Source organism: Pituophis catenifer, unplaced genomic scaffold (assembly GCF_029215685.1).
Source record: "Pituophis catenifer annectens isolate HBS135680 unplaced genomic scaffold, rPitCat1.0.hap2 SCAF_4, whole genome shotgun sequence".
In the NCBI taxonomy this organism is placed as follows: Eukaryota; Metazoa; Chordata; class Lepidosauria; order Squamata; family Colubridae; genus Pituophis; species Pituophis catenifer.
In genome coordinates, this window is record NW_027256884.1 from 70068316 (window position 1) to 70645031 (window position 576716).

A 576716-nucleotide genomic window follows, 5' to 3' on the forward strand; every position below is an offset into this window, starting at 1 on the left:
AATGCTGTACAAAAAAGGGATGGATAGAGAAGAGATATAACCTTTCTCTCTCCATTAGATCTTTATCCAAATCAGAGTCTGGAGTTTATAGATTAATATCATCTATGCTCCTCTACAGAGGGGATATTTTTAAAAAGCCCAAATATTCATCCACTTTCATCATTAACAAAAGTTAGCTTTTTCAAAAGTTGTTAATTTCAGAATGTTAACTTCAACCTTTTTATGTATTATCATTAGCAGTGTTGCTGGGATTTATGCTTTGGATAACTCTTATCATTATAAAGTTGGTTCTAAATGTTGCATCTTGTTTTATTTTGCAGTATTGCTTTTTGCAACATTAGAGGTGCAAAACCTGTAAAATCCATGAAACATGATTTGATTTTAATGGATGATATTAAGTACTGCAAACTGTTACATGTGGGTAACAACCTTTTTTTTTAAATAAGTTTTTATTTTTTTTATTATTATAACATAAAATGACATTACAAGACATACAACATTTATATATATATATATATATATATATATATATATATATATATATATATATATATATATATATATATATATACTCTCTTAACAGCTATTTTGTGATGATCTTCTAATATTTACATTTTCCCCCTTTTCCCTTTATATTATTCCAGTTTCTTCTTGTCCCCTCTCTTTTAATTACAGTGTATTTATGAGGACCCATAATAACTTTATATTTGCTATATATTAGCATATTCATTCTTTCCTTTTTTACATTTCACCCCTATTTTTCTTTTCCGTTATTCCTATTCTCCAGCCACTTATACCATTTGTGCCAGATTATATAATATTCCGTATCCTCTTTTTCTTTATCCATCTCGGCATACTCTAAGCTTTTTTTTTATTAACACTTTTTCTGTTGGTATATTTTCTTTTTTCCAATTTTGTGCGTATACTATACGAGCAGCTGTTATAATATTTAAGATCAAATATTTTATTTCCTTGGTGTATTTTTCAGTAAATATCCCTAATAAGAATGTCTCTGGTTTTCCGCTCATAGGTTGTTCTATTATTTTCTCTAGCCATTCTTTAATCTTAGCCCAGAACTTCTTTGCAGCTGGACATGTCCATATGTTCCGTAGCTCTTGTTACATTTCCAACACACTGGAGATTTACTCAGAAACAGCTTTGCAAGTCTAGCCGAGGGTAGATGCCATCTATGAAGCATCTTCAACTGGTTTTCCTTGTATGCCGTGGACATTGTTAATTTTGTATTTATTTGTCACATTTTTTCCCATTTCTCCAATTCTATTGTGTGGTTAAAGTTTTTTGCCCATTTAATCATTGTATCTTTAACTATTTTAATCAGTAAAATATACAAATTTTTGCTGCGTTATAAAATAGGGTAACAACCATTTTCAATACAGTATTTGAATATGGCAAGCTTCAATTCTAGAATGGCAGCCAGAAAAGAAGGCATGGAAAGATTGGAATGGAATGGAACGGAGAGAATGGAATGGAATAGAATAGAATTCTTTATCTTTCGTGCATATGGTCTCAGTGTACATAAAAAAATACATTCATCAAGAATCATACGATACAACGCTTAGTGATATCATAGGATACTAAAGCAATCAAATCATACTAGGAAACAAAACAATATAAATCATAGAGATACAAGCAACAAGGTTATAATCATAAGTGGGAGGAGATAGATCAGGAGTCCTCAAACTTTTTAAACGGGGGCCTGATTCACAGTCCCTCAGACCGTTGGGGGGGCCGAAACGGCTGGGTGGGCGCGGCTAGGTGGTCGTGATTGGGTGGGCATGGCCAATTTAACTGTCCATTTTATGCCTTTCTCCTTCCTAAGCTGTACTTTCTCAAGCCAAGGAATCTATTTACTTAATAAGATCCACCTGCCAAAGGGAAAAAGAGCACAAACTTTCTTGCCACTTGCCTAACTTCATTACAACAGCAGCTTCAGGCTCCTTAAAATAGGCCATTAAAAAAGGAATAAAACAAACAGGATTTCCTTCAAAATAACTCCTGATCATATGTTTCAGATGACCACACAATAAACCAGACTGAGAACTGCAGCAATTAAAGACTGCAACTAAAACCCCCAAGTGGGACACTGAGAGACATTGGAAGCAGGCAGAAGGCGAGAATCAACACAACCCCCACCCCCAAGCCTCCAATGCTGAATTAAGGAGGGATAATGGTCCCTCAGACTGTTGGAGTCCGGACTATAGTTTGAAGGAGAATTCAAACTGATTTGTTTTTTGCCACACTTGTGCCTGTGTATCCACACACATGAAAGCTACCAAAATTGTTCAGCAACCAATTTGGTGGATGTACTTTATATATGGCAAAATCAAAGTAGTGGGTGAATTCTCCTTCAGGCAGCATACTGCAGTTGCATTTGAATTAGTGTTAGCCAACTTCATCTGATTTTGAAAAAGCTAGGAGACATGGAGACATATCCCCCACCCACCCACTTTTAAAGTGCTACTTTAAAAGCAGCCCCTCCCCTACTCAAACACCAGCACTGGTTCACATGGCTGTGAAAAGGGCTTAAAGATTTTTAATTTAAGGCAGCACTTTTGCAAGCTTTTCAAACTGCACCAGCGATATCACCCCTCACTGGCCCTCCCCCACACCCTTCAGCTTTACCTGTGGCAGCAGCTGTGTGATCAGAAGTGCAGCTCAACCGGTGAAAGAAGTGTGGCTGGAGTGGATGCTCGCTGGAAGATAAGACTAACAGTAAGGGGGCGGGGCTTAATCCCACCACTCTGCGGGCCGGATACTTTGCATTGGCGGGCCATATCTGGCCCGCAGGATCCCTGAGATAGGTAATAGGAAGGATGAGAAGAATAATACAGTCTTAGTAAATAGTTAGACAGTTGTTTAGCAGAGTGATGGCATTCGGGGAAAAACTGTCCTTGTGTCTAGTTGTTCTGTTGTGCAGTGCCCTATAGCGTCATTTTGAGGATAGAAGTTGAAACAGTTTATTTCCAGGATGTGAGGAGTCTGTAAATATTTTCACAGCCCTCTTTTTGACTCATGCATTATACAGATCCCCAATGAAAGGCAGGTTGGTAGCAAATGTTTTTTCTACAGTTCTAATTATCCGTTGAAGTCTGTGTTTGTCTTGTTTGGTTGCAGAGCTAAACCAGACAGTTATAGAGGTGCAGATGACAGACTCAATAATTCCTCTGTATAACTGAATCAGCAGCTCTTTGGGCAGTTTGAGCTTTCTGAGCTGTCTCAGAGAACATTGTTGTGCTTTTTTGATGATGTTTTTGATGTTAGGTGTCCATTTTAAGTCTCGAGATATGATAGAACCTAGAAACGTGAAGGTCTCTACTGTTGATACTGTGTTGTCTAGTATTGTAAGAGGCAGTAGTATGAGAGGGTTTCTCCTAAAATCTACCACTATTTCTACAGTTTTGAGTGTGCTTAGTTCAAGATTGTTCCAGTCACACCACAAGGCTAGTTGTTCAATCTCCCGTCTGTATGCAGATTTGTCGTTGTCTCGAATGAGTAATCACTGTTGTATCATCTGCAAACTTCAATACTTTAACAGAGGGATCTTTTGAGATGCAGTCATGGTATATATAGAGAAGAGAAGTGGAGAGAGCACACACCCCTGGGTAGTCCCTATGCTAATTGTACAAGTATCTGATGTGATTTTGCCTAGCTTCACCTGCTGCTTCCTGTCTGTTAGGAAGCTTATGATCCATTTACAATTGTGGTCAGGTACAGTTAGCTGATTTAGTTTAGTTAGAAGAATATCTGGAATGGGATGGGTTTCAAAACCCGTTGCTATTGGTTTGCTCATGAGTGTATGCACATGTGCAATGCTTCTGCGCATGCGCAGAAGTATCCGGGCGGGTGGGCGAAGCCTCCCGCCGCTGCCGCTACCGGTTTGCCCGATCTGGGACAAACTGGTAGCAACCCACCACTGATCTGGAATGATGGTATTGAATGCTGAGCTGAAGTCTACAAAGGGGACCCTTGCAAAAGTCTTTAGAGATTCAAGATGTTGTAGAATGTAATGCAGAGCCATATTAACAGCATCATCTGTCTCTCTATTTGCTCGGTAGGCAAATTGCAAGGGGTCTAATAGCGGGGTTTTCAGGTGGGCCAGCACTAGCCTTTCAAAGGTCTTCATAACTACAGATGTTAGAGAAACTGGTCTAAAGTCATTCAGTTCCTTGATGGAGGGTTTCTTCAGCATTGGGATGATAGTAGAGCGTTTGAAGCAAGAAGGAATATAAGCACACCTCTAGTGATTTATTAAAGATGCAGGTGAAGATGAGGGCCAGTTGGTCAGCACAAGTTTTTAAGCAAGAAGGAGTTATCTTGTCTGGGCCTGGTGCTTTTCCTGGCTTTTGTCTGTGAAATAGACCTCGCACCTCATTTTCTGTAATCACCAAAGGTGGTGGGCTCAATGGGATGGTTCAGTTGTAGGAGGCTTGGCTGTTGGTGTGTCTGAAATGGGGATTGTGGAGATAGGTGGCAGTAGTTTTCTCTCAAACCTACAATCAATCCGTTTATTATTACAGTCTTAGACCAGAGACCAGAACAAATAAAAACACTCAGTAATTATACAATTAAAATTCCAGTATAAAATAATAAATAACTAAAATCTATAATAAAATCCAGTCTGTCATTTATACATGGTCTAACTATACTAAAATTACAATCCATAAACTGTGTGATCCGTTGTACATTCAATGCTAAAAGGGAAAAGACTAAGCAGTGCAAAGGGTTTGCCCCATTTGTTATATAACATAACTATGGTGGAGAAGACATGTGTTTACAATGAATCTCCAGTGCTGCTGTGCAGAATCTAGCCACCTGCACTAGTTATGGACTATTCATCCTTAAGCAGCCACTGAAGATGGGTAGTATTGGAACGGCCAGGATATCTAGCAGTTATTGGCAGAATGTTTTTTCCTAATCTCTGTGTAAAAGGAACATCTGAGGAGCATGTGACCCACAGTCTCCACCTCTTCTGAGCTGCAGGAAAAGAGTCTTTCCATCAATGGTATCCTTTTATACTTGCCATACAGGATGACTGATGGAAGCGCATGGCACAGTGCAAGCAAAAATGCTTTCTGGTGGTTTGCTGACTCCAACTGACTAAGATAGCTGGCAGGAGCAACAACACATCTAATGGCATCTGGAGCCAGAAACAGCAGAGTTTTCCCTAAATCCGCCTGCCTCTCGATGTCCTACACCCTTTGTCGCAAGGTTTGTCTTGCTAGGTTATAGTCCATCTTGAGTATTAAAGCTGGGAAGGCTAGTTTGGCAAGGTTGGACTCAAATCCTCTTTGTCTTGGAGGATTAATGGAGCAAGACTTTGCAGAAAGAAGTTAAGCTTTAGCCAGAGATTTAAGGACGCTATATAGATTCGTGCTTCGACTTTTGTCAATCTTGTCTCCAGGTGCAGAAGTGCATTTGAGACAAAACGCGATATCTGGAGAATTGATCTAATGAATTTGGATTGAACTACTTCTAATGGTGTAAAACACGAAGCTGACGGTCTGAGCAAGGTCCCATAAAGAAGCTGTGCTAGCGACTTGGCCAGAAAAAGCTTAATTGCAGGGGGACATAATATCCACCCTTTTTGCAGAAAAATTTAAGGATCGCACTCACTGATTTTTGTCCCAAGGCAGCCATATATTCTCCATGTGCTTTTCTTGAACCATTGGCCTGAATGACCACCTCCAGGTATTTGAAGGTGGTTACCTATTCTATTTTGTGACCATTTAGATACCATGAATAAAGTTTTGGCCTTTTTGCAAAGGCCATGATCTTTGTTTGCCCATAATTTATGTCCAGCTTATTGTAATTGCACAAGGCTCACAAGGCTCTTTTAAAGCCTACTGGTGTCCTGGAGAGGATAACAGCATCATCTGCATAGAGCAGCAGGGCGATGCTTCGATCACCTATTTTGGGGTGGTGGTAAGGAAGCAACAGGTGAAACTAGGCAAAATCACATCAGATACCTGCCCAATTAGCATAGGAGCCCCCCAGGGCTGTGTGCTCTCTCCACTACTCTTCTCTCTCTATACCAATGATTGCATCTCAAAAGATCCCTCTGTTAAAATAGTTTACAGATGATACAACAATGATTGGTCTCATTCAAGACAACGATGAATCTGCATACAGACGGGAGGTTGAACAAGGTTGAACCTTGTGGTGCAACCGGAACAATCTTGAACTAAATACATTCAAAACCATAGAAATGGTGGTGGATTTTAGAAGAAAACCTCCTATACTACCTCTTCTTACAATACTAGACAACACAGTATCAACCGTAGAGTCCTTCAAGTTTCTAGGTTCTATCATATCTCAAGACTTAAAATGGAAACCTAACATCAAAAACGTCATCAAAAAAGCTCAACAAAGAATTGTCGAGCCCAGTTGCTGCTCGACAAACTTCCCGGAGGGAGAGGCATTCCAGTGATGTCCCTCAAATCCATATTATAGAGGGATGGCTACACAGTACTCGGGTTAGAGGTGGTGACGAGATATGTTCAATTACTGGTGATGGTGGTCGTTATGGGTTGCTCTTCAGCTGCAGAACAGGGTGATATGTCAGGGGAGTCACTTCTACAAGGCTATGATGACGAACACGAAAATGGAAGGAGCAGAGTGATCCGAGGACTGCTGCAGCCTGCCGAAATCAGGATCAGCTGAGAAGCACTAATGGATGCAGGCACGGTTGGCGTGGCTTATTCAAAAAGTGCTGAGGAGCAGCAACGCTCAGCGCTGACTTTGTACCATTTGTACTTGGTTTTTCCTGATGCCCAGGTGTTGCGGATTAAAACATTGACTCCATAAAACTGTGTTTGGTTTGATGCTTCAACGAAAGACTGCCCAAACGCAGATCAGAAAAGCCGAGAGAAAGTCAGTGCTCAGCCATCATCTCACTTGCTTGACGAGTGGCGTGAGTAGCCATGGCTGAGGGAGCCGATGTGCCTGTGCTGGAGATCGTGGAAGGCAAAGGGAGTGAGGAGGCAGTGGTGACGGAGGAGACAACCACAAAGGAGAGTGATACTAGAGTGGTACGACCAAAGGAGAAGAAGCCCCAGACCCTAGACCCTTTATTGGATAACTGGGAGGAGACTGAGAAGGGGGCAACGCAGTCAGCTTCTGGCCACTGGTGGCATAACTCTGCACTGACAGGTCAAGGAGAGTCCTGGGCTAGAAGCCCACCTCCAATTTCGGAGGCTATGTTTCAGGGTTGGAGGGAACGACGGTGGACAGAGGATGAAGACCAGGAGTGGAGTTATTCCACAGGTCCTGGTGCTACCATCATGGAGTCTCTCAGGGAGAGGTTTGGTGAGGCTAGCTTTAGAGACGCACCCTCGGGGCAACCATGGGCGATAGGCTTGGACCCCTCCAGTACATGGAGAGGGGGAGGGGTGTCAAGTTCCGACACCCGTTTTCGCCTCACCAGTCCAATACTGAAGAGAGAGCAAGACTCTGGGAAGGAGGGTGCAGCGCACCACACTGGTGGGGTCCCTGTGCCAGCCACAGGGGAAGGTAGATATGGGCCAGGTCAGGGTCTGGTGACTGGGTATGAGACACACACCAATAGACTGGACAGAAGCAGGGGGACTCGTCTAGAGTCACTGGCAGAAGGACAGATAATGCAAGAGCTAATGAGCAAGTACCTGTATGGCCTGCAGGAATATGGCCACCTCAACAACCTCTCTTTTGGGACCCGCCTCCCATCCAGGCCTCTTTTGATGGAAGCTCCAATCAGGTTGCCTTATTCTTGAGCCAGGTTATCAGCCACCTCTATGGTTGGTTTTACCCTTCTCAATGGGCCATGGTGGTGACTGTTACAACAGTGTTAACTGGAGAGACAGCAGATGGGTGGCTGATTTGCATAGCGAGCATGCTAGAGAATTAACAAATGTAGGTATGTTCCTGGAGGGTCTCAGGGGCAGATTTGAAGATGAAACTAGAACACAGGCTGTGGAAGGAGAGATAGTGTCTATTAAACAACGGGTTGATCTGCCAAGGACTATATCAAAGAGCTCAAGAAGGTAGCTGGTCACTTGAGGGCATGGCCTGAACATCTGTTGGTTCACCAATTTCATATGGGTCTTGACAGGGAGTTACGGCAGGCATGTATATATAGGGTTTACCCCCTCGCCTTTCGGAATGGTTCAAAGCAGCTGTGGAATTAGATGTTGGGTTGCAGGAATTCAGACCCCGAGGGGAGGGCAGAGTACCCTATCAGTGCAGGCCATTTGACAGGCTGCCATCAAGGAGTTCTGGTGTCTTGACCAGACCCGTTGCAGGAATGGATGGATCAGGTCAGAGAACAGTTTTCCGGTGTTTCCGTTGTAACCAGCTGGGACACCGGGTGGCTGAATGTCCCATACCACCACCAAAGATGCCAGGACTGCAAACCCCTACTGCTGGGGAGAAACCCCGGGATAGGCCCAGGTCAACGCGTGAACGAACACGACTAGCTGCTCACATCATCCCGGTTGTACTACTCCAGGGAAGGATGGTGGAAACCCCGCCAAGGAAGGGGGAGACCGATTACCGGAAGAGCATGATGGGAGTGATGATGACGATCCAAATGATCCGATGGTGAGCAATCCTGTGCGGCTGTTCGTAATCCCGGTAATGATCTGGAATACAGCATGGGGATGGGTAGTAACCAGGGGGCCTTGATAGATTCAGGTTGCACACGATGTTTAATACAACAGTCTGTGGTGGATGAATTAGCTATAAGGACTGTAGCTTTGAGAATGCCTATTCAGTTCGACCAAATGGATGGCTCGGTACTGGGGGAATCCCAGCTACACGTGTCATGGAGCCTATTAAGTTGGAAATAGGAGAGCACTGTTTCCGGTTCGTAGTGGTAAATAAAATGATCGAACCCCTGATCCTAGGCCTCACTGGGTTAGATAAATGGCAACCGGTTATATGGTGGGAAGGGAGATTTCGGAGGCTCAGACTAGTTTTAGGTCCCGAACCACCTACACTAGACCAGGCGAAGGTAGAACATAACGAGACAGATCATAACACAGGGGGACTTTTCCCTGCAGTATACAAGGATCTGACGGAGGTATTTAGTGAGAACGAATGTGAGGTGCTACCCCACCACCAACCAACTGATTGTGCCATAGAATTGATACCTGGAGCCAAATTGCCAAAACCTTGCATGTACTCTATGACCCCAAAAGAACTCATAGAGATGCAGAAATATAGTGATAAAAACTTGGCACGGGGTTTCATCCAGCCAAGTAGGTCCCGCATGGCAGCTCCGATTCTCTTCAGAGAGAAAAAGGATGGTGGCCTACGTCTGTGTGTTGATTTCCAAGACCTCAATGCCGTGTGTGTTTATTTTATTTTATTTATTTTATTTTATTGGATTTATATACCGCCCTACTCCCGAAGGACTCAGGCGGTGAACAGCCAAAAAGATAAAACACACAAACTACAAAATTTAAAAGACAATATAAAAACCCATTAGATAATTTGGCCCAAAACAAATTAAAACACCCCTAATATTTTAAAACAAATTTAAAATTTACAATTTAAAAGGGAAGTTAGGCCAGGCCAGCCTGCTGAAATAAAAAGGTCTTGAAGGCACGGCGGAAGGTGTGTAAATCCGGGATCATCCGTATCTCTGGGGGGAGCTCATTCCAGATGGCAGGTGCCCTCACAGAGAAGGCTCTCCCTCTGGGGGCCGCCAGTCGACAATGTTTGGCTGACAGCACCCTGAGGAGCCCCTCTCTATGTGAGCATACTGGCCGGTGAGAGGCTACTGGTGAGAGAAGGCGGTCCCGTAAGTAACCAGGTCCTAAGCCATGGAGCGCTCTAAAGGTGGTAACCAAAACCTTGAAGCGCACCCGGAAGACCACTGGGAGCCAGTGCAGCTCATGCAGGAGAGGTGTTACATGGGATTGCCACATCGCTCCCATAACCACCTGCGCGGCCGCACTCTGAACCAATTGGAGCCTCCGGGTGCTCCTCAAGGGGAGCCCCATGTAGAGAGCATTACAGTAGTCCAGGCAGGAAGTGACGAGGGCATGAGTGACCGTGCATAAGGAGTCCCGATCCAGAAAGGGACGCAACTGGCAAATCAGGCGGACCTGATAAAAAGTCCTCCTGGCCACAGCTGTCAAATGCTATTCTAAAGACAGCTGTGAATCCAGGAGGACACCCAAGTTGCGAGCCCTCTCTGTGGGGGCAAATGACTCGCCCTCAATAGTCAGTGATGGCACCAACTGACTATATCGGGACGCCAGAAACCACAGCCACTCGGTCTTGAATGGGTTGAGCCTGAGTCTGTTTCTCCCCATCCAGATCCGCATGGCCTCCAGGCACCGGGACATCACTTCAAGGGATCATTGGGATGGTCCGGGGAGGAGATGTACAGCTGAGTATCATTAGCGTACTGATGGTACTTCACCCCGAAACCACAGATGATCTCACCCAGTGGCTTCACATAAATGTTGAACAGAAGGGGCCAGAGGACCGACCCTTGTGACACTCCACATATAAGGCACCTCGGGGTCGACTTCTGCCCCCCTGCCAACACAGACTGCGACCGGTTGGATAGAAAGGAGGAGAACCACCGCAACATGGTGCCCCCACTCCTAACCCTCACTCAATGAAGCATTTATAATCCCCTGGAGCCAGCCTCGTGTCATCTCCCGAGAGGCCAGCACCAACCAGGAGGGACACAGGTCCAATAAACATGTGGCTGCACTCAGTCTACCCAGAATCCTGTCCACGTCTTTGGGAGTCACAGGATCAAACTCTTCCCAGATAACATTGGGCATCTCTACCCCTTACCCTTATTGAAAGATGTGTTATCCACTTTGGCAACCAGAAAAATCTTCACAAAATTAGATCTATGAGAGGCATACTACCGAGTACGCATCCGACCAGGAGACGAGTGGAAGACAACATTTAATTGTCTCCTGGGAAGTTGCCAATTCCAGGTGATGCCGTTTGGACTACAGGGTGCCCCTGCTGTTTTTATGCAGGTAATAAATGAAGTTCTCCATGAACATCTCTACCAGGGGGTTCTGGTGTATCTGGACGATATTTTGATTTATACTGAGAATATGGATGAACACATACGGTTAGTTCACCAGGTTCTGGAGAAGTTGTTGGCTGCCAAACTTTTTATCAAACTCTCAAAATGCAAATTTCAGAAAACGGAAATTGATTATTTGGGGTATCGTATATCGAGGATGGGGATGGAAATGGACCCAAAGAAAGTACAAACCGTCCTGGAGTGGGAGGCCCCGAAGACGAGGAAACAGTTACCAAGTTTCCTCGGATTCGCAAACTTTTATAGACAGTTCATCCCCTCATTTGCCCAGATTGCGTTGCAGTTGACAGAGTTATTACAAACTAAACCCAGCACTGTAAAGCCTCGACTGGGCCAGTTAATCATGTGGATGACACAGTGTCAACAGGCATTTGAGAAACTGAAAAAACTATTTGTATGCCAGATCCAACAATTCCTTTTGTGGTTCCAACAGAGGCAAGCGACGTGGCTGTGGGAGCAGTCTTGCTTCAAAAGAACCCTCAGAAGAAACTACAACCTTATGCCTATACATCTAGAAAACTTACAGCTACAGAGAGGGGATGGGCTATATGGGAAAAGGAGGCATTCACGATACATTGGGCGTTACTCACCTGGAGACATCTGCTGGAAGGAGTGGAGATCCCATTTGAGGTGTGGACGGACCACAAAAACTTAGAAGCTTTACAAACCCCTAGGTGGATGGGCACAGTATTTCCAACAGTTCACGTTTACCCTGAAATATGTACCCGCTGGGAGAAACTTTTTGGCGGACACACTATCCCATATGCCGCAATATGACAGCAAGAGAGAAGAAGTGATACAAGCTATGATACCATCACCACAGATGGCAGGCCAGGTATCACCCGCTGGTACAGCGAACCCATGGTACAACATCGTGAAACAAGCCTTATTGACAGTTCAGTGGGTACAGAAAAATAAGAACTTAATAACCACAAGGGATGGTCTTGCCTAGAGAAATGACAAACTGTATATTCCAAAGGCTGTCAGGGTTGCAGTGCTACAAAAATGCCATGATGTTAAACCTGCTGGTCACTTTGGCTTCCTTAAGACTTTACACCTAACACGATGGCAGTTCTGGGGGCCTCGGATGCACAAAGATGTTGAGGAATACACAAAAACCTGTAAAATATGTGCAATGTGTAAGCCACGACCAGGGAAGCCATTGGGGCTATTGCAGTCGGTTGCAAATCCCGGGAGGCCATGGGATGAAATCGCTATGGATTTTATAGTTGACCTCCCGGAAAGCAATGGACAAACTATAATATGGACTGTGATAGACTTTTTTTCAAAACAAGCACACTTCATACCCTGTAAAGGGCTCCCGTCAGCACAACGGCTAGCACGAATGTTCATCCAACATATTTATCATTTACACGGGGTACCTTGCAGAATCATTTCAGACCAGGGAGTCCAATTTACCGCTCGATTTTGGCAGAATTTTGTATGTTCGAGAGGTTCTTCTCAAGCTCTCAGCTCCGCTTTCCATCCAAGCACTAATGGTGCAGTTGAAAGCCCTAATGCCATGATTGAACAGTATTTGAGGAATTATGTATCCTATCAACAAGCGGATTGGGCTGACCTGATACCGTTCGCTGAGGTGGCATACAATAATGTCATGCACAGGAGAACTGGTCTAACCCCTTTTAATATAGTAACAGGAAAGGAATTCCCAGCCATCCCGGAACTAGATACCCAAGGTATGGGTGGAATGTCCCCGTCTGCATGGGCCGATAAGATCCGCATAATTTGGCCAGATGTAAAGCAGGCATTAAAAAAAGCTGAGGAAGAATACAAACAGCAGGCGGATAAAAAGAGGGCAGAGAACAAACCTTTCTAGGTGGGGGATTAAACTACGGGTTCCATAGTAAAAAACTTGGCCCAAAATATCTTGGCCATTTCACAATGACCAAAGTAATTAATCTTGTGACTGTTATGCTGAAACTCCCCTCCTTACTGGGAAAAATACATCCAGTGTTTCATAGCAGTTTACTCAAACCTGTAGAACATACAACCTCTGCAAACTGTCCAGGGCCAGTTATGCAAGATGAATACGAACTCGAGGACATATTAGACTCCAAGATAAAAAGAGGAAGGTTAAAATACCTAGTAAAATGGAAAGGGTATCCTTACGAGGAATCATTGTGGGTGGACAAACAGAATATTAAAGCCCCTCGTTTATTAAGACGGTTTCATAAAAAATATCCACATAAACTACAACAAGCTCCATGAGGACTGTTACTAATTTGATCTTATTTCTTACAGGAGGGCACCTGGTAGGGGGGGGCCGCCTGTCGAGCCCCGTTGCAGCTCGACAAACTTCCCAGAGGGAGAGGCATTCCAGTGACGTCCCTCAAATCCATGTTAGAGAGGGATGGCTACACAGTACTTGGGTTAGAAGTGGTGGCGAGATATGTTCAATTACTGGAGATGGTAGTCGCTATGGGTTGCGCTTAGGCTGCGGAACAGTGTGATATGTCAGGGGAGTCACTTCTACAAGGCTATGATGATGAATGCGGAAATGGAAGGAGCGGAGTGATCCGAGGACTGCTGCAGCCTGCCGAAACCAGGATCAGCTGAGAAGTGCTAATGGGGGGGTGGAATGCAGGCGCGACTTATTCAAAAGGCGCTGAGGAGCAGCAATGCTCAGCGCTGACTTTGTACTGTTTGCACTTGGTTTTTCCTGATGCCGGGTGTTGTGGATTAAAACGTTGACTCCATAAAACTTTGGTTTGATACTTCAACGAAGGACCGCCCAAACATGGATCAGAAGAGCAGAGAAGAATGTTCTTTCTGCGCCAACTCAGAAAGCTCAAACTGCCCAAAGAGCTGCTGATCCAGTTCTATAGAGGAATTATGGAGTCTGTCATCTGCACCTCCATAACTGTCTGGTTTGGCTCTGCAATCAAACAAGACAAACATAGACTTCAATGGATGATTAGAACTGCAAAAAAAAAAAAACAATTGCTACCAACCTTCCCTCCATTAAGGATCTGTATACTGCACGAGTCGAAAAGAGGGCTGTGAAAATAATTACAGACCCCTCACATCCTGGACATAAATTGTTTCAACGTCTATCTTCCAAATGACACTATAGGGCATTGCACACCAGAACAACTAGACACAAGAACAGTTTTTTCCCGAATGCCATCACTTTGCTTAACAACTAATTCCCACAACACTGCCAAATAATTTACTAAGACTGTATTACTATTATTTTTCTCTTCCTTACTAGTATCTATCTCTTCCCACTTATTATTATAATCATGTTGCTTGTATTTTTCAATTTATATTGTTTTTGTTTTCTAGTACTATTTGATAGCTTATTAGCAACCTTGACTATCACTAAGTGTTGTATCTTTTTATTCTTGATGAATAAAATGTATTTTATTCTCCTTATGTACACTGAGAGCATATACACCAAAGACAAATTCCTTGTGTGTCCAATCATACTTGGCCAATAAAAATTATATTCTATTCCATTTTACCATGTTGCTTATATAGAGGTTGAAAAGCAAGAGGGCCAAAATGCACCCCTGTTTAACCCCCTTTTGAGTTTTAACTGACTTTGAGAGGGACCCTTGCATATTACACCTCATCTTGAGGGATGTTTTGTATGTAGGGCATATAATAGATGAAGAAGCCTGTGGTCGATTGAGGCAGCTTCCAGCTTCTCCCACAGCTTAGTCCTGGTAACCATATCATAGGCTGCCTCTCTCAAACCTACAGTAAAAAACATTCAGGTCATCTGCCAGTTGTTGATTTCCTTCAGCATGGGAAGGAGGTTTGCTATAACGGGTTATATTTTTAAGAGTTTTCCACATGTTTGCTGGGTCATTTGTTGAAAAATTATTCCTTAGCTTTTCAGAGTAGCTTTTTTTTTTTTTGCTGCTCTGATCTCCTTTATTAATATGTTTCTGGCCTGATTGTACAGCATTCTATTGCCTTTTCTATAGGCTTCCTCTTTGGTACGACGTAGCTGCTTAAGTATAGCTGTGAACCAAGGTTGTTACTATATATTTGCAGATTTCTGGTCAGCAGACATAGGTCTTCATAAAAACTGACATATTACAGTATCTGTGAGTACATGTCACAGTATCTGTGAGCTCATCCAAGTCTGCAGAGGTATCTTTGAAAATATTCCAATCAGTGCAGTCAAGGCATGCCTGTAGCTTTAGCTTTGCCTCCTCAGTCCAAGTCTTCGTTGATTTAATTGTTGGTTTCATGGTTTTAAGTCTTTGTCTATAAGCAGGTACAAGGTGAATCATGCCATGATCAGTGTCCCACAGCTGCTCGTGGTAAAGACCAATAAGCATCTTTTAATGTTGTGTAGCAGAGGTCTAAAGTATTCTTGCTTCTAGTGAGACAATTGACATGCTGAAAATATTTTGGTAGCTCTTTCCTTAAGTTAGCATTGTTGAAACATAATGAGTAGTGAATCTGGGTATTTAACTTCAGCCCACATAATCTGGTCAGCTAGAGTTCATAATGCATTGTTTACACAAGCTTGTGGAGAAACCAGTGGTGGGTTGCCCCCGGTTCGCAAGAAGGCACCAAGATTAGTGGGAATCCAAACCATGCAAAGAAGAAGGGTGAGTTGCATCAGTCTTTTCCTACATGCCCTGTAAGACTACTATAGATTTTTTTCTTCAAGCTTCAATAGGAGCCTGGATAGCTCAGCAGACTAATGCATTGTAATTTAACTCCAGCTGTCTGCAATTAGTAAGTTCGAATCTTGCCAGGCTCAAGGTTGACTCAGCCTTCCATCCTTTCTAAGGTAGGTAAATTGAGGACCCAGTTTGTTGGGGCAATAAGCTGACTTTGTAAAAATATACAAAAGTATGAAGGCTATTGCTTAATGCATTGTAAGCCGCCCTGAGTCTCCGGAGAAGGGTGGCATATAAATTAAAGCAAAAAAAAATAAATCAAACTTCTGACCCACCTTGTGTTTGCTTAAGGTCCAAATACATTTCCCAGCTGCAACACAAGCTAGAAGTTACAGTGTGGAAGAAGGGGAAGATGATGAATAAAATGGATGGATGGGATTAAAAAAATATATAAATAGTCCTCAATTTACAGCAGTTCATTTAGTGACTGTTTGAAGTTACAACAGCACTTTAAAAAGTGTCTTATGACCATTTTTCACATTTATGACCATTGTAGCATTCCTATAGTCACATGTTCAAATTCAGATGCTTGTCAACTGACTCATATTTATGATGGTTGCAGTGTCCCGGGGTCATGTGATCATCCTTTGCAACCTTCGGACAAGCAAAGTCAATGAGAAAGCCAGATTCACTTAATTACTAACTTAATTTCTGCAGTGTTTCACATAAAATGGGCCAAACCTCAACTGTTTCACTTAACAACAGAAATACTGTGCTCAGTTGTGTTGAGGACTACCTGTATAGCACTGGAAGTCTTTGGAAGAGTACAGGTCAATCTGGTGAGCTTTTATCCATAGATTCAAAATCTCATTAAGTGTTTCTTATTATATCAGTCATGCAATACAAGAATTACAGACATCATGGCATCCACTAACTCCATCTTTGTTATTGTTGTTGTTAGTTGCAAAGTCATGTCCGACCCATTGCGGCCCCATGGACAGTTTTCCTCCAGGCCTTCCTGTCCTCTACCATCCCCCAGAGACTATTTAAACTCACGCCGACTGCTTCAGTGACTTTATCCAGCCACCTCATTCTCTGTCATCCCCTTCTTCTTTTGCCCTCAATTGTTCCCAGCATAGTCCATAGTAGTATCAGATCTAATTCCTTAAATCTATTTGTCACTATTGTATATTCATCAGGGATATGATTTAGTTCAAAGCTGAATGGCCTAATGCTTTTCCCTACTTTCTTCAATTTAACTCCATCTTTAGAGAAATATTTTTAAGATTGGTGTTTACATAATTGCCTTTTAGTGTCTAAATGAAAAATCTATTTTTATTTCTGCCAAGATAATCAATAGCACCCACTTAATCAATCCTGCCTATTCCTTAAAAGAGAAACTGTTGGACCTAGACAGATTTTGGAAATCTCAGACTTATAGCTTGGACTTGGAAATCTTTTTAAAAATGTTATAGAAAAGGCAATGGCATATGCATATTTGCCCAGAAAATGATTTGGTGCAAACGGTTAAGTTCATGCAATTAATTATTGGAGCTTCTTTTTGTAAAATCTATATTACTTTTTCTTGTCTAGGGTAAGAAAATCAGGATTATTTTGCTAACTTTAAATTAAATTATACAAAAGATTTAAAATTTTAAATGTTAGTTATTAGTATTTACTTATTGTGGACTTAAAGTGTTTCAGTTTTGAAACGCACTGCTAAATAATAGTTCTATTCCTAAGGGGAGAAAAAAGAAGTTAGAAAGCATGTGGCTTTCTTATGGGACAAAAATGGGATTTCTCTTGTGTTAAAACTGGGAAGTAAGGAAAAATTATGGAAACAAACCTGTGCAGATTACGTTTGAATTGTTGCCAAGGGAAGCGCATAGATATGTCTATGAACTTGAGGAAATCCTTAGCTTTATATTAAATGAAACTGTTTCTTGCGATAACAGCAACAAACCATAGACTTTCCTATTTTATGAGACTGATTTACAATATATTTCTTCATTGCTTTGGTTAATTTATTTGTTTGTATGTATTTTGGTCTTTTGATTTCAAAATGGAGTCAAGGGGAAAAGGCCTTTCTCTTTTTCATAAAGTAGAACTAAGGTGGGAAGGGGTTGGTGTTCCTATAGGTTAGGTTTCCTCTAAGCAGAAGAAATTGTGTTCTTTATCAGTTCCATGTTTATGTAGCTGTGAATTTATAATGTCTGTCTGCACCAGGAATTATTCCATTCTGTGTTAACATCTCTTGGATCTTCTGTTCTTTGGTTCCCAAAAGAACTGTTTCCTTAGATTAAAAATAAACTGGTGGAACATGCTGCTGTGCCAATAGATGTATTGCATATGAATATGGGTTTCTACCCCGGTTCCCTCTTACTCAACTTGAAATTTACGGAAATGTTCACAATCTTCCACTGTTTGTATTTAAAGAGTTGCTGTTTAACTAGTCCCCATCTTAAGAGTTCTTATTCTTAGGGAGGGAGTGTGGCTAGCGCCAGCGGTGGTACAGCAAATTCCAGGGCTCCTGGAAAATGCCAATATCTCAGCTGCTTTAGGGGATCCCCAGCAGTGGTGGGTTTCAAAAATTTTTACTACCGGTTCTGTGGGTGTGGCTTGGTGGGTGTGGCATGGCTTGGTGGGCATGGCAGGGGAAGGATAATGTAAAATCTCCATTCCCACCCCACTCCAGGGGAAGGTTACTGCAAAATCCCCATTTCCTCCCAATCAGATGGGACTTGGGAGGCAGAGAATAGATGGGGGTGGGGCCAGTCAGAATTCTTACTACCAGTTCTCTGAACTACTCAAAATTTCTGCTATCGGTTCTCCAGAACTGGTCAGAACAAGCTGAAACCCACCTCTGATCCCCAGGGATCATAGCTGTCCTGTAGGGACAGCGAAGAACAGAGGCACAGGCAGGCACGAACAAGGAAGTCGCAAGTTCCCTGAAGTGCCGGCATCAGCCTCCAACCCAGCAGCAAGGGAAGACAGTCATAGGAGCTGTCAAAAGCCGGGCGGCCACACGCAAGAAGAGAAAGAAAAAAGAACAAGGTGATCATCTGGGTGAGAAACTGTGGTGTTGGAAACAAGATTCCTTTATATATTAAACTCCTGAACTTTTAAAACTATTTTACTTGAGAAAATTGGCAAAGAGAAGAGGGGAGGGAGTGGAAAAAGGCTACCTCCCCACCTCTGGAACAGCGGCGAAGAAGCGGAAGCCATTAATAAAAGCTAATTAACAAAAGCTGAAAAAGTAACTTAACAAATTGAAAGCAGATTGGGAAAAGAGGCATTTTTGGCTAAAGAACTGTAATTTGAAAATTGAGTTTGGAGTTTTGAAGTTGGGGGTTTAAAGCTGAAAGAAGAAAAGGAAATTGTTTTTTTTTCTCTTTTAAGACTATTTTGGATTGCAGAAGAAATTAAAGAGTTATATTGGACAAAGGAAAAGATGAGAATGGAGTGACCTTGGGATGTTTGGGAAACTGGCAAGATTTTGATAAGAAGTGGTTTTGTGACTTTGTAACAGAAGGGGGAAGATATAGAAGGGAAAAAAAGAAAGAAAGCTGTTTGTTCCTTTCACTTGATGGAGTTATAAATTTTGGAAGATTTTGGAATAGGTATTTTGGAATATTATTTTCTGGTTTTTCTCTTTTTGTGCCTTTTCCTTTACTAACTCTAGTAATGGCTGAAATGATCGCAGAAGCTCTGCAGCAAGATAAAGATGAGATTAATGAACTAGATGAAGTATTTAGAGTGCATACCAACTACGCGAGACAATACAAATTGCCAAGAGAGGTCCACGTATGATTTGTGCAAAGGAAAGTCAGAGACATCATCTTCAAAATAACAAAAGAGGAACCAATGTATTACAAAGAGAAAGAAATAATAACATTAAAACAAATACCAAAAAGAATTAGAGAATAGAGAAAGGATTATGGATTCCTCACAGCATTACTAAATAGAAAACAAATATTATTTCGATGGATAATACCGGAGGGAGTGTTGGTCACATGGCAGGGGAAAAAGATAAAAGTTGATTCTTTAGAGAAGGCACAAACCCTACACGACCAGGTGATAGAATTAGAAAGAACAAATGGCAGAAGAGAAGAGTTGGAAAAGAGAGTTAAACCAAAACAAAGACGAGAAGACCAAGAAATGACATGTGAGGAGAGTACTAAGGAAAAAGAAAAAGAAGAAGGGGGGAAATTCGAGAAGAAGGAGTAACGACAAGAGCACAAAACCAAGCTAAGAAAAAGGACAGGAAGTAAAGGAACAAAAAAGAATAAGACAAATCCTAAAGAATGGACCGGAATCTTAAAATTATATCATTAAACATAAACGGACTTAATTCGCCAGCCAAAAAATATCAAATTTGTAGGAAATTAATCAAACAAAAAATAGACATTGTATGCCTTCAAGAAACCCATATAAGAAAACAAGATGAAAAATATTTACAATGTAAAAAATTAGGAAAATTATTTGTATCATTAGCAGACGAAAAGAAAACAGGAATAGCAGTTTATGTTAATGAAGAGATAGAAAGTCATTTGAAATATGCAGACAAGATAGGAAGAATCCTGATGATTGAAGTAAATGGTAAAGGTAAAAGTGTGTTGTTAGTTGTTGTATATGCGCCAAATAGCGAACAAAAAGAATTTTACCAAAAACTGCATGAAAAGATAATAGATCAAAATACAGAAAATGTATGTTTGCTGGGAGATCTTAATGCAATTGTGGATCCAAAAAAAGATTATAAGAGCGATCAGAATAATAAAAAAAAGAAAAATTTGCTGCCGAAAATATTTTTAAATTTAACAGAAGAATTAAATTTAGTAGACATTTGGAGACTATATAACCCAGAAGAGGAAAAGTACACATATTACTCCAACCCCCATAAATCCTGGTCGATGATAGATATGGTATGGGCTACTAAGATTTTAATACAGGAGATGGAATCAGTAGAGATAGTGACAAATGACTGGGCTGACCATAACCCAATAATAATAGAATGGAGAGGGCAAAGAAAGAAAAGGAGCAGATGGATGATGAATGTACAGATAATGAAAGGAGTATACTGAAAAGATAGAAAAAGAACTGAAGTGGTTTTTCAAGGATAACAATAAATATCAGACATCCCTCCAAAACCTGTGGGACACAACAAAAGCCTATATTAGAGGCTTAACAATAGCCTATAATAGTAAATGGAAAAATGAGAAGGAAAATGAATATAATAAAATTAATGAAGAGATCAAAAATTGGGAAGGAAAATTACAGGAGAGGCCAGGGGTTGAACAAATAAGAGCTAATTGGATGGCAGCTAAGCACAAATTGAACCTATTTGAACAAGAAAAACATGTCAATACAATGAAATTTGTAAAACAAAATCAATTTGAACAGGCGAACAAACCAGGGAGCTGGATAGCCTATAAATTAAGGAAAGAAAGAGAGAAACAAACAATTCATCAATTACAGGATAAGGAAGATAAGTTACAAGAGAACCTAGAAAAGAAGAAAGAGATAGTAACTCAATTTTTTCAAGATTTATACACACAGGATAAAGTGCCAACAGAGGAAATAGACCAATATCTAAAAGAGGAGGGAATGCCAGTAGTAACTGAAGAAGAGGAAGAGATACTGAATAGAGAGATTACTATAGAGGAACTACAGGAAACAATTAGGAAACAAAAAAACAATAAAACTCCGGGGAACAGATGGGTTACCAATAGAATTATACAAAGGATTAGGGGAATCATTAAATTGGATACTATTAGAAGTTTACAATGAGGCATTGAAAAAGGCAAAGCTACCAGACTCTTGGAGGGAAGCATATATCTCGCTAATCCCGAAAGAAGGGGCAGATACAACACAGACAAAAAATTATAGGCCGATTTTTTTGAAATAAGTAGAGGAGTACGACAAGGGTGCCCACTTTCACCACTACTTTTTATTCTAACCTTGGAAAATTTACTTAGAAGAATTAGGTTAAACAAAAACATAAAAGGACTCAAGGTAAAAGGAGAAGAATACAAGGTCCAAGCGTTTGCTGACGACCTTGTATTCTTCATAGAGGACCCACTAGAAACAGAATTAAAATTAACAGATGAAATAGAGAAATTCGGCAAAGTGGCAGGTTTAAAAATTAATAAAGATAAGACCAAAATATTAACTAAAAACCTAACAGTAAAACAAATATAAGAGTTAGAAAAACAATCAGGATTACAAGCAGTTAAGAAGATAAAATATTTAGGTATCAATTTGACAACTAGGAATGTAGCCATAAAAGATAATAATTATGGAGAGTTAGTACAACAAATTAAAAAAGACTTAGAAAGATGGGGGAAACTAAAGCTATCATTGCTAGGAAGAATTGCGGCGATTAAGATGAATATACTGCTGAGACCTGTCTACTTATTTCAAACTATTCCGGTTAAATTAGAGAAAAACTTCTTTACAAATTTGAATAAAATAACATCAAAATTCGTATGGGAGGGAAAAAAACCAAGGATAAATTTAAACATATTACAGGATGATAGAACTAGTGGGGGTTTTGGCCTACCAGCATGGGAAAAAATACTATAAAGCGGCGAGTTTAACATGGATTAAAGAATGGGTCAATCTGGAAAATCAAAGACTATTAAAATTGGAAGGCCACGATTTATTGAAGGGGTGGCATGCCTTCTTGTGGAACGCTGGGAACAAAATGTATAAATATTTTAAAAATCATATAATAAGAAATTCACTATTTGGCATTTGGTCTGAAATTAAAAATAAACATTATATGAAGGTTCCTGGCTGGATATCCACATTGGAGGCAGCAATGCACCCCAACACAGTAGCTGCCTATAAATTAATAAGATACAAAGAATTACTGGATTCTCATGGAAGATTCAAAACACGGCAGGAACTTAGGGACCAAGGTATAGAAATGGATTGGTGGTGCTACCTACAAATACAAACTAGATACAATAAAGATAGTGAGGAAGGAGGAATCGAAACAAACCCCAACCGGCTAGACAAATTATTAGAAACTAAAGATGGAAACTTGATTTCAAAGATTTATAAATATTTATTAGAATTCGACCTGGCAGAAAATCTAGTTAAAGGTCAAATGATAGCCTGGGCAAGGAATATTGGTAAAAATATACAATTGGAAGAATAGGAAAGGGTATGGGAAACCAACTATAAAATAACAAAATCAGTAGCATATAAGAACCATTACAAGATGTGGTACAGATGGTATTTAGCCCCTGCGAGATTGGCGAGGATGTATGCAAATCTTAATCCGACGTGTTGGAAATGCAAACAAGCACAGGGAAAAATAAACAACGATTGCAGCAAATGGAAGAAAAAGCAGAAGCAATGGAGAAAAAAGTTGAAGAGATGGACTATAGACTTACAATTACTGATAAAAATCAGGAAAAAACAATTGTAACCCTGGAAATGGATAAAGCTGATTTCGATTTAAGATTTCAAAATATTGAAGAAGAAAAAGGAGAAAATTTAGCAGAGAAAATTACAGAGATATTAGCAGAAGCAATGGAAAAAAGTTAGGAAGGGATATTAAGTGGAATCGACGAGAGAGGAGAAGAAAGAACAGCCAAAAGAGACAACGAAAGAACAAGAGAGAGTGTTAAGAGAAGGAGTGAGGACAAAAGAAGTTAAGGAACAAAGGGAGCTAAAAATGACTAGATTGACAAAACAAATAAGAAATGGAAGAAGAAATTAAAATAATATCTTTGAATATAAATGAATTAAACTCGGCAATAAAGAGAAGGAAAATATTCAATAAATTAGAGAAGCTAAAATTAGAAATTATATGCTTACAAGAAGTGTAATCGGAAACTTCCGGTTTCCTCGTCTTCGGCGGCGGCGGTGCCTTTTGAAGCTCCGCCAGCCCCGCCGCTTGTAGAGCCGCTTTGCGACTAAGAAGCGGCTCGAAAACTTCAAAATCCTTAGGATTTTTGAAGAGAGATCGCAGGGCACAGGTTGAGCCCCTGCAACCCCCCCAGGGAATAGTTTCTGGGGAGGGAACAGGAGCGGCTCCCATTCAACCTGCTGGAACTCCGGGCGGCGTGGGACAAGTCTGCTTTTGCAGAACAAGCCGGCTACAGGAAACTTGAAAATGAAAGGAAAGGAACCAGCCTTAATAAGCAGCATATTTTTACTTGAACCCTGAAACTCGGAATCGCAAGTATTAGAGTTTTCTTGGCTTCCTAATCTGAGTGAAAAAATGCGGATGAGTGAAAGTGAACTGTAAAAACATGGCGCTTAGCCTCAGAGTTAACGAGCTGGCGAGTGTGGATTGCTGAACTCATCTTGCTTTGTCACAAAGTTTCTAAACTGTTACGAAGTTGCTTCGCTTGTAACAAGAGAAATAAGAGAGAAATTTCTCCTTTTTCAATACTGGACTTTGCTTTACTTTAGTTCTTATTTGATTAAATCTGGGGGATTTTTTCAGAAGTCTTTGTGGAGGTGGGAGAGGAAGAAGAACTTCCCTTTTTAGTAAAACCAGCCTACGTGGCAGGATGGCCTCAAAGAAGCAGGAAGCGAAGGCAACAGGAGGTGGATCTCCCACACATAAAATACAGCCTCCCCCTGCACAACAGATACAGACTCAGAAAAAAAGATTTTGATGTGGGAGATTTAAAATAATTTATTTCTAAAATTTTGGATGATAAATTTCAAAAATCTCAACAGGAGATAGATGATAAACTTCAAAAGTCACATCAGGAATTTATGCAGGAAATTAATGAAGTTAAAGATATGGTGAAACAGAATCAAAACAAGGTGACCAAAAAAATATCAGAAGTGGCGTCTGGCCTGGCAGAATTTATTATGAAAGTTGATTCTAAAGTTGAAGAATTTAAATCAGAAGTTAATGTTAAGATGAAAGACAATGATTATAAAATTGCTGATGTTGACAATAAAATGCAAAGAGTTGAAAATGAGATTGTGATGGTACAATTCAGGGCAATGGAGTTTGCCATACGGCTTCGAGGAATTCAAGAAGAGGAAAGACAGGATTTGAGACAGGTTTGTTCTGAGGCCCTGGCCAAGATTCTACAAGTTAATCCTGATGTGGTTTTTCACAAAATAGATAAAATTTACAGAGTGAATTCTTGGGTGGCCAGACAAAGACAATTGCCCAGAGATGTGGTCATATATTTTACAGATAGAGAAATAAGAAATGACATCCTGCAAAAATCCTTTTACACCTCTGTGCAAGTGGGGGGCTCACGAATTGGAATTTATAAAGAATTACCTCCTAAAATGCTGAAAACCAGAAAAGAATTTGGCTTTCTTGTTAAAGAATTGCAAAATCTACAGATACCATTTCGGTGGGACGCCCCAGTTGGTATAATTTTCAGATACAAGGGAGAAAGATATCGTTTGAACACCGTGGAGAAGGCAGAGCACTTTTACACTACTATTCTTAAGGAAAGAACACCATCCCCACGTACATCTACAGTTTTGGAGATTAAGGAGAGTGATGAGAAGCAACCTCAACGAGAATTGCAAAAACAGCCTAAGCAGGAACTAGAGGAAATGCAAGGCGCAGAAGGAGGTTTTCTGGATGAGCCTTTGCTGGAATCTTCTCCAATCTTGGACCCGGTTCGGATGATCGAAGTTAAGGATCAACGTATAACTCGAGCTCAATCTAAGTTACTTAAACAAAAGCAACAACAACAACAGGAAAGACAAGACAAGAAGGCAGTTAAGAGTACTGCACAAGAGATTGGAGCCATGGGGGGAGCAAGATCGAAGCTTTCGGATGACATTCGATTATTCTGCTCTTTGCTCCAGAAGGATGAAGATGACGCTTAAGTGTTTATCTTGGAATGTGAATGGGTTGAATTCAGCACAGAAAAGGAAGAAATTATTTACATATTTGAAACAATTTAATAATGATATAATTTGTTTACAAGAAATGCATATTACAGTTCAAGATCAAAAATACTTGATAAACTCCAAACTAGGAACACACGTTGCAAAAAAAGAATGGTGTGGTTATCTATGTAAATAAGAAATTTACGGCTAAAGTTATAGAAACAGATGAAGATGGTAGGTTTGTAGCAATTGAATTACTTACAACATATGGTCAAATTCTTTTGATAGGAATTTATGCTCCCAACCAACAACAGGACTATTTTTATAAAATGTTACATACTAAAATACTACAATGGGACTATAGATCTATTTTAATCATGGGAGACTGGAATGGAGTAATAGATTCTAAATTAGACAAAAGGAGTTCAGCGAAATCTAGGATTAGGTTACCTCAGACCTTTTTTGATATGAAAGAAGATTTGGAACTAAAAGATATTTGGAGAATACATAACCCAAAAGAACTGGACTATACTTTTTTTTTCAGATAGACATAGATCCTTCTTTAGGATTGATTTCATTTTGTTGTCAGATGATTTACTTGTCAAGACAAAAAGAACAAAGATTTTTCCAAGAACTTTGACTGACCATAGCCCAGTATGGATAGAAATTGAGATGGACAAGATTGAGAGACGTTCTTGGAGATTAAATGAGAACTTGTTCAGATATGAAAAAAACACAACAGAACTTAAAAAGCACTTGAAAGAATTTTTTGAAATAAATTTGAATAAAGGTACCCCAATAGAAATTGTGTGGGATGCAAGTAAAGCTTATATGAGAGGGGTGCTTATCTACATGAACTCTAAACATAGACTGATTCGACAAAAGAAAAGATCTGAATTGGAAATAGAAATAAAGAATAAAGAACAGTTACTTATTAAAAATCCAACAGATGAAAGAATATGCGGTGCTATAAAACTTTTGAAAGATCAATTTCAAATGCTTATGGCGGAACAAGTTGCAACAAACATACAATATGCGAAGCACAATACATTTTGTAACGCTAATAAACCGGGCAGATGGTTGGCTTACACATTGAGGAAAAAACAGAGTATACGGACTATTGATAGTATTGATATTGGAGGGAAAGAAATTTTTCAACAAAAATTAATTAAAGAAGCTTTTGTGGACTATTATACCAAACTATACGCCAAAGAGGAGGTGCAGAATGGACTTATAGAAAAATATTTAAACGATAAAAGAGTTACAAAAATTACTGATCAACAAAAGGAAAGAATGAATTATCCTATAACAGAGGAGGAGATAATAGTAGCAATTAAACAGTTAAAAACAGCCAAAGCTCCTGGCACGGATGGTTTGACCGCAGTGTATTACAAAACTTTGCAAGCTGAAATGGTGGAACAACTTAGAGATTTATTTTGCAATATTCAACAAGGGGGTAAAATACCCCCATCATGGACAACAGCTTATATATCTTTGATACCAAAAGAACAAGTCGGTCCTAAAAAACCAGAGAACTATAGACCAATATCTCTTTTGAATACAGACTATAAAATTTATGCGAAAGTATTAGCCAACAGGTTGATGCCAGTAATCCAAAAGGTGATTCATGATGATCAAGCGGGATTTATCAAGGGCAGATACATGAAGGATAATGTAAGGCAAGTAATAGATTTATTGGAATATCTTGAGAAGAATAAACAGATTCCTGCAGTGCTGGTCTTTTTGGATGCAGAGAAGGCCTTTGATAGAGTGGATTGGAATTTTCTACTAAAGACTCTAAAAAAGATGGACTTTGGGGATCAATTTATACAGGCAATTTCAGCAATTTACCAAGAGCAAAAGGCACAGATCATTATTAATGGAAGTTTGACAACAGAGTTCAAAATTGAAAAAGGAACAAGACAGGGATGTCCGCTGTCCCCACTTTTATTTATCTTAACACTAGAAGTCTTGCTAAATACAATACGGGACTCTAATATCTTGAAAGGTATAATGATTAGGCAAGAGGATTACAGAATAAAGGCATTTGCAGATGATCTGGTTGTTACCCTATCACAGCCAATGGAATCAATAATCCTGATGAAGGACATTATACAGGACTATGGTAAAGTTTCAGGTTTTAGATTGAATCCAAAAAAGACTAAAATGATAGCTAAAAACATGACACAAGATCGTAAACATGAGCTTGAAAGGAGGGCAGGTTTTGAGATTGTACCAAAGGTAAAATATCTAGGAGTTCAGGTTGCAGAATCAAACATGAAATTGTTTCAAAATAATTATGAGGTGTTGTGGCGAGAGGTGCAGAAAGACATGGAGACTTGGAAAAAACTGCAGCTTTCTTTACTTGGAAGAATAGCAGCAGTTAAGATGAACATTTTGCCAAGATTTCTTTTTTTGTTTCAAATGATTCCGGTGCTTAAAAGTGATAAACAATTGAAAGTTTGGCAAACTGGAGTGAATAAGTTCGTCTGGAACGAGAAAAAGCCGAGAGTGAAATTGAAAATTATGCAAGATGTTCCAGAAAGAGGAGGTCTTAAACTTCCAAACCTACAGTTATATTATGATGCAGCAGCTTTAACTTTAACAAGTGATTGGTTTGGAAGGAAAAAGGCTGGAATATTGAATGCAGAAAGTTTTGATCTTGAATTTGGATGGCATGCCTACTTATTTTATGATGACAAAGTTGATAAAGTATTTAAAAGTCATATACTTAGAGACTCTTTGATGAGAGTTTGGAAGAAGCACCGATCCAAATGGGATTATAAAATACCGCTATGGCTGGATCTTGGTCATATTTTGTGGAATACAAATATAATGTCACTCGGGGGGTTTTTATACAAAGAGGTTCTTTTTACAGATGCGGGCAGATGGCAGCTGAAGACATTGCAGACACTGTTGGACGAAGGGATTAATCTAACTTGGTTACAATATAATCAATTACAATTGAGATGGAAAGAGGACCAAAAAACTGGTATTATGTTGCACGAGGAAGAATTGGTTAGACATATAAAAGAGAAAGGTCCAATGCATATCAAAAGGCTTTATAATGTTTTGTTAGAAAGGGATTCAGAAACTGAATTAGTTAAAGATTGTATGATTAAGTGGGCACAAAATTTTGAAGAACCAGTAATGTTGGAAACATGGGAAAAAATTTGGGTTCAGAATGTTAAATTTACACAGTCGCAGAATTTGAGGGAAAATTTTTATAAAATGTTTTATAGATGGCATTTAGATCCCAAAAAGTTGTCATGTATGTACCCTAATGTTCAGCCAAAATGTTGGAGATGTGAATGTTTGGATGCTACGTATTATCATGTTTGGTGGACCTGTAGGAAAGTTAAGGCTTTTTGGATAAAAATTTGGTGGGTCATGCAGAATGTTTTGAAGAAAAAAATTCAATTCTCTCCACAATTGTTTTTATTGGGCATAGTTAAGGGTTTTACATTGGGTGAAACAAAACTGATATTGTATATGATAACAGCAGCAAGATTGTTGATAGGTAAATATTGGAAAAATGAAGCCTTGCCCACTATTGAGGAATGGACTTTGAAGATGGCCAGTTTTGCAGAGATGGCGAAGATTTCAGCATACTTAAAAGATTGTTCACAAGAGACTTATGAATGGGAATGGAAAAAGTGGATAGAATATGTTCAGAACAAATATCAAACTAGAAAGTATCAAATAGCTTTTATTTGAAAATAATGTATTAGAAATATTTTAATGTAATGAGGGTAAAAAGAAAAATTATAAAGGGGAGGGAGGGGTTCAAGTTTTTACACAAGTTTTATATTAAGGGTTTTTTTTATTTTTTTTACCAGATATGAGTATAATATAGGGAAGTCTGGGGGGAGGGGAGGGTTAGGGAGGGTTAGGGAGGTTGGGAAGTTTGGGGAGGGTGGTGGGGGGGGAAAGGGGTGAAAATGTAATTGTAAAACTTTTGCAATAAAAAAAAAAAAGAAGTGCATATTAGAAAGCAACATAAAAAACTTTTGGAGCGAATAAAATTAGGGACATTGTATACAACTTTGGCTTGTCAAAGCAAAAGAGGAGTAGCATTTTACATCAAACAGACAATACAATCCAAACAAATATATGAGAATGAGGAAGAGTATTAATGGTAGAAGTTGTAATGAACTATAAAAAAATATTACTTGTGGGTATATATGCTCCAAATGAAAATCAAGAACAATTTTATGCAAAATTACACTGAAAAATATTAGAATATGAATATGAAGATATTTGCATAATTGGGAGATTTTAATGCGATTGTTGATAATGAGTTAGATTATAAATCTATGAAAGTGAATAAAAAAAAACAAGAAAGACACTGCCGAAAACATTCTATACAATGGTAGACCAATTAAGTTTACAGGATGCTTGGAGGAAAAGAAATTTAAAGGAAAAACAATATACATTTTACTCAAACAGGCATATGTCATGGTCAAGAATAAATATGACGTGGATGTCCATAGACTTAATATCCAAGATAGACAAGATTGATATAGAAACAAATATATGGGCAGATCACAATCCAATAATAATGCAAAGCATATCTAAGGGGTTTGGCAATGACATATGCAGGAAAAAAATAATAAAAGGACAGACAAACTCAAAAGAAGTTGGAGCAGGAATATAAGAAGTTAGAGAAAAAAATCTACAAAGACAAAAACATTAAAAACCTAATGGAATTGGGGAAACATAAATTGAATTTAATAGAAAATGAAGACCTGGCAAGGAAAATAAAAGCATCAAAGCAAAACTTTTTTTAAAATGCAAATAAACCAGGAAGGTGGCTGGCATATAAGATGAAGAAGGAAAAAGAAAGGAAACTGATAACTCAATTATTAGATCAAGAGGGAAAGATACGTTACTGAAATGAGGAAAAGAAAAAAATAATTGAGAAATATTATAAGAAATTATATCAACAAGAGCAGATACCAGAAGAAAAGATAGAACAATATTTGGAAAAAGCAATGACCCCTAAAATACCAGAACAATTTTAAAAAGCATTAGAAGAAAGAATATCAATGATGAAATTGATGGAGGGAATTAAAAGGCAGAAGAATAGAAAAACCCCGGGACCAGATGGGCTACCAAGATGTACTAAGTAATATATTGTTACAAGTATTTAATGATTTATTAATAGAAGCCAAGGCACCAAACTCATGGATGAAGGCATATATAACTCTTATACCAAAAGAAGAAACAGATTTACAACAAATAAAGAATTATAGACCACTTTCACTATTAAATGCAGATTATAAAATATTTGCATCAATTATGGCAGAAAGATTGAAGAGGCTGTTAAATGAATTTATACACCCAGACCAAAATGGTTTTTTGCCTAAAAGACAAATTAGAGACAATATAAGAATTATTTTGGATACATTGGAATATTATGAGGCACATCCAGAGAAACAAATGGCATTGTTATTTTTAGATGCACAGAAAGCATTTGATAATGTGAATTGGCAATTTATGATTTTACAATTACAAAAGATGGATTTTGGGGACAGATTTATCAATATGGTTAAGACTACATATAAAGATCAATCAGCTAAAGTAATAATAAACAGTAAAATGACAGAAAAAGTACAGTCAGGTCCAGAAATATTGGGACATCGACACAATTCTAACATCTTTGGCTCTATACACCACCACAATGGAGTTGGAATGAAACAAACACAATGTGCTTTAACTGCAGACTGCCAGCTTTAATTTAAGGGTATGTACATCCAACTCAGGTGAACGGTGTAGGACTTACAGCAGTTTGCATATGTGCCTCCCACTTGTTAAGGGACCAAAAGTAATGGGACAGAATAATAATCATAAATCAAACTTTCCCTTCTTAATACTTGGTTGCAAATCCTTTGCAGTCAATCACAGCCTGAAGTCTGGAATGCATAGACATCACCAGACGCTGGGTTTCATCCCTGGTGATGCTCTGCCAGGCCTCTACTGCAACTGTCTTCAGTTCCTGCTTGTTCTTGGGGCATTTTCCCTTCAGTTTTGTCTTCAGCAAGTGAAATGCATGCTCAATGGGATTCAGGTCAGGTGATTGACTTGGCCATTGCATAACATTCCACTTCTGTCCATTCAAAAACTTTTTGGTTGCTTTTGCAGTATGCTTTGGGTCATTGTCCATCTGCACTGTGAAGCACTGTCCAATGAGTTCTGCAGCATTTAGCTGAATGTGAGCAAATAATATTGCCCGAAACACTTCAGAATTCATCCTGCTGCTTTTGTCAGCAGTCACATCATCAATAAATACAAGAGAACCAGTTCCATTGGCAGCCATACATGCCCACGCCATGACACTACCACCACCATGCTTCACTGATGAGGTGGTATGCTTAGGATCATGAGCAGTTCCTTTCCTTCTCCATACTCTTCTCTTCCCATCACTTTGGTACAAGTTGATCTTCGTCTCATCTGTCCATAGGATTTTGTTCCAGAACTGTGAAGGCTTTGTTAGATGTTGTATGACAAACTCTAATCTGGCCTTCCTGTTTTTGAGGCTCATCAATGGTTTACATCTTGTGGTGAACCCTCTGTATTCACTCTGGAGAAGTCTTCTCTTGATTGTTGACTTTGACACACATACACCTACCTCCTGGAGAGTGTTCTTGATCTGGCCAACTGTTGGCCAACTGTTGTGAAGGTTTTCTTCACCAGGGAAAGAATTCTTCGGTCATCCACCACACTTGTTTTCCGTGGTCTCCTGGGTCTTTTGGTGTTGCTGAGCTCACCAGTGCATTCCTTCTTTTTGAGAATGTTTCAAACAGTTGTTTTGGCCACGCCTAATGTTCTTGCTATCTCTCTGAAGGGTTTGTTTTGTTTCTTCAGCCTAATGATGGCTTGCTTCACTGATAGTGACAGCTCTTTGGATCTCATCTTGAGAGTTGACAGCAACAGATTCCAAATGCAAATAACACACTTGAAATGAACTCTGGGCCTTTTATCTGCACATTGTAATTGGGGTAATGAGGGAATATCACACACCTGGCCATGGAACAGCTGAGAAGCCAATTGTCCCATTACTTTTGGTCCCTTAACAAGTGGGAGGCACATATAAAAACTGCTGTAAGTCCTACACCTTTCACCTGAGTTGGATGTACATACCCTCAAATTAAAGCTGACAGTCTGCAGTTAACGCACGTTATGTTTGTTTCATTTCAACTCCATTGTGGTAGTGTATAAAGCCAAAGATGTTAGAATTGTGTCGATGTCCCAATATTACTGGACCTGACTGTAGATATAAGAAAAGGAACTAGACAAGGATGTCCATTATTTCCACTATTATTTATTCTGACCCTAGAAATTTTAAACAGGAAAATAAGACAAGACAAAGAAATAAAAGGGATGAGAATTAAAAAAGAAGAGTATAAGATACAAGCATTTGCGGATGATTTAGTATTCATTATGGAAGAATCAATAGAAACGGGTCCAAAGTTAATTGAGCAAATAGAGGAATATGGAAAAGTAGCTGGATTGAAAATAAATAAAGATAAAACAAAAATTATAGTTAAAAATATGAGAGAAAAACAAAAGAAGCAATTAATGGAGAAGTTGTAGCCTGTAGTACAGTGGACTAAAGCACTGTTATTAACAGATTAACATCTGCTGCTTGCAATTACTGCAAGTTCAAATCTCATCAGGCTCAAGGTTGACTCAGCCTTCCATCCTTTCAAAGGTAGGTGAAATGAGGACCCAGATTGTGGGGGCAATAAGCTGACTTTGTATAAATATACAAAAGTATGAAGGTTATTGCTTAACACATTGTAAGCCACCCTGAGTCTCCGGAGAAGGGCGGCATATAAATTAAAGCAAAAAAAAAAAAAAAGTTAGATATTCAAATAGTGAAAAAAGTGAAATATTTCGGTATCCAATTAACCTCAAGATGTATTACAGTGAAGGAAGATAACTATTATAAACTAAGAAACCAAATCAAAACAAATTTGGAAAAATGGAAAATTTTACAATTATCCTTAATGGGGAGAATAGCATTAATCAAAATGAATGTATTGCCAAGATTGTTGTTTTTTTTTCAAACAATTCCGATAAAGTTGGAGAAAAAATACTTTGAAAGTTTGAATAAAATGATGTGGAAATATATATGGCAAGGGAAAAAAGCGAGAATTAACCTTAAATTGCTTCAAGATTCCAGAATTAGAGGAGGATTTGGTGTACCAAATTGGGAATTGTATCACCAAGCGGCGATGTTAACTTGGATTAAAGAATGGATTTTATTAATAACAAGACTATTGACTTTGGAAGGACATGACTTACAACTAGGATGGCATGCTTTCTTATGGTTTGGAAAAAATAGGATTCATGGATACTTCCAGAGACATTGTATAAGGAATCGTTTGTTGGTAGTATGGGAAAGAGTAAAAGAAAAACATTATATGAAAGTACCAATGTGGCTTTCAAGAATAGAAGCGTTGACACATCCAAGTATGATTAATATGGACAAGATTGTAAGATATAAAGACATTTTAACAGAGAAGGGAGAATTAAAACAGAAACAAGACTTAGAAAAACAAGGGATTGAGATTGTCTGGTATACACGGCTGCAGATACAATCAAGATATGATAAAGACTTGAAACAATATGGTTTTAATTTGGGGGAATCAGAGTTGGATCAGATAATGACTGGAAAGGATGAAAAAATGATTAAAAGACTGTAAATTTATTTGATGCAAATTAGATTGGAAGATGAAGAGGTAAAAGAGACAATGATAACATGGGCGAAAAATTTTGGATATGCAATAGAATTAGAGAAATGGCAACAACTATGGGAAAGGAATTATAAATTGACAATGGCAACTGCATATAATCTATATAAAATGTTTTACAGGTGGCATATGCCACGAGAAAGATTAGCAAAGATATTTAAGGATAAATCAGCCAAATGTTGGAAATGTTTGCATTTGCTGGGATCATACTATCATATGTGGTGGTCATGTTTAGAAGCAAAAAATTATTGGTGTAAAATACAGAAATGGTTAGAAGAAATATTACATAAATCTATAGAATTAAAACCAGAGGTTTTTTTATTGGGTATTCTTCCAGAGAGATATAGTAAAGAAGATGTGTATCTAATTATACATATAATAACAGCAAGAATTGTATTTGCACAAAATTGGAAGACAGAAAAAATTCCGTCAGAAGGTGAAGTAATAAAAAAGATTTTAGACTGTGCAGAAACGAATAATTAACTTTAAGAATAAGAGACAAAGAGGAATCAGTGTATTTCAAGACATGGGGAAGATTTTATATATGGTTAGAAAAGAAATATGAAGATAAGAGGATAGATAAATGATTTAGATAATAGAAAGTTAAACAAGGGAGAAGATAAAAAAGAAATAGAAACCTAGATGATACCAGAGTAAATGAAAAAGGGGGATGGGAGGGGGGAAAGAAAGAAGATTATAAGAATAAATGTACAATTATGATAATACTGATAGAATAAATCTGAAAAGAAACTGAAAGAAAGTATATATTATTAGAATACAGGAGTTGCTCAGATACCAAACAAGGAGAATTCCACAGCAAGGAAGATAGAAAGGAGAGGAGGAGGAGAGGGTAAAGAGGAGAGGGAGTGAGAGGAATGGAAGAAAGGGAAAAAGAGAGGAAGGAAGGGTAGGGGACAGGAATAGGAGAGAAGGTGAGAAGGGGGAAGAGAGGAGTGAGGGAAAGAAGGGGAAGTAGGATGAGGTAGGAGAGGAGGAAGAAGAAAGTAGGAGAGGAGGGAGGGAAGGGAAAGAAAGCGGAAGGTTTGTTGCGAAATGAGGGAAGGGTAGAAGAGCAACTCCGAATGTAATTAAAATGCCTTATTTTAATGCTTTCTTTAAGGAAAACATGTATATGTATGATTAATTATGTATAAGAAAATGTACATTTTATATTATGTGTATAAGAAATAAAATCGAAAAAACTTTTCAAAAAAAGTGTTCTTATTTTCAGGAGAAATTTACCAACTGTAGAATAGGTGTAGCTATTAAGCTAGAATAAATTTTAAAAGTCCATAGCAGTTGTCTTGACTGGTCACTTGATGCTACAAACTAAAAGATACTCCTTGATATCCCTAAAGTAAATTAGACATTCTTATGTGCCAAAAGATCACTGTAAATTAGTAATGAATGCAAAATGCTGATACATTTAAGCAGCTGGAATTCACAAAATATACCCATTACTTATTGTATATTACGAAGCTATACTGACAAGCTTTTGAGTTTGGTTATTTACAAAAATAGAGCGCTACTTTTGCTTCCAACTTTTGCCCTTTAACAAAAAATAAATTTAAAAAATTGCTTTATATCAAGAATCTACTCTGATAGCAGGATTTGTCTCAACAATACCTTGCCTATTTTCTTTAACAGTTAAATGCTTCTTGTATGATATAATCTAGGCCTAGGCTCTCCTGCAGCATTTGTGAGCTGATGCTCCAACCTATAAATGTCAAGCTCCTTCTCATCCAATTTCAGAATGTAAAATGTCTTACCCCCATGTTGTATTTTCCATAGATCCATTTTGATACATATATTACTTTCTTAAAAAATTTTTTTACTGCCCAGGATCAGTATTAGTACAATCAAATTGTTCCCAAATGGCAGGGAATGAAGGTCAGCCGTCTTTACTGACAATACCCATCAAATCCATAAGTAATCTTAACTCACCCACTGACAGGCTGCTGGATCATAAACTCCCATATTGAAAGGCAAACTAGGCAGTCTTCCTAATTAGCTTCTAGCTTGGGCTTCTTTCCCCAAATGCCTAGGAATGTTGCTAGCTGGTTATCTTTAATAAAAATCCAGTCCTTATTTCAACATACATCTAAACTTCACATTCCACGGCAAGAAACCTGGGGCACACACACTGTAGACTCTGATTGGTAATAACTTCATGTAATGCAAGGTCAAAAGAGAAAAGAGGAAGACCATAGGGTGTATCCCTACTTTGTTAGCAGAGAACTTCAGTTCAGCATTGCTTAGCTCCCATCCTTGGACAGTTAAATTTTACCTACCGTGTTTCTCCAAAAAGACGATCCACCTTGAAAAGCCTGATCACATTTTTTATCGCATACAATCAAATTAAGCTCTACACACAAAATTAGCCCTCACCCCAGACCCCAGGGTGCAGGGAGCGGGACGAGGCACACAGGTAAAAAATAAGATAGGGTGGGGAGGGAGGTGGAGCTGCCCTACTTACCAGGCCTCACGCACCCCAACACCTGCCTTGCCTTCTGCGGCCGCTTACTGCCACTTGCATGCATTACCCAGCCTCCGTTTTGCATTTAGATGCCAGCTGGAAGGCATCTACAGCTGGTAACAGAGCTTCAGATTGATCTGGAGCTGTTATCAGCTGCAGATGCCTTCCGGCAGGCATCTAAAGGCAAAAGAGAGGCCAGGGCAATGCATGAGTGGCTGCAGAAGTGGGCCAGCAGCGAGTTCCTGCTGGGTGGGGCTGTTGGTGCCTCCGCCGCAAGGTGAGTCAATAATTAGAACCCTCCAAAAAGGCCTAGCTGTCGGAGGTCAAAAGAAAATAAGACCCAGCCTTCTTTTTGGAGAAACACGGTATTTTATTAAAAATGAAATGAAACTGTTATATATTATCCTCTCTGCATTTGGACCCAAATTAAAGCAGTTGTGCTGTATGGAACATAGTGTAGGTACAGAATTGCTCCTCCCTTTATTCTTCTGTAATTATTGTGGATTGGAAGAGATATTTATCTGGGTGAATCAGCAGAGATCCATTTTCCAAGGCAGGAAGACAAAAGATACTTTTTTTTTGTTTAGATATTTGATCATATATAAATAAATATATAAATTTTAAATATAAAATTGCTTGGTAGATATTTCTAAAAAATTCTCACACTCCATTTTTTAATCAGATAGCATTTATTTCTGGATATAGTAAAGTGAAGAATTTAATTTTCCTTCTCTTGCACAGTCTTTGTCCCACGCAGTCTACCAGTACGTCGGGCTGCAATAAGACCAACTTTGCGACCAGCAGGAGCATCCCTCCTAATAGTCGAAGGCTTACCGATGTGCTGATGGTTACCACCACCGAAGGGATGTTCCACAGGCTGGGAAAGAGAAGCAATCAAAGTCAAGGACAGAACAGGAAGGTATTTTAAATATTAAAGGAACTTAATTAAAAATTCCATTAGGCAAATGACATTGTTAATGTTACCAAACTGAAAACAAAAGATTCTGACAGTAGTCCATTGCAAGCAAGAACCAGCATTAACAATTTTTAGAAAATGATTCAATCTGCTGGAAGAGAATATAATATCTCTTGCTTTCTGCTTTTAAAACGTTAAATTGATAGCCATGTATTAGCTTTGATCTAAATGTTGTATTACCATTTTATATTATACATTTTGTTGTATTATATTACCATTCGGGACTTTAACATCTTGCAAACAATATAGTAGGTATTATTGTGTAAGTATAGAATTCAATATAAAATACTAGTTATGAGTAAAGATTTAAAATAAAGTATGAACATCAACTTCACAATTAGGTTTGAGGGAGGAGACACATAACTATCGTTTCCCCGAATAAAACCTATCCTGCAAATAAGACCTAGCTTGTTTTACATGTGCGCCTAATATAAGTCCTACCCCCAAAATAAGCCCTACTTAAGTGCCTGTGCAGCCACTCGCCTGCCCATTCTATCTGGTTGCTCGCAGTGCCAACATGAGGTGACGCGAGGGGGGTGAAGCTGGCCCATGCACTGGTTTACATCAGGGTCCCTGCAGCCAGGCTATTCACGCCCTGACAACTGCCTCACGGTGGCAGCACTATCAGTTACAACAGAGCCCACATGGCCGCTGGCTCACTACTTCTGCTTGCTCACAGCCACAATGGAACAGGCTAAGTGAGGTGTTGGTGCTGCGGCCATGAGATGAGGCAGAGGTGGAGCTGTCCCATGCGCCCCGTACCAGTTTATCTCAGGCCCCCCACAGACAGGCCATCAACGCCGCAACAACTGCCTTGTGGCTCCAGCACCAGCGTGTCACTTGGCCTCCTGTGGTTGCGAGCAAGAAGTGGGCTGGCGATCATGCAAGGTCCTGCTGGATAGGGCTGCTGCCGCCATGAGGCAAGGCAAGTGTCAGGAGGTGGGTAGCCTGGCTGCAGGGGCTGAGGTAAGCCAGTGTAGGGCGCGCCGGGCAGCTCCACCTCACCGCCAATGGTGCACCATATGGTTTCCTGCCTGCTGCAAGCAAGCAAAAGTGGGCCTCCATACATGGGAGTGGGGGTGGGAAAGACATCCCTGAAAATAAGTGTTTAGTGTTTATTTTGGAGCCCAAGAAAATAAGACTGGGTCTTATTTTCGGGGAAATATGGGTAAGTCAAAACCAATCTTTCATAAAACTATATTATAAAAAGTCTTCTCTATTTTCCACTTCCTTCAATTTTCTTTTTATCCTCTTTACCAAATAACTTAAGAGCTAGGGATGTGCATCAAAGGTGGCACCTTCTTTAAAAAGCAGTATCTTTTGTTGGCTCAAATAGTAGTGGAGGAATCCTAAGAAAATATGCATTTAAGATGAGGTCCTGAAAGTATGTAGACAGGTACTTTAGGAAAGTTCTGTCCAAAGTTCATTCCTCCCCCCCCCCCGGTAATTGATAGTAAGAGTTTTTGGGGCAGGATTGATCTAAAAAGCAGCAGCTTATGTAGATCAAATTTTGTGCTGGAGACTAAGCTCAGATCATCTGCAAAGATATCACTAATTTTAACAGAAAATAAAAACACATTCTTCCTTTAGGACCAACATAAAATTATCTCCAGTAAGACTATTTCTGTAGTATATGCCTATCTTCCTAGGCTTGTTAACATGCAAACCCAAGAAAAACTGCAGCTTTGTTAAGATGTTGACAGATAGTGTACAGATCCATGTTCCCTATGAGACTTTTTCTTTTTAGGCAATGTATCAAAGTAAAAAGCATGTTAGTATGATAAATACAAAAATTACATACGTTCATAGCCACACCACGGACTCGTGGCCAGCAATTTCTCTTTGCTTTGTATTTGTGGTAGGCCCGCCCAGCCTTCAAGATGGGTTTATCAATACGACCACCACCAGCAACAATACCTACAAGAATATGAGCAGTACAATTACCACAAAAGATAATCTCTAATGACATTTTTTGCAAACACTTACTAAATTCAAACCTACTTAGCTTGTCATATTAAATATCAGCATAACTAATTTTTTTCTGAAATAGGAAATTACCATTACATTTTCATAACCTTTATACTGCCAGTGCCATGCCATGTTGCCCTAGTGCAGTGTTTCCCAAACTTGGCTATTTTAAGATGCACGGACTTCAACTCCCAGAATTCCCCAGCTAGTATGCCTGGTTGAGGAATAGTATGCCTGATTGAGGAATTCTGGGAGTTGAAGTCCATACATCTTCAAAGGGTCAAGTTTGGGAAACACTGCCCTAGTGTAAACTTCAGATATTACAGCTTGCAACCATATATTTAGGTTCAGAAATCTTAGGGGTAGTATTTACCAACAACTGCTCGATTTGCAGAAGAGATCACCTTCTTAGATCCAGAAGGCAGCTTCACCCTGGTCTTCTTTGTTTCAGGATTGTGGGAAATAACAGTGGCATAGTTTCCAGAAGCCCGAGCTAGTTTTCCACGATCTCCAGGTTTCTCTTCAAGACAGCAGATAATGGTGCCTTCTGGCATTGTTCCAACAGGCAGGACATTGCCAATGTTGAGCTGAGCTGAAAGGAATGCATTTGCGTGAATGAAAATGCTCTTTACAATACAGTGACCTCCGGGTTACACAGGAGGAAGAATCATGTTGCTCTACAGCAATAAAATAGTTGGCAAGTTTGGTAGCATCTTCAAGGCTAAGGGTGTAACCTTTTGAGAGCAGCAGATGCTCTTGACACCTGATCCCTAACAAAGATGCCTGGCTTTGAAGGTCTGCCAGACTGTGTGTCTCTTTTCTATTTCATGGTATTTTTCTCCAGTATCAACTTTTCAAAGTATGCAGATGTTACAAGAAATCATAAATGGCCACCAATTGTCTTTACTTACCTTTCTTGCCACAATAAACAAACTGTCCTGTATGAATGCCCTCAGCTGCAATGAACAGTTCTGTTCGTTTTTTAAACCTATATGGATCACGAAAAACAACTTTGGCAAGAGGAGCTCCTCGACCAGGATCATGAATGATATCCTAGAAAAACACAATTAATACTTGAGAAGTGCATGGCTTCAAAAATACAATTAACAATATTACAATTTTACTTAAAGAAATATTTACTTGTGCTCCTGCAGCTCAAAATGACGTTTTTATACCCACAAAATAATATTGCAAGGCGACAGAAACTAAGTACTTCAAGTGCCATGTTTTTAATACCCACTGCAATGATTATATTAGAAAATATGGATATGTATGCATGTGAAAAGTTTAGATGCATTTTTATATTCTCACCCAGATGTTTGCTATATTTAAATAAGAACTTTAAATTCATAGTTTAATTCTTGTATGACACTCAAAAAACCTTTCAATCCAATCATCACTTTAAAAAGTCTGAAGCCTCTGTTCACTTTGATTTTAAACAAGGTATTTGTAAGTCTGTTCTCTTGGTATTATCTTTTTTTATTAGTAAAAACTGTTTTTAAACTTTAATAAAATTTACTTTGTTTCACAGGAACTTCACAACCTGACACTTGCCTTTACAATGCCCTTGATGTAGCCATGTCTTTCAGCAAAATCAATAGCCCTCAGCTTTGCTGCACCCTTTCTGTGTTTCACATGGGCCCTGAAAACAGAACCTGCACCTTTTCTTTGACCTCGTATTACACGGCCCATTGTGCACTGAAAAACAATTGGAATCAGTTATTTAGGATTTTTTAAGAACAAGTCCATTATTTAATATATACTATAATGTCACATATCATTAAAATAAAAACTATTAAGCTCCTGACAAGATCATAAATAAATCCACCTGTAGCTCTGGAAACTTAATGCATAACTTTAAACTAGCTCTTTCAGTCCTTTTAAGGTTGTTGGGATAAAATTAAAGATTTAATTTGCAATAATGTAAGACACCTTGAGTTCCTTGGGAAAAGCAGAATATACACTGGGTAAACAAATTAATTTGAAAATTGTTAAAACCAATTATTTCTTCAGGGCTATTTTTGACTTTCCAATCAAGTTCTATTGTACTGCTTGGGCTTTCCTGTAGTTGACCTTTCTAAATACTAATTGGTTCTAACTCTAGTTTTCTTGAGATCAACCAAATTCTGAACTTACAGTAACAATGTACCAATATTAGCTGCAGTGCTATCCATAACTCAATTTAAACGTTCCCTCTACCTAGTATTCCATTTTTTAAAACAAATTTCAAGAAATATATAAACATTTTATCTTTCTGTATTTTCATTTACAGTGATTAAATCAAACCTAAAAGAACTATGGTCCTTTTTAATCTGATCAATTTATCATTTATGCATCCCTTAAACCTCCATTTAAAAACATTCAAGGAGTTAAACAGTCATTGGTTTTTTTAAACATAAGCCTAATTTTTTGAGAGTTCCAACTCATTCTGTAGACATGTGATCTTAAGAGAAACTGGTGTTCTTTTTCTGTTAACTTGAAGTTCTTCGTATGCAGTGGCAGTATGAAAAAGGAATGTAAATGTTGATCAAAAGGTAAAAATGATTAATGAGCAGTGGATCAATTGTGAATTATCGTTTAATAACTGAAGGTTGAAAAGCTGACATGCTGTAGATGAAGGGCTTCAAAAACAGCTCGGAACGAAAATTAAAAAAAGACTAGAAGATAAACTTTTAAACAAATCAGAAACAGAAAAGCTCTTCGCCATATTTCTCCAATGTTGCTCGTGGCCAAAGAGGACCGACGCTCGCTTGCCGCGGAAGCTAACTAGCTACAGAGAGCCCGAAAAAACCCCACCTCCGCTCTGAAAGGTTCGACAAGGTGGCAAGCAGCTCAATAATCCTCAGAGGAGGCCAGGAAGGGGTCACGGAGACCCGATGGAGACGGATACGCTTGTAACTCTCCCCCATATCAGAGACATTCTTACCTCTGCCGGAGCCTGCCCCAGGAAAAAGAAAGCTGCGGCAATGACGGCACTACAAACTCCTTCCGGCCAGGACGGAAAGCGGCAAGCCAAGCCTTCTCGCGCTTGTTGGGTAATGTAGTTCTGGTACCCAGGAATCTGAATTCGTTCTTGCTCGGTCGCTAATGTCTTCTGAGATGTGCTCCGTGCATTCAGTTTACGTTCCGCGCAGAATGTTTGTCCTGTTTTCCTTTATTTCCGGTTGCATTACTTACTTTATTTATGTATTTGTTTTGTTTGTTTATTCAGTTTTGAGGCCGCCCGATTCCTCAAGTGCTCTGGCCGATCTACGGATAAAAATTAAAAGAAAAGAAAATACATCAAGAAAAAAGACAGCTTCCCGGAGACCGAAACCCCGAAGCCAAAAATAAAGGGGCTCGATCGCCCATCCTAATAAACTGAGGCCTCAGAATTACATACAGCCCGCTCTGCAAGCCTTGAGTATCATCATGAGAACTCAACAACTCATCATATAGATCAGTGGTTCTCAACCTGTGGGTTGGGACCCCTTTGGGGGTCGAACGACCCTTTCACTGGGGTCGCCTAAGACCATCCGAAAACACATATTTTCAATGGTTTTAGGAATAATTTTATGGTTGGGGGTCACCACAACATGAGGAACTGTATTAAAGGGTCGCGGCATTAGGAAGGTTGAGAACCACTGATATAGATAATTATAATGATCAATGTTGCAGAAGGAATACTCTTGAATACATTATTAATAGTATAATCAAATTTGACTAGTTTTATAATTAATAAAATGAAATCAAATTTCGTTTTTGTTGTGGCCTTTTCAATGACTTCTTGGGTACATCCATTCAATATTTGGGGAAAAGACAGATCAAATTGTTGGTTTTTGGTCTTAAAAGTCATGTCAGATACAGTTAAGGTCCATAATGACTTAAATGTTCCAAAGCAAGGTGTCTGTAAAAGATTCAGAGAATACAAATATTCATTAGGTAATAAACCTTGGCAATTCCAAATTGAATAAAGGTGCTGATCTATGTTTGCAACTATCAATTTTATCTATACATTATGTCAGATTACTTGTTTAAACTCTTTTTTAGGCCTTTAGTTCTGAATTAATTTATTTTGGGAAGATTTTGTCCTGAAAGGGAACATAAAAATAATTATTGCTTCATTGATTTGGACAATTGTCCCTTCATTAAAATACCCCTTTCCAAAGCCCTATATAAGAATGTATATGTGTGTGGTGTACTTGCTATAGGACCATGCTCAGTTCTTGAGCTAATTTGGAATTCTATTATTTTATCACCATTTATAAAATTTGTCCAGTTTCCCATCATTACTGACCAGAGTCCCATAAACATTACTTTTACTTTTTTTACTCTTCCCATAAACATTACATAAATGTTTCTTTTTATATCATAATGCAAATATATTACTATTCCAATATAATTCTTTTCTGCATAGTTTCCTGTTGAAATTATTAAGTGATCTTATCCCACTCAAGTATGCTAATGCTTTATAACATTCTAAAATGCTACTGTTAGTGAGAATGTTATGCCTGATGGATAATTTAAGTAGATTTGCTACATAGCTCACATAATTTTATGTATAAATATCCTGATCTCCAATAACATGAGAAGTGAGTATGTGTGTCTGTTTATTTATGTTGGTAAATAACCTCAATCGGTAAAACTTTGGAAGTAAACAACAAAACAAGATTAGGAAAAATAAACAGACTAATAAGAACTCATTCATATTAAAGGACTCCCATAATCAGTTTGGTCCAAAAGAATGGTGGAATATATATTTTTTTTACTGCTAAATGATCTAGGTTAGGGGTGTCAAACTCAAGGGGTGTTTAGATAAGGCCCACGGGGCTGCCCTGAAAACAGTGAAGGACCATCCTGCCATGCCTCTGCCAGCAAAAACCAAGCTTTTGCTGGCAGAGGGCTATAGGAGGCTGTCACAACCGAAAACAAGCCCGGGAGGGCCACACACGGCCACCCTGACCTCTGTTTTCGCTGGCAGAGGACTGCAGGAGGCTGTCGCAGCTGAAAACTGAACCCGGGATGGCCAAGCACGGCCATCCTGAGCTCCATTTTCACTGGCATGGGGCTGCAGGAGGCCATCGCAGCCAAAAATGGAGCCTGGGAGGGCTGTGCACAACTGTCCCAAGCTCCGTTTTCCCTGGCAGAGTGCTAGCAAAACAAACTACTAGCAAAAATGGCATTTGATCACATAAGTGATGTTGAGCTGGCCATGCCCCCCCGGCTCCCCTGAGGTCAAACACAACCCTGATGCGGTCCTCAATGGAATCGAGTTTGACACCCCTGATAAAAAAATAATATTGATTATACAATATAATACATTATTATCTCCATATGGGGCAACATACTGGAATTCAATATAATGCAAACACAAACAATAGAAAATAATCCAGTGTCTTAAACTTCAAAGGAGCTGATTTTAACAAACTTAGAGAGACCCTAGGAAAGATTCCATGGATGAAAATCCTAAAGTGGAAAACAACTCAAGAAGCATGGGAAACTCTGAAAAATGCAATCATAAAAGCCCAGTCCAATGCAATACCACTGAAAAAGAAAAACAAGAAATTCATGAAGAAACCAGAATGGCTGCACAAAGGTCTCTCAGACAAACTGAAAGACAAAAAGGACAAGTACAAAAAATGGAAAGAGGGACTCTTGATTAAGTCTGATTATCAGCAGATAGCCAGAACATGCAAAGATGAAATCAGTAAAGCAAAGGCTCAGACGCAGGCGTCTCTAAGGAAGAAAATGAGAGAACATTTCACATCAAAAGCTCACACCATTTGTAGAGACAACGTACAACAAGGGGAGCAGGATGCCATAACAAAAGCAATGGACAAGATGTCTGAAAAACATTTAGGCACCACTTGTAAAATGTTCAAAACTGTTTGCAGCCTGGCAAAAGCATGTAGACCAATTTCAATCATAGAATAATTGATAGAATTGCAAACTGAATATGGAGTAGATCTGGGAATAGGATTGAATTCAAGGCCAACAGTTCTGAAAATAGTTGAGTGCATTGCAAACAAAATTAAAACCGAAATGTTTACCAGCATTATTGCACATAATCTGAAAATATGTTTGATCATTGACAAAGCCTCAATGGTATCCTGCAAACCAGTTGTGATAGAGCCCACCAACAATTTTTGTCGAGCTTGTTGAATTGAAGAAACAAGATGCAGAGACAATATGATCTTCAGTTCGGGAAAGTTATGTAAGGTTGGGTTTATCCAGAACTACCTACAAAAAAATGTAATAATGTTTTGCTCTGATGGTGCCAGCATTATGCTTGGGAGAAAATCTGGAGTGAGCACTAGAATAGCAAAAAAGTTTTCAAACATCATCATATGGTACTGCTTGAACCATCACCTCCAACTCGTTTTAGATGACTCCATAAAGGAAATAAAGCACGTAAAACATTTTAAAATATTTATTGAGAAGATATGCTCTATTTTTCATCAATCCAATAAGAACCGAATTGAACTTGATGAAATATCTGAAGAACTTGACATTGACATCATAAAGATTGGTAGAGTTTTTGGACCAAGATGGGCTGCCTGTAGTTTAAGGGCAACAATAGCTGTGTGGCGTGTTTATCCAGCATTACATCAGTATTTTCATGCAAATTCAAAATACTCAGGTATCGCTGCCCATCTGGAAAATAAATATTTTTTAATATTTTTGGAAGTTTTAAAGAAGAGATTGGATAACCATTTGTCTGAAGTGGTGTAGGGTTTCCTGCCTAAGGAGGGGGTTGGACCTCCAAGGTCCCTTCCAACTCTGTTATTCTATTCTATTCTATTCTATTCTATTCTATTCTATTCTATTCTATTCTATTCTATTCTATTCTATTCTATTCTATTCTATTCTATTCTTTATTGGAACAGTGCTATTTTATTGTGCTATTTTATTGTGAGTTGGACTAAGGAGAAATTTTCTAAGGGTGAGACCAATCAAGTTGGCCATGCCCACTCAGTCACATGACCACCCAGCCACGCCTTCCGAGCCTGTCATTAGGGCAGGTTGTTAAACTATTTGAATCTCACCACTGGGTCAAATTATTCTCCAAAGCACCAGAGGGCAGGACAAGAAGCAATGGTTGGAAACTAACCAAAGAGAGAAGCAACATAGAATTAAGGAGAAACTTCGTAACTGAGGATAATTAACCAGTGGAACAGCTTGCCTCTAGAAATCGTGGGTGCTCCATCACTGGATGTTTTTAAGAAGAGTTTAGACAGTCACTTCCAGTATCTGAAATAGTATAGGTTCTCCTTCTTGAGCAGGGGGCTGGACTAGAAGACCTCTAAGGTCCCTTCCAGCTCATTCATTCTATTCTATTCTAAGATTGGATATTTTGGGGGCAGGGACAGAATGACTGTTATAACTCAATGTTTAAAATGTGTAATTTATCTAATTATTTTTTTAAATCAAAGTAGAAGTATACATATAATATACTTCTCCACAATACCTAACTTAGATCATAGCAATTACTTTTATCAAATACTGCAATTTTGCAAAAAAGTAGCAATCCATTGGCCTTGATAGTTTTATTTGGTCACTGCATCATGCTGTGGACATATTTTATTTATTTATGTCCCGCCTTTATTATTTTTGTAAATAACTCAAGGCGGTGAACATGCTCCTTTGTCCTCCTACCTTTCCCACAATATGGGGAGGTAGGTTGGGCTAAGAGAGAATGACTGACCACAGTCACCCATCTGGCTTTCATAGGAAGGGAGGACTAGAACTTGTATGGGTATACTGTGTATATACGCACAATGACAATAAACTTTATATATATTTAACTTACTTTCTCTTGGTTTCTAGGCTATCACTGCTGACTTATTTTGTTTTGCTTTTAATTATTTTTACGTTAAGGGAAATAATAATATATGGGAAGAATTTACAACCCTGAAAGATATGCAGTGAGAATCAGTTTTAGAAATCTTTTCATTTTTAGAATAATTTTATTAAACTTATCGAAGTATAAAATACAAATGAAAATCAAAATAGTGGGAAAAGGGAGGAGGGAAAAGGGGAAAGAAAGAAACGTAGGGTAAAGTGGGAAAAAAGAAAGAAAAGCATTAACTTCCTACCCTTTTTACTGCAGTAGAATAAAATGATAACATACAGCCAGGTGTGAAATGCTCCCGGTTCGGACCGGATCACCCAATCCGGTAGCAATGGTGGTGGGTGGTTCGGAGAACCGGTAACAAAAATCCCTGCCCCACCATGCCCAGCTGAGCCACGCAATCATCAGAGGTTTTTTTAAAAAATCCGGTTAGCGATGGCGGTGGGTGGTTCGGAGAACCAATAGCAAAAATCCCTGCCCCCCCCATGCCCAGCTGAGCTGCGCAATCATCAGAGGTTTTAAAAAAAAAAAAATAAGCATTTTTTCTACAACCTCATTGGCCGAAAAAATGCTTTTAAAAATTAAAAAAAAAAGCCTCCGATGATCGCACGGCTCAGCTGGGATTGTCAGAGCCTTTTAAAAGCATTTTTTTTACAACCTCTTTGGCCAAAGGGGTTGTAGAAAAAATGGTTTTAAAAGTAAAAAGAAAAAAAGTTGGCCACGCCCACCCAGTCACATTACCCCCCACCAAGCTACGCCCACAGAACCGGTAGTAACAAATTTTACATTTCATCACTGCATACAGCCTCAACCTTTTACTTTTACATACTTAATATGTACAGGTAGTCCTCGACTTACAACTGTTTAGTGACCGTTCAAAGTTACAACGGCACTGAAAATTGTGACATATGATCATTTTTCATAGTTATGACCTTTGCAACATCCCCATAATCATGTGATCATAATTCAGATGCTTGGTAGCTGGTTCATATTTATGACCATTGCTGTGTCCCAAGGTCATGTGATCACCTTTTGCAATCTTCTGACAAGCAATGTCAATGAGGAAGCCAGATTCACTTAACAACTGGGTTACTAACTTATCAACTGCCGTGATTTACTTAACAAATGTGGCAAGAAAGGTTGTAAAATGGGGCAAAACTCACTTAACAAATGTTTCACTTACCAACATACATTTTGGGCTCAATTATGGTTGTAAGTCGAGGACTACCTGTCTTAGCCATTTCTATAACAACAAACTTATCAAATCAGCAAAACCCAAAGTCAAGATTTCATTTTTTTTTTCACAACATCCACAAGCAATTTCCATGTAGGAACAAAATTTGATATATTATTTTCTTTGATTGAAGCAGTTTATTTAACCATCACTGCTAGTTCCATCAGTTTTTCCAAACATTTATGTTATGGGAATTAAAGTATCTTTCCGTTTTTGTACATAAGGCATTCTTGCTCTTGTCAACATGTATAACAGCAAAGTTCCAGATTTTTTTTCAAGTTTTGTCCATTACAATCAAAGTTTAATTTTATATTCACTTTAAGAATTTTATGTATTAAAATATGAATCTTACTCCAATATTTCTTCGCTTTATTATAAGCCCACAAAAGATGGTAAAAAGCTCCTTCTTTACAATACAATACACATTTGATTCTTTGATAGTTTATCGAATATTAAATGCCAACAATACATCATTTTATTTAAAAAATTGTTTAGATTATAACTTAGTGTAAATTGTAAACTTTTTGCCCACACATTTTCCCATTGTAGAAGCATTATATTATAACCCAAATTCTTTGACCATTGAATCATGCAATTCAGTCTCCAATTCAATAATGATTTCAATAACAATTTATAAACTTTAGCAATAACATACTCATCATTATCACAGTTTCAAATTCATTTTTTAGAAAGCAAGCACATAACTTTTTAAAGTCTGAATTAAATATTTCTTTCAGTTTAAATATAAAAGACATAGTAGTTCAACAGCTTAATGACGCGGGAGATGGTCTTTGCTCCAGCAGTTCAAGTCCTAGCAACACGTAGTGGGTGAGTTTCTGTCACTTGCCTCAGCTTCTGCCCACCTTGCAATTTGAAAGCATGTTCATTTCAGGGTTCCAACTAACATCCCCCCGAACAAAAGAACTCCGAGATCTGAGGTTTCCTCAAAGAACATTTTATTAGGGTATGTCATATTGGCACAATGCTGGTGAAAACCAGCTCTTAAGTCCCACTGGTTTTCCCCTTAATTAAAAGTAAAAGTTTGTCACTTCCCAATCAGCATACAGTCCAGATGATGGATGACCCCAGTCTCTACCTCCCAACCACCTGCACACATTACCTTGGTTCCCAGGAGAAAGAATGTTGTTTTGGTTATAACAGCCCAGCTATCTCTACATCCCACTCCCGCTCCCTATCCTGCATCTCCAGTCTGTGTCAGCACTGAAGCTTTGAAGAAAAGACCCCCCCCAGTAGAATAGAAAGATGGCCACCGTCTAGCCAGCGTCAAGGTTGACAGTTCTATTTGAGTAGATAAATAAATAAGTAAATAATAATCAATAAGTAGATAAATATGTCAGATGTAAATGCCTTATTCTCCAATGTGTAAATAGTATATGAACGGGGTATCAGGGGTTAATTTATTCTTCACTCCTTAATGTATTCATAATTCACCACTCCCACATCTAGCTCCTCCCATTGTATATATAAGGAGCTGTCTGCATCTTTTTCCTTGCTTCTATCTGTGAATATTCAGTGAATATAGAATGCCTGCTGTAAATAAAAGAAAATATATTCAAATCTCTAATTCTCACTAATCTTATTGAGTCTGATCCTGAAAATATTGCAACAAGCTGATAGCAGAGGATGGTTAATTGACTCAATAAAAACTTAAAAATGTCTAAGAAAGATAGGCCCAACACCAGGGCATACAGCAAAGAAATGGAAACAGAACAAGAAATAATCAACGAATCCACAAACGCAATTTCGAGAGAATCCGAAGAATACACCACTGAAGACGAAGAAATTATAGATGAAAATGATGACCAGGAGGAAATCGAAATAGAGAATAACGAACTCAGGTCAGAAATATTAAAACTATTAAAGAGCCAGAAGAACGATGAAAGCCTCATCGCGAACCTCCAAGATATGCTGAAGAACAGCGGAGCAGCGAGAGAGAAAAACATCACTAATGAAAAGTCTAAAGACCCAAAAACAGTGAGTGATATGACTGCAGAAAAAAATATTGTGAAGAAGAAAAACGGTGATCCAGCGCGAAATTTTGAATGGCAGCCATCTTGGTTTCAACAGACCTCCAAGGTGAGCGAAGCAGAGCCAATCAAAAAGCTCAATTCAAAATTTCTGGCGCGAAAAACGTTATCAGACAACGAAAATGAAAAAGAAGATTCAAACTCCTCAGAAGAATCAGAATCAGAAAGTGAAGATGATTCAACAAACTACCAAATAAAATCAGCAATGAAAACGCTTTTTGCTGCATTTGGGCCAAAACTAAAAATTACTAAAAAGCTAACGAAGAAGCGAGCGAGCAAGCCAATGCCTCAAGACCTGCCCGCTCCCATCCTGACTACGAGAGCGCCGACGCCCGAACCCAGAAAGCCCTGCCGATACCGCCCCACGCCACAGACCGAAGCAAGCACCAATGCCCTCAGAAGAAAAGGAAGAACAGCCGCCGTCGTCAGGACTCCCAAAATCGAACCAGAGACCGATTCATCTGAGGAGGAGCAGAACGAGCGAGCCGCGGTGAGGAGAACCTTTCACGACGACTCCAAGGAAGAAATGGACAACGCGCATGCGCAAGACTACGCAGACAGCCTGGGAAGACATGAACTGGCGAGGAGACCGTGCAGGCTCGTTGCGAGCATCCCCATGCCGTTTTGTAACTTTCTGCAATTACGAGACCACGGACTACCTCAGGTTGTAAGTAATGGACCTAATAATGTCGGAAATTTACCCAGTGACTTCCCAAAGCTAAGGGTAGATGGCATTAATTTGCAAGAATGGTATCAACAGCTCCAGGTTGTCTTTATGAAGGAAAACTTACTGTTTTTTATCACTAGTCCCCCAAAAAGACCTTGGACTCTAAAAATAGATTGTTTACACCATAGAGCATTTTTCTTATTAATATCTAGTGTGTCTCCTGCAATGTATCACAGCATTAAGCCAAATCTGACTGTTTCAGAAATTATTCAATGCATGTTTAATTTGTTTCACAGTGACAGTGTAGCTACCACCACAAGGATGTCTAAAGATTTCTTTTCATCTAGGATAAAACCAGGGGTTTCCATAAGTGAGCACTTAATATCTTTAAACAAAATAAGAGCTAAGCTGCATTTGAGGGGGGAGGTGATTTCAGACCAAACAATGAAAAGTGTTATTATCAACTCACTTGATCCATCATGGGACAATTATATAACACATTTAGACACAATCAATCTAGGATACTTATCCATAGAAAGTCTATCCAATAAATTAATAGCAGAAGACAATTCAAGAAGGAATCGTTCTAACAATCACATAGAACACAAACCATATAGGAAAGTAGCTTTCCAAGAAAAATATAATGAAACATTTAAATGTCATAACTGTGGATCCAGGGAACACAATAGGAGAGATTGCCCCAAGATTTCAAAAGAAAGACATAGGTCAGAATATAGAAACAAATACAATTATAGACAGTCTTCCATAGATAGACATAGATATAGAAGCCCACCAAATTACAAAGAGAATAGAGGGGGCAGAGATAATTCAAAGGATAGAAAATCTGGTTCACTAAATGGATTAAATAAACAAGACAACACTAACATACAGCAAAATGAGAACAATAATTGGCTTATTGATTCTGGAGCAACTAATCACACCACTAATAACAAAAATATATTGTCTTCATTTATAGAAGATAAATTTGTAATAAAGGTAGCTAACCAAGAAAAGGTTCAAGTATTAGGTAGAGGGAATGTAACCTTGCCTGGTCTAGGAAAAATAGAGGGGGTATTGTTAATACCTGAAATACCTCATAACATATTAAGTGCCATAAAACTAAGTAGAGATTCTGACATTAACATTGTTTTTTCTAAAGGAAAAGCGACTTTGGAGAAGAATAAAATAAATATAGGCACTGTGATGATTAAAGGAGGCCTACCTTATCTGATAACAAAGGAAAAATGGTTGCATAACATTGATTCAAATATGGAAGATTGTATTGAAGTAGATAATGAAAATATTAGCAACAGTGACAATGATGAATGTAAAATATCTCATGATCACATAGATACACACAATGAAAAAAAACCAAAAATAGGTAAGCCAATTCATGATGAGTGTGCTCACATCTTACATAGGAAGTTAGGACATGCCAGTTTTCCTGTAGTACAAAAAATGACTGAACACGCAGAAGGTGTTAAAATAAAAAATTGTGAAAACTATTTAGAATGCTCAGTATGTAAATCTACAAAACTAAAAACTAGTCCCAGACCAAGAAAATCTACTAGATCAACTAACAAAATTTTTGATTTAGTACACATGGACTTAGTTGGTCCATTAACTCCATCAATCACTTATAGAAAACGTTACTTCTTGACAATAGTAGACGATTATAGCCGCTATGGATTTGTTTATACATTAAAACACAAAGATGAAACCTTTCAAAAATTTAAAGAATTTTACAAACGCATAGAAACACAACACAATATCAAAATAAAACAAATTATGACAGATAGGGGATGTGAATTCATGTCTAAAGAATTCTCCCAATGGTTAAAAGACAAAGGAATGTTACATTACACATCTAGCCCATTTTCTGCGTTCCAGAACGGGATTGCGGAGAGGAAGAACTCAACATTACAAACCATGATTAGATGCACATTGGAAGATGCTGGCTTAAGCAAACAATTCTGGTCAGAAGCCTTACATTATTCAAATTACACACAGAATAGAACCTGGTCCAGCATTGTAAATAAGACACCATATGAAGTGATGTATAATAGGAAACCAAAATTAGCACACATGCACATATTTGGAGTCACTGCAGACGTACACATACCTAAGCAATTAAGAAGAAAGGGAGAAAACGTATCCAGAAGACTCAGATTTATGGGTTACGAGACAGGCACTAAAGGATACAGATTCATTGATAATAATAACAAATTTATAGTCTCCAGAACAGCTGTGTTCCATGAACAGGCCAATTGGTCTAAAATACATCTTAATGAAATATTTCCAAATAACAACAAAGATACAAAATCTCATGAGGAAGAGACTATAGAAAAGCAAAATATCAACAAATATAAAAACAAAACCAAAACATGGACAAATAGCCAACACAAAATAAAAACAGATACACTAACAAAAAAGGAAGCAAGATATTTGCATGATAACGATAGTAAACCTAAAAAAACTATTAGGAACACCAGAAATCAAATACCAAATAAATACAAGGATTATATAATGCATATGGATGGTGAGCCAACAACACCTAATACATATGAGGAAGTGTTAAAACTCCCTAGTAAAGAAAAAGAAAAATGGGAATTAGCGATGAAAAAAGAGATGGAAAGTTTACAAGGACTAAATGTATTTACACCTGCAATTGCACCTAAAGATAAAACAATTATTGGTACCAGGTGGATATATAAAATTAAGAACTTAGAGGGAGGCAATACCCTATACAAAGCTAGACTAGTTGCACAAGGTTATGCACAGAAATATCCGGAGGACTATACTGACACGTATTCCCCCACAGTAAGAACAGAGAGTGTCAAAACAGCTCTAGTGGTAGCATCAGCACTCAATCTTGATGTATTCCAATATGACATACAGACTGCGTATCTACACGCAAAACTAGATAAGGAAATATATGTAAGAGCACCTCACAGTCAATACACAAACAAAAATGAGATTTGGTTGTTAAACAAGAGTTTATACGGGTTAAAACAATCTGGTAAACAATGGTATGATTGTTTAGTAAAAGTACTTAAAACCATGGACTTCAATGCTACCACTGCTGATAACTGTTTCTTTGTCAAAAAGGGTGATGATTACGTAGAATTTGTATTGATTTATGTGGATGACATTTTATACATAGGAAAACATAAAGAGAGAAGAGAAACTTTTGTAACTAAGCTAAATGAACATTTCTCGTTAAAATCTCTAGGCAAAGTAAACAAATATCTTGGTGTTCAAATTAATAAGACTAAAAGAGGATTCAAACTTACTCAGAGAGATAAGATCATAGAACTTTTAAATAAATGCAATCTAAATAATGCCAAACCTTGTGATACTCCTATGCAAACTGACTTTCTAAGAAATACTGATGAATCTTCTCCCGAATTCAAAGATAACACATTTTATAGATCAATCATAGGTTCACTTCTTTATATATCTAATTGGACAAGACCGGATATCGCTTTACCACTCAATTTATTATCCAGACATGTCAGTAAGCCAACAATGTATCACTGGGAAGCTGTTAAAAGAATTTTAAGATATCTGAAAAGTACACTAGACTTTTGTTTAATGTTAGAACCTAACGATAATAAAGAACCAAAGCTTACATGTTACGCAGATGCGGACTGGGCTGGAGACACCTCATGTAGAAAAAGCACATCTGGCTATATATTCCTCTTAAATGACTGTCCAGTTTACTGGTACACTGGTAAACAAGAACTAGTGGCCACTTCAACGACAGAAGCAGAATATGTTTGTTTATCCAAAGCTGCAAATAACCTTGTATGGTTTAATGATTTAATTTCAGATGTTTGGAAAAAACCTGCTTTGCCTTTTGTTATGTATGAAGACAACAAAGCAGCCATTGAAATATCTAGATCTGACGCCATTGGACAAAGGTCCAGACACATAGATATAAAATTTAAACATGTGAGACAATTATCTCAGGATGGATTTATTAAAGCAGTGCATTGTGATACTTCAGAACAATTAGCTGACATATTGACAAAGCCTTTACCTTCTAAGCAGCACAAATATTTAACTTCTAAATTGTATGTTTTGTATTGTCCTGAATCTGAATGTAATTGGTGTTGCATAACGAATCGGCATTTAGAGGGGGATTTGTCAGATGTAAATGCCTTATTCTCCAATGTGTAAATAGTATATGAACGGGGTATCAGGGGTTAATTTATTCTTCACTCCTTAATGTATTCATAATTCACCACTCCCACATCTAGCTCCTCCCATTGTATATATAAGGAGCTGTCTGCATCTTTTTCCTTGCTTCTATCTGTGAATATTCAGTGAATATAGAATGCCTGCTGTAAATAAAAGAAAATATATTCAAATCTCTAATTCTCACTAATCTTATTGAGTCTGATCCTGAAAATATTGCAACAAAATAATTCTTTGGTGGTGGGAAGACAAGCCAGTGCTTTGTATGGACAGTCAGAAGCCTGCCGATGCTGGACCTTCCTGGATGAGGTGCCTGTTTATAAGGCAACTTCAGTGGAGGGAGAAAGCCCCGGATGCAGGATAGCACTGAGCAATAGTAATAGCTCTTAGATTTATATATCACTTCACAGAGGTTTATAGCCCTCTCTAAGCAGTTTACAGAGTCAGCATATTGCCTCCAACAATATACTGTATATCCTCATTTTACTGACCTTGGAAGGATGGAAGGTTGAGTCAACCTTGAGCTGGTTAGGATGCCATTCATCTTCCTTTCTGGTGCACAGCTAGTTCACCCTCTATGGTGCACCATGGATAGCGCACAAGCATGAACGAAACAGGCTAGCTGTTTTAGGCAGCCAGATAACTACTCTATACTAGCACTGTAGTCTCCTGGCTAATGTAACTTAAGTTGTAAATATGTAAACCAGTGACAGACACATCCTTCTGATTCCAACTCTTCGTTGGACATGACGGTAATGACGTCCATGTAGGACAGACTTTGTAATATTGCAATATGGGTTTTGTAGTACTATTGCACTGGCTAGCTAACATGGATTTTCTTGTATTTTAAATGTGCCTTTTTCAAATGTATTAAGCCCTAGTCTTCAAGAAGAATGTAAAAAGCTTTTATTTTAGAAACCAGGAGTGGCAGAGGTGTATTCAATACATTGCAGATAAAATAGTTTCGTTTTCAGCTAAGGAACAAACCAAGTATTTAAACCCAGCATTGGAAAGCCCTATAAATGTATTTTACTCATATCCACTGTGACACTTTCCCCTTGCAAATGTTTCTTTTACTTTTTTTCAGAATACAATGCTCTTTTCTGTTGCTATGTTCAAATATTATTAGATATTTAATTCTTATGATGCATTTGGACAGATGATTATTTCTAAACCAATACACTTTTACTTTGAAGTTCTTTGTTGTGCTAACTATAAAGGTAAATGTAAGCCATTTTTCAAGATTCTCTCCTTTCACAGAGAGAATCCTCTTCATCACAGTACTCTAATAAAATTGCTGTTAAATGATCTTCCAACTCAGTTGCTTATTGGAGAAAGAGTACCAACACAGAACCTAAGGCCAGATTTGGCCATTATTATATTCAACATGATTAAAAAATACTATTTAAATATAGGTCCACCAATCTGGTCTAGCCATAATTTATTTTCTACAAAAGATTTCCTGAGGTAACATATAAGGTACCTTCATAGAGACCTTTTTTTATATTTGTTCCAAACCCTTAGAATGGCACATCTAACAAAGTCATTCTTAAAATCAACATTTATTTTAATCTTGTTATATAATAAATAGGTGTATCATTCAAATCTTAGTTTGTGGCCCTCTAATTCAAGTAATCTCTTATTTTGGGGAGTCACACACTCTTTCATCCAAACCAAACATCAAGCATCAAAGTACAATTTCAAACCTGGTAAAGGCAAACCACCTCTTTCTTCAGCATTACAATAGTTTATATGTAATACTCATTTTTTTCTTTGACATACTTATTTAGAAATGTCCTTTTGCCATTGTTTAAATCGAGTGCCAGTTGTCAAAAACTTTTTTTTAAAGAATCTCACAAGATCTAGGAAGATCTAGTTCTAGTAAGAGGAAAACAATGCCTATTGGTCAGCTGCAAAATGCATTTTTCAAGAGGCTACAATGCTTGCTAGAGTTAGGTCAGGGTGAAATGATTTCCACTACCGGGAATTGTGATTTCCGCTACCAGTTCAGCCGAACCCGTTTGAATCAGCTGAATACCACTTCTGTTAAAAAGCCAGCTGCTTTGAGAATTCTATAATACTGGGAAAGTTGAATGGAAAGAGAAGAGGATGACCATCAGTAAGTTAGATGAATTTTATTTAGATTGGCAATGGGTCCATCACTAGAAGATCTGAATGGCCAGGTTAGGGATAGTAGGTCTATCTATGTGTGTCAGTCTATGTGTGTCAATAGTCAATTTGATAGTCACATTCAATTGAGGTCTTACAATACAATACATTTTTAGACAATACTAAGGAACATCCTAAGAATGCAAAAAAGTGCTGCAGCCACTATATCTAGACTCTACCTAAATTTCAGAGTGCAGGAATAGTGGAAAGTAAAGTTGGCATTAGCTCCTAGGCTAGCAAGGATACTCTGTGCCTGGAATTTAAACTGTTCATCACAGTGTATCTTCTGCTTTATATTGCTTTTTAAAAAATGTCTATGGAGATTCTCAGTCATCCAGGTTGTCCCAAAGGAGCTTATTCAAAAGGACTTTGTTTTTCCTTGAACACATTTTGCTTCTCATCCGAGAAGCTTCTTCAATTCTGACTGAATGGTGGAGAATGGAAGGATTTATATTCCTTGCAGTCATCTGGTCATTAGCACTCTCTTGGAAAGTTGTCATTGAGGACACTTGGAGATTTATCTGTGCTGTCAGGTCACCTGAATAGTGCAAACTGGTGTGGAACCTTCTTCGGACTGCTGAAAGGACTAAGTTGTAAACAGGAGGTAGGTGGTGTAGTATCCCTCCCCCTCTGTTGAGAGAGGGCTGGTCAATCTTAATGTAAATGCCATCTTTGACCCCTCTTTCAAACCATACATCTCTGTCCAAAATGTTTTTTTATTTATTTATTTTGTCAAGCATATAACAGATAAAAGTATAAACATGATTTTGAATACATGAAAAGGATACGAATAAAAAGGGACATAAGGACAGGGATGGTAGGCACCTTGGTGCGCTTATGCACGTCCCTATATAGACAGTAAATATAGAATTTGCTGTCTTCAAAAGAGTGAAGACAGCACTTTGTCTTTCAAATGCAGATGGACCGCTGAATCTTATCCTGATGAGTTTATTCTCCTATGTTATGCCATGAATTTGTGTTGTGGTTGTTCGGTTTCTCCAATGTACAGATCTGTACATGTCTCACTGCATTGTACTACATATATCACATTGTTTAGTTTGTATCTGGTTGTTTTATCCTTGGGGTGAACAAGCTGCCATCTTAATATATTTTTGGGTTTCAAATCTATATGTATATTGTGTTGATTGAAAATTTCCCTGGCCTTTTCAGATATTCCTGAAACATATTTTAAAATCTTTTTGCTTTTTTTAAATGTTAAAAAAATTAGAAAGCAGAGACAAACATGTATACATGATTAAGGATTTTCATTTTAAAATTCAATTTTTATATCAAATAGTACTCATTCAAAGTAAAATGAATGCAAATAAAAGTAAAGCAAGTTTGTTCAGAGTCCAAGAGTTTATAACATAACAATCTGGCATAGAATTTGCTGATAATGGATAGAAGATTAATTGGGCAGTAATTTGCAAGATAACTGGTATTATCTTTTTTATATATTGGAAAAATGGTGGAATGAAGTCAATCTTTAGGAATTGAAGAGTTATTTATAACTTTAAAATGTGTGGCTAGCACAACAGAATTTAATTTTAAGAATTCTCTTAAAATTGGATATGTACAGCAGTTTGCAGCCTTGACATACTGTAAAAAAACTGAGATAATGTTTAGCCCACTATTTGAGAGGTTAATTTATTATAGAAGATAATGTTCATAGGGACACAAGAAATATGGTACCAAAACACATAATTTTTGTAGGTCATAGTCTGTGGAATCCTTGTCCAGTTATTTAAAGCAAAGTTTTGCTTCCCCCTCCCCCTTTAAATTCTGATCACTCTATTATGGATCAAAGTATATTACCACATCTCTGTGATAATATTGTAATTTACTTAAAGGCACTCTATATGATAGAACTTTGATATAATACCCTCATGAATAACTGGAGGAAATTAGCTCCTACTTCAACTGATTGTCCTTAAATTACCTACATTACTATACCATGGTGCTACCATCCAAGTCAAAAGTAAACCACCTAAGTAACCTAGTCAACAAGGCTGTATTCTTCCCCCACTATTGCTTCATTTTTATATTCATAACATAACTGAGGTTGTTTCCAAGTCAGAATTCCATCCTCCATTCAACTGTTCCTTTTCTATTCTTCTTTGTGCAGTCTGTTATCCAAATAGTTCTCCAAAGATGTCTTAAAGCTACAGTATATTGCTTTATTGTACTGTAGAACATCTTGAAATTTACTATTTCAAAAGAAAGGTCTCGATATTGTAGAAATTCAGCATCCACCCACCCTCCTAGAGAATGAAATATTTTGAAGAATATTAAAAAGGCAGGATAGAATATTTCCCCTAAAGGAGAAATGGGGAGAAATCTTAAGGGAAGCAGAAACCAGCTCCAATCTCCCTGCCCCAAGCAGAAACTGAGGAGGCCAGCTTTTAGAAATGCAGATTTGGTAATCCATTAAGAAGGTCTGGGTCAGACAGAAACTCCAGATAAATAACACAATTAGGCAAGCCAAAGATTGACAAGATTAACTCAGACAAACACCTAGGATTTACATTTCCCCTTTTGCCTATAGAGCCAGCCATGACCCCTACATGACCCCATAGGAATCAAGAAGGTATAAAAACCCCTTAACTCTCAACACCATTTGTCAGCTGTCCCAGAACTGCACACTGTGTATGTTGTTTCTGCTCATCAATAAACGGACCTTTATTTCTTAATTTTATTTCTTAATTTTCCTCCAATTTATTCCTGGCTTGGAACTGGAACTGAATTTTTCTTCCAACAATGTTTTCTAGGAAGTATTTTAAGACTCCAGTTAGATGGACAATAGAGGATAAGCAAATTGAACATGTTAATTCTTGGATGTTCAGTTTCAAACTTTTAACAGCTGGTCAATTCAGGCAAGAGTTTAAAAAGCTCCTCTTTCATATTTTAAATTCATTGTTAAATTCATAAATCAATTTGAAAATAACTATAGCCCATCCATGATTGAATTATTTGAGTATGTTTTGGATGCTGTGCATCTGTAAGGAGATCCTTAGTTTAGACATCATTTAATCAAAATTCCTAAAAGTTATAATGTTTCTCACTCATCTTCTAATGTTTGTATATGGTTAGGTTTAAACTGCATCTCCTTTTGGGATTTGATGAAGACTCTACCAACTCAAAAGTTTAGCTATAGCAACAATTCCTGGTCCATCTCACTTTGCTTAGCAGGTTTGGCTCTATCCCAGAGACCAATTAGCAATGACTTGGTATATTGTGGCCTTTCCTTGTTGGCAGTTTCTTTGTCTGGATAAAATTGTGGCTGAATTAAAACAGAGGAATCAGGATTTAAATTGGCAGCCAGAATATTCCATCTTTTCTATTGCATAATTGCCCTCCCCAAACCCTATTAACAAAATTAATAATTTAAATAATTTATATGGTTTCCACAGGAAACTGTACTTTGACATAAATGAGGTATTACCCATTAGGATGACAATTAGCAAATATAGTAACCTTTTGAATAAAAGTCAAGCCTGCTTGAGCTATGCATCATACCACGTTTCCCTGAAAATAAGACTCAGTCTTATATTTTTGGGGGCTCCAAAATAAGCACTGTGGTTTATTTTGGGGGAACACGATTTCAGGGTGATCAGCCTGGCTGGGTGCCCCCCAAGCATGCGCACAAAAAGCAGCGAGCGCATGAGGGCTGACATTGTCTGGCAGTAGCTATAGCCCACTATGCCCTTGCTCAGTGCACTCTGGGGCTGTGCAGCTTGCGCAGCAGTTGAGTTGAATACCTGTCCAGGGAGCAAATGACGATGAGGTGCAGGGGGAGGCATGCAATTGGGCCACCCTGTGCGGGCCACAGGAAAGCCGAATTGGTGGGCTGGAGTTGGCAGCCGGCTGTGGGAGGCTCATCTTTGTGCAACAACATCAGCAGCAGACAGAGGCAGGGGCACAGGGGAGGCATGCAATCCAGACTTGTTGCGCAGGCCACAGGCAAGCTGGGAGATGGTGGGATGGAGTGGGCGGCTGGCTGCGGGATGCTCATCTTCGCATCTCTCAGCTTGCTTGTGGGCAGTGCGGAGTATCGGGATTGCCTGCCTTCCCTCCTGCACCTCTGCCTGTGTGCTGTTGGTGCTGTCGCATGATGAGCTTCCTGCTCCATCCTGACTCTCAGCTTTCCTGCGGCCCATGAGAAGTGTCCAGATCATCTGCCTTTCCTCCCTGCACCTTTGCCTCCATCTGTTGCTTGGACAGGTAATCAACTCACCTGTGCTGTGCAGGTTGTGGCTGCTACCGGACACCACCTCTGGTGCTGGCCACGTCCCCTGGCTGATGACAACCTTAACTAGGGCTTATTTTTTGGGGTAAGGCTTATATTAGGAGCATGCTAAAACCAGGCTAGGTCTTATTTTCAGGAAAACACAGTATTATTAAAATGTCCGCTATATATCCAAATGGCAATTGAAACTCATAGCGCCAACTGCCAATAAACATAATTGCTCCAGTAATTATGAGGTTATAATTTCTTTTATTTTCACATATCTCTAATGTTACAAAACTCTTTTATCAATAACTATGGCTTTTAAAAGTTTCCTGGTGCTTTTGTGACATTATTACCTGATTCAGGGTTTTATTTTATATAGTTTTATATTTCTATTTTATTTGTTGCATTTTGCCTTTATGATAGGTCTTGGACTATAATGGTGTTTTGAATTAGTTCAGTGGCTACCAAATCTGTTTTCTTCCTGTAGTAATAATACCGTTGTAAGGAATTTAAGAGACAGAATGCAGAGAAACAATGTCTTTATTAATCATACTTAGCAAACAAGCCTTTCCATATACTTCTCCGTCAATGTATATCAAATGACCAATGAAAGGGTTGTCAAATGAAGAAATGGTGCTCATGGCCTTCTAAAGCATCTCTAAGCCTATTAAATCCAGAATGCAAAATTGCCTAGTGGCAATCATAGACCAAACTGTTGTGCTTTTTTACTCCTTGAACTGCCATTTTACAACACCAGAAGCAAAACAGCATTTTACAACACCAGAAACCAAAACAGCTTCTTGAAACCTAAACATTTATATAATTTGTGATAATGCAAAAGAAGGGTTTTTTTTCATACAATTTATTTCTCTTTTCAGAACAAAATTAAAGAAGAAAATGCTAGTAACGTTTGTAAAAAAAACACACCTGAAAATCATACCAATATTACCCTTTGATCCATGGTACCATGTATTTATACCATGTAACATGGTATAAAATTGAACTGCTTGGAATCAGAAAAAGAATAAGGAATGCTTCTGAAAGATGATTGGAGCAGAAGAAAACTGATCCATTAAGCTTATTGTAAAGGTAACTTTTTCAGTACTCTTTTCTTTCTGTATGCAGCTGCTATTGATGGATATGAGAATACTAACTGTTGCTATGGTTTCTGGGAAACTATAGTTTCTACTTCACAAATAAGTACATGAAATTCAGAGCATGAGTTAAAATTCAAGACATATTTTAAGACATGATCAGATAAGCAGACTGTATCTTTGAGGTTCTTATGCGATTTATTTTCCACATTTCTACCCAGTAGTTCAGAGACTCTTGTTGGCTTACAATGTAGATATACTGTACATAATTTTTCTAGTAAAAATAGAATCCATGGGCAGATTTTTCCCTTATTAGCAAACATACGATTGAACACTTTATTGTACATAATTTGTTGATTTGTACTGGATTTATAGAAATGGTTATTTTCCAACTTGCCCCATTGATCTCAACTAGATTCAGATAACTATTTTTACCATGTTTGTCAGTTTGTTGCATTTTATAATGTCTTTTTAGTGACATCTTCTAATTTCTTTTTACCAAGTGGAATCTCATTTTACAAATATTTATCATATTTAGGACTCGCCAATCTCCCTCACAGAGGGACTCTAGGCGGTGTACAATCAAAATATTAAAAGCATAAAAACAGCATATAAGCAATGTTACAAATTAAAAGGTGGGTGGTTACAAATAGCAGTCTTTTTTAATATAATCATCTAGGCAGAATTTGGATGGCTGTGACCAGAATCGAAAGCGAGACGTTCAGAAAACAGACTCAAGATCAAAACAGATGGGAAAATATTAATCAGTACAGAACCAAGAAATACTTCTTGATAATAAAGACAACTGTAGCTTAGAACAAAAATGACTTCGTGTATGATTTATAATTATCAGGAATTAACGTTTGAATAGCTTAATCTTAATTCTCATCAGCAATCCTACTTATTTCAATGATAGAAAATAAGTCTCTCTGGAGACTTGATGAACAGTTGTAGGAGGTTAGCACTCACCCCTTTCCTAGAAGAATCAAATATTTTGGGAAATATTAAAAAGGCAGAATATTATATTTCCCTGGATGAGACATGGAGAAGCATATTTTACAGACCAAGCAGCTCTCACCTTCCTGCCCCGCACCCTTTGTTAATGGGCCAGAGGCAGAAACCCAACCCTTTGTCAAAGGACATTTGCAACACAATAGTAACAGAAACTAACACAATGGGCCCCATCTAGCAACCTAAACTCACCACGTGACCTGGGAAGCATGTGACCTGGGAAGCACATGTGACCATCAGCCAGCAAGGCTAGCTAAGACCTCCACCCCCTTGGAGTCTGACAACCAATCAGGATACTCTTTCAGGGCTCCAAGAAATGCAAAGCCAGAGAGCATAAAAACCAGAGGATTTACAGTATCTGCCCTTTTTCTGTTCAGGAAACCATGTGATCCTGTCCACCGTTAAACCATCTTTCCAAGCAGTCTCCATGTTTCCAGTTTCTTTTTCCCCACTTGGAGCAGAACACAGAAGGATATTTCTTCCTACACAGTCTTAGCAATAATATTGAAGTGGTCTATCACCGCTGGGATATTTTTTGTCTTAGATTAGCCAACAGCCCTTGTATTGCTTGATGGTCTTCTACCCACGTACTAACCTACTTAATTAGCTTTACAAGTGCTGCAACATAATGTAACTATGGCAGTACATGAATCCTGAAGTTTTATCACCAATGAAGACGAATATACGTGTCCCAGGATAACGTTGCAGGATCCAATCTGGGTCGGTCACCGACACTAAAGGTTTAGTCCTCTGAGTTTTCGGAGTCCATCTTCAGGGAACTTCTCTCCAGCAGTGTGGACTAAATTTCTGGTCCCAATGACCGACCCAGATTGGATTCTGAAATTTTATTGAGTTTTTTGTACATTACTTTAAAACTGGTAAGGTACATGTGGGCCACTTTTTGCCAATATTATCTACTGTTCTGAGATTCAACTTCGCCCCAGAAAGAAAACAGTTGAGAAAAAATCAGATGCCATAGAGTATCGGCCTGACAGAAAAATGTCCCTTTGCTGCTATGTAACGGTCATCAGTATTTTTGCAGCATAGATGAGAGACCTGGCAAAAATAGTACTTGAAAAACGGCGTAGAAGAGAATGGCCTTAAAATATCTGTGGGAGTAACGGTGACGTGTTATCAAATAGGATTTATCCTTGATGAGGAACGCGGGAGCAGGCACAAAGCTCATTATCCCTTCATTGTTCGGCGATTCTGCGGGTCTGCGAGAAAGAGGCGGGAGGATTTATTACCCATCCTCGTTGTTGCCACGGTACCGCTATTTAGGTCACACACACGGGAGAAACGAGTCACATCATGCCTCCATGACATACTCATATACTCTCGTGCTGTTTTTTTGCAATCCTCCAGACATAAGCCTCAGGCCCCTCACAGAATCCCTCCCATCTCCCTTTTCGCGACCCAGAGCTGCGCCACTGCAGCAGCGAAAGCCGCTCATAATCTAAGATGGCGGCTAGACTAAGCAGGGTTGTTCACGTGACCTAGGGAGACTGTTGCCAAGAGCAGATTTCTTTTGACAAATCTCTCGCGAGATCTTGCAGGAACCGGTTGAACCACTAGAGTTTTTATGAAACGAAAACAGAAGGGAGGGGGTAGCTAAAGGAGGGGGAATCTCGCGTGAATAGCGCTATAAACTTTGTGTAGGGAAGCCTCGCGGTATCATCTAACGCCTCCTGAATCGGAAGGAGTCCAGAAGTTACTTTAGTTCTCGCGGTAGTTTTGGGATTTCTTCACCCTCCCCCCACCTCTTAATGCGGAGCGGAGAGTTCTCCCCGCGATACCTTTTGCAGCAAGCAGAGGTGGGGGGAGGGGATCGAAAGGAGGAAGAAGGGGCGTGGCTTGCGCGCTGAAGTCAGCACGGCGGCTGCGAGGGGGCGGAGGAATATATAAAGGCCCGGGTCGAACTGGGGGTGTTTCAGTTAGAGAAGCGATTCTAAGGCGGAGGAGGTAGAACTGTTGTAGGCGAGGCGCATATTACTTCTAGTGAATTCGAGTTTCTCTACGCGGAGCGGGACCTCCCGGAACGATCTCTCGTTATGAGTCATGTGGCAGTGGAAAATGCCCTCGGTCTAGATCAGCAGGTGAGGAAACTCAAGGGAAAAACTCAAGGGTGGGCCGGGAATAGCGAGGGCTCCTCGCCCTTCCCCCACTGGTGACCGATCTGGCTTCGGGGCCCTCTTGTAGTCTCCTTTGCCCTTGTGATATCCTACTATCTTCCCGCGCTCTACCAGTCCGGCACGGTTTTGGTGGCGCATTTTACTGTGACGCAGTTCCTTTTTTGGAGGCCGCAATTTTGGCGGCTTAGGCTCAAATCGTTGTAGGCCGAAAAATGAAGGGGGAGGGGGTTGTTGAAGGGCAAGGGAGAATCGCGGCGAGGCGTAAAGGATAGGGTGAAGCGCCCCTGGGCCGTGTGAGACAGGCCGGGCCTGTTCCGGGGCTTTGTGCGGCTCTGGCGAGTGTTACATCTGCCGGGCCCCCTGGCGGCGTTGGCTTCGAACTGCAGCGGGCGGGGGACCACGGCGGCCATCGAGCGGTGACGAAATGGGAGGATGGGGGAAGCGCGTGCGCTGTTTCCAGCCGGGGAGCGGGAGCCACTTAGCTACTGCTGCTGCTCTTGCTTCCCGTGTTGGGTGCGCGCGCATGCATACAGACGCGCGCCCCACATCTCCTTTGTCCTCGAGGCCCCTGTCTGAAAGGGGGGGAAGAAGAGGGTGGTACCGCGCCTGGAAAGGCGGATTCTCCCTCTTCTCCTTCACGCTGGTTACATAGCTGCGCTCCCCGCTTTCATTCTTGCCCGTGGTCGAGAGTGGTGGCAGAGCAAAGACTTGCGGGCGGTGTGGGCTAGAACCATCTCCCGAAATGGATAAAGGAGCCGGTCAGGGAAATAAGAGCAGGCGTGTGACGCTGCCACCGGATTAGCGGCGGGCTAGGAAAGCGCAGTCGCCCTTCGCTGCGGCAGAGCTGGAATGCCGCTACTGCGGCCTGAAAACGCAGCAGGCAGGAAACGACCCAGCTAGATTTGTCTGGTCCGGGGAGGCGGCCCTTAGTTTGCGATTTTGAATGAGGGTATTTAGACTAAGATCAAAATATATGTTTATACTTATGCAGTTTTTTTAAAAAATAAATAATCGATATATCTAATGCAATGTAAAGCTGTGATTTACTACATAAGACTCCTATAGCATATAAGTATTTAACGTAATTTTGCTCAAAGAAATCAAATCTGCCATAAAACATTAAAAGAAGTGGTGGGGAGAATTTGCTTCTATGCAAAACAAGAGCTTTTTAAAACTGGCTGGTGGTTATTGGGAAACAATTGACATGTTTAATTTCAATATAAAATACTCTGGTGGTATACCACTTTAATTGCTGTATTCTATAAATAAGTACTGATAAAACAAATGAACAAATGAAAGTTGCTTGATATTATTTTGAGTCAAAGCTAAAACTTGAAAGGTTTTCATTTGAAAATGTAACTAATAATAACTTTTGTGTATTTTTAAGTTTGCTGGTCTAGACTTGAATTCCTCAGACTCTCAGAGTGGAGGAGGAACAGCAAGTAGTAAGTACATAATTCAAGAATATGTTTCTAGGGTTACTATGTCTTATGGGTTGCCTATCATTTCAGTAAAAAGAGCATCTATTGATGCTTCAGAATCAAGCTACTATTCTGTTCCCGCACCAGTATTTGTATTTGTTATGCATATTTAATGTTAAATAATGTTTTTTAATCTTGCTGGACAGTTGAACTTCAAAAAAAAACTGTTAAAGGCTGCATGCTACCTAAATCCAGTGTTTGATCAGATCATCACTCATTCAATTTCTGAATTTGTAACTTTTCCAGAATATATTTGAAGAATAGAGGAGATTGTTGGACTGGACTATCACCTACCAGTGCTATCTTACTCCTTTTATACTGCCAAAGAACAACTGTTGACTGAGTTCCAGCACTGTATTTTTAAAGTTCTGGCAATATTGGCTAGGTTGCTTAGTGAGATAAATGGATTTCAAAGGAAAAATGCTACAATATTAATATTAATGGGATTTTTTTTTTAAAAAAAACTTGATTCTCAGTAACTTAATCTCTTAATGTCAGGTTATTACATAACTACACTTTATAAATTATTCTACTGTTTTAGAAGTTCTCTGTCCCTGATAGCCAAGTAAAGGTTATAAACTAACAGCTTCCAATCATGAAAAGTATAAGAAAAATACTGCGATGGATTGTGAATGTTCTAGCTAGCAAAGTTTTTTAAAGTAACGAGTATTTTTTCTTCCAGAAGGCCGGTACATTCCTCCTCATTTGCGAAATAGAGAAGCTTCAAAGCAGGGTATGTTTGTTGATACAGATTTCAATTGTGAAGTAATAGTGCTTCATTTAAACTTGATTCATAGGTGGATATGCATTACAACATCCCAAAACATTAAATATTAGTAAAATCCTGTACTAAGCTTTGAAGTGATATCTGTGGTTATAAGTGGCAAGGAAGCATATAAAAAATTGAATTTGGACCCTAACTCTGTGATATTTTTTACAGTATGAAGGTTGCAAGAGAAAATTCAATTTGAGTGTAATACAGTTAGTAGGCTAGTGATTGAGAGTTGCATTTTCACTTAAGCAGTAAAGCTAGTTAAGTAATAATGCAATTTACTACAACCAGAACAATGATGGCACCGGGCCAACAGAAAATATTGTTTCTTCTGAAAGTTATGATCAAATTCATGGTCAAGTATTGTGGAATGTGGAATGACATCATTGATAATTACGATAATTCGTATTGCATTTATGAAATGATCCATGATGAAATGAAATGTTTTGAAAACATTAGTAATAAAGAAATGGAAGTAAGCAGAGACCCAGGCCTTTCCCTGTTTAGTGTGGGTGCTGTTCTTTCAAAATTGCTGTGTGAATCTATTATAGGGCTAGAAATTTAAAACTTCATAGAAGGAAGTTTTTAAAGCTGTTAATTGGCAGTTAAAATTTGTTATTAATTAATTTTAATTTTATTAGTTATTAGTTACTAGATAAAATTACAGTATAGTATCTTAACTCTTAATGATCCAAAAAGGTTGTAGAAATGATAATCACATTCTTGAATTTTCTCAGAGGATCCATATTTCTGGAATTCAATCTTGTTAGCAACTAAATAAATAAAAGGTAAACATTTAATGGAAGCTTTGTTAGGGGTAGATAGCTCTTTTTACCTTTTTTTGTGATTTGCAAGAAAGTTGCTTGCCCCCAATTTTTGGGAGAGAAGATTGTTTTAAGTTGACAATAGTGGGCAAAATAAATCAAGTTTGTTTCTATGTTAGTTGTAGTCTTGTGGCAGTTACATTTAACAATTTCTGGTTAAGTGCCAAAATGTCATTTTTATTGGTTCTTAACAGTTGATTTCCAGTCAACCTTCCATTTTTAAATTTAAAATTATAGGGATATTGTCATGTGGTCCACTGAGCTGTAGACCCTTAACTCATTCAACTGTTACTGAAAATTTTAGAAGATTTGAATATATAGCATTTCTGCCATTGTTGAAACTAGAGCAGATATCAGACTACATTTTGACTGTTTCTTGTCTTCACTGTGGTGCTTACTGTAAGCTAGAACTTGGTAGAATTTGAGAAATTGTTTTGACTTCCACAATTTCCATAACCATAAATAGCTAATTTTAGCCTATGGGTTCACATGTGTAAAAAGTTAATAGAATTCAGAAACTTTAAAAATTGTGAACACATAACAAAGATTACCATACTTTTCAGCGTATAAGATGCACCCCTTCCCCCCAAATGGATGGAAATGTCTGTGTGTCTTATACAGCGAATGTTGCTGAAGCCCCACTGGCCCCCACCCTTCGGCCTCTGCCTTCCAGCAATTTATCTCCTTATAGCAAACAGCGTGGTCAGCTTCAGCACAGCCTGAATTAGCATGAGCAGCTGATTGGCAGTTGGATCAGCCCCCCGGAATACCGCCTATCAGCTGTACCAGGCTGCGGGGATCCCTGCCGCCCATTGGTGCCGTTAGTGCCCATCGCCGCTGTCATCTATGCGCCTCCGCTTGCCCCATTTTTGGCCTCCGTGCATCCTGTTTTCGACCTCTTACAGACGGCGGCAATCCCTGCCACCTCGAATGGGCTGAAAATGGGGCATGCGGAGGCGGTGATAGGTGACAGCAACGATGGCACCAATGGGTGGTGGCAATGCCCGCAGCCTGGAACAGCTGATAGGAGATATTCCGGGAGGCAGATCCAACTGCCAATCAGCTGCTCGTGCTAAATCAGGCTGTGCTGAAGCTGACCACACTGTTTGCTGCAAGGAGGTAAATTGCTAGGAGGCAGAGGCAGATTTTTTTTTCTTGTTTTCCTCCCCAAAAGCTAGGTGCACCTTATACTTCGGAGTGTCTTGTAGTCCGAAAAATACGGTAATAAATTAGTGCACCCTCACCTAATAAACAAGGGAAAAGTCATTAGAATGATTTTTAGTAATTTTCTAGTGCTTTTCATACATTTTGGGTTATACTGTAAATATTAACTATGCTGATTGGGAGTGATCTAAAGCACGAGTGTCAAATTCGTGGCATCACATTGCTGTCATGTGACATTTCGTGACTTCCCTTCGGGGAGCTGGGTAGGTGTGGCCTCCGTGTGTCAGTTTGACACCCATGATCTAAAACATTCTTGGGCCTTGTGGGAGGGTTCACTGAAAGACCTGAAGTGGGCAGCGGTTCTTGTTATTTCAGAGTGACATTTAAATTCATATGGTAATTTTTGGGCCTTTTACTAGATTAGGGAGGAGAAGAGTTTAAAAAAAAGTCTTGTTACAAGCAGAAAATCAAACAGATCTCTTAAATGAAGATGGGTAGCTGCTTGGGCTAATCTTCCCCAGAAGGATATTACTATGGGTGAGGGTACTTAAAAGAGAAGATTTGTAATACTATTTTGAGTGAGTGAATAAAAACCAGCTTTATACTGGACTGAAACTTGCTTGGAAGTAGTGAGAAATGTTTGATATTTCTGACTGTTCTCAGCTGTTGATTGGCCAGCTCCTTCCTTTTTTTTAAGCACTCTGTTAGATGATTTTTTTTGGGGGGGGGGGTATCCTCATGTTGGCCACAAAAATTCAAGAGACTTGCTTCTTCTACTTCTCCAAATGTGAACTCTGTCACTAAAGGTAAGCTGATATATTTGTAGAAACTTTACATTTTGGAATAAGGATGCCAAAAAGTTGTTAACACTGGTTGGAGACATTCCATAACAGACTGTTTTAATATGCTTTCAAACTGAATCATAATGCTGGGAGTTTTCATGGCTCTTTTTGCAGCATACAATATCCATAACTATACAGCAAACTACTATTCCAATTCGATGCCACCACCAAGAAGCTGTAAGTTGGTGTCAGGCTGGGGTGATTTTAAAGTTTGTCGTTTGGGAGCATGCCTCTAAGCGGTAACTTGCAGTTAACTAACAGTTTGAGCTTTTTCTTTCAAGCACATTCTCAGGCATGCCATGCCTTCTTCCCCTCAATTTAACACTTTTCTCAATTGGTGTTACATGATTAAGAAAATAGACAGTGAAGAAATGTTAAATTCTTTTGCTCCTTTAAAGTTTAGTACTTTTAGCAACACTAATTTTTATTAAAAACCTATAAGTAGCAAGTACCAGAATCCACTTTTGTAGACACATTGTTACGTGATGAGAAAGTTATTAGTTCTTAAACTAATAACACCAGCAAAGACACCAGCATAGTAACAAAAAACTTGAAATTCACCTTTATTAATTTTAAATCCAAGTTTATTATGGCCATGGTTCTTTTTATGGCTACATGTACTAAAACTATTTAACACTTTCTTCACCAACAATGCGGTTAAAATGTTGTCAATAGTGTAAATCTATTCGAAGTTATAAAATAAAACACAGGTTTTCTGTTTAGTGGGCATGTTCATATAATGTTATACGCTAACAATGTGCTGAATCTTTCAAGGTAAATTATTCAGCAGGTGGCTTAGTACTTTTCCCACTATTAATAACTGTAAGTATTTTATCTATGAACTGGATAAGTTTCTGAAAGATTTAAAAAGATCATACATTTGAATAGTTTATTCAAAATACTGTAATAAAATTAATGGCAGATTTTAAAAATAAAATTTCTTGGTATATTAAATATTGTCAGATACAATAGGACAAAGTTTGGGAAGCACTGGACTAATGTGATCTTTTGAAGAGGAAAATAGTTCATAATATTCTGTTTTCCTTAAACTTCCCTTTCTGGATTTAGGATTGGAGGCCTGTGGAGAAACAGGAAAGCACTGTTTGTTTCAATCTTTCCTGGTTTGTGAGGAAAATTCCTTTAGCTCTAGTTGTAGCAAATACTTTACCCCCCACAATCCTAGCTACTCTTTATAGCCAGAGCTCTTCACATTTTCCATAGGAAATTAACCAATTCTGAAACTTTTCACAATGTTTGTAAAGATAAACCAGATAATAAGCTTTTACTGGAACTCACGAATGAAGGCAAATATGTGTCCCAGGATAATGTTACAGAATCCAATCTGTGTTGGTCATTGTGCCCGAGGACCGAGCTTTCGGACTTGTATTCTGAGGGTGGGCTACAGCATGACTCAGAACGCCTTAACCTCTGGTCCCGGTGACCAACACAGATAGGATTTTTTTCATGAACTTTCTAATAATAGTTGCAGACTTCTAACATACTGTACAAGCAGCTTTTTCTTTAAAAAAAACTGATCTGAAAAATGCACATATTAACATTGGCTAGTCAGAATTTTGCTTTTTAAAATTGCTATGTGCTTAATAAATTGTATCTTTGAGCTTAGCATTGGACCTTGAGTTTAGTGCTGGGCTTGCTTCAAATTGACCATTTTTTAAAATGTGCTTCAACTTAATGCATGGCAGCAATATTGGTATACGAGGTACTTAGCTAAAGTACAAATATAGTACAATAACTTAAAGTTAGTTCAGCTACATAATCAAATATCCATAAACTTTTTGCAGCTTTTGTGAACATAGATACAGATAAGCCTGCAATTTTAATTATTTGAGGCCAAGTTGCCCTTTTTTTAAAAGAAAGGTGCCCTTAAATGTAAATTTCTGGCAACAAAAGTCACACTGTTACAGTGGAGCTTGCAAAAACTATTTGCTGGCACAAGTGACATTTAACACTTTAATTGTTTAACTTTTTATTCTCTGCTAAAGATTCCCCCAGCTGGGACTCTCGTGGAGGTAATGGCTATATGAATGGATATGATCGTGACAGCCGGATGAATGGCTACGATCGTGATCGCGGTGTGTTTGGATCCAGAGGAGGATCTGGACGTGATGACAGAGGTGGGCGTGGGGGCCTGTCACTTCCATCCAACTTAGTGATTAAAAATAGAGAGCTTAAGATAGGACAAAGCTCATGGAACTTATGGAAAATTCTTTGAATTTTCTTACCAAGCAGCTTTAAGGGAGCTGCCTTCCTAAACTGAAATGCAACGGATATCATAGTTCTGAAATTTTAATGGGTCCTTAGAATCCTTCAAACCACAGTTGAAGATGATCAATTTGAATCCTGGAGTCAAAACTTTTCACGTTTCTATTAATGACTTAGCAATGTTGAAGCTCATTGCCCAGTAGTTGTTCCAATTACAGGTTTTACATGTCAAGGAAGGTAAACATTCTCAAAATCTTTCATCATTTGACTGTTTCTTTACTGGTGTCAGTATGTGGGCAAATATATGAAACTTGAAATGATCCAGTTTTCAAGCTGTTAAGAAATTGTCAAGTTTTAAATGACCATAATATATTTAGTATGGGTTGCCTAATGGTTGAACTCTAGAGATATGCCATAGGCTGATTCCTCATTGAACAGAAGTAAAAATATCCAGGGTGGGTGGGGTTCATTCAGCTTGAAAGGATCAGTAATTGCTGGATGTTGAACACCATCCCATTTTTTGCTGTCAGTGCCATCTTGATGGCAGTATGGCTTACTTTGAACAAACAGATAAATTGTATTCGGAAGACTGGTGGCTGCTTGTTGATAATGGTTCTTCTCAATATATTTCTTACCTGTAAATATCTTTGGAAATATTTAATAATGGATTGTATTATTTGTAGGATTTGATGGTGGATGGAATGCTGGCAGAGACAGGGATGCTTATAGTAGCTTTGGTGCAAGAAGTGAACGTGGATCAGGAAAATCAAGTTTCTTTACTGACCGTGGCAATGGCTCAAGAGGAAGGTAGCTACTTTGTTTATTTATTTTTTAAAAAAACAGCAAATCCTTTCTAATGTATTATCTGTAGAAATTTAGTTGTATCATGTTACTTTTAATAAAATTATTAACAGTAATCCTAATATGTAATTGGTCTGAATTGTTTGGTACCAATAGCTAGGTGTGTATGCATGTGTATTTTAATTAGGAAAAATACTCAGCATTTCCTATAAAATTGCTTTTGGCAAATAGGTTATTTAGTTCAGAATTTATGAGAAATTATTTTTGGTTTGCCATACCTAAAATCTTACATGGGTACTTTTCTCCTTTATATTCAAAGCCTGTTCTGTAACCATTTAGTTTGATTTACAGAGTATCTTGAAGTTTTCTTTAATATTTACTCTCGCATCCCCATTTTCCATCAGGGTGCTCAAGGCAGTATGCATGTTTTCCTCCCTTTTATCCTCATAAGAAGCCAATGAAGTAGATTGTACTGAGTGAAGGAATAGTTTAAGGTCATGAATATGATGACTGAAAAGGGAGTGGAATCCAGAGCTTGGTACCCAAGAGTTCCTAATTAATCACTAAGAATTGAGATGAAATAAATGCAGTCTGAATTGTTAAAATCCTTCTACTTAGTTGAATCTTCCTATAACAAGGGCAAAGAAACAGTTAAATGGAGAGCCTTTGATAGCAGAAAGGCAAAAGCTGCAGCCCTCAAATTGGCATGATTCCCAGAAGTTGGTTCCTTAACATGACAGAAAACTGAAATTATTAATTTCTATAGTCACATTAATTAATTAAACCTGATGTTTGAACGACATCTTTAGTATGTTTCTGAAAAGCAAAACATGGTCTTAAGCCTCAAATAGTGCAATCTGCTTTAAAGCAAAAGGGAATATTTTAAAGCTGCCAATTTGCTAGGTTGCTTTAAAGGAGCACATACATGTGGATTTAATGCTATATTATATGATGTTTAGATTTGATGATCGTGGTGGAAGATGCAGTAGTGATTTTGATGGTATTGGGAGTCGTGGTGATAGGAGTTGCTTTGGTCGATTTGATCGTGGTGGAAACAGTCGTTGGTGTGATAAAAATGACGAAGATGATTGGTCAAAACCACTTGCCCCAAGTGAACGTACGGAACAGTGAGTATTAAAGGCTTACCTGGCAACCTTTCAGTGAAACATTCAATGCTGTATGATACAAAGTTGACTTATTTTCATTATAGGGAACTGTTCGCTGGGGGGAATACAGGCATTAACTTCGAAAAATATGATGACATTCCAGTTGAGGCAACAGGCAACAACTGTCCTCCACACATTGAAAGTGTAAGTACTACCAATTTTATAATGCATTTACTTGATAATCTATGCTAAAATTGTTAAACTTCCATAGTGTAATAAATTAGTACTTTTTAATTGATTAATCCTTTAGAAAGGACATTGGTTTCATTTTTTATGCTAGTAATTTTGTTTGGAAAGAGATGATACCTTATGATTTTATGTCTGATTTTTTTTAAACTTGGTCATCTTATTACATCTGGCTTATAGTACCTGGCTATATTGAGGTTTTTGCTAAATGAATTGAGGATGAAATACATTTTAAACATACTGGAGAGAGAAATGGAGAACTCCTACATAGTAATAATTGAAAAGAAAATAATTGGTAGGTTAATGCAGTACTAAAATACCAGTTCATATGGATTATTTTCAAAAGAGTACTGTAGAACTTAGATTGTTGTACATTTGCTAATGTTGCTTGGATAGGTAAACACGGGAGTATTCAATTTACAACCACAATTGAACTCAACATTTCTTTTGCTAATCCAGGCAAAAATGCCTCACTTTATGACCTTTTTGCCACACTTGTTAAGTGAATCACTGCAGTTGTAAAGTGAATTTGGCTTTCTTCTCGCCCCCAATTGACTTTGCTTGTCGGAAGCCAGCTGAGAAGGTTACAAATGGTGATCCCATGACCCCGGGACAGTGCAACTGTCATAAATACATGCCATTTCTCAAGTGCCCGAATTTTGATAATTGGACCAATTTCTGTAAGTGTGAAAAATGGTCATAAATAACTTTTTTCAGTGCTGTTGTAACTTTGAACAGTCACTAGATGAATGGTTGTAAGTTGAGGACTATCTGTGTTTATTTTCTACACTGAGTGCATTGCATTAGCATAGCATGCTCAAAAATAGCCTTAGGCATACTGCTTCACCTAAATTCGTTAATTAATTCCTACATTTGATCTGTAAGTGAGACGAGTTGATTGTGTGGCACAGTCCAATTTTTTAAAAACAAATCCTGTTTTTTATAAATTTTCTTCAATGGAAACCAAATAACAAAAAAAATTGCATCCTGGAATTATAATTAGCTGCTTTTGATTATCTACTATACATGGAAAAAAGCTGTTTGCCCCAATGTCAAGCTTAGAACTGACTTTCTGTGAATATATTTGAATTGTTTGGTAGAAGTCAAGGACTTGGCCACCTCAAAGTCAAATTCCTACCAAGAATTTAAATCAAACAAACTTTACTTCATAAGCAAGGGCATTGGGTGGATGGAGTGCTCCATCCATTCATAATCAGGCCTCCATATGAGTGCAACACTGGCTAATAAGGTAGTTAGACTGATGTAGAATACTCCTGTTTAATAACTAAAATACCTTTGCAGTTTAGCGATGTTGACATGGGGGAAATTATCATGGGGAACATCGAACTCACCCGCTACACTCGACCTACTCCTGTTCAGAAATATGCTATTCCTATCATCAAAGACAAAAGAGATCTGATGGCTTGTGCCCAGACAGGTAAGTCTGTAATGTTTATGTTATAGCTGCATGTTCTAAATGAAGTAAAAGTAAAATTTAGCAACTATGAAAGCCATGCTGCGCAAATTTTGAACTCTTTCCTTTAGAAGCCTTGTTGATTATTATATTTTGAAGTACAGTTGTGTTGACTAAATACTGAGAATGAGCCAATGCTGTTCTCCAAGTGAAGGGGTTTGGGTAAATTGCAAAGACCTGCTGTTTTGCAATTGGCTGTAATTGGTTAACTACCACTAATTTCATTTTATTTATTTTTTTCATTTTATTAAATTTGTATACCGCCCTACTCCCGAAGGACTCAGGGCAGTGAACAGGCACGAAATAAAACACATAAATACGAAAGTTAAAACATGATTAAAACTTAATTAAATAATTTTTGCCCGAGACAATTTAAAACTCCCAATAATTTAAAACAAATTAAAATTTGAGTTTAAAAATTTAAAAGAAGGAAAAATTAGGCCAAAATTTGACCTAGCATTGGAGTAAAAACTATTTGCAGCCAACGCAGGTTTCTGTATAATTTGTAATAATAATAATAATCATCATCATCATCACATACTGGTTGAATTTGTTTTCAGAAATAAAATGTTTGCATTGCTATCAAATTTTAATGCATCTTTATCTCTAGGTTCTGGGAAAACTGCTGCATTTCTTCTGCCCATATTGAGTCAGATATATACAGATGGTCCAGGTGATGCTTTGAGAGCCATGAAGGCAAGTGTATGGTTTGCAGCATATAAACAATATCTGGATACTCCTAGCAATATGAATTTTATCATGCTTTTTCCAGTTGTCACTTCTGTGTTAATGTATGGGAATGAACTGTTTCGGTTTGAGAACGTAACTCAGACTCGTTTGCCTCTGCAGAGGAATGTTGTGCACTAATTTTGTTTCAGCACAAAAATAGCTGTACAGAACACAGGCCTTGACTGACATTTAGTAATTACTTGAAATTATAATGGCATTGAAAAAAGTAACTTATGATAGTTTTTCACACTTAACTTGGTCATGTGATCAAAACCTAGGTGGTTGGCAACTGGCATGTATTTCTGACATTTACACTGTTCTAGAATCATGTCATCTTTTGTAACCTTCCCAGCCAGCTTCCTACAAGTAAAGTCAATGGGGGAAGCCAGGTTCACTTAACAACTGCTTGATTCACCTAACACTTTGGTGATTTGCTTAACAACTGGGCCTGATAGCTCAGCAGACTAAAAGCATTGTGATTAACACCAGCTGTCTGCAATTACTAAGTTTGAATCTCACCAGGCTCAAGGTTGACTCAGCCTTCCATCCTTTCTAAGGTAGGTTAAGTGAGGACCCAGTTTGTGGGGGCAATAAGCTGACTTTATATAAATATACAAAAGTATGAAGGCTATTACTTAACGCATTGTAAGCCGCCCTGAGTGTCTGGAGAAGGGCGGCATATAAATCAAATTAAAAACAACTGGCAAAATGTAAAATAAAGTGCAACTCGCTTAACTACCTTAGCAAAATTTGGGCTCAATTGTGGTCGCAAGTTAAGGACTATGTTTAACTTCAAGGAAGTAATCAAGCAGAATGAAATGTGTTACATAACATTGGACTTATACGTTCAGTGACATCTTGCTCTTGTAACATTACAGGAAAATGGAAGATACGGGCGTCGTAAACAATACCCAATTTCATTAGTTTTGGCTCCAACAAGAGAATTGGCAGTGCAGATCTATGAAGAAGCTAGAAAGGTAAATGATACATGCTCCTGGGAACTCATTAGCAGATCACAAGGCATAATTTTAGGTCTGAAATTCTAAAATCTGAAATTTCCTTCCATCTAGTTTGCCTATCGTTCCAAAGTCCGTCCTTGTGTTGTATATGGTGGTGCTGACATTGGCCAACAGATACGTGACTTGGAACGTGGTTGCCATTTGCTTGTGGCAACTCCAGGCCGCCTTGTAGATATGATGGAGAGGGGAAAGATAGGCCTGGACTTCTGCAAGTAAGTAATACAGTCTCTATGTTTATAAGATAATAAGTTTTGTAATATTGATAGCTTTGGATACTTTGGAACTTCCTTGTCAGTATGGAATTGTAGAACTCTTGATGTGCTATCTTATATTGTCTAGATACTTGGTTTTGGATGAAGCTGATCGTATGCTTGACATGGGTTTTGAGCCTCAGATTCGTCGTATTGTTGAACAAGATACTATGCCACCAAAGGGTGTCCGTCAGACAATGATGTTTAGTGCCACTTTTCCAAAGGAAATCCAGGTATTTATGCATGATGTTCAACTTTCCATTAAGATTCAGCACATTAAAGGGAAACTGATATACTGGAAGTAATTATCTATGATAAACCCAACACTGCTGTTCCAAAAGACAACTAGATTTTCTTGTTTTTTTTTTTTTCCTTGAAAATGTTTCTCTTCTCATCCAAGGAGCTTCTTCAGTTATGGGATGAGAAGTGAAATGTTTTCAAGGGGGAAAAAAAATCCAGTTGCCTTTTGAACAGCACCTTTTGGACAAGCATGAACTGGATGACTGAATCTATAGACATGTCTATGGTAAATTTGTTAAAAATAAGCAGAGTTGAATAGTTTTCTTTTGAAGAACTTGTCTATAGTTAACTCCGTATTGTTGAGACTGTTCTGCACACCCATAGAAGTTTGTGGAGATTGATAAACTATGATTAGATGCATATTGTTTATGCTAATTAAGTGCTATTTTTTAGATGCTTGCTCGTGATTTCTTGGAGGAATATATTTTTCTGGCCGTTGGCCGAGTTGGCTCTACATCTGAGAACATCACACAGAAAGTAGTGTGGGTGGAAGAGTCAGACAAAAGATCATTTCTGCTTGATCTCTTGAATGCCACAGGTAAAGACTGAAGAAGGATTCCAGCATAAATCTAATGTAAATCTGTGTTAGCTGGGGAGAAAAAGTAAGATTTAAACTTCCTATTTTCTCCTATAATTGACTTCTTACTTCAATCGGCCTGCAGCTAGCTTGCCTAGTAACACCTTTTTATTATTGCAATCATAAGCACTAGTTTATATACCATGTGGTGCTATATTGACAGATACACCATTAGTTAATGAAATTCTTTGTATATGCAGGCAAGGATTCCTTGACTCTGGTGTTTGTAGAGACTAAAAAGGGAGCTGATTCTCTGGAGGATTTCCTGTATCATGAAGGATATGCTTGCACCAGTATCCATGGTGATCGCTCTCAGCGAGATAGAGAAGAAGCATTACATCAGTTCCGCTCTGGCAGAAGTCCCATCTTAGTTGCCACTGCAGTAAGGACATATTTGGTTGCGTAGCTTATCTCTGTCTTTTTAATTTTATTTTTGGGAATTCAGGATTCCCTTCTTGTCTTCAATAGGTAGCGGCACGAGGACTGGATATTTCCAATGTTAAACATGTCATAAATTTTGATTTGCCAAGTGACATAGAAGAATATGTGCATCGCATTGGCCGTACGGGCCGTGTAGGAAATCTTGGTAAGAGGACATTAATCTTGATGGCGTTTTTGTAGTTATTAAGATCTATATATGCAGAAGTGCTAAATAACATGAGATTGTAGCTGCCCAGAATTTTGTCAACCTCTATTTGAAAAAAGCTTTTTCAAAATAATAGTGGACATTGATTAGGATGCAAATACTTTTAAGGAGACCTGTAGCAATAAAGGCCTGTTGGGAAAGATCAGTGTATGTATGTATTATTGAGATAATTCATAAGTTCCTTTTAAGGCAGTAAATGAACTTACAAATCTTGTTGCTGGTTTTGAAAAATGCTTAATTAATGGAAATCTGTCTTGGATAGCTTTATTATGCTTCTGAGAAACTTTCACATTGAAGAATATATTTGTACAAATACAGTATCCCAACTTTCAATTTTTATACTTAAAACATTTTGAATAATGTCCCCATTTGAATGCCTTTGATTTTCATGCGTTTACTTTCATTGTTGTAAATAATGTACTGTAGAAGGAAAAGCCCATCAATGGCTTATCCTTCACACAAAAAGGGGAACAAATTTATCATAAATGCAATGATAAATCTACTGTTACTAAGAGCTCATCATGAGTGGTCAGGAAGAACTATCTGCTTTTATTTATGTCATTTTGAAAGTAAGAACAGATCGCTGAAGATCTCATGTTCCCTTAACTTTTCTTTTAGGTCTTGCCACATCATTTTTTAATGAGAGGAACATAAATATCACAAAAGACTTGTTAGATCTACTTGTTGAAGCTAAACAGGAAGTACCATCTTGGCTAGAAAACATGGCATATGAGCAACATCATAAGGGCGGAAGCAGTCGTGGACGTTCCAAAGGGTAATACGAATGAATTAAGTTTGACTGCCTTCCATATAGCTGGCTTGAGCGTCACTCCGTTTTATTGTTACATTAGGCTGCAAGCTATTCTACTTCCTGTGTTTTCAGTATGAGGGTTTTTTTGCTGCTCCAATATTCCTTTGCATTCTGCAGAAAAGTAGGGTATGAAGGGAATGTTTCACTTTTGAAAGACCAGAGGAAATGGTAGTAAATAGGGTACTTGTTTGTTGGATTTATATCCCACTTTTCTTATAGGAGCTCAGAACGGTATGCATGGTGTTCCCTGCTTATTGTGTTTTGGCTTATTGACTTTTTGGTTTGGCGAAATTAGATGCCAGTTCAGTTGAAATTTTGAAATAATGTTCTGTGGAGACTGAATAATAGTAAGGTTTTTTAAAAAAAAGAACACCGAACAATTTGAGACAATAGCTATTGCTTGATTACAAGCATGTAGTAGCAAAATAGATACAGAATATAAGAATTAATTAAATGGAGGGTTTATTTAATGGGATTCATGGATACTTCAAATGCTGTTTTACCTATCTCTCTGTTTTCCTTCAGCCGCTTCAGTGGAGGTTTTGGTGCCAGAGATTATCGAACAAGCAGCAGCAGCAGCGGTGGGAGCAGTAGTTTTGGCAGCAGTCGTGCAAGTAGTGGTCGCAGTGGTGGTGGTGGTGGTGGTGGTGGCCACGGAGGTAGCAGAGGATTTGGAGGTAAATCTTTTGTGCTGTTTAGGTGGGAGGAAAGATGATAGAAAAAAAATCATGTTAAAATGTCTTGTGAACATTTTCATTGCATTTTAAATTTCTCATTTTTTTGTCTTAATAGGTGGCTATGGCGGCATCTATAACAGTGATGGATATGGAGGAAATTATAACTCTCAGGGGGTAGATTGGTGGGGCAACTGATCTGCTTGCTGCAGATTCTTACCAAACAAGCTAATATGGAAACCACATGTAACTTAGCCAGACTATACCTTGTGTAGCTTCAAGAACTCGCAGTACATTACCAGCTGTGATTCTCCACTGAATTTTTTTTAAGGGAGCTCAAGGTCACAAGAAGGAAAGGAACAGAAGCCCTACTTTGAAGAAGGTTTAAAGACTCCATTGTAGTCAGGATTAACTCCTTTACCCAACCCCACTCCCACTCCTAAACTGTATTTATAATTTTGTGACTGAGGATCATTTGTTAATGTACTGTGCCTTTAACTTTAGACAACTTTTTATTTTGATGTCCTGTTGGCTCAGTAATGCCCAAGATTATCAATTGTCTTTGCAAAATTATTCAACTTGGGCTTTATAAAAATCAAACCTTGGCACACAGGTGTGATACAACTTACAGGAATCATTGATTCATCCACTTTATCTGCAAAAACAAAAGAAAAAAGAAAACTTGTGCGGTGGCCTACATTAGGGCTTTGATACTTGGAGATTTGAAAAATAAAACATCTTGAAGCATATCAATGGAATTAGTTTCTAATGTGGCAAAACTGTACAAAGTTAAAGTTGATTTTGCTCACTCTATCCTGGATAGGTACTTCGAACCTGATTGTCTTTAAAAAGCCATTCCAGTCCTGATAATGAGGTGGTGTATGGATTGCATGCATACAAGCACTGTTTTAAAAGTAAATGCAAGTAAACACAGCAATTCCAGTGTTTAGGCAGATTATTAATGTGAGCTAGCCAATAGAAGGCGGAACATTACAGGGAATGTTTAAAGGTCTGAACTTGAAATAGTTTTTAGGAGAATTCATCTACTTAGACGATTCAAAATTGCCTGCCATATTAAGTTGAAATGGTAGAATGGCTGACCATAACAGTGAAGGTCCATTTTTTAAAAGGGCCTGACTGATTTTTTTGGTCTTAACGCATGCTAGTGTTGATGTTTTTTGGTCAAGGGGGAATGAACAGGAAGAATTATGCAGCAGGCTTTATTTTAATGCAGATTCACATTACTCTGTTCAAGCTGCGTTGAAGTGTTAACTGGCTTACTGTAGACTTGTAAAATGGCTCCAGAAGAGTAACAAATTCTGAGATCACAAAGGTTGGAATGTACATAACTGCACAAGGTTCAATTCTGCTATCAAGTGCAGTTTTAGTCAGTTTTAGTTGCATAGGTTTCCATTGTATTTAGTCTTGTTAATGCTGATCTGGCCAAAGATGAGTATTTCCAACAGTAAAAGGCCTCTGTCACTTAGTGTCTCTGAGATAACGTCTGTTGCCAGAGCTATTACCAACTCTTTCTCTAAGTGGCATAGGACAACAGCAAAATCTCCTAAAGTGCAATAGATCTTTTCAAGTGTATTGTGCCTTGTACTAAACTTTAAGTAGGTGCACTTGACAGTATTTGAAGTCATTTGTTATGGTGCTATTTCAATTAGTCTAGATTTAGGCCCTTGTACATTTTGCCCATAACTTTTTACAAAATACTTCTTTTATTGCACATTCAGAGAATTTTATATGTCTTGTGTGCGTGTCCTTAACTTCCAATCTTATTTTGTCTCTTGGGAGACTGAACGCAGCTTGGCTAAGGAGAAGGAACTAGATTCTAAAACTGGGACCATGGGAATAATGGTTGGGAAGAAAACTATTTGCACACGACAGATTTCTAGATACTTTTTGCTGCTAGTTTTGTGTAATATTTATTGAACATTTTTGACAAATATTTATTTTTGTAAGCCTAAAAGTGATTCTTTGAAAGTTTAAAGAAACTTGACCAAAAGACAGTACAAAAACACTGGCACTTGAATGTTGAATGTCACCGTATGCGTGAAATTATATATTTCGGGGTAGTGTGAGCTTTTAATGTTTAAGTCATATTAAACTCTTAAGTCAAATTAAGCAGACCCGGCATTAGCAGTGTAGCCATAACTTTCTGATAGTAAAACAAAAATTGGCAACTTTAAAATTAAACATGCCAAGGTTTTGATACACTTGTCTTAAGATATTAATGAAACACTTCAAAACACTGATGTGAAGTGTCCAGATTCTCAGATGTTCGTTGCGTGAGTTTTTGTTTAGTTGTGTGTTTTTTTTTTCAGTGAATGTCTGGCACATTGCAATCCTCAAACATGTGGTTATCTTTGTTGTATTGGCATAATCAGTGACTTGTACATTCAGCAATAGCATTTTAGTGAGTTTTACAACCAGCAATATTCTTCAGTTGTGATAAAGATTTCAATCATATGCAAAGAATGGGTTTAAACTTGCTGAGTGTAAACAATATGAACGTCAGGTCACTGTAGGTTTAGTAATTGCTTATTGTATTAGTTTAGATGCTAGCACTGCATGTGCTGTGCATTACTCAGTTTTAATAAAATAAAAAGTTGAAATGCATCCTGTGTAATTTTGATTCTTACCTTAGATGGAAAGGAGTGGTTTAAAAATAGATGGTTCAAAAATTAATGATTCTGTTTTTCCTAATCTCTGCTAAACCTTGGCATCATGAACTGAACTTTCAGTGGGACCTTTTGGTTTGGGGTAGACAAAAAGCCATTTATTGCTTTTTGGTATACTGTAATCCAATACAGATGCTAGTTTTTACCTGAATAATAAGTAATAGTGCTGGTTGCAAACTGTAAATGAGGTTGTTTATTGGTATAATAATTATAGTAGAAATAAAATGTATTTATAATTTGGTAGTTACTTATCACTGATTCTGTAAACCACTTTTGGGACTGGGAAAGTATATTTACATTAACCTCCATTTTTAATATGCATTGGACCATTGAAGTAGAATTGTTTTGTAGTATAACGGGATTTGAGGGTGTGATGAGTGTGTGTGTGTGTGTGTGTGTGTATGTGTGACAGAGAGAGAGAGAGAGAGAGAGCAATGATATGGCAAGTTCAGATCCACAAATGTGACCTGTTATCCAGGAACTTGTCTTCCACCTTAGAAAAATAGTTGCATGTTAGGTTTGAATGGGAGCATTTGGGGGAAGATAGCAGAACAAGAATATAGTAAAAAGAAATGGTGATCAGCCCCCAGTAATAGGTGGTTTACAAATTTTTCAAAATATTAAAAGGCAAATTGAGCAGGAAGGGTAAAGACGTTATAAAATCAGGAAGGCTGATGTTCACATAACAACTCAGAGATGCCAGCTACCGTTGCAGAAGACAAAACTAATCAAATGGACAGACTTTGTAATTCATGCTTATGTTTTGTCATGTACAATACCCAGAGTTGCTTACTGAGAAGAATTACTAGAAATTTTTTTAAAAATGTTAGGAAATTCCTAGAAGATTGTCATTCAGACCATTTAGCCATTAACAAACCATATTTACACCCTGTTCAAAAGAAAATAAGGAAACAACCAGTACATGTTCTCTTCAGTACCAACACTGGAATAAGCAGAGATTAATACCACAGAAAACAATTCAGGTAGTTCTTGAGCTATAGTAGCTCAAAATTACAATGACCTCAGAAAAAGTGACTGGTGACCTGTCCCCTCCATAGTCATGTGACAGTTTGGGAGCTTGGTAACTGGTTTTATAATGGTACCAGCATTTTAAGTGATTGGCATTTGTAACCTGAATTGGCTTCTAACAAGCAGGCAATTTGGGAAAGCCAGATTTGCTTAATGACCACAATTCCCCTAACTGGTTAAAAATTGTCATAAAATTGGTCATGTGATGTTACTTAACCATGTAGCTTGGCAACCAATATTCTGATCCCAATTGTGGCTGCTGTACTTTAATTGAACTATCGAGAAAACCACATTGCTGTGTGAACACTTGCACAGGGCAAGCTACAGTATATAAATGGAGCAAATCCCATGTACATAGTGTTATCTAGTTGGGTAATAATCTGCAAGCAAGCAAACCCAGACAGCATCAATAACTTCACTGTTCAAGCCTGACGAGCATAGATTTTACTGAAATACTAGCTTACAATCATTCATGATTTAATTGTGTATCTGAGGTGTAACTTAGTAAGGGATTTTGGAGCTATGTACTGACTTCCAAGTGTGGCATTAACTGATCCCAGTATAGGGGCAGGGATGTTGAAGGCTATTAAAGATTTTTCTGGCTTTCAGGAACATTATGTAATAGATGCTAATTTCACTAATTGTGAAATTAGGCTCCAGCAATAGGTGGGTTTGCTGCTAGTACCAGACTGCTGCATAGCAACTGAATTGGAATAGAGCTGGAAGGGACCTTTGAAGTCTTCTAGTCTAACCACCTGCTCAAGCAGGAGAACCTTATACATTTCAGACAAGTGACTGTCCAGTCTCTTAACCTCCAGTGATAAAGCACCTACAACTTCTGAAGGCAACCTGTTCCACTGCTTAATTGTCCTTGCTTGTTAGGAAGTTTCTCTTTAATTTCAGGTTGCTTCTCCTTGATAATTTTCTATCCATTGTTTCTTTCCCTGCCCTCTGGTGCAGAAAATAAATTGACCCCCTCCTCTTTGTGACAACTTCTAAAATACTGGAATATTGCTAGCAAGTTCCCCCCCAGTCCTTTAGACTAGCCAAACCCAAATCCTGCAACCGTTCTTCGTATGTTTAATCATCTTAGTTGCTCTTTGCACTTTGGAAAAAGTCTCAACATCTTTTTGTAATGGGACCAAAACTGGATGCAGTATTCCAGATGTGGCCTTCTAAAACTTTATAAAACGGTACTAATATTTCACATGGTTTTGATTCTATGCCCCTCTCTATATAACCAAGGATTGTATTACTGCTTGGTTCCGATAGCCAGGTTGGAAGTGGGGTTTCCTATATTTAGAAACTTTAGTGTGCCTTCTGTGGAGCAGAATCAGGAGAATTCAGGACTTAAACTTTTTAATAATTTTTAATTTTTTAAAAATACAGAATAAAACTAAAAGGAAAAAGGAAAAGAATGAAAGAACAAAGTGCTGAAATAAAAAATATAAAGACATAGCTTCTGATTTTCTTTTATAGCAGTTATAAATATAAAATAGCCTCTTCGATGGTTACAGTATTGGTTACTGTACTGTACAGTAATGAACAGTACAGTACATTAATCTTTTTATTTTAGTCCTCAAAACCATATATATTTTTTTGTTTCCCACAAAAAGTCAAAAGGTTTCCAATCAAAGTTAGTACAACGTCCCTCTCAAATTAAAGCAGTCAATTTGGCCATCACACCAAGTTCCATCATCTTCACCATTTCTCTATTATGAATCCAATAAAATCTTTTTTTTTTTGTAAATATTTTTTATTTTTTTCAAACATAGACATAAAATATAACTTTCAAGAACAGTCTCGATCCGGTCATAGATGGTTACCACGCTCACATTCCTTTAACAAGCTCCATTCACAATTTCCCATATCTTTTACGGATAGAAATTCAAAACATAAAAACAGATTTTAACAAAGTCTAGCATCTTCACCTAAACAAATCCATTATATCAATACAATTTTAATTTCAAATTAACTCGCTCATTTTTATATCTATATATCAATCCTGATTTTATCTTGTTCTTCACCTTGTATCTTTTACCATCTGTCAAAATGATTTTTAACAATATTTTAACCTCTTATTCTAATTATTTACCTTACAATTTTATCACCACAAATCTTAATTTCAAATTCAATACAATTCCATTTTTATTACATTTTATAAAACAAAATTCTATCTAGTTCTTAATCTCTTGACCCTTTTCCTCGAATCTTAGTATCTTAAACACACTTAAAAACACTTATCATCTATTACAGTTTTCATGTTACACAGGTTTATCACAAAAACATGTTTTATTTGAACTAATTTCCGGCATATTTTCTTCCATGCCTCCCTCTATTGTTTGGCTGTTCCACCGCATCACTGAATTGACGCGGGGTAGAGCTATACAGCTGGGTATCAGTGTATTGCTGATACCTCACCCCGTATCGTCGGATGATCTCACCCAGCAGCTTCATGTAGATGTTAAATAAGAGGGGAGGGAGGACCGAGCCCTGAGTCACCCCGCAAATGAGGGGCCTAGGGGTCGATCTCTGTCCTACCAACACCGACTGTGATCAACCAGAGAGATAGGAGGAGAACCACCATAACACGGTGCCTCCCACTCCCAGCTCCCTTAGTTCTCCCAGAAGGATACCATGGTCAATGGTATCGAAAGACGCTGAGAGGTCAAGCACCAAGATGGCGGAATGACCCCCATCTTGGGCTCGCCAGAGATCATCCATCAGCGTGACCAAAGCAGTTTCTGTGCTGTAGCCAGGCTGAAGCCAAACTGAAAAGGGTCTAGATAATCCGTTTCCTCCAATGACCGCAGGAGCTGAAATGCCACCACTTTACAACCTTTCCCACAAAGGGTAGGTTGGAGACTGGATGAAAGTTCTTTAATTCTGCTGGATCCAGGGAAGGCCTCTTGAGGAGGGGCCTTACAACCACCTCCTTTAATGGTTGCGGGAAGGCCCCTTCCCTCAAGGACGCATTAACTAAAGCCTGGAGCCAGCCTCATGTCACCTCCCTGCTGGCCAAAACCAGCCAGGAGGGGCACGGGTCCAACAAACAAATGGAGGAACTCATCGCTCCTACAGCCTTGTCCACTTCCTCAGGAGTCACAGGCTCAAATTCATCTCACACAATAGATCTAAGACCTGCCCCCGTCATCTCGGTCGGAATTGCCCAGAGTCCAGGTGCATCCGAATCTGAGCGACAGAAACTGCACAAACTCCTCAGCTCTATCCTGCAAGGGCTCCTCCACTCCCCCTACATTAAGGAGGGAGCCAATCACCCTGAATAGGGCGGCTGGGCACGAATCCGCGGATGCAATAAGTGTAGAAAAATGCGAGCATTTTGCTGCCCATATCGCCACTAAATAATAATAAAGGCTCTTAAAGAGTGTTTGGTCAGATTCGGAGTTACTGGTCCTCCAGCGTCGCTCTAGACGTCTCTTCTGGCACTTCATCTCCCGGAGCTCCTCGGTAAACCAGGGAGCTTTCCTGGATCCACCTCCATGGAGAGGTTGCAAGGGCGCAATCCGGTCCAGTGCCCCAGATGCCACCCTATTCCAGGCAGCCGTCAGGGACTCAGCCGGACTGTGGACAAGGAAGTCAGGCATCTCCCCAAGCTCCTTCTGGAACCCTTCAGGGTCCATTAGGCGCCTGGGGCGGAACCACTTAATCAGTTCCGCCTCCCTGCGATGGAGGAGTAGTGTCCTGAAGTCTAACCTCAGCAGGATTTGCCAAAGGCAAATCACTTTTGTTAACTTGATTGATTGATTGATTGATTCGATTTATATGCCGCCCTTCTCCGGAGACTCAGGGCGGCTTACAATGCGTTAAACAATAGCCTTCATACTTTTGTATATACCTACTTAGTAGGGCTTTCGCCCCCCCCCCAAGCAGTGTTCTTTTTTATACAAACTCAGTTTATTGCCCCCACAAACCGGGTCCTCATTTTACCTACCTCGAAAGGATGGAAGGCTGAGTCAACCTTGAGCCTGGTGAGATTAATGGCCACTAAACAAATCTGTAAATTGAGGACTATCTGTACATGTTTGCCAAGCATGATAAAATACCCTTTCTTGTTGATTACATTTCCTGCAAAAGTTTATAAACCACTTTTATACATTCTACAGTTTTTCTCATAACGTGCATTAACAATTTGTTTTATAAAAACTATGATATAAATTTCAGTCCTTTCAACCACATATTCTCCCTTTGATACATGTGTATATATTTCACTTCTGTTTCATATTTCAATAACATGTATACATTTTAGCAATAATATAATCATTTGTGCCCAGTTCCATTTCAAATTCAGACTGAATGTTCAAAAGTTCCTTTATATAGTTTAAAACTTTTTAATAATTTTACATATGAAATCCATTGACATGAATATCTGTCTACCACCGGTTTATTATTATTATTATTATTATTATTATTATTATTATTATTATTATTATTATTATTATTATTTATTATTATTCGACATTCTCAACAGAATTCTAACATATCAAAGTAAATCAACTATGCTGTATAATCATTTTCATAAAAAGCTTCCTATGCTGAGACCCACAAAGGTATTTTCAGGCATAGCCTTAAGTTTATATCTGTTCCATATTCTCAATATAGCACATTAAACAGTATGATGTTAAAATTTACATAAACCTTAGTTTGATCATAACATAGATATCTGTGCTACCCAAATCTTAAATCATGACCTAACTCGAAAAGCCTTTTGTTTCTTGACAGCATCCATTCTTTCATTTGGATCAACAGTGGGGTACAAAATATAATTTCAAATTAGGTAAACCCAGTCCTTCTCTTTTGCATCTTGTAACACCTTATATTTAACTTACGGTTTTTCCCCTTGCTAAACAAATTTGGCTATATCTTTCTGCCATTGTTTAAATGATACATCAGATGTCAAAACTGGTATCTGAAATAAAAATAATATTCTATGCAAGACATTCATCTCAATCACCGAAATTCTCTCCAACAATGATAATTGTGTTTTCTTGCACCCTAGCGTGTCTTTTATTTCATTCCAGTCTTAACATAATTATTTTGAAAAAGCATACAATTCATATTTCTCATATTAATACCCAAATATTTTATCTGATTCTCAACCTTGGAACCTATTTTATTCAATTCTGTTTGATCTTGTGTCTTCATATTTTTGTCAACATTCTTTGTCTTTTGTTGATCTTAAAATTTGCATTTCCAAATTCTTTTAATATCCCCATTAAAGTTTAGATTACATTTAAAAGTTCCTTTAGGACTAATACAATGTCATCTGAAAAGCCTCTTAATTTATAAATTTATTTTTTAATCTTTACACCCTTAATCCTGTCCTCTTATGTCTCTGCTTCATATTTCTAAAGCTAAAATAAACGAAAGGCGACTGGATAAAAAGTCCACTTCAAATTGTCAAAAGACTCCCTTTGCATCAAAAATAAATAAATAATGCAACTTGTTCTACATTGAGTTGTTCAAAATATTCTAAAATATCCAACACGGTTCTTTTAATTGTGTTTTAGGTAAAAACTCATCTTGATCTTAATGTATAGGCTCTTATGAAATTATTTTCAGACTATCAATTAGGATCATTGTGTACAGTTTATAATCATTAAGTAATTATATTGATCTATAATTTCCCATCAAAGTCAAATGCTGTTCTTTGGATACTAGTGTTACATATATATAATTATGTAATTTGACATATCAGGCATCTTTCCTTCCTGTAAGATAAAATTAATCATATTTTACAAAGGTTGCAAGAGTTGATCTTCAAAACATCTATAATAAGAACCTGATCATCCATCTAGTCATAATACTTTTCCTAGTTTATTTTTTTTATACTTTCAGAAACCTCTTATCATTTTAGGAACATTCATAATTTTTCATCGTTCCCTATAATCTTTGGTAAATTTTATTTTTTAAAATATTCCTCTATTTTTTCCCACAGGGATATCATATCCTACAAATTAAAGTAATACTGATGAAAAACCTTTTGTATTGCCATATTATTCATTATTGCAGTCTCCCTCTTGAAGTTTCACTATTTTTTTCTTTTCTTAATTTATTTCCCTGGTTTATTTAAATTTTTTTTGTTTAATGTAGCTAATTTTTATTTTCATTTCTTTTATTGTTACGACAACTATTCCTGTAAAAGTTGGTGAGAGATATTTGTCTTCCTTTTAGATTTCTTTAATTCTCCTTTTCTTTTTGTTACATCAAAGATAGGCTGTGCTTTCTCTTGGCCTTCTTGTTAAGTAAAGCATTATATTTTATAAGATATCCTCTCACAAAAACTTTGTTTGCATAACAAATCATTGTAAAGTCCATACCTCATTTAAATTATTTTCAAAAAAATCTTATGTTTGTTTTTACAGTCCTTCACTGTTCTTTCTTTCTGTAGCAATATTTTATTTAGTCTCCATCTGAAAATAATAACTTTATTTTTATAAAACAAACTCACAGGGTTATGGTCATAAAGAGTCTTTGGTAAAATCTGTACTTTAGCAAGCCTTGTAGCTAAATTCTTTGAAACCCAGATATCTATTCTTAAAAAAGATTTATGACTTTTTGAAAACTAGGAATATTTCCATTTTTCTGTCTTCATCTATCCATCACCCCTAAATTATCCATCATATTAAAAGAGGCATTTGGTAATTTATCTTGAGTGGTTTTGATATTTTTCTCAGATGATTTATATAATTGTGAGGAAATGCTAGTTGCCCATCAAATTCTAATTTTCATAAGAAAAATCATTACTTTCCCTATGTCACTTATAAAACTTTGCTTTATCTCATTTGGGGTATAAATTCCCAATTGTATAGACTTAACCCCATATAATTCAACCTTCAGCTCCAACAAATCTACTGTCTTTCCCTGAAAATATGACCTACCCCAAAAGTAAGTCATAGCTTGATTTTTACACGTGTGCCCAATATAAGCCCTACCCCCAAAATAAGCCCTAATTAAGACCCCACCCACTCCAGAGTGCAGGGGGTAAGGTGAGGTGCACAGGTAAAAATTAAGCTAGGGTGGGGATGGGGGGTGGAGCTGCCCTCCTTACCAAGCCTCACACATTCTGATACCTGCTTTGCCTTGCCGGCCCACTTCTTCGGCCACTTGCTGCCACTTGCGCATGCTGCCCCGGCCTCCGTTTTGCTGTCAGAGCTCTGTTATCGGCTGCAGAGGGCTTTCTGGAAGGGCCTCTGACAGCAAAACGGAGGCCAGGGGGCGATGCACGCATAAATCCGGATCTCGTTTCTTGGCTGCAGAGGGCTTTCTGGAAGGCCTCTGATGGCGAAACGGGGGAAGTGGTGACGCACGTATCAATCCGGAGCCTGTTTATCAGATGCACAAGGCTTTCTGGAAGGCCTCTGACAGAAATAGAGGCCAGGGGCGAAGTATGTGAGCGGTGACAAGCGGCCGCAGAAGAAATGGGCTGGCAGTGGGCTCCTGCTAAGTAGGACTGTTGGTGCCGCTGCCGCAAGGTGAGTCAGTGTAAGACCCTCTCCCCCTGAAAATAAGACTGGTTTTCTTTGTTTAAAACAATTAACATTGCCGTCACAACCAAGTCCATTTTTTTAAATCAATTTTTCCATTGTGAAAAACAATACATCTTTCCATTTAAGCTTATTGGATATTCTATACTGCCAACATTTATAACAAAATCTACATTTTCTTTCAAATTCTTCATCCAAAAACTCTACAAGGTAAAAATACGTTATATTCATTTTAAAAGTCTAGATTTTTCTTAGATTGTCATCCTTTCAATTACAGTTACTTTTAATTCATCACTTTATAACTATTTTCTTACAATTTATAATACATTATAAATTTCCAATTGCTCAAATTATATTTTTAAAAAAGAAAATACATTTTTAATCTTTTAAATCATGCAGTATTAAACATGTACATTTTCCAAATTCAGTTTCAACAATATTTTGCAAACCTTAGCCATAACTTATCACATTTTGAAAGCATTTGCAATATCCTAAGTCCATGATGGCAAACCTATGCCACACATGTGGTGGCATGCAGAGCCCTCTCTGGTGGCATGCGCACCGTTGCCCCAGGTCAGATCTCCTGGCGTTTCTTTCATGAGCTACTGTTTCCCTGCAAATGATGAAACAAGCTCACGAAATAAAAAGTTCTTACCACTTGCCGCACTGCCAGTGTTGGGATGCCCCACCTCCTGCTGGCCAGCTGGCTTTCGGGTCTCTGCTGCGCATGCACGCATGCCTGCACATGTGCAAGTTCACACATGGCTACACATGCGCACATTTGCACATGGCTGTGCATGTGCGTGTGTTCGTGCACACATGCACACATTTCAGTTTGGGCATGCGTGCATGCGGTTTGGGTACTCGGTGTCTAAAAGGTTCACCATCACTGTCCTAAGTCTATGGCTTCCTAGAGAGGAAGAACAGGCTTGGCTCAATTCTGGCACAAGTGAATAGCTATGGGTTTTGGAGATTGATCTAAGGACTTTCTGAGAGTTCTGAGAGTTGGTGGGCCGGAATGGGTGGCTGGCCACAGGAGACTCATCTTCATGTCTCTCGGCTTTCCTGCGGCCCGCACAGTGCATACAGAGTGCTTGCCTCACCCCTGCACCTCTGCTTCTGTCTGCTGCTTGGACAGGGAATCAACTCACTTGTGCTGTGTGGTTTGTGCAACCCCAGAGTGTGCCAGTCAAGGGACAGGCAGGCTGCAGCTGCTACTGGATATCGTTGGTCCCTGTACGCTTGCTGCCTCTTATGCGCACGCTGGAAGGCAGGGTGTCCAGCCGAGCTGATCACTCTGAAATTGTGTTTCCCCAAAAATAAGCCCTAGTGGTTATTTTGGGGCCCCCAAAATATAAGACCCGGTCTTATTTTCAAAGAAACACAGTAGGGAGTTGCAGTCAACCCATCTTAAACTTGCCAAGATTGAGAAATTACATAGACACTTCTCACTACTTTCTCCTATGAAAATAATTTTTTTTTTTAATGTCAAGCTTTCAAATTGCACATTAAAATCCCTGGACTTCTGCAATCATTCTTAATCTGGATCTGTAATTATTTCAATCATTTCCCCTCATTGCTATCTAATAGTCAGGTCCTTAATTGTTTCTACTGGGACCAGAAAAAATTGTAGTGAATATTGCTTGTACATTATGTAAGAAACAATGGATACAATACATCCTAAAGACCAGTCAAATGCATGCATCAGAACAGGCTATGTTGTCTACACTGACCATATGGTCTATTGGGGGATCAATGAGTATAAATAAATATTCAAGTGTACCTGAGAACATGAGCATTCTATACATTCCAGCTTGCCAGTTTTACTCGGCTCCTGTTCAGCTCATAATCTTTCTTCCCAGGTAATCTCCAGTTCCTCTCTACAGCAGGTAAAAGAGAAATAATATAGATGCTTCTTTTAAATTTAAGTTTACAAACTTGGTCAATTAAAAAAAATGTCTTCCAGTGCAAATTATGGACAAAAGCTCAACCACAAGTATTTGTCTGGGTGACAAGAGGAGTTTTTTTCTCCTAAGACAACTTCTGCTCTATCTCCAATTCTTTCTGCTATAATTGTCAAAGTCATAAGACTCAGCACTCAAACACTAACATTAAGCTTTCTCCTTTGTGCATTGTATAAGAGGGACCAGAACTGAGGGCTTAAAAAAAAGAGTCCTGCTAATGCAGAGATCCAACACTTGCCTATTACTGCGGGGGTGGGGAGAAGGGGAGGAATAAAAACAGATGGATTTATCAGCAATCCAGGAGATTTATGGAACAAATTCTTCCATCTCCAGTAATCCCCTTCTGATACAGAGGATTTCCCTACCATTAAATGATAGCTTTTGAGAATGAGGGTAGAAGCCCAGACAGTGAGAGACACAACGCATCTGATGATAAAGGCTGGACAAAAGGTGGCACAGTTCTCATCTTGGCAGGTGAGCAGATTTTGTCTTTATTGCATAAATTATACAGAAAGATGTGGAGGAAAGATGTTAATTGATGATTGGGATCAGAGATATTTATTTCCACACCATTTGTGCATTTATTTCAGTACTGCCATTTCCCCCCAAACTATGTTTTTCCAGATTTCTTCCAGTTTTCATTTCTCAACAAGCATCATAGACATAGGAGAGCTGAAGTTTAGGGGAAGACAGCAACAAGTGGCCATAGGCCACAGGCATATTAATTGAGTGGAAATAAGGAAGGCTGCAGGGATCATTGTTTTCTGAAAAACCATTTTCGGGTAGTAATCCAGAGAACAATCATTTGGGAGTAGCCCATTAAAATCAGCCCTTAATTAATCTCCAAATAAGTGTGCAAAGTATTGAGATTTTAGAAGGCTTACAAGATCAGAAAACAAGCAAAACCCCTGAGAAAAAGACCTGTTGTTTAAACAGGAAATGGATAACATGCATTTTAAAGAATTCTTTTAAAATCCAGAAGCAGAAGCAACCATTACAAGCAAACATTAAATGGAATATTTTTGTGCTTTTGTTTGTTTTTAGATTTGCAAGAACATTTGTCAGGTCTGAGATGCCATAGTGAATAATCAGGGTAATGTTGGCCATCATTTTAAATGGTAAGTAACTTCTAATTCTAAGAGACTCCACAGATTTTTCTAAACACCAAGATTTAGTTTTTTTTATTTTGAAAGCATTTATCATACATTTGTTTGCCTTTCATTTTTGTTTGTGCTGCTGCAACTAATAATATCTAACTACCCTGTTTTCCCCCAAATAAGACATCCCCTGATAATAAGCCCAATCGGGCTTTTGAGCACATGGCAATAAGGCCAAGCGCTTATTGCAGGGTTCAAAAAAATATAAGACAGGGTCTTATTTTCAGGGAAACACGGTACCAGCAATCTTTATCTAAAAAGAAAGAGCAAAAAAATATATTCTGATATTTGAATATTCCTGACAAGAAATTATATCCATCTTATTGCATTTTAGATTTTGATCTGAAACACGTCCATTTCATCTCCCATTATACAACTTTCAGGCACTTCTGTCTCAAAGGATTTCACTTTTTCTAATTAGCAAAATGGATACTCATGAACTTATCAACAAACTGCAAATACTGCCAATTTCTTGATAGATTGAAGGAGAAAAAGGGTTTTCTTGTTTGTTTGCATTAGACATTCCATTCACAATAACAGACTCACAGTTGGAAGAGATCTTGGATTTCTTCTAATCCAACCCTTACTCAGGCAGGAAACCCATTCAAGAGGAAATGATTACTTGATAATTATTTCAGAGTATAAAATATGTTATAAATGTTATTTTGTAAAATAGAGGAGGCAATTTTGAATGTTAATTACACAATTTGATTTGTTCAAACAATTAATCAAATGTATTCCCATCCACTGGAACAAAAACTCTTGAAGATCAGAATCGGGGCCCCATCTTGTCAGGATTATATAGTCTGAAATACTCAAATGGAGGCATTCAGGAAGCTCAGAACAAGATCAGGAGGTTGATTGATTGACTTCTCCCTCTGGAGCTTTCTAGAAGCAAGTATTTCATATGTTTCTTGTGATCAGAAATGGTAAAAGCCATAACTAGTCAGTAGTAGCCCAATCTCCATGAATTTATCTTTCAAAATAAAACTTTTATCTTCATTTTCCATATCTTGCACTATTTTCTATCATGTCTCTCATGTTCTGCTTTCTCTCCAAACTAAAAATGGTATATAATCATTTCTGTTTTGACTGCCTAATTATGCTGGTTAGGATTGTGAGTGTGTATTTTTCCCAGCTTTCCTTTGAAGTGCAGTGACTGAACTGAATAGTGTGTTTTCAAGAGCATTCTTATAGAAACCATTACCATATTGACTATTTTTAATTTGCTTCCTAGTTATTCCAAGTATAGAATTTGACTATTGATCAGGATTCTAAAACCTATTTCCTCCTCAGTCACTGCAAAGTTTACACACATATGCATACAATGGGATTTGCTGAGTGGTAGTGCACCTGCTTTGTATACAAAGGATTTTAGTCCTAGCAACTCAGATTCACACATTGCACCAAGCATTAAATTGGACTGGTTTTATTTGACATAGGATATTATATGAGCCTAATCATTGTCTCGTAATCAAGCTAACTATGGCTTTCTGTGATGCATTGTCCCAGTCATTTTAACACAATTCCATATATACTTTGCCAGTGTTTTTTTCTATGGCATAGATGGAGAATCAAACCTTTAAATATTGCTTGACTCAAGTTCTAATCAGCTCCAGCCACATGATTAAAGATAGTTGGAAGCCTAGAGAAGCCCACATTCCTCATCCTTGGAATGTAATTAGACCAGTTCCAAAACCATTGGTGAAAACTGTTTCTGATCTATTGCAAAAAATGTGCCTTGTATAAGAAGAAATATTGTTTCTTTTTTGTTTGGCTCAACTGGAATCAGAGTTTTAATTTAAGGATCCTAGCCTGGCTTGCATTTAAATAAGCCTTCTATCTTTTTATGAGTTGATTACTGGATCATGGAAGGAGTATGTAATGCAAAAGGAAAACCTAGTTATATAAACTATATAACAGTGCAATTAGTTTATGCCTAAACAAGCTCTTACTATATTACCTAAACTTTACTTTGGGGTTAGCTATTCCTTCCAATAGACAATGTTCAACTGAAGCTCTAGGAAAGCAAGCATCTCTAGACATTCTGTTACTACCTTGTTTTGGTTAGAAGCAGTGGTGGGATTCAAATAATTTAACAACCACTTCTCTGCCCTAATGACTGGCTGGGTAGGCATGACGGGTGGGCATGTGACTGGGTGGGCATGGCCAACTCAATGTCACTTACTATGCCTGGCCCCGCCTCCTGGCTGCTCGCCTCAAGGGCCTCAACAAGATACAATTTCCCTCTCTATTTATTTACTACTACTGAACATCACTTAACAACGGTGGCAAGGAAAATCACAAGTGGAGCAAAACTCACTTAAATCTTGCTTAGCAATGGAAATTTTGACTCAGTTGTGGTCATAAGTCGAAGACTACCCCTAATGAGAATGTAAGATAAGGAGCCTATTTTGCTCACCTCTTTGGGGTGACTTTCAAGAAACATTTCAAGACTTGAAAGATTTTGGGCACAGGTGGTGGTGGTGTCGCTGAAGCGGGTCCTCTTCTCTCCTTGGTTGGAGGGGCAGCCGCAGTCAGCTGAAGGCCACGAGAGGGAGGTGGGGAATCTGAACGATGGTGGCGCTCCTGGTGGGAAGGCCCTTTGGTCGCTTCTCACGTGAGGAGACAGGATGCTATAAAGCCTCTGCGGCCTCATGTGGTGCTACCCAGCTGCCTCGGGAGCAGGGGGAAAAAGAGGCCAGCTGGCAGGCTGAAGCATTGCTTCTTTGCTCTTCCACCTCCACTCTTGCAAGTTTCACTGCCTTTTCTCTTCCTGCACAGCCTTCCCGATCTTTGAGAGTGCGACTGAACACCAACATTGCACTCTCCCTTCTCTGCTAGCGGCCACCCCTTCTCCCTCTCCCCGCTGCTGAGCGATCTCATGTGAAGAAGAAGGGGAAGCTGCTAGCAGAGAGGGGAGAGTGTGATGTTTGTGCTTCTGGACGAGGGGACCCAGGAAGCGTCTGGGTCCAGCTCACCTGGCTTCTCTTCCTCTTGCAGCCAGCTTTCCCATTTAGGGAGCTGCAGTCTCAGAGTGAACCTTCGGCCTGAGGCTGGCCTCTTTATTCCCCCTCGCTCCTGAGGCAGTCCTCTGGAACAGCAGTGGCAGCATACGTGGCTGCGACAGGAAAAGAGGCCAGATGAGCTGGACCCAGATGCTTCCTGAGTCCCCAAGTCCCAGAAGAACCAACCTTGCACTATCCCCTCTCTACTAGCAGCTGCCCTCTCCTTCACACAGGATCACCTGGCAGCGGGGAGGAAGAGGTCTCCCTAGAGGGTGGCCTCTAGCAGCTCCAAACTTAAATGCGGAAACCAGCATACTGCGGAAGGGAGACCCACTCCAGACCTGCTTTGTTCGGGCAAAGGGCCACCTCAGGGGTGACATGGCAAGGCTTGGCCTCCTTTTGGGCCAGGCTCTCAGCTGTTGCCTGCTCACCCTCCCCTCCACCTCAGGTCTCACATCCAACCTGTGATGGGGGGATTCGCCACTTCTGGGCAGCAGGTGAGCAACCCTCGTGGGAGAGTGCCATGCTGGGGCACTGTGTGCTTGAACCAGGCACTTTCTCTTGGCCCTCCCTCCTGGAGCTGGGCCCAAAAGATGTCCAAACCTCACTGTGTTCCCCCCTCCAGGCAGCCCTTTGGCCAAGCATGGTGGACCCCAAACTGATCTCCCTCCCCCACCGTTGGCCTTAACTTCTCAGGCCAGGTGAGGAGTGGCTGGGAGGGGAGCAGCGAGGGTGCCCACCTGCAGGCCGCCCATGAAGAGGCTGCTTGGGTAGCCATGCAGCGCCACCAGCAGCTCATGGATTATGGTGCCACATAGGGACCAAGCCCCTCTTCTCAGGAGCCCCAACAATGCCCCTGTCCTCCTTAGGGCAGAGCCAGCTCTGGGTACTAGATTGCCCCCTGCAAAGCCCGTTGTCTGCCGAGGAGCCTAGCCAAGGCCTTGTTCACTGCCCACTGAGGCGCCTGGTGATGGATGGGGTCCTTCAGGCACTTAGCTTGACTGCCTGTTTAGTAGCTGCAGCTCCTCCCTCTGAGTGCTTTGTCAGAGCTGCCTTGGGATTTTGCCTGTGCGGACATCACTTGCTTGGAGGGAGGCAGGAGGCAGTTAGAGGAGTGCTGAGCCAAAATGGCCTCAGGCAAGGCCAAACGAGGCGAGTAATGGCTGGCAGGGGGAGGGGCAATCCATTAGGCGGGCTCAGCATGGTGATTCAGCTGGTTTGCTGAACTGCACACAATGTTAACAACCAGTTCAGCTGAACCAGTGTGAACCAGCTGAATCCCACCACTGGTTAGAAGTGAAAAAACAGAATGGAAAGATTCCCAAAGATGCTTTTTCAAAAGGCAACTGGACTTTGTTTTTCCTTGAAGATGTTTCGCTTCTCATCCAAGAAGCTTCTTCAGTTCTTGACATTTTGCTTCTCATCCAAGAACTGAAGAAGCTTCTTGAATGAGAACTGAAATGTCAAGGAAAAACAAAGTTCAGATGCCTTTTGAAAAATTACCTTTGGGAGAAGCATGAGCTGGATGACTGAGACTCTCCATAGATAGAAGGGAAGAATGTAACATGGAATACATGGGATTGTCTATTTTTGTAAACTACAGTTTAAAAAATGTCTAACTTAAGGGTTATCTTAACTTCTGCTATCTGCATTGACATGTCCATTCTTTTTGCAGTGACCATAAAACTGAAGTGGTTTGCCATTGCCTTTGTTTGATTTTCTCCCTCCCCCCTCCCAATCTTCCCAATTATAGCTTGGGATAGCCTGATGGCTTTTCCATTGAACTAACCAGGTTTGAGCTTACTTATGTTCTTGAAGATCAGCCATGATTACGTACTGCTATTGGTACTTGTCACATACTCTGCATATTTGAAATCAAAAGAGTTAAAAATAATACCTGTAACACTTTAGAGAGAAGCTATCCCATAAGTGATTATACTTCTTTAGAGAGTAAGAATATGATGTCTTCCTATGACGTATAACAAGCTTCTTCTTTTAGTGGACAAGTTTTTCTTGTATTAGCATTAGAGAGATGGGCCTGCAGTGTTAGATTCCAGGTGAAGTTGCTATCATTTTGCTAATGTTTAGCTATTGCAACACTTACTGGATGGGTGGAATTCAGTATCACTATGTCCTCACTGTATAAAATACATCAAAGAATTTGTGAATAAGTCTTAGGAATAAACAACTCCTAATTTCAATTTTGTGAAAAATAAAGGGCAAAATAGTAATGACTATGCAATGAACCAAACAATAATACTTCACTTTTTTCTACTTTGCTTTTATAAAATTGAGTACACTTCATATATATGTACAATTTCCCATTTTCTTTTAAGAAAGTAGTATATGCAGTACAAGTGCCTAAAAACAGTCTTCCAGACAAGATTCCTATGATTGTCTAAGAACTGAAATCCTTTCAGCTTTATGGCCAGTTATTTCACTTGGGCAAGAGACATTATTGTGTTACATTGGGGATTCACTCCGTATTACTACATATATCTTGCTATGTTTTACTACTGAAAACCATGGAACATATTGTTCGTTAATAACTTATGAGAACATCCGTTGAAAATTAAAATTCCTAAAGTTAACTAAAGTGCTAGAATTACTGTATACATTTAACCATAGCAAAATTTGCTTGATGTTGGATTTTTGTTATGCGAGAGCCACATGGCTCTCACATAACAAATGTGATACGTTATGTGAATATGGCCTACATATTGGTTGTGTGACTATGGCCTACATAGTCATTGTGTGAATATGGCCTACATATAATACGTTATAATGCGTTGTGTGACTAATGTCTTTAGAAGGTAATATTTCTGCATTCTACTCATTTTCTGAGTACAGCTGGTAAGTCTGCTTGCTCTAGGCTCATGAGATGTTTTCCTGTATCCCAGACAAATAAATAAAAACAGCGAAAGAGAAAATTACAAGAGGATGGAGAAAATTTTTACTTCTGTATATTAGATCAAATTGCTCCACTGGAGATATATCAAAAAATCAAAGAACAATAATAGTTCTTGATAATATCGAAGAATTAGTGGTTGGGCCTGGATTCTATCTTGAAGTGGAGGTTAATTTTTTATTTAGTATATTGTATGAATCAATGTTGAAATTTGTAAACCATAGTTTATAATTCTACATTTTTTGTGAATCACAGAACCACACTGTGGTTTTTTGAAATCATGGCTAGGCAAGCCATGGCTTTATGTGAGGTGTGAGACCAGTCTGCATAAATCAGAATTGTTTGTGTTCATTGCACTATCATTAAAGTTTACTAATCTCTCTTTTCTCTTTCTTTCCTTGGGCATAATGATGGGGCCCTTTCTTGCCAGTCTTGCTTTGCATCTGCCCTGTGCATTCGGTGTGGGCTTGTGTCCGTTCCTGTCCTGCCAGTTGTATCTGCACTGAAGAGAAGAGTTGTGCCATTCTTTGTGACAGAGCTGGCCTTGCACAGATCCCTAATGAGTTTCCTTGTGAAGCATATTCTATTAACTTGGATAAAAATAACATCAAATTCCTTGCTGAGAGGGCATTTGGTACTCTCCCGTCCCTAAAATCTCTCTCAATAAGCCATAACAACATATCCTTTATTACTCCTGGTGCTTTCAAAGGGCTTGCTAGCTTAACTGAGTTAAAAATGGCCCACAATGAATACATTCGTTATCTGCATACCAGGACTTTTATTTCTCTCCAGAGGCTAATCCGATTGGATTTAGCAGACTGCAATCTTTTCAATATTCCAGACAGGATTTTTATAGAGCTTCCAGCTCTTCAAGAACTCTTTTTCTTTCAGAATAACTTCCGAAGGATCCCAGGAGCTATAAGAGGGATGGAGAATTTGACCCATGTTTATTTGGAGAAAAACAAGATTGAAGCTGTAGCATATAATTCACTTCTGGGCCTGATCCGGTTGAAATATCTCAATCTGCAAATCAACAGAATAAATGTCATTCATAATAGAGCTTTTCAGGATTGCCAGAAATTGGAATACCTTTATTTAAATGACAACTTAATCAGTGACCTCCCTGAGAATTCCTTTGATGGTCTGCAGCATCTAAAGATGCTTAATCTTGGTGGCAACTTTCTCAAGATTGTCTTTAATACTTGGTTCCAGGATCAATCTGAACTGGAAGTTTTGTATTTGGACAGAAACTGGATCAGTTATATTGAGGAAGGTGCTTTTGAAAACCTCACGAGCTTGGTATATTTGCACTTGAACAGTAACAATCTAACTACGTTGCCTTTCTTAGTCTTTCAACCAGTCTACCTCCTAGGAAGACTCTACCTTTTCCGGAACCCCTGGGACTGTGATTGTAAGATTGAGTGGCTAAAAGAGTGGATGGAGAATTATGGACTTGTGAGAGATATTCCTTGCACTTCCCCATCTTCAGTAGTTGGCCTTGACTTAATTGATGTTATTTTTGAGAAGACAGATGAAGGTATATGTCTTGACCCAGAAGAATTAAACACCTCATCTTCTACACCTCTTCCCATGCAAGAATTACAGTCGACGACAGAGAATAAATTCAACAGTCTTATCTCAAAATTTCTACTCCAGAAGGGACTTTCAGAGGAAGTGATAAACACTACAGAAGGTTTCAGCAACATTACTCTGTTAGATGGCTTGATTAATGAAGCATCTTTAGGACTAAGAGAACGTCATATAAAACAATATTTTAATATTTGGGTATTCTTTATGTCTCAAGCATTATGGACCATATAACCCAAAATTCTTTAAAATTAATTTGGTTGTTTTTCTACTCAAGCATGGATCAAAAAAAGAAGATTGTGATATTAATACTATATTTAGAACTAAATATAAAAATATCTTCTGGGTCCATATTTTAAAATAGATTCATATTCATAATTAAGAAATTAAAATGAGAGAAAATTGAAAGGTAATAAACCCAGTTGTCTTTATTTACTAAGGGAGTTCTGCAAAAAACATCATAGGTTTCACCACTATTACTCAGATATAGAAACAGTACTATAGTATTTAGAAGTTCTGAACGGAATGGAAGCCAAAAAAGAGGAGTAACTTCCCTTACCGAGGTTTCACGGACATTTGGTACCTGTTGTAGGAAATGATATATTGGTTTAGATCAAACAATGTCAAATTCTCAGTTTCATTTGGTCATTTTAACTCTCCTTAAGAGGGTGGTTTGAAGCTAAAAAAAAAGGAATCAATATATGTAGTACACAATGAGCTTTAAGCATCACTCCTCTTCTATAGAAAAACATTGTACTGGGGCTTCCAATGACCCCAACCCTATTGGATTTTAGGAAAGATTGAAAATATGTTTGTTCCAGTGAGCTTTGGGGGTAGAGATGTTATAAGGTTGTTCCTTGTTTCAATATCTTGTTTATTCAGATTTTTATTACGTCCTGGTATGTAAAACCAGGACATAATAAAAAGTCATAGAACTCAAAGAGGGTACTTTCTTTTTCACATGATATATCTATAATTAATACCACAGGGTCTTATTTTCTTTTGACCCCCCAAATTTTATTTATTTATTTATTTTATTAGGCTTATATGCCGCCCTATCTCCAATGGACTCAGGGCAGCTCACAACAAGAAAAACCACAATAATCCATTATGCAAAGTTAAAATGCCTAATTAGATCAGATACTATTAAAAACCCGTAAAAAACCCCATCAGTCCAGGCCGGGGGACTCGAATAACCAAGTTTTTAATTCGCGGCGAAAGGTGCGAAGGTCAGGGGCCAGCCGAAGCCCCAAAGGGAATTGATTCCAGAGGGTGGGCACGCCCACAGAAAAGGCTCTACCCCTGGGGGCCACCAGCCGACATTGTCTCGCTGACGGCACCCTGAGCAGGCCCTCATTATGGGCGCGAACCGGGCAATGGGATGTTGTTGTTGGCTGCAGGTGGTCCGCCAAATATCCTGGGTCTAAGCCATGTAGGGCTTTATAGGTCATCACCAGCACCTTGAATCTCACCCGGAGGGTAACCAGCAACCAATGCAGGTCACGCAGGAGGGGTGTTACATGGGAGTATCGGGATTCTCCCATCACAACCCGCGCGGCCGCATTTTGCACCAGCTGAAGCCTCCGAGTGGTCCTCAAGGGCAGCCCCATGTAGAGAGCGTTACAGTAGTCAATACGGGAGGTGACTAGCACATGAGTAACTGTGCGTAGGGCATCCCAGTCCAAATAGGGACACAACTGGCGCATCAGATGGTTCTGGGCGTATGCCCCCCTGGTCACGGTCGTTATAGGATCTTCTAAACTCAACCCTGAGTCCAGGAGGACACCCAAGTTGTGTGCCTTGTCTACAGGGGGTAAAACTTCATCCCCTATAGCCAGGATGGAACCTCTCCTATGGACCGAGATGCTGGTACCCACAGCCACTTGGTCTTGGCAGGTTGAGTTGAAGTCTGTTCCTTCCCATCCAGACCCGTACCGCTTCCAGGCACTGGGCCATCATGTCGAGGGCATCACTGGGCTGGTTAGGGGTGGATATAAAGAGCTGAGTGTCATCAGCGTATTGATGGTACCTCATCCCGAATGATCTCTCCCAGCGGTTTCATATAGATGTTGAACAGAAGGGGCAAGAGAACGACCCCTGGGGCACCCCACAGGTGAGGTGCCTCCAGGTCGATCTCTGCCCACCTGCCAACACCACTTGCGTTCGACCCGAGAGGTAGGAGGAGAACCACCGTAAAATGGTGCCTCCCACTCCCAACCCCTCGAGGCAACGCAACAGGATACCATGGTCAACGGTATCAAAAGCCGCCGAAAGATCTAATAGGACCAGAACAGAGGAATAACCTCTGTCCTGAGCCCTCCGGAGATCATCCACCAGCGCGACCAATGCCGTCTCCATGCTGTACCCGGGTCTGAAACCCGATTGGTATGGGTCGAGGTAATTCGCTTCATCCAGGGGCCAGCGGGAGCTGATGCGCCACTACACTCTTAACAGCCTTCGCTAGAAAGCAGAGGCTGGAGACCAGACAAAAATGACTCAAAACAGCTGGATCCAAGGCTGGCTTCTTGAGGAGGGGCCTCACCACCGCCTCCTTCAAGGTGGTCGGAAAGCTTCCCTCCCTCAAGGAAGCCGTTATCACCGCCTGGATCCAGCCGTGTGTCTCCTCCTGAGCTGAATAAACCAGCCAGGAGGGGTACAGGTCCAGCACACAAGTGGCCACACTCAGCTTCCCCATGATCCTTTCCACTTCCTCTGGGGTAACAGAATCGAACTCTTCCCAAAGCACAGGACCCGCTGCCTCCTCACCGTCTGACTCTGTCCAGTCAGAGTCCAAGCCGTCCCGAATCTGAGCGACCTTGTCCAACAGGTGCTGGCTAAACTCCTCGGCTTGTCCCCGCAGAGGGTCTTCCCTCATCCTCAGAGTCAGGAGGGAGCGGGACACCCTGAACAGGGCAGCCTGGCAATTCTCTGCGGATGCGATGACATCGGCGAAGTAGCAATGCTTTGCTGTTGCCAACACCACCAAGTAGGCCCGTGTGGCCGACCTTAACTAGGACCGCTCAGATTCAGAACGATTGGCTCTCCAACGGCTCTCTAGGCCTCGCCTACGTCGCTTCATCCCCCGGAGGTCCTCGGTAAACCAAGGCGCCAACCAGGATCTGCGACATGTCAGAGGCCGCAAAGGAATGACCCGGTCAAGAGCCCTGGCAGCACCCTCATCCCAGGCATCCACCAGGGTCGTGGCCGGGATGTGGGAGAGAGAGAGAGGTATCATCCCAAGCTCCATCTGGAACCTCTCCGGGTCCATCAGGCGCCTGGGGCAGAACCAGATGGTCGGCTCCACCTCCCAGTGAGGAGGGGCGGCGTACTGGAAACCCAGCTGAAGGATATAGAGGTCAGTCCATGACAGGAGATAAATGGAAGACAATCCCCTACCGAGCCCCACTCACCACTGCTCCGAGACAAAAACAAGATCGGGCGTGTGGCCCCCCTCATGTGTCAGGCCCTGAATAATCTGAGACAGGTCCATAACTGCCATGGAAGCCATGAACTCCCGAGCCACCCCCGACGCCCCACCCAGGGGTGGCAGATTGAAGTCCCCCAGAACAATAAGTCTGGGAAACTCCACCACCAGCCCCGCATCGAGTAGCCCGGGCAGGGCTGTTGATACGCAGCTGGGAGACAGGTATGCAATCAACAAGCCCAATTACCCACATGGGCCCCACTTCATGAGGAGGGCCTCACACCCGTCTATCTTAGGAGCAGTGACCTCCCGCGGACTAAGGGTCTCCCTAATAACAACTGCCATCCCCCCTCCCCTACCCTGGGCCCTTGGCTGATGCAGCACCCGGAAGCCTGGTGGGCAAAGTTCAGTCAGAGGGGCACCCCCCTCTGAGCCCAACCAGGTTTCCGTAACGCAAGCCAGGTCTGTGTTTTCTTCCTCAATCAAATCACGAATGAGGGGAGCTTTGTTAACCACAGACCTGGCATTAAAGTAGATCAGCCTGAGCCCAGTAACCTTATCTCTCAAACCCCCAGGGGGTCAGATAGAACTAGGAGGGTCGGAGCATGCCACCACTTGAAGATAGTGGGGGCGAGCTCCCAAAAACTGATACGACCTTCCGTTCCTCCACCTGCAGCCATTCCCAATCACAACCCGAATCAAAGATCCCACCCTCACCTCTGGGGCACCCGGGTGTCCCTGCACCGCACCAAGACTGCCGCCCCCTCCCCATAACCTGGACTGCCCTCGGCCTGGCAGCCCCCCCCAGCCACCTGCTGGATATCAAAACCCACCCACCACCCCAATCCCCTTAAAAATCTAGCTAAAAAACAATGTAATGTCCCCTTATTAAAACCCTTAAAACCCTCATGCCACCTCTTGGGATCCCAGGACCCGTCATTAAGGTAGATCTTTGCCAGGCCAGCAGGCCACTCCCAGGATAGGGGAGCATCCCTCAGAGCAACCAAGTCCATTCTTGCATATGTTCGTAACACCATCCTAAGACATCGAGGCACAGGAGATAGTCCATGGTGAATGGGGTATATCAAGCTGGTCGATCCGTGGAGACAGGAACCTCCATTCCCGGGCGTCCTCCCACGACACTCGGAAATGATAGGAGATGTTAGTCCTCGCCGTCCTCTCACCACAGCAGGTTCCTGAGTCCACTGGGGTCACCTGAGGTGGGAACCATCAGTCGTTGTTGCCCTCTCACCGCAGCATGACCCAGTCCCGATAGAAAAAACAGAGTCCATAGCCGCCGTCTCACGGCGGCGGCATTATCCTCAGGGACTGACCATTCCAGGGCTGCCAAATAGGAAAGTCCGGGGGCATAGATGACAAATTCTGGCCTGTGCAGATGTGGCGGAAGTATATCCGGGGACATAAAAAACACTGGAGATTACAGGTCCAGGTCCAGGCAAGGCCCTCAGCCGCCCAAGTCCCCCATCCCAACGATGCCCTTGAAGTGATGTCCCGGTGCCTGGAGGCCGTACGGATCTGGATGGGGAGAAACAGGCTCAGACTCAACCCATCCAAGACCAAGTGGCTGTGGTTTCCGACATCCCGATATAGTCAGCTGGTGCCATCGCTGACTATTGGGGGCGAAGCATTGGCCCCCACGGAGAGGGCTCGCAACTTGGGTGTCCTCCTGGATTCACGGCTGTCTTTAGAAGAGCACTTGACGGCCGTGACCGGGAGGATTTTTCATCAGGTTCGCCTGATCCGCCAGTTGCGTCCCTTTCTGGATCGGGACTCGTTACGCACGGTCACTCATGCCCTCGTCACCTCCCGTCTGGACTATTGTAACGCTCTCTACATGGGGCTCCCCTTGAGGAGCACTCGGAGGCTCCAACTGGCGCAGAGTGCGGCCGCGCGGGTGGTGATGGGAGCAACGTGGCGCTCCCATGTAACACCGCTCCTGCGCGAGCTGCACTGGCTCCCGGTGGTCTTCCGAGTGCGCTTCAAGGTTTTGGTCATCACCTTCAGAGCGCTCCATGGCTTAGGACCTGGTTATCTACGGGACCGCCTGCTACCACCAATAGCCTCCCACCGACCAGTATGCTCCCATAGAGAGGGGCTCCTCCGGGTGCCATCGGCCAAACTGGCGGCCCCCAGGGGGAGAGCCTTCTCTGTGGGGGCACCTACTATCTGGAACGAGCTCCCCCCCGAGATACGGAGGATTCCGGATCTGCGTACCTTCCGTCGCACGCTTAAAACGTTCCTATTCCAGCAAGCCGGCCTGACCTAAACTTTTCCTCTTTTAAATGGGAATTTTAAATTTGGTTTTAAATTATTGGGTTTTAAAATGGTTCAGCCAAATTTATTTAATTTGTTTTATCTCTATTTTAAATTTTGTATTTATATGTTTTATTTTATGGCTGTTCACCGCCCTGAGTCCTTCGGGAGTAGGGCGGTATACAAATTTAATAAAATGAAAATGAAAATGAAATGAATCCCACCACATCCGACACAGCTGGTAAAAGTCCTCAAACGTCTCACCAGAGTGATAGTATGGGGGGGGGGCAAGCCAGCAAACAAAAACCAAAAAGGTCCAGGGCGCTAGCTCCACCCCCCCAACAGGTCCAGCAAGCCAAGATCACAATAATGGTGGAGGGGTGGAGGTGGGGGGACAGCTGTAGAACAACAAAGCAGGCCCCCCGATGCACAGCAAACCCTGGCCCTCCCGGCTCGACTCAGCTCGGCATCTCTCACCGACCAAGTTGCTTCAGGGGAGACCCCCGGTCGTCATGTCGCTGGCAGGCTCCTGCCCATCTGTCCGTTCGCCAGTTCACTCTGCAAAGCCCCAACTGTCTAGACCACCAGACTTCAGTCGCCTGGGGTCTTGCCCCCGTGGGGAAACCTCCACTGCACCGCCAACACTATCCCCATTGCTGCAGGGCTGCCCTCGCTGCCTTTGCCAGCAAGCCTCCCTCCGCTTGCCGCCTCAGTCAGCTGGCTCGCGGCAAAAAGACTGCCGCGAAACAAGATGCCACCCCAGCGATTCCATGGCGCCGAACACCAGGGAAGGTGTTCCCGCAGAGCCTCTGGGGATCTGTCCGAGGCCACCCACCTCCTCAGGTATTCCCTAGGCAGCGCATGCTGGGGTCGATGTCAAAAGACCCCAGGAAACCACCATCTTCATCAAGGATGCCCCCAGCCTCAATGGAGACTCAGCAAGACATGGTGGCCATCTTGAGCATGCTCAAATCAAAATATAGCCTTGGCCTTATTATTGGGGGGTCTTATTATTTTTGAGGTGCAGGAGGCCCCTAAACCTCAGCCAGGGGACTGGTGCCAGAGTGCTGACTAACTGCTTCGCCGGTGCCGCTCAGGCCTCTGCCTCCAGCAATCGTGGAGAAGCGAGACACGTTCTTACATGACTTCCAGCTCCTGCCATGCCTGGTGAGGAGGGGGAGAAGAGACAGCAAAGGGAGCCCTGTTTCATTCCATGCATCTCACTTCTCCGCTACCCCACCCCTCCCCACCTGTCACTTCCCCTCACCGGCCGAGATCAGCAAGCCAGATTCGGGGAGCTGAACGCGCTGCTGCCACCTGGGAGGAGAAGAATGTGAGAAATGGGCTCTCTCACAGCACCTCCTCTCTCTCTTCTTCTCCCGAGTGGCAGCAGTGCTTCTGGCTCACCAAATCTGGCCTGCTGATTTTGGGCAGCAGGGGCTCTGACCCAATCCTTGCCAGCAATGCTGCAGGCAAGAACTGGCTATGCTGATCCTGCTTCATGGCTGTGCAGACAGCCTACATCGGCCACTGTTCAGAGCTCCGGCGCCAGTCCCCCTTCCCCCAGTCCCAGGTCGACAAGGCTAGGGCTGGCAAGAGGTTTTTTTGCTGCTGCTCTTTGCAGCCGCCACTAAGAGAAGGAGCGCTTGAGCTAGGGTTTGCAGGAGCGGCCTCCATGAGGCCATTCTGTGTGGATGGCAGGTGCATGTGGGATGTGTGGAGCATGTTCCCCCTCCCTTTCCCCCCTCTCTGGCCTTGCCACCTCACATCGTGTTGTTTGCGCGGCAGCTGCGTATGCGTCTAAGTATTTGGGGGGGGCTTATTTTGGGTGGGGCTTATTTTAGTGCATGCGCTCGAAAGCCCAATTGGGTTTATTATCTGGGCAGGTCCTAGTTTTGGGGAAACACGGTATAAGAACTGAAATAATATAAGAACTGAAAACGTGACTTAAAAACAGAGCCTCAACTACAGATAGCTGATGTGTAATCGAGGCATTTCAACATGGCAGGCAGTTAAGATGACCCTTATCTAATGGAAATGCATATTTTAAACAGAGGTACCCAAGATTTTTAATTAGTTTTTCTGACCACCCATAATTGTGAAAAATAATGGTCAATCTGGAGATTGGTGCAAATGCATTGTTCAACTTTTTTTTTTTTTTGCAAGATGGTGCTTGCACTTAGAGCATTCTTTGTTACTTTGCATCTTTATTTCCTTTTTAATCCCTAATCTTATTTTTGACTGCCTAAAATCAATCATCTACTGTATCTTTCAAGTCCAAAATTGGCTAAATTGGGGGGGGGGGAGAAATGTGCTCAGTTGAACTTAGGTTATCCAAGTCCTAGCATGGTTTCTAAGTAACAAGAGTAATGACCTAATTTATTTTTGAACAGCAATAGAGTGAGTGGAGATATTTTTCTAAATAAACAATATGATCCTCCTGACCTAACTGCAACTAGACCTGGACTCCCTCCTCAAGAGTGCCAATATTCTTAGTAGAAGAAACCATTTCTGGTGGAAATATCAGAGTCCAGACAATTTAAAACAAGCTTTTACTGCTTTACATCTAAAAATTTAGCTGCATATAGGTAGCCCTTGGGTAACAACAGCAATTGTGTGACCAGAATTGCTATCACTAAGCAATATGGTTGTAAAATGTGATGTCATGTAACTGTGCTGCTTTGTGACAAAAGCTCCAACAGTCCTGGTTCCTCTTGTTAAGTAAGGGGCTCATGTGATCATGATTTCTGACTTCTTACTGGATTCCCCTTTGATTTGGTTTGTAGGAAGCTGACAGAGAACACAAAAAAAATGTGATCATGTGTCCATAGCTCACTGCAACATCATAACTGCTAGCTGATTGCCAAGCTGTCGATTGAACTGCTTTGCTTCTTTGAAACCTAATGTTTTTCAACTGGGGTGGGGGACTGAATGTGGAGAATATATGCAGAAATCGTGAGAACTTGGAACCAGCAAGGTCACCACTGCAGGTGCTTGAAAAGAGAAGAACTGTTCTCATAACAAAAAAAGTCTCATAATTGGACAATGTTATCACCTTGTTATCAACCAAGGTGAGAGAAGGGGAAGTTATTGTTTAACAGGGCTGGAAATCAGAGCTGGTTTTGTTTCTTCAATAACAACATGGTGTATCCAATAAAGTTTTACTTTTGGGAATTCAATTCTCCCGAGAGCTTTTCCTGCTTTTGGGTTTGCTAATTGGACAGTTGACTTTAAACCAGTTCTCTTAACTCAACTCAGCCTACTCAGATAACCAAAGATAGCTGTGATCTAATGTCTGGAACAGAGCAAAAAGCTGATGCCATAGCAAAGCCTGGATTGGTCCCTCCTCAGGAGACACCACTAGTCAACCAAGAGAATGCTGGGGCATAGACCATGGTAACCCAATCCAAAGTGAGAGCAGAGAAGACAGAGCAGCCTCACTGGTGCGTGAGGAGGGAATCATGGCCGGATCCATTTGTCCTGACTCAAAGGCATGATGGCCGAGTGGAGTGTGGAAGGCAGCAGAGTTGGAGTTCCCTTTGGTTCTGTCTGGAGTTGCTGTGACTCGAGGGAGCAAATGGAAGGTCTGGAGGACTGCAGACTGGGAAGAGCCAGGGGAGTGGAGATTCTTGACAGCATGCCATAACCCATCTGTGGAGCAACTGCATGAGATTTGTCAGAATGGAGATGCGGGGAACAGTGTCAGTGTATCCATCAATCCTGGGAGTGGGGCTTGGGATGGGCCAAGTGTTGGCATTCCCCCTACCTTTCTCCACTCCAAGGTGTTGAGGGTCCCCCAAGCAGGGGCAACCATTCTCTCCGTGGCTGTGGGGCAAGCCCAGGGAATCCCTGCAGCAGCAGGAGCCCAGTGTCAAGCTTCAAATGGTGTTTTTGCTGTTGCAACTATTTTCACTTCTCAGCTTGCCAACAAACTAGGGGGGGAGGGAAGGGGGAGATAGAACAAAGTTCCAGACATGGAAACCAAGGATATTTCAGCAGGTGTTTACCAGAGACAAGCAAGACTTTCTCACAACAATACTAGAAATCTCCATTGGACAACGTGGCCTTATAGGGGGGAGGGAAAACCTGAACTTTAACTATGTGGGTTTGTGCAGGAAGTAGTCAGATCTGGTTTTGGCCTCATCTTTGCCATTATGATGTATTCATTAAAGTTTTGCATTAAGAGATTGGATCGTCTCAGCTGTGCTTACTGGGTTTTTTTTTAAATATCTTTATTAAATATTTACAGTAAAATTAACACATAATAATGATTGGAAAACAATATAAGAAGTGAAATGTAGGAACACATAAACACAAGACTAAAACGAAACAACAAACATGACTAACCGAGAGTTAAGCTCACTCTTCATTTAATATTAACTAATATCATCCTAACCAAATATTTCAATACAATCAAGTTCTTTAACTATCTACAAAACAATTTTGTGCTCTTGCAGCATTTTTCTTTTTATACGGGGTTTTTTACTCTGCCAAATAAATTTACTTAGAATTTGGTCTAATTTCCTAAAAAAAAATTTATCTAATCTTGCAGGAGCCGTTTGAAATAAAAAGATCCATTTCGGTAAAACATGGGCTTTTATCGCGGCAATTCTATCCAAAATGAGATCTGAATATGCCGCCATCTCTCCACTTCATTCGCTGTGTCTATTAATAATTTAGAATAATTGAGCTCTTTGATAGAAGAACATCTATTTGTAAGCCAAATACCTAAATATTTAAGTTTTTTGACACAATTAATCTCCATAATACTTTGGATCTGTTCCTTTTGGGCACCTGACAAATTTTTTGTTAACATTTTGGTTTTATCTTTATTGATTTTTAATCCCGCTACCTCCCCGTATTCATCTAATTTAGTAAGTAATTTTGGTCCCATATTAAGGGGATCTTCTAATATGAAAACCAAATCATCGGTGAATGCTTGGAGTTTGTATTCTTCCCTTTTAACTTTTAAGCCCTTAATTTCCGAATCCTGCCTGATCGTCTTAAGAAGTGATTCAAGTGTTAAAATAAATAGCAGCGGTGAAAGAGGGCATCCTTGTCTGGTACCTTTATAAATCTGTATCTCATCTAATAGTGATCCATTAAACAATAGCCTTGCCGACTGTTTAGAATAGATGGCTTGAATTGCCCTTGTAAATTGAGGCCCCAAACCCATTACTTCCAATTGTTGTATTATAAAATTCCAGCTGACTCTGTCAAAGGCCTTTTGGGCAGCCAAAAAAATCATTACCATTGGTTTATCAGAGTGTGTCTCCTAGTATTCTAAGGCATTCAATACCAACCTTACGTTATCTCTTAGGTGCCTATGAGGCAGGAAACCATTCTGGTCTTGGTGGATAAATCGGGACAGGAACACCCGGAGTCTCTCAACTAGTATTGTCCCAAAAATCTTATAATCCACATTCAGGAGTGAGATCGGTCTATAGTTCTGGACCAGAGTTTTATCTGTTTCGGGTTTCGGGATTAGGGAAATGTAGGCTAGTATAGTAGTATAGTATAGTAGCGAGTATAGTAAAACCTCATTAAATAGATCTTTAATATGCAAACTAAGTGAGTCAAAGACTCCTTTATGAAATTCACTAGGAATCCCATCTGGTCCCGGAGTTTTGCCATTGGCTTGTTTCTTGATAGCTACTGCAATTTCCCCAACTGTAATTTCTGCATTTAAAATTTCTTTGCAGTGATCTGGAATCATCTCCAATTGTAGATTCTGGAGATAACTCTTGAGTTTATCTTCCTGATAGATTTCTTGGCTATATAAGGAGGTATAAAAATCTTGGGCCACCTTTGCTTTTTGCTCTGTAGTACCTACCAAATTTCCCATAGAATCCTGTAAAAATTCAATCTTTCTAGATTCTGCCTCTTTTCTTAATCTATATGACAACCACCGGCCCGGCTTGTTAGCATGCTCAAATTGATTTTGTCGACATTTCCAAATTTTATTCGCCAAATCGTTTTGATCTAGGATAGATAACTCATGCCTAATCAAGTCGATTTTCTCCTTAATCAAATTATTATGCGGATCTAAATGCAGCTGTCCTTCAGCTTTCTCCAATTCAGCCATTAACTCAATCCGTTTGGCCTTCTCCTTTCTCCATTTGGTAGCTGTATATTTTATTACCAATCCCCTAACTACTGCTTTAACAGTATCCCAAATATTTTGAAGGGAAGTATCTTCTTTCTTGTTTTCGGTAAAAAAATGATCTAATTCTTTTTTAATCATATTTATAAATCCCTCGTCTTTCATGATCTCAGCCCTCATAGACCATCTCGCTCTTTTAGTGGACCCCTTCCATTTTATTACCAGGGGATGGTGGTCTGCCCATATATTCGTCCCTATTTCAACCAAATTTATGTCTTCTTTCAAATCTGATGTTGACCAGACCATATATATCCTAGACCACGATCTGTGCCTGGGGGAGAAATATGTAAAGTGCTTTTACATAGGATGGAAGTCTCGCCAGACGTCTCTTAACCCTATTTCTATTTTTAGGTTATCCCATGTTTTAGTGAGTACCTTCCTATGCCCTTTTTTATATTTAGGAGAGCCCTTTCCTGGATCATAATCAATTGAAGTATCAACAATCGCGTTGAAGTCACCTACTATGCATACATGCTCGTAATTTAATTCATTAATTTTCTTATACAAATCTTTAAAGAAACCCATTTGGTTAACATTAGGGACATATATATTTACTAACAATACTATTTTTTGGCCAATACTAATCTCTAACATCAGTATCCTACCCTCTATATCTGCATATACTTGACGTTTCACCAGGCCTCTCCGATCGTAAACAACAACTCCCCTTTTCTTCTGGTCGGCCAAGGATACATACAACTTCCCCAGTTTAGGATAAATTAAAATCTTAGAATGATCTTTCCTTATGTGGGCCTCCTGTAAACATATAATATCATAATTATCTTTTTGAAGTTTAGCCCAGACCTTTTTCGTCTTAGTGGGAGCATTCAGGCCATTGATGTTAACGGAAAACAGGTTGAGCACCTCATCCATACCTCTACTTACCTGCGTTCTTGAGTTTCTGGGATCTGGTCTCGATTTGGAAATTTGTTCCTCTTTCTTCTCCAGATTGGGCTGTGTCTTTGTCATGTCCAATATGCTCTGTGGCTGTTGTTTCCTGGGCTACCTCTTCTTGGCTCTTACCTAGGTTACCACCTTCACTCTCTTGGTCACTATGATTAATATAGGCCTCCGCGAAGTCCTGCCCTTCCTGTACGAATTCCAATCGTAACCTCTGTTCTTGCCAGATAAACATCAGGCCTTCCGGTAGAAGCCAACGATAACGTATCCCTTGCTTCCTCAGCCATGTTGTCAAAAAGTCATATTTCCTTCGAATGTCTCGTACTCGTCTTGGAAGCTGGGGCAATACTGTTAGTTGGTTATCTTTGTAGGTAAAAGCTTGGTCCCTCGTTTTCTGAAACACTTCATCTCTTAGTGCTGTTCTAGTAAATCGAACATGGATCTCTTTAGGGAGCTTGTTGTGCCGAGCATAGCTGGTATATACTCGGTACACATCATCAATATCTCTTGAAACTTCTGCAAAATCTCTTCCAGTAATTCCTGCAATGATCTCTCCCATTAGTACTCCCATCCTTTCTCTTCAGGGACATTCTGAAACCGTAAGAAGTAGCCAGATCTATCCATTTCGAGGAAGATAATCTCTTTTTATTAGCCAAGGCTTGCCGGAGTTCGAGCCGCTCCATCCTACATGTCACCTTCTTGGTCTTTATCCCGGAAGCTTGAATTCGTTCCTCATGATTAGTCAAAGTATTTTGGACCTCCTCAAACTTTGCATGAAACAACCTTGTCTCAGTAGTTAACGTTTCTACATTCCTCTTCAGCTCTTCCAAGGTTTTTGATGTTGAATCTTGATTTTTAATCAATGTTTCCTGTATAGACTGGAGAATATCTTGCGTCGATGCTTTTCCCGGAGTAGCCACGTCTTCAGATGATCTTCGTGGTGTCACAGAGGTAGTGGCTGGAGATGAGGCTGAAGAGGTTGTGATTGCCTTCTTCTTCAAAGTAGTAGTCATGGTAGCCATTATCTTTCCATTGATATATAATTTTATGGTACTACTAAAAAAAAAGTGGTGTTATTAGCTATCAAATCTCAAAAATACACTTTTCCCAAAAGATTTCCACAATTTTGGCCACTACTGTAGTGCGGGAGGTGCTGTTTTGCCCCAGCTATGGACCCCAAAGAACGCAGCACACACAAAGTCTGTACAAACCTTAGTTTACTAAATTATAGTTTTTTCTTTCAAAGGCTGTTAATTAACTTTCTTAACAGCCTACAAGAATCCAAAGAATAAACAATCTTAATCTTACTATGGTTGGCAGAAAGCCCAGAAGCAATTTGCAGAGAATTAAGATCAAGGCACAAAGGAGAGTGAACGAAGTTGTTCCCTGTAAATTGTTTCAGTCGGCATTTCTCCTTAAATAGGCTAAGGGAGTGGCTAATTAGCCCCAACCCTTATTCTCAAGAAGACCTCCTCCTGAGGAGCCACTCCTGCCTTTTGGCAGCTCTGTGCGCCCGTGCATCGAGAAGAGGTTCCTCCTCTTCGTCCTCTTCACTTAAGGGAGCTTCTGGAGTTTCTGAAGGCCCTGGCTGAATCCCCGCCTTTGGAACCACATCTTCTCCAGCCTCATTGTCTGACTTGAGTGCCAGCTGCACAGGCTGCTGGCGCAGCACCACACCAGCCTCCTCTCTGTCTGAATCAGCCACCAGCCACACAGGTCGTGTATGGGCCACAACAGGTGCTAAGAAAACTATTGAAAGCTAAGCTCTATATTAAACTATCCAAGTGCAACTTCCACAAAACCAGTTTAGACTACTTGGGGTACTGCATGTTCAGTGTTGGGGTGGAGATGGACCCCAGAAAGGTGAAGGCTATTCTGGAGTGGGAAGCCCCTCGCACTAGAAAGCAACTGCAGAGTTTTCTAGCCTTCGCCAACTTCTACCGCCAATTCATCCCCGCGTTCACACAAATAGCACTGCCTATCACCGACCTATTAAAAGTGGACAGAGTGAAGCCTAAACCAAGTCAGCCGCTCACTTGGACAGTGTCTCCTTCCAATTTAATGCCTCCTACTTTTATTCAGCCACTTCCCAGTTGTTTGGTTCATGTAGCTCCAAAGACAAGGGCATACCTATGGGTAATAGTGATTGGTACAATGAGCCATCAAATTGAGTGTGATAGTCTTAAATGGCTCAACTCTTGGAGAGTCAGAAGGACAACTCACTTTCTTTAAAGGGAAAGGAGATAATACACTTAATTCATTAATTGCTGTTAATTACCAGCAACATGATCAATTGCTGCATAAACATTTGTCTTTCCTTTTTCCTTGACAGTGACCTGAAGTGAAGATGTTTGTATTTAATTCATAAATTCATCCAGACCCATTAGCCAAAACAGACTATGGTTGATCCCAGTGCAACATAGACTATTTTTGATAACTATCAAGATATTACAATGCAGCAATGCAAACGGTCTGCCACTAGGTACTGAGTAGTTCCGTGGAATATCCTAGAGTCAAGAATTTCCTGAACCTCAAAATGTTGTTCACCCTCTACCATAATAGGGAGTGGAACAGCGGTAGTAGCCGAATGAAGATCAGAGGTGACTTCAGGCTTCAATAAGATACAATGGAAAACAGGTGGACTTGCCATAATGACTTAGGGCCGTGATGGCGAACCTATGGCACATGTGCCATAGCTGGCATGCAGAGCCCTCTCAGCTGTACTGCACATGCGTGCTTGCGCTTCCCGCTGGCCAGCTGATTTTTGGGATGTGCAGGGGGAGGAGTGCATGCAGGAGACATGCGTGCATGCATGGGGGTTGTGTGCACATGTGCTGGGGTGGGGGGAGCATGGGGGGAGCAGCGTGTGCGTTCCGGAAGTGCGGAAACAGGCCCATTTCCACCCTCCGGTGGGCCTCTGGAGCTTGAGGGAGGCTGTTTTTGCCCTCCCAGAAGCTTGGGGAAAGCCTCCGGAGCCTGGGGAGAGCAAAAAATGGTCCTCCCGGAAGTTATGGAAGTCCGGAAATGGGGGGGGGGGTTTCGCGTGGCGGGTCATGTGTGCATCTGCAGGGGGGCATGGGGCCGTTCACAGATCCGCAGGGGGCGTGCATTGCATTACATTTTCGCCCTCGAGCCGGAGGGCGAATATGGCCCTCAGGAGGGTGAATATGGCCTCCCCCAGGCTCCAGAGGCTCTCCGGAGGCCAGAAACAGGCCCCTTTATGGACTTCCAAAACTTCTGGGAGGCCCATTTTTCGCCTCCAGGCTCTGGAGGATTTCCCCGAGCTTCCAGGAGGGCAAAAATGGCCTCCCCCGGGCTCAGGAGGCCCTCCAGAGGCACTTCTGGAACATGCACGCCGCTCCTCCCATGCTCCCCTGACTCCCTGCAGATATGTGCGCATCTCCCACATGCACCCCACCCCTGCGTATCCAAAACTCAGCTGGCTGGCGGGAGGCGCACGGGTGCATGCGCAATGGACGTGAGCTGGGTAATAGCTCACGTGCCTGCAGAGAGGGCTCTGCATGCCAACTGTGGTACGCGTGCCATAGGTTTGCCATCATGGGCTTATATCCTGCAACAATATCTCTAATACCATCAAACATCAACATCTGACTATCCCAGGTCCTTGGGAAGGACTCAATAAGTGGATAAAACTGCCAAATCAAGTCTAAACATCTGGCTGACTGTGCAATGAACCATAATAATTTCTTAAACTTGTATGCTACCTAACTCAATGATTTGGGGTGGCTAATTACAATCAAACGAAGAAGTTCTAATAAAATCAATAAAAGTTAAAAGATGACAAGGGCAACAACCAGATTGGATGAATCAAGGGGCCTCACTTTCCCTTGCCAAACAATAGAATGGGAGCCACCCAGATCCTAGGGTAATCTTGTTCCAGAAAGAAAGTGCACTTCTCATTGGCATCCTTCAATCTCAAAAGACTATGGTATTATGCTCTGGAAAGAGGTCCTAAAACAGCATCTAGTGTGACTAAAAAGGCCAATTCGAGAGTGCCAATCCCTTCCACACTAAGGGCAGATACATTCTGTCCCCTGCCCATCCCCAGTTTTCGCTGGTTCTGGGACTGCCTCTTTGCCTCAGCCTGCTGAACAAGTGTCTCTTCGAATTGGAGAAGGCCATGCTGCGTCTTTAGCCTCTAGGCTGAATGATTGGAGGTCAAGGTTTCCCAGTTGTTAATGTCCATTCCCAGGGCCTTTAGGTCCCTCTTGCAGATATTCTTAAATTGCAGCTGTGGTGTCCCTATGAGGCGCTTTCCCTGCACTAATTCTCCATACAGGAGATCTTTCGGAATCCGACCATCAGCCATTCTCACGACATGCCCAAGCCAGCGTAGACGTCGCTATTTCAATAGTGTATACATGCTAGAAATTCCAGCATATTCCAAGACTGCGCTATTTGGAACTTTGTCCTGCCAGGTGATGCCAAGAATATGTCGGAGACAGCGCATATGAAAGTGTTCAACTTTCTCTCCTGCCATGTGTAAAGGGTCCAAGACTCACTGCAGTACAAGAGTGTGCTCAGGACGCAGGCTCTATAGACCTGGATCTTTGTATGTTCCATCAGCTTCTTATTAAGCCATACTCTCTTTGTAAGTCTGGAAAATGTGGTGGTGGCTTTACCAATACTTTATTCAGCTCAGTATCTAAAGAGAGAGTGTCAGAGATAGTTGAGCCAAGGTACACAAAGTCATGGTCTACCTCCAGTTCTTGTGCAGAGATTGTAATACAGGGAGGTGAATCCATTTCCTGACCATGTCTTGTGTTTTTTTCAGGCTGATTGTTAGTCCAAAGTCTTGGCAGGCCTTGCTAAAACTGTCCATAAGTTGTTGAAGGTCTTCAGCAGAGTGAGCAGTAACGGCAGCATCGTCAGCGAAGAGGAAATCCCGTAAGCATTTCAGCTGGACTTTAGACTTTGCTCTCAATCTAGAGAGATTAAAGAGTTTTCCATCTGATCTGGTCCAGAGGTAAATACCTCTGTTGCAGTTCCAAAAGCATGTTTCAGCATGACAGCAAAAAAGATCCCGAATAAAGTTGGCATAAGAACACAGCCCTGCTTCACTCCACTTCAAATATCAAAGGAATCTGATGTTAAGCCATCAAAAACTTAGAGCCTTGGTAGTACAGTGGTCTAAAGCACCCTGTTATTAAGACCAGCTGCCTGCAATTACCTGAGGTTTGAATCTCGCCAGGCTCAAGGTTGACTCAGCCTTCCATCCTTTCTAAGGTAGGTAAATTGAGGACCCAGTTGTGGGGGCAATAAGCTGACTTTGTATAAATATACAAAAGGATGAAGGCTATTGCTTAGCACATTGTAAGCCACCCTGAGTCTCCGGAGAAGGGCGGCATATAAATCAAATTAAAAAAAAAAACTTCATTTCCTCATGAAAGGACCTGATGATGTTGAAGAACTGAGGTGGACATCCAATCTTGGGGAGAATTTTATAAAGGCCATCCCTGCAAACCAAGTCAAAAGCCTTCGTAAGTTCTATGAAGGCTACGAAAAGTGGCTGTGTTTGTTCCCTGCATTTCTCCTGCAGCTGTCTAAGGGAAAATACCATGTCAGTAGTGGACCTGTTGGCTCGAAATCCTCACTGTGATTCTGGATAGACTCTCTCTGCAAGCACCTGGAGCCTCTTCAGTACGACATGGGCAAGCAGCTTCCCTACAACACTAAGAAGAGAGATGCCACGGTAGTTGTTACAGTCACCCCTGTCATCTTTGTTCTTGTACAGTGTGACGATATTTGCATCCTTCATGTCTGGTGGTACTCCACTTTCCCTCCAACAAAGACAGAAGATTTCATGCAGTTCAATGGGGATGTTCTCTTTGCAGCACTTCAGAACTTCGGCAGGGATGTTATCTTTCCCGAGTGCTTTGCCAGAGGCAAGGGAATCCAGGGCCGCATTTAGTTCTTCTAAAGTTGGTTCACTGTCAAGCTTCTCCAAGACAGGCAAGCCCTCAATGTTATTTAATGCTTCTTCAGTTACCGCATTTTCTCTGGAATATAACTCAGAGTAGTGCTGCACCCAGTGTGCCATCTGCTATGCTCAGTCCTGGATAACCTCACCTGTAGCAGACTTCAGAGGGGCAGATTTCTTATGTGTTTCTAAGTACTGCTTGATGCTATCATACATCCCCTTGATGTTGCCTGTGTCAGCTGCTATCTGGATCTGAGAGCAAAGCTGCAGCCAATAATCGTTAGCACATCTCCTGGCAGTTTGTTGGACTTTGCTATGAGCAGCTCGCAGAACAGGTTTATATGCAATTAAGAGCTCTCCTTTTTTCCTCAATGGCTGGCATCAACTCTTCCGAATGGGCTTCAAACCAATCTGCTGTCTTTCTGATCTCCTTACCAAATACTGACAAGGCGGTATTATAAACAGCATTCTTGAAATATTTCCATTGTTCGGGGGCGTCATGTTCAGGAATCAAGGGGCCTCACTTTCCCTTGCCAAAAATTAGAATGGGAGCCACCCAGATCCTAGGGTAATCTTGTTCCAGAAAGAAAGTGCACTTCTAAGATCCTGAAATATGATATTGTTTAATCACAGGAACCCAGAGTGTCCTAAACCTGCATGATTGAATTGGCGAGGCAGATACATTGGGAGACAGGATCAAGTTGGAGATGGTTCTTCCCTTCTAAACCTTTACAGCCTCCAGTTATTAAAGCACTTGGCTGGCTTGGAGTTGAAAGATACATATATGCATATCCCTAATTCTAGTGACCTCCCCATTAATGCCAAGCTGAAATGAAAGGCATCTTCACAATCACATCTTTTGCTTTTCAAGGGCCTCTCCAGGGTAGTTACACTCCAAATCAATTCTTGAGAACAAAGAGTAGAGTGGATATTCAGTATGTATTTCATAAAAACCAGACAGGATTTAGGAATTGGGAATAGGGATAACAACTATGAAAGAATAGCTATAATAACATTTATTTTCCCTTCTACCATATCTACCAGAATATATAACAGTATTAAATTATACAAGCTATAGCCTGACAATGTGCTTTTATTTACTTTATTCTTTTCCATTTATTTTATTATATTGGTCTGTCTAAAATGTGCACAGTTCTTCCATTATTATAAAAATTCCTTTTGGTGGGGAAAAACCCAGAGCTATTAGTTGATTAATTCTCTTTCAGGTTCACCATATCAAGCCAGTCAGCCAGCCAGCTAGAAGTAATTCTCTTCTGATGCATGATTGAGAAAGCTTATCCCAGATATTGGATAAGTCTCATTTCAGAAAATGATAATCCTCAATGAAAGTTATTCAGAAGGAAGAAATATTTATAAAGAGAAGAGATATTCTGCTGTAATGATATTTGTGACTTTAAACACAAGGTTAAATGAACACAAGCAACATTATACTTAAGATATGTTCGTATCTTAAGTATAATGTTAAGGTATGGAACAGTTTTTTATTCAAAGGTAGATCTAAGCTGTAAGCAATTTGCATGCTGGGTAGCACAAGCCATACAAAATAGGCTAAAATTGATGGCAAATAACCAGAACTCCCAATTAACCCTAAGTTTAACTTAAAATTTAAGCTAGCTCAACTTAAACCAGTCCCAAACCATTGATAGTGTCAGGTTCCATAGATTCCTACTGGGACGCTGCCATTCTGGTAGGGGAAGAGGCCTGGAGGCAATCCTCAGTTTATAACCTTCTTCCTGGTGCCTATCTATCCTGTGCTTTGATTTGCCTTCCTGGGAATGTAAGGGGGGAGGGTAGGGGTGAAATTCACTTACCTTCCTTACCAGTTCACAAATGTGTGCACACTGTGCATGTGCAAAGTCTTTGTGCAAGCGCAGAGGCTTAAAATCGTTGCAAAAAAGGGATGTCATGACGTCTGCACGGGTGGGCAGGGCTTCACGCAGTCAGCCCCACCGGATCGCTCAATCCGGATAGAACTGGCTGAATTTCACCCCTGGGGAAGGGCCATCTGTTTTGTCTCAGCTCCGGAACCTCCAGCAAGTGACACCTGATAACAACTTCTTAGCACCTTCTCAGCCTGCAATTCTCAAAACATCTTTGTACCTGCGGATTGGCTTATTCAACACTGGACTGAGGGGAGGGGTCTCTAACTGTTTTAATCTAATGGAATTGTGCAGGAATCCTCAAATCCTGTTTTCTTTGTCTTGCTATCACTTTCCTTTCAATAAAAGTTTCCTTTTGAAATGCTAATAAGTTCAAGTGTTCTACTTTCTTGAGCGGAGAAGAGGGGCAAGTCCTTACAGATAGCTTCCTTCTAAACTTTGATTATTCATGGATTCAACAGATAAAAATGAGAAAAAACACTCAAGGTCATCTATATGCAGACCAAATCTCCAGTTCAGCTATGAGAGATTGATTTCATAGGTATCAGAGAGGGTGACTGGCCCAAACTGGCTTTTACCTAATTGGCTTTCATGGCTAAGTCAGGATTGAACTCACAGCCTCCTACTTTCTAGCCTGGTGCCTTAACTACTAGACCAAACTGACTCTTCAACATTTGTCCTCAATATTAATACCCACAAATAATATATTTCTAAATCATAATCACATACGAATAATATAAAACTAAAGTGCACTATATGCTATAGTACTTGCTTATATGATATTACAAATATGCAGTTGTAATTATGCTAATTGCATAAGCAGAAAGCCTGTGAAGTATATAGTGAATGGAGAAGCTTGATCAAAAAATGGTGTAAAAGGAAGTACCAGAATTAAAATGAAAATGAAGCTAAACTCTTAGGAAAAAAGAAGAAACTTTGGTGACAGAAGAAAAAGTGTGCATACTTGAATAATCTCAACCAAATTCAAGGCCATTTATTTATTTAATTTATTCATATTTCTCAGAGTGGCTCAATAGCAAGATAGGTTACGTTTAGAGGTGGTATTCAGCCGGTTTGTACTGGTTCTGGTGAACCAGTAGCGGAGATCGCTATGCTGTCCTAGTTAGCCATGTTTTTGAGGCCAGGCGCATGCGTGGAAGGCGCGCGGGGGGGGAAACCAGTGGTAACAATATCTGAAACCCACCTCTGGTTACGTTTATTAAATTTATATGCCACCTATCTCACTATCAAGAACTCTGGGCAGATTACAATAATATATTTGTTAAGAAGAGATTCATAATATTAAATATTATTACATAATATTAAATATTTTTTAGTCAGCTAAAGATGAGAAGTCCCTGTGGTCTTCATGAAGAAACCTTGGTGATTGTAGCTGTGTAGAAAATACTGGGGTGACATCGTGCCCTGTATTGTTGACTGCTGTACCGGAGAGGCCCCTGCACTTTTGGAGGCAAGAGTTTTCACTGACTTAGATGCCATTCTTAAGTCAATAACTTTCACTTTTCCTCCCCTATAAATCTCGTGAAAATAAGTTTTAATTTAGTCCTTATATGAAAATCACTTCTCTATTTGAAAGAATCAAAGCTATGATTTTAAATTTAATTTTTCCTTTTAAATCTTTATAATTATTTTATCCAATCTCTGAGTCTTTTAGATATTCCTAAACAGCATGTTCAGGCTCTTTCTGCCAGTCACTTTCACTTCCGCTTTCTCTTTCCTCTCCATTTCATTCAAGTCCAATACTTGCTATTTCAGTTGCTCCTGCTTCCGCTCCGCTGCTTCTGTTTCAATGTTAATTATTGCTCGCAGGGATGGTTACAGTGTCTTGTTCTGCATTAATGCAGAAGCGTCTCGTATCTGGAGATGATTCAGACTCCGAGGGAACTCTCACCCTACGAGTCCCAGATTGATATTCTGGGGCTCTAGGGGAGCTCTACCTCTGCCTGAAAACTCACTTTCCCTTCTTCGCCCAAAGGGGAAGTTTTCCAACCGCGAAACAGCTGACTTTCACGGTTTAACGGATCCACGGGGCTGGCAATCAAAATTGATCGTCCAGGACGCCTGCCTTGCCACCCGGAAGTCCACATATAAAAAGGTTATATAATGCATTGATAGAAATAGATTCAGAAACTGAATTAGTTAAAGATTGTATGATAAAATGGGCACAGAATATCCAGGAACCAATAATGATGGAAACTTGGGAAAAAATTTGGGTTAGAAATGTGAAATTTACACAAGCACAAAATTTAAGAGAAAATTTTTATAAAATGCTTTATAGATGGCATCTAGATCCCAAAAAATTAGCATGTATGTATCTGAACCAACAACCTAAATGTTGGAGATGTGATTATGATGATGCAACTTATTATCATATATGGTGGACGTGTAAAAAAGTTAAAGCTTTCTGGATAAAAATATGGTGGATTATTCAGAAGATTTTTAAGAAAAAGATAAATTTCACCCCACAGTTACCGTATTTTCCGGCGTATAAGATGACTGGGCGTATAAGACGACCCCCGAATTTTCCTGTTAAAATATAGGGTTTGGGCTATACTCGCCGTATAAGACTACCCCTCTTCCAACGCACACCAAATAAAAATTAAAAAAACATCAACTGGCTCACCCACAATGTAAAAGCAGCTGGGCTAGACCCAAAATGGCCCCTGCAACAAGCAGGAACCTCACACAGCCACAAAAAGCCCAAAAAACCAACTTTCACACTTTACACACACACAACACAACACAACACAACTGGCTCACCCACAATGTAAAAGCAGCTGTGCTAGACCCAAAATGGCCCCTGAAACAAGCAGGAACCTCACACAGCCACAAAAAGCCCAAAAACCTAACTTTCACACTTTACACACACAAAATTCCACATACAGCTTTGTGACATTTTGTGTGTTTGTGTAGTTAGAGTGAAACACTACAAAAACGTACTAAATCTCAGAAAGCTGCACAAATATTATTTTATTTTATTTTATTTTATTTTATTTTTATTTTTATTTTTATATGAAAGCTAAATTTAAAACTTCCTAAACTTTAAATGGCTAGGTCTAAAAAAGAACAACTAAAAAAAAAAAACCAATTAACTATTTTTTTTTAAAGATCCCAAAGGGGAAAAAAAATTATCCAGTAGAACAGGGGTCTCCACCTTGGCAACTTTAAGACTTGTAGACTTCAACTCCCAGAATTCCTCACCAGCTTTGTTTTGCTGGCTGAGGAATTCTGGGAGTTGAAGTCCACAACTCCCTGCCTGCTTGATTGCAGGCAGGGAGTTGCTTGCTGATGGAATGGATTTAGGCAAGCGAAGCAAGGCAAGCGAAGCAAGGCAAGCAGCTAAGGTAAGCAAGCTGGAGGGGGAAAACTTTTTTCCTTCTCCATGGCTCTGGCGATCCCAGCTGAGTTGCCTGATTAGCAGATCGTCAGGGCTTGGATTGTCAGAGCCATGTGAAAGGAGAAAAGTTTTTTCCTTCTCCATGGCTCTGGCGATCCCAACTGAATTGCCTGATTAGCAGATTGTCAGAGCTTGGATTGCCAGAGCCATTTAAGGCTCATCAGAGCCTTTCGGGCTGGTCTGCCTGGTTACAGGAGAACGACACCCGGCGTATAAGACGACCCCCGATTTTTGAGAAGATTTTCATGTGTTAAAAAGTCGTCTTATACGCCGGAAAATATGGTATTTTTGCTGGGTATTATCTCAGACTGTACTGTTATTGAAACTAATTTGATGTTAAATTTAATAACGGCAGCAAGACTGTTAGTGGCACAATATTGGAAGAAAGAAGATCTACCTACTATAGAAGAATGGACATTAAAAGTATCGAACTTAGCAGAAATGGCAAAAATCTCAGCATATTTGAAAGACCTATCACAAGAAAGATATATTGTGGATTGGAGAAGATGGATTGATTATATTCAAAACAAATATGGGACTAAAAAGTTTCAAATAGTATATGAATGAATATTTGGATTTAAGTAGATATGTTATTACTTAGCTACGTAAATAGGGAGTTAAAGTGAAAAAGGGATGAAAAGAGTTTATAGATAGTTAGCATATGTTAGATTAAGATTGCTAAATGAAATACCCTGTATTTCGCTCTGGGAAGTCGGAAGGGGGGGAGAAGGGGGAGGGGAGGGAGGGGTAATGGGGAGAGAGGTGGGGCTCAAAACTTGGTTAAAATGTTTGTAAAAACTTTTCAATAAAAAAAAAAGAAACCTTGGTGATCTCTCTTTTTAAAGGATGGCTGTCACTAGAAATGGAATTATTTTGGGATTCCAATCCAACATATCACCTAGTTCAATGGAGATAGAATCTCTCTTTTGACCTCTGTTTTGCAAATGGAAAGACTCAGTCTAATAACTTTTAAGAATATTGTATCTTTCCAGATATTGAAGGTGAGTGATGGAACTGTAGTTTTGGGCAGGATAACATGTCTCTTTTAATATTAGTTTGGATTGAAAAAGTATGGAAACATTAAGCTAGAAAGGTCTCTTATGTGTATCTTTTTCTTTTTTGTTTTTAAAGAATAGATGGCATCCCTTGTTGCCCTGTTAATGACCACTAATAATATTTCCACATTTGGTTATAACATTATAATGGAATGGGATTTGCAGTCTCCCTTATACATTTTTTTGTATTAACAATTTCAGCAAAGCGTTTGCCTTATTTATTTATCTCATGGATTTTTCTAATATTACAAAAATGTACATTTGATACTATTCAAATAGCACACCAATTAATGTCAATATTGAGAGAGTAACAAAAGCAAATATTGAAGTGGTGTAATATTTTATTTTGGTAGTAAATGTGTAACAAAAAAGGGAAGATTTTTCATTAAAATAAAAAGTGGCAGGCTTCTTTTAAATGATGATTAAATTAACCAATTAACCAGGGGGAAAATCAGCTTTCATTATAACCTTGCTAACTATAGGCACCTAATTGATTCTTATAAGGCAACAAATAAACTAAAACCCGCTATTCATTTGTCACTAACAGCCATTTCCCTTTTTAATTACCTAAAAGAAAAATGGTGCAAAACGGTGATCAAATCCATGTTTTTAACATTCTTTATAGAAATTTCATCAGATGATTGCAAGTTGTAAGAGGAGGGGGAAGAAATTCACTGATGAATTTCATAAGATTCCTCATGTTTCCTACAGATTGCAGCCAGGCCGCTCCGGTTTACAATAGGCTCCCTGAAAGTCCACTTCATCCCATGCCAAAAAATCCCCACAGCCAAGACGTTAGCCAAACTATTCCTACACCACATATATTTCCTGCATGACGCACCACCATAATCTCAGACTAAGGGATCCAATTCACCTCAAAGTTCTGGAGGGCATTTCTGGCCCTTTTGGGAACTGAATTTTTCCGAGGAATTACAATCCCTCTTTCACAACTTGACTTCTCCCTGGTGGCACTGGATTTCTTTAACAGCACAACTCAGGAATTATGAGAGTGTAGTGCACTAGCCTCTGGAGGGCCATCGCATCCTTATTCCTTCCTTCCTTCCTTCCTTCCTTCCTTCCTTCCTTCCTTCCTTCCTTCCTTCCTTCCTTCCTTCCTCCCTTCCCCCTCCTCTGATTTCACCTTCCTTCCTTTAATCCTGTATATTATGGTTTGTTATTGTTAGTATTTATTATAGAATGCTGTGTAGCTTAGAAGTTCTCAGCAAAAATAACAGCAGCTGTTGTTTGTGGCTGAAGCTATCCTGGGCTGTTATTTACACACACACACACACACACACACACACACACACACACACACACACACACACACACACATTTTTATTCCACTTTCCCTGGATCCTTGGGAAAGGAATGGCATCTTTTCCCCATCCCCATCTTTAATAAACCTTAACCCAGTGGTTCCCAACCTTTTTTTGGCCATGCCCCACCTAAGCATCTCTAAAATCCTGATGCCCACACCCATGACATATGATTCTTACTGTTAGATCGGGCGAGTGAGGAGACAGGAGACAGGTCGAAGTGAACAACAACTCTTTAACGTACAGTGAGAATCCAGCAATTTTACAATAGAACAGCCTCCTTATATAGCTACTTGCTAAGTGTGTTAGCCAATGATCATCGAGCTTTTTCCTGCTCTAATTTTCCCTCCAAAATTAGATACATAACACTCCTCCCCTCCCAGAAGGCATTTAACCAAACTATTTACATACATAATCCCGCAGGTGACTAGGGCATTCCCTGATTCTAGTTGACCTGCGCAATTCAGTCTGTTTTGTAGCCTGGCTCATCAGGCATTGTTTGGTCCAGATGTTTCCTTAACTGGTCAATATGTCTGCGCCATACCCTTCCATTACTGACTTCGACAATATATGACCTGGGCCCGGTAATGTCAGAGATCTGCCCAGCTACCCAGAGGGGACCGTCTGCGTAATTTCTTGCAAAGACCGGGGACCCAATAGAGAAACTTCTAGTCTTACTTTTGGCTTCCATGTACCCCTCAGGGGAGTAATTGGGGTGCAGCCTATCTAGGATGCAGCGGAGTCTCTGGCCCATCAAGAGCTCTGTGGGACTTTGTCCCGTTGCCATGAATGGGGTGACATGTTGGGCTGCCAGGAAAGTATCAATCCTGGCTTGCCAGTCCCCCGGCCTGAGTCTGGCGAATGCCTCTTTGGCCGATCTCACAAATCTTTCAGCTTGATCATTACTGGCCGGATGAAAAGGTGCTGTGAGTGTGTGATAGACCCCTTTCTCCGCTAGGTACCCCTTGAATTGAAAAGCCATGAGTTGAGGCCCATTATCTGACACCAGGGTGTCCGGTAGCCCCTGCATGGCGAATAGTTTCTGAAGCGCTTTAATTACAGCCTCCGCAGTGGTGGAGTGCATTAATATGATCTCCAGCCACTTAGAATAAGCGTCCATCATGATTAGAAAGGTTTGACCATGGAATTGGCCAGCAAAATCAATATGAATGCAGGACCATGGTCCCCGGAGCCTTTCCCACTCTTTGGATGGGGCCGTCGGGGGAGTGGGGCAAGATTCTTGACGGGGGTACACTTGGCCACCCATTCAGCAATGTTGTCATCCATATTGGGCCACCATACAGAGCACCTCGCCAATTCCTTCATCCTCACAATTTCCGGGTGACCAATATGCAACGTGGTCAATACTTGTTCTCTTAGGCACAGCGGAACAACCACCCAGTCACCCCATAGCAAACAACCCCCTTTCGTAGACAGCTCATGTTGTTTACAGATAAACAGTTTAAATTCCCCACCAACAGGGCCTTTCAGCCACCCCCTATGCACCCGGCCAATAACAGTTCACAACACAGTGGGCACCAACTGAGGGCATCGGCATGCCCAAAGCTCTGACCTGGGTGATGGATGAGTCGATAAGAGTAGGCAGCCAGAAAAATATCCCACCTAGTCAGATGGGGGAACATGGCTGCTGGAGTAGGGCAATCCCCAGCCAAAAGTCCTAGCAGGGGTTGGTGATCAGTAATGAGTTCAAAAGTCCTCCCAAACAGATACTCATGAAACTTTTTAATCCTGGCGACAGCCACCAGGGCCTCCTTGTCCAGCTGGCTGTAATTTCTCTCAACGCTGGACAGGGTACGGGAGAAATAGGCGATGGGGGCTTCTAGTCCATTTGGCAGTCAATGACTCAAAACAGCCCCCACGCCAAAAGGGGAGGCATCGCAGACTAAGACAAGGGGAAGCAGTTCATTGTGTTGGATGAGGAGACTGTCGACTGAGAGGAGTCTTTTGACAGCTGCAAACGCCTCAGCTTCCGCCCTACCCCAGACCCATAGGGACTTTTTCACTAACAGTTTGTGAAGTGGTTCAGCCACTGTGGCTTTGTCCTTTAAGAAAATCGAATAAAAGTTTAAAAGTCCCAGGAACGCCTGTAGCTCCACCCTGTTCTTTAAGGTTGGTGCGTTGTGGATAGCTCTGATTTTACTTTCCGTGGGGTGTATGCCTGCCCCATCAACCTTGTACCATAAAATTCAACAGCAGGCACTGCTATTTGACATTTGTCTCTTTTAACTCGCAGTCCCGCGTTCCTAAAAATAGTCAGCACCCTCCTTAGATGGTCCCCTAGTTATTACTCGTCTGCTGCGGTGACAAGAACGTCATCGAAATAGGGGATGATCCCCGGTAGTCCTTGCAGCAGATGTTCCATCATGCTTTGGAATAGTCAGGGGGCAACACTAACCCCTGAACTGTAGTCTTGTGCATTTGAAGGCACCTCTATGTGTTACTATAGTCTGTGCTTCTGCGGTAGCGCCATCTACCGGCAGTTGCTGGTACGCCTGCGCAAGGTCGAGTTTAGCGAAAACCTTGCCGGGGCCCAAGGAATGGAGTAGGTGCTGCACAATGGGGACAGAAGAAGCATTTTGCTGGAGGGCTTTGTTTAGGGTACACTTATAGTCGGCGTAGATGCACACTGACCCGTCAGATTTGAGAGGGGTGACTATCGGGGTCTCCCATTTTGCATGGTCGACCATTATTAGAATGCCCTGCCATATGAGCTTATCCAGCTCCTGGTCTATTTTAGGCTTAAGCACAAATGGCACTCTCCTCGCCTTCATTCTTATGGGGGCTATTAGGGTCCAGGTTAAAAGAAATAGGGGTCCAAAAACGTCCTGGAATTCGCGGAGTAGGTTGTCCGTCAGGCCACCGCTGGTAGAGTGGATTTCAGTGACCCCCATGCCCAGGGCTTTGAACCAGTTGAGTCTTAGGAGGCTTGGTAGATGTCCGCTGACCATGGTGATAGGCAGCTGCTTGTTGAAATGGCCGAATTTTACCTGGAATGTCCCACAGCCTTCAACGGGAATGCAATTTCTTTGGTAGTCATTCAGCCTTAGGCGCTGGTGCTTCAGCTGGTGTTTCTTGATGTCTGGGATTGCTGCTTTTAGCTCGGCCCAGGACATGATAGTGATGGATGAGCCAGTGTCTATTTCCATTTGGCATGGGGATCCCTCAATTTTGATAGTTACATGCAGCTTTTTCTCGAGGGACATTGTAGCTTGGCTGATGCGGGTCTGCAATGTCTTGGGTATTTTAGAATAGGCGCCTCATTTTTGCTGGACGTTTCCGTCCTTCTTATGCAGTTGCGGCTGGCCGGCTTGATTGGCGAATGCTCTCTGTTTGTGACTGGACAGTTGACTCGCCCTGCACACCCGCGCCAAATGTCTCTTTTTGTCACAGCGCCTGCAAATGGCATTTTTGAATTGGCACGTCTGTCTCTGATGGAATCCCCCATAGCTAGCACAACTCTCTTTCTGGCCATCATCATCCCTCTTATTTCTGTCTGTTTTGAAGACATCCTCATTGCCTTCTTCATCGCTATCAGTCAGGGCTGATTCTCTGTGAACAGAGGTAGACTTTAGTGCTGCCTGGGGTGGCGCCAGCCACTGCAGGGATTCTGCCGCCTTGTTAGACGACTCATGTGCTCTGGCTTCGTCTAGGGCAATGTGCAGGGTGAGGTTTGTCTTGGCCAGCAGTCGCCTCTGGAGGTGAATGTCCCGGACTCCACACATTAGTTGTTCAAGGAGGACATCCTCTAGATTGCAGTACTCACAGTGCGTGGCGGCCTTGTGTAGTGCTGTCATGTATGTGTTAATCAGCTCGCTGTCCTTCTGAAGTCTTTGCCGGAACTCATAGCGCTGAATGAATTTGGACGGCACAGGGGCATAGTGCATCCTCAACGTGGTCTGCAGGACCTGCCATGGTACAGACTGCACTGGTGTTGGCTCTGACAGCGATTCGGTTGTGTCAAACACTTCGGGGCCGCAGTGACTCAAAAAGAGGGCTCGCTTCCAATTGTCGGACAGCCCTTGGAGGTCATTTGCTTCGAGGAAGCATTCAAACCGTGTCATGTATGATCCCCACTTTTCTTTCGCAGGATCGAATGGCATTGGTGGTGCGAAGGTGGACATTTCTCTGCTGTGCTTGGCTCGTGCAGACTTTCCCACCTGGCTGGATTCTGTTATCAGCTCTTATTTGCGCAACCTGTCTACCTCAATCCCATCCTCATTGCCAGTGTTAGATCGGGCGAGTGAGGAGCCAGGAGCCAGGTCGAAGTGAATAACAACTCTTTAATGTACAGTGAGAATCCAGCAACTTTACAGTAGAACAGCTCTCCTTATATAGCTACTTGCTAAGTGTGTTAGCCAATGATCATCAAGCTTTTTCCCACTCTAATTTTCCCTCCAAAATTAGATACATAACACTTACTATTCAAAAAGTGAATTCCTACTCATGCAGAGGAAGCCTAAAAGGCCATTAACTTGGTTTAACAAGGTTCCAAAGAACATGGCATCCATGAAAGAGAAAAATAAAAGAACGGAAGACAGTAGAAGTACTGAGGAACTTAAAAAATAATAGTATGAAGGGATATGAAAAAACAGCAAATAAAGTTTCAAAACATATAATAGAGAACTGAAATGCATAAATATAAAATAACTTTAATGAAAGCTTTTTCTGTAATAGTTTGATCATATTAATTACTATACATATTAAAATAAAGGTACCTAACAAATTCAAAATACAATTTGAGCTCACCTCAATATCATATTTACAACGCAATTCTATGCATGTCTACTCAGAAGTAAGTACCATTGTCTTCAATGGGGCTTACTCCCAGGAAAATGATGTAGGATTGCAGCTTTAGTCTACTTAAGTTAGTGAGATACTTGTGCTTGATGCCTGCTGCCGAGAGATTTTATATTAGGCTCCAATTTAGTCAGCTTTATTCTCAAATCTCCTCGTTCAGAGATATCCAGTCGATTTCTTTTCTTCAGTAGCAAATCATTTATAGCACTAAAGCCACATTTAGCTAAATATGAAGATGGGAACAGTAACAGCAGTTTTCTTGCAAAGTAGGTTGAATTTGGGTACCGTATTTTTCGGAGCATAAGAAGCACCTTTTCCCCCCCAAAAAAGAGGGTGAAAGTCTGGGTGCTTCTTATACACCAAAAGTAGCCCCGCTCACCTGCTGGCCCCCACCCTTCAGAGGTTGTCGGCCTCCGTGTGTTGCATTTTCCGGTGGTTCCAGGCAGTGGAGATCCTCACTTCCACTCGGATTTTGATAACGAGCAGTACAGATCTTTTCATCCATTTAAAACAAACGCTATCACCCTACGCACATTTAACTGGAGTGGGTGGGGTGGGATAGGGTATGATTTTCATGGGGGCAGAAGAGGGACTTGGCACCAAAGGCTCCACTCTTGAGACGCCCCCGTCTTCCTACCTATAGCCATAGGCATTGAAAGCCTGGCTTTCTCGCAGCAAGGGCCCATAGATATGCAGCACTTCAGGCCTCCTAGATGCTCATAAACAGGATGCCAGGCTTCCTGGCAATTCCCCTGCGCCTTTGCTGTCTTGGTCGGAGCCTGATTCCAGAAGCAGCCCACAGAAGCGTGGAGGTTGGGATGGTTGGTGAAGCGGGCGCTGCACAGGGGGCGTAAGGCAAGGCACTGCCACTCGAAAACACTGTTGCCGCGATCTCTACTTCCTGGAACTGCCCAAATACATGATGCTCTTTTTTTTGCCTCCGCACGACCCGTTTTTGGAATCGGGGAGGCAGTGGAGATCTCCAGGCAATGTTTACGAGCATCCAGGAGGACTGAAGTGCTGCATCTCTATGTGGCCTTACTGTGAGAAAGCCAGGCTTTCAACGCCTATGGCTATAGGTAGGAAGACGGGGGCATCTTGAGAGTGGAGCCTTCGGTGCCAAGTCCCTCTTCTACCCCCATGAAAATCATCCCCCACCCCATTCTACCCAATCCAGGTAAATGCGTGTAGAGTGATAGGGTTTGTTTTAAACAGATAAAAAGATCTGTGCTACTCATTATCAAAATCCGAGTGAAAGTGACGATGCCGCTGATCCTGATGCTGGTAGGCAGAGGCAGAATTATTATTTTTCTTGTTTTCCTCCCCAAAGATTAAGTTGCATCTTATAGTCTGGTGCATTTTATAGTCCAAAAAATACGGTATTTAGTTTCTGTCTCATCACAAAGCCATGCCATTGCTCCTTTTATATTGAATAAAGTTTTAAGTGACTCATCATTTTGAATTTCCGAGAAGATGGCACAGAAAGAAGGAAATTAAAAAAACATTCTTAGGTTAATTTATGAATAATAAGATTGTCATGAACGAAAGGGGGGCTGTAATTTATGACCCCCCTACTCGCCCACTCGGTTTGAACCTGCAGCTTAGTGGGGAAATGCTTTGGTAGTTCAGTAGGTGGAGGTGAATCACAGAGGCCTAGCAAGGCCTATGCATGCATGGCCCAGCCCCAGATTGCTGTGAGAGGAAAAGTCTTGTAAAACACAGCCTGGGAAAACACAGACTGAAAATAACTGTAAATCTAACAATTTCGTACTTAAACTTGGGTCCTGGTTCTATATCCTCACTTCCCCCAGCAGTCATCCACTCTGTCTCTCCACAGAGCAGCTCTCCCTTCAACCACCCAGCAGGAAAGCCCACAGGAAAGAGACTCTGCCAGTCCCATAATCCTTAGTGTGAACACATCTGATTGGCTGGCAGTTGCTCCCTCCTCCCCACAGCTGGGATATCCTTTTCAGACCAGGCCCTAGGAAATGCACTTTAACAAAGACAACAATAGGTAAATGAAACACAGCTGTTTCATCACAAATATATAAGAACAATTAGTGGGCTTTCAAAAATTCAGTTAATAGCTCATTTTCAAATTGCCCCCATTAAAAATCAAATTGCCCCCCTGTGGGGCCCCACATTGGGAACCACTGCCCTAATCCTAATCCCCCTTGCAGCCTTTTAGCTACTATTGTCCCACCTTGCTTCCCCCTGCCCTTAAAACGAGGCTAGGGAAGAAAGCTGGGGGGGGGAATCTAAGGGGGAGGGAAGAAGAGACCCAGGCAGATCCTTCTCTGAATAGCCTCCCACCCAGATTTCAACTGATTTCCTCTCCGATCCTCCGATGAACAGACCCTTTTTGGACTCTAGATCACCAGGCCTTTATTTTCCCCATTTATTGGGGGAAATTGGATTTTTATTGGGTCTTCCCCCCCGCCTTCCCTCTGCTCCCTGCTCCCTTCTCCCTACCCCCCCATACCACTTTGGGATAGAGGAGCACGTGCTGGAAATGCGTGTTGGGGCGATGTGGGAGTGCGTTTTGACCCTCTGGTGCTTGGCCTGCAACTCTCCACACTCTTCCTGGCCCAGCTTGCTGAGGAGGGGAGGAGCAGCCCTGATGCCTCTGCTGCTCCCCCACAGCTCCAGACATCGCTGCCCGGCTTCCTTAAAGGCATGGCATGTTTCAAAGGTGGCAGCTCATGTCTGGAGGTGCCAAAGAGTGTCTTGCTGCGAGAGCTGGGCCAGGCCTCTCCACCTCTGACTCACCAATGGGGACACTTTTGCTGGGCCAGCTGCTCCCACTCCCACTGGGCTTTTGTGCTTGGAGCTTGGCCAGGGGAGGGGAGCTCCTCCCCATGCTGCCCCCTTCTTTCTCTTGGCCCCGTTGAGAGAGGAGGAAGGCCAGGCTTGGGTAATGGCCCCCACCCCACAAGATCTGCCCCCACCATTCTCTCCCAGCCCTCTTTGCTGGTGGCAACAGCAAATTCCATGACAAAGGCGGAATCCTGTTGCCCCGCAAAGGCAAGTACAGGGGCGCTTTGCTCCCACACTAAGGCTCCGCCCATTGCCACTGCCATGACAGGGCAATAGCTCTTTCATCCCTGTGCTGCAACAGGGTGACAGGTAGCCGCAGCAGAGGGGTGAAAGAGCTGCATGGGTTGCATTGTGGCTCTGCATCGTAATGGGCTTCAGGAGGTGGATGGGACCCCGCCTCCCCCATTGTGAAGCGTGTGAGTGAAAAAGTTCACTCAATAAATTCCAGATTTGCAAGACCTTTTTCTTTCACGAGAAGTTGGAAATGATTGAGTGAAACGCAATGGAGAAACGTGATTGGAGCTGGGCTGGGGCAATGGCGTGCGTGCCCACAGAGAGGGCTCTGCGTGCCACATTTGGCACACATGCCATAGGTTCACCATCATGACCTTAGATGCTTCATAAACTACCAATGAGATGACTCCCATTTGCGGAAGTCGCTTACAATAATGTAGTCCATACCAGCACCAAATTTACCCCCTTCCACATGGTGACTGGACAGTACTTTAACCCAATGCCAGAGCTCCCAGCCAAAGAACCCACCATACCCTCCCCCCCTTTTTTTAAAAAAATGATTTATATGCTGCCCTTCTCCGGAGACTCAGGGCGGCTTACAATGCGTTAAGCAATAGCCTTCATACTTTTGTATATTTTATACAAAGTCAGCTTATTGCCCCCACAATCTGGGTCCTCATTTTACCTACCTTAGAAAGGATGGAAGGCTGAGTCAACCTTGAGCCTGGTGAGATTTGAACTTGCAGTAATTGCAGGCAGCTGATGTTAATAACAGTGCTTTAGTCTGCCGCACCACCAGGCTCTTTCACTCCCTGAAAGAATGGATAGATCAATTACAGAATTACAGGCCAGTTGTGCACAAAGCCTTAGACGAAGTGAGAGCAGCTTACAAAGAGCAGGCAGATAAAAGCAAGTACAGCCAAAACCGTTCCAAGTTGGAGATAGAGTGTACCTTTCCACGCGATTCCTACAGTTCCTGCAACCATCTAAAAAGCTGGGACTTAAGTTCATAGGGTCCTTCCCCATTATACGCATCATAAACCCTGTTACATTAGAACTCCAATTGCCGAAAATGCTGAGACAGGTCTATCCAGTATTCCACTGCAGCCTCCTAAAACCTGAAATAACCTCAGCCTTAAGTCCCAAGGTTGCCACAGCACCACAACCTATTATGGTTGAGGAAGAGCAGCATTTGGAAGTCAAGGAAATCCTTGACTCACAAAAGCACCATGGAATAACCCAATATTTGGTTGCTTGAAAAAACCTCCCCTCTTCTGAAAATATGTGGGTGCACCAAAAATATGTCAGAGATTTAGAGCCCCTAGACTACTCAAACGGTTTCATGCCCGTTATCCAGATAAACCTAATTAATCACTTGCTCTTTTCTCTCCCTTCCCTGTTTTCTTTTTTCCCAGGTGGACCTCTCCTTCTTTTAGGGGGGTAGCATGTCAGGTCCCCATAGATCCCTATTGGGACACTGCCATTATGGTGGGAGATGGTCTGGTGACATGTTATGATCTTTTTTATTTCTGATCTTTCCTTTACTTTGATGTACCTTCCTGGAAAATGGGAGGGGGGAGGGATGAGCCTGGGGCCTGAGCAAGTAGAGCCCGAATAAACTTATTGCCTTCTCAGCTCAAAGTTCTCACAACAACTTCACACCGGTGGATTGGCTCACCTTGCACTGGACAGAGGGGAGGGGTTTCTATAACTTTTAATCAGTTTTGAGTGGGAACTTCAGATCCTGCCTTACTCTCCTATCACTATCTCCCAATAAAAGGTGTTAGATCAGGCGCAGGAACAGAAGACGTGACCAGCTCGATACATGTAACAACTTTATTACACTGTAACAAGTAAAAGAAGACTGCTGGCGCGCTGCCGGAGCTCTCCTTATATTCGCTCCCGGCAGACGCACCGCCCCTAGACAGGGATTCAAATCTCCCGCCCGATGGCTGGCAGCCAATCAGGGCGGATGTCCTTATAAGGACATAACACTCCTCCCCCCTTAGTCTGAACTGTCAATCTCGTTCACAAAAGTCACGTAGTCCCGCAGGTACGTAGGACGCCTCGGCACCCTAGCTGACCTGCGCAGTCTCACTTGTTCTCCGTCTCCGACCTGGATGGACGGGGCTCTGTCGTCTCCCGGCTCCCTCTCCGGAACCGGGCTTGGTTCGGCTGTCGAGTGAGCGGGGTCACCCCCAGCGCCTCCGGCCGGACCGCAGACCTTGGATGGCTGGTTCTGGTGGTCTTCTTCCTGGCCTGTGGATCTGTCACCTCGCCTCGGTGGCTCGGTTCCGACCCGGGAAGAGCGTCTGAGTCTCGGTAAGTCCATCGGTTGCTCCTCCCTGGTCTCCCGGGCGCTGCGGTTCGGTTGCGGTTCGGCCTGGTGCTGGGTGGGTGGTGGTTCTGTTTGGTGCCCTCTGGACCGGCCCGCCGGCTGCGGGTGGTGCTGGCCTGTGTTGCGTTGTCCGACCTCGCAGGGGTGGCGTTGGTCTGCTAGGTCGGGCTGGCGTTGGTCTACCCCGTCTGGTCGGTGGTGGTCGACCTGGTCGGGCTGTTGTTGCGGCACTACCTCTGCGGGGCGGCGGAGGTCTCCCCTGCCGGGGTGGTGCAGGTCTACCTGGTCGGGTTGTTGTCGGCTTTCCCTTCCCCCTAGTCCCTGGTCTACCCTCGGGTGGTGCCTGGGGTCATCCGGGTCAGGGTGTCGTTTGTTGGCTGTCTTCCGTGATGGGCGGGGGTCCCCCACGTCGGTGAGCCGTGTGCCACCCTCGCCCGTGGGTCATGGGGTGCCCATCTTGGCTGGGTCCCGGTCTACTCGCCTGGAACTGCAGTCTCCCTGGCTGGGCTGGCATAGGCTGCTGTAACTGGTGGGGTGCGCTGCTCCTCCTCTGGGCAGGTCCCGGTCTACCTGCGGGCTGGGTTGGTGGTCCCTGGCCTTGCCGTGCCCGGTGCCCACCTGGCTGGGTTGGTGTTGCCATCCCCCGTGGGGCTGGCCCCGGTCTACCTCGCTGGGCTGCCGATGTGACAGCATCTGGTAGTGGGCTGGGCCAACCTTGTCGGGGTGGTGCTGCTCTGCCTCGCAGGGGTGTGGTAGGCCTACCTCGTCGGGGTGTTGTAGGCCTACCTGGTCTGGGTGTGGCAGGCCTACCTCGCCGGGGTGTTGGAGGCCTACCTCGTCGGGGTGTTGTAGGCCTCCCTCGTCAGGCTGGTTTTCATGTGCCCCCCCCACCTTTTTCGGAGTTGGTCGATGTGGCGTCTCGTGAACTGTCCATCTTCCAACTCGACGATGTAGGATTTGGGGCCGGTTGTGCTGGCAATTTTCCCTTTCAGCCATTTAGGAGAGCCGCTAAAGTTTAGCGCGAAGATTGAATCTCCGTTGCTGAAGGCGCGAAGCGGGCGGCTGGCGGTTGCGGTCACTTCCGGGCTGTATTGGGGGTGCAGCCGGTCCAAGGGTGACCTCAATCTTCTGCCCATCAACAGTTCGGCCGGGCTCTTGTGGGTGGTGGCGTGTGGCGTGATGTGCTGTGTGAGGAGGAAATTGTCTATGCGCTCTTGCCAGTCCCCCGGGCCCATCTTGGTGAGGGCCTCTTTGGTCAGTCGGACCATGCGTTCGGTTTGTCCGTTTCCGGCCGGCCTGTAAGGGGCGGACAGGGCGTGGCGGATGCCCAGTCCTGCCAGGAAGGACTCCATGGCCAGGGATGTGAGCTGGGGGCCGTTGTCTGAGACCAGCACATCCGGTAGACCATGTGTGGCAAACAGGCGGCTCAGGGCTCGGATCGTAGCGTCTGTTGTGGTAGATGCCATGGGCACCACCTCGAGCCATTTGGAGAAGGCATCTACCACGATGAGGAGGTGTCGCCCTTGCATCGGACCCGCGAAGTCAATGTGTATCCTCGACCAGGGGTTGCTGGGGGTCTCCCACTTCGCGACTTCGGATTGCGGTGGCGCTGGGCGGACTTCTTGGCACGGGTCACATCTGGAGACCCATTGTTCAATGTCTCTGTCCATGGAGGGCCACCAGACATAACTCCGTGCCAGGGCCTTCATGCGGACGATGCCCGGATGCCCCTTGTGTAAGGTTTCTAGCGTCCGCCGTTGCAGAGTGCTTGGAATCAGCACCCTGTCTCCCCATAGCAGACAGCCTTTGATGGTGGACAGCTCCTCCTGTTTCCTGGCGAACGGGCTGAACCTTTCCTCTGGCTTTTCCGCTGGCCACCCTCTGAGGATCCATGACTTCACTTGGCGGAGTGTGGGGTCCCTTTGGGTGTGGACGGCCACATCTGCGGATGACACCGGGCAGCTGGCGTCGTCATCAATGTGAAGTAGGTGGAGCGTGGGGGCTGGGTCCTCGACTGGCTTCTTCGACGGGCATCTGCTGAGGGCGTCAGCGTTCCCTATGGCTGTGCCTGGCTGGTGCACGAGCCTATAGGAGTAGCCAGCTAGGAAGATGGCCCATCTCGTCATTCTTGGGGACATGAAGGTCGGGGTTGGTTGGTCGCCTGCGAGGAGTCCCAGGAGAGGCTTGTGGTCTGTGACTATGGTGAAGCGTCTTCCGTAGAGGTATTCGTGGAAGCGCTTCACTCCGGCCACGATGGCCAGGGCTTCTTTGTCCAGCTGGCTATAGTTCCGTTCTGCGCCGGACATAGTCTTTGAGAAGTACGCGATTGGGGCTTCCGAGCCATTGGGCAGTTCATGGCTGAGGACTGCCCCCACCCCGTAGGGCGACGCGTCGCAGGTCAGTCTGATGGGGAGCGTCTCGCTGTATTGGATGAGGACGCTTTTGGACGTCAATAGTCCCTTGATGGCCCGGAATGCTGCTTCCTCTTCCTGGCCCCACTTCCAGGAAGCCGATTTCCCCAGCAGGCGGTGGAGTGGCTCAGCAACTGTGGCTTTCTGTTTTAAGAAAATGGCGTAGAAGTTGAGCAACCCAAGGAAAGCCTGAAGCTCCGTTTTGTTTTTTGGGCTTGGAGCTTCATGGATTGCTTCCACTTTTGATTTGGTGGGGTGTATGCCTGTGCTATCAATGAGGAAGCCCAGGAACTCGACTTCCTGTACTCCTATGATGCACTTGTCCCGCCTGACCCTCAAACCCTTGGCCTTGAACCGCTGCAGGACAAGCCTGAGCCTTTCAAGGAGTTGGGGTCTCGAGTCACCGGAGATGAGTACATCATCGAAGTAAGGCACCACCCCTGGAACGCCTTGGAGAAGGCGTTCCATCATGGATTGGAAGATGCCGGGGGCAGCGCTGACTCCAAATTGGAGGCGGTTACATTTAAATGCCCCTCTGTGCGTGACAATCGTTTGGGCCTCCGCCGTTTTGTCATCCACTGGCAGTTGCTGGTAAGCCTGGGCCAGGTCCAGTTTCGCGAAAATTGATCCAGATCCCAGGGAATGCAGCAGATGTTGCACCACTGGGACTGGGTATGCGCTCTGTGCCAACGCCTTGTTGATGGTGCAACGGTAGTCAGCACAGATGCGCACAGACCCATCATGCTTCAGTGGGGTCACAATGGGGGTCTCCCATGAGGCATGATCGATCGGTTCCAGTACGCCCTGGGCGATCAGCTTATCCAGCTGTTCATCTACTTTAGGCCGCAGGGCAAATGGAACTCGGCGGGGCTTGAGCCTGATTGGGGTGATTCCCTTGTCCAGATTAAAAGAGATTGGCCTCCCCACAAATTTCCCCAGCTTACCATCGAAGACTTCTTTGAACTCTTCGATGATGGAGTCGAGTTCGTCCCTGCGGATCTCGTGGATGCCCTGGAGTGAAAGTCCTAGAGGCTTGAACCACTCCACGCCCAACAGGTTCGGTCGGCTGTGCTGCACAATGGTGATGGGTAGCTTTCCATCGAAGTCGTTGTACTTCACATGGATGGTTGCTCTGCCTAGGATTTCAATGGGGTTTCCGTTAAAGTCCACAAGTTTGTCTTTCGGGGCTTTCAGCTGGGTCCTTTTGTATGCCGGTTTCAGCTGTTGTAGGTGCTGCCAGTCCATGATGGAGAAGGCGGATCCGGAGTCTACCTCCATCTTGCATGGAGACCCCTCTGCTAGCAGCGTCACGTGGAACTTGGTGGTCCCCTCGTCGCTTGTGTGAGCAATGGTGGTGGTCTGGTGCACCGTTCTGTTTCGGGGATATTCCTCCTCCCCGCGCCGGGACTGGTTTGAGGACCGTTTGGATGTCCTCTGATTATCTTTGCGATTTTCCCGGAATCGCGGTCTGGGCGGCTCCGGGGCTGGGTCTGTGGCTCTGCAGGCCTCGGCGATGTGGCCCCTCTTCAGGCATCGGCGGCAGGTCGCGTCCCTCCATCTGCAGGTTGCTCTGGGGTGGTCGCCTCTGCAGCTGCCGCATCGCTCTCCACGGTCGCCATGCTGTGGTGTTTCCCGCCTGGGAGGGCGGGACACCTTGTGGACGGCCATTTCCTCATCAGACTCGGATTGAGTGGTTGCCTCGTCTGATGAGGTTGGGCCCGACTTGTGGATCTTATGGATCCCTCTTGCTTTTACCATTGCGGCGGCTGCTTGTTCGGACGTCTCCGCCGCTGTTGCCTCGTCGAGGACGTCTTTAAGCGGAATCCTCTTCCTGCTGAGGAATTTCTTTTGCAGCCCCACATCTCGCATTCCAAAAACAATGCGGTCCCGGATGGCGTTGTCCACATTATCGAACTCACAGTTGGCAGCGAGTTGGCGGAGCGCTGCCACGAATTCCTTGATGGATTCACCTTCCCGCTGGTTTCTTTGCTGGAAGGTGAACCTGTTTGCGATGGGGGTGCCTGTAGGTGCATAGTGCTCCTGTAAGACGTCCTGCAGGTCGTTCCAGGACATCTCCTCGATGTCCCTAGGTGCCACGAGGTCCATCGCCATCTCTAGGACGTCCGATCCGCAATGAGCCAGGAAGAGGGCTCTTTTCCTCTCATCATCGAGGTTCTGGTATCCATTGCCTCGCAGGAACTGCCGGAATCGGACCATGTATGACCTCCACTTCTCCCGGGATGGGTCAAACGGGTTCAGCGCGGTCATCGGGGCTTGCGGGGTAGCCATTCTGGAAGTCGCTGTGGTGAAGTGACTTCAGCTCTTGGGCGATCGTGCCGTGAGTCTTTCTCAGGTTCTCTTCTCTAGTCCTTCGTCGCCAGTGTTAGATCAGGCGCAGGAACAGAAGACGTGACCAGCTCGATACATGTAACAACTTTATTACACTGTAACAAGTAAAAGAAGACTGCTGGCGCGCTGCCGGAGCTCTCCTTATATTCGCTCCCGGCAGACGCACCGCCCCTAGACAGGGATTCAAATCTCCCGCCCGATGGCTGGCAGCCAATCAGGGCGGATGTCCTTATAAGGACATAACAAAAGGTCTTTTTGAAATGCTGCCTGTTTCAAGAGTTCTGCTTTTTTGAAGGGATAGGAGAGGCAAGTCCTTACAGAGCCTCTTGAATCCCATTGCTTCAATTGATCTATAAATTTTACTCTTTTTAAATCTCATCTTATAAAAGTCCTTGTCATAGTATGGGTGCTGTGGTAGGTCTTTGCTCCACCTTTTTTTTCCAATGCTAAATTCATTCTGAGATAAGGAATTGTATATAGTATTCCAAATACAGTTACATAACAGATTTATGTAAAGGCATTTATATAACTTTGGTTTTCATTCCTTCTCCTAAAAACCTACTTCTTTATCTCTGCTGTTTCAACATTCACGAAGAACAAAACAAGTAAACAAAATAAAACCAGCTACAGGACGATAAGAAACTTAAGATCATTTTGGAGCTGAATGGGCATAGCACCATTTTCCTAATGAAGTTATTTATTTATTTATTGGTTCGATTTATATGCCGCCCTTTTCCGGAGACACAGGGCGGCTTACAATGCGTTAAGCAATAGCCTTCATACTTTCGTATATACCTGCTTAGTAGGGCTTTCAGCCCCTACTAGTTCTTGTTACAGTAGTGATTTGTCTGTCAGAATAAAGCATGAATAGCTATATAAAACTTGCCAGTTTTGTTTCCAGTTTTTTTTGTGCCATGAAGTAAAACAGCCTTCTCCTATCTGGCATCCTGCTGATGTATTTATTTATTAAATTTATATGCTGCCCATCTTGCCAATTGAGTCAGCCCTGTGTGGCTTACAGTGTAAATGCCTGAAATTACAAGTCCCATAATCCCTTATCAGAAAGGCAAATAGAAGTTAACAGCCTTACTGGGTGGACCAAACAGGAAATACAATCAGATGGGCCAATTCTACTTTATTGTAAGGCTACATGAACAGAATCTTGCAAATTTGAAAGTACACTTCTCCTCTCTGTCTGCTTTATACCTTGAGAAATTAGGAAATTATCTTCTGAGTCTCTTGCCCCACCCACTGTCCAGCTGTGGAACATGGTCTTATAGAGTTTCCTTGGCAACACCTTTGGGCGCAACCTCCCAAGGAAACTTCCACACACTATCATTACAGTAGTAATTTTTCATTCAGATACTGGCACTCATTTAAAGATTATCCCAGTGCAGTCATGGCTGTTCCATATTTAAAAAATAAAAACAACCAATGACACACTCTGCTAAGATAGCTAGTTGCACTCTGTGAAGATGTGAACATTTTAGGATTTTGAATGAGAAGCACAAGTAGAACTCTTAACAAAAGTAATGCAATTCTATTCCTTTCATTAAAGCATTTCTGGTATGTTTTTTTTCTGGTCAAAAGTGATTTACTGCTTGTGTCATAAATGAAGAAGATATGAATTAAAAATATTCAATATTTCTTTTAATACCAAAAGACTAAACATTTTTAGTCTTTTCCGTTTTCCCCAAGAAATACACACACACTTATTTACAATAATTTTCAAGAGGCCAATTATAAAAATCAATGACTGAATCAAAAAATGCAATAACTCAGTAACCAACTATTCCTATTTCTTCCTTTAAGAATGATTTCTCTGGACAAATATTTTTTTCTTTGTGAGGCATATTAAAATTCTATTAGATATAGATGTAAATTTTGATATTTCCTATTTCTGCTGAAACATCAGATATATGGTACGTAATGTTATTATACGTAATATTACATATAATATTAAGGTACGTAATATTGTATTATATAATCATATTAAAACAATCTACCAATTTCCTTTCTCTTCCCTGACTTCCTTTTAAAAAGCCAGTGTTAAAGCAACTTATTTCTAATCATCTTATGTAGGGGGTGAACTTGGAACTGTGCATATATTATTTATATGTTACAGAAAATATATGATTTCATAGTTCAGTTGTTAACAACTCTAGCTCAATATGGCCAGAAAAGGGCTGTCAATCTGAAAATAGGGCAGCACTTGAATCACATCATTGCCTTTCCAAACTCTTTCCAAGGCAATTATCTTATCCTCACAGTAATAAAGCACAACTTTGACAGTGAGAAGCTTATTACATTGAGCACATTATATAACTTCTGTTTGGGGGGACATGATTCACACCTCCACTTGGAAATGAAGTTGCTATCTGAAATGTATTGGGGACAAGGAAGGTTTGACAAGCATGACCGCTTTTGTTCATACTAAATTAATCTGCTTAACTGGGGGGGTCCCTTGCCTTTTGGTTCAAGTGGACACATTTGAACTTTTGAAATTATGTTCTGGGCACTCTCCCATTTCTGATGGGAGATTATGCCTGAGGCTGTTTTCCTTTGCAGTCTGTAAACTTCTTATTTTTAAAAAACTACAATAATTTAAAAACAAAGTGAACTGGGAGAAGGAGTTTAAAGGCAATTAAAAGTTCCCAATATTTTCCTGGCCCTTTCCTACTGCAATTTACTTTGAATGATAATCCCTGTTCCCTTCATGTTTCTATTTTTGGGCTTAACATAAGTATATCTTTTTTTAATATTATTTTTTTATTTTTTGAATATAATACACACCATACATATTTTGAGGACTGTGTATTAACTGGGTCAAATCTTTTTTAAACAATGCTAACACTAATAATACAAATAAGTATATACATGGTGCAAAGAAATGTTATTTATATTTAAATGAATTAATGGAAAAAATGATAAAGAATTATAAAGAGAGAATGGTATTGTTGAAGTTGGAAGATCAGGATTATGCAACGTAAGTATATCTTCAAGTCTCCTTTTGCTTCCCTTGATTCATTTATTGTAAATTTACTGCTTCTCAGAATGCTATTTTTTGAAAGGTTTTTTCGGTGTTCTGGTTGTTTCCTATTAATTGTCCATCTTGCTGGAGGAGACTCTGGGCAGATTACAGATCTACAATTGAAAAACTTAAAACAATATATGAGGATCTTAAATTTAAAATTCAGTTAAAATAAAACAGACCTGGATGGAGAGGGAGGGAGCAAAGGGCGGTTATTTACTCCAATAGTCACCTCCAAAATGCCACACTGCCATTGGCCTAGCCTACTTGGCACAGCCATGTCTTCAAGGCCTTTCAGAAGACCAAAAGGGCAGGTGCAGATCTCACCTCAGGGGTCGTTATATTCCACAGGGAGAGAGCCACGGCAGAAAAACCACTTCTTCTGAACCTCACTGGCCAAAATTCATTAGCCAACAGGGTCTGCAGCATGCCCCTTCTGCTGGCATGGATGGGTTGGCAAGTCCCATAGTAGTGAGCCAGTTCCTCAGATAGCCCTGACATGCCATGAAGGGTTTTAAAGGTGATAAATACCTTGAATTTGATCCAAAAGCAAACTGGCAGCCAATGCAGCTTGTGGAACAGTAGTGTAACATGGGTCACCCTAGGGGTGCCCATGCAGTTGTGTTCTGCACCAGCTGAAGCTTCCGTATACTGTTCAAAAACAGCCTCATGTAGAATTAATTGCAGTAGTGCAGGCATGAGATAACCAGGGCTTATGTGACTGAGTGGAGGGACTCCTGATCCAGGAAAGGGTGCAAATGGCGCACAACACAAAATTGTGCAAAGGCTCTTCTAGCCACAATTGCCATCTGCTCATTGAGCAGGAGTCACGAGTCCAGAAGAACCCACATATTATGCACTCGGTCTATCTATGGTAGTACAACCCCATCCAGAATTAAACATGTTAAAGTCCGGAAGCCAGAAATTTCACACACCCAAAGCCACTTGGTCCTACCAGGTTTCAGTCAAAGTTTCTTGCTCCCCATCCAGACTTCCACAACCTTCAGGCACCATGAGAGGGCAGCAACAGCATCATTTGGGTGACCTGGGATGGAGGATCATCAATGTACTGATGGTACCTCATACCATGGCAGTTTCCAATCAATTTCCAATCAAGACAGAAACTTGTCCCTGAAGAGTATAGAAGTAAGACGAAGAAACAGAAACTAGGCCAGCAGCAAAACAAGAGCTTTGTTCTTCATTTTAATTATTTTAAAAAGGTTTTCTTATAAACTTTAAATATTAGAAATCTTTTAAAAATAATTATAATGAAGAACGCTTTTTTTGCAGATCAGTTGTCAAGTGTATCTGCAGAAATGTTTGGCAGAATTCTGATTGAAATGGTAGGACAGATGACAATAAGCAAAATTTGGGAAATGAAACATGGCTTTGAGTCAGGTAAGAGAGCATTCAGGTCATATTTTGTTCTTCAGTAGGACACGAAGATATCTGTGAAAGTAAGGTGGTTATTAAAGCACACAATAGTAAATGGAATACTTTATAAATGGTTCAAAATTGAGCAAGGAATAAGAAAAAGATTTAACATTCCCTAGGTTTTTCATGTATCTATAGATTAATACCCAAGGAATGCTTTGATGTTAGAAGTGAGGTAAAGACAAGAATATGTGTACATTTTATTTATGTGCAGATGATAATGCTAAGAATTAAAATCATTTGCAGCAAGACTAAGATAGTTATGTCAAGCAAGAATGATCAGTGAAAATAAATGCCTGATCATGCCGAAGTGCTTTGTTCATATAGAGAATGTGAATTAAGATAGAATTGCAAAACAAAAATATGGAGTATATATAGGCTAAAACAAGAAGCAAAACTAAGAAAAATCTCAAATAAATGGAGCTTATAAGATAATGAAAAAGAGATTGATAAGTTTAACGATCAAAAGGCAGGGTATGAATTAGTGTATGAATGTTACGAAGGCACAGATGATTTATAAGGACAGAACAGAATACAGAGATAGTTTGTGTAGGATAAGATCTAGAATTCATTTTCTTATATATTCTGCCTTTAAGTTTTGCTTATACTTACTCTACTATACATAACAAGGCTTGTTATTGATGTATGTATGTATAGGATCCAGGAAACATTTGATGGCATACTTCAAAAATGTAGCTACCTCCAATAGCTGATATACTAAAAATGCATGATGATGATGATATGCAATAGCTTGGAGGGCTAACCATGCTATTAGAATATAGAATAAGACAGAATGGCCTTCTATTACATGGAAATTTACTCTCAGAATTCCTGAAAAATTAAAGCTGTTTGGATAATAAAAATATCTATTGTGGCACAGATGTTAACAAAAAACATGAAAATAGATGACCGATTCATAAAATTGGTGAATAAAGCAGATTTTAAGATTGAGAAGAAATTAAAATATCTGGGTATCACAAATATGAACTATATATTGTTTCATAATAACTATGTTAAGACATGGAATAAAATTAAAAAGATAAGTTAGGATGGGAAAAACTCTCATTCTCATTGTTGTGGAGAATTTCTGTGATAAAAATGTCTTGCCTAGAATGTTTTTGTTTTGGATAATACCCATTTTGACAACTGATGTATCATTTAAACAGTGGTAAAAGGATACACTGACATTGTGTGGTGGTGGTAAAAATCCAACAAATTAAATATAAGGTATCACAAGACACAAAAGGCTTTCCCTGATTTGAAATTGTATTTTACAGTTTGCTATTTGATTTGGATGAAAGAGTAGTGTTATTGAGAAATAGAAGGCTTTTGGAGTTAGAAGGATATGACTTGAGATTTGGGTAGTGTGGATATTGTGGTAAGATAAAGTCAAGGTTATTGTGGATTTTAATCATTATGTTAGACACGTCATATTGAAAATATGGAAGAGTTAGAAATCTCAGTTGTGTCCCAAAATACCTTTGTGGCTCTCAGTCACATTTTATAAACAAGAAATAATAGGAAAATACACAGGCTAACTTATCATGAGATATTAGATTTTTGTCAAGGGAAATAGAAAATGTCAACAGAAGAACTGATGGCAGAGGGACATAGTTGCCAATGGTTTTCTTATTTACAGTTTTTAGAAACATTTAAAGTAGACAAAAGAGCTTATGGTTTTGAACATTGTAAGACTGAGTTCTGAAATGGAATTTTGTACAAATGATGAAGATTTGATGTTACAAAATGTGTAAACTTCTATTGAAATTTGAAACAGAAGAATGAAATAATGTATGATAGACTGGGCTAAAATGTTGGTTATAATACATGTAGTCAACTTACAACTACAATTGAGCCCAAAATTTCTGTTGCTGAGACATTTGTTCAGTGAGTTTTGCCCCATTTTACGACCTTTCTTGCCATAGTTGTTAAGTGAATCACTGCACTTGTTAAATTAGTAACATGGTTGTTAAGTGAATCTGGATTCCCCATTGCCTTTGCTTGTCAGAAGGTTGCAAAAGGAGATCATGTGACAACAGGACATGGCAACCATCATAAATATGAGTCAGTTGCCAAGCATCTGAATTTTGATCATATGACCATGGGGATGCTGTTATGGTTGTAAGTGTGAAAAACAGTCATAAGTCACTTTTTTCAGTGACTTTTCAGTGATGTTAACTTTGAATGGTCACTAAATGAACTGTTATAAGTTGAAGACTACCTGTATACAGATGGAACCATGAGAAACTGCAGTTGCAAGGATTGAAATTTACACTAGGTTATAATTTTACAATATTTTTATAAAATGATGTACCATTGGTGTATGTCACGAGATAAAATTGTCCAGAATATATACCGTATTTTTCGGAGTATAAGATGCACCTGAGTATAAGACGCACCTATCTTTTTTGGTGAGGAAAAGAACAAAAAGAAATCTCCCTCTGCCTCTGAGCAATTTTGCCTCGTTGCAGCAAAGCGCAAACACCCTGCTTTACTTTCATTTTCGTTTTCAGCATGGATTGGTTAGCACAAGGAAAAAAAAAATCTGCTCCAGCAATTTACCTCTTTGCAGCAAGCAGTAGAGCCCTGCGCAAAACAGCTGAGAGCAAATCAGCTGAGAGTTGGGAGGCCGATTCAATCAACTTGTGGTAATTAGGCTGTGCTGAAGCAGAAAGGAGCTGTTTTTTCTTGCTGTTTGCTTGCAAGGAGGTAACTACTGCGTGGCAGAGGCCAAAGAGTGGGGGCCAGTAGGTGGGCAGGGCTACATTAGGTGTATAAGTTGCACATAAATTTTCACCCCCTTTTAGGGGGGAAAAAGGTGCGTCTTATACTCCAAAAAAATGATAATTTCAAATTTATGTTGGAAACGTGAACAAGAAGTGACATTTTATCACACTTAGTGGACAAGCTAGAAAAAGCCAGAAAATTTTGGATCCAAGTACATAAAGATTTAGTGGATGTTAAAAGATTAATACACAATTGAGACCAGAGGTTTTTCTTTTAGGACTGATGGATAAAAAGCTGGAAAAAAAGTCATGCAATTTTGGTTTTGTACATGATAACTGCAGCAAGATTATTTTATGCACAAAGATGGAAAGATTCAACAATACCTACAACAGAAGGGATGGTTGGTGGAAATGATGGAACTCACCGAGATGGTCAAACTGACTTTTTTTAGTAAGAGAAAAGACAGTAGCAATAGCAATAACACTTTGTTATATACCGCTTCTCTAAGCAGTTTACAGAGTCAGCATATCACCCCAAACAATCTGGCTCCTCATTTTACTGACCCCGGAAGGATGGAAGGCTGAGTCAACCTTGAGCTGGTCAGGATGCCATTCGTCTTCCTTTCTGGTGCACAGCTAGTTCACCCTCTATGATGCACCATGGATAGCGCACAAGTATGAACCAAACAGGCTAGCCGTTTTAGGCAGCCAGATAACTACTCTATACTAGCACTGTAGTCTCCTGGCTAATGTGACTTAAGTTGTAAATATGTAAACCAGTGACAGACACATCCTTCTGATTCCAACTCTTCGTTGGACATGACAGTAATGACGTCCATATAGGACAGACTTTGTAATATTGCAATATGTGTTTTGTAGTACTATTGCACTGGCTAGCTAACATGGATTTTCTTGTATTTTAAATTTGCCGTTTTCAAATGTATTAAGCCTTAGTCTTCAATAAGAATGTAAAAAGCTTTTATTTTGGAAACCAGGACTGGCAGAGATGTATTCAATACATTGTAGATAAAATAGTTCCATTTTCAGCTAAGGAACAAGGAATCAAATTCCTGGTAGTCAGGAGAGTTAGCCTGCAATACTGCATTCTAACCACCGTATTACCATGACTCCTCTACTTATTGCTGGAAATGGAATGGAATGGAAACCCTTTATAGACTTTTTATGTGAAACAGAAAAAAATGGACTTATGAATTACAGTTTGAGGATTAGACAGGATAGATTATAGAAAGAAGAGAGTTATGTTGTAACTTTAGAAAAGAGGTAAAATTGTAATTGCACTTATAACTGCTGTAAAAAAGATCAGAACCAATTCTTTGTATCATCAAAATATTGTATCATTTTTTTCTTTTTGTTTTCATTTCTTGCATTTATAGCTTTCTTTTTGCTTTTTCTTTCTTACTTTACATTAGTTTGTATTTGTTTTTATCTTTTAAAAAATACTGTGCATCTGTGTGTGTATGAAAGAATCTACTATATAACTCTCATCCAATTCTCAATACTCGGGACTTTCTCACTACAATGAATTCTGGTGAGGTAACAAAATTCAATTTTTTAATAAAGCATGTTTCTGCATAAAAATAAGAGCGAAAGGACACATTATGTTATAGATTAGTGTTTATATGCTATCTGGACCCTACATTGCTTCTAAAGAACAAACACTCTAAAAAGTTCACAATTCCCAAATAGTTTATAAGTTTAACTTTCAATTTGATAGATTTTGTTCTGTATTTTCCAATATTAATACAGTAATAGTAGCAAGAGCAATCCTTCACAAATATGGATATAATCCTATTTTATTAAAATCAATTTATGTTTGATCATTATCATGGGAAGTGAATTTATATTGCAAGTTTATGCTGGTGTTATATTATTATTGATACAAATATTTAGCACCAATTGTCAAATCCCTATTTTGTGGCTGAATATTTATCAAAATTAGTAAGAGAACTGATAGTTTAGTATATAATATAAACTATAAAAACCAAAACAACAGAGGGAAGAAGACCTCCATGAAGATGTCTGGATACAAAAGGAGAGTAAAAGAATCTTGAATGAACTCAGTGATTTGGGTCATGGGATCAGTTCTCAAAAGTAGTGAAAACCAAAAACACAATGCAGCTTGCTCCAATGGCTTTTTCAACATAATGTTGCAGAGCAATATAAATCATATAATGACTATGTGGGATGCTATAAATTATATAGACACACGTTGATCAAATTATTAGGAACCTGATCAACAGTTATAATCAAGAGCAAATAACAATACCCCCCTTTCTTAAAAATATATGAAACATTCAGAAATTCATAAATAGCTTGCAATGTGTACAATGAGTTGAGAATATGTCACTGGAACAGAAGCAGATTATCTTTCTGCCAATAAATATACACTTCTAAGTGCAAAATGACCAATTTACTATTCTCTGACTAGTTTTGTTACTAATCAGCATTTCCTTTGATAATATAATTACTGCTAACTTGGAAATGCATACAATGCAATGTTACAGAATATACAGTGCATTCAGAAAGTATTCAGACCCCCTTCACTTTTGTCAATTTTGTTGTGCTGAAGCTTGATTCTACAGTTATTGAAATTCATTTTTTCTCATTAATCTACATTCAGTACTCCATAATGACAAAGTGAAAGCAGAATTTTAGAAATGTCTGTAAATTTATTAAAAAGAAAAAACTGAAATATCACATTGGCGTAAGTATTCAGACCCTTTGCAACAATACTTGAAATTTATCCCTAGTGTCTCCCATTTCTCTTGATCGTTGCTGACATATTTCTATACCTTGGAGTCAACCTGTGGTAAATTAAATTTGGAAAGGCACACACCCCTCTATAGAAGGCGTCACAGCTGACAATGCATACTGTAGCAAAGCAAAAGCCATGAGGTCAAAGAAATTGCCTGCAGAGTTCAGAGTCAGGATTACTGCAAGGCACAGATCTGGGGAAGGCTACAATAAAATTTCTGCTGCATTGAAGATTCCCAAGAGCATAGTGACCTCTATAATTCTCAAATGAAAGAAGTATTATGGAGACCTGGTTGGGCCAAGAGGGGGGGGTCCCCCTCGTCGAGATGTGCCCGCCAGGTTTCTGTGCATTTCATCAGCCAAGGGCCCAGGGGAGGGGTGGGGGAGTGGCGGTGATCATTAGGGAGAGTCTCTGTCCGAGGGAGACCACTGTTCCTCAGATAGCCGGATGTGAGTCCCTTTGTGTGAAGTGGGGCCGTGAGGTGCAGATGGGTTTGCTGACTACGTACCTGGCTCCCTGCCACGTGGCAGCGACCCTGCCCGAGCTACTCGACGTCATTGCTGGGGTGGCGATCGATACCCCCAGACTTATTGTCATGGGGGATTTCAATCTCCCATCCGCGGGTGAAGCCATGAACTCCCGAGTTCATGGCTTCCATGACGGCCTTGGACCTGACCCAGTTAGTTCAAGGCCCCACTCACATAGGGGGACACATTCTGGACTTGATTTTTATCTCTGGTCAGTGGTTGAATGATCTTGGTAGAGGGGACCTAGATATTAAACCCTTGTCATGGACAGATCATTCACTCCTTCAATTAGACTTTCCTACTGCCTGCCCCCGCCGCAGGGAGACGGAACCAACCAGATGGTTCCGTCCCAGGCGCCTGATGGATCCCGAAAGGTTCCTGAAGGAGCTTGGGCCGTTTCCTGAGACTCTAACACACGACTCGACTGAAGAGCTGGTGGCCGCCTGGGAAAGGGCGGCCACTGGAGCTTTGGACCGCGTCGTGCCTTTGCAGCCTCTGACCCGATGCCGATCTCAATTAGCTCCTTGGTTCTCTGAGGAGCTGAGAGAGAGGAAGCGTCGGAAAAGATGCCTAGAGAGCATTTGGAGGACTAGTCAATCCGATTCCGACCAGACAGAGGTGAGGTCTTATATCAAGACCTACCTAGTGGCGATAAAAGCGGCAAAATCTAACCATTTTTCCGCTCTTATCGCATCTGCAGAGAACCGCCCAGCTGCCCTGTTTAGGGTGACCCACTCCCTTCTTTGGGGGGGGAGTGCGGGAAGATCCCTTGCAGGGTCGTGCTGAGGATTTTGTGCAATTCCTGCATGATAAAGTCCTCGGATTTGGGATGGCTTGGACTCTGATTGGATGAGTCCACGGGAGGAGACCAGGGCAGGTCTTGAGAATGTTATCTGGGAGGAGTTTGATTCTGTGACTCCCGAGGATGTGGACAGAGTTCTGGGTAAGATTAGTGCCGCCACGTGTTTATTGGACCCGTGTCCCTCCTGGTTGGTACTGGCCTCCCGGGAGGTTACATGAGGCTGGCTCCAGGGGATTATAGGTGCTTCTCTGAGTGAGGGTGCCTTTCCTGCCGCCTTGAAAGAGGCGGTAGTGAGGCCCCTCCTCAAGAAGCCTTCCCTGGACCTGGCTGAATTAGCCAATTATTGTCCAGTCTCCAACCTTCGTTTGTGGCGAAGGTTGTTGAGAGCGTGGTGGCACGACAACTTCCCCGGCACCTGGATGAAGCTATCTATCTAGACCCGTACCAGTCGGGCTTCAGGCAGGGGTACAGCACAGAAACGGCATTGGTCGCATTGGTGGATGATCTCTGGAGGGCTCGGGACAGGGGTTGCTTCTCTGTCCTAGTCCTATTAGATCTCTCAGCGGCTTTTGATACCATCGACCATGGTATCATGCTGCAGCGATTGAGGGGGTTAGGAATAGGGGGCACCATTTTGCGGTGGTTCTCCTCTTTCCTCTCTGACCGCTTGCAGTTCGTGTTGGCAGGGGGACAGAGGTCGACCTCGAGGCGTCTCGCATGGGGAGTGCCGCAAGGGTCAGTTCTCTCGCCCCTCCTGTTCAACATTTATGTGAAGCCGCTGGGTGAGATCATCCGTGGTTTTGGGGTGAAGTGCCATCTGTACGCTGATGATACTCAGCTGTACATCTCCACCCCAGACCACCCCAACGATGCCCTTGATGTGATGTCTCGCTGCCTGGAGGCCGTGCAGGTCTGGATGGGGAGGAACAGGCTCAGACTCAACCCCTCCAAGACCGAGTGGCTGTGGCTTCCGGCGCCCCGATATAGTCAGCAGGTGCCATCGCTGACAATTGGGGGTGAATCTTTGCCCCCCACAGAGAGGGCTCGCAATCTGGGTGTCCTCCTGGACGCGCGGCTGTCTTTAGAAGAGCATATGACGGCCGTGGCCAGGGGGGCCTTTTATCAGGTTCGCCTGATTCGCTAGTTGCAGCCCTTTCTGGATCGGGACACCCTGTGCACGGTCACTCATGTCCTTGTTACTTCCCGGTTGGACTATTGTAATGCTCTCTACATGGGGCTCCCCTTGAAGAGCACTCGGAGGCTCCAACTGGTCCAGAATGCGGCCGCGCGGGTGGTTATGGGCGCAACTCGTTGTGCCCATGTGACAACCCTCCTGCGCGAGCTGCACTGGCTCCCAGTGGTCTTCCGGGTGCGATTCAAGGTGTTGGTTACCACCTTTAAAGCGCTCCATGGCATAGGACCCGGGTACCTCCGAGACCGTCTTCTGCCACCAATAGCCTCCCACCGACCAGTTCGCTCCCACAGAGAGGGTCTCCTCCGGGTGCCATTGGCCAAGTTATGTCGGCTGGCGACATCCAGGGGGAGGGCCTTCTCTGTGGGAACGAACTGCCCTCGGAAATACGTAAGATCTCCGACCTCCGGGTGTTTCACTGCGCACTGAAGACCCTGTTGGTCCGCCAGGCCAGACTATCAACATAATAATTTTAAATTGGGGTATTTTAATTTTTTGGGGTTTTGAATCTGAGCCAATTTATTTAATTATTTTAAATTTTAATTGCTGTTTTGTCTGTGTTTTTAAATAGGCTGTACACCGCCCTGAGTCCTTCAGGAGAAGGGCGGTATAGAAATAAAATTATTATTATTATTATTATTATTATTTATTGGTTAATCTTTAGTGAGATTCACAGCCTTTGAGGCTGGTTAATAGCTCAGCAGCTCGAGTCCTAACCAAGGACCTAGGAACTGTTAAGGTATCGTCGGAGGATGTAAGCTGTTCCGAGTAAGGTGGTTTTTTGTAGAGTCAAAATGTTCAAGTCCGGCAAATTTAGGATTTCTAAATAGCGGGGTAGCCCTTTGGGTATTGCTCCGAGGGCTCCAATTACAATCGGGACAACACACGATTTCTTTTTCCACAGTCGCTCAACTTCAATTTGTAAGTCCCGGTACTTTGTGATTTTTTCTTGCTGCTTATCTTCAATTCGTGCATCACCAGGTATTGCAATGTCAATGAACCATACTTTTTTCTTTTCAACTATTGTTATGTCAGGTGTGTTGTGGACCAAGTGCCTGTCAGTCTGAATCCTAAAGTCCCACAAGATCTTGAGTTTCTCATTCTCTAAAACTTTCTCAACCTGATGTTCCCAGTGGTTTTTGCTGTACTCAAATCCAAACTTCTGGCACAATTTCCAGTGAATGATTTTAGCAACACCGTCATGGCGTTGTAGGTAGTCAGTTTGTGAAATTTTGCTGCACCCACTGATCAGGTGGTCAACTGTCTCTTCTTTTTCATTGCAGAGGCGGCATTTGCTGTTGGTGGTAACATGTTGAATTTTTGCCTTCATACAGTTTGTGGCTAGGGCTTGTTCTTGAGCTGCCAAAATAAAGCTTTCTGTTTCTTTTTTCAGTACTCCTGATCTTAACCAGTTCCAAGTTAGTTTCTGGTCAGCTTTGCCTTCAATACTTTTCAAGTATTGGCCATGCAGAGCTTTGTGTTTCCAATTTTCAGCTCGCTGCTCAATTACTTCTTTCTTATATTCTGCTTTTGTTTTAGTTGTCTTTAAAAGGCCTCCTTTATTTACTTCCTTAATCATTGGTTCTTCACTTTTCTGGATGTAATCATTCAAGCTGCATTTTTCTTCTTCCACAGTCTGCTTTACTTGTAGGAGTCCTCGACCACCCTCTGCTCTTGGTAAATATAATCGGTCAACATCACTTTTAGGATGCAAGGCATGATTCATTGTCATAAGCTTCCTTGTTTTTCTGTCCAAATTGTCTAACTCCATCTGGGTCCAGTCAATTATTCCTGCAGAGTATCTAATCGCAGGTATAGCCCAGGTATTTATGGCTTTTATGATGTTTCCTCCACTCAATTTGGACATTAATATCTTACGAATTCGTCGAATGTACTTGGCTGAAGTTAATTCCTTGACTTTATTATGCATTAAGTCAGAGGCTTCTAAAATTCCCAAGTACTTGTAGCCTTCTTCTGATTTTACTGCCTTTATCATTTCTTCATTCTCTAGTTCTATTCCATCCTCTTCTATGATCTTGCCTGCTTTGGTTGCTATTGTTGCACATTTGTCAATTCCAAACTGCATACCAATGTCTTGGCTGAATTCTTTTGTGTTTTCAATTATAAATTCAGTTCAGCTTTTGTTTTACCAAACAGCTTCAAATCATCCATGTACATCAAGTGCGAGATTTTCAGTCCTTTCTTTGCAAGTTCGTATCCACAGTTCATCTTCTTCAAAATGATTGTCAGTGGTAGCATTGAGAGTATAAAAAGTAGGGGTGAAAGGGAATCGCCCTGGAAAATGCCTCGTTTAATTTCAACTTCACCCAGTTCTTCTTCATTAGCCATAAGTTTTGTTTTCCAGAGGTTCATTGAAGATTCCATGAATTTTTGTATGTTGTTGCTGATGCCTAATATTTCCAGGCATTTCTTGATCCAGCTATGGGGAACTGAATCAAACGCTTTCTTATAGTCTATCCAAGCCATGAACAGGTTGGTTCGTCTTTTCTTTGAGTTCTTTAGGATTAGCTTGTCAATCAGCAATTGATCTTTTGTTCCTCTTGAGTTTTTGCAGCATCCTTTCTGTTCTACAGGAAGCAAGTTATTTCTTTCCAGGTATCCATAGATTTGGTTTGCAATGATACCAGTAAGAAGCTTGTATGTTGTTGGCAAGCAGGTGATTGGCCTATAGTTTCCAGGGTCCTTTCCTTTTTCTTTATCTTTTTGGATCAAAAATGTCCTTCCAGTTGTCATCCATCCATCATTTTCAGGTGTTTTTAGGATCTGGTTCATCTGGGTTGCCAATCTTTTGTGCAGACTTGTAAGTGCCTTTAACCAGAAGCCATGCAGCTCATCCGGTCCAGGTGCACTCCAGTTCTTCACTTTTCTTGACTGTCTTTGCACCATTGCTTTTGTTATTTTCACGTCTTCCATTTTATGCATTTTAATAGAGTCCTCAACCTGTTTGATCCATTTTGCATTTCTGTTGTGCTTCTTGTTGTTTTCCTACAAATTCTTCCAGAATTTCAGAGCTTTCTCTTTATCAGGCTTTTCATTTGTTGTTACTCCATTTCCATTTTCTAAATTCTTATAAAACTGGTGCTGATTTGCTCTGAACTGTGAGTTTTCCTTGAACTGAGTTACTCGGTTTTCATACCTTTTAATCTTTTCAGCGATGGCAACAACCCTCTGCTTCAGCTCTTCAATTACTATTGCAATCTCCTTATTCCTTAGATCGTATCTTGCTTCCAGGCTGCTTTTGACCTGCTTGTTCTTTAGCTGACCTTGCCTTAGGTTCTTCAAGTTGCTCAAATCTCCACGTACTTTTTTGATCTTCAATTCTAATCGAATTTTCCACTTAGGCTTCCCCTTCTTGCCTCTTTGGTTCTTTTGTATTTTCAACCCCAGTTCTTTGGTGGTTATGACAGCTGCTGCATACATCAGTTGGTTAGTTTCGGCTAATGTAGTGGTTCGAATAGTTTGCACAGCCTCATTGACCTTTTTTAGTACATTTCTCAATTCTTTCCGGTTCACTTGGTTCAGCTTTGGCAAACGTGTTCTTTCATCATCTTCCATTTGGTGCTTTATTTTTCCAGCTAATTGAGCACTATCTGTTGGTGTTTGTTCTTTAGTGCTTCCTTGTTCTTCATCCATTTCAGTATCCTCTTCTTCCCTTTCTTCCTCAATTTGCTTTTGAGTCTGGAAATCATTCTTGATGTTACTCCTCTTTGTTGTTGTACTCAGACCATTAATTGCTTTCTCTTCTATTGCTATTAATTCTTCTGTAGTGAAAAATTTGTGGTTTAGGATTACACGTCGTTGGTCCATTAACCTTTGTTCACTGGTGTCACAGTCCGTATGGTTCATCTTCCAAATCTGATACATTCTTTTTTGAAATCCATGTTTTGCTGGTTCAGACTGATAGTAAGCTTTCATAATAGAGGTGTTTTCTTCCCTGGTCCAGATTTATTATTATTATTATTATTATTATTATTATTATTATTATTATTATTATTATTATTATTCCAAGAGCTGGTCGCCTGGTCAAACCGAGCAATCAGGTTAGAAGGGCCTTAGTAAGAGAAGGGTAGAAGGGCCTTAATAAGAGAAGTGACTGATGGTCACTCTGAGTGAGCTCCAGAGGTCCTGTGTGGAGATGGGACAAAATTCCAGAAGGAGAACCATCATTGTAGCCATCCACCGATCTGAATTTTATGGAAGAGTGGCTAGATGGAAGCTTCTCCTCGGTGCAAAACACATGAAAGCCCACTTAGAGTTTCTTCCTTCTTGACCTCATGGCTTTTGCTCTGCTACAGTATGCATTGTCTGTTGTGACACCTTCTAAGGTGCGTGCCTTTCCAAATCTTGTCCAATCAATTTAATTTACCACAGGTCGACTCCATTAAGGTGTAGAAACATGTCAGCAACGATCAAGAAAAGTGGGAGGCACTAGAGCTAAATTTCACATGTTGATGCAAAGGGTATGAATACATGCCAATGTGACATTTCAGTTTTTTCTTTTTAATAAATTTACAGACATTTCTAAAATTCTGTTTTTACTTTGTCATTATGGAGTACTGAATGTAGATTAATGAGAAAAAAATGAATTTCAATAACTGTAGTATCAGGCTGCAGCATATATATATAAAATCAGCTATATATCCCACAACCAACAACTCTCATCTCTTCAAGATCATAGCACTGTTATCTTGATAGGTAATAAAGTAATCTGTGCAGATTAAAAATTGAGTTCAAAGGATTCTTACAACCTAACTTGAAAATAATATGGGAGAACAAGCTGCAATCTTAAAAACTGTGAAAGAAGACCAATCAAAGTGGATAAATCTAATGCCCTTTTAAAATACTTTGTTTCTTTAGAATGGTAATCATTGAGAACCTTAAATCGTTCTCAAGGAATTTACATTAGTAAATAATACTTCTGTAGTGCAATGTTGAAGATAACACTTTTCAAAAACATACTGGAATTTAATAACAAAAGTGAAGAATCCATATTAAATAATAAAAATGTAAAACAATCAGTCCAAGATACAGTAATACCAATGATACATGGAGATTTGAGTCACAAAGATATCACAAACTGGGATGGATAATGCACAATCTCCTTCTGTTATGATGGGGAACAGATGTTATCCTTGCTAAGACATTGGTTAGAGAAATAAGAATATAGCAATAACCCTGAGATGAATTCATGGTAAAATTTGCTTATTAAGGCTCCATATCTAAGATTTAGGACTGTTCCACACATTGCCAAGATTGTATTTTTTCCAACCAGAGCATATAGCTCAGTGAGCCATAGCCAATTGGGAACTCAATTTTATCTAAATCATATATTTATTTTATTACAATGTGTTTTGGGAATATATACTTTTCAGCATGTATAATACAAGCAAGTGCTAAAATGTGAATATATGAATGTATGAAGCAACCCTTATTTGCAGAGTGAGTGTGCAATTAAAGCATGAATGTCAAATATCACAAAGATGAAAGAACTTTTTTCTAAATATCTACAAAAAATTGGCTGTTTTTCTTAAGTAGTTGTAGAATCCTGTGATGAAATGAATGACTCAAGGCATTTAATTGTTGAACACATAAAATGAAGTATATTTAAAATAAAACTTTAAAAAATGTTCAGACTATAGAATCTGAAAAGAATTTACAGGGCTGCAGCAGCTGAGTTTTTTGGAACTGTTAATTTATCGCAAAGCCTAAACTGGGTTTCTTTCATTGCACAGTATTTTCTCTTAAAATGTGTGCATTTTCAAAACAATTACATACATATTAAAAATCAGCATATTTGCTTAAACATAATTAAAACGGTAATACTCTCAGACAACACAGATCTGAAATGGCAAAACCAGTAATTTTTCCCCCTCCCATCTTTACAACAAATTAATTTGAGACAAAATTACAAACACATTTCACTACATGATTAATAATAAAAATTAGGAGTTTTGTTTATAAAGTTGCCCAAAATGCAAGGGATGTGCATAGGTTTTACAACTTAGTCATAGTATTTTATTTTATTCCCTTGGGTATCTTCCCCCCATGAACGGAATGTACTTGGTTGTAGATTACAGTTTTTTCAACACAGATACACCAACGGCATGAACGCTTGCAACTGTCCACATGCATTAAGAGTCAAGACCCAACTTCAAATCTCTATTCAGTTTTACAGAGTTCTTCAAAGAGACAGTATCACATTATCTGCCTATTAAACCAAAATACTTCAAAAATGCTACTCTAAAAATGATTTAAAAAAGCAGAAGAAGGCCATTAGAATATAAGTATTGATCTGGTCATGATTGGGCTAATAATTTCAAATAAATAAAGGAAAGCAACTTAATCCAATTCACAAAATCAGACTCTAAAAAATGCAATGTTCCACCCCCAATTAAAGTAAAGATCACATTATTATTAAAATAGATTATAGAAAGCAGCATCTATTTTGTGCAGTTTTAGGGGCTTTTGAAATTAAAAGCTATGAGTTCCAAAAATATAACATTCCAAAGGATTGAATAATACATATATTTAAAGATACATTTTAATAAAATTTAGGAGAACTGATTAAAAAAGATACTGTCTCTTTAAATTATCATATTTTTTGCCTAGCTATAAGGACGACAATAATTATAAATGTAGGTCACACTACATCTAGGTAGTCTCTAGGGGCCAAGACCTGTTGACATAAGGTCAATAACAAAGAGGTTTATCCAAATATGAGGTGGCTTCCAATAATGATCACATTCTTCTGGTAATTGGATTAATATATCCAGGAAACAGGAACCCATTGTGATGCTTTACAAACAAGCTCAATGGCTTCTTCCAGATGCCTGATTGTTTCATCAATTTCATTGTTGATAATTGTAAGGTCAAAGTAGTGTGCATATGTTCTTTGTAAGATTTCTGATTCCTTTTGCAAGCGTTGAAGAGATTCATCCTGCACAGTGATTAGGAAAAATGAAAGTGGAACAACTTTGTTATCTTGTAGTTATTGCATACAAGGAAACATATTTCCAAATGGATTTTTTATATAAGGATTCATTCATTTTGAATCCTTTTGTAAGGCATGCATTTGGAATTTTGCTTTCCTTTAATAAAATTGAGTTGAACTTATTAAATTAAAGTTCAATTATATAAATTTATTTTCTTCATATAACTCAGCATTTGTTTAAATGGGAGAGATGAATGTGAGAAAAAATAATTGGATAAGCAAGGAACAAGAGAGGAATGGTACTTATTAATGAATCATGAGAGATTGATTGATTGATTGATTTAAACTGTCTATTTCAAAACAATGACTCTGGATGGTGAACCATAAACAATGAAAATTGTTAAATCAAAAAGAAATTAACCAAGAGATATTATAATCTGTCATTGTCAACATAATTTGGAGATCAATGCCATGTGTTCTGGGACTGCTTGCTACACCTGCACAGTCAGGACTTGTCATCTAATGCCTTGGATTCCTACTGGCAGTCCTGGATTGGTTGATCCTGAGGTTGATGCCCGCCGCCGTGAGAGGGCATCAACCTTGGGTGAGCGCCCTCTGGACTCAGGAACCTTGCCACGGTGAGAAGGCGGCAAGGACCAGCATCTGCCTGCATTCCCTTCGTCGTGGGAGGACGTTTGGGCTTGGAGGCTCCTGTTCCAGGGGTGGACCATCCGTTTCCCCATTTACCTTTGGATGTACCCCTTCCATCTTTGAGGATGCTTATTACATACTCCAGCGCGGCCTCAGTGGCTTTGAGGAATGCCCCCCGTTCCTGGGAGTGGCCTGTTGGCCTACCGAAGGCCTACCTTAATGATGGGTCTTGGGATCCCGAGAGGTGGTACACAGGCTCTAAGGGTTTTTTTAAGGGGACACTGTATTGTTTTTTTAATTAAATTTATTAAATTAAATTAAATTTCAGTCTCTGGAGAAGGGCGGCATATAAATCAAATTTAAAAAAAATTTAAAAAAAAATTAAGGGGATTGGGGAGGGATATTGCCGGCAGGTGACTGGGGGGCCCCCGTCGGGTCAGCGGCAGCCCAGGCTTTGGGGGGAGAAGGGTGGAGGGGGAGTGGGATGGGGGGCCCGGGGGCCCTAAGGGAAAGGGTGGGAGCTTATATTCTGGTTGTGATTGGGAATGGAGGCAGGTGGATGAACGGAGGGCCATATCAAAACTCGGGAGCTCGCCCCTGCTGTCTTCGAGCGGTGGCGTGCTCCGACCCTCCTGGTTCTATCCGACTTCCTGGGGGTTTGAGAGATGGGGACCCTGGGCTCCAGTTGGTCTATTTTAGTGCCAGGTCTGTGGTTCACAAAGCTCCCCTCATTCGGGATTTGATTGAGGAGGAAAACACAGACCTGGCTTGCATTACGGAAACCTGGTTGGGCTCAGAGGGAGGTGTCCCTCTGACTGAACTTTGCCCACCAGGTTTCCAGGTGCTGCACCAACCGAGGGCCCAGGGAAGGAGAGGTGAAGTGGCGGTTGTTATAAGGGAAGCCCTTAGTCCGTGGGAGGTCACTGTTCCGCAGATAGATGGATGTGAAACCCTCCTCATGAGATGGGGTCCACAGGGTCAGTTGGGCCTGCTGATCACGTACCTATCTCCCAGCTGCATGGCAGCGGCCCTGCCTGGCCTACTCGACGCTCTGTTGGGGTTGGTGGTGGAGTTCCCCAGACTTATGGTGCTGGGTGACTTCAACCTGCCTTCCCTGGGTGGGGGGTCGGGGGTGGCTCGGGAGTTCATGGCATCCATGGCGGCCATGCACCTGACTCAGATTATTCAGGGACCGACTCATGAGGGAGGGCACACACCTGATCTTGTTTTTATCTCGGAGCAGTGGCGTATTATGCTCGGTGGGAAGGTATTTGTTGTTTCCCCCCTGTCATGGATCGACCATCATCTCCTCCGGTTGGACTTCCAGAATGCCACCCCACCTTGCTGGGATGCGGAATCGACCATCTGGTTCCGCCCCAGGCACCTGATGGACCCAGAGAGGTTCCAGACGGAGTTTGGGATGATCCCTCTCTCTCTCTCCCACGCCCCGGTCGAGACCCTGGTGGAGGCCTGGAATAGGGCAGCCACTCGGGCTCTCGACCGTGTCGTGTCTTTGAGACCTCTGACCCGGCGCAGACCCCGGCTTGCACCTTGGTATACTGAGGAGCTCCGGGGGATGAAGCGCAGGAGAAGAGGCCTAGAGAGCTGTTGGAGGACTAGTTGTTCCGAATCTGACCGAGCCCAGCTAAGATCGTTTACACGGTCTTACCTGGAGGCGATGGCGGCGGTGAAGCGTACATACTTCTCCGCCCTCATCGCGTCCGCAGATAATCGCCTGGCTGCCCTGTTTAGGGTATCCCGCTCCTTCCTGTATCAGAGGGAGGGGGAGGACCCTTTGTGGGGGCGAGCCGAGGAGTTTAACCATCATCTGCGGGACAAGATCGCTCAGATTCGGGACGGCTTGGACTCTGACTGGGCAGGGTCGGACGGTGAGGAGGAGGCGGGTCTTGTTATCTGGGAAGAGTTCGATCCTGTTACCCCGGAGGAAGTCAACAGGATCATGAGGAAGCTGAGTCTGACCACTTGCATACTGGACCCATGTCCCTCCTGGCTGGTTTATGCAGCTCGGGAGGTGACACGCAGTTGGATCCAGGCAGTGATAATGGCATCCTTGGATGGAGGGAGTTTTCCCGCCGCCTTGAAGGAGGCGGTGGTTAGGCCCCTCCTTAAGAAACCTGCCTTGGATCCAACCATTTTGGGCAACTTTCGTCCGGCCTTCAACCTTCGTTTTCTGGCAAAGGTTGTTGAGAGCATGGTGACACATCAGTTTCCAGTGGCCCTGGATGAAGCAGACTACCTAGATCTATGCCAATCGGGTTACAGGCCCGGTTACAGCACGGAGACGGCATTGGCCGTGCTGGTGGATGCTCTCTGGAGGGCTCGGGACAGGGGTCATTCCTCGGTCCTGGTCCTATTAGATCTCTCAGCGGCTTTTGATACCATCAACCATGGTATCATGCTGCGATGCCTTGAGGGGTTGGGAGTGGAAGGCACTGTTTTACGGTGGTTCGCCTCCTACCTCTTGGGTCGTATGCAAGTGGTGTTGGCAGGGGGGCAGAGGTCGGCCATGAGGCCCTTCACTTGTGGGGTGCCCCAGGGGTCGGTCTTCTTGCCCCTTCTGTTGAACATTTACATGAAGCCGCTGGGAGATCTGTGTTTTTGGGGTGGGGTATCATCAGTACGCTGATGATACCCAGCTTTTTATATCCACCCCGAACCAGCCCAGTGATGCCCTCGACGTGATGTCCCGGTGCCTGGAAGCGGTACGGATCTGGATGGGAAGTTACAGGCTTCGACTCAACCCAGCCAAGACTGAGTGGCTGTGGATCTCGGGCCAAGCAAGAAGTTCCAACGCTGTCTATTAGGGGCGAGGTGTTGCCCCCGTAGACAGGGCGTGCAACTTGGGCATCCTCCTGGATTCACGGCTGAGTTTGGAGGGTCATATCACGGCCGTGACCAGGGGGGCGTTTGTCCAGGTCCACCTGGTGCGCCAGTTGCGCCCATACTTGGACCAAGATGCCCTACACACAGTCACTCATGCGCTAGTCACCTCCCGGATCGACTACTGCAATGCTCTCTACCTGGGGCTGCCCTTGAAGACCACCTGGAGGCTTCAGCTGGTACAGAATGCAGCCGTGCGGGTTGTTGCGGGAGGGTCCAGATACTCCCATATTACACCTCTCCTGCGTGGCTTGCATTGGTTGCCGGTTGTCCTCCGGGTGAGATTCAAGGTGCTGGTGTTAACCTATAAAGCCCTTCATGGCTTAGGCCCAGGCTATTTGTCGGACCACCTGCAACCAGCGTCAACTTCCCATCACCCGGTGCGTTCTCACAGAGAGGACCTATTCAGGGTGCCGTCGGCCAGACAATGTTGGCTGGTGACCCCCAGGAGTAGAGCTTTCTCTGTGAGCGCCCTCATCCTTTGGAATCAACTTCCCTTGGGGCTCCGATTGGCCTCTGACCTTCGCACCTTCCGCCGTGAATTGAAAACCTGGCTATTTATGTCCCCTAGCCTGGACTGATGGGGTAGTATATTTAAAATTTTTAAAAAAATTAAAAACTTTTTTATATTTTTTGTGTATATTTGTTGATTTTAACAGTTGTTGGTAGATTGTTGTGTGAGCCACCCTGAGTCCTTGGAGATAGGGCGGCATACAAATTTTATAAATAAATAAATAATTCAACACAAAACCTTGGTTTGTGACCAAATAACCTACTTAATAACAATCTGATTAATATAAATAGAAGTGGCCAAAAGTATTGGTAACCTTCTACTTTTTCCTCCCAAAATTTGGATTTGCCCTGAAATAAATTGAAACTGACACATGTGTTGTGGTCTCGCAGTGGCCAGCAGAGCTGGCAACAGATTCGGATAGTGAGGAGGTTGGGGAGGAACGTGGGCCAGTCCTGGAGTTTGGGGAAGGCTCGGATGAGAGCTCTGCGTCGGAGGCAGAGAGAGGGCCAAGGCCATCTAGTAGTTATGTGCTGCCTCCGGAGCCTCCGGAATCTGATATCAGTGAGGCAGAAGAACAGGAGGAGCCTGTTCCCAGTGCGCGCATGTGCAGAACTGTCAGGAGGCAAGAACAGTTAAGACAAAAGGGGCGATTTGGGAGTAAGGTTTGGAGATGATTGGCCCCTCCCATAAGACATAAGAGAGGAGCAAATGGACGTGAACCTTTGCAGGAAGCAATTTGTTCATTCTGGTTGGTTCAAACTCTGAGAAGCTCCGTTTGACTCTGCTCCATTTGACCTTGCAAAACTAATTGGCAATTAGGTCTCTAGCAGCGTTTCAAGGGAGATAAAGATGGGTGCTTATCAGCATTACCTTGAAAGACTGTGGCAGACATCTGTAGGACTCTTCACAGACTGTTTGTGAATTATTATGGGCTTTAATGACCATAATTCACAACCGTTTAAATAAAAGAGGATTTTTTGGGACTAAGCGTGTGATTTAAGCTTTCTCAGGGAGCCTAGGTCAGAACAACATGTAAATTGCATTCACTATTTTTATCTCATAATCTCTATGAGATGCTTTGCTTTTGATGTATGATATTTTTGGTAAATAATAAAACAACTAATAAAATAATAAAATGAACTAATCAGATTAGCTGGAAGGATATTTGGGGTCTTCTAGTCTAATCTCCTGCCCCAGACAGAGTCCTCATACCATCTCAAACAAATAGTTGTCCAATCTTTCCTTGAAAAACTCCAGTGTCAGAGCACCCACAATTCCCGGAGGTAACCAACTCCATTGTTTAATAGTTCTTACTGTCAGAAAATTCCTCCTTTTCTATATCTCTCCCGATGAGCTTTCACCCATTGCTTCTTGTCCTAACCTCAGGTATTAAATTGATGCCCTCTATTGGAAGATTGGTATCATGTCTCCCCTCTGTGTTTTCTTGGTTAAACTAAATATACGTAGCTATTTTAGCTATTCTTCATAGGATTTAGCCTCCAGACCAGGGCTGAAATGCTCTGAGGTCTGCTACTGGTTTGCTTTGCGCGCGTATGTGCACCAAACATGCACTTTGCACTTGCATGTATGGTGCACACCAAACATGTGTTTCATGCGCGCATGCACAGTGCATGCAAAATGAGAGCTTTGCGCGCTGCCGCATTGCAGGCGCTGCTGTGCAGCACTGAAAAAGGAGGATTAAGAAGCCTTTTCTGAGTCTTCAAAGGTAAGTAGAACAGCGTGGAGGGGAACAGCTGTGCCACACAATTTAGATTCGCTAGAAAGCAGGATTTCCCGCTTTCTAGCACAGTGGTCACCAACCGGTGGTCTGCAGACCACCGGTGGTCCGCAAGAAAATTTTGGTGGTCTGCAGAGAAATTTTCATATTTTTGCAAGCGGCAGGAAACGAGGGCTGTCTTGCACCGCAAATATACCGAGGCGGAATCCTGATGCCGCACTACAGCAGAGAGAAGAAGCTGGATTCTGCTCTCCATTGCGTATGCCAGATCGGCCCCCTGCAAGCTCTCGTCTCTCGAGGAGTGCTCCCTGAAGAGGCGCCGGAAACTTTGGTCAGGCTCCTCAAGACGAGAGCTTGCAGAGGGCCGATCTGGTGTCTGCAATGGAGAGCAAAATCTGGCTTCTTCTCTCTGCTGTAGTGTGGCATCAGGATTCCGCCTTGGTATATTTGTGGAGCAAGGCAGCCCTCATTTCCTGCCACTTGGGACTTGGAGCGGTAAACAGTGTCTGGTTCGGGAAGCAGACGGATTTTGCTTTCCATTGCGGACACCAGATCGGCCCCTTGCAAGCTCTCGTCTTTCGAGGAGCCCGACCAAAGTTTCCCACGCCGCTTCAGGGAGCGCTCCTCGAGAGAGGAGAGCTTGCAGGGGGACGATCTGGCATCCGCAATGGAGAGCAAAATCCAGCTGCTCCCTGGACCAGTTGCCATTTACCACTCCGAGTCCCAAGCAGCTGGAGATGAGGGCTGCTTTGTGCCACCAGCTGGTGCAAATATACCAAGGCGAATGCGAATGCTGCGCAAGTTCAAGTAGTGCTTCGCTCCTGCTCTTCTTCCGGCTCTTGTTGATGCTCTGAGCATCTCCGTCTCTCAGGGAGATGCTTCACTTCCTCTCAGCCCCAAGACACTGGTTGGCCCATAAGATGAGAGAGAGAGAGAGAATGAGAGAGAGAATCAGAATGAGACACAGAGAGAAAGAGACAGAGAATGAAAGAGAGAGAAAGAGACAGAATGAAAGAGAGACAGACAGACAGAATCAGAGAGAGAGTGAGAGAAAGAGAGAAAATGAGAGAAAGAGAGAAAATGAGAGACAGAGAAAGAGACAGAGAATGAAAGAGAGAGAATCAGAGAGAGAACGAGAGAGAGAGAGAGAGAGACAAAATGAATGAGAGAAGAGAATCAGAATGAGAGAGAGAGAAAGAGTGAGAGGGGGGAGAGAAAGAGAGAAGGAGAGAGAAAGAGTGGGAGAGAGAGGGGAGAGAGAGAGAGAGAGAGAGAGAGTGCCTGAAGGACCCCATCCCATCACTGGGAGTCCAGATGCTTTAGCAAGCAGTGCGCTGGATTTGTATTAGTGGTCCGCGAAATTTAAAATTATGAACTTCGTGGTCCCTGAGGTCCAAAAGGTTGGGGACCCCTTTTCTAGCGAATATAAATTGCGTGGCACAGTTTATTATCAGAAATACCAGTTCGGCGGGACTTCCGGTTAGCTCCGCTTCGTCGCTAGACGGTCTCTTTAAGACCGCCAGCCCCGCCGCCCGTAAAGAGCCGCCCTTACAGCTGAGAGGCGGCTTGAAAAACTCCACGATCATGAAGAATCGGGAGGAGAGACGGCGAGACAAGGTAGAGCCCCCTGTGAAGTCCCCAGATTATTTTTTTTGCATCTGGGGAGGAAGCAGGGTGAGGCTCCCTATACAGCTCGCCGAAGCTCCAGACCCCGGGGACAACTGCTCAAAGCACAGCCAGACGAGGCGACCAACGTAACAAGTGAAAGCCAAGAGAATCATTAAAAACAAGCAGGGTGGAATCTGGACTCAAAATTCAAACTGCAAGTATTTTTTAATAGCCCTGTGAATGAACTTAAGAACCGAGAAAAAGTAAAAGCTTGTTAAAATGGCATCCGGCTTCAGTGGCAGTAAAAAAAGCTGAAAGTGAAAGTGGATTTGCCTGACTATTTAATACGCTACAAAATAACAGCACTGGCTAGAAGAAGAGGGAAAAGTTTTTTTAAAAGTGATCTGGATCTGTTCCCTCTCCCTTGAGACTTGATTAAAGCTGAGGAAATTTTTGAAAGGACTCTGTGGTAAAAAGGAAGGGAGGACTTCCTTTTTTAGAAAGAATTAATCTACGTGGCAGAATGGCTTCAAAGCAAACAAAGTCAGACACTAAAGCTGCAGGGGGGGGGGTTCCCCCACTCATAAGTCACAAGAGCAGCTTTCCAGCTTGCAGACACAGAACCAGACAAAGGAGGCTGGTTTTGATGATTTGAAAGAATTTATTGTTGCAGCTCTGATGAAACAAGATGAAATTATGGATCAGAAGTTTAAGAAATCCCAACAGGAAATTAAGGAGATGGTTCAAGAAAAGTATGACAAGGTGAAACAGGACATTCTGACAGCTGTGACTGGCTTGTCAGAAGTGGTTATCCAAGTTGATAAAAAAGTGGAAAAACTTAATTTAGAAGTAGAATCTAAAATGAAGGAAACTGATTATAAAATTTCTAATGTGGATAATAAAGCACAAAGGATTGAAAATGAAGTGACAATGATGCAATTTAGATTTATGGAGTTTGCTGTGAGACTGAGAGGTATAAAGGAAAATAACAGAGAAGATTTGAGAAGGGTTTGCACAGATGTCCTGGCTGTGATGTTAAAGGTTAGTCCTGAAGAGATTTTTTGTAAGATTGATAAGGTTTACAGAGTGAACTCTTGGGTGGCAAGGCAAAGACAACTGCCTAGAGATGTGGTGATTTACTTTACAGATAGAAGAACAAGAAATGATATTCTGCAAAAGTCTTTTGTTTCTACTATACAAGTGGATGGAAGGGAGATTGGGATTTATAAAGAGCTTCCGCCTAAGATGTTAAGAGATAGAAAAGATTTTGGATTTTTGGTGACTGAATTAAAGAAACAACAAATTCCATTTAGATGGGATGCACCCGCTGGCATAATATTCAGGTTTCAAGGAGAGAGATATCGATTAAATACTGTTGAAAAAGCGGAAGAATTTTACTTTAATGTCTTCAAAGCTGGTACAACATCTCCACGCACATCATCAATGTTAGATATAAAGGAGGGCGATAAAAAGAAGCAATTTGAACAAGAGACTGAAGAACAGCGGAAGCAGATGGAGATGGAGGCAATGGAATCACAAGGAGATACAGGGGGCTTTCTGGATGAGCCGTTGCTGGATCTTCCCTTAAAGGCTATAGCTGGACCACCTAAAGATACAAGAGAAGTAGCATTGGATCTTGATCTTCCCTTAAAGGCTATAGCTGGACCACCTAAAGATACAAGAGAAGTAGCATTGGATCTTGATTTGATGTCTTGTCAAGCTAAAGATCAGCGTATAACTCGAGCAGCCTATAAGCAAATCCTAGAAAAACAACAACAGCAGAGGCCTAAGCCACCACAAGACAAGAAGGGAGTCAAGGGCAAAACACAAGAACTTGAAGCCATGGGAGGAGCTAAGCCGAAGACTTCTGGTCTGGAACAGAAACTTCAGCAAATGCTCTTATCGCTTCAGGAGAATCCAAATGACAATTAAGTTTCTATCTTGGAATGTGAACGGATTGAATTCTCCACAGAAAAGAAAGAAATTATTTCATTACTTGATGACTACATTCATTTAATAATGATGTTATTTGTTTACAAGAAACTCACATTAGGACACAAGATCAAAAATATTTGATAAATTCTAGATTAGGAGCACAATTTATAGCCTCAAATTCGGAGAAAAAGAATGGAGTGGTGATTTATATAAACAAAAGATTGTCAGCTAAAATTATAGAAGTAGATGATTGTGGAAGATATATAGCAATTGAACTTTATACAAATAATGGTCCAATTTTGGTGATTGGAATTTATGCTCCTAATCAACAACGAGAAAATTTTTATAAAATATTGTATTCCAAAATATTGCAATGGGATTAAAGATCTATTTTAATTATGGGAGATTGGAACGGAGTAATAGATCTTAAAAAAGATAAAAAGAGCTTGGCAAAGTCACGTGTTAAACTACCACAGATTTTTTTCGATATGAAAGAAGATTTGGAATTGAAAGATATATGGAGAGTGCATAACCCAAAAGAACTGGACTTTACTTTTTTTTCAGATAGACACAGATCCTTCTCTAGGATTGATTTTATCTTACTTACAGTAGATTTACTCTCAAAAACAAAGAAAACAAAGATATTTCTGAGGACTTTATCTGACCACAGCGCAGTATGGATAGAACTAGAAATGGGAAAGAATGTGAGAAGATCTTGGAGAGTAAATGAAAATTTGTTTAGATATGAAAAGAATGTAAATGAACTTAAAAAAACAAATGAAGGAGTTTTTTGAATTGAACTTGAATAAGGGTATCCCTATTGAAATTGTTTGGGATGCGAGCAAGGCGTATATGTGGGGGATACTGATTTATATGAATTCTAAACATAAATCAAATCGACAAAGGAAAAGATTAGAATTGGAAGGGAAGATAAAGAAAAAAAGAACAGTTGCTTATAAAAAATCCAACAGATGAAAAATTACAAGGAGTTATAAAACTTTTGAAAGATCAATTCCATATGCTCATAGCGGAACAAGCAGCAACTAACTTACAATTTGCGAAACACAATACATTTTGTAATGCCAATAAACCGGGAAGGTGGTTGGCTTACACACTGAGGAAACAGCAGAGTACTCGGACTATTGGGAGTATTGAGTATAGAGGGAAGGAAGTATTTCAACAAAGACTAATCAAAGAAGCCTTTTTAGATTATTACACCAAACTATATGCTAAAGATGATATACAGAATGAATTTATAGATAAATATCTAGAAGAAAAGAGAGTTATAAAAATTTCCAATGATCAAAAGGAAAGAACGAGTTTACCAATAACAGCTGAGGAGATTATTGCTGCTATTAAACAACTGAAAACAGCTAAAGCTCCAGGAACGGATGGTTTAACTGCGGTGTACTATAAAACTTTACAAGCAGAAATGATTGAACATCTTAAAGACTTATTTTGTAGCATACAACAAGGGGGAAAAATACCCCCTTCATGGAAAGCAGCTTTTGTCTCTTTGATACCGAAAGAGGAGGCAGGTTCTACAAAACCGGAAAATTTTAGACCAATATCTCTCCTGAATATGGATTATAACATTTTTGCGAAAGTATTAGCCAACAGATTAATGCCAGTTATTCAAGAGGTGATTCATTATGATCAAGCAGGATTTATAGAAGGCAGATATATGAAGGATAATGTGAGGCAAATTATAGACTTATTGGAATATCTTGAGAAGAATAAACAGATCTCTGCGGTGCTGGTGTTTTTGGATGCAGAGAAGGCCTTTGATCAAGTGAATTGGAACTTTCTATTAAAGACTTTAAAAAAGATGGACTTTGGGGATCAGTTTGTACAGGCGGTTTCAGCAATTTATCAAGAACAAACAGCACAAATCATTATTAATGGAAGTTTAACTACAAATTTTAGTATAGAAAAAGGTACAAGACAAGGTTGTCTGTTATCCCTGTTGTTGTTTATTCTAACTTTAGAAGTCTTGTTGAATATAATACGGGACTCGAGCACTTTGAAGGGAATAGTGATAAGGCAAGAGGATTACAGAACAAGGGCATTTGCAGATGATCTGGTTGTTACCCTAACACAGCCGATGGAATCAATAATTCAGATGAAAGACATTATAGAAGAATATGGTATGGTATCAGGATTTAGACTGAATCAGAAAAAAACCAAGATGATAGTTAAAAATATGACAGTTGATAAAAAGAAGGAACTGGAAAGGAAGGCAGGCTTTGAAATAGTATCAAAGATGAGATATCTAGGAGTGCAAGTTGCAGATTCAAATATAAAATTGTTTCAAAATAATTATGAAGTGTTGTGGCGAAAGGTACAAAAGGATATGGAAACCTGGAAAAAACTGCAGCTGTCTTTACTTGGAAGAATAGCAGCAGTTAAAATGAATGTTCTACCTAGATTTTTATTTTTGTTTCAAATGATTCCGGTGCTTAAAAGTGATAAATACTTGACGGAATGGCAAAAAGGAGTGAATAAGTTTGTTTGGAATGAGAAAAAGCCAAGAGTTAAATTGAAAATTATGCAAGATGTGCGTGAAAGGGGTGGTCTTAAACTTCCAAATCTGCGATTGTATTATGAAGCTGCAGCGTTTACACAAGCAAGTGACTGGTTTGGAAGGACAAAGACTGGAATATTGAATATTGAGAGTTATGATCTTGAATTTGGTTGGCATGCATATTTATTTTATGATAATAAGGTGGATAAAGCATTTAATAGCCATATACTTAGAAGCTCCTTGATGAGAGTATGGAAGAAGCACCGACTCAAATGGGATTATAAAATACCGTTGTGGTTGGATCTTGGTCACATTATACGGAATATAAATATAAAGTCACTTGGGGGGTTTTTATACAAAGAAGTACTTTTTAATGATGGGGGCAGATGGCAACTAAAAACATTGAACACACTGTTGGAAGAAGGGATTAATTTAACTTGGTTACAGTATAATCAACTTCAATTGAGATGGAGAGAAGATCAAAAAACTGCTTTAATGTTGCATGAAGAAGAACTGGTTAGACAGATAAAAGAGAAAGGCCCAATGCATATTAAGAGGGTTTACAATGTTTTGTTAGAAAGAGACTCAGAAAATGAATTGGTTAAAGATTGTATGATAAGATGGGCGCAAAATTTTGGAGAACCAGTTATGATGGAAACTTGGGGAAAAATATGGGTTCAGAATGTTAAATTTACACAGTCACAGAATTTGAGGGAAAATTTTTATAAAATGTTTTATAGGTGGCATTTAGATCCTAAGAAATTGTCATGCATGTATCTTAATGTTCAACCAAAATGTTGGAGATGTGATTGTTTAGATGCTACATATTATCATATATGGTGGACATGTAAGGAAGCAAAGGCTTTTTGGATAAAAATTTGGTGGTTTATGCAAAATGTCTTGAAGAAAAAAATTCAATTTTCTCCTCAATTGTTTTTACTGGGTATAGTTAAGGGTTTTTCAGTGGGTGAAACAAAGTTGATATTGTATATGGTGACAGCAGCTAGGTTACTGATTGGTCAATATTGGAAAAGGGATGATATGCCTACAATTCAAGAATGGACTTTGAAGATGGCCAGTTTTGCAGAAATGGTGAAGATATCAGCATACTTAAAAGACCGGACTCAAGAGACTTATGTATGGGAGTGGAAGAAATGGATAGATTATGTGCAGAATAAATATCAAACTAGGAAGTACCAGATAGCTTTTAGCTAAATGTTGTGTAGAAATGTATAGTTTATAGGGGGCAAAATAGCTTATTGTTATGTAGAAATGTATAGTGTACAGCGGGGAGAATAGAGGGGTGGTAAAGTATGATATAATATAATGTGGATGGATTTCACCTTGGGGAAGTCATGGGGAGAGGGGAGGGCTTGGGGGGGTTAGGGAGGGATGGAGGGGAAAATGGGGGAAAAATTGATATTTGTAAAACTTTTTCAATAAAAAAAAAAAAAGAAATACTGGTTCGGCCAAACCGGTAGCATTTTTTTTACTATTGGTTCATCCGAACCGTAGCATTTATTATTACTGGTTTGGGCAAACCGGTCCGAACCGGTAGCATTTCACCCTTGCTCCAGACCCTTATCATCTTTGTTGCTCTTCTTTGTACTCCTTCTAGGGCCTCAGCATTTTTAAAAAAAACTGTGGTGGCCAGAACTGGATGCAATATTTCTAATATGGCCTCACCAATGCGGTATCACAGCATCTGCAGTCATAATCTGAGTGCTTGAGTCTGGATTGCAATTACAACATTGAAGCAAGCCACTGTCATGTGATTGCAACTTCTGAAATTCCTGCTGACTTCCCACAAGCAAAATCAATAGGGGAGTTGGCAGGAAGTCAGGAGTTGCTCCTTCCACTTTTTTGCCTGTACTCCAAATCACCTGCCCACAGCACCTCCCTGTGGTACCCATGCAACTGGGACTGCTGCAATTGCCATTAGTGAGTGATATGGTTTATCTAATGTATGTTAGACTTAATAGCCACATTGCTTTGTGATGGAAACTTTGGTCCATCCCAATTGCCATTGTAACCCAAGAACTACCTGTATTATGCTGTAAAGAATTATTAAACATTTGAAAATTCCTATCCTAAATCCAGCCTGTTAATTCTATGGAAACTAGAATAGATTAGGAGCTGTTCAGAGTCTGTTATAAAATGGGTGGCTATATAAATGTTTTAAATAAGTAAATACTATGGTGAAATCTTCAAAATCCAGTTACAGTTTTTCTATTGTGTAGAAAAATGCAAGGAAGCACTTACCTAGCTCCAGGTAATTCACTCCTTACCAAATGAGAAACAATCAATACTTCCTAATGTAGTGACTGGGAAAATCACCTGGACTATGGTATCCTCCCACAAAGGATACTTGCATGGTGCCTAATGTGAGGTCATTTTTCCCTTGGGAAATTATTCCTATTGATTTATACATCATTCTCTCTGACACTGGTGAACTACAGCTCTCATGAATTACTTGTTTTGAGTTGTAATTCAACTGCATCTGAAGGCCTATACATACACTGTCAATTCCAGTTTTAAATTAAAAATATAAGAAAATATAAAAATAGCTATGGCATATAGGTTACATTTAATTGAAAACAACTATTTTTATTCAAACAATATTAAAATAATAAAATCTACATAATACTTGTTCCTAGCTGGTACTTACGGGCAATTTTCTGCACCATTTTGGCAGCTAGATAGAATCAGTACAAGTATAAGAAAAATGAGAAAAAAAGCAAAGCAAAGATAATAAGTGAAAAAAAACAATAATGCAGTCATGTAGGATATGTCTGTAACAGTAATCCTCCTAACAACTTTTCATTTCGGACCTTAGGACCTGGTTATTTGCGGGACCGCTTGCTACCACCAATAGCCTCCCACCGACCAGTATGCTCCCATAGAGAGGGGCTCCTCCGGGTGCCGTCGGCCAAACAATGTCGACTGGCGGCCCCCAGGGGGAGAGCCTTCTCTGTGGGGGCACCTACTCTCTGGAACGAGCTCCCCCCGGACATACGGAGGATCCTGGATCTGCGTACCTTCCGTCGCGCGCTCAAGACGTTCTTATTTCATCAAGCTGGCCTGACCTAAGTTTTTTTTTTTTCCCCTTTTTAAATGGAAATTTTAAATTTGGTCTTAAATTATTGGGGTTTTAAATTTTCAGCCAAATTATTTAATTGGTTTTACTTTATTTTAAATTTTGTACTCATATGTTTTATTCTATGGCTGTTCACCACCCTGAGTCCTTTGGGAGTAGGGCGGTATACAAATTGAAATAACAAATAAATAAATAAATTTCAATTTATTTAGGTATTACCGTACTTTTCGGAGTATAAGACACACTTTTCCCCCTCTAAAAGTGGATGAAAATTACAGTGCTTCTTATACAGTGAATGTTGCTGAAGCCCCGCCCACCCGATGGCCCCCATCCTTCAGCCATTTTCGGCCTCCACGCGTCCTGTTTTAGACCCGTTCCAGGCTGCGGAAATCACCACAGAACATCGCCACTGATCGCTGCCTCTGCACGTCACATTTTCGGCCTGAGCGCGTTGTGTTTTCAGCCTCCTCACGCCCCGATTTTGGCCTCTGTGTGTTGAATTTTCGGCCGGTTCCAGGAAGCGGGGATTGGCAATGGTGATCATCCCCGCCATCTGGAACCGACCAAAAACGCAATGTGCGGAGGCCAAAAATGAGATGTGCAGAGGCTGAAAATGCAATGTGCCTAGGCGGAGTTCAGCCGTGATGTGCTGTGGTGATCCCTGCAGCCTGGAACAGGTCTAAAATGGAGGGTGCGAAGGCCAAAAACACAATGCATGGAGGCCAAAAATGCGATGCATGGAGGCGGCAATGGGCTCTGGCCATCCCTGCAGCCTGGAACAGCTCTTCTCCAGTGAGTCCTTCCTTCTCATTAGGTGGCCAAAGTATTTGAGTTTCATCTTCAGGATCTGGCCTTCTAAAGAGCAGTCAGGGTTGATCTCCTATAGGACTGACCGGTTTGATCGCCTTTCAGTCCAAGGGACTCGCAGGAATCTTCTCCAGCACCATAGTTCAAAGGCCTCAATTCTTTGGAGCTCAGCCTTTCTTATGGTCCAACTTTCACAGCCATACATTGCAACTGGGAAAACCATAGCCTATATGCACTTTTGTTGGCAGGGTGATGTCTCTGCTTTTTAGTATGCTGTCTAGATTTGCCATAGCTTTCCTCCCCAGGAGCAAGCGTCTTTTAATTTCTTGGCTGCAGTCCCCATCTCCGGTGATCTTGGAACCCAAGAAAATAAAATCTGTCACTACCCCAAAACATAATGTGTGTTTTATACTCCAGAACATCTTATACTCCAAAAAATAGGGTACTTATTTATGTTTCCATATTGACACATTTTCATTGAACTTTCTCTCTCTTGTAACTCTGGGTTTGGCAATATGTATTCATTTTGAAAAGGTAAAATTAAAATATGTAGGATTAACACGTTTATGTAAATACCATTAGTTGTCATAAGAATAAAAAGAAAGTTTTAAGTTTTAGAAAGTTCTAAATGTGATTATGGAGCAACATAATGACTAGAGTTGGATAACATTTGCTTTGTGTATATTCAATCAGGGAATTATTATTACCCCTTTAAAATATATATTTTTTTAAAAGAAACTAGGAAGTAGATTTCCAACCAGGGAAAATCTGTAATAAGAAACTGGATGAGTTTCCATTTTCACAGTCTAACATCTGCTTGGTTAAACTATACAAAAATTAGCTGGTACAGACATGGCCTTAGAAAAACAAGGTAAAAATTAAAATGAAGTATGACAGGTAAAGAAAAAGAAATATTTATGCAAATTACGTTTCTAAAAAAAAACAAAACAGACATGCTAACATGTACAGACGAAACATAATGTATTTAAGATTCCTCAAATTTGCCCAAATGCTATTATATTACATTCAATTACACTAGTATTTCACTGTAATAAGGCTTACCTCATTAATGCCTGGGGTAATTGTAGGTGCAGCAATAAAAACAACAAAAGGAGCAAACTCTGCAGTTCTCAGGACCTTCAAGGCCTAAGTGAGTATAAAATAGAATGATATAAACTTTAATATAAAGTAACATAGATATTCTTGTCCTTACTTCTAGTTCATATTGACCCATCAATCTTCTGACTTCTTTGCAAAGCAAAGAAAGAAATGTCTTTCTTCATGTAAAAGACAATTGGAAAGAGAGCATTTTCTAGCAGGCTAACATTTTGTCATCATACCCAATATGAAGGAAAATATTTTCTTTGTCTCATAAAAGAGGCACATGAATGTTATATTTACCTGAGGCTCTACATCAAGTATTGCAATTAATCCCTGTTCATGGATCTTCCGTATTGTTTCCAGTTTTGTTCCATACATTGCATCTTCATGGCTACCATATTCCAAATATTCGTTGTTCGAAATGTCCTGCATCATTTGGTCATGTGATACAAAGTAATAATTCTTTCCATTCTCTTCATCTTTCTTTGGTGGCCTCGTTGTATCTATAATTACAAAAGTTAGGCATAACAAACCCAGACTTGTTTTACGTTCATCTATACCAGTGATGGCTAACCTTTTCCAGACCGAGTGCCGAAAGCGTGTGTATGCGCGCACGAATGCACGTGCCCCGGAACTCCCAAAATGCAATGCGCTTGCGCCCCCGTGCATGCACCCTACCCCCTGTGCATCCGCACGCACCCCCTGCATGCCCCCATCCATGAGCGCCCTGCACATGCGTGCACGCCCCCCATATGTGCCCTTCCCCCTGCACATGCACAACAGAGACCCAATGACCAGCTGGCTGGCGGGAGGTGCACGCGCATGCGCAGCAGAGCTGAACTGGGGCGACACCCCGTGTGCCATCAGAGAGGGCACTGCATGCCACCTCTGGCACGCGTGCCATAAGTTCGCCATCACGGATCTATACTACAAAAAATACATAGTGGGTAATAGTTTAGGTATTATTATGAATTATTATAGGTAACAGTTTAGGTATTCATTTCATTCATTCATTTTGAAAACACTATCAAATATTAATTTCTGCATTTGAATTTTTGTCTACATCAATAAAAACAAGTAATAGTCTTTGAACTGTGATAATGTTTTATTTTTGAATTTTTTTTTAAAAAAAAAGTTGAGAGATTTTTTTAAAAAATGGCTTCTTTCCTATGAACATAACCATGATTTATTTAGTTTGGCCACCATAGTGAACTCCTAATGACTCTGGGCTCTTAACAATATATCTTACAAAATTTTTACTTACGTGGGATAGGGTATGCAAATCGGTCTGGATGTTTTGTAATTAGTGTATTTTTAATATGTCTTCTCCCAACACCATGTGCTCCTACATGAAAAAATTAATATCATTACAAAGAACTAACAATATAATATATAATTCATTACTACAGGATCAACATTAAAATTACCTAATAAAACAAGTGTTTTCCTTTTGAATGCAGGCAATTTTACCACTTCTTCATAGGTGACAAGATCTAATTGATCGAACACTGTAACAGGAGGAAAAACAACAGATATAGAGGAGAAATGTCTGGTATTTTTCTATTTTTTATTTTTCAAGGATTTTTATTACAATTTCACTAAATATTTTACTTAACAAGAATATATTACAAATTACATGCTCAAGAATTTGTGGGTGACACCATGCAAATAGGCACACTGCTAGTATTAGCACTTCTGAAAATTTCTAAGACTCTCCTTAGTAATCATTTTAAGGAATGATAAACTAATAGACATGTGATAACATCTACTTAATCAACAATAAAGATTTAAATATATTTTATTAGCTTATAAAAATGAATTAAAATCTGCCTTACAACAGTTTTATTGTAGAGTGTGTATGTATTAGCATTACACTCTTATAAAAAAACCCCCAAGTATAATTATCAGAGTAATCATGAATACAGTTGTCTTTGCAATTTAATATTTTATATTAGCATGCTCTTGTGAATTTGGATAATGATGGACCAAAAAATGGCTTTACTGCAAATTATAAAGCCACCATCATAACAGAATCAGTATGACCCTGGAAAAGATTTCTTCAATTGTCTTTATGCTACAGTCAATTATTTGAGAATCTCAATTTATTGTCAATTGCAATAGTTTAGTAAATCATATTAAAAATACTCTTTTCTTTCTATGCCAAGTAATGAAATGTTGTTTGTATTGTAATAATGTAAATGAAATAAAAGTATTAACCAATTATAATAACATATCTGAGTTTCTTAAGCAATGTTAGAGTGAATAAACTATTTTATTAAACGTTGTACCAGAAAAAGGATATTTTCAAAAAGACAGAAAGGGAAACAGGGAAGGAGTTAGTGTACCAACAATACAGTACTGTAATTACAATACCAACTGTATATTACAATACAGTTTTATATTTAATATAGATTAAGAAGTCAGTAATCGAAACATTTGATTGGGCATATCTCTCTGAAATTCTGCTAAGATATTCTGTATTTCATGTATTGGTGGAATATTTTACTATCTTCCGGTTTAGCAAATTTGACATTTAAGTTGTCAGAAATCTTCCTATTTATAACATAAATCATGTAGCCATCTAAGTCTCTCCTGACAGTAAATACGGACATACAGATATTAATAAATAAAAATTAATAGCTACTATTGCTAAGAAAGTTTGGGCTCTTTTGTGAAAAAAAATAATATTAACTTCCATTAACTTCCATTAACTTCTATTTTTCTGAGTTATATTATTTTTTTCATAACTAAAATAAAGTTTAACCACATTTTCATTTTCTACTTAAAGTAATCATACTTAATATAGTTATTGATAAACATAAAACCTTAATAATTTCCTTAAGAAAAAATCTAGATTGTATTTCCATGCTCATCAAATTTACAAAATGTATTATATACTAGATGAAAACTGGTTGGAATTTTAATTTTTGGTATTTTTCAAGGCTACCTCTTAATAGTTAAAAGCATAACATATAGTGAGAGTGCCTCAACACAAACAAGCAGAAAAAACCAAACAATCACATTAAATATTAATTCAGGTTTCTAGACAGAATTAAAAAAATGTACACATATTAGAGGAATACAAGGACACATTTACCAACTGACCTTTTAAACATTTCTACACTTCTAGGTAATAAATAAAAGGAGTTATTGAAGGGAAATAGTAAGAAGCAAATAAAAAGGCATTGTCACTTGACAGGTTACTTACATGCACAGAGGCCATTGGGATTAAGACAGCATGAAAAATGGACAGGGGTCATTGAAATATGGCTCATAATATTAGTAAAATAAAAAGCATATGCACAAAATAAACTTCACCATGCAATATTCTAAACACAATGCAAATAAATCACTTTAAATGATAAGCATGTTTTTAAAACAATTGGTTCTTTTTTGTAAATTGCTTTTAATTACATTAAAGGAAACATTTTATGCTTGTCTTAAGGTTGTGACATCAGAAAAATGATCCAAATGAATCATTACATACTAAGATTGGTAAATTTACTTCATAACTCCAAAATAATGTTGAGGTAATATGTAGTATTATTTAGCCATGATTTAATAAGACATTTTTAAGATTTCTAAAATAATTAAGAAAAAAAAAAAAGAAAAAGAAAACTGAGATATTTGGGAGGAAGTTGGAAATAGTACATTTTATATTTTTATTGTCTAAATACATGAAGAAATAAAACTTCATTGCATTACAATATACATTTTAAAAATCTTTTAAATCAGCATTCATCTATGCAGAAGATTTTGAAGAAATGGATTATTAAGAAAGTAGCAAATCTCTTTTCTATTTTTCTCCCTCAATTTTTTTGGTTAGCTGAACTACAAGAGTTAGAAAAACTAAATACTGAATATACTTTTTCATACGGCTGTTGACAAAAATAGGATTGCCAACATGATCGTCAACGTCCGATGATGGACATGGCACAAGAAGAAGAAGAAGAAGAAATACTGAATGGGAAAAAATAGGATATATATATTACTTTTTAAAATGCAATCATTTAAATTTAAAAAAAACCCCTTGTTTTCTAAGCAGTAAACTGTGAAAATCTATGGTAATTAACTGAGCCATAGAATTCCACAGATGTTATCTGTTGCACAAGTTTGCTATTTTCATCAGAATGACAAAGGTTGTAGCTTGTTAACATATGTGTGCTAAGTCATGATGCACATACAAAAGGTGCACCCAGAAAATAACCAGTGCAATAGTGATATAACTCAGATGAACTGAGGTTCCTAGAACTGTATGCTGCTGCAATCTGGATCAGCTGCTGCTTCTCGATGGCCTTCAATGGATCTCCATATAGAGCGCATTGCAATAAGCAAGTTGGAAGACGACTAAGTCATAATGATTGTGAGTAAGGTAAGGTGACCAGATTTTAAGATTGGTAAAGAGGGACACCATTGTGGGCGTGGCTTATTTTGTGGGCGTGGCTACCTGGTCATGTGACTGGGTGGCCGTGGCTACCTGGTCATGTGACCGGGTGGCCATGGCTATGTGTATAGGGACTACTCAGAGGGCTGAAAAAAGTCATTTCTGACACGTCCTCGCACTTTTGACTGGTCCTCACACTTATGACCATCCTCACATTTATGCCCATGCAGCATTCTTAACAACCATGTCACTCATTTCACAACTGCTTCTCTTCACCATGGTGATAAGACTGGGCAAAAAACGTAAAATGTGAGGACAGTCGTAAGTTTGAGGACTGGACAAAAGTGCGAGGACCAATCAAAAATAACTTTTTCAGCCCTCTGAGTAGTCCATATGCACAAAAGGACTAACCAGAGGGCTGAAAAAAGTCATTTCTGACAGGTCCTCGCACTTTTGACTGGTCCTCACACTTATAACCATCCTCACATTTATGCCCATGCAGCATCCTTAACAACCATGTCACTCATTTCACAACTGCTTCTCTTCACCATGGTGATAAGATAGGGCAAAAAACGTAAAATGTGAAGACAGTCGTAAGTTCGAGGACTGGTCAAAAGTGCGAGGACCAGTCAAAAATAACTTTTTCAGCCCTCTGAGTAGTCCATATGCATAAAAGGATACAGCAATAGAGAGGGATGAAGGAAGGGAAGGGAAATTAGAGTAGGAGTGAGGGTAAGAGGGGGAGGAAGAGAGGAGGAGAAGGAGAAAGGAAGAGGAAGTAGGGAGGAGAAGAAGAGGGGGGGAAGAGAAAGTAAGAAGGAAAGAAAAGAGAGAGGTGGTAGGTTTGAGGAGAAAGATTGCTGTACAATAAAAAAGATGAAAGGGAAGAAAGCCAACCCCAAACAAATATAAAGATATTAAGATAAAGAATGAATGGTTAAACTTTAAAGAATAAAAGAGAACAAATATGAATAAATAGCAGTAATTAGAAACACACATACAAATATACAATTTATTTTCTTTGAACAGAGTATTTGGCCAGTTCACAAATTTAAACAGTGTTTAGTCACTTCAATTAAATTTACAATTTCTATATTTCCTTTTTGCCATATTTATTCCTCATCTATTTTTTAAAAAAAACCAATATTACCCTTCATCCTCATCTCTAATCTTAATCAAATTCAATTTTTCCCTTCTATTCTATTATACCCCTTTCCATTGTCATCTATTTTTATATCCATCCTCACATTGTTTAATTATGTAATACAGTTGTTTAATACAAATTCAACATTTTAATATAAATCAATTAGTTATAAAACTATCTTTTTTTGTATATTAATCAATATGAACATGAATATTCCAATTATTTCCATGCAATCCAATTTCTTACAAATCAATTAATTATATTTACCAATAATAATAAACCAAATAATTTCCCCCATATATTCCTCTGAACCACAACTTAACCATTTCTGCTTTCAACACAATATACAATTAATAGTATCTCAATTATTACAATTCCCTAGTTAAATACAGCTTTTTTTTCTTTTGTGTTTTAAAATCTTGAACTCTCCTCCTAAATTTCCCATTGTTTGCAGTTTTTCACCTACCTTTTTTGGGGAGGAAAAATAAAAATAAAAATAAATCTCTCTCTGCCTCATTTTGTCACGTTGCACCAAAGATCCTGGTTTCGGTTTCGTTTCTGCAGCTTAGCTAGGGGAAAAAAAACTGCTTCAGGAACTCTTTACACTGATTGCCTTTAGGGCGGCCCTTTGAAGCCCCGGGCAAGAGTTTAAACAGTTTTTTTTTCTTCTAGCCATCAGCTGGGGCTCAAGAGGCAGCGGGACTCAGGAGGCAGAATGAAAAATCGGGACTTTTTTGAAACACCGCGGGACGCGGGACAAATTGCTAAAAATCGGGACTGTCCCGCCAAAAGCGGGATGTCTGGTCACCTTAGAGTAAGGCCTCCTGGTCTAAAAATAGCCACAACTGGTGCACAACATGACTTTATACAAAGACCCAACTCTTTAAAAGTAGCAGGAGCTACAAATCCAAGAGGACTCTCAAACTGTGCACCAATTCTGTCCAGAGACTGTTACCCTGTCCAGAGTCAGAAATGTCAAACTTCCAGACCCTGGGAGACAAAAACCTATAACCATTCCATCTTGCTAGTGTTGAATTGCAGCCAGCTTCTCCCTATCCATGTTAAAGAGACAGGACTAATTATTTGCCTGGTCATAATATAAGAGGTAAAGAAGAACATGATACGAGAATTAGATTATAAATGGACTTATGTTGGTTATGAATGACTGCATATGTGCAATTAAATAGAATATTTGTATTTTATAAATTATTATAAATCTACGTATCAATATCACTTCCTGGATTAAAATAATATGAGCACGTTAGGAATGATATTGTATGGAAGAAGCACTATTAAATCTATATGATTTTATTGAGAAAATATAAATCATAATTCAATCATTCATCATCACAATGCAATAATCAATAGGCTTTATTAACAAACAATATCCTATGCAACAAGAGGCATTTTTATTGCAAGATATTTGAAGATTTAAAATATTTAAGATTATCGAACTCTACCTGGTCTTACATATCACATTTTAGTCCTTCTATAATGAATTAGGGTGCTTTTTTCATTAAAATATATAACAATATTTTTTTTTTTTGAAATGGTCTGCCATTGACTCCTTCCTAGAGCTAAGAAAAATGAATAGTCCCAGATCACCAGCTGGCTTTGTGCCAAAGGCAGAATTAGAACTCATAGTCACCTAGTTTCTAGCCTGATGCTTTAACCACTAGCCCAAACTGAACAATTATAATTCTAAGTAAATTACTAGAAACTTCCATTAACCGTGATGAGAATAAATATGCTTAGGATTCCATTGCAAATGGATTTTCACAGCTCATATAGACGGTGTTTAATTTTATACTAGTGACAAGAGAACCAAATTGTTTTTATATATTAAAATGCATCTCAATTTCCTGATGAAATGAAAAAGTATAACATTATAACATTATGCTATTATATTCCATATAAATCTGATTTATTGTATCTGGGATCTGGATCCATTAAGCCAAAATACATATGGTCAATAAATAAACCAAGGTTTGCTTAATGGGCAATAAACAAATTTGATACTATGGCTTCTTATTGGCCTATTAGTTTATTGATTAATTAGCAACTATAATATGGTATCATATACATATGACTGGCGACTCCCAGGGGGAGGGCCTTGTGAGGGCTCCAACCCTTTGGAATGAACTGCCCCCTGAGATACGAAATATCCCTGATCTCTGTGCTTTCCACCGTGCCCTCAAAACCCTGATGTTCTAACAAGTGGGGCTAAACATATGAACATGTGTGAGAAATATACGAATTATTCCTGTAAAAGCATAACCTGAGTTACGCCATTTTAAAATCATGTTAAGGCTTTATTTTACCTTGTATAACCTGATTATATAATTTAGCTGACATTTAAGAACATGAGAAAGGAACTGTGTAATTCCTGTGTTCTTGAGAATATGTTTATCTTGCAGGAAATATGCTCTTGGGTCAATTTGCCCTCATTAATTAAAGGAAGTACGCAATTGATGTTTTTGAGGGGTATTTCTGTTGGGAATTGGGGAATTTCCAGGGTGGATCATGTACTACATATGTTATATAAGATGTTATGTAAGATCTGAAACTGATTCCCAAGGGACTTTATTGACGTGTATTCTGATGTTCCTGAAGACTATAAAAACTCATGTAATCTGTTGTTTTTTCGTCTTTCCTCTCCTCCAGAGAGAAAGGCCATTTGCAAAGAATAAACTCTGTCCCAGGATTATTTTAGTCTCTGTCTCTTTAAAACGGTAATGGGGTTTTCCTGTCGATCACAATTGGCGCCCGAAGGGACTGAAAACATTCTGTCTGGAAGGGAACTCCCTGATACGTGCGCACATACACTGATTTCAGTGGGATGGGGTTATTTCTTTTCCAGCCGGAATTGCTTTTCTATGTACCCTGAGCGGAGACCTGGATGCCTGGACAGAGAGGAATGTTCCTGAAGACTTCGGTGCACCAGGAGTGAGTATATGTTTTCTTTTTGGTGGTTTGGATTTGTGTATGTTTGTGTGTGTATGGCCTGTATGATTTGTGTGTATAATTAGTGTAATACAGGCTGGGGAAAATATGGGGCCTTTACTAGGGAAAAGTGCTGCTGAGACTGAAATACCCTCCATCCCCCATATCTCCATTAGGGAAATTGTTAACACAGTGGTCAGAGGATTGGTTGAAAGCTTATACAAAGGTATTAGATAAGGTGACTATGATTAATTATTGTAAGGAGGTTTGGCTGACGTTTGTGTTGATACAGCCTAATTATAGGTGGAGTAAGTTTGGGGAGTCAGACCCATATTGGATCAATGCTTTGAAGAACGTTTTGGTGAAAAAAGAAGTTGAAAGCTCAATTGTTATAGGTTGAACCTCGGTTCCATGTTCAGTAGTTTGACCCTTCTCTCCCGAGAAGTTCTAGAGTTTTGTATGGGAAGGAAGAAGAAGAGGAAGGCTGGGATCCTTTAGTTTATGCTACATGCTCACCTCCCCCTCCTTCGTATAATCCAAGTTGTGGGTGGAATTGATGTTGCTGCTGGGAGCAGAAAGGAAGAGACTTTGGCAGGGCAGTAATATAGGCAGCTGGAGAAAGAGTTGGGTGAATTGTCAGTAACTTTGAAACAGAATCCATCCACTACTCCTCGTGTTACATGTTCACAAACTAAAGGAATGTTTCCTTTAAGAGGAATGCCGAATGGTATTGCGACTTTTGTGAATGTGTCTTTGACATCTTCTGATCTGGAAGATTATAAAAGAAACATGCCGTCTTTATAGGCGGATTTGATCAAGTTGTCTGAGCCATTGGATTTATTCCTGGGACCCAATCTGTATACTTTTGCAGAGTTACAGCATATATTGGGTTATTTGTTCTCCCCTGAGGAGAGGTCACAAATTCAAAAGGCAGCTATGGCTTTTTTGGGATAAAATCCAAGTGGGGGCTGCTTAGCCCATTGCTGCCGATGTTAAGTCTCCATTAGTTGATCCTGGTTGGAATAATAATAATTTAGCAGATCAGGAGCAAATGAAGGGAGTTAAGACAGCTGTACCTCAAGGAAGAAACTCTAACAAAAGTCTTTGAGGTGGAACAGTTGTGGGAAGAAACACCGTCTGTGTTTCTGGAAAATATTAAGGACAATTTGAATAAGCACACTAGTCTTTCTCCTGAAACGCCGGCTTATGAGTCCTTAATGAAAATGAAATTTGTGATGAAATCATGGCCAGACATACAGAAGCTACTACTGATATTGCTGCTCTGTTGAAAGAAGCTCAAAAGGTCTATGTGAATAGGGACGAGGTCAAGACTAGAAGAGAAAAAGAAAGAAAGAAAAGTCAAATGATGGTGTCTGGGTTGCAACAGACAGGAGAGGGAAAGGAGTTAGGTGGAAGAGGAAAAGGCTTTGTGAAACTTCTGTTGCAATGCGGCGACAGTGTCCTGGAATTGGGAGAGGATTACTCCAGTGGAAGAAAGCCTAGTGTTGGTGGATTGGAAAGCAAGAAGTGCTTTGTGTGTGTAAAGGAGAGGCATTTTGCTAGAACTTGTCCTGAGAAGAGGATGATTAGTGGGTCCAGAAGAGGAAGATCATGTGTGTCTAATAGATACGGGTGTGACTAGAACCTCTATTTGTAAATTGCCTAGAGGAGTGCATCCCACAGGTGTAACTATTAAGATAAGGGGTGTCAAGGGTATACCTTTTGATGTGCCATTGGTGAAGAATGTGCAATTGAGTTGTGGAAAGTGTATTATACGTTTGGATGTGATATTTGTTCCAGAAGTAGGTCTTAATCTGCTTGGGAGGGATGCATTGTCTCTTCTGGGATGTGAGCTTGGTATACAGATCTTTCTCGTTCTTGGATGAGGCAGAAAGCTCTGTAGGAATGTAGTAAGGAAGGGTTATTGTTCTTCCTATTTGAGGTTGAACGCGAATATTTTGTCTTTGATTAACGTGATGTGATAGTGATATGTGTGTGCCGGCTAATTAAGCGACCTTCTTGGCCTGAGCTTGGAGCTGTGGAAAACAGGTGATGGTTAGGGCCCGAAATCAAGTTTTTGATTAAAAACCGCATCCTGAAGTTTTCCGCTGCTTGAGGAATAGGCTACAAGATGTCAAGGATGAAAATGAAATGGGTATCTGAAGGGATGGAACCTTCCCAGGTTTTATTCCAGGTTTGCAAATGTTGTTAAATGGTATGTGTGTGTAATGAGAGTTGTTTAGGCAATAGAGCTCATTGTCTTGTAAAAAAAAAAGATAATACTGAGAATAATAATAAAGCTCCCTGAAGTATTTATGCTGACTAATTGGCAGGGAGAAGGCATGTGTGTGTTGGAATACACTAAAAGGTCTGATTGCAGAATAAATATGAGTGTGTGTGGTAAGCCCTTAAATGGGGGAGGTAAGGTGATCCTGATATTTGTGAATGCCTGTGCGTTGAACCCCTGAGAAATCTCCCTTTGTATATTGAAATAGTGAGTGGCAAGAGTTTGTTGTTGTAGTTGTTGTTATGTTGTAATAGCAAGTGTTTGAATGAGCAAGTGAGAGATGAGAGAGATCCTATGGAGAAGTAGGATTAGGAAGAGGTATTTACGATGTTAATTGGAGACAGGAGTAGTATTTTTCCTCCCTATATTTCCCCCGTCTTTTTGTTCTGAACAAGAGAAGTAGGAAAGTGGGGGGGGGGGGGGGGAAGGTGCGGTTTGTTTTCCCTTTTACACATTTTTTTTTTCCTTTGCTGAGTTTGTCAGAGAAAAAGGAGGGGCGGATGGGTGATTTGATCCTGCATTGTTTCTGACTGCATTGGCAGCTATGCAGATGTATTTCCTGTCCTACTCTGAGTTTCGATTTTATTTTTGTTTGTGAAATGTTTGAGGTGTTTAAATAAATCTATATAATAGAGAAGTGACATTGAAAGTTTGAAACAATTATTTTTGGGAGTAGAGACCCGGAGTACCTCTATTAGGTGATTTTCTTTTGCTTTTTGAAGTTTTTTTTATTACCCTCTTTTATGTTTTTATGTCTGTGCATTTTGAATGATTTTGAATGCTGAGAAGGAGATTTCTAGATACTGGATACTGGATAGTCTGGGGAATAGTTGACTATGTTATTTTAGCTTAGTGTTATCCAGGTAGGGATGTTCCCTTGAGGGAAGAATTACTGGTAGAAGGTAAAGATGGATTTTTGGTCTGGTTAGCTAGGAAGTTACCTGTAAGTTAGTCTGTATAGACTTGTGGTTTAGACTTGTGAATTTAGATTAAGCTTGCATTTCTTTGAAGCTTGTGGAAATAGTTTAGCTAATTTGTGATAGAGGTGTGGTGTGATTCCTCCGAAGTGGGGAGAGTTGAGTATTTATTGATACTTTATTGATTTATTGATAGTTAATTTCAACTAAGTTGTTTGGAAGAAGGGTTTGAAGAGTTGAAGAAAGTAATAATATAGTGTTGCTCCAGTGTCATGTTTACCTGGTTTAAGGAAAAAATTTCCACTTGTCTGTAGTAGTGGAAGACAGTATAGCCAAAGGAGTGTTGGTTCGCATGTGGACTGGGAATTAAAAGGTGGTGCACAAATGCTAGGTTTTTAAAATTGTCTCAAGAGAGTTTGGTTCTCTTGACCAATAGGAATTTAAATTTAGTTGAATTCCTGTCAGGAGAGAGATGGGATGATGTGGTTATGAATAAATGAGTTGAGAATGGGATGAGACTGAATGGTTATGCAGTTGTGAATGGAGACACTACTGAGATATTGGAAGCTGGAAAGTTACCCTTTGAATGGTCAGTGCAGACATGTGAGGTTTTTGCTTTATTGTAAGCATTGCACATATTAATTAATGAGGTAGGGAATATTCATGCTGATTTAAAGTATGCTTATGGTATCTTACATACTTTTGGGATAATCTGGATTGAAACGGGGTTGATATTTAGTAAAAAGAATTGCAACGAGTGCATGAGGGAACCCATTGGGGAACGCAAGCACTTATTGATTTTATTAAATGTATATGCATATATGTGTCTAGGGGTATGTATACAATAGTTATATAAATGGTACGGAAATGAATACATTGTGTATGTAAAAAAAACATGTAGAGATTTGACCATTTGGCCTTTTCAATGAATCCAAGTACCGTATTTTCCGGCGTATAAGACGACTGGGCGTATAAGACGACCCCCAAATTTTCCTGTTAAAATATAGGGTTTGGGCTATACTCACTGTATAAGACTACCCCTCTTCCAACACACACCAAATAAAAATTAAAAAAACATCAACTGGCTCACCCACAATGTAAAAGCAGCTGTGCTAGACCCAAAATGGCCCCTGAAACAAGCAGGAACCTCACACAGCCACAAAAAGCCCCAAAAACCCAACTATCACACTTTACACACACAAAATTCCACATACAGCTTTGTGAGATTTTGTGTGTTTGTGTAGTTAGAGTGAAACACTACAGAAACACACTAAATCTCAGAAAGCTGCACAAATATTATTTTATTTTATTTTTATTTTTATATGAAAGCTAAATTTAAAACTTCCTAAACTTTAAATGGCTAGGTCTAAAAAAGAACAACTAAAAAAAAACCCAATTAACTATTTTTTTTTAAAGATCCCAAAGGGGAAAAAAACTTACCCAATAGAACAGGGGTCTCCAACCTTGGCAACTTTAAGACTTGTAGACTTCAACTCCCAGAATTCCTCAGCCAGCAAAACAAAGCTGGCTGAGGAATTCTGGGAGTTGAAGTCCACAACTCCCTGCCTGCTTGGTTGCAGGCAGGGAGTTGCTTGCTGATGGAATGGATTCAGGCAAGCGAAGCAAGGCAAGCAGCTAAGGCAGTGGTTCTCAACCTTCCTAATGCCGCGACCCTTTAATACAGTTCCTCATGTTGTGGTGACCCCCAACGATAAAGTTATTCCTAAAACCATCAAAAATATGTGTTTTCCGATGGTCTTAGGCCAGGGGTCCCCAACCTTTTGGACCTCAGGGACCACCAACTTCATAATTTTAAATTTCGCAGACCACTAATACGAATCCAGTGCCCCGCTTGCTGAAGCACCTGGACTCCCAGTACGGGATGGGGTCCTTCAGGCACTCTCCATCCTCTCTGTCTCTCTCTCATTTTCGCTTTCTCTCTCTCTCTCCCTCTCTTTCTTTCTCTCCCACTCTTTCTCATTCTCTTTCTCTCTCCCCCTCTCTCATTCTCTTTCTCTCTCCCCCTCTCTTTCTCATTCTTTCTTTCCCCCACTCTTTCTCTTTCTCTCCCCTCTTTCTCATTCTCTTTCTCTCTCTTCCACTCTTTCTCTCTCATTCTTTCTCCCCCTCTTTCTCTTTCTCCCACTCTTTCTCCCCCCACTCTCTCTCATTCTCTCTTTCTCTCTGTCCCCTTCTCTCTCCCCCACTCTTTCTCTTTCTCCCTCCCCCTCTTTCTCTCTCTCCCACTCTTTCTCTCATTCTCTTTCTCTCTCCCCCCCTCTCTCTCTCCCCACTCTCTCCCTCTCATTCTGATTCTCTCATTCTAATTCTCTTTCATTTTCTCTCCCTCTCTCTCATTCTCTCTCTGATTCTTTGGTTCTCTTTGATTCTGTCTCTTTCTCTGTCTCTCATTCTCTCTCTCTCTCTCACTCTCTCTCTGATTCTCTCTGTCTCTGTCTCTCATTCTCTTTCATTCTGTCTTTCTCTCTCTTTCATTCTTTGTCTCTTTCTCTCTCTGTCTCATTCTGATTCTCTCTCTCTCATTCTCTCTTTCATTCTTTGTCTCTTTCTCTCTCTGTCTCATTCTGATTCTCTCTCTTTCTCTCTCATTCTCTCTCTCTCTCTCTCATTTCATGGGCCAGCCAGTGTCTTGGGGCTGAGAGGAAGTCAAGCATCTCCCTGAGAGACTGAGGGCCGGAAGAAGTGTGGGAGCGAAGCACTACTTGAACTTGTGCGGCATGAGCATTCGCCTTGGTATATTTGCGCCAGCCGATGGCCAAGGCAGCCCTCATCTGTCTGCTGAAAGTGCAGCATCAGGATTCTGCCTTGCTATATTTGCGGCGCAAGGCAGCCTTTGTTTCCTGCTGCTTGGGACTCAGAGCGGTAAATAGCGTCTGATCCGGAGAGCAGCTGGATTTTGCTCTCTAATCTGGATGCCAGATCGGCCCCCTGCAAACTCTCGTCTCTCGAGGAGCGCTCCCTGAAGCGGGGCTGGAAACTTTGGTTGGACTGCTTGAGAGAGGAGAGCTTGCAGGGGGGCGATCTGGTGTCTGCAATGGAGAGCGGCATCCGGCTTTTTCTCTCCACTGTAAGAGCGCTGTAAGAGCGGCAGCCCTCATCTCCTAATGCTTGGGACTGCAAAATTCAGCTGCTCCCCAGACCAGTCACCATTTACCGCTCCGAGTCCCAAACATTAGGAGATGAGGGCTGCCGCTCTTACAGCGCTCTTATAGCGGAGAGAAAAAGCCGGATGCCGCTCTCCATTGCAGACACCAGATCGCCCCCCTGCAAGCTCTCCTCTCTCAAGCAGTCCAACCAAAGTTTCCAGCCCCGCTTCAGGGAGCGCTCCTCGAGAGACGAGATCTTGCAGGGGGCTGATCTGGCATCCGCAATGGAGAGCAAAATCCAGCTGCTCCCCGGACCAGTCACCATTTACCGCTCTGAGTCCCAAGCATTAGGAGATGAGGGCTGCCGCTCTTACAGTGCTCTTACAGCGGAGAGAAAAAGCCGGATGCCGCTCTCCATTGCAGACACCAGATTGCCCCCCTGCAAGCTCTCCTCTCTCAAGCAGTCCAACCAAAGTTTCCAGCCCCGCTTCAGGGAATGCTCCTCGAGAGACAAGAGTTTGCAGGGGGCCGATTTGGCATCCGGATTAGAGAGCAAAATCCAGCAGCTCTCCAGATCAGATGCCATTTACCACTCTGAGTCCCAGGCAGCAGGAAACAAAGGCTGCCTTGCGCCACTCCTGACACAAATATATCAAGGCGGAATGCTGCTGCCGTACAAATAAAAGTAGTGCTTCACTCCCACAGCTTCCAGCCATCGCAAACGCCGTTTCTTCCCGCTTCTGCCGCCCCCTCCCCCACCGCCACAACAGCACCATTCATTCTGGATGGCGAGGGCTGCGCTCGTTTTTCTGTATTGCACCACCTGCAAAACCCCTGTGAAAGGGTTGTTTGACCCCCAACCACTGAGCTAAGGTAAGCAAGCTAGAGGGGGAAAAGTTTTTCCCTTCTCCATGGCTCTGGCGATCCCAGCTGAATTGCCTGATTAGCAGGCAAAGCTGGGATCGTCAGAGCTGGGATCGCCAGAGCCATTTAAGGCTCGTCAGAGCCTTTCGGGCTGGTCTGCCTGGTTACAGGAGAACGACACCCGGCGTATAAGACGACCCCCGACTTTTGAGAAGATTTTCATGTGTTAAAAAGTCGTCTTATACGCCGGAAAATACGGTAGATTACATTGAAATGCCGGTGGTGTGACCATTGATATATGTAATAATAATAGTGGATTATTTTACTGGATGGTTTGAAGCCTTTCTTTGTGTAAAGACAGGTGCTCAGAAGATTGTTAAATCATATTGGAGCAAATAATACCCAAATATGCATTGGTTGATCTTATTGATAGTGATAGGGGTACACATTTCATTGTCCAGGTGATGAAGGTTATGGAAAAAATTAGGAATTGATTGGCAACTACATTTATTGTTCACACCAAGTTCTACAGGGCGTTGTGAATGTGCTAATCAGATAAGTAAATCTATGTTATAAAAATTAATGTTAGAGCTTCAACTACCTTGGACGAAGTGTTTGCCTTTAGCTCTATTAAGAATAGGAACTAGTCCTAGGAAAGAACTGGGGATATCTACATATGAAATGATGTTTGGATTGCCATATGCGGGGAAAGTTGAGATGCCTAGGATAGAATTGAAAGATGCTTTCTGAGAAAATATATACAGGGACTGTCCCAGTGTTTTTCTCATTTAAGGTAAAAAGGACAGAATCTACCTCTTGATTTCCAAGCACATGAATACAAAAGCGGAGACTGGGTCCGATAAAAGCCATTACTGAAAAGAAGTTGCAGCCGGTGTGGGAAGGACCGTTCCAAGTTCTGCTAACTACAGAGTCGGCTGTAAGGACTAAGAAACAAGGCTGGGTATGCTATTCCAGAGTCGAGAGACTGGTGGCTTTGCCTTATGGAAGGACAGTTGCTACGGAACCTGCAAACCCTCTTAAACTGACTTTTTGATGACAAACCTTAGACAATTGGGGACCAATGGATGGAAGAAGAGATTTGTATTTGGCTAGGAGTGGTAATAATTTTTGTTGTGTTTCTGATTGTATTGAGGAAAGATATTATTGATTGGTGTAAATCTATGTTTTGGTATCCAGTGGATGTAAGTTCTCCTTGATTGATTGACGAATTGGAGGTAAGATAATAATCTTTTATCTCTTTGGACAATACGTTGGGGGGCTAGTTCACTAGGAATAATGGGGTTTTTTGTGGTAGTGTTTGTTATTCTACAGGTGCGGATAGGAATGGGGATTTTGGCTGTGTTGCCTAGTTACCCTATAACATGGTAGCAGCTATGTTTCCATACTGAACTCGAGCACCATTATTCTCTTATAGAAACACCACTAACCCTAATAGACACCACTGAGGAAGCTGAGATATGTATTAAGTCATCTTTTGGAGATGGTGTGTGTCAAGTGCAACCGTACATATTTATTTATTTATTTATTTATTTATTTTAAATTTATATACCGCCCTTCTCCCTGAGGACTCAGGGCGGTGTACAGCCAGGATTAAAAAACATAAAATACAAATATTAAAAAACAATTAAAATATATATAAATTTGGCCCAAAATTAAAAATACAAACCAATTAAAACATTTAAAATTTCTTCTTAAGCCAGCCCGGCTTGCTGGAAAAAGTGGGTTTTAAGGGCACGGTGGAAGGCACTAAGGTCTTGGATTCTCCTTATCTCTGGGGGCAACTGATTCCAGAGGGTAGGTGCCCCCACAGAGAAGGCCCTCCCCCTGGGGGTCACCAGCCTACATTGATTGGCTGATGGCACCCTGAGGAGGCCCTCTCTGTGGGAGCGCACGGGACGATGGGAGGTCATCGGTAGCAGCAGGCGGTCTCGAAGATAGCTAGGCCCGATGCCATGGAGCGCTTTAAAGGTGATAACCAGCACCTTGAAGCGCACCCGGAAGACCACTGGGAGCCAGTGCAGCTTGCGCAGGAGCGGTGTTACATGGGAGCGCCATGCTGCTCCCGTCACTACCCGCGCTGCTGCATTCTGGACCAGTTGGAGCCTCCGGGTGCTCTTCAAGGGGAGCCCCATGTAGAGAGCATTGCAGTAGTCAAGGCGAGAGGTGACAAGGGCATGAGTGACTGTGCACAGGGAATCCCGATCAAGAAAGGGCCGCAACTGGCGAATCAGGCGAACCTGACAAAAGCTTCCCCTGGTTACAGCTGTCAGATGTTCCTCCAAGGACAGCTGCATATCCAGAAGGACTCCCAGATTGCGAGCCCTTTCTGTGGGGGCCAAAGACTCGCCCCCAATAGTCAGTGATGGAGTCAATTGACTATATCGGGATGCCGGGAGCCACAGCCACTCAGTCTTGGAAGGGTTGAGCTTGAGCCTGTTCCTCCCCATCCAGATCCGCACAGCCTCCAGGCACTGGGACATCACTTCAAGGGCATCATTGGGGTGGAGATGTACAGCTGGGTGTCATCAGCGTACTGGTGGTATCTCACCCCAAAGCCACGGATGATCTCGCCCAGCGGCTTTACATAAATGTTGAACAGAAGGGGCGAGAGGACCGATCCCTGCGGCACTCCACAGATGAGAGGCCTCGAGGTCGACCTCTGCCCCCCTGCCAACACAAACTGCGACCGGTCGGAGAGAAAGGAGGAGAACCACCGCAACACGGTGCCTCCCACCCCCAACTCTTCCAGCCGGTGCAGCATGATACCATGGTCGATGGTATCAAAAGCCGCTGAGAGATCTAACAGGACCAGAACAGAGGAGCAACCCCTGTCCCGAGCCCTCCAGAGATCATCAACGAATGCGACCAATGCCGTTTCCGTGCTGTGCCTAGACCTGAAACCTGACTGGAATGGATCTAGATAAGATGTTTCCTCCAGGAATTGTGGGAACTGTCGCGCGACCACACTCTCCACAACCTTCGCCATGAAGCGAAGGTTGGAGACAGGACGGTAGTTGGCCAATATTGCCGGATCCAGGGACGGCTTCTTGAGGAGAGGCCTCACCACCGCCTCCTTCAAGGCAGGGGGGAAGTGGCCCTCACTCAGCGAAGCATTGATAACACCCTGGAGCCAGCCTCGTGTAACCTCCCGGGAAGCCAGTACCAACCAGGAGGGACACGGGTCCAGTAAACATGCGGCCGCACTAAGTCTTCCCCAAATCCTGTCCACATCATCGGGAGTCACAGCGTCAAACTCCTCCTAGATAACATTCTCAAGACTATTCCTCGTCACTCTGCCCTGATCTACCCAGTCAGAGTCCAAATCCCCCCGGATCTGAGCGATTTTGTCATACAGGTATTGTCCAAAATCCTCCGCCCTGCCTTCCAAGGGATCCTCCCGCACTCCTGGATGGAGCAGGGAGCGGGTCACCCTAAACAGGGCGGCCGGACAATTCCCTGATGACGCAATAGAGGCGGAAAAGTAATTAAACTTTGCCGTCTTTATCGCCACTAGGTAGGTCTTAATATGCGACCTTACCAGTGTTCGATCAGATTCAGCGAGACTGGCCCTCCAACCGCTCTCCAGGCGTCTTTTCCGGCGCTTCATTTCCCTCAGCTCCTCGGTGAACCAAGGAGCCGCCCGGGATCGGCACTGGGTCAGAGGCCGCAAGGGCACGACTCGGTCCAAGGCCCCACCAGCCGCCCGATCCCAGGCGGCTACCAGGTCCTCGGCCGAGTCATGTGCTAGAACCTCAGGAAATGGCCCAAGGTCCATCTGGAACCTCTCAGGATCCATCAGGCGCCTGGGGAGGATCCATCTAATTGGATCCGCCTCCCTGCGGCGGGGGGCAGCGGTTCGAAGATCTAGGCGAAGGAGTGAGTGGTCTGTCCATGACAAGGGTTCCATGTCTATATCCCCAATAACAAGACCACTCAACCACTGGCCAGAGACAAAAATCAGGTCTGAGATAGTTCCTCAATACATTGACCTTACAAATAGAATGGAATTTTTATATAAGCAATGCACTGAGCTATTTGGTAATTATACACCTTCATACAAGAAGTTTCAGATTTTGGAGGAAGGGTTACATTTTCCATGTCTAAGGATACAAGCTCCCTCCAAGTTAATGTTTTTATGTGGTAACATGGCATTGCCCAAATTACCTATTGTATGGAGAGGAGTTTATATACTATTACAGGATATTCATAATTTACAGGTATAAACTGATAAAGAGGAGAATTGGGGATTGTGAGAAATATAAGAATTATTCGTGTAAAAGCATAACCTGAGTTACGCCATTTTAAAATCGTGTTAAGGCTTTATTTTACCTTGTATAACCTGATTATATAATTTAGCTGACATTTAAGAACATGAGAAAGGAACTGTGTAATTCCTGTGTTCTTGAGAATATGTTTATTTTGCAGGAAATATGCTCTTGGGTCAATTTGCCCTCATTAATTAAAGGAAGTACGCAATTGATGTTTTTGAGGGGTATTTCTGTTGGGAATTGGGGAATTTCCAGGGTGGATCATGTACTACATATGTTATATAAGATGTTATGTAAGATCTGAAACTGATTCCCAAGGGACTTTATTGACGTGTATTCTGATGTTCCTGAAGACTATAAAAACTCATGTAATCTGTTGTTTTTTCGTCTTTCCTCTCCTCCAGAGAGAAAGGCCCTTTGCAAAGAATAAACTCTGTCCCAGGATTATTTTAGTCTCTGTCTCTTTAAAACGGTAATGGGGTTTTCCTGTCGATCACAACATGTGAATGTTTTTAAAATGTTATCTAATTTTAGGTTCTATTTAATTGGGCCAAACTATGTTATAATAATGATTTTAATTAGCAATTTTATGATGTTTGTGTATCTCTATTTTTCTTGACTGTACACTGCCTTGAGTCCTACGGGAGAAAGGCGGCATAGAAATATAATAAATAAATAAATAAATAAATAAATAAATATGAAGACATATACCTTGAGTTTGTGCCATAATGGGACAAGGCAAGAGGAATAGCAACACTATTAAAAAAACCCTAATTATTATTGTGTTAAACAATCCATTAATATTTTACTCTCTTGCAAAACTGAACCTAAATTGTTTTAGTTTGTTCAACTAATCATTATAAAAATTTATCATGGTTGTTATGCGAGAAAACAGATGATGAGATATTCTATATTTTTATGATTTTTCATATTCCCCATACAAATTGACCATATATTTGATTTACTACATTGTTTTGTAGTAACCACACACCTGGTGACATTTAGAAAATTTGGGATAAGTCCATCCATAAATTCATTAATCATGTCTACTCTGTGTAGGAAGATATTATTTGTAACATAGAGAAATAACACCATAAAGTCCTTAAATAGCCTAGTAGAAATATTATTTACATTTTGATGCGTGCTACCTAGATCATCTCCTGCAGAGTAAAAAAAAAAAAAGGATAAAATCATCACTATCAGTATTCAGGAAGATGTTAGCGATACAATTAGCTTAAAAGAGTGTTCAAGATTAATTTCAGTGATAATTTTATTTGTTTAAATTGCTTGGTATCATGTGTGTGTGTGTGTGTGTGCTCCCCTTTGTGAGTGCTGTGGTGGCCCTGGAGTGGGATGGTGGAGGGAGGGGGAGATGCCCCTTCCTCCTTTGCACCCCAAAACCCCCTCTTCCCTGGCTGCTGAACCCCCAGCCTGCACCCTTCTTAGTGGAGCTGACTTTGTATAAATATACAAAAGTATGAAGGCTATTGCTTAACGCCTTGTAAGCCGCCCTGAGTCTCCGGTGAAGGGCGGCATATAAATAAATAAATAAATAAATAAAAAATTAAAGGTAGTATGATAAAGGTAGTATTTAGCTTCCAGCTGCCTGCAATTACTGCAAGTTCAATTCTCACCAGGCTCAAGGTTGACTCAGCCTTCCATCCTTTCTAAGGTAGGTAAAATGAGGACCTGGTTTGTGGGGGCAATAAGCTGACTTTGTATAAAATATACAAAAGAATGAAGGCTATTGCTTAACGCCTTGTAAGCCGCCCTGAGTCTCCGGAGAAGGGCGGCATATAAATAAATAAATTAAAAAAAGATGCGCAAACTCAAATGTTACATGCAGAGGCCTTCTGGTGTAAGTGCGGCTGCTTTTGCCGATTGTGGCCGCAAAAGCAGCAGGCCAAGCGACGCATCCCATGCATCTCGCGCCCCCCTTACCTAACAGTGACTGTCGAAGAAGACAATTCCGTCCATGGAACAGCTGCCTTGTGGGTGCCCCTCCAGGCACTGCCTCCAGAAAATGCGGTCACTTTTGCAACCGATTGTGACTGCAAAAGCAGCAGGAAGCCAAGTGATACGCCCCACACGCTGGCTTCCTGAAGGGTACTGTAGCAGCAGCTATCCACAATTTTTTTACCATTATTTCATCCTGATCCATGTGGTCCAGTATGGTGTTAAAAGTTAACATTTCAGAAATGTTGCCATACCTCTGGAGGTCTCCTTCTGCAATGCTCTGCTGAAGCTTCGGAGCAAACCTCTGCCTTCGCTGCACAGGAGGCTCCGAAGCCATGGAAGGAGCATTTTTGGATGTGCGTCTGGGCAGGACTCTTTGAAAGGATGATCGGCAGGAAAATCTCCCATGCCTCCACCCACAGATCACTTTCTGAAAGAGACCTCCACAGGTAACATTTCGAAAATGTTAACTTTTAACACCGTACTCACAGGAAAATCCCCCCATCAAGGTTTGATTTTGCTTGAGATGTGGGAGAGGGAGAAAGATCAGAAGCGGGCAGGATTAGGAAAACTCTTTCAGAAAGTGATTTGCAGATGGGGGGGATTTTCCTGCCAATTGTCCTTTCAGAAAGTGATCTCTGGGTGGGTGGGTGGGGATTTTCCTGCCGATCGTCCTTTCAAAGAAGAGCCCTGCACAGACGCACATCCATAAATGCTCCCTCCATGGCTTCGGAGCCTCCATTTGTGAAATTTTAACTTTTAACACCATACTGGGCCACATGGGTAGGGACGAAATAACGGTAAAAAAACTGTGGATAGCTGCTGCTACAGTATCCTTCGGGAAGCCAGCGCGAGGTGCGTGGGATGTGTCGCTTGGCCTCCTGCTGCTTTTGCAGTTGCAATCAGCTGCAAAAGCAGCCACGCTTCCTGGAGGCGGTGGCCTGAGCGGCACCCGCGAAGCTGTTTCGTAGATGGTGGAATGGTCTGTTGAGACCATCTGGGAAGCTGGTGCGAGACGCGAGGGCCACTTGCCCTGCCCTCATACTGGTACATGGAAAAAAATAAGACCTCCCCAAATATAAGGCCTAGTGCTTATTTCAGAGGTCAAAAGAAAATAATACCGGGTCTTATTTTCGGGGAAACATAGTAAATGTCAGGGTTCCAAGTAATACCCCCAACAAAGTAAGACTCCGAGGCAGGCATTTCCTCAAAGTTCCATTTTATTGGAGATGTCATATTGGCACATCTGGAAAAACCCGAATCTGAAGTCTCTCAGGTTTTCCCCACCCAAGGGAAAGTCAAAGTCCCTTCCCCTGCACCCATATGTCCATCACATGGTTCAATCAGGTCATCATCCTAACTGAAGTTGTTTCCCACACATCTCTCCAGGTGCAGGTTGCAAGTCCTTGAGTCCCAGTGAAAGAATGTTGTTATGGCTGTACATCTCATCCCGTCACCATCCACTCCTTCCCAATTCCCACAGCATGCCCATCCACCAAGTGTGGCAACCCTGAAGACCCAAAGAAAAAGATGGCCTCCAGGGCTGACAGGCTGTCCCCCCCCCTTCAGCCAATAAGCATGTCCTGAAATGAGATGAATGTAGGAGGCTAGTCCAGGCAGACCCTAAGCCCTTTCCCCCCCAGGAGGACCCTTTGGCTTATTAGGAAATTTATCCTGGGATTGTTTTATTAGCCTATCTGCCTTCACATCCCAGCTCTTAACCCAGGTTAGCTTCAGACAAAGGGTATCCCTTCCAATGAACCAAATACTGCAACCAACCCTTATGCAAAGGGTATCCCTTCCAATGGTCCAAATACTGCAACCAACCCCTAAAATTTTTTAAACTTCATAATGGGTTTCTCCTTGCACTATTATCGGTTTAGGCACTGGGTGGTCTTTTTTTTTTTTAAATTTGATTTATATGCCGCCCTTCTCCGGAGACTCAGGGTGGCTTACAATGCGTTAAGCAATAGCCTTCATTCTTTTGTATATTTTTATACAAAGTCAGCTTATTGCCCCCACAAACTGGGTCCTCATTTCACCTACCTTAGAAAGGATGGAAGGCTGAGTCAACCTTGAGCCTTGGAGAGATTCGAACCAGCAGAAATTGCAGGCAGCTGTGTTAATAACAGGGTGCACTAAACCACTGTACTATCAAGGCTCTTGTCTTGTGGTCTCAGTCTTGAACTAACAGCAAACTTCAGCAAGCTGCTGTGAAAGACCGGATGCATTTCCCCCAATAAGCGTGGAGGCTAAGTTGAACTGTTACTGGGTTAATTACTTTTACCCAACCACTATTGGAAACGGCCCTAAGAACTTAGGTCCTAGGTTTTTGCTGGGCAATTTCAACCTAATGTATTTGGTGGACAGATAAACTCAATCTCCCACACAAAAGGGGGTCTGGAGAGATCGGCGTTTATTGCTGGTTTCTTGTATGCTTCTGCTGCCTCTGCTAGCGCTTTCTTGGTGTTTCCCCAACCCCTCTGGAGTGACTCCATCCATTTGGCTAGAGTCATAGAGGAGGGCGGCTCTCTCGGCAGCTTGGACATGGGAACGAATTCCATGCCGCTTGTGACTTGAAAGGGGATTAATCCGGTGCTGCTATGCACTGCGTTGTTGTAAGTTTCTGTGAAAGGCAGCAGGTCTGCCCAATTTTCTTGTTGGTAATCCACGTAGCATCTTATGTACTGCTCTACAATGGCATTCACACATTCAACGGCTCCGTTCGTGCTCAGATGAAAAGCCGAGCTGAGTCCCTGAGTTGGGTTGATGGACTTCAGAAATTCCCTCCAGAATTTAACGTTGAACTGAACACCTCTGTCTGAGATTACTTGGCAGGGCACTCTGTGCAGCCGGTACATCTGCTTCATAAACATCTTAGCGAGTTTCCTGGCCGAAGGCAATCCCGAGCAGGCAATAAAGTGGGCTTGTTTAGAGAATAAGTCGTGGCTGCGCTGCAAGACCTGCAGCCAAGTCCTGCAGACTTATAGTTTGGACCCTTTCCAAGCCAGTTCCTCTTATGGTCAGGTTGTCCGGTTTTCATTAAACCACTGACTGGCTGGGAGCACAGCTTTTAGCGCAGTTGTTAGTTGTCCCACCCTGGGGTCGTTTTGGCATTTGGTTTGGCCCCTGGTGGTGACTTGCACCACTGGTTGAGAAGGGGGGATGATCTCATGGACTTCCTCCCTCCCACTATCGAATTGTGGATTTCTGGACAGTGCATCTGCTAGCAGGTTTTACCCCCCCTGGGAAGTATTTTAGCTCAAAGTTAAACCATTTGAAATACTGTGTCCAGCAGACTTGTTTGGGAGAGAGTTTTCGGGGGGGGGGTGTCTTTAGGGCCTTGAGGTTTTTGTGATTAGTCCAGACCTAGAAAGGTACTTTGCTCCCTTCTAAGAAGTTCCTCCAGGAGAGGAGAGCCCAGCTGACTGTGTAAGCCTCTTTCTCCCATATTGCCCAAGGTCTCTCGTTGTCAGTGAGTTTTTTGGACACATACACACAGAGCAAAAACCGACTCTGGGGGTTCTTTTGCAGAAGCACTGCTGCCGCGGCTACGTTGCTGGCATCGACTTAAATGAAGAACTGTCGCTCAGGGTCGGGGTGCTGGAGGATTAGCTCCTCGGCAAAGAATCTCTTTAATTTCTGGTGCTTTTTGTCACTCTAGCGACCAGGCCAGTCGCTAGAGTGCAGGGGGGGAGGGCTGTTTTCAGCAGCTCTGTTAGGGGTAGGGCTACTTCTGCAAATGCTTGAATGAATTGCTTATAGATGTTTGTGAACACTAGGAAGCTATGTAGCTGCTTGCGGTTGCATGGGGGTTGCCAGTTCAGCGCTGCTTTGACTTTCCCTGGATCCATCTCAATCTTCTCACTGACACTCGGTAGCCCAGGTAGTCTAGGGAAGTCTTATGGAATTCACATTTAGAAAGTTTTGTATAGAGCTTCGCGATGAATTTTTTTAGTAGTTGCCACACTAGTTTGATGTGTTCTTCCAGTGTCTCACTAAATATGAGAATGTAATCCAGGTAAACTAGGACCCCCTTGTAGAGATGTTCATGCAGCACCTCATTGATTAGCTACATGAATACGGTGGGGGCTTCCTGGAGCCCTAACAGCATGACCTTAAATTGGAAGTTGCCCAGTGGGCAGTTGAATGCGGTCTTCCATTCGTTCCCTTCCCTAATCCATATCCGGTAGTAGGTGTCTCTTAGGTCCAGCTTGGTGAACACCTTGCCCTTCGCTAAGTGCCTTAGCATATTTTTCATTAAGGGGAGGGGGTAGATGTTCTCCACGCACATGGCATTAATTCCATGAAAATCCATGCAAAGCCTCATCCCCCAACTTTTTTCTCTTTGAACAGCACGGAGGCCGCCACTTTGGATTTGGCAGGTTGAATGAAGCCCCTAGCTAAATTGGCGTCAATGTATTTTCTCAATTCAGTCATTTCCTTAGGGGTAATGGAATACATTTTGGGCTTTGGCAACTTGGCTCTTGGTATGAACTCAATTGCGCAGTCCATAGGGCGGCGGGGGGAGGAAGTTGCAGTCCTGCTCGCTAAAGGCGATTGTCAAATTCCAATATTCCTTGGGCACCTGGGGACAGCTGGGGAGCCCATCTGTGGTGGCTGCAGCAGTTTCCAACCGGTTGGGGCTGACGGGGGTTGGTGTCTGTTGGCATTTATTCAGCAGAACTGGCGGCAGTGGGCCAATGCCTATTATTAGCTTTTGGTAGCCATCTTCCCATGTGATGGTTGGGCCCCACTTGTCCAGCCAAGCGAGACTTAGTATGATCAACTCAGTCATTTTGGGGGCTACTACAAAATGTATGAGCTTCTGGTGGCATCCCATCTCCAGTCTTAATGAACTCCGTGACTAAAGCAGCTGGGGCTCCACATATTGGTGTCCCATCAACCTGCTCAAAGTTTATGGGGTGAACCAGGGGTTTTGTGCTTATCCCTAGTTGTTGGACAATTGGGAGGCTGATTAGACACCTGGTACAGCCGTTGTCTATGACGGCCTCTACATCCCCCTGGGCCCCAGTTTCTGGCACTATTATCTGGGACTTAATGGCAAAGGGGTGGATGGCTTCACTTACCATCAGATCCTCTTCCGCACTGGTCCCACTGGTGGAGCCCAGAGGGGTTTCTGAAGCTGGAGTTTCCTCCCTCCAGCAGAAAGGGGAGGAACCTCAAAGGCTTGTAGGGCTATCCTTCCCTTGTCTGGTGGCTTCCTTGGGGATTTCCTTCCTGGGATGCTGATGGAGTTTGGAGTTGAGGGATTGGGGCTGGAGCTGCACACTCGGAGGCTCGGTGGCCAAGCTGGCCGCATCGGAAACACTTGATTGTTCCTGGCGGTGCTGGTTGTGGTGCTTCAGCCAGCTTCACAGGGGCTCGGCAACCCAGAGCCCTCTTAGCTGGTTTCTTGGGGATGGGCTTCTGGTGCAGGTGGATCTCTAGGTCCATGGCTACGGCTGTCCAGTACCAATCCTGTATACAGTCCAGAACTCCCCTGTAAGCACAAGCTTGCCTGAGGTCCTGGTCTAGTGCCTTTTTGAAGTGGTAGATGAAAAGGCATTCAGGCCAGTCTCTCAATTTCCCAACCAGCCTTTGGAATTCCCAGATGAGTTCTTTTGGGGGTCTGCTTGCTTCAGGGCTTTGGCTTCCTCTCTGTGGGCCGTATCTTCAGATCGGGCCTCGAGCAGTTGCACGAATTTGTCAGTGTCTTCTAGCTCTGGGGCTCCTTCATAGTGTAACTGGGCTATCCACTCCGCTGCTTCTTCCTCCATCATGTTGTCAGCAATTACCGACACTACATCCTGATCAGTTTGGTATTGGTCCCCATAACGGTCAATGTGGGACCAGATCAGGTTCAGGAAATAGGTCAGCTTCCCCAGGGTTCCATCGAATGTTGCCTTAACCGTGGGGGAGGGGCGGCTGGCAGTGCAGGCTGCGGGGCCGGTACAGGCTGTGGGACCGGGGCTGGCATTCACTAGTACTGCATCCATCTATAGCTGGGGTAGAAGGCCCAGCCAGGTGGGGTGGTGCGGCTCCCACGGCTTCACCTCATAGGGAAGGATCCAGCTGAGCGATCTGCCAGGGCGCCAGCTCTTTGGGCCGGGCGCCTCACCAATGCTCAGCCTCCACGGCCTCTGCTGCTGCTACCACACTCTCTGAAGGGGAGTCGATGGTCTCGAGGATGACCTCTGAACTAGTCCCTGTAGCTCCTTCTGTAGCTCCATCTTCTCCTCCATCTTCCCTGAGTCTTTACACCGCCTGGCAATCGGGTTGGTGCTCGGGGCTCAGGAACGGGGAGCTGGGATGAATTTTTTAAAGGAGATTCTGGTTAATGTCAGTGTTCCAAGTAACACCCCCAACAAAGTAAGACTCCAAGGCAGTCATTTCTTCAAAGTTCCATTTTATTAGAGATGTCATATTGGCACATCTGGGAAAACCCGAATCTGGAGTCTCCCGGGTTTTCCACACTCAAACGAAAGCTGAAGTCCCTTCCCCTGCACCCACATGTCCATCACATGGTCCAATCAGGTTATCATCCTAACTGGAGTTGTTTCCCAGTCATGCCTCTCCAGGTGCAGTCTGAACATCCTTGATTCCCAGTGAAATAATGTTGTTATGGCTATACATCTCACCATATATATATGGAATTGAAAAAAAATCATTTCTACTTCTACATTTCTGAATTTGGATGAAAAATTATGCAAGGGATATGAACATTATATCACCTACAATTATCTTGACTAATCAGCACAGTCTAATGTTAACTACTGTAACAATTTAAGTGGTACACTGTGGTATTTTTTTTATTTAGTATGAGATATTAAACAGGTTTGCAATTGTTCTTTTATTTTCTTTTATGAGCTTCTACAATATAGCAAATGAAAGTTGCCAATAGTTAAGACAGAATACAAATGATTAAAAATTGCTTATTAGTAAGCATTTGGAATAAATTCAAAGTTATAGTTATTATCTTGAAAGCGTTTTACAATACAGCACTGGAATATACCATATAATGCATGCCAGTAACAAATAACAATAAAAAAGAATATATTGTATGTAGCTCAGGGTTGAACTGTGGAGTCCTTGGTGTTCTCTGAGCTTGGTTGCTTGCTTGCAAACATTTCATTACAAGGTAATGAAGGTAGGTTATATCTTCAGTGCTACAAGGGAGTGGGGATTGCTGTCTGTTTATATGTAGTAACTTGTCTGTAAGTGTTGGTGAGGGTTTTGTTTTTTCCTTGACAATTCCTTAATCAGGTTTTTGTTTACTGTTTGTCTGAATTAGTGGTTCCCCACTAATGTCTCGAGAAAAAACATAATAAATATTTTTTTTTACCAAAAAGTACTGGATCATTCAATCCACTATAGCACAATACAAGCTATGAAAAGGATAAAACTGCTATACATCAAAAACATTGCTGAAACAACCAACATATTATTAAAACCACATGGCATCACCATTGCATATAAACTAACTCCAAAACATCTTAAGTAAACAAAAACAACAACAACCCAGTAAAAAAAAAGGAATCATTTGGCACATACAATTAAGGACTGTAACAGCAACTATATAGGTTAAACAGATCGAAGATTAGCAAAGTATATTCATGAACAGGAGTTAGCAGTCAACAGACAGAATAAAAACTCCTTAATTTCACATGGACAGATTTAATGACAGTTTTAAAGGGAAGCTGTGAGCATCCTAGACCAAGCTAAATCCAAAAATGCTAGGAAATTCCTGGAAGCCTGGCACTCAGACAAATCAGCCATCATCAGGCACATATGGATAAATAACATTCATACATAATTCAAAAGAGATAATATGCTAAAAGAAAAGACTAGAACACCCCTTCATCAGCAATCAGCACCTAGATAACATAAGGATTAATACTAGACCAGGAGTCTGCAACCTTAAACACTTGGACCCATTTCCCACAGAAAACAAAATACCAGGAGCCACAAAACCTGGGTAGGCATGGCCAACTCGACGTCACTCACTCCCACCCAATCACATGAACCACCCCCAGCCACACCTATCCAGGTTTTGTGGCTCCCGGTGATTTCTTTTCTATGGGAAACAGGTATATCTCTCTCTGTGTCTCTTTCTTTTTCTCTCTCATATCACTCTCTCTCTCTCATATCCCTCTCATTTGTTTCCCTCTTTTCCCTCCCCTTTTCTCTCTCTCATCTCTCTCTCTCAGGTGTGCAAGTATGATGCCCTCCTGGGCTGGGATCACAGTGACGCTGGGGATGGTGACTCCTCCTCCAGCTGCTGCCATTGCGCAGTGAAGTGAGTAGTGGCCCACACTGTGCCGGAGAGTCCACGCAGTGCTGGAGAGCCCGCACTGTGCAGGAGAGCCAGAGCTCTTCCCTCCTTGCATCCGGTGGTGGTGGCTGCTCCTCCCCATTCCCCTCCTTCCTGAGCTGACATGAAGGGGACCGTGGCTGGCGCTGAGCTGCCCGCGAAGGACGCAGAATCGCAAAAACCAGCTGTCGCGGGCAGTGCAGAGAAAACACTAGGGGCACTTCAGCTGTGTGGCTCTGCAGAGAGGCTTGCGCTTTCCTGGGGTCGGAGAGCAGGTCATGCAAGCGGGTCGGCAGGGAGTCACAGGAGAGGGGTCAAAGAGCTGCATGCAGCTCTGGGGCCGCAGGTTGCCGACACCTGTATTAGACAATCATCATCAAGCAACTATATATGAACAGAGAGCAAATCCTACTCCCTTCTAGCACTGAAAATGTTACCTAGTCAGGTAAGGAAACATTTGTACACAAAAAAACAAGCTCAGAGAGTACCAAGAATTCCACAGTAGTGAATCTGTCCACTTGTTCCTAGAGAACACTTGCTGAGAATACCACTGAGAAAAGAACATAGGGGTGAATAGGACAGCAGGCCTTTTTTGGAATAGCTCCCACCCTTTGGAAGACTTTCCCTCCCATGAGGAATGTGCATCCCCATCTTTTTCAACTATCCAAAAGCATCTTAAAGCAAGATTATTTCAGCTCCAGTTGATTGAGTGATGGCATTTCATAATAGGAATTTACATGGATTTTTTGATTGGATGATTATGTTTTAATATATGTATATATATTCCTGAATCCTTTTGACATAGGCAAATTACTAAAATTATTAAATGACATTGGTCTGTATCATACTGTAAATTCACTGTTAATCTGTAGTGCCAGTGAGACTTTTGGTTTAGGTTGATTAAGTACTTTAACAAAGGATTGAGAAAAGAAAGATTTTTTTTTGAATATCTGACTTGCTTTAATGCTACAAGAAAATTCTTAAGGAAAAATACACAAAACAAAAATCCTGGCTTCTGGGAGAAGATGGAAGACTGAAGAGAGCTCTGTGAATAAGCTTGAGTTGACATTTCAGGGGAGTCAATGCAAATCAGTTCCTATGATCCTCTCTGGATCTAAGAGAGACATGAGATTGCCCAAACTGTTTCTCCTTATACCGTGTTTTCCCGAAAATGAGACCTAGCTTGATTTTTTACACATGTGCTCAATATAAGCCCTACCTCCATTGCACCTGGTTGCAGAGGGTGGGGCAAGGTGCATGGGTAAAAATCAAGCGAGGGTGGGGATGGGAGCTGCTTACCTTTGGACAGTTGCAGCCAGTCCTCGCACACCAATCTGGAGCCTGTTTCTCAGCTGCAGAGGCCTTTCCTGAAGGCTTCTGACAGCGAAATGGAGGCTGGGGGTGCTGCATGCCTCAATCCAGAGCTCATTTCTCAGCTGCAGAGGCCTTTCCTGAAGGCCTCTGATGGCAAAATGGAGGCTGGGGGCGACGTGCGTGAGTGGCAGCACGTGGCAGCAGAAATGGGCCAGCAGTGGCCACACGGGCTCCTACTGGGCAGGGCTGTCGGTCCCACCACCACGAGGAGAGACAGTGGAAGACATCCCCCAAAAATAAGACCTGGTACCTCTTTTGGAGGAAAAAAAATATGTAAGACCGGGTCTTATTTTCAGGGAAACATGGGTAGTTGCTCCTCTTTCTAATGAGATTATAAAACAGAGGGGAAATTCACACCATATTTGGTCCAACTGCAAACGGAGTCTTTCAAAGGACACTAAGTTCATGCATTTCTCTTGCTAACTGTTTTTGGAAATGGTCTACATTGGACAACAAATTCTACTTAAAAGTTTTGCTTCCTGAAAATCTTTTGGTGATTATGAAAAACCCCTTTAAACTGAACACAAATATAATTTCAGAATGACTGCATCACATAGATAACTTGAGAAACATATTAACATTTAATAACTATAATATATTTAATTGCATAATGTTTCTGACACATTGCATGAGTTCAATAGGGCTAAAAATGTTTTGCTGCTGATTTTCATTTATACTCAATGTCGGATGCATCACACTGCAGTGTCCAACAATAGTCAGCCAGCCTTGATGGATTCCAGTTGCCCTGATATTATTTTTCCATTGTGAAAATGTCCTGGTGAAATCTGATGCATTCATGTTCGTCACTGACTGCACCTAGATTTTCAAGAAAGTCTAAGTGTGAATGCAGAAAATGAATCTTCAATCACATGTTGCACTTCATAGACTTGGGTGCTGTAAGAAGCTTATCATCCAGCTGAATGGTTTGAATGGTAGTTTGGTGCTATGTAATTGCTAAGAAAATTTGAATGCTTTCCAGGCAATTTTCTCTGGACCCACTAACAGAACTTCGAACCGCTTGTCATTGGTGATGTATCTGATCTATGGATCAATAAAAATGCCTTCCTTAATCTTGGCATCAGCTATTCTTGGAAACATCTGTCTGAAATAACAAAGAAATTCACCTTTTTTATTCATCGCTTTCACAAAAATTTTCAGCAGTCCGAGTTTTATATGAAGCGGAGGAAAAAAATCTTTGCTGGTACATGTGACACGTTTTTCTGACTTGAAATCAAATTCAGAGTGGCCATTTCTTTTTAAAGTAATGTGCCTCCCTTGCTTGGCTGTCCCATTCACATATGTAATAACAGTACCTGATATATCCAAGATGCATTCCAAGCAGAAGAGCTGTTACTTTTAGATCTCCACAGGTGTTCCAGTTGTATTTGGTGTACTGGATGTGGTTCAAAAACAGTTCCGTGTGTTTGTATGTTTCTTTCATGTGTGCAGCACAGCTAACAGATACTGAATAGTGTACATTGCCATTGTATATAATGTATATATGTATATATAATGTATATATGTTTCTACAAAATGGCATGTGAGAGGTTTAATTACAAGTTATTTTTGTGATTAGCAGCCAAAAATGTATAAGATACATCCTACATTCAGGAAGCAAAATCTTTGTTGTCCAATGTTATTAAATGTTTCAGAGAAATTAGACACCTGCAGAGTGACAAAGCTGGAAAAGTTAAGAATATGAAGATTTATTTTTACAATCTTTAAGAACATCAAATAAACAACAAAAAGCAAGATGAAGTTTTAGCTATAAAAAGGTTTAAGGACTCAGAAAATGTTGGAGTTTTGGACTCTGAATATTAAGATTTTTAAATTATTTTTTTAAAAGAATAAAGGCATACTTCTGAGAAAGAAAAAAATGTTTTCTGAATTGGAGTTATAAGAAGACAAGAAACTTATATAGGTAGTCCTAGACTTGCAATCACAATTGAACCCAAAATTTCTGTTGCTGATACATTTTTGTGTGAATGCATCAATGCAGTTGCAGAGCTTGGATTCATTGAATGAGTTTACCAAAATGTAAATATTGCAGAATATACAGCCTCATGCTACAAAACTAAGCTCCATTTCATGCTGAATAAACTAAATTATTAATGTATCTTAAATAGAAAACTATCTTTAGATAGATTTTTTTACTCCAAAAGCATTTTATTAAAATAACTTTGATAAAAATAAAAAAATGATTTAAATTTAAAAAATCTGATTTAAATTTAAAAAATCTGATTTTTAATTTTTTTTTAAAAAAGCATAAATTTTCATTCACCCTGCATTTCAACAAGAGATAAAATATAAAGAAACAGGAAAATAGGAAATACAGGCAGACCTTGATTTATGACCAAAATTTCTATTGCTAAATGACACAGTTGTTGATATTTGTCCCATTTTATGACCTTTCTTGCCACAGTTACGTGAATCATTACACTTGTTAAATTAATAACATGGTTGTTAAATGAATCTGGCTTCCACACTGACTTTGCTTGTCAGAAGGTTGCAAAAAGTGATCACATAACCCAGGACATGGCAACTTTCATAAGTATGTGTCAGTGGCTGAATTTTGATCATATGATCATGAAGATACTGCAATGGTCGTAAGCGTGAAAAACAATGGTAAGTCACTTTTTTCAGTGCTGTTGTAACTTCAAATGGTCACTAAATCAACTGTTCTAAGTCAAGGACTACCTGTAATGGCATTTAGAGACATCTTTGAGGAATTGCGTAAGGTCCTGTGCTGTGAATTTGATTCAACTGTTTCAGCTATGTTCTGCTTTCTTGGGAACAGTTTATCCCAAAATGAAGATATTACACAGCAAGTTATGCAGCAAAATTTATTTGAGATAAATATGAAATAAGAAATTGTCACCAGATATAAAGAGAAAACTGGATGAGATTTTAAAAAATTAAGAAATAAAAATGATAATCCCAGAGCGTAACTGGAATAATTTCCTTTTGTTAAATTTATAAAAGAGACTGTTTAAAGTGCTAAAGAAGTTTATAACAAGGATCAAGAACCAGCTGAATGGATTACGGAGAAATTATTTCAGTTATTCTCCGGGATTATCACCGGGATTATCATAGTCTATTTTGTATAGAAGAAAAAAGGACTAAAGTTGTTGACCTGATATTAAATGGGATGTTGCAATTTTGGGTCCTTTCTGGATTTACTGATATCTTAATTAGCAAAACGGGATATACTCAGTGGTGTGATTCATTGTAACAGCTGTTAATGGTTCTTGGCAATACACCCAGACTTTCTATAGCCTGAGCCAGTGATGGCAAACCTTTTCCGCAACAAGTGCCCAAACCGGAACGCGTGTGCTTGCATGCGCACCAGAGCCCCGGAAACCCAAAGTGCGCACACCGGCCAGCTGGTCTTCGGGTTTCCGGCACACGCAATCAGTTGGCTGGTGTGCATGCCGGAAACCAGAACAGCAGCTGGCAATGGCGCGTGTGCCCATAGAGAGGGCTCTGTGTGACACCTCTGGCACGTGTGCCATAGGTTCACCATCACAGGCCTGAGCTTCTCTGGAGTTATTTTTCCTTTGCTGGTACTTTTATTCCGGGGCTTGGGAGGGGGGACTGGTTGGATTAAGAGCTATTTACATAAGGATTGACATAGCCATAGAAGAAATGGCTGAGAGGCAGGATGCAAGCTTGGCACTCTGTCTGGTTTTTTTACTGCCTTTCTGGGGGCATGTGATCTTTCCTTAAATCTTGATGATTTCCTTAGGATATCTTGTGAGGTGAGTGAAACCAGCTGTTATCTTTAAGTGGTGGAAATGGATCTAAGGATGGCTTCTCCTGGGTGGGAAATGGTGCTTTATCAATTCACTGAGCACAGGAGTCTCTTGTCTATGGGAATTCTTCAGTCATCCAGGTCATGGTTGTCCCAAAAATGCTTTTTTCAAGAGACAACTGGACTTTCTTGGTTTCCAGAAAGTCTAGTGTCTCTTGAAAAAGCACCTTTAGGACAGGAGTCTCTTGCATTACTTCGGAGCGGCCAAGTTACATGATTTCTCACTGATAATAAGTGGATCCTCCTTCTAATTTGTTTTAGTTTTCTCTCATGATATTAAGGCTTAGTAACATGGCACCAATTGTAGAAAGTTAGCAACCACCCCTCTCCTAGAAGAATGAAATATTTTGAGAAATATTAAAAAGAATATATTTCCCTGGATGAGAAGTGGAGAAAGATGTTTTCTTAGAGGGAGAAAGCAGCCCCCACCTTCCTTAATAGCCCACAGCAGATGTCAGCTCTTAAGAGATAAAGAGATAGATAGCTCTATTCTCACAGGCAACAATTCCCTGCAGCAAGGTCTGAACAAAGACAGAATGGGATTAGCTCTCAACTCAGGCCCAAAACAAGAGGAAAGACATTAAGACACAATAGGAATTGCCCAACACCCTTTCAGGATACAAGCCTTTTCATTACATCATCTCAGGGAGATGTGGTTCTGCTTTATCATTAAACCATCTTTCCAATCAGCCTCCATGTTTTCAGGGTCTTTCTCCCAGCTTGGAACTGAATCAGATGGATCTTTCTTCCAACACAGGCTTGAAGTTTATTTAAATATCTGTGGCATGTACTAATTTTATTGTGATCCTGACAAGCTTGGAAGGGCAGAGACTTGAACCTGGGTCCGCTATATACTTTGCCTCTTAGCTTGGCATTTTGTAGCCCAAATATGCCCACCCACTTTCTGGAGAGCTTAAATAATCTCTCTGGTTTCACTTTATGAGCAAGAGTTGGCTGCTGATAGTTATTGTTGCATTTTAACTATTTTAATTCCTCAAGGTGCTCTGGCACCCTGCCTGATTTGTAACTCTGAGTTGCAGGTATTGCTGATGAAAAGGAAGGTATTCAGATAGAATGGTTTAGGTTTCCATGACAGCTGTGACTGTCATTGAACTTCAGTGTGTATTCTCCCATTTCTAATCTAATGATTCGTATTTAGGGAAGCTTTTTACAAGCAAAGAAGCTTTTTGTATATTTTTCTACAGATAATCCTTGACTTACAACAGTTCATTTAGTGACAATTCAAAGTTACAATGGCACTGAAAAAAGTGACTTATGACCGTTTTCCGCACTTATGACCGTTGCAGCATCCCTACGGACACGAGAGAGCCGATTGGCGGTTGGACTGATCTCCCGGAATACCACCTATCAGCTGTTCCAGGCTGCAGGGATCGCCATCGCCCATTGCCGCCATCCATTGCTGCTGCTGCCTATTGCCGCCTCTGTATGCCCCATTTTCGGCCTCCGCACAGCCCATTTTCAGCGTCCGCACATCCCGTTTTTGGCCTGTTCCAGGTGGTGGGGATAGACGGTGGCGGCAGCGATCCCCACAGCCTGGAAAGGGCCAAAAATGGGATGCGCGGAGGCTGAAAATGGGGCATCCGGAGGCGGCGATAGGCAGCAGCAGCAATGGTGGTGACAGGTGGTGGTGATCCCCGCATCCAACCTCCAATCAGCTGCTTGTGCTAAATCAGGCTGTGCTGAAGCTGATCAGGCTGTTTGCTGTTTGCTGCAAGGAGGTAAATTGCTGTGAGACAGAGGCAGAGGCAGATTTTCCCCCTTGTTTTCCTCCCCAAAAGCTAGGTGCATCTTATACTTCAGAGCGTCTTATAGTCCAAAAAATATGGTACTCTACATAATCCTAACTTTATAGTACTTAAACTAGCTTAAACTGTTCATTTTAATGCAAAGTAAGGAATTTGGAGATCTTTGTAAACTTTGTAAAGGAGAAATTATTTCTTTCTGTTATGTAGTTTTTTGTTTATATTTGGATACTGAGATTACTTAATATTTGTGAAATGTGGACATGCTTATAGTTTAGAGTGGAGAAGTGGAACTTTTGGAATATTGCATATTGGAGCTTGTCCAGTGGTGGGATTCTGCCGGTTCTAGGCAGTTCGGTCGAACCGTTTGTTAAATTGCTGGCTCGCCCCGCCCCTTGCCCCACCACTCCGCACCACTGGGCGAGGGGTGGGTGAGCCAGCAATTTAACAAACAGTTTGGTGTTTTTTTATAATTTTATTGGCCTCGCAGCTGCCGCAGGGCTTCAAAGGGCCGCCCTACAGCTGATCAGTGTTAAAAGAAAACAAATGAGTAGACCGACGCCTGCAAAAATAAATGGGTAGACCCAGTGGTGGGATTCTACTTCGGTAGAACCGGTTGTTAAGTAGTTAAATAGTTAAGCCAGTGGTTGCCAAAGTGGGTGGTACCGCCCCCTGGGGGGCGGTGGAATGCCTTAGGGGGCGGTAAGAGGCAAGTGGGGTGGCAGGGGGGGCTAAGTGGCAAGGAGGGTGGCCCCCACCCTTTGGCCTGTGCCTCGCAGCACTTACCTCCTTGCAAGCAAACAGCAAGAAAAAACAGCCCCTTCAGCTTCAGCATCGGTTAATTAGCAGAAGTTGATTAGATCGGCCTCCCGACTCTCAGCTGATTTGCTCTTAGCTGTTTTGCCAGCGCTCTGTTGCTATCTGCAAAGAGTGCTGGAGCAGATTTTTTTCCCCTAGCCTAGCTATGCTGAAAAAGCAAAACTGAAAGTAAAGCAAGGTCTTTGCTGCAACGTGACAAAATGAGGCAGAGAGAGATTTCTTTTTCTTTTTCCTCACCAAAAAAGGTAGGCGCAAAACTGCAAACAATGGGAAATTTAGGGCAAAAGAGGAGAGTTCAAGATTTTAAAACACAAAAGAAAAAAAGCTCTATTTAACTAGGAAATTGTAATAATTGAGATACTATTAATTGTATATTGTGTTGAAAGCAGAAATGGTTAAGTTGTGGTTTGGAAGAATATATGGGGGAAATTATTTGGTTTATTATTATTGGTAAATATAATTAATTGATTTGTAAGAAATTGGATTGCATGGAAATAATTGGAATATTCATGTTCATATTGATTAATATACAAAAAAGATAGTTATATAACTAATTGATTTATATTAAAATGTTGAATTTGTATTAAACAACTGTAATATTACATAATTAACCAATGTGAGGATGGATATAAAAATAGATGACAATGGGAAGGGGCATAATATAGAATAGAAGGGAAAAATTGAATTTGATTAAGATTAGAGATGAGGATGAAGGGTAATATTGTTTTTTTTAAAAAATAGATGAGGAATAAATATGGCAAAAAGGAAATATAGAAATTGTAAATTTAATTGAAATGACTAAACACTGTTTAAATTTGTGAACTGACCAAATACTCTGTTCAAAGAAAATACATTGTATGTTTGTGTGTTTCTAATTATTGATATTTATATATATATATATATATATATATATATATATATATATATATATATGTATATATATGTATATATATGTATATATATGTATATATTTAATTTGATTTATATGCCGCCCTTCTCCGGAGACTCAGGGCGGCTTACAATGTGCTCAGCAATAGCCTTCATCCTTTTTTATATTTATACAAAGTCAGCTTATTGCCCCCACAACTGGGTCCTCAATTCACCTACCTTAGAAAGGATGGAAGGCTGAGTCAACCTTGAGCCTTGGCAAGATTCAAACCTGCAGTAATTGCAGGCAGCTGGTCTTAATAACCAGCTTAATAACAGGGTGCCTTAGACCACTGTACTACCAAGGCTCTTGTTCTCTTTTATTTTTTAAAGTTTAACAATTCATTCTTTATCTTAATATCTTTATATTTGTTTGGGGTTGGCTTTCTTCCCTTTCATCTTTTTTATTGTACAGCAATCTTTCTCCTCAAACCTACCACCTCTCTCTTTTCTTTCCTTCTTACTTTCTCTTCCCCCCCTCTTCTTCTCCTCCCTACTTCCTCTTCCTTTCTCCTTCTCCTCCTCTCTTCCTCCCTCTCTTACCCTCACTCCTACTCTAATTTCCCTTCTCTTCCTTCATCCCTCTCTATTGCTGTATCCTTTTATGCATTGGACTACTCAGAGGGCTGAAAAAGTTATTTTTGATTGGTCCTCGCACTTTTGACCAGTCCTCGAATTTACGACTGTCCTCACATTTTACGTTTTTGCCCTATCTTGTCACCATGGTGAAGAGAAGCAGTTGTGAAATGAGTTACACGGTTGTTAAGAATGCTACAATGGGCATAAATGATGACCAGTCGTAAGTGCGAAGACCGGTCAAAAGTGCGAGGACCTGTCAGAAATCACTTTTTTCAGCCCTCTGGGTAGTCCTTTTGTGCATATGGACTACTCAGAGGGCTGAAAAAGTTATTTTTGACTGGTCCTCGCACTTTTGACCAGTCCTCGAACTTACGACTGTCCTCACATTTTATGTTTTTGCCCTATCTTGTCACCATGGTGAAGAGAAGCAGTTGTGACACGGTTGTTAAGAATGCTGCAACGGGCATAAATGTGAGGATGGTCATAAGTGCGAAGACTGGTCAAAAGTGCGAGGACCTGTCAGAAATGACTTTTTTCAGCCCTCTGAGTAGTCCCTATGCAGATAGCCACGCCCACCCAGTCACCTGACCAGCTAGTCACGCCCACCCAGTCACATGACCAGCTAGCCACACCCCCAACTAAGCCACACCCACAGAACCGGTTGTTAAAAAAATTGAATCCCACCACTGAGCTTGTCCTTTAGTAAAGGAGAAATTATCTATCTTTGTCATGTTAAACTTGGGTTTTCTTTTATTTTGTTTACATTAGGATATTGGGAGCATTTTATGCCTTTCTGGGATTTTGTTTAAGAGTTGAGATGTGGAATGTTAAGTTTTACATACGGTAATTAATATTAAAATCTAAATTCTTTTGCTGGAAACTGCAGTGAAGAAGGCATTACTTATTTGATTTGCCTATTATTAAGAGATCGGTTATAAAGAATTTTATATTTGTTATCTAAGAGGAGATTGTTTATACTTGCCATGATGAGGGTGGGAAGTCACTTTCTTAAGGGGCTTTTCTACTTTTCTTTTTCTTGTATTTTTTCCTCTTTTTTTCTAGTTTGTGTTATCTTTTACTATTAATAAACTTTAATAAAATTTACTATTCAAACTTTTAATATATTTTTTAAAACAAACAAAAATCCAGGAAACAAATATACATAACCTTGGGAAGAATGCAGATGAGCAACTTGGAATAAGGAGTGATTTAGAATAAAAACATATTAAAAAGTTGGGAAAGCCATAGCATGGAAATACATGAAGAAGAATGGCAAAGTGAGGAATATTGATTCAAAATGTTGCTTTAAAAAGGTTTTTTTTTTTTTTTTTGCAGGAAGACCTATCTTTGCTATTAATTATCCCTTAACAGGTGAATAACTAGAGAGCAGCTGTGATCTTCATCTTTGCTGAAATTACCATTTATATTAATAATACAATACTTTCAACTGTTCACACAATATCAAAAAATAAAATAGAAAAGGTAATTGACATTACTCTATAAGCAAAGATAAGATAAGTGACGAAAAGGATCTGTATTGCTTACGATGCTTGCATTTTAATACATATATATTTAATAGAATTCTGACAAAAATGCAGCTTTTCTAATATAAACTAATATAATATAAACTAATGTAGGTAATATTATTCTTGTGCAACGATACCTGGGTTTCTGTTTTCCAACTTTTGGAACACAAAAATAATAATCACAAAATGTGCAAACTTTTGAGATGTCCAGTTCTCTTCATCAGACAAAAAGTGAAAAAACCCTGATTTGACTTAAAGCAGTGATGAAACTTGCGGGGAAACGCCATGCACGCTCATCAGGGCCATGCTCCGGAAAAGCCGAACTTCCGTGTTCCAGTGCGCATGTGTGCCCGATGATCAGCTGGCCAGCACAGATGTGCACACCAGTTTTCGGCACTGCCACACATGCGAAGAACAGCTGATTGTCACGTGTGCATGCGCCCCAGAAATCCAAAAGACAAACAGGCAAGGCCGCGCATGCCAGGCGACATGGCTTCGTGTATTACTTTGGGCATGTGTGCCATAGGTTCACCATCATGGACTTAAAGTCCATGATAATATATAAAATATTTAATATTTTATTTATAATTACATAACTATATAACTATATAATTATATAATTATATAATTATATATTTATATATATAATATAATTATAATATATATATATATATTAATATATAATTATAATGAAATATATAAAAATATATTTGCAAGTCTTCTGATCCCTTCCACCTTTTATTTTCATTTTTACCATGCAGACTTCATGACTTCCTGTCTGGTAAAAAATATTAGACCTCAAAAGTTTGTGTTTCTTCTTGCAAATTTAGAACATTCCAGAAAGTAAACACTTCTGATTCTTCTCTCCCTTCCAGATACAAATGAACCCATCTTTCCAACTGTATTTATTACTTCATCTCTTAAAAACAAAAACTGCCCATATAGGTGGAGATTCCAGGTGGGTAGCAAGTGGCAGGCAGCACTGTGGCAAGTAGCAAAAGCAGCAAATGCCCAGTGGGCCCAAACATAGCCCCCCCAGGGAAGGCCATGGAGACTGATTCAATAGAGACCGCATGTGGGTTGGGAAGTATCCTGGGGAACCCCTTTGTGATAGGATAGGCCTCTCAGGGAGACAGTAGGTGGTGGAGAGACCTGAGAGTGAATGAGTGTGTGTGTGTGTGTGTGTGTGTGTGTGTGTGTGTGTGTGTGTTTATTACCTACTTTCTTGAGTGGTATTTGGGAGGCAGGGAAATGATTGGAATACCATCTTTCCAGTCAGTGGGAGAGGCTGGCTAGGGTGAGATAGTTGGTTGGAAAATGGATTAATGGCTTAAGGCTCCAGGCTGCATAAGAATGAAAGCTAAAGCATTGTGGGGGCTTGCCTCTATCCCTGGATTGATAGGATGGTGATTGGATCATATGAATGGAGGAAGGGATCCAGAGCCAGGGGAACCAGGAGGCCAGAGTTGGGGGGAAATGTATACTCTGCGGGTCTGAGGCAGAGTAGTACATTCAGATGGTAATGGGCATGGGACATTTTGATGAGAGGCAGAGGATTGTTACTGGGGAAGATGCTCCTGAGGTTTGGTACCAATGGTGTGTTCTGGTCCTCTTTGCTTAGGCCCAGACCCTGGTCAACAGACCCACAGAGATCCACGATTTCAGCGGCTGCTGCTTAATTCCAGGTCAGTCAATAATAAATCTCCCCTTATTTGTGACCTTATTAGGGAGGAGCAAGGTGACCTGGATTATCAAGACATGACTGGGCCAAAAGGTGTGGTTCAAAAGACATGACTGGGTCAAAAGGTGTGGGCTAAAAAGTGCCTGGCAGGATTTCAGGTGTGGCACAAGCCTAGATTCCAGGTCAGGGGAGAGGGAGGTAGCAGTTGTAATACAAGAGTCTGTTGATGCTGTTTCACAAGTTGCTGATTGTGAGACCCTGTTTCTGAAGATAGACTCACATGATCAGCAAGGAATGTTGCTGCTGTACCAGGCTCCTTGATGTGTAGCAACCTCCCTGCCTGTCATCTCAGGGTTGGCGGTGGAGCTCCTAAGGTTTATGGTGTCAGGGGACTTCATTTTGCCATTCCTGAAGCTCTTCTCAGAAGCAGCTCAGAATTTCATGGCTACTATTGGCCTATCCTGACTTGGAACACTGGACCTGGCTTTTTTGTTGGCTCAGTAGTAATGTGATCTGAGAGTAGAGTTTTCCTTGTCCATCCTGTCATGGTGAGTTCATGCCCTGGTGACCTTGACATTTTCCTATGCTACCCCCTTCTGCAAGGAGGCCCAACTTATTTGATTGGTCTGCCTCCAGCAACTGAGGGACTTGGTGAAATTTTAAAGGGAGTCTGGGGTTGTTCCTGAGGTTCTGCCTGCCAAGGTTTATCCATAACCTGAAAAGGTTTATCATCTTTGATCATGGATGAAGTTGAATTGTCACAGATGGACCAGTGTGTAATCTGGGGGTTATCCTGGAGTTAAGACTTTTGGTCTAGAAGCAGGTGGTGGTCATGGCTATGAAGAGCTTTGCTCAACTTAAACCTAACACTAACCTTTTCCTGGATATAGAAGCCCTTCAGTCACTCACACCCTGGTCATCTCTTGTATAGGCTACTTCAATGCGCTTTACTTAAGGCTATCCTTGAAGAATATCTGGAATTTGCAACTGGTGAAGAATGTGATAATGTGATCAATCCTGGGTGCCGCTAGGATTGCACATATAACATCTCTGCTATGTGAGCTATATTGGGTGCCATTTTGCTTCCGAGTCCAATTTGAGGTGTTAGTTATCATCTTTAAAACCCTTCATGGTATGGAAACAGGTTATCTGAGGAACTGTTTCATCCCAATTATATTGTCATGTCTCATCTGATCAAGCAGGGAGGGTATGTTGCAGGTAACATTAGTTTAAAAATTTCACCTAACAGGATCCAGGAAGATAGCTTTCTCTGCTATTGCCCTGTCTTTTGGAACATCTTACCCTCAGAGGTGAGGTGGACCTCCATTCTTCTGACCTTCAGAAAGAATGTCAAGAATTGGCTCTGTCAACTGCCATGGGGGCAACCCTGGGGATGATTGGTGTTGTGAGGCTGTTCTCTCCATCCTCAAGTCTTAATTTTTAATACTATATAATCCTATGTTTTAATTTTCTTCTTTTATCTTTGTTTTTATTAATGCTTTTATATTTTGTGACATGTTTGTACTGAAAACCACCCAGAGTCACTTAAGTAAGATGGGTATTATAAAATGTGATGAATTAAATAAGTAAATGAATAAATAATCAATCTGGAGGAAAAAAAAACATTTTGCAAAACATTCTGCAATTTTCAAGGAATAATAATATATATACAATTAAGGACATTTAGCATATACAAATAGTATTATTTAAATCTCCCAGTTACACATTTCCTTTAGTAGCAGAATATCACAGTTCAATTTATTTATAGAAATAAACTTCAAAAGGAGTGCTATCTAACATGGTTGTCGTTTTTTGATTTATTAATTAAAAATAATCCAAACCTCAATAATACAGAATAGGTTTAAAATATGTCTAGTTTCATTTATATTACAATAAAATACAGAATATGCTCAAACTCTGAAGGAATTAAAAAAATAAAATGGTGAAATTTATGTTTTTTAAATTCATCTGCATAACTATTAATAATGACCAGAAATGTATATTTAAGTTTCAAACATATTCATGCATAAAATCTCAGGTTACCTAGCGTTTATTCCCCCTGCCCCCCAATACTTATTTTGCTCCAAAGGCAAATGTAAATAACTAACTAAATTTAGCTTATAATTACATTTCCCTTTTCTGCTAAATGTGTTTGAACACATTGATTTTTTTCTAACTAAACATGTCACTGGGAAATTAACATTAATGTTTAAAAAGCTAACAGTGCACCAATTTTAAGAACATTTGAGATAGATTTGTATTTTTCTCACCTGCATTGTGCTTTGCTAAATATTTGTCTTTGTACTGCTTCTTTTTCTTTCCAAACCAAGTACAGCTTGCCTGCTGCTCTTGTTTAGTCTTCTCCATAGCAATACAAGCTACTCGCCTTGCAAGTGAACAGGAAACAACTATCAGCTGTACATTAAAGGTGACCTATTTTAGTATTATTAATTCAGAAAATAATATCCCCTCCCTCTTTTTATTGGTAGACAGATTAAAATATTTTCAAGATTTCAAATGGAAATTTTAAATGAATATTCTAAAAGTACAGAGCCCCTCTTAATATTTTTTTTTTACTTAGGAAACCCGCCAGTTAAATTTCTATAGCAAGTGACTTAATGAATACTTTATACTACTACAAATATATTATGTGTTTTCAGTAATAGTCTAGTCAACCAAGTTACCTAATTCAAGCATTCTTTTTATAACAACAATACAAAAGTTTAAAATATGAAATACTGATAAATTCAATTATTAAAAATTTAATAAAAGTACTTTCATGTTTATCAATTGCCAAACAACATACCATTCCTGAAGCTCAGGAGAAGGAATGAGGCCTGCAGTTCCATTTTTTGAATTCTCAAGTTTACCCTGCCACCAATTGTGATCATCTTTGCTAATAATCTGGATAATATCGCCAACTCTAAATCTGATGCCAGCTTCCTTGCAGGGAATAAGATCATCCTTTGCTGGATCATATTCAAATTGTGCTCTTACATATATCTAAAAACAATATTAAGAGACAGAAAGTTAATATGTTAGAATTTTAGATATAATAGCTTCCAAATATAGATTTAAGTTTTCCTTTGGTTTTCTTTTATAAACAGCCTTTAAGACAGAATTGCAGAAGATTTGGGGCATTGTCTGAGAGAGCTGTGTGGATATAATTGAAATCATATATACAGCCAATATTCTGTCACATTTCAAGAAAATCCTGTCTTCCCAGTTATAGATTTATAAAGCAGAACCTGCAGTATTTAAGAGGTTTTCACAATAATCTAGGTGAAGCTTTTGGGGGAGAAATGCAGGGAGAAAGAAGCAGAGAGATCTGTTGCCTGAACTAACTTCTATTCGTGCACTAATGAACCTCTCACACTTCCACACTAAATTCAACCAAGTGGACAATTTCACACATATTAATAAACCAAGATCTAAAAATAACTTATATTAGCAATTACACTGCAGTTTTTTGAAACATAATGCTAAATATGAATAAAAATATTCAAAACTATACATTAAGTATAATTTTATTGGTCACATTACTGTTTCACCTCAGTGCCTCATTTATAAAAATGGAGAAATATTAACCAAAATACAGGAATAATTGAAAAAGCACAATTAAAGGATTATAGAATAATTTCTGCACTAATTATATAAGAATTATATTCATATGAACAGTTAGGGGTGATCTGTTTCTTGCAAAAAGCAAGGATTGTAGGAGTATGACAAACTGGGAGAAATGGTTTGTCCAAATATATTGAGCTCCCTCAATATATCATCCGATGCCAGAACAGCAAATGTTGAATTACATCTAGCTAGTAAAAAGTGGCTGTCAAATTGTTGCTTAATCTCAATTGGAAAGAGACATAAGATATATCTACAATTAATCATAATGAGAAGCTGGGGTTCAATTTTATGAATCATCATCCTTGGGATAATTTATACTTGCTTCACTTTAAACTACATATATTCAATTACTAATAACATTTTTAAAACCCAGCTCACAAACTATACACAGTGCTACTTAGCAACTGTATAATCTCTCAGAGTAAATGATTTTTAAAATGTATATCACTGAGTTGACCTTGGGTGATTTCAAAAAGCTAAGCAGGATTAGCTTTTCTAAAATGAATATTTTATTTAATTTACATTATATTAAATTGATATTTAATATAAGATTAATATTTGGAGATATCTAGGAATTATCATGGTTATTGACAAGTCTTGGAAGTTGAAAAAATATCTTGGAGGAAAATAAAAGCAAAACTAGACTATTTGAAATGCTACATGAATCTTTATGTACTAGGGAATCGTTTACATTTGTTTATTTTTTGGTGTACATTTATTTTGCTTAGTAATAATATATGAAACATTTCATATTTTAGTTCATTGTGTGAACTAATTTAATTCCATCAAGGCATATTACAATTAGTTTACATATAATGTTAAATGATGTTTTGGAATGATTATTGTTCTATGAACAAACATGAGGAGATATAGATTCACATACTTTGCTTTTTCTGTGTGGCTGGGTTAGTGTTTTATTGCACTTTCAAGGAAACCTAAATTGATTTTATTTATAAAATCCAAGATCATGATTTAAAACAAGAAAGAAAACTCACTTAATATTCCTCATGTTAAAAAGCAATTTTATCTCTGTATCTTAATTTGCACGAAGTTTGAGTTATATTAAGTTCTATTAATGTAGTTACAGATAAAATATGTACCGTATTTTTCGGAGTATAAGACACACCTTTTCCCCCCTAAAAGGGGGTGAAAATTTAGGTGCATCTTATACACCGAATGTAACTCCGCCCACTCACTGGCCCCAACCTTTGGCCTCTGCTTCGCAGCAGTTACCTCCTTGCAAGCAATCAGCAAGAAAAAACAGCTCCTTTCAGCTTCAGCACCACCTAATTAGCACAAGTTGATTGGATCGGCCTCCTGACTCTCAGCTGATTTACTCTCAGCTCTTATGCGCAGGGCTCTACTGCTTGCTGCAAAGAGGTAAATTGCTGGAGCAGATTTTTTTTCCTTGTGCTAATCAAGTTATGCTGAAAATGAAAATGAAAGTAAAACAGGCTGTTTGCTGTTTGCTGCAACAAGGCAAAATTGCTCAGAGGCAGAGGCAGAGGCAGAGGCAGAGGCAGAGGCAGAGGCAGAGGGAGATTTCTTTTTGTTCTTTTCCTCACCAAAAAAGGTAGGTATGTCTTATACTCCGGTGCTTCTTATACTCCAAAAAATACGGTAATTTTTGTATTAAGATACAACCGGGATGAAATCTAAATTTTTTTGTTACAGGTTCTGTGGGCGTGGCTTAATTAGTGGGCGGGGCTTGGTGATAAGGTGACTGGGTGGGCATGGCTTGTTGGTCAGGTGGGCGTGGCCAAGTTAATGTCACTTCTTTGCCCTTTTTTAACCTACAAAACACAACACAACTGCCTCACCCACAATGTAAAAGCAGCTGTGCTAGACCAATAATGGCCCCTGCAACAAGCAGGAACCTTACACAGCCACAAAAAGCCCAAAAAAACAACTTTCACACTTTACACACACACAACACAACACAACAGGCTCACCCACAATGTAAAAGCAGCTGTGCTAGACCCAAAATGGCCCCTGCAACAAGCAGGAACTTCACACAGCCACAACAAGCCCAAAAAAACAACTTTCACACTTTACACACACAAAATTCCACATACAGCTTTGTGAGATTTTGTGTGTTTGTGTAGTTAGAGTGAAACACTACAGAAACACACTAAATCTCAGAAAGCTGCACAAATATTATTTTATTTTTATTTTTATATAAAAGCAGCTAAATTTAAAACTTTCTAAACTTTAAATAGCTACGTCTAAAAAAAGAACAACTAAAAAAAACCCCAATTAACTATTTTTTTAAAGCTCCCAAAGGGGAAAAAAACTTACCCAATAGAACAGGGGTCTCCAACCTTGGCAACTTTAAGACTTGTGTACTTCAACTCTCAGAATTCCTCAGCCAGGAATTCTGGGAGTTGAAGTACACAAGTCTTAAAGTTGCCAAGGTTGGAGACCCCTGCAATAGAAGGTTCAAGGCAAGCAGGAAGGCGGGCAGGCAGATAGAGCTGCTCACCGATGAGCTTGATTGCAGGCAGGGAGATTCAGTTGCTTGCTGATGCAATGGATTGCAGGGATTACAGCAAGGCATTCCGACCAGCAGCTAAGGTAAACAAGCTGGAGGCTGGGGGGTGGGGTGGGGGCGGAGGGATTTTTGCTACCGGTTAGCAGGCAACTCAGCTGGGATCATCAGAGCCATTTAAAAGAAAAAGCTTTTTTTCTTTTAAATGGCTCTGATGATCCCAGCTGAGTTTCCTGATTAGGCAACTCAGCTGGGATCGTCAGAGCTTGGCTTGTCAGAGCCATTTAAAAGAAAAAAAGGCTCTGATGATCGCGCGGCTCAGCTGGGCATGGGGGGCGGGGGCAGGGATTTTTGCTACCGGTTCTCCGAACTGCCCGCCGCCATCGCTACCTACTCGCCCAAGCCGGTCCGAACCGGGAGCATTTAACCCTTGGATACAACCCAATTAAGTTTTTCATAAATTTTTATCTATCATCCATTTAGTGTTATCACACATGTTCAAAAAAATCTGAAATCTAGGGGCCCTTTGGTTGTACGAATATAGAGAAGATATGGCTGCAATTGTTTTTTTAAAAAATATATAAACAGCCCTTCTGTTTGTAGTTAAGTTCCAGATCTTTTGAAAAATCTGGGGAAAGTTCTAGGGAATCCTTAGTTGGAAGAAGGTGGGGCAGGCAGCAAATCCATTGAACCAACTGATGTAAATGGTTTTGATTTCCACTGTTTATTTTTTAAATTTGCAATTTTACAGTATAGCATCAATGATTAAAGTGTATATCTGAGTTAAAGATACGTACAATAATAATGGATGATTGCTTCTATTTCATTAAAAAAACCCTAATTTTAAAAAACTCTTATGGGAGTCCAATAATAAATAATGGGTAGCAGCCGGATGTCCCTCCCTACTTGCTTTTCATTCTGCAAGAAATAAAAACCAAAAGTGTATTTCCCCAGCCTCTGTGTTTATGTGAAAGTACTAAAAGAGAATCCCCACAACTGTTTCATTTAAAAAAGGCTGCTTTCCTGTCCTTTTTAATTTTTGTAATTAATTAAATTTAATACATTTAATTATACAACATTTGCACTTTCAGCCTGATCATATATTACAAAGTCATTTGTAATTATCTTATTTGAAGAGCAATCCTGCTCTCATCAGGGCAATAAAGCTACTAGAAAGCAACAATTATATATAATAAGACAAATATATGCACAATACATGATTCTTGGATAAGATCTAATGCATAGGAATAACATGACAAAATAGCAAATCAAAATCATAAAATCAAATCAAATGAAATCTGATGAGAATGCTGGTGCTGACAGACAACATGAAAGTGAATGGAGAAGCTGTTAGTAAGAAAAAACAACTTAGTATCATAGGAGTACCACATGATAAATAGTGTGTGTGTTGATCAGCCATATGAATAAAACGCAAAATGATACAAGCTGTAAAATCTGAATCAACACATAATGGGATAAAAAAATTGAAATGGTAAGGAGAAAATGGCATGAAGCAACTAAGTTATGAAAGCCTTTATGGAGAATAGCTATTCACCTGTCGTCCTTTCGGTTGTGTTGTTGATGGCAAGTCCTGCAGAATAAAGTCAACCCAGGAATAGTAATTTTTCATCTTACTTTGAAAATAGGTAACAGTTTTAATGTCAAAGCTATTTTAGAGGCATTAACAATAATCATCTTCAGAAAATGTCAAACCCAGATTATTTAGCAGCAAGCTGAAGCAGATAAAATTTAAGCAGATAGAAAGTGTGCTTTTAATAAAGAATTCATCATCTTCAACACAAAAATTCCTTAAACAAAGGAAAATAATTTTAATATTCAAACTGTATTCTTGATGGGGCATTCATATTGATCAACATTGTAATTACAAATTGAAGCTAAAGTATTTATTTAAACTCTTGTTTTAATGGTATTACATAAGATTACATGACTAAAATATATTTTATATTGTATCCATTTCAGTATTTTTATCAAAATGTAATTGCAATATTTTGAACAGTTTTTGAACTTCTCCAGAAGTTTTTAAAATGTTTAGTTAAGTGTTGACAGCAGAAATACAAAGAATATTTTTGAGGCAACATTTTTCTACAAATATTTTTTTAACATTTTACCATGTGTGTTCACAGAAAGAGAAAAAGTAAACAGCAGCAATATCAACAATGTTTACTAATATCTTTTTGCCTGAACATATGGTAAAAAGAACAGCACTTTGTGTTAAAGATGTGATGTTAATAGCTCGCTTATAAATGCAATTTAAAGACAGTTTCTTTAGCTTTTCATATCCAGGCAAGGCTCATATTTCACAAAATATGTGCACGTACCACAATAGCAGGGGACACACCAATTCGTTAACTCAGATAGCGGAAACCAATGTGGTAATCTAGAGAACTTTAATAATAACAATAGTAATAATGATGATGATGCCTAGGTCTTGAAGGCCTCAAATATCTGCTTTACAAATGTTTTGCTTAAAAACACAAACAAAAGTTCAAAATGGAAATTATTCTTTTTGCTTAACTTTGCTTATCAGGATAAGAATAACAAGAAGCATATTTCAAGATGATTAAAATGTTTACCTGATGGTTGAATGCAACTCATTAAAGGGATTTTGATTAGAAAATTATATTATTGAATAAACCATTGAATGAGAAAAAATAGGGAATTCTAAGTATTCTTCATTTTATTAATAGAACACAATTTTCCATTGAACATATAAAAAGAATGGTACATAAGCACCAACAAGACTGTAATACTATCTGTCTGGAACTGGAGGTCTTACCGAAATAGAATTGTTAATGCTGCTATGGCCATTAGCTGGGGACTGTCTGGATGTAGAGGGGGAATCTCTCTGAAATAAGACACAAGGTTCATTATCACACAACACTACACAAATATATTTTAATAAACAAATATTGATAGGTTTAAAACCACTTTTGCCTTATTCTTCTTAAGAAATAATCATATTTTAACTTGTACAATACTCCTAAGTAGTCTATTTTTAGATAATTTGCAGTGTCAGTGAAACTGCTCTTAGTAGCAGAAACATTTCATTTTGATGATCATTTCTTCTGAAATGATTGCTTATATAATGAAGAAAAGTACAAAGGTCTCACTGGCCTAATTATCATACAATGCAAAATCAAGTTTGTTAAATCACATTCAAACATTATAGGCCTTAGATACCTCAGTTAAAGACAATTTTATTTATTCCTAGGATACATCTTTTCCAGAAATAACATGTGAACTAAGATAGCATTTTAAGATTTGGTAGTGGGAAAGTAGTATATATTCCTTTTTTAAAAAATAGTATTAATGATATATTTTTTTAAATACTTCTATGGCTTTGCTACACACACACACACACACACACACACACACACACACACACACACACACACACACACACATCTTTGTAAGAACCTATTAGCTTTGCTTGAATACTTTTGCAGCAAATAATTTGCATTATGAAAAATAAAGAATATAGAACCAATAATTTTTGCACTGCAATATTTGAAATTAGTACTATTTTTAAAGTTTATTTTTATCCCTTTAATATACCAAAGGGAAAAAGACAAAGAAAAACGAGGAAAAAGCAAAAAAGGAAGCAAGAACCTTTTTGTATTACAGAAAGAAAATTAACCAATCTAATTTTTAAACACATTAGTAAACCTTGAGCATAATATTTATCAGTATGTCTTTACTTTTGATAAATGAGCTGGCTATTAAATTTATTAAGACATTTCTTATAAATTTGATAGCCAGCTCATATATAGAAAGTGAAGATCTGTAATGGTGATCTGTAATGGTAAATCTGCTCTGTATTTCTAAAATTGAGCTATAATCTATTTTATTGTTGTCCAAACCTGATAAATCTGTAATTCATCTTGTAATATTAGATACCGTATTCTTGGTTATAGAATTAAAACAAATTCACATTTTTAAACAATATTGCTCTTTTTACCACTACACTTACAAGTTAAAGATATTAAATACAAATTGATTAGTAGCATAATTCCAAATAATTTGAGTAGTGTCTCATCTGTTTTACATTTTGTAACATAATTATTACATAAGGGATATGTTTAGCTAAACATAAAGAAGAATCTTTTGCTGAATCATATTGGTTCAGTTTTATCTTAAGATTGTAATAAACATATCAATGTTCTTTTATTATTAAGGCTTAATTATTGTTAAAATTAAAAATAATTATTATTAATGAACCATAGCAGTTGATTTGTTAATATGGGTTATTCTGACTTTTTATTTCAGAGTTCTTCCAAATGATTAATTTCCAGCTTAGTGGTGGTCTTTAATTGTTTATAAAAATAACAGAACTCTTCAAGATAATTTCAATATTGATATTTACTCAGGAGTTTTAGTCACTTCATATGGGCCAAAGTGTGAAATCAAGAAAACTTTTCACAATTTTAGATATTCTAATTTTATTGGCAATAAAGTAATCCACGGTATCAGTATCACCCCCTACCCCCCCAAATATAGGATTATGCAAGAGGATAAATTTATCATGTGAATAAGAACTGAAATTATACTTCCATCCTGATATCTTGAAATATATCTTGCAATCTTCAGTGCAACAAAATGCAATGGAGTTATGGTTGAAAATACAGCCAAACCATATCAAAGCAGTCACACAATAATCATGCCCATAATTATTTTTTGATTTGATCCTTAGATTGGAGAAAGAAAATGAAGTAAAAATATATCCAAAAATTAAACTGAACTTGGGAAGATAATGCTTGCCTCAGCATCATGTGATAGCTATAATGTAGGTAAAGAATCTAGGGTGTTGTCTTTCTTATTAAAAAACAAATTCAGTACCTTATCTACTTGAAATAATACCGTGTTTCCCCAAAAATAAGACAGGGTCTTATTTTTTCTTGACTCTCAAAATATGGCCTTGGCCTTATTATCAGGGGGTCTTATCCCTAAACCTCGGCCCCGGAGTGCTGACCAGTTGCTTTGCTGGTGCCTCCAGCAGGCTGCTGCCTCCAGCAATCGTGGCAGCTTTTTTGTTTCTTCCCATGCAAACAGCACGATGTGAGGAAGTGTGGCGGGGGGAAGGGGGGAACATGCCCCTCATACACCTGACATCTACGCGGATGTTTTTGTCTTCCCGGGCGGCGGCAGCGCATTCAGCTCCCCAAATCTGGCTTGCCGATCTCGGTCGGCAAGGGGGAGTGGTAGGTGGGGAGGGGTGGGGAAGGAAGGAAATGGAATGGTGTGTTTTGGCACTCCTCTTTCTGCCTACAGTCTGACAAAGTGTGTGAGCGGGTTAGTGCGTCTTCAGTAGGATTCTACTTTTTTTCTTTTTTTTCATATAAAGTGCACTGTGAACAGAACATGGTCAGACTGTTCTCCCCTGTCTTAACTTTGGCTGCCTCGGCCATGCGCAAAGGAACATGTCGAATTTGTCTTCTCGCCGAAAGACCCAGACTTTTCTTTCTACAAGGGAAACTCTGTTCTTGCAAAGGTGTCATGACTTTAACTCTTGAAGCCCCTCGCTGGAAGTGTTTTCTTGGATGGCGTGAGCCCCTGCCTCTGCGGCGGGCTTTCACCGCAGCCCTTGGACCTGGAACTCTGATTGGGAGTGCCTGGCCCATCTCTCTCTCGCATCGCCTTTCCAGGAAATGGGCCTCCATCCTGGACTGCTTTGCCTGCAAGCAGGCCCTTCGTCCCTACGCAGGCTGCGAACCTCTGGGGGGCTGCGTGGAGACGCGTGAGGCGAGGCCTCTTCTCGCAAAGCTGCACTACTCCAGATGATCCCAAAAGAAAGATGCCGGGTCCTTGAAATCGGGCCTGCACGTAGCGGAGGCAGCCAAAGTTAAAACAGGGGAGAGCAGTCTGACCCCCCCTCACTTTATATGAAAAAAAAGAAAAAAAGTAGAATCCTACTGAAGATGCACTAACCTGCTCACACACTTTGTCGAACTGTAGGCGGAAAGAGGAGTGCCAAAACACACCATTCCATTTCCTTCCTTCCCCACCCCTCCCCACCTGCCCCTCCCCCTCACCAACTGAGATCGGCAAGCCAGATTTGGGGAGCTGAACATGCTGCCACCGCCTGGGAGGAGAAGAACGTCAGAAATGGGCTCTCTCACAGTGTCTCCTTTCTTTCTTCTTCTCCCGAGTGGCAGCGGTGTGTCTGGCTCACTGAAAAGGCCGTTCCTCATGGATGGCAGGTGCGTGAGGGGGGGATGGAGCATGTTCCCCCTCCCTTTCCCCCCTCTCCTGCCTCGCCTCATGTCGTGTTGTTTGCGCAGCAGCTGCGCATGCTTCTAAATATTGGGGGAGGGGCTTATTTTCAGGGGGTATTTTACCGCATTCACTCAAAAGCCCAATTGGGTTTATTATCCAGACATGTCTTAGTTTCGGGGAAACACGGTACAAAGTTATTAACATAGGAATATCTATATAACCTTCTTGAAATATTAATCATTTTTACAATATTTTTCCACAAAAGCTCAATGTATTTTTAATTATCTAATTATATCAATTTTTCAGCTTTTAAAAGATATACAGGTAGTCCTCAAATTACAATCCTAATGGAGCCTAAAATTTCTGTTGCTAAGTGAGACAGCTGTTAAGTAAATTTGGTCCCATTTTACAACCTTTCTTGCCACAGTTGTTAAGTGAATAATTTCAGTTGTTAAATTAGAAATATGGTTGTCAATTGAATCTGGCTTCCCCATTGACTTTGCTTATCAGAAGGTTACAAAGACAATCACATGACCCCACGACATTGCAACCATTATAAATATGACTCAGTTGCCAAGGGTCTGAATTTTGATCACGTGACCATGGGGATGCTGCAACAGTCGTACGTTTGAAAAATCTTTTGTCACTTTTTAAGTGCTATTGTAACTTTGAACGGTTACTAAATGAACTGTTGTAAGTCGAAGACTACCTGTATTACATGTACAAATGAAGAACATTCCTTTGGTATAACTATTTCCAAACATCTGAAAGAAATAAAAGCAATAATTAAGTCTCAAAAATTTTATTTTATTTTTTTAAAAAAGTAACTTTTATTATAGATTTTTTTTAAATAGAACAAAAATGATGCAATTTTGAGAGCCAGTTTGGTGCAGTGGTTAAGATGTTGACTTAGAAACCAGAACACTGTGAGTTCTATTCCCACCTTAGGTATGAAAGCCAGCTGGGTGACTTTGGGCCAGTCGCTCTCTCTCAGCCTAAGCCACTTCAAAGATTATTGTTGTGGGGAAAAATAGGAGATAATATTATGTATCTTTGCTACCTTGTATTATTTGAAAGTAATAAAGGCAGGATTAAAAAAACGGAAATAAATGGAAGTGATAAATAAGAAAAAAAGGAAAAAGAAAGAAAAAGTAAGAAAGAAGGATATAAAGGAGCAGCCTCTGATTTACTTTAAAGCAATTGTAAGTGCATTAATTTTTTTATCCTCTCTTCAAATGTATGTGTCCCTTTTTTCATATTCTATTCTTTTTAATCATCAAACTCATAAATCACACTTTTATTTTTTTGTTTTCAGCAAAAAGTCAATAAAGGTTTCCACTCACTAACAAAGGTAGTTATTGTCCTTTCCCCAATAAAATAAGTCAATTTTGCCATGTCTGCAAATTCTACTATCTTCACCAACCATTTCTCCATTGTATGTACTTCAGAGACTTTCAAATATCACAAATTTTCAAAGAAACATTAGGGGAGATCTGTATTGTATTGCCAGATCTGCACTGGTTGCAAATTTCCTGCTGGTATTGAACTTTAAATATCCAAACATAGTAAGATTTGATTTTCTGCAAAATCTCCTTACCTGCTATGAATTACCCATTACTTCGGCTGGCAGGAGAGGCTTTTTTAAAGAACCATATAAATGAAAACTCCTTGCTTATTTTTTTTTTTTTTGCTTTAATTTATATGAAATTATGAAATATGCCATCCCTTCTTATTGTATAGTTATATAACTTCAATACTATGAGAAAAAAATGCAAACGTTTATTCTGTTTTGAATTGCTTCATCCTGCTTTATTGTCAAATTAAAGTTAAGTGTGAAGAATACTTTTAATAACTACATGAAAAGTTTACAAGAGTTGAGTGCCCTCATATATTTTAAGTGGATTTCCATATTGAGTATTTTGTTCAATGCCTTGATAGTACAGTGGTTTTAAGCACCCTGTTATTAACACAGCTGCCTGCAATTTACTGCTGGTTCAAATCTCTCCAAGGCTCAAGGTTTACTCAGCCTTCCATCCTTTCTAAGGTAGGTGAAATGAAGACCCAGTTTGTGGGGGCAATAAGCTGACTTTGTATAAATATACAAAAGTATGAAGGCTATTGCTTAACGCATTGTAAGCCGCCCTGAGTCTCCGGAGAAGGGCGGCATATTAATCAAATTAAAAAAAAAAAGTATTCTTTAGAATCACACAGGTATTTTTACACAAAATAATTAGATGTCGTATACAATAATGATGTTCATGTACCAATTTAAAAATTGTTTATAATTAAGAAGCCTAACATGGCCATTGACTCTGGATAGTTTGTACTACCTGATCTAAAGCTTCTAGGTTTGAATCATCTTTCTTTCCTTCTACTACTTAAATAGCCCAGCTGTTTGGATGTGGTTTCGGAAACATTTGTTTTTAATCTATATACATCTGTATTAAACCAAATGATATTGGTAAGCCAATACCATAAAGTATGGTATATTAGGCCTTGTTTAAAATTATTTTTACATTTTTAAATTAAGCTCATCTAACATGTTAAAGTGAGGATGTTCCTTTTAATGTAAGTTTTCATTATTGACTTTTAAACATTTGTATTTGCTCTTAGCCAACCGGCAACATTCGATATTTGTAACTGAAATATACTGACAATCTAGTTTCCAAGATAGAATTCTGTATATTTTGGAAAACAATATACATAATTGCATGAAATTGTTTTCTACTTCTAAGTAACAGAAAAATGTCTATATCATCTAGGTCATAGATACGTTTTTTCAAGAGGCAACTGGACTTCCTTGTTTTTGTTTGAAGATGTTTTACTTCTCATCCAAGAAGCTTCTTCAGCTCTGACTGGATGGTGGGAAATAGAAGGATTTATACTCCTTGTAGACAGCTGGTCATTTGCATTCTTTTAGAGTCGTTGTGGCCACCTGGAAGTTTATTTGTGTCATCAAGGTCACCTGAGTAGTGCTAATGGGTGTGGAACCTTCTTGGAACTGTTGAAAGGACTGTGTCCTAGACTGGAGATAGATGATGTTGTATCCCCCCCCCCTCTGTTGAGAGAGGGCTGTTTAATTTTGACACAGATGGCTTCTTTGACCCCTCTTTCAAAGTAGCGGTCCTCTCTGTCCAAAATGTGGACTGCTGTCTTCAAAAGACTTTTGTCTTTTAAATGCAGATGGCTACAATGCAGTGAACCATTCTCTAAAAGAATGCAAATGACCAGTTGTCTGCAAGGAATATAATCCTTCCATTCCCCAGTCAAAGCTGAAGAAGCTTCTTGGATGAGAAGTGAAATGTCATCAAAGAAAAACAAGAAAGTTCAGTTGCCTCTTGAAAAAGCACCTTTGGGACAAGTAATAGAAAACTATTTCATGTAATTACTTTCAAATATTTTGCAATGAATAAGTCTACTATTTATTAATAATATTTCTATGTTGTCACATATTCCATGTAAAACTCTGAGAGAAGCTGGCTGAATACTGTATAAAGTACTTCCTTCTTCTAGGCACATTCTTCTCAGCGGGAGAAAATAAGATAAATTCTTTCAAGTAGTCATGCTAAAAACAGTGTGTTCAGGCTACCAGAATGCCTACCATCCATCCAGGTTACAATCCCCCACCATTCAAAAGATTTTTAGATCACATCCTTTTCAACAAGTATTTCATTAATGACCATATTCCATTTGTATTGTAGAAAATACAATGAAACTAATGTTTTATTTAAATATATTTCATTTAGATAAGAAGTACTTACAGATATTGGCTGAACTTGAGATTTATTTCAATCATTTGGGAGCTGATTTTTGGCCCAGAGACAATGAACTCATAATCCAATGACTTACTGTTCAGCATTGGGAATATACTGTGTATATAAGACTTCTAAGTATTTAGCATTCTGCACAATTAATCAATACAGACCAATCATGTATCAACATGGCTTCAATTTATTGATATATTGTATGTATGTATGTCTGCAAATGTATATTTTGTATGTTTTTGTTTTTCCCCTTTTATAATTTTATGTATTTTTCTTCTTTTTCTTCATTTTTTGTATTTGTTAATAACAATTGTTTAGGAAACAGATACATTATTTTCAGTCTTAAAATAATTCAAAAGTTTTCAGTAATATATTCCAATGAGTTATGATTCAATCAGTTATCCACCTAATTCCTTTAGCCCTTGATTTATGTCCATTCAGTGACCATTCCAAATTGTGATGGCACTGAACCAAGGAACCTACAAGCCATGTCCCAAATTAAAGTCATTGCAGAGACCTTGCAGTCATGTGTTCAAAATTCAGGCATTTGGAAGGCTACCACACTTACAACTGCAGGGGCACTTCATCTCCCACTACTAGTCTGTTTCCCTGATCTCTGCCCTTTTGGCCGTTGCCTCTCTGCATTCTGCTGTCCTAGCTGACCTTTGCCATCTTCTTGCTCCATCACTGACTCCCAACACCAGAAAGTCCCTTTGCATTGCACTGTTGGGTTGGGCTGGGCTGGGCATTGGCTTTGTTTTGCAACTGAATACCAGCCCAACCTAGCACAGCCCATTCTGGCCCAAGAGTAGGATTCAGAACAGCTTTCTAGTATGCTGCACTCTAGGGTTGCTTTTGGCTAATTTGCTTTCCCCACAGTTGAAAGCAGCCTAGGAATAGAATAGAATAGAATAGAATAGAATAGAATAGAATAGAATAGAATAGAATAGAATAGAATAGAATAGAATTTTTTATTGGCCAAGTGTGATTGGACACACAAGGAATTTGTCTTGGTGCGTATGCTCTCAGTGTACATAAAAAGAAAAGATACATTTGTCAAGAATCATAAGGTACAACACTTAATGATAGTCATAGGGTACAAATAAGCAGTCAGGAAACAATATCAATATAAATCGTAAGGATACAAGCAACAAAATTACAGTCATACAGTCATAAGTGGAAGGAGATGGGTGGTGGGAACAATGAGAAGATTAACAGTAGTGCAGACTTAGTAAATAGTTTGACAGTGTTGAGGGAATTATTTGTTTAGCAGAGTGATGGCATTCGGGAAAAAACTGTTCTTGTGTCTAGTTGTTCAGAACAGCCTTTCTGATGCATTGTAGTTCTAGGAGCGGTTTTGCCTTTTTTTTTTTAAGCTAAAGTCCAGCCTGGCCACACCAGGCATACATTGTCAACAGTGGGAGTAAGAAAATAGCGAAGATCACCTGGAGTGACAAGAGCACAAGGTGGCAGGGTTCTTGGAATGCAGGATGGTGTGATCGAGTGTGGCTGGAGTTGGACTAGAGAAGCTGTGGCTTTCCAAGATGTGGCAAACAGCCCCAGAGCTGTGCAGTTCTGGGACTCCTTGCCACACTGCAAGGCAAAGGTGCAGGGTGGCCAAGGAGCAGAGTGTGGGGGAGGATATAGTTAGTGGTGGGAGTTAGAGACACTTCCTTATCTTACTGTGGGGTGGAGCTGGAAGGGATAAAGCTGTCAGGTTTCGATACTATCTCTGGAATGGCTTTGCTTGGGGTGGATACTCAGTTAATGACCCATAATTCTAGGTTAACCATGGCAACTGGGATTGTTGGGATTCTGGTCACTAAGCAATATGGTCACGTGGCATCTTGCTTTATGACTACATCATTTAGTGATGGAAATTCTGGTCCCAATAGTGGTCATAAGTCAAGAACTACCTGTATATGGAAGCCTGTTATTAAAACTATTATTGTCACTCTAATGCAATAATATCATTGTTCCTTAATTGATACGAAAGAGCAAATTATGGTTTACAAAAACTAGGAGAGATGAAATTGACATATTCAGAGTACGAAGTAAGAGGAAATGTATGGTTTTCAAGTGGCAAACTAGTTTGTAGAACTGAATCATAAAGTGAAAAATTACTCTAATTAAGCTCTGCATGTGTGTGTGTGTGAATACGCATATGAAGTAACATTTACATTCTAGGCATTTTTAGTAACCAGAGAAAGAAAACAAAGGCTAGTAATTACATTTTATAATATATCAAAAACTAAATTACAATATACATAAAGACAATGGCTATGATCTATGAACTGCTGACAGTTCATACAGTAACCTCAGGAAAGACTTGTTTAAAATGTGAAAAAAACCTAGAAGATTTCTGGGTTTGGAGCAATTTTTTATGTATGATATATATTTCATTAGTCAATGTATATTAACACTATGTATATATTCATATAGCATTAATGTTCCATTTGTTTATATATAAAAGATACTTTATTTTAATATTGGACCTACAGGTACTCCTCGACTTATGACCATTCATTTAGTGACTGAAATTATAATGGCACTGAAAAAAGTGACTTAGAGTGACAAGTGTATAGAGTGTTATAACTATGAGAATAATGGTTATTACAAGGATGTACAAGATTATGTATATTTAAAAGAGACTATATTGTATAATTGTGAGAACAATGGTTATAATCAAGCTGTATAATACTATGTATTCTTAAAAGAGACTTGATACAGACAGTACACTGTCGTTGCAGAAATGGAAACGTGATGTATAATAAAAAATAAAAGAAAAAAGAAAGAAAGTGACTTTTGACTGTCTTCACACTTATGACTATCACAGTGTCCCTGAGGTCACATGTTCAAAATTTATGTAGGCGCTGCCATGTATTTATGATTGTTATAACATTCTGGGGTCATTTGATCACCATTTGCACCCTTCTCAGACAGCTTTTAACATGCAAAGTCAATTTGAGATTTAATTCATTGACATGCAAAGTCAATTGGAGAAGCTTACTTCATTTAATGACTGTGAAGATTTGCTTAATGACTATGTCATAAAATTGGGCATGAATCACTTAAAAACCATCTTACTCAGTGGCAGAAGTTCTAGTCCCAATTGTGGTCATAAGTCAAAGACTACTGTAATCATACAATTCAGATGATTCTTAAAAACAAAATAATAGCTTTTCTAGTATTTCCTCCTCTCTCCATATACACACGTCATAATTAAGATCTGAAATTAATAGTAGCTAGTTGTAGTACAGCGATATAAGTAAATAGCACTTGAAAAAAAATAGAATGTTATTTCTCTATAATTGTTAGAAGTCTGAAATTGTGACAATCAAAGTGACAATATGTTATTAAAAAAAACAAGTAAAATCATAGGAAAATATATGGACAACTCTAATTTTATTCCTACAGAATTTAAAATCTCCACATGCTACTGAATGTAAATTAATATAAATTTTTCATTTTTCAAATTTTTTTGCAATAAGAAGACAACTTGAGCATGAGGCTGTCTGAGAAACACATGAGATTAATATTAATCTTAAATGATATTCTTTTTATAAAAAATGAATTGTCCAAATCTAAAACCTGCTATGAATAGCATAGCTTTTTTACTTGATACTGATTACTCATAAATATTTTATCATCTTCCTAATGCACTGAGATAAACAAAACTGTGATTAACGCACCTCCATAATGCTTAGTCTAAGGATTTTATTTACAGCTTCAATTTACTGCCTATGCTCTGAATTAAAGCTTTTGGAGTTAATAAATATTCTAATAATTTTGGAAGATTCAATTGCTGAAGTTAAGAATAATCCTTCTATATATCTTTCTGTTTACAGCTGGGTTTTTTAGTGCTACAACACATATTGTCAAGAACATCAATAACAGAGGTGTCAAACTCGCGGCCTGTGGCCCGGATGAGTCACATGCTGACCCTGCTCCCACCCGGTTTAGTGAAGGGGAAAAAGTCCCGATACGTCACATGACGCCACCGTGATGACATGAGTTTGATACCCCTGATCTATAATATGACTCCAAAATGGCAGTCACTGTATGTGATAGTATAATGTATTTTTTGCAGCATTCAAACAGCATTTTTTAAAAAGTGTAAATATGAAAAATAAATTGCATGCTCATTGCTTCTGTCATTATTGTGAGATCTGTGATTGGGAAAGTTACCCAGGTACCCAGGTATAGTCTGCACTGTGAGTAGGGATAGCAAAATAACTTTTTTTGAATAGATAAAGATTAAGATTTGCCCTGTTCAGTCATTTCGGACTCTAGGGCAGGGGTCCTCAAACTTTTTAAACAGGGGGACATTTCACGGTCCCTCAGACCGTTGGGGGGCTGGACTGGGTGGGTGGGTGTGACTAGGTGATCATGTGGCTGGGTGGGCGTGGCTGGGTGGTCATGTGACTGGGTGGGTGTGGCTAGGTGGTCATATGACTGGGTGGCATGGCCAATTTAGCAGTCCATTAAATAATACACACAAATTAAACTTTAATTTGTTTTGCTCCTGGGCATGTTTTTGTTTGACTTTTCTTTTTACTAGATCATTTTAAAGTTGTTTACGAGTCTAGTGGTCCACTTCAGAAAACTCAAGTTTTGCAGCAATTCTTCTCAGCCCCAAGGAGGTTAAAATCAACATCTCTCTCTCTTTCTCTCTATCTCCCTCCCTCCCCCCCTCTCATCTGTCTCTCAGGAAAGTGTGCTAGAAGAGCAAATGGGAGTGGGGGAGAGAAACCTTGCTGAGTTCCATTCTATTCCTCTCTCTCTCTCTCTCTCTCTCTCTCTCTCTCATCTCTCTCTCATCTCTCTCTCAGGAAAGAAAAGTGTGCTAGAAGAGCAAATAAGGGTGGGGAAAAGAAACCTTGTTGAATTCTATTCCATTCCATTCCATTTGCATCACGGTGGTTTCAATCCACTTTTGGAATCTCTGGCCGCCCCGGAGCTTCCTCCACATGTGCAGAACGTACGCAACAGGCTCAGGCAAGGTCTCTGCACATCTGGCAGGCAGAATCGGACTGGGCATGCATTGCTTAGAGTGGATGTGGTGAGGAAACCCCAAGACGGGGGGCTCAGCAGCACCGATCTGCTGGCCAGCCAGCCCTTCCCACCTCCCTCTCCAGTGGGGGAGATGGCTGTCCTCCTTCAGAAATGGGCAACTGAGTGGGGGAAGGACAGGCAGCCAAGCAGAGGGGGGGGGAAGAAGACGGTAGTGGCCATTGCAGCCCCCACTCCCTAGCTTACTTGTGTCTCGCCAGCCCCGCTTTGCCAACAGGGGCATGAGCTCGCCTTCCTGGAATTTGGCTGCAACCCTCAGCTTGGAATGGAGATGCGACTGGGGGGTGGGGAGGTTGCAAGGCAGAAGGCTGCTTTCAGTCCAGGGAAGAAACCGCAGCCTCGGGGCTCTGTCTGAAGGAGCTACATTGGTCAGGCAGCACTCCAAAAGCGCTCTGGAGCTGCTGCCTCGCAGATCAGTGCGGGGCTCTGCTCTCCATGCTGAACAGCCCCTGTGAAGGAGGCACATAATCGGGGGTCTCTACCCCTGGCAGCTCCTGGGTGGCAACTTTGCTGCCGCTCGGCAGACCTGCGCAGCTCGAAGGAGGCAAAGTGGCCAACTAGAAAGGCCGAGTAGAGGTGGCAAATCATGCCTAGGCCTGGCAGGCAAAAAACAGCCATCATGAGTGGGGAAAGCCAGATCCCCATCAGAGCCCTGGCTGCCCAGACCAGGCAGAGATGGGAGGAGGCACACAATCCTGCTTGGATGTCCATAGCGTCGATGGGGATTGAGCTTTCCCCGCTCGCGTTGGCCGCCTTTTGCCTGCTGGGAATAGGCGTGCTTTTACCATCCTTTCTAGCTGGCCACTTTGCCTCAGCCTAATGGACTTGCGCGAACTCCACAGAGCTTTTGGGGCACTGCCCGAGCGACGCAGCTCCTTCAGACGGAGCCCCAAGGCTGCGGTCCCTTCCCTGGACTGAAGGCAGCCTTCTGCCTTGCAGCCACCACCACCCTGCCACATCTCCGTTCTGAGAGGAAGGTTGCAGCCAAATTCCGGGAAGGTGTGGCTCATGGGTAGCCAGGCTTCCTTCTGTGCGAGCAGGCAAGTTGGCAGGGTGCTACCCAAACCGGTGCCTGGGGCTCAAAGGCCCTCCTCCTCCAGCCTTGGGATGGGCACCTCTTCCTACCTCATCCCCTGCGATGCTTCAGGGAAGCCTGTCCCGGCACCATGTGTTTGGGTATGGTAGCGGATGGGGAAATGCCGTGCTTTCCCCTATTTCTTGCAGGGCCTGCTGGCAAAGCATCCCTGTCGTGCACCCACTGCTGCAGTCAGGCACGCGAGGGGAACATGCTTCACATGCAGGCCAAGGGCAAGACCCACAAGGGGGCCAAGGAAATGACCAGCGGTGACCTGATCTCCAACCACAAGCCAAAAGAGACGGGAATAAGTAGGCAGCAGCCGCCCCACACTCTCCTCACCTTGTCTTTGCCCGCAGTGGGAGCAGTAGCTGAAGGCAGAGGCACAAGGGAGAGGAATGCGGTCCCGCGGCCTGGATGCATCAGGCAACCACCTGCCCTGTTCTAGCCAATTGTAGTAAGGTGCAAATTGGCATGATGGGCTCAGTTACTGCTGAGAGCAGCCGCCTCCTCGCTTGCACCTTCTCATCCAAGCTGCCGGTGTTGCTCCGGTTCTTTCCGCCACAGCCGTGCAGACTTTTTCTTCCAATTCTAGCTATGCCTTGGCACTCGCAGCTGCGGGAGCCCAGAATTGCGGTTCCTCTCACTCCAACCAGCAGCCTCTGCTCACGTCAAGAAACCGGCAGCTGGGTGGGAGGAGGCCAAGTACGGGTGCAAAGTGATGCGCCATTTCCGCGCCAATCCGGCCGGTGGATGAGCGAGCAAGCGGCCCTCAGAGAAGAGTGTTGCACTAGGCGATGCATCCCCCAGTCACAGAATGGATGCGGAGCCCAAGGCAGAGGAGAGGGAGAGTGTGCAGCAGGCGCCCGGAGGCCCCACAGAAGCCAAGAGGCAGGCCCGAAAGGCAGCTGAGGCTCGCCGTCCACAGCCCCGCCCCCCGAGGTGGCCCTTCAGCCTAGCATAGTGGGTCCAGGGTGGATTTCCCTTCCCCGCTTTACCTTCCAGTTCCAGCCTGTGGGGCTTGCACTGCTCTGCTCACCACGGCTGCCTGCAAAAATAAGGCCTGTGCTTGGCCGAAGGGCGGGGGCGGCAGGTGGGTGAGGCAATGTGAGTGGGGCAGCCTCGTGTGCCGCCTGGGCCAGATTAATTGCTTTGGTGGGCCATATCTAGCCCGCAGGCTGTAGTTTGAGGATCCCTGCTCTAGGGGGTGGTGCTCATCTCCATTTCTTAGTCAAGGGAGCCAGCATTGTCTGAAGACATTTCCATGCTCATTTGGCCAGCATGACTATATTCCGAGGTACACAGAACGTTGTTACCTAATTAAAAACCTGTTGTATAATTATTTGTGACTATTTACATTTAATATCCTTTTAAACACATCAAGATACTCATCTTCATACCTTCAATTGTAAAATAAATTTAAAAATACCATGATTAGCTTTTTTACAAGATTAATCTATCCCTATCCATTAGAATGACTTTTTAATGGATAGGCATATTTGTATAGGCATATTTGCATTTGCAGTCATATTGCACTGTAACTTAAATGTACTTCTGACAAGCCAACTTTGTTTCAAAATGATAGAATTCCAGTTTTTTTAAAAAGAAAAGTATATAAATGTGTATATCTGTGCATAACGAATCTATACTGTATTTTATCAGAATCTATACAGAGGAACAGTTGATATATTTGAGCATGCAATATTTTAAAGTATGGCGTCACTTACATAGTATTTCTCCCAGTGTGTTTGCTAAGTAGGAAAAACATCCTTTCTTAAAATGAATTTAAGCATAACAAATCTAACAAAGCATATTTTATACATCTATAGTTTCTTAACCATCAACCATTCAAAAATAAACAATTGAAAACTTTTATATTGGTAACGAAGTAACAGAAATCTTTGGTTTAATTTCCCTTTTGGAAAAGGTGTTTCAAATAGTTTACAGTGAAATATTAATATTTAGATGTTATGAAATTATAGAGCTTTAAGATGTCGTTTTGAGTATATTTAAAATATAATTGCATTTCAATTTGTTTAAATTTGCTCCAGAGGAATGTCTTCAGTTTATTACGGCAGCTTTTGAAGTTGTACATAACTAGATTATGAGCTGCTTCTAATATTTCATATTATGATGTTTTCCTTAAAACTAATCTCTGGCTACTTAATTTTGTAATGCTCTATTTCTATATTACAAAATTTTGCTCCATCAAATAGGATTAATTTATTAAAATAGGATAAATTAAGATACAGGTAGTCCTCAACTAATGCCAGGTATTTATCGACCATTCAAAATTATGACCTGCTTTCAAAGTTATGATGGCTGCACACACACACACACCCCTCCCTCCGGCCCATGATTGCATTTTGGATGCTTGGCAATTTACTGCAATGATTTATAACTGCAAATCTGGGCTCAATTCTGTTCATAAGTCAAAGACTGTCTGTGCAGTGAATTCTTACTTCCTACAATAAAATAAATAACCGCACATTCATTGAATAAACAATAATATGGAATACCCCAAAATTGTAAATATTTTCAAAAGTTTAAATGTGACAAAAAATAGCACCAATAGCTCAGGTCAACTTTCCTAATCTACCTTCAGATATTTTGGCTACATCTTCCATAAACCTCTGGTTAAGAATAATGGCAGTTATAGTTCTAACATATTTGTTGGACACCCAATTAAGGAATGTTACTGATGGATTAGATGAATTTTTAACTAATTTATATTTGTATGAAATATTATTAGGAAAAACTGGCAGGAGACAAGTAACTACAACTATGTCAGCAAGACCAACTTTTACTGTATTTCTCATAACTATCTTTTCCACCTTCTTGTTTCTCCTATTAGGTTCTTCCTGCAACCTAAGAAAATTTTGCCTAGTAGATTCCTCTAATTCAATTTTTCCAAAACTGGGTCCTTCCAGGTGTCCTGTGCACATTTTCCATCAGTCCCACAGAGCAGCAGTCCCCACTGCTGGCTTTGCTGATTGGAGGGGTGGGGGGGAGAGTGGATGGTTCCATGAATGCAGTATGCAAGTATGCACAGTTCCATCTGTGCAAGCAACGGGCATGCACGCCCACTGCTTTCCCACTGCTTGTGCAAACTGAGTGGCTTGCCTGCCACTTCTGCAGCCCTGTTTCGCAGCCCTGAGGGTTGGAGACCCCTCCCATAAAGCATATAAATTTGGTTAGTCAAATAAGATGATGGGAGCTGTACTCTAATATTTTAGGAGCGGGTAAGCTACACAGAGAAGATATTTATAGAGCTAAGATTTGCTTTAGCCTGCAAACACAATACACTTTACATTTATATGGCATTTTTACTGTCATTATACATGCAAAAAGATATGTTTTTCCAAGCCACTTGGTAGTAGACATCGAAACTTGTATTGGATAGAGCTCTTTAGTCATTTTTCTAATATCACTGTTTGTATATATGTACTTGTGTGTGTATATATACACATGGACACTGTATAGTCAGCGTCCATAAATTAATCACAGTACATTTTATTAATTAATTTTTCTTTCAGAAAAATATTGTTATACTTAGGAATATTCAAAGGTCATCAAATGAGCAAGGAAGTGTTTAGAAGAAAATCAACTGGAATATTTAATGTAATTTATATAATAAATTATGGGGATCTGACTTTTAGTATACCCTGTATATGTGTATTCTTTTTATGATGGAATCTGTATCCTAAAAATAAATCCCAGTAAAATGAACCTCTTTCTGAGCACAAGCCTTATATTCCTTATCATTTCCAATATTCCTTCTTATTTCCAATATCCCAGAAAATATGCAAATTATATAATTAAAATGAATATATATGAATGCTTTTAAACTTGGTGCTTTAAAAGGGTTGTGACTAGAGTGCAATATCACATTTCCAAGAAAATTACTTGCATTTTTTCAATTTTTCTTTTGCTATTTCATTGAGAATCTGGTTTGTTGGGTCAAAATAATTTTAGTAGCACTAGTTAGCAGTGGTGGGTTCCTCCCGGTTCGGTCCGGTTCGACCGAGCCAGTAGCGGTGACGATATGACGTCACCGAACCGGTTCTCCCCCCCCCCTCCCACCCCCCCATGTTATTCTTACCTTTTATTTGGTCCCACCCCCAATCTATTGCTGCCTCCTGAGTCCCAGCTGATGACCAGAGGGAAAAAACTGTTTAAACTCTTGCCGGGGGGCTTCAAAGGGCCGTCCTACAGCTGATCAGTGTTAAAAGCAAACAAATTAGTCGGGTCGTAAGTGCGAGGACTGGTCATAAGTGCGAGGACTGACCAGCTAGCCATGCCCACCTAGTCACATGACCTCCAAGCCACACCCACAAAATAAGCCATGCCCACAGAACCGGTAGTAAAAAAATTTAGAACCCACCCCTGCTAGTTAGCATTTAGTAGCACTAGTTAGCACTAGTTAGCAATATATGATCACATTAAATACTCAGCTTTTTCACTGGATGCATTTACTATTTTGATTTGTTTTATTGTTCGTCAGTGTTAGCTCTGGCTCGTTAATCAATCTGAGCTTATTTTAATATTAAAAATCCTGTCATATCATTGCATCTTTTCAGCAAATCTTTTTATGAAGCAATCAGAATTCATTGTCCAGATTTTTTAAAAAAACGTATTTCAATTATCTTACCCAGATGTGTTTCAAGCTTGTTTTTAATTATTCCATGACCTAATTATCATTATTAGTTTTGCTTTATTTTAGATATTTATGTAATATTTAATGAACTGATGTAATGAATATGAAATAGCAACAATACAGTAGGTGGATAGAATTACTCCTTTGTTCCGTTATCTTTGTTGTAAAATTGGTGTGTGTGATCTAAGAGCACAGGCAGAAACAATTTTCCAGAAAGCAATAACATTCAGCCATGAGCAGGCAGTTAATTTTAAGACTGAGAAGAAAGCAAGTAATTCATTACCTCACATGAAGAAGATTGAGTGCGATAACTTGGCACAATCTTGAAGGTTATGCTGCCTCTCATTTCTCTCTGGAGAAAGTAAAAGTATTTGTTGTTTTGCAAAAACTCAAAACAAATAAATGGAGCACCCAAAACTATCTAATATTTTAACAAAATCATAAAGCCTGTGGATTTATTTCCGAAATTTAGTTTCCAGATATCAAAAGGAACCAAAATACACTAAAAAAAAAGTTCTGTATGAAACCAAGCTAAAGTACTTGTATAATAAGGTTAGTATTTTAGAGCATAGCATATCTGGTAGAAGCAAGCTGGTTTTTTGTTGCAGTTTTATCATGTTCCCTCTAATTTGTAGATATTTTAACAACAAAGACATTGAACCATTTTAAAATGTAGTTGTTAACTACATGATACTTATTAAACATACTATACGTAAGTCATTGGTAAAGTATAACCTTGCTAATGAAATGGCATAAACTAAAATATCCTAACAAATTACCTTTTTTAAACAGAAACAAAACTACCGAAGACTATTTTTTAAATTCACATAGCAATTCAACAATACTTGCTGAAAGCAATCCATTATTTCTTTTGTGGAAAAAAAAATAAATCAACCTGGATTCCAAGAATGGGATTATTTTATGGCAAATACATGCATGTAGGAAAAAGATAACAAGGATAATTAAATCAGACAAAAATGAAAGCTGCTTAACAGAATGTTCTGAAAATACTCTCCTTCTTGTCCTTGGTACGGTATTACAATGTGGAGTATATTCTAGAATGTTATAAATGAAAACAGAACTCCTGTTTTCAACAAAATGTGAAGACTAATCTATGTAAAAATTAAACTCAACAAATATAACCCAGATTCTACAATTGTTGAAATTGTAATTTAATTAAATAGTCGTGTTATTACTAAATATTTGTCAAACTTTACTTCTTAATGAACACTGATTGACTGTACTGACAGTCAATTATTATTTTTATTCCTCTTTTTAAAATATTATTTGGAGTTCATGTCAATTTAAAAGAAGAGAGAGGACCTGGTTCCTGGTTTATAAAAAAAAAGATATACAAAGGAAGAAGAATTGGAAAAAAAAAAGAAGCATCAATTTTCCAGAATATTTCTTTCCATAGGCTTAAATTTAGTTTAATTTGGACTAATATTCTGTTGGTATTGCTTTTGTGACTTTCTGCTGCTGATGGAATAAGAACGTGCTAAACATTAACTCCTTTGGGGGAAAATCTGGGCATATTGTTCACAGCCAAAAACAGTAATGGGTTCAAAGGAAATATTAAGGCTGTTTTTACCAAATTCCAGGTTAATGTTCATCCTGCTGATGAGAACATGGGGCTGCCCTTGAAGAGTATCCAGAAGCTTCAGCTGGTATAGAATGCCAGAATGCAGGCAGTTATGTGCACTTGAGCAATATTTTATACCTCTGCTTTGTGAGCTATATTGGTTGTCATTTTACTTCCGAATCCAATATAAGGTATTAGTTTTAACCTTTAAAGCCTTTCATGGAATGGGACTGGGCTATTTGAGGGACAGTCTCTCCCCAGTTATTTTAGCCTACCCATTAAATCAGGAAGAGAAGTCACGCTGTGGGTACCAAAAGCTACAGAGCTGTGGGTTTTAAGAGACAAGATTTCTTTGCCATGATGCTCACTTTATAGAACATTCCTCCCACCTCCACCCCAATTTTTTTTTTTTTTTTGGATTAGCTTCACCCATTCAACATTATGGAAGGCTCTCAAGACCAGACTATGTCATCAGGCCTGGCATTTCCAGGGAACTGGAGAAATGCTCAGATGGCTCCATTGATGAGATGCCATGTTTATTTTCCCTTTGCCTAGGGGTATATATATTTGCTTTTATGTTATTTATTTCTTAATGTAGGTTTTTACATTTTAAAATATATATCATTTTTATATTTGTGGTTTTTATCGAATTGTGTGATTTTGGTTAGAAAAGTGGTAATACAAATTAGATAAATAAATCAGCCAAAATGGGACTATGGGACAAAACTATGAACTAGTGACAGATTACTGCTAATACATCTCTAGAATACTGGTTTATCTTTTTATATAAATACTGCCAATATTAGGTTAATATTGCTGATTTTTTCAGAGGCATAAAATGGAGGCTTTTTAAAAAGTTATATCATAGGAGTTCTTTATTTTTAACTTGAGCATGAGTATGATACAAACCATCTTCATACATGGTCCATCCTGTTTTATTTGAAGAGTTACTGTATATACTCAAGTATAAGCCGAGTTTTTCAGCATATTTTTTATGCTGAAAAAAGCCCCCCTCGGTTTATACTCGAGTGAGGAAAAAAATGCCTTTTTTCCTGCAACCGTTTTGGCTCCCAGGGGCTGCAGGGAGGCTTGCTAAAAATAAAATGGGGCGTGGGGGTGTGTGCGGTGCCCCTCTCCCGCACCCCTTTTTTGCTCCCAGGGGCTGCAGGGAGGCTTGCTAAAGGTAAAATGGGGCGTGGGGGGGTGCGGCACCCCTCCCCCGCGCCCCTTTTTGGCTCCCAGGGCTGCAGGGAAGCTTGCCTAGCAAGACTCCCTGCAGCCCCCTGGAAGCAAAATTCTCTTGTGTAATTTTTTTATAGTGTAAAACCAGTCTATTATGTCTCAAAATAAAAGGGAAATCAAAAATCCAATTAGTGCCATATGAATTCTGGAATCCCCAAAGACCTTTCCCATTGTATTTATTAAACAAATTTATATAGCTACCCAACTCATATACAGTACTTTTAAAGTTATTGTTGATACCATATTGTTTTTGTTGATCCTCTTTTCCACTTACAGAGCTAGTTTATTTTTTTTCTTTGAAATCAATATTCAAAAACATTTAACCTACTGATGCCTCAGTTAATGTAATTTTATTGGTATCTATTTTTATTTTGAAATTTACCAGTAGCTGCTGCATTTCTCACCCAAGGCTTATACCCGAGTCAATAAGTTTTCCCAGTTTTTTGTGGTAAAATTAGGTGCCTCGGCTTATACTCGAGTATATATGGTAAATAAAACAGAAAATAAGAGGACCAAAGCTATGGAGAGTCTTACTATTTGAGAAAGGTTTTCAGAAAAACAAGCAATCTGAAAAAAACAAGATCCAAGCATTATTAATCAATACTAGAGGATATGCATAGCTGTATTTTGAATAATATTTTGAATTGCTGTGTTTCAGAGATTAAGTAGCCTTTAACTCATACTAAAAGTAAAATGAATCAGATAAAAACTTTTTACATGCTTACAAGCATTTTCTGAAGTTGTTCCACTGTTTGATTTGCCACACTAATTCCATTTATTTCCCGAATTTCATCCCCTACATGAAGTGTACCTACAGAAGCAGTAACACAAAATGGCACAATTACAAACTATTCTATTATTATCCCACATATCATTTTATATGCATAATTAAATATTGTAAACAATTAGAATTTCCTCAAACTATGTGGATAAGAAACTTAAAATACTAGAAGTCTAGCTACATAATCATGAACGTGTTCTGCTACATTCAATAGGAATACTTTCACTTAAGTTTGAATAAAATTATAGCTCTAAAACAGGGGTGTCAAACTCTATTTCATTGCGGGCCACATCAGCATGGTGGTTGTCTTTGGGGGGCTGGATCGGGTGGTCATGGCCAACTGGGCATGGCTCAGGTGTGTGTGCGGCCAGTTCGACATCGCTTGCATAGGCCAGGTGGTGTTGGGGAGGAAATTCGGGGGTCTACGGCGGGTGGGGAGGTGGGTGGGAGGCTTGTCCCACAGGATGAGATGAGGCGACGGAGAGGGCGGGGTGGGGATGCTGCTGCCACAAGGCAATGCAGGGGGTGGGGTGGCTGGTGCTGGTAATTGTTGGCTATTGCGCGCTCACCGCCCTTTGTGCGTGGGGCTGATGGTTTCCAGAAGCAACCGCAGCCTGCTACAACCCCTCAGCTGGCACACTTGGCGGCTCCGGAGCCTGCTCCACTGGGCTGGATGTCCAAGAAGCAAACGTGGCAGTTGCATCAGCAGAAGATGGGGGGAGGCATGTGATCCAGACCGCTGGATGCGCTTACTCCATCCCACTGTTTTTGCTTGTGGCTGGAGAGGTCGCTGCTGTTCATCTTCTTGGCCCCCTCATGAGTCTTGCCCTTGACCTATACATGGAGCGTGTTCTCCTCGTGCATCCAATGCACCTTGGCCCCACTGCGAGCTGTTGCTGCTGCCGCTCGGCAAACCTGCCGCTGCCACTCAGCAGACCTGCCTGGCCCGAAGGAGGTGAAGAGGCCAGCTAGAAAGCCTGAGTAGAGGGGGTACAGCACACCCAGGTCCAGCAGACAAAAGTTGATCACTGCGAGTGGGGAAAGTCAGATTCCCATTGGTGCCATGACTGTCCAGGTCCAGCAGAGACAGGGAGGAGGCACACGATTCTCGCTGGGCCTGGGCAGCCATGGCACCGATGTGGATCTGGCTTTCCCCACTAGCAGTGGCCAATTCTTGCCTGCTGGGCCTGGGCGTGCTCTACCACCTCTACTCGGGCTTTCTAGCTGGCTGCTTCACCTCCTTCAGGCTGGGCGGGCTTGGTGTTCTGGGTGGCGGCAACAGAACCCTAATGGACCTGCGCAAACTGCTGACGGCTTTGGTGGTGGCAGTGGTGCCGAGGTGCATCAGGTGTGCAAGGAGAACACGCTCCATGTGTAGGCCAAGGCCAAGACCCGCAAGAGGACTGAGATGACCAGCAGCAACCTTGTTGTGGCTCTGTTACCTGAGCCTGTGTCATCGGCAGGAGAGGACTCCGAGAGTGAAGGAGAGGAGTTGGCAAGGCCTCCCTCTCCAGGACCCTCCTCTCTGGCAATGCCTTCGAAGAGCAAGAGGTAGGGCCGGGGCCAAGCACGTCCACGCAGCCACAGATGGACAGTGATGAGGGTAATAAATTTTGGCTGGACCCACGCCAGCGTCGCAGAGATAAGCGCGTGCAACAGGAGAAAGGGCGTGCCCGAGATTAGGCTGAGTCACTGGACCACACCCCACAGGATATAAAAGGGAGCGTGGTGGCCAGTCAAACCTTGTGACGAACAAAGCTGAAAGCTTCCACACCATTGTGCATTGCCGGACTTTTGCTTTAAGACTTTGCTGGAAGTATCTCTGGATTTTATTTAATTCCGTAATTATTGAACTGCTTTCCTTTGATGTATTAGAAGTGGGGAGAAGTTATCTCTCCTCTTTGTAAATAATAAACTTTTGGCAGGCAGCCACTAGGTTGTTGCCAAGTTCCGTTATCATAAGGAAAAGGATTCTGCCGGCTGGTTTGGTCTTTAACTCCTGAACGTCTGTTGGTGTGTGTGCGTGGGGTTGGGGACAGAACAAACCTGCTCTCCATACGCAAGCAAAAGCAAATGGGATGGAGTAGGCAGGTTGATAGTGTCTGGCTGCAGCTGCCCTATCCCAACCTCACCTGGTCTCGGCCCACAGTGGTGGCAGTAGCCAGAGGCAGAGGCACAGGCTAGAGGCAAATAGTCGAGTCTGTTGGACGTGGTCTAGCCATGTGGGATGGAGAAGGCGTGTCTGGTGGTCTGCATCATATGCCTCTCCCCCACTCTGCTTCTGGTGGCGTTGCGGTGCCTGCTTCTTGGAGAGCCAGCCCAGTGGTTGCAGCGGGCTGCAGAGCCAAAGCTGCCGGACACCTCCCCCCGCGCACACACAAGCACATGTGCAGGTCTGGGAGAAGTGAGTGAAGAGCCACACAGAGGCAACAATGGGGGAGGGATCAAAATGGGAAGCCTCTGTCCGGAGCCTCTGGCAGATTAAAAAAAAAAAACCTGCAGAGCAGCAGCTTCTCTTTTTTGTCCACTCTCCTCCATGTCTGATGTCGAGCGGGCAGTTCTGCTTCTACTCCTCCCCCCCGCAATGCCAGAAGCCGCAAGCCACCACTGCTCACCTTCTGCGGCCCCTCCACAGCACCTGCGATCGCGTATCACCCATTGCACCTGGCAGGCAGAAACCCCATGGGCCTAAAGGTCACATTTCGTCTCCTTGCCATCTCCTTCCTTCCTCCGTGGTTCAGGAACAAAGGCAGGGGGAGAGATTGGCAGCGTGGCTTTCCCACGCGGGGGCAGGATGGTCCCAGTGAAAGGCTGGCGAGCGGGGTGCTGAACTGCAACCTGATGGTGGCCATCTGGGCTGGACTGCGGCCAGCATTATATCCATGGCACTGCCTTGCCCTTGGCCCCTGGGAGTGAGCATAGGAGGTGGCAAGCGTGCAAGGGCTGGCATCTTGGGTGAAAGGGAAGCACTCAGAATGCATTTCCCAGGGACGCCAGTTGCCTTGTGCTCACTGCCTCCTATGTGACCATCTAGGGAGCAGGGCTGAGGCGCCGCCACAGATCTAATGCTGGCTGTGGTCTGGTCCAGATGTCTGCCATCAGGTTGCAGATCACTGCCCGGTTGGCCTGTGTCAGCCGAGGCGCCGCAGACCAGTCCTTCATTTTTTTTTCAGGAGGGCCCTGCAGGCCAGATCTAACCAGCTCATGAGTCGTATCTGACCCATAGGCCTTGAGTTTGACACCTCTGCTCTAAAAGGAACCCACTGTTTTAACATGGAAAAGCAAGTACAGCAAATAGAGATGAGAACAGATATCTCTTATTTATTTATAAGTTTATCATCTTTTATAGACAAATACTATTTTCCAAAATGGCTCACATCTATAATATTACAAAGACAGTTTCAGCTGTTGTATGTATTTTTTTGTGTGTGTGTATCTTGATATTATCAGAAAAAAGTGGTAATATTTAAGAGGTTTTATTTCTTGACCAACAGATTTTGTTAGTAATAATTGATATTATGTAGATATTAGGAAAAAGGCAAATAACTTCTTATCTAGGCAATAAGTTGCAAAGAATTGATGAATCATGAACAAGGTATACTGAGAATAAAGCAAGAAAGAGAATACAGACTCCATAAGACATTGTTAACAAATGAAAGATCAGGAAGAAAGATGGGTGATTTCTTTCCAAAGGAACATTAACTCAGGAATATCTACACATAGCAGTAGTGGGTTTCAAATCCCGTTGCTACTGGTTCGCTCATGGGTGTGTGCACGTGATGCTTCTGCGCATGCGCAGAGACGTCCAGGAGGGTGGGCAGAGCCTCCCGCCACCGCTACCGGTTCACCCAATCCGGGACGAACCAGTAGCAACCCACCACTGACTCATAGTATGATAATGTTTTAATATTTTGTTAGCAGATGTTTATTTCCTCTTTTTAAGAGTAATGTACAGTATGGTTGGAAAGAAAGTAAAGCACTGAAAATATAATTAACAAAGTAAGAAAATATACTGTATGAAATCAAATTGTAGCAATTGGAAAACATGGATATTTCTGAAATAAAGAAAACTTCAGCATCTTAGGAAAAATGTGATTATTACTTCAAAATTTAAAAGGTTAAAGAAATAATATCAGTTTAGATTATATAGTGGTTACACCTATTCTGGGAGATGTCAACTTTATATAAGCCCTGTGATTTTGAGATTTTCCTGGATCTTGTAAATTAAAGATCATGCTTTGTGTATGAAGGAATATATTAAAAATAGGACAGTATTTGTCAATGGAACTTTTTGGAAAATGAAACCCTAACAAAATATTTTAACCATTTAACCATTATATTTGTAAATTGATTAAAATGTTAACTATGTGGGATAATTTCCAGTTCAATGTGAAATAACATAGATTATAGTATAACATAAACAAATTGCTGTTTTTAATTAAGACTTTGAAAACCTTTACTGAATAGAACAGAAATTGAGAGTTTATGGCATAAAGTGGTCATGGTGGTCCCATTGGTTATCAGAACACTGGATACCATACCAAAAAAATCTTGGTACCCACTTACTACTTAAAAAATCTATGCATTGACAAAATGTCTATATATCAATCACAACAGGTCGCAATGCTTGAATTTGCACGTATACTACGCTAATACATTATGATATCCTAGGTTCTTTGGGAATTTAATGTATATGAAGGCCAACACCAGCTAAAGAACTGGCACCTGTGATTTCATATTGTTTTGTGTATATAATAATAATAATAAATTATATTTGTCAATGTTAATGGTGCAAATAATTATTATACAGATAGCCACTGAGCTTTTTCAATTGTGGTATAAATTGATGCACCAGTAATCTCTTGATTGCTTTCCGTAAAATATGTTCCTCAAAAGCATATCTAAATTAGTTGAGAATATTCCAAATGTATAAAAGTTGATGTTCAAAATTTCTTGTGTTCCTTCTTTTCTACAAACTTGGTAATCATAAAATCATCAACTAAAGAGTGGATTTTAATAAATATACTCTAATGGTGGATAGCATCATTTCCTCTCTAGTATTCTATCTTTTTAAAGTTGTCCCATCAAATATTGGAGCAGAATTGTTCCAAATTGCCCAGAAGATAGGTTCAGGAGCAAATGAGTTTAAATTATAAGGAAGTAGATTTTAGTTGAACATTCAAAATTAATGCTTAATGAAAAAGTTGTTCAGCAATGGAAAAGACCTCAATTAAGATACATATCATAAATGATCCCAACAAACAAACATAGAGAGATTTTTAAAGGCAAATATTGTCACATAATATTTTATTTATTTATTTTAGTAGGTCTACTCAATGTTCATATTTTCATTTAGTCTTGGCCACTATTCTGGAGTTAAGAAAACACTGGCTTTGAGGATACAAGATTCCCATGTCTATTCTCATAATAAACCCATACATTTCTTGGAAAATGAATTACTTGCACCCTTCAGGCCAGGTAACTAGTGATCTATATACTTTAGATGATATTGACAATCTGTCCATTTTAGCAAAACATTATTCAATTTTCTTTGCTTGTTGAACTATTGATACATGACTTGAGTAATACCAGTAACAAGACTCAGTGATGCAAAATATTATATTATAGACAATATATGATTTTTGACACTAAATATTCTAATGTCATTTAGATTCCATGTCTGAAAATTTAGATAGTATCATATAAAATCTGTGTTGTTCACTAACTTTTATATTTACGTTACCTTGCCTGTGAATCATTCCTCCGTGCATAATTCTTGCTACAATGCAATGATTCAGTTCATTCATTTTTAAAGTGATTCCCTAAAAGAGATAAATTAATTTAGATAATGACAATAAGATTTTTCAGGCATTGATCCAGCTCAAGCATTTTAACATTTATGGAAGTAATCAGAGCTGTCTCAATTTACCACCACTATATCTATTAACATTTTGTTTCAATTTACAAAAGCACTGTCCAGAAATCATATGCATACTTCTTTTATCATACCCCAAAGAAATATTTTATTACCTTATTTGCTCTTTAATAAATAACATTGTGAACTGTTGTACAGAAATGTTTTAAAAAGCTGTAAGTGCTTCCAGAGAAGTTATTCAAACAGTAAGTGGCTAATGAATTAGAACATGCATCATCTTTTGAGAATGTGCAGGAGAGAAAAATTTGTTGATGGAGGAAACACTGTTTAGGAGACGGCGGATACAATACACAGGATACTGAGAAGAAAGTCTAAATTTCAAAATTAAAATTATTTATTCATATAGTTTGTATATTATTTCAACCTAACTGAATCAACCCTTTTCTGATATAATCTATACTTTTTTATATTTTTGGTACAGGCTTTTCTCTGGATTTTTAAAACTTAATGATCCTTTCATTTGCCCAAGATAAATTGATAGTATTACAAAAGATAAATTGTAAATTTGATATATGACTGGATATATCTTACTCATGCTTATAAAATTAAATAACAAAATTTATCTATTTACCATTGGTTCATCTGTGTTTTTTTGGAACTGAACCAATCGCACTCTTGTGACATTCTCCATGTCCATGTCTCCATTTATGCTTTCTGGAGAATCTCCATTTAAATATGGAGATGTGGGAGGTGGAGTAACTCTTAATGCTTCATCACTGTAAACTTCATGTGCCACTACATCATGAGTTTGGAGTAAGGCCTACACAAAGATATAATTTTCATATTTCGTTATCTTTTGTATTTTATTTAATGCAAAAAAGCTTAAATTATAAAGAGTTGAAAAACTTCAAGCTATTCAACCATAGTTCAACCCAAACAGCATATGCTATATGACGTTCAGTTTTCCTAATAATAATAACAGTACACTAATATCTCAATTATATATGTGACAGGCATTTATATACTACTACTCATGCAATCCTAGTCTACTAAAGAAAAGATACACAAAAAGGAACTGTGTCCTTGAACAAAAAAATGCTGATTCTCTGAAAGTCCTTTATTGTATTGCGTTTCATTGTGTGTTAAAAAGGTCTCCATAAATATGTAAAAGAATCCTTTCTTCCAAATTTATTCCTCTCCTATTTTTAGAGCATTCTTTGCTTCTGAAAGGTAACAATTCAAAAGGAAAGTATGCTTTTCACAGTATCTAAAATTACAATGTCTAAAATCATAATGTCCACTATGCAGAAGATAGCATGTTCATATTTATTTCTGGTAAAATTTCATCAAACCTATTTTCAGTATTCAATTCAATTAAAATTTTAGTATTTTCAATACTTAGAGTATTCATTTTACTATTCATATAAATGTTTCAGGAGTTAATGTAATTTCTAATTTTAGATTATTAATTGCAAAAATTTTCCATGTCATATACAGTCATGCAAAAAAAGTTCTCCATTTATGATTCTTCGGAAATATTTACAATCAAAATTGTGAACTTAACATAATATGTTGTTGATTTAGTAAAATTAGCATAAACAAATTGACATGAGTCAGAATCAATACAAAAAGGACCTGTTTTCGTCTCTGTGAAGGAAAACAAGGCAAGCTTTATTTTTCTAAAATTAAAGTTGAACATATTGATAAAATAAAACTGTCAGGCTAGAATCAAAGTCATGTTACTCTTATTAGACTAAAGTATCAGAAAGTGAGTTCACTGAGTGAGAGTAGGCTATTTTGAAAGCATTGACTAACTATGGGGCAAAATAATTTAGATAAGAATTGACATTGCTGTGTAATGGAATACTGTAAGACTGTGTCATTACACTGAAATCATTAAAGGATAAACTGTCCTGTCCCTATGATATTCTTAACTAAGATTTTATTTCTAATAAAATTTAGAATCCATAACTGGATTACAGGTTGAGCCATCTAAAATACCTGTGGAAATTCCAGTAAAAGAAAGGCCTGGCTAATGTCAATAATTGTTATCTTTTTGGATAACATTTTTATTTTAACATACTGTCATATTTGATTTATACATTACTTTATTGTTATAGGATTCTGAAGGATGCATATAAATGTTTTAAATAATTTAAAAAACCTATATTTATAATGCATTTTCTATACCCATAATTAATATATTGTTGTTTCTATCCATTGCAATCAATGGGAAATATCCATGCCAAAGATATTAGCTTCCTTAAGTCCAATTCAGTGTTGAGCATTGGGACAGAAATAATTTAAATATATGAACGTTCAAAATTCATTCATTGAAATTCAATGAAAGGCTGTATATATTTCTGAGTAATTATCCCCTTTCCCACTTTCAGATAATATTTTTTTTCATGAATCTATTTTCTATGGGAAATATTAAAAAATGATATCGTAACAATCAGTTACCATGAAATGAGGTTGAGTTAAAATACGTTTAAGTTCTTTTGCATCACTATTTTCTTGGTAACATGAAATTTCTTCCAATACCTGTAATGCATAAGAGTAGATATATGAATAAAGTTCAGTAACAAATAAAATCATATTTTTGAGTCATGAATTCCAAAGTAAAAAGTTTGAAAGAAGTGATTTATTTTCACTTCCCAGATTGGCTTATGCTGCAAGGAAGACTTTGATAAGCTAGTAAAGACAAAGCTACATCCATAGGAATAAATACAGTGTATATAAACCAAAAAATAGGGCATGCAAGTTGAGGCAGTTGCAATTTCATTCACTGATGATTGCAAAGAAGAGGTGAGTACAGGGCAGTAATACATGGTAGATAAAAAAATAATCTATGGGTAGGTAGCTGAGGCAAAAAGGGAATAAAATTTGGAAGGGCAAATTAGCTATAAGAGGAAAAAACTCAGGAAATGATAGAAATGTAAAGGAGGGAGGTGGTTGTTTTTTTGGGTTATCCATTGTATCTTCACTTGTGAGACTATTGTTACTTTGCAAGAAGTGACAAGAAGTAAGCAAACAATGTAAGAAACTGAGGTGGGAATGATTAAAAATTATTCTTCTGAGTCAATACTGATTCCTGGAAACTGTCTACATTAGTCCCTGCAGTTTTCTGGGCAAGGCTATAGTCTTTTCTAGTGTTGAAAGTAAATATTAACCAGTTGCCAAGCATTCAAATTTTGATTATGTGATCATGGGGATGCTGCAATGGTTGTATGAAAAATGGTCATGAATCACTTTTTTATGTGATGTAACTCTGAATGGTCATTAAATGATCTATTGCAAGTCAAGGACTACCTGTAACAAGAGACTATGGGTACAGTGAAATGGATGGTTAGAAATGTATGTAAAGAATCTTGAAACATTAGACATGAGTATTTGTTTATCTCTTCAATTTGTTTCCTGTCTTTTACCTAGAAGATACTCAAGACAGATAAAAACAATGTTTTAAAAACAATGACATAGAAAAATGTTAAATATAATGAAACAATGAAACTGTTAAACGATTTAATCTTAAAAATTTTGGCTAAATAGTTTTTTTTTACTATTCTAAAAGAAAAAAAAATAGAGGCTTACTGCAACTACTGAGGGGCCGTGCAAATACACAAACACATATACATGCATACATTTCATTTACAGATTTAAACTATTATTAAATTTATTAGATTATTAAATTTAAACTCTTTTTAAAATTACCTCTTTGGCTCTCTGTACAGCATCACTTGGAGGATTTCTGATTTGTGGTGAAGATTTTGTATTAATTTTGTCATAGAGCTGTAACAAAAAAGCTCAACATAATATGAATATATTAAAAACAAATTTGCCAGCTTGTTTTATAAAAGATCTCTGAAAATTTCACTTAAAAACATCAACACCTGTTGTGCTGTAAATCTAATTTTCTATAGATAATTGTAGAAAATGTAACCATTTCATTTTTTCCCGGCATTTATCAACTTCTTGCCTGTTTATGATGCTTCATATAAAGACACATCAGAAATAAGCAATGTTACTTAATCATATTTTCTTGCTAGTAGCAAAGAGGAGATTTACTGTAAATGCATTTCTTAGTATTTCTATGGAGGAATATTTCAATATACCCAACTTCTTCAGACATAGTTTAAAGAAATAAACTCGCCATGCCAGTAATGACCTAACCCTCACCTATAAAAGTTGTACTAGGGTGACACTTAAATAACAGATATTAATGTACAGTGTGCCTATCAACACTGTGGAGGTGCTGTGACTAGTTGCCACATATCAGGTTCTGAATCACATAGAAACCAATGTATATGCAGTCACTATGAAGGCCTGTGTACTACAAAGTACTTATTTATGATTTTATTTTATTTACTCTGGTTTATATACAACCCAGAGTTACTGAATGGTTTATAAATGCCATACAATGGTATTTAGTTTACCATATAAATTAAAATTATAACAGTAAAAAAACAAGAACAAAATATATCTACTACCCAACCATCTCCTTCATAACATCGTAACTAATGAGACCATGAAGACCAGAGGTGTAACTTAAGATGTGATTCCCAAATGAAGTACAAAAAATTTTCAAAATTTAAAACTTAACAGCAAGGGCCCAATCTATATATCCAGAGGAGAGAGATATTGCCAAAAGGGCATGACCATGGGGGCTCTAAGGATTCTCTTGGCTGTGGAACCATCAACAAGCTTGCGGTCACTTGTTATGTAATTTTCATTGGGAGCAGATGGTCCCATATATATGAAGGCCCTAATCCATTTAGGACTTTAAAGATGACTACTGGAATCTTGAATTGTAAAACATTCAATATAGCTTCTATAATAGTAATGTTACATAGGTGGACAGAGGCATGTCTATAACTAGTTCTTGAGTTACTCTGGCCTCCAGTTAATGCATACATCCAATTTAAAATTGTGATTTATAGAAACACCTAAAATATTCTAAGTAATAATCTAATATGTGTTTATTTTTAAGATTTTGCACTATTTTAAGCAGGATACTTATGAAATTATTGTCAAAGTACATCTGCAGGCATCTTGTATTTATGCTACTTATGTGAAAAAATATTTGTAAAGCTTGCTCCGTCTCAGTTTCAGGGAATTACTGAAGAGATTATACTGAAGGGAATCATTTTCTGTCTCATCTGCAGCACCAAACATACTGCTAAGTTCTGCCCTAAGTTCTATTAGTTTGGTTTGATAATTCTTATTTGCTTTATTTTTTGATTATAGCTAAAATTAAACAATCTTTTTAAAAGAGAAAAAATACTTACATCTAGTAATGTATGAAGATGCTGATCTTGAAAAACACTATGCAGAAAGTCTAAGTCTTTTTCACTGCAATCTGTAAGTGCATGAATTTCTTCTAGGCTGTCTAACACCTGTGAAACTGCTCCTATTATTAAACACAGGGAGAAAGAAAAAAGAAAACTAATCATCATAAATTGATCATATTTCACTGTATCCACTGAGTAAAATATGAACATTAATAAAGCAATATTCTTTTCAATGAGGAAAATATTTGAAAAGGAATGTGTGAAATGAATTTAAATTTAGCTTTTAAAGGAAAAAAAGGACAAAGTTTAGTGCCTACCATCTGTAGAATGGATGACCTTGAATATATAGCTGATCTTAAAGAAAGAATTCAACAACCATTCTGAAAATATCAGCTTAGTTCAGACAGACAGGAGGGATTTAGGAAGAAACTAAGATTGCCCTACCTTGATTCTCTTTAGTATAAGAGAATAGAATCTGTCAGACTTTCAAGATTCTATTATTATATCCCATAATAATAAAGCAGAGTTGGTACTTTTGCAATGTCTGTTTTCTGATTCAAAGGTCTGACATAATATTTTGAACCTGATTGTATCCTTTTGAATAAAAATGCTATAAAATGATACAGAAAATTAACAGTATCATGAACATATCATATTTAATCATTTTGCAAAGCAAAACAAAAGAATTCCCTTGAAAAATTTTCAGAAGAGAATTCTTAATTTATAAATCCCAGTTATGGAAACAGGAGCTAGAAACTGACCTAGAAAACTAATGTGACTTTGCAAGCAATTTCATGCTGCATGACTGTATAATAAGCCTACTAATGCTGATTAAATCAATTTGGAAGTTCCAGATAGTAAAAACTGTGAAAACAGAGCATAATTGGGGAAATTTCTCACACATCTGAGAGAAATTAATTTCAAAAACTTGAGAGAAAAGTTGGACTATAAAAATGTTGAAGGAAAATAAAAATTCAGAAGGATAGATGAGTCAGAAAACAGAGGACATAATTGAAAAAATTATTTAAAGGAAATACAGATAGTCCTCCTCTTACGACCACAATGGAGCCCAAAATTTGTTATTAAGTGAGTTTTGCCCCATTTTATGAGTTTTCTTGCCACAATTGTTAAGTGAATCACTGCAATTGATAAATTTAATAATCTAGTTGTTAAGTGAATCTGGTTTCCACATTGACCCTGCTTGTCAGATGGTTGCAAAATGGGATCATGTGACCTAGGACACAGCAATGGTCATAAATATGAACAAGTATCTGAATTTTGATCACATAATCATGTGGATGCTGCAAAGGTCGTAATTGTGAAAAGTGGTCATAAGTCACTTTTTTCAGTGCTGCTGTAACTTCGAACAGTCACTAAATGAACTGTTGTAAGTCGAGGACTACCTGTAAAGGAAACAATACACAAAACAGTATGGCTATACCAGGAAGTTTCTAATGCGATATGACTTAATCCTAAATCAAAACAAAACATCTTTGCTATATTAGGAGCCAGAACATTTTCACAGATGACTTAGGATCAATGTATATAATTATTTGGGGGCTAGAATAACATACAGATTATTTTAAAAAATAAACCTGCTTTTGTAGTTATTATGATTATCAACAGTTTCAATGTGATTGAGCTTCTCTTCTGGAATGGGTTTGAAAAATGGGGATTCAACAAGTAGCTGTTAAAAGGGGATGTAATTTTGCAAAAACTGTAATTATTGTGAAGAAAAAAACATATTGTTACATATTCAATATGGCTGAATTTTGATTATGATAAAACCTTTGATGTACTAGTAGTCTTGTTTAACAGAAAAAGACAAATTCAAGTGATGTCTGAGACCTGTAATATAACAATTGGTTTTTCAATCCTGTAGGGAGAAGCATCTATGAATTTCTCTGCTTGTTTTGCCTACCCCACAAGGGAATTTTAATTAGGATTAGTAGAAATAGTGATAAAAAGTGAGACCTGAAGCACAGGATAAAGAAGTTATTAACAAACAACTTACTCTTTTAAATAAGTTGAACTATCTAAGTGAAAATATTTTCAATTTTTCCCAAAGTCATGGATTGTAATTTTGAGAAATTTGAGAGAATGCAAGACTGTTAAAATAATGGAAATGATGTCCTTATACTTAGAAAACAAGGAAAAGAAAATCCACAAAATTGGATGTGAAATTATACTAAACCAAACCGGTTAAATAAGAATATATGAGCATTTATAAAAGACAATTGCTAGAAATCAAAACAAGTTGATAAAGAGTAAATAATATCAAGTCAATCTTACTTCATTTTTTTTGGGTAAGCCTCACTGCATTATAGAAATATTATTGACACAGTGTATCTTGATTTCATATCTTTTTAACATGATTTCCTAATATTTTCTTTATATGTATCAAATTAATTGGGCAGTTGTATTCAATTACAGTAGTGCTTATTAATAGTTCTTTACAGAGGTTTCAAACAGAATATGTTATAAATTGCATGTCGACAGTGAAGAAACATAGAATTGTTCTGAGATCTCAAATGAAAGACATATTGGCCATTTAAATAGAAGTGATGAATAATACTTCTGATATAAAATTGGTTGAGGAATATATGTTGAAGATAGATCTTGCTAATATTTATGCCACTCATATAAAAGTTATTCATTCAAAACTATTACTAACTTTTTACAGACATGGAGATTTAACATCAGTAATATGCCTTTTATGGTCAGTATATTTGAATATATGTTTGAATGTGCCTCAGTTATGATCCTCTTGTTCCATCAAAGAGCAAAGTCAGATCAAGAATATTTTAGATAGATATTGCACAATCTCTAGCATTACTGGTCAGTAATAAAAATGGAAGAATACTAATATTTTTAATGAAGCTTTTAAATTACACTTTTTTAAGAAAGCAAGTTAACTAATACATGCATTAAATCATGAAATTATAAACACCAGAAAGTAATGATCAGTTGTTAATATTTGCAAATAAATATATATCTACAGTTTTTTGGGGGGGTTTCAGTGAGTCTGTTCTTCTTTTATCTAATTATTTATATACTGTTATTTTTACAAATAACTCAAGGCAACAAACATACCCAATGCCTCTTCCTCATCCTACTTTCCCACAACAACAATTAGCTTGAGAGAGTGTGATTGACCCAGTCACCCAGCTGGCCTTTCATGGCTAAGGTGGGACTTTAACTTATGCTCTCCTGTTTTCTAGTCTGGTGCCTTAACCTTTTTGTCATCTTTGCCATCTTTTACTTCTTTATTTTGCCCAGAGTCACTGGGATTAAATGGTATATAAATTTAATAAAAATATATTAAAATTTGGACTTTCTATTAAAGTTACTCTTTAGTCAATTCTATTCTATTCTATTCTATTCAACATATATAAAATATTAATAATTAGAATTCAATGACAATTCCAATTTCTCTTAACTAGATCCACTGAATAACTTCATTATATGCAAAAAATGACAAAGTAACAGTTGACATTTATATTTCCTAAATCTCAAGATATGGATTATCAGAATATAAACTGGATATGTATATGGCTAGAAAAACAAGACTATTTTCCATAAAGATTTATGCTTTTCTTTCTTAAAAGTGTTTATCATGAACAGTTGCTGCAACCTTGTTTGAAAAAGAATTCTTCCCTCAAATTAAACTTTTAAAACAAATAATTTCAATTGTAGAGGTAGTCCTCGACTTACAACAATTCATTTAGTGACCATTGAAAGTTACAATGGCATTGAAAAAAGTGACTTATGACTGTTTTTCACACTTATGATCATTGCAACATCCCCATGGTCATATGATAAAAATTCGGATGCTTGGCAACTGGTTCATATTTATGACAGTTGTAGTGTCCCAGGATCATGTGATCAGCTTTTGTGACCTTCTGGCAAAATCAATGGGGAAGTCAGATCCACTTAACAACCATGTTGCTAACTTAACAACTGCAGTGATTCACTTAACTATTGCGACAAGATAGGTGGTAAAATGGGGCAAAACTCACTTAAGAAATGTCTTGCTTAGCAACATAAATTTTGGGCTCAATTTTGGTAGTAAGTCGAGGACTACCTGTATTCCTCTTCTACCATGAGCATATTGAAATAAAAAATATACTATCTTTGTTCTTTAATTGCTTAGATAGTATTAAAACTAGAAAATGTTAAGCAAGGAAAAGCTGATTTAATCATGCAAAGCCAAACATAATAGCTAAATGCATAGTTTAGAGGAAAACAAAGAGATACCTACTTTCTGCAGCTAGAAGTCCTAGCAGGAAGGCAGCATTTGGACAAACAATAAATAGTATGAGGATTTCAAAACAATTGTAAAAGCTGCAACTAGAAGCATTAGCACAGCCACAACAAAACAAAATAAAATAAAAACCTACCACACTTTATTAAGTTGAAAAAATGCAGTATATGACAAGGATTTACATTATATTTTCATAGTGCTGAACATCCAACTTTTTAGTAATTATTAGTTTTGAAATTTAAGGAAGTACAAAATACTTACTGCCTGTTATACTATGTTTAAGTGAGGAAGCTCACTTATTTTGTTATATAAACAGTTAACACACATATATCACTTATATTTTAATGAATATAGGTTGCAACTGTTAATAACTTTATTGAGGTCAATTTATTAAAATCAAAAATTATACATCAATCTGTGACGTTAAAGTTGGCTTAATCATAAATTTAATATTCTCAATTAACAATTAAAAATCAATACTGCTTTTATTAAATTTGAAATGAGGACCCGGTTTGTGGGGGCAATAAGATGACTTTGTATAAAAAAGAACACCGCTTTGGGGGGGGGGGGGGCGAAAGCCCTACTAAGCAGGTATATACAAAAGTATGAAAGTTATTGCTTAACGCATTGTAAACTGCCCTGAGTATCCGGAAAAGGGCGGCATATAAATCGAACCAATAAATTGAACCAATAAAATAAAATTTTATGTTCTAAAAACAATTAGTAATAACCCCAAGTAAAATTGTGATAACAATTTCAGTACTGTATATGTATTCAGGTACAATGTCAGAAATACAATGTGATGCAACTAACCAATAGTATATATGAAATTGCTACCTTGAACTTCATACTTGTAGCTTATTTTTCATTTACTGTCAGTTAAAAGTTAAATTCTTTTCTTACAAAATAAAATATATACAAATACAAAATAATGTTCTTTCATTTCAGAAGCAAAGTACTATAAATACATATACACATATATGCAAAATAAACAGATAAAATAAAAACATAAATATAGCTAAATAAATATTGAATCCATTAATATTGTTAGTAGCACTTATACTCCCTTCTAATTTCTTCAGAAAATGTTAAAATTTAAATGACAACCATTAGCAGTTAAATTCACAAGCAAAAAGGACCTATACAGGAATTGTCTTTCCTTAAAATTATAACATTCATTTATAGAAATTCTTCATGGATTGTAGTATTACATATTTTTACAGTATATAAAAATAGTAGTTAACATTTTTAATAATATAATTATTTTACATAAAAACTAAACATTTCACTCACTACAAAACAGGATTTATCTTAGCATCCCCCCCAAGATATTTTCATCTTATTCCATACTAGATAATCAGAAATTAGGAGATTAAAACATATTCCCACTCCATTCACAAATACATAATCAAATGAATTATATTTAAACATTAGATTAGTAGTGTATATAAAAGAATGATGTAATAGATCAATTCTATGCACAATTATTCTGGAGCTATCAGATCTGGGTTAGGGTGATTTCTAGATGGCAGATTTTGCCTAACTATGGCATAATCAGAAATCTCATTGTATTTAACAGTCTTAATTCTAGGCTATAGATTACATAGCCAAGATGGGCAACACAACCCTTGTAGAAACCCGTAAACCTGATACAGGTAACTCATCTACTTTAGCACATTGAGCTCAATCTTTTCTGCTTAGTCAGACTTGAAAAGAAAAATTATTTTCACAGCAGAAAGTGGAAAACACCCTAGAAAGAAAAGTAGAATAGTCTTCAACAGTGATTGCGTGGAGAAGTAATGAGATTGAAGACTTGGATTATATTATTTAATCCTTAATACTGTGTTTTCAACTTTGATTCTGTAGGAACATTTATAAGGAAAGAATATTAACTTTTTATTGTCCACTGACCGGGCTTTTCATTCTGCCTTGCACTGATGTGGAAAAAAACCAGGTGATTGAAACAGTTAATCTCACAGCTGGTTGGCATCTTTATGAATATGATGTCTCAGAGAGAGTGTGAATTTTCATCTGGATAGTGGATTATTAAAATGATATAAGGGTACAAATGTCCTAAAAAAATCTAAAAGTCTTAGTGATTGAAAGTCAGTTAAAGTAAGTATTTATGTGCTGATAAGGACAAAAGTTTCTTTATTCTTCCTCTGGCAATAATATGAATTTGATTTTTAAGCAAGACACATATATAGATGTGCAAAATGACACTTAGAAAGAATTCAACAACCATTATGAAAACATCAGCTTTTCTCTACCATACTTTATTTAATATTTAATTTTCTTATTATGGTACAGTACTGCAAAAACGTATGAGATTGAGCAGGCAGAGGACAGAGTGGTGGAACAAGTCAGAATTGGGAAAAGCAAACCATGATCATTTGCGACTATTAATAGTTATGCAGAAAACCATAAGTAACTAAAGCTATGATGTGGAAAGAAATCAATTGCTATTAATATAAAACTGCTCTGAAAGCTTTTTTTCCTTAAATTGTACATACTATGTGGATTCCCCTTAATATATGAGGACTTTATGTATTTTAAGCTGAACATGCATCAAGAGAAGAGTTGTATGTGGAAAAAGAGATAATATGTTCACATTACAGAATAAATAAAAATCATGATGTTTAAAACAATGTGTCTACTGACTTTTCCATTAGTTTTCAATTTTGTTTGGCTATCAAGAGCAAAATGGTTGAAATATACATTCTGAAAATGTACCAAATTCTATAGGATTAGAAATACAAAAAGATTAAAAAATATTGTATATACATAGTTACCAATAATTGTCATTAATAGTACATGTAATCCCTAGTAATCCCTTGAGGCCTTTTCTGGCAAAAATGGAGCTCCGGAGTGACACACACTCCCTCCGGGGGTGCCATTCTCTTTGGCAGAGGCCTTTCCAGGTGAAAATGGAGCTCCGGAGTGATGCACACTCCCTCTGGGGGCTCTGTTCTCTTCAGCAGAGGCCCTGAGGAAAGGCCTTTCCTGGCTAAAACAGAGCTCCAGTGCGATGTGGGCTCCTTCTGGGGGATCCGTTCTCTTCGGTAGAGGCCTCCTCAAACTCTATGGAGTTCTTTGCAGCTTCAGTGAGTCAGAGAAACCAAGCAGGGCACGCTCGTCCTGCTCTCCCTCTGTTCTTGCCATGAGCAGGAAAAGAAACAGGCTGGAGAGGAGACAGATCTTTGTAAGGTAAGTGACCCGGCATGGCAGGATGGGGAGCAATTGTGGGGACCCGAGGGGAGGAGAATGAGGTATCTCAGTGGGTTGGGGGGGGGCTTTGGGTGGTCTAAAGCAGGTGGCATGTTCCATTGCTAGCCCCCCCCCCCGAGTGAGTTGAGATTTTTATTAAAGATTTTCAAGTCAATTGTTCTTGGCTATTACCACTGCATTCTACAAGTCAGAATTCTAAAGAATTGCTTTAGTTAAATAAAAAATCTAAAGCAAAATCCAGAAATTCACAGATGCCCTTAGTGCTTATTATTTTAAAACAAGAAAGCAAAATCATTTAGCAATGGAAGTATGGTCCCAATTATCTTTGTTAAATGAGGACTAACTGTATTGGAAAATATCTACCCTGTTTCCTGCAAAATAAGACATCCCCTGATAATAAGCCCCATCGGGCTTTTGAACACATGGCAATAAGGCCAAGTGCTTATTTCATGGTTCAAAAAAATATAAGACAGGGTCTTATTTTTGGGGAAACATGGTAGTATACTACCTAGTTTTCCTGCCTTGTCAACTAAAGTTGTCAACCATCTCTGAAATCTATACTGTAGCCTTTACATGAAATTTATTCATGTAAACACTTGCATATGTGTGCAATACAATAGTCAGAAATAAATATATATATTTATTAAATGCCCATCTCAACAATAAAGCCAGGACAAAAAATTAACAGTAACACATTTATGACTATTAAAAAAAAATTGCCTGTAAGAATAAAATCCCATTTGTAAAATAATTTATGTCATCTGTGTGTGTGTGTTTGTATATACACACATATACACAAATATACTTAAATCATTCTCTCATACAAAATACTGTATTCACATAAATATATACAAATGTATATAAATGCACCAGTGGTGGGATTCAAATAATTTAACAACCGGATGGCCGTCATGGGAGGTGTGACCCATCCCTGTCCTCCAGCTCTGCCGCACATGCGAGATGAGCCTCTCGCGATGGCCAACCTGACCCTGGGTGAACCAGTTGTTAAATTACCCTCCCCCTCGCTATCAAAGTGGATCCTGGGCACTGCACTGCAATGGAGAAATGGGAAATGCAGTGGCCAGCATGAGGGAAGGAAGAGGAGCAGGGAGAAGAAAGGGAAAGCGGCTCCTCCTTCCCTCGTGCTGGCCACTCCGTTTCCCGTTTCTCCATTGTAGTGCAGGGCTGGGCTGTGGAGTTTGCTCCACCCACCACCGCCTAGATGCCCTCACTTCCACCAAGAAAGTTGGTCAAAGAAAGAGGATTCTGTCATGTGCTGAATGCCGTAATTAAACCATGGCTTCCTAAGATGCCATCTCTGTCACTGGATAAAGCGAGGAGAGCGACTCAAGGCAGCGAGCACCTCAAGCCCCAACAAAGTGAAAGGAGAAGAAATGTGAGAGCAGCGCAAGCCCAAGACTCGTTTCCACCCCCTAACAGTGTGCTTCTCCTAAAGGCCTCTGGTTTGATGCGCCCACCCACTCTGCCTCTTTCTGCTGTGCCCTTCCCATGCCCACATTCAGGGAGGGAGCGAGTGATGGAAGAGGTGGCCATCTTGGGCTCCCTCACTGGGGCTTTGTGTGTGTGAGCGAGGGGGGGGGAAGGAGGCAAGCCGATGCTGGGGTAAGGGAGTGATTTGCTCCTTTGTGGAAGTGGTGCCTTCACTCACCCAGAGTGGGAGGAGAGAGAGAGAGAGAGGCCCGCGGGGTCATTGGCACCTTTCCTCAGTGGCGTCTCAAACCTGTAGAGAATGGCAGGACGGCTCCTGGCCAGTGTGGTGGACTATGGCATCGGATGAGCCCAGACACGCACACATAAACACACACACACAGAGGGATGAATGGGTGACTGGGTGCATGGCTGACAGTTGTTTTCCAGCGCCAGAGAGGGCAGGGAAGGGAAGCGGCCAGGCTGCCACTGCCTTTCATTGGGGCACGTGGAGTGAGATGGGGTTCTTCTTGCTATCTCTTCTCCCACCCTCGTTGGACATGGCAGGGCTTCCTGCCCCTCACTTAGCCCCCGCTCTCCTTTATCGATGCAATTTGTGGATGACTGGTGGGGCGGGGTGGGGAAGGAAGGGTATTCGCGATTACCGGGCCGACTGGCTTCTTCTCAGCAGTGCTTTCACTGCCTTTCTGCGTTGGCTGTCAAAGGCGAAGTTTTTGTGGGCAGAAGAGCTTGCCGCACCCACCACCACCACCTAGATGCCCTCACTTCCCCCAAGCATTTCTTTGCCTACCTGATTTCCAGCTCCGTCACGTTTCTTGCCGCGTCCTGCCTGCAGCGCCCATACCGGCTGCCTCTTCCCAGCCAGAGGTGGAATGCTGCTGCGTTTTAAGTGCCAGTAGATGCCGGGCTTCCCTCCGGCGGGCCTGGGCAACTGCTGGAGAGAGACGGGCCTGTTTCAGCGGCTGGCGCCTCGCTTCAGCCTCGCTTCCCCCAAGCATTTATTTGTCTACCTGATTTCCAGGTCTATCACGTTTCTCCGTCTCATTACTCGCCATCATGTGCAGGGAAACAAGTTTGTGAGACTAAAAAAAAAATTCAATCAATCAATTCCAACTTGTGAGATCTTTTTTTTTTTCAAGAGAAGTTGCAATTGATTGAACTTTTTTTTTTAGTCCCATAAACTTTTCTTTCCCTGCACATAACGGTGAGAAATGGGATGGAGAAACGTGACAGACCTGGAAATCAGATAGGCAAAGAAATGCTTGGGGGAAGTGAGGGCATTGTTGTGGTCCGCTATTAGCCTGCCGAGCTGGCAGCAGAGTCGGACAGTAAGGAGGCTGGGGAGAAACATGGGCCAGTTCTGGAGTCTGGGGAAAGCTTGGACGAGGGCTCTGGGAGGCAGAGATGGGGCCAGGGCCATCTGGGAGTTATGTGCGGACTCTGGAGCCTCCAGAGTCGGACATCAGAGGCAGAGGAACAGGGGGAGCCTGTTCCTAGTACGCGCATGCGCAGAGCTGCCACAAGGCAAGATCAGTTAAAATAAAAGGGAAGACTCGGGAGTAAGGCTTGGAGATGATTGGCCCCTCCCATAAGACATAAAGGAAGAGCAAAGGCACGTGGGCCTTTGCAGGAAGCAATGTTGTGGATGGTGTCAGTTTGTACTTTGAAGCTCCGTTTTTTACTCTGTGTTTCTGTGTGGCCTTGCCAGTATAATTGCCAATTAGGTCTTTGGCAGCGTGTCAAAGAAAATAAAGGTGGGTGTTTACTAGCCTTATCCGAAGGACTGTGGCAGATTTCTGTTGAACTATTGATAAACTCTTGGTGATTCAGCATGTGCTGTGAATGAAAGGAATTCACAGCCATTAAAATATATAAGAAAGGGGGTTTTGGGATTAATTGTGTGCTTTTTACTATATCAGGAAGCCTAGGTCAGAATAGGCATCTGGGCGCCAGGCGCTGAAACGGGCCCATCTCTCTCCAGCAGTTGCCAAGGCCAACGGAGGGAAGGCCAGAATCTACTGGCACTTAAACAGGGCGGCATTCCAGCTCTGGCTGGCAAGGGGCAGCCGGCATGGGCGCTGCAGGCAGGATGCCTATTCACTTCAGCACCCTCCCTGACCTTCTGGTGCTCTGCCAGTCCTTTCGCCCTGGGCTGCCGCCTTATGCCCAGGGTCCTTGGGCCAGGCCGAGGCACTGTGGGCCAGAGGGATTGAAATGGACGCTATTCAACTGGTTTGCTGAACTTTACAAAAAATTAGCTACCGGTTTTGCTGGTGTGAACCACCTGAATCCCATCACTGAAATGCACAAGGAAAAAGACTGGAACAGCTCAGCTCAGCAAGCATAGTCACATTAGTAAATCGTATTAGTTTCACTACCTTTATGATTTCCAACTACAGGTAATCCTTGATTTATGATCACAATTGAGTCTAGAATCTCAGTTGCTGAATGAAGCAGTTGTTAAACAAGATATCATATGACTACTTCAACAACCACTATCCTGGCTCATCTATTTGCTATTGTCAACCAGCTATGTGGGTTGTTAAGTGGAGTGAGGGACTGCTTCAATAGATTGGAGAAACCCTGGGTTCTCTGGTACATGTAAACTTGCTGTGGGTCAGGAGGCCTCAGTTGGTTCCAACCCAGTAGCCACCTGGGGAGCCTCAGGTTGGTTGCAGAGACAACATAGGCAAAGCTACTGTGTCCTTGCGGGTGTGACCTGCTGGCAAACCAGCCATGCAGGGGAGCCTGAGCTGGCTTCAGGGGCTACTGACATATATAACGTTGTTGTGGCCCTAAATGTGGGTCAATTTCTGAGTACCCAAAATACAGTCATGCAGGCTGTTCGACCTTTGGATTTGGTCATAAGTACCTTTTGCGGGTCTGTTGTAAGTCAAGGACTACCTTCCTTATCCTTCTAATACGGCAAAAGATCATGGGAAAGAAAAAATAAGAATTTGCTTCAGTTGGGCTATGAGGGATAAAAAATGCAAGAGGGTAGAAAAGTCCTCAAAAGTCTGCCTACTATGTCTTCCTACAAGATTTGCACTGAGACTGTTACAGAAGAAAACTTCTGTTTCAAATATTCTCCAAACACCAATGTAAGGATGGCTACAATTAAAGCCACAGAAGACAAAAAAACAGCCAGAAATTACTTTCATTTTTCTTTTTGCAATAGTATAAAAAATATTAAAAGAGCAAGATAATTGCCTTTATTTCTCATGTGTTACAACAAATGACCAAGTTATCTTCTTTGGTAGTGGATTTGTCAATATTAATAATATAATGCAAATTTTAATAAGCAGAAACTCAAGAAGTATATTTGTGTTTGTGTATACCAAGTCTTTCCTATGCTTACATAGTTAATTAGATCTGTCTTCAAATTTTCAAAGATGTTAATAACATGGTTGGAGATTTGCTCAACTCTAGAGTGACTTCAGACTGATTTGGGCATTTAAAATAATGATACATCAGTAAAAACATTTACCAAATTAGAACTATAGCATTCTAACAGCACTATTTAAACACTCAAATAATTTAAAGAATGAATTAAAACTGAACTTAAATAATTTAGTTGTCAAAATAGAGGTAGGCCTTAGTTTATGTGCTATCCCAGTATCTTCTGCGCAAGTTTTTGTATAAATTGGACCATTTGTACAGTGTGCCTATCTATCATTTTTTGTATGGTCTATGGGAAAAAATCTGTAAAATCAAATTTATCTTAATGAGGTATTACCTGGTTCTGGAAGCATCTGTAAAACTATGTAATAGCTTATTATACTTTTGATAAAAGTACCTGAGGAAGTAGGGTCTTCCGAGAAATCTGGCAGTTCTTCAGGGGGATCACCATAGAAGGAATTGAATTTATGGCTTGATACTGCTGCCAGTACTGCACCCTAGATTAATAAAAACTTGTTACTAACTGCACATCAACAAATTTTATGAATCACTTTAGATTAGTATTCACCATTGGAAATTAATCAGAAGAATCTTAAAGTTTGCACAGTAAAACTGGTTATTTATTTATTTATTTATTTATTTATTTATTTATTTATTTATTTATTTATTTATTGAATTTCTATACCGCCCTTCTCCCGAAGGACTCACTATTTGCAATAGTGTGGAAGTTTTCAAATGGACATACATTTCTGAAAAAAATTTAGAACTGTACAAGATAGCCACTGGTCACCTGTAAAGAGATTTAGTGCCATATATGCCTCCAGGATAGAAAAAAAAGCTTCTTTTCTTTGGTCTTTTATAAAAGCATTATGGATTAGCATACATAAACTAAGACCACACAAACTGTTCACTGGGAGGCATATCTGCTTTGTCCTTGAAACTGATAAGAGATATATACTCTTAATACTGAAAATGTTGAACACTTCTGTTCTCTGCTGAACATATCTTTCAGTTGAGAATGAAACATTCAAAAATGTTTTTCTTGTCTGGTTAGCAACATCATTTTTCTGAAGGCAGAAGATGGCAAACAAAATTCACTGTCCTGGATTAATTCTTCTTAATAAACATAACAAATTACAAGAATTATAATGTTGGAAGGAATTTTTAGAGCATTAATTCCAACGCCATGCTCATTGCATGAATACGAATAAGCCTGATTGTCTAGCCTCTGCCTGAATAGATCTAATGAAAGTGAGTCTATCACAATGATGGTGAACTTTTTAGAGACGGAGTGCCCAAACTGCAACCAAAAACCCACTTATTTATTGCAAAATGCCATCATGGCAATTTAACCTGTGTGTTTCTCTCTCTTTCCCCCTCTCTCTTTCTCTTCCTCTCTCTTCCTCTCTTTCCCCCTCTTTCTCTTCCTCCCTCTCTTTCCCTCCCTATCTCTCTCTCTCCCTCTCTTTCCCTCCCCCTCTCTGTTTCTCTCTTTCCCTCCCTCCCTCTGCCTCTCTCTCTCTCTCTCTCTTTCTCCCTCTCTCTCTCTCCCCCTCCCCCTGGGAGGGGGGAAGGAACCCCTGAACTGGTGCTAGGTGATGGGAATCTGATGTCCGTAGACTGATGAGATCAGAAGCAGTGCGCCGAAGCTCAGCTGGCCGGCAGGGAGGCAGGGCATCCCAACACAGGCAGCTCTGCAGTAAAAGCAACTTGACATCCAGGAGGCCAGAATGAGCTGAGGCGATGCAGAGTCACATTGTGGTGCTGCGTCATAATTGGCTTCACGAGGAGGGGACCCTGTCTCCCCCATTGTGAAGCGCGCAAATGAAAAAGTTCACTCAATCAATTCCAACTTTGCAAGAAGTTGGAATAAATTGAATGAATTTTTTTTAGTCCCACAAACTTTTGTTTCCCTGCAAACGATGGCCAGAAACGTGACGGAGAAGCGCAATGGAGCTGGGCCGGGGCGACAGCACGCATGCCCACAGAGAGGGCTCTGGGTGCCACCTCTGGCACGCATGCCATAAATTCGCCACCATGGGTCTATCATCTCTTTGGACAATTGGTTCCACTAGGAAGTTTTTCTAACACTGGAATCTGCCTCCTGTAATTTAAAGAAACTATTTTATATTTTGATTCTGCAAAATATGATTCATAACAAGTCCTGATCTTCTGTTTGACATCCTCTTCAGTATATAGACACTCTTCACAGGATTGCTCCTAGCTTGTTAATCATCTTTGCAGCTTTTTTTTCCTGAACCTGTTTACATTTTTCTGAATCATTATTTTTTTTAAAAAAGAATTTTTTATTATTTTTAACAACCTAAACATAAAATACATCTTTTAAGAACGGAGCTTTGATCCAGTCATGAATAGGTATAATCGCTTACCCCTCTTTGTCTAGCTCTTTCCCAAATTTCTACCATTACATCTTTTAAAGTAAAAACAAAACAGAATTTTTTCCCACAATTATAATATCTTAATCTAAACATTTACCTTTCTATTGTATCACCACTAATCTTAATTTCCAAATAACACAACTCAATATTTAATTACAATTATTCCCCTAAATTCTATTTATATACCCATAACCTAGGACCCATTACATTAAATCTTTAAATCCTAATCTCTTTTAATTTGCATCTATATTTCTTAAGGTTATCACACATTACACTCTTCATTTTACAGAGAGTCATTTCACTATTACAATCTTATCATCTTCATTTTACTATTCATATCAACATATTCACCTTTATTTTTAATACTAATCCCAACATAATCATTTTTTGTTACCATCAATTCCAGCTTAAATCATATTTATTTTAACTATTTGTCTCTTGATCATCTTCTTTTGGATGTTTTCTAGCATATTCATTTATTATTTGGCTGTTTCCTAGCATCATCATCTATTGTTTTGGCTGTTTCCCAGCATATTCATATTATTTGGCTGTTTCCCAGCATATTCATCTTTATTTTACTATCACACCCAAAAAACCCCACATCTCCATCTATTATTTTGGCTGTTTCATCTATTATTTGGCTGTTTCCAGCATATTCATTAAGCATATTCTTAATTTGACTGTTTATCTCTGTGTAATTCCCTATTTTGTTTTACCTTCCATCTATACTTTAGTTATTCATATTTAATCATATTGTCATTCTTACTTTGTCTGCAATTTAACATTGATACTTAATTCTTACATCAAACACATCCCCATATAAATCAATAAAATTTCTTGGATTCTTCTCATATTCATATTCATTCTTATTTATCAAAACTATCCATCTTTACTTTATTTTTCTATTTTAATCACATTTTTATTTTCCATCCTTATACATCTATAAACACTTCCTTTTTATAATTAATATTCATCTAAACATTACTTTTTCATTTTTAATCAAACTATTTTTATATTCTTTTTTCCCAACCGTATATATTTTATTTCTTCATTTCCTTGTCTAACAACATATATTCCATTTCAAATTCAGTGTTCCCAAATTTAATTCTCCATGTGTCATTTTAGTTCTTTTTGTTACTTCTATTCCATGCAAAGTACATTGACTTTCCTTCTTTTGTTCCTGCGCCATTTTCTTTTGTTCCTGCGCCAATTAGTAACAATTATAAAAGTTCCGTTGTATTTCCTTTTTCTTTCCACCGAAGAAGCCATCTGTAGACAAAGGAGAGACCTCCAGCACCAAAATCCCATGGCTATTATTTGTAATTTCAGAATGTTCCAGAACAAACAGCAAGTTACAGTGTTTTTTTTTACAGCAGAAGGTGTATCTCTGCAATCCACACTTTCCCTTAGTCACTCCAGTATCCATTTTGTTGCAATTATGTAACAGTCCAATTTAACTCTCTTCTTATCTTGAGTTTTAAAAGTGTTGAATCCCTGCCTTTTTCTTTTTTCAAAGTCCAATTCTAATTTGAGAATTTTTTCCAGTCTTTTCAGCATGCCTCAATGTTTAATTGTTCCAATCGAATCTATACCAAAATAAATTTCCTAGCGGGTCTTTCCTTCCTGAAGTTACTTTTCAAAATCTTCTATGGCCCTCAAATCTGCAGCCACTGTTTTAAGGCTAGGGGTCTTGTTTCAAGCCTAGGTTGGTGTCACTCACCCGGCTTCAAAGAGCTTCATTCTTTTCCTCTTTCCTCCTGCTCATCTCTTAGTTTGGTTTGTCCCAGCTTTGTGGCAGCCGCCATGGCTGCCACCCCCACCGCCGACTCACAGAGAGTTCCCTCCAACCTCCGAGGAACTTGCCTGTTCTTCTTGGTCATCCAAGGCGCCTCTCTTCCTACCCAATCCCTGCAGGACGGTTCTGGTCCGAAGACCCATCGGCGGTGGTTCGGCAGTCGGGTTTTTCGTGGGACTCCTCAGAGCCCGCTATTTTACCGGCTATCTTGCTGCGACGTCAAACCGGAAGTCCATTTTTCTGAATCATTCTTAAAAATATCATGCCCAGAACTAGATACAATATATTATTTGTAACATGATCAAACTAAAACTGTAGAACCATTACTTCCCATAATTTGGAAATTTTATTTATGTTGACGTAGTCCAGCGGTGAAATCCAGCAGGTTCTGGAGAACTGGTAGTAGAAATTTTGAATAGTTCAGAGTACTGGCAAATGCCACCTCTGCTGGCCCCAGAGTGGGGTGGGAATGGAGATTTTGCAATATCCTTCCCTCAGAAGTGGGGAGGGAATGGGGATTTTGCAGTATCCTTCCCCTGGAGTGGGGTGGGAATGGAGATTTTGCAGTATCCTTCCCCTGACATGCCCAGCAAGCCACGGCTACCAAACCACACCACGGCCACCAAACCACGCCCACAGAACCAGTAGTAAAAAAATTTGGATTTCACCACCGACGCAGTCTAAAATATCATCTGCCCTTTTTACCATACAGATTATCAGACTGCAGTTAATTATTATTCTAAGATCTTTTTCACAAGTACTATTGCCAAGTATACCAAGTATGAATACACCCTATTCATTTGTTAATTCCATTATTTTATTCCATTTCTCTAACCTAATTGTTTGAATTTTATTCCTATTTTCAATATTCTATTAAGATTCTATTACAATATTTGTAGATGACAATGTGTCATCTATTAATTTGGTAATGAATTTTCCTTATTTCTTCATCCAAGTCAGTTATAAAAATATTGAAAAGTAGAAACTAAACAATAAATGTGAAGCTCGAATCATGGTTACCAATAAGGTAGTCCAGCCTTCATACTCAAATATCTATCTGCTGATTTATGCTGAGAACTAAAAAAAGAAATCTCTAATTAAAAAACATAACAAAGAATGTAACATATAATAATGAAATTGGACAAAAATGTTCTCCAAATTTCTGTTAATATACTAGAAAATAACCAAGAAGCTAGTTTTATTGAGATGTGCAAAACAATTTGCACATCTCAATAAAAGTATTAGTTTTACTAAGGACAAGAATTAGTTTTATAAGACTTTAAAATATTTCTGTAAACAGGCAAAAGAATGGTATTATTTATTTTAAAAACTATGTCCCACCCATCACCTAATATTTTATGCAACTCAAAACAATAAATTTTCTGACAACTGTATATCAATAAGAAAGCATAATTAAGCTTAGTTGTTTTATATTATTTTTACTAATTTAAACTAGTTTAAAAGGTTATCTTTGGCACAAATAAAAAAGTGTGTCTTGATTACAAAAACATAGGAGGACATAAAAAGAAATCTTATTAGTATAAAGAGATCTATTAATGGAGTTGTGTTCCTTTGACTATGACCAGTCTGTTTTAGTTGACTGAGTTAAAGAAGAAACTGCTCTGCAGTGATATCTGAATTCTAAGCACTGACATTATCCTCTTAACTGAAGGAAGCCTAGCTCAAATAATATTGTCTCTATGTAAAAGTGATAATATGAAATAAATAATCCTTTGGTTTATCTCTGCCCAAATATATATATACTGGAGCAGCTGAATACATGTGCTTGAGAGGATTTCTGATACTGTTTCTATGGCTAGTACCAAAAAAGGAAAGTATCTTTTATAATATTTATGAGGAAAAAGTTTTGTATGAATGAACGTTTACTGTGCTATGTGAACATTCTAGAAAAACCAATGTTTATCTCAATGCTTTTGAAATCCCAGCTCAGGATATTGCTATCAAAGCTGCTTCTACATGGTATTTATATATTTTATGAGAGAGGTGTAATAGGGTGGTTTCTGAGGAAAGACCAAACACATTCAGAATCATACTAATGTAAACAAAGGAAGAAATAAACTCCATCAAGCCTTCTTTAATGAAGAATGTTCTATGCTCTAATCATTATATAAATCAGGGGTGTCAAATTTGATTTCGTTGAGGGCTGCATAAGGGTTGTGGTTGATCTTGGGAAGCCCTGGGGGGGGCAGCTTGATGTCGCTCGTGTTGGGGGATGTCTGTGGTGACCTGGGCGGAGCTGGGGGGGGGGCTCCTTCCTTCCTTCCTTCCCTTTTTATTCTTTCCCTCTACATTTTCCTTTCTCTTTCCCTTTCTCCTTTCCTGTCCCTTCTTGTATGCTCAAATGCAAAAGGGGAAACATTTCTCGATGCTTCCTCGCCTTATGATCAAATGCCACTTTTGTTAGTAGTTTATGGCCACTTAAAAAACTGAGAACAAACCAGGCTCAGTTTATCCCATGCTTGCATTTAGTTGGGGTGTCCACAGACAACAGTACAGCAAAACTGTCAAAATGGTGGCTGTGATAGTTGATCAGAGCACTCTGTTTTTTATATGCAACATCTTTAGCGTTTAGGAACAGAGGTAAGTTAATTGCTTTTCTGTGAGTGCATAATCCTTAAAAGGGCTCTTCTGTAGGGACCCTGCCATGGTCTAATTCAGACTAGAAATATAGTAAAGGAAAGTATTTTCCCCCACTCTGGTTTGTCCTGTTTTCCCCACTGGAAATGGCTGTTTGCAAGACACAAAGAGGGGATACTTTCCTAAGAGCTCACAATTCAAAAATACCAATGTACATGCATTCGCTAATCTAATGCGCCTTTCATTAAGTGGACATGAGGTATCTCAGGGTGAGGAAGGCCATGGGAGGGGGCTCTAGTGATGGAACAGGCCCTCAAGGCCTCACCGACCCTCTAAGATACTTACTTACTTACTTTGCAAAGATCTGTCTCCTCTCTGCCACTGTTTCTTTGCCTTTGAGGGAGGGGAGAGGAGAGTTGGCTTGGAAATGCTTTTGGTGCCAAGAATGGACGCTCTTGGGTGCCGTATCGCATGGGTTAAGACACGCATCCTCTTTTGTAGAGAATCAGAAACTTTCATTCTCGGTGTGAAAAGTGTTTGCGGTGCCTGTCTTCTGCTCCTCCCTGCAAACTCCTTTCCACCACCGCTGTGGCAGGGATGCTCCCTGACTGCTAAAATCTGCTGCAGACAGAGTTCCTTCAATAACCCACCCGATGGCCGGAGCTGGGAGGATCGCCGTGGAATTGGAAGGGCACAGGAACCAATGCCATAGCGCCGGCTGTACTGTTTTAGTGCAGGAACGAAGCCTTCAACTGAACGAGGAGGCACTGCAGGCCAGGCCCCTCACACCTACGTCCAGCCTACCGGAGTTTGCTGTGCCAGGGGAGGAATGAGATCTCATTGTCCCATGGACCCCACCTGCATGCAAATGGGACGCTTGGAAATGGAGCTATGTTTGAGGGCAATCCCGCTGCTGCGCCTGTGCTTTCTTCAGCTCAGACGCAACCGGGATACCCAAGCTGCTGGTGGCAGGAGCCACCTGAGCAGCCATGATCCCCCCCTCACCAGCCAGCCAGACCTACTTCCTGCCTAGCCGGCCAGCTAGCACAAAGTCTCACCGCTCTTCTCCTCCTTCTCCTGCTTGTCTTTCCCACTCAAGTGGCGGTGGGCTCTGCAGGACAATGGGGTCTCTCATTTTTCCCCTGGCACGGCGAGTTCTGGTGGGCTGGAGGTAGATGCGAGGGGCCTGGCCCCTTGGTGCCTCTTTGCTTTGTTCCTGCCCTCAAACAGTAAGGCTGGTGCATGCAAGTGAGCAGCGCACCCAGGCCATGGACGGAGTTGGTTCCTGCACCCAGCCGATTCAGATTCCACAGCAGCCTTACTGTTTGAATGCAGAAATGAAGGCTTCAACTGAGTGAGGAGGAACTGGGTGTCTACATAGGAAGCAGCAAGCACGCAGGAGCTGGCATCCTGGGTGCTCGAGAGGCACTCAGAACACAGTCAGCTTGTGGGAGGAGACGGTCTCCAGGGATGCCAGGCCCCATGCACGCTCGCTGCCTCCTGTCCACGCGCCCGGGGACGGGACAGAAGGTGGTCCCTTGCTGGCTCCAGGGCAGCCCCACGGATCTAAGGCTAAACACTTTCAGCCGGCCACCACCGGGTTGTAGATCAGCGCCCAGTTGGCCTGGGTCGGGCTAAGGCACCACTGGCTGGTCCTTCGCTGTTTCGAGGGCGGCTCTATGGGCGAGATCTAACCACATTGCGGACCAGATATGGCTCCCGGGGCTTGAGTTTGATACCCCTGATATAAATGATCTCATATTTGATATTTATAAAGAACAAAGAATACTTACAAAGGGGAATTTTTCTCTTAACAAAGACAGAATCTCCGTAGAGAATCGGATATCTGGGTATAGTTCTATATTAAAGGAGAGGTGTATATGTAAAAAATCCATGACTTCTGAGACCACACAACAACTTGTGACTGTATACATCAGTCACAAATATCTCTGCCAACTTTTGATTTCAAAAAGTATATCACATATTTCAATTAAATAATAGGACTATGCAATGAATGTTCATATCTGATTTGGAAGCGGTATTGAGGAATACATGGGAACATAAACGCAGCATCTCAGACTCATTAAATCACCTGGGTCCATTTCCAGGAGTGCTCATGATTTTACTGTGATCGTGGAAACAAATGTAGCTTTTTTGATAAACAGCAGACAGTTCCTATGTTCATATTCTTGTACATCCTGAAGCATCTGTTCCAAATTGAATCCTAACACAGCAAGTCAATTTGCGTTATGCATTATTGCTACAAACCTGTTACTACTGTTAGCACTATTTTTCTTTTACCTTCAATTTTCTTCTTGCATTGAATTTTCTCAGCTGTTCCACAGTCTCTGGAAGATGAATCTTGTATGCATAGCGATCACGCTCCTATAAACAGTCATGTATTTTTATTATATTCAGTAGTATTTTGCAAACATGAGACTAAAGCAGTTATATAAAATTCCAAATAAATTGAAAATCCCATCTCCATTATTTATACATTATCTAACTACTCTTGATTTCAGAGCACATAAAAAGCTATTTGCAAAGAGGAAGGTATGAGATAGAGCTCTTGTCCTTCTGATTAGATATTGTTCTGCTTAGTGAATAGGGCTTGAGAATATATATTTATGGGTATCAAAGATTAGTAGCAGCCAGCTATCATTTTATGGGTTACAAATTTTGCCGAGTGGGATTATCAGCACAGGTTTCCCTAGTTTTACGCTAGGATTATGTTCTCCTAAAACATTTTATAAAGTGAATTCATATAAACAAATTGTTGAACTGGTGAAAAAAAGAAGGCTGTAAGGTATAGTGTCAAAACATTTTACTATCTTTTGTATAGCTGGATTTCTAATGCATATGGTTATCATGGCATACAAGATGTGGAATGCATCATGGCACTGTGAATTTTATTAATGTTGTTATGTTCTGCCTAGTACATTTGCCAAAGGCCAGAGATCTTTCACCAGCTTTGTTGCAACATAATTATGTCCAACTTTGTTTCAGTGTTAAATTCCTTCCCTTTTCATTTTGAACACCAGGATTGTACAAGATGTTGATGGCTGTTTTGATCCCATAGTAACAGTAGTAGTTATTGTAGGTACAGAAGAAAGTGGGAGACAAGATACATAACTAAAATGACAGCAGTAAATGATGGGAAATGCATAAAAGTTTTGGTGGGAAAATGTTCAAGTGGTTTTGGTGGAAAGAATCTGAATCTATTTCCAGACCTTTGGTGCAAATTGACTATGCTGGCTCAAATTGATATACTGTACATATCAACTGATATACTGTACATACATATTCATATGCATTTATAAAGAGAATTCTTGGATGTAATAGATCAATTCCACAGTAGTGAATTTGTTTAAAGGAAATTCATGTAAATTTGTAATTTAAAAAAAATACCACTGATTTAATAGCTAAATAGAACAAGTTCCTATAAATAAGGTAAATTCTTAAGGATGTTCTGGAGTAATTCTGATCATGGAAATGTTGGACTACTTGCTACTGTTTAGATATTATGTGAACTGAAATTTTATTTATAAAGGACTGCTTTGCTTAATCCATTTAGTAATGATATACAAAACAAAGTAACAAAATTTTTTGAAGATCTTTATGCTGTGAATCTTTATTTGATTATTTTGCCTTTGAATTTTATATTGCTGAGTTCTAACATGCAGTTATTTCAGTGATATCTTGGCTGAATGTTTTCCTAATATTTAATTTTACTAGTTTTCATTATTCTATTTTTGAATTGAGCTTTTTATGTATTTTAGAAAGGTTTAATCTGTATATTTTAATATATGGAAAATATGAATCAAAATGAATATCGGATTTTAGATGTAAAATAACTTAATATTGTGGAAAAAGCAGTTATCCTAATTTTTTGCAAAAAATACTTTACTCTTTTTCTTTTAAAAAAAGAAATAAACAGGAGTAAAGAAATCAATGTATGTATATATAAATGTATGTTTAAATAAAAAAGAGGGTAAAATTATCTATAGGACTACCTATTCCTATACAATCTTCCCAACAGTTAGTCCTCTCAGTGTCACCTTTGTAGACTTTTGCCACAAATATGTTTAATATCAATAGCAAATGCCATTTTTTTGTGGCATACTCCATCTGGTGTCTTAGTAGAGTTTAGGAGGGTCTTAAAATGTACTTTTTAACTCAAATTTTAACACTTTAAACGTTTTAGTTTTAATATCGTTTTAAAATTTTAAGTGAATTTAGAATTGTATTTGTGTATTCTTATAAGTTACCCAGAAAAATGGATTCTTATAGAATAAGTGCAATAAATTATTGTATAAATTATCAATGGATCTATAAGAATGTAATTTATGTTAGTAAATAAATAAATTGGATCTTTTAAGATTTTGTTTTCCATACCTTCAGCCAAGGATGATTAAGTGCCTCATAAACAGTTATTCTCTCAGCTGGGTCAAGCATAAGCATGCGCCGAACTAGATCTTTGGCACTTTCAGATATATGGCTCCACTGTCTGGGATTCATCTAAGTGTGGGGGGGGGGAAAAAGGAATTTAAAACTAGGCACAATGGTGAGATTTTTGCACAAGTTTTTATTGTAGGCAAATTATTTTCACAATGTTATAAACAAAGAAAAACTACACCAGGTATTTCATGTTTGTACGTTTTGTAGCAACAATATGTTGAAGTTAAAACTCCAGAAGTTAAATAAGTGTCATTTAAAATAATAATTTACTTGTAGATCAAATAGACACATATTTTAAACAGAACAAGAATCACTGCAATGTCTGATTAGAACATTAATCAGGATGTAATAAAATAGTATAATTACTTGATATACCAGGTTTATGAGCACAACTATTTCCTGATTTCCACCAGAGATATATAATCCATATTACTGAATTAGGATCATTTACTAAGCTTATATATTTTAGATGAAATTAAACTAATACAAAAGGTTAGCAAGTAATTAATTGTCAAAATTTGCTGGATTTGCAAAAATGGTTTACAATTTCTTTATAGAAAGTGAAATATGCATACGTATATAGAATAGAATAGAATAATAGAGTTGGAAGGGACCTTGGAGATCTTCTAGTCCAACCCCTGCTTAGGCAGGAAACCCTACACCACTTCAGACAAATGGTTATCCAACATTTTCTTAAAAACTTCCAGTGTTGGAGCATTCACAACTTCTGGAAGCAAGTTGTTCCACTGATTAATTGTTCTTTTAAAAAAAAATGTTTTAATACAAACATTCCACCATTCATTAAACAGTGTGTTGTCTGGGTACAAATTGTCTGTGTCATAACAGTTAAATCTTACCACCATATTCACTGTCTATATGTACTCTTATTTTAATACTAATACTTAATACTGAACATTTCTATTATTGTAATGTTTTCTTTTTAACTTACTTAACTTTATTATACCTTACTTTCATATTTATTCTCTGACCATTGATAAAATAAATCTCATGTATTATAATAATCAGATTCTTCCTTTCCTTTAATTGCAAGTGTTAATCTATTAATTTCTGCACATTCCAATATTTTCTTAATCACATTTTCATCTGTAGGAATCTCTTCACCTTTCCAATTCTGTGCAAATACAATTCTAGCTGCAGTTATTACATGAATAATCAAATATATATTTTCTTTACTATAATTTTCTGGTAAAATCCCCAGCAGGAATATCTCAGGTTTTAAATCAATATGCTGCTGCGTCACCTTCTCCAACCACATACGAATTCTTGCCCAATATTTTTTTGCTTCTACACACGTCCACCACATATGATAATACGATCCTGGTGTCTGATGGCTTTTCCAACATTTAGATGATTTATCTTTAAACATTTTTCCAAGCATTTCAGGTGACAGATGCCATTTATAAAACATCATACAGATTCTCTTTGTATGCAGTTGAAACTTGTAATTTCTATCCCATAGTTGCTGCCATTTATCTAACTCTATCGTATATCCAAAATTTTTAGCCCATGCTATCATTGTTTCTTTAGCTTGTTCTTCTTCTAGTTTAATACTCAATAAGTAACTATACAATTTTCTTATCACTCTCTCATCTGTTCCTGTTAATATCTTGTTTAATTCTGTCATTTCCATATAAAAACCATATAACTTTGCATCTTTTTCATATCTAGATTGTATTTACAGTTGTGTATACCACACCATATTGATCCCGTTTTTCCAAATCTAGTTTCGTTTTAAGTTTCCCCTTTTCTGAGAAAATATCTTTATATCTAACTATATTTCCCATATTAATAATATTTGGATGTATGAGTGCTTCCACTGTCGAAAGCCAAACTAGTATCTTCAAATAGTGTTGTTCTCTAATTTTCTCCCATACTAATAATAAAACATTTCTTATATAATGTCTTTGAAAGTAACCATGTATCTTATTTTTCCCATACCACAAAAAGACGTGCCAACCCAATTGCAAGTCATGTCCCTCCAATGTCAATAGTCTTGTATTTCTCAACCCATTCTTTCATCCATGTTAACACTGCTGCCTGGTAGTATAATGCCGAATTTGATAGTCCAAACCCTCCTCTGGTTCTCGCATCTTGTAACAGTTTTAAGTTGATTCACGCCTTCTTCCCCTGCCATACAAATTTCACTATTATTTTGTTCAAATTTTCAAAATATTTTTTCTCCAATTTTATCAGAATTGTTTGGAATAAAAACAATAACCTTGGTAATATGTTCATCTTGACTGTTGCTATTCTTCCTGTTAACAATAATTGCAAGTTTTTTGGGCTCCGCGATCCCCGATGGACGCTCCTTTAGGAGCTCCAGCCCCGCGATTCCGTTTGCCACTAGAACAGCGAAGATCAGCTGTCTAGCGGCTCGAAACTCTCCCCCAGGGAAAAAGGGGGAGAGAAGAGCAGAAGGGTCTGGGTAGAGCTCCCCTAGACCCCCAGTTTTTTTTTTAAGCCTGGGGTTTGCAGGGTGAGAGCTCCCTGAAAGCCCTTCAGTGCTCCGGATCCGGGACGAGTTTGCTTTATGCAGAACAAGGGGTTGCAACCACACCAGCAATGCAATTCTAAGGATTATAAGAAACTTCGACCCTGGATGCTGGCAGAGCAAAATCAGAAGAACAAAAAATGCAAGTACTGAACTTTAACTCCATTTAAAAGAAAAAAAAAAAAAAGATGGCGCCTGAGGGCGTGAAAACGAAACTTATTATCAGTGAAAATGATTGCTAACGTTAGCAACATTGTTAAAGCTACTGGATTACACACCAAGAAAAAGATTTAAAGTGGTAGTGGAATGGAAAAGACTATGGTATTGACCTCAACTAATTTATACTTCTAAATTGTGTGGAAAATAATTGGACTTATTGACCTGATAGCTGAATAAATTTAAAGTGAAAATTGAAATATGGCTGACATCAAGGATGGAGGATCATTATTATATGAGCCAGCAAATTCACAAGTTATGACTGTAAAGATTTTACAAGAACTCTTAAATTTTCATACTTCTGTTATATTAGAATCAGTTAAAAGGACTGTTCAAAATCAAAATCTGGAGAATAACAATGATTTGCTGGCTGGAAAAGAGGAAGAAATTAACCAAGCTAATGTGACTTTGGAGGAGGAAAAAGAGGCTGTCAGGATTAAGATGGAAGTTAGCACACTGGAAACAGAGGTTTTGGTAGAGGCTTCTATGCAATTAATTGAAAAGCAGCAAATAGACTCTTTCCTGCAGACTGATAAATTTTACCGTGACAATCCTTGGCTTTACAGACAGAATCAATCTTTAAGGAATGAAGTGACTGATTATACAAGCAGGAAGAGTCGAAATGGAGGTTCCAAATCAAAGAAAATAATTCTAAGAAGAGAACGAATTCTAAAGATACATCAGCCTCAAATCCATATTCAAAAATTTTCGAAAATAAAAGCAGGGGGAGGAGCAATGCTGAAGAAGAAAGTAGTATTGAAGAAGAAGGCCTGGAAAAAATATAGAAAGAAAGGAAGAAGGGAAGATTAATTTCTTTTGGGGACGATTTTAGTAATAAATCTGGAAAGCTTACTGAAATTAGTATTTTTTAAGTTTAAGTAAAAAATGTTTAACTAAAAATGGCTAGCTTTTTAAAAGTTATCGAGGTATTAAAATGGTTAACTTTAAAGTTAATTGATAGCTTCCTGAAAGTTTTGAAATTTATATTTTGAAGAATGAACTCAAGAGTTAGAAATAATTTAACTTAATGGATTAATAGTATCTTTAAGGTTATATTCTGAAGAATGTTTTATTGAAGTAAAAAGGTTTAATTAAAATTGGATAGCTTTTTAAAACTTACTGAAGTATTAAAATGGTTAACTTAAAATTGAATGGATAGCCTTTTTTTAAAAAAAAGCTTTGAAACTTATATTTTGAAGAATGTCTTATTGAGGTATTAAGAGATTTTAAAATGTTTAACCTAAAATAATATTTTTTTTTCTCTAAAAAGACATTCTTTAAAGAGAGTTTTAAAATGTTTAATTTAGAATTTTACAAAGGAGTAATGTTGAATAAACAGAAATTGGCAAGTGGTTTATGAATGACTAAAGAGGATAAATGTTTAATTTAGAAATTTATTAGCGAGTAATGCTGAAAAAGAAGGTATGGAAAGGATTTTAGTAACAAATGTGAAATGTGATAAGACAATTTATAAAGGGGAGGCTGATGAATAATTTTTAAAAGAGGAGTTAAAGAGTGTGAGGGAGTTTTGAATCTTCTGGTAAGTTAGTATATTTTAGCTTATGCTTGTTTAATGTTATACCCTGTTTTTGCTCTGGGAAGTCGGGGGTGTGTGGGGAGGGGGGGGTTGAAGGTTGTGTGGGGATAAAATTGTTGTCTAATTTTTAATAAAATTAAAAGATAGATAAATGTATTAATAGAGAAGTAAGAAATGTGGGGGAAATGTCATAATAAAGGAAATGATAATATTAAGATATGATAAATACTGGAGGAGTAAAAAGAAGACACAAAAGATGTATTTAGAAGATATACTGAATGATTGATTATGTATTGTTTGTTTGTTTATAAAATAAAAAAACTTTCTAAATAAAAAAAATAATTGCAAGTTTTTCCATCTCTCCAAGTCTGTCTCAATTTGTTTTATCAGTTTATAATAATTATCTTCCTTTATCATAACATTTATCATTTACTTGCTTTGTGATCTGAATATCTAACTTCTTCGGTAACTCCCTTTTCTGCTTCTCTGTAACATTTTTCACTAATATCTTAGTTTTCTCTTTATTAATTTTCAATCCTGCCACCTCATCATATTCTTCTATTCTTTCTAATAATTTTAGCCCTGTTTCTTGTGGATCTTCTAAAATAAACACCAAATCATCTGCAAATGCCTGTAATTTATATTCCTTCTTTTTAATTTCCATACCTTTTATCTCTTTATCCTGTCTTATATTTCTGTTTAATACTTCCAGCGTCAATACAAATAATAGTGGAGATAGAGGACATCCCTGCCTTGTACCTTTCATAATATTAACCTTTTTCGTCATATCTTCGTTTACCATCACCTTTGCCAATTGTTTATAATATATCCTCTTGATCATGTTAGTAAATCTCTCCCCAAAGTCCATAACTTTTAATTGCATCAACATGAATTGTCAATTCACATTATCAAACACCTTCTGTGCATCAAGGAATATTAATGCCATTTGTTTCTCTGGATGTGCTTCATAATATTCCAATGTATTCAAAATTATTCTCATATTATCTCTGATCTGTCTCTTAGATAAGAAACCATTTTGATCTGCATGTATAAATTCATTTAGAAATCTCTTGAATCTTTCTACCATTATTGAGGTAAATATCTTATAGTCCGCATTTAATAGAGAAATCGGTCTGTAATTTTTTATCTGTTGCAGATCTGAGTCTTCTTTCGGGATGAGAGTAATATATGCCTCCATCCATGAAGCTGGCATTTTCGCCTCTAACGATAGTTCATTAAATACTTCCAGCATTGTATTACTTATAACTTCTTGCAACTTTTTATATAACTCTGCTGGTAATCCATCTGGGCCTGATGTTTTGCCATTCTTTTGTCTTTTAATTGCTTCTGTCAATTCCATCAGTGTTATCCTTTCTTCTAGTGCCTTTTTAAATGTTTCTGCTCTAATAGGTAATTCAGCTTTTTCTAAATATTGTTTTATTTTTTCTTCAGGCATTGTCTCTTGTTTATATAATTTTTCATAGTAAGCATGAATCATTTTCTTTTTCTCATCATTTCGGTAACATATTGTCCCTTCATTGTCTATTAATTGATAGATTAGTTTTTTTCCTTATCTTTTTTCAATCTATATGCCAACCATCTTCCTGGTTTATTTGCGTTTTTTGGGCTAAATCCTCTTTTTCTATTAAATTCAGTTTATGTTTTTTCAAATCCATTTGATTTCTTACATTGTTTTTTGTGGATCTTTTTGCAATTCCATTTCTAACTTCTTGTACTCCTCCTCTAGTTTTTTTTGAACTTGTCTTTTCTTTTTATTTTTCTTTCCCACATATGTTATTGCCAGTCCTGATATATGCTTTGGCTATGTCCCATACATTTTTTAGTGAAGTTTCTTCTTTTCTATTCTCTTTAAAAAAAGAAAACCAACTCCTTTTCCATATATTGTAAAAATTCTTTTTCATTTAGAATTGTTTGATTCAATGTCCACCTTAATTTCTTTTTTTGTCCCTTCCATATAATTTCCATCAGATTATCATCCACCCATATGCTTGTTCCAATATTTATTTCTTGTATATTAGATAGTAAATCATCTGACCTCCACATCACATCAATTCTGGATCAAGACATACGTCTATTTGAGTAAAATGTATATTGACTTTTCTCCGGAAATCTTCCTTGCCAAGCATCTTTAATGCCTAATTCTTCCACCATTTTGAAAAAGGATTTTGGAAGTGTTTTCCTAACTTTTTTATTTATCTTTTTAGTTTTGTAGTCCAAATCTACATCCACAATTGCATTGAAATCGCCTACTATACATGTTTTCATACTCCAATTTTATTATTTTCCTGTGTAATTTACCATAGAAGTCTTCTTGGTTATCATTTGGTGCGTATATCACCACTAAGAGTATTTGTTTATAGTTCATCATTACCTCCACCATTAATATCCTCCCTTCCTCATCCGTGAAAATTTGTTTAGCCTTTATTGCCTCCTTAATATACAATACAACGCCTCTCTTACTTTGATGTGTAAGCGAGGCATACAATTTCCCCATTTTAGGATATTCCAACAAAATTTTATGTTGTTTTTTGATATGAACTTCCTGTAAACAAATTATATTATTTTAATTTTTCCAATTTATTAAACGTTTTCCTTTTTATTGCCGAATTCAGTCCATTTATATTATTGTATTTTTTGGAGTATAAGACGCACCTTTTTACTCTCTAAAAGGAGGTGAAAATTTAGTGCGTCTTATACACCGAATGTAGCCCTGGCCACCCACTGGCCCGCACCATTTGGCCTGTGCCTCACAGCAGTTACCTCCTTGCAAGCAAACAGCAAGAAAAAACAGCTCCTTTCAGCTTCAGCATAGATTAATTAGCACAAGTTGATTAGATTGGCCTCCCGACTCTCAACTGATTTGCTCTCAGCTGTTTTGCACAGGGCTGTTGCTGCAAAGAGGTAAATTGCTGCAGCAGATTTTTTTTTCCCTTGTGCTAATCAAGCTATGCTGAAAACGAAACTGAAAGTAAAGCAGACTGTTTGCTGTAACGAGGCAAAATTAGGCAGAGGCAGAGGGAATTTCTTTTTCTTCTTTTTCCTCACCAAAAAAGGTAGGTACAAACAATGGGAAATTTAGGGCAAAAGAGGAGAGTTCAAGATTTAAAACACAAAAGAAAAAAAGGAGAAAGAAAAAGGCAAAAATAAAAATGGGAAGGGAGAAAAAGAAATGAAAGAGAAAAATGTTATACATATTTAGAATTGAAATATGAATAATAGTAAGAAATAAATGAGAAATCATGATTGTAAAAATGAAATGAATAATAATTGGAATATTTGTCTTTGTATTTTTGAAATCTAGACAATGATAAGTTTTTATTTTTTATTGTTTTTAGAAATATGAGTAAGTATAAACTGTAACAATTGAAATACCTTTAATGGTATATGGTGGTGAAAGTAAAAAAAGATTAAATTATAGCTTGGATAACAGCTAGAACATTTTTAAATTTAATTAGGGAAATTGCAATGATTGAAATATTTTTAATTATATATTGTGATGAAAGTAGAAACGATTAAGTTGTGATTTGGAGGATTATATGGGCAAAACTATGTGGGTTATTGGGAGAGTTTAAGATGTGAAAATGAGTAACATAAGAGGGGAAATTATTTGGTTTATTATTATTGGTAAATATAATTGATTGATTTATAAGAAATTGGATTGCATGGAAATAATTGGAATATTCATGTTCATATTGATTAATATACAAAAAAGATAGTTATATAACTAATTGATTTATATTAAAATGTTGAATTTGTATTAAACAATTGTAATATTACATAATTAATCAATGTGAGGATGGATATAAAAATAGATGACAATGGGAAAGGGTATAATATAGAAGGGAAAAATTGAATTTGATTAAGATTAGGGATGAAGGGTAATATTGGCTTTTTAAAAAAATAGATGAGGAATAAATATGGCAAAAAGGAAATATACAAATTGTAAATTTAATTGAAATGACTAAACACTGTTTAAATTTGTGAACCGGCCAAATACTCTGTTCAAAGAAAATACATTGTATGTTTGTATGTGTGTTTGTCTAAAAAATAAAAAAAAACTTTAAAAAAAAACCCCAAAAAGGTAGGTGCGTCTTATACTCTGGTGCATCTTATACTCCGAAAAATACAGTAAGTAATGTTAATTTTATTTCTTCTTCCATGTTTGTAACTGTCAGGAAATTTCTCCTTAGTTCTAAGTTGCTTCTCTTTTTGATTAGTTCCAGCCATTGTTTTTTGTCCTACCCTCAGGTGCTTGGAGAATAGCTTGACTCCCTCTTCTTATATATACATATACATACATACATACATACATACATACATACATACATACATACATACATACAATATATATTATATATGCATATACACCTAAGACAAATTCCTTGTGTGTCCAATCACACTTGGCCAATAAAGAATTCTATTCTATTCTATTCTATTCTATTCTATTCTATTCTATTCTATTCTATTCTATTCTATTCTATTCTATTCTAATTCTAATTCTAATTCTAATTCTAATTCTAATTCTAATTCTAATTCTAATTCTAATTCTAATTCTAATCTTTGTAGCAGCCCCTGAGATATTGGAACACTGCTATAATGTCTCCCCTAGTCCTTCTTTTCATTAAACTAGATGACAGTTTTGGAAGACAATTTTCTTTTTTGCTTCTTAACTGCCACATATTTTAGCTGAGAAAGTTGGGAGGGGGTTGTTGTTGGAGCGGTAGAAAGTTAGTCATAACAACATTCCGTATTCAAGGACTTTTGCCTGAGTCTGATGGACACTGCCTGAAGATTGTATCCAGTGGAGTGTGAAGAGTTGATTGGACAATGTGATGAACTTGTGGGTGTGGGGCAGGGCTGTAAACTGCTAGCTGGGTGAAAACCTGGAAGCTTTCAGATTCGGGTTTTCCCAGATGTGCCAACATGACACCTCTAATAAATTGGAACTCTGAGGAACCTCAGGCCTCAGAGTTTTATTTCGTTGGGGGTGTTCCTTGGAACCCTGACATTAACCTGAATCTCCTAAATAACTAAGCAGCACCCCGAAAGGAGGCTGAATGGGGTGCTGAGCCCCAGCACCAACCTAAAGCTTGGGTGGTGCGAAGACTCAGCGAAGATGGGAGAGAGGAGATTGCAGAGGGAACCATGGGAGCACATACCAGAAGGTTTATCGAGACCTGGTATTCTCCTTCTGAAGGCGTGGTATGAGCCCTTGAAGCTGCAGTGGTGATGCAAAGCCTAGGCGTTCGGTCCAGGGAGATGGATTCTGGGAAAAGTTGCCAGCCTGATCCATCTCCAGAGATGGGATCGAAAGAACGATCGCCTGGATGTTGTCCTGTATCCAGCCCTCGTCAACCTGCCTTCATGCTACCCCCTGCAGAATTTATCCCCCCAGTCTGGCAATTCTGCTCCCCCTCTTACGGGATCACCATGGGCCCAATTTGCCCCAATGATCCCAGCACTGCCATGGGGTCTGATCCAGTAGCCAGCAGCGCTGCCACTGCAGGTTCCAGTTCAGCCACTGGCATTCACCCTGCCACCTGCCGCCGCACCCCAACAGGTCCCTGCTCCTCCTCCAATCGCTGTGGCAATTCCGCCAGTGAGGGCCCCGCCACCATGGTTTAGAGCGACATTTGACGGTAAACCTACCAAACTGGCCTATTTCCTCAGCCAAGTATGGTCTCATATAGATCAGTATGGAAAGCAATACAAAACAGATCGCGACTTAGTATCTGTGATTGCAGAGAGGATGAATGAGGGAGATGCTGCTGACTGGATAGCCCAGTTGCATAATGAGGGGGTTGCTGAATTAAATGATGCTGAAGGTTTTGTTGATCTGCTCCGGGCCAGATTCGAAGATCGAGACCAAATCAACGCGAGTGAAGCCAAGATAAAGGTGATTAGTCATGGAAATCGACCCATAAAGGACTTGGTATGGGACTTTAGACGGGTCGCGGGGAACCTTGGACATTGGCCGGATAGAATACTTCTGTATTATTTTAAAGAAGTCAGAACCGCCTGTGGAATCCAGGAGGGGGAAGGGTGCCAGAGCGACTGCAAGACTGGTATACTATGTCAATAGCTCTTGATAGAGAAGTTCACCCACGCCACAACCCCTCAGCTTAGACCCCCAGGGAGAACTTTGGCTAGATATCCTCTGACAAACCCTACTGAAACCCCTCCTGCTCAATCTACAGGGGTAATCAAATGCTACCATTGCAGACAAGTGGGTCATTGAGCTGCTGAGTGTCTGGCACCTGCGCCGGTTCCACAACCGCACCCTGCCACGCCAGCCCAAGGCAGATGGGACCCACAAAAGCCCCCAGATGCCAGCAGAATTTCCCGGCAGACAGTCGAGACTTCCCTTACCCCTGGAGAGAGCGAAGAGACTGTGAGGAAAGACCTGCCGCCTAGGCCAGCCAGTAGTAGCAGCGGCGAAGATGACCCAATGGTAAGTGGGACCATCTACCCCTTTGTGATCAAAGTCAAGCTGACAGTGCCAGAGACAAGGGTGCATGGAGAGGTAGCAGCAATAACAGACACTGGCTGCATCCATTGCTTAATTAGCTTCCCCATTGTTGAGTAGCTAGGCATAAAGACACACCTCTTAAGCCGCCCCATATGCTTTCAGCAAGTAGACGGGACCTTAATAGGTGGCACCCCTGCTACACGGGTCACTGAGCTTGTCAGATTGGAACTAGGGATCCACACAGAACTCATTTGATTCATAGTAGCCCCCAAAATGGCAGAGTCAGTCATCCTGGGACTCGCCTGGCTAGACAAATGGGCCCCTACAATCAAATGGGAGGATGGCTACCAAAAAGTCATGATAGGGGTGGGGCCCTTGCCACCCATCCCTCCTGAAGCTGAACCCACTGAGTCGAGCCCTCAGGGGCCCCACCAATGAGAGGTGGCCACAACGGCCATCGAAGTCCTACCTGGGACTCCCCAGGTCCCCAAGGAATACAGGGACCTGGCTGAAGCATTCAGTGAGGAGGAATGCAACATCCTTCCCCCTCATCGCCAACCTGATTGTGCAATTGAGATCGAGCCCACGGCCAAACTCTCTAAACAAAGATGTACTCAATGACCCCAAAAGAGATGGCTGAGCTGAGGGAGTACATTGATATTAACCTAGCCCGAGGGTTCATCCAACCTGCAAAATCCAGAGTAGCCACCCCGGTGCTGTTTAAGGAAAAGAAAGATTGGGGGGGGGAAATGAGGCTCTACGTGGATTTTCGTCGAATAAATGAGGTATGCGTGGAAAACACCTACCCGCTTCCCCTCATGAAAGACCTACTGAACTACCTTTCAAAAGGCAAAGCGTTTATTAAACTTGACTTGAGAGACGCCTACTACAGGGTGCACATAAAGGAAGAGGATGAGTGGAAGACTGCTTTCAATTGCCCATTAGGTAGCTTCCAATTCAAAGTCATGCCCTTTGGTCTCCAAGAAGCCCCTGCTGTATTCATGCAATTGATTAACGAAGTGCTGCATGAACATTTATACAAGGGGTTTCTAGTCTACTTGGATGACATTCTCATATTCAGTGAGACATTAGAAGAACATGTGAAACTAGTCCGACAAGTACTAAAAAAACTGTTAGCTGCAAAACTTTATGCGAAGCTGTCCAAATGTGAGTTTCACAAGACTTCTCTGGACTACCTGGGCTACTGAGTGTCAAACGAAGGCACAGAGACGGATCCTTGGAAAGTGCGAGCCATACTTGACTGGCAGCCCCCTCACACCAGGAAACAGCTGCAAAGTTTCCTGGTATTTGCTAACTTCTACCAGCAATTCATCCCAGCCTTCGCGGAAGTGGCTCTGCTGCTTACCAAACTGCTAAAGACAGGACCCTCCCCCACAAAGCCGTGGCCAACGCAGCCGTTAGCCTGGACGCTAAGCTGTCAAAAAGTGTTTGAAAGCTTGAAACGGCTGTTTGCAGAGAAGCCCATCCTTCAGCACCCGGACCCAAATAGGTAGTTCATTGTCCAGGCTGATGCCAGCAACGTTGCAGTGGCAGCAGTGCTCCTCCAGGAAGACCCCCAGGGACAGCTGCTTCCTTGCGCATATGTGTCCAAAAAACTCATGGACACCGAGCAGAGATGGGCAGTATGGGAGAAGGAAGCCTTTGCTGTTCATTGGGCTCTTCTATCATGGTGGCACTTCCTAGAGGGAACCAAGATCCCCTTTGAGGTATGGTCAGACCATAAAAACCTCGAAGCCTTAAAGACCCCACGAAGGCTCTCCCCCAAACAGGTCCGCTGGGCGCAGTACTTCAAGTAGTTTGTTTTCAAGCTGAAATACATCCCAGGGGGAAAGAACCTGCTTGCAGATGCTCTCTCAAGGAGACCCCAATATGACAGCCAGAGGGAGGATGTCATCCATGCCATCATCCTGGACATGCAGAGTGTGGCGCAAGTCACTATCTGGAGACAGGCCAGCAGGTGGACTGATCCCTTGATGGGAAGCTAATTGCCGACTTGAAGGCAGCACTATCTACTGATCCATGGCTAGCCAACAATCGAGACACTTTGACGACCCGTGATGGACTAGCTTGGAAAGGTTCGAAAATTTACATCCCCAACAGCATGAGACTCCTGGTGCTCCAGTGTAGCCATGATTCTCGATTGGCTGGTCATTTTGGATTTCTAAAGACCCTTCATCTGATTAGACGGCAGTTTTGGTGGCCAAAGATGAAAGCTGATGTGAGGACTATGTAAAAAGTTGTGCCATATGTGCCAGCAATAAGACAAGACCGGGGTTTGCTTCAAGAGGTAGCTGAGCCCAGCCACCCATGGGAAGAAATAGCTATGGACTTTATAGTAGAGCTCCCGGAAAGTGGCAGAAATACTGTAATATGGACTGTGATAGACCTATTCTCCAAACAGGCCCATTTTATCCCTTGTTCTGGACTTGCCTCGGCTAAGAGATTAGCCAAGATGTTTGTCAAACAGATCTACTGGCTGCATGGAGTTCCATGACGATGATCTCCGATCGAGGAGTTCAGTTGACCACTAAGTTCTGGAGGGAGTTCCTGAAGCCTGTCAGTTTTGGAAGACAATTTTCTTTTTTGCTTCTTAACGGCCACATATTTTAGCTGGGAAAGTTGGGAGGGGGTTGGAGCGGTAGAAAGTTAGTCATAACAACATTCCGTATTCAAGGACCTTTGCCTGCGTCTGATGGAAACTGCCTGAAGATTGTATCCGGTGGAGTGTGAAGAGTTGATTGGACAATGTGATGAACTTGTGGGTGTGGGGCAGGGCTGTGAACTGCTAGCTGGGTGTGAAAACCTGGAAGCTATCAGATTCGGGTTTTCCCAGGTGTGCCAACATGACACCTCTAACAAATTGGAACTTTGAGGAACCTCAGGCCTCAGAGTTTTATTTCGTTGGGGGTGTTCGTTGGAACCTTGACACTAGACATACCCAATTCCTGCAACTGTTCTTCATATGTTTTAGCCTCCAGTCCCCTAATCACCTTTGTTGCTCTTCTGTGCACTCTTTCTAGAGTCTCCACATCTTTTTTTACATCGTGGCGACCAAAACTGAATGCAGCATTCCAAGTGTGGCCTTACCAAGGCATTATAAAATGGTATTAACACTTCATGTGATCTTGATTCTATCCCTCTGTTTATTCAGCCTAGAACTGTGTTGGCTTTTTTGGCAGCTGCTGCACGCTGCTGGCTCATATTTAAATGGTTGTCCACTAGGACTCCAAGATCCCTCTCACAGTTACTACTATTGAGCAAGGTACCACATATACTGTACCTGTGTATTTTGTTTTTCTTGCCTAAATGTAGAACCTTACTTTTTTCACCATTGAATTTCATTTCATTAGATAGCACCCAATGTTCAAGTCTGTCAAGATTCTTCTGTATCTTAAGCCTATTTTCTATTCCTGCCAGCTTGCAAATTTGATGAGTTCCCCATCTATCCCCTTTTCCAAGTCATTGATGAAGATGTTGAAGAGTACTGGGCCTAAAACAGGGCTTGGGGTACTCCACTGCATACTTTCCTCCATGTAGATGCAGTCCCATTGAATGCAGTTGGTCAGGCAGTTATGAATCTATCTGGTGGTGATGCTATCTAACCCATATTTTCCTACTTTATCTAGTAGTAGGTTATGGTCTACTTTATCAAATGCCTTACTGAAGTCCAAGTAAATTATATCGACTGTATTCCTCTGGTCCACTAATTTTGCCACTTTGTCAAAGAATGCAATAAGATTAGTCTGGCATGATCGTTTTTTAACAAACCCATGTTGGCTTTTGGTTATTACTTTGTTTGCGTCTAGGTGTTCGCTGATTCGTTGCTTGATTTACTTTTCCAAAATCTTCCCTGGTATTGAGGTCAGGCTGATAGGTCTGTAGTTTCCTGGATCTATTTTTTTTTCCTTTTTTGAAGATGGGAAGTACATCAGCTCTTTTCCAGTCCTCTGGCAGTTCATGGAGATGAAAAGTCATAGTTTTTGTCTTATTTGATATTGTTTGGGGATTTAAAGGGTGGACACAGGAGCAGTTACCTTCTCTCATTCCCATCTTCTCAAATCTCTCCCCAAAGGGCTGAAGTTGCCTCTGCAAATTGTGACTTTGGGACATAACAAGAACCCCATTTGCACCTTTTTAAAAAAGTTACCATACTTTTAGGAGTATAAGACACACTTCATCCCCTAAAAGTGAGTGAAAATTGCAGTACGTCTTATACACTACACCAAATGTTGCTAAAGCCCCCCCCCACCTGCCCCCACCCTTTGGTTGTTTTCAGCCTCTGTGCGTTGCATTTTCAGCCAGTTCCAGGTGGTGGGGATCGCTGGTGGCGAATGGGCCGCGGTGGCAGCAAACAGGCTGTGGTGAACGGGCTGCGGCAAATGGGCTATGCCAAATGGGCTGCGGTGGCAGCGAACGGGCCACGGTGGTGGCAAACAGGCTGCAGCAAACAGGCATTGACGAATGGGCAAAGGCAGATTTTTTTTCTTGTTTTCCTCCCCCCCAAAAGGTAGGTGCATCTTATAGTCTGAAAAATACGGTACATTGATTAAATTTAGCAACATGATATTGGGGGTGCTGGGACTTGTATATTGGTTTGGAAAGCCAGACTGGTATTTTCAAATAATGTTGTTCCTTAATTTTTTCCCATACTGATATTAGTGCATTTCTAATATAATGTCTTTGAAAATAGCTATGTATCTTATTTTCCCCATACCATAAGGAAGCATGCCAACCTAATTGAAGGTTGTGTCCCTCTAAAGTTAATAGTCTTTTATGCCACAAATTAATCCATTCTTTCACCCATATAAGTATTGAGGCCTGATAATACAATTCCCAATCTGGCAACCCAAAGCCCCCTCTTTTTTTGGAATCTTGCAACATTTTCAGGCTTATTCTTACATTTTTCCCTAGCCAAATGTATTGTTTTGTTTTATTTAATTCTTCAAAATATCCCCCCCCCCCCAGCTTTATTGGAATTGTTTGAAATAAGTATAATAGGCTTGGTAAAATATTCATTTTTATAGTAGCTATTTTTCCTATCAACAACAATTTCAAGTTTTTCCATTTCTCCAAATCTGATTTGATTTGTTGCATCAGTTTCATATAATTATCCTCTTCAAATGTTGCACATTTTGCTGTTTATTTATTTATTTATTATTTATTAGTTTGATTTATATGCCGCCCTTCTCCGGAGACTCAGGGCAGCTTACAATGCTTTTAAGCAATAGCCTTCATACTTTTGTATATACCTGCTTAGTAGGGCTTTTGGCCCCCCCAAGCGGTGTTCTATTTTATACAAAGTCAGCTTATTGCCCCCACAAACCGGGTCCTCATTTTACCTTCCTCGGAAGGATGGAAGGCTGAGTCAACCTTGAGCCTGGTGAGAATTGAACTCGCAGTAATTGCAGGCAGCTGGCAGCTAAATACTACTTTAACAGTAGTTTAGTCCACTGCACCACCAGGCTCTTAGCTGTTAGTTGTATCCCTAAGTACTTTACTTTACTTTCTTAACTATCTGTATGTCAATTTTTTCCATTAGCTCTCTTTTCTGTGTATCTGTAAGATTTTTAACTAGCTTTTTTGTCTTTTCTTTATTTTCAGTCCTGCGACTTCACCATACTGTATTCTTCTACTTTTTAAATTAACTTAGGTCCAGTTTCTAGTGGATATTCTAATATAAAAACCAAATCGTCCACAAACGCCTGTAATTTACATTTCTCTTTTTTTAATTCCATACCTTCTATTTCTTTGTCTTGTCTAATATTTCTAGTTAGCACTTCCAAGGTCAGTATAAATAGTAAAGGGGACAGTGGACATCCCTGTCTTGTGCCTTTTTTTATATCAAAATTCTCTGTCATGTCCCCCATTTACCATCACCTTAGCTGATTGTTTGTGATATATTGCTTTGATCATATTAAGAAATCTCTCCCCCAAATCCATGAATTTTAATTGTAATAACATAAATTGCCAATTAATGTTATCAAATGCCTTCTGTGCATCTAGAAAGATCAACACCATTTGTTTTCCAGGATATGTTTCATAATACTCCAATGTGTTTAAAGTCATTCTCATATTGTTTCTAATCTGTCTCTTTGGCAAAAATTCATTCTGATCTACATGTATAAATTCATTCAAAACCCTTTTTAATCTCTCTGCTATTATTGAAGGATATATTTTAAAGTCCGCATTCAATAAGGATATTGGCCTATGATTCTTTATCTGCATTAAATCTGAATCATCTTTTGGTATAAGAGTAATATTTGCTTCCATCCATGAATTTGGTATTTTCGCTTCTAGCAGAACTTCATTATAAACTTCCAACATAACTGGACCTAATGTATCTTGTAAATGTTTATAAAATTCTGTTGGTAACCCATCTGGCCCTGGTGTTTTATTATTCTTTTGTCTCTTAATCGTTTTTGTCAATTCCATAATAGTTATTCGTTCATTCAACATAGCCTTAACTGTTTTGGGTACTTTAGGAAGTTCAGATTGTTCCAGATATTGTTTTATTCAATTTTCCTCCTGGTCATACAGTTTTTCATAATACTCTTGAATTATTATTTTTTTATCCTCATTTTGGTAATAAAGAGTCGTTTTCTCATCTATTAGTCGATGTATCAGGGGTTTTTTATTTCTCTTTTTTCAGTTTACATGCCAACCATCTTCCTGGTTTATTTGCATTTTCAAAAAAGTTCTGTTTCACACTTTTAATTTTTTGTGCCAGTTCTTCTTTTTCCAATAAATTCAATTTATGTTTTATTAAGTCCATTTGATTTTTCAAATTCTTTTTTTGTGGTTCTTTCTGTAATTCTAATTCTAATCTTTAGTTCTTCTTCTAATATCTTTTTATTTTGTTTCTTCTTATTGTTTTTCTTTCCCATGTAAGTTATGACTAATCCCCGAATATACGCTTTAGCGGTATCCCATACAATTTGCAGGGAGGTCTCTTGTTCTCTTAAAAAAAAAAAAGCGCAGTTCTTTTTCCATAGTTTGAATAAATTCCTTGTCTTGCAATATTGCTTGGTTCAATGTCCATCTCAATTTTGTCTTTTGTCCTTTCCATATAACTTTTACTGGATTGTGATATGCCCAGACATTTGGTTCTATTTCTAACTCTTCCACACATGCTTCCAATTCTGATGACATCCATTCATATTTATTCTTGACCAAGATTTATGTCTATTTGAGTAAAATGAGTATTTATTTTTCTTGGGGTGTGTTTCTCTCCATACATCTTGAATGTCTAGTTCTTCCATCATTTTAAAGAAGGTTTTAGGGAGTATATTCCTAGCTTTTTAACCTATTTTATTACTCTTATAATCAAGTTCTGCATCTACAATTACATTGAAATCTCCAACCACACAAATATTTTCATATTCCAATTCTGTAATTTTCTTATGGAGTTTTCCATAAAACTCTTGTTTATTGTTTGGTGCATATATCCAGGGGTGAAATTTACTTACCTTCGCTACTGGTTTGCTACTGCTTGTGCGACACCTCTGTGCATGCGTAGGACCTTCTGCGCATGTGCATAGGGCCAAAAATGGGACATGATGACGTCCCGGGCGGGTGGGCGGAGCCTCCCACTGCTGGTGCTACCAGTTCACCCGAGCTGGATAGAACCAGCTCAATTTCACCACTGCATATATTGCTATCAATAGTATCTGCTTATGATTCATTGTTACCTCCACCATCAATATTCTCCCATCTTCATCTGAGAAAATTTATCTAGCATTTGTTTCTTTTATATATAAAGCCACACCCCTTTTCTTTTGCTGTGCTAATGAGAAGTATAATTTCCCAATTTTGAGATATTCCAATAATTTACTGTATTTTTTTTTTAATGTGGACCTCTTGAAGGCAGATCAAATCTAACCTTAATTTTTCTAATTTATTTAAAAATTAGAAAAATTTCCTTTTATAGGTGAATTCAGTCCATTTATATTAATTGTTAGTAATTTTGTTTCTTCTTCCATTATTTACTTGTAGATTGGTTTTGTTGTTCTAGTTGTTCTTATTTCTCTCTGTTCTTTTGCTCTTGCTCCTTCTCGTTCTCTTCTTTTTTTTGCTCTGTTTCAATTTCCTCTTGTGTGCTTCCCTCTCCTAACAGTTCCTCTTGTTTTTTATCATCTATTTCTCTCTTCTCCTTTTTTCCTCATATGATGCAAAATACTGGTCATAGAATTGCTCTCCTTTGTTAATTGTATCCAGTCTGTGTCTTTTTTCCATCCAGGTCACCAATATTCCCTTGGGTATCACCATCCGAAGTTTACTTCATGCTTAGTTGTTTTGTCAAAAATTGGTATTGTTTCCTTGTGTCTCTTACTCTTACCCTTTTACATAAACGACATGGTAAAATAAACCAAATCACTCCTCGCCCCCCCAAAAATAGGTAACTGAAGCATTGCCCTCCTGCTGTCAAGCCTGAATTTGATTGGGGTTGAAGCAATGCCTTGGAGTTCAATTTGTGATGGGTGCATTACTTGGAGCCTGACACGTGCTCTATGCAGATGACACTATGATCCTCTCTAGGACACCAGTAGGCCTTAAAAGAGCCTTGAGAGCCCTTCTCCAGTACTGTAATTACAATAAACTGGACATAAATTATGAGAAAACAAAGATAATGGCCTTTGCAAAAAGGCCAAAACTTTATTTATGGTATTTAAATGGCCACAAAATAGAGCAGGTAACCACCTTCAAATACCTGGGGGTCGTCATTCAGGCCAATGGTTCAAGAAAAGCACATGGAGAATATGCAGCTGCCTTGGGTCAAAGATCAGCGAGCACCATTCTTAAATTTTTCCACACAAAGGGAGGATATTATGTCCCTGCTGCAATTAAGCTGTTTCTGGCTAAGTCGCTAGCACAGCTTCTTTATGGGACCTTGCTTCGACCGTCAGCTTCTTTTTTTTCATCATTAGAAATAGTTCAATCCAAATTCATTAGATCAATTCTCCAGATGCCATGTTGTGTCTCAAATGCACTTCTGCACCTGGAGACAGGATTGACAAAAGTCGAAGCAAGAATCAGTATAGCGTCCTTAAATCTCTGGCTAAAGCTTAACTTCTTTCTACAAGGTCTTGCTCCATTAATCCTCAAGACAAATTCTCTTCATCATGGATCAAGAGTCCAACCTTGCCAAACTAGGCTTCTCTCCATCTTTAATACTCAAGATGGAGTATGATTTAGCAAGACAAACTTTGCAACAAAGGGTGGAGGATATCGAGAGGCAGGCGGACTTAGGGAAAGCTCTGCCGTTTCTGGCTCCAGATACCATTAGATGTGTTGTTGCTCTTGCCAACTATCTTAGTCAGTTGGAGTCAGCAACCCATCGGAAAGCATTTGCACTCGCATGGTGCCATGCGCTTCCATTGGCCGTCCTGTATGGCAAGTATAAAAGGATACCATTCATGGAAAGACTCTGTCCCTGTGGCTGAGGAGAGGTGGAGACTGTGGGTCACATGCTCCTTAAATGTTCCTTTTATATGGAGATTAGGAAAAAATATATTCTTCCAATAACTGCTAGGTATACTGGCCATTCCGACACTATCTATCTTCAGTGGCTGCTTAAGGATGAACAGTCCATAACTACAGTGCAGGTGGCTAGATTCTGCGCAGCAGCACTGGGGATTCGTCAGAAACACATGTCTTCTACACCATAGCGATGTTGTATAACAATTGTGGCAAACCCTTTGCACTGCTTAGTCATTTCTCTTTTAGCATTGAACCTACAATGGGCCACACAGTTTAGGGATTACAACTATCGTATCGTCAGACCATGTATAACTGACACTGGATTTTATTATAGATTTTAGTTGTTATTTATTATTGTATAGTAGAATTTTTAAATGTATCTATACTGAGTGCTTTTATTTGTTCTGGTCTCTGGTCTAAGAATGTAATAATAAATTGTTGTTGTTGTTGAGGACTAGAAAGAAATTAAAAGATGCTTGCTCCTGGGGAGGAAAGCTATGACAAAGTTAGACAGCATACTAAAATGCAGAGATATCACCCACCAACAAAAGTGAATATAGTCAAGGCTATGGTTTTCCCAGTTGCAATATATGGCTGTGAAAGTTGGACCATAAGGAAGGCTGAGAGTCAAAGAATTGAGGCCTTTGAACTATGGTGCTAGAGAAGACTCCTGAAAGTCCCTTGGACTGCAAGGCGATCAAACCGGTCAGTCCTAGAGAAGATCAACCCTGACTGCTCTTTAGAAGGCCAGATCCAGAAGATGAAACTGAAATACTTTGGCCACTTAATGAGAAGGAAAGACTCACTGGAGAAGAGCCTAATGCTGGGAACAATTGAGGGCAAAAGAAGAAGGGGACGGCAGAGAATGAGGTGGCTGGATGGAATCACTGAAGCAGTCGGCGTGAGCTTCAATGGTCTCCGGGGGATGTAGAGGACAGGAAGGTCTGGAGGAAAGTTGTCCATGGGGTCGCGATGGGTCAGACATGACTTCGCAACTAACAACAACAAGAAAATGGAATACATATGCCTATGTTTTGAAGAGTGAAGTAAATATGACAGGTATATAATTGAAAGTTAAAAAAAGTTATTACTGAACACTATAAAAGGTCAGGGAGGAGAACTTTCATTCACAATTAGAGGTAGTCCTTAACTTACAACAGTTTGTTTAGTGACCATTCAAAGTTACAACAGCACTGAAAAATGTGGCTTATGAAAGTTCAAAGTTTTTCAAAGTTAGACCTTTGCAGCATCCCCATGATCATGTGATCAAAATTCAGATGCTTGGCAACTGACTCATATTTATGACTGTGGATGTTTCCCAAGGTCACGTGATTCCTTTTTGTGACCTTTTGATAAGCAAAGTCAATGAGAAAGCCAGGTTCATTTAACAACTGGGTTACTAATTTATCAACTGTAATGATTCACTTAACAATTATGGCAAGAAAGGTCATGTGGGGCAGTGGGCGGGAGGCTCATCATGTGGGATGAGGTGAGGCAAGGCAGGATATGGAGCAGCTGCTACCAGAAACCATTGGCCAGTGCACGCTTGCATCCTTTGTGTGCGGGGGCCAATGGTTTCTGGCAGGAGCTGCAGCCTGCTGGCCCCTCAGCTGGCACACTCTGCAGCTCTGGAGCCCACTGCTACCACCGGGCTGGCAGTCCAAATAGCAGGTGCGGCGGTAGCATCGCAGCAGGTGGAGGGAGGCATGTGATGCAGACCGCTGAACACACTTACTCCATCCCACTGTCTGTTTTTGCTTGCAGTTAGAGAGGTCACTGCTGGTCATCTTCTTCTCGGCCCCCTCGCGGGTCTTGCCCTTGGCTTGCGCGTGGAGCGTTTCCCCCATGCACCCGATACACCTTACCTCCGCCATGGCCGCCCAGGCCCAGCAGACGGGGGGAGGCATGCGATCCCGGCTGGGCCTGGGTGGCCATAACGTTGATGGGGATCTGGCTTTTCCCACTCGTGGTGGCTGTCTTTTACCTGCTGGGCCTAGGCATGCTCTACCACCTCTACTTGGCCTTTCTAACTGGCCACTTTGCCTCTTTCGTGTTGAGTGGGCCTGGTGTTTCAGGTAGTGATGGCAGATCACAGATCTAAGGCTGGCCGCGGTCTGGTTCGGATGGCTGCCACCAGGTTGCAGATCAGTGCCCGGTTGGCCTGGGCCAGGCCGAAGCCATGCGAGCCAGTCCTTTGCTGTTTCTCAGGCAGCCCCACAGGCCAGATCTAACCACCTTGTGGGCCAGATATGGCCCGTGGGCCTTCAGTTTGACACCCTTGGTCTACATTAACAAAGTAGAGTTCCAGTATTTCTTATAAACTCTGTTTCCCAACCTGTCTATCTCGAAGAGGTAAAATATACTATTAAAGAAAACAAGAGGCAGTGGGTGTTGAAAATCCTATTAGAAATGTACAAACATGGGAAAAAACACAAGTTTGTTGCATATTTGAGTAACAACAACATGGATTAGTATATAATTGTAGAATATATTCAGTTGAGCTTCTGATATGTAACATGTAACGGCAGATTAGATTTATTTCTCACCAAAATGGCATTTGAAAATCTAAAAATGGAACTAAAATGGAAAATATGTAAATTATGCTACCAGGTCTCAATTCACCATAATTTGACTACCAGACTTGGGGGCAGGGCATATGTGGAAAGAGAACTATTACCTTTATGCTTTCTACTTGTATTTCAAAGACAACTAGCTTATCACATTTGAAAGAGAATGCTTTGTATAAAAATCAGAAAGGAAATACAAATACATGTCAGAAAATGACTGACTTTGTTCCCATGTTACCACAGACTTTATAACAAATCCAGTTTTGGCTTTATGTACTATAGTCTATTTCCTTGCTTTGTTTTAACTGTATGGAATTTTTCTATTGCTGTTTTGTCAAAATATGTCTTAATAGTAAAACCCATTATTGTATTTGTATTTTAAGTGCTTTGTGTACCTGTATATAAAGTTGTGTGGCAACTACAATTAATGAAAATGGATTAGCATTTGCAAATGTGTTTTTGAAATGAAAATTTCTAAAACATTTTTCTTGAGGTAAGTACTTACCTTGTATTTTCCTTTGATAATGCCTTCAAACAATCTTTCTTTTGTACCATAAAAAGGTAAACAACCACTAAGCAGAATAAAAAGAATAACTCCACAGCCCCACACATCTACAGGCTTTCCATAAGGCTCTCTTTTTACTACTTCTGGAGCCATAAAATGAGGAGTTCCTACACGTCCTAAAATAAAATAAAAAATGTATTATTTTTAAAGATGGCAGAGGAATACAAATCAAAATTTTACATTGTATTTATCATATTTTATTTAGTTACGTGATTTATCTGCCAACTCTATACTAGCAGGCCTCTAGATAGTGTACAGATATTAACAATTATATAGCATTACAAAATCCAATAGCAGTATACTCATGGTTGCACACTAATCAATCAATCACCAAAGCCAGAGCAGCCAGCTTCTGGAAGGCTCTGAAAACATAACCATCTTCATTTTGGGAGACCACCCAAAATAGCAATAGCACTTAGACTTATATACCGCTTCACGGTGCTTTACAGCTCTCTCTAAGCGGTTTACAGAGTCAACATATTACCTCCAACAATCTGGGTCCTCATTTTACTGACCTCAGAAGGATGGAAGGCTGAGTCAACCTTGAGCCTAGTGAGATTCAAACTGCCAAATTGCAGGCAGCCAGCAGTCAGCAGAAGTAGCCTGTAGTATTGCACTCTAATCACTGTGCCACCGCATATCACCAATGTGATATGTTAATACACTATACAATTGAGACATCAGTGCCCAAATACTCTTTCTTAATTCCTCTCTTATAGTAATAGTAGTGACTGGAGAATGGAGACTGGACCCACCTGCCATTTCAGAGTCCCACATCTGGGCTACTGAGGCAATTTTTAGGGGGAGAGGTCCTAACCTTTCCTTCTAGATGATGCAATTTCCTCTCAAAAATTCTTCTCCTGCGCTGATACTGAAACAATTTTAAAGCCTCACTAATTTATATGCATATATGTAAAACAGAAAGATAGACTGCACACATGTGAAGAAGAAGAAAGCATATTGTGACCATATGACTTTGGTACTTTGTGTTTAAACTAGGTAATCCTGACATGCAAGCCCGGAATCAATTCAGTGTAGAGATCAAATACGAGGAAATAACATTCTTTACCCATTAAAGCTTTAGGACCAGTTTCAAAAGTAGCCCTATCCCCAACAGTGCAAATGGAGACTTTCCTCCCAGGAAAGTCATCACTGGATCATAGAAATCACAGATATGCAAAATATTTTTAATAAAAAAACCTTTCTGTGTTGAACACAGAAGTTGAAAACTTTCTGTGTTGAACAAGCTTGAAATGACTCTTTGATCTTCCATGAACTGTCCAAACCAGAACTGTACTATTTCAAGCTTAGTTCTTAAGAAAAAATCTGCTAGGGTTGAGACACCCAATCTGAAATTTGAAATAATCATTTTCCAGCTCAAAATGGAAATCACACAGAGACATTGTATTCATTAAGTATTCAGACCCCCTTCACTTTTGTCAACTTTGTTATGCTGCAGCCTGATTCTACAGTTGTTGAAATTTACTTTTTCCCCATTCATTTACACTCATAATGTATCCCATAATGACAAAATAAAAACAGAAGTTTAGAAATGTCTGTAAATTTATAAAAAAGGAAAATCTGAAATATCACATTGCTGTACGTATTCAGACCCTTTGCAACAATACTTGAAATTTAGCTCTGGTGCCCCCATTTCTCTTGATCGTTGCTGACATTTTTCTATACAGAGTTCATCTGTGGTAAATTAAATTGATTGGACATGATTTAGAAAGGCACACACCTTTCTATAGAAGATCTGGGGAAGACTACAATAAAATTTCTGTTGCACTAAAGGTTCCTAAGAGCACAGTGGCCTCCATAATTCTCGAATAGAAGACGTTTGGCACAACCAGGACTCTTCCAAGATCTGGTTGCCCAGTCAAACTCAGCAATCAGGGGAGAAGGGCCAAGAACCCGATGGTCACTCTGACTGAACTCCAGAGATACTGTGCAGAGATGGGACAGAGTTCCTGAAGGACAACCATCGCTACAGCCCTCCACCGATCTGGACTTTATGGCAGAGTGGCTAGACGGAAGCCTCTCCTCAGTGAAAAACACATGAAAGCCCACTTCAAGTTTGCAAGAAAGCACCCGAAGGACTCTCAGACTGTGAGGAATAAGATTATCTGATAGCCAAGATTGAACTGTTTAGCCTCAATTCTAAACATTATTTCTGGAGGAAATTCTGGAGGAAACCAGGCACGGCTCATCACCTGCACAATATCAACCCATCAATGAAATATCCAACCTAACTGAGCTTGAGAGCTTGAGTCCAAAAAGACTAAATTGCTGTTAAATTGCTGTAATTGCTATTGTAATTGCTGCAAAAGTGTTTCAACAAAATATTGAGTGAAGGGTCTGAATACTTATGCCAATATGACATTTCAGTTTTTCTTTTTAATAAATTTACAGACATTTCTAAAATTGTGTTTTCACTTTGTCATTACGGAGTGTAGATTAATGGAAAAAAATGATTTTCAACAACTGTAGAATCATGCTGCAGCATTAAAAAATTGACAAAAGTGAATGGGATCAGAATACTTTCTGAATGCACTGTACATGCATAATTCCTGAGTTAAGAGGAGCTAATTTGTCTGTGAAACACTGGTTTTGTTCATTCTCAAAAAGGCAATCCCTAAAGTTTTGCTTAATCAGGCTAGCATAGACAGTGCTAGGTTGCAGCAAAGACTTCAATTAAAGAAACTCACATTTAAACAAAATATGAAATATATTTAATAAATACATTATTTTATTTTATTTTTCATTCTTAAGCATGGTTTACTTTGCAAATTTTTGATAATTGTTTCTTAATTATCACTTGCAGAATATTCAAGTTGCACAACTAGACTGTTCTGTTTTGTTTTTTATAAACAGCTATTTTCTTATATCATTATAAGTTCATCCTTGGTAAATTTCACCCAAACTAAAAAAAATGTTTACTGAACATGATATGAAATAGTCATTACTTACCTCCGGCGACAAGTCCTGATTCTCCTAATTGAATAGCAACACCAAAACCACCAAGTTTTACAGGAGCTGAATTTTCCTTTGAAGCAAGTAGTACACAGTGTGGCTGAAATGATAAAATCACCCTGATGATTGATATCAATTTATTATGGCACCAGAATATATGTGTACAATAGTCATTGACAGGGGACAGGGTGCATCATGCATAGTTAAAATAGGCTCAAGTCAGATGGCACTCAATATGCTAGTGAGGAAACTAAAAAAATGTTGGAGTGCCAATGGTATTTAGAATGTGGCTAGATTAAAGCCTTTGCAATAACCAGTTTCTTACTACCCAGGAGGAAAAAAAAAATCCAAAGCTGCAAAGAAGACAGAATTACAGTGGTAATATGGAATATGAAAAACATGATTATGGGAAAGCTGTGAATACTGAAACAGGCAGTAAAAGATAACAAAATTACAACTTGACATTTTAGGCATCAGTAAATTGAGATGGACTGGGATTGGACACTTTCCACTCAGAGGATCATACTATATTACTCAGGATATGAAACACAAATTAACTAATAGCAAATAACAAATTAACTATTAACAAATGGTGTTGTTTTTATAGATAGGAAGGGTGGAGAAAGAACAGTATGCAATCAATGATTCCATAATATTACTTAGCCTTCATACAATCCTTTAATATGACAATCATCCAGGTTTATGCTCCAATCATCAATGAAGAAGAGGCTGAGGAATTTTATATCAAGTCCAATTTGAAACCAACAGAACATGCAAACAAGATACTTATGGCTGGAGAGTGGAATACAGAAATAGGAAATTTTGAGGAAAATGTAGTTTGATTGCATGGCTTAGAAAACTGAACTAAAGCAGGACAGCAGTTTATTAATTTCTGCCATTCCAATGATTTCTTCATAACCAACGCTATCTTCAAAAAAACAAACAAAAAACCCCCTAAAACAATGTTGCATACAAGAAATCACCAGATTTACTTACACAGAAATCCAGCTGGCCATATGATTGTTAAAAGGTGAAGAAGCTCAATTATAGGATCAAAGACATGATAAAGTGCTGTTTGTGGAACAGATCATGAATGCTCATGTGCACATTCCAAGTGAAGCTAATGAAATAGAAAGTAACCAAATTCCACAATATGAAAAAATAACACTCATCATTTTCATGGAGAACATCAGGAATCACTTTGAAGTTCTGAATGGCACTGATTGGGAACCAATCAGTGAAGTTCAGAACTTCTATGAAACTTCAATGGAATGAAATCATAGAAGTTGCTAAGGATGAAGGAGAAGACTATCAAAGCCCAAAAAACAGAAGAAAGCAAACTGAGTGAAAGAATATATTGCCAAGAGAAAAGAAGCCAAAGCCAAGAAAAACAAAGATCTCAGGAAGGGAGAATTTCAAAGAGCTGTTAGAAGCAGTACAGGTAGTGCTTACCTACTGACTGCCTTATGCCTTATCTAGTAACTGTTTGAAGTTACAGTGGTGCAAACAACAACAACAAACAAACCAACAAAAAAGCTTTGCAACCAATCCTTGCATTTACAACTACTGCAGCAGCCACAGTTTACATGATCACCATCTGTGTGCTTCCCAAATGGCTTGCAAATTAATACAGGTAAGAGTTAATGAAGAACATGGAACTAAAATTTCAAGTTGTGGTCATAAGATGTTTTACTTAACAACTGAAGAAGTGATGCATAAATCTGTTGCAGTCACACAGTTTTCCACTTAATGACTGTAGTGCTTAGCCACAAAGTGTCTATATGGTCCCAATTGTGGTTGCTAAGCAAGGACTACATGTATTACAAATCTGTAAAGGTATCAGAGATGGAAACAAGAAAAGTCTTTCAAAACATCTCCAAACTCCAGAGGAGGTTACATCCTCAATTTGCTAAAGGATGCCAATGGACAAATAATAACTGATTCAAAGAGAAAAAAAATGATGGAAGGAGTAAACTGAAATCCTGTGCAGCAGAGATGCCAATGTCCAAGATACCTTAGAAGACATTCTCTATCTACAAGAACCTCAGTACTAGAAGAGAATGAAGTTATAATAGCAGTCTGATCATCATCAAGATGGAAGGCTACATACAGTACATTGATGGAATATATACAGATACTGTATATTAAGCAACTGAAGAAAAACCAGTAAAAATTTTAAACAAATTTTGCCATCTAATTTGGATAACATCATAGTGGCCATCAAATTTGAAGAGGTCAGTCTACATACTAATATTAAAGAAAAGAGGGTACTTAACTGAGGGTACTAACTATTGTATTGTATCATTAACTTCGCACACTGGCAAAATAATGCTTAGGAACATCCAATGCAGATTAAAGCCTTACATGGAAAAGGATATAGATGTTTAAATTGGTTTCAGAAAAAGTCAAGTTGTAAGTAACGTTGTGTTGATGCCACTAGATAACAAAAAGCCAAGGAATGCAGAAAAGAAGCCAATATGGTTATCAAAAAGATCTTTGATTATGCTGATTATGTCATCCATTAACATTTTTATTGAGTTATGAAATATTATAAAATACAAAATAAACAGAAAAGCAGTGGGGGGGGGACAGAAAGGTGAAAGAGAGGTGAGGAAAAATAGGAAGAAAAAGAAGCATTGACTTCCGACTCTCTTTGTTACAGTAAAATAAGGCATTAACATCAAATCACAACTTTTTGCTTCTTCATAATAATATGTACAAGCCATTTCTATAAAGATCTACCATCTAGCATCTTATCAAAGATGCTTTTTTTTATTCCAGATGTTACCAATATTTACTGATAATCTATTTAAACAATGGCAGAAGGATATTTCTAAGTTCATATGATGGGGAAAAAAACAAGTTCTAAGTTCATATGGCAGGGGAAATTATATCTAATTTTTAGATTAAAAAATAACTAATTTCTAGATATAAATTACTGCAAGATGCTAAGTAAAGAGGGGGGTTTGGGTCTACCAGATATGAAATTGTACTTTGATGCATGTTGCTTGACCTGGGCATAAGAATGGGTGAGCCTCCAGAATAAGAGGTTACTTGAACTAGAGGACCATGAATTAAGATTTGGATGGCACAGCTACTTATGCAGTGGTGCAATTCAGCTGGTTCTATCCGGATTGCGTGAACTGGTAGCGGCAGCTGCGGGAGGCTCCACCCATCTGCCCTGACATCATTTTTTACCCTCTGTGCATGTACGAAATGCTCTGCCCATGCGTGTAGGTGCACGTGCGAGCGCTCACATTTGCGAATCGGTAGCGAAGGTAAGTGAATACCACCCCTGTACTTATAGTATGATAAATCTAAAGTCAATGTTGATTTCAATAGCCATTTTGTTAGACATGCCATACTAAGAGTTTGGAATAAATATAAAACAAGGCTCTCTACAAAGTTGACACTTTGGATGTCACCACAGAAAGCCTTTTTCAGAAAAGAAATGGAGGCAAAGCCAAACTGGTTGACGTACGGAAAAATTTTATCTTTCAACTCTGGTGACCCAATATTAAAGCCAAGAGAAAAACTCAAATCAGAAGGTTATGTTTGCCATTGGTTTACTTATCAACAACTGAAAGAAAGGCTTAAATTGGATAAAAAATATTATGGATTTGACTTTGTTAAAAATGAACTGGAAATTTTATTATGTGGCAACGATGAACATTTTGCTAAGATCTATAAAATGTTATTGAAATTAAATTTGGAAAATGAACATGTAAAATATTGTATGATTCAATGGGCAAGGAACTTTGGATGTAATGTGATGCTTGAACAATGGGAAAATATGTGGACGAAGAGTTTAAAATTCACATTAAATTACAATCTAAAAGAAAAAATTTATAAGATGATGTATCGTTGGTATTTAACACTAGATAAATTATCTAAGATGTATAAAGGTATGCCAAATGAATGTTGGAAGTGTAAAAGTAAAGAGGGGACTTTTTGTCATCTATGGTGGACATGTGATAAAGCAACATTTTTTTTGAGTATGATTCATATTTTAATACATTTTTTTTTGAAAATGGAGAGAAAAATGAAACCAGAACTTTTCCTTTTGGGTTTAATGGAAAAAGAACTGGAGAAAAAAAATTGGAACTTTGTTATTATATGTTGACAGCAGCAAGACTTGTATGGACAAAAATGGAAGGACATGATTTGATTTCTATTATGGACGAATGGTTGCAGAAGTTGATAGAGTTGGCTGAAATGGCAAAATTGACCATTTTGATTAAAGAAAAGAACATAAGTACTTTTGTTTCCGCATGGAGACCGCTTCTGAATTTCATGCTTGATGTGGAAAAGAATGAAACTTTGACTTTGGGCTTTACCGATTAGACTGATTATGCTGACTATGTCAAGCTGTGGAATGTCTTTAGGATAATGGGAATTCCAGAACATCTCATTGTCTTCAGAAGAAACCTATATGCAGGTTAGGAAACCATAGTATGGGTGGAACATAGGGAAACATGCTTCAGATCAGCAAAGGAGAGACATAAGACCAAAATAACATATAGCAGCAAGCCTTAGAACCAACAATAAAAATACTGAAAAGGTGAATACTTTCTGATTTTAGGATCAACTGTCAACAATAGTTGATATTAATAGTTGATGAAGGACAGGGGAGCCTGGTGTGTTATGGTCCATGGGGCTGGAAGAGTCAGATATGACTCTGCAACTGAACAACAATAATCATAAATAAAGAAATAGATTTCAAACTATGGTGAAGTAATAATGAAAGCCTGGGAAAAGATAGTCAGATGCTAAGATGTGTCTATATCTACAAAGATCAAAATCATGCAGGCAACAATTTTTCCTATGACACCCTACAGAAGCAAAAGTTGGATTTTGAAGAAGGATTGAAAGAGAATTGACACTTTTGAATTTGTGGGTTGGAGAAGACTCTTAATAAAATAGCATGGATAGTCAAGAAAACAAACAAATTGATTGTAGAGTAAATCAATCTAAAGTTCTCACTTGAAGCACCAATTACAAGGCTCAAATTATCATATTTTGAATATATTATGCAAAGAACTGACTCTGTTGAGAAGTCTATAATATTGAGAAAGGTAGAAGAAAAGATAGGAAGAGGATGACCAGCGGCAAGATGGATGAATTGAATTACAGTGGTGATGGATTTAGTGTTGGGATGATCTGAAGGACGGGTTGGGGACTGCTCTTCTTAAAGTAGGTCTATTTATGTGGTCACTAAGAATCTGCACCAAGTGGATAATTCATAACTATATTTAAATTGTAAATTATCTACCTCAATTTCTAAACTGCACTTGTTTTGTAATTATAACTACTGTACACAGTTACAAAGTATATACTTTTATATAGATTATTCAACTGTATTATATTTGAGCATTATTTATGAAATGATACAGATACAGTAAACAGATTAAAAAATAGAATTATTGACTGCATCAGATCTGGATTCAATAATAGAACACCCAAAAAATAAACAGACCACCTGTACAAAAACACATTTCTAGCTCTCAGACTAAAGAGTGTGGAAAATGTTTTGAATTTAAACAGAGCTCAAAATTGGTGTTTTAAATTCAAAATACTTCACATTCTAAATGCAAAGTGGATATAGGAATTTTGTTAGAAAGAAAAAAGAAAAAAGATAGTGTATTTAATATTATATTATAATATATTATATTTTATGTGTGGGCACTTGTGAACCTTACCACATGAAAAGGTTCAATTGTTTTACTATTTTGTCCAAAACTCCAAATTAATAGATGCACTTGACTGAGTAAAACAGAGAAACCAAGCAACAATAAATAATACAAACACTTACATGGATATTTTTCCTGTAATTATATGACTTACCTTCACATCCCTGTGAATTATATTATTATCATGACAATAGCGCAGTGCTTCCAATATCTGTCTCATGTAATGACTGCAAAACCAAACATGCAAATAAGTTATAAGCACTGCAAAGAAAAATAGGCATAAAATTCAGGTTGCTTGGGCACAATACTTCAGAAATTCAAAATCATCGGGGTCTTATTTACATTACATGTACTTTGAAACCTAAGACTGTAACATTTCTCTCCAGAAAGAAGTCCTGTAAGAAAAACTTGCTTCTAAATAAGTATCCATAATATCATGATGTTGTTTATTGGTGAGACTATATTCAGAGTTCTCAGAGCAAGATATAATCTATACAATTTAAAATCAAAGTCCAATAGAAGAATCTAATAAAAATATAAACATCCTTTTAACAAAATATTAGAGTTGAAATTAATATACATTTCAATCATAGTAATATAGTTTAAAACAAGACAGACATGAGCTAAAAAGACAACATAATGCCCTTGTGTATTATATTTAATTAATTTAACATTATTTAAAACACTTCAGTAAAAACAAAAAGGTCTTTTCCTGATGTTTGAAAGGACAGTAATTAGCGTAACTAACCAGAGTTGTTGTTGTTGTTGTTGTTGTTGTTGTTGTTGTTGTTGTTGTTGTTATTATTATTATTATTATTATTATTATTATTATTATTATTATTAATTAAATTTTTATACTGCCCTTCTCCCGAAGGACTCAGGGCGGTGAACAGCCAAGATTAAAATACATACAATATGAAAATTAAAATAATTTAAAACATAATTCAATTAATTTGGCTTCCCCAATTTAAAACCCCTTACCCATAAAATTAACCAGTTAAAAACTTTTAAGACAGCCCGGCTTGCTGAAATAGAACAGTCTTCAGGGCCCGGTGGAAAGTACGGAGGTCTGGGATCAGTCGTATCCCTGGGGGTAGCTCGTTCCAGAGGGCGGGTGCCCCCACCGAGAAGGATCTCCCCCTGGGGGCCGCCAGTCGACATTGCTTGACCGACAGCACCCTGAGGAGACCCTCTCTGTGGGAGCGTATTGGCCAGTGGGAGGTTATCAGTGGCAGAAGGTGGTCTCGTAAATATCTAGGCTCTAAGCCTAGGCCCTAAGAGTTGCTTGAAACCAGGAGGCACATAAATTTAATAAATTATTATTATATTAAAATGTTGAGAGAGGGCACACCCTGAAATAAAAACACCGATATGAAGACTCTTTCCCTTGGATTCATCCTCTATATTTCAAATGGTGAGGAACTTGTGCTAACCACTTGTAGAATGGAAGAAAAACTTGCTTATGTGTAATTTTAACTATTTGAATAGTCACCTGTGCATTAATAAAAATAGATAACTAGCAATCTTATTTTATGGAGGAAGAGCAAGTACCTGATCAGGAGACAAGTTCAGATAAAAATATCTGGATAAAGATTGCATCTGCCCTGATTTAGTGTAATCCACATAATAATGACCTTTGCATAAATAAAGTGTAGGAGGAATGCTCCAAATCCTTGGAGAGTTTAGAGTAAAAAGATAGCAGAAGAGAATATTGAAAATGGTCAAAGTCTAAAGGAAGAAAATATGCAGTGTCTACTCATAACTATGAAAGTAAGACATGGCACACCAATGAGCAAGGAACTGATCACTAACTCAGCATGCTCATGTGAATGCCATCAAATTGCCACACTGAATGTGACAAAACTAACAATAAAGATTCAGGACCATTTCAGAAGAATTTACAACTCTATGACAGAACTAGAGATTAACATAAGGTAAAGATTGTGAAGGTTTTTCAAGAACATTCCATGCCCAGATGACAGAATATTGGGTCATCATCCACTAGTAGGGATACAACAAAATGTTTTTAAAGTAAATATGTGTGAGGATAAAAGCCGAATCTATGACTTTAATGACAGAAGAAATAGAAAAACTACTTGTAGAACAGGGGTGTCAAACCTACTGCATCACATTGCCGTCACGTGATGTTTTGTGACATTTTTCCCATTCACAGAGCTGGGGTGGCTGTGGCCTGCATGTGACACATTGTAGAGGGAAGAATCCAGAACTGATCTGTACTTATAAAGAAAATCATGTACTGTGCAATCTTTCCTGGGGCTAATTCATTACTACCAAGTGCTCAAATACAGGCAAATTTTAACAATGTTATATTCAGGATCTTCAAGGAATGGGTATTACACAAACCAATCCAGTGTGGTCTGAAAAATTACAGATTGCATTTGAGCAGCATTAAGTCGCAGATATCCTTTATTACAACTCCAATCTTGGATAAAGCAATTGCGGTAACAACTGATGCCTCAGAGTGAGTCACTACCTGAAGTTAGTACAGAGCATGCTCATTTGGTGGAATTTCTGAATAAGAAACTACCCAAACTACAGTACCTAACTACTCATTGGTCTGTGTTGGAGAAAGATTATATATGCCCTTGAGAACAACATCACTTACATGTAGGGCTAGGTTCAACTGTTATTTTGAACTCAGAATTGACCATGCATTGTTGAAATGGCTATAGGAAACTCACCAAAAGAAATTTGTATATTTTAGTTTCATCCTGCTGGTGTATAGTTTTAAAACTGAGTATATTCAGGGGAAGAAAACATAGTGGCATAGTGGCAAACTATTGAAGGAGCACAACTACTTATATGGAAGAGTAGGGGAGGATGATCTAGTAATGGAAGATACTGTCTACTGATATATTGACAGATCTAAGCCCAAAGACAATATAGTGAATGTGCACTTGGAGAAACAGTGGTGGGGAATCTTGGTAGCACAGAACTGTTCCACGGAGGAGATTCCAGAGAGAAACTCAAATTAAAAGATTGTGAAATCCTGAGCTGGATTGGGCAGAGAGGGAAGAAATTATGCCTAGAATCTCTCAGGACATATCTATTAGGGTACTGAGTTATAGTTTTAGTTTGGCAAAATTCTGTCCATTAGGTGTAAGCACACAAAGGATTGGAAATCAATTGGATTTCACTATTTCAGGGAAGCAAGAGGTCCAGAAATAATTAAGAAAGGGAAAATATCTGTTTGCAGAAATTGCTACTCTGAAAAGTAAATGTTTAGAAATGCTGCTTTTAAAGTAAAATCTTTGTTGTTTTGAACTAACCATTTACACCTCTGTATAAGTTCAGTTAATTATATATTTCAATCTTTTATGCATAGTCTCAAGTTGTATAATATGAAGACATAACTTTAGGTTTTTTAAAAATTTGTAATAATTGTTTTGAAACTTCCTTCAGTACCTTTCTATAATTCCTGCAGAATGCTAATTTTTGTTATAGATGGAAAAACTCTTGTGGTCTACAAAGAGCACTGTACCTTTTTCTATTAAATTTTCTTTTGTGCACTTCTGGAGAGGGAGGAACAGTTGTTATTGTTCTTCAGTCATTCCCCTGTCTCCTGGAGTTTGCCCAAATTCATGTTCATTGTCCAAATTACTCTATATAACCATCTCATCCTCTGCTGTCCCCCTTTCCCTTTGCCTTCAATCTTTCCCAACATCAGGGTCTTTTACAATGAGTCGTCTCTTTTCATCTAATTTTTCATTTAAACTTGTAAATTGGTAAACATTTTTTGCAAAAATTTCCAAGAAGGCTCTAATCCCATCTATCCTTTATCTCTCTTTTGGGGGGGCATTGTAAAGAATATATAAATAGTCAAAGTCCTTAATTTATTGTTGATTTGATTTTAATATAATACAAATCTCTTATAGCCAAGCTTTGCAGCACAGTGTAAACAGTTCTTTTTCAAGGACAGAGAGAATGGATATTTCGTTACAAAGTAACCACAGAAACAGCTAAGACAATTCTCACAAAAGAGAATAAAAAGAGAAAATCTTTTTAAAAATAAAAAGGATATATACAAAAATAAAATGAAGCAAAAGAGTTCTTTTAGAAAGACTAATAAAATGGAAAATCCTCAGAGTAAAAATGTGATATAAATCAGATCAAGTCACTTTCACTGCAAAAACCCCAACTCTCCTGCCTCCACATTCCTTGTGGCAAAAGAGAAAGTGTTTTAAAACTCCAGAGTAAAGCAATGAAAGTTTACATTTGTAATTAAGAAAAGGGGTTTAGAACAAATCGGCACTCAGCCAGGCTATTAACAATTAAACTTCAAAAGATAATGTTAAAAACAGAAGCATGCCTTTCACTTTCCTTCTTTCCTCAGCTATTTGTAAAGCCTCATCAGACAGCCGTTTTGCTTTCTTCATTCCTTTTTTGGGAGGGATCATTGTAAATGCTTCCTGTACAATGTTCTTAATTCATTGTTCTTTAGGCACTCTGTCTACCAGATCTGATTCCTTAAATATATTCACCACCTCTGTTGCATATGAATAAGAGTTACAATTCAGATCATGCCTGAATGGCCTAGTGATTTTCCCTATTTTCTTCAATTTAATTTAATTAGTGATTTTCCCTACTTTCTTCTATTTTTGCAATAAGAAGCTCATGATCTGAGCTCCACGTTTTGTTTTTGCTGACTGTATATAACTTCTTCATCTTTGACTGCAGAGTACATAATCAATCAGATTTCAGTATTGACTATCTGGTGATGTGTAGAATCACCTCTTGGTTGTTGGAAAAGAGTGTTTGCTATGAGCAGTATGTTCTCTAGATAAACTCTTTTAGCTTTTGCCCTGCTTCATTTTGTACTCCGAGACAAAACTTGCCTGTTATTCCGGTTACCTTTAGACTTCCTGCTTTAGCATTCCAATCCCCTATGATAAAAGGAAATCTTTTGATTTTAAGTAGTTCTAGAAGGTGTTATAGATCTTCATAAAACTAGTCAACTTCAGTCTCTTCGGATCAATGGTTGGGGCGCAGAATTGGATTATTGAGGTGTTGAATGGTTTGCCTTGGGATCATTCTGTCATTTTTTAGATTGTATCCCAGTACTGCTTTTCCCACTCTTTTATTGACTATGAAGTCTAATCCATTTCTTCTAAGGGATTCTTGCCCACAGTAATAGATAGAATGGTCATCTGAATTAAATTATTCCATTCCTGTCCACTTTAATACACAGACTCTCAAGATGTCAATGTTCAATCTTGCCATTTCATGTTTGACCACATTTAGCTTATCTTGATTCATAGATCTTACATTTCAGGTTCCAATGCATTAATTTGAGAGCAGGTGTGGCCACAGTTGTGGCTAAGAGAGTCTTTGGACAGGTATGTCTGGTACACAATTTGTACCCTCCCCTGGACTAGAAGGCTCTTCAGTCAGTAAATCATGTTATGCTTACCTGCTCCCTGGATTAATGTAATGAGGCCTAGTAGAGTTGCCTTTGAAGCTGATATAGAAGCTACAGTTGGTCCAGAATGCAGCAGTTCAGGCAGTGATGGGAGCAGCATATTATGCCCAAATAACTTCACTGCTTCACTGTTTACCAACTGGCTTTCAGGTGAAATTCAAAGTGCAGGTTATTATCTTTAAAGACTTGCATGACACAGTCAGTGAGATAGCCAGGCCCAATCTCCAATTGTTTCTGCCCATCTGGTGCAATCAAGAAGTTTGAGTGCACTCTGGATCCTGTTCATCAAACAGTCATCATCATGAGGCACACCTATTAATTTATAACACCTGTCCTCTTAAATGAAATATGAATTTGTCGCAACCTCCATTCTTATGACGTTCTGATAATTACTAAAAACTGATCTCCAGAGCCTTGGGATAAGATGGTTAAGGAACCCATCTTAGCTTAGTTTAGCTCTTCTGATCAGCTGTGTTCTCTTTTATATGTATTGCTTCTTTTATTTGTAAGCCACCTTCAGTCATTCAATAGCCAGGCAGCCTCAAGATGGGATTAAATAAACAAATAACTAAAGTGTATCTAAACAATTCAAATAACAATATTCAATACCTTCAAGGAAGTAATCAAATCTGCCTTTTGCCAAAATTCAGGTTGATTTTCTTTTCTTTATTAAATTTTTTACCAAAGAACAGCAAGTTGCAATATTTCTACTGTTTGATTGAAAATTGAGATTCTTCAAGAAAGTGGCAGGACTGTTCACATTTCAGTCAATATCAACTCCCAAAATATTAGTTAGGGTTTGTAGCCCAATAAGGGGGACACGGTGGCTCCGTGGCTAAGACGCTGAGCTTGTTGATCAGAAGGTCGGCAGTTCAGCGGTTCGAATACCTAGTGCCGGATAACGGAGTGAGTTCCCGTTACTTGTCCCAGCTTCTGCCAATCTAGTAGTTTGAAAGCACGTAAAAAATGCAAGTAGAAAAATTGGGACCACTTTAGTGGGAAGGTAACAGCGCTCCATGTGCCTTTGCCATTTAGTCATGCTGGCCACATGACCACGGAGATGTCTTCAGACAGCGCTGGCTCCTCAGCTTAGAAACGGAGATGAACATCGCCCCTAGAGCCGGAAACGCATGTGCGGGGGAACCTTTACCTTATAGCCGAATAAATAAACCAATAATAATCACCAGCAGGAGATTATTAAACCTAAATTATGGAAGTTTGCTAATATCAAGTTCTGTGTACATGTACTTGACAAAAATAAAATCCCACTTATATTGACTTATTCCCCACAATGGGAGGGATGCATGTTACACCTTGGCTACAGTTTGCTAAATCTACTCAAAAGGTATATACAGTAGTGGCCAAAATTGTGGAAACCTTTTTGGGAAAGTGTATTTTCTAAAACTAGCTAATAACACCACTTTTTTTTGGAGTAGTACCATAAAATTATATATCAATGGAAGGATCATTTAATCAAGAAGTTTAAGTGTCTCGGGAGCAAATGAGGGTAGAAAGGAACAATTTCCTTAGCGTGCCTTCTGATAAATGATTTTCAGCAACCCCTGATCAACACTTTATAACAATATCCTAACATTTTTTCAAAATTTCAGATATGTTCATGGTCTACCTATGAGCATCATTTTTACCTCTGTAATCCCCATCATAGTCACACCTGAAAAAAAAGCTACTTACCATCTATTTATTTTTATTTATTTTACAGAATTTATATGCTGCCCTTCTCCTGAAGGACTCAGGGCGGCGAACACAGATTAAAAACATACAATAATTAAAACCCACTAAAACCAGATTAAAATAATAAATAATAAAAACCCAAGGATCAGAATCAGCCCAATCATTGGAATAACCAAGTCTTCAGGCCTCAATGGAAGGAGCGGAGATCCGGGGCTGTCCAGAGCTCGGGTAGTTCATTCCAGAGGGTAGGGCGCCCACGGAGAATGCCCTACCCCTGGGCGTCACCAGACGGCATTGCCTGGCCGACGGTATCCTGAAGAGAGCAACCCTATGGGAGTGGACAGGACGGTGGGAAGCAGGCAGGAGATGGTCCTGCAAATACCCTGGACCTAAGCCATGTAGGGCTTTATAGGTCAATACCAGCACCTTGAAGCGGATCTGGAGGACCACTGGTAGCCAGTGCAGCTCACGCAGGAGAGATGTTACATGGGACTAATGAGGAGCTCCCGTAACAACCCACACGGCCGCATTCTGGACCAGCTGGAGCCTCCAGGTGCACCTCAAGGGCAGCCCCATGTAGAGGGAGTTGCAGTAATCCAAGCGGGAGGAAACCAGGGCATGAGTGACCGTGCAAAGGGCATCACGGTCTAGAAAAGGGCGCAACTGGCGCACCAAGCGCACCTGTGCGAAAGCCCCCCGGTCACGGCTGTCAAATGGTCTTCTAGGGACAGCCAGGAATCCAGGAGGACACCCAAGTTGCGGGCCCTTTCAACGGGGGCAAGTACCTCCCCCCCATCAAAAGTGACAGGACTTCTAGAACACGGGATGCCGGCATCCACAGCCACTCAGTCTTGGAAGGGTTGAGTCTGAGTCTGTTCCTGCCCTTCCAGGCCTGCACCACCTCCAGGCATCGAGACATCACAGAAAGGGCATCCCCGGGGTGGCCCAGGGTGGAGATATATAATTGAGTATCATCAGCATATTGATGATACCTTACCCCGAAACCACGAATGATCTCACCCAGCGGCTTCATATAGATGTTAAAGAGTAGGGGGGAGAGAACCGACCCCTGAGGCACCCCACAAGTTAGGGGCCTCAGGATGGACCTCTGTCCCCCTGCCCATACAAACTGCGAGCGACCTGAGAGGTAGGAGGAGAACCACTGTAAAACAGTACCTCCTACCCCCAACTCTCCAAGTCGCTGCATTAGGTCGATGGTACCATGGTCGATGGTATCAAAGGCCGCTGAGAGGTCAAGTAGGACCAGGATGCAGGAACAACCTCCATCCCGGGCCTGCCAGAGATCATTTACCAAGGCGACCAATGCCATTTCTGTGCTGTGCCCACGCCGGAAACCTGATTGGTACGGGTCTAGATACTCCATTTCCTCCAGGAACTGTGGGAGCTGTTGTGCCACCACGGTCTCAACAAGCTTCGCAATAAGCGAAGGTTGGAGACGGGCCGATAGTTGTTAAGCGAGTCTAGATCCTGGGCAGGCTTCTTGAGGAAGGGTCGAACCACCGCCTCCTTAAGCAAGGTGGGGAAGACTCCCTCCCTCAAAGAAGAGTTGACAATTGCCTGGATCCAGTCTCCAGTCACCTCCCGGGCAGCCGAAACAAGCCAGGAAGGACACGGATCCAGCAAACACGTGGAGGCACCCAGTCTACCCACGATCCTGTCCACTTCATCGACAGAAACAGAGTTAAACTCAACCCAGGTGTTACTCCCAAGATCTACCCCAGTCTCCCAAGTGGATTCCTCCCAGTCAGAGTCCAATCCAGTCCGGATCTGAGCAATTTTATCATGCAGAAACTGTACAAAATCCTCAGCTCTGCCCTGCAAGGGGTCTTCTCTCACTCCCTGATTAAGGAGGGAGCGGGTCACCCTAAACAGGGCGGCTGGGCGGTTTTCCGCAGATGCAATGAGAGCGGCGAAGTAATCCGCCACTTCCATTGCCACAAGATAAGACCTAATATGGGTTCTTAGCTGTGTTCGATCAGATTCAGACCGGGGAGGACCTCCAACACTCCTCTAGGCGTCTTTTCCGACGCTTCATTTCCCGGAGCTCCATGGAGAACCAAGGGGCCACCCGGGATCTGCGTCGGGTCAGAGGCCGCAAGGGTGCGATTCGGTCCAAGGTGCCGGCAGCTGCCTGTTCCCAGGCTGCCACCAGCGACTTGAGCGAATCGCAGGATTGAGATGCGGGGAATGTCCCAAGCTCCGTCAAGAACCTCTCTGGATCCATCAAGCGCCTGGGGTGGAACCTTTTCACTGGTTCCGCCTCCCAGCGACGAGAGTTGGCAGATTGAAAGTCCAGTCTAAGGAGGGAATGGTTGGTCCATGACAGGGGGGCGATGGAAAGCTCCCCCCTACCCCGACCATTTATCCAATGCCCAGAGAGAAAAACCAGGTCGAGTGTGTGTCCTCCCCTATGAGTTGGGCCCTGAACCATCTGAGTGAGGTCCATGGCCGCCATGGAGGCCATGAACTCCCGAACTGTCTCAGATGACTCACCGATCGAAGGCAGATTGAAATCCCCCACAAGCAAAAGGTTGGGGAGTTCAACTGCCACTTCGGCCAGGACATCGAGCAGTGCGGGCAGGGCTGTGGCTGCGCAGCTGGGAGATAGATACGTGACCAACAAGCCCGAATGAACTCCATCTACACTGTATCTTAGTCATATTGTATTGTACTTTACAATATCTTTATATTATAAAGATGAATTATGCAGTAGCTAATGGAAACAACATAATTGTGTAATCGCAAACAACATTCTTAAAGACATAAAATGACTAGCAGCAACATAAGGTCACCTAGAAATACGGTATGGCCCACTGAGGGCCCTTATGGTCCACATCTACTCTAGAACAGGGGTCCCCAACTCCTGGTCTGCGGACCTGCACCAGTCCATGACAGGCCAGAAACAAGTGAAGCTCCATCTGCGGGATGCACACGAAACCACACATCCTTTGGTCCATGGAAAAACCTCTCTCTACGGAACTGGTCCCTGGTGCCCAAAATGTGGGAGCCACAGCTCTAGAACACTGAAAACATATATTGCTAATGAAAATTAAAGATTCTCTCTATAATCTATGAATGCATAAATAAAATTAAAAGAGCATAAACTCACAATATTTTGGTGCTATTTTGTAAAACAGACAAAAAACCCTCTCTGTGTTAGTATACCACAAAATTTAGCTATGGAATCAACAGGATTCAATCCCTCACCTGTTTAGCTAAATTTAATATAATATCTTCCATTGAACTAATATAATACAAACCGACTTACACAATTTGTTACTAAATGTTGTAGGTTATTTATCTACTTAAATGGCTTTAAAAGAGAATAGTCTCATATGAACTTTTCTATTAGTGAAATAATTCATGATTATGTAATGAAACTCCTGTGTTTAAAAATAAGGTGTTTTTGAATATAGCTTGCTAAGAGGCAAACATGGCAGTGCTATTGGCTTTATGTCTTATAATTTTTGCAAACTATAACTAGAAAAAGAAAACTGGAGCTAATCAAATCTAGGTTGGATCCTAGCCTCTTATGCTCCTAATTTAAAAGTGCTTCACTTTGCCTTGATTAAGTTCTTTTGTTAACTGGAGGTTTAGAAGTGTAACTGATAATCATGACTCTAATAAAACAATTTAATTTGAGATATCTTGTCACAATTATTTAAAATAACTGACAGCTAAAATTAAAATAATACCATCTTTTGTTTTTTTAAACATTACTAGTTATAGTTTCTTTCCTCAACATGTATTAACCTTCTTTAAAAGAATACTATATTGAATATAGGTAGTCCTCATTTAGTGACTGTTCAGTGATGAAAAAGTAACTTTGCAATCAATCGTCATATTTACTATCTTTGCAGGTCTGTAAAGCAAAGGAAAGCTGATGTAGGATCATAAGCATAGCTGCTGTTTTACTTAGTGCTTCACTTAACGACTGAGTTGCTGGTCCCAACTGTGGTCTAAACAAAGACTATCTATATAACTTTTCCGGACTGATTATCGTAATCAGTGCTGCTTATAGTGTTAGCTGTCAGACAGGTGTTAATTATTATTCATTCTTCCCAGCACAAAATTAAAGTAAGACAACATACCTGGCTACGGCTTCACTGTACACAAAGCCAGCATCTGCTCTCTTTACAATTTCAAAGCAGAGATCTGCACCATCCATACTGCATATAAAAAGTATTGAAAAAGTATTTATGAAACATGAAACTGACTTTCAAAGTAATGTTAATATTCAGAAATGGACACTTTTAAATTATTTTCTAAATAACTCATAATTTATACTAATTGAAATTTAGATTGCTAGCAGCTCGTCATCTTTCTGTTAGAAGAAAAACATACAGACTTTACAGTGCAATCACTAACCAATGATTTCATCGCAAAACACAATACAATTTTGGAGAAACAGTCTCAGTTACAGTTACTGGCGTTTCTAAATTCTTAAATGCAGAATTTCTGAAAAGTTTGGCCACAGGCTTCTCTCTTCTCAAATCCCAAAACAAATGAATAGACATTGAGAATCCATGAGTAACTTCTGTATGTATTCTCCTATATTAAAGGTGGATGTTTTGACTAGGATGATATAGGTTCAAATTCTAAATGAGCCACGAAGTTCATTGCATGATTTTGCACTATTTTGGCACTACTTCACATGATTGTAGTGCAATCAAAAAGTCTTGAGTTCTTGGAATAATGATGGTTTATTCGTTTAGAAAAAAGATAAACAGAGCAACCTAACATTACAGAACTGTTAGCCTTCTCATTCAAATTCATGTACAGAAACAGAATGAACTTCTAATTGAATGCCATCAAGTTAAAGTTAGGGTTTTGCCATTTACTGTTTCCAAAATCATCTGGAAGGCTGCTATCATTGCTCTCAGTATCTGCCACCTGAGATAATTGCTTCACTTAGTAAATGACAAAGCTGTTTAGACTTAATAAATTGTAGTATTGCTAAAATATGATGCAAAATAAAAGATCTACAGTAATATGTAATATTGCCTACAAGATTATCCTGGTAATTACAAAGACATACTATTAGTCCTTGACTGACAACCATTCGTTTAGTGACCAAAGTTACAATGGCACTAAAAAAGCGACATGAGCATTTTTCACACTTATGACTGTTGTAGCATCCCCATGGTCACATGATCAAAATTTGGACACTTTGCAACTGTCATGTATTTGTATGGTTGCAGTGTCCTGGGGTCACATGATCATCTTTTGTGACCTTCTGACAAGCAAAGTAATGAAGAAACCAGGTTCACTTAACTACTGTATTACTAACTTAACATCTGCTGTGATTCACTTAACAAATGTCATAAAATGGGGCAAAACTTACTTAACTGTCTTGCTTAGCAATAGAAATGTTGGCCTTAATTGTGGTCATAAGCCAAGGACTATCTGTATTACAACAGTTGAAGTATATCTTTAATATTCTTTATAATTCAGTTGAAAATATTGTAGAACACAGCAGTCTCAATTTAAATTGAGACCACAGCTCTTTCTCTCCTGTGCCAAGCAATGTCAATCAGAGACAATTAACACTAAAACCACAATATATAAGGGCATCCACTCATCACCAACTTTTCACCTGTTATTTCAGTGGTATGTCTAGGGAAGGAAAAAAGAAACTATATGCTGCATCCAAAAATTCCATACTCTATTTGCTCAGTCAATGTATGGATTAATGCTTTTTTTTTGTAAGACAATGGCAGCTCAATTTTTGAATTTATGTAAAAACAAAATGAAACAATCCAATTATGATCCCAATAATTTTTTATAGAGTGATAGAAAATATTTATTGGTTTTCTTGTTTCTACTTTGCTGGAAGTTTTCAAAGATGCCATTTAGAACAAAGCTTCCTTCCTTCCTTCAGTAATGCTTTTATATACAATAAATAATTCTGAAAGTAGAATTCTGAAATATCCTGTGGAAAGTTATTGGCCAATTTCTTTGTTATACATGGGTGTTAACATTTTGACAACTTAGTTTCAATATTATCAAATGAATTGTTGAATTCATTAAAATGCAGTATTCTAATCCATCATTTCTGTGTAAAAAGAAGTTAGAACCTGGGAAAGGTATGAGACAGTATTAATGAAGGAAGGCGGGAGAGACTGAATTTGGAAAAGAACTTAACAGTCCTGAAATGGAAGAAAGCACAAAAAAGACTCAAAATAATCATGCATGGATTTTAAGATGGATCAGACAGAAATTTAGACAAGATTCCAAAATTCCATTATTCTATTAAACTACAATAAGGCAATAAGGTAGTGTGTCTGTTTCTTATACCAGAACCTCAAAAGGCTAGTACTGATTTATCAAGGAATTATTTCTTCACCCATCAAAGACGTGCATTTTCTCTTCCAGTACTTATTCTGACTTTGGAATCACCTTATCAAAATATACTGTATTTTTCTAAGTATAAGATGCTCCGGACTATAAGACGCACCTACCTTTTTTGTGGAGGAAAACAAGAAAAAAATCTGCCTTTGCCTCCCAGCAATTTGCCTCCTTGCAGCAAAGAGCGGAGGCCCAAGTGGCAATAGGCAATGGCAATCCCCGCAGCCTGAAACAGCTGAGGGTCAGGAGGCCGATCCAACTGACAATCAGCTGCTTGTGCTAATCAGGCTGTGCTGAAGTTGAAACCGGCTGTTTGCTGGAAGGAGGTAAATTGCTGGGAGGCAGAGACCAAAGGGTAGGGGCTGGCAGGTGGGCGGGGCTACATTTGGTGTATAAGACACATCCAAATTTTCACCCTCTTTGGGGGGGGGGAGTGCATCTTGTACTCTGAAAAATACAGTATATTTGAAGTATCAAGGCAGTATTGCTAGTGTTGTCTATTGCATAGTACATTACTGTTTTAAATGGAATAATTCTAATATAGATGTACTAGTTGTAAGTTTCCTTACATTTTTAAAATTCATTTAAATATCTTATAATAACTATTATTAGAAAAAGTTACTTTTTGATAGTGATTAAAATGTGGGGCTAATAGGAAAAATAGTTCATTCTTATTCACAGAAGTAATTGGATGATGCTGGGTCAGTCACTCTCTCTCATGCCAACCTACTTTATACAGCTACTGGGGAAAAGAAAAGTGCTATGTATGCTACCTTGAATTCCAGAATGAAAATCAGGATATACATTTAATAAACAAACAAACAAACATTTCTAATGGTCTGTGTCATATTACTAGTTAAAATTCCCATGTATTTTTGGAGAAAAATATTTTAAAGTCAAAGCTACCCCAAAACTAATATATATTTAGATGACAACATTTTCTAAATATTTTATAAAATTACTAAAATGCCAAGAATATTCTTATGGGATAGTTCCTTGGATTTTCTTTTTCAAATTACATATATGATATGAAGGCATATTGTTAAGTGGGGTGAATGAGGATGCAGCAAGCCAAGCAGTGAGTGACAATAGCTCTTTAATGTAGAGTGAGAATCTAGCAACTGACCTGGGGAAACAGCTCCCCTTATATACCTTGCAGCTGTGGTGGTCAGCCAATCAGCTGATGGCTAGTTTATTCAAACTTCCTGCCAAAACTTATCTACATAACACTCCTCCCCTCCCAGAAGTCACTTGGGGTGGACATAAGCATACATAGTCCGCAGGTGACCGGGGCATGTCCGCACCCTAGTTGACCTGCGCAGTTCAGTCGGAGGTGTGGCGTCGAGCGAGTTGGAGGAACTCCCTGTTTCTCCCTGCTCCGCCAATGGAACCTCCGAGAATTCATTGTGGGCGGCGATTTCTTCAGCTGATTGATCTTCCGTGATGGGGCGTCGCTGGATGTCGGGACTGCCTGCTAAATCCTCCATTTGAATCAGGCTTGAGTTAGCTCTGGAGTTCTGTTGGTAGCTAGGGAGCAGTTCATCAAGGATGGCTTTTGTGTCAGCGGCTAATCGCCTCCATAACTGATCGATGTGCTGGCGCCCAAACTTCCCATCTCCCATGTCTACCCTGTAAGACTTGGGCCCGGTTACCTCCGTAATTATCCCAGTTTCCCATAGGGGCCCATTCCCGTAATTTCTTGCGTGTACTGGAGTCCCTAAAGTGAACTCTCTAAGCTTCCTATCTGTCCCTCTGAAGTTGTCAGGAGAATAGCTGGGGTGTAGCCTGTCCAGGACTCCTCGGAGCTTTCTCCCCATTAGAAGTTCTGCTGGGCTTCGGCCTGTGGCGGTACATGGTCTGGCGTGTTGGGCCATTAAGAATCTGTCTATTCTTTCCTGCCAGTCTCCGGGGCCTAGCCATGAGATGACTTCCTTAGCCGTTCTCATAAATCTCTCCGCCAATCCATTGCTAGCCGGATGAAACGGGGCGGAGAGTACGTGCCTGATCCCCAACTCTGCCAAGTACCCCTCAAACTGCATGGCTGTAAACTGGGGCCCGTTGTCTGAAACTAAGATGTCTGGTAGGCCATGGGTGGCGAACAACTGCCTTAGCTCCCTGATGACTGCGTCGGTGGTAGTGGCTTTCATAAGTCTAATCTCCAGCCACTTTGAGAAGGCATCCACAATGACCATAAATATCTGCCCATGGAATGGGCCAGTAAAATCTATATGGATCCTGGACCAGGGACCCTGAGGCCGCTCCCATCCCTTTACCGGTGCCGTAGGGCAGTCTGGCCTAGATTCTTAGCAGGGCTGGCACTTCCCCACCCACTCAGTGATGTCCTTATCCATTTGGGGCCACCAAACATAGCTCCTAGCTAACCCCTTCATCCTCACGATCCAGGGGTGCCCCTCATGCAACAGATTCAAAACTTTTCCCTTAGGCACAAGGGAACAATGACCCAATCGCCCCACAATAGACAACCCGCTTGCATTGTCAGCTCGCCTCTTTTGTTAGCAAAGTGTTTGAATTCCCCGCTCTCAGTCTTTTCTGGCCACACCCTCGTGACCCAACTCGTGACTTTCCGAAGTACGTGGTCTTTGGTTGAAGCCCTTGCCACCTCTGCTGACGTGATGGGTCCCGAGTCCCAGACATCAATCAGCAGGACTGGGATTCCGGGTGTGGGGTCTTCTATCTTGTCCGGTAATGGGCAATGGCTGAGGGCATCGGCGTTGCCCATGCTCACCCTGGTCGATGTACCAGGCGATAGGAGTATGCTGCCAGGAAGATGGCCCAGCGTGTCATCCTGGGGGACAGGGCTGCCGGGGTGGGTCGGTCCCCTGCTATGAGACCCAGAAGGGGGCGATGGTCCTTGATGTGGTCGAAGTCTCTGCCGAACACGTATTTGTGGAACTTCTTGACTCCTGAGATGGCTGGAAGGGCCTCCTTGTCAAGTTGACTGTAGTTCCACTCGGCGCTTGAAAGAGTCTGGGAGTAGTAGGCGATGGGTGCCTCTAGACCGTTCGGTAGTCTATGGCTCAGGACAGCCCCCACGCCGAAGGGGGACGCATCACAGACTAGAACAAGGGGAAGCGTAGAGTTGTACTGGATTAGAAAACTCTCGGTCGACAGGAGTTTCTTTATGGCGGCAATCGCGATAGCCTCAGCCTTCCCCCAAACCCATGTGGACTTCTTGGCCAACAGTCTGTGCAGGGGCTCCGCTACTGTTGCCTTGTCCTTTAGGAAAATCACATAGAAATTCAACAGTCCCCGGAAGACTTGTAGTTCCACCTTGTGTTTGGGGGTGGGGGCCTGTTGGATCGCCCTAATCTTGCTCTCGGTGGGGTGTATGCCGGTTCCGTCTACCTGATACCACAGGAATCCACAGAAGGGACTGTGATCATGCACTTATTGCGTTTGACCCTGAGTCCTGCACTTCTGAACTTTCCTAGAACTTGTCTAAGTCTCTCCCCTAGCTATTGTTCGTCCTCTGCGGTGACGAGCACGTCATCAAAATACGGAACCACCCCAGGGATCCCCTGTAACAGTCGCTCCATGAGTCCTTCGGGAGAAGGGCGGTATAGAAATTTAATAAAATAAATAAAATAAATGGTGCTCTGGAACAGTCCGGGAGCTATGCTGACTCCGAACTGGAGTCTGGTACACTTGAAGGCACCTCTGTGCGAAACTATAGTCTGTGCCTCTGCGGTAGCACCATCTACAGGCAACTGCTGATACGCCTGCACAAGATCTAGTTTTGCAAAGATCTTTCCAGGCCCTAGGGAATGCAGCAGATGGTGTACGATCGGGACCGGGTAAGCGCTCTGCTGGAGAGCCTTATTGATCGTACATTTGTAATCTGCGCAGATGTGCACAGACCCGTCAGGAATGGGGGTCATGAAATGGGTCTCCCACCGGGCATGATCGACTGGCACTAGCACCCCTTGCTTAATTAATTTGTCCAGCTCGACATCTATCTTCGGCTTTAGGGCGAATGGTACCCGCCTGGGCTTCAACCTGATGGGGGCAATATTGGGGTCGAGATTGAACGAGATAGGGGTCCCCACTTACTTGCAGAGCTGCTCGTCGAACACGTCCTGGAACTCCGGCATCAGGTCGTCTTTCAGGGTGCTTCGCACGTTGCGGACTCTGGTGAATCCCATGCCCAGGGCCCTGACCAGTCCATGCCCAGGAGGCTTGGGAGCTTTCCGCTGACCACGGTGAGGGGAAGCTGCTCCTGGAATTCCCTGTACTCCACCTGGAACTCGCAGATTCCTTCCACAGGGATGTGGTTCCCCTGGTAATCGCGCAGTCCGAGCTGCTGGTGTCGTAGGTGCCATTTCTGGACGCTGGGGACGGCCTTCTTGAGCTTGTCCCAGGACATGATGGTTATTGGGGATCCAGTGTCGATCTCCATTACACACTCATGTCCCTCGATTTCGACCATCGTGTAGGTCTTCTCTCCGGGGGATGTGCAGGTCCGGCCGATTCGAATGGTGCAGGCTTCGAGGTCCTCGGATTTTGCGCCCCTCCTGTGGCCACCCTTCTGATTGGTATTCTTCCTCTGCGCTGTCTCTGATTGGCTAGCGTTGCTCCGTGGCTTGTAATTGGGAGTCTGCTTGGATCTGCAGACTCTAGCGATGTGACCCTTCCGATCACATTGCCGGCAAATGGCATCCCGGAACTTGCAGGTCTGGCGCGGATGGGGTCCCCCACAGCTGGCACAGGCGTCTCGGTGACCTCGCCGGTCCTGCCGGTCCTGTTCGGTTCGGCAGACCTCTTCATCCGACTCCTCCTCGCTCTCCGTGCATACGGTCTCCTGATGAAACGGGGCTGACCTCTGTGCAGTTCTGACCTGTGTCGTCCCCTATAGTCTCTCGGCTGCTTTGGTAGAGGATTCTTGAGCCCTTGCCTCATCTAGTGCGATGTTCAATGTTAGATTCGTCTTTGCGAGCAACCTCCTCTGCAAGTGAATATCTCTCACTCCGCAGATTAGTTGCTCTAGGAGCATCTCATCTAAATCTTGGTACTTGCACTGGTTTGCAGCCTTGTGCAGGGCAGCGATGTACTCGCTGAACGATTCTCCCTCCTGCTGCATGCGTTGCTGGAACTCATACCACTGGATGTATTTCGATGGTGTCGGGGCGTAGTGGTCCTTCAGCAGCGTCTGGAGCATTTGCCACGAGATGGTGTGGACTGAGTTCGGTTCCGACAGGGCTTTGGCCATGTCGAACATCTTGGGTCCACAATGGCTCAGGAACAGGGCTTTCTTTCGCACGTCGGGCAGCCCCTGTAGATCGCTGGCCACCAGGAAGCATTCAAAGCGGGACATGTAGGATCCCTTCTCTTCCGTTGGGTTGAAAGGCACTGGTGGTACGTAGGCAGACATCGTCGGTAGATTCTCCAGGTACTCCGCTCGCTCGTCTGGCTGGATTCGGGATTGCAGCTCTCTTGTCGGCTCGTGGCTTCAGCTCTTTCCGTGGCTTCTGGCCTCAAAATCCCACCTTCGTCGCCAATGTTAAGTGGGGTGAAGGAGGACGCAGCAAGCCAGGCAGTGAGTGACAATAGCTCTTTAATGTAGAGTGAGAATCCAGTAACTGACCTGGGGAAACAGCTCCCCTTATATACCTTGCAGCTGTGGTGGTCAGCCAATCAGCTGATGGCTAGTTTATTCAAACTTCCCACTAAAACTTATATACATAACACATATATTTTAATTTCTTCATCTTAAAACTTAAAACAGAGCTTATATTCTGATTACTAGTGTTTTGTGGAATCTCAATAATCCATTTTCCCAGCTAGTTTATACATTAGCTTGGACACTAGGTGGTGTTGTAACTTATTTTTTTTCTATGAGTTTCAAAATGGAAAAGGTCAAATACTTGGCAGTTAACAGTGACAAACTGTCTGATAATCTTAGTATTTGACTAGTCCTCCTAAAAATGAAAACTATGTATAACAAATTCTTCCCAAATAATCAGTGGTTTTTTATTTCTAGAATGAAAATTATACTAAACATAAATTTTAAAAAACTTGGTAGAAACAAAATGTTCAACCCAGCGAAATATTACTAACCAAGATAAAACCTTTTTTTTAAAAAAAATGAACACATTTACATCAATTTAAAATCAGTGTTAAATAATATATCGAAATAACAAGCCCCAATGGGATTAGTATCCCCACTCGGTCTTGCAGAAGGGACATGCTATGGGTCCCGTTAGTTAAGGGATTTCAGTTGGCGGGAGCTAGGAGTAGAGCCTTTTCTATGTGGGCCCTACCCTTTGGAACATCTTGCTTCTGGAGGTAAAGTCCACTCCCCCCACAACCTTTTTGGTCTTATGCTGGTTTTCTCAGTTGGTTTGGGGCCTTGATTAGGGAAGCTTTATGCTGGAGGTAGATATGGATTAAGAGGGAAGATACTACCACTGTACCACATGCTCTTGTTGTTTAGTTTTTTATCTAATTCTTGTTAATTTTAATATTTAATATTAAATAAAGGTTAAAGTTCTGCACACTGCAGAACAGGAATTCCAGATATATAAACTAGAATTATATATCTAGATAAGAGGCGTAGTCCTAGGTGTGATTTTTTTTCCAGGAAATGCTTACTGGTAATACTATAGAATTTATCTCCTTATGCTGATTTATTTATTTATTTATTTATTTGATGTGTCACCCATTTCACTATCCAAAGCAACTCTGGATAACTTACAATAAAATTATAAATATTAAATATTAAACCCCAGTGTTTTTTTTTTCAAGAGGCAACTGGATTTCTTGTTTTTATTTGAAGATGTTTCACTTCTCATCCAAGAAGCTTCATCAGCTCTGACTGGATGGTGGGAAATAGAAGAATTTTTACTCCTTGCAGACAGCTGGTCATTTGCATTCTTTTAGAGAGTCGTTGAGGTCATCTGAAGGTTTATCTGTGTCCTCGGGGTCACCTGAATAGTGCAAATGGATATGGAGCCTTGGAACTGTTGAAAGGACTGTTGTAGACTGGAGATAGATGACAAGGACAAGACAAGATTCAGCAGTCCATCTGCATTTAAAAGACACAGATAAACCTTCAGGTGGCCTCAACAACTCGCTAAAAGAATGTAAATGACCAGCTGTCTGCAAAAAGTATAAATCCTTCCATTCCCCACTATCCAGTTAGAGCTGAACAAGCTTCTTGAATGACAAGCGAAATGTCTTCAAAAAGAAGCAAGAAAGTCCAGTTGTCTCTAGAAAAAAAGCACCTTTGAGACAACTATGACCTGGATGAATGAGAATCTCCATAGACATAAAATATTAAAGGTTTATCTTTAACACACATATATATAATTTTATGGTTAACAAGTCTTAGTAGTTATAGAACAAAGTAAAAACAAAAAAAAATCTAAATATCATTCCTAAAGCTAAGTATACAGTAACAAAAACACCTTTATTGTCTCTCAAAAACTTTTAGCAGCCTAGACTGAACTGTTATCTCTTTCTTTAAAACTTCATACATATGCTGGTAGATGTAAAGTGATTTATTCACATTTCTGCAAATGGCATACTTTAATTAAGGTTAGGGTCAGCATCCATAATGTTTTGTTTTCTCAAAAGGTATCTCCAAATTCCTTGAGAATGAACTCTTTCACTTGCACATTACTATTTTCTCTTGACAATATCTTACTTTCCTTATGGACTAGCCTCAATTGCCTACGCATTAACCTCATATAAACTGAAATTTGGGTTGCATTAAACATGACTCAGCATCAACTAACAATTTGCATTAAATAGAATACTGCATTATGTGACCTATCTGTATTCCTTTTCCTTATTTCATATTTTCAGGTTTTTTAGTTTTCTTATTGTATTCTGCACTTGTTCTGAAAATCTTTGAAAAACTAGCTTTGATCCCCAACCTAGGCTTGGGATGATTATCAAGCCTCTATTGTTTTTCTGCTTTTCTGTGGGTTAGTTTTTTTTCTGGATGTTCATTCCCACCTCCTCTTTATATTACTTTTAAAATGTAAGCTGTGAGTTGGGAGAGTAGAGTAGAGTAGAGTAGAGTAGAGTAGAGTAGAGTAGAGTAGAGTAGAGTAGAGTAGAGAATGCAAGCAAACATAATATGAAAGTGTATTTTCTCTTAGTATAGTATTGATCACTACCGTATTTTTCGGAGTATAAGATGCATCCTTTTCCCCCCTAAAAGGGGGTAAAAATTTAGGTGCGTCTTATACACCAAATGTAGCCCTGCCCACCCCACTGGTCCCCACCCTTTGGCCTCTGCCTCGCAGCAGTTACCTCCTTGAAAGAACAATTCCTTTCAGCTTCAGCACAGCCTAATTAGCACAAGTTGATTGGATCGGCCTCCCGACTCTCAGCTGATTTGCTCTCAGCTGCTTTGCGCAGGACTCTGCTGCTTGCTGCAAAAAGAGGTAAATTGCTGGAGCAGATTTTTTTTTCCTTGTGCTAATCAAGCTATGCTGAAAATGAAAATGAAAGTAAAGCAGGCTGTTTGCTGCAACGAGGCAAAATTACTCAGAGGCAGAGGGAGATTTCTTTTTCTTCTTTTCCTCACCAAAAAAGGTAGGTGCGTCTTATACTCCAGTACATCTTATACTCTGAAAAATACGGTAATTTAAAGGACATTATTCACTTCCCTAATTGATCACATTATTCTCCTCTGGTCAGATATAACTATGGTAGTTACAATTTGAACAGAATATGCAAATAATGATTACACATAATACACATATTTATTTATGCACACATATACACATGTACAAATTACAATGTGAAAACCATACGTGGCATTCTAGAATAACTGAAAATCTCAAAAAAATATGAGGAATTTAAAACTTACAATTCAAAAACCATATATAGCATTCCATCAGAACTATAGGTCTCCAAAAGTTCAACAATGTGAGGATGTTTCAGCATGTGACAGATACTTGCTTCCCTCTTCAGATCTGTTTGAAGACAGTAATTTCTGTATCATTAAACATCATAACAAAAGTAACAAGGATGATATATTCCTAATTAAATTCTTATAATTAAGTATTTGCTGTAACATTAGTTTTAAATGCTTGCAAAAGTTTTGACAATTGAATATTATATAACCATACAGCTATTTTATGGCAATTCAATATGTAATACACAATGGCATAATATAAATATAACTAGCACATGTATAAGAAATTAAGAAGATACAGTATATTTTGTTCCATAAGACACACTTTTTTGTCCCCCAAAGTGGGTGGAAATGGCTGTGCATTTCCATATTGCGTCACAGACCAGGCCGTGGTGGCAGCAGGGGGGGAGGAGGTTGGTGCAGCGGTGGCAACAGGCAGCAGTGACGAAAGGCGGTTTGATTGGGCTCCCGGAATACCACTGATCAGCGATATCGTGTGGCAAACGGCGGCAATCCCTGCCACCTGGAACAGCTGATCGGCAGTATTCTGGGAGGCTGATCCAACCGTTGATAGGTGGTGGTGATATTTGGGGAATGCTGGCGAAGGCTCCAGTGTTCCCTGGCAGAGACAGCAGACACAGAGGAGGCAGCAATAGTGCCGTTTCTGGTCGGCCAGCCTGCTGATTGGCAGGGCTACGGGAGGCCGGGATCCAGCTGTCACTTAGCTGACCGATGGTGGCTGCAATGGAGAGGAACACTGATGAGCCACATGCTGGAGCTGCTCCTAGCACTGTGATGGCGAACTTATGGCACGCGTGCCAGAGGTGGCATACAGAGCCCTCTGTGTGGGCACTCGCGCTGTCGCCAGCTGGTCTTTGGGTTTCCGGCACTCCAGCCAGCTGGTTTTCTGGTGCTCCGGCACACGTGCGTGCACGTTCCAGTTTGGGCACTCGGTGCCAAAAAGATTCGCCCTCACTGCCCTAGCAGAATAAGAGATTTTCTGGTTTTGTTCTTTTCTAGTGCATAAGTTATTTTAGCTATCTATACAACATATATTTCTACATCTAAATGGCTGTTTTACAGCGTAAGGTAGTCCTTGAATTACAATCATTTGTTTAGCAACCATTCAAAGTTATAATGGCACTGAAAAAAATGAGTTATGGTAGTACGCACTCTCATGACTGTCATAGCATCTCCACAGTCACATGATAAAAATTTGAGTGCTTAGCAACTTGGATGTATTTATGATGATTGCAGCATCCTGGGATCATGTGACCTTTCCAATCAGCTTCTGGCAATCAAAGTCAATGCAGGAAGCTAGATTTACTTAACAGAAGTGGCAAAAAAACCTTTGTACAATTAACTACCTTGCTTAGCAACAAAAATTCTGGTCCCAATTATGGTTGTACAAGTTGGGATTACCTGTACATGTTTATATAGATACATGAATTATTGGAATATCACACATTTGAATATTCAGTCACAATCAATTTTTAATTGATTAAACCAGAGTTTGGTAGCAACATGGTGGCTTCTCTCTTTTGTGGTTTTCAAATACTTGGGAATATTTTATTTTACCTCCACCACACTCAACATCAGCTATAGCACCAGTTCATTCTCAGTAATCCAAATACTCTGTACAAATCCAACCTTGTATCAGTTCTGGATATTTGGGAGAAAATACAGGTAGTCCTCAATTTATGAGCATTTGTTTAACATCAATTTGAAGTTATGATAGCACTGAACAAAGTAATCCCAAAGTTACAACCGTTGCACCACCCTCATGGTCACATGATAGTGATTTAGGCACTTGGCAACTGGCTCACATTTATGATGGTTACAGCATCCTGTAGTCACGTGATCACAATTTGTGAACTTCTGAGACAATTTCTGACAAGCAAAGTCAATGGGGAATCTAGATGTGCTTAACCGCTTAATGACCATGTGAATTAGTTAATGTCCATGGCAAAAAAAAAAAAAAAAAATAGTAAAATTGGATATAATGATGCCCCATTTACTGACTGTACCACTTATCAATGAATTTCCCAGTTCCAATTATTATCATAAATTGAGGACTACTTACAAACTATATGTGATCCAGCACAAATACATGTAGTCTCTGGCAGAGCAGCACTTTATTCACATTAATCAACCAATTCTACTCACTGGACAAATAGTACTGGTACATTTCTTAGGAAACTGAGATGCATGTTTATCCTGAGGCTGACCGCTTAACTCGTATTTTTTGTATTTCCCTCTTCCTTTCCCCCACACCACAGAATTTCTCTTCCTAAACTGCTTTTCTTTGCTCTGATTAGTTAATTAACATCTTTTTGGCTTGCACTGCTATCTGAAATTGGCACGATTCTAATCAATTTCATCCCCAAAGCTTCCTTTTGTATCCTAAGAAGCCAGAAGCACCATGCCAAGGCATTCTTTTCAATATGTATTCCCCACTGTTTGCTTGCTTACCGGTATTCTTTTGTAATCTCTTCCTTTCCAATGAGTATAATACAAACATTGTTTCCAGAACCAAGCTGAGGATTCCAAAGGGTGGGGAGAGTGGGGAAAAAGGTTTATATGATTTACACCTTTTTCCCAGCTTCCTCATGAGTCATGTTCCAGAACATGAACTTTCCTGGCATTAGGACTCACCCAGCTGACTGAGGTCGTATCCTGCTAATATTTTAAGTATTTAGGGGCAATTTATTAAGTAAACTTTTTAAAGCTTTATTAAAGTCCTGGAGTTTCTGTTGGTGTTCTTTGGTATCCATTCTGCAAATTCTAAATTAAATGTTGACATGCAGATTAACATAAACAATATACATCCAGGATTCCTGTTTCAAAGAAATCAATACAAAATAAGATAATGCCATAATCAAGGCATTAATGTTAGGCATTAATCCACAACTGAAAGATGTGTAACTACTAGTACTATTACTCCTTCCATGAATAAGATTGTAACTGCCAAATGTGATAATCCCTAGCTAATTCATTTGTTCATTCATTCTTGCTTTTTTAAAAAAAACCTATGTTCAATTAATTAGGCTTTTCTCAGAATTTTGTGATAGCCAACTATTGCAATTTACTTATATGTAAATGATGCCACTGACTACTGAAATCTTTTGATAGTCTACAGTAGTTACATTTTTTTTATTGCAAAAGTTTTACAATTACATTTTCACCCCTTTTCCCCCCCCCACCCCCCCCAAACTTCCCAACCTCCCTAACCCTCCCCTCCCCCCAGACTTCCCTATAATATACTCATAACTGGTAAAGAAAGATAAAAAAAACACAAAAAAAACCCCTTAATATGACACTTATGTAAAAACTTGAACCCCTCCCTCCCCTGTATAGTTTTTCTTTTTACCTCATTACATTAAAATATTTCTAATACATTATTTTCAAATAAAAGCTATTTGATACTTTCTAGTTTGATATTTGTTCTGAACATATTCTATCCACCTTTTCCATTCCCATTCATAAGTCTCTTGTGAACAATCTTTTAAGTATGCTGAAATCTTCGCCATCTCTGCAAAACTGGCCATCTTCAAAGTCTATTCCTCAATAGTGGGCAAAGCTTCATTTTTCCAATATTTACCTATCAACAATCTTGCTGCTGTTATCATATACAATATCAATTTTGTTTCACCTGATGTAAAACCCTTAACTATACCCAATAAAAACAATTGTGGGGAGAATTGAATTTTTTTCTTCAAAACATTCTGCATGACCCACCAAATTTTTATCCAAAAAACCTTAACTTTCCTACAGGTCCACCAAACATGATAATACGTAGCATCCAAACATTCACATCTCCAACATTTTGGCTGAACATTAGGGTACATACATGACAACTTTTGGGGATCTAAATGCCATCTATAAAACATTTTATAGAAATTTTCCCTCAGGTTCTGCGACTGTGTAAATTTAACATTCTGAACCCAAATTTTTTCCCATGTTTCCAACATCACTGGTTCTTCAAAATTTTGTGCCCACTTAATCATACAATCTTTAACTAATTCAGTTTCTGAATCCCTTTCTAGCAAAACATTATAAAGCCTTTTGATATGCATTGGACCTTTCTCTTTTATATGTCTAACCAATTCTTCCTCGTGCAACATAATACCAGTTTTTTGGTCCTCTTTCCATCTCAATTGTAATTGATTATATTGTAACCAAGTTAAATTAATCCCTTCGTCCAACAGTGTCTGCAATGTCTTCAGCTGCCATCTGCCCGCATCTGTAAAAAGAACCTCTTTGTATAAAACCCCCCCGAGTGACATTATATTTGTATTCCACAAAGTATGACCAAGATCCAACCATAGCGGTATTTTATAATCCCATTTGAGTCGGTGCTTCTTCCAAACTCTCATCAAAGAGTCTCTAAGTATATGACTTTTAAATACTTTATCAACTTTGTCATCATAAAATAAGTAAGCATGCCATCCAAATTCAAGATCAAAACTTTCTGCATTCAATATTCCAGCCTTTTTACTTCCAAACCAATCACTTGTTAAAGTTAAAGCTGCTGCATCATAATATAACTGTAGGTTTGGAAGTTTAAGACCTCCTCTTTCTGGAACATCTTGCATAATTTTCAATTTCACTCTCGGCTTTTTCTCGTTCCAGACAAACTTATTGAGTCCAGTTTGCCAGACTTTCAATTGTTTATCACTTTTAAGCACCGGAATCATTTGAAACAAAAAAAGAAATCTTGGCAAAATGTTCATCTTAACTGCTGCTATTCTTCCAAGTAGAGACAGCTGCAGTTTTTTCCAAGTCTCCATGTCTTTCTGCACCTCTCGCCACAACACCTCATAGTTATTTTGAAACAATTTCATGTTTGATTCTGCAACCTGAACTCCTAGATATTTTACCTTAGGTACAGTCTCAAAACCTGCCCTCCTTTCAAGCTCATGTTTACGATCTTGTGTCATGTTTTTAGCTATCATTTTAGTCTTTTTTGGATTCAGTCTAAAACCTGAAACTTTACCATAGTCTTGTATAATGTCCTTCATCAGGATTATTGATTCCATTGGTTGTGATAGGGTAACAACCAGATCATCTGCAAATACCTTTATTCTGTAATCCTCTTGCCTAATCATTATACCTTTCAAGATATTAGAGTCCCGTATTGTATTTAGCAAGACTTCTAGTGTTAGAATAAATAAAAGTGGGGACAACGGACATCCCTGTCTTGTTCCTTTTTCAATTTTAAACTCTGTTGTCAAACTTCCATTAATAATGATCTGTGCCTTTTGCTCTTGGTAAATTGCTGAAATCGCCTGTATAAATTGATCCCCAAAATCCATCTTTTTTAAAGTCTTTAGTAGAAAATTCCAATCCACTCTATCAAAGGCCTTCTCTGCATCCAAAAAGACCAGCACTGCAGGAATCTGTTTATTCTTCTCAAGATATTCCAATAAATCTATTACTTGCCTTACGTTATCCTTCATGTGTCTGCCCTCGATAAATCCCGCTTGATCATCATGAATCACCTTTTGGATTACTGGCATCAACCTGTTGGCTAATACTTTCGCATAGATTTTATAATCTGTATTCAAAAGAGATATTGGTCTATAGTTCTCTGGTTTTTTAGGACCGACTTGTTCTTTTGGTATCAAAGATATGTAAGCTGTTGTCCATGATGGGGGTATTTTACCTCCTTGTTGAATATTGCAAAATAAATCTCTGAGTTGTTCCACCATTTCAGCTTGCAAAGTTTTGTAATACACTGCGGTCAAACCATCCGTGCCAGGAGCTTTGGCTGTTTTTAGCTGTTTACAGTAGTTACATTTTAATTTGTTAAACCAAAAAGGATTTAAACTACCAAGTAAACTACTATTCAAAATGATTTGTTTCAAAAAAAGCAATAAAAAGATAATCATCTAAATTCATCAGGAATAGCATTTTCAGAATCCTGTGATGGGTAGAAATAAAGTAAGACCCCAAGTTAAAAGGAGATTAATCCACTCCAATTAACTTTCTTGAATGATATCAATTATCAAATACAATGGCTCAATATAGTTCCAGCACTCTGTGATTATGCTACTCAAATTTGGTTGAAGAATAGTGATCCCCCCTCCCCACCCCCTTTCTTTGAAAAAGGTGGGAATAGAAGCAGCAAACTCCTGGGAGGCAAACAACTCTTAAATTCACCCCTCAAAGAAAATAAATGCCTCAACTCATAACACTAATATTGGACTAGTTGGTGTAGAATATTGGTGGCAATTTTGGCTGCTTGTCATTTGTTTGGTACATCTTAATGACAGAAATCCCCCTGTGACTATTCTCATACTCACTGTTCAACACAAAGAATAGTTTGGATAAAAAAATTCCCTTTCCTGAGATTCTATTGTGGCTTTCAGAAGTTTGGGAGATTAATGATTACTAGAATGATTACGTCAATATTTTAGATGGGCCTTGCAAAGACAAAGAGAGATGCTGATTCAAAATTCAGACAAGTGAATATAACAGTGTCAACGTTGAGTTACTAAGAGAAAAAGTAGGTAATAATCTGGGTAATAATCAAAATTATTCTTTTGAAATAAAAAATTAATAATAACTAGATACAATTGTTTTGCTTCTACAAATACTTTTATAAACTGGAACTTTAAATCATATAGTCTGGACTTATACTATTATGGGGCTGACAGCAACAGGACTGCTGATATGACCACTGTTTCTGCAGAAGTACTTTCCATGCATATATAGGCAGACAGCTTTCAAAATGCTACATGAACCTTCCAGAGGATGAGACTGCTTTAAAATTGTGAAGAAGAATGTCACTCACACTAACACAATTTTCGGAGTGGCATTTTGGAATGTTTTGTACAGCCTAATGAACATGTTCTGCTTGGGTCTTACGCAGCATTTGCAATCTATCAAAACATTAAAAAATGGAAACTTTTGTATATAGAAGACCAGCCAAAAGTATTAAACAATATTTGAAGGATGAATTTCTATGCAACTTGCAGCAATAGATTAATGTGGGCAATCTATCAACAACTGATGATGACCAAGATGGTGACCAAGAGCAAACTGTTTGAGGTTGGAGGATTTACTTGCTTGCCCATCATTGCTTACTGCTTGCTTTGCAGAGGATGCCTGTCCCAGAGGAAGCTTTCTTGCTCCCCAGAGTTTCCTTCCTTCTGAGCTACTGGCTCACCAGAGAAGCAAATGGCAGTGCGGCCGAGCCATGGGTGTGTGTGTGTCCTCTGGTGGGCTAGATGTGGGTCTCCCTTCCATGGGGAAGAGATGGGGAAATGATTTACATATGCCAGCTGGGTGTCATCAGTAGTGATTCTATGGGATTGGTATTTGGCAAAGGCTAGTAAAGCCGCTATGAATAATTTGCAAAATAAAAAGGCGGAACACAAACTAACAAACCTATAGTTTTGAAGGCTTGTAAAGCTTCTTTGAGTTATTTGTAAAATAATAAAGGCAGAATATAAATACATAAATACATGCATACATACAGTAGTGGCCAAAATTGCGGAAACCTTTTGGGAAGAGTGTATTTTCTAAAATTAGCTAATAACACCACTTTTCTTTGGAGTAGTACCATAAAATTATATATCAATCGAAAGATAATTTATTTTATTTATTTATTTATTTTATTATACTTATATGCCACCCTTCTCCCAAAGGACTTGGGGCGGCTCACAAAATAAACAATAGAAACAATAAAAATAACTACTAAAATCAATACTAAAATCTCCCAATTAAAATTACCCAACAGATCAGCAAATTTGTTGGAAAAGCCATGTCTTCAGGTCACGGCAGAAAGAGCAGAAGTCGAGGGCCGTCCAGAGCTCCGTGGGTAACTGTGGAAATTGGGATCATAGAAACACCCAGGAGCATAGAAGAGTCCAAAGGCAGATGCATGAATAAATGTGATAAATGTATTTATTCATATAACAGAACATATTAACTATATACAAAGGCTGTCTTAATATCCATTAGGATAGGGGGCACACAGCGTGTGTGACTACCCCTATCAAAGATCATGTCTCATGGAGAACAAACGTAAAAGAGAGCTTGGTGGAAAGGTTAGAGGGGGTTTTATACTCAGTGTAAGCCCCTCCTCTCCACATAGGGGTGGGGGCACTTTCTGCCTCCACTAGTGTCTGTATGATATATGTGCCAATGGCTTGCAAATACTTGACAGTTCCCCTCCTTGCGAGCCAATGGCATGCAAACATACAAATGCAATGCACAACAGATTTTACCCTATGAGACATAACTTTTTACACAGATCTTTGTGCCTATCTGCTGGTAGAGGTTTTGTGAAAATATCAGCTGTTTGATATTTGGTCTGACAATGTGATAAAGATATAAACCCCATCTCTACTAGTTGTCTAACATTTTGGTAGCGGATATCAATATGTCTGGACCTTTTTCCCACCGCATAGGCTTTGGCAATGCCTATGGCCCCGGTGTTGTCTTCTATAATTTGGATGGGCAAAGTCGGTGGTGTCCAGATGCTAGAAATTAAGGCATCAAACCATATCAGATCATTCCCTGCCTCTGATAAGCATGCATATTCGGCCTCAGCGGTGGAGCATGAAACAAATTTCTGTTGCCCCACATGCCAATGGATGGGTGCCTCATTTAATAGTACCAAGAAGCCCGAAGTACTCCTACGTGTCTTGGTATCTCTGGCCCAGTCCGCATCTGCGAAGCATTTTAATTGGGCCTTGTCTCTATTCTCAGGTTCCAAGCGAAGCACGTAATCTGCTGTGGTCTTGAGATACCTTAATAGCTTTTTAATGGCCAACCAGTGGAACTGGGTAGGATGTTCCACTTGTCTAGATAGCAGGTTTACGGCCAGGGCAATATCAGGATGGCTCCAGTTACTTATATATAGTAATGAGCCCATCACTGACCTAAATAGAGTATTGTTTTGGAACTCTGGGCTATCCTTGTGTGCCAATCCATAATAGTCGGTCTGCATTGGGATAGCCATTGGCTTGCTATCTTCCATTTTACATTTCACCAAGAGTTCCTCTATCTTTTCCTTTTGGGAGAGAGCAGAGTAGTGATGATTTGTACGCCTAGGTACTTGTCCACATATCCTAAAGACTTTAGAGTGAACTTTTTTGTAGGGTACTGGCAAATATAATACATCCCCCCTTGTCAGGCCCTATATATAAAAGGTCATCGACATACACTAGGACTTTCTCCAGCCCCCCTTTGGTATCCCTTGTGAAGGTACATTTATCAGCTGGAGATGGATGGAAACCCAGTGATTTGAGAGTTTTAGTCAGGCATTTGTACCACAGTCTGCCTGATTGTTTGAGGCCGTACAAACTTTTCTTCAGAAGCCAGGTATGGCCTTCCTGCCGTTGAAATCCGGGGGCACCTCTGACGTAAATTTCTTGTTTTAGATGTGCGTGTAAATAAGCAGTTTGCACATCAAATTGAAAAATGTGTTCCCCATGTGCTGCTGCGGTGACCAAAGCAGCCCTCACCCTTTCCGCTCTCACGGTGGGGGAGTATGTTTCATCAAAGTCCTGCAAGTAGCGGTGTGCGTAGCCTTGTGCTACCAGCCGGGCCTTATAGAGGAGTTTGTTGTTGGGCATTGGCTTGACCTTGTAGACCCAACGGGTGCCAATTGCTTTCCTCTTTTTGGGGACTTCCATGGGGATGAAGACTTTCAATTTTTTGAGACTGTCCATTTCCCGCTCCATTGCCACCCTCCACCTGCGCTGTTCTTCCTCGGGAAGCTGGAGGACATCTGAGTACGTTTTAGGGGCCATGGTAACGCTGTTGACCGAGGCAACACAGCCAATGTCCAACCTTTTGGGTGGCACCCCTTTATTGGAGCGTTTTGACCGTCTGGGAAATTGCCACTCACCATCATCATTGTCATCCGGAGCGTCGGTGTCAGAATTGGAGCTGCCGGAGGTATCTTTCCAATCAAAATGGGGCGGGCCTCTGTCCCAGGCGCTGTGAAGATATGGTCGTTTAGGTGAGGTAGGAGGTGTGAAGTCACCCAGGGATTCCTTGTCTGAATCGTCAGAGTCAGGTAGGGATTCATCACCATCCAGATCTTCGCTGGTCAGTTGTTTGGAGTTTGTTGGTTCATCCTCTTCAGGTGGTGCTGCTTGTTCAGTGTCGCTTCTAATAGGGGAATAACCGGGTTCATTGGAATGAATTTTTGACCAATTTGACCCCTCCTCAAAGGAAGCTGATCTAGAGACAATGACAAGGTTATTTTTGTCTACAAACCTAGAGGCCTTGCTGCCGGTTGCATAACCTATAAATCTGAGCCTCCTTGATGCCTTGCCCCCCTTTCTTCTGAGGTGCTTGGGAATATGGACCCAGGCATAGGAACCAAAAATTCTCAGGTGTGAGAGGCTAGGTTTCCTTCCATGGACCAGGAAGTATGGGGTTTGGTTAATGGCACTACTCCACGTCCTGTTGACTAGATAATTAGCCATTTTGACCGCTTCTGCCCAAAAAACTTGGCTCATGTCAGCATCTGCAAGTAGGCAGTTCATGACATTCTGCAGCACGCCATTTCTCCTTTCTGCAATGCCATTCTCGGACGGAGTTCGAGGGGATGATTTAAAATGGAGGATACCTCTCTCCTTCATCCACTTTTCAAAAATCTTGGATGTAAACTCAGTCCCCCTATCACTCTGCACCTGAGCGATGCACACCTTGTGTTGCGTTTGGATCTGGTTGTAAAGATATTTGAAGTTGGTAAAGACTTCAGTTTTGTCCTTTAAAATAAATACGTGGCCATAACGAGAGTAATCATCTACTACTGTTAAAAAATAATGCCCCCTACCAAGGGAGGGTCTAAAAGGACCAACCAAATCCATGTGTACCAGCTGATAAGGGTACCTTGCACGACGGGAAGAGACCTTAGGTATAGCAGCAGTTTTAGATTTTGCTGCCTTACAGATGGCACATTCCAAATAGGTATTACAATTCTTTATCTTAAGCCCATCAGAAAAATCTTGCATTTTCTTAATAACCGGGAAGCTGGCATGGCCGAGCCTGCGGTGTAATATATGAGCACAATCCAAATGTAAAGGTTTACCCATGCATACTTTGTCAACCTTATGTATCTTACCATTACAAGCTTTGGTCTGTTCAGTAATGAGAGTAGGCACTGGATTAATGGTCACCTTAGAGTTCCTCAGGGTTGGCTGAGGAGTTGTGACCTTAATGGGCTCAGCCTTAATGGCTTTGGATGTCCTAGGAGCTGGTTTAAAAGCTTCATTTGTTTTAGGTCCAGGGTCCTTGGGTTTGGACCACCTGGGGGCTGGCACAGAACCTTTCTGCTCTATCTGGGCGTTAGCTCCCTGAGCCCTCTTGTTAGGTTTCTTGTGCCTTTTGACCTGTGCTTTTGGGGAAAAATAAGGCAAATTGTTGATTTTTACAATATCGCCAACAACATAACCTCCACCCTTCTCAAAAACCAGTTTTACATTTTTATCCTCAGTCAATTTTAAGATGCTTAAAAGGTTGTTCTTGATTGAGGGAACATACAGTGCCCCCGTGACATCTCCTATACCAGGCACATTGATCATGCCTTCCCCAGTTACCTCTGCCTTGTCCCCAGTGGCAACTTTTACTGAGGACTTGAGTGGGTGTAAAACCTTAAATCGTTGCTTCGTGTTGGCTATATGCGTTGATGCACCTGAATCAAGAAGCCACAGCCCTTCAGCATCCTTTACCTGGGAGGTGTGATTGTCACTAGTGACACTACAGAATTGGTATCCTTTATGACCACCTCCCCCTCTTCCACGGCCTCTTTTTTTATTATTATGCTTAGGTCCAGCCATGTTGGCCCTAGAGCGAGGGCAATCCCTTTTAAAATGACCTTGCATGCCACAGTCAAAGCAGGTGGGAAGGGTATTAATCCTTTCACTTGTGTCCTGGTGCCTCCTCTGAGGCCTAGGCCTGTGGTATGCCTCCTTCATTTCTTGTTGTTCCTCATCTCTGTGCCTTAAATCTTCCTCAATAAAGCGGCCAGAAAAGTATTCTATATTTCTTTGTTCCCTAGAAACCCCTTCTAGAGAAATAATAAAGGGACTCCAGGATTTGTCTAGGGAGTTCAACATCACACTAATTAAAGTGGATTCAGAAACAGGCTCCCCCCTCTGTATAAGCTCATCCCTCATGGCTTTAAGCGTTGCCAAATGTTCCCCCATTTTGACACCAGGTTTGAGTTTATAGTTGTGGAAAATTCTTGACAATCTGCTGGTTGCAGCCATATTGTCACTATGGAACAAATTATATAGGGCAGTCCAAACTTCCTGAGCTGTGAGGCCGTCTGAAAGACTGGCATACAGAGCTGTGTCTATAGAACTTAACAGGGTTGTGTAAGCTCTTTTATGCAGGAACTCAATTTCAGGGCTCCAAGGTAAAGGGGGTGGTCTTTTGATCATGTCCAGAGTATTTTCTCTTAAGAGAATTATCTGAATCTCTTTACACCATTTTTTAAAATTCTGACCACTTAAATGTAATTTTTCAAAATTATTTGGCAAAGTTACAAAATTATTGCCATTAAACTGCATGGGGAGTTGTTCAAATGGCTGATTGCTTAGGTCTGGCTCCTTTTTGTAGTCCTTCTGTAGTTTGAAGCAACTGGGCACGTGCAGGAAATGGAACATGCTCCAAAGCCTTTTCTTGTTGGAGCTCCGATCTCCCTCTCTGAGCTCTGAAGTCAAGTCTGGCTGGAGCTTCAGCATAGGCCCAGACATCAGCGGTGTGGCGGGGAAACCTTGGAGGAGTGGGAAGAAGGCCTGGAGATCTTTCTGGAGACTGGAGGCCCATCAGATGAGGTCCATGGGCTGGATAGGCCTGGAAATGTCTCTGGATCTCCTCTTCTCCATCAGAGGAGCAGGATTGCAGCTCCGGATCATCCCAGCAGGACCGGAAAGGTGCAGAGGCCTCAGCCTGGGCCTCCGTGGAGCATTCAGTGAATGGTGAGCGCCTCTGCAGTGGGGGGTGGGAGGCTGCAGGTCCATCTGGGTTCCTCCGGGGGTGGGAGGTTGGATTTGGGGCCCTCCTTGAGTGCGCAGCTGGGTCTGGGGCCTCGGGGCGGCCGGTGGGTGGTTGCTCCATAAGTTCCAGGGCAGCGACCAGGGCCTCTATGGCCTCTTTGATGTTTGCCTTGGCAGGCGGGGCCTGGCAAGGGGCTTGTGGGTTCGGAGTGGTCCTCTGGGCCGCTGGAATGCTGAACTGACTGGCTGGCGTTGTAGGCCTGGGCTGTGGAGCTGGGGATGGCCTGGCTCGTGGTTCTGGCAAAGTGCCCAGGGGAGCAGCCATCTTGGAGGAAGTTGCCTCCGGAAGTGGCCTGGTGGCCATTTTGTTTGGCGGGAAACTGGGTGGGGGGGGAGTCTCTCTGGCGGCAGGCGCCATCTTGGAGAGATCAGGCAGGGGAGTCCTTACCGGGATGGCAGGCATCTCTGATGCTGTCTCCTCAGGCCTCTTTCTGGCTGCTGCCCTTGTCTTCAGGAGGAAGGCGAGCGCTGCTCGGCACTCCTCTTCTGACATCTCAGCCACTTGCCTGTCCAGGCTTTCATCTGGTCCTTCTGCCCCCTCTTTGTCAGTGCTGAAGAAGCCTTCTCCAACATTGCCTGGCTCGGCCCCTGGGATCTCTTGCTGCATCTGGGTGGCCTCTGGCTGCCAGGGTGTAGCTGGATGCAAACCCCCTTCAATGTTTTCCATCGTTGATTCAGACTGGGGCTGCTGTGAAGTTCTCCTCCGTTGAAGGCCTCTGGTCACAACAGGGGAGCTTCTCTCACAGGTTATTTTGGAGGGCATCTCGCCTTTTCAACAGCTCCTGGAGTGGAGTTCTGCTACCATTCCCTCTGCTACCATTCTGTGGAAATTGGGATCATAGAAACACCCAGGAGCATAGAAGAGTCCAAAGGCAGATGCATGAATAAATGTGGTAAATGTATTTATTCATATAACAGAACATATTAACTATATACAAAGGCTGTCTTAATATCCATTAGGATAGGGGGCACACAGCGTGTGTGACTACCCCTATCAAAGATCATGTCTCATGGAGAACAAACGTAAAAGAGAGCTTGGTGGAAAGGTTAGAGGGGGTTTTATACTCAGTGTAAGCCCCTCCTCTCCACATAGGGGTGGGGGCACTTTCTGCCTCCACTAGTGTCTGTATGATATATGTGCCAATGGCTTGCAAATACTTGACAGTAACCCATTCCAGAGGGTCAGTGCGGCCACAGAGAACGCCTTCATCCTGGGCGCCACCAGCCGACATTGTCTGGCCGATGGCACCCGGAGGAGGGCTGTCCTATGTGAGCGCACTGGGCGGTGGGAGGCAGGCAGAAGATGGTCCTGCAAATACCCCGAGCCCATGCCCTATAGGGCTTTATAGGTAAGTACCAGCATCATGAAGTGGATCCGAGGGACCACCGGTAACCAGTGCAGCTCGCGCAGGAGAGGTGTAACATGGGAGTAATGGGAAGCTCCCGTAACAACCTGCGCGGCCACATTCTGGACCAGCTGGAGCCTCCAGGTACACCCCAAGGGCAGCCCCATGTAGAGGGCATTGCAGTAGTCCAAACGGGATATAACAAGAGCTTGGGTGACTGTACGGAGGGCATCCCTGTCTAGGAAAGGGTGTAACTGGCACACCAGGCGAACCTGTGCAAAAGCCTCCCTGGTCACGGTAGTCAGATGGTCCACTAAGGACAGCCGCGAGTCCAGGAGGATGCCTAATTATGAGCCCTTTCAGAGGGAGTAAGCAATTCCCCTCCCATCAAGAGCGAAGGGGTCACTAGACCATGAGATGCCGGCAACCACAGCCACTCCGTCTTGGAGGGGTTGAGTCTGAGCCTGTTCCTACCCATCCAGACCTGCACCACCTCCAGGCACTCAGACATCACGGAAAGGGCATCCCTGGGTTGGTCGGGGTGGAGATGTACAACTGGGTATCAACAGCATACTGATGATATCTCACCCCAAAACTATGAATGATCTCACCCAGCGGCTTCATATAGATGTTAAAGAGTAGGGGGGAGAGAACCGACCCCTGAGGCACCCCACAAGTGAGGGGCTTTGGGGAGGATCTCTGCCCCCCCGCCCAAACTGCGTGCGACCCGAGAGGTAGGAGGAGAACCACTGCAAAACAGTGCCCCCTACCCCTAGCCCCCCGAGTCGTCGCAGTAGGATACCATGGTCAATGGTATCAAAAGCCGCTGAGAGGCCAAGTAGGACCAGGATGGAGGAATAATCCTCATCCCGGGCCCACCAGAGATCATTCACCAGAGCGACCAATGCTGTTTCCGTGCTGTGTCCGCGCCTGAAGCCCAATTGGTACGGGTCTAGATAATCCTAGATAATTTAATCAAGAATGTAATGCAATAACTTTTATGAAGGATTAGCTATTAGAATAGCAGTTACAGTATAAAGAAGAAAAGTGAAACATGTAGAAAAACGAGATATACAAAAATTATCACGTCAGTTAATACTTAGTTGGGTAACCTTTAGCATGAATTACGGCCTTACAATGTCTTTCCATGAAGTGAACCAAGTCTTTTAGTTCTGCAGCTGTTATAATGTGAAACCAAGATTGAATGATTACTTCTATTAACTGGGTTTTATTGCTAGGTGCTTCTGACTAACAAGTTTCTTTAGTCGGCTCCATAAATTTTCAATTGGATTAATGTCTGGGCTATTCCCATGCCATTCCAGCAGTGGAATATGATTATCTTGAAACTCCAAAAAAAGTGGTGTTATTAGCCATCAAACCTCAAAAATATACTTTTCCCAAAAGGTTTCTACAATTTTGTTGGAATTATGTTGGAAACACAATTTTGTTCCACTACTGTACATACAGTCTTGTTCAGGCTGATAGGCTGAAGAGAACAGCAGTGTCTTGATAATTTGTTTAGCATCAAGTATAGATCACTGTCTTTGTATACCAGGAGCACACAGTCTTCAGCAAAGAGGGTTTCTTGAATGACTGTATGGAGCACTTCATCTGGATGTTCAAAGGTCAAAGGTCAAAGCAAAGGTCAATGAGAGAGCTATCCAATCAGTATCTGATATATGCTATACGCCTTCAGATCCTAGACACCACATAATAATATGCAAGTCAAGAATGACTGAATAGGACTAGAGCAAGATTGAATAGGAGCGCAGCCAGCACACAATCTGTTTTCCATTAAAAATAGCAAATGCAACTGATATATCACTGTTATGAATAATCTGTCCTATCATTCCACTGTAGAGTAGTAGAATCAACTTCACAAGTTTCCTTAGGCATCCATGTCTCAGAATGACTTAGAGAGTTTCCTTGTTTACAGTGTCAAATGCTTTTGTCAGCTCAGTGAAGACAGAATAAGAAGCTTGTTTGCACTTCTGGACTTGCCTCATAGCAAATATCCTGTTTGCTATACTCCTTTCTGGCCGAAAACCAGTTTTTTAGACCTTCCTAGTCTTTCAACAGACTTTGCCCATTAGATTACAGCAATGGGGAGCATCCTGATTTAGAAGAACCATAAACTGACTTTATGGGCTGAAGAACGCTTGGCTGGCTGGCTGGGGCATTTTGCCCCAATTGAGGAATACTGCTCTGGTGATATGCATGTCTGCATAGCATTCTGCCTGCTCTGTCTTCCTCTGCCATCACTTATACTGCATTTCTCACAGTTTCATCTGTACTTTGGACAGCAGGTGCTTAAACTTGTCTGTTTTTGAAATAGATATGGGTCATTCTGCCATTTGACATAGACCTTGTTCTTGGCCTGAAAGGTTGCTGAAATGATCTTATGGTTTTCATCAAAGTCTTGATATGTCTGGGTTCTGAGTTCAAGTGCAGTTGTTGCAGTTTTATGATGACATCTTTAAACTGCATTCACTTTTCAGAACAGTTTCCTTCAACTGCTAATTTTCCAGAGGGTTTTTCATTAAATGCATCTTAGAAGCATTGGACTTTATCTGAGTTTTGTACTTTGTTAATGCTGAATGACTTTAATACTTACAGGAAAAAAAGCTATTACCACACAGACATATATATCATACTAGCTGAATACCCATGCTCCGCTACGAAACTATGTGATCGGGCTTGATAAATCAACACTTAGAGTTTGAAAATTAATGAGTAGTTACGATCGGCCTCTCCTCTCCCCTTCTCTCCCTCAGGCTAGCCCCACAGAAGTCTCTCCTCTCCCCTTCTCTCCCTCAGGCTTGCCCCACAGAAGCCTCTCCTCTCTATCCTCTCCCTCAGCCTTGCCCCATAGATCCTCTCCTCTCCCCCTTCTCTCCCTCAGGCTGGCCCCATAGATCCTCTCCTCTCCCTCAGGCCGGCCCCATAGATCCTCTCCTCTCCCCTTCTCTCCCTCAGGCTGGCCCCATAGATCCTCTCCTCTCCCCATCTCTCACACAGGCTGGCCCCATAGAAGCCTCTCCCCTTCTCTCCCTCAGGCTTGCCCCATAGAAGCCTCTCCCCTTCTCTCCCTCAGCCTTGCCCCATAGAACGTCTCCTATCCTATCTCCTTCTCTCCCTCAGGCTTTCTAGCCCCTTCTCTCCATGAGGCTTGCCCCACAGAAGCCTGTCCTATGCTATTCCATTCTCTCCAGAGTTATTTTCAAGGTGGGAGGGGGAGTAGAACCTCTAACTAATTAGCATCAGAGCGTGTTATAATAATATAGGAAATACTAATGCTCTGATGGTTACTTTGAAAAATCCTTTCTTAGTGAGCACCTAGAAGCCAAGAGGAACTATGTAGCAAATTTCAAGTTTGTAGGCTTTACAGTTCTGGAGATTTCATGATTAATGCATGAGTGGTTTTCGCTTTTATATATATAGAAGATACAGGAAAGCAAAGAGGCATGAAAAATAAAACACTCTGTTTCTGTGTTGTATTATTGCAGACATAACTAAGATAGAAAAACTATCAAAGGACAGAGCCCTCCCAGGAATCTAACCCAGTGAGAGGAAGCTCTCAACCAGAAGGTTATGATAGTGGTGTTCCTCTGATGTTCATCCTCAACGAATATCATTCAGTAGCATACTCTCTCTGTATTTAAAGATTTCATATATAGTAGTTAGCAGTAGATACTCTTAGTCTCAATTGCTCCAATAATCATTTATAATTATCTTATATGCTTAATAAGCCCTAGCATGTTTTTATGCATGTGCCTAATATAAGCCCTACCCCCAAAATAAGCCCTACTTAAGTGCCTACCCACCCACCCACCCATTCCATCTGGTTGTTCATGGTGCCGCCAACATGAGATGAGGCAAGGGGGGTGGAGCTGCCCCACGCACCCCTTACCGGCTTCCTCAGGGCCCACACAGCCAGGCCATCCATACCCCAACAACTGCCTTGTGGCCACGGCACTGGCGTGTCACTCAGCCTACTCCTCCATTGCAACCGTGAGCAAGCAGAAATGGGCCAGTGGACACATGGGGTCCTACTGGACACAGCTGCCAGAGCCGCCACCATGAATCGAGGCAGATGTCAGGATGTGGATGCCTGGCTGCGGGGCCCCTGAGGTAAGCTGATGTGGGGCATGTGAGGCAGCTGCACCCCTTGCCTCACGGCAGCAGCACTGACATACCGTGCAGCCTCCTGCCCTGCCGCAAGCAAGCAGAAGAAGTGGGCCTCCCGTACGGGGGGGGATACATCCCCCCAAAATAAGCCCTTATTTTGGAGCCCAAAAGAAAATAAGGCTGGGTCTTATTTTCAGGGAAACACAGGTGTATAAATATATCTTCCTAAATTGTACTTAGAAAACTCTGACAAAACCCGCAAGTTATACTTTCATACAAAAAGTAGTCTTACTCCTTGATATTTTTGGAGATCCTTTTTGAGTTAAGGCATATTTGAAAAAAAATCCCCGATTTTCTCTAATAAAACAAGAAAAAATCCTGAAAATATAAAAAAAATAACTATTAAAATATGTAAATAAAAATTAAAATAATGAATCTATTAAGACAAGGTGCACATTCATCCCAATCCCTTGTTTTAGAAACAGGAAGAGTTCTATTAACAGAGCATTGCAGTTCACATAGAAAATGTACTCTCGTGTAAAAGACAAAGATTTGTCTTAGTACTAGCAAACTTCAGTTTTTAGAATCAAAAGACCTTCAAGAGGATTTTTTAAAAAGTTCATTCTCAAAATAAGAATACTGAATGTAGTGGTTAGTTAAAAATACTGAATAGGCAATGAGCCTTTTTGTTTTATCTTTTCTCTCTTCTTTTTCTTACTTCTCTTGCTACAATATGAACTATTCAGGAGACAAAGACAAAATATATAACATTTTATTATGTTCATTGTTTAGTCTTTCTTTATCTCTTTTCTGATGATTGACAGACTTAAGAAATTCCAGATTTCTTAAGGTCTGCAGCTTATATTTTTATAGTAAAATTTAAATTATTTCTATTATATTGTTAAAGTTATTGTTCAGTTAATAAACAAAACTAGTGTATAAGTATACTTTTACATGCAATAAATATATCGAATAACCATTTGGAGACTAAACATACTATTCATAATTTTATGTACTTAATGTAGCAAAGAAAATCACCATCAGTAAGCACTGTTGTTCCAATTATGTTGTTCAAATTCCAAGAATCTATAGACTAGAAATTGTTTTTCTATATAAAGTTGAAGGTTAACTATTCCTCATGTTTTCTGACTTTTTGGGCCTAGTAAATTACAATTAATACAGCCTTGGCTTCCAAGGAGAAATTTTACCTTAAGAATCTCATATATTACCAAGAGGGGAATGGTTTGATTGTCTAAATATATATAGTTTAAATATAATACTTGTGATTTGTAGTTTTTAAAAATATAATACAATGTTATTAATTTTGTTGGGAAGTAATTATATTCAATAGGTCTGTCATGACATAATTTAAAAACAAAATTGTATCACTACTTCCCTCTGATCCTGGCATACATAGCATGTGATAAGCAACATTAGAAGAATCTCAAAAAACAGAGCTTATGTATGTATTAGAACTAAGCTAATCTCCAAATATTCCATTAGTAAGAGAAGAGACGTTGTACTTACTGAACGTTCCTTCTCGGTGCGCTGCAGGTGAGCCCAAGCATTGGGTTCAACTCCTTCTGATTGGTCTGATACTGAGTTGCAAAAACTTTGGCCACGCCCCTCCTTCCAGCTGAGCCTCAGTTTTTTCAACGAACCTCAGCTCTGGAGAAGACGTAGTCCAAGTGAAGAACAACCACTCCTGGACCCCAGACCATGTCAAACCAGGGTGGGATTGGACTCACCTGCAGCGCACCGAGAAAGAATGTTCAGTAAGTACGTCTCTTCTCCTGTGCGCTGCTTGGTGAGTCCAAGCATTGGGATATACCCAAGCTAAATCAATGTTGGGCGGGAGATAGAACAGTCCCGGGTCCCCTCGGCCGGCAGGATGTGCTGTAACACTCATCTCCCAAATGTTTCCTCTGCAGAAGCAAAAACGTCCAACTTCTAATTTCGCACTAAGGGAGAAGGCGAAGACCACATGGCTGCCCTGCAAATTTCCAGGATCGAAGCTTGAGTGGCCCAAACTGCCATAGTGGCCGCACTTCTGGTGGAGTGTGCGGTGATACGGCATGGAGTGGGCCAAGCTTGATGCTCATAGGCCAATGCAATACAAGCTTTAAGCCAATGTCCAATGGTGGAAGGTGATACTTTCTTACCCACTGACCTGGGCTGGAATGAGACAAACAAGGCTTCTGAGCATCTGAAGGAAGCAGTCCATTTAATGTATTTCCGCAAAGCCCTGCGAACATCTAAAGTATGTCAGCGCTTCTCCCATGGATGCCTGGGATTCGGGCAGAAGTCTGGCAGAATAGCTTCCTGTGCTCGGTGAAACCATGTATTGACTTTTGGGACAAAAGTCTGGTCCAAACGGAGGATGACTCTATTCAGATGGAAAATACACAGTCTGAATGCACCGAAAGAGCTGCCAGCTCCGAAATCCTGCGTGCCGATGTAATTGCAACGAGGAAGGCAACTTTAAATGTATAAAGTCTGAGGCTGGCAGATCTCAAGGGCTCGAACGGAGGTAACATCAGTGCCTGCAACACAAGCGACAAGTCCCAGGTCGGATATCTGTGGACAGTCGGGGGTAAAAGGTTGGATACCCCTCTCAGAAAGGTATGTATCCTCGGGTGTTGTGAAAGGGGTACTGTACCATCGCCTGGCAGAATGGTGGCCAAGGCCGTGACCTGCCTGTGAAGACTGTTGGTTGACAATCCCTTATCCAGACCAAGCTGCAAAAAGTCCAGTATCTGTGGAACTGCTGCTGATGTGGGAACTATTTTCACCTTGGCACACCAGTGACAAAAGGAAGTCCAAGTGGCCTCATATATTCTGTTTGTAGATGCTTTGCGGGAGGTCAGCATCATAGAAATCACCTTGCTTGAAAATTGGTCTCTCCTGAGGATCTCCCGTTCAAGAGCCAAACGGCCCACTGCAGCGATTGAGGGTCCGGGTGCTGAAGGGCTGTTTGGCTGAGGAATACCTCGCTCGGTGGCAGTTGCCAGGGACAACCCCTGGACAGCGACATCAGATCCGCAAACCATGGCCTTCGTGGCCAGTGAGGTGCCACCAGTAATATGTCCGCTCCTTCGTCCAAAACCCTCCTAATGACCCCTGGTATTAGGGGTATCGGAGGAAACCCATACAATAGCCCGGCTGGCCATGAGCAACGAAGAGCGTTGACCCCCTCAGCTGTTGGTGTCTGGAATCGTGAAAAAAATCTTGGAAGTTGAGTGTTGTGAGGGCTGGCAAACAAGTCCAGAACCGGCATCCCAAAGCGGTCCGTAATCTGGCAAAACAGGTCTGGGTGGAGCATCCATTCAGACTGGTCGATAGTTGTTTGGCTCAACCAGTCCGCTTGGGTGTTGGAGATGCTGGAGATGTGCTCCGCCTTCAATGACAACAGATGTTTCTCCGACCAATGGCATAACTCCTTGGCCTCACACATCAGAATCCTGGAGTGAGATCCCCCTTGCCTGTTGACATGCGCTTTGGCCGTCACATTGTCTGTCAAGAGAAGTACGTGCTGTTTGTATAAGTCCGATTGAAAGTGACTAAGCGCCAGATGAGCCGCTCTCAGTTCCAGCCAGTTGATGTCATTGCGTAAATCTTGCTGAGACCATTGGCCTTGGGCCAATTTGGAATTCAGCTACGCTCCCCAGCCGAATAAGCTGGCGTCCGATGTCAGCACCTGTCTGGGAGGATCTTGAAACAGACACCCCTCCTTCATGGCCGCCAACGTTCACCAGGATAGAGAGTGAAGAACCTGTCTGGGTACTCTGATTTTGGCCGTTGAATTGCTCTGGCTTGCCCTCTGGCTGGATAGAAGGAGCCATTGTAGAGCCCGTGAATGCAACCAAGCCCAAGGGACTATAGCTAGGCAGGATATCATCTTCCCTAATATGCGGGAGAGTAGAGCAAGGGAACTAAATCCAGGGACCTGACCTGTCCTACCATTTCCCTTATGCTGTCTCTTCTCTCCTGGGACAGGAAGACCTGAGATAATCGAGTGTCTATCACCGCTCCTAGGTGAGTTAATCCGGTAGACGGTGTCAATTGGCTCTTTTCCCAGTTCACAGAAAAACCATGAGCCTGGAGAGTCTGGATCATGAAGTGAAGGTCCTGTTCTGCCTGCTCTAGGGACGACAGCTGTATTAATATGTTATCGAGATAACACTGCAGACGAATGGGCCTTGCCTGCAGACGTGCTGCTATTACATCCAGCAGCTTGGTAAAGGTCCGCGGGGCTGAGGAAAGGCCGAAGGGCAGAGCTTTGTATTGCCAATGCCGGCCGGCATAAGCAAATCTGAGGAATTTGTGGTGGGATGGCCTGATGGGGACATGGAGGTATGCCTCCTTCAGATTGATTGATGTCAAAAAATCCCCCTGCGGAATGCAACCCAGGATAGTGAGAAGAGATTGCATTTTGAACCTGTGGTACTTTATTTATTTATTTATTTATTTATTTATTTATTAGATTTCTATACCGCCCTACTCCCGAAGGACTCAGGGCAGTGCACAGCCAGACAATAAAAACACATACAATACAAAATTTAAAAAATAGAATAAAATCAAATTAAATAATTTTGGCCCCGACAAATTTAAAACCCCAAACTTTTAAAACCAATTTAAAATTGAATATATAAATACTAAAAGATATTTAAAATTTTAAAAATCTTTTATAAAAGAGGGGGAAAATTAGGCCAGGCCGGCCTGGTGAAATAGTAAGGTCTTTAAGGCGCAGCGGAAGGTGCGCAGATCCGGGATCCTCCGTATCTCTGGGGGGAGCTCGTTCCAGATAGTAGGTGCCCCCACAGAGAAGGCTCTCCCCCTGGGGGCCGCCAGTCGGCATTGTTTGGCTGACGGCACCCGGAGGAGCCCCTCTCTATGGGAGCGTACCGGCCGGTGGGAGGCTATTGGTGGTAGTAGGCGGTCCCGCAAGTACCCGGGTCCTAAGCCATGGAGCGCTTTAAAGGTGGTAACCAAAACCTTGAAGCGCACCCGGAAGACCACCGGGAGCCAGTGCAGCTCGCGCAGGAGAGGTGTTACATGGGAACGCCATGTCGCTCCCATTACCACCCGCGCAGCCGCACTCTGCGCCAGTTGGAGCCTCCGGGTGCTCCTCAAGGGGAGCCCCATGTAGAGAGCGTTGCAATAGTCCAGGCGGGAGGTGACAAGGGCATGAGTGACCGTGCGTAAAGAGTCCCGATCCAGAAAGGGACGCAACTGGCGAATCAGGCGAACCTGATGAAAAATCCTCCCGGTCACGGCCATCAAGTGCTCTTCTAAAGACAGCCGTGAATCCAGGAGGACGCCCAAGTTGCGAGCCCTCTCCATGGGGGCCAATGATTCGCCCCCAATAGTCAGTGATGGCGTCAACTGACTATATCGGGACGTCGGAAACCACAGCCACTCAGTCTTGGATGGGTTGAGCCTGAGCCTGTTCCTCCCCATCCAGATCCGTACGGCCTCCAGGCACCGGGACATCACTTCAAGGGCATCGTTGGGGTGATCCGGGGTGGAGATGTACAGCTGGGTGTCGTCAGCGTACTGATGGTACTCCACCCCGAAACCACGGATGATCTCGCCCAGCGGCTTCACATAAATGTTGAACAGGAGAGGCGAGAGGACCGACCCTTGCGGCACCCCACATATGAGGGGCCTCGGGGTCGACCTCTGTCCCCCTGTCAACACAGACTGCGACCGGTCAGAGAGAAAGGAGGAGAACCACCGCAACACAGTGCCTCCCACCCCCAACTCTTCCAACCGGTGCAGCATGATACCATGGTCGATGGTATCAAAAGCCGCTGAGAGATCTAACAGGACCAGGACAGAGGAGCACCCCCTGTCCCGAGCCCTCCAGAGATCATCAACCAACGCGACCAATGCCGTTTCCGTGCTGTACCCGGGCCTGAAGCCCGACTGGAACGGATCCAGATACGTCGTTTCATCCAGGTGCTGGGGGAGCTGTTGCACGACCACACTCTCAACAACCTTCGCAACAAAGCGAAGATTGGAGACCGGACGATAATTTACCAACATTGCCAGGTCCAGGGAAGGCTTCTTGAGGAGAGGCCTCACCACCGCCTCTTTCAAGGCGGCGGGAAAGTCACCCTCACTCAGCGAAGCGTTTATAATCCCCTGGAGCCAGCCTCGTGTCACCTCCCGGGAAGCCAGTACTAACCAGGAAGGACACGGGTCCAATAAACAAGTGGTCGCGTTCAGTCTACCCAGAATCCTGTCCACGTCCTCAGGGGTCACAGGATCAAACTCATCCCAGATAACATTCTCAAGACCTGCCCCTGTCTCTCCCCCTGAGACTACCCAGTCGGAGTCCAAATCTTCCCGAATCTGAGTGATTTTGTCATACAGATACTGAACAAAATCCTCGGCTCTACCCTCCAAGGGGTCCTCCCGCGCTTCCTGGTGGAGCAGGGAGCGGGTCACCCTAAAGAGGGCGGCCGGGCGATTATCTGATGACGCAATAAGAGCAGCAAAATAACTACATTTCGCTGCTTTTATCGCCACTAAGTAATTCCTAATGTGGGATCTTACTAGTGTCCGGTCAGATTCAAGAAGACTGGCCCTCCAACTACTCTCTAGGCGTCTTTTCCGGCGCTTCAACTCCCTCAGCTCCTCGGTAAACCAAGGAGCCAATTGAGATCGGCGCCGGGTCAGAGGCCGCAAAGGCACGACCCGATCCAGAGCACCAGCAGCCGCCCTATCCCAGGCGGCCACCAGGTCTCCAGTCGAGGCGTGTGCCAGAACCTCAGGAAATGGCCCAAGCTCCGTCTGGAATCTGTCAGGTTCCATCAGGCGCCTGGGGCGGAACCATCTGACCGGCTCCGCCTCCCTGCGGCGGGGTGCAGCGGTTCGAAAGTCGAGACGAAGGAGAGAGTGATCTGACCACGACAAGGGTTCAGTAACTATATCCCCTATATCAAGATCCCTCAACCACTGTCCAGAGACAAAAGCCAGATCCAGCGTGTTTCCCCCTGTGTGGGTAGGGCCATGAATTAACTGGGTCAGGTCCATAGCTGTCATGGAAGCCATGAACTCCCGAGCCATCTCTGACGTCTCACCCACGGACGGCAGGTTGAAATCCCCCATGACCATAAGCTTAGGGGTATCAACCGCCACCGCGGCAATGATGTTGAGTAGCTCGGGCAGGGCTGTTGCCACGTGGCAGGGAGCCAGGTACGTGATCAGCAAACTTTATATGTACATTTAGGTCTTTTAGGTTCAATATGGTTCTCTGGCTGCCCGAACTCTTGGGAACTAAAAAGAGTACCAAGTAAAATCCCCAGCCTCTCTGCCCCGAGGGCACCTGCTCTATTGCCTCGATGTCCAATAAATATTGAATCTCTGCCCTCATCATAGCCTTCCTGGTAGGGTCTCTGGGAATGGGACATTGTACAAATCTCCGAGATGGTTTGGAACAAAATTCTAGGATCAGTCCGAGCCTGATCATTTGAATCGCCCAGTTATCGGTGGTGGACTCTCTCCACTTGCTGGCAAACAATCTTAACCTGCCGCCAATGGGGATCTGTGACTGAGAGTTATTTTGAGCATTGGTAAGGCCGGTTATTGGCTCCTCTAAAGGGCCTTCTGGACTGCAGTTGGCGAGACTTATCTCTAAAGGCTGGTCTATCCTGAGCCCTGTCACCACCTTTTGAATATTGCCTGTGGTACTGTGAGGCGGTGAATCCCGCCTCAGAGCCACGAAAGGGCTGCCTCCGATAGAAGGGGGAGAATCTTCTGTCTGTTCGCTTGTAAGTGTGAGGGAGGACCTTACATTTATCCTTCCCTTCTACTAGGATTGGATCTAACACATCCCCAAACAACTGGCGACCCTTAAAGGGAGCAGCAGCTAAATGCCATTTTGACTTCGTGTCACCTTGCCACTGTCTTAGCCATAACAATCTCCTGGAGATTGGAAGCCAAGGCTCTAGATGCAAATTTGGCTGCATTTAAGGTTGCATCAGCTGAGTACTCAGTTGCAGCGATCAATTTGCTAATATCTTGCTGCAGCCAGGTGTCCTCAGGCTCTGGCCCGCATCTGTTTTAACCATAAGAGGGAAGTCCTTGAGAAAAAGGAAGCGGCTGTTGCAGATCTTATGGCCCAAGCAGCTGCCTGATGAGTCTTGCGGGCCGATAACTCCGCCTTTCTATCCTCAGCCTTCAATCCATCAGCAATATCTGAAGGGAGAATGGCAGCGGAAGCTAGGGTGGCAAGGGGAACATCTACAGCTGGCACCTGAAGTAGCTCCTCAAACTCCTGTTCCACAGTATACATATGATTATCAATGTCACTAGGGGCTGGAATAGCGGCAGATTGATCCCATTGCCTCTGCACCACATCTACAAAGGACTTAGGAGATGGAATGACCTCTTGTGCTGTAACCTGCTCTGTAAAGAGACTGGCACAGGGATCTTGGGAATCAGTGGGATCGCATGAGGAACTCCCCACTCTGCCCATATTGGCATTAGACTTGGCCTTAAGCAATGAGATCTTAAATAGGGTGGGGCGGAAGAGGCCCGAATGGTCTGGTCTATCTGGAGAAACTCCTTCCTCCTCAGAAAGCTCAAAATCCCCCAATTCTTCCTCTCTTTCCAGTGAAGCCTCGCTGTGAACAGATGGGCATGGAGAGAGTTGATCCTCAAAATAACTTCTATCATAACGCTGAGGCTGGACTCCGTCCTAGCAGGAGCTGACTGTGAGGGCCCCAACCACCCCCTCTGGTTGAGTGCATCATTAACGCCTTGAGCAATAGTCTGTGCAATGGCACTGCACAATTCAGCAGACAGAATTTGCTCAGAACTACCCTGAGAACGGATTCCAGCTGCAGTGGGCATAAACGTTGTAGATGGGGGCGGGGGGGGGGGGGAGACCTGGAGCCAGACCTTGGCACTACTCCTGAAGTAGAAGGTAAAGGATCCTGATCATTTCCTCCCTGTGGGAGAATATCCTGAGACTGCTGTGATTCAGTAATCAAAGTGGGAGACCAATTCATCTGATCTTCCTGCACTGGCATTAGCAGAGAAGGAGCTAGTGTGAGGCTAGGTATATTAGCACTACCAGAACTCCTTGGGGCATTGGCAGCTTCTGCCTTCTTTTGAGCTTTAGCAAAATGCTTTTCCAATGCCTTTTGCTTTCTCTCAGCATCTTTATCAGAAACAGAAGAAGAAGATTTAGACTTCCTAGCCTTAGATCTGGTGGCAGGACCTTTGTCTTTATCTCCATATCTAGCCATCTTAGGGTCAGAACACCCAGGGGATGAATCAGCATAATCACTATTATCTGAATCCCGATTGTTAGGCATAGCTGGGAATCCTTAATGAAGGCTTGGTAAATCCCAGAATAAATCAATATCCAAAGTGGTTGCTATCACGCAATAACCGCTTATATACTCACTCCGCAGTTCAGGTTTTAATAAGGAAGCGCAAAACCGGCAAAACGGCTTGTAAGTGCAAGGCCAGCGATTAAAATGGTGGCAGGGGCAGAAAGGGCACGAAAACCGGCAAAACAGCTACAAACGCCTGCCCAATGAGAGCAAAGACTGGCAACCCGGTCCACAAGCGCTTTCCAGGTGCCTTCCAAGCTCCTAACCGAAGCCTCAGTTGTTGGAAGAATCAAAATTGCTGCAGCACTTCTCTTGGAGCTCTCTCTCTCTCTCTCCCAGCAGCAAGCAGCAAAGCAATAAGAACCGTCTCCCACAAAATGGTGGCTATCAGCTCTGATCTCTGCGCGGCTTCCAAACATCTCTCTGCCGAAATCAGCAAGCAGCCACGCTCTCTGAGCGATTTATGAGGATTCCAGCTGTTTCCAACTGCCGCACTGCCTCTGTGTCGTCTGGTAAGCCAGAAGTCGACCTCACAGCAATGGCACCCACTGCATTATCACAGCTCTGATCTAAGCTGTATACAATAGCCACTAGCTCAGCCACACCACTGTCTTAAAGAGACAAAACCTAATTTTTATTTTTTAAAAAAATTCCAATGAATTCTAATTATTAATTTATTGGGAGCAACTCAGAATATATCTATCTAGTCCGACTGAGTTGAAAAAACTGAGGCTCGGCCAGAAGGAGGAGGTGTGGCCAAAGATTTTGCAACTCAGTATCAGGCCAATCAGAAGGAGTTGAGCCCAACGCTTGGACTCACCAAGCAGCGCACAGGAGAATGCACACATTTAAACACATATATGTTAAAAGTATTTTTTTACATTTAATTTTTAAAGTGTAAGCAAATACAGAATATATGTGAGCAATAAACAAGATAGAGGCTCTAATAATCTTTTTTTAAAAAACAAGAAACTCAATGTTTTATTGCAACAAAAAAGGTAAATATTAGAGATTTAAATTAATAGTACACCTATAAATAGGTATTAAATATAATTATTTAATTTATATAATATAATATGTATAATAATTTATATAAGAATATAATTTATTCTTCAATTTGCCCCAAACCATTTATTTCTTTGATTTCCTTGTTAAATAATTAATCTGAGTGAAATAATAGAGATAATGGACTCAAGATAATGGTATTAATCACTTTCCTTTTCTTTAATTTGTCAATACTTGCAGAAAATACCTGTAACTGACATACTTTTCAAACAGAGCATTTCTTTGAGGTAAAAAATCCCAATAAAATTTTGGGACATAATTGTTACAAAGATAGTAAAAGAGAATAAAATACTGTTTGATAACAACTGATTTTTACCTTCAGTACTTAAGCCTGGACTTGAAGTGAATTTTGCTACATCGACAATCTTGACAGCAAACTGTTGCCCAGTTTCTCTGTTGATACATCGCCGTACAACACTGAATGGACCCCTAAAAAGAACAACATTGCTCAATTAATATAAACATTCAGAGATCTTCTTTTTTCCATTACAACTTTATTATTTTTCATTGAATTTTCATTGAATTGGCATTTCAAGAAATATAAATTGTTACAAAATAATGTTGTTTTGTAAAACTTTTTAGAGAATTATAGCACGTTAATGATCTTTGCTTTTAAAATAAATGAAAAACCCATATAGTTGGCATTTTAATCCTGCACTGCTTTGTAATGTATCAGCAACAGAGCAAATAATTTAAATAAGATTTTGGTTTTCAAGAAAATGACATAACACAAGTCTATTTAACAATAAAGTAGAATTTCATGAAAACAGTCATGAGGAGTAATATATAAATCAGATCAATAGGATTAAAAAAGATTGCTGCAAATTATAAACGTGTAACATTCTGATAAGGGATTTTTCCCTTCTAGTGGGGAAATGGTGGCTTGAGCAATTCCTTCAGAACTGGAGATGAGGCAACAATTGAATTGGGGCTCAGGCAGGATTCCTGTAACTTGAAGAATTCTCCAGAATCAAAAGGAATCCCAGAAATTGATGTATTTGTCTTCCAGACTGCTCCTTGAAAGAAGATTGTGAAAAGAAGGTTTTTACAATCAGCTGGTGAGTCAAATGGCTGGGAGGTAATTTCTTACAGCAATTTCAAAGCTGTAGCACAGCAGAAGAAAAACGGACACTATAACTGACACCCCATTTCTAAATCACTTCATTATAATTTATTATTCTTTCAGTTTAAGAGAGGCTTAATATAATTAATATGTCCTTTTGGAGATTTTCAGTATTATAATTTAGTATTATTTTCAGTATTATAAAAAAGCTGACATGGATATTGTGAGTTGTTTGTCTAGCAAAAAGGTAAAGGTTTGGATTACCAGCTGTTTTCTAAAGAAACAAAAAAAAATACGGATGATTAAGGTTTATTTTTTGGTGAATCTGTTTATGGTACCAGATCTTGGAATTTTTGAGTGTAAACTTTTGTAGGAATGTTATATTTTTTCTATTGACCCCTGTGTTGACTGATTTTCAAATAAAAGTAATGGGAGAACTTTCCTTTGAACTCCCCCACCTCCCCATTATTCTATTTCCAGTGAGGCTGTTAACTGCAATTCATATTCTGGACATTAGAGTGCACTATGAACTATGGCTATGGAAAGATAATTTTGTAGGTCTGAGGAGCACAATTTTTGCAAGAAACCATATAAGAAAAAAAGGATCTAAATTATTTGAAATGTAAAACTTTGGGTGAAGAATTTATATTAGCAGGTTTGAAAAAGACTAATGGAGTTTTGTATTTTAAACTACAACTGAAACCATAGGTTTTCTTCTCTTGTGAGTATGGTGTAAGTAGAGTAGCGTAGTGTAGCGTAGCTGGAAGGGACTTTGGAGGTCTTCTAGTTCAGCTCCCAGGAGAACCTATACCAGTGATGGTGAATCTTTTAGGGACCAAGTGCCCAAACTGCAACCCAAAACCCATTTATTTATTGCAAAGTGCCAACACGGCAATTTAACCTGAATAATGAGGTTTTACTACCAGTGGTGAGATTCAAATAATTTAACTACCGGTTCTTCCTAATGACCGGGTGGGCGTGGCTGGGGTGTGTGTCATGTAACTGAGTGGACTGACTGTGGACATTAGCCTACATCACTAACGTGGGTGGTGCCTGTATGAGAAAGGCAGGGTTGGGGAGGGAATCCAGCGGCCTCCGGTGGGTGGGGCGGGACGAAAGATCCAACCTGTTTGTGTATGTGTGTGTGTGTACGAGAGAGTGTGCACACTGCTGCCAGCCCTATAACTCTCCGAGATTGGATTGGATCTCTCTCTCTCTCTTTCCCACTCCCACTCCCACACACACACACTGAGGTTAGATTGGATCTCTCTCTCCTTCCCTGCCTGCTTTAGGCAGGCTTAGAAAGTTTGCCAGGCCCGGCATGCTGCAGATGCCCCTTGCTCGCCCCTTTGCCTGACTTCCCTCTTCCGCGATCTCCTGGGTGCTCACTCATGTTCTCCCTCCCCAATCTAGCTTGATGCAGGCAACAGCACAGCTCACATTGCCCTTTCCAAGCCCGCTGTCGGTGAAGCTAGATGCCGGTGAGGGCTTTTTGCCTAGCTTTGTCTGGCTGTCGGGGGGAAAATGGACGGGGGCTGGAGAGGAAGCCTGCGTCAAACTATACTGGGAAATCTGGTTAAGAGGAAGAGAAGCAGGGTGTGCCGTACCCAGATGCTTCCCGGGTCCCCTCATCCCAGAAGCAGCAACCTTGCACTCTCCCCTCTCTTCTAGCCCTTCTTCACATGAGATCACCCAGCAGTGGGAATGGAGAGGGAGAAGGGGGCAGCATTTCTGTGTGCTGCCATTTCTGTGTGGCACTCTCCCCTCAATGCTAGCGGCTGCCACTGCCCCCTTCTCCCTCTCCGTTCCCACTGCTCGGCAACCTCGTGTGAAGAAGGGGGCTAGCTTCCTTGCCAACTTCTCTCTTTAGTTTGACTTTTTTCTAGTTATTAATGTGTTGAAATAAACTTTAAAAAAATATATCTTTGACTTTTGTTGCAAGTCTTTGTTCATTCTGAGCCTTTGCTTTCCTGACTTCATCTTTGCATGTTCTGGCTATCTGCTCATAATCTCTTTCTGTTTTTTGTACCTGCCCTTTATGTCTTTCAATTTGTCAGAGATCTTTGTGCAGCCATGCTGGTTTCTTCTTGAATTTCTTGTTTTTTTCAGTGGTATTGTGTTGGACTGAGCTATTATCATATTTTTTCAGTGTTTCCCACGTTTCTCGAGTTGTTTTCCCCTTTAGGATTTTCATCCATGAAATCTTTCCTAGGCTGAGTTCTTTTAAAGTTCAAAACACTGATTGGATTATTTTCTATTGCTTATGTTTGCATTATATTGAATTCCAGTATGATGTGGTCACTTTCACCCAAGGTTTCGGTAACTTCAACACCCTCTATCACTTCTTATTAGTAAGAATTAGGTCCAGTATAGCTTTACTTCTAGTTCCCTCATCTACCTTTTGGATGACAAAACTATCAGCTAGGTTGGTTAGGAATCTGTTTGATCTCCCACTAGCTGCAGAGTTTATCTCCCAGTTGATATCTGGATAGTTAAAGTCTCCCATTACTACTGTGGTATGCTTCCTACATACATTTGTTAACTGGTTGGCCAAGAGTCCATCTATTTATTCTGATTGGTTGGGTGGCTTGTAATATACACCTATGGCAATGTCACTTTCCTCACTTTTTATATTGACCCATATACATTCTGAAGGGGTTTTATCTTTGATCATTTGCATTTCTGGAGATATGTAGTAATCTCTTACATATAGTGCAACTCTATCTCCTCTTTTTGTAGATTTGTTTTGAACAATTTGTATCCATCTATCAGTATATTCCAGTGATAGATTTCATCCCACCAGGTTTCTGTCGATGTCATACTTACCCTCGTGAACTATTGCTTCTACTTCAGTCCTTTTGTTCCCCAAGCTTTGCGCATTTGTATATAAACATTTAAGACTTTTATGCCTGTCCATGGGTATGTTTCCTGCACATTAAAATTCATTTCGTTGGATAGGGCCCATTGTTCAAATTCTATGCCAGAATTCGGACAGAGACTAATATTGTCTACAATGGTTAGAATGCTATATTGCGGGCTAATTCTGCTGACTTCCAGGGGTTCAATCCTGACCAGTTCAAGGTTGACTCAGCCTTCCATCCTTCCGAGGTCGGTAAAATGAGGACCCAAATTGTTGGGGGCAATATGCTGACCCTGTAAACTGTTTAGAGAGGGCTGTAAAGCACTGTGAAGCGGTATATAAGTGCTATTGTTATTGCCAAAGGAAGGACAAGATTTAACTTCAACTAAGAATTATAGCAATAGCACTTAAGACTTATATATTGCTTCACAGTGCTTTACAGTCCTCTCTAAGCGGTTTACAGAGTCACCATTTTGCCCCCAACAATCTGGGTCCTTGTTTTACTGACCTCGGAAGGATGGAAGACTGAGTCAACCTTGAACCTGGTGAGATTCAATCTGCCAAACTGCTGGCAGCCAGTGATCAGCAGAAGTAGCCTGCAGTACTGCATTGTAACCACTGTGCCATCGCGGCTCATTATAAGCAGATTTCATTGTTAATAATATTTTACATCAATATTGGCTGATAGATAAAAAAAATTACAAGACTTTATTCATGATGATTAATGTTTTTTAACTAAAGAATAATTAAGAGATAACATGGGAATTGTGTTGAATAGAATACAACAACATAATGGAAAGGCAGGATACGTCGCAGGTCCCACCTTTTAAGGAAGTACAAGAGATGAGACCTAGAAGTAAGTCCTTCCCTGTAGTGACTCCTTTCCTTTGGAACATCTATAATTAAAATCGGAAGTTTTCCTTTTAGGCTTAATGGATAAAAAGACTGAAAACATGGGACTTTGCTTTTATGACAACACAGTATGCACAAAGGTGGAAAGTTATATAAGTTCCTACAATGGAAAAATGGATGGTGAGGTTAATGGAATGAGAGGATAAAATTGATTACTTTTATTAAAGAAAAGACCTTGTCTAGCTTTGTCTCTACCTGGAAACCACTTGGACTTATTCTTTTTCTAGCTCTCCCAATTTTAGTTTCTTTCTGAACTTTTTTTTTACAGGTGGTCTTCAACTTACAACAGTTCATTTAGTGACCGTTCAAAGTTACAACAGCACTGAAAAAAGTGACTTGTGATCCTTTTTCACATTTATGACCACTGCATCCCCATGGTCATGTGATCAAAATTCAGACGCTGACTTATTTTTGTAATAATTGCAGTGTTCTAGGGTCATGTGAACACCTTTTGTGACCTTCTGACAAGTCAAGTCAATAGAAAAGACAACAACTGTGTTGTCTTTTAAGTTAACAACTGTGTTATTAACTTACAAGTGCTCTGATTCACTTAATAATTGTGGCAGGAAAGGTCATAAAATGGGGAAATTTTGGTCATAAATTGAGGTCTGCCTGTATTTCCTATTTTCCTCTTGTTGAAATGTAATAAAGTTTATTAAAAATGATGAAGGGATTTTTTGTCATTGTGACTGCTTGAACTAGTCCTGCAGTTTTATTAGTAAAATTTTCAGAAATGGTTGGCCACTGACATCTTAAGGCTGAGAGAGAATGCTGGCTCACCCTATTAGCTTTGTGTCTAAGGCAGGATTAGAACTTAAAGTCTATTGGTTTTGAGACTAGTGCCTTTAACTACTATATGATTTTCACTAAGAATTTACTAAAAGAATACAATAGAACTGGATTGTCTTATAATTACAGAGAATAAAAGGAAAAACTTGATGTCTTAGAAACAAAATTTCTGCTCCTGTTGTATTTCATGCAAAAGTGTTATGAGTTTGACAAAAAGAACTCAATAATGTTGGCAAATATACTAAAAAGAAAGAAAAAAGTTTCATTACAGATAGTCCTTGATTGCCTATTTGTTCAATAACTGGAGTTATGATGGTGCTGAAAAAGATCTGTAATCTCTCCTCAAACTTGCAGCCATCACAGTATCCCCATAGACACATAATTGTTATTTGGGTGCTTCACATTCAGTGCACATTTACAACAGCCATAGTGTCCTGCAGTCATGTGATTATTTGCAACTTTCAGACATGGCTACGAACAAGCAAGCAAGCAAACGAAATCAATGGGAAAGCTGGAAGGAAGTTGTAAGTTGCAGCTACATGACATTATACTTAATGAACATGGGGAATTCACTGAACAACTGCAACCAGAACTGATGAATTGATATCATAAGTTGAAAACAATTGTGATGTTTCACTTTATGACAGCATCGCTTAACAACAGAATTGCTAGATGTGGTTGGTAAGTGAGAATTATCTGTAAAGTCATTGAGAATACCAATGGTCAGGTTGCCACTAAGAATTTATCAATTTTTAAAAATAATTACCTAGTTTGACAAATTCAACATTTGCTAAAATTAATCAATATTTACATAGTTTAAATTTCTAGAATTTTCCACAGAAGATACTCAGTAAATAGATGTTCCTTTCTTGTTTATGTTTATCTGTAAGATTTTTAACTATTACTTTAGTTTTTTTCCTTATTTATTTTCAGTCTTGCCAGTTCTCCATATTCTTCTATTCTTTCCATTAACTTATTGCCAGTTTCCAATGGTTCTAAATAAATACCAAGTCGTATGCAAATGCTTGTAATTTATATTTTTCCCTTTTTATTTCTATGCCTTTTATTTCTGGATCTTGTCTAATGTTTCTATTTAGCACTTCCAATGTTAATATAAATAGTAATGGGGACAATGGACATCCTTGTCTTGTGCCTTTTTTAATATAAACATTCTCCATACAGTCCCCATTAACTATTACATTTGACATTTGCTTATAATAAATTGTCTTAAACATATTTATGAACTTCTTGCCAAAATCCATACAATTTAGTTGTTGTAAAAAATTGCCAATTTATGTTATCAAAGGATTTCTGTGTGTCTAAGGAAATCAGCGCCATTTGTTTTTCAGAGTGTACTTCATAATACTCCAATGTGTCTAGGATGAATCTTACATTGTTTTTAATTTGTCTTTTTGGTAAAAATCTGTTTTAGTCTGGGTGAATAAATTCATTGAAGAATCTTTTTAGCCTTTCTGCCATTATTGATGGGAATATTTTATAGTCTGCATTTAATAATGATATTAGGCCTGTAGTTCTTTATCTGTGCCAGATACGAATCTTCTTTCGGAATTAGGTTTAAATTTGCTTCTATCGAGGTATTTAGTATCCTAGTTTCTAGAAGTACCTCATTATAAACCTCTAACATTGACTGACTCAACATGTCTTGTAAATATTTATAAATGTCTGCAGGTAATCTATCTGGTCCTGGGTACTTATTGTTCTTTTGTTTTATTAGCTCCTTCGTTATTCTTTCATTTAACATATTTTCAATGTTTTCAGGCACTTTTAGTAGTTTAGCTTTTTCCAAGTATTGCAATTTTTTCTAGCACATATAGTTTTTCATAGAATTCCTGAATTATTTTCTTTTTGTTCTCATTTTGATAGTTTACTTTCTCATCTTGTAGTTTACTTATCAATTTCTTCTCTTTCTCTTTTTTCAGTTTATAGGCTAGCCATCTTCCTGGTTTATTAGTATTTTCAAAAAAGTTTTGCTTTTTTTTTATTTGTTGTGCCAATTCTTCTTTTTCTATTAGATTTAGTATGTGCTTTATTATTCTCATTTGATTTTTTAGACATTTGTGGATCTTTTTGTAGTTCTAATTCAAGTTTTTTATGTTCTTCTTCTATTGTCTTTTGATATTTTTTTTCTTATTTTTTCTCGCTATATGTTATGGCTAGTCGCCTAATACATGCTTTAGCTGTGTTCCATATATTTTGTAAGGAAGTGTCTTCTTTTTTGTTTTCCTTGAGAAAGAATTCAATTTCCTATACTATTGTTTGTATAAATTCTTTTTCTTTTAATATAGATTGGTTCAATGTCCATCTCAGCCTTTTCTTTTGTCCTTTCCAACCAACTTTTATTGGGCTGTGGTCGGCCCGTAAATTAGTTTCTATCTCTATCTCTTGTACATTGGTCCTTAATTCTGGTGATATCCATATCATGTCAATTCTGGACCAAGATTAGTGCCTATTTGAATAAAATGTATATTGATTTTCCCCCAGGTTCATTTTTTTCCAAAGATCCTGTATACATGCTTCTTCTGCCATTTTAAAAAAGGTCTTAGGAAGTATCTTTCTTGCCTTTCCCCCCAGATTTACTACTTTTATAATCAAATTTTACATCTACAATTGCATTAAAGTCTCCTGTTTTCATATTCCATTACTAATATCGTCATGTAATTTTTTGATAAAATTATTCTTGTTTATTATTTGGTGCATGGTTCATCACAATCCCCACCATTAAAATTCTTCCTTCGTCATCTGTATATATTTGTTTGGCGTTTATTGTTTCTTTAATATATAAGGCTACCCCTCTTTTCTTTTGTTGTGCTGAAGAGAAATATAGCTTCCCAATTTTAGGACACTCCAATAGTTTACTGTGTTGTTTTTTTATGAGTTTCCTGAAAGCAAATTATATCTACTTTTAGCTTTTGTAATTGTGTACATATTTTTTTCCTTTTTGTGGGGGAATTCAATCCATTTATGTTTATTGATAACATCTCGCTTTCCCTTTCCATCTCCTTTACTTATATATAGATCTTATTCTCCTAGTTGTTCTTATTTGTCTTTGTTCCTTTGCTCTTGCTCCTTCTCGTTCTGCTCTCTCGACTTCTTGCTGTACATTGGTCTCTTCTCTTGTTGATTCATCTTGTCTTTGACACTTCATTTCTCCTCTTCTTGTCCCTCATTTAAAACAATTTAACTGTCATAAAATTCTAGTGTTTTGCCTATTGACTCCAGTCTGTATCTTTTACCATCCCAATTAACTAGTACTCCCTCTGATATTAATCTAAAATTAACATCTCTTTTGATCAATTTAGTAGTCAAAAATTGATATTGTTTCCGTAGATCTCTTACCCTCCTAGGAATCTGTTTCAGGACCACAATTTCTTTCCCTCTGTATTGCAATGGTTCATCTCTTGCCCTTCTTAATATTTCATCTCTTGTTGATTTTTTAACAAGTCTCATGTGTACCTCCCTTGGGACCAGAGGTGGGTTTCAGCAGGTTCTGACCAGTTCTGGAGAACCGGTAGCGGAAATTTTGAGTAGTTCAGAGAACTGGTAAATATCACCTCTGATTGGCCCCGCCCAATCTAGTCTCTGCCTCCTGGGTCCCAGCTGATTGGGAGGAAATGGGGATTTTGCAGTAATCTTCCCCTGGAGTGGGGAGGAAATGGAGATTTTACAGTATCCTTCCCCTGGAATGGGGGTCAGAATGGAGATTTTACAGTATCCTTCCCCTGCCATGTCCACCAAGCCAAGCCCACCAAGCCATGCCACGCCCACCAAGCCACACCCACAGAACCGGTAGTAAATATTTTTGAATCCCACCACTGCTTGGGATCTTATGTCTCCTTGCATAGCTTGCATTTATTCTAAATATTTCCTCTACCTCTACCTCCGCCTCCATCTCTTGCTTTCCTATCTCTAGAGCTTTTGCTAACAGCTCTATCATCTTCTGGGAGGTCTTCTTTATCCTCTTCTGTGTTTTGGAATCTTAGGATATGGGCCACTTTCTCGATTTCTAGGATTAAACTGTCTCTTCCAGGTCCTTATTTGCTTCTGTCAATTTTTGATTTATCTCCTCCACATTTTTCTTGGCTTCTTCTGATTTCTCTTCTGTTTTCTGAATCCTTTGTTAATTTTTTGCTATCATCTGCTGGAAGTTTTCTAGTCTTGTATCCATATTCTGGGTCTGTTCCTTCATCTCCCCCAGATCGCTTTTCATCTCATTATGATTTTTTTGTCATAGCCTCTTGAATAGATTGAAGCACCGATTGTACTTCTTTTTGGAATATATTTATTTTTCTTGTTGTAACATTGTCTCTATTGACCTTTGGTTCGATGGGCTTGATATAGCGATGATAGTGTAAAGGATGCTTTCTTTCCAATTTTGGTTAAATTTGGGGCACTCATTTTATTTTTCTTTCTGTATTTGATCTACCTTCTATTTTATAGTTTTTTTTAATCTTACAGTTTTATAGTCTTACACTCATACCAATCTATATATTAACTGTATTACAACATATAATACCTTGCAACCTTCAGGTACCTCAACAATACCCTATTACAGTTTCCCCAAATTTTCAACTTACATAAATTTATTTAAAAAAGAAAAAATAACCATTTAGTGTCACGTGTATTGTCGTTCAGCTTTTCCTTTAGATGTCTCATTTAGATATATTGTCTTATTTCACTTATCTTCTTTTTTCTCTCAAAATGTTCTGTCACTCGATGATTATAATCCAAATTGGCCCACCAAAATCCCCAATATCCCAATACAATGGACAAAAGATCTAATTCAGTCAGTCACTAAATTACTCTGTCAGGCATTATTTGTAATGCAAAATGGCTCACCAAATTCCCCAGTGTCTCAGTAATCCAGAAAGGATCAAAAAGCCACTTTGTTCAGTCACAAAGCAATTCAAAACATTCCATTCAGTCAGCAATATCTATATTCCACCAAGATCCAAAAGACTTCCAAAAGTTCACCATCTGTCCCTAAACAACACGTAAAGCAGCTTTGCAGCTGTTCCTTATCTCTGTCCCCTTATCAAGGTTTCTTTTCTTTCTTCATTTCCAGTATTTACTTCAAGTTGTGTAATATCTTCTCCTGCCAGTAGGTGTCATCCCAGCTCTTGCTCTTCCAACTTATTCAGCAAAGGTTTAGTCTCTTTTTGTTGGACCATTTACTTCTCCAATTTAAAAAGAGAAAAATACTTTCCAATATCTTAAGTTACTTTTCCAAGTATTATAATCTCCAGTCTGGTTTTTTCTTTATGATTTAATATTCCCATTAAAGTTCTTACTTTTTTCTGGATCTGTCTTGTCTCCTGGTGTTTGGCTTGCTGCTTCTTTTAGAGGTGGGGATAAAATCCCTTCCTCTTCTCTTTAAAGAGTCCCATTTTTCTAAAGGTTTCTTTATTCAGGAGTGATCTCCTACGTAGAAACTGAAAAAATTCTCACCCAGATCTAGTATGCTGTTCACAAATCACTAGGTCGTATTTACTTCTGTCCCGGTTGTCACAGCTTTGGTCGGGCTGTAATGTCTGTCTTTTTTTGCATCCATCAGAGGGTGCCTTTGAATCTAGAGGGAGGACCGCCATCCCCCCGTGATCGACAAAGTATCCATCCTTTGTACGTCACTCCTCCATGGTCTTTGGTCCCATAGGACCTAACGGACGGGAATCAACCGGGTTTTGCAGAGAAAGATGTTCCTTTCTTTAATATAGAGATTACACTTTCAAGAACATTAATCAGAGGAAATCTCCAGAGCCAAATGGACTGACAAAAATTTTACAATGGATTTAAAAATGAACTTATGTCCATCAATACATGGTAACAAACTGCAGCAGGGTGGTTTTCTTCTAAGTTATGTGAAAGATTTAAATATAATCTTATTTCCTAATCTGGGCAAAAATCCGCAAGAGCTAACTTCTTATAAGCTCCTTTTACATCTTTTTCAAAGCAGTGGGGAAAGCCCAGTGCAGGCCATGAGGGTGTCAGCCTCATGCTGCTTGCTTGCTTTCGGCTGCCATTGTAACAGGAAGGGGAAGGTATTGATGGTATTTGGGAGTGGGAAAGTGAGCTGGTGGGTACATCTCGGAAAAGGGAGAGATATTCTTGCTGTTTCTTTAGCAGCTGCAGAGAGGAACTGATAACTGCCAAGGTCAACCATTCCGGCATACCAGATAGATGGGGCTGCCTAAAGAAGTACCCCACATGATACCTTGGGGAGATGTGGACTGGACATTTGCCTTGGGACTGTGGGGGGAGGGGTCTGGGGGATGTATTCAATATGTAATTTTTGCGCCTATTGCCTCAGACTTTGCTTTTCTTCCGCTGCATTCAGTTCATACTCAGTAAAAGTACCTTTCTCTATAAACATGGAGTTGGGGTTTTTCTTTCTTGAGCTTTGAATGGAGGCAAGCCTGAACATTAAGCTAAGTCTGCTTTAACAGCCACCCCAGAGAAACCTCTACCGTGGGGGCTGAGCCAAGAATGTCTGATCAAAACAGCGACCAAGAGGACACGGAAGCCGCTGGATCCACCTCTCCTCTAACCAAATGAAGTGGGGAGATTTCGGACTGGATGTCTGAATTACAGCTTGAAGAAAAGCCAGACAGAGCTAGGTGGTCACTGGGCGTGGGAAGGATGGACCCTTCAGAAGGAATCTCCTCGGGGGTGAGTTACCAGATGCCGGCGGGGAGAGGCAGCTTGGCAGGAAAAAGACAAAGAAGACCTCCTGCTGACTCAAGCCTTGCAATTTCTGAAAGAGGCTTTTGAAAGCTGGAAAACCCATGAAAGGTATGCATTGCCGGCCCAGAAGGAGACCGAACAACCGGGGGGGGGGAGCAGCAGCTGTAGCGAGCGCAGAAGTTCCCAGAGTTCATCCAGAGAGAGAACAAGCAGCCGGGGTTCAAGCTGTGGTTGCAGCCCAGGGCCCCCGTGGGGGGGGCAGGAATAGCGAGACATCAAATTCCAAAGGTTCCTCCACTTAACATAAAATATGGAGGGGACCCCAAGAGATTGGCATTTTTCCTGTCCCAAGTGTGGAACCACATGGAGGAGTATTTCCCGTCAGATGCTGCCCGTGTGAGATGTGTCACTATGGCCCTGGAAAGGACTGCTGCTGACTGGTGGGAAGTTCTCCATGATGAGAATTCTCACCTGCTGAGGAATTATGACCAGTTCATGATGGAACTCAGAAGGCGTTTCAAGGACCTCCTAACTGAGTGGAAGGCCAGAATCAGGATGAAGTTGATAACTCAAGGGTGGAGATCGGTGGCTGAATACATCCAGGAGTTTCATGAGCTGGTGCGCCACATGAAGGGGTGGTCCCAGGGAGCACTGATGGAATGTTATAAGGATGGCCTCAATGAGGATGTCCACAGGACATGCTGCTCCCGTGGGGTCCCCCAAGACCTGCAACACTGGTATGTGATGGCAGCCAATGTGGAAATTGACCTGATCAGGGATCACTATCGGGGAGGGGGGTCCTGTCTGGAACAAGCCGTCCCGTCCCCCAGAAAGAAGGCCCTAGAGCATCCAAAGGAGTGTCAGCAATAATCCACATAATCCACACTTCCGATGTGGGAAGGAGGGCCACCAGGCTGCTGATTGCTTCTCCAAGCCTGCTTCCAAGTCGACCCCTACTGGTGGGAAGAAAACTGACCGGCCTCCAGCAAAGAATTGTGAGACGGCCCTGAAGGGGGTGGAAGTCGTTGAGTTCGCTTCCCCAGGCCTGGAGAAATTGGGAACTCTGACCACCGCTGATGACAGCGATGTCAAAACTGAATCCGACGATGACCCCCTGGTAAGTCAGCGTGGGGGCCCCATGACCATCCCAGTTGAACTAAGGGTGCTTTTTTCCGGGGCCCAGGGGAAGACACTAGCCCTCATAGACTCTGGATGCACCAGGTATGTCATCAGCTGAGTTGGTGGACAAACTGGGGCTGAGACTAAAAACCTTGAAAGTGCCCATCACATTTTGTCGGATGGGTTAGTAGCAGGGGGTGGACCGAACAGATTGAAATGTGGATGGGGGACCACCGAGAGGTATTGAGTTTTATTGTGGCCCTGGGCATGGAACAACCCCTTTTGTTTGGTCTACCTTGGCTACAGAAATGGAACCTCAGGTAAACTGGAGGACGGGGCAGTTATGCATTCCCTCCATCCCCCTGGGGAAAGAAGGGGGCAAACCTTTCTGCACGGGTGAAAGGGCGGGCAACAGTGGCAACCGAACATCTTGTGGGGGAGGAGAAAATCCCTAAGGAATATTGGGACCTCAGGGGGGCTTTCAGTGAGAAGGCATCAGACGTGCTTCCACCCTACTGACCCACTGACTGTGGCATAGAGATCTTCCCAGGGGTGAAACTCCCTAAACCAAAGATCTATTCCATGACCCCACGCGAACTGGAGGAGCTGAGGAACTTTATTGATAAAAACCTAAAACGGGGCTTCATCCAACCGGCAAGGCCCTGAGTGGTTGCTCCAGTTGTGTTTCGGGAAAAAAAAGATGGCTCTCTTTGCTTGTGTGTCAACTGTAAGAACCTTAACGCAATTTGTGTGGAAAATGTCTACCCACTATGCCTTATGAAAGACATGCTAGCTCACCTGGCAAAGGGGAAGATCTTCACTAAACTGGATCTGAGAGAGGCTTACTACAGGGTCCAGATTAAGGAGGGGGATGAGTGGAAAACTGCTTTCAATTGCCCCTTGGGTTGTTTTCAATTTAAGGTGCTCCCCTTTGGGCTACAGGGGTCCCCGGCAGTGTTCATGCAATTAATCAATGAGGTGTTACATGAGCATCTTTACAAGGGGGTCCTGGTCTATCTCGATGACATTCTTATCTACACAGAGACTATGGACAAACATGTGAAACTGGTGCGGTCCATTCTGAAAAAACTCAGAGTGGCTGAATTGTATGCAAAATTGTTGAAATGTGAATTCCATCAGAGTAAGATTGACTATTTGGGTTACCGCATATCTCATGAGGGGATAGAAATGGATCCCAAGAAAGTCAGGGCAGTCCTGGAGTGTGCCCCCCTCTCCTCCGTACCTGCAAGCAGCTACAAAGCTTCTTAGGCTTCGTTAACTTCTATGGGCAGTTTATTTGCCCAGACTGCCTTGCCCATTACCAACCTCCTGAAAACCAAGGGGGAAGCCAGGCCAAAGCCTAGTAGGCCCCTCGAATGGACCATGGAATGTCAGGTGGATTTTGAAAAACTGAAACAATTGTTTGCCGCTGAGCCGGTCCTGAAGCACCCTGACATGTAGGCCCCTTTCGTCGTCCAGGCTGATGCAAGTGATGTAACTGTCGGAGCGGTGTTACTTCAAGCAAATGCTGATGGGTCTTTACAACCCTGTGCTTACACCTCCCGCAAACTATCTGAGACTGAACGGAGATGGGCGATTTGGGAGAAGGAAGCTTTTGCTGTCCGTTGGGCCTTGCTAACCTGGAGGCATTTCCTTGAAGGGGCGAAACATCTTTTTGAGGTGTGGACCGACCTTAAAAATTTAGAAGACCTAGGACTTCCGGTTTGGCATTGCGGCAAGACAGTCAAGGAAATAGCGGGCTCTGATGATCCCCGCGAAAACCCCAGCTGCCGAACACCCATGGATGGGTCTTCGGACCGAACCCGTCTTGCAGGGATGGGGGAAGAAGAGGGGTGCCTCGGACGACCGAGAGGAACAGGTAAGTTCCTCGGAGGTCAGAGGGAACCCTCTATGAGTCGGCGGTGGGGGGCAGCAGTCCTGGAGGCTGCCACAATGCTGTGACAACCGGGCAAGAAAAGTGCTGGAGGAAAGCGGAGAAAAACGAAGCTCTTTGAAGCCGGGTGAGTGACAACAGCCCAGGCTTGTAACAACATTTGGAACATCACTAATAATTAGAAGACCCCTAGCCTAAAACAGCTATGCAACAAAGGAACTTTGGAAAAACTTTTTAAAACTACAATTTTAAAGAGACAAAGACCCGAGAAACAACTAATTTTGGAACAGAACTAAAAGAATTAATCTGGAGATATGGTTAAAAGACTAAACACTTTAAAATTTGAACTGGATTTAAAAAAGAAGATTTGATATTTTTTTAATTAAAAGAAAAAATAAGAAATAAATTGGATGGTTATATAATAATATATAAAATGGAGTCTTGCATGACTAATGGAAAATGTGGATTATAGAGAGACACCATCTAGCATAAAGAGGAACTTTGTAACTTTCCTTTGTTATGGGAAACTCTTGAGTTTTATAGATAAAAATTACCAAATTCTGTGGAGGATTTTTCTTTCCTGTATGCAGGCAGTTGATTATGGTGAAAAGAAAAGAAATCTACAATGGAACTCCTACAGTTGAAATAGTAACAATTTAAATGTTGGCGCAGGAATAGAAGGATTAAGCGCAGCCTCAAAAGAAAAAGATTTGATACATCATATCCGGAATAAAAATAAGAAAAGAGATTTAATGTGATTTATGGAGAAAAAAATTAAAAATTTGGAAGATGGAAGGAAATATACTTTTTGCACGCGAAGAAATGAAGATAATGTGATTAAAAATAAAGTAAAGATGAATTGTAATAATAAAAGGGAGGTTTTTATAGAAATTAAGAATGTTAAAAGAAATTAATTAATACATGTAAAGATATGCTTGATGCAAGAACTATGTTTTAATGTTAAAATGTTAAGGAAAAGAACAAGGATAAATATGATTAATTGAAAATGTTAAAAGGAATTTATAAATACAGTTAAAGATATGTATTAAGAAAGAACCATGTCTCAATGTTAAAATGTCATGAAAAAGGATATAAAAAAATAAGATTATGTGAAAAAGCAATGCAAAGATGGATGGAAACAACAAAGAAAGGTTTAAGTAGATATTGATAGTTAAACCAACTATGAATATGCTGTGTTGAACAGCCAAACAAAATGATTATGCTGTGTAACAGCCAAACCAAATTGAATATGCCGTGTAATGGCCAAAAAACAAAAATTAATATCCTGTGTTTAACAGCCAAACAAAGGGCATGCTGTGTAACAGCCAAAAAATAAAAAAGGATATGCTGTGTTCAACAGCCAAAATAAATGGTTATGCTATGTTTAATAGCCAAGAAATAAAAATGATTAGTTTAATAACAAAACATAAAGACAATAATGTGTGTGTTTTTTTTTTTAGGAAAATATAAAATTCTCTCTCTCATGTTTGCCTCAATACAATGGTGCACGGCTAGAGGTAATCCGCCCAGTTATCCCTTTGAAGCAGTTGGCAGCTCCTGTTGTTACCAGAGCCGAGGCGAGAGGAGAACCGGACTTACCTACTAGTCTAAGGGAGCAGTTAAAAGGAGCGCTACAAACTGATGACTGGGTCACCTCTCACAGCAATGAGTGTATTGTTCGTGATGGTCTTACATGGGTGGGGGCCAAGCTGTATGTTCCGGCCAGCCTGAAGGTGGAAGTGCTGCAACAGTCCCATGATGACAAAATGGCTGGACATTTTGGATTTGTTAAGACTCTATATTTGGTCAAAATGCAATTCTGGTGGCCCTCCCTAAAGAAGGATATTGAAGCATATATTGCTAGCTGCCCAATATGTGCCTCAGCAAAGAGGCCACCAGGGAAGTCACCCAGGTTACTCCAAATGGTGGCTAGACCGGGGGCTCCGTGGAAGGAGATATCCATGGATTTTGTTGTCAAACTACCAGAAAGTAATGGAAATACAGTCATTTGGGTGACTGGACTTGTTTGGACTTGTTCTCCAAACAAGTGCACTTTTACCCTGTTCAAAAATTCCCTCAGCGAGAGCATTGGCTAAATTGTTTATTCAACATGTTTATAGATTACACAAGGTTCCAGAACAAATTATTTCTGATAGAGGGGTTCAATTCACCTCCCACTTTTGGAGGTAATTCCTGAAGCTTTTAGGCTCTGCCCAAGGTTTAAGCTCCGCCCACCATCCTCAGACTAATGGGGCTTGTGAAACAGCTAATTCGGTTTTGGAACAATACCTCAGGTGTTATGTAAATTACCAGCAGGATAACTGGGTAGATTTACTATCGTTTGCAGGGCTTATAATAATTCCATACATAGCAGTACTGGGTTTACACCGTTCAAAGTGGCGTCGGGCCAGGACTTTGTGCTGATTCCGGAGTTACCGCAGGAAAAGCCTCAAATTCCTTCCTTGGTTGATTGGATTGAACACCTACAGGTTACTTGGCCGGTAGAACATAAGGCGTTAGACGAGGCTCATAGAGCCCATAAGAAACAGGCAGATAAGAAACGGGCTACACCTAGGAATTACCAAGTTGGGGATAGAGTTTTCCTCTCCACTAAGTACTTACGAACTACCCAAAAGTTGAAAAAACTTGGGCCTAAATACATTGGTCTATTTCCCATCGTGAGAATCATAAACTCGGTTACCGTACAATTGGAACTACCCAAAACTCTCCAGAGAATCCACCCGGTGTTCCATGTAAGTCTGCTGAAACCTGAACATGCCTCTTGATTCATACAGACTCGACCCCCCCACTGGTCCCACTTTTCATTGAAGGGGAGCAACATTTTGAGATCAAATAAATCAGTGGTCCCCAACCTTTTTATCGCCGCGGCCCGCTGAGCGCGTGCAGGGGTGGGGGCACGGCCCAGGAGCTTTTGCGCACGGCCCATTGCACACGGCCCAGGAGCCTTTGCGCTGCAGCGTTCATGTCCCCCGACCGCTGCGCGGCCCGGTGCCAGGTACTCCACGGCCCGGCACCGGTCCGCGGACCGGGGGTTGGGGACCACTGAAATAAATCCTTGATTCCAGGAGACAGTACTTGGTGGCCTGAAAACATTTCCCTTCCTATTAATTGGAATGGGTGAATGAGTGAGATGTTAGAGCTCCTACACTTCTACAAAAATTTCACAGTAAATACCCTGATAAACCTTAACAAGTTGGGATTTATTTGTATTATATGTATATTGGATATTGTATCATTTCATTCTACTCTGTCTATTTCCATTTGTTTTTCTTTAGGACTAATGTCTCTTCTGCAGGAGGGCTGAATGTCAGCCTCATGCTGCTTGCTTGCTTTCGGCTGCTATTGTAACAGGATGGGGGAGGTACTGATGGTATTTGGGAGGGGGGAAAGTGAGCTGGTGGAGACATCTCGGAAAAGGGAGAGATATTCTTGCTGTTTCTTTAGCAGCTGCAGAGAACTGATAACTGCCAAGGTCAACCATTCTGGCATACCAGATAGATAGGGCTGCCTAAAGAAGTACCCCACATGATGCCTTGGGGAGATGTGGATTGGACATTTGCCCTGGGACTGTGGGGGGAGGGAACTGGGGGATGTATTTAATATCTAATTTTCTTGCCTATTGCCTCAGACGTTACTTTTCTTCCGCTGCATTCAGTTCACACTCAGTAAAAGTACCTTTCTCTATAAACATGGAGTTGGGGTTTTTCTTTCTTGAGCTTTGAACGGAGGCAAGTCTGACAGAGGGTCTGTTTGCTCAGGGGCAAAAAATCCTATTTGGATTTTGGCAGGAAGGATTTTCCATTCTTCAACAGAAAGGTAGCACAATAAGGAGTGGAGTGTGCCTCAGGGGGATGGGATAGACCCTAGGAGACTCAGTGCAGGTTGTGCATGAGTGTCTCTACTCCTGAAAACCCTGCTTTGTTTTTGATAGAGAGGATTTTCAGGCGTTGAAGGAACACTGGATTTACCTGAAGGTTCTTTCTCCTTGCTCTGTGTGAGAGTCCATTGAATAGGTTAATCCTCATGTCATTGGCCAGAGACAGAATAAGAATTTGTTTAATCACACCTTCTCTTCCTGTCTAGCCCCAGTTCAGTAACGAAGTCCGGATCTGAAGAAACAGAAACTTGAACAGAAAAGGAGTTAATATAAGTTCGAAATCCCCAAGAAGGGAGGGTATGGAGTCTCACACAGCGCAAGGAGAAAGAACCTTCAGATAAGTCCAATGTTCCTTCTCCCTTGTGCTGCTTAGAAAGTCCACTGAATGGGATATACCCAAGCTAAATATCTTGGGGGGGGGGAGAAATAGAGTCAGGCTGACCCTCCGAAGGGCCTGTTGGAGTACTCTGCGACCAAAAGTGGCTTCAGCTAATGCAAACTTGTCCAATTTGTAATTGCGAATGAAGGGCGTTGGTGAAGCCCAAGTAGCTGCCCTGCAGATCTCGAGAAGGGGAGCCTGGGTGGCCCAACTGGTAGTGGTGGCCGCACTATGCCTTGAGTGCGCTGTGATGCGGCCAGGAGGAATCTTGTTCTTTCGTTCGTAGGCCATGGAGATGCAGACTTTAAGCCAGCGAGCGATAGTAGAAGACAACACCTTCAAGCCCAGGGAACTTGGTTGAAAGGAAATGAATGATTCAGATTTACGGAACAGAGCTGTTCTGGTAATATACTTTTTCAAGGTCCTACGAACATCCAAAGAATGCCAACGTCGCTCGCTGGGATGAGAGGGCCTGGGGCAGAAGTCGGGTAACACAATCTCTTGAGCCCTGTGAAACCAGGAGTTGATTTTTGGGAGGAAGGTGGGATCCATCTGCAAAACGACCCAGTCAGAATGAAATATGGACAAGTCCTTGCATATAGAAAGGGCCACCAGCTTGGACACCCTGCGAGCAGAGGTGACAGCGATGAGGAAGGCAACCTTGAAGGTCAGAAATTTGAAGCTGGCGGAGGACAGCGGTTCAAAAGGTGATTCCGTTAAGGCCTGAAGGACAAGACAAAGATCCCAGGAGGGATACCTGTGGACAGTTGGAGGACGAAGGTTGGAAGCTCCCCGTAAAAAACATCGAATCCGTGGGTGCTGAGACAGCATACCATGATCCTTGCTGGTGAGAACGATTGCCAAAGCCAAGACTTGTCATCGTAGGGTATTGAATGCTGGACCAACGTCCAGACCCGCTTGAAAGAAGTCCAGCACCTGCAGAATGGACGCTTCCTTGGGGTCAATCTCCAAGGAGATACACCAGCGACGAAACGAAGACCAAGTTGAGTCATATATACAGGTGGTGGACCTTCTGTGAGAAGCGAGGAGGGTGGATATAACCTTGGATGAGAAGTGGTCCTTCTTCAAGATCTCCCTTTCAAGTGCCATGTGGCTAACTGGAACCATTGGGGGTCCTGATGGTAGACAGCCCCCTGGCGAAGGAAGAGCTGATCCGGAGGTATCCTCCATGGGCGCTCAATGAAGAGACCCATGAGGTCCGCAAACCATGCCTGACGAGGCCAATACAGGGCGACTAGGATGACCTCTCCACTCTCCTCCAAGATTTTCCGTATGACCCTCGGTATCAGGGGTATCGGGGGAAAGGCGTAAAGGAGGCTCGGAGGCCATTTGCAGCGGAGGGCGTTGGTCCTCTTGGCCCCCGATGTCCAGAACCTGGTGAGGAAATGAGGAACCTGAGCGTCCTCCAGACTAGTGAAAAGATCTATTTGAGGATGGCCGAAGCGTGATACAATTTGCAATAAGAAAGTGGGATGTAGTTGCCACTCCTCCTGGATGATGGTAGTTCTGCTCAGCAAGTCCGTTCGGGTGTTGGAGGTTTCTGATATATGTTCTGCTTGCAGCGAGAGCAGATGTCTCTCCGCCCATAGTCCCAGCTGCGCAGCTTCGCTCAATAGGATACTGGAGCGTGTGTCACTTTGGTGGTTCACATGGGCCTTTGTCATGATGTTGTCTGTCCGGAGAAGCACGTGGTGCCCCGACAGTTGGCATTGGAAGTGGCGGAGTGCGAGATGGGCGGCACGCAACTCCAGCCAATTGACATCGTTGAGAAGGTCCTCGGCCGTCCAATGCCCCTGAGTGACCTGGGCTTTTAAGTAAGCGCCCCAGCCAAACAGGCTGGCATCCATGGTGAGAATCAGATGCTGAGGCTCGTGAAAGAGGGAACCTCTTGCCAGGGCTGTGGACTTCCACCAGTTGAAAGATTTGAGGACCTTCAGGGGAACCCTGATCCGGGTATTGGTATTGCTGATACCCGCCTTTTGGCTTGGCAGTAGAAGCCACTGAAGTGGTTGTGAATGCAACCGCGCCCAAGGAACGATTGCCAAACATGAGATCATTTGGCCCAACAATTGAGAGAGCAATAATAGTGTCCTGAGAGACCTCACCTGTTGCATCGTGGCCTAGATGTTGTCTCATCGTTCCTGCGACAGGAAGACTAGGCCAGACATTGTGTCGATGCGGGCCCTGAGGTGGACCAATTTGGTGGAGGGAGTTAGCTGACTCTTCTCCCAATTTATGGTGAAGCCATGTTGCTGAAGAGCCGTGATCGTTACCTGAAGATCTTTCTCTGCCTGTTGGAATGAGAAAGATTGAATTAAAATGTCATCCAGGAAGCATTGCAACCTGACCAGTGATGCTCTTAAATGAGCCGCCACTACATCCAGGAGTTTGGTGAATATACGAGGGGCGGAAGAAAGTCTGAAGGGCATGGCTCTGTATTGAAATGGGTCCCCTCATAGCAGAATCTGAGGAATCTCCTGTGGGATGGTCTGATGGGAACATCGAGATAAGCCTCCCGGAGATATATCTAACAGAAAATCTCCATGTCTGATGCCACCCAGAACAGTATGCAGGGTGTGCATCTTGAAACATGTGTACCGTATATGGGCATTCAAATGTTTCAAATCCAATATGGCTCTGCTGCCCCCTGATGTCTTCTGTACCAAGGAAAGAATTGAATAAAAGCCGGAACCGAGATGTTCCGGAGGGACTCGTTCAATGGCCCGAATGGCCAGGAGGTGCTGAATTTCAGCTTCCATTTGAGCTCTCTTGGAGAGGTCAGTGGATGAGGAACAAATGATGAAACGCCTTGGGGGTTGAGAAATGAATTCCAATGTGACTCCTAGGGAGACCATTTGAATGGCCCAGACATCAGTGGTCGTAGAGCACCAGATGTTCGAGAAATCAGTGAGACGACCGCCAATGGGCCCCTGGAGAGGAGGATCACTATTTTCTACGGTAGGGACGAAAATTGGAGCCGCAAAAGGGTTGCCTGGACTGAGGCTGGCGAGTGCGGTCTCTGAAGGACTGCCTGTCATGGGCCGTCGACCAACTGATTGAACGGCCATTGAGGAGCCGGGGTCTGGAACTGGGGTCGGAAGACCGAAAGGACTGTCTCCGATAGGGGAAGGCGGACCATCTATCGGAGCGTCTGGCGACAAATGGGAGGACCTTTCTCTTGTCCCTATCTTCTACCAGGATCAGGTCCAAGGCCTCCCCGCCCTTGAAGGGAGCTGCAGCCAGGCGCCATTTGGTTCTCATGTCTGCCTGCCAATGACGCAGCCAGAGATGTCTAGATGTGATGTTGGATGCCAGGACGCGTGAAGCGAATTTGGCTGAGAGTCACATCTGCAGCATATTCTGTAGCAGCGATCATCTTAATGATGTCCTGGTACAGATGAGCAGCCTCAGATGATGCTCTGATTTGCATTTGGCGCAGCCAAATAAGTGAAGTTCTGGTGAAGAAGGATGCAGCTGTAGCAGATTTAATAGCCCACGCAGCAGCCTGGTGAGTCTTATGTGTAGAAATTTCAGCCCATCTGTCCTCTGTGCGAAGACCTTCAGCCGCATCAGATGGAAGGATGCTTGAAGAAGTCAGGTTGGCCATGGGAATGTTGACTGCAGGAAGCTTGAGGAGGTCGAGTTCCTGTTCCACAGTGTACAGCTTTTTGTCCAGGCCACTGGGAGTGGCTATGGAAACAGGTTGTGCCCACTGACACTGGACGGTGTCAATGAAAAGTTTCGGTGATGGTATGGCCTCCTGTTCAGTAACAGCTTCTGTAAAGAGTAATCTGTTAGAATCACTAGGATCCGAAGAATCCGCCATGTGTGAGATTGTGACCCCCATATTAGCAGTGGTGTTTGCCTTATGTAATAAGGTCTTAAACAACTTATGCCGGAAGAAATCCGTGGAATGGCGCCTATCCAATGAGGTTTCCTCCCCCCCTCCGAGAGGCTGTAGTTAAAAGCCTCCTCTTCATCTATAAGTGATTGATCGCTGTGGCGAGAAGGGGAGGGGGAATGGGCGGCTAAAGAAGAATAGCTGTCCAGATGGGCTGAGGCCCTGGAGGGTCATTGTGCCGGAACCAGAGAGACGATGGAGCCAGAATTCCCCTTTGGTTGAGGGCTGCATCAATGCCCCTAGCCACTGTTTGTGCAATGAGATTGCACATTTCTTGGGGGATGGCGGAAGCGTGGCGCTCGTCTGGGTAGAGCTCTGCCATTGTACGAGAGAAAGAGGAAGATGGTTTGGAGGTGCATGGTTGCCTAGGCAGATCCAAAGTGGAGTCAGTTCCTTGAGAGAAGACCTCCCTGATTACGACCTCCTGTGCCTCAGTAGAAACGTTTGGGGACCAGGAGGAGGTATCCTGGTGAACCTGAGGGGATGTGCCATGCCCCGGGACCAAGGTGGGTGGTGCTGCCACTGTGGGGGGGGAATGATGGTTTCTGCCTGCTTTTTGGCTTTGTCAAATTGCTTGGTCAGAGCCAAATGCCTTCTCCTAGCATCCTTTTCTGCCGCAGGAGGCCGCAGTAGATGCTTTAGCCCTGGTGGAGTGCTTGGCCTTAGATCTGCCCCTGTGCTGAGAGGGAAAGTTGGATCTCCTAGATGGAGAACAACTGCAGTCAGCCATTTTGAAATGTTTAGTGGCTGCAACAAATAAAGAGCAGACATAGGTAGTGGCAGTGAAATATGCCTCTAAAAATAATAGATGGTAGGTATAACTGGGACAGCCTGAGCACAATGGATAAGGCTGGAGTCCTGAAATAAATTCCAATTGGTAAAGAAAGGTGTTATAATGGCCTGGGACTGACGGAACAGCTCCTGGAAGCCTTTAGGTGGAAACAAAATGGTGGGGGGCTGGCAGAAGAGTCCTAATTGAAAATACCTCACACGATGAAACACCCAAAATGGCACTGAGCCAACAACACAGCCTTGTGAGGCGCCAGACAGCAATCATGTAATGGCGAAGAACTGACAAAACATGTTCTGTCCCCCTTCCCCACACAGGCAAACACACAACCAGGCACGCCTGCCAAGATTTTATTAAGCAATCAGACTAGAAACTCTTGCAGATAAGAGTTTTGGCAGTAAACTGCGAAATGCCTGCCAAGTCAGTTTTCACTCACAGTCAGCAAGAGAGAGAGTTTCTCCTCAATCCAGTTCCATAGCAAAAAGCAATCCATGAAGCAAGGTCCAATCCAAATATGCACAAGCCAGATTTCAGGTAACGTGATGTGACTCTCAGGTTTTTAACTTTGACCGTCACAAAGCCTGAAGAGCAATCACACCCACTTTTATTCCTTGTGGGGTGTGGCTCAGTGACTCAGCTCAATCTCTGGCCCTCCCACACCTCTTTCGTTGCTGCGCACGCTTCTCCCTCCGACGCTGCCTGGGATCAAGCCAGGATTCATCATCCTCGCTCCCTATCTGTTGTTGTTCCAATATGCTTTCCTCCTGGCATATCCCAGGCTGTTCCTCTTGGCCTTCGGATGGAACCTGAGGCATTGCCAGAGAGGAGGGTCCTGGAAAGGGAGGCCTTATCAGTTCCTCCCCATCACCTTCTCAGTCCTCTTCCTCTGTTAGGACAGGCTCGGGAGTCGGGATCACAACAAAACAGCTCCCTCATGCCAAATGCAAAGCCCTAGGCAATCGGAGCAGATGAAACCACTCCCAAATTAAACCTGCAGAAAGGGCTATCCCAGGGAGGGCTGAGCCCCAACAAAACGGGGCTTCCCTCAATCCCTGCAGCACGAAGCCGACAAAACGGCTCCCCCCCCCGCGCTCACAACCACTCACGGCAGCCAGAAATCCAAATCCATGTGGAATTGAAGTGATCTAGCTGAACGCGGCTGGAAAAGCCACTGGCAAAGCCACAGTTCAGCTGAGCATCGTTTGAGTCCAAGCGACTTGCTGGCAGGCGTTGATAAGCACTCCACAATTTTAAAGATGCAGGAAGGAAGAAATATGTCCTTTGAGGTGGTTAGAGAGTCCAAGGAGCTAGAGAAAAAAGTATGTCTCTAAAGGCCGGATTGAGTAAAGAACTGGGGCTAGTCAGGAAGAGGAGGTGTGTTTAAACAAATTCTTACTCAGTCTCTGGCCAATCACATGAGGATTAACCCATTCAATGGACTCTCTAAGCACCGCAAGGGAGAAGAGGGCCATCCATGGTCCCCCCTCCCCAGGACTCTTGAGTCTTCTTACCTTTGCCTACTTAACAAGCCACTCAACATTGAACAAAGTAGTCATGTTGGTAGTCATGTGATATCTCACTTAATGACTGCTTCACTCAAAGACCAAGATTCCAGACTCAGTTAGGGTCATAAAATGGAATCAGAAACTCCTTATACTTTGAAAATATGAAACTATTTGCCACAATTGAAAAGAATAATATCAAGGATTTAAACACTATTATTCCAAACTGAGACAAAAGATCCTCCTATTGGTTTAAAGAATGTATGGGAAACTGATTTGGCCAACAGAATAGGTGAATCAAAACAGAAATCACTATGTAAATCAGGATGTTTCTTGCAACCGTTGACTCTTTGCAACAAAACAATTGATGGTTCTGTGATCACGCCCCAATACCTTAGCAATTTCAACAGTGCTGCATCCCCCTGAAAGACTTTTTACAATTTTTGACTTTTTATAGTTTTGATGCAACTGCCCAATGATTATGCACCTTGATATAGGGCAGTGATGGCACTCATCTGGGCTACAACCCGGAAGAGGAGCTGCCCAGGGTGCATGCGTGCCCCCGAAAATGAGCTTCCCATTTCTGGCCAGCTAGTCTTCTGGGTTTCTGGCATGCATGCAAGCACAACTATCAGCTGGCTGGCACGCATGCTCATGCAGGAAAACGGAAGTCCAGCTCTTCCAGTTTCCGGCACTGCCGCACGCATGAAAGTCAGCTGATCGTCACACGTGCATGCGCGCCAGAAACCCAAAAGAGGAACGGGCGATGCTGCATGTGCCAGGTGACATGGCTCTGTGTGCCATTTCGGGCATGCGTGCCATAGGTTCACCATCACAAATATAGGGTGTTGACCTCCTTACACAAATACACATCATCTGATATACTTATATCCACTAAGCGTTCAAGTTTATACAGCTTGGAGGTGGAAAATATGCATTAAAATATGGTCAAAATACGCACTTGCCTAATAATTGTGCACACAGTGTACTTTACACCAGAAAGCCCACTACTGGGCCACTGCCTATTCAGAACCAGGCTGCACAAGAGGCGGGCCAGCACACACGCACTTCTGAGCGGTGGGCTGATGTGCATGCGCAGCTCGACTCATGCAAGTGGTCAGCCAGACCACATGCGCATAAAGCTCCACTTGCATGTGCATGCACATCCCTGCCCGCTCATTGCTCACAAGTTGAGCTGTTTGCACATGAAGTGCCAGCCCTCTGCTCACGTGGCCCAGTTCCCCTCTCCCCCTCAGCTGGGCCACCAAGCCACAAAGGTTGTGAACTGCCATTTTATACAATTGTTCTTCAAAATGCTAGAGGGAACATACCAGTGATGGGTTTCTACCGGTTCTCCCCAGTTCGGGAGAGCTGGTAGTGGAAATCTTGATAGGAGAGCGAACTGGTTTGCTCCGAACGTCAGTTGCCCCCCCCACCTCCACGCTATACCTACCTTTATTTCTTTTGTTTTTAGCTCAGCTGTAAGGCGCAGCAGAATGGATTGCCATGCCTCAGCTGCTTTTTTTTTTTTTTTTGCAAGTTTGGCGCGTGTGCAAGTGAAGCGAACTGGTGGTACAACTGGTTAGAACCCACCCCTGGAACATACACAAAATGAACCATGTCTCCATAAATGGTAATCATATGATAAAGTAACACCCTTTTGATGGAAACCTTTAGTGAAATTAATTTTACTATACTAAAATTAAAAGATCATATGTTCCCTTGAGTTAGGACATTTATTTTGTATGATACAATGCTACATTTATAAATAAGGAACTGAGTGTACCACTTTCTAGCAACGAAGTTAATTATTGCATAGCATTGGCAATTTCTTGAAAATCAAACTTTTTCAATTATCTTATTAGAAATATTAATAAATTTAGATTAAAGAATATCCAGAGGCAAAAATACAGTTTTACCAAACCCAGATAGATTCTATTATATTAATCACAATGGACCTAATCTTATCTATTTTCATTATATATGGAAACTATGAACAAGTTTTGATTTTTTTTGTTTGTATGGTCAATAGTGCCTTTTCTCATCCCCCCCCCAACCTTTTATATTCTTTGTTTAGTACTTTTCTTTTTTGGGTATTAATGTTTAATTATTTTATTAATGATATGAAGGGATTGAAAGATGAATATGACACAATACTAGAAAGAATAGTTAACATCTTAGAAGGGAAATAAAATATTCAAAAAGAATTAGCAGAAATTGAACATTATAGGCCATGGGTGTCAAACTCAATCATGTCACGTGATGTATCATGACGTATCGTGACGGTTTTTTCCTTTGTGGAGATGGGGTGGGTGTGGCCTCTGCATGACATATCCGGCCCATGGGCCGCCAGTTTGTCAGGGCTGCTATAGGCTAATATGAAAAAGATGAATCTTGAGAGAGATAAAATGTAAATTGTGGTTTGGGGAGAAAAATAAATTAAAGGAACCTACATGGAATGAGGAAACCTGGCTTAAAACTAGCACATGTAAAAAAAAAACTTGTATTCTAAAAGATCCCCAGGTTAAACATGAACCAATAGCATGATATAGATACTTAAAAGGAAATGCTACTTTAGGATGTACCATGTTTTCCTGAAAATAGGATCCTGATTTATATTTTTTTGAGCCCTAAAATAAGTGCTTGGCCTTATTGCCATGCACTCAAAAGCCTGATTGGGCTTATTATCAGGGGATGTCTTATTTTGGAGAAAACAGGGTATTAACAGAAAAACAGAATCAGATAACAGGAAGTAATTGTCCAAGTGTCATCTGGCTTTGTAAGGGAGTTTCTTGGAATATTGTGTCCATTCCTGGGTATTAAAATCTAAAAAGTGTATTTGCCAAACTAGAGTGAATTCGGAGAAGGGAAACAAAAATGGCATGTAGAATAATTGAAGAAACTGGATATATTTAGCCTGTGGAAGGAAGATTGAAAGGAGGTATGACATAGTGAGAGTAATATTTGGACATCTAAACATTTGTCATATATAGGGACATTTTCTATTATCCCAAACAACAAGAGTAGAACAAAGATTAGCTATATAGTAATAGATTCAGAGTACACATGAGCATTAACTTCCTGACTGTATGAACTGTTAGTTAATGGAACAGGAAGTCTTTAAAAAATGCTTAATAGCCATCTGTCCAAAAAGCTTTAGCAAATTTTGCACTGAATAAGGTGTTGGGACTAGATAATTTCACATGCCGCTTCAACTCCATGATTCTATTTTTCTAATGTACCTTAAAACTGTCAAAAACCTAAGTGTTAATTGAATTAAATGATCTTTTGTGTGTATCAGAATTATGACATGAAAAACCGTCTGTCACTTCAACATTTGGAATAGTTAAATCATACAAAAAATGCCTTTTTGGAGCCTGCCCCATCCTGATTCTTTGAGGATACTATGGAAATTAGTAAGGCACTAAAAAAAAATATGATGTAATTTCTTAGAGTTTAATAGTGGGGTATTTACTACCTAACCCTAAATGATTTCTTCAAATTCTATCACTGCATAAAAAACCTCCCCAATTTTAGAATGACCATGCATTATTGAAGACTATAAATTCATATTGTTATTAAGTTTAGCTATATATTCAAAGATGCTGCTAACCTTTAATATGGAGACTGAAATTATTTTGTTATACTCTCTTCTGTAATCTTCTGAATCAAATATTGAGTAAACAAGAGTTTATCAGCCTCCAAGCTAGCAGACAATCAGCAACTGTGGCATAATGAGGGGCAAAGCATAATAAGCTGAGACATTTGGCAAGACATAATGAGCTGAGCAGGTGAGGCCCAATTCAGATGAAGGGTCAGGTTCTGGCAGGTATCTAGGTCTTAAACACAATGACAGCTAGAAAGAATTCAGCAAAAGCGATTAGCAGTCTCCTTGAAAAAAGAGAGCAATGCCTCTAATCAATGTCACACAAGCACTGAGGGCTAAAAAAGAGTAATCTCCAAATCTTTATCTTCTGATGGAATCAACTCTAGATCTATGTCTTATTGCTCTTACTCACTGTGTTATATTAGACCAATTTATAGCATTCCCCGATACTCAGATTATGGGCTGTTATGGACATCTCATATGGCTATACCATTTTTCTGAGAGCAGATTGATAAAGTTTATATTACAAGGCAAGATATGAGCTGTTTGAACTTTCTAAGTCAGAAAAGACTATCTATATATTACTGAAATGTTCTTGTCTTAACTTTTAAAAGATAAAACACTGCACCCTAGGGCAAAATGTTTCAACGAAGCTACCTCAGATAGATTAATTTACAGAATATTTTCAAATCTGGGACACATTCAAATCTGCCATTGTTGAACTTTGCAGAGAAGATCAGAAGTTGTTTTGATAAGGTAATATCTCTGAAATAACACAACTGGTAACAAATTGAGATTCAACCTCATGCTGACCCTAATAGCATGAGCCACGGTGGCGCAGTGGTTAGAGTGCAGTACTGCAGGCTACTTCTGTTGATCACTGGCTGCCAGCAGTTTGGCAGATCGAATCTCACCAGGCTCAAGGTTGACTCAGCTTTCCATCCTTCCGAGGTTGGTAAAATGAGGACCCAGATTGTTGGGGGCAATATGCTGACTCTGTAAACCGCTTAGAGAGGGCTGTTGGCCAGGGATGTTTTGCGAGTTGACAAAAGCACTGTAAAGCAGTATATAAGTCTAAGTGCTATTGCTATTGCTAATAGTTTCCAAACATCAGATCAGGATTTCCACCATCTCATCAGTACAGTCAGATGTGATGATGTACAATTGGATATGACCAGCATACTTGTGATATCTGTACACATGTCTTCTCCTGTAAGTGTTAGGTAATGCAGAAGAAAGTCAGATACTGCCACAACCATAAGTAGTTAACCGTTTGGACAACCCATCACTTCTAATAGTACTCCTTCCTGAGTGGTACCATTGAAAAACCATGCCAATTTTCAACCTTTGCAGGTGATCCATGATCAATAGTATTAAAGGACATCAAGAGGTTTAAAATTACCAGGGAAGCCAGTAGAGACATCTATGTCCTAATGCAGGTAACCCATTAGGATAACCAAGGTGGTTTCTATCTCAGCCGTGATTGAAATGGATCTACATAATCCTCCTCTAATGTAAACTGTATTTGGCACTCTCTCTCAAAAACCCTTGGTAAAAAATAGAAGACTGTAGACTAGACAATAATTATCAAAATCTGCTGGTTTCAGGGAGGATCCTTTTGAGACCGATGACACCAGAATTCCCATCAAGATACCTGCCAATTCTTGGAGTTCAAAGGGCTCTAGGCACTGTTGCACAGGGAGAAGCTGCTAAAGTATAATTTTGTTGTGCATATTCCAGAGTCAGATCAACCACGTCCTTAATTAGATCACGTAACAGAGTGCTAGGATGCAGCAGGAAACTGGGATGGACTATGATGATTGACCAATGAGGAGTCACATCGCAGACAGGGTGATCTAATGATGGCAAAAATCTCATTCTTACCCCGTTTCCCCAGAAATAAGACCCAACTGGAAAATAAGTCCTCGCATGATTTTTCAAGATGCTCGTAATATAAACCCTTCCCCCAAAATAAGTCCGTTAAGATTGTCAGCCAAATGGATGCATTTAATACAGTATTTCCCCCAAAATAAGACCTAACCAGAAAATAAGCCCTAATGTGTCTTTTGGAGCAAAAATTAATATAAGACCAAGTCTTATTTTTGGGGAAACAAGGTATATTCTTCAGTTTCAGGGTGCTAATAAACAGTGCACAGATGAAGACTAGATCTGATGATTTGTGCATGTTAGACTGAGATTATTTGAATCAAATCTACTGTTATCATGATGTTATCAAACTCCAGAATTTTCCCCAAAATTCACATCAAGATTAAAATCTTTTAGGACTGAGAGTGAAGACTACTCCACAATCATCCAAGATAAGCTTCAAGGACTAGATACAGCTTGTCAGACCTGGAAGCCATATTTCTACCTTTGTGCCTTCAGGCTTCAGGCCTACCACAAATCCTACTGTGGGAAATTGGGAGGGGGGATTGCATAAAGAGAAGAAGATACGTAGTCATAATAAAATTCTTTATAGAAAGTCAAGACCATACGGCCCAGCAGCTGTGTGGAGAAGGAGGAGGTGGTATCATCTGTTCTGGACAGTAATTGATTGGATGTGTGGTGGACATGTGGGAGAGGGGCAAGGTCTTGAACTTTCTTTTGGGTGTGGAGAACCCGGAAGCCTACTACCAAATAAGGATCAGAGAAGGGGAAGAGTGGAAGACTGCTTTCAACTGCCCGCTTGGCAGTTTCCAATTTAAAGTAATGCCATTCGGACTACAAGGAGCCCCCGCGGTGTTCATGCAATTCATTAACCAAGTGCTACATGAGCACCTTTATAAGGGGGTCCTCGTTTACTTGAATGACATTCTCATATTCAGTGAGACCCTCAATGAGCATGTGAAACTTGTCCGGCAAGTGCTAAAAAAAACTCCTTGCCGCCAAACTTTACGCGAAGCTGTTGAAGTGCGAGTTTCACAAGACCTCCCTAGAATACTTGGGGTATCGAATATCCAGCGGAGGTGTGGAGATGGACCCAAGGAAAGTGAAAGCAGTACTTGATTGGCAACCACCACGTACCGACAGGCAACTTCAGAGCCTCCTAGGTTTGCTAACATAGGCAGTTCATCCCGGCTTTTGCGGAGGTGGCTCTACTCCTAACCGAACTTTTGAAAGTGGAGTCCCCTTCGACGAAGCAAAAGCCAACCCAACCACTTGCCTGGACAATGGATTGCCAAAAAGCCTTTGAAAAACTAAAGAAACTGTTTGCCCAAGAACTGATTCTGCAGCACCCGATCCGGAACAACAATTTGTCATACAAGCTGACGCCAGCGATGTGGCAGTGGCTGCGGTACTCCTGCAAAGGAACAACAAAGGACAATTATTGCCCTGCGCCTACATGTCCAAAAAACTCAACGACACAGAGAGACGATGGACCATCTGGGAGAAAGAGGCTTATGCAGTTCGATGGGCTTTGCTATCTTGGAGACATTTCCTAGAGGGGAGTAAAGTGCCTTTAGAGGTCTGGACTGAACACAAAAACCTTGAGGCCCTAAAGACCCCAAGGAGACTGTCTCCCAAACAAGTTCACTGGGCTCAATATTTCAAGCGCTTCAATTTTCAACTGAAGTACATCCCGGCAGGGAAAAACCTGTTAGCAGATGCACTATCAAGAAAACCTCAATTTGACAGCTACCGGGAGGAAGTGGTCCACATCATCATTCCCCCCTCACAATCAGCCACCCAAGTCACCACCAGGAGCCAAGCCAGGCGGCCACCCAACCCAAGATGAATTGACAGCTAAATTGAGAACGGCACTACCAGCGGACCCTTGGCTCACAGACAATAAAGACGTTTTGATGATGAGGGATGAATTGGCATGGAAAGGTTCCAAATTGTATGTCCCCACAAGCCTGAGACTTGAAGTGCTTCAGCGCAGCCACAACTCCAAGCTGGCAGGACATTTTGGATTCCTGAAGACCCTGCACCTTGCTAGAAGGCAATTCTGGTGGCCAAAAATGAAAGCAGAAGTGGAAGTCTACATAAAAAGTTGTGCCACATGTTCAGCGATGAAGACAAGACCAGGAAGACCGCCCGGAGTCCTTCAGCAAGTGGCAAACCCGTTGACCTTGGGAAGAGATTGTGATGGATTTCATAGTCAAACTCCCAGAAAGTGGAGTAATTTGGACAGTGATCGACTTGTTCTCCAAACAAGCCCATTTCACTGCTTCCTTTGGACTGCCATAAGCAAAGAGACTCGCCAAACTATTCATCAAGCACATCTACTGTTTGCACGGAATACCCCGTTGAATCATCTCAGATAGAGGAGTCCAATTTACGGCCAAATCCTGAAGGGAGTTCCTGAGATCCATTGGGTCCACACAAGGACTTAGCTCAGCTTTCCATCCGAGTACCAGTAGAGCAGCGGAACGTGCGAACATGATGGTGGAACAGTACATAAGATGCTATGTAGACTACCAACAAGAGAACTGGGCAGATCTATTACCGTTTGTGGAAGTGGCTTACAAAAATGCAGTGCACAGTAGCACTGGACTGACCCCTTTTCAGGTCACAGAGGCATGGAGTTTGTCCCCATGCCTGAGCTCCCAAGAGAGCCACCTTGGTCTGTGTCTTTAACAGAATGGATGGAGTCGTTAAAGAAGGGGTGGTAGAATACGAAAAAAGCACTGTCAGAAGCAGCAGAGTATAAAAAACAGGCAGACAAGCACCGTTCGCTCCAACCCCACTTACGGGTGAGGGATAAAGTTTTCCTATCCACTAAATATATACGGTTAAGACTGCCTAGTAAGAAATTGGGACCCAAGTTCCTAGGTCCTTTCCCAATAGTAAAAATAATCAACCCAGTGACAGTTCAGCTTAGCCTTGCTCGCATGGTAGGGAAAATACACCCTGTATTTCATTGCAGCTTGCTGAAACCCTCAGTTGGCTCCAACCTAAAACCCCAGACCCAACTACCTCCTCCTCCTATAGTAGTATAAGGAGAGACCCATTATGAAGTCAAGAAAATATTATATTCTAGGCTATATAGGGGCCAATTACAATACTTAGTACATTGGAAAGGGTACCCTTTGTCTGAAGCTACCTGGGTTAAGAGTTGGAATGTGAAAGCAGATAGGTTAGTCGAACAATTCCATGACAAGTACCCTGACAAGCCAAAGAATCCCCCTTGGGGAGGGGAGGGGTGGTTAGAGATATAATTAACCCCCTTGTATTATTCTTTTCCAGGGGACACATCTTTTCTGAAGGGGGGGGGCAGCCTGTCAGACCTGGAAGCCTCTACCTTTGTGCCTTCAGGCTTCAGGCCTGCCACAAATCCTACTGTGGGAAATTGGGAGGGGGGATTGCATAGAGAGAAGATAGATAGTTACAATAAAATTCTTTATAAAAAGTCAAGGCCATGGGGCCCAGCAGCTGTGTGGAGAAGGAGGAGGAGGTATTGTCTGTTCTGGACAGTAACTGACTGGATGTGTGGTGGACATGTGGGAGAGGGGCAAGGTCTTGAACTTTTTTTTGGGTGTGGAAAACCTGGAAGCTCTCAGATTTGGGTTTTCCCAGATGTGCCAAGATGACATCCCTAATAAAAGTTAGCTTTGAGGAAATTCAAGCCTCGGAATTTGATTTCATTGGGGGTGTTACTTGGAACCCTGACACAGACCATGTTATGCAGTGTGGGCGATATATTACATTGTCCCTCTGTCCAATGTCATAAGCAGAGATTCACTCTTTCCCTTAATATATTAATATGTATTTTCAGCTACTCTACATCAGTCATTCCAAAGTGTGTAAAACTGACCATGAAACTTGTAATATTTATATAAAAATCATATTTTGATTGTTACATCAGGTTACTGAGATTAGAAAAGATATTTATACATTCTAAAACAACTTTATTAGTTGCTCTTTCAAATTTGAAAAAAGTGACAGCCTCCAAACAATATTGCTATTAGAACTTAACATGGACATTTTTCAATATTTTGCTCCATTTATTTTTCTCTTTTAAAGTAATATTAACAATTAAAGAGGGAAATCTAAAAAAAAAACCCTGTTAATTCACAAACCTCATGGATGAAGACTATATTGAATATGGAATAGTGAAAGACTAATATAAGCGTTATGATTTTCTCCCAATGCTGTCTGACCACCCCCGTCAGAGGGTTATATACTATATGCATCTTGTATGACAGTCATAGAATCCTCATCCCTAAGAATTCTTTTGAAGATTTTTTTCTAACTGGGGAATACAGCTAAATTGCTGCAATACAATTAAACTATCAATAACTTAAGGAGATTGACGTAAATATTCAAAACCAGGTGGTTTTCCAATTTATTAAATTTATTCTTAAATTCTCATGCATATTACATATTAAGAGATCTGAACTCCAGGAAAACAGATATTTGGGTTCAAAACATTTGAGAGAATATCAATTTTCCCTGCATAAAATGTGAAGAAAGGTGCCATATTATAAGTAACTTTCGTAAAATCTGAATTATTTTACAGAATCCATTTACATAAATGGATATAGAATTGAAATCTAGTAAGAAAGGTGTAATTGTTCCATAATTCTTAGTAAAAGGAAGAGCTTATTCATTGGATCATTTCTGTAGATTTGATCCTGGTTACATAAAATCTATCTTAAAACCTGCTATCTTTTCTGTAACCAAATAATTTACTTTGGAAAAGCAATTATCAGATAAAGCTTCTTAAGTGATTTAATTATTGATGGAGGATTTATTAATTCAATAATTTTATTCCAGATTTATTTAAAACACGTAAGATACTGTTGTCCACAGAAAACCAACAGATTTATAAGCCAAATCAAAGTGTTTAAATTTCAATTAAATTTTAAAAGATGCTATTTTTATCATTTCCTTATTATAGGCTTCCCACATATCTAATTAACTATTGAAGAAGAAGGAACTTTGGTCTGATCCAGCATGGAGAACATGATGAAACCCAAATAATGTAAGAACTTGATATTGAGGCATGCAGGAAAAGCTGAACAAAGTTCTCCATCAATTTATCTAGGAGAATTTTTTAGTGTGTAGAGATTTCAAGACTTATCTATGTAGAAATATACTGCAAAAACTGTGGGACAACAAGCTCTTTATCGAGGTAGGAAAAATGTGTATTTGATTTGTCTCAATTAGACCAGGTTCTGCATAATGATCAATCTATCACCCTCAGCAAATTAGATGGGCATAAAATTTGTGGAACTGGTAGAGTTTGGGCATGCCTAAGATGGATGATCCTGCCTGCAAAGGCAATAAATGCAGCTTGCATGCAGATGCCAACCATTTTGTTGATATCACTTTCCATGTATTTTGATGCAATTTCAAGGCATAGCATTGTCTATGTACATATGATTTACATAAGTAAGCCAATTAGAGTTGCTATAGGACAATTTGTGACAGCAGAAATGTCTCACCAATTTCAGAAAAGCTGTGATACATTCTGATACATTTATTTAAGTCTCAAAGACACACCATGATCTGACTGGTTCAGCATTTGAACTGTACTTTGGTTGTAAGGTTGATGATCAAGACAAGACCTGGCTCCTCATGTTGTTATGCAAAATGTACCGCTGATCTTAAAGCCTGGCTCAGAGAAACTCGAAAGTCAATGCTGTTTGCTGCTATGGTGAGAACAGAATGACCATGTGAAAGACTGTTACTTCTGACTACTATCATTGGTTTCTCTGCTAAAAATAGGAAATCGATCAAATACTGTAATCTGCCTTTATCCACGAGATCAGTGCTATATGACTATAATTTGCCAGTACCCAAAGCCACCAGAGAAATGGAGCTAAGACAAAACGGATGAAGAAGCTGCAATGCACCAGCCAGGCGTGGACAGTAACATTGATCTGGATTTTGGAGGCAGGGCTGATGTCACGGCAACATGGTGTGTTTTCATGGTGGGTCCATGGAAACTCGCCAAATTCTAGTTGCCAGGAGGTCCTTTGGGACCCAAGTCACCCTGGAGGGCTGATGAAGACAGTGAGGTCACTCCGTCGATCACAAGGAGACTGCAAACTCCTTTTTTGATTCGGAGGAAGCTCTCAATCTGGCAGGAAGAAAAAGACGGCCATTACGTGCTTGACTGAGGCTGTGACAGCCGACCAATGAAGCAACCATAAAAGACTGAGGAACAGTGTGGCTGATCTGGGTGAGACTTTTCCAACTTCTGTTGAGGAACTTGCCCCCTTAACAATTAGCCTGGGACTTCCGCTTGGCTCCGTGAGCTTTGAAGACGCTCTTTTATGAGCGCCCAATCCCCGGTTCCGTAAAAGCCCCAGAACAGCCGAAAAACAGCTGTCTGGAGGCTTGGAACCCTCTCCCCGGGCAAAAGGGAGAGAGAAGAGTCGACAGGCGGAGGTAGAGCCCCCCCAAGTGCCCTAGGAGAAATCCTGGGGCCGGAAGGGTGTGGGCTCCCTATTGAAGCCTGTCAAGCTGCTCCGGACCAGGGACGACTCCACAAAAGCGGAGCTAGAAGCTGCGACCAAAATCTGCTGGGAAAAAAAAATGAGGGGACTTTTAACATCTTTACCTTGATTGCAGACAGAGCAAACCAGGAGAAAAAAGAAAAAAAATTGCAAGTAACACTTTAACTCCGTTTTAAAATGCAGAAAATGGCGCCTGAGGGCGGGAGGAGGAAGCTACAAGGGAAAGTGCTTGTTACGCTTGTTAACATTTGCAACATTGATACAGCTACTGGATTACACCTTAAGAGAAAGTTTTAAAGTGGAAGCGCCTAGGAAAAGAATTTGGTACTGAGGAAAAGAATCTGGTATTGACTTTAACTAAAATTTTGCTCTTATACTGTGTGGAAAATAGTTGGAATTGTCGACCTAATAGCTGGATAAATACAAAGTGGCTGAAATATGGCTGACAGCAGGGCTGGTGAATCAGCAAATTCTCAAGCTGTAACTGTTAAAGCTTTTCAAGAACTTCTAGAATCCTTTAGTTCTGCTCTCTTGGATATAATTGAAAGAGCTTTTTCAAAAAACAGCTTGGAAAATTATAAGGAGTCGTTAGATGGGCAGCAGGAAATTTTTCAGAAGAGTCTGCCCTTGGAAGATCGAGAGGCTGTTAGGACTGAAAGGCAGGCTGGCACAGCTGAAACAAAGAACTGGGTAGACGCTTCCATTCAACTGATAGAAAAGCAACAAATAGACTCTTTATTGCAAGCTGACAAGAGAAGAGATGCTGGAGAAGGGCGGCATATAAATCAAAATTAATAATAATAATAATAATAATAATAATAATAATAATAATAATAATAATAATAATAATAATAATAGGACTGCCTTTGAAGACCAACTGGAATCTTCAAATAATCCACAATACAGGCACAATTGAGAATGTTTTAACAAACTGCATCACTGTTTGGTTTGGTGGCAGCAGTGTCTCAGATACAAAGTCCATACAAAGAGTGGTAAGGACAGTCGAGAAGATTATAGGAAGCTCATTTCCTGTTATTCAAAATTCTGCTTAAAAGCGCTATGTGCTTAGAGCTTAAAGCATTGTTAAAAACCCCACACGCCCACTTTACGATCTGTTTTATGGTCAGAGAGACAGAACTCCTGGCCCTTGCTGGCTCAGCTGATCTGTGGGCCACGATTAAGGGGCCAAGCAGCTTTGAAGTGACTGCGGTCGCTGCCTCCTGCACCAAAAAAGAAGCCGTAGCCGTTTTTTCGAGGATCAAAAGAAAATAAGACTGGGTCTTATTTTCGCGGAAACACAGTATGCAATGGAAATAGGATTGCACACACAGGTAGTCCTTGAGATATGACAGGGCACTTAACAAATGTTCAAAGTTACGACAAACACTCCAAGATTAAATAAAACTTTGTTTCAAGGTTACAATGGCTGCACCACTTCCATAGCTGTTTATCCTTAAAACAGATCATGGGGATGCTATAGCACACTCCTACTCTCCTCCATCCAATCTCGCTCTGATGAGACCCTGCAGTGTTTGGGCCATACCTCCTGGAAGCAGCTATCATTTTCAGTGTTCCAACTTCCAGAAATGGCAGCTGCTTTCAGAGCTTCCTGCTCTGCTCTGCTAGCTTTTGGGACAAACTCACTTCTGGCTCTTGCCAGGCTTTCAGAAACCAGATCCTGCATGCTTTAATTCCCCAGAAAACCATGTTTCCTCAATTAAATATATATATATGGGACAGTCTTCTTAATCTTTGTCCTACCAATTAGGTGCTGAAACTATTCCTCCCTTTAGTCCCATTTCTACCCCTTGTAAAAACCTTCCCTTGACTCCAGGCAGAAGAGTATAGGAAAGGAAGCAAGCAAGCAAAGAAAATCTTTCTGCAGCTTTTTACCTTGAGCAGCAGAAGATATTAATCTCATAAAGTTTAGGCTAGAGCACAATATGTGCAGACAGAAGCTGGGTCCTTGCAAACCTTTTTGCAATTCAAGTTACTGATTTTGGAACCCAGCTAGGGCTAAAGGAAAAGATTTTGGGAAGCTTGTCCTGAAGCTGCAGCCTTAACATGTAGGATCTGATTTTCCAAAGCCTAGCAAGAGTTAGGAAAGGATTTGTAGTCTTTTGATGACTAGCTAATTGGAGCAGAAAGCTCTGAAAGGCTAGAGAATTGGTCCTTTTTTGCCCTGGAATGGCAAGGGCACCTTTGCAGGAGGAATGGGAGCAACAAAATGCACCCAGCACTTTCCTTCCCCATTGTTTCTTGCTGGCAAGACAGTCAGCTGTGTGGTATGCCTTTACTTGAGCCACTCAGGGGCAGGAAGTGGAGCATGGGGATCTTGGGGTAGGAAAGGTCTTGGGAGGCCTGAGGCAGGTAGGTTTGTGCCTGCTCTAGGTCTCCTGGGCTCCCCCACTCCTAAGCTATACTTAACCCGCATATTCATTTAACAAATGTACTGGGGAAAGCAGGGATGGCTGATTGTTGAGGCAGTTTATTTAACATTTGTCTTAATTTCCTATCCTGATGGGCAGCCTCCATTACAGTTGTAACTTGAAGACTTTTTGTACAGCATAGACTCTTTTAGATACTATTTTCTGTGGCAACTCCTACACCATGGAACAGTTTCCTATTAGATATTAGAATAACTCATGCAGTACTGGTTTTCTACAATGATGAAGTCATTCCAGAGTGTCTGATAAACGATGCTTGGGCTAAAAATTTTATATCTCTAATTTTTTAAAAAATCTTATTGTGGATGTTTTAACTTTTTGTTTGCATTTACCACAGTAAATTTCTGTCTGGTGTTTTTTGCATATTAAAAAAAAGGGGGGGGGAATGCTTTTCCTTACATGAATTCTGAGAGGAGCTTAACAGGAAACTCCTCTTGCCCAGAATAGCCTTTTAAACAAATGGTTCAAATTTTCCCTGTTAAACAAAGTTTAAAGTCACTGTGTATAAGTTGGGCAGCTATATAAATTTGTTAATAAGTAAAATAAATAAATACTAGGCCCCAAAACCTTTCAACTACTTGAAAATTTTCAACTGCATCAAGAAAAAAGGCCATATTAGATCCCCCCCCCCCCCGCTTTAACAGAAGTCAACAAAGTAAAGATTTGAAAGAATAGTTTAGATCAGGGGTCTACAACCTTAAACACTCAAAAAGCCATTTGGACCAGTTTCCCACAGAAAAGAAAATACTGGGAGCCACAAAACCCTTCCCGTGCATGACTATTTCTTGAGCGGCCACAAGACTAGCATATGTAGTTGAATTAAACGTTCTATTTTCTTCTGAAACTTTTCTTTTCTTGGATTTATCCATGATTGGCCTATCAGGGGTTGAAAAGCTCAATAAACTGCGTGCCAGCGGGTGTTGCACATTAGCGGTTGTGACACATATTTTGAGTGACAGGGAGCCACAGCAGAGGGGTGAAAGAGCCACATGTGACTCCAGAGCCGCAGGTTGCTGACCCCTGGTTTAGATACATCAGGTTACATGATACTGAGATGTGCACACCAAAGCTCTCAACCTTAACCTAAGCAAATACACAAAGAAATAGAGGGAGAGAGAACTGAGGTAAAAATAAAAGTGCAGAACCTGGGGAGGGGAGGGAATATTCAAGCAGCACTAAAAATACAACACTTTTAAACTGTTAATTTTACCTTACTGGGTCCAGTTTTCCCAGATTTTTTTGTGACTTGGGCCTCAACAGACAATATCTTTCCTAAAGTCTTACCTTCTCAGAAGACTTTCAGACAACACTACTCAGTAATAAAGACATCTCTAACTTTTTCTTCCTAAATTCCTCCATACTACCTCTCATGGAAATACTACAGAATATTAATATAGTGAACAGCTGGCTTGTAAAACCAAATCTTGGGCTTGGGAGGGATTAAGCCTGGAATGGTTTGAATTAGAGTTGGGCCCTTGCCTAATGAGCGGTGAAATGGCGCGTTGGTCTTACCTAATACGCTCCTTCTCAGAGTCCAGGGAAGATCATCCAGGAATGGGTGGTGCTCTGCTTCTCTGCTTGGAGAACGAGTCAATTTTTCTTGCCCACGCCTCCCCTGCCTGGGTCCTCCCCAGTTCGATGAAGGCGTAGTGATGATGAGGCTCACAACCTGTGAAAAGATCAACCCCTCCCGGACTATGGACCAGACGGTCACCAGGGTGGGGGCTGGATGATCTTCCCCGCACTCTGAAAAGGAGCGTATCAGGTAGGACCAACACCCCTTCTCCATTGTGGTGGGGAAGATCATCCAGGAATGGGACTTACCAAAGCCTGTCAGTCGTACGGGTGGGAAGCAGTCTGGTCCGAAGTCCCCCGCTCTGTGTCAGTCCCTGGAGAATTCACTCGATTCCGGCTATGCCAGCCGAATGCAAAGACCAAGAAGCGCAGCGATGTTCAAGGCCGTGGATGGACCTGAAACCACCCGCGAGGTCACGCCAGACCGACTGCAATCTCCCAGAAGTAATGAAGCGAACAAGACGTTGCGGAAGGAAACCTGGAACCTAACAAAGAACTCCACTTCCCCCAAGGGAGGAAGACCCCATTATGCCAGCGTGCCAAAACCCAAGCTGGCCAAAGGGTCCGGCCAGTTATCAAACCTGCTGGGTCGCGGGCTAAGGGCCTTGGAAGCCATGCTGGGTCAGTGGTCCCTAGAATACCCCTGGAAGATAAAGTGAGGGTCAGCCTGAACCCAATTGCGGTGGGTCGGTACGTCTATCAGGTCCGGCCCTGTTGGGAAGGACGCCAGGAAGAGAATCCGGCAACCGACTCGATGGTGAGTAACCCACCAATGCTATCAAGTAACCAGCACCCCGCTCGAGTACAGCCGTAGCCATCGAATGATGGGAACGGTAAATCCGGGCCACATGACCCCTCCGTAGACAAGTGGCCGTGGCCCCCTGTCCTTTAGGTTCCTAGTCAATGTCCAGTGGAATGGGGAAAAACCCGCAGACATGAAAAGGTGGAGCCAACGAGAAAACAAATGTCTACGCTGCATACGTCGGCGAAGGTCGTCCGGGCAGCCATCATAACCGGGCGGTGATAAGGCCATCTACAGTCTATGAACAACAGAAGTGCCCCGAGGTGGTGATAGCCCTGCAGGGCTCCCTGGCCCGATGCCAGCAGCCCGAAAGGACCGAAGAGGTCCTGCCACCCCATGCCCAGGAAACTCCTGCCCCGAGGGTCCTGGAAGGGAACTACGAAGTGGGTCGTAAGGGCGGTGCAGACAGGCAACCAGGGATAAGCAGGGCCATTGGACTACAAAATTCCAGGCTCCAGCAGCTGCAAGTGTCCGGCACTAGCTACTGTCCCAGGAGAGATGATCTGAGGCAATCAGACCCAAGGCCCTGAGCCAGTAGGACAGAGCTGTCTGCCACTTCAGCGAATGGTGGTACTCATGGGAACGTATGCCTGCCGGAGCTACATATTAAAAACAACCACCTGTGGAAATGGTAGGGAGTCAGTATCCTTTGGCGTATGGCCCCCACCCAGTGGAGGTAGCTCACAGTGGAGAGACGGGCCCGCCCCGCCGACTAAAGCAGGTCAGGAGGCCCCCTGCTGCAAACCTGACTGGAATTAAGTATTAGGGCAGCCACAAGGCATGAGTCTGGAAGGTAGGTATATACTGGAAGTATATACTGCCCTCCAAGGGTTCCCCAATACCCCCCTCAGGGAGCAATCATACATGAGACTACTGATTGTAGGTCCTGTTCAGTGAAAAGGTCTGGTCAAATAAACCCCGGAACTGGATCTGGTAAGTGCCGGTCCAGAAAATGGCTGGAAGGAACCGATGCCCAGATAGCCCAGGCGTCCTAGTAGCAGCTTCCCCAAGGGATCGACGAGAGGTCAAACCCTGTCACCGACTGAAAGTGCCGGCCGTAATAAATTGAAATCCCAGAGGCCTCATACAGCAAGCCGCAGGAAAGCAAGAGAGGTGAACAATGTATCCCGTGTCAAGACTCCCGTCAGCGCCCCTCAAAATCTCAGGAAGCTAGGATAAAATGACAAACACTCGCCCCGTCAACCATTAAGGTCAGTGGCTGCATCGCCCTGTGGGCTAGGATGCCAAGCTTGAGCCAGTGAGGCAGATAGATGGTCCGGCAGGGTGATCAACAAAGGCCAAGCCCCCCCCTAGTCCCAAACTGACGTTCTACCCTGCAGTAGGTAGTGAGCCTGATCCCTAAGTGAGACCGCGACTGTCATCCCCGGCCAAAGAGCAGCCAGAGGCATCTAAACTCGGCGCTACCTCTGAGTCCAAAGGGCCCCGTCGAGAATAGGGAATGAAATAGGAACAGTGTCGTTTGTACCAGACAGGTGTGTCTCTCCAGTACCTGCCAATGAAAGCTGGCTCAAGCGCTTCCCTGAGGCGAGTGGAGCCCTTGCCAGGGCGGGTGCACAGGCCAACTGTCACTTACCCTTACCAACGGCAGCCCATGTCGTGGCCAGGTCAGAAGATTGGTCGTCGCTGCGGAAACACTCAGAAGGGCCGGCAGGCATGGCACATCGTAAGCGGCCTCGGCCAAAGCTCAGCAACTGGTATAACCTAAGCAGTACAGGCATGGGAACATTGTACAGAGTTAGCATATTGCTCCCAACCGTAGTTGGGTCCTTGGTTTACCGACCCTGGTAGAAGGGAAGGTTTATCCTGAATGCTCTCGTAATTTAGTGTCCGGTAGGAAGACTGTTCCTTGTGCCAAACTTGCAATCGCTGCCAACCCCAGGCCCCTACGATGTGCCCTGGAAAAGAGTCTCTGCCTTGTCCTCCGTGATATCACTGCCCCTCACGTCTATCTCCAAGGCAGAGGGTGAACCAAAAATGGCCACCGTGGTGGCTGCTGCCGGTGTAGACTTACATACTGCCTCAGTGTGCCAGTTCAGTCACCCTACATAGTGTATGGATTAATCTTAGTGGCAAATGGGGCCTGTGGGTACAGTATGTAACCCTTCCCCTGTACGAGAGGGTGTAAGAATCACCCCCGGGTCGGTAGTAGGCTGAGTAAGGGCTAGGTGACCAAGGAACCCTCCCGTGTATAAGTGTTGTGGCTCATACGCAGCCTGTGCAGCTAGTGTGTGCTGCATTCTTTGGGGTCCGTAGCTGTGGCTGTGGGGTTCAAACACCCCACGTCGAGGGTTAAGAACCTCAGGAGAGGTGTCAAAGATGCTGGTATTAATGCAGGCAGGCCGTGGCCAAAACTACGTTAAATAATATGAGGACATGGAATGCTATAGCAGGTGTCCCTGATTGGACCACCTGTGCAGGAAGACTTTGTGGTGGACCAGAGTGGCCCTTGCAAGTACGCACAGCCCTCAATGATCGTGTTGCAGCTCTGAATAGAGTCATGGGAAATAGGCTGAGAACCATACGGCTAGCTATCCTGTCCTATCATGGAGATGCGCTTCTCCTTAGAATGAACCCACTACTGTGGGAGGTAAAGTTGCGGCCATCGTTACCATGTCTCCCCCGAAGGAGAACAGGACTGCAGTTCCAGGCATGGACCAACCGGAACCTGTAGGATAAAGCAAAGCATATCTGTCAAATGCTTGTAGTTGGGCACCACCTGGAGGCCGGCGCGATGACCGGCATGCGGGTACAGCAGAACCGGAACCTGAGAAGGAGTCCTATGCAGGAGCGATGGATTCGCTATGAAAGGGGAGAAAACGCCCTCCAAATCCTGTCACCTTAGGCGCCCCTTCTAGCTCCTGAGATAGTAAAGGGAGCACTGATGGCTGGCAGAGGAAGTCTCAGAGTGGTACCTATAGCCCAAGGTTGACCGGTCAGGACCCAGTTTAACATGCTCCCATCAGCGACTGCCGCCCATGAATAGCATGAAGGGCAGGCCTTACTCCTCTCCATCCATTGGCATGCAGATTGTCTCGCAATGCATAAGTACTGCCTGTGGGAAATGGTGGTAAGTCCACCCACCATGTTAACTTGGGGCGGGCGGACGGACTGACAAGGCGCAGCCGGCTACGCAGCGATAAAGGCGCCAAATCCCCCCCCCCCATTTTTCAGTCAGGCTCCTGAGCTGTCTTGCCATCCAGCAGGTCAGCTCGGAAGGAACTTCCACAACTGCGAGAGCTACATGTTAGCCTCGTGCGGTCGAACCTCCAGGCTATGAGGCAGACTGACCTGAATGGGCTCTCCCGCCTTGGCTATCAGGCACTTGACTCTGCCATCACTTTGACTACGGGGGAAAAGGGATCGATTGTCTCGAGAGGAGCATCCCTTGCCTCTGCAGCCGAAGCGGCTAACTTAGCCACTGAGGAATGTCAGTACACGAGGCAGACTAGCTCTGATGAAGCTCCCCTGTCTCGCTTCAGAAGTGCCTGGTGTTACTGCCAATTTAACTGCACACACGGGGTGGACTGGTACAAATGAGTCTGCCCACAGCAGTCGCCCAAGTGCCTGGCATTTCTGCCAATTAAACTCTACGGCAGACTTGTGGATTAGGCAGACTGGCTCAAAAGAAAGCACTCCTGCCATTGCAATTATGCGCTTGGTGCTATCAGAGTTAATGTATGTCAGAGGGCTGACATGCTCAAAGAGAGGTTTCTGTCCCGCTATATGGCACTTGGCGCTATCAGAGTTACAGTACGGCAGTGGCAAACTGGTCGAAGGGAGCGCTCCTGTCACTGCCAGTATGGAGCTCGGCGCTATCAGAGTCACTTCGTGGCATAAGGCTGACTGGCTCGCCGGGAGTGCTTCTGTCACTGCTATCATGGCGCTCGGCACTATCAGAGTCACTTCGTGGCATAAGGCCAACCGGCTCGCCCGGAGCGCTCCTGTCACTGCTATCATGGCGCTCAGCGCTATCAGAGTCACTTTGTAGCAGAAGGCCGCCTGTCTCGCCGGGAGCGCTCCTGTCGCCTCTATTATGGCGCTCCACTATTAGAACAACCTCATGGTATAAGGCAGACTGGCTCAAAGATAGCACTTCTGCCTTTGACATGATGCCGGTAGGCACAGCCGCCATGTTACCTTGTCCGATGGGCAGACTGGCTCGCCAGAGTTCTCCTGCCGTGGCAGCTATAGTGTGGAGCACAGATGCCGCCTTACTGAGGTGGGAAAGGCAGACCGGCTCGAAACTAGCATCCTATCTCGGTGTAGCGTTGGGTCGCGTCTTTGGGTGGAAACGGGCAGACTGACTCGCAAAGAGTACTCCTGCTGCGGCCATTGTGGCGCCAAAGGCATCAGCCGCTTTCCACTCACAAATCAGGCAGACTGCCTCATCTTGAGCACTCCTGCCCCGGCTCTTGAGGCATCAAACGCATTTGCCACTGTCAGTTTGCCTGGATGAAACCAGGCAGGGACTGAGTCCCTTTCTGCATTCGCAGATGATTGCCGGGGCAGCCTGACCAAAGGCAAAGCTCCCTCCGCTGACGCGGGATCAGCAGGGACCTTGGCCGAATGTCAGGCCAGTAGGGAGGATTTACAGCGGACCGCTGGCCAGAGACCATGGTTCGGTTTCAATTCCTGTATTTCAAGTAATTAGGAATGGGTGAGTCTCAATTTCTCAGTCTCATCTCGTGGAAGACCAAGTCGAACTGGGGAGGACCCAGGCAGGGGAGGCATGGCCAAGAAAAATTGACTCGGTCTCCAAGCAGAGAAGCAGAGCACCATCCATTCCTAGATGATCTTCCCCACCACAATGGAGAATTGCTTAATGGTAGCAATGAGGAGTGCCAAGACTGCTGTCGCGAAATGATGCAATCACGACATGTTTGCCACATGATTATATATGACTAATCTAGTTTACCATATATTCATAACCAGGTAAATTAACAAAGAGAGTAGCAAATAAATAAAAGGAAAAACTATCACAACATAATTTGGGTCAAAACATCTGTGGACAGAAAAGAGGGAAGGTTATTAGCCAGTCCCCTTTTTGACCTTATTTCGCTACACAACCATAGAAATCAAAACAAAATGAGATAAAAGAGGCAGTGTGATTGAGGAAGCCTCATTTTATAGTTACTCTGGTATATCATGTTTGGGTCTGGAGCTAAAAGTTGACTCAAGTGTGAACTTGTGACATCTTAGGTAAATACTAATGGCACTGTATATTATCATTTCATTCAAACCAGATGACACATTAGCTCAACAGTTAACTAGCTTAATGCATCATGCTAATACAGCCTGTCATGGTAATGGTGATTTAATAGCTCAAAGTCCAAAGAAGAGCAAGAGACCCACAAGCCCGTCCAGCTGAAGACTTTTGCGAAGACAAAGATACAGTCTCGATGTGATGGGAGACAAAAAACAAAGAATTAGCAAAAACATGAGGCCAGACTGCCTAAGGGTGGGGCTGGCTGCTGTCTCCACTGAATGAGAAGGAGCGTCTCAGGTAAGCCAACACCCCTTCTCCGTATGGGTGGTGACAGCAGCCAGGCATGGGACATATCAAAGCTTATTGTCCCTAAGAACAGGTGGGTTCAGTCTGGCAGGAGGACTCCCCACCATCAAGAACTCTTTGTAACACCCGCCGTCCAAAAGCCGCCTCAGCCAAGGCAAATTTGTCTATTTTGTAGAGTTTAATAAACGGGGAAGGGAAAGTCCACGTCGCCGCACTACAGATCTCAATCAAGGATGCCTGAGTGGCCCATGCTGCCGAAGTGGCTGCACTGTGAGTAGAATGTGCCGTCAAACCAGACAGTTGAGGCAAAGAACATAGTTCATAGGCTTTTGCAATTGTTTGACAAATCCATCTGCCTATGGTAGAAGGGGTCACTCTGCACCTAGTGGAACTGGAAGGAAAGAAACAAATAACGACTCTATATGCTGTACGGCAGCTGTCCTCTTAAGGTAGATATGGAGAGCCCTCCAAACATCCAGGGAATGCCAGCGTTTCTCCAGTGAATGGGACAGATTAGGGCAGAAATCCGGCAGGATCAATTCTTCCATCCGATGAAACGGAGTATTAATCTTAGGAATGAACGAGGGATTGAGTCTAAGGACCACCCGATCAGCATGAAAAACGCAGAGATCACTTCACACGGAGAGAGCAATTTCTGAAATGCACCTGGCCGAGGTAATCGCCATGAGGAAGGCGACTTTACATGTCAAAAGGCGAAGACTGGTGGTCCTCAACGGTTCATCCGGGGCCCCTGTGAGAGAATTCAGCACAATGGACAGATCCCAAGTGGGATATCTGTGGCGTACTGGAGGGCACAAATTCTTGGCACCTGTCAAAAGTCTCCGAAAGGCAGGATGTTGAGACAAGGAAGCGAACGGTGCACATGTCAAAACCGTCAAAAGAGCAGCCACATGTTGTCTAATAGTATTCGATGAGAGTCCCTTATCCAGGCCATCCTGAAGAAATTCTAGAACTTGAGCAATAGAGACTTGTAGTGGAGAAAGATTCTTACGATAACACCAAGAACAAAAGGCCCAAGTGGCCGAATAAATGCGCTCTGTTGAAGGTCGGCGAGCAGCTTGCATGGTCTTGATGACCCTGGAAGAAAAGTTATTGCCCTTCAGAGCGCACTGCTCAAGCGCCAAGCGGTCAATTGGAGCCACTGAGGGTCTGGGTGTAGTAATGCCCCCTGGCTGAGTAAGGCTACGTCCTGGGGACACCTTCATGGTGGAGCCACAGACAGGGACTTGAGGCCTGCCAAACCAAGCACGCCAGGGCCAATGAGGTGCTAGAAGGACCACTTCGGCTCTCTCATCCAGTAATTTGCGGATCACTCGTAGAATGAGCGGGAGAGGCGGAAAGGCATATAGGAGCCCTGATGGCCATGGACATCGCAGAGCGTCCACCCCCTCCGCTCGAGGATCCAGAAATAGGGCGTAAAACCGAGGAAGCTGAGCATTCTGATACGTTGCAAACAAATTCACCTCCGGGGGACCAAAATGATTCGCCAGATCCCTGAAGGAGGGGTGTAGCCACCACTCCATGTGATCGATGACCTTCCTGCTCAGCCAATCTGCTTGCACATTGGATGCCCCGGAAATGTGCTCCATTGTCAATAAATGCAGATGACGTTCCGCCCATAGGCCCAGTTTCTTGGTCTCCAACATCAGACCCGCTGATCTGGTGCCCCCTTGGCGGTTGATGTGAGCCTTCGTGGCCACATTGTCTGTAAATACTAACACATGGGTGTTCGAGACCATAGGCCAAAAGTGTCGAAGAGCCAAATGAACTGCTCGCAGCTCCAGCCAATTGATGCTCCGTTTCCGTTCTCGAACCGACCATCTGCCTCGAGTCATCTGAGACTGAATATGGGCTCCCCAGCCGAGGAGACTGGCATCTGTCATCAGCACCAGACGGTGAGGCTCGAGGAATAGCCTTCCTCTGGCAATCGCCCGGGACCTCCACAAGGCTAGAGACCTTTTCACGCAGGATGTCAATTGGACCGTGGCTGGAGAGTTGCCCCTGCCTGCCTTCTGAAAGGGTAAAATAAACCATTGAAGGTCCCTGGCATGTAATCTGGCCCAAGAAGTGACATGAATGGCCAAGACCATCTTGCCTAAGAGAGTAGACAACAGAGCCAAAGGCACCCTGGGCCTCGCAAGAACCTTATTCACTACCTCTCGAAGGTTGACCTAACGCTCCTGAGACAGAAATACTTTACCCTCTACTGAATCTATGATAGCCCCAAGGTGAACTAAATGGGTAGAGGGAGTGAACTGGCTTTTTTTCCATGTTAATGGAAAAACCATGCTTTGTAAGACAAGTAACTATAACTTGAAGGTCCTTAAGGGCTAACAATTCTGAAGATGATTGAATTAAAATATCATCTAAATAACACTGTGTCCGGACTGGAACTGCCCTGAGATGAGCCGCCAAAGCGGCTAGCACCTTGGTAAAGGCGCAGGGCGCAGAGGAAAGACTGAAGGGTAGCGCCTGATACTGATAGTGAACACCTCCATAATAAAATCTAAGGAATCTACGATGAGGAGGAAAAATGGGAATATGCAAATATGCCTCTGTAAGAACAATGGAGGTGAGGAAATCGCCTTTCCTGATGCCAGCCAAAATAGATTGCAAAGATTGCATCTTAAACCGTTTATACACTACGTAACAGTTCAATCTCTTTAGATCCAGAATCGGTCTCCACCCCCCACCCCTAGGACTTTGGAACTAAAAATAATAAGGAATAGAAACCTGTCCCTGCCTGGGCCTCTGGAACCCACTGGATGGCCCTAATATTCAACAGGTGATGCACAGCTGAATCCATGAGAAACTTCTTTCAAGCATCTTTAGAGACAGGATAGCTAATGAAGAATCTCGGAGGTGTGGAAACAAATTCAAGGGATAGCCCAGATCTAACCGTATCCCTGACCCAAGAATCTGACATTATAGAGTCCCAACAGTCAGCGAAATACGCTAACCTGCCACCGATGAGAAGATCGGATTTGACATTAACATTGGCGATAAAAAGAATGACTTCCTCCCCCTCGAAAGGGCTGCTTCCCTGAAAAGGCCCTATCTCGAGATGACCTGTCTTGGAACCCTTTCTGCCTAGTTCCAAAGAGCCCGCACCCCACTCAGATCCCCGAAAGGAATGTCTGCAAGGGAAGGGAGAAAAACGCTGGTCAACTCTGCATTGAGAAGAAGGTAGAATCTTTTGTTTGTCCTTAGTTTCCACTAACAAGGGTTCCAAGGAAGGTCCAAATAAGGATGACCTCACAAAGGGAGCTGATGCCAGACTCCACTTGTGACAAGCGTCTGCTTGCCAATGACGCAGCCAAACCATGTGTCGCACCACCACTGCCGAAGCCAGAGATCTGGAAGCAAAGCGAACAAAATGCAAGGTAGCATCCACAGAAAACTAAACCGCTGTTATAATCTTGTTCAGATCTTGGCGAAGTCTGGTATCAGCAGGTGAAAGCTTTTCCTAAAGCTGGCGAAGCCATACAAGTGTAGATCAGTTGAAAAAGGACGCTGCTATAGCTGACCTGATAGCCCAGGCCGTCCCCTGATGCACCCATTGAAGAACCAAATCGGAATGATGTTCTTCCGGTCTCAAACCTTCCTCAGGGGTACCTGGAATCGAGAAACAGAGGAGGTGAAGGAATAGCTTCCACCATCTTAGTGGGTTCAGAAAACAGAGGATTAATCCCTTCGCAAGAAGACTCAGACGGGGCATCTCCCGCAGAGGAGGGACCCAATTGAGCCGCATTGACAACTTTAAAAAGCAATGACTTGAAAATGACTGGTGGAAAAAATCCAGTGAAGGCAGGTTGTTCTGGTAACAGGCCTTCATCATCTGAAAGATCAGGATCCTGATGGTCAGCTCTTTCGAAAGGTGATGGCCCACCCTCGTGGGAATGAGGTGAAGAGCCAGAAACTCGGAGAGATAGTAAATCATCCTGGAACTCATGAGCCGTTGACTCAGACGCTATTGATAACGCTGAAGCATCTCTATGGAAGTGTTGATAACCCGCAGTCAAAGATTGTTGAACAGCGGCAGAAATAAGAAGTTGAATATTTTAAGGCAGTCCAAAGTCCTGTCATTGTGGTAGAGAAGAAACAGCTTCAGGAAGGAGTGAAGCAGGTTGATCTAACCCCTGGACCTGAACAGAAGCATCCACATGTTCAGATGGAATAAGAGAAGAAGCGGATGGTCCCCACAAGGCAGCTGTAGAGATAGATGAAGGACAGACTTGATCCGGAGTCACTTCGGGAGGAATCTCCTCAGTAGAAGGCCTGACAGGAGTATCAGATTTGTCCTTGGCATGTAAAGCAGAAGGTGGAAGATTACCAGCTTTATCACAGATCTTCTGTAATATCTGGTGCCGTCTTTGTTCATCCTGGCTAGAAGCTGTAATTGGATGGTTAGACTTGTGCTGGGAACAAGATCCCTTACCATCTATGGCCTCTACACAAGGAAGAGGAGACTGAGATGACCCTGAACCAGCAAGAACAGGGTTCTTATCAGCTTGCTTAGCTGCTTCTGCAGTTGCCTTACACCCATGCTTAGACTTATTCTGTGCCTTAGGCATAATGCTGTGTACAATCAGCGTAATCCCTAATAAGAGATTAAAAATAGCAAATATATTAGGAAGATACATATATAAATATGCATTTAAATGTTTGCCTGTTGTTTTTTATTATTATTTTATATAAATATATAAGTATATAATTATTAAAATCATCATCAACATAAATTTGCTGATTACAATTGAGATCCACAGTAATGTTACGAAATAACATTTTAGACATGAACTGTATCAGACATGTGAATACCCCAGTTTAGATACCCATAATATATAAGGCTTAAGTAATTGCTTAATTCAGCCAGTAACCATATAAAAAATGAAGCGCTAAACTCCTGCAGTAGTGCCTCTGCCTATGCTGGCAGGTAAGTCACAAAAAAGCCGCTAATTTGAATTTTACAATAAGGGAAAACTTCCATAAATAGCTCCATTTTATAATAATAATGGCAGAACCTCATGTAAACATGAGGCAGAAATACCAGGCACCTTAGACAGCAACCAAAATGGCAACCGTCAGCCAGTGGAGCATTAAAACTGATCCGACATTAATTAGGCAGGAGAATGCACAAAACAGGCGGTTTCACAGAGTACAAAGCTCCTGAAATGCATAACCGAAATTTTCCGGCTTTAAAAGCCCTCGGTCGTGGCCACCAACTTGGGGAAAGTGCTGGCTGCAAGGATTCACTATGAGGCAACAGGTGGAGCGTGAAAAACTCCTGAAACAAATATCAAGCAGCCAAATGGAAACAAAATGGCCACTCGAGCAGCCCTCTCCGATTGCAAGTCACACAAACCGCTTAATAAATACGGGTGTAATAACACCCAACCGCCAGTCCCAGCTCCTCAAATAAACAGTGGAATTCTCCTCCGCTACTCCTGATTGTATTTAAACAATGGATCGCCCCAAAACTGAAATTAAAAAGGAAGCTGAGACCTCCTGCAATTTCCAGTAAATCACAAACAACACAATAAAAGCTGTTTACCAGCAGGTAAACAGATCTTAACTCACAACAATCCAAGAAATAGAAGAAATCCTGTGTAAATATAGAATTTTAAAGAGAGTTGCTCCCACACGTCTGTCCAGTCTGAAGGACTGAGAAAAAAGCTGGAAGCCCCTAGCAATGAAGGCGGGACTTAACAACTTCAACAGACTCAGTCCTTCAATCTAATCGGCAAGAACTACCCATGCCTGGCTGCTGTCTCCACCTATATGGAGAAAAAAGGGGTTAAAGATAGAAAGGGGTTAAAGAGGCCTTCTATGTCAAAATTGAACAGCCCTCTCTCAACAGAGGGGGAGGGACATGACATCATCTATCTCCAATCTCCAACACAGTCCTTTCAACAGTTCCAAGAAGGCGCCACACCAACTTTATTTTGCTAAACACAAAATAGTTGCATTATCCTACAGCCTCTTTTGTGTTTTGTATCTTGTTCTCTCCAGTGAAAATTCAGTCTTTTCTTTGGGAATACCAACTAAGAAAAACAAAGGAATTTCCCAATGTGTGTGGCACAGCCTGTGGTAGCAGCCACAAGGCAGACAGGGCATGAGCACAGATTAAATGTTGATTGAGGAGTGCAAGAGGAGCCTGGTTGTTTAGGTATCCAGTGCCAGAGTATGCACTGTACAGGCACTCAGATATGGCCCTGGATGGCGTGCAAAAGAAGCCTGGCTGCTTAGGTATGTTCAAAAGATTTTTTCCCTTTTTTTGACAATGTATGTATCGCTATCGCTTTTATCTTTGTATTTTTTATTATTGATTAAAAAGCAATAAAAATCTACATACCATGACAATCCTATAGGACCTAGATACAAATGTGTCAAGAACAACATTATATACAATATTTCTCTTTCTAGAAAAGATACTTTTCTATTCATCCAAACTGTATGAATAATTCTAAATTCCAGCTACACAAAATAAAAAAAAAAACATATACTGGGTTAATATAATTCAATACCTTCCTTTTTATTCCATTTATAAAGATAAAGGTTTCCTCTGTCCAATCAATTCTGACTCTAGAATTGAACTTATCCCTGTTTTTTAGCCAAGGGAGACAGCATTGTCCAAAGATATTTCTGTGGTCAGCAAGACTATACGCTGAGGTGTACGGAATGCTGTTATCTTCTCACTGAATTAGTACCTATTTATCTACTCGCACTTGCATGCTTTTGAACTGCAAGGTGGGCAGGAGCAAGAACAGCTTACTCCATTGCATGGCACTTAGGTCTTGAACCCAGGATGTCAGCTTTCCAGCTTACAAGCTCCGCGTCTTAACCACTGAGCCATGGCACCTCCTATTCTATTTATACCACCTGCCAACATGCAGGGAAATATAAATTAATTATCAGTATTTTAACATATTGAAATAACCTTACTTGGTATCTGAAGACAAAATCTCACTATAAAGCTTTATGTTGCGTAGATGTTAGCATGATATAGAATGGTGACCCATAAGAAATCTCGAATTCAAATCTCCTTATGCAAGCAAGTTCACCATAAAATTATGCAACCCATTTTCATATATAATGTGCGGGTAGTATCAGCTGATCTCACAACTAGTTTGTCTGGTTTGGCTCTGCAATTAAACAAGACAAACACAGACTTCAACGTATAATTAGAACTGCAGAAAAAACTATTGCTACCAACCTGCCTTCCATTGGGGATCTGTATACTGCATGAGTCAAAAAGAGTGCTGTGAAAATATCTACAGACCTCTCACATCCTGGACATAAATTGTTTCAACTTCTACCCTCAAAACGATGCTATAGAGCACTGCACATGGTTACTATACTATACTATACTATACTATACTATACTATACTATACTATACTATACTATACTATACTATACTATACTATACTATTACTATTACTATTACTATTACTATTACTATAACCATGTTTTTTGTATCTTTCAATTTATATTGTTTTTATTTGTTTCCTAGTATGGTTTGATACCTTATTAGTAACCTTGACTATCACTAAGAGTTTTATCTTTTTATTTTTGATGAATGTATTCTCCAGCGCACTGCTTGGAGAATCCAAATTATGGTAGTTCCTCAGCTTGATTGCTAGACTGGGTGAATGTTTCTTTAAGAAACATCCTTGGCCACTCCTCCCTTGCTTGGCTAAGCTCGTTCATTCACTCAGTCAAGCAAGAGACTGGTTTTTTCCTTGGCTCTAACAATTTGGCTGAAGAACTATCTAATTTTGGATTTTCCAATTATTCCTGATATTAGTTTTACTTCTGAGCGGTGTGGATTCGTTGCATTGTCACAGCTGTTTATCGGAAGGACTGCCTTTGGTGTTGCGGCGGCAGGTGAGTTAGCCCTGGGGTTCTATCCAGGGAGGCTCCCCTCCATTCACTACTGCTTATTCCTTGGAGCTCTACCGTGAGGCAACTCCGAGTGATTAAACTCGCCGCCGGGCGCTGCGTTGGGGTCCGGATAGCCGGAATTCCCACCTTCGCCTTCCACACCGCTCCAACGTTTAAAGTGGCGGCCGGGGGTCCCTACATCGCTCCCGCAAACCCCCATAATTGGCTTTGGCTTCAATTACTGATGCGGCGCTGGGAGGCTTGACTGAGCGATCCGCTCCGTCTGATTTGGATCTCGGTCGTATTTCTCACAAATTGACAGCGCTCGGCGGCTGAATCTGAGCCGCGCGCCATTTTAAGTTGATTGACAGCCTCCCTCAGCGGTTTCTTCAGCGCTCGGCAGTTACGGCGTTTGGCGGCTAAATTCAAGTCGCGCGCCATTTTAAATCGACTGCAGCTTCCCGCCATTATTCTGACAGGACAGCTCGACTACAACAGATTATTATAATTGCTGTTAATCCGCCATTGTTTGGACTTGACTCTTGGCTACAAGGCGCTCGGCGGCTAATTCTAGCCACGCGCCATTTCAAAGTGTTTTTGAGCTTCCTGCTTCTTATATACTGCGGAGACATCTGCATTGACTAAGGCAACTTTTGTTTTGTGGCTAAAGGGCTCTGGGTGTTTTGACACCTTATTGGCCTAATTCATTGCTGCTGATTTTTGGGCTTACCTCCATAACAGTTGTTTGCTTCAGTTGTTGTTCCTGTTTTTTTTTAAAAAAAAATTGTTACAATTAGTTAATTAATTCTTCACTTCTCTGAATTGTTTCAGCTACTTACCTTGCCTGCATCCTTGTTATGGCTGACTCTGACATGTCATCCGAAATTGAGCAGGCCTACAGTCCTCCTGAGGCCAGGAAGAGGTCTAAGGCAACCTCCAAAACTTCTAAAAATCGTGATGTCAGGGCTAGGTCTGCTAGCCCTCATCCTACTGCACGCTCCTCTGCTGCAGATAGGGCGGAGGAAAAAAAACGCAAGGCCTTTGAAAAGCAGTATCTTCTTGCCCAGCAAAGGGCTCAATCATCTCATCGCCAGCTGTCTCCAGACAGACCAATCCAGGTGTTGCAGGATCATTCTGTGGTTCAATGTTCTTCCGATGTTCAACACCTAAGAGAAGCTGCATTTCCATCTGTGGCTCCGGTCTCCAGTGTGCCAGCCAGCCAACCATCGGGTTGGGCTGCTCCGGAGGCCAGCTTTACGCCCACAGCAGCTGTCCTTCGTCCATCAGAAGGCCTTCAGCCCTCTCTGTCTCGGGATATCCAGGATCTCGTATCTCAAAAACTGTCTCTCGCATCCTGGCTTCTGCTCCTCACCAAGCGTCGCATGCTCCTGCCCTGGCTCATCCCCCCTTGGTTCCTTTGTATGACGACCCTGCAATGTGTCTATCCCCAATGTCCGGAATCCTTTCTTACAGAGGACTCCCTCTGGGAGGAGGAGGAGCTCGAGGAGGGGGAATTATCTGAGGATGAAGACCTAGCTCCAGAAAAGCCTGCATTTACAGGACTTTTCCGACCTTCCATGTTTAAGTCCTTGCTCCACAAGGCTAAGGTTACCACGAACATGGGGGTTACCCCCCCTCAATCATCTCAACACACAGGTCTTAATCCTCATGACGACTTATATCACCTGCAAAAACCGGATCAGGATTTTATCTCATGTCCGGAGTTATTTACCAACGTGGTTCAAAGGTCGTGGTCCCAACCGGCTTACATCACTGCTCCTACCGGACTTGACAAGCGGTTGTACTGTTCTGATCCTTCCTTCCAAGACTTAATACAATTATCCTCTGTGGACCCCCCTGTGGCCCAACTGACATCGTCCTCTGTGATTTCTAACGATGTCCTTGACGGACTCAGGGCCGAGGACAGAAAGGCTGAGCTGTCTCTCCGCAAGACACACCAAGCAGCTGCCTGGGCCATCAGGTCAGCTACAGCTACTTCCTTTTTTGCCCGCTCATCACTAATCTGGATGCACCAATTACAGGAGCGGCTTCCACCTGAAGACAGCAGGCTTCACCATGACATAAATAAAATCGTGGCAGCAACGGAGTACTGTGCAGATGCATCCTTAAATGCGGCTAAATTTTCGTCTAGGGCCCTGGTCTCCAATGTCACCTCTCGGCGTCTTCTTTGGCTCCGCCACTGGAAAGCCGATCTGAAATCAAAGTGGAAGCTGGCATCTGCTCCCTACAAGGGTTCTCTTCTCTTTGGAGAAGCCTTAGACCCTATACTTGTGGAGGATAAGGATAAACGAAAAGTTATGCCTTCCTCCTACAAACGCTATGATAGGAGGTTTGCCCCTTATGGCCATCGGCAGCCCTTTCGGACTGACTCCGGGCCCAGCGGGTTCTACTTTTCCAGACACTACTCTCACGGAGGCAATTGGGCCGCTGACCGACCTACCTACCGGGATCGGGGCAGAGGTCAGCCTAACACCAGGCGCCAATTCCGTGGGGCGTCCAACCGGCCTTTCAGAAGGGGAAGGTGACTATACCGCAGAACTCCCCATTGGCGGTCGTCTTCTCCATTTCTGCCCCAATGGGTCTCCTCTACAATAGACGCTGGGTTCTCCAGACTGTGAGGTTCGGCCTCACTTTGGATTTCTTCTCCAGCCCTCCGAATCGCTTCCTTCGATGCCCGATTCCAAGCAACCCGGAGAAGGGATTGTTGATGGACGCAGAAATTCAACATCTGCTCGACATCTGCGCCATCGAGCCTGTACCGGTCGAACAGTGGGGATCCGGCTTCTACTCGCGCCTGTTTCTCATCCCAAAATCTTCCGGGGGCTGGAGTGGAATTTTAGACCTGAAGGCACTGAACAAGTTTGTCAGGTATCACCATTTTAAAATGCAGTCGCTCAAGTCGATTCTGCAGGGCGTCCGATGGAGCGACTTTATGACGTCGATCGATCTCAAGGAGGTGTACCTGCATGTCCCAATCCGTCCTTCACATCGACGGTTTCTTCGGTTTGCCTACTCCAACAGGCACTTCCAATATCGGGCCATGCCGTTTGGCCTCTTGTCCGCTCCTCGGACCTTCACGAAGCTTCTGGCGACCTTGGCGGCATCTTTGCGACAAATCCCCATCAGGGTCATGTGTTATCTGGACGACATCATCATTCTATCTGCCTCTCGACATCAGGCTATGGAGGATCTCAGGGTAGTGTCTCGTCTTTTGCAACAGCACGGGTTCTCCCTGAACCTCGACAAAAGTCAACTCTCACCCACCACTCGCATCTCTATCTTGGTGCTGTCATAGACTGTCAGTTGTCATGTCTTCCTGTCCCCCGACAGGATTCTCAGCATTCGTTCCTTGGTGACCCAGGTTCTATCTCTAAGATCCGTCCCCTTGATCACCTTGTCCCAATTGCTCGGCAAGCTAATTTCGTGCATCTCAATTGTCCCGTGGGCTCGTCTTCACAGTCGTCCTCTTCAATGGTTCCTCCTGCCCTATCAGAGATCCCTCCAAGCGTGCTCGAACATCACTGTCGTCCTGCCAGCTGCACTGCGATTGTCCCTGAGATGGTGGACCTCCCCATCCATACGGAAGGGCTCGTTCTTTCTGGAACCCACTCGGATAATTCTGACGACGGACGCAAGTCAGTTCGGCTGGGGCGCTCATCTGCTATCATCGGTTGTCCAGGGTCGCTGGTCCGCTCGGGACTTACAGCACGACATAAATTGGTTGGAACTACGAGCAGTCCCCCTCGCTCTCCTTCATTTCAGAACATCGGTACAACAACAAAGGCCCATGTCAACAAGGAAGGGGGAACACGCTCCAGGCAACTAATGGAAGAGGCGATGAGAATACTCTTTTGGGCGGAGAAGACCGTTCTCTCCCTGACAGCTGAGCACATATCCAGAGTCCAAAACGTCACGGCAGATTGGCTCAGCCGGACTCAACTGGATCAGGCGGAGTGGCGTCTACATCTGACCTTGTTCAGAGATCTTTGAATCGGTTTGGCCTCCCATCGGTCGACCTCTTTGCAACCCACCTGAACGCCCATCTTCCCCGATTCTTCTCCCGGAGCAGAAGGGCGCAACGCACTTCAAAGCAAATGGCCTCAGGGCCTGCTCTACGCCTTCCCCCCTCTGCCGCTCATCCCTCGGGTGATTCGCAAGCTGTTGGAGGAGAAGGCGGATCTCATCCTGGTCGCCCCCAATTGGCCACGTCGCTCCTGGTACCTTCTGAACCTCTCGGTGGAGCGTCCTTGGCACATTCCCAAAGACCGGATATCTCTCAGCCAGGGGGTCATCCTGCATCCAGACCCTCAGTGGTTGCAGTTGACCGTCTGGTGTTTGAGAGGATCCGCCTGAGGAAGGACAACATCCCGACTAGCGTGATCCACACTATGCAATCGGCCAGACGTGCCTCAACAAACTGTATCTACGACGCCACCTGGCGCTCCTTTTGCACCTGGTGTTCCAAGGCTCATCAAGACCCCACAACAGCATCTCCTTCGGATGTCCTAGTGTTCCTGCAGAAAGGTTTGGACCGAGGCCTTTCTCCTAATACCCTGAGGCGACAAGTGGCCGCCCTCAGCACAGTTCTCTCTTCTGTGGACGATCGACCTTTGACCCAAAATCCACATATACGGACATTCTTACGGGGAGCTTCCAATCTCCGTCCTCCTACTATCCATCAATATCCAACTTGGGACTTGCCATTAGTACTGTCAGCCCTCATGTCACCTCCCTTTGAGCCTCTGGCTTCTATATCTCTTCGATGTCTGACTCTCAAGGTTGCCTTCTTAGTGGCAATTACTTCAGCGAGACGGGTGTCTGAGCTGGTTGCTCTGTCTGTGCAACCCGATCTTTGTGTTTTCCATCGCAGTAAAGTGGTGCTTCGTACGGATCCTTCTTTTCTACCCAAGGTAAATTCTCTATACCACCGAGCCCAAGAATTGATTCTGCCTGACTTTTGTCCGGCTCCCAGCCATCATCTTGAACAACAATGGCATACCTTGGACGTTAAAAGGGCTCTCCGTAGATACATCAAGTGGACTGCTTCTTTCCGTAAATCTGAAGCCTTGTTCCTGTCTTTCAATCCTTCCATATTGGGCTTGAAAGTCTCATCATCCACAATTGGTCGTTGGATCAAAGCCTACATCATCACAGCGTACCGTTCCAGAAGAATTCCTCTGCCAGGGGGAACTCTACCCGTAGCGCAGCCACTTCAGCGGCTTGGGCTACTCAGGCATCTATCCTTGACATTTGCAGGGCTGCAACATGGAGTACATTGACACCTTTTGTTCGACACTACAAAATTGACTCCTTTGCATCGGCTGAAGCTTCATTTGGTCGTCGAGTGCTACAATCTGTCCTAGCTGTTTCTTCCCGGGATGAGGCAGCCTCCCACCCTACTTCTGACTAGCTTGGGTATATCCCATAATTTGGATTCTCCAAGCAGCGCGTGTCAGGTTTCGGTGCTATCTTTTCACAGGAATGTAGCCCCCACCCTCGTCTCCCAGGAAACACTATCTGTACATACAAAACTAGGTAAAAGTTCATCTTGTTATGTCAGCGCTGGAAGAGAGCCTAATTTGGAACGCTGACAGCGCGCTGGAGAACGAACGTTGACTTACCTGAACATTCCTTCTCGGTGCGCTGATGGAGAATTCAACCCATCCCTTTGGCTGCTTCTTGCCAGGACTATTCTGTTTTTTTGTCTTTTGTTGTTTTGTTTCATAACAGCACCATCTTCTGTTGACCTCGCAAATGAACTGGAGCTTAGCCAAGCAAGGGAGGAGTGGCCAAGGATGTTTCTTAAAGAAACATTCACCCAGTCTAGCAATCAAGCTGAGGAACTACCATAATTTGGATTCTCCATCAGCGCGCCGAGAAGGAACGTTCAGGTAAGTCAACGTTCGTTTTATTCTCCTTATGTACACTGAGAACATATACACCAAAGACAAATTTCTTATTATTGGCCATTCATTGGCCAATAAATAAAGAATTCTAATATTAGGAACCCCAAGATAATGTTACATGTTCTGCCTGCTTGAAAAAGGGACGTTGACTAACCTGAACATCCGTTTTATCCTCGCTGCGACGACATTCCACCGATTGGGATACTCTCAGTCTCACTGGACAGCCTGGGTGCCACTTAAACTTCCTCTACAGCTAGGATACGCCCACACCTGCGCATGTCCAGTCTTTTCACGAAGTTTCATCTTCATATCCTTGACCTCTTGCTTATGTCCTCAATTTCAGACTATATTCTATCTCGGACTGCAATCACTGTAGCTGTAGAGGAAACAAAACAAATTCCCCCAACCTTGGCCAGGCGATGGACTTCAACAGGCAGGGACGGAATGTCGTAACAGCGAGGATAAAACGGATGTTCAGGTTAGTCAACGTCCCTTTTTCCACCTCGCTGCTCCGACATTCCACCGATTGGATACTCTCAGTCTCACTGGACAGCCTGGGTGCCACTCAAACTTCCTCTACAGCTAGGATACGCCCACACCTGCGCATGTCCAGTCTTTTCACGAAGTTTCATCTTCATATCCTTGACCTCTTGCTTATGTCCTCAATTTCAGACTATATTCTATCTCGGACTGCAATCACTGTAGCTGTAGAGGAAACAAAACAAATTCCCCCAACCTTGGCCAGGCGATGGACTTCAACAGGGAGGGACGGAATGTCGTTGCAGCGAGGATAAAACGGACGTTCAGGTTAGTCAACGTCCCTTTTTCCACCTCGCTGCTCCGACATTCCACCGATTGGGACATACCCAAGTCTTTCTTTAATAGGAGGGTTTTGAATCCATCCCCTGGCCCCTGTTGGGAATTACATATTGCAAAACTCTTCTACCGAATGATGCATCCGCTGAAGCATATGCATCCACTCGGTAATGTTTAATAAAGGACGATATTGATGACCATGTGGCCGCTTTGCAAATATCTTCTATAGAAGCCTGTGTGGCCCAAGCAGCTGATGTAGCTGCACTTCTAGTAGAATGTGGTACTATGCCTCCTGGTACCTGGTAACCTTTCCTTTTATATGCTGAAGCAATGCAAGCCTTAAGCCATCTACCTATTGTAGCTGAAGATACTTTTTTTCCCATCGTCAATGGCAAAAATGATACCAGCAATGCTTCTGACTTACGGAATGATGCTGTTCTTGTAATATAACACTTCAATGCTCTACGAACATCTAATGTATGCCAAGCCTTCTCTAATTGATGTTTAGGATTTGGACAGAAATTAGGTAGTACAATGTCTTGAGATCTATGAAATAGCGAATTAATTTTTGGTATGAATACTGGATCCAGTCTCATCACCACTCTGTCTGGAAAAAATATACATAGCTCTTTACGAATAGACAATGCTGCCAATTCCGATACTCTACGAGCTGATTTTATGGCTAGTAAAAAGGCTAGTTTTATTGTAATATGACGTAAGTCCGTATCTTTAATAGGTTCATATGGTTCCGAAGTTAATGACTGTAGTACCAAGTTTAAATCCGAAGTTGGATATCTGTGTACCACTGGTGGTCGTAAATTTGCTGCTCCATGTAAAAATGATCTAATCCTAGGATCTTGAGATAAATGACCTTTGTCAGTATTTAACACTGTTGCTAGTGCTGCTACCTGACGTTTTAATGTAGCTGGAGCCAGACCTTTGTCAAATCCTGACTGTAAAAATTTTAGAACATCTTGAACATTCGCCGAAGTAGGATCTGTATGATGATCCAAAGCCCATCTGGCAAATTTTTTCCACGATGCATTATAAATACGTATGGTTGCTGGTCGTCTGGCAGCTTGAATAATATAAATTACTTCATCTGGTATTTGGTCTTTTTTTAGATGAATCCTTTCAAGCGCCAGACGGTCAACTGGAACCATTCTGGCTCTGGATGATAAATTGCTCCTTGACTCAGTGACATTTTGTTTACTGGCAACTTCCATGGCTGTTGGATCGAACAATCCCTCAGGTCTGCAAACCACTCTCTGCGCGGCCAATATGGTGCTATTAAAATCAGATCCGCTTTCTCCTCTAACATTTTCCTGATGACATGTGGAATGATGGGAATTGGAGGAAATGCATAAAGTAGTCCCCGAGGCCATTGAACTCTCAGCGCATCCAGAGCTTCTGCTCCTGGAACTTGAAATCGGGAAAAAAATCTCGGAAGCTGGGCATTCTTTTCCGTTGCAAATAGATCTACCTCTGGTTTTCCGAATCTCTTGACAATCTGCTGAAACAAACTCGGGTGCAACTTCCACTCCGATTGGTCGATGATTCCCCTGCTCAACCAATCCACTTGTTGATTTAGTGATCCTGATATGTGTTCCGCCTTTATGGAAAGGACATATTTCATTGGGACCATTCCATTAGTCTTTCTGTTTCGTCCATGAGAATTTTTGATCTTGTTCCTCCTTCGTAGTCATGTTGTCTGTTAGAACTAACACATGTTTTTTTGTTACTTGTCTCTGAAATTTCTTTAACGCCAATCTGACCGCTCTCAATTCCAACAAATTTATGCTTTGTTGTTTCTCCACCTGAGACCAAGTGCCTTGTGCTATTTGAGATCCCAGATGGGCCCCCCATCCACTTAAACTGGCATCTGTAGTCAACTTGATTCTGACTGGCTCTAGAAAAAGAGTTCCCGCACTTATTGCAGAAGACTTCCACCATTCTAGTGATAGTCTCACTTTGTGAGGAACTACAATTTTGTTTTGAGAATCCGCTATGCCCTGCCTTTGGAAAGGCAACATTAGCCACTGTAGTTGTCGAGAATGACGTCTGGCCCAAGGCACTATGTTTATACAAGAGATTAGTTTTCCTAGCAGTTGAGACAATAGGATCAATGAAACAGTCTTTTGTGATAGAACCTGAACTATCAGACTCTGAATGCTGGATTGGCGCTCTGGCGATAGATATACTAAGCCCTGTCTGGAGTCTATTACTGCTCCCAGATGTATAATCCTTGTTGTTGGTACAAGGTGACTCTTGTCCCAATTGATAGTTAATCCATGATCCTCCAATGTTTTGAGAACTACAGTTCTGTCTTCGTTTGCTTGGTCTATTGAAGACGACAGTATCAATATGTCGTCCAGATAACAGACAATCCTTACTGATTTTTCCCGAAGTGTTGCTGCAACCGCTGCCATCAACTTCGTGAAAGTTTGTGGGGCCAATGAAACACCAAAAGGCATAGAGCGGTATTGGAAATGTCGATTCGCATAAGCGAATCTTAGATATTGCCTGTGCGCCTGGTATATGGGTACATGTAGATACGCCTCCTTCAGGTCGATGGATTGCATCCGATCGTTGGATCGGATACAAGCCAATACCAACCTGAGGGAGTGCATCTTGAAGCGGCGATATCTCACATGAAGATTCAACCGCTTCAAGTTGAGGATGGCTCTCCATCCTCCAGAGCTCTTGGGCACAAGAAATACTATTGAATAAAATCCTTTTTGTATCTGGTCCGGTGGAACTGATTCTATGGCTTCTATTTTTAGTAAATGTTGAATTTCCAGATCCATGAGCTTTTGTTTGTCTAAATGCTTTGGAAAGGGGCATTGTATAAAACAATTTGGAGGAGTTGACGTGAACTCCAGTTGTAGACCGTCCGATACTGTGCGAATGATCCAGTTGTCCTTTGTTGAAATCTCCCACTGGTGGTAAAACAACTGGATTTTCCCCCCAATGGGACGAGGAGTCAATGAGTCATTTACCCCTGCGGAATGAGCGAAAGCTCGTTCCTCTGAATGGACGTTTGAAACCTGTCTGGCGTCTTCCTCTATCACGGAATGTTGCTCTTTCCGAAAAATTGGAATATTGTTGAAAAGATGATCTAGGAAAATAGGAACCGCCAGGTCCCTGCTCTTCCCGAAAGGGCTGCCTTGGATATGGTGAGAAATGACGATCTGGACGTCTATATGATGACGGTAGCACCTTCTTTTTATCACGTCCTTCTGCTAATATTGCATCCAAAGAAGAACCAAATAAAGACTGGCCTTGATATGGTGCAGCTGTAAGACGCCATTTTGATTTCATATCGGCTTTCCACTGTTTCAACCAGAGTAGTCTACAAGATGTTATTGTGGAAGCCAACGCTCTGGATGCAAATTTGGCTGCATCCAAAGCTGCATCAGCCGAATACTCTGCTGTAGCAATCAACTTTGCTAGATCATGTTGGGTTCTTTCATCTTGTGGAGACACCCTCTCTTTCAACTGTCGAAGCCAAGTTAACGAAGCTCTATTAAAAAATGACGCAGACGTTGCTGCCTTAATAGCCCAGGCGGCCGCCTGATGAGGTTTTTTGAAAGTCATGTCTGCACATTTGTCTTCTAGTCTCAGACCTTCACCTGCATCACTAACCAACACTGATGGTGAGGTAACTAAGTAACGACCACAAACATTGTGTGTCAATTTCTACTCTCCTGAATTCATTCTTCAAAGGAATGAATTGCCTGCTTGAAATGTGCTATATTCGAGTCTTCTATTTGAACAAACTTTACAAAAAAAGGGAAGGTTACTCAACAATAACTACATTAAGAGCAATTTCTTGTTAGGCTGCAAAATAGCCTTCATATCTATTATAAGTTCATTTTCATATCAGTACACGTCCTAATCAGACATGAACAGAAAAAAACCTCAAATTATTTCAAGTGAACACAGTACTGTAAAACAATGTTTAAAAGGAGTCCGAAAGGAGAAGGGCGGTATAGAAGTTTGAATAATAAATAAATAAATAAATAAACTATATAGAACACTGAATACGTTCTGTAAAAATAAATTTTTGGTAGCCTAAAATCAAGAGCATACATTAACCATATTAAAGTAATCCTTCTGAATCAGATATTTTGCTTCATTAGCAATATATTGCCCAAGACAAAAGTAGATCACTTTGTAGTATAATTGAGTATTCAAACAGAAAAAAAAAAGCTGCTATAAAAATTCACCGCTAAAATTCCAATTGCCATATTCTAACTGTACATTTAAAGATATTAATACATATATGAACACTTCATTGATTAGACTTTCAACCATACCATCAAAGACTGTAAATACAATTAAAGCTATAATCATTGTGTCAATAAAGTAAGTATGTAAGAATAGTCCTCAAATGCTGAAGTTATGTTTGCTCTAGTAATGGTATATGTTTAAGCTCCAAACTTCAGCTCCTGTACAGTTGTGCTTAAGAGTTTGTGAATCCTTTTGAATTTTTGATATTTCTTTGTAAATATGATCTAAAATATGAATTGTTCTCCAGCCATCCTAAAACTGGATTAAGAGAACTCAATTAAACAAATAAGTCAAAAAACATTATATTTGTTCACTAATTTATTGAAGAAAATGAAGCTACATATCCTCAATAAATCAATGAACATGTATAATTTTTGACTTCAAAAATGCAAGAGCCTTAAATATTTTAGATTTTTAAATTTTAAAAATTGCCATTTGGAATAGGAGGCAATTGACGCATTGATCTCCCTCCTTTTGGTGATCCCGTTACTTCTTGTGATTCATGAAGTTGTAGGAGGTGAAATGAGAGAAGAGACATCTACAGTGCTGCTGGTGTTCAATACAGGACAAGCTTGACTGAACATGGATAGACTACTAAACCTTTACCTTTGGGCTAATTCTTTGAGAGAAGTGGTTGTTCCTTTACCTCTGAAAGAGGCCCTGGTTCCTCCACCTCTTCAAAAAACCATCGATGGACTCTATTAAACTGTACAATTTTTATCTAGTATCTAACTTCCCTTTTGGGGGGAAGGTGCTTGAGAAAGGGTTTGTGCAACAGCTTCAGAGGACCTTGGGTAAAGTGAATTCTTTTCTGTCAGGATTCAGAAACAGCATAGATTGTGCTTTTGGATGATCTCTGGTGTGAATGGGATGGCAGTTATGCATCCATCCTTGTCTCACCTTGACCTCTTTTGATATCATTGATCATGGCATCTTTCTGAATCAGTTCAGAGGATTAGGATGATGGCATAGTGTCCTGCTAGTTCACCTTTCTCCAGGGTTCATTTCACTTGATAGCATTAGGGGAAGATAGGTCCCACCGTCAACCCTACTGATTCAGTGCTTTCTCCATTTCCATTTAACATGAAACCACTGGATGAACTCATCAGTACATTGATGACACCCAATTATATATCTAAGCATCTGGCAAATTAAGTGATGTTGTAAATATCTTATTCCAGTGCCTGGAGGCTGTGAGGGCTTGGATGGGGAGCAACAGACTTCAGCTGAGTTTGGCAAGAATGAGTGGCTTTGGAGCCTACTAATTCTATGACTATGCCATCTTTGCTGCTGGATGGGTTGCACTGCCCCAGAGAGACCTGGTGCACAATCTGGGGGGGGAGCTCCTGGATTCACGTAGACAGTCATGGCTGACAGGGTCTTTGCACAGCTTTGTGTTGTGTATCAATTGAGCCTGTTCCTAGACTTGGCTAGGATTAGGGTTGTACTCCCAGTCATTCATGTTTTTGTCATCTACAAATTGGACTACTATAATATGCTCTATGAAGGGCTGTTCTTGGTGAATATATGGACGTTTCAACTGGTGGAAAATGCAGTGGTGTAGGCAGTTATCTGGGCTCCCAGAACAACCCATCACACCTCTGCTCCACAAACTGCATTGGCTGTCAGCTGCATCTGCATCCAATTCAAGGTGCTGATGTTAATTTTTGAAGCCCTTCATTGCATGGGACCTGGTTATCTGACCAACCATCTCTTACCAATTACATCAGCCTGTCCATTAGATCTATCAAAGAAAGCATGCTGTGGATACCATCTGTTAGGAACTTACATTTGATGGCTCCCAGGAGGTGGGCCTTCTCTGCTATAGGGCCTGCTTTATGGAACATTCTCCCGTATGCCCCCAAATTCAGATTAGGTCCATCTCTGCTAATGTTCCAGAAGTCCCTCAATACTTGGTTTTGTCAATAGGCCTGGGGGTCCCAATAAAAAGTAACCATTCTAAGATGGTTCCACTATTGTAGTTGATGCACTTACCCTCTCCCTCCCTGTGGTTTGTATATTTTAATTTCAACCTTGAAATTTCACCAAAATACTTGATGCCTCTTACTTGTTTCTCAGAAGTTTCATCTTAAATACAATCCTTTTGTATTAAAAACTACAATCTTCTTGTATTAAAAACTACGTGTATTATGTGATATATAAAAATAGATAAGTCTGAATACAGGCTATCTTTTAGCGACTGCCTCATAGAGTTATGATGGTGGTTTTAAAAAGTAATTTTTCAATATATCTTTGCGGTTATGATCTCTCCAGGTCTATGAAGCAAAAGAAAGCTGAAGAAAGATCATAAACACAGTTGGTGTTTTTTTTTAATTTTTATTTGATTTATATGCCGCCCTTCTCCGGAGACTCAGGGCGGCTTACAATGCGTTAAGCAATAACCTTCATACTTTTGTATATTTATACAAAGTCAGCTTATTGCCCCCACTAACTGGGTCCTCATTGCACCTACCTTAGAAAGAATGGAAGGCTGAGTCAACCTTGAGCCTTGGAGAGATTCGAACCAGCAGTGAATTGCAGGCAGCTGTGTTAATAACAGGGTGCATAGACCACTGTACTATCAAGGCTCTTAGACCACTCTTACTATCAAGGTGTTTCACTTAGTGACCACTTCACTTATAATGATCAAATTGTCAGTTCCAATTATGGTCACTAAGCAAGGACTACATGTTCTATATATATCATTCAACCTGTGAAATTCTAACACGGACCTATTTAACACCAGCCATGTTAAAATTTAAATCATCATCTTCCACATTTTGCAAACTGTACTCAAAAGGATCCTCTGGTTAGGTTTCTTAGTTAACCTGAAAGCCCAGTTATGCAAGACTTTGCAATCTTTCTGGACAGATTATTAACAAATAGTTGGCTATAAAGTATGTAGCAAAAGGCTTTAATTTCCAGTTTCAGAATACAGATCAGAACAGAAAGATCTCAGACTGAGAACTTGTAAGATTTCACTGATTGCTTCTTTTAAGGTAAAAGAATTGTTTATCCAACAAGACTGCTAGCTCTAAAGTTAAGAGTCTGTAATTCTGGTGAGATACAAGCTTGAATATGAACACTGGCATGTAAAATGCAAGAATATTTTTCCCTTGAAGGAAAAAAAAAGGCTTAACTACAGAAACTGTGATACATTTTAAAACTCTTCCAAAGAAGTTTGCAATATTTATATTCATTAATTCAATGTATGCTAAATATATACAGAGGAGACTAGTTTGGAAAAAGATAAGCCTGGTTTTAAACTTGGAGTCCTGATATGTTTGGTCTCCTATGTTGTGCCATGCATTCATGAAGTGGTTGTTGAAGGACTAAATTCAGGAGTCCATCTGCATTTAAAAGACATAGGCCACTCTTTTGAAGACAGCAAAGTCCACATTTTGGACAGAGAGGACAGCTGATTTGAAAGAGGGATCAAAGAGGGGTTAAAGAAGCCATCTAGGTCAAAATTGAACAGCCCTCTCTCAACAGAGGGGGAGAGATACGATATCATCTATCTCCAATCTCCAACACAGTCCTTTCAACAGTCCTAAGGCAGCTCCACACCAATTTGCACCACTCAGGTAATCCTGATGACACAGATAAACCTCCAGCTGACTTCACGATGCTAAAAGAATGCAAACAAACAGTTGTCTGCAGAGTATAAATCTTTCCATTCCCCAGCACCCAGTCAGAATTGAAGAAGCTTCTTGGGCAAGAAGTGAAATGTCTTCAAAGAAAAACCAGAAAATCTAGTTGCCTCCTGGAAAAGAAAAAAAAAAAAAGCACCTTTGGGACAACCATTACCTGGATGACTGAGAATCTCCATAGACATTTATCACGTCATGCAAAAAAACTTTTTCATAGAAGTGAAAATTAAACTCTGAAGAACGATATAGAAAGAGTAGTGATACTTTTGAGTTTTAGTATTGCAGATTACTCCTGACAGCATGATGATTGATACAAACAAATGAATTGTGGAACAAATCAGTACTGAATTCTCATTAGTGGCACAAATGACCAGGCTCAAATTATCATATTTTAGTCTCATTATGCAAGGTGAACTCCATTAATCAATCAATCAATCAATCCTACCTCCCTGTGGAGAAGTCTATATTGCTGGCATAGATGGAAGGAAAGAGTAAGGTGAATGGATTCAATTACAACAGCGATGGATACTATTTATTTATTTGTTTGTTTGTCAAACGTACAAAATAACAAGTATAGGTATGAACATAAACAAAGGAAGTAAATACAAATAAATGGGAACAGTAAGATAGGACTGTAAGCATGCTGGTGCGCTTATGCACACTCCCTTTACGGACCTCTTAAGAAGGGAGTGAGGTCCACAGTAAATAGTTGAAACTGTGAGAGTTTGAGGCCGTAACAACGGAGTTGGGTAGAGCATTCCAGGCGTTGACCACTCTGTTGCTGAAATTGTATTTCCTGCAATCAAGTTTGAAGCTTGTATTGTATTTCCTGCAATCAAGTTTGAAATTGTATTTCCTGCAATCAAGTTTGTATCAATTGTTTGCCCATGTACTATTGTGGTTGAAACTGAAGAAGTTGTTGACAGGCAAGACATTGTAGCAGACAATTTTGTATACTATGCTTAAATCAGACCGCAGGCGGCGCAATTCCAGATTGTCCAAGCCCAAAATTTTAAGCCTGGTGGCATAGGGAGTTTATTTATTTATTTATTTATTTTATTAATTAAATTTCTATACCGCCCTTCTCCAAATAGGACTCAGGGCGGTGCACAGCCAAGATAAAAACAAAGCATACAAAATTTAAGAACAGTATTAAAATAATTAAATATTTTGGCCGAAATTAAGATAACCCAATTTAAAATCAATTTAAAATTTAACTCAGGCCAGCCCAGCTTGTTGAAATAAATAGGTTTTCAGGGCCCGACGAAAAATCCGGAGGTCTGTTATTATACGTAACTCTGGGGGAAGGTTGTTCCAGAGGGTGGGCGCCGTCACAGAGAAGGCTCTCCCCCTGGGGGTCGCCAGCCGACATTGTCTGGCGGACGGCACCCTGAGGAGGCCCACTCTGTGCGAGCGTACTGGCCGGTGGGAGGCTATTGGTGGCAGAAGGTGGTCTCGTAAATACCCCGGCCCTAAGCCATGGAGCGCTTTAAAGGTGGTCACCAACACCTTGAAGCGCACCCGGAAGACCACTGGGAGCCAGTGCAGCTCGCGCAGGAGAGGTGTCACATGGGAGCGCCTCGTCGCCCCCATAATCCCCCGCGCGGCCGCGTTCTGGACCAGCTGGAGCCTCCGGGTGCACCCCAGGGGGAGCCCCATGTAGAGAGCGTTGCAGTAGTCCAGGCGGGAAATGACTAGTGCCTGAGTGACTGTGCGTAGAGAGTTCTATTGCGAGGAGTGGAGTACTCTTCTCGTGAAATACCTCTGAACCCGCTCAATCATATTAATGTCCGAAATACAGTGTGGGTTTCAGGCGAACAAGCTGTGTTCAAGAATTGTTCTGGCAAAGGTTTTGTATGCCTTAGTTAGCAATACAATATTACCGGAGAAGAAACTTTGCAAAATCAGGTTAACAACTCTTAGTGCCTTTTTGGCAATGCTGTTACAGTGAGCTCTGGGGCCAAGATCGTTTGAGATGAGTACTCCCAAGTCCTTGACAGAGTGAGGGTTGTCTACAAGATAGTTTTCGTCCAACTTGTATTTGATGTTCTGATTTTTATTGCCAATGTATAGGACAGAACATTTATTAGTTGAAATTTGGAGTTGCCAATTGCGCGACCATTCTGACACAGTCAAGGTCGCTTTGTAGGGCAGCAGCATTGTCAGTGGTGCTGCCACAGAGCCTTCTCTGTGGCGGCACCTGCCCTCTGGAACGACCTACCCCCAGAGACACGCACGATACCAGACCTCCGGACTTTTCGTCGGGCCCTGAAAACACATCTATTTCATCTAGCCGGGCTGGCTTGATCCCATCCTTGCGGTTTTAATTTGAAATTGGTTTTAACTGGGTTGTTTTAAATTGATGGCCAAAATTATTTAATGTCTTTTAAACTGCTTTTAAATTTTATATGTTGTGTTTTACCGTGGCTGTTCACCGCCCTGAGTCCTGTTGGAGAAGGGCGGTATACAAATAAAATAAAATAAATAAATAAATAAATAAATAAATAAATAAATAAATAAATAATTTTACGTCATCGGCGAAAAGAACGCAGCTGTTTATAATATCGCATAGGTCGTTGATGTATAGCAGAAAGAATGTGGGTCATAAAACACTGCCTTGGGGGACTACTGGTGCCGGATTTGATAGGGCTCTCCCTATTTTGACTATTTGTTGCCTGTTTGACAGGAAAATGGCTATCCACTTGTGCAGGGATCCAGAGATGCCATAAGAACTTAATTTCAACTGTAGTTTGTCGTGCACAACTGAAAATCTATGTAAATTGCGTCAATTGCTTTACCCTGGTCAAGATGTGTGGTCCAAATATTTCTGCAGTGTAGGAGTTGCAGATTGCAGGACAAATTTTTCCTGAAACCAAACTGCTTATTGGAAAGCAGGTTGTCTGTTTCTAAGTGGAGGGTAATGGATTGATTTATAATTGATTCCATGACTTTACAGGTGATGCAACACAGTGAGATTGGTCTGTAAGGGGGTCTCCCTTTTAAAAATAGATATGACCATGGCCAATGACCATAAATCGAGCAAGGAGCTGGTTCTGAAGGATACCTCATAGATTGTACATAAAGGTTCTGCTAGGGCAGTGGCGATCTTTTTCAAAAAGTAGGTACATAATCCATCAGGGCCAATGGATAGAGATGGCTTTAGGTTACATAGTGCCGTTTCAACAATATCTATTGTAAAATCAATATGTAGTAAATCATTACAATTTGTTATGATACGACTAGGAAATGGGGGCAGCAGCCATTGCTGTCAACAAAGATTGAGCTGTAGAACGCATTAAAAAGGTTGGCCTTAATAGCTTCATCATTACAGTCTTCCCCATTAGGCCCTTTTAGGGGTGGGATAGTTTTCGAATCTTTTAAGTTTGGCCTTTACGAAATTATAGAAGGCTCAGGTGGATTTAGAGTTTAATATCTCTTCCTCCTGTTTGCAATGGTAATTGGTACATTCTGCATTTATCTGGTGGCATAAGGGTTTGTAGCGGTTTTTAAAGTTAGCTACATAGCCAGTTTTGTTTTCTCTCCAAAGAGGGTTTTTTTGGATTGTAGCTTTCTCATTGTTATTGGTAATTTTTTTTTTTATTTTATATATATATATATATTTTGCTTTGGGGTTATTTTTGGTATGTATAGGTTAATGACTCTATTGACTTCAAGCAATGGTCTTCTGCAGTATTACAACCTGTGAACAAAAGGTGCCAAACAAGAGATGCAAGGTCAGCAGCTATGAAATCATAGTTGGCTTTTTTAAAATTTAAAACTATTTTACTATTGTAAAATTTAAAGGTGCAAGTTGGGACAGATGAAACAACTACCTATATCACGGGTGTCAAACTTGTGGTGTCACGTGACGTTTCACGACGTTTTTACCATTTAGAGCTGGGGTGGGTGTGGCCTACTCATGACGCATCTGGCCCACAGGCTGCCACTTTGATACCTATATGACTGTGAATAGTCAACCCTAGCTTGATGGCACATTAGAACATAAAATATAGAAAAATAGGGTAGGAAGGGACCTTGAAGGTTTTATAGTCCAATGCCCTACCCATGGCAGGAGTTCCTATACCATTCTGGACTTCTTTGGGTTTTATGGGATGGACACATGTGTTTATGGAAAGAATACCAGAGTAACAGAACAGAATAACAGAGTTGGAAGGGATCCCAGTTGTCCTCCAGTCCAAAACCCCCACCCAAACAGGAGTTCCTATACCACTTCAGGGAAATTGCTGTTTAATCCCTTTTTAAATACTTTCAGTGTTGGATCACCCATAACGTCTGGAGGCAAGTCATTTCACTGATTAACTGTCAGGAAATTTCTCCTTAGTTCTAGGTTGCTTCTCTCCTTGATTAGTTTCCATTCATTGCTTCTTGTCCTGCCTTCAGGGGCTTTGGAGAATAAATTGAGGCCCTCTTTTTGGGGCAGCCCCTCATATATTGGAATACTGCTATCATGTCAACCCTAGTCCTTTTTCACTAGACTAGACATACCCAATTCCTGCAACTGATCTTCATATTTTAAGCCTCCAACCCCTTAATCATCTTTGCTGCTCTTTTCTGTACTCTTTCTAGAAATTCAACATCTTTTTAACATTGTGAGGACCAAAACTGGATGCACTATTCTAAGCGTGGTCTTATCAAGGCATTATAAAGTGGTACTAACATTTCATGTGATCTTGGTTCTATCCTTTTGTTAATGCCGTTTAGGACTACATTGGCTTTTTTGGCTACTGCAGAACACTGCTGGCTCATATTTAAGTGGTTGTCTACTAGAACTCCTAGATCGTCTTGCAATTATTGCTATTGAGCCAGGTTCCACCTATTCTATATCTATGCCTTTGGTTCTTTATGAATATGAAGCAGTTAACTATCTGAAATAAAAATTCCTCCAATTCTTGTATTGTTTGAGCACTTACTAACATTAAACAGTTTGAGCATTACCATAAAGTAGCAGATAATTCTTTTGTCAGCTAAAATGATACATGTGAGAGAAAATACTATCTGAACTACACTGTAGTTATGCTCATCACTTAAACAAAAGTGCTATAAAGTTATTCATAAGGTAAATCAATGTATTAAGCCAAATTCTACATCAGAACATGTTACATTGAAAAATTATCCAGAAAGATATATAAGTAAATATGCAAAACTAATTATGGCAGTTGATAAATCCAAATCAGAAAAAAAAAATAAACTATTTCTATTTTTAATTCCTAGTTGATTTTTGAGAGCCAAGCACTTCTGAAAATACTGCCAATACTGCACAAGTAAAAAAAAAAGGCTGTGAAAATATTTACAGACCTCTCACATCCTGGACATAAACTGTTTCAACTCCTACCCTCAAAACAACGCTATAGAGCACTGCACACCAGAACAACTACACACAAGAACAGTTTTTTCCCAAACACCATCACTCTGCTAAACAAATAATTCCCTCAACAGTCAATTTACTAAGTCTCACTACTATTAATCTTCTCATCATTCCCACCACCCATCTCCTTCCACTTATGATTGTATGATTGTAACTTTGTTGTTTGTATTCTTACAATTTATATTGTTATTGTTTCCTAATTGCTTATTTGTACCCTATGACTATCATTAAGTGTTGTACCTTATGATTCTTGATGAAAGTATCTTTTCTTTTATGTACACTGAGAGCATATGCACCAAGACAAATTCCTTGTTCGTCCAATCGCACTTGGCCAATAAAGAATTCTATTCTATTCTATTCTATTCTATTCTATTCTATTCTATTCTATTCTATTCTATTCTATTCCTATTCTATTCCTATTCTATTCCTATTATTCCTATTCCTATTCTATTCCAAGAAAGATACAGGTACTTGTCTAGGCAGTCACCAGGATTCAATACTGACTTGAAGGTACCAAAACAAAATAAATAAATAAATAAAACTACCAAAAGTAGATTATGAAATACCAATTATGGGGAATATCCACAATTATTACAAAAATTCCGTGACCTGTATTAAATGAATGGATATTTTGGGCTCAAATCAGTTCCAAATTGATCAGAATAGCTTATTTTGCATTCGTAACAGAATATTTCAATTCAAATAAGTTCAGATTCAAAATGTTTTGCACATACCTCTCACATCCAGCAATGTAAAATCTTGAAATTTTCCATAGGGAGCTATACAGATAGTCCTTGATTTATGACAACTGGGACCAGAATTTCCAATGCTAAGTAAGACAGTTTTAAGTGAATCGCACCACCCCATTTTATACTTTTTTTTGCCACAGTTAAGTGATTCACTGCAATTAAGTTACATGGTCATTAAGTAAATCTAGCTTCCCCAATTGACTTTGCTTTTTGGAAGCTGGCTAAGAAAGTTGCAAATGGTGATCACATAACCCTGGGATACTGCAATAATCTAAATACGTGCCTGTTGCCAAGCACCTACATTTTGATCACATGATCGTGGGGATGCTATGATGGTCATAAGTGCAAAATCATGTCACTTTTTTCAGTGCCACAATAACTGAATGGTTGCTAAACAAATGGTTGTAAATGGAGGACTATCTGTATTTCTCCTTATATTTCCAAAACACATACATTAGGGTTCTAGTAGTATTTATTAACAATGCTTTTTAAAAATGTCACTTAGTATCAGAATATTAAAGTTTGCAACCCTAATAATTTACATAAAAGTAATTTTCTTTATTGAAAAAGTTTTTCAAATTCAAATTTTTCCCCCTTTCCCCCCCCAACCCCCCTCCCCCTCACCTCCCCCCATGGCTTCTGCAAGATGAAATCCAAATTAGTATCACATTATATAATACTTTACCACCCTTTTACACCACCCCCTATGTGCTAAACATTTCTTTCTAACATTATTATTATGTCCCCGGTATACTATACATTTCAAAACAGCATTCAGCTATAAAACTATATAATAGATCCTAATTTGGCATTTATTCTACTCATAATCTACCCATTTCCTCCACCCCCATATGTATATCTCTTAATTCAAATCTTTTAAGTATATTAATATCTAAACATAACATCCCTTTTCCTAAACTAAGCAATCAGTAACGTTACCTATCACCTTGTACCATATCAATTTTGTTTCACCCACTTTCCTACAGGTCTACCATACATAATATATTTAATATCTTTATTCTTCTGCCCGTATCACTAAAAGATATTTCCATATATAAATAAAACGCACAAGTGACTTTAAATTTGTACTCCATATAGTATCTTCTGTAATGTCTTTCAACTAGATTGTTAATTCCATTGACCATGTTAGGGTAACATTAAATCCTGCTTCCAACAGCATATTCAGTATCTTCAATTACCATCTGCCCCCATCATTAATAAGTATTTCTGTATATAAAAAAAAAAAAACCCAAGTGACTTTATATTTATATTCCATATGGTATCTTCTGTAATATCTTTTGTCTAGATTATTAATTCCAACAACCACGTTAGGGTAACAGCCAGATCATCTGCATGCCCCAATTCCATAGTTCTCTTGCCTTATAGCTCAACATATACATAATCCATTTTTCAGAGAGTCCAAAATAGAAAGTTCCAATCCGCTCAATCACAGGCCATCTTCCACATAAAAGTAATTTTCATTTAATTTAATGTAGGACATTCTTTTTAGCAGTTGTTGAAATGTTATTTTAGATTTTGTATACTATTATGAGACTTATCAATGAGTGATAAATAGTACTATAACATGAAGTACATATAGACATATAGAAGTGCCTAGAGCAGGGGTGTCAAATTCAGTTTCATTGAGGGCCGCATCAGGGGGCTAGGATGGGCAGGGCCAGCTCAACATCACTCGTGTCAGGGGTGCCTGTGGCGGCCCAAGCACTCTGCCAGCAAAAACAGGCTCCTGAGCTCCATTTTTGGCTGTGATGGCTTCCTACAACCCTCTACCAGTGAAAACAGAGCTCGGGAGGGCCTCCCGTGGCCCTCCTGAGCTCTATTTTTGCTGGCAGAGGCACTGCGGGCTGGTCCTTTGCTGTTTCCAGGGCAGCCCCGCGGGCCAGATCTAAACACCCGGATCTAGCTTCCAGGCCTTGAGTTTGACACCCCTGGACTAGAGAAACTGCTTACTATTCCACAGGAGTAGGGAATTAAAAATCACAGTGATTTTTTTAACACGTTTTCTATCTCCTGATATAAAAGCATTATCTAGAATTCCAAACCACTAATATTACTTGTGATTCCATTTTAAGTAACAAGATCAATACTTGCAAATTATGTTCTGGCTTTTTATAAGATGTGCAACCTTAATTGAAATCAGTAGTATACTTCTGGTCAGATTAACCATTTCATTTATAAAATTTGTCTGTTGCATTGATGAAACAACTTATTTGTTCTTCCCTACCCTAAAACTGTTCAGACTCCTAATCAAGATTCCCAATGTAACTCTGGAATTAAAAACAAGAAAAAAATCCAAGAATCACAATGACATTTTAGCCCACATTATAGTTTTATTTGGCTAATTTTAATAAATAGTAATAATAAACATTTAGATGTTAAAAAGTGGGTAGAGGGGATCAAAACTGAACTTTGAGACATCTCAAAATTCAGCTACCATAAGGTTACCCAGAAATCCTGTAATAACTAATCATATTGAGAGAAACAACTATCATCATGTTGGGCATCAAACCCCAATCTGGAAACAATGTTAAGACAGATACTATGACTACAAGGCCCCAACAGGCCACAAATGCAGTTTCTGCCCAAAACTCAATTCTGGACCAATTCTGGAATATATGTTCCAATTCTGGAGTCTAAAATTGCTTGGAGTTAATAGGCTATCATTTATTCTAAAGCCATATTTAAAAATTATATAATGGAATCTGAGCAAGCATTTTCCAAGGCTACAGAATTTAAATTTGGCTTTCATATAAGCAATTTCACAATTATTCCTACAATACCATTTGGGCAAATGTATAGTTATTACTATACTTATTATATCTACTCAGACCATTTCTGGCACATTTCAAAAGCCACAAATTGTAAGGATTCAAAGGTTAAGTTTATTTCAACTCTCCAAGTAGCTTGTCCATTTCTCCATTACCAGCAACACAAGACATTTATATAAATAAAATGGTAATAGGCTGGAGATTTTATTTATGAAAACTGTAAGAAAAACCGAGATTCCAGAATCATCTATGCTTTCATGGTCTTTTCTTTGCTACAGAAGACTATGTATTATGGTCTTATTCCGTTAGATGAGTGTTATAATACATAACTTCTGAAATATTTTTTAAATATTTTATTAGTTTTTTTATTTTTAAATATACATCAATATCATGAACAGTGTTGACCCTGTATAATTCATTTTGATAAAAATATAATAATCATAATCATAATAATTATTATATTAATCAAACTTATATAATCCTCGTATAATATACATGGTTTTTTAAGGTAGTTATTCAATATTTTAATATTCCATTTTAATGTCAATGTTGTAAACATACATGGTAATATCATCTTTCCCCCTCTAATCTTTTCCATCAAATTATTACTTATATTTTATTATATAAAAAGAAAAAAATATTTTAAAGTCTTGCAAAGTAACAGGTAACAATAACAGAGTTGGAAGGGATCTTGGAGGTCATCTAGCCCAACCCCCTGCTCAGGCAGGAGACCAATACTAGGGATTCAAATCGCTGAACTGCTGACCTTTCTGGGAATTGGTCTCTGTGCTATTTTGCACTTTAAAAATTTAAACATGCATTTATTTTGGACTCAGTAAGATGTAAAAATGTTTTATAACAGATGAAACGATTTTAAAAATGAGAGCTAGGCAGATAATGAACATGAATGGAGTTAGTATTCTTTGCAATTATACTATGACATATATATATGCATATTCCAGGCTTCAAGAGAGTATTATTAGACATAGATACATAACTGTCTTTCTAAGCACTCTATGCAGTTCATATAAATTATATATCAATAGTGCTTCAATATCAAGCCAAAAATTCCAAACATCAGAAATTGGATGACTGAAAAATGTAGTTTGTATTCAGAAAACACACCAAATTATTTTTTAATCCTAGTTTAGGAACAGGTGTTCCCAAATATACTATGACCTGTTAACCACTAAGGCAATTTCCTTTACTTCAAATCATTTTTTGTGCTGATGCCTGATAGCCAAGTAATATTTTTGCTGGCTGCCACTTCCCACTTTCTAATTATTTTAAGTAATAATTTAAAAAGGCTGATGATAGCTACAACTTGATCAGAATCCCCCCTCCCCCATTCTGATTGTCTAAACTGACCCCTATGTCCCAGGTAGGGAAAAGGTTAAAAACAAAAATGGAACATCTAAGCTGTCTTTTCAAAATCACTCTATTTTGTGGCTGTATCCCATATTATTTTTTTGAAGAATTGATGGATACTTACCATAAACTACCTCTTAATCCAGGTTCACATGACATGTGAGACCATGAGCAGTCTACAACAAGCCATAATTACAAATTGCTATTGAGGAGGAATATTTAAAGCGCATTCTTATTCATAATTTGGGTATGGATGACACAATCAAATATATCCTTGAGTATTTTGTATGAATATAATCTCTGATTATTTTAAGAGTACCTAAGGAGTTCATGGTTTACTCCATATTAAATATTAAATCTAACATTTCTTCATTCATCCCATTTGCACTTCACCATATATTTCATAGTGAAGCATCAAATACCCTTCTCAAAAAATAAGCATATAGAGAACAAGAATATATGAAAAAAACTCGATAGAATAAAAAAAAGTTTCTTCCAAAAATCAGGGGCTACCACTGAAAAGCCCTGTTCCAGTTCTGAACTTTTTACTTAATCTGAACTTCCTTACAATAACAGGCAGAATAGGAAAATAGCACAAATTGATATTGAATCTGTAAGGCCAAGGACTAAATTCACAGATATATACCACTATGATCTCAACATTATACCCATGTAAAAAAGTTGATAAAATATATTTGCCACACATTATATGTATTACTTTTAATTTATTTTGCAAAGAAAAAAAGAATGCCATAGTTAGGAAAAAATGCATGAATATTTGACCAAAATTTCTAGGCTCATGCTAAATTAAAGTTTTTCTTCTCATAAAGAAAGTTGCTGTTAAAAATTAAAAGTGAGATGTTATACTTATGTTGTATAATAAAGTAAAAACTAAATATTTGGCAAAAGGTGTAACAACACATTAAATACACCCAACTTACATAAAGCAAACAAAGCACAACACTTTCATGAAAATAACCCTAACAAAATTCATGTTAGTTATTTTTCCACACTAAATCTTTGAATTTAAGCAGTTATAGTAAAAACAGAACATAAATTAAAAGCTACTTTATTAAATCATAATGGGTGCAAAACCATCTAACTTGTAAAACATATTCACTTATAATAAGGAATGTTATTCTCATGCATTTCCATTTAATTTTCCTTTTTAGTGACATTTCACTTGATTGAACATAAGAGCAAGCTCCCCAAACCAACAAACAGGTATTGGGGGAGGGTGAAACAGACAGACTGAGCTATATTATTTTGCTACCATAATTAACTAAATTTTTCATTTCTAGAATAACGGGTAAGGCGTGGAAGACCTGGTTCTGCCAGTGGGCCTGGAGAACGCAGAACGGGATGGAACCCATTAAATGGCTCATTGTCGCCAGGGTGGGGGGGTGTTATTTTATTATATTATTATATTATTAATTTATTATATGATTCCTTTATTAGTTTTATTGTTTTTATATGAGGCTTTATATTCTTGTAAGCCGCCTTGAGTTGCCATGTGCGAATAGGTGGCAATATAAATTTCCAAATAAATAAATAAATAAAATAAAAATGAAACCAGAAAACTTCAGCTGCCATTTTCAAACAACCTACCAAATTGGACATTCAAAATATGAAGCAGAGGCATTTAAGCAACTGTTGCAGCTTAACTTTTGGGAAAGCAGTGAACATTAATTTGAAAAGTTGCATAATGAGTAAGAAGGCCAATATCTCTTGCAGTCATTATTTTGAGACAGAACTAGGAAGAAACTGACCATTACCCATACGTCAATTCCTTGCCAATGAGATATTATGTAGCAAAGAACAGTAAAGTATCTGGCATTAGGGACACTATAAAAAAAGCAGGGCGGAGGACCTAGTCTCATCTTTCCTTGTCTACCCTCCAGGTAAGCAACTTGTCACATAAATTTGCACACATATTAAAGCAGAGCAAAACCGGATTTACTGCAACACCAGACCTCACTAAAGATTTAACTATGGCGAATGAAACAATAAACTAGACAAAAAAAAAAAAACCACATCAGGTCACCTCTCCTATCGTGTGAAATCGCGTGGGCGCCACGATGAAGCTACTCGCCATATCATTCCGTTTCAGCAACTAGGATCTGGCCTCTTCCTTTCCTCGGATAAGACACGGCGGCGGCCCAACTCAGGTGGTAACGGAACCGAGCATCTCTTCCCCCACTTCTTTCCTCCCTCCCGTAGGGGAGTAGGCTTTGCAGCCGATTGCTGCTTTGGTCTCTCCCCGCTCCTGGCCCATTTGCCTCCCACCACCACCCCGCACCCCCGGCCACTTACTTGCCGATCACCTCGCATAGCTCATAGACATCCTCGAACAGCACGTCGTCGTCGGCCATGGTCCAGATAGGGCAGAATTATCCTTACAGGCGGCCGAGGCGGGGGCAGGATCCCCTCCGCGCTCTCCGCACAACACGCCGCCGCTGCCGACACTCAGCACACCACGTTAAATCCAGTCCTTTCACACCGAACAGCCCAATCCGTCCCGGAGGTTCCAATAGCTACGCCGAAAATTTCTCCAGCTGCTCTCCGTTTCTTTCTCCTCTGGGCCTCAACCGCCCGCCCGCCCGCCTGCCTTTCGCTCCGCTGCTGCCTCTCGCTCCCGCCGCCAGGTCGTCACCTTTTTCCCACCCCCTCCGTGCGAGCCTTTTTTCTTTCCTAGGGCCCCCGCGAAGCAGGCAAAGGCTATCCAGCCAGAGGGGTGGAGCAGCAACCATGGAAGGGATGAATACAAAAATGAACCGGCGGAGGGCAGAGACGCCTCATTCCCTCCCCTCCCCCACTGGTGCACACTCACAAACGACGGGGACAGAACGAGAGCGCGCGGGAAGGAAAGGGAGAGGCAGACGCGGCTCCGACCACGCGCCGACGACAGCGATAAGTCGTTTAACGAAGAGCGCGCGCCGTTCCTGTCCCAGTCGCCACCTTTTTAATCAGTCACGCAACCGCCCAGAGCAAGCACGCGCACCCTTCGTTACAGAGGGCGAGGGGGGGAGAGAAGGGGGGGTCCCTCGCCCGCTCTTCCTCCTCCCTTTTTTCCTTCTGCACAAAGCCACTCCCACAAGTAGCTCAAAAAATACGCGTTTGGCGTAAGGAAGCGAAAAGTGGTTGTTCTGCGCAGACGCAGATGCTTTGACGTCATAGAGCACAAAGGGGGAAAAAGAGCGGCTAATGGTGCTGTCTTTTCTCAAGCGGGTGGGTTTTTCTCGTAGCAGTTTCCGAGGCAAGGCTTCAAGATTGAAGTGGTATCCTAAACTAAGATGAAAAAACGAGTATGGCTTGTTCGGGTGTACGGATATCGGATAGTAAGGCATAGGAAAAAAGAGATCTCCGTCATAGTGCTTTTTAGGTGTTTTTTAAAATGATAGTTGACTAGTTTTTGCGAGAGCAGCAAGTCCTTTTGCTTACTCGAGAAACTAAAGGAAGGTACAAAAGGAAAACTAGCAAAATTAGCTGTTGCTCTATAACCAAAATTCCTAATTGCAAGTTGTTTTGTTTAATTCTTTTCTGGTCTGGTGTATTTTCCCCTTGTCGGAAGAAAAATCCATCTGGTTCAGTTCCAAGCTGGGAGAAAGAAGCTGGAAACAACATGGAGGCTGATTGGAAAGTTGGTTTATTGAGCAGAACCACAAAGACAGTGTGCAGTTCTTGGTCAGCTGAACAAATGGTTGAATGAATGGATGGATCCACACTGTTTATGTGACTTTGAAGTTTAAACTGTTCTGAGGGTGGTGCAATGAAGGGGTTTGTGTTCTGAAAGGGTGTTGGGCAATTCCTATTGTGGCTAATGGCTTTCATTCTGTGTTGGATCTTGGGTGAGGGGCTGCTTTCTAATCCTACCATACTGCCAAGGAGTTTTGAAATCTTGAATGGATTTCTGCCTGCAGTATTTGCTTTGCTTATGAATAGAGCAAGTGGTGGGATTCAAATAATTTAACAACCGGTTCTCTGCCCTAATTATTTCTTCTAATAACCAATTCACCAAACTGCTCAGAAAGTTAACAACCGGTTCTCCCGAAGTGATATGAACTGGCTGAATCCCACCACTGAATAGAGCTATCTAGATACATCTTCCTCTTTCAATAAGCTCTTTATCTCTTAAGTGCTGGCATCTTCTGTGGGCTATTAAAGACTTGGGGGCTGCTTTCTGCCTTTAAGAGCATGTTTCTCCATTTCTCCTTCAGGGAAATATAATATTCTGCCTTTTTAATATTTCCCAAAATATTTCATTCCTGGGGGGAGAGCCTTCTCACCCTGTTTCTCAATTTGAGTAAGAATCTAATATTTTAAAAGTAATAGTGAAATAGCATTGCTGAATTGACAAGTAGAAATTCTGGTTTATCCATTCACTGTCCTATTCCAATTTGGATCACCTACTTTCAGGATGGGAAATCACTTGGAAATCCTTGGCTATAGAGCGATTAATTGGCTCCTCCCCACATCATAAGCATCCAGGTATGGCAAGTCCCGGCCAGGGCTCAACACCATCAAGTCTTAGCGACCACATACACTTCTTCCATGACTATTTGTTCCTAACCTATATTTTCAGGTATTCCAATGGTGCACCCTTCACCACTGTAACAGGCAATCCACCTTTGCTGTTGGTCCTCTTTTTCTTTCCTTCCACCTTTCCCAGCATAAAATGTTCTTCAGTGAATTAGGTCTTTGCATAATGTGTCCAAAGGAGGATAATTTAAACTTAGTCAATTGTGTCTTGAGTGAAATGTCTGTATTGATTTCTTGGCTGTACACAATGCTCTCAGAAGCATTCTCCAACACCAACTTTAAAGACATCAGTACTCTTCCTATCCTGCTTCTTCGAAGTCCAACTTTCACTTCTGTAGAGTGTCATTGGGAATACCATAAATTGTACTATTCTGATCTTTGTAATTAAAGGCACATCAGTATTTGAATATCTTTTACAAGGCCTTCAGGATTGTTCCACCAAATGCTAGTCTGTGATGTATAGTAGTCCTCGACTTACAACAGTTTGTTTAGTGGCCGTTCGAAATTACAATGGTACTGAAAAAAGTAACTTGCGACTGTTTTTCACACTTTGAATCACTGCATCATCCCTTCAGTCATGTGATCAAAATTCAGGTGCTTGGCAACTGGCTGACATTTATGATGGTTGCAGTGTCCTGAGGTCATGAGATCACCTTTTGTGACCTGACAAGCAAAGTCAATGGAAAAGCCAGATTCACTTAACAAACGTGTTACTAACTTAATAATTGCAGTGATTCACTTAAGTGGCAAGAAAATTGACAAAATTCACAACAAATGTCTCACTTAGCAACATAAATTTTGGGCTCAGTTGTCATAAGTTGAGGACTACCTCTGTTTCTTGACTGCTAGTTTCTATACTGTTGATGGTTGATCCTAAAAACGATCTATATCTTCCTTATCAGTTCTACAGGTAATGTATATAGAGAAGAATGGGGGGTGGGGGCAAACAAGCCTATTCTGTATTGTTACACAAAAGCAAAATCCACATTGCATCCACTAGAAATCAGACTTGATTCAAGAATGCATACACCTAATGGCTGATATTGTACTATCAGTAGTCCTTAAGTTACAACCACAATTGGTATGAGAATTTTGATTGCTAAGTGGATGTTGTTAAGGAAGTCATCATGTGATAGGACCTCATTTTGTAACCATTTTTAATCACAGTTTAGCAGATCACTGCAGTCATTAAGGAAATCTGGCTTTCTCAATTGATTTTGCTTGTTGAAAGTGGGCTGGGATGGTCACAAATCATGGCCACATGATTGCAACATGCTCTAATTCATAAATGCAAGCCAGTTGCCAAGTACCCAAATTGAGACCATGTGACCACAGTATGGATAGTGCAGTGGTCATAACTTTATAAGTCATCTTTTTCTGAGGCCATTATAACTTTGAATCATTATTAAATAAATGGTTGTAAGTCAAGGACTCCTGTATGTGTGAAAAAGATTTTGAGCACCAAAATTTATAGTTAGAATATGGAATATAGAATATAGTTAGAATTCAAGGATGTTATTCAAATGAGCTTGATAATGCTGGCTTGTATGAACTAATTCAGTGTACCATTTCTATTATCACACCAATGAAGCAAAAGGAAAAGAAAATGTGTTGCATAGTAGTCTGGATTTACAGTTGCAAGAAAAAGTATGTGAACCCCTTGGGATTACGTGGAGTTTTGCATGAATTGGTCATAAAATGTGCTCTGAACTTCATCTAAGTCACAACAATAGAAAAACACAGTCTGCTTAAAATAATACTACACAAACATTAGATGTTGCCATGGTTTAATTGAACATAACATGTAAACATTCACTGTGCAGGGAGGAAAAAGTATGTGAGTCCCTAGCCTAATGACTTCTCCAAGAGTTAATTGGAGCCAGGAGTGAGCCAACCTTGACTCCAATCAGTGTGATGATATTGGATATGTTGCTGATAGCTGTCCTGCCCTTTAAAAACACACACCTGTTTTGGGTTTACTGGTTTCAAGAAGCACTGTCTGATGTGAACCATGCCTCGCAGAAAAGAGCTTTCAGAAGACCTATGATCAAGAATTGTTGACTTGCATGAAGCTGGAAAAGGTTACAAAAGTATCTCCAAAAGACTTGATGTTCATGTGTCACGGTAAGACAGACTGTCTACAAATGGAGAAAGTTTAGCACTGTTGCTACTCTCCCTAGGCGTGGTCGTCCTGTAAAAATGACTGCAAGAGCACAGCGCAGAATGCTTCATGAGGTAAAGAAGAATCCTAGAGTGTCAGCTAAAGACCTACAGAAATGTATGGCACATGCTAACATTTTTGTTGACACATCTACAATAAGGAAAACATTAAACAAGAATGGAGTACATGGGAGGACACCACGGAGGAAGCCATTGCTGTCCAAAAAAAATATTGCAGCACGTTTTTTTTTTTTTTTTTAATTTGATTTATATGCCGCCCTTCTCCGGAGACTCAGGGCGGCTTACAGTGCGTTAAGCAATAGCCTTCATACTTTTGTATATTTATACAAAGTCAGCTTATTGCCCCCACAAACTGGGTCCTCATTTAACCTACCTTAGAAAGGATGGAAGGCTGAGTCGACCTTGAGCCTTGGAGAGATTTGGAGAGGTTTGAAGTTTGCAAAAGAGCACCTGGATGTTCCACAGCACTACTGGCAAAATATACTGTGGACAGATGAAACCAAAATTGAGTTGTTTGGGAAGAACACACAACACTATGTGTGGAGAAAAAAATGTTGCACACCAACATCAAAACCTCATCCCCACTGTAAAACATGGCAGAGGGAGCATCATGGTTTGGGGCTGCTTTGCTGCCTCAGGGTCTGGACGGATTGTTGTCATTGATGGGAAAATGAATTCCAGAGTTTATCAAGACATTTTGCAGGAAAACGTACGACCATCTGTCCGCCAACTGAAGCTCCGCAGAGGATGGGTGATGCAACAGGACAATGACCCAAAGCATACAAGTAATTCAACAAAAAAATGGCTTCAACAGCACAGAATACGCCTTCTGGAGTGGCCCAGTCAGAGTCCTGACCTCAACCCGATTGAAATGCTGTGGCATGACCTTAAGAGAGCAATTCACACCAGACATCCCAAGAATATTGCTACACTGAAACAGTTTTGTGAAGAGGAGTGGTCCAAAATTACTCCAGATGGTTGTGCAGGTCTGATCTGCAACTACAGGAAACATTTGGTTGAGGTTGTTGCTGCCAAAGGAGGGTCAACCAGTTATTAAGTCCAAAGATTCACATACTTTTTCCTCCCTGCACTGTGAATGTTTACATGTTATGTTCAGTTAAACCATGGCAACATCTAATGTTTGTGTAGTATTATTTTAAGCAGACTGTGTTTTTCTATTGTTGTGACTTAGATGAAGTTCAGAGCACATTTTATGACCAATTCATGCAAAACTCCACGTAATCCCAAGGGGTTCACATACTTTTTCTTGCAACTGTATGTATTACATTAAGCCATTGTTTAGTTACGATTGGTTATATAAAGCAATTGGCTAGATTCACAAAGCACTTTAAGCCTGTATGTGATTGTTTACATACTACATTAGGAAGAAGCAAGCCACACAATAATTTTGGACAAAATAGAAATCTACACAGAGCTTTGTACAAAAAATATCAGAAGATATGCAAAAAAGATAATTCAGAGATATTGGGAATGTTTCATGTTTTTGTTTATTAAGTTATTATTTACTGAATAAACAGTTATCCTCTCATTTTAAGCCAGCGTTCTGGACATTCTGGGACTTGAAAGCAACAGAGGAATTCACATAAAAATAAATTAGACCTACTTTGCCTATGCAAGCCTGCAATGGGCAGCTATGTACCATAAAGTTTGGGAACCCTGTGGCATACAGCTGATATGTTATGTATTAAAAGTGGTATATTTGTGTTTTGCCAATGTTGGCAACAATGAATCATTTGTTTTATTCTAGGAAAGGGAATCTACAAGGCCACCATGTAAAAGGTATACATGTACAAGTTTACATGAGCAATGTACAAGGTGAATAGAAGTCTACTCCTGTAACAGCAACCTTTCTGTTTCTTTTATTTCAGCATCATGGGTTCCCTTTTTGGATCCTAAGCATATGTCAGTTCACTGCATATACTGTATCTCCTAGTTGATCAGGTTACAGAATAAACCAACAGATGCAGTGTGTACATCCATGGCCATTCTGAAGCACCTTTTCAACTTCAAGCTCAAACCCATATTCTGCATCTGGCCATTTTATTTTATTTTAGAAAGTAATTTGTAATTTGGACTGACTAGCTTTCAACAAAGAACATCAACTATATAATAGTAAAACTGTGTTTTAATCATGCTTATCATATACTGGCTGAAATCTGGCAAAACAAACTAGCACTGTCATTATTTAGCAGGAAATGTTGCAGATGACATGGGAACAATGGCTGAAATCTGGCAAAACAAACTAGCACTGTCATTATTTAGCAGGAAATGTTGCAGATGACATGGGAACAATGGAACCTTGTAACTTATTAGGCATGTACTCTTACTTAAAAAGTGTTACATAAAGTATCATTTGGAAGAGCCATAATGGACCACTGAGGTCCAATATCTATGGTCCATCTAGTGATGATCATAGTATATGAGATATAACTTAGAATGTAAGAGGAGTTTATAGATTTCATTTGTTAAAGAAAAATAGTTCATGCTATGATGCTATGTATTAATAAAACTATGAAAAAAGATACAGCAGTTTGGAAACCAATTGGTCTGATTTTGTGGAGAATAGTGGAAAGAAAGCAAGAACTGGTTGTCAGGGTTCCAAGTAACACCCCTAACAAAAGAAGATTCCAAGGCTAGAAGTTCCTCATTAACCATTCCATTACCCTCCACCTAGAAACAAACAACCTACTCTCTAATAAACAATTTGGTTTCAGAAAAAAATTATCTTGAAATCTACAACTTCTACACTGCAAGAACATATGGACTACAAATCCCGATCAGGGCAAAGCAATAGACACAATTTACATAGACTTCTGTAAAGCCTTTGACTCATTGGTACTTGACAAACTACTTTTAAAACTAAAATTCTATGGCATCTCCGGATCCCTACATAATTGGATAGCTGCGTTCTTGTCAAACAGACAAGTGGTCAAAATGGGGAATGCCCTATCAAATCCTGCACCTGTTAGTAGTAGTGTCCCCCAAGGCAGCGTTCTAGGACCAACACTCTTCATACTATACATAAGTGACCTTTGTGATCATATTATAAGCAACTGTGTTTGCTGAGATGTAAAAATAACACCACCAACAATGCTGCTACCCTTCAAAAAGACCTTGACTTTATGTCGGAATGGTCAAACAATTGGCAATTCCAAATCTCAACCAACAATTGTTCTTTTGTACACATTGGCAAAAAAAACCAAAACACAAAATATATTCTGAGTGGACACGACCTTGTAGATGATCCTCACTCTGTCAAGGATCTTGGGAGTACTCATATCTAATGATCTAAGTGCCAAAGCCCACTGTAACAACATCGCCAAAAAGGCATTAAGAGTTGTAAACCTAATCTTGCGTAGCTTCTTCTCCAGTAATATCACACTACTAACCAGAGCATACAAAACATTTGCTAGACCAACTCTCTAATACAGCTCATCTGTCTGGAATCCACACTGCATATCAGACATTAATACAATCAAACATGTCCAGAAATTTTTCACAAGGAGAGTCCTCCACTCCTCTACTTGCAACAAAATACTTATGCCACCAGACTTGAAATTCTGGGTTTAGAAAACTTAGAACTACGCTGCCTTCGGTATGACCTAAGTGTAGCTCATAAAATTATCTGCTACAATGTCCTACTTGTCAATGACTACTTCAGCTTCAACCACAACAATACACAAGCACACAATAGATACAAACTTAAGGTAAACTGCACCAAACTCGATTGTAGAAAATATGACTTTAGCAACAGAGTGTTGATGCCTGGAATACACTACCTGACTCTGTGGTTTCATCCCAAAACCCCCAAAATTTTAACCTAAGACTGTCTACTGTTGACCTCACCCCATTCCTAAGAGGTCTGTAAGGGGCATGCATAAGAGCATCAGCGTGCCTACTGTCCCTGTCCTAATGTTTCTTCTATTTGTACCTATTTTATGTATCCAATCCATGTTTATATTATTACCAAATACGTTCTTGACAAATAATATTAGAGATGTCATATTGGCACATCTTGGAAAACACGAATCTGAAAGCTGCCAGGTTTTCCCCACACAAAAGAAAGTCCAAGTCCCTTCCCCTGCACCCACATGTCCATCACATGGTCCAATCAATGCACCGTCCCAACTGGATGCCTCCCAGTCACGCCATTCCAGGTGCAAGGTAAGATGTCCTTGACTCTCAAAGAAAGGAATATTATTATGGCTAACTATCTCCACCACTCTATGCAATCCCCCCTCCCAGTTTCCCATAGAATTAAGTGTGGCAGATCCAAAGAAAAAGATGGCCCCCAAAAATGGGCTGACACTGGTCCTGTATGTAAAATATTGGAGTAATTTCCCAATAAAAAGAGAAGGTGGACATAAAAAAGATATAGAATCTTCTTAGAACTGAATAAAAAGAGTTACAGATTGTCATAGAAGCATATGCAGTTACAGTAATGTGGAATATAAAAAGGATGCTCTGTGAAATGTGGCAGAACAAAAGTGAGATAAATGTATTGAATAATAATTTCAAAGTACAAGTAACAGTTAAGATTAAATGAGGTAGAAAAAATGCAGAAAATTTTTGATGAAATATCAAATTTTGGGGGAGACAATCGAAGTGGGCTAAGCAAAGTGTCTCCAACCGAATAAATAGAATTAAAAATAAAGATAAAATTGCCTAAACTGAACTGAAGCGGGGCAATACTACAAGGAATATTTTAGATGTTTGTATAGAAATGTTAGTGATATGTTGAAGTTTATAGGAGGAAATATAAATATAAATATTAAAAAAAGAGGAAGAGGAAGGTATAAATGTTGAGAGAATCTTGAAAAACAATAAGGTAACAGGTATAATGTGGATATAAGTGGAAAAACATTGAAGTATTTATTTATTTAATCTTCAATATTTATAATCTGTCACAATCCAAGACCAGCTAAGACGTGGTTTTGCTTATGGGAATGGCTGCATGGCTTATCAAACACCTGTGCATTTGTGCCAATTAAGAAAAAATGCTGCCAATGTGCCAGTATACAAAGGGAAACATTGCTGAAACGAATATCTAATCTTTAGAGGGATCAGTTTAAATGCATCTTTTTGGATGAATTGTAATTGAAAGTGTATAATGGATAACAAAAAAAGTTGGCCAGTGCATTACAAGGCAGGGTATATAATTTTGGCTCTTTAGCAGGTTATTGAAAAATATATGAAAGTATGTATTGAAAGAATATGATGAAATGAATAGATTTGAATTGTGGGATGTTTTGTGTGAATATAGTGTTGAAGTTTAGCTGCTGAATATGATATGAACAATATACAATGGAAGTTCTTACGTGTGTAAGAATAAATGAAACACCTAGTAAACATTCTACATTGAGCAAAAAGTAAGACATGGGTATGTAATATCCTTTTGATTGTTTAATGTAGTTCTGGATAATTACTAATGAACTCTTGTAATGTTAGAGGTATTTTTGGAATGTGAATGTGTACTATTTCTTTTTTTTTTTTAATATTTTTTTTATTATTTTTTTAAAAAAAACCCATAAAGATAAAATACATCTTTTAAGAACAAAGTCTTGATCCGGTCATGAATAGGTACATTCGCTTAAAACTCTTTAACAACTCTTTCCCGAATTTCCTCCATTACATCTTTTAACATAAAAATCAAAACTCAAATTTTTAACAAATATTCTAACGTCTTAATCTAAGTATTTACCTTATTATTTTATCCCTACTAATCTTAATTTTCAAATAAACACAACTCTAATTTTATTTCCATTTATGAATCAAATTTCTATCTATACTCCCTCCTTCCTGGACCCATTTCATCAAATTTTTAAATCTTAAACTCTATTAACTTACATCTAATTTTCTTAAATTTATCCTCGATTACCCTTTTCATTTTACACAGAATCATTTCATATTCATCTCGCTTCATTTTAATTATCTTCCAACATATTCTTCTTCACCCCATATCTATTATTTTGTCTATTGTTTTGGCTGATTCGCAGCATGTCGAAGCGTGAATCAGCCTCGTTCCCCCCCCTGGGGAAACTGTAATTAATTAGAGGTGACTGGATCTTGTCTTCCATGGTGTATACTCTCAAAGAAAGAAAACCCGAACTATATATTCTAAGAAACATTTTATTATAAAAGTACAAAACTAGCTAACTACATCTTACCGGACAAAGGAAGAAGTAAATCAGGAAGTTAGAAAAGAAAGAATGTAGACATGCGCAGTGGTCCAATGTCTCACAAGACCAGCCTTATCTCAGCTACAGATAAGTTCCCTGGCAAACACTTAATGCAGTGACACAGTGTATTTTATTTTAGCTGTTTTCCAGCATATTCTCCTCCACACCTACTTCTATGGCTGCTTTTCAGCATATTCTCCTCCATATCTCCAACTATTGTTTAGCTAATTTTCAACGTGTTTATCTGTTATTTCACTGTTTCCCAACATATTCTTCCTGGGTGATTCCCAGCATATTTCTAGATGTTAACCATTTCCAACATACATTAATCTCAATCTTAATTTACTACTTAGGTCTGTGTATCTTATTTTACCTTCCAATAATACATTAAACATTCATATTTAATCATATTTACCATTCTCTATTTTGTTTACAATTTAACATTGAGACATATTGCATCAAACATATTTATATATATTCTCCACTTATTCTCCTATAAACTAATAAGTTTATCTTATATTCATGTATGCTCTTATTCTTCTATAAAAATATCATTTTTATCCACCTTTACATTAATTTTCTATTTTAATTACCTTATTTTATTTTTCATCTTTGTTATTCTATAAACACCTCCTGTTTAAATTCAAAATTCATTTAAATATAACATTTTCATTTTCAATCAAACTATTTTATATTCTTATTTCAAAACCAAGTATATTTTATTTCTTCATTTCCTTATCTGTCCATAGTTATTCCCTTTCAAATTCAGTGTTGCCAAATTTAAAACACTATATGTCATTTTAATTCTTTAGTTGCTTCTATTCTATGCAAAATCCATCGGCTTTCCTTCTTTTGTTCCTGCACCATTTGTCTTCTTTTGTTCCTGCGCCAATGCTTCAATTTTAATAGTTCTGCTATATTTCTTTTTTCTTTCCACCAATAAAACCACCCATAGACAGAATAGGAATCTCCAAAACCAAAAACCCTTGGTTATTTTCAAAGTAATCCAGAATAAACGATAAATCACATTGTTTCTTTTTCGAACAGAAGGTAAGTCTCTGCAATCAGCACTTTCCCTTAGTCACGGCAATCTCCATTTTGTTACAATTATGTAGCCATCCGTTTGTCTTTCTTCTTCTAAATTTTAAAGGTGTTGAATCTCTATTTGTCCCTTTTTTCCCCTTCTCCAAACATCAAGTCAGTTCCAATTTAAAAAGAGATTTCCCCCAGTTTTTCTAGCGTGTCTCAATGTTCAAATATTCCAAATCGGTCTGTATTAAGATAAATTCCTTAATGGGTCATTACCTCCTGTAGTTGCTTTACTAACTCTTCTTGCTCCACAAATCCACAGCCGCTGTTTAAGGCTAGGGGTCTTACTTATAAAAATCCATACTTTAACGTTGTTTCTCGCCTGGGTTGGTGTCACTCACCCGGCTTCAGAGCACCTTGTTCTTTCCTCCTGCACATTTCTTTTTTCGGGTTGTCACAGCTTCGTGGCAGCCGCCATGGCTGCCGTCCCCCGCCGCCGACTCATAGAGGGTTCCCTCCGACCTCCGAGGAACTTGCCTGTTCCTCTTGGTCGTCCAAGGTGCCCCTCTTCTCCCCCCCCCCGTCCCTGCAAGACGGGTTCAGTCCGAAGACCCATCAACAGTGGTTCGGCAGCTGGGGTTTTCGTGGGACTCATCAGAGCCCGCTATTTCCCCTACTGTCTCACCACAATGCCAAACCGGAAGATTGAATGTGTGCTATTTCTATGCAGATAATGTCATGTTCTCAGCCTAAGAACCTGAATGATTTGCAGAGAACCTAAGAAAGTCATTGTTGGAGGAAGAAATCTTAAAAAAAGAAAGTTGAGAAGTTCAAAGTTCAAAAGGCAATGTGGGAAGTGATATATGGACAAGGTGAAAGAAAGGATAATTTGGAAGGATTATAAGGTATGGAAAAGATACAGTAAATAGTATCAGTGTAATCAAGATTTGACTCTGTTTCCTTTTCTTTATTTTATATCATAGCTGTTTCCTTTTCTTTGTCTTCAATTTCATTGACTTACTATTTTTTATTATTAGTAGTCCAGTATTCTATTTCAGTATACAACTTAATATTGTTTTCCCTCAAAAAGAATACTGTAGCATAACAGGCAAGTATGTATGATATATTCATGCACACATACATACAGGTAGTTGTTGACTTACAAGCATTCATTTAGTGATGGTTTAATATTACAGTGGCACTGAAAAAAGTGACGACCAGCCCTTGCCCTTTTGACTATTGTAGCATACCCATGGTCACATGGTCAGAACTTGGTTGTGTGGCAACTGGCATGTATATATGATGGTTGTAGCATCCTAGGGTCATGTAATTGCTATTTGCAATTTGGCCTCTGGCCAAAAAGCCTGCCTCTGACAAAAAAAGCTGGCCTCTGACAAAAAGAGTCAATGGAGGAAGCCAAATTTATTAACGACTGTATGATTCCCTTAACAACCTCAGTGATTCGCTTAACCGTGGCAAAGGGTCATAAAATGTAGCATGCCACTTTGCTTAGCAGTGGAAAGTCTGGTTCCAGCTGTGTTCATAAGTTGACAACTACCTTTATATACACAGAGCAATTTTTTTCTTTCTCCTCTTCTATTCTTCCTCACTTTTGGGGAGGGGGGGAAGGGCAGGATCATTAGTTTTAATCTTGTAATATTTAATTTGAATTTTATGTAAGTTGTAATTCATTTTGAAGCTATAAAAACAGAATATAAATTTAACAAATCATATGTTTGTGGTGCATTGATAACAGACACATTAGAGATGCTTATGTCTAGCGATTTCATATGGAGGCAGAAGATGGACAGAGTAGCTGCACAATTTCTTTCTCTAGTCAAAAAACACAAAACCAAATACAAGATACACAGGAGTGATGGCAATATACTTTTAAAAGTAGTACTTTAAAAGCATTTCCTCTAATGAGCATTTAAAGCACTTTTTCTTTTATTATATGAATGACAATTTCTTACTCTAAAGTGTTCTGAAATTGCTATTAGCCAAAACATTCATTAATAATCTCCTTCCCTCCCTAATTGTATGGAAAATAGCACTGCAAAGTGGATAACAAGAATACTACAGTTTGGCATCAATATTTTTTTTCTTATCTCAGTTGGAACCTTTACAACTGCTCCAAGTATTTGTGGGATAGCAGAGTTTAATCTGACCAGTTGAACCATGGTTAAATGTAATGTGCAAACCAGTTCCTTAAAGGGTGTTTTTCTTATTACCAACTACTTAAATTTGTTATACAAAAGAAAATACCTAATTCTTGTAGCTCTTTCTAATGTGTAGTATATCAACCTATAGTGTATGGCTGTAGCAGTATTACTTATTCTTTTTATTACGTTTTTTATTTCCCCCTTTTATTGGGATGATGATGATGATGATGATGATGATGATGATGATGATGATGATTTTCTCTGTTGCCTTGCAAATACACTCAGTGCTTCTGTACTGGAGACAAATTCCTTATGTGTCTATACATATTTGGCCAGATAAAGTATTCAATTCAATTCAATTCAATTCAAAATATTTCAAGGAAATATGCTACCCTAGGTCTCTAAAGCATTGGCTAGGAAAGCCTGAATTTTGCACAATTTTGAAGTGCTTTGTAGGAGTTCTTACTACATTTCTGCTGTTGGAGATGCATAGTGGAATTTTTGTTCTTTGCAGATTATGTTATAAAATAAAATAAAATAAAAACTTTTAAGTTTTGTCATAATTTCTGTGTTTTACAATCTTGTTTGTGGGATAATAATTTAGAATAGAATAGAATAGAATTCTTTATTGGCCAAGTGTGATTGGACACACAAGGAATTTGTCTTGGTATTTGTATTTGAATATTAAAAAAGGTTGTTGCATTCCTTTTATTGGGATACCATATCAGAATATAAATAATAATATTTTTCATTTATTAAATTTATATGCAACTGATCTCACTATCCCAAGTGACTTCAATACTGCACATAAATTAAGTCTTCACATGGAAACTTAGAACCTAAGTGAGAAATGAATCCATGAAATACCATTTTTCAAAAACAAAAAATATCAAATAAAGCAAACAAAATAAAAGGAGTTGAACTAGTCACCTTTCATCCATAACCGTTGAAAGTACATACAAATAAAAATTAATGTGTTGCCTCTGAAATATAGGGTTTGAGCATATACAGGATTATATTTAAGTGGTATTATTTAAGTGGTATATTGAGAGTGTCATTTTAATAGTTAAGTTACACTGAGCTGGCATGAGATTATATTTCTTCATATTCAAGTAAAAATTGATGGGTTTAATGCTGGTAACTGCTGCTGCTCTATATAGATAGTCTTTGTCTTATTACTAGTTGCTTAGCAACTGTTTGAAGTTATGGCAGATCTCCCAGATCCGCAGTTCACCTTTATGACCAACCGCAAGGATCCTGCAGCATCCCCCTCATATTGCCTCTCATCCTCCTACCAGATCCCTGCAGACCTTGGTCCTCCTTTCCACGCCAATGGGTTTCATACAGTGATGGGATTCAAAATTTTTCACTACCCGTTCTGTGGGCATGGCTTGGGCATGGTTTGGTGGTCATGTGACTGGGTGGGCATGGCTTGGTGATCATTTGACTGCATGGGCATGGCTTGGTCATGTGACTGGGTGGGCGTGGCCAAGTTGACATCACTCCTTTGCCCTAATGACCTCCAAAAAGAAGATATACAAAAAGGTAGTTTATTATTTCGTGCATTTAATACTTAAATAAGAATAAAAGAAGTACACAAAAACAATAAAAGAGGTACACGAATACTTACATAAGAACAATAAAAGTGTTATTCGTCTTTCAGGTAGTTCCAAATCGATGTTTCATTGGCATCGCCGTCCTCACTTGCACTTTTCTTTACTTTTACTCGAGCATCATCGGCTGTGCGATGTGCTGCTCTCAACCATTTTTTGACTGTAGGAATAGGGTCTCATTCTTTTAGAGGTAGGCCAATTACACTAATGGTCATTAGGTTGGTTATGTTGGAAACAGGCGAGTTCTCTTCTCTGAACATATGATGTTCATTTTTGAAAAACCCCTTTCTGCTTCTGTTGAACTTACAGCAATTGTTCTGACAATTCTTTAGCTTTTTTAATACTATCAGAAATTACATATTTCTGGGAATCTTTTAAAACATTTTCTACAAAATCTCTATAATCATTGATATTAATTTTGTAATGAAAAATGTCACTAAATACAAGCAATTGTTCTTCAGCTGCTGTTCATGGAACTACTACTTTTTCAATATTTCAGTAATCTGGCTCCAAAAAATAGAGAAATTGTAATTTATTCATGTCTTGCAATTGGCCACCTGTTTTTAAATGTTCACAATCCATTAGTCTTTTCTTCAAATTTGCTATGAGACTTTCTAAAAGTCTTTCCCGAGGAAGTCCAACAAATCAATGATTTTGTACAAATTTTATATTTTTGAAGGTTTCTGAAGTAATTAATCCATCAACTTTTTTTTTCGTATGGACCCTTTTGTCAGGGCATTTATTAATCCCATGTTTGGCTCTGGGACTAATCACCCTGGTTAATTAGAGGAGATGAATCGTGGCTCCTCCTTGTTTGCAATATTCCGGAAAAGAAACGCGAGAAAGGTTTCTAATAAAACTCATTTATTTGTTATAAAGAAAATAAAACACCTCACTAACTAAGAAAAGTTAATTGTTACATTTTGCCAAGCAAGGTCTCCTGCCGGTCCAAGCCGGACCTTGCTGGCAGGAGAACAAAAGAAAAAGTGTGAAGGAATGTGGGTGGATGGACATGCGTAGTAGCTTTTGATAACAATTCTTGGCAAGGTACGGAAAGTCAGATAGTCCAGAAATAATGAGTTCAGCTGGCAAATAAAATAACGCAGTGACATTCCCCTTCTTTGCCAGTTGAGCGAATATCAGTTCATCATCAAATAAGGCACATCTTCTTACGCAGATACTCGTGTTGAGCTGCTGGAAGTGGTTTGTTGAGCATATCAGCAATTTGATCATGTGTGGATACATATTGCATTTTGACAAAACCTTTTTTCACTAAATGTTTTATATTTTGATAACGAATGTCAATGTGTCTGGACCTAGAACCTGTGAAATGAGATTCAGAAATATAAACCACCGATTCATTGTCTTCCATCACGGTGATCGGTCGGATCGGGTGTGTCCAGATATCTGTGACTAAAGCATCAAACCAAGTTAGAGAATTACATGCATCTGAAACACAAGCATATTCAGCTTCAGTAGATGAACAAGAAACAAAATTCTGTTTACGTACTTGCCAATAAACAGGACATCCATTTAAGAACATCATATAACCTGAAGTACTTTTACGTGATTTCTTATCACTTGCCCAATCAGAATCTGCATAACAACATAATTCTGCATAATCAGTATGTGTTGGTTCTAACAATAACTTCATGTGTTTAGTGTATTTTAGGTATCTCAATAATTTCTTAATACATGTCCAATGAAACTGTTTTGCTTTACCTACGTGTCGTGATAAGAGATTAACACTAAGTGCAATGTCGGGTCTGGTCCAACTACTAATGTACAATAGTGACCCAATGACTGAACGATAAAGTGTTTGATCCTCGAACTCAGGACTTTCTTCTTGTGTCAAGTTGTGAAAATCTGTTTGCATGGGTGTCTTTGTTGTGTTAGCGTCTTTCATGTTGCAATGATGCAAAATTTGTTCAATTTTATCTTCTTGTGAAAGACTAAACCCCTTCTGTGTTTTTTCAATCTGAACACCTAAATAAGTGCTAATGTGACCTAATGATTTCAATGTGAAGTATCTCTGCAAAGCTTTGGCAAAAATTTCACTCATTTGCTTATTTGGACCAATATAAACAATATCATCAACATAAACAAGAACTATCTCATATGCATTGTTAGATCTTTTTGTGAACACGCACTCATCAGTTTCGGACTTAATAAAGCCCATTGAATTTAGTTTGTCAGTAAGACATAAATACCACATTAAACCAGATTGTTTCAGACCATAAAGACTTTTGTTTAGGAACCAGGTATCCCCTTCTTGCTGTCGGAATCCTGGAGGACTTCTCACATAGATCTCTTCGTCTAGGTCTGCATGTAGATAAGCCGTGTCAACATCAAACTGGAAAACTTCTAAACCAAGGATAGTTGCAGTTGCTAAAGCAATTTTTACACTCTCAGTTCTGACTGTCGGTGAGTAAGTATTTGTGTAGTCCTCAGGATAACGTTGAGCGAAACCCTGAGCTACAAGTCTGGCTTTGTACAGTGACTCACCATTTGGTTTCTTTTTGATTCTGTAGACCCATCGAGTGCCAATGACCTTTTTGTTTGCTGGAGGTTTTGCAGGTGTAAATACTTTAAGTTTCTTTAGACTGTCCATTTCAACCTGCATTGCTTCATACCATTTGTCTTGCTCTGAATCAGGGAGCTGCTTGATTTGTGTGAAATTATCAGGTGGAAGTGTAACATTGCAAATCAAAGGCAAGGGTGCTTTTGTCAGTTGCCAAGAATATCGTTGTGGAGGGATCCCTTTTGTGGCCCTCTTGGAACGTCTCGGAACAACTGTCCAGTCTTCTTCTTCTCCGTCCTCGTCCTCACTTTCGTCGCTAGCGTCAGCATCCGCGGCTTGCGAAGACGGAACATCGGGTTGAGAAGAAGTGGTGGAATCTTGATCATCAAACTGTGTAGCATCAGCAGTATCATCTCTGGGAAAATAAACTTCAGGATCATTGGAATGAATCCTGGACCAGTCAATGTCTTCTTCAAAATTAGCAGATTGGGAAATCACAATTGCATGTTTAGAGTCAATAAATCTGCTCCACTTTGAATTATCATCAATACCCATAAATCTCAGTCTCTTTGCTGTTGGACCTCCTTTTCTTCTTTGAGCTAAGGGAATGTTCACCATAGCATATGAACCAAAAATATGGATGTTTTTAAGATCAGGCTTGTAGCCATACAACATGAAGAAAGGAGTCTGATTTGTTACACTGCTCCAAGTACGGTTGACAATGTAATTTGCATACTTGATAGCTTCACCCCAGTATATCTTACCAAGGTTGGCGTCTTCTAGGAGACAACGCATCATAGTTTGCAGTACCCCTTGTCTTCGTTCTGCGACTCCATTATGAGCCGGTGTGTAAGGAGCTGACGTCTGATGAATAATTCCATTCTTACGCATCCAGTCCTGGAAACGCTGAGACATGAACTCGGCACCACGATCACACGATTCTGGCGATGCGAACTTGGTGTTGGGTAGAAACAAGGGTTGCAAAGTCTTTAAAGATCTGAAAAGTCTCTGATTTTTCTTTCATAGGATACACATATCCATATCTAGAGTAATTATCAACAATTGTTAGAAAATATTTTCTACCACCAAATGATGGCGGGAATGGACCAACTATGTCAATGTGAACCAAATCAAAAATGCGTGTTGACAGGCGTGTAGCGTGTTTGGGAATGGCTGCTGCTTTGGATTTGGCCTTCTTGCATACAGCACAATCCAAAAACACCTTACACCCCTTTGGATCCAAACCTTTTGCGAACTCCGGCATCTTCCTAAGAACACGGAAACTGGCATGCCCCAATCTTCTATACCATTTGTGGATACACCTGGAATGCAAAGGTTTACCTGTTAGTTAATTCTCAACATTAACGTTTTTATGCGGAGCCTCAGGTTGACCTGACAAGGATGATTTGAAAAAGAATAAAGTTCACGTAGCTCAGGTTCAGGCTCGTGCATCTCTGTGAAAAGTTCCTTTCTGTAGGTAACATGCAATGCTGCACCACTGTCCAAAGTCCACAGGAGTCGTCTGTCGTACTCTGGTTGAGGTTGTGGATCATTGGTTAAAGCCAATGTGGCGAGTGGAGTTTGTGGATCACGCCGGGGACCACGACGACCTTGTCTTCCGCCTCTGCCTCTGGAATCTGTTCCTCTGGGCTGGTACGTGACGGGAGCTGGAACTCGTTGGGGACAATCCCGGGTGGCATGTCCCACACGATTGCAGGTGTTGCATCTTGGCGTCCTTGGAGCATAGGTCCTTCCTCGGAAGGGGCGCCTAGCTGGAGCTTTTGATGCGGGTGGTCCTCTCAGGTGTGGCGTGGCCAACATGAATGCCTCTTCTTCAATTAAAAGTCTACAGACATTGTCCACTGTGCGTTGAGCAATAGGGACTTGGTTAATTTTTGTAACAGCATCTTTCCATTCATAATTCAAAGAGTTAATAATGATGCTGATCATTTGAATATCTTCAATGTTATGGCCTCTTTCTCTCAATTCTGTTCTCAGACCTTTCAGTTTGGTCAAATGTCCTCCAATTTGTTCACCAGGTTTCAATCTTGAACCGTGGAGTTCAGACATTTTTAGTTTTGACTCACCAGTTAGTGGAGAGACAGAAAATGCCTGGTAAGGAGCCTGCACTTGGTATGCTGGCTGTGCTGCCAGAAATGCCTGTGGTATTTGCTGTGCCTGTTGTGGATCTAAAAATGGTCTTGGTTGTGCCATTGGAGGTGGGCCAGGAGGTGGCCCTCTTTGCACTTGTGGCTGGGGCACATACGCAGGCATTTGTAGCTGCTGTGGCTGATGCACTGGAATCTGCTGTATTCCAGTTGCCATTTGTGCTTGACCTGCAATATTGGCATGACCTGCTGGAGATGCAATCATTTGCCTTTGTTGCATAAAGCGTGCCTGTGTTCCATCTAAAAAGACACCAACACCACCAGGGGGTGTTGGAGTTTGAGCCCGTGGAGACACTTGTGGCGTTTCAGCTTGAATCTCTGAGTGAGTTAGAGACAGGTTTGCCAGGGTCTGCTGTAGTAATTTAAAATGTTCATCTAAGCTCCTTTCTCTTTCAGCTTCCTGTAGTAAATTACTTTTGCCAGCAGATGGTGCTGCACCTTTAGCTTCGGGCAGCTTTGCATACGTGGCATTGTATGCTTTAGAGTAGGAGTGGTTATGTAAGACATGTGTAACTTGATCAGGGAGACTTTCATGTGACGTATGCAGTGCTCTTTGCCTTAATTGGCCTGACACAGGATCCACCAGGGGGAGTGTCTTTGGCTCTGAGCAAGAAGACAATATGGCGCTTTTTGAAAAATTTAAGTTATCTCCCTTATCTTGCTCAAGCATAGATATAGCCATTTTTGCCTGGGATAGCTGCTGTTCATAGAATTTTATACGGTCACGAAAGGCTTTCATAGCCAGCTCATCCAGGGTGAGCTTAGAGCTTCGAGGAGAATAATGAATTGTTTCTCTCTCTGCGTGGGAGGAATTTTGCTCGGCAGTGTGCTTTAGCCTTGCATCGAGCATTACAAATTCAGAAGGTTCTGGGAAGACTTTTTCAGAGCTTGGAAGATCAGAAGAAAATGTTACTGACCTCAGTCGTAAATCATCATCTTCAAAAACAGCTTCTGTCTTATCTCCCTCCATTTCTGTTCCCACAGCTTCTTCTCGTTCCAGGCGTGTGGCTGTAGTAAGGGGCTGGAAATCTGGAAACCTCCTTTCTGCCACCTTCTCAGCAAAATACATTTTGTATTTGTTTTACTTCTGTTTCGGCATCTCAGCAATATAATTAGCGTACCTCAGTAGCTAAAAACTAATTGCCTATGCGCTCTTATCAGAAATAACAAAACAAGGAAAAAGCCATAAATCCAACCATCCTCGTGCTATCAGATGTCAGGGCATTTATTAATCCCATGTTTGGCTCTGGGACTAATCACCCTGGTTAATTAGAGGAGATGAATCGTGGCTCCTCCTTGTTTGCAATATTCCGGAAAAGAAACGCGAGAAAGGTTTCTAATAAAACTCATTTATTATATTATATTATATTATTCTTGGCAAGGTACGGAAAGTCAGATAGTCCAGAAATAATGAGTTCAGCTGGCAAATAAAATAACGCAGTGACACCTTTCCTTTTCTAAGCATTTCAAATGCTTTAATTGATCTTATCACAAGTTTTTCAGCCTTTATGATGTCTGCATTTCTTGTTTGCAGTGCATTTGAAAGAAGAGAAATTTCATTTAAAATATTGATCATCAATGCCAAATCAGTTGTAAAATATATATTTTCAAGACAAGCAGCCATACCTGAGTATTTTTCATTGGAATGAAAATATTGTTGTAGCACTGGATAAGCATGCCACACAGCTAGGGTTGACTTTAAGCTACAGGCAGCCCATCTTGGTTCCAAAACTCTACCAATCTTTATGATTTCAATTCCAAGTTGTTTGGATATTTCAGTAAGTTCCATTTGGCTCTTACAGGATTTATGAAAAATAGTGTATATCTTGTCAATAAATAGTTTAAAATGATTTAGTTGCTTCATTTCCTTTATAGAGTCATCTAAATCAAGTTGGAGGTGATGGTTTAAGTAGTGCCATATTATGATATTAGGAAACTCTTTTGCTATTCTAGTGGTTACTCCAGATTTTCTCCCAAGCATAACGCTGGTACCATCAGAGCATAATGCTATTAAATATTTTTGTAGGTAGTTCTTAGTAAACCCAACATTATTTAAACTTTCCATAATTGAAGAACGTATTGTCTCTGCATCTTGTTTTTCCAATTCAACAAGCTCAACAAAAATTGTTGGTGAGTTAACTGAATCCTCAACTTTTACAAAAACTATCACAACTGATTTGCATGGTAGCGTTGAGGCTTCATCAATAATCAAGACATATTTTTCAATTTTTTGCAATAATTTTAGTAAATAATTTGGTTTTAATTTCTTTTGCAATGAAATCAACTATTTTTACTGAAGTTGACCATGAATGCAATCTTATTCCCATATCTAGTCCATTTTCAATTTGCAATTCTATCGCATCTTCTAGGTCTGCAAATGGTTTACATCCTTTTGCCAGGCTGTAAACTGTTTTGAATATACTACAAGTGGTACCTAAATATTTTTCAGACATCTTTTTGATCCCTTTTGTTATAGCACCCTGCTCCCCTTGTTTTAAGTTCTCTGTGCAAAAGGTGTGAGCTTTTGATGAAAAATATTCTTTCATTTTTTTCTTAGAGATGCTTGTTGTACTTCTTTATTTTTCCCTGCTGCCTCAATCTTGAAATGTTTCTATTCTTTGGACATATGAACACCTTTCTCTTTTGCGAAGTTATGTTTTGCACAGTACTTGCAACCAGGGGTGGTATTCACTTACCTTCGCTACCGGTTCGCAAATGTGAAGGCCTTCTATGCATGCGCATAGCATCAAAATTGGACATGATTATGTCCGGGCAGGTGGGTGGAGCCTCCTGCAGCCGCTGCTACCAGTTTGCCCGAACTGGATAGAACTGGCTGACTAGCACCACTGCTTGAAACCTAATTTTTTGTTTGAAACTTCCAGTCCCTCATATTTCTCTTGAAAGTTGCTATACTGTTGTTATGTCCAGCAGTCAGGAAGATTACTTTCAATTTTGGAGTCACCAATAATTGACTTGCTGCTTTCTCCAAGTTCAAGTGGTGGTGCTTATAGTGGTGCTTGTGGTGGTTTTCGATCATCCAAGGCCAATTCTGTTGTATCTGGTTCCAATCTTGTTTTCTTGCTGAAAAAACTGGTCAAACTCTGTTGTCTTTTCATCCTGGTAAAGGCTACTACTGCAAAAGAACTAAATTGTGCTTCGGACTCAATTGTGTTTGTTAATTGAGGACTACAGGTAATGGAAGGGATGTTTTCATCCAACTGTACAGTCTTTTCACAATGTGATTGGGGTCCAACAAACAAGGAAGATATAGTGTACAAAATCATATCATCTAAGAAATTAGATCAAGAAGAATGAATTTCATAGAGCTTCACAGAGCAATACTGAATTCTTTTTCTGAAATTTATTCCTCAGTTCAAAAAACAGGAATATATGAATTAGGTTCAGTATTGGGCTCAGCTTGTACTCAAGTCAAGTAGCTATTCAAGAGTTAGTGGTGTCATTGTTAGAAACAATGGTAAAGCAACATATAGATTTAAAACCAGAAATATTTTGTTGAGTATTTTAAAGGGAATACATATTTAATTTTACACATGTTAACAGTTGCTAGAATTGTGTTTGCACAACAGCGAAAAAACAAAGTTATGAAAATGAATAAAAAATATTATAATGTGCAAAAATGAATAGATTAACACTTAAAATTAAGGAGAAGGCTTAGAATACTTTTTAATGTGGGATTTGTTTTATCAATGGCTAACTAATTTAATTCTAATTTAATTTTAATTTGTTAGTCTTAATTGTATTTTAACTGTTAAATTATGAGATTTGGATTTAATTTTTTAACTTTTTATTAGATGTTTCTTAACTGTTGTGAGCCGCCCTGAGTCCGGCTGGAGATAGGGTGGCATATAAATCTCATTAATAAATAAATAATAAATAAATAAATAAACTAACAGAAACAGAAGTTAGAAATATAAAAGTATAAAAGAAAACACCAATTATATAAGGAAAGTTCACTAAAATGGATAAGCAAATATTATTTGTATGTGATCATTATTAATGTGTAGATTATTACTAACTTTGGGAGTATACACCCCAAAACTAGGACAGTGCCAGAAAACACCAAAAAAATAAAAACAGTTTTCCCACAAAAGACTGCAAATAAAACCAGTTTTTCCCTAACCCTAACCCTAAGGACAGGAAAGACAAAGCCACAGGAATAAAAACTATCAAGGCATCAATCACACTCACTACAGAAACACAAAATCTCATAAAGCTGCACAAATGTCAAAATATAAAAGCTATAGAGTCACATAAAATTTGCTTCCTGCAAGCAAACACAAAATTAATTGTCTACAACACTGAATTTTTTAAGCATTAAAAAAAAATAGCAATTTACCCAAAATTAGGTGAAGGCACAAGGCAGGCAGGCAGATTCAGTTGCTTGCAGCAGGCCAATGAGTTGGATGCAGCTGCGTGGGAGCAGGTGAAGCGAGGCAGGCGAGCTGGAGGCACTCGGGAATTGGGAGTCGCTTGTGAAGATAAGCTGGAGGATAGGGACAGTATGGGGGAGCAGTTAGTTAGCTAGGCCCGCCTGGGATGGAGCCGCGACAGCTTAATCAGCCAGACAAGCCTGGGGATGGTGGTGGTGGGGGGCAGCTAGCTAAGCTACAGCCAGCACCGCCACCATCAGAGCTGTGCCGGTGGCTTAGCCAGCCAGGCGAGCCCAGGGATGGTGGGCCTAGCTAGGTCATAGCCAGTGCTGCTGCCATCAGAGCTGCGCCGGCAGCTTAGCCAGCCAGGCGATCTTGGGAATGGGGGGGGAAGGGCGTTAGCTAGGCCACAGCCAGCACCACTGCCATCAGAGCCATGCCGGCAGCTTAGCCAGCCAGGTGAGCCCAGGGATGGTGGGACTAGTTGGCCGCCGCCAGCATCGCCGTCATCAGAGCTGCACCAGTGACTTAGCCAGGTGAGCCCAGGGATAGTTGAGGGGAAGCTAGCTAGGCCTCAGCCAGCACTACTGCCATCAGAGCCATGCCGGCAGCTTAGCCAGCCAGGCGAGCCTGGGGAAGCTGGGCCTAGCTCTGGGAATGCTGGGGGGGGGCATGGAAAGCTCTGGGGATGGTGGGCCTAGCTAGGCCACAACCAGCGCTGCTGCCATCAGAGCTGCACTGGCAGTTTAGCCAGCCATGCGAGCCCAAGGACGATGGGCCTAGCTCCAGGGATGGGGGGGCGTGGCAAGCTCTGGGGATGTTGGGAGGGTGCAGCAAGCTCTGGGAATGGTGGGGGCTAGCACGACTCGCTTAACTGTAAGCAGGCAAATCAGATCAGATCAGGGCTGATCAGTTGGGGCGCAGGCACTGCGTGGGAAGGCTGCTTAGGCCAGCAAGCCACAGAACAGAGACTGTGTGCATGCGCAAGGGAGGACTCAGTGTGCCACATAGGTAAGGAATGACTGGGCGGGGCGGGGTGACTGGATGGTTGGGGCAAGCAACGAGTGGGTGGGCAGAGCTGGCGGGGTGAGCAGGCAGGCAGGAGTGGGCGGGGGCGGGGCCAGCCAGAGGTGGTATTTGCCAGTTCTCCAAACCAGGTAAAATTTCTGCTACTGGTTCTCCTGAACCAGCTGAATACCACCTCTGGTTCCGTACCCTCCTTCTCACCCCTCTGTCACCTATTACACACAGAAGCAGCTCAGAAAATAGTGGCTGCTACCAGGCTCATACTGTGCGATGGGTGACACCTGTTCCATTTAATGACCCACACAGTCTTTTAATGACCAGGAAGAGCAGGGTTTGGGAGGGTCAGAAGTGGGGCAATCACATGGGTGCTTCACTTATGGCTTCCAACTATAATGGACAGACTCCATTACGGTTGAGAGTCGAGGACTATCTATTATTCATATGGTATTCTCATCCGGGCTTAACCATATTTTGTTCAATAACAATTTTTGAACCACTCACTAAGCCCATAAATCTATATATATAAAAGCAAAAACTACTCATGCATTAATCACGAAATCTCCAGAACTATAAAGCCTACAAGCTTGAAATTTGCCACGTATGTTCCTCTTGGCTTCTAGGTGCTCACTAAGAAAGGATTTTTCAAAATGACCATCAGAGCATTAGTAATTCCTAATGCCGCCTGAAAACCCTTTCTTCTCCAAATCCAAAAACCGGGCTACGCAGGCAAAACAAGAGCACCACAGTTTCAGGTGCTGCACAGGGGGCATAAGGCAAGGTGGCTAGCCGCCCTGCCTGCCCCTTTTTCAGATGACCCAGGTGGAGGGTGATTGGTTTCTGCTCCTGGCCCAGGAGGAAAGTGAAGGTGAGTCTGCAGAGAAGGAGGAGGAGGGTGGACGGCTCTGCAATGTGCACTGGAGAACCAAGGAGGAAAGCCTTTTCAGGTGGATTCGGGGAGGGGATCACAGCGCTGCTGCCCGAAAAGGCTTTCCTTCATGATTCTCCGGTGCACACTGCAGAACCGTGTGCCTTCCTCCTCCTTCTCCGCAGACTCACCTTCTCTTTCCTCCTGGCCAGATCCTCCACCTGAAACGCAATGCACTTTTTTGATTTGGGGAGAGGATCGCAGCGCTGCCACCCGAAAACCCTTTCCAAATCCAAAAATGGGGCGTGCGGAGGCCAAAAAAGGGCATTGCATTTCAGGCCTCTGGGGGAGGGATTGAAGCCTGACGCCAGCTGCTCCTGCCACTGAGTGAGAAGCGGTAGTGTGAGAAGCGCTGGGGGCGATGGGGTGGCAGCAGAAAGAATGGGTGTGCTGGGGCTTCAATCCCACCCCAGGCCTGGGTCCACGCCAGAAGCCTGCTCATGCGGGGAGACAGGGAAGCCCCAGGCTCGTCTATCCTTGCAGCTACCACCCCATTGCCCCTTGGCAGCAGTTCTCGCGTTGCTGCAGGGGGCTTGTCAGGAAGCCCAGCACCCAGTGGGAAGGAGCCCAGGCAAGGCTGCGTGTTTGGAGCTTTCCCAGCTGGCACATGGTGGGGCCGAGAGTGTTGCTGCCAGCCGGGGATGGCTGTCTCACCAGGGAACAGTTTGCTATCTGGTTGTCCTCCGGTAAGAGGCGCGCCGGCCCCCTTGGAAAAAGTGGGGGCGCATGTGCAGGAGGGCGCATGCGCAATGTGGGGCACATGCATGGAGGAGGGTCATAAGTGCATGCGCAAATGGGGTGCGTATTGCATTATGGGTGCTGGCACGCGCAAGCGCGATAGCGCAAGCATGCTCTGACTTTTGGCACGCAACACCAAAAAGGTTTGCCATCACTGTCCTATATTATTATAACACACTGTGATGCTACTGTATTTTTCAGCGTATAAGATGCACTTTTTTATCCCCAAAAAGAGGGTAAAAATCTGGGTGCATCTTATAGTCCGAATGTAGCCCTGCCAACCCGCCAGCCCCCACCCTTCAGACATTTTCAGGCAGTTCCAGGCAGCGGGGATCTGGGTCAGGGCACAGCCTGAGGAACAACCCTCTTCGGGAGGGTCTGGGGGGAGAATCTGCCCGGCAGCTTCGGAGAACAAGGTGGGCCCCACGGTTTGTGGCTGGTCACTCCTCTGGCCACCCAGTGGGCAGTTCAGGGCAGACAATGGTCGTGATGACTTCACTCCCCAGCAATGTGAGGAGTTGCTGCCGCCGCTGCTGCCTAAGCCCTCTCTGCACCCAGGAGCCAAGCCGAGCCAAACGGGAGCCCCTAAAGTGAAACATCCCTCCTTTCCAGCCACTGCTGCCCGTTGGCTGGATTCCCCAATGCAATTCTCAGAGCCGCGTTTCTGGCAGTGGCCAGTTCCCCTGCAATTTTGGATTCGGGGAGGGGATTGCAGTGCTGTCGCCTGAAAATGCTTTCCTGCACATTGCAGAGCCGCGCACCCCTGTCCTCCTTCTCAGCAGACTCACCTTCTCTTTCCTCCTGGCCAGATCCGCCACTTGAAACGGGATGCACTTTTTTTGCCTCTGCACACCCCATGTTTGGAATTGGGAAGGGGATCGCAGGTCTGCTGCCCGAAAACGCTTTCCTTTGGAATCGGGATGGAATCTCTGCCCTGAGCTGCCCGCTGGGCAGCCAGAGGGGTGACCAGCTGTGAATCGTGGGGCCTGCCTTGTTCCCAAAATTGCTGGGCAGATTCCTCCCCCCCCGACCATCCCAAAGTGGTTTGTTCCTCAGGCTGTGCTCTGTCTCTCCCCCCAGAGCATGCAAGGGGTCTCTTTGGGGGAAAGCGAGTAGTCCCTGCAGATTGCAGGAGCACCCTGATAAGTTTTCTGGAAAAGAACTTATCAGTAATCAATGCCCTCTTTCCCAGCCAAGTCTCTGAGGCACCTCTCGCTTGCAGGAGGAGGAGGAGGGTTGCGTAAAGCAGCGCCACCTTAAATGCTGGTAGGCAGAGGTAGAATTCTTGTTTTCCTCCCCCAAAATTAAGGTGTGTCTTATACTCTGGTGCGTCTTATACTCTGAAAAATACGGTAATTAGTTAGAGGTTCTACTCCCCCTCCCAACTTGAAAATAACTCTGGAGAGAATAGGATAGCATAGGACCGACTTCTGTGGGGCAAGCCTCATGGAGAGAAGGGGCTAGAAAGCCTGAGGGAGAGAAGAGGATAGGATAGGAGACATTTCTGTGGGAAAGGCTGAGGGAGAGAAGGGATAGGAGAGGATCTATGGGGCCAGCCTGAGAGAGAGAAGGGGATAGGAGAGGATCTATGGGGCCAGCCTGAGAGAGAGAAGGGGAGAGGAGAGGATCTATGGGGCCAAGCCTGAGAGAGAAAATGGGAGAGGAGAGGATCTATGGGGCCAATCTGAGAGAGAGAAGGGGAGAGGAGAGGACTGGAGAGGCTTCTGTGGGGCCAGCCTGAGGAAGGGGAGAGGAGAGGATCTATGGGGCCAAGCCTGAGGAAGGGGAGAGGAGAGGAGGAGAGGATCTATGGGGCCAACCTGAGGGAGAGAAGGGGAGAGGAGAGGATCTATGGGACAAGCCTGAGGGAGAGAAGGGGATAGAGAGGAGAGGCTTCTGTGGGGCTAGCCTGAGGGAGTGAAGGGGAGAGGAGAGGCCGATTGTAACTACTCATTAATTTTCAAACTCTGTCAATTTATCAAGCCCGATCACATAGTTTTGTAGTGGAGCACGGGTATTCAGCTAGTTAAGTATATTAGTTTAGTTATTGGCTTTGTATAACTGACCTAAAACATGTTTTTATGATTCAGTGTTCTTTCCAAAACTAAGCAATGAACATTCTTTTTATAACATTGAAAACCTGAGCTAATTTACTACTTGTAAATTCACTTGTAATTTACTTGAAGGTGCATAGTGTGCAGTGGTGGGTTCCAAATTTTTTTACTACTGGTTCTGTGGGCGTGACTTATTTTGTGGGTGTGGCTTGGTGGTCATGTGACGGGTGATCATGTGACTGGGTGGGCATGGCTGGTTGGTCATGTGACTGGGTGGGTGAGGTTAACTTGACGTCCCTCAGGTCAAGGGTTAGGGTTAGGGTGCCTGGCCTCTCCTCACCTCAAAGGCCTCAGCGAGATACAATTTCCCTGTCTATTTATTTACTACTACTTAACATCCAAAATATACTATTTAATCCTATGTACAGTATATATGCCATATATGTATATATGTACATACATATTACAAAGTATAGTATAGAGTGTGTATAGGCACACAAAAAGATACATTATCTACTATATATAATTTTGTCCTGCAGTACTTTAGGTATTGATAAAAACTTCAGGTGTAGATGCCATATTTAAGACTGGTATATTGTTTAGCATGAATGAGATTTCCCTCAAAAGATACTTGCAAAATTCTATGGTGTAGAACAGGGGTTTCAAACTGGCGGCCCATGGGCCGGATGTGTCACGCGCAGACCACGCCTACCCCAGCTCCGTGAAGGGGAAAAACATTGTGATATGTCAGTTGACGGCAATGTGACACCACAAGTTTGACACCTGTGGTATAGAAGCAATGGTGGGATTCAGCCAGTTCGCACCACTTCGGGAGAAACGGTTGTTAACTTTCTGAGCAGTTTGGCAAACTGATTGTTGGAAGAAATCATTAGGGCAGAGAACCGGTTGTTAAATTACTTGAATCTCATCACTGTGTGGAAGGTATATATGCAATAGAATATTTTAAAAATCCACCATTTGTTAATAATGTTTGTTTTGTATGCAGACATATTCCTAAGCCTTTAAAGTGAAAACCAAGAGATCACATTACAATTGAAATAAAAATACCCAAACATTTTGGATGAAGCTGTATGAGGATAAACGAACAACATGAGCTATATGAGGAATTCTGTAACATTTTTATTTAAATTTATGAAACTGCTTTATTTGATAGATTAAAAGTAAACTCCAAGTCTTTTAAAATCAAAGGAAGCATTGCTTTGATATTTTTTTTACAGTGTAATGTATTTTAAAACCAAAAATACTTGTTTGATAATCATCTATGAGCTCATCCTTGTGTTTTTCTACCTGGGACAAACATATCTCCCTAAGCATGTTTAAATTACATCCTCACAATTTTACTTTTGTCTCATCCCTAGTTCATTGTGAACACAGCTTTAAGTCATATTTAGCTATTATAATTTTAAAGTAAGGTAGTGCTTGACCTATGACCATAATTGAGTGAAAAATTATAGTTGTAAGTCATTGCAATCATAAGTTGAGGCATTATGTGACTGAATCTGATTTTTTGATGTTATTAGTGGTAGGTAAGTGAGCCAATTTTCCCCAATGGGAAAAAATAATATAAATTGCAGTCACGTCAGTATGGGATCCTGCAAATGGCTATATAGCTGAGTCACTTGCCAAATGCCCAAAAGGTGATCACGTAATGATGGGGGGATGTGGCCATCATAATTTGAAAAATGGGTCATAGGAACCTTTTGGGGGTATACATCGTAAATTTTAACAATTGTTAAGTGACCAATCATAAGTTGAGGACTACCTGTTATGTAGCAACAATTTTTGTTGAGAACACATCCTAGGATACTACAGCAGTAATGTTAAAACTTGGTTTTGCCTGCACTGACTTTTTTGCACGTATAAACTATTGACCATTAGTTAGTCTCTTAGAATCAGACACGATTGAACATATAGCATTATTATACAGCATGCCTTCTGTTGGAAAGTTTTCATTCCTCTCTCAGTTTAGTCTTTTCCTCCTTCATTAACAATTGAGTTACATACTGAATCAAGGCCAGAGTAAGAATGGGCCCACAAAGTTCTTTTTCAGATCCCATCTCTTTGAATAGAGAAATCAAATAGTTGTTTACTTGCTCCCTTCTTATTTAACTTTTATGTTAATAATATTGCAATAGCCATGAAGTCACAAAGCTTTCATTTTATTTATTTTTTATTTATTTATGTAATTTATATACTGCCCTTCTCCTGAAGGACTCAGAGCGGCTTACAAAAAGGAACAAAAATTACATAAACATTAAAATCAATTTAAAATTAGTTAAAATTAATTAAAAATTAATTAAAATTATTTAAATCACCCCTACGGATTCAGCCCATTTGGTGAAAAAGCCACGTCTTCAATTCGCGGCGGAAGGAAAGGAGGTCTGGGGCTGTCCTGAGGCCAGTGGGCAGCCCATTCCAGAGGGTCGGCGCTCCCACAGAGAATGCCCTCCCCCTGGGGGCTGCCAGCCGACATTGTCTGGCTGACGGCACCCTGAGGAGGCCCACTCTGTATGAGCACACCGGACGATGGGAGGATGACAGGAGATGATCCTGCAGGTACCCATTCACTTAGTGGATAGAAAATATAAATTTTAATACACGGTATGTTGACAATAAAGCTCTCATTTCCTGTACCAAACTGGCTTTAGAAGATAATTGGCCAGATTGATTATCATGGAATAAAGGTGGTATTTTTTGATAGAAGCACTGTTAAACAAAAATGGATAGTCAGTGCCTACCAAATTGAGCAATGCACCTCTTTTAAATATCTAGACATAACCTTTCATAAATCCCCTATGGAAGAAACATATTTAATCATCATTCTAGTAACTGTCCAATGAACAGTGGGGTCTATTCTGAAAGTTCCTATTCCAAAGAAGAACATCCAGGTAAAATGGCTGCCCAAATACTATATGGGGCCAAGATCTAGAGGTGGGATGAGGTGGTTATTGCCAATTAATTGGTTATTGGAAATAATCCACAACAATTCCATGAAGAAGATTTGGCCACACACCCCTGCTACTTATCTAAGGATGGAAGTAGTACTATCCATCATTATCAGAATACATCTTGCATTGCTGAATCAGTATAAGAAACTAGAAAGCTTTCAAGAATCCCACTTTGCCAAAGTTTTTTTTTCTGCATTACATAGCTAGGAATCAATAGGGCACCTATCTTATAAAGTATTCCCTATTCCTTAGGGGGAACTCAGGCCTTGGAAGAGAGAAAATGTTAAGAGAGAAATATTTTGAAAGAGATGCCAATAACTATGCTATTACAGTATAGCTCTCCAAATGTTCATCTTGGTTTCACCACTATAAAAAACATAGAAGACTCTCCCAGTATCTGGTTAATATTAATAGTACAGCAATATAATATTAATAGCAGCTTTTACCTTTGGGTGCCTTTGGGATATTTTGAAGGGAGATTTTGTAAGTGTTCTGTTGAACAGGATATTTCTCCTGTGGTGGTGGTCAAGTGGAAGATATTATTCACTATGCCTTCTACTGCCCCATTTACAATGAAATTGAATTATCTTCTTGTAGATTGTTCCCAATTGTTAGTAATCAGGTTGATATTTTTGCTTTGTCATCTTTTAAACACAGAAAGTTATTAATTGTAACTCTGGCCTTATCTTCTTTTGATCTCTTTGTAGCTAACACTCTTTTTATTGAGTGGTTCTTGGAGCACCAAAGACACCTCATTTCAACCCTGAGGGTCATTCCATGTCATGTGGTCTGGGGCTCCCTGCTCGACCATCACAGATTTCGATGAAATTTGGTGTGAACATGCACACATGTCCCCAATGAACATTGGTAAAGTGTTATGTTTGCCAATGCAATACTTGTGGAGATATAGTCATTTGTTTGACCCCATACTGCAGCCTTCTACAGTATGACTCTGATGTTTCAGCAACTTTGAGACATAATATCTGATGCTGACAGATCTGTTCAACTTTTGTGACAGAAACATTCACGGACTTAAATATATATACGTTCTGAAAGAAGAAATTGAAGACAGCAGGATGCTGCAAGAAGAAAGATTGAAACAACAATGGTCATGAAAATAGGGGAAAAAACAACTTCGGCGATAGCCTCCCCATCAGGACAGCGCTCAGTGGAAAGTATGTTGGGTGGTGAGAAATCAGGCTCCACATTGAACCTACAGAGAGTGCAGTTGATGCTGATGATGCTGATCCAATGATGAAGACGCAAGAAACAGTAACAAAAAATCATGAAGAAATAAAGAGCAAGATGGGAGAAGTGAAAGGAGACATCTGCAAACTAGATGACAAAATTGGTACAATACAGGAGACGATAGCCAGAAATGAACAGAAAATAAAGATAGTGGAAGCTGGAACAGAACAAACAGAGAAGAAATTAGAAGCAACAGAAGGTAAATTGATGGCAGTAAATAGAAACCTGGAGGAAGCAATAGTACAGTTGGAAATGGAGAAATCAGCATTTTTCCTAAGATTTCAAAATGTAGTAGAAAGTAAAGAGGAAGATCTCACAAAACTTATGGCAGAAGTACTAGCTGATCCCCCTACAGAAAAACAACCAAGAGATTCAAAATGATATAGATGAGACATATAGGATCCACACCAACTATGCACATCACCATAAACTGCCTAGAGAAGTTCATGTGAGGTTTACAAGAAAAACAATTAGAGACGAGGTTTACAGCAAGACAAGAGATGAACCATTGATTTCTAAGGGGAAAGAAATTCTAACCCTGAAACAAGTATGAAGAAGAGTAAGGGAACAAAGAAGAAATTATCATTTTCTGTCCTCACAATTAGTCAAATATAAAGTATTGTTCAGATGGCTCTTCCCTGAAGGTATGTTGATTACATGGCAAGAAAAGAAATTTCAAATTGTTACACTGGATAAGGCACAAGAGTTTTTTGACCACTACTTACCGTATTTTTCGGTGTATAAGACGCACCGGAGTATAAGACGCACCTTAATTTTTGGGGAGGAAAACAAGGAAAAAAGTATTTTACCTCTGCCTACTAGCATTTAAGGTGGCACCGCCCTCCTCTTCCTCCTGCAAGTGAGAGGTGCAGGGACTACTCGCTTTCCCCCAAAGAGACCCCTAGCATGCTCTTGGGGGAGGGACAGAGCACAGCCTGAGGAACAACCCTCCCTCTTTGGGATGGGGGGAGATCTGCCCAGCAGCTTTGGGGAACAAGGCAGGTGCCACAATTTGCAGCTGGTCACCCCTCTGGTCGTGCTGACTTCACTCCCCAGCAATGTGAGGAGCCGCCGCCGCCTCTGCCTAACCCTCTCTGCGCCCAGGAGCCAAGCCGAGCTGAATGGGAGCCCCTAAAGGGAAATGTTCCTCCTTTCAAGCCATCGCTGCCCAGATTCCAAAATGCAAACCTCAAGAGTCGCGCTTTAGGTAGCGGCCAGTTCCCCTGCAATGTGAACTGGGAAGTGCTTTGGATTCGGGGAGGAGATTGTAGCGTTGACGCCTAAAAGTGTTTTTCTGCACATTGCAGAGCCGCGCGCCCCCGTCCTCCTTCTCAGCAGACTCTTCTCTTTCCTCCTGGCCAGATCCGCCACCTGAAACATGGTTAAGGTGACCAGATTTTAACATTGGTAAAGAGGGACACCTTTTGGGCGTGGCTTATTTTGTGGGCGTGGCTAGCTGATCATGTGACTGGGTGGGCATGGCTAGCTCATCATGTGACCGGGTGGCCATAGCCATGTGTATAGGGACTACTCAAAGGACTGAAAAAAGTCATTTCTGATAGGTCCTCGCACTTTTGACTGGTCCTCACACTTATGACCATCCTCACATTTATGCCCATGCAGCATTCTTAACAACCATGTCACTCATTTCACAACTGCTTCTCTTCACCATGGTGATAAGATAGGGCAAAAAACGTAAAATGTGAGGACAGTCGTAAGTTTGAGGACTGGTCAAAAGTTCGAGGACCAGTCAAAAATAACTTTTTCAGCCCTCTGAGTAGTCCATATGTACAAAAGGACTAACCAGAGGGCTGAAAAAAGTCATTTCTGACAGGTCCTCGTACTTTTGACTGGTCCTCACACTTATGACCATCTCACATTTATGCCCGTGCAGCATTCTTAAGAACCATGTCACTCATTTCACAACTGCTTCTCTTCACCATGGTGATAAGATAGGGCAAAAAACGTAAAATGTGAGGACAGTCGTAAGTTTGAGGACTGGTCAAAAGTGCGAGGACCAGGGGCTTCCGGTTTGCTCTTCGTAGCCACCAGACGGTCCCTCGGGATCGCCAGCCCTTTCGCCTGTAAAGAGCCGCCTGTACAGCGGAAAGGCAGCTCGAAAAACTCCATTTCCAGGAGGAAATGTGAGACAGAGCAGGTGAGTGTAGGTAGAGCTCTCCGTAGCCCCCAGAGTTCTTTTTTTTACTCTTGGGGGTGAGCGGATGACGCTCCCTATAGCACTCGCCATTTGCTCCGGCCATTGGGAGACCTCTGCTTTTTGCAGAGCAAGGCTACGAAGACAAGCTTTTCAAGATAACTAACAGATTAATCAAAGAGGATGAGATCTGGAACTGGACCTGGACCCTAAATTGCAAGTATTAATACTTATTTTGCAAAGGATATTCAATAAAGTAAAAAAGATCTTTTAAAATGGCGACTGCCAAAACTGGAGCAGGGAAGCTGAAAAGGGAAAGTCCTTCCGTTTCTTATTAAGCCACAAAGTAGTGGAATAAATGCTACTGGCTACATTTGAAGAAAAAGCTACACTTTTGTGTTTTCTCCTTCCTGGAGATCTGATTTGATATTGATCCTGTTTGGAAAGAGGCTTGGGTTTTTTTTTTCTCTTTTCTAAAAAGTTTGCCTGTGCGGAAATATGGCGTTTAGGCTTATAAAGCTGGACAAACATGCAGGGGGGGAGGATTCCCCCATCCACAAATTATATGAACAAGTTCTTAACTTACAGTCTCAGAAAACTGATTTTAATATAATTGAATTTCTTTTGGAGGAGATTGTAAGAAGGGATGAGATTATGAATCAGAACTTTGAGAAATTTAAGCAGGAAACTAAAGAATTGGTGCAATTAAAGTTTGATATTTTGCATCGAAAGATTATAAAAATGGCTAATGGTTTCTCAGAATTTATGATCAGGCTGGATACAAATACTAATCTATTAGAGACCAAAGTGGAAGGAATTGAGGACAACTTGGAGAATAAAATAGAAAAAATTGAGAATGATTTGATAAATATTCAAGACAATAGTTTAGAAGAAAAACCTGAAATGGAAGCTGATTGTAACATACAGCAACGTATTGAAAGGGAAGTTTTATTGATGCAATATAATTGTCAGCGTTCCAAATTAGGCTCTCTTCCAGCGCTGACATAACAAGATGAACTTTTACCTAGTTTTGTATGTACAGATAGTGTTTCCTGGGAGACGAGGGTGGGGGCTACATTCCTGTGAAAAGAACGTGCCGGGAGGTAGAGATGGATCTGCATGATGACCAATGGGACATTGGGGTTGGAGAGCGGAAGAGGAGGGGGTTGGAAGGAGGGGCCAGTTTGGCTGCAAAAATGAAGTCAGGAATGTCGGCTTTTTATGTTCTTAAATAAAAATGATTTATTAGAGAGATTGCGCTTGAAAATGAAACTTATTTAAGATAACACCGAAACTTGACAGACAGCCAAACTCTCCTCCAAATCCAGGCTGGCTGAGTTTAAATCATCCCGTTCCCTCCCAGACATCTGGTCGGACGGATTATGGCTGAAGCCAAGCTCTCGGAGGAAAGCCTGCTTCAAGAAACGGGAGGAGCAGAAGCGGTCGTGATTCCAGCCAACTTGGAAAATACAAAGGTAAAAGATAAAGAAAAACCCCTAAGTGAATTGGGAAGGGCGAGCTGGGGATGGGAATGGCAGTGAAGCCCAGACAAGGCAGCACCTCCCCACCCCAGGATGAGAGACGAGGCAGAGGACTACCAACACCAAGGCTGGCCCTCCAGAGCTCAGCACAGAGAGGAGAGGGCAGAGAGGGAGGAACCACCCCAGTTCAGAGGGAAGTTCGATGGTGACCCAGACAACCTCGCCCAATTCCTCGATTCAGCTGAGATATACATAGAGCGGTTGGGACACCTCTACCCTTTCCCCAGAGCCCTAGTGAATGCTATCTCGGAAGGGCTGGAGGGAGAAGCAAAGAGGTGGTCAGCATCACTCTACAAATACAGGGCCCCCCAGCTACAAAATGCGGATGGGTTCTTGCAACTATTGAGAGCCCGTTATGAGGAGGAGGAGGAGGACCCCTATGTGGAAGACGAGCTCAGAAACCTAATGCAGAGGGGGAAGCCTATCAGAGAGCATATCCGTGAATTCAGGAGAGTCATTGGGACACTGCCTCCCCTACCAGAGCGATTGCTGGTGTATTTTTTTAGAACAAGCCTAGATAAAAGAATTTCCCAAGTGACTGCCTATTGTGACATCCCAAACCGACTCACTGAATGGTTCCGGGTAGCGATAAAAGTCGACAGAGGGCTGCGGGCGAGTGACACGTCAAAACCACCAGAGGAAAAGGAGAGAGGCCGACCAGACCAGGGGCCACTCAACAGACAAGAAACCCCAACATCACAGCCCTCCTACAGACCAACTGCCCCACGGAGCCCACTGAAATGCTACAGATGTGGAGGAAGCGGCCACATAGCAGCAAGATGTGGAACGCCTAGACCGGGACCAGCTCCACCGCCCAAAGCACGACCGGAACGAGGGCCCAAGCGCGTCACCCACGTACCGCGGGAAGCTCCCCAAATCCTTGAGTTTTTCGCTCATCTGACCGAAACCAGAGGAATCCCAGTGGAGGGAGATCAGTCCCCCGAACCCTATGACACGGAAGACGAAGGCGAGGATGACCCGATGGTGAGTGGACCCGTCCATCCTTTTCTTTTCCCCATACGCCTAACAGCCCCCAAAACAGGGGCCCAAGAGACTTTCCAAGCCCTAATAGACTCGGGTAGCACACGGTGCCTAATCAACCTACCCACAGTTCTAAAATTGGGAATCCGAGCTAAACAGCTCAAACAACCAATTCGCTTCGAGCAAGTTGATGGGTCCCTAGTGGGAGGAACGTACGCCACACACTTGACTGAACCCGTGAGACTAGAACTCGCAGATCACTGGGAGACGATCCGCTTCATAATAGCCCCCAAGATGACAGAACCAGTCATATTGGGACTCTCATGGCTCGACAAATGGGGCCCAATCATTTGGTGGCAAGAGGGAACCCGCAGGCTGAGAATAGCAAAGGGACCCCAACCCCTGCCGCCCCGACCAGAAGAATTCCCTCCCACGCTGAAACCCCAAAGCAGCCCTCCACTACAGAAGAAAACACCACCAACACAAGGGTCCCTCCCAGAAGGTGCAGCAAAGCAATTGGCAGCCGCACCCACCACCGCTTGTAACGCAAACCAGATCCCAAGGGAGTACCAAGACCTTGCGGGGGTATTCAGCGAGGCCGAGTGTGACAATAATTTTACTGAATATGTGATCAGACTGCGAGGATTACAGGAAAATAACAGAGAGGATTTAAGGAAAATATCTTCTGAAGTTCTGGCTGGGATTTTAAAGGTTCAACCTGAGGAGGTATTTTGTAGGATCAATAGAGTTTATAGAATAAACTCCTGGATTGCAAAGCAAAGGCAATTGCCTAGAGATGTGGTGATTTATTTTACAGATAAAGATATAAGAAATAATATTGTGCAGAAATCTTTTAAGTCTACTTTGCAATTTTTTGGAAGAAAGATTTGGATTTATAAAGAGCTCCCGCCTAAGATATTATTGGAAAGAAAGAAATTTGGCTTCTTGGTAGCTGAGCTTAAAAAAAGAAATATCTTATTCAGATGGAATATTCCAGTTGGTATAATATTGAGATATCAAGGAGAAAGATATCAATTAAATACTGTTGAAAAAGCGGAAGAATTTTATCAAAAATTTTTAAAAATGAACTTAACATCTTTATGCACAACACAAGATAAGCAGAAGGAGTTAGAAATAAAGGAAAAACATCGAGTTACAGAGGCCTTTGCAGATGAATTGCCTTTGGATTCTTCAGATACCTCAGATGGATTATTTATAAATAAGAGAGAAGTGGCACCGGATTCTAACGTGATGACTCGCCAAGTTACAGATAACCATGGAAATCAACCAATTGATATACAACTTACAGAAAAGAAATATGAGTCACAAAAACAAAACCAACAAGATCAAGTTATAAAACAGAATGAAAATCGACCAGTTGATACACAACTGGCAGAAAGGAAATCAGGATGGAAATCAAACCCACAAAAAGAAAGGAAAAAAAAGAAATAGGTCTCACAAAAATAAAAATTTCTAAACTAAGCAACAGTAAAGCCAGTTACTTTGAAAAAATACATGACTGAATACATGAAAAGATGGATGAGGTGAAGTAGAGGTTGATATCATCCTGAGGAGAGTGACAGACCTCTGCAATGCTGTAATTTTGGGATGTGAAAAGGGCCTTGAATTGTTGGATTGGAATTATCTATTTTTGGTTTTTTTTTTTCATTGATCAACGTATTATATTTATGCTGAGCTATAAGGCAAGAGAGTTATGCTGGGGCATGCAGAAGATCTGGATGTTACCCCATTATGAGAATGGGAATTAATAATCCTGAAGAAAGCCACTATTACAGATATGGATTACAATTATAAAGTCACTCGGGTGGTTGTTTTCTTTTTTTTTTTAATATATGTGAAGATATTCATTATTGATGGGGGCAGATGATAACTGAGGATTTTGAATACTCTGTTGCAACTGGGATGTTATGTTATCCTAATCCGGATGATGGAGTCAGCAATCTAGTGGAAAGACATCAAAGAAGATATTATATGGATTAAACGTTTTAAGTCATTGATTTTGTTTATATAAGGGAATATTTTCTTAGTAGGATGGGCAGAAGAATAAAGATATTAAGAATTGTTGTGCATGGTAATCTTGTAGGAAAGTGGGTGAAGATAGGCTAGTGTATTGATTGTATAGATTAAGAAAAGGGATGCTTAAGAGACGTATTTATGGGAGTGGAGGAAATGGATAGAGTAGAACAAATGTAAAACTAGAATTCATGGGGAAGGCTGCTTTGAAATGTTATGTTAATATACACAAAAGATTAAATGTTAAAGTAGGATTTATTATATAGTTCTAAAGTGGAAGGTCGTTTTGAAATGTTATATTAATATACAGACATAAGTATGGGGAAGGGAGGGAAAAAAAGGGCAGACTATTGATAAATTGGGAGTTATAATAATATTACTGTGTTAAATCAGAAGTTATCATATAGTGTTATAATGGAATGTTATTTTGAAGTGTTTGGTAAGAGGGGGAAGTAATAGTATTAATAATATCACTAGAAGTAAGGGTCAGTATTTGGAGGGGGGAGTAAGGGGATGGTAAAATATTATATAATCTGTTATGTATTAGGTTTTTATTTTGAAGAAGTCACAGGGGGGATGGGGTGGTGAGGGGGAGTTAGGGAGGAGGGGGGAAAAAAAGGGGGGGAAAATTTGTATTTGAAAACTTTTTCAATAAAAAAAAAAAGTGCGAGGACCAGTCAAAAATAACTTTTTCAGCCCTCTGAGTAGTCCATATGCATAAAAGGATACAGCAATAGAGAGGATGAAGGAAAGGAAGGGAAATTAGAGTAGGAGTGAGAGTAAGAGAGGGAGGAAGAGAGGAGGAGAAGGAGAAAGGAAGAGGAAATAGGGAGGAGAAGAAGAGGGTGGGGGGAAGAGAAAGTAAGAAGGAAAGAAAAGAGAGAGGTGGAGGTTTGAGGAGAAAGATTGCTGTACAATAAAAAAGATGAAAGGGAAGAAAGCCAACCCCAAACAAATATAAAGATATTAAGATAAAGAATGAATTGTTAAACTTTAAAGAATAAAAGAGAACAAATATGAATAAATAGCAATAATTAGAAACACACATACAAACATACAATGTATTTTCTTTGAACAGAATATTTGGCTGGTTCACAAATTTAAACAATGTTTAGTCGTTTCAATTAAATTTACAATTTCTATATTTCCTTTTTGCCATATTTATTCCTCATCTATTTTTTTTTAAAAAAACAATATTACCCTTCATCCTCATCTCTAATCTTAATCAAATTCAATTTTTCCCTTCTATTCTATATTATACCCCTTCCCATTGTCATCTATTTTTATATCCATCCTCACATTGGTTAATTATGTAATTATGTAATACAGTTGTTTAATACAAATTCAACATTTTAATATAAATCAATTAGTTATATAACTATCTTTTTTGTATATCAATATGAACATGAATATTCCAATTATTTCCATGCAATCCAATTTCTTACAAATCAATTAATTATATTTACCAATAATAATAAACCAAATAATTTCCCCCATATATTCCTCCAAACCACAACTTAACCATTTCTGCTTTCAACACAATATACAATTAATAGTATCTCAATTATTACAATTCCCTAGTTAAATACAGCTTTTTTTTCTTTTGTGTTTTAAAATCTTGAACTCTCCTCCTAAATTTCCCATTGTTTGCAGTTTTCCACCTACCTTTTTTGGTGAGGAAAAAGAAAAAGAAAAAGAAATCTCTCTCTGCCTCATTTTGTCACCTTGCAGCAAAGACCTTGCTTTCGCTTTCGTTTCTTCAGCATAGCTAGGGGGAAAAAAATCTGCTCCAGGAACTCTTTACACTGATCACCTGTAGGGCGGCCCTTTGAAGCCCCGCGGCAAGAGTTTAAATAGTTTTTTTTCCCTCTAGCCGTCAGCTGGGACTCAGGAGGCAGAATGAAAAATTGAGACTTTTTTAAAACACTACGGGACGCGGGACAAATTGCTAAAAATCGGGACTGTCCCGCCAAAAGCGGGACGTCTAGTCACCTTAAACATGGTGCACTTTTTTTTGTCTCTGCACACACCCAGGAAGGGGATCGTGGGTTCGGGCGGCAGCGCTACAATCTCCTCCCCAAATCCAAAGCACTTCCCAGTTCCCCGCTGCACATTGCAGGGGAACTGGCCGCCACCTGAAGCGCGACTCTTGAGGTTTGCATTTTGGAATCCGGGCAGCGATGATAAATGAAAGTTTGGGGTTGCCTGGACTCCATAGTGGAAAACATTAAATTGAAGATGAATACAGCAATAGAGAGAGATGAGGAGAGAGGCGGAAGGGAAGAGGAAGGAGAGAGAGGGAAGGAAGAGTAGGGAGGAAGGAAGGGAAGGGAAATTAGAGTAAGAGAGAGGGGAAGATAGGGGGCAAGAGAGGAGAAGAAGGAGAAGGGGAGGGGAAGTAGATAAGAGAAGAAGAGGATGGGAAGAGAAAGTAGGAAAGAAAGAAAAGGGGAGATGGTAGGTTGGAAGAGAAAGATTGCTGTACAATAAAAAAGATGAAATGGAAGAAAGGCAGTCCCGAACAAACACAAATATATTAAGATAAAGAAGGAATTGTTAAAGAATAAAAGAGAATAAATATGAATAAGAAGGAAAATTAGAATTTGAGGGCGAATGAAGATGTTGTTTATATAAGTAAGCAAAGAAATATTGAGATTAAAAAAAGGGAAAAAAGAAAACTGTGGCAAAAATTGCAATTGAGTAAAATGTATTTGAATTTGATAAATTGTATTAGATAAGAAATGGCCAATACTCTGTTCAAAAAAGATGTGGGTGAATGTGGGGGGGGGGGAACCAATAAAACTTGATTTTTAAAAAAAGTATACATAGAAATCGTTTTAAAGTGAAAACCATATATATTTATGAATATGAACATGTTGCACGTTGCGCTGGCCCTGCAAGTCTATCATATTAAACCTAATTGTGGTGTTATGTTGCATTCAGAAGTCTGACAGCCCATGGATAAAAGCTATTTTTCAGCCTGTTTGTTCAGCTGGCTATGCTTCTATGTCTCCTGCCCGGTGGTAGGAGAGTAAAGAAGTGCTGACCAGGGTGATTCATCCCTGAGGATTTTCCTCACTGTTGAGGCAGCAGGTCCTGGCGATTTCATCCAATGGTGTCAGGGGACAGCACATTATTTTTTGTGCTGGGCTCATCACCCTCTGTAATGCCTTTCTGTCCGCGGCTGTCAAACCAGCATACCATACCGTAACACAATATGTAAGGACACTTTCTATCATAGACCGGTAAAAGGAAGTCATCAGTCGTTGTTCCACCTGATTTTTCCTCATGTCCCTAAGGAAATGGAGTCTCTCTTTTTTTTTTTTTTTTAAATTTGATTTTATTATAACATATACAATCGGTACATTTTCGGTTCATTGGTGCAGTTATATACATATATACATCTACATACATTATTGCTTGTCTTTTGTTGATATTGTTTCTTGAAGCTAGATTTAATTTCAAACACTTAAAAATAATAGTGCTCAACTCCCTAAGACTAAATCTAATACTATTCATATAGATTTTGTTAATTAGTTAAAATTTAATCTCTATTACCTTCTTTATTTCTTTCCCCCATCCATTCATACCACATGTCCCACACGCTATAAAATTCTGAATCTTCTCTGTCATTAATTTCTGAAGTCAATTTGTTCATTTCGGCGCACTCCAATATTTTTCCAATAACATGTTCTTGAGGTGGTATTTGTTTTTCTTTCCAATACTGGGCAAAGGAAATTCTAGCGGCTGTCAGAATATGTATAATTAAATACTTTTTCTTTTTTGCATATTCAGTTTTCAAAATTCCCAGGAGAAAAGCTTTTGGGTCAAAATCAAAATTTTCTTTTATTATTTCTCTAATCCACACCCATATCATCCTCCAGAATTTTTGTGCCTGATTACATGTCCACCAGCAATGATAAAAAGTACCCTGCTGATGGTCACATTTCCAACATTTAGGGCTCGAATTGGGGTAGATCTTCGCTATCCTGGCTGGGGCCATATGCCATCTATAAAACAGCTTGTATTGGTTTTCCTTATAAGCCGTCGCCTTTGTCATTTTAAGGTTATTATTCCATATTGAATCCCATTCGTTCAAATTTATATTCTGTCCTATATTTTTGGCCCATGCTAACATCGGTTCTTTAACTACTTCCTCTGCCATATCGTACTCCAATAAGTAATTATATAATTTAGCTAAAATTTTGTCGTCCGTACCCATCCATATCTTATCAAATCCATTTATGCTCATTTCAATGCCAAATTCCTCCTTATCTTTTTTATATCTGGATTTAATTTGGTTATATGGCCACCAGTCTATAGAAATACCTTGTTCCATCAATTCTTCCCTTGTTTTAAGGTTCCCTCCCCCATCTAATAATTCATTGTATCTGAACGTTTTACCCATTTCTAATACATTTGGATATATTATAGCCTCCATGGTGGAAAGCCATCTCGGAATTTTCCTATAGTGCTTCTGTCTCATCTCTCCCCATATTTGTATCAAGATCTCCCTTATTTTATGTCTATGGAAGTAAGTTTTTATCTTCTTCCCAGTATCCCAGAGATATGCATGCCAACCCTTCTGGAGATCATACCCTTCTAGAGTTAACAGTCTTTTATTTCTTAGGGTTGCCCATTCTTTCAGCCATACTAGGTTTGCAGCTTTTTGATATAACTCCCATTTAGGTAATCCGAAACCCCCTCTTTCCTTCTTGTCCTGTAAATTCCTAAATGCTATCCTTGGTTTCTTTCCCTCCCAAATAAATTTCCTGATGATGCTATTGAGCTCCAGAAAGAATTTTTTATCTAATTTAACAGGGACCGTTCGGAATAGATACAATAACTTGGGTAATATGCTCATTTTTATTGCCGCGATTCTGCCTAATAATGATATCTGTAGTCTTCCCCACTTTTCCAGATCCTGTTTAATATTTCTAATCAATGGTAAATAATTATCCTCTCTGAGGGCCGAGCACCTTGATGAAATCCAGACCCCCAGGTATTTTACCTTCTTGGCGATTTGGATCTCCATTGATTCTTCCAGTACTTTTTTCCTTGCCTCCGTCATATTTTTTGTTAATAATTTAGTTTTGGATTTATTTAATTTAAGGCCTGCTACCTCCCCGTAATTGCCCAATTCTTCCAGAATTTTAGTGCCTGATTCTAATGGTTCTTCCATGATTAATACCACATCATCTGCAAATGCCTGTGTCTTATATATCTCTTTTCTGATTGTCAGACCCTTTATTTCATTATTGTTCCTAATCTTTCTCAAGAATACTTCTAGTGCTAAGATAAATAGAAGTGGGGATAGAGGGCACCCTTGTCGGACCCCTTTTCTAATTTGAAAAGCCTTAGTTAGTTCTCCATTCAGTAATATATTAGCCTTTTGTTTTTGATAGATTGTGGATATCGTATTGACAAAATTTGATCCGAATTCCATTTGGATAATTTGTTGTTTCATAAATTGCCAATTAAGATTGTCAAATGCCTTTTGGGCGTCGACAAAGACCAATGTCATTTCTTTGTTCGGGTGTTCCTCATAGTATTCCAATATGTCTATTATCATCCTTGTATTATTCCTGATTTGCCTCCCAGGGAGGAATCCATTTTGGTCACTGTGTATTAATTTATTCAAAATTATTTTTAGCCTTCCTGCTAAAATACCCATATAGATTTTGTAGTCCGTATTCAGGAGGGATATCGGTCTGTAATTTTTAATTAATTTTGGGTCTTCTCCTTCTTTTTGGAGGAGAGTAATATACGCCTCTCTCCATGATTCTGGAATTTTGGATTCTGTTAGGGCCTCATTATAAATTTCTAACAACTTTGGTAACAAAATTTCTCCCAAATCCGAATTTTTATAAAATTCCCCTGGAAGTCCATCTGGGCCTGGGGATTTGTTCTTTTTAAGTTTTGATATTACCATTCTTAATTCTGTCATCGTTATTTCTTTATTAAGTATTTCTTTATCCTCTTCCCCGATTTTTGGAAGACTTTCTTTTGACAAGTATTGGACCACCTTTTCATTAGGAATTTGTTCTTCCGCATACAGAGCCGCATAATACTCTCGGGCAATCTCCAATTTATCTTCCTGTTTATTGTTGAGGTGGCCTTCCGGGTCTTCCAATTGATGAATTATGCCTTTCTCTTTTTCTTTTTTTAACCTATAGGACAGCCACCTGCCCGGTTTGTTTGCATTTTCAAAGTAATATTGTTTGGTTCGTTTCATTTTGTACGCCAATTCCTCTTGATCTATTACATTTAATTTGTGCCGTATAACCATCCAATTTTCTTTAACATCCTTATTATCTGGTTTATGTTGTAGTTCCCTCTCGGCTTTCCCTAATTCTTCTATCAGTGCCTTCTGCCTCTCTCTTCTTTCCTTATTCCTGTGTGCACTATACGATATTGCTAGTCCTCTTACGTACGCTTTCATTGTATCCCATATGATACCTCGAGATGTTGCCTCCTTTTCATTTACTTCAAAAAATAAATTTAATTCTTTTTTTACTTTCTCAACATTTTGCTTGTCCTTTAGAAATTGATTATTTAATCTCCATCTTGTATTTCTTCTCTTGTGCGTACATTCCCATTTAACCTCTAATGGATTATGGTCTGCCCAAATGTTGGGCATGATTTCTGTTGACTTAATATCTAACCCTATATCTCTGCTTATCCACATCATATCAATCCTAGACCAAGATTTCTTAGGATTAGAATAATATGTATACTGCCTCTGATATGGGTGCAGAACCCGCCAAATATCCACTAGATTGAATTCTTCTACCATATCAAAGAATGGTTTTGGTAAATTTTTCCTCTTTTTCTTTTTACCTTTGGTCCCCTTATAATCTCTATTTGAATCTATTACCCCATTAAAATCGCCAATTATGCAAATCTTGCTCTTATCCATCATGCTTAATCTCTCTCCTAATTTTTTATAAAAGTCTCCTAGGTTTTCATTCGGGGCATAAATTGCTGTTAATAAGATTGGACAGTTGCCTCTTTTAACTTCCACCATTAATACCCTTCCCTTCGGGTCTGCATATTTTAGTTCGGCTTTTATTTCTTTCTTGATGTACAATGCTACTCCCCTTTTCTTTTTATCAGCTAGGGATGCATAAAGATTCCCCAATTTCTTATATTCCAAATATTTTTGATTTTCCTTTTTAATATGGACCTCTTGAAGGCACACTATATCCATATTTTGTTTAGCTAATTTTGTAAAAAAATTTTTCCTCTTTTTGTTATCATTTAGGCCATTTACGTTAACCGATATCAATTTCCAATCATCCATCTCTTAATTTTTGTATACTATCCTAATACTTCTTGGCACGTGTGACTCTTTGTGGACTTTGGTCTTTCTTTGTCTCCTTACTATCCTTATCTTCCTCCTCCTTTTCCTTCGATATCCCTTCTTTCTCTCTTATCTGCTGGGTTACTTCTTCTTTCGATGTTTCCGCCTCTAACTCCTCTTTACTACTTTGATCCTCTTCAGACGCTCGTAATTGATCCAGGAACTCTTGAGCTGCTACTAAGCTATCTATCTTAACTTTATTCCCTTGCCATGTGATCCACATGCCTTCTGGTAAGATCCACCTGAAGAGAATATTCCTTTTGTTTAATTGAGTAGCCAAAAACCTATAATCTCTCCTTATCTCCCTTACCCTCCTTGGGATTTGTTTCAGTATGATCACCTCCTTTCCCTTATACATGATTGGCTCATCTCTTGCCATACTATAGAGGATATCCTTTACCTTCTTCCTTGCGAATCTTATATGCACCTCCCTCGGCAATTTATTTCTTCGTGCATAATTTGTCTGGACCCTGTACGCCTCGTCAATTTCCTTTATAATATCCAATTTATCTTGTTGCAACACCCCAGCAATTAATTCTGCCATCACCTGGCACAGATCTTCTTCCTTATCTTCCGCAATGTTTTGGAAACGGAGATAGAAGGAGGCTCGATCCATTTCCAATTGGGTAATTGAGTCTGCCAATTCCCTGTTCTGTTCCATCAGTTTTTGGTCAACCGTATCTAAATTTTTTTCCTGTTGTTCCATTTTAACTTCCATCTTTTTAATCTTCTGTGTATTAGTTTGTATCGATTCCTGTATACCAATCATTTTTTGATCTAATGCCCTAATATCTGTCTTCAATTCAGTATGATTACTAGACATTTTTTCTTGTAACATAATCATCGTGTCCTGTATTGCTGTCAATGTTGATTGCATTGCTTGCATTGTGGGTAGCATTCCTGATTTCTCCATTTTAGAGAAACCTTCAGTCAATTTCTGTGTAGCAGGTGATGTCGTTGTGATCGTGGGATTTGAGGATGTTTTCTTTCCTGTTTTTGTCACCGTGGATGAGAAGCTCATCATCTCTTTTAATACCTTTTTCTGTTTTCTTGTTATATTTTCAATGTTTTTCCAAATTGTCATCCACCAATATTTAACTGCCTCTATCAAATGAATTTATATTAAATCGTTCCCTTCCGTTCCACTATTCAATATTGTTTAGTAATACAATAAATCAATAATTCAAATTTTTATCTATTGCACAAACCTATCTTGTAATAAGTCACTTATTGATCAATTAATAGTTAAACTAATTTGAACTAAGATAACCCTCTCACCTGCTACCACTACTTAAGCAAATTATCTTTACCTACTCTTATTTAACACTTAAGCACTGATGACTTTCTAATATATCTTGAGCAATCTAAGTACACATATAAATAATTAATTATGCAATCTCAATATTCAATATTTTAAGTTATAAAAAGCTAATCAAAATTAAGAATCAATAATTGAAAGAAGAAAGGAGGAGAAGAAAGGGAAAAATCCAATTATAGAATATAAAAGATTATAGCGTATATAAATTCCTTAATAAAAAATCTAAAAAGTACTTAATAAATTTTAAATAAGTTCACAATTAATTTAGATTATCTAAAATGGAATATGTAATATATATAATATTAATATAGATATATACTTATAGATATATAAATTTTCTAATGTTTTTTTTCTTGTTGTTGTTATTTGCCCAACTCGTTGATTAATTAATTGATTAGTTGATTAATTGCTCAATAACTTCTCTCAGTCATAAAAGAGCAGAAGGGAAAAGCAACCAAAAAATATAAAAAAATTCTTTTACAATGATGCAGCAGGCACGCTTTGCTGTATGATCTGCTTCGCGTTGCTCTTAAGTTCAATCACTCTCCATTTGCATTGTCATTCAGATTTCATCAGCCACGTTATCTTCCCCAAGTGCTCCTCAGTCTCTCAGCTCGAGACAATCTTATTGTTAGTCCTGACAGCTACCGCACTTCCAAAATCCAGTTCCTTTATTCAATTAGTCTATTCCACACTCTTAACTTTCCAAAGTTTGTTTGCTCGAAACAAAGTATCAATCCAATCCACTGAAGGCTCCGTCTCCCTTTCTAAAAGTATCCTCAGTCTCACCAGCACATCTGCGATTTCATCTCCCACCAATCTCCTCCAACCTCACAATCGCCGCCAATTCCTTCCAGGATCCTTCTTATCAGACGCAGCCAGCACAATCCAATTGAACTCACTCCGAGCGTGTTTAAGGGAGAGTAGTACGAATGATCATAGGCACCAACTTCACCGAAATCTTCTTGCTTCCTGTCTTTTGTTGGCTATCACAGCTTCAAGTCTGCCATTTAAAGCAGACGCGCCGCGTTAGTTTGACAGCGGTAGTCGGTCCAGCAGAGAGTGCTTGCTCCTCACCGCTCTGCCTGCTGACACCCCGCTATCGTCCGCGGAGCTCTCCAAGCTCCCACGCCTCGAAGGGACCCCAAAACGCAACAAAAAAGTGGCACTGCAAGCAGCGATCGCTGTTACAGCGCCATTTCGCTGGGATTCACCAACCGGAAGTTCGGAAATGGAGTCTCTATTGAGCCTTCCTGACCACCTGAATTCTGTTATTTTTCCAGGTGAGATCTTGGCTTAGGCAGACTCCCAGAAATTTGAAAGAGGAGACCCTCTCCACACAGCCCCCCTTGATATAGAGTGGAGCAGGTTCCTCTCTCTGCTTCTGGAAGTCTAACACAGTCTCCTTTGTCTTGCTGGTGTTTAGATGCAAGTTGTTTTCTGAGCACCATATGGATAACTTCTGGACTTCTTCTCTGTATGCTAATTCATCTCCTCCTGTAATAAGTCCCAGTAAAAATATAGGAATAAAAACCAACAAAACTAATATTTTTTTTTAAAAAAATGATACAATAATAGCACAATAGTGTGGAGCCACGTCCATCTCATCCACCACTCAACACAAAAGCCGCCAATAAATGCCCAACGGCACTCAGAATCAGGAAACCGGGGGGGGGGCCGACAGACCTGATGATGCAGCGCAAGGGGTATGGGTGACAATGCTGGCAGCAACAGTATCCGGAGACATGGGTGGTGAAGGTAGCACTAAGTGGTAGGGATCGGGCCGGGGCTGACGTTCGGGCACTGCCAGATGATGTAGCAGAGAAAGACAGGAGAGCAGCTTGTTTGACTATACTGCTGAACAGCTGAGCCGAGTAGATGAGAGCATGTGTGATTGGAGGGTCGTGGCTATGCTTTGAAAACAGGCATTGAGAGGTGGAAGCTCTCAGCTCCGACTTTAAACTTGTAAAGCTCAGTTTGCCTTGTAGCTGGCTTGTAGCTAGAATAAACTCACATTCAACAAGTCTCCAGCATTCTTTGAGTTGTTTGTGCGAGCTCAGCAAAAGTGTGGCCAATCAAGCCGAGAGAAAGCCGGCGCTGCCTCTCTCCACAAGTTCATAGAGCAAGGTACGAATGGGGTGCACATTTGGATATGGCAGAAGGCATGGACACTCTGGCAGAGGAAGTGAAGGAACCAGGGAGCATGGAGGAGGAGGGGGGGTTTTGGACATTCCAGTGACCAAGGAAGACGTTGCTCTATCCATAGTAAGACCCAAAGAGCGAAAGACTCAGCCTGGGGGAAGCACAGTGGAGGGCAAGGAGACTCATGCTTCTGGCAGTGGCCTATTATCATCTGGATATTGGTGGCACAGTTCTGCTATCACAGGAGCTGGTGGACCCAGGGCACCCACACCAGGGGTGGATTCTAATTTTTTTTACTACCGGTTCTGTGGGCGTGGCTTATTTTGTGGGTGTGACTTGATGGGCATGTGACTGGACGTGGCTTGATGGTCATGTGACTGAGTAGGCATGGCCAACTCAATGTCACTCATGTCAAGGGGTGCCTCTCCTGGCCGCTCCCCTCCCAGCCATTCCTTGTCACACCCAGCCTCAATGTATCTATAGTTCTGTAAAAATGTTGTTCATCTTTTTTCAACTTTATTATCTACATACTATAGATGCACTTTCATGGACCACTGAAAGGAGGAAATGGCTTACATGCTTTGCCCAAGAGTGTCATAGGCAACAGGCTTTTAAGGGGCTGCCAGAAAGAAGGGGGGGGATGTATTTTCCAAAGCACCAGAAGGCAAAACAAGAAGCAATGGATGGAAACTGATCAAAGAGAGAAGCAACCTAAAACTAAGGAGAAACTTCCTGACAATGTGAACCAATATAGGTGCAGAAATATTTCAGTCATAATTTCACATATAAAATAGCCATGCGTGTAATACAACCTGCATATTGTTCAAAACAGTCATTAGTATTATGGCTGATGTTTGACAGCAAACCTAAAAGTCAAACATCATAAGAGTGCTTCTTTCTCTGTATATATACAAAACATCACATACCAGGAATAGCATATTAAGATGGACTTATGCAACCTGATGTACAAATAAACACGCACATATTTATGCTCTGGACTATAGTCATTGAATGCATGTAAATCCCTGAAAAATATGTGGTAGCCCTGGGCAGGCAGTAAAATCACTCTAGGTGTAGGGACAGTGTAAAATATTAATACATGATAAATAATAGAATAATTAAAAATAATAGCGCAGAGTTTTTTTTCCTCTCCCTCTCTCTCTCCCCCTTCCTTCCTTTTTCTTTCTCTTCTATCTCTCTCTCCTTCTCTCTTTCTGTCTGTCTGTCTCTTTCTGTCTGTCTGTCTGTCTGTCTGTCTGTCTGTCTGTCTGTCTGTCTGTCTCTCTCTCTCTCTCTCTCTCTCTCTCTCTCTCTCTCTCTCTCTCTCTCTCTCTCTCTCACACACACACACACACACACACACACACACACACACACACCTGGTTGGGGCACAAAGTATCTGTTGCAGTGGTGGGATTTAAGTAATTTAACAACCAATTCTCTGCCCTAATGTTTTCTTCCAACAACCAGTTTGCCAAATTGCTCAGAAAGTTAACAACTGGTTCTCCCGAAGTAGTGCGAACTGGCTGAATCCCATCACTGATCTGTTGTTACAGAAGTTCTCATTTCTCTCTATAATACACCTCATACTAATCGATACCCTATCTCTCAACTATGTAAAGCCTATGCATGTTTACTTGGCAGTAAGGCTACTCTCTTTCAGTGGGATTTACTCCTAATAGTTACACATGATTGCAGGCAGACAGCTAGCTCCGTTGTTAATAGGCTGTAAGTAAAATTTCTACATTAACAAAATTTATACCTAAACAACAGAATACAGGAGCAAAAAATCATAGCAATAGTCTGAGCTATGCTTTTCTTCTTTAAATGGAAGTACTACCCATTTTAACCAGACATTAAGACTCATTAATTTGGAATACTAGTATGGCTTGCACTGAACCTTGACAGTACTTGTTTTCCTTACAAACTAGCTCAACTTTCTTTTCTTTAAATCTTGCTTTCGTTACACATCACCCACTTCAGACCAAGAGCTCCGCTTTTAGGGAAAGAGAATGGACTGGGGGGGGGGGAAGACTTTGGAAATAAAAGTGAAGCAAGAGAAAAGGGGAAAGGCACATTCTGGATTCTGGACTCTGAGCCTTCCCTGAGCCAGGAAGCCCTCTTCATTCTCATTCTTCCCAATCCCTTCCCTTCCCACTCCTGGATCCTTCTTTCCCCCTCCCTCCCTTTCTTTTGCTTGAAACTCCTTTCAGGGCGGGAGGGAAAACCAAATAAAAACTGGAAGGAGGCAAGGACAGAAAATGGTGCATGGCTGCAAAACAGGAGGGCATTTTACAGCCACTTTCTGGGACTGAAAAGTTGAGGGGACCCAAGGAAGCAGCATCCAGCCGGGACTAAGAAGACCCCCGGTCCCACCTCCCACCATCTGCCTTCTTTTTTTCCTCTCCACCAGTTTCTTTTAGCTTTGGCTCTGGTGCCAAAAGAGGGAATTCTCTTTTGTTTGTGAAGTCCCTTTCCTTTTTTTCCCCGCCCAGCTGGAGAAAGACAGGAGAGGGCTGCTGCTGCCCCTATCAGTCCCAGCGCAGCAGCTGCATGCAATGCCACTGACCGGCAGGGAGAGGGGAGCAAAGCAAAGCAAAGCAAAGCTTGCCAAGCTCCCACCCATCCCCTGCCCCATCTGCCACTCCAAATTGCGCCCCACTGTGAGACACGCATTTTACTGGAGAGTGGCAGCTCTGGGTCATCTCTCAGCCATTTAGTGCACGGAGTGCAAAGCAATTAACTTCTCGTACTCAGGAGAAGTTTTCCTATACTTTTCAAAGTTTTTCCCTGCACACAACAGCTGAGAGACGACCTGGAGCTGACAGTCTGTGCTCTGCCAGGTGAGCAGCAAGAGCGAGTAAGCCGGCTTTCTGTAATCTGCAGTTTACTTGTAAGCACCATGCTCACGGGAAGAGCACCAGATGGGAGGCACAGGAAGCGGCTGCCAGGGATGCCCTCAGGTGAAGATGTTGTGGGCGGGGAGGCTCAATGCACATGACCAAAGAGGCGATCGTGTGCGAAGCGCGTGCACAAAGAGAACCGGTAGTAAAGCCAGTTAGAACCCACCACTGGTGGTGATGGTAGCACTAAGTGGTAGAGATTGGTCCGGGGCTGAAGTTCGGGCACTGCCAGATGATGTAGCAGAGAGCGACAGGAGAGCGGCTCGTTTGATCTAAGCCGCTGAACAGCTGAGCTGAGTAGATGAGAGCATGTGTGATTGGAGGGTCGTGGCTATGCTTTGAAAACAGGCACTGAGAGGCGGAAGCTCTCAGCGCTGACTTTAAACTTGTAAAGCTCAGTTTGCCTTGTAGCCGGCTTGTAACTAAAATAAACTCACATTCAGCAAGCCTCTAGCTTTCTTCGAGTTGTTTGTGTGAACTCAGCACAAGTGTGGCCATGCAAGCCGAGAGTAGTACCTGAAGCACTCAATATTATGTATTTCAAACTCAACAATTTTTGCTTTGAATTGTATCATGGACTAAAATTCATTTAGATAAAATATATGATATTTTATGCACACTACACTCATGCAGACATTCTGAACAGTAATATATTCTAGTAAACTAAATTTGAAAGGATATCAGTCTACAGTATACATTTCTTATTCTTTCTCAAATCTCTTTACTGTACAGCAGCTTAATTGAACTGCTGCTTAGTAATCAGTTAAAATGAAACAAAGTAAATTTTGAAACTTCTTTTTTTAATTTTTTTTATTATTAAAATATAGATAAAGATATAAAGACAATACAAAGACAAACAAAACCCCCATCACCTACAAAACCCACACAACATTCTACATATATGCTTTTTGTCATCAACAGAATATATAGTATTTTACTTACATATTAATGAAACAATTGTATTAAATTCTTAATTCAATTACTTTGACCTAAAAATGTATTTGCATCATCTCCTACTGTTACTCTTTCATCCTAATTTCTATCCTCTACGGTTATGCTAATTTTGCTTTCGAGCCATTGATACCATTGGTGCCACACAAGATAATAGTCACTTTCTTCCTTATCCTGGAGTTCCAGCGTTAATCTATCCATTTCGGCACATTCTGTTATCTTTGAGATAATTTTATCTTTGGTTGGGAGTTGGTCTAATTTCCAATTTTGAGCGAACAGTAGTCGTGCTGCAGTCAAAATGTGTATAATAAGACATTTCGTCTCTTTGGTATATTGTGCTGCTGTCCTGGAAGATCAAATCAAAAAATACCTTCACAAAACTAATATCACACACTTTGAAGAAGAACACAGAGAGATCCTGAACCAACCCATAACAATGTTCGAATTGATCAAAGCTCGCAAAAAACAAAAGAACAATAAAACCCCAGGACTAGATGGAATTCCCACTGAATTTTACAAACACTGCCAACAATCAATAGATGAAACATTGCTATAAGTTTTCAATGCAGCATTATTGACAGCCGAAATTCCAAAATCCTGGACAGAAACCATTATCACATTAATACACAAAGAAGACACAGACCCGACCCAAGTTAGAAACTATAGACCAATTTCACTACTCAACGTGGACTATAAACTATTCATGTCAATTCTGGCACAGAGACTTAAAGCAATAATTCACAAATATATACATCCAGATCAAAATGGTTTCATACCTAGGAGACAGATCAAAAACAATCTGAGAATGATTATAAATATTTTGGAATACTATGATCAGAAGATAGATAAAGAAATGGCTTTAATCTCGCTCGACGCCCAGAAGGCCTTCGATAACCTAAATTGGTCCTTTCTCAAAACACAACTTGAATCGATGAACTGTGGAGAGAAATTCCTTAAACTGATAAAAAAAATTTATTCGTACCAAACAGCAAGAATCTCAATAAATGGCGATATAACACAAACTTTTGATATATAGAAAGGAGCACGACAAGGATGTCCCATGTCACTCCTATTATTCATAATAGCATTAAACGAAATCAGGAAGGAGGAAGATATCAAAGGTCTCAAGATTCGGGGAGAGGAGTACAAACTGCTCACATTTGCAGATGATGTAATTTTCATTTTGGAAAACCCAAGACTATCTGGACCCAGGCTGATGGCAATGATAGAGGAATATGGGGAAGTTGCGGGCCTCAAAATAAACAAACAAAAAACAAAAGTACTGACGAAAAATATGGCTCAGACACAGAGGTTGAAATTAGAAGAAGAATTAGGAATTCAAATAGTAAAGAAGATAAAATACTTAGGTATCTGGTTGACGGCAAAAGCAATTATGATCAAAGAAGACAATTATACTAAATTATTAAAACAAATTAAAAAAGATTTGGACATTTGGAATAGACTGCAACTGTCGTTGATGGGCAGAATCGCCTCAATAAAAATGAATATACTACCAAGAGTATTATACCTATACCAGGTAATACCAATACATCCGGGAAAAGATTTTTTCAAGAACCTTAATAAAACAATAATGACTTATCTATGGCAGGGAAAGAAGGCTAGAATCAAGATCAAAGCTTTACAAGATTCACGAGACAAAGGAGGCCTAGCAATACCAGAATGGGAGCTGTACTATAAGGCATCAGGGCTGACCTGGATCAAAGAATGGATGAAATTGGACGATAAAAGAACTCTATATTTAGAAGGCTTTGATCTAACACGAGGATGGCACGCTTTCTTATGGGATGGACCGCACAAACGACATACGTATTTCCAACGACATATAATTTGGGCTTCACTATTTAAGATTTGGCAGGAAATCAAGAAAAATCATTACACTAGAATACCAAAATGGTGGTCCCCGATGGAGGCACTGATACATCCAAATACACTCGAAACAGGAAAGATAATGCGGTACCAAGACCTATTAAACCAGGAAGGCGAACTTATTCCAAGACATCAACTTCAAAATTGTGGCATAAATATTGATTGGTGGCCATATACCCAAATACACTCAAGATATATAGTAGACAAAAAACAATATGGAATTTCGAATAACCTGAATGAACTGGACAAGATTTTACAGGGAGCAGAACAAAAGATGATAACCAAAATATACAACTATCTTCTTAGACACAAATTATTAGAAGAAACAGTTAAAGAAAACATGATAAGGTGGGCTAGGGACATAGGGCATAATATTCAATTGGCAAACTGGGAGAAACTATGGAAACAAAATATCAAAATGACAAGGGCCACATCCTATAAAGAGAACCTTATTAAAATGTTTTACAGATGGCACTTACCACCGGCCCGACGAGCCAAAATGTACCCAAATGCCCCCTCACTCTGTTGCAAGTGTAAAACAAAAAAGGTAAATTTTGAAACTTCTAATACACATTAATACTATCTCAAAATTGCAATATGTCAGAATAGTGGATTATAAAGTTATAATAATAACTTTTATTTGTGGTCACAAACCAAAATACAAATATAATTGCAAAAGAACGTGGGGAAGGTAACATCATAAACAGTTGGCTACCAGAAGCCTTGGCTAAGAGGAATTACAGCGTTCTCCTCTAATAGTTACAGTTCTTAAAAAAAAAAAATAGAAACCTGAAAAGTAATGTGTGAGGAGCCATCCCCTAAACAATATAAGGTCAAATTGGATCCAGAGAGATCTGTTTCTAGGAGAGACAGTAATTTAGTCCTGCCTGCGTTGGATTATAAAGTTTAATACAAAGTCTTGGAACAAGAAAGTAAGTAGCTGATGTCATATTATTTAGAGTGATGTTTGCTAATTTATTTCAAATATCTTTTGCAAAAGTTGCCTTTTTAGAAACAGATGTCGGATTCTGCTTTCAACTGGTAATTCACATTTTTCTATTGACAGGATCACTGCCAAAAGTGTCTTCACGTTCAGCAATATTGGACTGAATATCAGTATTATTTTCATTGTGCATAGCTGCTGATTCAATTCTTTGCAAATGAGAGAATTAATTTGGTGTGCCTTGCTATAAAAGTCCAGTGCTGATATGCTACATTTTCTTCAGTAAGAAAGTTGTTAATATATTAGTATTTCATAGACTTGATATTAAGGAAAAGGTCTTATTCTGTCAGTGGAGATACCTAGTGATTTTACTATCTTCCTTTCAATTTCACTATTTTTTTTCCTATATAAACTCATAAATTCTGGAATATTTTCCTGTGGATATCCACCATCTCTTTTATGTTATGTCCATAGAATTTTCCAGGCTATAAATCAGAGGTGTCAAACTCATGGCCCGCAGGCCGGATGCATCATGTGCTGGCCCCGCCCCTGCATGATTTAGTGAAAGGGGAAAAAGTTCTGATACGTCATGTGACACCGCTGTGACACCACGAGTTTGACACCCCTGCTATAAATTATCAGTGTTAAAACAGAGGTTATCCAATAATTTGATATGGATAATTTTAATAATAGAAGTATTTTAATGATTATTTATTGTTTTGAATTTAAATTCACTATAAATTCTCAACCAAACACCTTCGATTATCAGTGATTTACAATAATTTAATTTGTCACTGAGATGTTCATTCAAAGAAATGGTTTTCTACTCTTAATGGTGAAATGATAAATTTACTTGTTTATTTGATAGTTTACTCTATTTCAGAAGCCCTGAGCTGTTTTCACAAATTATTATTTATATTAAGAAAAAAGAGCAAATGGTGCTCAGGAAGACAGGAAATGGGGCACTTCCACTCTTCCTTTATTAAATTGGTTCTTAATTTCTCACTGTTTTTTTCCCTCCTTTATTCTGCAGGAATAAAGCAACTCTGCCTACACTGCTGATCTATGTTCAGAGGCCATGCTAACCTTCATTGCTTTACTTTGATCTATTGACAAGTTCATATATAACATTAAACATCAAATAAATAAAGCAAATTTTATCTTAAAATAATGTGAAAAGCCAAATTTAAATGTACATCTTAGAGAAAGGGAGAAAACAGCTCAGTAACAAGCCAGAATAAACTACATTTTATATATTTCTTTTCAGTGCTGTGGTTGTATCTTTCCCTTTATCTCTATACCCTTAAGGTAATATTGCTACAAAACCCCATTCTATACACATAAACTTACTTTCTTTGTATCACAATTATATGACAAATGGACAAAATTTAACATGAACTGGATAGGATAAGATATACTAAAATAGCTAGAATACTTCTCATAATTATAGGTAGTCCTGAACTTATGACCACAGTTGGGACAGGCACTTTCATTGCGATGTGATGGGGTCATTGAGTCACACCCAATTTACAATCTTCCTTTGTCACAGTCATTAAATCGAACAAATCACACAGTCATTATGTGAATCCAACTTCCCCTATTGGCTTTGCTTGCTAGAAGCCAGCAAGGAAGGTTACAATCATCATATTTGCATCATTTCCAACTCTAATGCTCCTGTTCTTCCAGTAGATGGCTCTCCTACTCCCAATTCCAACATTAAACAGTATGTCAAAAACAGCTGATCCTCTGATAAATCCAGAGGGTTAAAAGATACAAATAAGAAAAACAGTTTCTCCCAAAAATCACCTTTCAAATTGTTTAAGCTTTTCCCCCCTAGCTTTCTATATTTTAAAGCTTCCTTTGGGCATTTCTTTTGCCTCTTAATTTTCAGTCTTTAATCTTCTCTGTGTGTCTAGTCATCGCTTCCTTAATGCTTGGAGTATTGTTAAGTTTTAAAGTAAGAGTTGGAAGTTATCTCACCCACCTTCAATGCTATGTCCATGGACCACTTCAGCACAAATCTTGTGGTCCCAGTTGTCCCAGCTTGTGACTAGCCAAAAATGGCCATCGCCCCAGCTGCCACTCAGGAGAGCTTGCTTCGGACCTAACGAGGAAATTGTGGGTTCCTCATGGTCCATGAAGTGCCTCTCCTTTCTTCACCGCCCCTACAAGGTGGCTTGGACCTCGTAGGGTCTCCCGACAGCACTTGCCAGCTGGATTTCGCAAGGCTTGGCAGAGCCCGCTATTTTCCAGCCCTTTTTGCTGTGACATCAACCAGAAAAAAACCCCTGATGATTATGTTCCTATATGCACTGTCACAGTAAGAAAATGTAAAAATTGTCAATGTTTGTCAATGATTTTATTGCCATTGAAAGAGGCAAATCTTGTTTTTCCTTGTGGATAATTGTCCTTGAAGCAATTAAAAAAAAAAATCATTCCTAGAGACTGCATAATTTCAGCAGATGGAGGCACAGTCCCTTTCTTTTCCTGAAATCTTACTGACATGCCATGATTCCAAGGATATATGCTTTAAGAAATGAGGAATAATTTGAAGCATAATTTCCTAGGTAAAACTTCAGGTGTCTTTTTCTTGCTCCTCCCCTCCCACTAGGAAGGACAGAGAGACATCATTTCAGGGTATTCCATAAGCTTTGAATATTTCATCAATCACTTAATATTTTTCCATGGGAAACATGAGGAAGGGAAGCATCCTCATGGCTTTAGAAGATTTTTTAGAATAATGGATCCTTAGTGCTCAAATTTATCTATTTTCTTCCTCCTGCACTACAAAAGACAAGATTCAGTGAAGCTCCAATAGGATGAAATTTCAAGGGATTCTTTGCATTTTGAAACTGCAGAACTATTGCCTTTATTTCCATTTTCTGTCTGAAATTTCCTGTTCATTGTCCCAGAAAAAGAGTTGACAGAAGAATAGTGTCCATATTGAAAAACCTCTTTAGGAATTCTTACTTCAGGACTTGATGTGGTTCATTCACAGTAGCTCTAAGAAGCTGAGGACAGCGGGTTCAAGAATGTGGGTAGGATCATACTTACACTCCTATTCAGACTGGGAGATTTAACAGATTAAAACTAGTTCCCCATATCACCTTTAAGTCATAATACCATTGACAATCTTTGGGAAAAATCAAATGTTTAAGTGCTTGTTTTTGATATTGTAAATCAGTGACTATACATCTTAATTATAATTAAAATTAGTTGGGGCTAATATTTTATTTCCAAATTATATTGCTAGAAAAATCTAGTAATCTATAACTATCCCTGTTTAAAGTATATGTAACCATCTCTTTATACCTGCATTTCCTAGGACTTCATGTATATGAGGACCTGTATATATTTCCTTAATAAAATTTAGAAGGGCAAGGGTAGAATGTTAAATTCTACCCAGGTATTAGGGTATTATGGCGGGTATTACGGAGACCTGGTTGGGCCAGGAGGGGGGGGGGTTCCCCTCGTTGAAATGTGCCCACCAGGTTTCCGTGCATTCCATCAGCCGAGGTCACAAGGGAGGGGCGGGGATGGCGGTTGTCATTAAAGAAGGTCTTAGGCCAAGGGAGGCCACTGTTCCTCAGACTGCCAGATGTGAGTCCCTCCTTGTGAAGTGGGGTCATGGGGTACAGATGGGTTTGCTGATTACGTACCTGGCTCCCTGCCACGTGGCAGCAGCCCTGCCTGAGCTACTCAACGTTATAGCTGCGGTGGCAGTTGACACCCCCAGGCTTATGGTCATGGGGGATTTTAACTTGCCATCCATGGGTGAGACGTCTGAGGTGGCTCCGTAGTTCATGGCTTCCATGACAGCTATGGACCTGACCCAACTAATTCATGGCCCTACCCACACAGGGGGAAATATGCTGGACTTGGTTTTTGTCTCTGGACAGTGGTTGAGTGATCTCGAGATAGGGGATATAGTCACCGAGCCCTTGTCATGGTCGGATCACTCTTTCCTTTGCCTTGACCTTCGAACTGCTGCACCTCGCTGCAGGGAGGCAGAGCTGGTAAGATGGTTCCGCCCCAGGCGGCTGATGGAGCCTGACAGGTTCCAGATGGAGCTTGGGCCATTCCCTGAGGCTCTGGCTCATGCCCCAACTAGAGACCTAGTGGCTGCCTGGGACAGGGTGGCCTCTGGAGCTTTGGATCGGGTCGTGCCTTTGCGGCCTCTGACCTGGCGCCTGTCTCACTTGGCCCCTTGGTTTACTGAGGAGCTGAGGGAGATGAAGCACTGAAAAAGATGCCTGGAGAGCAGTTGGAGGGCCAGTCTTTCTGAATCCGACCGAACACTGTTAAGAACTTATATTAAGAATTACCTAGTGGCGATAAAAGCAGCAAAGTGTAATTATTTTGCTGCTCTTATTGTGTCATCAGAGATTCACCCGGCCGCCCTGTTTAGGGTGACCCATTCCTTGCTCCACCAGGGAGTGCGGGAGGACCCGTTGGAGGGTAGAGCCGAGGACTTTGTACAGTATCTGCATGACAAAATCACTCAGATTCGGGAAGGTCTGGAGTCCGACTGGGTAGTTTCAGGGGGGAATGGCTGAGGCAGGTCTTGAGAATGTTATCTGGGATGAGTTTGATCCTGTGACTCCTGATGACATGGACAGGATTCTGGGTAGACTGAACGCAACCACATGTTTGTTGGACCCATGTCCCTCCTGGTTAGTGCTGGCTTCTCAGGAGGTGACGCGAGGCTGGCTCCAGGGGATTATAAATGCTTCATTGAGTGAGGGTGACTTCCCCACCGCCTTGAAAGAGGCGATGGTGAGGCCTCTCCTCAAGAAGCCTTCCCTGGACCCGGCAGTGTTGTCTAATTATCGTCCGGTCTCCAACCTTCACTTTGTGGCGAAGGTTGTTGAGAGTGTGGTTGCACGACAGCTCCCCTAGCACCTGGATGAAACGGTATATCTGGATCCATTCCAGTCGGGCTTCAGGCCTGGGTACAGCACGGAAACGGCATTGGTCGCGTTGGTTGATGATCTCTGGAGGGCTCGGGACAGAGGTTGCTCCTCTGTCCTGGTCCTATTAGACCTCTCAGCGGCTTTTGATACCATCGACCATGGTATCATGCTGCACCGGTTGGAAGACTTAGGGGTGGGGGGCACTGTGTTGCAGTGGTTCTCCTCCTTTCTCTCCGACCGGTTGCAGTCTGTGTTGGCAGGGGGGCAGAGGTCGACCCCGAGGTGCCTCATATATGGGGTGCCACATGGATTGGTCCTCTCGCCCCTTCTGTTCAACATTTATGTAAAGCCGCTGGGCGAGATCATCCGTGGTTTTGGGGTGAAGTACCATCAGTACGCTGATGATACTCAGCTGTACATCTCCACCCCGGACCACCCCAACAATGCCCTTGAAGTGATGTCCCGGTGCCTGGAGGCCGTGCGGATCTGGATGGGGAGAAACAGGCTCAGGCTCAACCCATCCAAGACCGAGTGGCTGTGGTTTCCGATGTCCCGATATAGTCAGTTGGTGCCATCACTGACTATTGGGGGCGAATCTCTGGCCCCCACGGAGAGGGCTCGTAACTTTGGCGTCCTCCTGGATTCACGGATGTCTTTAGAAGAGCATTTGACGGCTGTGACCGGGAGGATTTTTCATCAGGTTCGCCTGATTCGCCAGTTGCGTCCCCTTCTGGATCGGGACTCCTTATGCATGGTCACTCATGCCCTCATCACTTCCCGCCTGGACTACTGCAATGCTCTCTACATGGGGCTCCCCTTGAGGAGCACCTGGAGGCTCCAACTGGCGCAGAGTGCGGCCGCGCGGGTGGTTATGGGCGCGACATGGCTTTCCCATGTAACACCTCTCCTGCGCGAGCTGCACTGGCTCCCGGTGGTCTTCCGTGTACGCTTCAAGATCTTGGTTACCACCTTTAGAGCGCTCCATGGCTTATGACCTGGTTATCTATGAGACCGCCTGCTGCCACCAGTAGCCTCCCACTGGCCGGTACGGTCTCATAGAGAGGGGCTCCTCCAGGTGCCGTCGGCCAAACAATGTCAACTGGCAGCCTCCAGGGGGAGAGCCTTCTCTGTGGAGGCACCTACTATCTGGAATGAGCTCCCCCCAGAGATACGGAGGATCCCGGATCTACGCACCTTCCGCCGCACTCTCAAGACCTTTTTATTCCATCAGGCTGGCCTGGCTTAATTTTTTCCCTTTACCCCTTTTTAAAACACAAATTTTAATTCGTTCTTAATTTATTGGGGTGTTTTAAATTTGTCTTCAGCCAAATTGTTTAATTCGGTTTTATTCAGTTTTAAATTTTGTATTTATGTGTTTTTATCCTGTGATTGTTCACCGCCCTGAGTCCTTCGGGAGTAGGGTGGTATACAAATCAAATCAATCAATCAATCAATCAATCAATCAATCAATCAATCAATCAATCTTCAATTATCTTTTTCCACAATCAGAAGCATTTGTCTCCCAAATGTAATGACATATTCAATATACCATCCTCCTATATTCCTTACAACAACAATCTTGTGAGGTATGGTAGGTTGGGCTGAGAGAGAGTGACTTGGCTAGCTGGTTTTTATGGCCTAAAGTGGGACTTGATCTCACAGTCTCCTGCTTTCTAACCTGATGCCTAAACCACTAGACCAAACTGGCTCTTAGACAATATATTAAATAAAGATGAATAAACTTGGGCCATCAACAACATTTTCTGCAACATTATCTAATAATTATTACCAAAATGAGAGCGGGAGGGAGAGGGAGGGAGCGCTTCCTGTCCATAAGAAAGGGCTGTCCTGCCTGTTGCATATCTTGGGTAGAAGACACAAGCATTTTAGTCCTAGGACCAGTGGTGGGATCTTACCAGTTTAACAACTGGTTCGCTTTGCCGGAGGGCCCAGCCGAGGTGGGCGGTGAGCAGGCAGCTGCTTCAGGGCCTTGGGCAATGGTGCATCCCTGGGCCCTGGCCCCCGACCCAAGGTGAAGGGTGAGTGGGCAGCATGCATTGCTTACCTTTGATGAGCTGAGCAGAGCTGGCGAGGTGATTAGCTGGGCCGCATAGCAAAGGCAACATATATAGGGAGGGTGGGTGGGTGGGTGGGGCAAGCAGCGAGTGGTTGGAAGGGGGCGTGGCCAATGTCCTGGTGATTTGGTGGACTTTGAAGCTCCAAAGAAGCGCCGATATCCCAGCTGATTTAGGGAGTCCCAAGGGATCATAGCAGACTGGTAGGGACTGTGAAGAACAGAGGCATGGGCTGGCGTGAACAGGGAAGTTGCAAGTTTCCTGAAGCACCAGAAAATAGCCTCCGACCCAGCAGCTGGGAAGACAGCCATTAAGAGCTGTTACAAGCTGGGGCAGCCACACAAGAGAGAGAAGAAGAAGAAAGCGAAGTGAATTAACTGGGTGAGAACCGTGGTCTTGGAAACAAGATTCCTTTTTTTAACTTACTCTCTGACTTTAAAAAACTTTACTTTATAACAAAAATGGCAAAAGAGGAGAGGGGAAGGAGCGGAATAAGGCTAACTCCCCACTTCCAGTAACAGTGGCAAAAAAGTGGATGCCATTAATGAAAAAAAAATTGGCAAAGCTGAGAAATTGTTTTAAAAACTAGAAAGCAGATTGGGGAAAGTGGCATCTTTGTAAAATGAATGACTTTTTGAGGATTTGAGATTTGTTTTTGATTCTGGAAGAAGAAAATGGGATTGAATATAGTTTAAAGATTATTGGGAGTAAACTGCAGTGCCATCTAGTGGTGATTGAGAAAATTAAACAAAAATTTGAACAAAGGAGAAGATAAGAGTGGAAAGACCTGGACAATGTTTTGAAAACTGGCAAGAGAACTTTGATAAGAAAGAGGCTTGTGATTTTGTAGCAGAGGGAAGAAAGAAAGCAAAATAGTTTTTGTAAACTGCTAAAGATTGAATTGTCTGGTTTTTGCCAGGTGGATATATAAATTTTGGAACAATAGACTTTTGGATATTTTTTTTCCTTTCTTCTTCTTTTTATCTAGCCTCTCTCTTGTTGGATTGAAACTTTTGGTGATTTGTATTTTTAGTTTATTGGAAAATTAGCTATTCTTGCTTTTTCTCCCTGGTCTGATTTTTTCCTTTTCTTTTTGGGTGACTATTTTTATTTTTTACTTTTATTTTTCATTGCTTTTTAAAAAATCCCTTTTTCTTGGTATATTTGGGCTTTTAAATTAAATTTTTAACTTTTTTAATTTTTCATTATTAAATATTGGCTTTGGTTTTTCTTTTCAACTGAGATTTTGCACTTCTTCTTTTTTTTGTTTTTGTTCCTGATATTGTGTAAATTTATGTGGATTAGGGTAACAAGAACCTGAAAGGTTTGATTTTGATTTTGGATTCTAAAACTCGATTATTTGGATTACAAATTGGGGGGTTTGAAAAGAAGAAAAAAAATGAAGAAAACAACACAACATCTATCATCACCATCAATATCAACAGCATCTGGCTCTACGGGGCAAAAGACAGCAGAAACTACAACACAGCAAGAGAAGATCAATGCAGAATTAAAAAATACGTTACAGATTATATATGAAGATTTTAAGGCAAGAATAGACAAGGTAGATGGGAGAATAGAAAAAATGGATGGAGAATGAAGTTAAAGAGATGATAGGGAAAAATGAACAATGATTGCAGCAAATGGAAGAAAAAGCAGAAGCGACGGAGAAAAAAGTAGAAGAGATGGATTATAGATTTACAATTGCAATTACAATTACAATTTACAATTTCCTGATAAGAATCAGGAAAGGACAATTATATCATTGGAAATGGACAAAGCTGATTTTTATCTAAGATTTCAAAATGTTGAAGAAGAAAAAGGAGAGAATTTAGCAGAAAAATCATGCAGATATTAGTGGAAGCAATGGAAGAAAGTAAAGAAAAGATATTAAGCGGGATTGATGAGATATACAGAGTGCATACAAGATATGCAATGAGAAACAACCTACCTAGAGAAATTCATGTGAGATTTACCAAGAAAACATTGAGAGCAGAGATACTGCAGTTGATGAGAAATATGACCATAAGGCACAAAGGTAGAGAGATAGTGGCTTTGAAACAAATTCCAAGAAGAGTCAGAGACCTGAGAAGAGAATATCAGTTTCTTACGAAATGTTTGATCAAAAGAAGAGTGAATTTTAGATGGTTGGTACCAGAAGGAATATTGATGAATTGGCAGGAATAAAGACACAGATTAGACACAATAGAGAAAGTAGAAAGATTTTATGAACAGTACATAGGATTTCAAGAGGAAGAGAGACTGAGTGAAGAAAGAGGGGATGGACAACAGGAGGGAAAAAAAGAACAACCAAAAGAGACAACCAAAGAACAAGAAGAAAAAGCAATAAGAGAAGGAGCAAGAGCAAAAGAAGTTAAAGAGCAAAGGGAGATAAGAACGACTAGATCTTTTGGTATAAGAGTTATATATGCCTCCATCCATGAGTTCGGTCCTTGGCTTCTATTATTAATAAATCATTAAATACTTGTAACAATATATTACTTAGTACATCTTGCAACTTTTTATATACTTCTGCTGTTAGCCCATCTGATCCCGGGGTTTTTCCATTCTTCTGCCTTTTAATTCCCTCCATCAATTCCATCATTGATATTCTTTCTTCTAATGCTTTTTAAAATTGTTCTGGTATTTTAGGGGTCATTGCCTTTTCCAAATATTGTTCTATCTTTTCTTCTGGTATCTGCTCTTGTTGATATAATTTCTTATAATATTTCTCAATTATTTTTTTCTTTTCCTCATTTCGGTAACATATCTTTCCTTCTTGATCTAATAATAATTTCCTTTCTTTTTCCTTCTTCATCTTGTATGCCAGCTATCTTCCTGGTTTATTTGCATTTTCAAAAAAGGTTTGCTTTGATGCTTTTATTTTCCTTGCCAGGTCTTCATTTTCTATTAAATTCAATTTATGTTTTTCCAATTCCATTAGGTTTTTAATTTTTTTGTCTTGTGGATGTTTTTGTAATTCTTTCTCTAACTTCTTATATTCCTGCTCCAACTTCTTTTGAGTTTGTCTGTCTTGTTTGTTTCTTTTTCCTCCATATGTCATTGCCAAACCCCTTATATATGCTTTGCTAGTGTCCCATACATTTTGCAATGGTGTATCTTCTTTTCTATTTTCTTTGAAGAAAAAGGTCAATTCTTTTTCCATATATTGTATAAAAACTTTCTCATTTAATAGGCTTTGATTTAATGTCCATCTCATTCTTTTTCTTTGTCCTGTCCATGTCATCATTATTGGATTGTGATCTGCCCATATATTTGTTTCTCTGGACATCCACATCATATCTATTCTTGACCATGATATCTTTATAACTCTTATACCAAAAGAAGAAACAGATTTACAACAAATAAAGAATTATAGACAAATTTCACTATTAAATGCAGATTATAAAATATTTGCATCAATTATGGCAGAAAGATTGAAGAGGCTGTTAAATGAATTTATACACCCAGATAAAAATGTTTTTTTTTGCCTAAAAGACAAATTAGAGACAATATAAAAATTATTTTGGATACATTGGAATATTATGAGGCACATTCAGAGAAACAAATGGCATTGTTATTTTTAGATGCACAGAAAGCATTTGATAACATGAATTGGCAATTTATGATTTTACAATTAAAAAAGATGGACTTTTTTTTAAAGGGGACAGATTTATCAATATGGTTAAGACTACATATAAAGATCAATCAGCTAAAGTAATAATAAACATTGAAATGACAGAGAAAGTAGATATAAGAAAAGGAACTAGACAAGGATGTCTGTTATCTCCACTATTATTTATTCTGACCCTAAAAATTTTAAACAGGAAAATAAGACAAGACAAAGAAATAAAAGGAATGAGGATTAAAAAAGAAGAGTATAAGCTACAAGCATTTGTGAATGATTTAGTATTCATTATGGAAGAACCAATAGAAATGGGTCCAAAGTTAACTGAGCAAATAGAGGAATATGGAAAAGTAGCTGGATTGAAAATAAATAAAGATAAATAAAATTATAGTTAAAAATATGCTCTTTTGCTTGTAAAAGCAAAAGAGGAGTAGCATTTTATATTAAAAAAATTTCAGTCTAAACAAATATTTGAAGATGAGGAAGGAAGTGTCAGGTTCCAGAATAAAAATAAAGGACACAAACATAACAAACCTAGTTTGCTGCTGCTGCCTTTTATTTCTGGCACTTACTGACCATTCAAACAAAAATTTTTGTTAGGGCTACCTGCTAGGCTTTTCCATCACCATTTATACATTGCACCCGTGCATCCAACCTTTATTACCCAATCCTGAACAGCCATCCCTCCCATGTGACCTGAAAGTGTTTTTGTTAATGTTATCATGCTTTGGAATTCAGTCTGCTCCCAGCCTCTCAAGGCCAGGTTACCAAGGTGGGCTTGCATGGGGAAGACAGCTCAGTTCGTGCTCAGTAATAGCCAGACCCTGGCATCAGCACAGGTGCATTGAAGGTGATATAGGGAGGCAGGGGTGACTCTCTCAGCTTCTTGTCGCTCTCCTAGTTTATGTCATTGCCGTGCGACCATCTCCCAGCTGCTTGGTGGCCACATGGCATGGTGGCCGTCACGGACGACGGGAAGCTTCATTGCCATCCATCTCGCTCTCCAGCAGGTCAGTGATGCAGCAAGCAGCCTCCCGGTCTTTATGGTCATCACGATGTCCGTCTCCCCCGAATGGCAGCTCTGGGCTGGTTGGCATGCCGGAGCTGACATGCAGCCCATGGAGCATCTGTCTGTAATAGAAAGACAGTGGTGAGACAAAGGCTGAGACATTGATCCCCCCAGCTTCTCTGGGTGCTTTCTATGGAATTGAGCAACCAATTTGGGAGCAGCTATGTCTTTTCCAGGTACCCACGTAGCTTCTGCAAGGGGATAGCCCTTCCATAAGAGTAGGTATTGGAGTTTTCCCCTGTGCCATCTTGTAACTAGCACCTTTTCCACCTCATAATGCTGCTCGCCATCAACTAGTACCGGTGGCAGGGCCATAGTTTTATTCCCCCTGAGTGTGGAGGACAATGTAGGACACAATGCAATGCAATGGAAGACAGGGTATGTTTTTCCTAATAACCTGGGTAGCTGGAGTTGTACTGTTACCTGGTTGATTACTCGTATTATTGGGAAAGGACCTATGTATTTGGGTCCAAGTTTTTTACTCAGTAAGCATAGTTTCAGATATTTAGTAGATAGAAATACTTGTTGACTGATTTAGAAGGGGGTTTGGGGACATTGAGTTTTATCAGCCTGGTGTTTAAATCTATCAGCTGACTGTTTTAATGCATCCATGACACATCCCCATACTTCTTGTATCTGAACCATCCAGTCCTTTATGTTCGTATCCTCTATGTCATATAGTGGACACTCAGGTATCAGTACAAATTCTTTTCCTGTCACTATTTGGAAGGGTGTGAACCCTGTGCTATCATGTACTGCATTATTATAGGCAATTTCTGCAAAAGGGAGAAGGTCAGCCCAGTTGGACTGTTGGTGATTTATATAACACCACAAATATCTCTCCACCATTGCGTTTGTTCTTTCAACCACTCCGTTGGTTGCTGGATGGAAAGCTGAGCTGAGCCCCTGCTGGACCCCCACCCTTTCTAGGAATTTTCTCCAAAACCTGGCGGTAAACTGTATACCCCTATCGGATATTATTCGTTGAGGTAGTCCATGGAATGTGTTATGAATAGCTTTGCGAGTTTTCTAGCCGGTGGCAACCCGGGACAGGCAATAAAATGCACCTGCTGGCAGCATTGAAGCTTCCGGCTTTTACTGGGAGTTGGGGGTTTTCTGGAACACTGACACCTGCTTTGAAAACAAGTCAATGACTGTCCATATCAGCATATTACCCTGAATCTTTGGGAAGTTGACTATGAAATCCATGGCGATTTGTTGCCATGGTTGTGTAGGAGTAGCTACTGGTTGTAACAGGCCAGGGGGTTTACCTGGCCTGGCCTTCATAGTTATACACACCTCACAGCTACGGATGTATGGCTCGATATCCTTTCACATGTGTGACCACCAAAACTGACAATTTGCTAAATGTAACATTTTTTATGAAACCGAAGTGACCTGCTGGATGTACATTGTGACACTGTTGTAGCACAGTTAGCCACATTGTTTCTGGAATGTACATTTTTTACCCTTTCCATGCAAATCCATCCCTCTTTGTTAGCCACGTCTGGTTTTCACAAAACCAGAGATCAGTTGTGAGGGCTTCTCTAATATCCTGTGGTAGGTTCTCCTTCAAATGTTTAGAATATGTTACCCCTGGTGGCAGTCCCATTATGGGTTTTGTCACCCTCATTGGGTTTAATGTCTCGACTACCTCCTCCTTTTCGCTATTATATTGTGGCTTACGAGATAAAGCGTCTGCTAGAAAATTCTTCCCCCCTGGGATGTATCTTAACCAGAAATTGAATCTCCTGAAATATAATGCCCAACGAACCTGTTTTGGTGATAATGTATGTGGGGACTGTAGAGCCTCCAAGTTCTTATGATCTGTCCAGACCTCAAAGGGGACACTCCCACCTTCCAACAGGTGTCTCCACGTCAACAGTGTTAATGAAAAAATAGTATTAGATTCTTAATTCAAATACTTTAAACTAGAAATATACTTGCATCATCTTCTTATTCATCTTGTTAATCTTTTACCCTAATTTCTATCATCTACGGTTATGCTAATTTTCCTTTCCAGCCATTGGTACCATTGGTGCCACACAAGATAATAGTCACTTTCTTCCTTATCCAGGAGTTCCAGCATCAATCTATCCATTTCGGCACATTCTGTTATCTTTGAGATAATTTTATCTTTGGTTGGGAGTTGGTCTGATTTCCAATTTTGAGTGAACAGTAATCGTGCTGCTGTCAAAATGTGTATAATAAGGTATTTCATCTCTTTGGTGTATTGTACTGCTGTCATGCCGAATAAAAAAAATTCTGGGCTATCTTCTACTTGTAAATTCGTTATTTCCTCAATGATCTTTTTAATGTCTTGCCAATATTGTTGGGCCTTCCTACATTTCCATCAAGCATAATAGTATGTCCCCCTTTTTGTTTTACATTTCCAACAGAGTGAGGGGGCATTTGGGTACATTTTGGCTAATCGAGCTGGTGGTAGGTGCCATCTGTAAAACATTTTGATAAGATTCTCTTTATAAGATGTGGCCCTTGTCATTTTGATATTTTGTTTCCATAGTTTCTCCCAATTTGCCAATTGAATATTATGCCCTATGTCCCTAGCCCACCTTATCGTGTTTTCTTTAACTGTTTCTTCTAATAATTTGTGTCTAAGAAGATAGTTGTATGTTTTGGTTATCATCTTTTGTTCTGCTCTCTGTAAAATCTTGTCCAATTCGTTCAGGTTATTCGAAATTCCATGTTGTTTTTTGTCTACTGTATATCTTGAGTGTATTTGGGTATATGGCCACCAATCAATATTTATGCCACAATTTTGAAGTTGATGTCTTGGGATAAGTTTGCCTTCCTGGTTTAATAGATCTTGGTACTGCATCATCTTACCTGTCTCGAGGGTATTTGGGTGTATCAGTGCCTCCATTGGGGACCACCATTTTGGTATTCTAGTGTAATGATTTTTCTTGATTTCCTGCCAAATCTTAAATAGTGAAACCTGAATTATATGTCGTTGGAAATACATATGTCGTTTGTCCGGTCCATCCCATAAGAAAGCGTGCCATCCTCGTGTTAGATCAAAGCCTTCTAAATATAGAGTTCTTTTATCGTCCAATTTCATCCATTCTTTGATCCAGGTCAGCCCTGATGCTTTATAGTAAAGTTCCCATTCTGGTATTGCCAGGCCTCCTTTGTCTTGTGAATGAATAATAAATAATAAATCAAAATTTATTAAATGAAAAGGATTTTTTACAATATATGGAAACTGACCTTTTTCTTTAAAGAAAACAGAAAAGAAGATACATCACTGCAAAACATATGGGATACTAGTAAGGCATATATAAGAGGATTGGCAATGACATACATAGGAAAAAGGAACAAACAGAATAGACAAACTCAAAAGAAGTTGGAGGAGGAGTATAAGAAATTAGAGAAAGATCTACAAAACAATCCACAGGACAAAAAAATTAAAAATTCGATGGACTTGCAAAAACATAAATTGAATTTAATAGAAAATGAAGAACTGGCAAGTAAAATAAAATCAACAAAGCAAAATTTCTTTGAAAATGCGAATAAGCCAGGAAGATGGTTGGCATATAAAATGAAGAAGGAAAAAGGAAAGAAACTGATAAGCCAATTACTAGACCAAGATGGAAAGATATGTTATCAAAATGAGGAAAAGAAAAAAATAATTGAGAAATATTATAAGAGTTTATATCAACAAGAGAAGGTGCCAGAAGGGAAAATGGAACAATACCTAGAAAAAGCGATGATTCCTAAAATTCCAGAAAAATTTAAAAAGGCATTAGAAGAAAGAATATCGATGATGGAATTCATAGAGGGAATGAAAAAACAGAAGAATGGCAAAGCCCCAGGACCAGATGGATTACCAGCAGAACTATATAAAAGATTGCAAGTTGTATTAAGTAATACAATGTTACAAGTATTTAATGACTTATTAATAGAAGCCAAGGTCCCGAACTCATGGATGGAGGCATATATAACTCTTATACCAAAAGAAGAATCAGATTTATAACAAATAAAGAATTATAGACCAATTTCATTATTAAATGTAGACTATAAAATATTTGCATCAATTATGGCAGAAAGATTGAAGAGGTTGTTAAATGAGTTTATACATTTAGATCAGAATGGCTTTTTACCTAAAAGACAGATCAGAGATAATATACGAATCATATTGGATACATTGGAATATTATGAAGCACATTCAGAGAAACAAATGGCATTGTTATTTTTAGATGCACAGAAAGCATTTGATAATGTGAATTGGCAATTTATGACTACACAACTACAAAAGATGGACTTTGGGGATAGGTTTATTAATATGGTTAAAACTATATACACTGCTCAAAAATATAAAGGGAACACAAGCAGAAGGCATCCGAGATCTGAATGAATGAAATAGCCTTATTAAACACTTTGTTCGTTATATACAGTAGTTTTGTGTTCCCTTTAGTTGTTTGAGCAGTGTATAAACTACTGTATGTAAAGAACAAAGTATTTAATAAGGCTATTTCATTCATTCAGATCTCTTCTGCTTGTGTTCCCTTTATTTTTTTGAGCAGTATATAAAGATCAATCGGCAAAGGTAATGGTAAATGGTCAGATGACAGAAAAAGTGGACATTAGAAAAGGAACCAGAAAAGGATGTCCGCTATCTCCGTTATTATTTCTTTTGACTCTAGAAATCTTAAATAGAAAAATAAGACAAGATAAAGAAATAAAAGGAATGAAAATAAAAAAAGAAGAATATAAACTACAAGCATTTGCAGATGATCTAGTATTTATTATGGAAGAACCAACAGAAATGGGTCCAAAGTTAATTGAGCAAATAGAGGAATATGGAGAAGTAGCGGGACTGAAAATTAATAAAGATAAGACAAAAATTATAGTTAAAAATATGAGAGAAAAACAAAAGAAGCAACTAACGGAGAAGTTAGATATTCAAGTAGTGAAGAAAGTGAAATATTTGGGCATCCAGTTAACTTCAAGGTGTATTATGGTGAAGGAAGACAATTACTATAAATTGAGAAATCAAATTGAGATAGATTTGGAAAAATTGAAAAATTTGCAATTATCACTAATGGGAAGAATAGTGTTAATTAAGATGAATTTATTACCAAGAATTTTGTTTCTCTTTCAAACGATTCCGATAAAATTGGAGAATTTTTTTTTGAAAATTTGAATAAAATGATGTGGAAATATATATGGCAAGGAAAAAAAGCAAGAATTAATCTTAAACTGCTCCAAGATTCTAGAATCAGAGGAGGATTTGGCCTACCAAACTGGGAACTCTATCACCAAGCTGTTAACTTGGGTTAAAGAATGGATTTTATTGAGAAATACAAGATTATTGACTTTGGAAGGACATGATTTGCAATTAGGTTGGCATGCTTTTCTATGGTACAAGAAAAATAGGATACATGGATACTTCCAAAGACATTGTATACAGAATGGCTTGTTAACAGTATGGGAGAGAGTGATAGAAAAACATTATATGAAAATACCAATGTGGTTTTCAACAATAGAAGCGTTAATCTCGCCAGGCTCAGGTTGACTCAGCCTTCCATCCTTTCTAAGGTAGGTGAATTGAGGACCCAGTTGTGGGGGCAATAAGCTGACTTTGTATAAATATACAAAAGAATGAAGGCTATTGCTTAGCGCATTGTAAGCCGCCCTGAGTCTTCGGAGAAGGGCGGCATATAAATTAATTTTTTTAAAAAAATACATCCAAACATGATTAAGAGAAGGGCGGCATATAAATTAAATTTTTTTAAAAAATACATCCAAACATGATTAACATGGAAAATATTGTGAGATATAAGGACATTTTAACAGAGAAATTAAAACAGGAACAAGAACTAGAAAAACAAGGAATTGAGACAAACTGGTATACACAATTACAAATACAATCAAGATACAATAAAGACTTGAAACAGTATAGTTTTAATTTGAGAAAATCAGAACTGGACGAGATAATGACTGGAACAGATGAAAAAATGATTAAGAAATTGTATAATTACTTATTGCGGATTAGATTAGAAGACAAAGAAGTAAAAGAGACAATAATAACATGGGCAAAAAATTTTGGTTACACAATAGAATTAGAGAGATGGCAACAATTATGGGAAAGGAATTCTAAATTAACAATGGTAACTGCATATAAAGAAAACATATATAAAATGTTTTATAGATGGTATATGTCACCAGAAAGGTTAGCAAAAATATTTAAGGATAAATCAGCTAAATGTTGGAAATGTTTGCACTTGCCGGGATCATATTATCTTATGTGGTGGTCATGTATAGAAGCAAAAAATTATTGGATTAGAATACAGACATGGTTAGAAGAAATGTTATACCAGCATATAGAATTAAAACAAGAGATTTTTCTATTGGGTATTGTTTTGTCCCCGTCCCACACGCACACACACCAACAGATGTTCAAGAGTTAAAGACCAAACCAGCCGGCAAAATCCTTTTCCTTATGATAAGGGAACTTGACAACAATCTAGTGGCTGCCTGCCAAGAGTTTATTACTTACGAAGAGGAGAGATAACTTCTCCCCGCTTCTGGTACATCAAAGGAAACAGCTCAATAATTACAGAGTCAATCAAGTCCAGAGATAATCCAGCAAAGTCTATAGCAAAAGTCCGGCAATGCAGAATGGCGTGGAAACTTTCAGCTTTGTTCATCACAAGGTTTGACTGGCCACTATGCTCCCTTTTATATCCTGTGGGGTGTGGTCCAGTGCCTCAGCCTAATCTTGGGCACGCCTTTTTTTCTGTTGCGCACGCTTATCTCTGTGATGCTGGTGTGGGTCCAGCCAAGACTCATTACCCCCATCACTGTCCACCTGTGGCTGCGTGGATATGCTTGGCCCCGGCCCTATCTCTTGCCCTTCGGCGGACATCGAAAGCATTGCCAGAGAGGAGGGTCCTGGAGAGGGAGGCCTTGCCAACTCCTCTCCTTCACTCTTGGAGTCCTCTCCTGCTGATGACACAGGCTCAGGTAATGGAGCCACAGCAGGTATTTTACCAGAGATATAGTAAAGAAGATACGTATTTAATTGTACACATGATAACAGCTGCAAAAATTGTATTTGCACAAAATTGGAAGGTAGAAAAAATCCCGTCAGACGGTGAAGTAATAAAGAAGATTTTAGACTGTACAGAAATGAACAGATCAACATTAAGAATAAAAGATAAAGAGGAATCGGCATATTTCAAGATATGGGAACAATTTTATGTATGATTAGAAAAGAAATATGAATAAAAGATGACAGATGAATAAATTAGACAATGTAAAGGTAAATGAGAGAGAAGACAAAAAGAAATAGAAATCGAGATGACACTTGTGTAAATGGAAAAGCGGGGGGAGGAAAAATGTTACTATATAAATGTACAATCATGATGATATATGTGTAATTGGTAAAATAGAAAAGAAATTGAAAAGAAAGCATATATTAATAGAAAATCGGGGCTGCTCGGATACCAGTAGGGGAAATATTGTATAACAAAGGAGAAAGAATGGAGAGAGGAGTAGAGGGTAAGATAGGAGGGGGGAAGGAGAGAGAGGAACAGAAGAAAGGGAAAAGGAGCAGAAGAATGGGAGGGGAAAAAGAGTGGGAGAGAAGGTTAGAAAGAGGGGAAGAAGGGAGAAGGGGGGAAGGAAGGGGAAGTAGAGAAAAAAAAGGAGAGGAAGAAAGAAGATGGTAGAAAAGGATAGAAGAAGCCAGGGAAGGGAAAGAGAGAAGAAGGAGAAGAAGGATTGTTGTAAAATAAGGGACAAGGGTAGAAGAGCAACCCCGAATATAATTAAAAAATCTTTTTTTTCTTTAGAAAATATATGTATATGTGTGAGTAATTATGAATAAGCAAATGTACATTTACAATATGTTTATAAGAAATAAAATAAAAAACTTTTTAAAGAAAAAGGAAGGGGCGAGCAGCGAGTGGCCGGAAGGGGCAAGTGGTGACCGGGCGACTGGGCGGGTGTGGGCAGGGCCAGTGAGAGGTGGTATTTACCAGTTCGGCAAACCAATTAAAATCGCCACTACCGGTTTGCCTGAACCAGTCCGAACTGATCGAATACCACTCCTGATTGGTATTCAGAATAAAAATATTCTCATTCATACTTTTGAAGCAAGAAAACTGCTTAGATTGGTATTCAAAACAACTAAAAGTTGTAACTTAAAAACTTAAGACTGAAGAAATGAAACTACTTTTGCTATGTTTTATTAATACTTTAAATAAAAGGGGAAAAAAGGAATGATGCTGTTTTTTGTGTCTTTGTGGTAGGAATCATTATGAAGAAACAGCTGCCCTGGAAGATTTAAATAAATACTTACATTTAAATACTTACATTTATTAGAATATTATTTAAAAACATATACACACATCTATAAATAACAGCAAATCCACAACTAAATATATCAGGTTATAAATTGATGTTATGGATATATAATTTATGGAATGCTGCAGAAATACATAAAGCCTTAAGATATCTGGCATGAGAATACATCTTAATCTGATGCTGGAGAGCAAACTGGCAGTAAAAACTGTTCTATCACATCCCTTTACTGTCCCCAAATACTGTTGCATCTCTAAATATTTGTCAAGTTGAGATTTGCATGCATGCCACAAGTAAACCTTGAAGAAGGTATAATGTTCAATTTTACTGTGTGGCAGATATGTATGGAATTTTATAGAGAACATTATAAAATTAAAACAAGATAAGCCACATAATTATACAGGCTTTAATTTGCATATATATACGTATGCATGTACCAATATGTTTTTATGTATGAAGTAGCACCAATTCTCATAAAATATGGATTTTACTGCAACTTCCATATCAGCCTTGTTTGACTCAGTTCATTCAAGCTCCTTCTATCATCATTTCCTCAGGTGCATGTTTTTAAAATTATTCATATTTTAAAATATTCTTTATAGTAACAGAAAAGGAACAGAGCACAAAGAAAATTATGATACATAATGCTTTCTCCAAAAATGCATTATAAAGTTTTAAAAATTAAAAAAGTATAAGTTAAGAGTTACAATTCTGTATGTATTTATGTAATGTAAATATTACTCAAGTGTGTATTTATTTCTAATACACTTATATAACTATCATTCTTTATTCATCTATAGTTTTTTGTATAAATGAGTTCCATATTTCACTATACTTGATCATACAAATCTACATCTATAGGCAATCTGCTCGTAGGTGGCAAGTGAAATCAGGTCTTCAATCCATTGAGTAAATGGGACCATACATTTATCTTTTCTTTTTTTCTTTTCTTTTTTTAAATTTATAAACTTTATTAAAACACCTATAAAACATATATAAAAAACATTTACAAAACATACAACATATAAGTAAATTTTCTTCTTAAAGCAATATTTCGTAGTAGTTCTTCAATTAATACAGTTGTGATTTTCCCCTTATGTTTAACCTAGTAGTTTTTCCCATTACCTTTTCTCCCCCCTCCTTTTTTCCCCTCCCCTTAGGATTTCTTAACAATCTTTATATTTGAATTATACTTTTGTTTTGAAACCCCTGTTCATGTTTGCTTGCCCATAGGAAATTATTAATATATCTATTTACATCTTTATTCTATTTTTCTTGTACCTATATATCTTTATAAGCGACATTATACCATAGATACCATTTATCCCATATTCTATAGTACTCTGCCTCTTCTTTTTCCTTAATCTCTTTTGTTAGTCTATCCATTTCAGCACACTGTGCGATTTTATCTGTTAACTCTTCTTCCGTTGGGATTTTTTCTTGTTTCCAGTTCTTTGCGTATGTTATTCAAGCTGCCGTTAGAATATATATTATCAGGTATTTTATATCTTTAGGATATGTTTTTGTAAAGATTCCTAGCAGGAAAGTTTCTGGTTTCATCTCTATTTGTAATTTTGTTATTTGTTCCAACCATTTCTTGATGTTTGACCAAAACTTCTTTGCTGCCGGGCACGTCCACCATAGATGGTAAAAGGTACCCTGCGATTTTTTGCATTTCCAGCATAATGAACTATTCTTTGAATTAATTTTTGCCAATCTTGTGGACGACATATGCCACCTATAAAACATCTTCAGCTGGTTCTCCTTGTATGCCACTGCTTGTGTTAATTTTGTATTCATTTGCCATAATTCCTCCCACTTCTCCAAATCTATTGTATATTTAAAATTTTGCATCCATTTAATCATTGTATCCTTTACTGTTTCCTCATCCATTTTATATCGCAATAGAAAATTATAGATTTTACTAATTAATTTCTCTTGTGAGTCTAATATAATTTTATCTAGTTCTTGTTTCTCTCTGTGGATTTCATATGTTTTTATGTGTTCCTTGTATATGGATTGGATCTGTGTGAAAATCCACCAATCGATTTCTCTATTTAACTCTAGCTCCAATTGTTGTTTGGTTTTCAGCTTCCCTTGATAATCAATTAAGTCTTTATATCTAATTATATTTTTGGGTTCTATTAAATTTGGGTGCCTTACAGCTTCTGATGGTGATAGCCAATTTGGAATTTTTGGATAATGTTGTTTTTTAATTTTTAGCCAAATTAGTAGTAGTGTATTCCTAGTTGTGTGTCTTTTAAAATAGGTGTGTGTTTTATATCTTTCATCCCATAAAAAGGAATACCATCCCATTTGCAGTTCGTGGCCTTCAATTGTTAATATCCTGCTGTTTTTTAATTCCATCCAGTCTTTTACCCATGATAACACTGCTGCTTGATAGTAGAGTTCCCAATCTGGGAGTGCTGTTCCTCCTCTGTCTTTTGTGTCTTGAAGTAGCTTAAGTTTAATTCGTGGTCGTTTTCCTTGCCATAAAAATTTGGAGATTATCTTATTCAATGTTTCAAAAAACTTTTTCTCTAATTTTATTGGAGCGACCTGGAATAGATATAATAATTTTGGTAGAATGTTCATTTTAATAGTGGAGATTCTTCCCATTAATGAGATCTGTAGGTTTCTCCAGTTATCCAAATCTTTTTTTATCTGTACTATTAATTTGTCGTAATTGTTTTCCTTTATTGATGAGCTTCTTGGTGACAGCCAGATCTCTAAATACTTTATTTTCTTCTTTATTTGAATTTGTGTGCTATTCTCCAATTCCTTTTCTTGATTTTTTGTGAGGTTTTTTGCTATTAGTTTCGATTTATTTTGATTTATTTTTAGTCTAGCCACCTCTCCAAATTCTTCTATTTTCTTAAACAGTTTTGGTGCTACTTCTAATGGTTCCTCTGCTATAAATACAAGGTCATCGGCAAAAGCCTGAACTTTGTATTCTTCTCGTCTTATTTTTAATCCTTGAATTTCTTGGTCTTCCCTGATTTTTTTTAACAAGATTTCCAATGTTAAAATATACAATAGTGGAGACAGTGGGCAGCCTTGTCTAACCCCTTTTGTAATATCAAATTGGTCTGTTGTGTCATCATTCAGAATTACTCTTGCTGTTTGTTTTGTGTAAATTTCTCCAATGATTTTTTCAAATTTTATTCCAAATTGCATATGTTTTGAATACTTTGTCCACTTTATTCTCATAAAATAAATATGCGTGCCAACCAAATTCAAGATCATGACTTTCTCTATCCAGTATTCCAGTCTTTATCCTTCCAAACCAGTCACTTGCTTGCGTCAAAGCTGCTGCTTCATAATACAGTTGTAGATTTGGAAGTTTAAGGCCTCCCCTTTCTGGAACATCTTGCATAATTTTCAGTTTAACTCTCGGCTTTTTCTCATTCCAAACAAACTTATTCAATCCATTTTGCCAATCTCTCAACTGCTTATCACTCTTAAGCACCGGAATCATTTGAAACAAAAAAAGAAATCTAGGCAAAACATTCATCTTAACTGCTGCTATTCTTCCAAGCAATGACAGCTGCAGTTTTTTTCCAAGTCTCCATATCCTTTTGTACCTCTCGCCACAACACCTCATAATTATTTTGAATTAATTTTATATTTGAATCTGCAACTTGAACTCCTAGATATTTAACTTTTGATACTATTTCAAAGCCTGCCTTGCTTTCAAGTTCCTGCTTCCGATCTTGTGTCATATTTTTAACAATCATCTTAGTCTTTTTCTGGTTCAGCCTAAATCTTGATATCATACCATATTCTTTTATAATGTCTTTCCTCTGGATTATTGATTCCATCGGCTGTGTTAGGGTAACAACCAGATCATCTGCAAATGCCCTGGTCCTGTAATCCTCATGCCTAATAACTATGCCATGTAATGAGTTTGAGTCCCGTATTGTATTCAACAAAACTTCTAATGTTAAAATAAATAACAATGGGGATAGCGGACAACCTTGTCTTGTTCCTTTTTCAATACTAAAATTTGTAGTCAGACTTCCATTAATAATAATTTGTGCCATTTGCTGTTGATAAATTGCTGAAACCGCCTGTATAAACTGATCCCCAAAGTCCATTTTTCTCAAAGTCTTTAATAGAAAGTTCCAATCCACTCTATCAAAGGCCTTCTCCGCATCCAAAAACACCAGCACTGCAGATATCTGTTTATTCTTCTCAAGATAGTCCAGTAAGTTTATTATTTGCCTTACATTATCTTTCATGTATCTGCCTTCTATAAATCCAGCTTGGTCATGATGAATCACCTCTTGAATAACTGGCATTAATCTGTTGGCTAATACTTTTGCAAAAATTTTATAATCATTGTTCAGAAGAGATATTGGTCTATAATTCTCAGGTTTTTTAAGACCTGCTTGCGCTTTCGGTATCAGTGAAATATAAGCTGCTTTCCATGAAGGAGGTATTTTACCCCCTTGTTGTATACTACAAAATAAGTCTTTAAGATGTTCAATCATTTCTGCTTGTAAAGTTTTATAGTACACCGCAGTTAAGCCATCCGTCCCTGGTGCTTTGGCTGTTTTCAATTGTTTAATTGCGGCAATAATCTCCTCAGCTATAATTGGTTGACTCATTCTTTCCTTTTGATCACTAGAAATTTTTCTAACTCTTTTTTCTTCTAAATATTTATCTATAAGTCCAGTCTTTATTTCATCTTTAGCGTATAATTTAGTATAATAATCTAAAAAAACTTCTTTGATTAGTTTTTGTTGAAAAATTTCCTTCCCTCCAATGTCAATACTACCAATAACCCGTGTACTCTGACCCTTCCTCAATATATAGGCCAGCCATCTGCCTGGTTTATTAGCGTTACAGAATGTATTATGTTTCGCAAATTGTAAATTAGTTGCTGTTTGCTCCGCCATAAGCATATGAAATTGAACTTTCAAAAGTTTTATAGCTCCTCGTATTCTTTCATCTGTTGGGTTCTTTATAAGTAGCTGTTCTTTCTTCTTTATCTCTGCTTCCATTTCCAATCTTCTCTTTTGTCGGTTTAATCTATGTTTAGAGTTCATATGAATAAGTACCCCCCTCATATATGTCTTACTTGCATCCCACACGATTTCAATAGGGGTACCCTTATTCAAATTCATTTCAAAAAATTCTTTCATTTGCTTTTTAAGTTCGTTTACATTTTTTTCGTATCTAAACAAATTTTCATTTACTCTCCATGATCTTCTCTCAATCTTTCCCATTTCAATTTCTATCCATACCGGGCTATGGTCAGTTAGAGTCCTTGGGAAAATCTTTGTTTTTTTTTGTTTTTGCAAGTAAGTCAGATGATAATAAAATAAAATCAATCCTAGAGAAAGATCTGTGTCTGTCTGAGAAAAAGGTAAAATCCAAGTCTTTTGGGTTATGTATTCTCCAAATATCTTTTAATTCCAAATCTTCTTTCATATCAAAAAAAATCTGTGGCAATCTATTCCTTGACTTTGCCATACTCTTTTTATCTATTTTGGGATCAATTACTCCATTCCAATCTCCCATAATTAAAATAGATCTATAGTCCCATTGTAGTATTTTAGAATACAATGTTTTATAAAAATCTTCTTGTTGTTGGTTAGGAGCATAGATTCCAATCACCAAAATTGGACCATTTTCTGTATAAAGTTCAATTGCTATAAACCTCCCAGAATCATCTGCTTCTATAATTTTAGATGATAGTCTTTTATTTATATAAATCACTACTCCATTCTTTTTTTCCGAACTAGAAGCTATGAATTGTGTTCCTAATCTAGAATTTATTAAGTATTTTTGAGCTTGTATTCAAATATGGGTTTCTTGTAAGCAAATAATATCATTGTTAAACTGTTTCAGATGATTAAATAATTTCCTCCTCTTCTGTGGTCAGTTTAATCCATTCACATTCCAAGATAAAAACTTAATCGTCATCTGGAGCCTCTTGAAGCGATAGGAACATTTGCTGAAGACTTTCTTCCAAATTGATAGTCTTCAGCTTAGCTTCCCCCATGGCTTCACGTGCTTGTGTACCCTTAGCTCCCTTCTTGTCTTGTTGTGGCTTGGACCTCTCCTGTTGTTGTTTTTCTTTAAATTGCTTATAAACTGCTCGAGTTATACGCTGCTCTTTAGCTTCAGACATCCGGGCCAGGTCCAAAGCCACTTCTCTTGTATTTGTGGGTACTCCAAATACAGATTCCAGAGGGAGATCTAACAAAGGCTCATCTAAAAATCCCCCTGTAGCTCCCTGCATTTCCATTGCCTCCCGCTCCATCTGTTTGCACTGCTCCTCAGTCTCTTGTTCAAACTGCTTCTCCTTATCTCCAACACTGAGGATGTATGTGGGGATGTTGTGCCTGTTTTTTTAAAAACTGTAGAATAAAATTCTTCCGCTTTCTCAACTGTGTTCAATCTATACCTTTCTCCCTCATACTTCAATATTATACCAGTTGGGGCATCCCATCTGAATGGGATTTGCTGTTTCTTTAGTTCAGACACTAAAAATCCAAAGTCCTTTCTATCTTTTAACATCTTAGGTGGCAGCTCTTTTTAAACTCCAATTTCTCTTCCATCCACTTGCACAGTAGAAACAAAGGACCTTTGCAGAATATCATTTCTTATTCTTCTATCTGTGAAATATATTACCACATCTCTAGGCAATTGTCTTTGTTTAGCCACCCAAGAATTCACTCTAGAGACTTTATCCATCTTGCAAAAAATCTCTTCAGGACTGATCTTTAACATCACAGCTAAGGCATCAGCACAAATCCTTCTCAAATCTTCTCTAATATCCTCTTTTATTCCTCTAAGTCTTATAGCAAATTCCATAGACCTGAATTGCATCATTGTCAGCTCATTTTCCATCCTTTGCATTTTATTATCAACATTAAAGATTTTATGGTCTGCCTCCTTCATTTTAACATCCATTTCAGATTTATATTCCTCTACTTTCTTATCAGTTTGCACTACTGCTTCTGAGAGACCAGTCACCACTGTCATTAACTTTTTAGTCACCTTGTCAAATTTTTCTTGAACCACCTCTTTGATTTCTTTAATCTCCTGCTTAATTTCCTGTTGAGATTTTTTAAACTTCTCATCCATATTTTCATCTTGCTTCATCAAAGCCTGGGCAATAAACTCTTTCAAACTTTCAAGATCAATCTCCTTTCTCTGGCTCTGCTGGCTAGAGGGCTGTTGTTGCGGCTTATGCGTGGGGGATCCCCCCCTGCCGGCTTCATATCTTGCTTAGGTTGTTTAGAAGCCATTCTGCCACGTAGCCTAACTTTTTCAAGAAAGGAGGTCCTTTTTTCCCTTCTTCTTCCACAAAGTCCTCTAAAAAATTCCCCCAGGTTTGGTCAAATTAGAAATAAAGTTAAGTCAAAGTCAAGCTTGCTTATTTTTAGGAAAAAATTTGGTCTTTTCTCTTCAATTGTTACAGGCAATGAGACTTTGTAGCATATTAAAGTGACTAGGCAAATCCACTTTCGCTTTCAGCATTCCCCTGCACTGAAGCTGGGCGCCATTTTCAGGAAACTTTCAATCTCTCACTTAAGTTGAATCACAGGGCTAGCACAGCACAGCACAAATACTTGCGGTTTTGAGGTTCAAGTCCCGATTTCACCCTGTTCACTTAGGAAGTTTTCTTTGTTTTCACTTATAAGGATGGTCACACCGTCTTGTTCTACAAAGTAGAAGCGTCCCCGAGGTCCGGAGCTTCAGTGGGCTGGAGAGGGAGCCTCGCCTGTTTCCTCCCCCAGAAGCAAAAAAAGCAGTCTGGGGGCTTCACAGGGGCTCAACCAAATCTCGCCGGCTCTGCTCGCAATTCCTTTAGGATTTGGAGTTTTTCAAGCTGCTTCTTCTTTCTCGAAGCGGCTCTTTACAGACGGCGGGGCTGGTGGTCTAAAAAAAGACCGTCTGGTGACGACGAAGACCAAACCAGAAGTCCCGGAAATTTAGAATTTTTTCATTGCTGAAAATAAAAATGATCATGAATATGATGGGAATATTATGAATGTGACTCGTTTAAGCAGGTTAGCTATGTGTTTTCACCTTTAGCATTCATATGTGCTTATTTGACACAGACTGACCTCCATTAGTTCTGCAAGTAGGTTCCACATTTATTTCCAAAATAGATAGCAAGTTACAGTACAGTAATTAATGATGTTGTAACAAAATCACAATTTTTTTTTTGCTATTATGAACTCTTCTAAATCAGAGGGCACCAATTCTTTAATAAGGAGCAATCGTATATAGTACTTTTTCCACCACAGACAAAGGAGAAGGGATGACTTCATATGTAAAACAAATTAGTATGTGAACTCTTAGTTAAGTTATTATGAACATAATGATACTTTATTGTTGTGTTTAGTTTCTAACATTCTTGGTTATTTCATAATTTACTGAGAATTTTTTTCTGAGAACAAATCTGCACTTTCTGCTTATTCCATAACCAGTGCAGGAATGGATGACATCACCCTCCTACCACTTTGCAAATATATTCAACGTTCATGTTTTCCAGCTTTGTTTCAAGACTGCTGTTTTCTGACTAGGTCATCTTAAACCCTTCAGAGTGAATGGTCTCCAGAAGTTACTTTTGGCCTACTAGCAGCCCCAGTTCCTATTAGTTGCAGTGCTTCATATTTGCTCTCCACTCCGGTAGTAGTTGCTGCCCTGGGTAGACTTTTCATCTTTGCCTGCTAGGCGCCTATTTTTTATGTTGGTTGACAATTGCATCCTTAAAATAATCTTGTGATTAATGGGCTGTTAAGTCAATGAACTATCCTCAGCCCTAGAAACTCAAGCTCCATTCAACCCTTTAATCTCTCAGCATCTATTCAGTATCTGCCCAAGCTAAACGAAGCATGCTATCCTTGCTTTGTCACCCATCCCCAAACTAATGAAAAACTTCTTTTCTCTTTCATAAACAATGTGGGATACTTGTTTCTTTGTTTTTGTGAAGCAAAATTTATTAATTTTTCATTGCTACAAAGTTTCTAGAAGTCCCAAAGGTGTTTTTTCAAGAGGCAACTGGACTTTCTTGTTTTTCTTTGAAGATATTTGCTTCTCATCCAAGAAGTTTCTTCAGCTCTGACTGGATAGTGGGGAATGTAATGATTTATACTCCTTGCAGAAGCTGGACATTTGCATTCTTTTAGAGAGACATTGAGGCTACCTGAAGGTTTATCTATGTCACCTGAGTAGTGCAAATGGATGTGAAGCCTTCTTGGAACTGTTGAAAGGACTGTGTGGTAGACTGGAGATAGATGATGTTGTATCCCTCTCCCTCTGTTGAGAGAGGACTGTTCAGTTTTGACATATATGGTCTCTTTGACCCCTCTTTCAAACCAGTGATCCTTTCTGTCCAAAATGTGGACTTTGCTGTCTTCAAAAGAGTGGCTTTTGTCTTTTAAATGCAGATGGGCTGCTGAATCTTGTCCTGATGGGTTCTCCTATGTTGTGCCATGCATTTATGAAGTGTTTGTTTTGTTTTGCCAATGTACAGATCTGCACATGTCTCACTGAAAGAGTGCTAATGACCAGATGACTGCAATCTTCCAGCATTCAGTCAAAACTGAAGAAGCTTTTCAGATGAGAAATAAAACATCTTCAAGAAAAATCAAAGTCCAATTGCCTTTTGAAAAAATACCTTTGGAAAAATCAAGTCATGGGGATTAGGGTTGTTTTGGGGAAAATAGGCAAGAGGTATATTTGCTATATATTTGCTATAGGGACACAGTGGCTCAGTGGCTAAGATGCTGAGCTTGTTGATTGAAATGTTGGCAGTTCAGTGGTTCAAATCCCTAGTGCTGCGTAACGGGGTGAGCTCCCGTTACTCGTTCCAGCTTCTGCCAACCTAGCAGTTCAAAAGCACATTAAAAATGCAAGTAGAAAAATAGGGACCACCTTTGATGGGAAGGTAACAGTGTTCCATGCTCCTTTGGCATTTAGTCATGCCAGCCAAATGATCACAGAGACGTCTTTGGACAGTGCTGGCTCTTCGGCTTTGAAACGGAGATGAGCACCACCCCCTAGAGTCGGGAACGACTAGCACATATGTGCGAGGGGAACCTTTACCTTTACCTTTACCTTTATATTTGCTATCTTGAGTTGACCAATTTTTTAAAACAGGCAGGAACAATTCCTAAAAGGAGAAGGTAGGCACTGAGAGAACAGTCCACAAAGGAACCAGTCAGTGCACTGATGAGAAGAACAAGGAACAGGATAACAATCAATCAGATCTTGTGGTGGCCATACCGATAATCCTCAATTTATTACCACAATTGGGACCATAATCTTGGTTATTGAGAAAAGTGGTCATTGAAAGAGATGCCCATATGACAGCTTCGTTCAATGACTACAATCCCAATTCTCCCAGTTGCAGTTGTTAAGCGATTGTGCAAGTCATTAATGGAAGTCTCTCTCCTCCATCAAGCTTTTAGTTATTGACTTCCAGTGGCAACGCGTCGTCGATGGCAACTCCTTTCGGAGCGCTAGCCCCGCGATCTCGTCAAAGCCGCTAAAACAGCGAAAAACAGCTGTTTAGCGGCTTGAAAATTTTCCCCTCGGGAAAAGAGGGGAAAGAGAGCAGCCAGGCTTGGGTAGAGCTCCCCAAGAGTCCCAGGAATAATTCGTGGGGCACGAAGGGTGAGAACTCCCTAGAAGCCTGACACAAGCTCCGGACCCGGGACGCTTCTGCATTTAGCAGAACAAGACGCTGCAACCATCCCTGCAACATTTTAACAGCATTTTGGATACAAAAGCAGGCAGAGCAAAGTCAGGAGGAACTCCAATTGCAAGTATTAAACTTTAACTCCTGTGTATTGAATACTTCCTTCTTGATTGCTATGGGAAGAAAGTGAAAGGAAATGGTGCCGAGCCTTAATTGGATGTGGTAACAAAAGTTAACTTCAAAGTAATCATCTGCGCTGACAGTCTCTGCTGCTAATAAATGGAACTTGTCTCAAAAGAAAGAAGAATTAAATTGGACTGTAGATAAATTTAAATTTACTGAGGACTGAAACTAATTGGAAATTGAGTTAATTTCTGGGATTGGCTGTTGTAAAAGTTTTAATTTGGAACTGAAAATTGGAAAATGGCTTCTAAGCAAATAAAGATTGCTGGGGCTAAAATTACTGTGAGTTCTCCTATTCCACCACCCAAACCACAATCTTTGACAGCTCCAGCAGAACCACAAGTTTTAACCCTGGAAGCCTTGCAGCAAGCCTTAAACCTGCAAGCCTTCTCTTTAGAAGAAAAAATTACTTCTGTTCTTGATGAAAAAATGAAAGTGGTGACTGATAAAATGGATGAAGTAACTGGAGAAGTGACAGAAATCAAGGATGAAATTCAAGCTCGAAATAAGGCAGTAAGAGAAGACATTATTTTTGCATTTAAAGGTTTGGCAAGCCATATTGAAGGGTTAGATGAAAGATTAGAGGAAGTTAATCAATCAAATGTGAATTTGGAGAATAAAATGGGAGAGGTTCAGACTCAGATAGAAAAAGCAGACTCAGAGGTGATGAAGATACAATATAGATCGATGGAATTTGCTATAAGAGTAAGAGGCCTGAAAGAAAATACCCAAGAGAATTTGAGAGAGATCTTTGCAGAAGCTTTTGCACAGATAACTCAAGAAAGAAAGAAAGGAGGATCTGGATTGGCAAATGGATAAAATTTATCATGTTAATTCATGGGTGGCCAGGCAGAGAAATTTACCAAGAGACATTGTAATTTACTTTACAACAAGGAGGCTAAGAAATATGATATTGCAGGCTTCCTACAAAAATAAGCTTCAAGTGGCAGGGCAGGAAGTTTTAACATTTAAAAGAAATCCCTTTTAACATTTAAAAGAAATGTTGAGAGCAAGGAAGGACTATGCTTTTGTGGTGGATGAACTCAGAAAACGTCAGATACAGTATAGATGGGAGATTCCAACTGGACTGGTGGTAGATTATTCAGGACAGAGATTTCATCTTAATACATTATGGAAGGCAAGGGATTTTTACTTTAATGTATTAAAGGCTGGAGGTTCTTTTTCTCCAGAAATCAGAAGAAGAAAGGAAATAGAGGAAACAAGAATGGGAGTGAAAGAAATTACCTAGGCTCAGGCAGAGGCTCAAGGAGGGGCTTCGATTGTTGAAGAAGATTTATTACAACTTACGAGCTCTGCCCAAGATATGGAGTTATTTGGCAAAATAGAGGAGCCGAGGGATCAAAGACAGACTCGAGCAGCAAAGAAACGCCAAGAGGAATTAAAGGTGCAGCAAGCCCAGATGAAAGCACCAGAAACTACAAAATCAGAAGCAGTGGGAGGGGCAAGGTCGAAGATCAAAGTGAAAGATGACCTTTAGCTAATGCTTGAAAAGCTTCAAATTGCCAAAAATGGCAAGTAAATTTCTAACCTGGAATGTCAATGGATTAAACTCACTGCAAAAGAGGAGGAAAATATTTCATTATCTGAAGCAGTATAAAAATGACATTATATGCCTACAAGAGACACATATTAGAATGCAAGATCAAAAATATTTAATAAATGCAAGATTGGGGACACATTTTATAGCATCTGCACCGGAAAAGAAAAATGGTATAGTTATATACCTAAAAAAAGATTTAATAGCGAAATTAATTGAAGCAGACCCACAAGGAAGATATATTGCAATTGAAATCTTAATAGAAGGGAAAAAACATTATTGATTGGACTATATGCACCAAATCAGCAACAAGGAAGTTTTTATAAGACTTTACATGCTAAATTAATACACTGGAATTATAAAACACATATAATGATGGGAGACTGGAATGGAGTTTTGGATATTAAAAAGGACAAAAAAGGGATTGGGACTTCCGGTGGCTCCGCAGATCGTCGAGGACAGTCTTCATAGACCGCCAGCCACCCGATCTGTTAAAACCGCCCTGACAGCGCTAAACAGCTGTCCGGCGGTTTGAAAAAACTCTCCTTCGGGCAAAGAAGGAGAGGAGAGCCGGAGGGGGTGGGTAGAGCTCCCCGAAAGTCACTGGATTAATTCCAGGGACTCGGAGGGTGAGAGCTCCCCAGTTCACCCCTCCCATCGCTCCGGATCGCTGGTGCCTCTGTCTTCAGAGCAAGACGTCTGCGTCCAATTCTGCCGGCAAACAGTGAGTTTTAATGATTTCCAACAAGGCAGACAGAGCGGAAGCAAGAGTGCAAGCTTTTTAAGAGAAACAGAACTTAACTCTGTGAATACATTGTTGCAAACGGAGCTCTCTGGAGTTGGAGGCTGGGAGGAAGCCTTTGTTATGGGCGGAAGGGAAAGTGAAAGTTAAAAGGAAACTGCTTGTTAATAGCCCTCTGCCTGAAGAGAAAACTACTGGGTTTTGAGTATAGTTTGAAGAGAGGATTGTTTATTTTGGAAAAACTTTGAAATATACTTTCTAAGACTGTTTACAAGATTTTTTGGCTGTAAAAGGAAAACTTTTCTTTAAATAAAATGGCTGCTAAACAACTAAAGCCACCAACTTCTAAAGGGGGAGGAGGTTCCCCTGTAGTGACTCAAAAACAACAACTTCCGGCTGATACACAGTCACAAGACCTTAAAGAATTTATAATGGGTGCCCTGAATAATCAGACAGAAATGATGAAAGGATTCTCAGAGGAGTTAAAGAAACTTACAAGTGTGGTGGAGGAAAAACATGATGAAATAAGAGATGACATTGTTTATGCAGTTTCAGGATTGGCTACTCACATGTTAAAAATTGAGGAGAGAGTGCGGGAAATTGATGATGCTAATTTGGAGATTGCAACTAAACTGGGAGAGGTTATGATACAGACAGAGAAAGTGGATGACGAGATGGTTATGTTACAGTACAGGTCAATGGAATTTGCCCTGAGGCTGAGAGGTTTGAAAGAAAAGAGTGGTGAAAATTTAAAAGATGTTTGCTCCAATGCTTTAGCAGAGCTGATTCCAGAAAGGCCAGAAGATGTGGCAATTCAAATGGACAAAATTTACAGGGTCAATTCCTGGCTGGCAAAACAAAAGCAGCTACCAAGAGATGTGGTGATCTACTTTACAACAAGGAGAGTTAGAAATGACATTTTGCAAGCGTCTTATAGAAATAAGATTAAAGTGGAAGGACAAGAGCTGGTGGTCCTGAAAGAGCTTCCTCCTAAAATGTTAAGAGATAGAAAGCAGTTTGGCTTTTTGGTGAATGAACTAAGAAACCAGCAAATTCAGTACAGATGGGATGTCCCATTTGGGATAATAGTGCCATACACTGGGCAAAGACATCGTTTAAACACAGTTGGAAAAGCAAAAGATTTTTATGCCAATGTTTTAAAGGCTGGAAGGCCACCCTCATCAGGGGGTGCTAGAAAGCAATTGGAAATTACTCAACAAGAGAAAGATGGAGGGCAACCACAAACCTATGCTCAAGTGTTAGCTGGAGGAGCTATTCTGGAAGAAGATCCATTACTGACTGGGGGTCCACCACCAACCTTGGAGTCATTAACGATGATTCAGCTGCCAAAAGATCAACGACTGACAAGGGCTACCTATAAACAACATATGGCACAACAGCCTCAAGATTCAACTCAACAAGCCCAAAAAACGCAAGCAGTGGGAGGAGCTAGGCCGAAGTCTAAAATGGCGGAGGAGGTTCAGCTGATGCTCTCGAAGCTTGGAACGCCCAGAGATGGCAAATAAATTTCTATCTTGGAATGTTAACGGTTTAAATTCTCCACAAAAAAGAAAGAAAATATTTCATTATTTGAAGCAATTTCAGAACAATGTTATTTGTTTGCAAGAAATGCATATTAAATCTTCAGATCAAAAGTACTTGATAAATTCGAAATTAGGTACACACTTTGTGGCATCAGCACCAGAAAAGAAAAACGGCCTAGTAATATATGTTAAAAGAGGCTTAGTGGCCAATTTAATTGAGGCTGATACTCAAGGTAGATATATTGCAGTTGAATTAACAACACAGAGTGGGAAGCTGCTTGTAATTGGGGTATATGCACCTAATCAACAACAAGATAAATTTTACAAACTTTTACATACTAAAATACTACAATGGGATTATAGATCCTTATTTTTAATGGGTGATTGGAATGGGGTATTAGATACCCAGAAAGATAAGAAAAGTCTTTCCAAGATCTCAATGCGTGCTAAGTTGCCTAAATCTTTTTTTGATATTTTGGAGGATATGGAGCTTAGAGACATTTGGAGAGAAAGGAACGTATTGGAGAGCGATTTTACTTTTTTCTCAGATAGGCACCAATCTTTTTCAAGGATTGATTTTATATTAATTACAAACGATCTTTTTTCTAGGGTGAAGAGTACGAAGATATGTCCAAGAACTTTAACTGATCATAGCCCGGTTTGGGTGGAACTAGAGCAGGAGAGAGGGGAAAGGAGGTCTTGGAGGCTAAATGAGAATTTATTCAGATATGAAGACAATTTGTGTGAGCTTAAAAAACAAATGAAAGAATTTTTTATTAATAATATGAACAAAGGAACTTCGATGGAGATGGTATGGGATGCGTGTAAGGCTTATATGAGAGGAACATTAATTTTTTTGAATAATAAACATAGATTAAAACAACAAAATAGACGGAAAGAGATAGAGGAGGAAATTAAAAAGAAGGAACAATTGCTTATAATTAATCCGGGAGATAAAAAGGCAAAAGATATGATTAATATTTTAAGAGAGCAATTTAATATGTTAATGGCGGGGCAAGTCGCAACTAGCATACAATATGCCAGACATAATACATTTTGTAATGCTAATAAACCTGGGAGATGGTTGGCTTACACGATGAGGAAAAAACAGAAATCACGTATTATAGACAAAATAGAATTTAGAGGTAAAGAGATTTATCAACAGAATTTAATAAAAAAGGCTTTTTTGGAGTTTTATACAAAATTATATGCTAAAGATGCAATTCAAGATGTTGATATTGATAGATATCTAAAGATGGAGATTCCTGAATTAACGTTGGAACAGAGAGATAGATTGAATCAACCTATAACTTCTGAGGAAATTGTTGGAGCAATTAAACAATTAAAAATAGGTAAGGCTCCGGGAACAGATGGACTAACAGCTGTTTATTATAAACATTTACAATCCGAAATGTTAGAACCATTAAAAATTTTATTTAATAAAATACAATTAGGAGGAGGAGTACCACCTTCTTGGAAAACAGCCTTTGTTTCACTAATTCCAAAGGAGGACCGAAATTCCATTAAGCCGGAGAATTATAGGCCAATTTCACTTCTGAATACTGACTATAAGATTTTTGCTAAAATATTAGCTAATAGACTAATGCCAGTTATGCAACAAATAATTCACAATGATCAATCTGGGTTTATAAAAGGTAGACAAATGAGATATAATGTTAGACAAATTGTAAACTTATTGGAATATTTGGAAAAACATAATCAAGTCCCTGCAGCGTTTATATTCTTGGATGCAGAGAAGGCATTTGATCGTTTGAACTGGCAATTTTTGTTTAAAATAATAGAGAAAATGCACTTTGGGGAATATTTTACACAATCAATTAGAGCGATATACCAACAGCAATCAGCACAAATCATAGTTAATGGAGGTTTAACAGAGGCTTTTAAAATTGAGAAAGGAACAAGACAGGGGTGTCCTCTGTCCCCACTATTATTTATTTTGACTTTGGAGGTATTACTGAATAAGATACGTGATTCACAAAAATTGAAGGGTATTGTAATTAGACAACAAGATTACAGATTAAGAGCCTTTGCAGATGATTTGGTTATTACCTTATCTCAACCTATAGAGTCGGCTCCATACATATTGGATATAATTAATCAATATGGGAAAGTATCAGGATTTAAAGTTAATTCACATAAGACAAAGATGATAGTTAAAAATATGACTACATTTGAAAGAGACAAATTAGCAAGATTAACAGATTTTGAAATAGTTAAAAAAGTTAAATATCTAGGGGTATACATAGCAGCTTCAAATACAAAATTATACAAAAACAATTATGAGGTACTTTGGCAGAAGGTACAGAAGGATATGGTAAATTGGAAAAAATTACAGTTGTCTTTATTGGGAAGAATTGCAGCAATTAAAATGAATGTTTTACCTAGATTTTTATTTCTGTTCCAAATGATACCTGTGCTTAAGAAAGATGAAAATCTGAGAGAATGGCAGAAAGGTGTTAATACTTTTATCTGGGCTGGGAAAAAACCCAGAATAAAAATGAAAATTATACAAGATACACGTGAAAGAGGGGGTCTTAAAATGCCTAATTTAAGATTATATTATGAAGCAGCGGTTTTATCACAAATCAGTGATTGGTTTAATTTAACTGAGGAGAGAATTTTGAATTTAGAAGGTTATGATTTGTTATATGGATGGCATGCCTATTTGTTATATGACAAAAAAGTGGATAAAGTATTTAAGGTTCATATATTAAGAAATGCTTTGTTAAGGGTTTGGAAAAAATATCAATATAAGTTAAATTATAAGATACCTTTATGGGCAAATCCTAGACATGCAATAGAAAATATAAGTATAGAACAAAAACAGGAGGTGATTACCTATAAAGAGCTTCTTATTATGGAAAGGGGGGTAATGTATTTGAAATCTTTAGATATACTGAGAGAAGAAGGTATAACTTATACATGGTTTCAGTATGGTCAACTTCAAGCTAGATGGAAGGAAGATCAAAAAATTGGCTTTGTGCAAAATGAGGAGAATCTGGTAAAACAAATTAGAGATCAAAAACAAATGCATATTAAAAGGTTGTATAATGCTTTATTGGAAATAGATTCTGAGACGGAATTGGTTAAAGACTGTATGATTAAATGGGCACAAAATTTTCAAGAGCCAGTAATGATGGAAACTTGGGAAAAGATTTGGATTAGAAATGTGAAATTTACACAAGCACAAAATTTAAGAGAAAATTTTTATAAAATGTTTTATAGATGGCATTTAGATCCTAAAAAATTATCATGTATGTATTCTAATGTGCAAGCTAAATGTTGGAGATGTGACTGTGATGATGCAACTTATTATCATATATGGTGGACTTGTAGAAAAATCAAAGCATTTTGGATAAAGATTTGGTGGGTGATGCAGAATATTCTCAAAAAGAGACTGAAATTTACTCCACAGTTGTTTTTACTGGGTATAACTACGGACTGTACAGTTGCAGAGACTAAATTGATTTTGAACTTGATAACAGCAGCAAGATTGTTGGTAGCACAATACTGGAAGAAGGACTTTTTGCCTACTATTGATGACTGGATATTGAAAGTAACTAATTTAGCTGAAATGGCTAAAATTTCAGCATATCTGAAGGATCACACACAAGAAAGGTACATACAGGACTGGAGAAGATGGATTGATTATATACAAAATAAGTATCAGACCAAAAAATATCAAATAGCTTATGAATGATTTCTTTTATTTGTATAAGCGTTATATAAGTGACATTAGAAGTATTATGTTTAAGAAATAGGATTTTATATATGGGGGGTTAAGAATTTTTTTTTATAGGGATGTTAGTTTAATGATTGGTTATGCAATTTAGATTATTGTTAAAGATCAATAGAAATACCTTGTGTTCTGCTCTGGGAAGTCGGGGAGGGGGAGGGGGGTTGGGGGGGGTTGTGGGGAAAATATGTTTGTTTTTAAAACTTTTTCAATAAAAAAAAAAGGACAAAAAAGGATCTCTACAAAATATTCAAACACGTGCTAGATTGCCTAAATCTTTTTTTGATATGATGGAGGATATGGAGCTGAGAGATATTTGGTGTGAGAGGAACGGAGAAGAGAAAGATTTTACTTTCTTCTCTGATAGACATCAGTCATTTTCCAGGATTGATTTTATATTAATTTCTAATGAATTTTTTTCTAGGGTGAAGAAAACGAAAATATGTCCAAGAACATTAACAGATCATAGTCCGGTTTGGATGGAATTAGAATATGAAAAGGCACCCAGGAAGTCCTAGAGGCTGAATGAAAATTTGTTTAGATATGAGGAAAATGTGAAAGAATGTAAACAATTTATGAAAGAATTTTTTGTTATGAATTTGCATAAAGGTACACCTATGGAGATGGTTTGGGATGCAAGTAAAGCATATATGAGAGGTATTTTTTTTTTATTTTAAAAAGCAAAACTTTATTCATTCTTAAAAAAACATTTAAAACACACAAAAGCTTGATTAAGTTAAAAGTTAACTTAATCGAGAAACAAATTTGCATATACATATACAATAAACGACTTCAACTACTAACTAATTTCTATTATTATATATACATATATACAAACCTACAGTGACATATTTCATTTTCTATCTATCTGACAGTGCATTTTTTTTTAATTATGATAATTTCCTCTAAATTTCATCTCAACCCATTTGGCCTCCTCTGATTTATCCACTGGTACCATCTATTCCATATTATAAAATATTTTGAGTTCTCCTTATCCTGTAACTCTAAGGTTAATTTGTCCATTTCTGCGCATGTGTATATCTTTTGTATTAGCTCCTGATCAGTTGGCAATCTATTTGTTTTCCAAAGTTGTGCTACTGCTAGTCTAGCCGCTGTTATTATGTGAAGTATTAAATATTTTATGTCATTCCTAATGTTCTTTTTGATCATACCTAATATAAAAATTTCGGGTTCTAATTCAATTTCATAATCTGTTATTTCTGCTATCCATGTTTTAATCTTGTTCCAATATTTCTTAATTTCTGGGCAGAGCCACCAAGCGTGATAAAAAGTTCCCTGTGCTTTTTTACACTTCCAACAAGTTGGATTTACATTTGGGTACATTTTTGCTAACCGTGCGGGGGCCAGATACAATTGATACCACATTTTATAGTGATTTTCTTTGTAGGCTACCGATTTTGTCATGGTATAGTTATTTTCCCACGCTCTTTCCCATTCTTCTACTTGTATACTGTGTCCGATGTTCCTCGCCCAGGCTACCATCTGCCCTTTAACCAATTCTTCTGCCAGATCATATTCGAGTAAATATTTATAAATTTTCGAAATTAATTTCCCTTCTTTGGATTCTAATAATTTGTCTAATCGGTTTTGTTTTAAATCTATTCCTCGCTCCTCCTGATCCTTCCTATATCTTATCTTTATTTGTGAGTATGGCCACCAGTCTATTGCTATTCCTTGTTCCTTTAATTCTTCTCTAGTTTTCAGATTCCCCTGTCTATCTAGTATTTCTCTATATCTTAATATTTTTTGTTTTGATAGTATATTGGGATGGGTTATTGCTTCTACTGTCGATAGCCAGCCAGGAATTTTCATGTAATGTTTGTGTTGGATTTGTTGCCATGTATTAATTAAAGATTTCCTAATAGTGTGGTTATTGAAGTGTTTATATATTTTATTCCCGGTGTTCCAAATAAAGGCATGCCAACCCTTCATCAGGTCATGTCCCTCCAAGTTTAACAACCTTTGATTATCCAAGGTTATCCATTCTTTGATCCAAAGTAAACTTGCAGCCTTGTAGTATTTTTGCCATGCCGGGAAACCAAATCCACCTCTAATTTTATCATCTTGCAATATATTTAGTTTTATTCTTGATTTTTTCCCTTCCCATACAAATTTTGTGGTTATTTTATCCAAATTATCGAAGAATTTCTTGTCCAATTTTATCGGAATTGTTTGGAATAAATAAAAGAGTCTTGGCAGTATATTTGATTTTATTGCTGCTATCCTCCCCAACAAAGATAATCTTAATTTCCCCCATTTCTCTAAATCCTCTTTTATTTTCTGGACTAAAGGTTCATAATTATCTTGTTTTATTGTTATAGTTCTAGCCGTCAAATGTATCCCCAGATATTTCACTTTTTTAACTGCCTGTAATCCTGAATCTTTTACTAATTTCTCTACTTGTTTTGTTGTCATATTTTTTGTTATCATATTTGTCTTTTCCTTATTAACTTTTAGACCCGCTACTTTTCCAAATTCTCCAATCTCTTTTAATAATTTTGGGGTTGTTTCTGTTGGGTTTTCTATGAAGAAGACAAGGTCATCGGTGAAAGCTTGGACCTTGTACTCCTCTCTCTTAATCTTTAATCCTTGTATTTCTTTGTTTGCCCTAATTCTAATTAGCAGGTTTTCCAAGGTTAAAATAAAAAGTAGGGGTGATAGCGGGCATCCCTGCCTTACTCCTTTATTTATTCCAAAAAATTTTGTTGGATCTCCGTTTATCAAAATACATGCTTTTTGGTTCTGGTATATTGATGTTATCATTTTAGTAAATTTCTCTCCAAAATTCATAGTTTTGATTTGTTGTTTCATAAATTGCCAATTTACTTGGTCGAACGCTTTTTGTGCATCCAGAAAGATCAGAGCCACCTGTCTCTCTGGATGCACCTCGTAATATTCCAAAACATCCATTACCATCCTTAAGTTATTTCTTATCTGTCTTGTGGGCAGGAAACCATTTTGGTCCTGATGTATTTTGTTGTGTAATATTTTTTTCAACCTATTGGCAATTATACTCATGAAAACTTTGTAATCGGTATTCAACAAAGAAATCGGCCTATAGTTTTTTGTTAATGTGGTATCTGCCCCCTCTTTTGGTATTAGGGAGATATACGCTTCTTTCCATGTGTTTGGTAATTTTGCCTCCATCAGCGCTTCATTGTATATTTCTAATAACATTCCATTTAATGATTCCCCAAATGTTTTGTAAAACTCCGTTGGTAGACCATCGGTTTTATTATTTTTCTGTCTCTTCAGTGCTTCTTTTAATTCCCCTATTGTAATCTCCTTATCTAATAGTTCTTTTTCTTCCTCTGTTAGTATTTGCACTCCCTTTCCTTTTAAATAATGTTCAATTTCCTCCGTTGTTACTATGTCCTTCTCATAGAGTTTTTGATAATATTGGACTACTATCTCCTTTTTTTTCTCTAGGCTCTGATGGATCCTTCCCTCTTCATCTTGTAACTTCTGAATTGTTTTCTTTTCTTTTTCCTTCCTCAGTCTGTATGCCAACCATCTCCCTGGTTTATTTGCGTGTTGGAAGTAGTTCTGTCTTATATATCTTAAAGTAATTGCGTATTTCCCTTGTTCTAATATGTTCAGCTTGTGTTTTGCCGCTATCCATTTTACCCTTATTTGTTCATCCCCTGGATTTCATTGCAATTTACTTTCCCAATTTTTAATTTCTTCTCGTATTTTATTATATTCTTTTTCTCTCTCTTTTCTCCGTTTTGCATTATATGCTATTGTAAGGCCTCTTACATACGCCTTAGTTGTGTCCCATAAGTTTTGTAGGGAGGTGTGTTGTTTTGTGTTTTTCTTGTAAAACAATTCTAACTCCTTTTCCATATAATTCTTATATTCTTTTTCTTTCATCAACTGTATATTCATTGGATTTCAGGACTCCTCCCTTGACTACAACCGGGAGAATGGCTGTAAGGAGCTCTCCCAAAAGCAAATTAGGTTTTTCTTTTTAACGTTTTAAAGTATTTTTATATTTTTAACTCACTTTTAATCTATTTTTAATCTATACCGGACTCTTACAAAGCACATATAGTGTGGCTACTGTTTGTTTTAGAGATATTTTAACAACACTGCAACCTGCATTCCTGGCCTAGGCTACTCCTGTGACTCCTCCTTGCAAGGCCTGAAATTCGGATTACCGGACTTGTTGACAAACCTCACCGAAGGCCCCTAACTTCGGAGGGGATTTTGAGCTGTTTGTTTTTGGAACGAGTACAGTAAGGAACTGGCTGCAGATGCTCCCGGTAGGCCTGCCTTTAATGAAACCTTATCAGCTTTTTAGTCTCCTTCCCCCACATATTTCCCTGTGAAATAATTTAAACATTTTAAACATTTCTGAAAATAGATGATAGCAAAGAAGTAGGAGTAAAAGACAAGCCGTTGTTTGGAAAGGAGATTGGTTTTTACCTCTGTGGTGCCTCGGCTGAGACCATCATTAAGGCCTACCTTAACTACGATTGCCGAGGAAGGATAAATTATTGCGATATTTAATTTTGCTGGGAGATACTGGATCAACTATCTACCAGAATGGGAAAGAAAAGTAAGAGGCAGAGAGCTTGCTCTCTCTCCCCAAAATCTATGACAGAACTTAATTACTCCAAGCCTCTTAAACAGCTTAAATTGGATGACTTTATGGAGAGGTGTAATCCAGAACCCCAATCTGAACTTCGAACTTTGTCTCTGTCGACTGTATCATTGGGAGAGGGAGATACAGAAGGGGAGTTTTCTTCCCAGATTTCAGATTCAAACTCGCCTGCTAGAATGGGTGATTTTTCAAGCTCTATCCCCTCTCCTACTTCTAGCTGCTTAAAAGAAGTTCCGACATATTCAGACCTCAGAGAGATGGTCTGTACTCAGAGTATGTTAACTGCACACACAGTAGATTCAATATATGACTTACTGACATCGATCAAAAGAGACATCGAGAGGATTTTCCAATTCTTAAATGGCCCTCACTCCGCAGCTAAGGAGGGTGAGATTGCACACCGTCCTGACGCACGGAGAGAGTGGGAGGGTGTAAGACCTCAACCCAAACAACAAAGCATTGCAAGTACTGATGCTAACCCTCATCAAGGAAGAAGGTTGTTAAAGAAACAAATCGCTTTAAGGATAAGGAAAATCCCATGCAATAGAGGACGATGGACTTCAAAGGAAAGGATAACCCTCTCACTTGCACAGCTATTGAAATCTGATCCTTTATTAATAGATCTACTCAGATATGAAAAACTTCCCCAGCATAGCAATTGTGTTCGACTAATACTGCATTTTGACAGCAATACTATACCGAATGCTGTAATGAAAAGAAAAGGATCCCTGCTCAGATTTGAAGTCATTCCTACAAGAGTCTTCTCGAGTGAGCCTATTAAACCGCTTTTACAAGGACTTAACCAAACATCAAAAATGGTACCTAGGAACCACTCTGCTACCTCCAGGGTCTTTCCTCCAGAATCCGGAGAAACTATGGAGGCAGGCCAGATCAGGGAGGTCCCACATATGAAGGCAAGCACTGACAAACCAGAGGATGTTATAATCAGCGAATTTGTCTCCTTGTCTCCAAAGGAGCAAAGGTCGATGTTAATTGAATTTGATTTATTAAGATCTTCGCTAGCAGAAGCCTGTAGTTCAACGAGAAGGCTATCCAAGTCGGAAGAACGGGGAAAGCATGTGCAGACAAGGCCTAAAGTCGTTAAGTCCATCCAGTGGGATAGAAGGGAAGGCAAAAGTCTTTTCAAAGAAACAAAGACCATGAACATAGCGGCAGAAGTTCACCCTCCCCCAACAATGCAACTGCCCTCACCTGTCTCATCTTCCTTAAGAATGGAGGAGGCACTTCAGCAACAAACAGAGGCCACTTTTGACTCCTTTGGCACTCCAGAGAAGGAGGTGGTAGCAATTCCGGACCCCTCCACCAGAAGGGTGGAGGAAGAGACACAAGGAGTAGTGCCTTGGGGTGACTGACTAGACAACAAATGGCCAACAACTAGGGTATCTTATATCCCTAGCCTTTCCCTCCTGTCCTGGAATATAGCGGGCTGGAAAGGCATTGCAAACCGGATGGATTTTATAAAATTGATTTCAACACATCATCTCATCCTCCTTCAAGAAACCTGGCTGACTACTAATGATCCACAGATCAGCTTACTGGGTTTTGCCTCATGGCATAAACTGGCAGGCAAAGTCAATTTAAGAGGGAGGGCAATTGGGGGCTTAACCACGTTGGTCAAAAGGGATACGGGATGGAAGGGTGAAGAAATTTCTTTAGATCCTCAATTCCAATATATTCTGCCTATTAGATGTATGTTCAGGGGGATGGACTTAATCTTAATTAATGTATATATCGCTCCATTTTCATTCCACCTTCTAGGAAGAGATTTGTGGGATGAATTAGATTCAGTATTAGCTACCTTAAAGGGACGCTTTCCCCAAGCAAAAATTATATTAGCTGGAGATACTAATGCAAGACTAGGTCCCTCAATAAAGAGCTATGCTAACCGAGGCCTGGTACCAACTGGTTACTTTTATAATGAGTTCACTTGGTCCTCAATGGACAAGAGGACCAATAAATATGCCCAGAGGTTAATTTCCCTGCTGTTTATGAATGATATGCAAGTACTTAGTGGCTCGAGTGATAGGTATATATATCCCTATACTTTCTCGTCCAACAAAACCTCAACCTCTATCGATTATATCTGCACTTCCTCTAGTTTAGTACACCATTTTTCAGAAGTAAGAGCTATATTTAGAGAGGAAAGTGACCACTTTCCCATCACGGCTCTGGTTTCACTCTCTTCAGAAGTTAGGCCTCATTCAAGAGAGGAAATTGACACCTTAGCAAACGCCCGGGTTTATAACTATAAAAGGTTATATTGGCACAGACTTGATGTCAAATCTGTCACCACTTATTTGGGCTCAGACGAAGCCAGACACCTAGCAAGGGAAATCTCCCAATCTAAGCCCGGAGATAACACCCCAATGCCAGCTTATACAGAGCTAACTTCTACTCTTAAGAACTTAATGATCCAGAACGATAGAAAAGTAGATGGGATCTCTAGAAAGTGGTTTGATGATGATTGCCATAACTTGAGGTCAAATCTAAGAGCCGCAGTTAAGAAAGTTAACCGATCCAGACAGGATGGTGATTATTCAAATATGGTTCAACTCAGGAGAGCATACAAATCCCTACTGAAAAACAAGAAAAGTAGCTATAACACCAGGATGTGGAAAGAGGTAGAAATGGCAGCGAAATCCCAATTCCCTACGATCTTTTGGCATAAGATAGCCGGTATATTAAAACAACGTTCCCCATTTATGGACACTGATATATCAGCAGTAAAATGGGAAAAGCACTATCTTGCTTTATTTGATGGTAACAATACAACAAATGTCTTGCAATTGGATATCCTCCAGCAAGAATTAAGGAAATGTCCGGAATGGACACCAGTTACCCCTACCGAAGTTAAGCATATAATTCAATCCTTAAAGGCCGGGAAGGCCCCTGGAGAGGACTTGTTGCCTCCTGAACTCTTTAGGTCCAACATTGACTTTTGGGTACCGGTGCTGGTAGCACTGTTTACTTATATCGATAAAGTAGGGATAATCCCTGAAGGGTGGAGGTTAGCTATAGTTTTTCCAATTTTTTAAAAAGGTGACAGAGCTGCCCCATCCAACTACCGACCCATCAGTCTTCTTAATATAATTTCAAAAATGTATACGAAACATCTCCTAAATAAAATAGAGGACTGGTGCTTGGATAAGGAAATTCTGGCAAATGAGCAGGCAGGGTTCAGATCAGGTAGGTCTACCATAGACAATTGTTTTGTCCTTTCCCACTTAATTAATAAATACAAGACCCAGGGGAAAAAGCTGTATACCGCCTTTATTGACCTTACTGCTGCTTTTGATTCTATAGATAGGAACCACTTGTGGAGGAAACTACAAGTTATGGGGATGGACCCCAGACTTATTTTGTTGATCAGGATTCTCTATACTAATACGGCAATTAGGGTCAGATATGCAGCAAATGGGGCCTCAACAAACAGCATGCCGACAACTAGAGGAATGAGGCAGGGCTGCCTGCTGGGCCCTACTCTTTTTAACCTTTATATAAATGATATCCCAGCGCAGCTGGATGATCTTCTGACGCACAGCCCCCAAATAGGCTCTAGATTTATTAACGTATTAATGTATGCCGATGACTTAGTGTTGTTTTCTAGAACCCAAATAGGAATGAGGAGACTTCTTGACAAGCTCACATGTTACTGTACTGCAAACCACTTGACTATAAATGTAGCTAAATCAAAAGTTTTAGTCTTTGGCAATAAGAATAAAAAGCACAATTGGCAGATTAATGACACAAAAATTGAGCAAGTTACCCAATATACTTATCTTGGAATTGTTTTTTTCCAGTGCAGGAGGTTGGACTCCGCACCATCAATACCTTTCTCAAAAGGTCAGAGCAGAGCAAGCCTTGTATCCAAATTAAGTAAACGAATCCAACCAACCTCCATTTTACCTCTTTGTAAAGTCTTTCAGGCTAAACTTGTTCCGATCATGCTCTATGGTGCTGAAATTTGGGGTCTTACAGAGGCCCCCATATTAGAGAGAACTCAAAATAATTTGTTAAGGAGGATGCTTGGGGTAAACAATTCCACTTCAGCTGCAGCCGTCAGAGCTGAATTGGGACATTTCTCACTGTACACCTATACAATCACTAGGGCAGTAGCCTACTGGCTAAAAATGACCCAGATGGATGCCAGCAGACTCCCTAAAATATGTCTAGAGGAACAGCAAATTTCAAATCCTCAAAGGTATTCCTGGCTAACCCGGCTGTCAGAAATATTGAACCGATATGGCGTAGGGTTTCCGTTGTGTGGCACACTGAACCAAGTTAATGGATTAAAGATATACATGGGCAAATGGACATGGCAACCCTTTCAACTAATCATTCCCTTAAACTGCTGACAGCAGTTAAAACAACTTTCATTCTGGAAAAGTATTTACATTTAGAAATGCCATCAGTGGAGAGACAGTTATTTGTTAAATTTAGATTCAAACTTCTAGATACCAACGTTAGATTCGGCCGCTATCGGAAAATCCCGTATGACAAAAGAATATGCATATGTGGGGTAAACGTCGTGGAGGACACGGCGCATATAATATTCGAATGTAGTCTCTATCAAGAAGTAAGAAAACAATATCTGTCCCCAATTATAAATAAATTTCCCCACTGGAATATAAGCCAAAAATTAGCATTTCTGTTGAGGGCTGACTCTCCTCCCCTGGTAAGAGCGATCCCTCAATACCTTAAAAGAATGACGGCAATACGAGCCACTTATATCAAAAAACATTTTATCGATTGTAAGGAAGATGAGCTCAGTTAGAGAGGAGCTATCCTATTTGGGTTATCTAGTCTTGACAACTTAGCTATTGAAATTTGATATTGTAAAATTTTAATGTCATCTATCATATATTTTTAGATTGCTATTTTTGTAACTGTTTTATCTTTTCCCCTTTTTCTTTTCTGTTTTGTTTGAAAAGGCCTTCGGGCTATTCAATAAACTATACTAGACATACTATATTCATTGTCCATCTATTTTTCCTTTTCTGCTGCCCCTTCCACGTCATCATTATTGGGTTGTGATCCGCCCAATCGTTTGATAGAATTTCTACCGCTTCTATTTCTGTCATTAATATACTGGATACCCATGCCATATCCAACCTAGACCAGGACTTATGTGGATTCGAATAATATGTAAAATTTCTAATTTCGGGGTTATAAAATCTCCAGCCATCTATCATATTTAATTCTTCCACCATATCTATAAAGGTTCTGGGCAGTACATTTTTCTTATTTTTATTTTGCTGGACACATTTATAATCTTTTCTTGCATCTAAAATAGCATTGAAGTCTCCAATCAGACATACATTTTCCATTTTTTGATCCATGATTTTCTCGTGCACTTTTTTATAGAATTCTAATTGTTTACTGTTTGGGGCATATATTACTACTAACAATATATTTTTAAAATCAAGTTTTAGCTCTATCATCACTATTCTACCTTCGGTATCCACATATCTTATATTGCTATCTATTCCTTCCTTAACATATACCACTATTCCTCTTTTTTTTTCTTCTGCCAATGATGAGTATGCTGTACCTAATTTCTTATATTGTATATATTTTATATCTTGTTTTCTTATGTGTACCTCCTGGAGGCACACTATATCTGATTTTTGTTTCACAATTTTTTTAAAAATTTGGTTTCATTTGGATGGCGAGTTGAGTCCATTTACATTTACTGATAGAATTTTTAGAGTTCTTTCCATTTTTTACTGACTTTCCTGTTGTTTCTTCTTTGTTTCTTCCTGTTCTTTTTTTTTGCCTCTCGTTTGCATTCCTCCTTCCTCTTGCGTCTCTCCTTCATCTTCTTTTCCTCCTTGGGGGGGGTTTCACGTTCCCGCCTCTGTTTTATAATATTCCTTCCTCCCTCTTCTTTACTACCATTTGTTGCCTCGCTGCCCGTCATTTGGTCATATAGTTCCCTTGCCTTACTCTGCGAGTCCACCTTTATTTTCTTTCCCTGCCACGTTACTAACATCCCTTCCGGCGTTGTCCATCTAAAGGGTATATATCTCCTATTTAGCAATGTGGCCAGGAACCAATAGTCCTTTCGCAGGTCTCTTATCCTTTTGGGAATTTGTTTCAGCATAATTATTTCTTTATTTCTGTAGAACATAGGTTCGTCCTTTGTTATTTTGTATACGATATCCCTCACCTTTCTTCTTACGAATCTTATGTGCACCTCCCGGGGAAGTTTATTTTGTCGGGCGTAATTTGTATGGATCCGGTACACTTCATCAAGTTCATTTATTATTTTGTCCTTTTCTCTTTGAAGCGTCTCAGCAATCATCTCTGCCATTATCATCGTCAAATCTTCGTCCCTCTCTTCCGCCATATTTTGGAAATGCAGGTAAAATGCCGCTTTTTCCATTTCCAGCTGTGCCACTGTGTTCTCAAGTTCCTTGTTTAATCCTGTCATTTTTGTATCTAGTGCTTCCAGTTTTTCTTCTGTCAATTCCATTTTTTGTTCTATTTCTTTGGTCATTTTTTTGAATAATTTCTTGTATCAGATCCATTTTTTCGTCAATTTTTTGGATATCGTTCTTTACTTCTCTCTTTACCTCGTCCATATCCTTTCTGGATTGCTCGTGGTTCCTGGTCATACATTCTTGCATTTTGGTCATGGTTTCTTGGATTGTTATTAATGTGGCTTGCATTGTTGGCATATTGGGTGTGCTGGGTTGCTTCTCTGACACAAACATTCCTTCCAAGGTTTTCTGTGACACTGGGGAGGCTGCTGTTCCTGCTAAGATTGATGTTATCTTCTTCCCTGTCTTCAACATTGTTGTAGTAGTGCTCGTCATCTCTTTTAAAATTCTATGTTGCGCCAGCAATATTTTATCAACTTTCTCCCAAATCACCATCCAAATTTTGTATACTTTCTTTCTCTCTTTTCTTTTCTCTCATACAAAATTCAATACAATAATCTCTCACTCACTTAATCTCTTTCCTTTAAGCAGATTTCTTTAAATAATCATTAAATAATTAAATAATTAATTACCTCTATAAAATACTCCGTAAAAATGTGGCAGAAATGTAAATATAAATATAATATAAAATAGAAATATAAATATTAATATATGTATAAATATATATAAATATGCAACTTAGATAATCAAGGACTTATTCAATCAATCAATTCTTAATACTTAATATTTAGTATTCAATAATTAATAATCAGTTAATAAAAATAATACTTATAGTACTTAAATTAAGAGCAAATTACGCTATAATTCTTAATTAATTCCAATAAGTAAGTAAATAAATAAATAAATATCCAATAAATATCAGTAGCAATTATCTATATTATCTATAACAATCAGTAACAATTATCTATATCTAAATAAAAAAGAACTATATATGATCAGTATATTTCAAATGTTCTATGAGCCTCGTTTATTATATCTTCAACAAAGGAAAAAGCAAGTCTCTCTCTTTTTTTTTACACTGGAGTCTTTTCCTATTTCAATATGGTGACCTCTAATCTGCACAGTCACAGTTTGCAGTTTTTACTTTGCCATACTACCTCTCTCCTTCCGTTAGGGCAGCCAAAAGGGGAGGTTACAAAGAATGTCTATTCTTCTTCAAGTCTCCGCAGTTTAAATCCACTTCTTCTCACCTTTGTTTTAGCTGTTTTAATGTTTTGGTGTTTTTTTATTCTTTCTCTGCTGATCTATGTTCCGTCCTCTTCCTTTCTGCTCGCCTCTACAGTTGCTGCCCATTCATGCTCTGAGGTCTTCTCTTTTCACGCTACCCCTCCGGAAAAATACTCTCTCCTCAATTTGCACCAAATTATTCCAAATTATTGATTCTTGCTTTCTGCTCACCCTCCACGATCTTGCACTGTACTCACTCCTCTGCTCCCAATGGTCTCAATCGGCTCGTCGGGCCTCCGGGCCAGCTGCGCTCGTCGCACCCGCTGGCTTCTCCCGAGTCTGGAATGAGGGATCCTCGCGGTGCGGCGAGAGATCGCACCTCTCCTCGCCTCCCCCGAAGTTTCCCCTCCTTATTCCCGATCTCTCCAAGATCGGTCTCTGCCAAAAAAGGCACCAAAAGCTCAGAAATCCGACACCAGAGAGAGAGCGTTTCTCTCCTGTCATGAGAGGTATTTTAATTTATTTGAATAATAAATATAGATGTAAACAGGAAAGGAAACGGAAGGAGTTAGAAGAAGAAATAAAAAATAAAGAGCAAGTATTAATTTTAAACCCAACTGACAAGAAAACAAAAGAAGTAATTAATTTATTGCGAGGACAATTTAATATGTTGATGGCAGATCAGGTAGCAACTAATTTGCAATATGCCAAACATAACTCTTTTTGTAATGTGAATAAACCAGGCAGATGGTTGGCATATTTGCTTAGGAAAAAAACAAAAGCTACGTACTATAGAGAAAATAGAATATAAGGATAAAGAGGTGTACCAGCAAAATATGATTAAAAAAGCATTTTCAGAATTCTATACAAAGCTGTATACTAGTGATAAGATTCAAGGTATAGATATAGATAAATATTTACAGAGGGGGAATATCTCTATAATCTCAGAAGAACAAAGGGAAAGTTTGAATCAATTGATAACTGTTGAGGAAATTATTTTAGCAATTAAACAATTGAAGATGGGAAAAGCCTCCAGGACCGATGGGCTGACAGCAGTTTATTATAAAAATTTGCAGGCAGAAATGGCGGAATCACTTAAAGAATTATTTAATAAAATACAAACTGGAGGACAAGTGCCTCCTTCTTGGAGAACAGCATTTATTTCCCTGATTCCAAAGGAAGACCAAGATCATACTCAGCCAAAAAACTATAGGCCTATATCATTGTTAAATACAGATTACAAAATCTTTACTAAAATATTGGCAAATAGGTTGATGCCAGTTATGCAACAAATGATTCACAATGACCAAACTGGTTTCATTAATAGGCGATATATGAAGAGTAATGTAAGACAAATAGTTAATATATTGGAGTATTTGGGAAAAAACAACCAGGTCCCCACGGTGCTTATATTTTTAGATGCGGAAAAAGCATTTGATCGATTGAACTGGAATTTTTTATTGAAAATAATTGAAAAGATGCAATTTGGAGAGTATTTTATACAATCTATTAAGGCAATATATCAGCAAAAAATGGCACAAGTAATAATTAATGGTAGTTTAACGGAAACTTTTAATATAGAAAAGGGAACAAGACAAGGATGTCCTTTATCTCCATTATTGTTTATTTTGACTCTGGAATTTTTGTTGAATAAAATACGTGGTTCAGATAAAATAAGGGGAATTAAAATTAGGAATGAGGATTACAGGGTATGAGCATTCGCAGATGACCTGGTTGTGACTTTGACCCAACCAATAAATTCAGTTATAGGTTTAATGGATATAATTAATCAATATGGACAAGTCTCTGGATTTAAAATTAATGCAGGGAAAACGAAGATAATAATTAAAAATATGGTTACAAGTCAAAAAGAAGAAATTGAAAGAATAACAGGATTTGAATCAGTTAAGAAGGTTAAGTATTTAGGGGTTTATATTACAACATCAAATGCGAAATTATATAAGTGTAATTATGAATTACTGTGGCAAAAAATCCAGAAAGAGATGGAAAGTTGGAAAAAATTGCAATTATCATTGCTGGGAAGGATAGCTGCAGTAAAGATGAATATTTTGCCAAAGTTTTTATTTCTTTTCCAAATGATACCAATACTGAAAAAAGATGGAAATTTGAACAAATGGCAGAAGGTTATTACTAATTTTGTGTGGGCAGGAAAGAGACCAAGAATAAAACGAAAAATAATGCAAGATATACGTGAAAGAGGAGGTCTCAAAATGCCTAATTTAAGATTGTATTATGAGGCAGCTGTGCTCTCAGCAATTAGTGATTGGATTAATTTAACAGAAGAGAGAATATTGAATATTGAAGGGTATGGTTTGTTATATGGATGGCATGCATATTTACTATATGATAAAAAGGTGGATAAGAATTTTAAAAGTCATATATTAAGAAATGCATTATTACGTGTATGGAAAAAGTATCAATATAAATTAAATAATAAATTACCTGTTTGGATAATACCTAGACATATGATAGAGAATAAAAGTGTGGAGCAGAAACAAGATGTGATTACTTATAAAGAGCTTCTTATTCTGGAAAGAGGTATATTGCAATTAAAATCTTTAGAGGTATTAAAGGAAGAAAAGAAAATTCAAACCTGGTTTCAGTATGGGCAATTGTATACTAGGTGGAAAGAAGATCAGAAAATTGGCATTTTGCAAAGTGAAGAAAACTTAATAAAACAAATCAGAGATCAAAGCCCAATGCATATTAAAAGGTTGTATAATGCATTGATAGAAATAGATTCAGAAACTGAATTAGTGAAGGATTGTATGATAAAATGGGCACAAAACTTTGGGGAATCAATATCTATGGATGTATGGGAGAAAATATGGGTTAGAAATGTGAAGTTTACTCAAGCCCAAAATCTAAGAGAAAATTTCTACAAAATTTTTTATAGATGGCATTTAGATCCCCAAAAGTTAGCCTGTATGTAGCCGAGTTTACAATCTACATGTTGGAGATGTAAATGTGATGATGCAACGTATTTTCATGTATGGTGGACATGTAAGAAAATTAAGGCATTTTGGATTAAGATATGGTGGATTATACAAAATATTCTTAAAAGGAAGATAAAATTTACTCCACAGTTGTTTTTATTGGGTATAATTGAAGGATGTACAGTTATAGAGACTAATCTGATTTTGAATTTAATAACTGCAGCCAGACTTTTGGTGGCGCAATATTGGAAGAAGAAAGAAATACCTACTATTGAAGAATGGACATTAAAAGTAGCTAATTTGGCGGAGATGGCTAAAATTTCTGCATATTTGAAGGACTGTTTGAATGAAAGATATGTACTGGAATGGAGAAGATGGATTGACTATATACAAAACAAATATGGGACTAAAAAGTTGCAAATAGCTTATGAATGAAATATTTAGATGATTTTTCTTTTTACTTTGATATTTTAGTACCTATGGCAGAGTTAAAGAATAAGGGGAAGTTAAGAGTTTATAGTTAGTTTGCTTATGTTAGATTATGTTTGTTAAATGCAATACCCTGTATTTTGCTCTGGGAAGTCGGGGGGTGGGGGTGGGGGAGGGAGAGGGGAAGGGGTGGGGGAAGGGGGGAAATTTGTTTGTAAAACATTTTAAAACTTTTCAATTAAAAAAAAAGTTTTTAGTTATTGCATACATTAATTTTAATGATACTGATTTTAATTTTACCTCTGATTCTAATTGCATTGTTATTATTTCATAAGTGTCTATTGTTGTAAAGTGACTGGAGTGTCAAATAGATAGAAAGATCAAGTGCCATCTTAACAAATAATGTAATAATAATACTTTATCTGACTTCCCAGTGTTAGTCAAAATTAAGTTGTTTAGTCATAACAAAATTGGCTGAAAGTTCTGGGAACTGTTGTCCCAGTTTATTTAAGAAATATGAGAGTTTGGAAGGCTGCTCAATTTCATCCAGATTTTGGTATCAGATTTCTCCTAAAAATCTTGTCAGTGATGATGAACTATAGCCTTCTATCTGACTTCACTAATGGGTCTAGGACAACTTGGCACTGCCAACTCATTGTGGCCAACTTGCTGTGGGATAACTTGTCACAGCCAACTCACCATATGACAACTTGCTGCAGGGCAAGAGTTACACTAATATCAAAGAAATGTTGGAATAGAATCATTAAAGAAAGGAGGCAAAAGGAGGCACATAATGAAATGTGAATGACAAAAATTAAAATGTTTTTTTAATTATTGCAAATACTCAAATTTGAATTGTTGAATTGTCCTGCAGTGAATTGATCCACGGTGAGTTGGCCATGGCGAGTTGTCCCCTGGTGAGTTGACCATAACAAGTTGGCTGTGCTGAGTTGATTGTGGACAGTTGTCCCACGGTGAGTTGGTTGCAGTGAGTTGGCAACACCAAGTTGCCCCATTTTGTTCACGAGTATAAGAACTTTCTCCCTATGTTTGTCAGACTTTTTATTCCATTTTGGGGTAAATTGTTCACACTGGTGCATTAAAAGAATCCTGCTTTTCTATAATGTTGGCTGAAATTGCTGTTCAATACTTTTTCCTCCCTTCATAGGAGAAGGTATATCTCAGGATCTTATGCAAATTTGCACAACTAAGGAGAGAATGCCAAAAAAGTGTTTATCTTTCTTTTCTTGATCCAGAAAGAATGAAAAAAGTTGCAGATACTTTCTGTTAATTGGAGTTTATTAAGCTCCAGTAATTGCAGCTGTCACTAATTATAATAGTTGCAAATCCTGCAAAATCAGTCAATGAGAATTCCACTCAATGTCCTATCCTGCTGCATGTACTTGGAAATAAACTTACCTTGCCTTTGGTTTCTTCATTTTATTATTCATTTTAGCCTTCTCAGGAGATATTTTTCCTACTAAACATCTGATTCATTTGGAGAATGAGTATTTTATTAACAAAAATACCTGAGGGTTTAAAAATCATCTAACTTCTTGCAACTTTGCATCAATGGTATTTGGCATTCTCCCTTGTTGAATTCTAGCAATGATCCATTATAAAGTAATCATTTGCACAAATCCTTTGTGCTTGGAAAATCCAAGAGCTTTCCTTAGTGACATATTTATTGTTCTGAAGTACATTCCTAATTTTGAGTTTTAGTGAAATCCATTAAAAAAAGAGTTTCTCCATTAAATATTCATTTTCAAACATCAAAATATCTACATTTTCTTGTAGACTTTTATTAATAGATGTAGATTTTAAAAAAAACCCTTGAATTGAAATTTGTTAATCATCTACCTTATTTTTCAGAGTATAAGACGCATCTTTTTACCCCCTAAAAGGGGGTGAAAATCTGGGTGCATCTTATACTCCGAATGTAGCCCCGCCCACTCGCCGGTCCCCACCCTTTTCAGGCAGTTCCAGGTGGCGGGAATCTGGGTCGGAACACAGCCTGAGGAACAACCCTCTTTGGGACAGTCTGGGGGGGGGGAAATCTGTGTTTTCGGGCAGCAGACCTGCGATCTCCTTCCTGATTCCAAACATGGGGTGTGCAGAGGCAAAAAAAGTGCATCGCATTTCAGGTGGCAGATCTAGCCAGGAGGAAAGAGAAGGTGAGTCTCCTGAGAAAGAGGACAGGGGTGCGCGGCTCTGCAATGTGCAATGGGAAGAAAAGCACTTTCAGGTGGCAGCGCTGAAATTCCCTCCCCAAATCCAAAACAGTTCCCAGTTCCCCGCTGCACATTGCAGGGGAACTGGCCGCCTGCCGCCTGAAATGTGGCTCTGAGAATTGCATTGGGGAATCTGGGCAGCGGTGGCTGGAAAGGAGGGACGTTTCATTTTAGGGGCTCCCGTTCGGCTTGGCTCGGCTCGGCACCTGCGCGCAGAGAGGGCTTAGGCGGCAGCTCCTCACATTGCTGGGGAATGAAGTCATCGCGACCATTGTCTGCCCTGAGCTGCCAGCTGGGCAGCCAGAGGGGTGACCAGCTGCAAATCATGGTGCCCGCCTTGTTCCCTGAAGTTCCTGGGCAGATTCCCCCCCTGACCGTTCCAAAGAGGTTTGTTCCTCAGGCTGTGCTCTGTCCCTCCCCCCCAGAGCATGCGAGGGGTCTCTTTGGGGGAAAGCAAGTAGTCCCTGCAGATTGCAGGAGCACCCTGATAAGTTTTCTGGAAAAGAATTTATCAGTAATCGATGCCCTCTTTCCCAGCTGAGTCTCTGAGGCACCTTTCGCTTGCAGGAGGAGGAGGGGGTGCGGCGTAAAGCAGCGCCACCTTAAATGCTGGTAGGCAGAGGTAGAATTCTTGTTTTCTTGTTTTCCTCCCCCAAAATTAAGGTGCGTCTTATACTCTGGTGCGTCTTATACTCCGAAAAATACAGTAATCAAGGAGAGTTTTTCAAATGGTGCCATGATGTCTTATGTTAAGTGTGTTTCTAGTCTTACCTGAATGCTAACAAATACCATTTTTATGTAGATTGCTAGGAAGATGGTAATAACAAAAATATAGCTATCTATTCCTGATTTCCTGCACTTGTATGGGAATTAATATGCATTGTCTATTTGTCTGCCCATGCATCCATATTTCATATACTATCTATCTACTGTTCTAGGTAATAACCTACATTTATATGCTTATCTATTCTTATCAAGTACAGTTTGTCCAAGAAAGATACTTCTGAGAAATATTGAAGTATCCTGAGTTTTTGGAAAATCAAAAGTACTTCTTACAAATGTATATTTATAAGTATTGACACACATGTGCGTGCACGCACACACACATGCACGCGCACACACACACACACACACAGGGAGCAAATTTTTAATTCTCAAAAATCAAATAATGTTTCCTATTGTGTTTTACTGATTTTTGAAATGTCATAGTATACCTTGACAGCTTAATGTGTCATGATTTTTAGGGTGCAGGCAGGAATGTCTCAATTTTATATTTAACAAATTGATTTTAAGAGCTGTTCTGCCTTCTTTCAGTATCGTGAAAATCAGTTACTTATTTATAACATTTATTAGTTACCTCACAGATAATGCTCAGAGTAACCTACAATAAAAATATAAATAAAATCCATATGAATTTTTTTAAAAGTGCAGTAAAACTGCAGCCTATTAAAACTCCAGGTATTAAACCCAAATCACGAGAACATTTTCTACTGCTATAAAATAGCCTACTTTAAAAATTATAAAGGAAATGAAAATAAATATATTAAGGAATCATAATCCCAATTTTGAAGAATACTGTTCTGCTCAAAATTAAATGTTAATACATGTTAGTATGAGGGGAAAAAAGGAGACATGCTGTAAAAGACTCTGAGATGCAAAAATATTTAAAAACCAACAATTATATAAATATAACCACATCTTGTTTTTAGGTTAAGTCATTCTGACACTTCACATGGAACAGAGTTGATTGTCTCCCATAATTTTGCTAGGCATGTTGCTATATTTTGCTGTCAAAATATTGCACCTTTCATAAATGCAGATTTCCTACAGTGTATCTTTGCACAACAATTTGCTCTTTTTTTTGCAATTTTTTTTTAAAACACACAAATAAACATACAATACATCTTTTCGGAACACAGCATTGATCCAGTCTTAAATTTATATAACTTTTTCTTCATCTTTAACAAAAATTTTATATATTCTATTTTTGCCATAACACTTATCACATATCTCAACTATTACCATCTTATAGAAAGCTAACTCATATTAACTTGATCAAAGCAATTACCTGTTCTATTAATCCACCTTAAATCTTGATTCAATTAATACCTCATAGTACATTACACAATTCTTACCCTAAGTACTCACTATTAACAATACAGTTCAAACACGTTTATATTTCTAAATCTTATTTCCATTTCTAGAACTTTCTTACATTTTATTATTACTTCATATAATATTCATTAAATCTTTATTTAATTATTACTTCATCAAATTTGAATCTTATCTCTAGTCTTAAAAAGTCCTGGACTCTTCTATTTTGCTCTATATTCCCTAGTATTTTCCAACCTTTTCTTTTATTATTCCACTGTTAATCCCAGTATAATCATCTTTATTTTTTTTCACTGTTAATCCCAATGTAATCTCTAAAAACCTCCTTTTTATTATTATTATCCACATGTTCAGTAACTCCTTCATATTTAATCATATTGTTTTTGTCTTCTCTATTTTTATTCTCTATGTCTTACTTCTCCGTCTTCATTTTCTTGTCTGCTTGCGTATGCTCCATTTCAGCTTTTATGTCCTCAAATTTTAGTCTTCCATGTAACATTATAATTACCATATTTTTCGGTGTATAAGACGCACCGGAATATAAGATGCACCTTAATTTTGGGGGAGGAAAACAAGGAAAAAAGTATTTTACCTCTGCCTACCAGCATTTAAGGTGGCACCGCCCTCCTCTTCCTCCTGCAAGTGAGAGGTGCAGGGACTACTCGCTTTCCCCCAAAGAGACCCCTAGCATGCTCTGGGGGGAGGGACAGAGCACAGCCTGAGGAACAACTCTCCCTCTTCGGGACAGTGGGGGGGGGAATCTGCCCAGCAGCTTTGGGGAACAAGGTGGGTGCCACGATTTGCAGCTGGTCACCCCTCTGGCCACGCTGACTTCACTCCCCAGCAATGTGAGGAGCCGCTGCCACCGCTGCCTAACCCTCTCTGTGCCCAGGAGCTAAGCTGAGCTGAATGGGAGCCCCTAAAGGGAAACATTCCTCCTTTCCAGCCATTGCTGCACGGATTCCAAAATGCAAACCTCAAGAGTCGCACTTCAGGTGGCGGCCAGTTCCCCTGCAATGTGCAGTGGAGAACTGGGAAGTGCTTTGGATTTGGGGAGGAGATTGTAGTGCTGACGCCTAAAAGTGTTTTTCTGCACATTGCAGAGCCGCGCGCCCCCGTCCTCCTTCTCTGCAGACTCTTCTCTTTCCTCCTGGCCAGATCCACTGCCTGAAACATGGTACACTTTTTTTTGTCTCTGCACATACCCCATGTTTGGAATCGGGAAGGGGATCCGAAGACCCATTGGCAGCGGTTCGTCAGTCCGGGTTTTCGCGGAGCTCATCAGAGCCTGCTAATTCCCCGACTGTCTTGCCGCGACGCCAAACCGGAAGTCCCACAACAATTTGCTCTTTGAGGTCAAACCAAGTACAGTTTTTTTTTTAAAAAATAGGATTTTCCAAACTGTTCCAAGGTTTGTAGTGGTATTTCAAAATCTGAAGCTGTAGTGCTTCTCCTGAAAATCAAGACTGATAAGGATAGCTTATCTCTCAAACATACACTTCTGTAGTAGGAGTGTTAAAAATTATTGAAATTCCTAAAGAATAAAAGAGAACAAATATGAATAAATAGCAATAATTAGAAACACACATACAAACATACAATGTATTTTCTTTGAACAGAGTATTTGGCCGGTTCACAAATTTAACCAGTGTTTAGTCATTTCAATTAAATTTACAATTTCTATATTTTCTTTTTACCATATTTATTCCTCATCTATTTTTTTTTAAAAAAAAACAATATTACCCTTCATCCTCATCTCTAATCTTAATCAAATTCAATTTTTCCCTTCTATTCTATATTATACCCCTTCCCATTATCATCTATTTTTATATCCATCCTCACATTGGTTAATTATGTAATTATGTAATACAGTTGTTTAATACAAATTCAACAATTTAATATAAATCAATGAGTTATATAACTATCTTTTTTGTATATCAATCAATATGAACATGAATACTCCAATTATTTCCATGCAATCCAATTTCTTACAAATCAATTAATTATATTTACCAATAATAAACAAATAATTTCCCCCATATATTCCTCCAAACCACAACTTAACCATTTCTGCTTTCAACACAATATACAATTAATAGTATCTCAATTATTACAATTTCCTAGTTAAATAGAGCTTTTTTTCTTTTGTGTTTTAAAATCTTGAACCTCCTCTTTTGCCCTAAATTTCCCATTGTTTGCAGTTTTGCACCTACCTTTTTTGATGAGGAAAAAGAAAAAGAAATCTCTCTCTGCCTCATTTTGTCACGTTGCAGCAAAGACCCTGCTTTACTTTCAGTTTTGTTTTTTCAGCATAGCTAGGGGAAAAAAAATCTGCTCTCTCTTTGCAGCTAGCAACAGAGTCCTCCGCAAAACAGTTGAGAGCAAATCAGCTGAGAGTCCGGAGGCTGATCAAATCAATTTATGGTAATTAACCTATGCTGAAGCTGAAAGGGACTGTTTTTTTCTATTTTTGCAGGCACCGGTCTTCTCATTTGTTTTCTTTTAACACTGATCAGCTGTAGGGCGGCCCTTTGAAGCCCTGCGGCAAGAATTTAAACAGTTTTTTTCCCTCTAGCCATCAGCTGGGACTCAGGAGGCAGCAATAGATTGGGAGTGGGCAGGGTAAGCGAACGGCGAACAGAGGCAGAGGGTGAGGGTGAGTGAAGGCATGGGGGGGGGGTGAGAGAGGGCTTTGGCGACCCCTGTGAAATGGCCATTCGACCCCCAAAGGGGTCGCGACCCCCAGGTTGAGAACCGCTGTAATAGAGGAAGATAGGATTTCATATGCAAACAAAAAATGCTATTTCTATTTTAGAGCAAGAAAAAGGTGTTGAGCGCTCTGAGAAATCATATGATTAGCTATGAGGTGCTAAAAAAATTAACACATGGACTTCAGAGAGCATTGTCTCAGATGCTAGACATCCTAAAAATCCAGGGTCCCTTTATTTCCCATCCAGCACTGTTCTTTTACTGGAATCAGTTCCTATCAGGGTTGCTCCTTTGTTATCTTCTGGCTTTCCACATGCTGCTACCAGTGTTCTTGAGGACTGAGGTCCATGGCTCCCAATTCTAGGTTAGCATTCTTTATGTCAGCACTGGGAATAGTAGGAACTGTATCTATTCTTTCTTTACTGGTATGGATCTTGTTTTCTTCTTTTGTAAGTTGATAGGTTCAACAGTTTGTTCATATTCCAAGAATGATAATATATTCAGATGTAGCCTGAAGCAAAAGCCAATAGATTCAATTGGACTGAACCATGGACAATCCAGAAGTATACTGTTAGCCAGGAATAACAATCAAATATTCAGATAATTGATAAGAGATAATTGTCCTTTCTGGGTAATATGTATGAGAACAAATAATATTGGAAAGAATAATTATAACTCTATCATCCAGATCTAGAAAGGTACCCAACCCAATTTTGTGTGTCATTTGAAATTTGATAGGCATTCTCTCTATTGCTTCATTCAAATATTTAATAAATTTGTTAAAGGACACAGAACCAAGAGGTAGGGTTACCAGAAGTCCGGAAAAGACTGTACCCTTTTGCTTTCATGTCCTTCATATGGCAGGCATAGCCTTAAAACCAAACAATTTCTTGGATTTTGAGTATCTAGCAAGATGTTCTTTCCTGAACTGCTGTTCTCCATAGCACAGTGCTTCTCTAATAAGTGCTAATCACAAGTTAACAAGGTCTACTCTGTGACATTAATTAATTGATTAGTAGCCTCATGGTCTGCATGCTTCCTGAAATTTAGTTCTTAATCAATTACTTGCTGAAGACTTGCTTCAGAATGGGCTCTACCAATTCCTGTGATTGAAAAACCAGTCTTTCCCATGCTGGAAAAAAATAATTCAATATCCCTTTTTTTTGGAGAGGGGGTGTTTCAGATGTCAAGAAAATTAAACAGTTAGTGTGTCCTCCTTTCCTCTCATTTGTCCTCCTTTCAAATTGTCTGTGCCTTCCTTTGCCTGTACAGATATTGGTAACTCTATCAAGGGCTGAACGGTGTACCACTTCATTCACTGATACAAAATTTCAGGATGGTAGAACTATTGATAAATGTTGTTTGAGTATTTTTTTGAGTCATTTTCTTGTCTTTTATCTAGGACATAC

General features: G+C 40.4%; 4 protein-coding genes and 1 pseudogene across 9 annotated transcripts; 2 read left to right on the forward strand and 3 right to left on the reverse strand.

The window, feature by feature from the left end:
- Positions 1-37417: 37417 nt before the first annotated feature.
- Positions 37418-42680, reverse strand: RPL8 (ribosomal protein L8). Its single transcript, XM_070944226.1, has 6 exons — positions 42618-42680; positions 41246-41389; positions 40603-40744; positions 40065-40283; positions 39525-39640; positions 37418-37624 (listed from the first exon to the last, which is right to left on the reverse strand). Exons 2-6 carry the CDS (start codon positions 41381-41383, stop codon positions 37466-37468), a joined length of 774 nt encoding a protein of 257 aa, XP_070800327.1. The 5' UTR covers positions 41384-41389; positions 42618-42680; the 3' UTR covers positions 37418-37465.
- A 23289-nt stretch (positions 42681-65969) lies between these two features.
- DDX3X (DEAD-box helicase 3 X-linked) lies at positions 65970-84873 on the forward strand. 3 transcript variants are annotated; one of them, XM_070944227.1, is made up of 19 exons: positions 65970-66272; positions 67696-67753; positions 68472-68522; positions 71506-71568; positions 73395-73526; positions 74298-74421; positions 75375-75542; positions 75626-75725; positions 77070-77205; positions 77852-77937; positions 78849-78947; positions 79041-79201; positions 79329-79473; positions 79934-80078; positions 80318-80499; positions 80586-80703; positions 81382-81538; positions 82100-82251; positions 82367-84873. In XM_070944227.1, the coding sequence occupies exons 1-19, from the start codon at positions 66228-66230 to the stop codon at positions 82444-82446; spliced, it is 2202 nt and encodes a 733-aa protein (XP_070800328.1). In that variant the 5' UTR covers positions 65970-66227; the 3' UTR covers positions 82447-84873. The 3 variants fall into 3 exon arrangements, with proteins under 3 accessions (XP_070800328.1, XP_070800329.1, XP_070800330.1); XM_070944228.1 differs by lacking the exon at positions 71506-71568 and having other exon boundaries at positions 65972-66272; XM_070944229.1 differs by lacking the exons at positions 71506-71568; positions 73395-73526 and having other exon boundaries at positions 65973-66272.
- Positions 84874-96529: 11656 nt separating this feature from the next.
- On the forward strand, positions 96530-104360 carry NYX (nyctalopin). The gene is made up of 2 exons (XM_070943446.1): positions 96530-96551; positions 102937-104360. Exons 1-2 carry the CDS (start codon positions 96530-96532, stop codon positions 104325-104327), a joined length of 1413 nt encoding a protein of 470 aa, XP_070799547.1. The 3' UTR covers positions 104328-104360.
- Positions 104361-162930: 58570 nt separating this feature from the next.
- On the reverse strand, positions 162931-456769 carry CASK (calcium/calmodulin dependent serine protein kinase). Of its 4 annotated transcripts, XM_070944231.1 has the most exons (26): positions 456480-456769; positions 373402-373514; positions 344121-344226; positions 333025-333102; positions 321935-322007; positions 316088-316190; positions 313058-313233; positions 289670-289792; positions 287576-287659; positions 278880-278979; positions 266140-266261; positions 264566-264643; positions 263318-263398; positions 261486-261674; positions 260723-260801; positions 254924-255009; positions 251658-251726; positions 233369-233437; positions 232127-232162; positions 227263-227459; positions 226727-226842; positions 183199-183279; positions 183036-183116; positions 182072-182274; positions 181733-181816; positions 162931-164901 (listed from the first exon to the last, which is right to left on the reverse strand). In XM_070944231.1, exons 1-26 carry the CDS (start codon positions 456536-456538, stop codon positions 164725-164727), a joined length of 2763 nt encoding a protein of 920 aa, XP_070800332.1. In that variant the 5' UTR covers positions 456539-456769; the 3' UTR covers positions 162931-164724. The 4 variants fall into 4 exon arrangements, with proteins under 4 accessions (XP_070800332.1, XP_070800334.1, XP_070800333.1 ...); XM_070944233.1 differs by lacking the exon at positions 233369-233437; XM_070944232.1 differs by lacking the exon at positions 232127-232162.
- A 15156-nt stretch (positions 456770-471925) lies between these two features.
- On the reverse strand, positions 471926-484517 carry LOC139316749 (E3 SUMO-protein ligase KIAA1586-like; annotated as a pseudogene).
- Positions 484518-576716: the final 92199 nt, after the last annotated feature.

What these genes read in the sequence shown, in the direction of transcription:
- CASK (XM_070944231.1), bottom strand. Translation starts at nt 456,538, where the DNA reads ATGGCCGACGACGACGTGCTGTTCGAGGATGTCTATGAGCTATGCGAG. An exon ending in CTGTACAGAGAGCCAAAGAG is followed by an intron (nt 263,399 to 264,565) that starts GTAATTTTAAAA and finishes TATGCATTACAG; the next exon opens with GTATTGGAAGAAATTTCATG. An exon ending in ATTTGCATACCCTATCCCAC is followed by an intron (nt 182,275 to 183,035) that starts GTAAGTAAAAAT and finishes TTGTAATTATAG; the next exon opens with ATACAACGAGGCCACCAAAG.
- NYX (XM_070943446.1), top strand. Translation starts at nt 96,530, where the DNA reads ATGTTGGCCATCATTTTAAATG. An exon ending in GTTGGCCATCATTTTAAATG is followed by an intron (nt 96,552 to 102,936) that starts GTAAGTAACTTC and finishes CTTTCTTGCCAG; the next exon opens with TCTTGCTTTGCATCTGCCCT.
- DDX3X (XM_070944227.1), top strand. Translation starts at nt 66,228, where the DNA reads ATGAGTCATGTGGCAGTGGAAAATGCCCTCGGTCTAGATCAGCAG. An exon ending in GGCAATGGCTCAAGAGGAAG is followed by an intron (nt 74,422 to 75,374) that starts GTAGCTACTTTG and finishes TATGATGTTTAG; the next exon opens with ATTTGATGATCGTGGTGGAA. An exon ending in AGGTAGCAGAGGATTTGGAG is followed by an intron (nt 82,252 to 82,366) that starts GTAAATCTTTTG and finishes TTGTCTTAATAG; the next exon opens with GTGGCTATGGCGGCATCTAT.
- RPL8 (XM_070944226.1), bottom strand. Translation starts at nt 41,383, where the DNA reads ATGGGCCGTGTAATACGAGGTCAAAGAAAAGGTGCAGGTTCTGTTTTC. An exon ending in ACATCAAGGGCATTGTAAAG is followed by an intron (nt 40,745 to 41,245) that starts GCAAGTGTCAGG and finishes GTGTTTTTCTAG; the next exon opens with GATATCATTCATGATCCTGG. An exon ending in TCCGTGGTGTGGCTATGAAC is followed by an intron (nt 37,625 to 39,524) that starts GTATGTAATTTT and finishes TCTCTTTCCCAG; the next exon opens with CCTGTGGAACATCCCTTCGG.